At 32.4% G+C, this 481,366-nt stretch overlaps 11 protein-coding genes, 1 long non-coding RNA gene and 1 other non-coding gene across 28 annotated transcripts; 6 read left to right on the top strand and 7 right to left on the bottom strand.

Moving 5' to 3' along the window:
• Positions 1-10,917: 10,917 nt before the first annotated feature.
• On the top strand, positions 10,918-29,857 carry LOC143198524 (uncharacterized). Of its 2 annotated transcripts, none has more exons than XM_076407802.1 (3): positions 10,918-11,039; positions 27,024-27,146; positions 29,479-29,766. In XM_076407802.1, the coding sequence occupies exons 1-3, from the start codon at positions 11,020-11,022 to the stop codon at positions 29,624-29,626; spliced, it is 291 nt and encodes a 96-aa protein (XP_076263917.1). In that variant the 5' UTR covers positions 10,918-11,019; the 3' UTR covers positions 29,627-29,766. The 2 variants fall into 2 exon arrangements, with proteins under 2 accessions (XP_076263917.1, XP_076263916.1); XM_076407801.1 differs by lacking the exon at positions 10,918-11,039 and adding an exon at positions 18,446-18,604 and having other exon boundaries at positions 29,479-29,857.
• On the bottom strand, positions 23,431-27,035 carry LOC143198523 (uncharacterized). The gene is made up of 2 exons (XM_076407800.1): positions 26,598-27,035; positions 23,431-23,712 (listed from the first exon to the last, which is right to left on the bottom strand). The coding sequence occupies exons 1-2, from the start codon at positions 26,996-26,998 to the stop codon at positions 23,451-23,453; spliced, it is 663 nt and encodes a 220-aa protein (XP_076263915.1). The 5' UTR covers positions 26,999-27,035; the 3' UTR covers positions 23,431-23,450.
• A 2,058-nt stretch (positions 29,858-31,915) lies between the features above and the next one.
• On the top strand, positions 31,916-36,092 carry LOC143198525 (uncharacterized). Its single transcript, XR_013006236.1, has 2 exons — positions 31,916-32,048; positions 35,826-36,092. It is a non-coding gene; the product is annotated as an uncharacterized LOC143198525 (long non-coding RNA).
• Positions 36,093-41,718: 5,626 nt separating this feature from the next.
• Positions 41,719-41,792, top strand: TRNAI-AAU (transfer RNA isoleucine (anticodon AAU)). Its single transcript has one exon. It is a non-coding gene; the product is annotated as a tRNA-Ile (tRNA).
• A 689-nt stretch (positions 41,793-42,481) lies between these two features.
• Positions 42,482-85,277, top strand: MESK2 (Misexpression suppressor of KSR 2). 9 transcript variants are annotated; one of them, XR_013006232.1, is made up of 13 exons: positions 42,482-42,524; positions 42,580-42,681; positions 42,777-42,966; positions 49,982-50,301; positions 73,838-73,912; positions 74,056-74,255; positions 77,689-77,809; positions 77,872-78,013; positions 78,072-78,218; positions 78,277-78,543; positions 78,599-78,683; positions 81,712-81,845; positions 83,755-85,277. XR_013006232.1 is itself a non-coding variant. In XM_076407795.1 (12 exons), the coding sequence occupies exons 4-12, from the start codon at positions 50,084-50,086 to the stop codon at positions 83,898-83,900; spliced, it is 1,401 nt and encodes a 466-aa protein (XP_076263910.1). In that variant the 5' UTR covers positions 42,482-42,524; positions 42,580-42,681; positions 42,777-42,966; positions 49,982-50,083; the 3' UTR covers positions 83,901-85,277. The 9 variants fall into 9 exon arrangements, 5 of the variants coding, with proteins under 5 accessions (XP_076263910.1, XP_076263912.1, XP_076263914.1 ...); XM_076407795.1 differs by lacking the exon at positions 81,712-81,845; XM_076407797.1 differs by lacking the exons at positions 81,712-81,845; positions 83,755-85,277 and adding an exon at positions 79,790-80,018.
• Positions 85,278-101,892: 16,615 nt separating this feature from the next.
• Positions 101,893-280,054, top strand: Egfr (Epidermal growth factor receptor). 3 transcript variants are annotated; one of them, XM_076407792.1, is made up of 11 exons: positions 101,896-102,173; positions 179,129-181,240; positions 271,038-272,568; positions 272,630-272,824; positions 274,252-274,710; positions 274,769-275,047; positions 275,110-275,513; positions 277,416-277,718; positions 277,777-277,979; positions 278,043-278,251; positions 278,650-280,054. In XM_076407792.1, the coding sequence occupies exons 2-11, from the start codon at positions 181,192-181,194 to the stop codon at positions 279,200-279,202; spliced, it is 4,185 nt and encodes a 1,394-aa protein (XP_076263907.1). In that variant the 5' UTR covers positions 101,896-102,173; positions 179,129-181,191; the 3' UTR covers positions 279,203-280,054. The 3 variants fall into 3 exon arrangements, with proteins under 3 accessions (XP_076263905.1, XP_076263907.1, XP_076263904.1); XM_076407790.1 differs by lacking the exon at positions 179,129-181,240 and having other exon boundaries at positions 101,893-102,173; XM_076407789.1 differs by lacking the exons at positions 101,896-102,173; positions 179,129-181,240 and adding an exon at positions 235,798-236,150.
• Positions 280,055-287,230: 7,176 nt separating this feature from the next.
• aspr (asperous) lies at positions 287,231-297,573 on the top strand. Of its 2 annotated transcripts, XM_076407793.1 has the most exons (10): positions 287,231-287,335; positions 288,298-288,467; positions 288,544-288,698; positions 293,957-294,083; positions 294,724-294,911; positions 295,156-295,239; positions 295,296-295,468; positions 295,522-295,744; positions 295,804-295,999; positions 297,178-297,573. In XM_076407793.1, the coding sequence occupies exons 2-10, from the start codon at positions 288,298-288,300 to the stop codon at positions 297,380-297,382; spliced, it is 1,521 nt and encodes a 506-aa protein (XP_076263908.1). In that variant the 5' UTR covers positions 287,231-287,335; the 3' UTR covers positions 297,383-297,573. The 2 variants fall into 2 exon arrangements, with proteins under 2 accessions (XP_076263908.1, XP_076263909.1); XM_076407794.1 differs by lacking the exon at positions 288,544-288,698 and having other exon boundaries at positions 287,234-287,335; positions 288,298-288,361.
• Positions 297,574-298,939: 1,366 nt separating this feature from the next.
• On the bottom strand, positions 298,940-299,927 carry LOC143199001 (transient receptor potential cation channel subfamily A member 1). The gene is made up of 3 exons (XM_076408711.1): positions 299,770-299,927; positions 299,626-299,708; positions 298,940-299,227 (listed from the first exon to the last, which is right to left on the bottom strand). Exons 1-3 carry the CDS (start codon positions 299,795-299,797, stop codon positions 299,081-299,083), a joined length of 258 nt encoding a protein of 85 aa, XP_076264826.1. The 5' UTR covers positions 299,798-299,927; the 3' UTR covers positions 298,940-299,080.
• Positions 299,928-299,947: 20 nt separating this feature from the next.
• Positions 299,948-348,825, bottom strand: TrpA1 (Transient receptor potential cation channel A1). 4 transcript variants are annotated; one of them, XM_076408707.1, is made up of 24 exons: positions 348,739-348,825; positions 346,204-346,609; positions 345,791-345,958; positions 329,856-330,012; positions 326,422-326,512; positions 320,473-320,668; positions 319,574-319,803; positions 318,846-318,913; positions 316,120-316,346; positions 311,196-311,318; positions 308,542-308,720; positions 308,372-308,483; positions 307,302-307,469; positions 307,066-307,235; positions 306,865-307,009; positions 305,208-305,303; positions 304,932-305,153; positions 304,674-304,871; positions 303,625-303,852; positions 303,297-303,575; positions 303,087-303,246; positions 302,957-302,998; positions 300,407-300,531; positions 299,948-300,314 (listed from the first exon to the last, which is right to left on the bottom strand). In XM_076408707.1, the coding sequence occupies exons 2-24, from the start codon at positions 346,582-346,584 to the stop codon at positions 300,162-300,164; spliced, it is 3,918 nt and encodes a 1,305-aa protein (XP_076264822.1). In that variant the 5' UTR covers positions 346,585-346,609; positions 348,739-348,825; the 3' UTR covers positions 299,948-300,161. The 4 variants fall into 4 exon arrangements, with proteins under 4 accessions (XP_076264822.1, XP_076264823.1, XP_076264824.1 ...); XM_076408708.1 differs by having other exon boundaries at positions 311,205-311,318; XM_076408709.1 differs by lacking the exon at positions 302,957-302,998.
• A 4,384-nt stretch (positions 348,826-353,209) lies between these two features.
• On the bottom strand, positions 353,210-361,459 carry LOC143198259 (otoferlin-like). The gene is made up of 10 exons (XM_076407389.1): positions 361,385-361,459; positions 361,214-361,335; positions 360,843-361,157; positions 359,258-359,403; positions 359,058-359,200; positions 358,813-359,000; positions 358,311-358,549; positions 357,797-357,972; positions 357,636-357,736; positions 353,210-353,442 (listed from the first exon to the last, which is right to left on the bottom strand). The coding sequence occupies exons 1-10, from the start codon at positions 361,457-361,459 to the stop codon at positions 353,229-353,231; spliced, it is 1,719 nt and encodes a 572-aa protein (XP_076263504.1). The 3' UTR covers positions 353,210-353,228.
• A 36-nt stretch (positions 361,460-361,495) lies between these two features.
• LOC143198380 (otoferlin-like) lies at positions 361,496-366,300 on the bottom strand. Its single transcript, XM_076407555.1, has 7 exons — positions 365,961-366,300; positions 365,103-365,219; positions 364,919-365,050; positions 362,941-363,129; positions 362,304-362,555; positions 362,057-362,252; positions 361,496-362,004 (listed from the first exon to the last, which is right to left on the bottom strand). Exons 1-7 carry the CDS (start codon positions 366,015-366,017, stop codon positions 361,559-361,561), a joined length of 1,389 nt encoding a protein of 462 aa, XP_076263670.1. The 5' UTR covers positions 366,018-366,300; the 3' UTR covers positions 361,496-361,558.
• Positions 366,301-368,640: 2,340 nt separating this feature from the next.
• On the bottom strand, positions 368,641-375,064 carry LOC143198258 (otoferlin-like). Its single transcript, XM_076407388.1, has 10 exons — positions 374,978-375,064; positions 372,937-373,116; positions 372,780-372,891; positions 372,534-372,687; positions 372,203-372,392; positions 371,962-372,145; positions 371,554-371,904; positions 368,967-369,112; positions 368,708-368,911; positions 368,641-368,649 (listed from the first exon to the last, which is right to left on the bottom strand). Exons 1-10 carry the CDS (start codon positions 375,062-375,064, stop codon positions 368,641-368,643), a joined length of 1,617 nt encoding a protein of 538 aa, XP_076263503.1.
• Positions 374,999-405,488, bottom strand: Ap (apterous). Its single transcript, XM_076408552.1, has 7 exons — positions 405,366-405,488; positions 393,425-393,703; positions 382,667-382,840; positions 382,400-382,605; positions 376,127-376,235; positions 375,417-375,546; positions 374,999-375,352 (listed from the first exon to the last, which is right to left on the bottom strand). The coding sequence occupies exons 2-7, from the start codon at positions 393,676-393,678 to the stop codon at positions 375,134-375,136; spliced, it is 1,092 nt and encodes a 363-aa protein (XP_076264667.1). The 5' UTR covers positions 393,679-393,703; positions 405,366-405,488; the 3' UTR covers positions 374,999-375,133.
• Between the last annotated feature and the right edge of the window lie 75,878 nt (positions 405,489-481,366).

Raw genomic sequence — 481,366 nt, 5'->3', positions numbered from 1 at the left:
CGAAACACTTGACCCAGCGATGCTCCAACTGGTTTAGTCCCTTTGAGAAATACGTTTTCTCGAAGTCTGCAAAGTAGGCGTTCGTGGCGATGATGACCTCCTCATTCGAATCAAATTTCTGCTCGGACAGAAGAAGAAGTCCTACCACCTAAGAAGTGCAGCAGTTCGTAGCCCAGTTGGAACAGTTCGTCAATTTTGACCGATTGAAGAGCATTTTTGTCTTAGCCGACTGAAGGTGTTTTTTCTGCAGTTCAGCGTCGAATTGGCCCAGGAAGTCGATGTAGATCACACATTGCGAATCCCAGAAAACGGTGGCCATCACCTTTCTGGCCAGTCTTCGCCTTCTTTGGAGCACAGTGGATCAATGTTTGGTCGACGGTCGCGAAACGACCCGGAAACTCCGTCAAACACTCCTCTGAAGTGGTCTAACGGTTTCGCTTGTTGTACGGAGTGAGCGAACCCAGCACGCGATATTCTGAGATGCCTACTGTCTGTAATTCTATAGTAAACAATTCTCTACATGATATTTTATGCAAAATTGAGTCTACTAAAGTGAAAGTTTGTATAAATATGTATCGATGTCCTTTATGTGAGCATACCTCATCCAAATCACATCATATAGTGTCGTCCCACAATATTAAAATTGAGCGAGAATCATTAAAGTTTGATTCGCTCGAAGGTTTTGTCGTGTGGAAAGATAATATTGAAAAACTAGTCCTTGTTTATTAAAATTGCCACCACCTATTTTAGTAAATAAAGTATTATAAGAAATTTTAAAATAAAGTGACAGGAGAAAAATCGGAACATAGAAGGTGCCTTTAGAGTCCACTGCACAGAAAAAATAGAAATTTCACGGTATAGGCGACCTTGGGGAAAGGTTTTGTTTAGTTCAATCACCTGTAGCGCTGCGATCGCAAATTGTGATTGGCTAGTTTAAATTCCTGTTGCCGCCACTAACATGAAATGTGATTGGTCGATCAAATTGTGTGAAATCAGCATTTTCTATTTCTATGCCGTTCATTTTTATGTTTGTTGTTTGTAGGTTATGGTTTTTGTTTAGATCACGAAATTTTCGTTTTACGTTGTGCATATTTTCTGTTTTACATTAGTTATTATGGAGTAATAATATAAAAATTTATGACAATGCGTCAGTGTAGTAAAAGATGTAATGTACCGGGGTAAAATCCTACTACGGAAATTAGACATCGTTTCCCAAAGAATGATCTCGCTCCTTTTCAAAAATGGGTTGATCAAGTAAATAGTAGTAAGTTACCTGGATAAACCACAATGCAAATATATCAACGTCATGGTGTTTGTTATGGAAATTTTAGTGAAAAATTTAGAATTATCCTTCCTTCACAAACAGGTATTACGGTAAATGCATATCCATCATTGGTTTTATCAGGTACATATAAAATTATCTATCTACTAAATGTGTTTATATATTGTTTGTTTACAGAAAATCAAAACCTTATGAAGATGTAAGTAGTAGTAAAATTCAATTAATCTACCAAGTTGTTCGTATGCTGTCAGTGTGATGTCTCTACATAAAGAAGTCTTACAAGAAGGTAATAATTAATATAACTGGATAATTAGTAGTAATAAATACTACTTTTAATTGTAAAATATTCCTAAAATATTTGCAATACTTTAACTTTTTAGAACAATCAGTGTTCAATCATTTTATCTCTAGGAATTATATATTTAAATTTGATTGCCTTGTTAAGAAAATATTTGTTATTGTGCCATCAATTAAAAATTTAATTGGTACTTTTAGGGGATTTATTACCTTAAAGAAATCTATTTTGTCTAAATTTACAAATAACTACATTTTTTTAACAAATCTTAACAAAGATTGCTTCAAAAATTTTGTTGGATCTATTAGAGGTCATGGAGGTGGAAACAGCATCCTTCCTCTAGTATGTTCGAGAAATTTTAAAAGGGCTCATCACTTCAATTTTTTCACACCATTCTCCCGGAGAAAACTGTGAAGAAGATGAACATGTTAGATAACTAATATTTTTTTTTAGCGGGAGATCTAGTACCACTTGAGGTTGTTAAATCACCAGTTGAGTCTATATTTTCAGTTCCAGAAAATTTTTGTCTGAGGAAAACAAGAGTCTAATATTGTATTTTAGTCTTATTTCAGGCTATTTAACAAAACTTCTAAAAAAGAGACAACATGCAATATTTGTCTATATTCTATATTAAGTAGGTCCACAGATTAAATACTCTAAAATCTAAATATCTTTAAAAAACACATAAATTTTTAGTGTTTCAACTGTCCAATCCGTAATGATTTTCAAGACCAAATTCTAAGTTATTATGAGGTATGATTGTATTTTTGGTTTAATGACGTTAATGCAATATCAACAGGGAAGGATTTAAAGTTTACCTTCAATATATCAAGAGAAGTTATAACTCTAATAGATCCCATAAAATTGATGGCACTAAACATATATGGGAAGGCGTTATGGAAGAATTATAGATATTTTAATATTGCCTAGAATAGAGTTCATAATTGTTTTTTTTGCTTTTTGTTTATATATATTTATATTATTTACACTTATGTATATTTGTATAGGATTTTATTTTAATAAATTAATTTTAAAATTTAAATTTGATTTTTATTTAAATACTATTGGCCGATAAATGTGACGTCACAAAATAATCAGGGGAAATGGCAGACCAATCAAAGCAAAGTATTTTCCTTACAGGTTTCTACATAACTATTTTAAACTAACCAATCAAATTCGCTTTGTCAGCGCCGCCAATGATTGGACTAAGCGAAACTTTGCCCCACTACTTACCATTGCAGTTGCACACCCCTGGTCCACTGATTATGTGTTACAACTTTGATGTTGAAATATGTCATTTTTGATACCAACTAATATCATTTCTTTTGCTTTTAGAATATTTTCAATAACCCAGTTAAATAAAGTAAAATTTAGTGAAGAAAAAAGGTATATTAGAAAACTTGAACAACATAATAACAAGTCAATTCAAAATTAGCAGGTCAAATGTCCCCGGCATGGCACATAGACAACGCTACTAGAATTAAATCCATATGTTTTTGAATTGGCCCTAACCCTCAAAAGATGCGTGGATAAATTTGACAGCTGGTGGATCATTAGTATGTGAATTATAGCATTTGGAGTGAAACAACTTTTGTTACTGTGAAAAAAAATTGATAAAAAATATTGATTGTTGGAGGGTAAATATACAGATGAAGCAAATACTTGGCTTGATGCTGAGGTTCCGGACACTACCGCAGGAAAATCAACCATCAAGGATTGGTATGCTAAATTTAGACGTGGTGAAATGAGCACCGAAGATGGTGAATGCAGTGGACGCCCAAACAAGGTTATTATCGACGAAAACATTTAAAAAATCAACAAAATGATTTTAAATCACTGTAAATTGAAATTGAATGAAATAGCAGACACTCTAAAGATATCAACTGAACGTGTACATAATATCATTCACGAATATTTGGGTATGAGAATACCCAAATATCAATCGTCCCATGCTTATTGCGAAACCCAAATTGATGTTCCGTAATGTCTTTTCTTTTTTTTATTTTATAGTTTAGCTCCTTGATGTATAATTTCTCCAAAACTTTCGAGATTATCGGTGATAAACTTATAGGCCAGTGGGAGCTCACATCTTATGGTATTCTTCCTGGTTTAAGAATCATTAGTGTTTTAGCTACTTTCCAGATGCTAGGGAAGTAATTAATTCGTAGCATAGCATTAAATATAAATGTTAATAGTTTTATAGCCTTTTCTGATAGTTCTTTTAATTTAATTTTTAGCAGTAATTAAGTCATAACAATCAACCAAAATATTAACGACGGAGGTCGTCAATAATTATACAGAAACGCAGAAAATATTAATCACTTTGTCATAGTCCAATTTTTTAATAAAAATTGCCATTTTATCAAAGCATTTACATTTAGAAGATTTTATAGATTTTTTAAATAACTTTTTAAAATTGTTTGTTTTAATAATTCCAGTTTCTTTTGAGACACCTAGTAATACAACTTTTACACCTATAAGATAAAAAATAAGAGATAAATAAGGATTTAAGTCCAATAAACAACTTCAAGTGGTTTCTTCCACCGATGTAATATTTTATATACATATTTAATTAAAACTGACAGCATACTAAAAGAAAATTAATTATTTAATTGAAATAATAATAATGACAATAAAATAAGAGATTCTAATAACACAGCCCTAACGGAAATAATATTTAAACACCTAGAATTCAAAGTCACATTTTTATTAGCCAGTCCAACAGTCAGAATTAACATATACTTGACAATCAAGAACAAATTTGAACTAGAAAGTCGATGAACTCACTGTTACAACAAAATAAATGCATTTCCGCTCTTGTAGCTTCTTCGTTTGTTTAATTTCCCCAAATAAATCGTCCTAATAGAAAATATTTTATTTATATATTTGTGCTAAATACAATTTCATTACCTTGTTAATGACATTTAAAATACTCTAGTATTTCTGGTTGCGGTACTAACGATCGTTCAAAATCGATACAGTCCCGACCATAGTGTATAAAGTGTTGCCTGAGCGATGCGACCACAAAGTCACACAGTATATTTTGAAAAATACGGCGCATTTTCCTGATTTTACGCCGCCTGAATAAATAATAACGACACAACAATTTTATTTATGCCGTTCCGTTGCAGGAAACTATAAAATTCTTATAGCTACTTGGTCGGAAATTGAGGGAATGAGCGTCTGAATAACGGAATAAAAAAAGCGGAATAAAAGCGCGAATATTACGCGACGGAAATGAGGGGAACACCGGCGGAGGGGGCGGAGAACGAACGGCGTTCCTGGCCGAGAGGGGGGGTTAGCCGGGTGATAAATTTTTATGATTTGCTATTGACGACATCAAATTATGTGTTTTTTTACAATGGGTGAACTTTATGTAAAGTTTCGTGTTTTTTGTTGGGAGGTAGAGAGATAGATGGTGTTACGAGTACTGATTTGATTTGGAGAGCGACAAAACCGAAACGTAATGACTTTTTTAGCTTTACGACGTTTAAATTTGAGAGGGGGGTTTTATGTATTACCGTCAATTTTGAATTGAGTGTCAGATGTTTCGACGCATTTGAATGGAGCACTTTTGGTTTATGATTATCATATATATGTTTACTAAAAATCATTTAAATTTATGGGGAAATTAGTTTTTTAGCACGTTATAGATTATTTGAATAAAATCCTTCATATGTGTATAATATTCTACAAATTAGATCATGCTTCTATTTGTGTGGTAAGTCTTGTATCTTGATCATCGATATCTTTTAGCGGAAATGTAAATTATTAAAGTAAACAACTGTTAAAATAGTTTGTTTTGACATTTTTTTATATAAACTGACAGTTTTATTTTGAAGCATTGCATTTTTTATTAGAAAAAATCTACTGTCGAGCCCTACCACAAAATTTTAGAGACCTTTGTGATGTTACTTCGTCGTACCTCAATTGTCGATTTTGGAATCAAAGGAGAGGAAGAAGGAGATAAAAAGTTAGTGAATCAATTGATTACAAACGTTTAAATGCGATGGGAAAGATCCAAAGGAAGACAATCCAATTTCCACACGGATTGACAGAAAATGTGTGTACAGCAACACAAGCCCAATACAATTTTTAACAAAAAATTTTACCTTGTTGAAAATTGAAGGCTTGTGCTACATTTAAGGATATAGCTGAACATACCTCTTTTAACATAATTTGCTTTTTCTATTGCACATGTCGTTCTATGAATCTGGTCAATTGTTGAATGCTTCTTAATAAACTCGAACTGGTGTCTAGATATTAGATATTTTTCTCTCTATAATAGGTTTTATTATTTTCAACAAAAGTTTTTCAAATACCTTACATGTTACTGGTAGCCTGTTGGTCAATTGAAAAGTCCCTGGTCTCACACATAGATGACGTTATTACAATTAAATCCAAATGTTTTTTAGTTAGCCCTAACCCTCAAACGATGCGTGTATACAATTGACAGCTGTGGGATAATTAGTTTGTTAATCATAGCATTTTGAGTGAAGCAACATTTGTTAAAGTGAAAGATATCGATAAAAAGGAACTTCGCGTGTTGATAAAATATTGCTTTTTAAAGGGAAAAAATACAGTAAAAGCAAAAACTTGGCTTGATACTGAATTTCCGGACACTGTCCCACGAAAATTACCCATCAAGGGTTGGTACGCTAAGTTTAGACGTGGTGAAATGAGCACCGAAGACAGTGAACGTAGTGGACGCCGAAAAGAGGTTGTTACTGATGAGAATATTAAAAAATCCACAAAATGATTTTGAATGACCATAAACTGAAATTGAATGAAATAGCAGACACTCTAAGGATATCAACTGAACATGTGCATCATATCATTCACGAATATTTGGGTATGAGAAAGCTCTGTGCAAAATGGGTTTTGACCAAAAACAACGACGAGTTGGTGATTTGGAGCAGTGTTTGAAGATGATCGTAATTAACCCAAGTTTTTGCGTCGATATGTGATAATGCATGAAACATAGCTCCATCATTTCACTCCTAAGTCCAATCGACAGTCATTCGAGTGGACTGCACGCGATGAACCCGCTCCAAAGCGTTGGAAAACGCAACAGTCGGCTGGCAAAGTTATGGCGTCTGTAATTTGGGATGCGCATGGAATAATTTTCATTGACTACCATGAAAAAAGAGGGACCGTCAACAGCGACAATTACATAGCGCTATTGTACTGTTTGGAGGACGAAATCGCCGAAACACTTCCGCATTTGAAGAAAAAGAAAGTATTGCTTGACCAAGACAATGCATCGTGTCAAAAATATATGAATACTGCTTCGAATTGCTTACACATCCACCATATTCTCCAGATCTGGCCGCCAGCGACTATTTCCCGTTCTCAGATCTCAAAAGAATGCTCGCTGGGAAAAAGTCTCGTCGAAGAGGTGATCGCCGAAACTCAGGCCTATGTTGAAGCAAAGGACAAATCGTACTACAAAAATGGTATCGAAAAGTTGAAGGGTCGCTATAGTCAGTGTATGACCCTTGAAGGGAATTATGTTGAATAGAAATCTAATTTTGTCAAAAAAATTTGTTTTGCTATATTAGGCCGGGGACTTTTCAATTGACCTGTCAGGTATACAGACTTTTATTTCATTTGATGACTTTTCAGGTTTTGGAATCATAACAACTTCGGTCATCTTCCAAGCTTCTGGGACTTGCTTTAGTTGAAATACTGTATTGATCAAGTTTGTCAGAAAATCGTTTGGAAATATGTAAATCTCCATAACTTAGAACATATGTTGATACTGTTAGGATAAACAAAAACACGAGTAACTATTATATATAAATATATATATAAATATATATATATATATATATATATATATATATATATATATATATATATAGATATAGATAGATAGTTAGATACATATACATATATATTATAATTACATAAGATACTTTAAATACAACATATTATAATGTGCTATATTAACGCAATTTTAAATCTGCTATTCGCTGCTATTTACTTGCTTCGAAATAATTTTATGAACTTACATTTTTTTGATTTTTAAACTTTTTATAATTGTCGATTTAAAACAATAATGTATTGTACACTACCTGAAAATAATTATCTCATAAAATACATTTCCATATCACGCAGATTAGATAAGAACAAGTACATCAAACAGTTTTTTTGTCAATTAACTTGATAATAGCAACAATTAGTTCGCTAAAACTAACCTGTAAACCAATATCTGGAATTATATCATATGCATTGGTATATCACGTTAGACAAAAAGCAGATCAGACTCAAGCTCAAGGAATTGTACCAAGACTAGACAAAACGTGTCACAAGTTAGACCTGGTCGAGGACTCCTCATGGCGCATATAACCATAAACATCAAGAAGGCTGAAAATCGTGGTTTTTTCGAGAATTCCTGAAGAGTAAGAAAACGCAAAATTTCTAGCGGCGTGAGAAGTTTCTAGCTGGAAGAGTATTTCCCACCCCGATATTCCGAATCGGAGTACAGAAAAGGGTTTCTTGAAACAGCATTCTCCACCACCACCAAGAACCCGAGGGAGGACCTTCAGCGATAAAACACAGTGCATCGACAACGAGAAACAGGATTGTTAATAGCATTCAACAAAGAATTGTTAAGACATTTTTGATAAAAAGATGTTTTGAGTGAAGAATTGACGAAAGGTTTGCAACTAAGAATATCAGAATTGGAGAGAATTAAGAAGAAAGAATAGATAAGAAAATGTATCAAAGTAAGAGTTAGCAAATGTCAGTATTATCCAAAAACCAGGCATACGATTTAGTAAATCCATCGTTTCCATCTAATTCATAATTATTTTCACCATAACGTACTGATTAATATCTTTAAATGCAGTAAATGTATATATATATATATATATATATATATATATATAATTATTTTATATAATTATTTAATAATTATTTTCATAATTATTCATAATTATTTTCATAATTATTCTATATATATATATATATATATATATATATATATATATATATATATATATATATATATATACATTTACTACATTTAAAGATATTAATCAGTACGTTATGGTGAAAATAAGTACGAATGTCATATAACATTAAAACCGAGCATATTTCGTTAATTACTAGAATAATCTCAACCAAAAACTGCTACCTTTACGAGCACCAACATTGGACAACGTCCTGAATGAAATAGGAAACGTATGACGGTCACATATAATCCCAAGATGGGCGTACATGGTCACCACTACCCACAACAAGATGTATATCATTAAGAATCCCACGAGTTGTCAACGGAGTCATAGAAAAAAAAAACACAATCGCCCAGAAATTAACTCACGCTACAACATATCGATATTGCCCACTGAAGAACACGCGTACTGCTCAATAGCTCCTGCGCCAATTACTTTAAAACCCGATTTTAATAGTGTTGGAAATAATCGAATGAAATCGATTATCGACTGTTCAGTAATTGACTACTTTTTACTATCGACTATTTCAGTCGCTATTTTTGGTAGGACTGTTTTTACTAGTAACTGTTTTCAGTCGCTATTTTCGGCCCGACTGATTTTGTAACTATTTACTATCGACTGTTTCAGTCGTTTACTTTTAGTTACTATTTTCGGTTCTACTAGTTCATTCGACTGATTTTTAACATTCTGGCCTTCCGTCCTAGCCGCGACCTTGAAAGTAATGCGCCAAATTTATACTTATATAGACATGTAATATATGTGGTTTTATGTTTTTTTGTAGTTTGCTTGTGAATAATTACATATTGTAAATTAATATAGTAAAAATTAAATAATTAAAAATTAAAAAAAAATTGTTGTAAATTGTAAAAATTGTAAATTATATACATTTTGGAAGGCTAGTTTTTGAGGGCAAAAAATTAAATTGTAAATGATAAATAGTAAGATACTTTTGACTGGCATAATAGGTAATACTTTAGACTGGTATAATAGATAATACTTTTTTGATAAACTTTCAGAATTTTTGCCTTTTGTTTGTCGAAACTTTTTTCCTAAAATCCTGAAAACTAAAATTAGGTTCCAAAGATTTCAGAAATTGCATAGATCTAAAAGATTTGAAGAATTTTTTACAGTAGCAGTTGTTAAATTTATAAAGTATATTAAATATTTGTAATAAATACATTTTCCGATAGGAAAACTCTACTTTAATGTTCAACAATTTATTTTGTTGGCTATTAAGAAGAGCACCACAGTTTTTATTTGTTAACAAATGGACTATCTTAACAGAATGTGTTCAACTTTTAAAGCCCATTGAAATAATGAACACCGAGTTATCCGATATGAAAGATATCCCAGCGATGTCTTTAATTATACGGTTAATAAGAGAACTGCAACATTCCATCAAATCCAGGATTTTAACAAGTGAATGGGGAAAAATTACAAAATTGTCTATTAGATGTCATCAATAAAAGACTGACAATTTTAGAAACGAATACGATATGCGGAAAATCCACATTTTTAGATCCTAGATTTAAAAAAGCAGGATTTGGTATTGCGGATAATACTGAGGCGATACAAAAAGTTATCACAAAAGAGGTATCTTCCATTCTAACTTCAAAAAATACAAATATAGTTCCACAACTCGAAATTCACGACAACATTACTGACCAAGGATGTATTGACATCTGGAGATATTTTGATAAAAAATGGCTAGAATGAAAGAACTAATTACTCCAAGTACTGCAGCAACTTTACAGATTTAGCAGTATTTGGAAATTCCATTTATTGGGCGTTTAGAAAACCCATTGGATTTTTGGCAAACCCATAAAATGAAACTACTTGAATTATATCAGTTACACGTAAAATATTCCTCTATACCCACAACATCTGTCCCCTGGGAACGACTTTTTTAAAAATCTGGGCAAAAAATTAACGATCAAAGAAATCGCCTCACCGGAGAAAAGTTGAACATGATAATATTTGCGGTAATTTAAAAATATTTCCGTTCAAAAATAAATAAAACTTTTATTTAAAAGGGTCTGGTAGTTATTGTACGATCATTTTTAGGTTCATCATGGATTAGATTTTTCAATGATTAGGTATACGTTTATATTTTACTTAGTAGTTATGGTTATTGAAAATCTTTAGTTCTTAGGTTTTATTTAAGTCGTATTGTACTATTTATATTTATTATGCTATGTTATTTAAAAATAGCAATTAATATATTAAAACAGGGCAAAACATTTGTGGTGTTATTATTCCATTCCTTTTTACGACTGTTTTCAGTCGATAGTTCCCAACGCTAGATTTTAGTGTTATTTAATTATCTGCGTGCTTATATTGGTAGTCTTAAGATGATGAATCTTAAGGTCGCCGAATCACAATGAAAACGAAAGTTTTTTTGTTTAATTCTTTCGTGCAAGTTGACTTGTTCAAGTTTGACGTTTCGGTACTGCTCAGATGGTGGAGGGTGGTGAAAGGGCTTAATGGAGGTGGAAAAATGGAGGTGAGTGTGTACTGAATAATAATCATGTTTTAACATCAATATTCTTACTAACCATCTTTGGCGATGTACAAAGGAAATAAATAAAATATTTGCTTAGAATTGTCACGGTAATGTGTTGGAAAATATGAGGTGTATTGTCATATGACAGTAACTCAAGACCAAAAAAGCAATTTTTCCTTTTAGCTAAACCATTCACAGAGCCATATTTTTACTTTTTCGAAATTTGCAAAGTGTTGCTCCGTGAGCGCTTGTCCTATCGATGCGAAACAGCAGTAGCAATCCAGGTGATTTCAATATTTCCTTGATTGTGATTCCACATTGCTGCGATTGAGCAACCTTATTTCATGTTTTAAGGGAAAATCTTGGATCGCTTCGTTGGTAACGTAGCGATCAGCATTGGTAATTAATCATACAACTTTGTCTTGGCTGCGTTCGATTACTAGCTGGTTTGATGTTGTAGTGTAATCAAATATTTGCACCCCATAGGCCCAAATTGGCTTTATGACTCTTTGATTTTAGGTCAAGTTGAGAGTCTCTTCGTCCAGAGACCGTCCAGATGGATGGCATTTTCAAATAAGCCCAATTTACACAATTCGTTACTATTAGATGCAGAAATTACTTCCTCTTATATATTCTACCAGCATTTCACTGACGATTTTTCGATTTTCTATTAAGTTTTCTATTGATAATAGATGAAGAGAACATTACGAATTACACGGATGAAAAAAGTGGGTAAGATGGGAAGGTGAACGATACGAGTAAAATACACTGGATGTAGAGAAAGGCAACTGGAGGAAGAAGCACCTGGCATCACATACACTCGCAAAACCACACTCGTAATGTTTATTTGTTGTGGAGTTGTAAAAAACAAGAAAGCATCCGCAGGAGTAGTCTGCATAAATATAGAATACTGGAAAAAGAATTACAATAAGTAACTAGTTTAAACCACTGAAGAACCGACATGTTAATATTCTGAAACACTCCTCAATGACCAACTTTTTAGCTATATTTAATATTGCTTCAAACTTAACAATTGAAAACTGACCCAAAGTTAAATTCAAAATTGTATCGATACATAGAAAAACATCCCTAGTCCGAAAATTCTCAGTACAAGCATCACAGTTCAGGATGTTAGGCGACCAAAGGTGGACTGTAGTTGCTGTGAAATAAGATAGTAGATCGGAATTTAGAGAGAATCTTGCCGCTTTCAGTGAGTGACCACCAAAAGCAGATTGTAGTAGATTGTTTGGGTAGAAACAGTGAAACTTCGACGATCTTTCGAAGACCATCCCTGTGGTTGTTTCTTTAGGAGAGAAGTGTTACACCTTGCGACTGCAAATAAACCATTTAACACCAGCAAGACGAAGATGATTACGACGTTATGACGTTGCCAGTTCTTGTAAATTATACATATATTTGAAGAAAAATAATTATATATATATATATATATATATATATATATGTCCAACTCACAAATTGTCGTGAAATTCAAGTTAAAAAAGTCTCAGGCTTATTGGAAAATGTTCATCTTCAATAGCATTATAAAAGCAATGAAAAACCTTTTATAAAAATATTTAATTTTAAAATAGTTCCTATAGGAAATAAGGAAATATAAGAAATATCTAATAATATATTCTTATAAATTCCTAATTGATTCCATTCAAATGTTGATACACTAACATTGTTCCCAACGCAAATAGGCTTAGAAAACGATGATTTTGTAGTTCTTTCGATTTTTTCTTGTCACACTCTTCAATGACCAACTTTTTAGCTATATTTAATATTGCTTCAAACTTAACAATTGAAAACTGACTCAAAGTTAAATCCAAAAATTGTATCGATACATAGAAAAAGATTACTAGTCCGAAAATTCTTAGTACAAGCATCACAGTTTAGGATGTTAGGCCACCAAAGGTGGACTGTAGTTGCTGTGAAATAAGACAGTAGGTCGGAATTTAGAGAGAATCTTGCCGCTTTCGGTGAGTGATCACGAAAAACAGATTGTTTTAGATTGTTTGGGTAGAAACAGTGCCACTTCGAGGATCTTTCGAAGTCCATCTCTGTGGTTGTTTCTTTAGGAGGGAAGTGTTACGTCTTGCGAGTGCAAATAAACCATTTAACACCAGTAACTAAGTAAACCACTAACAACGATTATTCGAAGGCGAGGCTACGTGATTATGTAACTGAATGAGAGCGACATCCAGATATAGGCAATATGGTTTATAATTTTATATCGTCAGCATATATATATATATATATATATATATATATATATATATATATGTATTTCATAAGTATAAGAAATAAATAAAAACCAGACAGTAAATAATATATTGAGAGCAGAACGTTGTAAAAATCACGTTTTAGAGTAAAAGATGAACGGATCGAAAGTCGTTCGGTATTAACGTGTATATATATATATATATATATATATGTATTTCATAAGTATAAGAAATAAATAAAAACCAGACAGTAAATAATATATTGATAGCAGAACGTTGTAAAAACCACGTTTTAGAGTAAAAGATGAACGGATCGAAAGTCGTTCGGTATTAACGTGGGTCTGGACCTGCCACCATCACATCCCCCCCTCACCCAATCTCTCCCCGTCGCTCCCCATCCCGACACCTCAGTCGTGGCTAGCCGCGCGCCCCTTTTAAAAATTTTCGTCTCGTTCGCCTGTAATTCCCTATTTTGTGCTGATTTACGGGTGGGCTCGGGCCACTTCATGTAAAATTTAATATCCAGCTTGGCACGTCTCCCCGGCTGCAAAATATCCAGACCACTGGATATCGGATAAAATAGTGGAACGGTCGCGTGTAATGCATACATTGAAACGGATTACCGGCAAAAATTGTATTTCCTCGGCGGCCATTCCTCTTCTTTAGTTGTCGAGGTGAGGAAGTTAAGTAAGTGAGGAAATTCCGCATTGTTACCTTAGGTGGGTTTCCGTGAACCTTGTCCGATAACTTTCCAATGGTTTCCTTGATTTTTCTTTTTTCGGAATTTAAAGAAAAACAGATAGACAAAAGAAACTGGTAGACAATTACCACACGCACACACAAAGCACAGAGCTATGATGGGGTCAGCGGTGATTAGGCGTACAAGCATTCATTACAAAAAGTATCCTTTAGCTTACTATGTACAATGTTGTGCGCACCAATTAAGTTTGATTATGTCTAAGGCTGCTTTCACAAATAGAAATAAAGTACGTGTATTTTTTGGCAATCTACAAGACATCCTGGCTTTTATTTAATTTTATTTAATAATTCAGTCCAACTAGTAGACGTGTTGAACAAAATTGTGAACAGAAAGATCCCCCACGGGGCCCAACCTGTTGGAACTTTAAGGGCTATTAGTGTTGTATGTTTCTCTTCTTTAGTTGTCGAGGCGAGGTAGTTAAGTTAGTATGGATATTCCGCATTTGACCTAGGTGTATGTTCGCGAATCTTATCCGATAGCTTTCCACTAGGTTTCCCCATTTTCCTCCAGTTTAGTACTTAGTAGAGATATATATTAGGCCTATAAATTAATTACAAGTTAAAGCATTTACAACAAATATTTTTCTGTATATTAAATCACATATGGTATATTTGTAACCAACTTCATGTTGAAGGCTCATTGACACCACGGTTCACTTCAGTACATGTCATTTCATCAAATTGTGAACACTTAAGGTATAAACTTGGAACCAAGTTCTCAGTGAACTGTGATGCTTGTTAGTCCAAGCCACCTGAGTTGAGCAGAGCGGGTTTATTTATTACAGTGGAAATTTTAAAAAATAGTATAACAAATATTATTTACATTTTAGGGGAAAATTAAAAATAAGTTTCTTTATAAAATATTTATTTACATACTAGTTATTATTTGTATAAAATATTTTAAAAGTACATCAAACAAAAGTAATTAGCCTTTTGGTATTCTACTATCTAGTTCATGTTTTTGAGAAGTTGAAAGAACATATGCATCTGTTTCAAAACAGTTGGCAGAGAAGCTCATAAAAATAGAGAGAGCATACAAATTAAGATTTAGCGTTATTGTCATTGGCGAGAGGTACTTTAAGACAACAGACAAGTTTTTATTTATCATTTATGTTAAATTGATGTATATGAATAATTTGGTACCAACAACTTGAAGCTACTAAGTATTGTTATTCTGTATAGTAACTTCTGTGCCTAGTAAAAACTCTTTATAAATTATATAAATGATTTAATAGGTTAACAATAATACTGAGATTTTATCAAAGTTATTTTATTTGCCATTAGGTTACAATGCTAAATTTTGGTCTCTAATTGATCTAATATCTGCAGGATAATAACAACGAATGAGATAACAACAACGAAAATTAAATTCCGAAGGGTTTTTTTTTTAGGGAAGATGAAATGAAGATGATTACGGCGTTATGACGTTGCCAGTTCTTGTAAATTATACATATATTTGATGAAAAATAATTATATATATATATATATATATATATATATATATATATATATATATATATATATATTGTTCAACTCACAAATTGTCGTGAAATTCAAGTTAAAAAAGCCTCAGACTTATTGGTAAAATGTTCATCTTCTATAGCATTATAAAAGCATTATGAAAAACCTTTTATAAAAATATTTAATTTTAAAATAGTTCCTATAAAAAATAAGGAAATATAGGAAATATCTAATGATATACTCTTATAAATTCCTAATTGATTCCATTCAAATGTTGATACACTAACATTGTTCCCCACGCAGTTAGGCTTAGAAAACGATGATTTTGTAGTTCTTTCGATTTTTTCTTCTCACAGTTCAAATCTTCAAACTAGTCAAACTTTGATCTTTCTTATTCAAATTAGCATTGTGAAATTACCACATTGAGCAATATTTCTCTAAGCTTTTACTTTCACTGTCTCAAATATGCCTAAAATTTAATGAATTCAATATAAAATTGAATTTAATGTGCAAATTTAAAATTAAAATTCAATAGACACGCGCCTGTTTGAAAGTCCATAAGTGCAGATATAATTTTAAAAAATACTATGGGATGATTAAACGTTATTTATTAACGAAAACATAAAATACCTAAAAATATTTAGGGTAAAATGATGTGGCTCGGTGAATGGAGGTAAAACGAAATAAAACAGTGGTGTTTACATGATGTGACCGGTATTTATTGACAGTATAAAAAATGAGAAAAATACAAAGATAAAGAGGATGGCAGCGGAGTTACCTGTTGACGAGGCTTGGGCAGTCGATGGTGGCACGTCTTAACCAAACGAGGGTTGAGCACTGAATGACCGAAATACCCTTCAGTAATATCCCAGATAAACGTCTCGGGGTTGCCGCCAGCTATTCGGTGTCGGGTTCCAATTGGCACCCCGCCCGTGTTCAACATCTGGGATTATATTTCTGGGTATTTTGTAGACCGTTATTCCACGATGTAAAATTCGACATGCCTCAATTCGCTACAATACTCCCCTGCCAGAATTTTACATAAAATTACTTCAACCAAAAATACAAAAATGTTTGCAAAAAATATCAAATACAAAAATAAAACAAATACCAAACAAAATGTGCTGTGTAAAATGGGCTTTGAAAAAATATGATAGTTCGAAACGGTTGTGGTTGGTACGGTTGCGATCTGGTACGGCTGTTGATATCTTCCGGTCCTACAGATACCGTTGCATAATCGTCGCTTTGGCACTTGAATGTGGTCTATCGACGACGTTGAAAACAAGCTATTCTTCAGACAGGGCTCCCGTAATCGACGCTGTGGGAGGATCGACTGTTCGACGACGTGGTAGCTTATTTTCTTCGACGACGAGACGTTAGCAATTCTGGTACTTCGGCGAAGACATAACGAGTCTACGGTGACTGCAATCGGTACCTAGCTTCTGGAGCTGCTCTGTGACTAATCCGTAGTCACATACGTTAGGTTAATTCATAAAAAACAAATAACGACGGTATCCGACCGAAGCTGCCCAAAGCCTTTCAAATCAAAATATCTGCCAGTATGACGGAGACGGCGAGCGAAGGAAGACATTATGATTTAAACATAGCGCCGAAAGAAATGTTTAGCCGAGACGCTGATGATTAAGCAGTGATGCAAAAATATTCCAAAAGATCGTGAAATAAAAATTTTGACAAAAAAAAATTTAAAAAATTAATTGGAAATAATGAAATTAATCGGAATAAAATGAAAATGAATCTTGAAGGTAAAATTGAAAAGAAATCGAATTAAAAATATTTAAAATTTTGAAACAAAAAAAATATAACGGTCACGTAAAATACACCATTTTCTACGTACCCTCCATTCACGAGACCAAACCCAATTTTGCGAAAGATCACGTCGGGGTCACCACTTTAGGGTAAAATGATGTGGCTCGGTGAATGGAGGTAAAACGAAATAAAACAGTGGTGTTTACATGATGTGACCGGTATTTATTGACAGTATAAAAAATGAGAAAAATACAAAGATAAAGAGGATGGCAGCGGAGTTACCTGTTGACGAGGCTTGGGCAGTCGATGGTGGCACGTCTTAACCAAACGAGGGTTGAGCACTGAATGACCGAAATACCCTTCAGTAATATCCCAGATAAACGTCTCGGGGTTGCCGCCAGCTATTCGGTGTCGGGTTCCAATTGGCACCCCGCCCGTGTTCAACATCTGGGATTATATTTCTGGGTATTTTGTAGACCGTTATTCCACGATGTAAAATTCGACATGCCTCAATTCGCTACAAATAATTATAAATACGAGAAAACGCAGCAGAACTGTTTGTGTTTGGAAGGTTCTTGAAACAGTTAAAAAACTGATCAACGGTCAGTGATTTATCCAACAAAACTCAACTGAAAAACTTCGAGACTAAGAAATTGAACGGACTAACATCAATGGATTCATCATGAAAGATCAGTAAATGTGCAAAGTTAACACTTAAAATAAGAAATTTAGTAAAGCAGACATTAATACGAAAAATTGACTTATACGAAAAAGGCCTGATAATTTAAATAGATCAAATAAAGCCAAATATTGTTTATTTACTCGTAAATATATTGTTTAACAAGTTGATTTACTTTAAAAACTTTTCATGATACTTGCATTTTCTGATAAATGATACCACCAATCACAGAACTTTCATTTAACTATAAACCGAAACTAATCTAGTTATCTGTATTTTTTAATTGAACTTGATTTTGAACGTCTATATCGATAAGAATCCATTAAATGATCAGTACGAGACTGATAACTACTATGACTATAAATGCAAGAAAAACAAACACCTTTATATAATATCGTTTATTGGTTACATAGTCCGAAATTACTTGAAATTATCAAAAAGGTCATTTGCGATAACATTAAGTACCCAAATAAAGAACAGCGAAAAACGGCGATAATAATATAACGTAGTGTTGATAAGATGCAAATCAAAGATAAAACAATATACCTATCAGTTTTGAGACTGTACCTTTCATTGAAATGATAATTCGGAGACGTTCGGAGTTTTAGTTCTGTTCTGTGATTTCATGTGTGGTTAAATAAGATGGAAGTCGAACAGAAACCTAATATTCCTGCCAGGTAATACATTTTTATAGTTATTTTTTATTAAGTAGTGTCGATATTAAAGTTAATATTTTAAATTTTTTTAAAGTCAATATTCTGTAATGTTCTGAACAGTTCTATATCTTATTGGTGCTTAAAGCAATAGTCTGTACAAGAATTTTTCAATAAGGACTAGTTACCACAGACGGGCAATGCTATTTTACCGGCCTTATCATACTATATAGCTACAACAACTTGCACGATTGAGCCTTAGAACTGATAAAAGTAATCAAAATAAGTGTTAATTCAGACTGATATTTCGTTCTAAAAATTAAATTTAAAGACGAAATGGATATTTGGGTGAATGTTTACGTCAACAAGCATTAATAGCATATACGGAACGTCACCAGATAGAAGTGCATCCACTAAAAGTAGCTCTTTGGCGCAGATTATGGAGTAATGGCGTAGAGAATATAAGAATTGTTGATTTTGATTTCTCAGGCCTGGGTCATTAATTGGACTTAATAATTTCCACTTGCCTGTTGTAATATTCGTGTGGCTTCATCGCTACTGTCTCCAACAGCAAGAATCACAGTATGATCAGCATATCGAATAATGATTAAAATTCATACACCGCAAGGAAATTAATTAACGGATTTAAGAGTGATTTTATCAATAAGTGATATTAGATACTCTGGTTGTCACACAGACATCATTGTTCAGACAAATAGTAGTATAAATAATAGACATTAGTAAAGTGGTCAGGAAAACATTTCTAGAAAATATTTATAATAATATAATAAAATATTTTCTGACAAAATAGAAATAAACTTCTACATAAATCATATATACGTCACCAGATAGAAGTGCATCCACTAAATGTAGCTCTTTGGCGCAGATTATGGAGTAACGGCGTAGAGAATATAAGAATTGTTGATTTTGATTTCTCAGGCCTGGGTCATTAATTGGACTTAATAATTTCCACTTGCCTGTTGTAATATTCGTGTGGCTTCATCGCTATTGTCTCCGACAGCAAGAATCACAGTATGATCAGCATATCGAATAATGATTAAAATTCATACACCGCAAGGAAATTAATTAACGGATTTAAGAGTGATTTTATCAATAAGTGATATTAGATACTCTGGTTGTCACACAGACATCATTGTTCAGACAAATAGTAGTATAAATAATAGACATTAGTAAAGTGGTCAGGAAAACATTTCTAGAAAATATTTATAATAATATAATAATATATTTTCTGACAAAATAGAAATAAACTTCTACATAAATCATATATACGGAACGTCACCAGATAGAAGTGTATCCACTAAAAGTAGCTGTTTGGCGCAGATTATAGCATAATGGCGTAGAGAATATAAGAATTGTTGAAGTAACCACTATATTTGACAGATTCAGTACTCTCAAGTATATGTTACCTCCTACAACCTTAAACTGTATGGGTAGAAAACAACTTGGAACAATCGAAGACTTTAATATATAACATCAGATATTGAGCTGATGTAGTGATGAATTAAATTCCATTTACGTTGTATTCGATAATGATGTATACTAGTAAATCCATCATATAATAAAAGCAGTCATTTTTAGACTGTATACAGCCATTTGAGGAACATCTTAAAGGAGTTTTGTGTTTTGGTTTGTTTTGTTCCATTTCCAACGCTTAATAGGGATGTTAACCACTATTTGGTGAATTTATATATAACCTTTTCTGTTTCTTGTTGTCCAGTGATGAGAGAGAATTTTGACAGAATTTCAGTGTATAAAAATTTGTTTATTACATATATATATATATATATATATATATATATATATATATATATATATATATATATATATATATAATATATCAAGTATTATATCTTGTAGTATCTATCTGGGTGTACCTACAATACTTCTCATGACTTTCTTCAGGAACACTTATATCTATATTACTTTCCGCAGAATTCCTTATCTCTCTATAGGTTTCAATACTTGCTTGTATAATAGCAATTTATTAACAGAATCTATTTTGTTCTATTTATCCAATACATTTTCCTATATTGAACGCCAGTTTTTTCCTTTTCAGTCAAGTTTTGTATCAAGATACATTCCAAAACGCTTAATATTGTTGCTATATGGTAATTGTGCAATCCAATTATACATGAACTGCACATACACAGATTTACTTTCGTTAATTTTGATTTTTCAGGTCTGGGTAATAATAGGACCCAATAATTGGTCAATATTTTGCCACTTGCCTGTTGTAACATTCGTATGGTTTCTTCGCTATTGCCCCTGACTGTAGTTGTCCCTCAGACGTCACTGAAACAGTTCATGATTGAACACAATCAAATATCATATAATATAATATAATTAAGCTAAATACAGTACAGGATTTTATGACAAAATAGAGATAAACATCTTTTTAAATTAAAGTTTTTTAAATTTTGAAACAATTATGTAAACTCTGTGTACTCAGTCAAACTTGGATACATTAAATTAAAGGAATTTATATTTAAAAACACCAAATAAACAAATACATAATGTTATTGCAAACTTAATTAATTCACGTATTAAAGGTAATAAAGTTAGAATCTAATAAAAAAGTATTATAAATTATTATTAAAACATACCCAATAAACGAATGCATTATATTTTTTCAAAGTTTTATTAAATTAAAATACTGTCACGATAAATCAAAATATTGAGTTTAAACTGTATCGATTTATAAATGTTTAGCAAACATATCAAAGTATAACTTGATAATCGGTTAGAAGTTAACCAAGTCAACGGTGGAAAACATTTTTCCTGCAAATAGTTAAGATCCAATTATAAAATTATCGTTTCCATATTTCTGTTGTTTTCAATTGTTTATGTTTTGTAATTAAAATGTACCGAGATTTAATGATGTAAATGCAGATTAATTTTGAAGGATTAAAATTCTATTACTATACTGATATTGTTTTTTTTTAATTTATGTCAATTTAATGGTATATAAGTAATGTATTTTTTCTCCATTTTGAGGTTGTCCAATCTGGAACCAAGACATCATTTGTATGAATCAATATTTTTCTTGTTATATTCAAGCAAGTAGTTCTTAATTATTCATAGTTGTTTGTAGCTGTAATAGATAAAACAAAAATATTACTAGGTAAAGATTATTTTCTTCCTCAACATAGTCTCTTTTTATCATAAAATTTTGTCTCGATTTCACCATTTTTTGTTCACCTTAAAAACCCCACTAACATTGTGACCAATAGCATCAAAATAGCCAATTATTCTGTAGTGGAAGCACAACCCATCTTTCTAAGTGAGTTTCAAAGTGCTAGGAAAGTAATAAGCTCTTTTAAGACTCTTACCATTGCATTCTTTAACTATTGCTTGTGTTACTTCCTCAATAGTAAATTTCTCATGTGGGGTGTTAAGAAAGTTAACTATGTTATTTTCTTCTGTTGCGGATATTTCAGACGGGTATGGATTAAATATTGTTTTTAAGTGTTTAAAGAAAATCCAGATCAATTTTAATGGGTGGATTATGTTGTTGAGGTTTTTTAATCTTTTTTATTACTTTCCAGAGAGAAAATTCAGTTGGCGTTAAGTTTCCTAAATAATTTTGATTCCTGGATTTTATCGTTATTTATTAGCTCTTTCAGCTGTTTTGTTACCTTGTTGAATTTTCTTTTGCTTTCGTCTGTGCCAATTTGTTGCCAGATTTTTCGTATTTTTCACTTTTCAGAATTTTTTTTGTTTAATTGTAGATAACATTTTTTTATAACATCTTTATTAGATACGCTTAGTACAATCTTAAATTACAACTAATTTATAACTACTTTTCCTATGTACTTGGATTAATTAACAAGCAAGACGAGTGCGAGAAAATACATCAGTATGTATTCATCAATTATAAAATTATAACTATTTATTAATTATTAACGTATAGCTATAGTTTACACTAAATATATATAAGTTCGTATGGTTTTGTTCGCTTCAATCTCCTGACATCCGGCGGGCTGTCCGGCAGTTGTATTGCTTCCACGTTAGTATGATTTAGTAATCTTCTTTCGTGTTTCAAGGCGAAATCGTGGATAACTTCGCAAATCCATTTGATTTCCAGATCATTGTGCAGTTCTTCATTGGTTACATAGCGATAGGCATTGGTAATCAATCGAAGAATTTTCTTTTGCCAGCGTTGTATGACTAGTTGATTTGAATTTTTAGTGCAACCCCATATTTGCACCCCATAGGTCCAAATTGGCTTTATAATTGTATTATAGATTAACCTCTTTGATTTTAGATCAAGCTGGGAGTATTTTCCGACTAACCAGTATAGTTGTTTTATTTTGGTTCTAATGTGTTTTGCTTTTTGTCTAACGTGATGCTTCCAATTTAATCTACCGTCAAGATGGATTCCAAGGTAGTAGATGACATATAATTAAGCTTTTGATATGTTGCGCTATTAGGTGTTGCATGTCAAGGCTCTGAAAATAAGTTTAGTTACCAATGGAAACTAATTTATTTAAATTTTCCTGATCGAACGAATGCTGCTGGTTTCAATAGTAATTGTGATGAAGCCAAGATATAAATGAGGCTTAAAATCAGTTTTACAAAATTAAGCTCAAATATCCATCAACCAATTCCCAATTCATACATAATAAAACTAAATGAATTTTATTTGATTATATTGCAATTATTTGAAAATAATTAAAATAATTTTCTTCTATCTCTGACTATATATTAATTAGTTGAGCAAAAAACTAAAATTAAAATAACTTGACTGATAAGATTAGAACGATATGGCAGTACGTGTATAACGCAACCAAAAAAAAAACACGTTATCAGTAATATTGAATGAACAGACACCATTTTGCACACATAATTTTTATATTTGGTCTTTATTAAAACATGGACATTTTTTCCGGTAATCGCCAACTGTGTCGGTGAAAATCTTCTGTTCTTCACGGAAATAATCCACGGCCTTTTTAACGGCTACCAACAGTAGAATGAACAGCAGCGTCGATATGGTAACCACGAGAATCGAATAATACGAGCACGTGGGAGCAATTGTGGTTTCTCTTGCGTACATTCCCAACATTTCCATAATCCATTCGAGATATGATAAAGGTCTGGTGACAAATTTCTCTCTAGAATAAATAAAAACATTTTTACACTCTACAACTTTATATCTAAAACGTTACACTCGTTCTAGAGGATTATTTTATTAAAATCATTAAAAGTAATCTTAGTATAGTTTTTATTATTGAATGCAATGATATTATTCCTGCCAATATTTCTGACATTATTAATTCTTATTAAGAATAAAAATTTCTTTTTTAATTTCAAGAATTTCTCTTCTAAAGTTCAACAATATCTTATGTACGATACCATAGCAGCTGTACCAGAAAGTTATTACTGTTTTTTTTTTCGGGAAAAAATACGTAATTTTCAAGAAATGTATGAATTTTCATTTTAGCGATTTGATTCTATAGCTCTTGTCCATTTTTCAGAAAATTTATTGGTGCCATCCCAAAGGAACTGTTTGTGCTTTGAACAAAATCGTTCATCGATCTATTTTCTAACTTCTTCGAAATTGGCGATGCGCTGCTTTGCAAGCGCGTGTCCCATTGATGCGAAAAGTCGATGACGATGCAAGGTTGGGAGAGTACGGTGGGTGCGATAATATGTCCCATCCAAGTGCTTCTTCAATGCTTCCTTGATCCGTTTTGTTGTATGAGACGGTGCGTTATCGTGCTGAAAAATCACTTTACAGTATCATTCTGGATGTTTTTCGATCGATGCATAGTTCAAATTGATCATTTTTTGTCGGTAGCAATCACTATTAACTGTTTCATCAGTTTTTAATAGTTCATAATACACCATGCCACACTAGTTCCACCAGAGCATTGTCATCCAGTTTTACTATCACCTGTTACTATTCGATGTAGAAATGACTTCCGATAACACATTTCTAGCAACATTTCACTGATGAATTTTCGATGCGCCCTTTGTCCGTCATTCAATTGATGTGGTATCCATCTTCCCATCTTTTGGATTGTCCCCATAACTCGTAATCGGTGGCTAATCGTTTTTTGGGCCACATTTGAATTTGGGTTGGGTCTCCATCCAATGACTCTTACAGTTTTGCATATTCGAACTTTTTCGTTCTACCAGAACGTCCTTGGGTTTGCACATCGAAATCGCTACTTTTGATTGTTTGAAACCTCGCGCCACATATTTTCAAGAACAGAACATACTCACCGTACGTTTCTACCAGTAAACGATGACGTTCAGCGCATATTTTATTCTGATTGAATAAGAAAAGCAATGCAAGTTTATGATTTGATGGCAATGACAATGAACCACAATCAAAAAAAGTGGAAGACATAATAAAAAATCAAAACCAAAAGCGTTAAGAACTTGCACAAAGACTAGAAGTTGATTGAAGTAAATCCAAGTGAACAAACATGGAAAGAAACTAATCATAATTGCAAATTCACTGATAAAAATTTTAGCTGCTACAACAGTTGGAGTACTGGACAATCATTAAAATCACAACCAAACTGGCATATCCATAGCCTGTTAATAAAATAGCATAATCGCCTACTAGACTGGAACTGGAAGGCAAATAAACCAATTCGTTTCTCACAACTATGCCTGCAGTGATTTCAATTTTAACATTTAAGTTCGTATAAGATGTAACAATTTACCCGGGCGTCCGCTATGGATTGACGATGATGATTAAATTAAATTATATGAATGTAAACAACTACCTGTTTCTAATTAATATTAACATATTTACATCATAACACAGCTTAATAAATATAAAATGGATCATGGTTATCTTATCTGATAAATGAGTTACATATATCTAAAGTTACATGCAAAATGTATCAAGAGGTTTTGAGACGTGTCGTTTTTTAAATTGTGTAGTTTCTAAGAATAATGGATAATTTATTTCCAACTTAAATAACGGTGAGCACCCTCCGTTCATTTTTTCGTGTTATTACCTCATTAGTTTAACCTGTAAACATAACTATACAGTTCAGATAATGCTCTGTGTAACTTATTGCGAAGTTTGCCAAAACATTGGTTAAAATTAATTTTGAGGAATTTCGTGTTGACTTGTCACACAGCTAGTGTTATTACTTTCAATTCATTTATTAAAACCTTTGTGCGAACCATGATGACCTCGTATTTGGTGAAGCATCAAGGTGACGTGTTTGATGTTACTTGTTATGAATTTTAATACTACGAATTTCCATAGCTAAAATATTAAATGTTAATTTATTTGATTATACCGAATAATAAATTACGAGATAAGATAATTATATTTGCAGAATATTTTAAGCATAAACTATAAAATGAAAAATCATAAAAACAACACTATGAATGAACAAAATATGAGATCATCAAATAAGAGTATACATCATAGTTAGTGTTGAGAACTGTCGACTGAAATTGACTATCGACTGTTTCAGTCGCTATTTTCGGTCCGACTGATTTTGTTACTACTTACTATCGACTGTTTCAGACGTACTTTTAATTACTACTTTTGTTCTACATGTTTCGTTTCTACTATAATGTTTCTACGACTTCTCATATGATATAGTTAGTGCTTAAAACGCAAACTGATTGGCTTTTTCACTGAACTACTTCCGATTTTTGGTCAAATCAGTTCAGCAATTTTATTATACACATATATCTGATTATTGTAGATAAAAATATATGAAAACATTCTACAGTTTACATATATATTCGGTTTGCAAACCCCCCCGCCCCCCCCCTTTGCGTCGGAGCCTTGGAAAAACACAAAAAACCGAGAACAAATTTGAATTTAATATTAAACCCAAAGAAATACACCAAAAACAATAAATCATACGGTTAATGAATTATATGAAGTATGTGTATCAGCAAATGAAAAAGTTGTATAAATAATTTCATTTGATCAATAATGCGTTATTGTATTTAGCTAGACTTTAAAAAGATAAACATAACTGAGGAGAAAGAATACTGGTAAATAAAAACTTACTCCAAATAATCATTTTGTATAATACAGTCGTAAACTTCCCGAAAACTGATACAGACGTGACATAACCCTTCCTTCAGGGGCAGCAGGACATTTTCCATCAGACATTCCGTGACCCAACCACACCCCTCCGTCCCTTGCTGGTATTTGTCGGCTCCACCCCATAAGCGGCTGATGTAACCATTCGTTCCTCTATTAGACAACAACGATACAAGCGACACAAAAACAAACAAAAAGAAAAACATCGCTTTTAAGAGGTTTTCCACGTCAACATGACGGAAAACTGATGACAGACGTCGCGGCGCGCTACGGAAAAAAATTTGCGGCTGATAAACAGGCGGGAAAAAGGGAAAATACGGACGATTTGTTTCGAGGAAAAACGGGCGTTCTTTTGGGCTTTTCATAATCGTTCTCCTTGTTCTTTTGCAGATTCTCAGATGACGTTCAATCGATCACGGAGACGCAGCAGCCGAAACAAAAGTACGGTTTACCTGAGAATTTTAATTCTGCCGAGCATCCACATGTCATAATGCGCAGCAGGAGTAAGGAAACGTAAGATTATTATTTTATTTGTTTGGTTTCATTGCAGTTTTTGCACTAATTAGGTATCGTAATTCATTAAATTACGATTTGCCAGTGTTACGTTTCCTATTTGTTTGGCTTTCTTGCATAAAGAAAATATTTTTTATTTTTTTTATAACATCTTTATTGGATACGCTTAGTACAATCTTAATTATAAATTAATTTATTACTACTTTTCCTATGTACTTGGATTAATTTACAAGCAAGTCGAGTGCGAGAAAATACATCAGTATGTATTCCTCAATTATAAAATTATAATTATTTATTAATAATTAACTTATAGCTATAGTTTACACTAAATGTATACACTTTATATAAGTTCGTATGGTTTTGTTCATTTCAATCTCCTGACATCCTGCGCGATGTCCAGCAGTTGTATTGCTTCCACGTTAGTATGATTTAGTAATCTTCTTTCGTGTTTCAAGGGGAAATCTTGGATAACTTCGCAAATCTATTTGATTTCCAAGTCATCGTGCAATTCTTCATTAGTTACATAGCGATAGGCATTGGTGATCAATCCTTTGGTGATCAGAACCTTTTTTTGACAGCGTTGTATGGCTAGTTGATTAAAATTTTTAGTGCAACCCCATATTTGCACCCCATAGGTCCAAATTGACTTTATAATTGTATTATACATCAACCTCTTTGATTTTAAATCAAGTTGAGAGTATCTTCCGACTAACCAGTATAGTTGTTTTATTTTGGTCCTAATGTGTTTTGCTTCTTGTCTAACGTGATTCTTCCAATTTAATCTACCATCAAGATGGATTCCAAGGTATTTAGCTGATTCTGCTTGAGGAATCGGGCATCCATTAAGTGATATAATTAAGATTTTATTATTTCACCTTAATGCAAAATTAACGTGGACAGATTTGGAGCTGTTAAGTTGAATTTTTCAATTTTTCGTCCATTTGTAGATTTTGTTGACTGCCACTTGCACTTTTTCTATTGCCCTAGGCAGAGATATACCTTTTACCATAATAATTGTGTCGTCAGCAAAGGTTCCAAGAAGTGTTTCTTTTGTTGTTGGAATGTCAGCAGTGTAGAGCAGATACAGGAGAGGTCCTAAGACGCTACCCTGTGGAACTCCAGCCGAGATATTTTTGAATATCGAGAACGCCATTTCGTGCGATACTCTAAATTTTCTTCCTAATAAATATGACTCCAGCAATTGACAATAGTTACGCGGTAACAATTTGCTCATCTTACACGTCTTGACTCTATGAAGGTCGGGACCGAACTATATAAAGGAAATATGAAGCATCCAAATGGATGTTAGAAAATGGTGTATCTAATAAAACAACCAATGCACGTCAGCAAGTCGTAATGTTGCCGCATCAAATTTGACTTTTGATTTATATTGAAAAAATACTAATGTAATTAGAATAATTTATTTTAACGTTATTGTACATCTAATGCATATATTATCGAAGAACTTAAACTACAGTTAATAGAGCCGCAATAGTTTGTAGGTTAATTATTTTATTACATTTATATTGAACTCTTTTCCGCATCACCCATGAGGTAGAGATCTAGACGCATTTTTTATGTAGAAGTATCCCCTGGACGGCTCATTCGCCTAATTAAACATTGTATACCCAAGTAACTTATTCTACTTTCATTGAAGAGTATATATACCTTTATTACGTTTAAATATTGTATCCTCCGTTGCTGGGCTTCCTTGTCAAGTCATTTTAATATCAGGATGTTCTTAGTTTCTTCTATTACTATCTGTGTACACTTTTCTTGATAAAATTAGGTCTAATTATTGCATTTTCCTAATGCATTAGCGATGTCTGCCGTTATCCTATATTAATTATATACCCATATTTAGTTGCTTCTACTTTCATCACGCTATGTGGGTAATTGCAACAAATTAAATCAATAACTAAAGTGTTAATTTACAACGTGTGACGATTCCACTATTTGTCAGCCTCTTCTTCTGTGTGTCTGAAATAACCAGACTAAAGGGGTTATTATAGACGATGTTTCCTTCCACATAACCAAATAGATATTGCTTGTATATCCTCCTCGACATGTATGTCCATTGTATCATTTTTCGATTATTCATTATCGTATTTCGCTTCTCTATAGTCTAACAAATCAGCAACTAACCGTTTAAAACGCCTAGAACTATTTATTTTATCGAGCGTATATTGTTTACATTACCGAGCGGTCCACTTGATACCATGGTACGAATTTTGTATTTATATTAACACAATGGTTTCATTATTGAGTGATTACGTTATCGGACGTGTGCCGTAATGATTACAACAAATCTGCAATAATTATTTTGTTTCAGCGATCATAGCGAAGCACAGAGGAAGCGGCGGTCTAAGAACAGACTGTCGAACAGAAGAAGCACGGGTTTTGTATCAGCCGAACAGATAGACGAGGCCCTAGCGATGGGACCAGCGATTCCTAATTCAGAAACCGGACAGAATTTGTAGTTAGTTTGGTATAAGACGTTTTAAACAATAGGTGCCATACGCATTCTAAGTCACTACCATAATTATGTGGCTTGGTGTACCACTTAATACTTCGTTGTAGTTGTATATAATCATTCGATAAATCATCATCCATCACATCATTACGGTTTATTTAGTAATTAATTAAATATATTAGTGAGATAAAAGGTTTACTGACCCGAGTAATAATAATACATATACAGACCTAAAAAATGTGTTTCTATTTTTCCTATCACTATCATCATCATTGTTGATTATCCGGCGCCAATATCGTCGAAGCTATAAAAAATAACTAAATGTAAATTTAAAAAAGCTGTAAACTATTTGAAAACACAAGATATCTCCTGAGAAATATAAACAAAATATGTCTTTGTATCAGGCGACAGACTGAAACATACCACAGAAACAAGCAATAGAGTTATAGCAATGAGCCACTTAAAGGCCTTCGTAGGGCAATTCAAATGAAACAATTAACCACTCAAAAAAGTAATCTCAATGCATGCATTGGTGGGACCACGAAAATATTTCTTCGGTTTCATCTATTTAAGTTAAAGCTCTTTATAATAGTTTATGGTTTTCTTATAACTAACAATATTGTTGTTACATTTTCAATTGTACAGCTTTCAACGTTACTGTTATCGTTTTGTCAGTTGCAGGGGAGTGAATCATCTATAGAAGGCTCTGGGGAATGTTTCAGCAGGTCCAATAATTGGGGGCGCTGAGGTCGCTTTTATACGGCATTTAATTGGTTACTTTAATATGGTCATGCAGAAACACGCAGAAAAAATATTTCGTTTTGATCGGTCCTTCAAGTATATAATTAAATATAAAACATATAAACAAAAATAAAGGTATGTAAAGTATGTAAATAAATATAAATAAAAAAAGGGTTAAGAGTTCAGTACTCCAGACAATGTAATCAAATTATTCAGAAGAATAAGTATAGAAATAACACCTTCTCTCATTCTCATATTTCTTTAGTGCCATCAATTTTATGGCATTCATTACAGCGCCATCTTCTAGCACTGTTATACTAAAAGTTAAGTCTTTCCTAGGTAATATTACATTTACTTGTTTGTATCTTAAAGATAATGAACACCTAATAATAAATTTTATCTAGTAAATCATTAATCAACTGGGCAACTAAAACGTTGAAAATGTTTGTGTTTTTTAAGATATCCCTTAAAGTAACTGATATGTTATTATTATCGCAAAATATCGAAATTAAAACTAACGAAAAGCTACTTGATGACCTCGGAATCAAACGGATACTCATGGATGAATACTCCTTTCATGAAGTATCATTGCATCCACTAAAAACAGCTGTATGGCGTGGTATTCTTGCTGGAAACATCATTGGTCCCTATTTTTTTGAAAATGACCAAGGTAGTGCAGTTACTATTTGTAATTTTCTTGTGCCTGAAATGGAAGAATAAGGACTAGAGGACATGTGGTTTCAGCAAGATGGGGCCACAGACCTTATTGAATGACGTTTTTTCACGAAGACTAATTTCTCGAGTGGCCATTTAGCATGGCCAGTCAGATCTCCGAATTTAACAGCACCATACTTTTTCTTATGGGTTTTTTTAATATCAAAAGTTTTTGTGAATAAACCCCAAAGGATTCAACATCTTAAAGACAATATTCGTCACGACATTGAAAAAATTCAACCTCAGATCTTGCAGGATGTCACGAAAAATACCTTGTAAAAGAAATATAAAGACTAAAAAAACTTTTTATCAAAACCAAACTTACTTATCCTTTATTTGAGCAAAGTTATAGGCAATCAAAATGGTAGCGGGACTTTTGCCCCATGTTGTATAATAAAATGTTCAGTAATGTCATGTTTCCAATAAGAGCCTTAAATAGCACCTGATAATACTAGATGCTGCAAAGGCTTGAAATATAAATTACAACTCTTCTATTACTTGTTTTGATAGATGATGGTTTGACTTAGCAACATTAGAATTATTAGGAAAATATCCAAAAATCAATAAACAATTCAACACCGACCAAATAATTTTTCAGTAAATTAAGTTATGAATAATATACGTACTACGAATTTTAAATATTACAACATAAAATCAAGCGGATTATGTTGTCTTTAGTATATTCCTAACAATTTCGCAACACTACCTTTTTATATAACAAAGCTGAACAATGAACAAAATTAGATAATTTAAAAGGATGGGTCTGGGATGGCTATTATTTCAGGTTTCAAACCAAAGTCAACAGACGGAATTGATTTTAATGCTCGCCGTTAACATTCCGTGGTCGGCTCTCCATGTAAATAAACTAAATCATTCCACCAATCTCATATTCCCGATTTCGGCGTTGATTTTTTAGAATTCCTCCAATTCTGGACAAAGAACTAAAATTAAAATATGAACACATCCAATGACAGGTAAGTACTGGCTAATTATTTAGTTAATTCATAGATTATCAACAAGAAAAATTATGTAACTGTTACAAGGTTAAATACTATGAAATGTTTGATAAAATAGTGTAATGTCTATCAATCATTAAATATGTTTTTCTTAAATCTTTATTAAGCATATTCAACTATATTTGACATCAGGACAAGCACTTACAATTCTCAATTATATATCTAAAAAATATGGAAAATAAGTTGAATCCATTTTATGGCCTGACGAAACTCTATTCACCACCCACATCACCTATTATTAACTTTTCAAACTATTATACACTATTAAAACTCATCAGACCTAGAATTGAGGAATTATTTGTTATATTAGGTACGATTAGTTACGAGAGGTTTAAGAGGTTTCCCCACTTTATGATTTATACAACCTAACCTCCTACCTCCTACCTCCCAACCTCCTACAACTTTACGTATAGTAATGGTATATGAATCTTTTCGGAGTCTATTACAGTATTACAAAAATGTTGTTCTCTCTTTTGGTATCATTTTTTAATAAACCATTGTTTTTGGACCACTGTTTATATTTTACTGTCCTGCTCATTTATATGATAACTTTTTAAATCCTTCTTGAAGACCGAAAAGCATGGAAATAACTTTTAAATTTCCACCATCCAATCATGAGCTGTGTAGTTATTTTTCTATAAAATATTATTATGATTTTTGTACGTTTCATTCAAATACATTGAATAAACAATAGGCAGTGAAGCATACATATTTCCATTAAGTATTAACAAGCATTTCAAACTTATTTTTAGCGCTGACTAAAAATATTTTCGAAATCAGCATACCAAGCAAGACAGTTATCATTACATTAAATTATATTTCTAAGCGTTATCATATGTAAGCACGGTGAATTTCTTAAGAAATTCGTATCAAAATACAGTAGTTCCAGGATTTAGAATAACACATTTTTTACGATAATTATGTATACCCTGTAAATACCATTATGGTATGCTATAATCCAAACGTATTTTCGGTGATGGTCTTTTTTATTGTCCTTATATATTGATGTTTACCTTTTCATCTTTTCCATAATAATAATCATCTTGTCAAATACATCTACAGCCAATTGTCACCATATCACCCGCGAGTTTAAAACCTAGTGTAATTTTATGCGTTTTACACTACAACTACAAATAATTTTTATCAATATCAATTATATGAATACCATGTAATATAGTCACAGAGAAATAGAGATTTAACTTTATAGGAAATTTTGGGGAAATGTTTCGCGACATCCAACATCTAGACGCCGCTACTTTTAACTTATTTGCTTTAATCGCTATGCTAAGAGCCGCGACGGGATCTGATTGGTTCACTTCGTTTCTATGGTACCTTTATTGTTTATTCAGTATACCTGACGTAAGGAATAGTGCGTTTAAATTTTTTTATAAAGCTTAGAGATGAAGTTATTAGTTTATTAGTATACATAAATGGGTAGTAAAATAAGTAAAGTGAATTCTCGATCTAGAAAGTGTTGTTTACGATACACATATAGAAAAAAAATTCAGAATCGTTTTACCTCGAAGAAGTATTTGGCTTTTTGTTGTTTTTGCTTTTGTGAAAGTTTATTCATATTAATAATCATTTAAAATATGAAATTAATCCCCTTCCGAAAGAAGCTATATAAACGGCGATATACTTTTCTTTTAGGATCAATTATTTGATTGTTGAAACTCCACGAAATAATAGGTCCTGAATGCAAACATTTTAAGAGAGGATTAATCGAAGTTCAATACACTAGGAATTTTGGTGCAAAGCAATTCAGGACTTAAATAGTGCTTATTGACTAAGTAAGAACACATTTGTGCCATCAATTGAAAATTTAATAACTATCTTGAACACCGTTGTTGCATTAGAGAACAAAACTTTTTTAATTATCCGAATAAATATATTGGCTAAGACTACTTAAGCAAGCTAGTTTAAAATTTTTTGCATCTATTAGAGCTCCTGGATTCAGGAATATACATCCTTCGACTAGTGTGTTTGAGAAGTAATTTAAAGTGCTCATATCAGTACATTCAATACTAACGATGGATGTATTACCAGGAGTTGAGAAAATGGAAGTTGACACTATACTTTCAGTTCCAGGTGTCCTTATACAAACAAACTGGCAGTAGGTCTTAATCGTCTTCCAGATAGAATATTAAAAATGATAAGGTTTTCTATATACTTTTGGTTAAAACAAGTAAACAGAATTTTAATAAAGAAAGACTCATAGTTTGCTTTCAGTATAAAAAAATAAAAATACGTAAGTGTAATAGATATGAAAAAGGGAAAAGACAAGAGATAATTTTTATTTGTTCCAAAGTTCACCAAAGTACCTTGTTTAGGTTCCTTGTTTATCAAATGTCTTCACAGCAAAATGTTTCTCTAACAGGTGCCTATAACGAAGATTTAAATTGACCAATCAAATTACTTGAATGGCCGATATAATCTCATCTGGATGTTGGGCAAAGCAAAACTTTTCTCCAGAGACCCCTATTGAGTTTTTTCTCTATTGCTCTATGAATCAATCGATAAAATGCATGATATAAACGGTTCCTATATTATAATATGACATATTTTTATATAAACAATACAGGGGATAGACAAAATAATATGAATAGCATGTAATATAGTATATCTTGTTGCATATTGGCAACACTGTTTCCATGTAAATATAGTAATCCGCTGTATATATATACTGCGAATACTAAAAAGCATTTTGGCTAGACGATCTAAAACTACCGCGTTAAAAGTGACAACAGTAATCAGCACTCACTGAACACTTGATGATTGAAATAATGATATGGTCAATTGAATCATCGTTTACATAATTTCCTACAAACTGCCGAGTTTATATATAGAGAACCCCAAAAAAGACGTATGATCCAGACTGGTACCTTCTTACAGTCGAACATTGAGAATTTTTCGTTATGAATTGGATGGAAATATCATGGTATTCAGATGGTCCTTTCACTGATATCACTGGCCGGATTACCGAGAATAAATATCTCAACACCCTCAATGATGTTGATATGAAACTTTTACTATAACCAGCATACTGTCGCCAAACTCTACCGTATTCCAAAATTATAATATAAAAGGTGCAATTTTGGTTTGAGAAGCATGTTCCCTGGTCAGTACAATCGCCAGACCTCAACATAATTGCACCGTTATGGAGAGTTTTAGAGCAGATAGTGAGGAGTAGGTTTCCATCTACACCATCATTGAATCAATTGGCGGATGTTTTGTTACAAGAATGGGACAACTGCCAACTTCCAGTTCCAGTGGAAACTATTCAGATAATCTATGTATCCATTCCGCGAAGAATTGCAGCTATTTTAAGAGCCAATTTAAATGGTCAACAGCTTATTAACAAATACATATTGTAAATATGTCAGGTGTTCATGTTAATGTGTCCATCCCTTGTACATTTTTCCTTTGGTTATTTTTATATCCATCGACGAAAATGTCCACTTATATTAGCTGTGATAATCACACACTGTCAACACATATCATTTATCAAATTGTGTTTATATATAATTGAACGCTACTAGTATATATAGTAAAAAGATATTGTGGGACCAATTCTTCACATCATAATATATATTTATTGATTAAATAAAACAAAAAAATGTATCGATAAACGAACGTAACTAACATAACATTATGTTTTCAATTTTTTAATGATAATCAAGTTACTATTAATTGACAAACACCTTATATTTGTATACATTATAATTTAATTTATAGGATCATTTTTTGGAATAATTGTAAACACCTTGACCCACCGGATACTTCTTGTGACCCGATCAGTGAACTTTTAAAGAAAATCAAATCTGATAATGCAGACTTACCTATACTAAAACCAAATAGGCTGCCGCTTTTTCGTTACCATGAGGGATATCTGAACATGGGTTTCGAAGATATTGACGGGTAAGTTTATTGCTGTTGGTAAGTTTGGAAAATACGTGTGACCTCAAAAACGAATGTTGCAAAATAAATATACATTACCATTAAGGAACCTAAAGCATAATTGTTTGAATGAGTGGCTTTATTTGGAACCGTGATATATGATAATATTGATTAAAAACAAACAATTTTTATATTGTAAACTATTGTGTACAGGTCAGAGTTTGTTGTAAATTGTTGTAACTACAATGTACAAAAACATGTTAAAATAGAGAGGGAGTAAAAAAATTATGTAGACAATAAGAAAATTATTAAAAATTGTTATAACAACTTTCACTTCTTTGACCTGAAACCAACAGGAATAAGCTAGTTGGACTGCTTATGTGGGGAATGACTCTGAGCTGATACTTCTTAGTGTTGGTAAAGAGGGTACCCGTGACCAGTAACACCGTTAAGAGGCATGAAGGCCAGTCAAGGACATGGCGTCATTATCACACCATGCAGCAACATCACTGCAAGCAGCATGCTCGTCCGATTCGTAAATAGCGGGTCTTATATACTAGAGGGTACCTATTTATTCTATATTTAGTTTTGCGGATTGTATATTTTGGTCTAGAAAGTATTCCTAATACCTTACCCGTTAGTCGTTCCACGGGAAAGGTCGATACTATTGCATTGACACTATATATATATATATATATATATATATATATATATATATATATATATATATATATATATATATATATATATATATATATATATATATATATATATTATGCGAAAAACGAAGAGTTGAGGAATAACTCGTATATAAAATCGTGAACTTGGGAGATATCTGTTTCCCTATGAATATGCTTATTTCTGACGAACCAGACATTGGTTATTCTCCTGAGAATGTTATTCTGAAAAACTTGAAGACATTCCACCTGGTTAGGTGACGCGTATTTGAGAGAGACACTGGAGCCCTATAGAACAAATGATAGAACCAGCATCTTGTACAGTAGAGATTTTATTGAAAGAGCAAGCTCTGATTTATGAGCGGGAACAACAGATTGACAATATCCTGACCTTTCTGGAGGGTCCTTTGAATCTGGAAGTTCCACCTAAGTTTCCGGTCAAAAAAATACCGATATAGGCTTCTTCTGAACATGGAATTTGGACGTTCTCGAATTTAAGACGCGATATGCTTGGTGCAAAATGCTTCTTGTGGAAGAAGATGGCATGGGTTTTCTGTGAGTTGACTTGCAACCTCCAGAAACCTCTTCAAGAAGCAGGTTAATTTATTTTGAGTATCGTCCGCGTAAAAAGCCTCAACTTGTGGTATCTGAAAGTAAAATATCAAATGAAACGGGTGCCAGCGGGGAACCTTGTGGAATTCCTGCGACGATGGTTTTCCCGGCTGCAGAAAGTGCCTTTGATCTTGACCTGGAATGATCGTCCTGACAGAAATGATTTGATAAGAGCAGGTTCGTCCATCGATCGATGGACGAACCTAGAGCGGTCAGGTACCTTTTCAAAGGCTTTGGTTAGGTCCAAGAGGACCGTTCCAAATCTTTTACGTCGGTTAAAAGCACTGTTAATTTTTACCGCCAGCCGATTTGCCTGACAAACGGCTTAATATCTGGCGAGGAACCTGAATTGCTCATCTGGAATGATATTGTTTGACTTCGTAAAGTCATTGAGGGCATAGAGAATTGCTTTTTCAGCAAGCTTGGAGATGGAACTTAATAACAGCTTACTTAGTAAAGTGCTGCTTCACCAAGGCAATGCACCGTGTCAAAAATCCATGAATTGGGCTTCGAATTGCTTCCTCATCCACCGTATTCTCCAGATCTGGCCCCCAGTGGCTATTTCCTGTTCTCAGATCTCAAAAGAATGCTCGTTGGGAAGAAATTTTCGTCGAATGAAGAGGTGGTCGACGAAACTGAGGCTTATTTTCAAGCAAAGGAGAAATTGTACTACAAAAATAGTATCGAAAGGTTGGAGGGTCGCTATAATCAGTCATCACCCTTGAAGGGTGATACACCGATTATAGCATAAACTTTTCAATTGACCTGTTAGACTGATAGGTCTGTACTCAGAAGATAATGACTTAACTCTTTTTGGGGATGACTGCGATGATAAGTGCATGTTTCCAGGTGGATGGGGGGCTACTCTCAACACTAGTTTAGCAGTTCTTTCAGCGCTATCCATTGGAAAAAAATACTTCCGTCATTAATCATTTTAATAACAAACCGATTACATAATTTGAAGAGAATGGCACAGTCCTCAAAGCATTTGAAATTGAATTAACTTTTAATGTATAAGGATTCAGTTTAGCCAACTTCATAAATTATTTTTCAAGCTTTCTTTCATATTCCTTCACTACAATCAGTGCGTTCGTCATACCGGTATTGTGAGACTGAGGGCTGGGGAGGGGGGTAAGAGGATGACGGACCGTTAATATTTAAAACAAAAAGTTGTGTTTGTTGCTGTTTATGATGGTCGAAAAAAGCCGGCGGCTAAAAAGCAGTGCCCCCGGAATCGGAACACTCGTAAAAGTCGAAATAAACGCGCCCGAAACCCGTTTTTATCCCGGCGAATTCCTGCCGTATTTATGGGGGACGCAGGTTAAGCGGCAGATTGGAAGTTGACTGAAGGGAGCGCGGAAGGGCTCCTGCGGGAACACTTTCCGATTTTATTACGGGCAAGATACATGAAGCGGCCGCGGGATAGCGCCGGCAAGCAGGTGGCAGCATGATCTACGGACTCCTGCCGGTACGCGTCCGATTGCCGATGTGAAATTGTTGCTGTTCGCATGACGAGCGGCCGGGGTGCTCCGGCTGGAACGTTCGAAGAGGCTCGCGACCGACCCTAGCGTAATTACTTGTTGTCTGATTCGGTATATTGATGGAAACACCTTGGAGAAAAGAAGCAGAGGGCGGAGAACCGAATTAACATTATGGTGTACAGCAGGGCTTCAAGCCAAGAAAGCAACGATTTAAATAACAACTAAAACTTTTATTAGGAATATTTTAAATGTGAAAAATTCTTATTTTTAACCGGCGGAAAAGGAGGAGGTTCGGAGGTTCTATGTTCGGTTGTATATATAACACGTCAATTGAAAGGTCCCCGGCCTATATAGTAAAACAAATTTTTTTAGGCAAAATTAGTTTTTTTTATTCAACATAATTCCCTTCAAGGGTGATGCACTGATAATAAAGACCCTATACCATTTTTGCAGTACGGTTTGTCCTTTGCTTCAAAATAGGCCTCAGTTTCGGCGATCACCTCTTCATTCGACGAAAATTTCTTCCCAGCGAGCATTCTTTTGAGGTCTCAGAACAGGAAATAGTTGCTGGAGGCCAGATCTGGAGAACACGGTGGATAGATGGATTTTTGCCATCGTTTTCACTGACTTGTGACACGGTGCATTGTCTTGGTGAAGTAATAGCACTATCTTTTTCTTCAAATGCGGTCGTTTTTCGGCGATTTCGTCCTCGAAAGGGTCCAATAACGCTATGTAATAGTCGCTGTTGATGATCCTTCCCTTTTCACGGTAGTCAATGAAAATTATTCCATGCGCATCTCAAAATACAGACGCCATAAACTTGCCAGCCGAGTGTTGCGTTTTCCCACGCTTTGAAGCGGATTCATTTAGAGTGTTTCAATTTCAATTTACGGTCATTCAAAATCATTTTGTGTAATTTTTTAAGGTTTTCGTCAGTAACAACCTCTTTTGGTCGTTCACTGCTTTCACCTACTTCGGCGCTCATTTGACCACGTCTAAACTTACCATAGTAACCTTGATGGTTGAATTTCCTGGGGCAGTGCCCGGAAATTCGGCATCAAACCAAGTTTTTGCTTCAACTGTATTTTTTCCCTTCAAAAAGCAATATTTTATCAACACGCGAAATTTTTTTTATCAATTTTTTTCACAATAACAAAAGTTGCTTCACTCAAAATGCTATAATTGACAAACTAATGATCCGACCGCTGCCCAATTTATACACGCACCTTTTGAGGGTTAAGGCTAACTAAAAAAACATCTTCAGAAAAAATTTTTTAGACTAGGTAGCGGACCCTGAGCTCTGTAGCGTTTCTTATTTTTAGTCATCGTTTCTTTAATGCTATTTTGTTCATACAGGCTGCACTATTAATTGAGCTATCCATTGTAATACTTAACAAAATAACTCCGTAATTTATTGAGTAAATATTTAACACTAAAATGGGAAAACTAAAATATTTTTAACAAAAAATTGAACCGACTTCATAAACTAAATCAGGAACTCACTAAAAATTAAATCATGATCAAACTTAGATTATTTATATTTTAATTCGTTGTAATAACTAAAAATACTTTCTACTACACGTATTTTATATTCCTAAGTGCTGTACTGTGAGCCTCCCATTGATTCTAAAAGTTGATATTCGAACGGCGCAAGATCTGGAAAGTACAACGGGTGCGATAATATGTCCCATCCAACTGCTGTTAACGTTTTCTTGACCGGTTTTGCTTTATGAGACGGCGCGTTATCATGCTGTACAATCATCGTTCGATGACACCCAATTTCCCATCATTTTTGAATTTCTTCGTTACTCGTATTCGGTCGTTAATCGATTATTGGGCCACATTTACGCTTGTAGCTCAGTCAAGGGATGCCGCAAAATATCGATATATCTTATATTTCTTAAACAACATAAAATTTGCACTTAATTTTAAAGGTTTATTGATTATATAGCAATTATTGCAATATAATTCGCTATATCGTTACTTTTTTAAATGTCAAAAACAATATATCGATATTTTTTTTAAATATAGATATTTTTCTCGCCGGCCGACAACCCTAACTCAATCTAATTACTCGCTATGGCACAGTGATTGTCTGCATTGCCCCAAAGCATTCACAGCTCAAAATTTGTTCCTAATTTTAACGTTCAGATGGTATCCAACTTTTGTCATCTTAACGTTTATGTGATTGTTATGATATGTGTTTATAATAACATCAATGTTGATGAAAAACATCGCTTTTCTATCAAAAATTCCTCAATTATTTCTGGTTATCATTTCAAAGTTTCCAAGCCACGTATTAGCTTATATTTTCTCGTATACACGGAAAGTCAGAGAATAATTTAGAATTAGTAATTTAGATAACTATTCCAATGTTCTAGTAGTTTTTAGCATTGATCAAAAAGTTCTTAGAATCATGTTAGAAACTGTTAAATAAGAGAAATATTTCCAAACATATTTTTTTAATTAATTATTAACATGAACTATTACTTCATGTTTAATCATTTAATCGGATTTTAATTTTGATAGAGAACTCTAATATATGACACAATTCATAATGCACGTGATGTAACAATCACATAATTGAAATATCATTCTGTTGATTCACACTTGTCTTATGGCCTAATTGCGATACAACGATAATTGAAAGAAAAAAATAATTAATATATACAAAAATCTAAATAACATTTACGTGTGCTTTGGAAACTTTGTATGTGTTTCTACATGAGGGGTAACAAAAATTACAAAACACTAGAAAAACAAATGACTTTCTGCGAAAGTAGGTTTAGTTTGCGAATGGAATGGCTCGACGAAAAGGATAAAACGAGTCGTTAACTTTTATCTTGTGTCCCGTTAACTTTTACTGTTTTTCTGTTCCCTATAAAGAATAAGAATCATCTTAAATTGGATTTTAGAATAAATATCAAGTGAATTATGAGAGATAGAGATTTTCATTCATCAGGCCCATTAGCTCAGTTGGTTAGAGCGTCGTGCTAATAACGCGAAGGTCGCGGGTTCGATCCCCCCATGGGCCAATAATTATTTTTAATTTCAAATATTACTCCATTATAATTTTTATTATGTATTCACATTAAAAATGATAACATTTAATTTATTTTCATTTTATATTTATATTTATAACCTAATTTTTTTAATTTCCTAAAAAGATTTAGCTATAATGTAGAAAAACGTAAACATACATAGCTTTGGTTTCTTTGAATGTTTACTGAATGAATGAATAAGGATCCTGCTTGTAATAGACTAAGATTAGGCAAGCAGTATCGTTTGTACTATCAATTACACACTTTCTTTCAAAATATATTAGAAATGTGAATCCCTGTCAATTTCATAACTGAAAATACGTTGTAGACCATGGAGACATCTATGAGTGCAGGTGCTTAATGCTTAGAGGAATCTATATAATAGAAAAAATGTATGATTTGTTTGAAACACAGACATTATCCATATTTCTTGAACTAAAATGATTAGAGTAATTTTATATTCATTATTGTTGCGAGAGGGAGTTGATTAATAAAAATAGTGATAGCTAATTGGCACTTAATGACAACAGATAACTGTATCAGGTGTCGCTCATGCTCGACAGATGTCGAACAGTATACGAAACATTTTTTTATAATTAGTTACGTGTTTGCTTCATAGATGTGGCTGAGATCACTAGCGTGGATCAATAAACAGATGATTTAATTAGCCATGTTGTCAGTGTTTCTTGTATTTCTACCGTAAAATATCACTTTTGTTAGTTTACAGTAAGTTTGTCGTGCTGAGATCAAAACTTAATAAGTTCTAATTAATATTTTGTAGATTAATTTTTGTAGATTTTATATCAAGTCCAATTCTAAACAAATTCGAACGTCTAGAACCTTGAGATTAGATTTCGAAAAAAATAATTAGTTTATGAAACAAGTGGGTAATAGTATCATATCGTTATTTTTTCAACTAATTCGGAAAAATTAATTCAAATTGGGGAAACTGCTACATTCAAACCGGTATATTTGAAGGAGGGTCACGTGAGTCGACGCGCACCAATCCCGGTGGGTATCTCTCCCGACCATTTGACAGGACCGAGCAGTGGGAAAACGTCAGCGAAGAGATTGTGTTCAGTCGTCAGTTGGTGCATCAATTTCCGTGTTTTTTGCCGATTTAACAAAGGCGAAAAACTCACCGATCACCTCTTTTCGAACATCCAAGGTAAGTGCAATGTAATCGCACAAATACTCGTTAAACATTTTGGGATTCCGGCCAGCTTTAGGGTGTTGTCGTCAAGAGGTAATAGGAAAAATCAATATCATGGGTTAATATAGAAATGGCAAGCTATTTTTTCCATTTCAACATAATTGGGTTCTCGTCCGATCGAAGACGGACGATTTTCATTTAGTTTATTGCATTTTGCCGTAGCAGCCCAGTCACAATCAATGTTTTTTGGCACAGTTTTATTTGTTCGAGCATTTAGCGCCTGTATATATATGACAAATATAATTTTGCAGCATGTTGGAGACAATGATATAATTTTTACGCAGGAAGATGTTGAAGTTTCGCCAATTAATGATATTTCATCGGCCAAATTCACTTGCGAATATTTAAATCTCATTGTCTATTAATAAAGATATTGTTAAATAACACGACAATTATTTTTATCCCCTTCGGAGGTTATTAAATCGATTATCTAGGTAGAAACCGACCCTATCGAGAAAAACCACAATAAATTCATTCATTCAAGTTCCTTTTTTTTGTAGTACGGAAGAGACTCCATCAGTAGTCGCAAAAAACTCGTTCTATTTTATTTTTTTATATCAAGACAATTCATACTGCCCTGATAGTACACTTTAATTCAAATCATTTGTACTGTCATATTAATTGTCTTTTGGTGGTGATATTTCGAAGTATTTGAAGTTCCAAGGAATTGTCATTAGAGCAGACAGGGGATAAATCGATATCGAGTTAATAAATTTTTTTTGATGAAGCGATTTAATTCACTCCCACGTAAATAATTGCGTAGCTAATTTCGCTTATATTTTGATATAAATGTAGGATATTCATGTTTTATTAAAAGTACGTATTAATGTTGCGCAATTAATGCTTTTTACTACTATTTTTAATATACAGAGAAAATCAAGGAAATGGCGAAGGTGATGGTAAAAATAGATAATAGCTAAAAAGGGATTAATTCTAACTGTTGCATTTGATTTTTTGATATTGATGTACGACTTCTTTTGTTCCAAAGCAATGAACGTATGGTAGGAGCGTCATATTGTTTTCGCTGTTTCTAATGTACCGCATAATCAAGGTTAAAAATGGAAATGCATGACAAAAATCACAAATATCAATATGCGTATGCTGGGAGTCAAGTCGCCTTGTAGTTATTACGCCGAATTAATACCGTTTATTCTGAGTTATACTTAACGATAAACAGTTTCATTAAAACGTCTTATATCAAGCCGCTTTGTACCAATAAAAAGAATATTTCAATTTTCATTAGCACTAAGAAATGATTATCTTTATTGTTTTATTTTTTGCGCGGCTATTCGAAGTGTTTTCGCTATCACAATTATCTCATTGTCTAAAAGAGATAATTTGTTAAAGGATTGTTATTTTAAGACGGTTTTAAAGCTTATAGAAAGAGCAATAGATATATGAGCGCAATATTGTTAGAAATGGTCTTGGTTGCAACAATATATAACAAATCTATGAGGTGATTATTATTCATAATATATTGGGGAGGTTAGAAGCTAAATGTTTCTATATAATAATTTTTATGAATATTATCCTCAATAATATCAAAGAATGGGCGCTGCAACTCCAATAATAAAGCCCTGCGAGTGTCACCCTATGGGTTTGGTAATATTAAAACGCAACTGGTTATTTTTAGCATTAGTTTATTGGAACCCAATAACTCTTAACGTTAATAAAATATATTTTTGTCTTTTTCTAGAATTTTCATTAACAGGGTACTATAAGGCTAATTCAATATGTTTTTATTATTTTTATTTAAAACTCGAGAGACTTACTATAGGTTCAATATGTAGGTGCTTGTTGTTGTCGGAAAGTTTTTGCGATTCGTAATCTGATTTTTTTTATATTAAGTAAGCTTCTGAGTGGCCTGAAAAAATGTGGACCAAGGAAGATTTTCATGATATAGTTGAAGGTTGTGTAGCGGTAAATTAATATTCTGACTGAAATTGCATGTCTTTCATTCTCATTTCAACAAAATATTCTTATGTTATATGGAATAGAAATAAGTTTTAAGTATTTTGTTGTATATTTGAAGTTTTATCAAAGAATTTCATAGTATATATTTTATTCAAAGTACTATCAATTTTCAACTACGACTTTTTTTCCACCTTTCAAAAATCAACTCAATTTTTGGCTTCTTCATATGAAGAAAAGTGCTATTAGGTCATGTCGTGAGTCATTGACCGAAATAAGTGTCAGTTGAAAGGGACAATGTCTGATCAATTCTATTTAACTATTTCAAAATAGATTTTCACTTATTTTTGAATAATTGGCCAAGCATGCATCAAAAAAAGATTTTGTTGTATTTTACTTTTCAATTTCGACCTTCCTTAATCTTTATAAGGTGGGTTTACTGCAAAATATCTTCTTCAAATTAAAGAAGTAATTAAAAAAATTCCCAATAGGTGACGGAAAATATATAATACTCATACAAAATCACTCATACTTGAAGAATTAGGCTCTCCAAGCGTGTGATATGAGTTTCAGAGTAGATAACTTTGTATTATTTAATTGTGGAGTATTTTTTGTTGAAGAAATTTATTTGCAATGTATTTACGTGCACAGTAACTTTGAACTTATTATATTTTTTGTACTTTTTTCTAACTTGAGAAGGCAAGAACTCGATATAGTAATGGACGTTGTTTTCTTTTTTTGCAATATAGTTCGTATTAAGATCTCTGTAAAACCAGTAATTTCTGAACTGTGTCGTTACGGTGGTATTTGTATAAGGGGGCATTTTTTCTTCGATCTGATATACTTTTTCTCTAACCAAATATTCCTAAAAATGTTGAGCGTCACGAAGGTTTTTAGTAGGTTGGTGTGGGAAGTATCGGATATGCCTGGATTTTTATTAAGTTATTTTATTGCAAGTTTTTTTATATGAATTGTTTTTTAGACCTAAATGATGACTTTGTCTGATTAGAGTCTTCATTAATATGCAATTATCCGTCTACTGGATTCATCATTAGACTGTTGGCAATACATATATCTATTTATATAAAAATAGCAGATATAAATCACAAAAATCCGTTTTTTCTCCGTATATATCTTTCGAACTAAAGAACAAATAATCGAAAAGAGAAAAACAAGGTAAATTTAATTATTAGAGGCCCTAGTCCCATGAATTATATATCCGGGTAGATTCGAACTGGGTCTAAGGATAAATCTGCGATATTTTCGTCCTTTATGGACGGGGGGACACCAGAAGATATCCTCCAACAGGCTCCGGCTAGTCGGCGGGGTTCAATAAACTACGATTTCAGATAGAGCTTGGGGTTTCGTAACTTTCCGGAGTTGTCCTCTCAGGAAGCAAAGGAACAAATCAATATATTCGTCTGATAGGACGGAAAAAACATACTTTTGCGTCTCTGATATTAATTTAGTTTATGTTGATCGATACATGCCGTCTCACATAGCTTACTTTTTATATATCGGAAACGTAGCATTGATACATTGTCTTTGTCTTATCTTGGTGGATGTTTTTATTTGAAAAGTATCGATATAACGTGCCCTAGTCTACACCATTTGTTCCTAGTTTAATGAATATAAATTTGATCTGAATAGCGCCAAGAAAATATATATTACTTATACTTTTTTATTTTAATTTCATATGTTCTCTCAAACTATTTTAAAAATATAAGACAAAATGTTATCTATTTATAAAGGCATTTATTAAATGGAAAATATATTAATTATTATTGATTTACGTGATACCTTTCACCATTCATCATTTGAAGTTATGTTGGACTTTCTTATATTAAATATTGGTGATTCTTGAAATAATTTCTATAATTCTAATAATAAATACGATTTTTTCGAAGCGATTTAACTTAATATGAAAAGTGTAATTCCTCAAAAAGATTTAAAAAATACTTTACTTTTTTCCAGGTTTTTAAAATGGATGTATTTATTTGAAAGAGATTGATGTTATGTGCCTAGTCTACAGCATATGTTCCTTGTTTAATTCATATAAATTTGATTTGGAATATCGCCAAGAAAATAAATATTAGTTTGACTTTTTTTTAATTTTAATTTCAAGCGTTCTTTCGAACGATTTTTAAAATGTAAGATAAAATATAATCGACATTTATAAAATGTCAAATAGGTTAATTATTATTGATTTACATGATAGCTTTCACGTTCCATCATTCACCATTTCAAGTTTTGTTGGACTTTATTATATTAAATTGGTTATTCTTGAAATAATTTATACAAAGGACATAATATAATAAGATTTGCAAGTAATTTCATTTAATATGGAAAGTATTATATGGATCATCGCTCAATTAATCCTCAAAATATATTTTAAAACATATTTTTTTTCCAATTTTCTAAAACTATCTAAAACTATCCTTAAAAGTGAAATATATTTTCAAAAGCCGCCTAATGCTGTTGCAAAATATTTGTATTTTTGATTTAGACTTTCATTTACTAAGTTATTTGAGAAAATACTATTAAACTATGTTAAACCACTTAGAATACAATACTTAGTTTGCAAGAATCAACTAAGTGCATAGTAACAGCGGTTATTGAAGAAAATTAATACTGCCCTGCAAAATTCCTGAACTACAACGATATTCCTATAAGCTTTTGACCAAAACACCGAATTACATGTCATGTCAAACATCTCAAAAAAACAGCTAAAACGACTTAAAATCGAAAATGAAATGATGAAAAAAAAACCCTTTTCAGGGCATATTCTTATATGGCTAAGCTTTGAAAATATGACCAAAAATAGATTTTTCAAATTTCTGGACTGGAATAGCCCCTTAAGTATTCATTATACAATATTCCTATTTAGCGATGTAACATACAACGAGCCAAGAGGAGTCATTACATTACGGACGTTTGTGGAATATGATACTAATAAATAGGACTTCCGTTGATAATTTAGTTGAGGATTTTTTCATTGGAAGCACTGAATAATTCAAAGAGCTATCTATCGATTGATTTCTATAAGTGGTCTTAATACCAAATCAATTTGTGCGTTTTCTGTTACAACTACATCGATCTGGAGTACGGTTAAATTAAATCTAGTTAAAACTGATACTTTTACGTCACATTCTAGTCCGTTCTTGAAACCCGACACTTGCTAATTGGCGCTCTTAATAACATACTAATGTTTACTATCAACTCAGAGATCGTTATTCATTTGTTTTTCTTCAAAAACACTTGATTTACGATATAAAATTTAATAAAATATATTGTTATTTCGTATAAAACTTAAATTTAAACTTAAGGTACAAGAAATGTACTGGTTATTGGGTAGATATTCAGCCCTGTCAGTACATAATAAGCTTCTACTTTACCAAAGTCGTAAAACTACTGTGAATTGAGTTGATATTGTTGAAGATTATACAAAGGTTCCAAAATAAAGTACTGCTAAATAATCACAAACATATTGATAATAATCAACAAAGTATTAATAACTTTAAATTACTACATCACTGAACATTATAACAAAAGTATCATGAGCAAGATTATTTTCACAACTCTCACAACTTCAGACAATCAAATATAAGTACATATGATCTTTTATGTTATTGCTTTACTTTTGTGTTATAAACATAAGTATCGAATAATAATTGAAGTAATACATGTTTATTTATTAAAACAGAGTATATATGAACAAAAGCAATTTTGAAATTGATAGTTGACGTTGGCATGCATAAAGAATAACAAACACAATTAATTAGGTAATTTATTTTTTACAAGTTGGAAATGTATAGTAAACTAAAATAAATAAATAGTAAAATGTATGCAAAGTATTTACAATCATTAGATTACTATTAATTTTCCATATTTGTTCTATGTGTTCCATCTATGCAAATTATGTAGTAGTTTTATTTTAAATACTGCATATTTTCATTACTTCATTTATGTATTCATATAGTCCTTATCTTTTTTACATACTTCTCACCTAATATATATATATATATATATATGCATATATTATGGCTGATGGAAAGAATAATTTCTTTACCTAATTTTTAGAGCATCTTTATTTTATCTTTCAATTATCTTTTGCTTTCTACTTTGTCTTATGTCTCACGTCAGATAACTCACTAACAAATAAGGAATTAAAGCTCAATGAGACTATTTTATAAGTGCTAATATTCTATCCAATATTTGGTTAGTACTTTGTCAAGAAATGCAAAGCAATGCAACTGAAATTAATCAGAAAATCTTGAAAACCTTTAAAATTACCTTTAGTACAATGATATACTATACCTCGAAAGCCATATGATTTAATAAGATTCCTTGGCAAGAACAAAGTTTTTTTTCGCTATATACCTTCCGATAAAGCGGGCACATTAATTTGTTTTCTCTGCAAAAATGTTAAAATATCACTTTACGTAACCGTACTATTCTTAACCTTTTTTTTATCCAAACTTGCCTTAACTCTAATAATTCCAACAATACGGGAATAACCGAGAGTAAGCCAAAATAATAATAATAACACTGCTTAAATTTAAATAACTTCGTTTAATAATGTTTGAACCACTCACATCCCCGTTTAATATCGCTTTAAATATAAAAAACAAACACTCACTTATTTTTTAACGAAGACTATTCTTTATTTTATTTTATAAATTAAAAAAAAATTAGCTCGAGCGAGATTCGATCCTAGTACGTTATTGTCTGCGAGCTAAAATAAGTCTAAACTCTTAACCCGCGCGACTACCCGCTGAATTTTTTCTACAAATTTAGTGTTACCTAACTAACAGCTATTCTTGGCTGCTTGATTTATCTGTAACGTATATTACATAAAAATAATAGACCTAAATATTCTTCCTCCATATATGCTTTAACCGTGCCAAATTTCACTACTCCAGCTGCCCCTTTTCTCTTCAAAAAGAAAGCAAATTATCCAATTAGAAGTCGATTAATATATAGAAACATTAAATAGCTGTAAGAAATCTTAATAAAATATTGATTAAATGGCTGAAACTTCAACAACTTTTCATTCTAGCACGTGTGTATCCCCAAGTCCGATTTTCGCATCTTTGCCCCAAAACAATCCCACTGTATATATACGCGGCCGTTCTCGCAGGCCTATTATAGGGACGGCCAGATGTCCCAGGCCAGTCAAGGCGGTGCGTACACCTCGCTGGCGGCGAGGGGGGCGGCGGACTACGTCTACCGCCCCACCACGGTGACGGGGGTGCCGGTCCCCTCCCCCGGCCTCCTGGACGGAGTTAAAAAAGCCCTGGGCATCTTCGGGGGCGAGAAGAACGAGCGACTATTGGAACAGGTGGGTGGATCAGGACGACACGTCGTCATAGCCAGCAGGTAAGTCGAAGATGTTTAGTTGATTCAAGCGCTGGATGGTTTTAGTAGATATCAATGAAGATCCTGTTCCCAAACTATTATATTGTATGCCAATTACACTATATCAGATGTGGAAAGCGTTACTAATCAAAAAAAGATAGCGGCCCACACTTTAGACAACTTTTCTCATATGTCTTTATGTTTTTAAGGTTAGAACATGGTCCCCGTAAGTTCCTACTAGCAAACAAAGACTTTCAGTGGCTTTTTTCTTTTGATTAAAAAGAAAAGTAATGCGTGCTGCAAATACACGTTTTCAGGTACGAAACTTAACATTTTCAAAGAGTTATAAATCTATGACAGTGTTAATTTCGCAAAATATCACATGTATAACTTTGAAGCTTGCTGTCAGTAGATTAAAATGACATATGTGTCAAATCATAAGATTGCATACTTAAGCTTAGAGACATCTGTTTGGAAAACCGGTAATGACTTTCCGGTATACCTGTTGAGCCGAATCGGCCAAGTTGTATGAGCTATAGCTTCTCTTAAATGATGTTTGTTTGGAATAGAGGAAATATCATATCAACTAATCAAAACGTGTATTTTTTTTCTTTAAAAAGACCAAATCCTTTAAAAACTTTTCTATTTATGTAAGCATGACAACCAATTTAAGAAGAATGAAGATTACCGCAAAACTAACTTGTTCCCATCTAAAAAGACAAACTAAAAAACTGGCTCTATACATAGAAAGTTTGTGGATAATCCTGCTAAACCTTCTGAACAAGAAATATGAAATATTTCAGACGGTATTCTCATGTTACAAACAGCAAAATTATGTATTAAAATTGATTAATTGAAAACATTTTCTTCACATCAAATCCTGGATGTGAAAAGTTCCGTACTAAGAACTTCATAAAAGTTCCAGAACAAGAATAGGGTAATCTCATATTTCATCCATATAACACGAAAAATCAATACGTTTGCACTTGATAGCAAAGCCCTGGATCGGATCCACGGCGAGATATCCAGACTACGTACAGATGAAAGTGTTAAAAATAATACTCCGTATTCTTGTGGTATAAGAAAAGCGTAGCAAAATGTAGGCCATCGCGAATAATGTACAAAACGCACAATAAGATATAAGACATTGTACGAAAAATTAAGGAAGCATAATAATAACAAAGACGAATATATCGGGGCCTGAAAAGCAAACAAAATTAATGAGATTCCACAGCAATATAATAGAACAAAATAAAAAAATAATAGGATAGTCTTTTTTATTTTATAACAAGGCAAAGACGTCTTCATTCACTATTACATTCTCGACCCATTTAAACTAAAATGGTCGGGATCTCCATTGATATGAAACAATTATGCAATAATATTATTAGAACCATCCAGTGTTTCCTATATAAAGGAATCATTTAAGGGGTTATATAGGTTTCAAAAATTTTATGCAATATAAACAAGCTACGTTAAAAAAATAAGAAAATGTACATTAAATTAAAGATCGTCTGTTCGGGTCTGATCAGCTAGCCATCGGGAATGATCGAGTATAGCGTACGCTTTATTATACCATTACATATATTTCTCATCTGGAGTACAGTGAGGGCTATAGGGATTTATTAGATGTTAGTGTGTATTCCGACCAGTTTTTAAATTTAAAAATACATTTATTGAGAAATATTGATGCAATATATATTAATCCAAATATTTTGCCCAATTTTCTACAGCATTTTGCTACCTTTCTGGCAATTTAGCTATACCGTGTTGAAAAAAATGATAGTAGTTTGGCAGCGATCCAACAGATAGTAGCAGTGGGTCAGCCAATCCATGTTGTTTCGGTCTGAACAATATCATTCTCAACTCTTGCAACTTATGGCTGAACTCAGAACCCAATAGAAAACTGTTTATTTCTTGTTTTGGTGAAATGTGATGATGTTGAAAGTTACAAACTGGAGCAGTAGTTATCTTCCCTCTTTTTAAATCTTTTCCATCGCATATAAACTTAATTCAAATGTTTGTGTTGAGTTTTCATCCAGTAAGTCTTGCAATTCATTCTCTTCTATCTTTTTAATCTTCCAGACCGTTCTTCGTCTGAATATCTACACATTGAATTACTCAATAATACTAAATGGAAAACTGTGAAGAAGAAATGTCAAAGTTGTCGAATTTAGCAGTTATCTTAGGTTGTTTAACAGAAAGTTGTTGAACTGATCGAAATACATGAAAGCAATTAATATAACTATAACGTATTGTGGGCAGCTTTCAATGCTCTATAATTTTCATGGAAACTACAAAATGAAAATGCAGGCCACCCATTATTCCTGTACTTTAATACATACAAACTTTATTTCAGTTAATACTTTCTTAAGTGATAGCATTGTTCCCTATTTAGTTGTAGTCATTAAAATACTTTCAGATTCTGACATTACATGACATTTGATTGATTGATTAACAACTCCGTTAAGACCTCTCTTGAAACATAATTCTATTTTTGTTTTACCAAATTATTGTTCGATATAAATATGCAGTAAAACTAGAACTTTCCATCTTATTCATACATATTTAAAAATAAAAACGATACAATGATAAGTACTAATAATAAGAGCTTGCCAAATGCATCTGACGGGTGTTAGATCACGCGCAAGGCGATTGTTGCCGAAGAATAAGTCGATCAGTCCCGAACACAGATGATTTCTGGGCATTGAAATGTCATTTCTTTAAGTTAGTATAAACAATAATAGCTCGACAAAGCATTTTATAAATGTATTCGAATTTTTGGCTAGTTATTATACTAAAGATACTTTAACTATTCACATTCAGTAAAATTAGTTGTAATCAAAATAAAACCTTCGCTTTTTTCTTGTCGGTTTTAGTTTGAAGTTTATATTTATATCTAAAAACGACTACATTTTTACAGGAAAATTTTTGATATTGTCAAATCGATATAACCCCTTGATACTTTCAGTAATCGCTTGAGCATGTTGTCCATATTATTATAATTATTAAATCGCATCCGCTTTTGTTTGTTTAAAATCCACTAGCTTGATAAAATGTATTGTAATCCATTTGATCGTAACATTTTAGCGACTATGGTAGAAACTGTGACCACCTTATTGAATGGTGTCCCAGTTTTGTGTAACAATAACTTAGACGCATACATATATTTCGGTATTGATTTTAGTTTTCTAGGTAAGTCTAAAAAGGAAAATGGAACACTAGCAGTTTTACTGCCGTTTTTATTTCCTTTCGTAACGCCCTCAGACTAATCATGGCTAATTTATTTAATATTCTGTATGGTATAAGGTAATATAATCTATGCGCAATTATTTTATGGACATATATGATCAGTAAAAAAAAATCTAGATCATTTTTCTAATTGAAAATCAATAAATTTAATATCAGGATCATCCTCTGCTGGTTTATTTTAACTTCTGATAGTCAACAGAACTATAAAATGGAATTTTTATTTCGTCGTTTTATGTTTTTTTTGGTTAGATTTTTGTTATTTCAGATTAATTTTTGATTAATAGTTGGCCACTAAACTTGTTTTGCTAGCATTTATTTATTTTATATTTGGAGTACTGGGAATCTGGAAAACAATATATTGCGGTTAATAAAGCTGCAAAAGAATAATATAGTGTAATAACGATAAGGAAATTAATTAAAGCAACATTCACAGAAGGTGTTAGTATAATGTATATAATTATATAAAGTTTATATATTTTTACTGATTAGAGCTTTGGATGAGCTTTCGCTTTATTTGAAAAAACAAATATTTAAAAAGGCTTCAAAATATGTCATCATTTTCTATCGTTAGTTCTTGTTTTTTTTGCCATCTAGTTAGCGATATTAAAATATCATCCAGAAGACAAGAATCGGCCGATTTTTACTAGTTTCTGTGAATGAAAGTGTCAATATCTGGTAAATATGGTCTTGTTCTATGATGATTTCCCTCGATTATCTGTATTTAGTAATAACATCACCAAACTCCGAAAGGTCGATTTCGCCACAGAAGATCTGTCTGATCTCTCATACCATACCGTAACTACCCTATTCACCGTATTTAGGACCATGGTACTTCCAAATCGAAGGAGGATTTAATTCTAAAAACGTTGTATCGAAGGTAAATGACTTTAAATGGCTCCAAATAAGTTTAGGGACTTTGGGTCCCAGTCGATTAGGTAGAAACTTTATTTTATTTTTAAATTAGCCGTGCTTGTATATAATTTGCAGTAATCTAATTTAAGAAATGCCCGTTAGAGGGGAGCCTTATGCCTTAAGGTCGATAAACATTTATAATAAATCGTCATAATTTAGTCGGGCTGACGTAACAACCAGTGAACTACGGGTTTAAAACTAGGTTAGCTTCGATTCCAAACAGAAATAAGGTATTTTACATGTTTCGCGTATATATTACGCGGATTCTGCAGCTGTTTCGACGTTTTGATTTATCGCAATAGATGTTTCATGTTGATTAATGATAATTTCTCGATAAATGGCCAGAAACTTTTTCCAGTCTGGATAAATTGGCCCGATATCATTCATCTCGCAAATTTTAAGTGCAATAATTCAGATTGTTTTATTAAACGCTCTATCTATATTTTTATCTCTTTCATCGAAGTTTTCTTTGTCCATTTTGAATAACTGTGGCTGAATTTTGTTGATCCAGCTCGATTCTCTTCTATCAATACATGAGAAGTTGTGGCCTTCTTGGCATATATCTTTGACTTCAAATATTATCATGAATAGATGTTATTCAAATGAATATGATCTAATTTACTTATAATCACTGTGCAGCCTTATATTCGAATAAATATGGTCCAACCATGTATGCAACTCAAACTATACATCAAATATTAAAATGTGTGTTTTTTCCACACTCTATATATGGATAAATCTAAATCTTGAGTTATATTTTTTTACTCGGAAATGCATACACTGAATAATATTACACCATGACACCAAGGTATTATTTAATTGATACTAATATGTCTTATCAGAAATGTTATCAGTATATAAAATACTGTAAATTATTTACAAATAACGTAAACATAACATTTCTCAGTACTATACAGGACTGTTTATCTCGGTATTCGAGATAATATCAATGTCGAGTGTTGATGAGTACTACTGTACCTTTAAGAATATATTGTAAATTATTAAATAATTATACCTATAAGAATATTTTTAGTAAACCTTAAAATGCCATAAAATAATTTTCACCATATATTAGTTTTACTTTGCTGACGTTGACCTGTTATATATAAAAAATTAAACTTAAGCGATATTAGGTAAAACATTATTTTGCGCAATTTTATGCATTATTTATATTAATAGACGTTATATGTTTTTTTAATAAACGGTAACTGGTTTTTCTTTGTTATCAGAATATGAACAATATTTTTGTAGTACGATTTGTGCTTTGCTTCAAAATAAGCCTCAGTTTCGGCGATCACCTCTTCATTCGACGAAAAATTCTGCCCAGCGAGCATTCTTTTGAGATCTAAGAACAGGAAATAGTCGCTAGGGGCCAGATCTGGAGAATACGGTGGATGAGGAAGCAATTCGAAGTCCAATTCATGGATTTTTGCCATCGTTTTCACTGACTTGTGACACGGTGCATTGTCTTGGTGAAGCAGCACTTTCTTTTTCTTCATAGACGGCCGTTTTTTTGGCGATTTCGTCCCTCAAACGGTCAAATAACGTTATGTAATAGTCGCTGTTGATGGTCCTTCCTTTTTCACGGTAGTCAATGAAAATTATTCCATGCGCATCCCAACATACAGACGCCATAACCTTGCCAGCCGACTGTTACGCTTTCCCACGCTTTGGAACGGTTTCATCGCGTGCAATCCACTCGGATGACTGTCGATTTGACTTCGGAGTGAAATAATGGAGCCATGTTTCATCCATTGTCACATATCGACGCAAAAACTCGTGTTTATTACGCTTGATTATTTCCAAACACTGCTGCGAATCATCAACTCGTCGTTGTTTTTGGTCAAAAGTGAGCTCGCGCGGCACCCACTTTGCACAGAGCTTTCTCATTCCCAAATATTCGTGAATGATATGATGTACACGTTCATTTGATATCTTTAGAGTGTCTGCTGTTTCATTCAATTTCAATTTACGGTCATTTAAAATCATATTGTGGATTTTTTAAATGTTTTCGTCGGCAATCTCGTTTGGGCGTCCACTGCGTTCACCGTCTTCGGTGCTCATTTCACCACGTGTAAACTTAGCATACCAATCCTTGATGGTTGATTTTCCTGAGGCAGTGTCCGGAAACTCGGCATCAAGCCAGGTTTTTACTTCAACTGTATTTTTTCCCTTCAAAAAGCAATATTTTATCAACACGTGAAATTCCTTTTTATCCATTTTTTCACAATAACGAAGGCTTCACTCAAAATGCTACAATTTATACAAGCTGTCAAATTTATACACGTATCTTTTGAGGGTTAGGGCTAAAAATCATATGGATTTAATTCTAACAGCGCCATCTATGTGTTAGGCCGGGGACTTTTCCATTGACGTATTAGTGTATCATATGACTTTAACAGTTATATTACATTGCATATCATGAAGATAATTATGTACATAACATTTTATTAAATAATGTAAGATATATTAAAGAATTATGGAGGTTTCTACGCCAATCGCTGCGAAAATTGAACAATTACTCATTATTATATATTAAAAAATAACATTCCTTTCTTTGGCCTTTGTCTATATTTAGAAAACAATTTTCCAATTTAGATTTCGAGAAAAACAAACCAATCTACTTTATTATTTTCGACAAGCGAATCGCGTAGAGTTCGGCTTGTCCCCGACAGCAACGAAATCAATACTGGCCGATGATTAAAGTACCGGTCGACACGCTGGCGACCTGTAAAAGGATTGTTTAATTCCAAAACGCCAGTTTTAAATTTTCCTCGGGACGAAACGTAATTTGGTAAAAGTTTCTCTGCATATATATAGTCACCTCGTTTTCCATTCCGGGTTTCCGCGAAATCCGTAATGCTGTTTGCCCGGCAGATGCAATTTAAATTTCTATCCGACTAAGTAGAATTTCTGTTTGTTCTTTCATTTTTAGTTCGAAATTTTGAAGATTTCAAATCTATTCCAGTATATCAAATCAGTTTCGATTGGTTTAAAGCATATGTCACATGCTGGTAATGTCGAAATATCAGTTAGTATTGTCAGTAAAGCTTTGGTTTATTATCAAAAATGCCTGTCTCGGATTGTTTATAGTAGAAGCTGATTCCGATAGACTCAGGGAAGTAAATGGTGCAGAAAATGGTTTACTAATTACTAATTCTATACTGTCTAACCTTGAAAGTGATGTGCCGAATGTATGCTCATGTAAATATTATATTGATTGATAAATTGATCTTGATAATAATTAAATAATTAAAAAAAAAATTTTGACTGTATTTATCTCATCTTGGTAAATATTATATCGATGTTCTTTAAAGGATTTCGAATGTTTAAACTTAATTTAATAATTAAAACAATAATTCTTAACAAAATTACTATTTTATTTAAAAAGGGTGCAACAATTAAATAGTTGCTAAACATTGATTGAGAAAATAGGATAAAAATATTTCTGGTGGTTATTCCATTCCTCTTTACAATCTAATCAAATATATTGAATATAAATATAATTTTACAAACAAAATGAAACTGTTCTTTGCATCATAACAGAATCCAGCAATTATCTATTTCCTTTTCTTTCCCAGAATTAGTACGAGTAGGAATACGTACTCCATCTTATGGTACGATTTTTAAAAAATCATTCGAGCAAAATTAAAGTAAATCAATTATGTTATATCATTGTTATTTTCCAAATACTAAAATACGATGAAACATATTGGAGATCACTTAAAATAAACTGATCCAAGCAATAATCTCCGTCCGTTTCCCTCCCAAACAATTGGAAAAAAACAGTCGAAGTGTGAATTTCACTGAAAAGTAGTAATTACAATTTTCGTTCGACTATTTTGGGTTTTCAGTCGATAGTTCCTATTTATACTATTAACATTATTAACAATTAATTCTGTTTTCATTCGCGCTTTTCATCGCTAGTAACAATACACAACAGAAAATTTTCTCTGGCAAGCAATGAAACTATGATATTTAAACGGCTCGAAACTGCATTTTCAGTAAATTCGTGTGGTAACCATTTTCACCTGTTTATCTTCACTATTACATGCAAAATATCGTCAAATAGTTGAATCATTAGCCACTAAGTTGTCTGAAAGTTCCTTAAGAGTTGAAGCTGGGTATTCGTCCAATAAATCTTACAAATTTATGGTTTTCGAACTTCCACTCGAACATCCAAAACCGACATTTGTTATTTATCATAATATCAAAACCTATTTTTAACCGACTTCAAAAAAAAGTTCTATGTTCGGCTGTATAATTTTTTAATGTATGTTCGTCGATTTCTTCCTCAGTTATGGACCGATTTCAAAATTCTTCTTTTATTCGACAGAGTGCCCTTCCGAGGTGGTCTCATTGGAACCAAGTTTGGATCAGATGGGGGGAAATCGAGGGAAAACCTCAAATTTTAAAGGCTAATATGTTGTGACGAAAAATCAGAAGTAGTTAAAAGCTATTCAGTTTGCTTTTTAAGCACTAACCATATCATATGAGAAGTCGAAGTATTTTCAATCATTGTTTCTTTATTCCTATTTTTCCTTATACTATTTATAATTTTCACTTGGAACATCCATTGTAATTTGGTTATATGTGCACCGGTGTATTTAAAGTAAAATAAACTGGTGTAAACCCCAAAATACGAATACTATTAAATCAAATCAAAAGCAGAAATACAAATTGTGGGATGATGACGGATTTGTGTTAAGAGGATTCAGATATAAGAAACTTTACAAATGTATATAAAAGATACTGATATAAATCAAACGTAATCCTCAAGGGAACCAACACAAAATATTTTTTTTAGATTTAGCGCTCAGCGATCTCTGTTATGAAATAATACTTTCTTAAAGTATTTCAGATTTTTTATAATATATAAAAACTGTCGTCGTGGCTTGAGGCTTAAATTATCTTCGCTTTTGTTTAGTTAAAAAAAAATACGTATTTTAATAAGCTAAATATGTCTTCTGGTAGATTTCCCGTAATGTTCCTGATGTGCTGAAGTTGATGGCTCTGGCACATCGCGTCATTAATTTAATGAAATTAATGGTCGACGTCCATCAGCTGACGAGGGTCATGAAGTGTACTCAACGAAGGCAAAATACTAATTTGCCGGCGAACATATTGCGGTGGAGACGGCCTTTAAAAAAATCCGAACTGGATTTCGGAAGTTAAGTGCGAAACTTTTCAGTAACTTTGATAAAATTGTTTCGGCGAAATAACCGAGTGCTTTGCTCGAAGTAGCCTCAGTAGAAATAAAACGTAATTTTAGAAGAAAATTAAAGTTGATGTAATTAGAAAGTTGTATTCGCTTGTGTTCGGTATGATTTTGAAATAAACTCTGAAGATTAATATCAGACCTTGGATGTTGTTGGTGTTTAATCATAGCTTTTCTTTTATATGATTTTCAGAGGTATTGTTATATTTTCTTTTTGTAACAAATTAATAATTTTTAATTTATAAAGTCGATTTAAATCTTTGGAAAACTCAAAAATAAAATACAGTGTCTCCAACGAAAAAAGTAAAATATTTTTGGTAAAAATACCTTTTAAATGTTTCCTAAACATTCTTATACACTTGTAACCTAAGACATTAAAAACAAAAAGGCAGACTGCATAACAATCTTTGACATCTCCCTTTTTGGGGTAGTTGCCCCTCAGTATCGACAATAGGAATAGCTGTAATAAATAATCACAAAAATGTCCCTTTAGAATCGATCGAATATAGTGCCAAATGCAGTTTGTAAAAATGTAAAATCCGCTAAGTCAGAACGAATTTTTCCTTCTCCTTTTACCCTAGTTAAAAAGAGACAGAATTTTGTTTAATACGTAGGGACATGTAATCTAATCAGTCCATAAAATTCAATTTGTATTTGATGCTGATTGACACAGTTGTCAAATGTCTACAAAATTTTACTTTAAAATATTGGTGGTAATAATTAGAGGTTACAAACCGGCAAGCGTTGTAAACCAGAATTTTAAGTTAATGCGGCAACATTGCGACGTGCTGTCCTCATAAGTTCTGACGACGAAATAAAAGCTGAAATTAAGAAGCGTTACGAAACAGTGACGTCACCTAACCTTTCCTAATCATTATTTCCGCATTCCACCGTCTGAACTTCTGGTTTTGCGCTTTGATTTTATTTGGATTAAGAATTTATTAGAACGCTTGAATGTCATGAAAGCCATGAAGTGTGGTAGAATAATGAATAAAATATATTAAAGAATACCATCAGTACAACATTTGGCAAGAAAATTAATAAGTGCAGGTAATAAATCTATAGTCTATTCTAAGTTTATTTGTAATATTTTGAGAATATATGGTCGTTCAGTAGTGTGAGAAGCCCATTTTCTGTCTGGTTGGAACTCGAATTTTATAGAAACATTTGCTGACATAAACATAATGATGGAATTTTAGTAATGTTCTTGTCAAATATTATATTGAACAACGTGGTATACATACCAATTTTACAGAAATCAGACTATAGATTATACTATGCTTTTTGATAATAAGCGAGCAAAGTCAAAGGAAGTCGTATATCCGGGTAAATTGTTCAACAGCCTGTAACTCTGTCAGATCTGTATTGGATAACGTAAATCATCTAGAGCGCCTAATGATAACGTAGTACGGATAAAACTATTTTGGGTCTCACAAAGTTTGATGTTTATAGTTCGAATTTATCTTCTAAGAGATAGTTACTGACAAGAACTAAATCATATTAAAAGCGGTTAATTTCCTTACAAGATTTAAAATATAATATATCAAGATGCCAGTAAGGTAATTGCAGTAAATACTATCACGTATCCTTCCATACATTATCTTATCGTCTCTATGAAATTTTCTGGCACGTATGGAAGCACGAATGAACAGCTTTCGCATAACGTAGCGTACGATTTAAATATACTACTGAAATATTGGCAACAAAACGTAGTTGTAGTTGTAAACACAGCGTTTTTCTAAAATCGTTTTATTTTGACGGAAACATTTGTTTACCAGCTTAAGAAATATTTGAGTAATAATAGTATGCGAATTAAATTGTTTTTTAGGGATAATTTTTCAATAATAAATAGTTTAAAATAAAATTAAAAAATTCAATAGATAGAACTTTTTCCGGTTTGTCGCATAGTATCGACCCACTTTTTGTGGTCTTGTATACCATAGGGAATATCCGAATATGTCATATGCCATTGATCCGATAGTAAATAGGGTAAGGCTTCCCATTTGAGTGTTTTCTAATATTTTTTGGTCGTTCTTGATATGTGAATGAGCAATGGTGCAAATTTTTCAATGTTGATACGCCGTCTAGCTTAAACCCTGCAACTTTTGCACCACCTTAGTGTTAAATCAATATGGTAGCGGGACTTTGGCCCCATCCTATATAAGCTTTTAAAAGCACTTCACAGTCGTATTTATAATGATACCGATTAGTAACGTATTAAAGTGATTAAATGAACATAATGTATATTTTGATAAGAACAAAATGCTTTAAAAAATTACATAGTTACTTGGAACTTATTACAACCCCCATTATTCCGATTCGGGTAATAAATCTTTGAGGACTGGGTGTGGGATGGGTCGTAACAATTAATAGCAGGTCTTTTAATTCCCGTTTTCTTTCCCTTGTGCCATAAATAATAACCGCCTTTATCTCTTGCGGGGTCGTCCGCGGGACGTGTTTTTATTCCGGTTAATTTGAGCCGTTCGCAAGCCGCAGATGCCTACATTTAAAATTGAAAAATTTCGGCCATAGCTCCGGTCTAGATAAAACGCGGACTTGGTTCATTATTATAATGCGAAGAATGCGATTACTAAGGAGAACACGAGAGATAAAATTGTTTTAAAGTGTCAATTAATTTTCTCACTTTTTTCTCTTTTTTTAACATGTTTTTTTTCGGTAAAAGATACATAATTTTTAAGAAAATTTATTTATACAAAATATTGGCCATTTTTGCGTTTTTCAATCAATGCATGGTTCCAATTAATCTATTATTGTTGGTAGCGATGACTCTTTCACCAGGTTTCAATAGTTCTGTCTGTCGGCCGGCTTCGTCAGGTAATAACCATGGCTTTTTGTCATTAAATGTATCAAAATAAGCCCACTTTTCATCACCCCTTACTAGTCGATGCAGAAGTGACAGTCATTCAATTAATGTGGCACCCATCTTTTGTATATTCCCCATTGCTCGTAATCGGTATCTAATCATTTCTTGGACCTGATTTAATGCCTCTGCCAATTGGTTTTTCGGTTGGATCTTCATCCAATAACTCTACAGTTTCGCATCTTCAAACTATTTTGGTCTACCAGAACGTTCTTTGTATTACACATCGAAATAACCACTTTTTAATTTGTTTAAATACGCCTCACATTTTTTTAAGGTTAGAGCAAGTTTCTTTATTGGAAAACTTCGAAATGACACTGTCTTAACCAAAATTTCCATAGTATTCCACTTTGTAATGATCTTTTCTTTATTAATCCACAAGCCATATGAATCTACAATGCGAACTAAATCATGAAGAATGCCTGATAATCTCTATGAGTGAAACGTTTTTAAACGTTTAATAATTACGTCTACTACACCATTTATCATCCACTTTAGAATACTTTAACACGTTTGTGCCTTCAAAAGTATTCCTTGTTATACGTAACCGATTTTTCATGTCAGATTTTGATCAATATTATAGTTGATATTAATATTCGTGTTGAAAACATTGGGTGAAAGGTATCCCATCTTTATCTAAAACAGGAATTCCATTTGAGTAGTCGGTTCTGACGGTCGATATTCTATTGATGGCTTATCGGCGATTATAAGCTATTAATATGAATATGAAGGCAATCTTAACTAAAACGCCTAAAACTAAAAATAATGCCTTGTTGTTTCTGGCGTCGCGAACACCGATTGGTTCCCTATCGACACATATCCCGCAGCTTTGTTCTCAGTCGTCGAATGCTTTTATAGAGTTCAGTAGATAAAGAGTCTATGAATTGAAGAGATGCTATAACTTTCATTTCCTCTAGACATCCACTCGCTTTATCACAAATAAAATATAGAGATACAATAGAGCATTCGTCATATATGTTTAATTGCGGTTTACATTTCTATATTTTGTAAGTTTTTTATCTAACAAGTTTTTCCGTTAATTGTTTCTTACTTATATATTTAAGCTACCAAATATGAAGGGTTTAAAACCGAAATAGAGACTATTTTGTTTTAAGGAAAGAAGTGGCGGCTTGTTGAATGATGATACAAACAAACCCCTCTTTCTAGACGTCTCAATCGCCATCCTATTCAATTCTAACACAAACACGTTTTTTTAAACACACAGATCCATGTAAGTCCCCAATATTATATTCCCCCTAAATGTACGACCAAAGGGATATACATGACCATTGTACCATCTGCACAGCTTATAGTTGTACTAAAATTATTTGTGAATATCGCCTAAATGTTTGTTCACCACTTAGTCTTTGATGACCTTCTGAATAGCGCTGTTTTTACTGAAATTTCCCTAGCATATCCTGTATAGAATGGCTTCTCAAGTTCCAGTAGTCTACGGCTGATAAACTGGGCTACTGCAATTTGCCATTGGGAGATGTAAACCCTGAAGGCAAGCTTCTGCTCAATTTTCAGCTGACTATGTTAGTTCACAGCAAATTCCGTCCGCATTTGGTGGCTGCACTTTGCACTTTGTTGGATGTTTTCCAATTAAATAGTTTATGGCTAAGGGTCTTTGAAAACCATCCGTGATCTTACAGCTTCAGCTGCGATACTTTTACCAGAAATCCTCTTAAATTCACAAAAAAAGTGCTCTTCTTTTCTTGATAAGTGATTTGGTTCCAGTATCAATTGATTTTTGTATCAATTTTATGGAAGTGTTTTACTGTGACGTTTTTCAGATTCTTTAATCAAAGTATTAAGAAAGCTATTCTAGTCAATAATTTGATCAACAAAATAATACTGCCAATATGTGTGCTATTATTATTAGAACGAAAAGAATGGGAATTTTAAATAACTTTAACAATATCAAGCAATATCATAAAGTTATTTATTTGGAAAGATTGGAATTATGGCCTAATAATACTTAGATTTCTTCATTGCAATAATATGCTTTCCTATACAGCAATGGTCCTTCGCGACTTTTTTTTTAATGAAAAGTATAACTATGTACTTTTTAAATCGCCTTATTCACCTGATTTAGCTTCGTTTTACTTCTGGGAATTTCCTAAAATCAGAAAGCCATTTCTACAAAATATATATATATATATATATATATATATATATATATATATATATATATATATATATATATATATATAAACAGGATATACAGGATCCACCAACATAAATAATCACGAGAAATCACGTGCTATCAGAAAAGTTATATTTAGCGTAAGGTACAGCATATCCAGCTGGAAAACGCAAACTGGCTCTCTCCGCACTATATCCCGGTATCCCGGTTTTGATACTGTGCGTCCGTACGAGCGATGCCGAGACCATTAATTAAGAGAAATTAACGTCGTTTGGTCCAGTTACGTGACAGTGGTCATGGCAGTCGTTTAAATAAGACAACGGATAGTAAAACGGAATTAGAACATTTTCGGAGACTTGAACGTTTAAAGTGCTATCCAGTAAAATAACCGTTGTTTATTGTCCAAGGCGTTTCTTAATAGTTACGAGATATGTAAGTAGTACATTATATAATTGGTCTTTTATAATTATTTTATTCTTAAGTTCTGAACTACTTATTCTTTATATTTTCTACGAGTCTCGTTTTTATCTGTAAAAGTATTAAACTATTAATGCTGTGTAGAATTAACAATGACGCATTCAGTAATTTATAACGTAATTATTCTCAATATATTTGGGAAATAAAAACTAGGTACTAAGAAAGCAAATAAATGCTTCTTAGCGATATGGTAAGGCAATTTGTACAACTTAAACTGGCATGTTATAACGTCTAGTTTTTAGCCATTGAGTTTTTCTGGTATATTAAGCATATAAAATAACCTAGAAGAGGCAATAAGCAATCAATCAATCATTTCTGAAATTTTTTTCTCGAAATTAGAGGTACTGTTAAATACATTTTATTGTGCATATGATTTAAACCAGAAACAACTGGCATGTAATGATATTAACTAGTATTTATGATAAGGCTTTTCATAGGTTTATTCTAGGCTTCTCGTAATTTTTTGAGTTAGATTTGAAAGTTTTAATTGAATTTTTTTTAATTATTACATTTACTAATTAATGTATAATAAAACTCTTATAAGAATACAATACATCAGATTACAATATTATTGCAAATTAAGAAATCAACTCCTTAAATAATATTGTTCTTTTGCTAAAGTACTAATGAAATTATAAAAGTAGACGAAAAATTAATTATCGATCTTTTATGAGGAAATCCCGCTTGAATAACATTTCAGAGCATTAATGTCTGATAACACATAAACCATAATTTTCGGCATTAATGAAAATACAGTTTATATCTTCATAAACATTTCTAATTTCGTAAAATTGCGGTTTTATGTCAACAACATGCGTTCCCAAATCGCCTCATTTTATCTATTTATATCTTTCCATCTTATTTAAATTTCAAGACTAAATTCAATAAAACACATTCGTGTTCAATTTTAAAAAGCCTTAAAATGATTTCAGTCTTCGTTTCATTATTGATAGGATATTAATAAAAATAAGATGTTAGTTAATAAGTGGCTCTTTACCATAGAAACGAATTCTGGTTCATGCAAAACAAATTTTAATCGTCGATTTCGTCCAAATCCTTAATATAATAATTTTAAGCCATAATTCTTATCTAGTTTTAGTTCCCTATGATTTCTAACTGGTTTCACTGGTTTCAAACGGGAATAAGTCTTTCGTGAAATCATCAAGAGGCAAATGATGGTGTATAAGGATATTTTACAAGTCATTTTTTTGCAATAAATTTGGGGATTGTTCTGTGTAAACTCTGTATGCACCGATTAGTTTTGGGTTACTGTTATTTTCAATCTATGGGTCCAATTATATATTTTTTCATTCGACTGTTGTAATTTTCGGCTTGTGTCTTCTCTGGTTGGCTTCACCGACAGCAAGTGGTACCATCTATGGTATATCGCCTGTGTATTGTAGGTAAAGAATTAATTCCAACACACTTGTTTGATTCTAAACGTTTTGGCTGAGATATAAGAATTAGGAATTCAGTGAGTTGTTTTGGGAACATTTTGTAAAGCTTTGTAGTAACTGATTGACACCTCATTCAAAGTTTCGGCAACATGACAAAATGTATTTGAACGAACTTTTTTTATCTTCATAACCTTTTTGAATTATATCTGTGATTCCGGTGCATCTGGTTAATTGTTGAATATTTGTTTATAAAACCAAACTAATAGATAGATATTAGATTGTTTCTTTCTATAATTGGTATAAGTGTATTGAAATTCCGTTTCATTTCTACGAACTTACTGAACACCCTAACATAAACGTATTTAAAACTACATTCTATTTGTAATATATTCATTATCAAATGTATATGCGTTAATTGTTAACCAACGATAATACTTAATGACAGAAGATAAAGGGTACATATAATTAAGTGTGAACTACTATATTAGGCGTAATGTTGATATGGGATATATAAACGAGAAGACGAGCTCGTATAATAATATAGATAAACTAGGAATACGTAGATAACTAACCTATTGTCTACAGTTGTTAAAACAAAACCCTAAATATAATTATAACACTATAGATTAGGCTTATAAACTTATACAGTATTTTGCATAAATATTTTTATGTGTGTACAGTATACTAAATAACTTACTGGTATAAATTTAGATATGTGTGATATTTGGACTTAATTATTGTTAAATAAAACATATTTCACTAATAAAAAGTGTAATTATATAATAATATCTACAACATATGTTGAAAATATCGAATCAGTTATTTTTATAGATTATTATTTTGGAAAACTTAACAATTATAAAAATGTCCTATAAAATATTCGATAATAATTTTAAACATATCAAAGGCACCTATTAATTAACGATTTAAGATGATAACAAACACGAATTATCAGTGTTTACCATCATAAACATAGGGGAGACAAAAAAAATGAACCTCGCCCAAAACGCTTTAAAAATAATCGAAATTATTTTTATAACAGACAGGTCAACAGTTTGTTGTGAAACCAAAACATATTTTGGTATTATTTTGATTTCCCTCGAGTTTATTTATGTTTTAGCTTACACGAGAATGTAAACATGCTTATATATGAATATAAACGGATAAAATGTGTTTATAACATATATTTAAAGGCGTCTTTTTGTGATCATTGTTATTAAAAGGTGTACATATAAGTTTTGAGTGTCTTATTTTGTAATTTATAACTTTATCCAGAGATATTAGTACAAAAAACTGGTTTTTATTGAGAGTATTGTCTATAGTTCACTGTAGTCTGTAACAACAGAAACTGAGAATGATTTTTTTTAATATACAAACTTTCATGAGGCATATAACAAATTAGACATAGAAGTACCATTAAAAAATGTTAGAAAATTGGGGGAAAAGACTTGTTTATTAGAGTAGAATTAGAAATAACAATGATAAAGAATTAATCATGAAATATAAAAATAAACTAGCCAAATTAAGAGACAGAATATATATTAATGAGGACCTCTTATTGACGAGCAAAATCAAATACAGGAGAAAATAAGAAATAAAGCAAGGAAAGAAAGGAAGAAGGGCAATATAATAAAGACACAACAGAGAAATTAAAAAATAACTGACGGTGAGAAATAATGATGATAATGGCAAAAGACAAGGACACACGAAGAAACTGGAATAAAAATACTATTATGAAAGTAAAGAAAGGAAAAGAGCAAAAGCACTATAAATTGCTGTTGTACTATTAATTAAACTGTTTTTATTAATTAAACTAAAATTACTAATATTTTAAGACTACGTTGTTGACAGATGTTCAAATTTACAATATGGTGATTTACATCGGGCAAGTTTAACATAATTTATTGGTATTTTCTTCTTTTTTATATTTCAAAATCTCCTTTTTACCATCGAGAGTTTATCTGGACTGGACCTGCAGTTTAACGTAGGTACCGAACCCACGGTTCTCGCCATTAAGTCTGGCGAGTGACCAACTTAGAAGTTATTCCAGAGGACATCCGGTCTTACCCAGCCTGGTTACTGGCGTGACCGGGATCATTTTCCTTGTCGGATTTTACACTCAATGATGGACTAAACAGTCACAAACATAAATCTTCGACCATGGCCCCGAACCCGCGACTATCTCAACAGTAGGTGAACCGTCCTGTCGCCTTTACCACTGCGCCAACCAAGCCAGCGTTTTCTTCTTTGTCCATTGTTTTATAGAATATGTAAATACTGGGTGTTATAGTAGCCAGAATTATTCTACAGTGTGGATTCTTCTATAGTATGGATTAATATTGCCAATTAGATGTTTTTGTGGGTGTTTTTTTCTTGGTATTTTTATTTTTGTAATTGATGTCATATTATAATATAAATCAGCCATAACTGGCAAAAAATATAAGAATATTAACTGGACAATATCTGACTGATATATTTGCAATATATTTCGTTTTCCGTTACGTCAAAGTATATTAGACTAGCAAAAAGTCAAAAACGGAAGATATGGGACCGGCTTTTTATGTCGAGCCCATCCGAAACCTTGATTTTCCAGTACGGTGAACTGACTGACGTACGTAACGGTAACGTTTTTTATCGCGGCTTTCCACATATTCCTGCTTCGTTTTCTAGATGTGTTTTTTTAAAGCCAATAAGGCAGTGATTTTCTTTAATATTCGGTTGGGTTTTCGGGATAGTACATAAAAGGGATTTACTGTTCCGTGTAGGGGAATATTTTTTTAAAGAAATATGTTCTGTGCCCTATATTTTTATAAAATTTTATGTTTATTTTAGATTTATTAGAGTTTTATTGTAACTGGGGAGCTTTATCAATCAAATTTTATATTTAATGTTTTTATTATTTACGGTAGGTGGGCAAATTATTAGGGGAAATATTGAGATTACTAATTTTGTAGTTTAATCGTATTTCTATAACAAATAATTAGTTGAGGGTCTCTATATTTTTTATTTGTATTTGTAATCTATTGGGATCATAAAAACTACAAAAAAATATACAAAAATATACATTGTTTTAGTATTTTAATATTATTAGGAATAATAGAATTAATTTTAATACTTAATGATGCCATCCTTTGCTGCAACAAGAACTTCTATGCGCCGGGACATGTTTTCGCATCTTTCTGGAGTTTGGAGTTGTGATACCATTCTCTGATGAGAGTTTCAATTAACTGCTGCTTGGTGGTAATCACTTCTTTTACAATCGCGTGTTTGGTGAGTTCCCACATCTTTTCTCTGGGATCCATGTCTGGTGAATTCCTTGGCCAAGACAAAACAGTAAATTTTTCCGGCAAATAGGCAGTAACGGCTCTGCCACGATGTCAAATCATGCATAAAATGTAGTTGTCATCATCATGAAACCATTTGTTGATCTGCGGCAGTAACCGGGTTTCTAGAACTCGCTTGTATTGGTCTTGTTTCATTGTCTCTTCTACAATGTATAGACATCACATGCCTTTGGCTGAGTTAACACACCATGGACACTATCCGGATGTTTAACCTCTCTACAAGGCAATCGGCGTGGAATTGTTCACCATGGCGTCATCTTACAAAATAACTTTCAATTTATTTCAATTTCATTGAACTTCAAAAGGACTTACGAAAGATCTGAAAGAATGTGTGGAGTGTAGTAAAAACTTGATGTCTTGGAGACGTGTCCTAAGCCTTACCTATCCATACGTCGAACCCTTAATAAAATGTAAATTCGTAGACAAATCCTAGGAAAATTTATATTATACGGAGCATTACTTAACTTTTCATTGTTTTAGACACAAAATTCAGTTAAAACTGATGAAATTATATTATCTAGACAATAACAATAATGCGCGCATTTTATCGGACAATGACTGAATGAGAAGAATTGACAAATTACGCGCGTATAGTGTGTTTCCACTTCACAAAAACAACATGATATATTCAAAAATATATAAACCATAAATTGCATAAATACGAGCGCTGTCCCTAATAATTTGGCCACCTACTATATATTATATTAAATATTTTTAGTACAATCTCAATTTATATATTAATTTATTACTGTTGTTCTGTTATACTTACATCAATTCATACAAACAACAAGAGTACGGAATAAATACGTCAGGTATTTCCCAAATTAAAATTAAATTAGACTACTTCAGCTAAAGTTAAGAATAACATTTATACACTATAAATCGTATAAATACAATATAAAATCGTTCAAGTGATAGATTTTGTTAATATTATAAATTTATTATATTATTTATTAAATTTATGTATTAATACAACAGTTCTTCATTGGTTACGTAAAATTGGATTATTAGTTGATTTGATGTCTTGGTGCCTACCCTATAAATAGGCTTTATAACTTACTGATAATTAAATCTTTTTGATGTTAAGCTAAGCTGTAAGAAACTTCAAACTATCAGTTCAATTCTGATCTGCTCTGGATTTTGTCTAGCGTGAATTAAACGCACATATCACAAATAAAGTCTCAACGATATTTTTTTAATATTGCAAGTCTTTGACATGTTTTTTTAAAATGAGAATCATTAGTATAATAAATAATTGATAATTTGAGGCGTTATATGTTTACTAGTTAGATGCTATTTACGTCTCCAAGGCTGAATTTAAAGCACGTATACTATTTGTGTACTGTGTTGAAAGTAGTTGTTGCAATGAAATTGTCTCAGTATAATAAATCGGCTATTAATCAGTGGATAATTCCGAAATTTTGATAGAACTTCAATCCAATATGTATGTTTGTGAGTAAGCAGGCATTTTCAAAATAATAAATGGTGTAATTAATATAATTGGTGATTTATTTAGGAATATACCATAATATGGATACGAATTCATACTGTATGCTTTTGTTTTGCTACTTACCGATATTATTAAATAAACTTTTTAATGAAAATCTGTTAAACTTGAAATTATTTTTTCCATTATTTTAGTTAATATTTTAATAATCAATTTATATATAGCAAGACATAAACAATCTTGAAATTATATTTATGCTAAAACTTCGTCATTTCCTTCTAATATAATTTCGCAAAAGCGTAAACAAAATTCTTTATTTGTGCTCTAATCATATCAATAATTGTACCGATCAAACACAATTTGCGTGACACTGCATTTTGGTTTAATTTAAAGAAGAAACAAAAAACATTTGAAGAACATACTGCATCAACAACAACATGTGAGCACTAACTTTAGCGTTGGGATTATAGGCTTGTTTTGGGATTCTCCATACATAAACTTGGGCCTTTGTAGGAACAAAACTATATCACAAGGGGTGGTCAACAAGAAACCCCCTACAATACTTCTCAGGACTTTATTCTGGAAAACTTGTGTTGTATTTATAACAACATCCTCATAATTGAATTCTGGATGTCCATATAGGTTTCAATACTTGTTTGTATAATAGCAATTTGTTATGAACTGATAACTGTTATTTTCTTCCAATTAACCAATACATTTTTGTATATTTTAACACCTGTTCTTTCCTGTTCTTTTGTACATGTTCGTTTCCGTGAAGTTTTGCATTAAAATTCTGCACATGCACAGGAATTACTTTCATTAATGTTTATTTCCCAGATTTGGTTCCAAATATTTATATTGTCACTGTCATAATTTTCGTGTGGCTTCTTCGCTATTGTCTTCGACATCAAGAATCGCAGTGTCATCAGCAAATATAGCCATCGTGATATTTTCCCTTTGTGGTAAATCACATGTATAGAGTAGACAAAGAATTGACCTCATTACACTTCCTTGTGGTATACCTGCTTACGTTTATTTTATTGTAGAGTATGCTTCCTCTTGTTTTGACTGTAAACATTCTGGCTGTAATGTAAGATTTCAATAGCTCAGTGTGTTGTTTCGGTAACATTTTCTTGTACTACATCTAGGAATATAGCTGAACGTACATATTTACTGAGTTTTTCAAATACCTTAGATATTACTGATATTCGTGATATAAATCTATAGGCTTTTATTTCGTTTGGTGATTTTCCATGATCTTCCAAACGTTTGCGACATATTTTAGTTCAAATGGTGCATTGATCAAGTTGGTGAGTTTTATAATTACCTTCCTTAGTAATTTTTGCAGCAATTGACCTGTTATTATGTCATAACCTGACGATCTCTTTAAATTAATGTCAACTTTAATAACTTTGATTGCTTCTTTCAGAGTAACTAACTGAATTGCCGAATGTTTACATTCAATATGCGGCAAATTATACTCAATATCAGGTGAAACGCTAAATAATTCAACTGTTTTAACACATTTCACCCATCGATTATTTTAGCCGACATAAAACAAAGCGTATAATACACGGAAATATAATATAACATACAATCTATTCATAGTTCTTTTGTACATATGTCATTAAGATTTATAATGTATTGCCTGCCGCAACTTGTAAATTCGTTTCAAAATCCGACAGTATTTTCCTTCTTATTTTATTAGAGTTAAAGAGAGACACAATGCTGCCTGATCGGTTCCAACGCGTATATGAGCCTGGCAAAGTCGCCCGGTTGTCAGACGTATGCAAAATTCTTGAAATCAATAGTTATTGTGGCTGTAAAATTAACTGTACTTTTTAGATGTACTGTAATGTTAAAATGAATTATATTTGATAAAATTTTTGTTCAATTATTTTATTTAGATTAGAATTTTATTGTATGTCAAAGCCAAACTGAACTAAAACTCAGAGTTGATGCGGCAACATTGCGACGTTTTGACGTCACAAAATTAGATGACGTATATACAAATTAACTTTGAATAGACTATATAAGATTTAGCTTGTAAACTGAGCAATATATAGACAATGATTGTAAGCAGTAAGCAGTATAAGCGAACATTGCCACAAGATGTATTATATATAACTAATAATTTTAGGTGCTACAAACTTTAGAAAATAACATTACCATATGCTGGTTTCGTGTAAAAGTATTTTCGGTTATTTCGAATACATCGCTAAAATGGCAGCTAAAAATATCACAATATGCCGAAAATACTTTGAGGATAACCTGTGTAACATCCAATTCAATATAACCCTTCATTTTAAGTACCTACAAAGTACTAACAACATTTTTCAGCATTTTTAAAACCGTAACAAAGCCTTATACATACGACTTTACTGCTGTTCGGGGCGAAGGGTTTTTTTTTTAATTTCCCCTTGGGAAATAAGGACCTACTCGACGGGGAGCCTCTATTAACCGTGGGTTGTTTGTTTTAGGTCTGAAGTGCAAACCCTCGGACCCAACTGCAAAATGCCAACCTCCGGTATCGCCGAGGAGGCGGCCCTCTTGGGGTAAGCTAAGCCGAGACGATCGATAAGTCTTTTGTTTTTTCTCTCTTGTTCTTTTTCTTTATTGTTACGCGCGCGAGAGGTCACACGTATGCGGATAATGTCGGGCCTGATAATAGCGGTTAATGAGCCTTCCGTTTTCGCAGCACCATGCCATCAGACTCCATGGACGACATCGAGCTGAAGAACATCAAATTGCAATTCCCCAACGCGAGGTCCATGTCCAGGGAGGACTCTAACGCGCAAGAGGAGGTGGTGGAGACCGATCGTGGTAATATCGTTGTCGCCGTGCAGGGCAACAGGAACAAACCTGCCATTTTGACGTATCATGACTTGGGACTTAATTGTAAGTTTTTTTTAATTAATTGCATCTTACATTAGGTGTTCTTAGTACACTCTTAATTTACAAATTAATTTATTACTACTGTTTTGTTGTACTTGCATTAAAACACAAGCAAGGCGAGTACGGGATTATTCAGTATGTTAATTAAAATAAAACGAAACTACTTAAGCTAAAGTTAAGAACACACTTAAGCACTATACAAGTTCGTGTGGTTTGGTTCGCTACAATCTTCTGATTTCCTGGGAGTTGTCCAGTAGCTGTATTGCTTCCACATTGCTGTGATTTAGCAACCTTGTTTCGTGTATTTTAGGCGAAATCTTGAATCACTTCGCATATCCATTTGATTTCGAGGTCATCGTGCAGCTCTTCGTTGGTTACGTAGCGATAAGCATCGGTGATTAATCCTTGAACTTTGTTTTGGCTGCGTTGGTTTACTAGTTGGTTTCATGTTTTAGTGCAATCCCATATTTGCACCCTATAGGTCCAAATTAACTTTATGACTTACTGATAAACCAACCTTTTTGGTTCTAGGTCAAGTTGAGAGTATCTTGGGATAGCCGGTACAGGTGCATGAGTTTGAGTCTAATCTGATCTCCTTTTTGTCTAACATGATATTTAACTGTAAGTGACGTGGTGAAATTAACATTTCTAAGACATCGCTCTTCTTTCTACGATTTTTTTTAATACAGCAGTCGTTCGGTAATGTAAACATAGTTAACAAAAAAATGGAGTATTGAAGGCAACTCTCTGTAAAATTAAGCGCTTGAAAATACACATTTTACAAAGATCTTATAAATCTTTATAGATGGTTCTTATAACAACAGAAGAAGCATGTCCCAATTAGCCGGAAAGGAATACTTAATAAAAAAAGTTTAACCTGTTAATTGAAAAAGTGAAAAACACTGAACAGTTCCCTAATGATTTAAAACAAGATATGGCATTCGACTGCCATTTTTATTTGATGAAAAATTATCCGCAGAGGCAGAATTAATACAACTCTTCAATGACAAATGGTTGAAAACAATTAACGATGTAAGTGGTTTCACAAGTGCTTGCACCCTCAGGTGTGACAATGATTTTGCTACTGCAAGTGTTCTATTCATAATCTAAAAACATATATATGCTTAATTTGCAGGTAAAAATTTTTCTAATAGAATCTAACATTCCGATAAAAGCGTTGTTAGCGCAAAATAATGCATCAGAACACCATCCAGAACAGTTATTTCAGAGCGAGAATGGGTCCATTTTTGCCATTTATCTGCCACTGAACGTCACTTTATTAGTCCGACCAATGGGTCAGAACAAAATAGGTGTCTACTTTCATAAATCCAGTCAAATAATCCTAAAAACATATGTGAGGCTTTGAAACAGGTGGCACTACTATTCTGGACTGTTCTTAATCACGAAACTATTAAAACATGTTGGAACAACTTCTTATAACAGGTCAATTGAAAAGTCCCTGGCCTACCATAGTAAAACACATTTTTTGGCAAAATTAGTTTTTTTTATTCAACATAATTCCCTTCAAGTGTGATACACTGATTATAGCGACCATCCAACTTTTCGATACCATTTCTGTAGTACGATTTGTCCTTTGCTTCAAAATAGGCCACAGTTTCGGCGATCACCTCTCCATTCGACGAAAATTTCTTCCCAGCTAGCATTCTTTTTAAGATTTGAGAACAGGAAATAGTTGCTGGGGGCCAGAACACGGTGGATGAGGAAGCAATTCGAAACCCAATACATGGATTTTTGACACGGTGCATTGTCTTAGTGAAGCATCACATTCTTTTTTCTCAAATGCGGCCGTTTTTTCGGCGATTTCGTCCTTCAAACGATGCAATAACGCTATGTAATAGTCGCTGTTGATGATCCTTCCTTTTTCAAGGTTGTAAATGAAAATTATTCCATGCGCATCCCAAAATACAGACGCCATAACCTTGCCAGCCGACTGTTGCGTTTTCCCACGCTTTGGAGCGGGTTCATCGTGTGCAGTCAACTTGGATGACGGTCGATTAGACTTCGGAGTGAAATGATGGAGCCATGTTTCATCCGTTGTCACATATCGACGCAAAAACTCGGGTTTATTACGCTTGATCATCTTCAAACACTGCTCCGAATCATCAACAACATCAACTATCAAAAGTGAGCTCGCGCAGTACTCACTTTTCACGGAGCTTTCTCATACCCAAATATTCGTGACACAATTTTTATGTTACTGTTTTTAACACAATAATATTCAAATACGTTTCTAAGGTAGTTTATTTGATACAAAACTGACATAATCACATCCAAAATAAATTCATGAAGTTACCAGAATATCGTAACCTTAAAAACCACAAATATCAATGAAAAAACCACATCCTTGTAATATGGCGAAAAGCATTACAGTTTTTAAAGTTGTATCTAACTGACTAAATTATACCTTCCTTAACTAACACATATATAATCATTACACTTAAACTTTAGAAAAATATTTTAATTTAAAGGTACCCTGAATATAAATCTTCACATTCCTTATTCTGTAGTATATATGGTATCATAAGAAAAATATTACAGCTTACAGCATTGAAAGATAAGTTGTACAATAAATTCCCTGTAACTAAATAAAAATATTCCTGCATTTATATACATTTATTGTAACAATGACAAATAGATGGCGCTCTACGAATTTACTGAATAACCCCGTATTTATTTTGAAATCTTAAAGCATTCTAATTAAGGTTTTTAATTGTTTTTTGTTTTCGTTTTTTTTGTATTGTACGTTTAACCCTATTACCATACGCATTCATTTGAAATTCATTGAGCAAGTCACGACGTCTAAGCTCCAAACCAATTCAAGAATATTTATTCATGAGAATTTTTTCCTTGTTTTGTGCCTTGTTTTTATTTAGCCCAAAAATGTATGGTCGTTTCGGTGTCAGGGATGATGTCTCAACTACGGCGTTCTTTTTGGCATGAATAATCTTTATAGATGCTCGAGTATGCTATTGGAGTAAAAATTAGCATTTTCGGTGACATTATTTTACTTAGGGCGCTTACTGCGATAGCTTTTCAATTAATTTTGACAGTTTAAGTTCACAAAATGTAAATTTATTATATAACGCGATGAAATGCATAGAACTTCGAAATAAAAGGCACATAAAAACAATATTCTGTATATAAAGGTAATCTATTATTCTTAGGCAACCTCCCATACTATAAAATTGTATTTAATTGTCAGGAATTGTCATTCGTAACAGTAGTTTTAAGTTCAAGATTAGTTGCAGAAATAATTGGTATTACAAATAAATTTAACAATTTTACATTATGTTTTTCAATATTTTTATTTTATTTTTCACTTGAATTTGAACAACAGTCATCTTAAAACCATATAATATCAAATGTCTTCTGAAAAAATGTTTCATTTAATAATCGATATTTTTTTAATTTTCAGATATATCTAATTTCCAAGCATTCTTCAACTACATAGATATGAGAGCTTTAGTGGAGAACTTCTGTGTATATCACGTAACTGCCCCAGGACAAGAAGAGGGAGCTCCTACACTTCCCGAAGAGTAAGAAAATATTATGCTCAATACACATGGCGTCGTTATCACTTTTATTTTTGCTTTTTTAGTTATATTTACCCTACTATGGACGAACTAGCCGAGCAGATTAATCAGGTGGTTAGGCATTTTAATTTGAAACAGTTTATCGGTTTTGGTGTAGGCGCCGGAGCGAACATTCTTTGCAGATACACTCTGAACCATCCTGAAATGGTATATCATCAAAATCCAAGCGTAGATTATCTTTTGCAGTGATAATGTGGCTTTGCAGGTTTCTGCTCTGTGTTTGATTAACTGTGTGAGCACTCAGCCAGGATGGATTGAATGGGGCTATCAGAAACTCAATACCAGGCATCTCAGATCCAAAGGCATGACCCAAGGAGTACTTGATTACCTTATGTGGCACCATTTTGGAAGAGTAATATATATAACTAATGTTTAGGTCCTAAAATATACTCATGTATGTTTTTTCTCAGAACACAGAAGAAAGAAATCATGATTTAGTTCAAGTTTACAAATCCTACTTCGAGAGAAACGTGAACCCAACCAATTTGGCGTTGTTCATCGATAGCTACGTGAAAAGAACCGACTTGAACATCCACCGAGATTCGGATCCCAACAAACGAAGCAATTGGACTCTTAAGGTACCCGTTATCAACATCACTGCTGCTTACAGTCCCCACGCTGATGATACAGTCACTTTTAACGGCCGACTCGATCCCACCAACTCATCATGGATGAAGGTGATTAGCACCATCCTATCTCATCGCCTCCTCTAATTTTTTTGATTTAATTCAGATCTCCGACTGTGGAATGGTTCTAGAAGAACAACCAGGAAAGGTCAGCGAGGCCTTTAGGTTATTTTTGCAGGGCGAAGGTTATGGTAAGTAAAGCAGGAACGGATCGAAAGCGTTTTTTATCAGAACTGTTGGCATTAAAATTACCCCAGCATATTTCCTTTGTTTCCATTTTTGTTCATTGTTTGGGTAGTTTTGAGTCCAACAGGATTTTTTTAAAGCAAAACCTAATTCGTAAGGTATTATTTGTAATTATGTGGTAGCTCAAAAAAATTGGAAATCGATTCTTTGATGCTTGATATCTCGAGTGGAGACATAAACATTCCATATGAAGAAACATCCGCTTAATTTTAACAGTTCTTCATTCTACGTGTCTTGCTCCTTTTCTTATTGATCTAATAGTTAACATTCTGTTTCAAACTACATTTTGGGTTTATAATTTTCTTGAGTTATGTTATGGAGTAATATCTAATAATACTATAATAATAAAAATTATTATTAGCTAAAGACTGAAAATAATAATCTTAATGTAAATTACTTTTAATGCTAATTATATTCCAACGCATAATTGACTGACTACAAATAGAAATAATTCTAAATAACAACGAAAAATTTCCGAGAAAGCAATCAAAGAATCGACTCACTATTATGTATAAGGAAAAAATATATATCCCTGTTAAGTAAAAACAAAAAATAAATATGTTGCCACTAATAATTTTAAGATAATTTAAGGCTTTAAGATATAAAAGAAACCCACGCTCAAGAAACACTGCTTCTAGTGTGTCTTAGAGGATTTAGTTGAATGAATAGGCCTTTTTAAAACAAACATCTCGTTTATTGTCAACATGTCTAGTAAAAACAAAATTTGTACAAGAGCAAGAAAATTGCAAAAACCCAGCCTGTTGTCGATGAGTTCTTTTGCTTGGTTGGTTCTTTTTAAAAAGGTCGACAAGTCGTTTGATATGTCAGCGACTTATTTTTTTAGTTTAAGTAGATAATGGATATACACGAACACTGAGTTTTATTTTTTGTTTTTTTCAAATGTTTGCGTTGTGGCTGGACAATGTGCGCGAACGGTATGTATATTGTTCACATCGTAATTTTGTTCTTTATTTCCTATGTTTATTTGGTTCTTGTTCGTCTACTTGTTTATATGTTTTTTATCCGTTATCCTATTTCTCCTTGAATATAGTCGCTTCGATAAAATTATCTCCCAAAATCGAACCTGTCTTGGAAAGATACTAAATTTTCCGTCCTACCAACATGCAGATTCAGTGCCAAATGTTTCCATGATATTATTGTGTAGCTTTTTGTCTCTACGTTATATATATATATATATATATGAAAATTATCCATATTAATTAAATGTAAAAGCATTACTATAAAAGTATTAAAAAATATATATATTTTAACACGCAAAAGCATATTTTTATACATACTTTATATATAAATGGATATAGACATGTAGCTCTTGGTGTATTAGACTAATGCAATACCACAAAAAATAGATATCGTGTAAATAAATATTTAGGACAATACAGAAATAAAATGTGTGCCCATATAAACCTTTGCTATTACAGAAAATTATTTCAGTAATAAATATTGAATAAAATAAAAAAGGGAAAATACTTTAATTTTAAGTAAAATTTTTAAAAACAACTGTTGAGATTTTTTATCCTTTGTATATATGTGATCTAACATTTCTAAATTTTCAGTATGTTGGTCACTAATTGATGACTAATTGGCTATACTAATATATAAGAACAAGCAAAAATAACTTATTAGAGTTCTACACATAAAGTTATTTTGATAATCCTGAACAATTTATCAAAATATATTCAGGAATCAGAATATGGATCGGACGTGTCGACAGTTCCTTCTATGGTTTTTGAATATTATAACAAAATACATAGAGTAAAGATGATTAACTTTTTTTGCTAGACAAACATTAACTTCCCGACTCTGATCTGGACAGAGAATAGCCTATCCAAAATAGCAGTGAACTTACGTCATCTCAATTTATGACATCAAAACGTCACAATGTTGCCGCGCTTAACGTTGACATTTAAATTATTTTAACTTTAATATATAACAATATTCTAACATAAACAAGATAATAAAATATATAATGTATATCAACATTATAGTACGATTTGAAATTTATCAAAACAAGCAAAGTACCAAAACAACGTTTGCCTGTTTATAATCTCTTACTATCACTAATGTTTTAAAGAATTTTTCAGACATTTCAAAACCGATTTTTGCAGGCTAAATTGTTTACATGTTCGAACGTTTCAGGCAGCATTGTATCTTTTTTAACTGGAATAAAGTGAGAAGGAAACTATTGTCTGGTATTGCAATAGGCAATACATTATACATCTTGATGACGTGGGTTCACTGCCACTTTGGATAAACTATATGTACCAAATCGTTGCTACGATTCTTGAAACTAATAGTTAACAAAATATTGAGCAGTTTTCTTAGTTATTGCACCTAGTTAACGTACTTGAATTGAATGAACGTGAATATATATTTTTTTGGGCCTAACAAATGGCGAAGGTGATTTGGTCACCATTTCATAAAAGTAAAGAAAATATTTTTATAAAATGACAATAAAAATTAGGAAATAAGTTGCTTTTCTTACAAAATCAGGTGATTATATAACAAATATATAGGATAATAATGTAGCAAAAATATTAATACACTCTTCTGTAAGTACAATTCAAGTACAACATTTTACTTTTCAATATACTTTTATTTTACCTAATAACAATGATTAATTGAGTTTGTGATTAAGTAATAAAGGGATTAAATTAGAAGTACATTTGCTACATGTCAACGTCCACATTTACACGTAACCCTGAAAATAAACCTTTAATATGATTTTTTTGATGTTATTTATTTTTATTTCGATTACGTTCCAGTTTATTTCGTTATGCATGTTACGGCAACATTCCCGAAAGGTGTCGACTTATTCAGATGTCATTACATTATTGTCACAAGCCTACTAGACCAACCGTTCGGGAATATTATCGTAAATTAAAATCGTATATTTATTTACTTTTATATGATTTACTTGCATCTGTAACAACAAGCCTGTCATTGTTTTTTTAGCTGTACACGTGAGGCGAAGATCTAGCTGTATGAGTGTTGGTTCGTTAAGCACACCAAAATAAAAACCTTTAGGCGTTAAGGTTACGTTAGATTAAGGTCCTACTCGTCCCGACCGTATTAATTTCCGTTTACATGTAAGTTGAATACGATTTGAAAGAGCGAGAGAGAGAAATTGATACTAACCAGAAATGGAATTTGTTTTAATTAAACTCGTCATCGAGCAAGACTCTCAGCGTCAGAAGGGTTTAAATTAAATATTTTTTGTTGTTGTTATTGTGTGAGCATATGTGTTTTGAGTTAATTAGTTTCCTTTCATGTATGGTTATATAGATTTTTTTTACATTCATTGGTACAGTTTTAGAAAACTGTACCAATGAAGAAGACATTCTTCTAACTAATGACAAGGAGAGATGTATGCGATTCCTATTTATAGTCGTTCCGATAAAACAGCCAATGTACGTCATTAAAATGTATAATGCAACGTTGCCGCACCAAATTTAAATTTTCGTTTATTTTGGCTGTGACACATATATATATATATATATATATATATATATATATATATATATATATATATATATATATATATATATATATATATATACTAATGTAAATAAAATAATGAAACAAAAATAATGTGATAAAATTATTTATTTTAACGTTATGCCCATTCGTAAAATGAGAAAGAAAGTACATCTAATGCCTATTTATTAAAGGAATTTAGCAATACGTACGACGGTGTTGATGACGTACATTGGCTGTTTTATTTGAATGACTATATATAATAAAGTTAATTCATCACATTATATTAATTTCTTTCCTCAGTCCAGTAAGTTCAATATATATTTAAAATGTATATGTTCACACAATGGCAGGTATAACTAAATAAAATGATAATAATTTAAGGAAAACTTTAACAATAATGTAACGTATATAAATAAATCTGATAGTTTCTTAGGTATGGTAAAAAGTAAATGACCGCTGAGTACCAGTACGTTATGAAATATTCTCATTATTTTGCCATTTTAGCTTTTTTTTTCATTTTATTTAGTTAACAGAAAGTACTTTCCGTTTCAATTTTAAATGGTTTTACTTGCCGCCTGTAGAATTGTATTTTTTAGTTAAATAGCACAGACACAACTAACACTGATAGAATAGTCACACGTAACGTTTGGTGTTCTTTTCAAGTTTCTTGCACACAGGAAACTTTAAAACAAAACCGAATCAATATTTTGGTCTGATTTTTACTGATGTATAATATGTAGAAGTTTATTTTGTACAGTTAACCTGGTGTCTAGTTATATTTCTGATTATTAAAAGTGGTGGCTTCTATAATTTTTATTCTATTCGCTGATAATTAAATGATATTAAATAAAACAGTATTATTAATAACAAGTCAATCTAATTAAAAGTTTAGCAAATGTTTAGTTGCAGCTAATTTGATGTTAATATTTTTCTGAATATGGCTGACAGATATGTAACCATTTTAACAGATTAATAGTTCATCATATATTTTTATGATTATCTATTTTTCTGTAACAGTAATTATAATACTTATGGGACATTTATTTGAACGATATTTTACTCAATCTAATGTTTTCTATGTATTATAATTGAAATAGTATAACTTGATGTTTAAATAACCGAAATATCATGAAATCTTGCCAGATGTCTGAACTATAGAGCTAAATAATTCTTGTTAGTATTATTGATGTATTTTTTTGTCTTTGAACAGATTTATTGACTAAATTTATAAATTAATTCGAATAAATAGGATGACAGATATTTTTAATGTAGTATTTCATGTTTCTCTGCAATCATTCTTATTTTAGAAAGAGCATAAAATATAAATGTTGTTTTAATTGAACCTTGATCTCATGGTTTCTATTATTGGATGGAATAAAAAGAAGTCAAATTTTGTTGCTTTTAAATCGATTGAGCATCATGCTAAATAGATATATTAGACATCAGCATTAAACGACCAACAATTTAATTTCATTGAGCCAACGGTACTAATTAGTATGTGTTAATCTTGCTTTACAGTCGCGCCATTGTCTCCAGTTAAGATGGCGCTGTATCGGAAACAATCTCTGGAGGAACTATTCCGATCCAGACTCCAGAGTACCGGTCAGTGTCTGCAGGGCGTGATAAATATCACCGAAAACCCCATATCGGCCGTGGTCTGTTAAAACGTTCATGTTCGATACCGCAAGGGGCTCCAGCAAAATGGACTGTATTGAAATTTATGTGATCGACAAACGAGAAGGGTATTATGTCATTGATAGTATTTTAGTTGCGTTACGTTTACTTTGTAAACACGAGTACGAACAGGACTGTTGATAAATTTCAATACAGGAATGTTTCGTTTCGTTCGATATAACTGCCTGAACAATAGCCCAGCACATATCTCTGCTGTCGGAAGAAGCCGTCGCGATCGAATCGGGTGTTATCGTCGCCACGTTCGTCGTAGAAGCTCAAATTTTCGGTTACCCATTTTCGTTTTTAAGGACGTTATGGCGAAGGTGCCACGACCAGTTCCTACGGCTTTTTCTCTCAGCTAAGAACAACAGATTTCGCGAGGTACGTGTCCGCCGAAGTTTTATCCGCTCTTTCTTTCTTGTGTCCAAACTGTCTGCTTTATATTAGCGTTGGAAATAAACGAAATAATTATTTTGATGTATGGAGGGTTGGAGCGTACTAATATTATGTATTATGTTCTGCATATGTGACCATCCATGTTTCGAAATAAGATATTTAGATTATATCCAACACTATATTATATTCAGTAACATCTAATCTAAGGAACTATAAGAGAAAAAATCAATATTTTTATATAAATATTTTTCCAAAAAAATGTTCATATTTATTAACGACTTCATTTCCATTCTGATTAACGTTCTATTCGTATCCCCACCATCTTGTCAGGAATTGAAACGGTAACGAGAAACGGCGGATACGTACATCCAATTAGGATCGCTTCTAGACGATGATGTACTCGGTTTTCGATTATTTGGCGGGGTAATTCTTCCAAATACGCCCTGTATAAGTTACTATACAGTGTGTCCCACATCAGTCGGTTGTCTGAACTGCACCTATTTTATAATTTTCACGTCGACAACGAGATCATCATTCATCCAATCGAACGAAATACGATTTTCATTAGGGGACACGCTGGGCTTTACGAACACTCTGTATAACGTTGTAGCCTTTAGGCTTTACTGCTTCTAAAAAAAAACCTGTTAGTGGTGCTTCACCTGTCGATTGGTCCGCTGATATGTTCCCGTTGATTGTGGAGCGAATCGCGGTGCATGGCACCAGGTTATTACACTTGTAAGGAAGAAAACTTATAAATTTTGTTTCATACTTTAGCGGTAGGAAGATGGCTTAATTTTTGTACCTCGGTTTAAGTATTTAAGTGCAAAACTGTTTTAAATGTGATTAAGACGAATATAAGAATATACTTTATGGAAAAAAGAAGTATAAAATAATGCGCATTGTGCCTCACTTTGATTATTTAAGTTAAGCACTTATTGATTTTAATAAAATTGTTTGAAAAACGTTATAAATCTTGTTTTATTTTGCTTATCATATAATCTATACTTGATCCCATATTCCATCGTTTCATTTCATATTGTGTTCCCTACACCCAGCTTGCTAATATTGCTTGTACATAGGTATTAAATTACTATCATTGATGTTAAATATATTATTCTAAAACTTTTAGAACATGTGTTTTTAAAAGTTATTAAAATAACACTCTAATGACTACTTTAACGCACATATTAGTCAAAATATATTAAATTGTGTAATTTATTATGCAAATATAATTTTAGTTAACAAAGGACCCAAGGGGAAATACAATCTCCTGAGAAGCAAAGGCAAATAGAGCAATCTTCTTTTTCTAAATAAAATGGATGTATAATTGTGGAAACCTGATGGCAATATTTTAAAAAATAAGTAGAATCATATAGGTATAGAGAGCAACAGACTCTGCCTAGTATTCAATAAACTCTGATCTTCTGCAGGGACCATTAGATTAAGTAGATACATCATTTTAGCATGGCCTTTTTTTGCTATGAAAAACATGGTTGATTAAAAATTAAATAAAATTGTTTTAATGATCCAAAACTAAAAATGCTGAATTTATGATGTTATACTTTCTTAGTAATGGACTTTGACATACAATTATAGACTGCACAACATAATAGTTGGCAATTCACATTATACACACACATAAATTCAGCATATAAAATTAGTGTATTGTTAATTCATAATCATAATAATGAGATCAAAAAAATTTAGAAATAGTTATAAAAAATTTTATTATTTCCATTATTTTAAAATTTTGGTTTCAGTTAGTATTGATAATTTTGTTTGTTGTGCATAATTATATATTGCATATATATTATTATATTTTATGATTAATAATGAGATTCCGAATATGAAATACCATGTTGTAAAATATTTTTATACAATCTTATACTTTGGCGAATGCGCCGGGGAATAACTTATTAAAACCAATAAAACAGGTTGCATTATATTATTAAGAGCTACAGTAATCAATGATCAGATCTATTCTGCAAAGTCATTGAAAATTGGAGGGATGAATAATATTATTTCACAAAAAAAACCGTTAAAACAAGAATATCGATAAAATTCCATACTTAGCTATACTATGCCAAGTATGAGTATGACTATATTACCACATTAACCTGATAATTAACAACAAACATATTGTGGCTGGATATTAAAAGTGGCGGTGAAATTTGTTTATATTATTGCGGTTTAAGGTTTTAGTTTGCTCAAAACCTTACCGCATTGCCACACTATCGGTGCAATATATCTCCATGTCACAGAAAACTGGGATTATGGATATTTTTCCTAAGTGCGTCAATTGTTTGAGGTTTGAGGTTCGTGAGAGTGGCTCAATTCTTTGTGAAATAATTTGTAAATAGTTTGTAACGTTGTACCATAGCCAGCCAATATATTTCTTATGTGTTAATGTCCTTTAAGCATTCATCTTCATATCAGCTTCATTAATTCTCAAGCCATATGGCTCTGCAGTGCGAGCTATATAAGGAGGAATATCAGAGTATTATACATTAACTAATGCATCTCTGAAAGATTATTTTAGTATTCATTGTGTCGCTATAAGAATCTGGTCTAATCAAAAGAAAAAAGCCGCTGGTATCGATCGATTGCTGGTAGAAACTTACGGTGAGCATACCCTAACCTTAACAACATGTGAGGCGTGATTTCGAAAACTCAAAAGTGGTGATTTCGATATGAAAGACAAAGACCGTTCTGGTAGATCGAAACAGTATGAAGATGCAAAGCTTCAAAATTGGATGAAGCCCTAACCCAAACTCAAAAACAATTGGCGGATGAATTAAATGTGGTCCAAGAAATGACTAGCGACCGATTACGAGTAAATGAGGCAATCCAAAAGATGGAAAGGTGGGTGCCACAGTAATTAAATGACTGGCAAAGAGAAAATCGAAAAATCGTCTGTGAGGTATTGTTTCAAAGGTGATTTGAAATCATTTCTGCATCAAATAGTGACGGGTGATGAAAAGTGGATTTATTTTGAAAACCCTAAGCGCAAAAAAACATGGTTATCACCTGGCGAAGCCGGTTGATCGACTCCAAAGCTAAGGCATTTTGGTAGCAAGACAATGCCCTGTGTTTGGAGAGACTAAAGTGATGTGGGGTATTACGAACTACTGAAACCTGGTGAAACAGTTAATAGTAATCGCTACCGACAACAACTTATCAAAAACATCTAGAATGGGTCCGAAGAAACGGTAAAATGATTTTAGAGTACGATAACACGCCGTATCATAAGCAAAACCAGTCAAGGAAGCATTGAAAGCCTGACACATAGATCGCGCTACAAGAATTAAGTTCATATGTTTTTAGTTAGCCCTAACCCTCAAGAGATGTGTGTATAAATTTGACAGCTGTCGGATCATTAGTTTTTTGAATTATAACATTTTGAGTGAAGCAACTTTGGTTATTGTGAAAAAAATGGATAAAAAGGAATTTCGCGTGTTGAGAAAATATTGCTTTTTGAAGGGAAAAAATACAGTTGAAGCAAAAACTTCATCAAGGATTGGTATGCTCAGTTTAGACATGGTGAAATGAGCACCTAAGACGGTGAACGCAGTGGACGCCCAAAAGAGGTTGTTACTGACGAAATGATTTTGAATGACCGTAAATTGAAATTGAATGAAATAGCAGACATACTAAAGATATCAACTGAACGTGCACATCATATCATTCACAAATATTTGGGTATGAGAAAGCTCTGTGCAAAGTGGGTGCCACGCGAACTCACTTTTGATCAAAAACACCGACGAGTTGAAGATTCGGAGCAGTATTTGAAGATGATCAAGCGTCATAAACCCGAGTTCTTGCGTCAATATATGACAATGGATGAAACATGGCTCCATCATTTCACTCCGAAGTCCAATCATCAGTCATCCGAGTGGACTGCATACGATGAACCCACTCCAAAGCATGGGAAAACGCAATAGTCGGCTGGCGAGGTTATGGCGTCTGTATTTTAAGATGCGCATGGAATAATTTTCATTGACTACCTTGAAGAAGGTAGGACCATCAACACCGACTATTACATAGCGTTATTGGACCGTTTGAAGGACGGTCGCTGAAATCGCTGAAAAACGGCCGCATTTAAACAAAAAGAAAGTGCTGTTTCACCAAGACAATGCACCGTGTCACAAGTCCATGAAAACGTTGGCAAAAATCCATGAATTGGGCTTCTAATTGCTGCCTCATCCACCGTATTCTCCAGATCTGGCCCCCAGTGGCTATTTCCTGTTCTCAGATCTCAAAAGAATGCTTGCAGGGAAGAAATCATTCTTTCGTGAAATGAAGAGGTGATCGCCGGAACGGAGGCTTATTTTGAAGCGAAGGCCAAATCGTACTACAAAAATGATATCGAAAAGTTGGAGGGTCACTATAATCAGTTGAATAAAAAAAATTTTTGCCAAAAAATGAGTTTTACTATGGTAGGCCGAGAACTTTTTCATTGATCTGTTATTATCACACCCACCAGTATGGACAGACCTTGCGCCCTTCGACTATTAACTTTTCGTATCATCGTATCAATGGGACGCGCGCTTGCAGAGCAGCATTTCGCCGAGGAAATGGTATTTTTGGGAGAATTTGTTTGGGATGGCAACTATAAATTGCCAGAAAGATGGGATGTATAGAATTAAAAGATCATCACTTAAATACATTTTTCCATTTTCTTGAAAAGTGTGTAGTTCTTCTTCAGAAAAAAAAATGGTTATGACTTACGGTACACCTGCTTTTAATACGTTCCTTATGCATTAGGATCAATAGGCAAGTTAACAGCATGATAAATTTATTCATATGTATTTCTCAAAGTAATTTAATTCGCTTGAATATTCTGATCTCCAGGCGTTGTCGAGTAGTTGTATTGCTTTTATGGCGAAATTCTTGATAACGTTATACAGTTCCTCGTTGATTACGTAAAGACAATCATTAGTAATTAATCAAAGAACTTCGTTTTAGCAGCGTTGGCTTACTATTCAGTTTGATTTCTTGAATATTTGAATAAATATCTTTGATCTTTTAACTATCCAGTACAGTTTTTTAACAGTCCTCTGCTCAGCTTTTTGTCTCACATGATGTAAAATAAATTGATACTTGAATTATTCCACATATCCATAACCAACTCATTCATTATTAATGAAAATCAAATTCGTCTAAAACAATTCAAGTCAATGTTCCGTCCATTCCTACTATTGTCATAATCAATTATTCCGTTACAAATGTACTTCTCATAGTTTCCTAACTGATTATGTATACTAATATCGAATAAGGTCTATTGTTTGTAACCCTGTACAAACACCTTATAAATACTAATCAACACGCGATTTAGAAAATCAGCATGATCAAAACGCAAAATGTGTAATTCGCAATGTTTCACTAGTATCTTCGTAAATAATCGAACTCATTGATATTCTCGGTGGCTCTGTATGTTTACATTAAAAAACAAACCGTGAATATCATTCCAATCGTTCAAATCTACCATATTATCGTGCTGAATTTGATGAACAAGATAGAATAATTTATTTTACTCAATATATTCGTTGAGAAAATGATACTAAGATTTCATTGATTTTTTAAAAATATTTTAAAGTCTCCTTTTACCAACGGGGGTTTATCTGGATTGGACCTACAATTTAACGGAGGCTCCGAACCACGGTCCTCGGCATTAAACCTACCGACTGGCGAGTGACAAACTTAGAAATCATCCCAGGTGGTTACTGTCGTGACTGGGATCATTTTCCTTGTCGGATTTTGCACTCTTACGTAGGACAATCACAACGGACAGCAAGATTCGAACACGCGACTATCGAAACAGTAGGTGGACTGTAGCTTATTCAATTGATATATATATTTTTTTGGGCCTGATTTACCAGCTGAAAAGTTTTCCTTGCTGATGTTAACTCAATTTATAAGAGAGGATTGCCTGTGAAGGCGCTTTATTTTAGGGTATGAGAAGCTTTGGCGGCATGAAGAACCGCTTTTGGGGGGATAGTCTTCGGGGTTACCTGATTGGGAAGCCTCTGACAGGGATCTGATGTGGGAATTGATGAGAGAGCTGAGGTTGCATGGTATTTCTTGTATAAGTAGAAAACGAAACGTCTTATTTCTGGTGTGTCAGTTTCCCGATGAATTTGGGTATTTCTGACAAACCATGGCGCTTTGAGAGTTTGCCTGAGAAGTTTATTTTGCGTTACCTGAAGCTTTTCCACTAGTTCCGGCCTGATAAACCGATACCAAGTGTTAGATCCATATAACATGACGGGTCTGATAAGCAGCTTCTAAAGCAAAACTTTAATCATCAGAGACAATTTACTTTTTCTACAGATGAGAGGGTTAAGCACTGTGGCGACATCGTAGCCTTTGGAGATTGCTTTATTTATCTGTGATGACCATAGGAATCTACGGTCAAAGATGAGGCCGAGATATTGCTTTTCGTCGCCACGGGATTGAGACTTTTTCCACTCTCAGCTGGTAGGCGCGGATGTCTCTCTGATTGTGAAAGATTATGGCCTGGGTTTTTTGGGGGTTAATTTGCAACATCCAGAAATTTAACCATTGGACTGTGGAATTTAATTGAATTTTAACAGAACTGGAACTGGTGAAGAAAGCTGTGTCATCCGCTGTGATATAGGTATCGTAAATGTTTATATTAGATGCTTGCATATATTCTGATTGTTTTTCACTTTAAAAGAATATTTGTTGAGAACATTTGATTGATTTTTTCCTGCACCATGCCAATCTATGCCAAAACAATAAGCTACTTTATTTTTCATCTAGATTGTTATTGTATTTTTAATAAGAGAGTTTCAATCTGTTGGCAAGTCTTCTGTGATATTTTTTGGTATAATTTAATATTGCCTGCACATCTGTACGAAGGAATGACTTATATCCCTCAAAAGCTGCATGTCTGTAACTATTTTATGTATACTTTCCAGATTAGCAATTTTCTCTGAAATGATTTTATTAAATTATCTTTATATTGATAAAATATAGTTGGTGTACTCACTTTTCTTATACGTTTCGTATATTTGATCTGGACTAGAGCCAATACTAAAATGGTCAAAATTCATCACCCACTTCGTATGTAGACGGGTTTTCTTGGTTGAATTTAACATATTGTACTTCATTTTGTAAGCGATGTTAGTCAGTATCCACATTTATATTCAGCGCAGCAGCAACACGCTAAAATTCATTTTCAATAAAACTTCAGCAACTATATTTACAATATCATCAATATTTACCTCTCTAACGGAAATTACTGGCAAAGAGGCCTTCATGATCTTGTTCCTTTTCGAAATAACTTATTAAAGACGCAATCTGTTTATGATCCTGACTATCTGTTGTTTTCGTTATTTTCAAACAAAATAATATAATATTTTAAGCAGCCATTTAAAATGTATCAAAATAATCAAAGAGCTAAATCAAAACGAATTTATAAATTGCGACAGGCAATACATTAAACATCTTGATGTACAAACAAACTTTGGATATACTATACTTGCTACTAATGCTTTGAGGACCTATGACCAATTTCAATGACTTGACTTCAATGAATTTCACTGACGAACAAACCGGAATTTTTGCGTCCGTATGTGACAATGGATGAAATATGGATCCATCACTTCACTCCGGAATCCAAACGATCGTCATCTGACTGGACAGCAACTGGTGACAGGCCTATTTTAAGGCAAAAGATAAATGTTAGAACGGCGCTGGAATGGTTGTCTGATTCTTGATGTTGATTACGTTGATGAATAAAACCAATTTTGCCAATCGCGTTTTCTTTGTTACGCCCGATACTGTTCAGTCCATGTATTGGATAGATCATCACAATCATATTTTCGTTATTTAACCGTTGCTGTAAATCGTTAAGTCTATTATAAAAAATGAAAAATCAGCAAATATTTTCTAACAATTAATTCTATATATATAATACAGCGAAAACAATAAATCAACAGGTCTATAATAGATTGTAATCGAGTCGTGACAACAGAAATTGATTATAATTCTTGAATCGTTGAATTCGAATTGAACAAAAAAAAATCTTTAAGAACCATATCAAAACAAATAAATTCCCAGAGATATCAAACGCAAAATACACGAATCCAAGACCGAATTCTTCCATACACCCACGCAGGCAGGCCCGACAGGCAGCCGACTATCCTTCACCCCAGATCCGATATCCCTAGACCGAACATACATCACACAAAAGCGCATTTTTCTTCGCATTGTAAAAAAAGAACACATTAAGTCACCTGTCAGGTCCATTCACAGAAGCCCAGCTTGTCGGGCGGCGTTGCCATGTCGGCGTATAATTAAGGATCAGATTTCATGTAGTGACTCGACGCGGCAGAATCCTCGATGGGTAGGGGACTCGATGCTATGGCAGGTATTTAATGAAAATGTGCTAACTAAATTCTACATCAGAATATACTATTTGTTTTTACAGTTAATTTTTTTTATTAATTACATCTTACATTAGATACGATTAGGACAATCTTAATTTACAAAGTAATTTATTACTACTCTATTTACTATCACTTTATTACTATTCTGTTGTACTTGTATTAATAAACAAAACAGAGCGAGAGATAAAACTAAACTACTTAAGCTAAGGATTAGAGTATCACTTATACACTAAACAAGCTCGTGTTGTTTGGTTCGCTTAAATCATTTATTTCCTGTGTGTTGTCCAGTAGCTGTATTGCTTCCACATTGCTGTGATTTATCAACTTTATATCATGTTTTAAGGCGAAATCTTGGATCACTTCGTATGATTTTGCATTATGCATCTCTTCGTTGGTTACGTATCGATAAGCATTAGTTATTAATCGTTGAACTGGGTGCGTTGGATTACTAGTTATAGATAGATAACCAATCTCGTTGATTTTAGGGCAAGTTGAGAGTATCTTCCGACTAACCAGTACGGTTGCCTGACTTTGAGTCTAATCTGCTTTGTAGCTTTATTTTTGGCCTGGAACCGGGAAGGGGAATCCTGTTACGGATACCTGGTCTGGAAGATCAGCAGGAATAAGCGACTTGGACTGGTTATGTGGAGACTACCTCTGGGCACCCACTAAACCCCACCCTATCAGCTGATCCAATGACCCTAACTGATACTTCTTACTGTTAGTAAGGAAGGTGCCAGTAACCCGTAACACCGTTAAGAGGCACAAGAGCCAGGCAAGGATGTGGCGTAGTTATCAGACCACGAAGCTTGCGGTACATGAGTTAATCGCTCGCCGGTGAAGGTGAGACAATTTGGAGTTGGAGCACCAAGGAGAAGTGTCGGCTGTGATAGAATAAGGCCACGAAGAGCCGAATGAGTTATTGGCCTAAAATATTGGCCAGAAAGACGAAGAGTGGAGAAATATCTCGAGTAGACCTCGGATATAAAATCGTGAACTTTGGGGGACGTCTGTTTCTCTATGAGTTTTATTGTTCCTGACGAACCAGAGGTCATTTATTATTCTCCTGAGAATTTTGTTTTGAAAGACTTGAAGACGTTCCACTGGCTAGGTGAGACGTATTTTAGATAGACACTGGAGCCGTATAGAACGACTGATCGAACCAGCATCTTGTCCAGGAGAGATTTGATAGAGAGGGGAAGCCTGCTGGCCCACTTGATAAGCGAGAACAACAAATTAACAAAACCTTGACCTTTATCGAGGGACCTTTGAATGTGGGAATTACATCTAAACTTGCGATCGAAGACAAGACCGAGATAGATGGCTTCTTCTAACCATGGGATTTCGGCGTTCTCGATTTTAAGACGCGAAATGCTCGGTGCAAAACACTTCTTGTGGAAGAAGATGGCCTGGGTTTTCTGTGGGTTGACCTGCAACCTCCAGAAATGGAGAACCACTGGACCGTTTCATCGAGTTGTTTTTGGAGTCTGCTTCGGATGTGCGGTGCTACTCTTGAAGAAGCAAAGTCAGGAGTGTCGTCGGCGTAAAAAGCTGCCTCAACTTGTGGTCTCCTAGGGATATCTGAAAGAAAAATATTAAATAAACCGGGTGCCAGGGGGGAGCCTTTTGTATTTAGCTGATTCAGCTTGAGGAATCGGGCATCCGTGAAGTGATATAATTAGGTTTTTGTCATTTTTCCTCAACGCTCCATGTCTGGTATCACTTATTTATATTATTACTTGCGTATTCAAATTTTATGGTTGTTTCTGCAAGTGTATCCATTGTTTTTTATATTTATATCTAGTATATCACTATATACCCACTATTCATATAGAGTTTTAGTCATGATTAGGACCCAAATCATTTTAGTTTCATTCATAGTTGAGTAAGTTTCTTCTTGCTTAACTCTAAACATTGAAATTCAAGAATCTTCATTGCTTTGGTGATGGAATTTCTAGAAAGCAAGAGCGTTAACTCGACGAAACTATTTGTTTATATTTTTATGGACTTCAAAAAGAATTTTGTTCGTGAATCATATCCAAACTGGTAAAACAATGAACTCAGGTAATTATGGAGACTTTTTGGACCGGTTGAATGCCCAGAAAAACAGAAAATGCTCGAATTTTCAGACACAAGAATCTTTATGAACCTTTTAAATTAACCCAATTTCATCAATATCAACAGTTTATAAACATAATTAAAATAATTGCACATTCTGAGTCATTCAGATTATTTTTTACAGCAATTCATGTTGGTTTTCATTTATTTAAAAAAAAAGAACTATATTTAAATAATTATGAATAACATCTGATAATTTTGGTTTTGCAGCTGCCTATTTTAGATATATGACATACATAAATAAAGATAAGTTTGTTTGATAAACGGGGAATTACCATTAATGAAACTATGTATTGTATTTTGTATTGATTTATTTTGTTTTAACCAAGTAATTTTCAATTAAAGTGGATCGATCTAAGGAAACGAACCTCTTGACCTCACATAATATATATTGCGACTGCAATCTGCTTTCATTGAAGAATTTTCAACGATATACTCAAAAACTTTGTTAACAACATTTTTCAATAGAAACTTCTATAAAAGAGGAAAACTTTCAATATTTATTGTTTATGAAAATTGTTTGTATATATTGTTTGAAAGCTTCGTTAACATTTTCAGAAACTTCGATAAGATTGAGATTCTATAACCTCACCATGAAATTCATTGAGAATGCAGACTTGCTTTGTAGCTTGTGGAAAACTCTTTCAGCTGTCACTAAGCCCATATAACTATTGCTGATTACTTATACAATCAAGCAGTTTCATCGTAATCAAATATTTAGTGCTATTTCAAAATAAAATCAATCAAACCTTTTGTTATACGTTTTTATATAATTATTATACTTTCAAAAAAACTTTATGTCTAAATTCTTGTAAGTTCTAAAAAAGAGACCTTAAGAACAAGTTTATATTTTCCACAAATATATTCCATGCAAAATAGGTGTTATTATGAATCCATTTCAATACAATTATTTATAATATAATAATAAGTTTTTTTTCAATTTAATTTTGTACCAAATAACTTTTGTTAAATAAACTCTACGAGTTAGTTTCAACACCAACTAATCAATAATTTCTATATCTGTATGCATAAATATCCACCTGACATAGTCATAGTGGACAGTTGATTTACATATTCCCAGAATATACGTGATTTTAGGGTGGTTTTAGTCGAACTAAAAATTAATCATCAGTTTCATTCATAACAGGAAAGCCCAAAGGGTAACTTGAGGGGGGAATTTTTTGGGGGAGGGGGAAATGAATCACAAATACACTTACATTAAAGGTAATCGTAGTATATATATATATATATATATATATATATATATATATATATATCATATCCACATTCTTAAGTGTATGTACATTAGATTTTAGTCATTTGACTACGATTACCTTTAATGTAGATGTATTTTTTTATAACATCTTTATTATATACGCTTAGTACAATCTTAATTATTATTATTATTACAATTAATTTATTACTACTTTTCCTATGTGCTTGGATTAATTAGCAAGCAAGACGAGTGCGAGAAAATATATCAGTATGTATTCCTCAATTATAAAATTACAATTATTTATTAATTATTGACTTATAGCTATAGTTTACACTAATAATACACACTAAATGTTCACACAAGTTCGTATGGTTTTGTTCGTTTCAATCTCCTGACATCCTGTGCGCTGTCCAGCAGTTGTATTGCTTCCACGTTAGAATGATTTAGTAATCTTCTTTCGTGTTTCAAGGCGAAATCCTGCACAACTTCGCAAATCCATTTGATTTCCAGGTCATCGTGCAGTTCTTCATTGGTTACATAGCGATAGGCATTGGTAATCAATCGAAGAATCTTGTTTTGACAGCGCTGTATGACTAACTGATTTGAATTTTTAGTGCAACCCCATATTTGCACCCCATAGGTCCATGTGTTTTGCTATTTGTCTAACGTGATGCTTCCAATTTAATCTACCGTCAAGATGGATTCCAAGGTATTTTGCTGATTCTGCTTGAGGAATCGGGCATCCATTGAGTGATATAATTACGTTTTTTTTCCAATCTTTTGTCCATTTGTAGTTTTGTTGACTACCACTTGCACTTTTTCTATTGCCCTAGGCAGAGATATATCTTTTGCCATAATAACTGTGTCATCAGCAAAGGTTTCAAGAAGTGTTTCTTTTGTTGTTGGAATGTCAGCAGTGTAGAGCAGATAAAGGAGAGGTTCTAAGACGCTACCTTGTGGAACTCCAGCCGAGATATTTTTAAATGTCGAGAACGCCAATTCGTACGATACTCTAAATTTTCTTCCGAATAAATATGACTCCAGCAATTGACAATTGTTACGCGGTAACAATTTGCTCATCTTACAGATTAATCCCAAATGCCAAACCCGATCAAAAGCTTGTAAGACATCCAGGAATATTGCAGGGCGGTATTTATTTTCCTCAAACGCTCTTTCAATAGCCGCAGTTACTCTGTGCACTTGATCGATAGTTAAATGGTGATTTCGAAAACAAAACTGCAAATCTGGTATTGTTACCAAATGTTTAACACGTTTATATATCAGCTTCTCAAATAACTTTGATATTGCAGGTAGTAGCGAAATAGGCCTGTAAGATTCGACTTGTTCTGCGGGTTTGTCAGGTATAAGTGTATTTGTGTATTCATTTTGTATATACTAGATACCAATATACAAAACATAGGATGGTGTGTAACATAATTAATTTTTAAAATTTGCCAACATAAAAATTGTTAAATATTTTTTAAAGAAACGCGTACATTAATCCTAACATAAGTCAGCATATTAAAAGTCACACTGCAAGGAAGCAAAGGAGATGCAATATATGATAGATTAATTGAGCACTTAAAAAATGAGTAACATTTCAATTCAGTTTGATTATGCATGCCTTTTTTATTGTTTAAAGGTCCATATAATGCTGAGAAGATAATTTAGTGAACGTTTTTGCTTACGTTATAAAGTCAAAATAAAATGGACCTTGTGTTTATGAATAGTTTTTTATTATTTAAATGTATTAATACACGTTTTCTCTTCACTAAATAACTTAAAATAATATAAATAAAATATTTTAACTGAGATAGTGAAAACATTAATGAAAATTTCCTTTGCATTTGGTTTCACACCACCTACAAGTATCACATGCACCTTACATGTCTGAATTCTTCTTTTGCAACTTTTCGTCTAGTAGCATCTGTGTACATTTATATATGTACAAATATGTACAATATTGTCTACAAAAATGTCAGTAGCCATCCCATACATACGATACGTATTATTATCAATACATACACATAATCAGGTTTTTAACAACTTAGTTACAAAAAACATGAAATAATACCTAGGAATAACAGAAGTAGCTTTACTATTAAGAAGTACATAAAAAATGGAGTTAGAGTTAGTCAGTTTCCTAAACGATAAAAACAAAATGTTTACCATCTTGCTCAAAGAAAAGATAAGTAAGTTTGGTTTTGATAAAAAGTTTACTTAATCTTTACATTTTTTTTGTTATGATTGAAAACATATATCGGGCAAATGGTGATCGCAATTCTCTATGAAACTTTCGGTTATTTTTAAGGAATTTTTCATAATATCCTGCAACATCTGCGGCTGAATTTCTTTAAATTCGTGACGAATATTGTCTTTAATATATTGAATCGTTTGGGGCTTATTCACGTACATTTTTGATTTTAAAAAATCCCGTAAGAAAAGGTCTGGTGCTGTTAAATCCGGAGATCTGGCTGGCCGTGCTAAATCGCCACTTCGCGAAATTAGTCTTCGTGGGAAAACGTCATTCAATAATTGGGTTGTTGAACGAGCTGTGTGTGCTGTGGCTCCATCTTACTGAAACCACATGCCGTCTAGTACTTGCTCTCCCATTTCAGACACAAGACAATTTTGAATCATGTCTTGGTACCGTTCAGCAGTAAACTTGGTCATTCTCGAAAAAATCGGGACCAATGATGTTTCCAGTATGAATACCACATCATACAGTTGTTTTTAGTGGATACAATGATGTTTCATAAAATAATTGAGGATTCTGTGTTCCCCAAAACCGATTTTTCTGTTTATTGACGAGGCGACTTGGAAGAAAATGGGATCATCAGCCTTAGGATTACATTACTGTACTCAGCTCGTTGATCAGGATCCCTCGGTAGCAATTTTTGGACTAACTGAATTTTGTACGGGAACATTTTCGAATTAGTTTTCGAAATTCGCCTTGAACTGCGTGTAGAAATGTGAAACTGGGAACCACGCCTCCGAATTGATCTTTCTGGACACCGGAGCCACATTTTCAGCGTTACGAGACATTCCTTGTCTTTCAGAACGCGGCCTGTCTGCTGTCGTACCGTACTGTCAAAATAAAATAATAAAATTTGGACGTCTGCATAAGACAATGGTTAAAGCGAAACTGAGCTAAACGTCACATAACCAAGATGACGCGCAATCAAAATGGTAGCGAGACTTTTGCCCCACCTGGTACTTATCAGGACCTGTAGAAAGATGTTGTATTTAGCAGGTTTTATTCATTTTCTAACAAGAAACCATTTGTCTAATAGTGTTTAATAGGTTGGACTATATCATGACTCTTTACATTTTATATTTTCTGCCATTATACAAACTTTATAAACTATCCGATCTTGGTTATTTCGTGGATACTGTCAATATCAATCACGATATTTTAACAGATAGTTATAGAGATTTATATGTATTATATAAATTGAATTTATCTTATTAACTATAATTCTTTTCATTTCCTTATCACTACATAGTATAAAACAAAGTCGCCTTTTCTGTCCCTATATCCCTATGTGCGCTTAAATCTTTAAAACTACGCAACGGATTTTGATGCGGTTTTTTTCAATAGATAGAGTGATTCAAGAGGAAGGTTTGTATGTATAATACATGCATAATATACTAAGGCAACATTGCTAATTTTAGAGGTTTCTAACGTGATGTCGTAAATTAACCTATTTTTTAGGCTTATTTAGCAATTAGCAAAAACGCTGCCTAACCCTACGAGTTAGATCAAATTAATGTACTACAGTATTGTACACCATAAAAAGGTCTACAAAAAAGTCCGCGATGGTATATGTTAACATTAACACATTAACCATTTTTATTGTTTACTTTTTACATGAGAAAATGGCTTATTTACGAAGCTATTTTAAGCAATACGGCATTAATCCTTATCGAATTAAGTACCTTAAATACAGTGTGCAATTAATATAGATCAATATGGTTCCTTACAGCATGTAAATTAAACAAATATTTTCGGAAATATTACAAATTTAAAATTTGCGTTTAAAAATGTGTAATGTAATAAAAATTGTATGAATTTAGATATTCCAAAGATAGCAGGAAATCTTCATAGTAAGTATAGGGGAAGAGGAATTGTTTTACTCCAAATTTAATGCGTGCAGGCCAAGGGCAGTAATGAATGAACCAAAAATACTGGATCGATTTTAATCATGTTTTCATTGAGTGACATAGGCATATATATTTTATGCCCGTGCAAAGTCGGAGCGGGCCGCTATGTTTTTATATACAACGTTCATATTTTTTCTGTAGTGTATTTAATTTAGTATCAGCATTGCACCCGTGCGAAGTCGGGGCGGGTCGCTAGTTAAGAATAAAAAGCTGATCATCTGGATTTTTGTGGGCTGGAATGTCATCACATTTTTATAACTATATAACAAAACCAATAACTAACAAGTAAAAATATAATCATATAATTATCAAATAATAAACTAACCATATACTATGTCACGTTTGTTTCCCTGTATCTATAAAAGTCGTCCCACATATTTCGTAAATTTTTCCATTTCAAGCATGGCACTCTTCGTCGTTATTCAGAAAGAGGTGACATTTAACATTGTTAACAAGCAATGTTTAGATGTGATCTTTTAAATCAATTTTGCGTTTAATGTCTCATTGTAGATATATTGTTATGTATGCTAGAAATGTGTTTCCATGTGATTACGTATTAATAAAATTAGCTCTTAAAGATCTTGGAGGAAACATTAGTTATTATTATGGATAATGCAGCATACAATAGGACACTGGTGAAAAGGATCCCAATAAACGCATCAACAAAAGCTGCAATTAAGGAATGGCTTGCAATAGATAAATTAAGTTTTGTAGCAATCTTCTCGATATAAAGTTACTCGGTAAATATAAGTAGAATGTTTAATTACATTTGCTGTAATTTACTTGTTTAGAAGAAAGTATGGAAAAGGTACATGGATCAGATGGCTGAACAGATATAAGGCCACAGAGTATCACGTCTTCCTCCCTATCACTGCATTTTCAATATTATCGAATTGATATGGAGTGTAGCAAAGAAATGTTACAATAGACATGCAGGTCGAGAGGGATATACAAGGAAGAACTGTCTGGATATGTGAAAAGAAGTATTCTCTACAATTAAACCTTCATATATATGTGTGTAATTGTCTAGAATATACATGAGCATTTGGTTAGAATGTATGAGGAGAAAAAATACTAACAGTTTTGCAGATATGGCGGATGTCTTGGAGACAATGTATGTACACAGATAATAATAAAAGAAATTAATGAGAAATATCAAAATGACTCGACAAGAAATCCCTGCAACAAAGAAAACAAGAACTAACCGTAAAAAGGTTCAAAAAACAATACTTGGTTATACAATTGTTAATTAGGTGGATTAGGTCTAACATGTGGTGTTGAAGAGCGTTAAATGTAAATATAATAAAACACAACTCTAACCTACAAACCATTATGACTCTATAATTAATTGTTTAAGTCCTTCGATAATATATGCATTAAATGTACTATAATGTTAAAATTAATTATATTATATAACATAATTTTTATTTAGATTAGATTTTTGTTATTATATGTCAAAGGCAAAATAAACCAAAGCTCTACCACGGCCCTAGACGAATTATTTCAGTCAATATCTTACGCCTTAGAATCCGATAAATCGAAGACGAGCCGGCAACGTCACAACGGTTACCTGTTGCTCCGCTAAGTTACCTGTGCCGGTGTTCGTGTTTCTTCGGCTCTCTTCGTTGGCCGCGTCGAGCACTCGTGTCGTGTATCTGAGAAATAATTTTCCGAGTTTGTTTGTTTGTGGCGCGCATTGGGTATTCGTTGGGCTGTTTACGTTCGGGAGATTTCAACGCTTGGAACGCCGTCATTAGTGAAAAGCGCGTCTCCGTGTGTGAAAAGAAAAAAAAAACTTTGCTCATAGTAAAACGGTACGATACGATGAACTTGATGGTTTTGTGATCGGTTATTTGTTTATTTTGTGTGCGAGACAATGGGCTCTTGCCAGATTTTTTGGATAATTTTGGTGTGTGGCAGTTTCTACTTGACGACTCAGGCAATAGAGGAAAGAGGTAATAACGAGTTTATTTAAATATTCTTAAGTTATATGCACTTGAACAACATTTCAATGTATAATATATACAATGGTCTAAAGGTACTATGTTCTTTAAGAAATCATGATGTAAAACATACTCGGAAGTACACGATAACAAGCGCATATTATTTTATTATATATAACATTATTCTTATATTATTTTTTTAATTTATTACATCTTATATTAAATATGCTTAGTAAATTTATTGTAAATTAAAATAAAACTACTTATGCTAAAGTTAAGAATACATTTATACAATAAACAAGTTCGTGTAGTTTGGTTCGCTTCAATCTTCTGATTTCCCGCGTATTGTCCATTAAGCTGCATTGCTTCCACGTTGCTGTAATTTAGCGAACTTAGTTCATGTTTTAAGGCGAAATCTTGGATTACTTTGGGTAGCCATTTGATTTCGAGGTCATTGTGGAGCTCTTCGTTGGTTACGTAGAGACGTACGTTAACCATAGAACTTTGTTTTGCGTGTGTTGGATTACTAGTTGATTTGATGTTTTAGTGCAATCCCATATTTGTACCTTTAGTCGAGAGTTTGGCTTCTTCTACTTTTGTTTTATCTTTTTCAACAAGTTTGCTTTGGCAAGCTTATTATACAAGCTTCCTATAACGTTTTAATTGCCAATTATAAATAATTCTATATAGATAATGATACGAACTCAATTTATCTTCTACATAAACCACAATATTCACTGTATCTCCTTATTTTGTTTTGTATTTTACTGTCCACGTATTTCCCATGTCCACTCTTTTTACATATTTCTACTTCTAGATATTTAAATTAAGTAATAAAACTTTTTATACTATTGTGTTGTCTACATCTTGTGTTTATTTCAATCTTCTCTTTTATCATTACTTATTTACTATTTTTAATAATTGCTATTTTATGCTATCATTTTCTCTAATTATATTTTATTCTTAAGGTTATTTTTCATTGCTTTTTAGCTAAAAGATTTAACAAATCTAAGAATCCTGGATTGTAATTTGACAAACAACTTCTATCTCTGTCTCGTTATTTTTCTCTCCATAACAATTAATATTATAGTATAGTAGCCTGTAATTCTTTAGCCTGAAATCATTTAAAAATTCTTATAATTTCTGAATATCTATCTAATTATTCTCTATTAATAATTAGTATTATTCCAGTGTTATTGTAAAACCGGTGTCCTGTAATTATAGATTTGGTTAATATCTTGTGAAATACACTTAAAACATAATTTAAACATTCTTTTGTCGTATATTGTAACATTATCATTATTATCCTATATAAAAAGCGACAAAAGAATATTTTTATACAGCGATTTTGTTATTTGACTATATAACAATGGTATGTATAGCTATTAATATAAATGATACGATATGAAAATATCTAATTTACAAATACTTTTTTTAGATATCACTTGGTAATTTATACAGTATTAATCATTATTTTTGAACTATTTAAAGCTAATTTACAATTTCCTTGAAATCAATAAAAATATATTTAACAAAAAAAACCATTAACTTTAGATGAATTAATTAATTTTACAGATCGTATTTAATATTATTTTCATTCATTTCTTGGTACTGATAAAAAATAAAATTCTAGAATTGACGAAAGAGTAAAAATATAATAACTTATATTCTAACGATTATTGAGTTGATTATTTTAACAAAATGTTAATAAATCATGTTAGCTGTTAGTGCTCTTTTAAGTTTTGGTTGAAATTGACCCTGTAACTGACATACTTAATTAATTTTTTATTTAATCTCTTAGAACTTCAACTATCTACCCGTGGGTAATAAGTATTATAATATGATTTCCGTTATACAATAATTACAACAACACAGTCAACAAGTACAAGTCTAATTACTATTCTAACTTATTCTAAACTCTAACCTAACTTATTATAAAAACTATTCTAACTTATTTTAGAGATTATTATATCTCACTCTATGTGTCTGGTAATCAGTTCGTTTACGTTTGAGCCTACGCACTTCACTGTCATCACGCACATTTAACTTTTTGGCGAGTGCATTGGGATGCACTAACTGTCTTTCAGAGTACTTCGCACTAACACTACGAATCATAGTCGTTATGGTTCTAAGGGGATATCATGGGATCGCGCTGAATCAGTTTGTTGGACACGTCATATGGGGCATCGACGATGACTCGCAACACTTTATTCTGGAACCTCTGGAGGATATCTATGTTAGATTTGCTAGTAGTACCCTACAGTTCAATACCATAGGTCCAAATGGGCCTAAGTATTGACTTATACAATAAAACCTTGTTATCTAAGGATAATTTAGATTTACGCCCTATCAGTCACATTTGACTTAGTTTAAGCTCAAGCTGCTTGCGTTTTGTCACTATATATTTCTTCCATGTTAAACGTCGATCAAAATGCATTCCCAGATGTTTAACGTTGTCTGCTTGCTGGAGTTTATAAGTATTTGTTTTTACTGAGGGACAAGCATATACTGAATATAAGAAGTACTATTTAGTCATTAATTTCCTTTCAAATTGCAAACTTATTTCTTGGTCTTTCATTTTTCACTGATACTTTCACTTCTTGTATGTAAAATGATAATATGCCTTTATCTGAGGAAGCTTTTAGATGTTTTGGTTTCATATTTCTTTGTGGTTCTGGAATTTTCTTTGGGTCGATATCAAATCATAGAAAATAATTATATCTGGTACATTTTGTACCAAAAATACTGAATTTTGTTGCACTAAATTCGAATGTTACGCCTTTAAGATGACTAGTCGGTTTCCGTAATAAATCGAAAGCTTTTTTCGTTGCACTTCAGACACGTCTTGTGACTGAATCCGTTTCAGTTTTTACCTTGCGTTCGTAAAAGATAATGGTTTATTAAAAGCGTATTTCTTATCTTTACTAGTGACTTTTTCGTGAACATTCTAAAAAGTACCGTTAAAACACATTCTGTAATTACGTCTCTTGAATTTGTTATTAAATATTTTCAAAAAATGTATTACTTCTAATTACGGTTTATAATTTCACTCTATTATTATATTTTATCAGCATTTTTCTTGATTTTTTTTCATTTTTTAATAGAATATTATCTCCCCACCAAAATTATTGTACTGCGGATGTAAGCGGATAAAAAAAAATTTATATTTGCTGATATATAACTGATGGGAATTTGATTACACATCTTTGATTGACAATATATAAATAACTTTTTTATTTCATAACAACTTTATTAGATATGCTTAGTACAATATTAATTATAAATTTATTTATTACTACATTTCATTTGTACTTGGATTAATTCACAAGCAAGACGAGTGTGAGATAGATACATCAATATATATTCCTCAATTATAAAATTATAATAACTTAAGCTATAGTTTACATTAAATGTATACACTTTATATAAGTTCGTAAGGTTTGGTTTGCTTCAATCTTCTGATTTCCTGCGAGTTGTCCAATAGTTGTATTGCTTCCACGTTCGTGTGATTTATTAATCTTCTTTCGTGTTCAAGGTGAAATCTTGAATGACTTCTCCAAATCCATTAGATTTCCAGGTCATCGTGTAGTCCTTCGTTGGTTACGTAGCGATAGGAATTGATAATTAATCGAAGAATTTTGTTCTGACACCGTTGGATGACTACTTGATTTAAATTTTTTATGCAACCCCATTGATCCAAATTGGCTTTATGATTGTCTGATAAATCAATCTCTTTGATTTAATCCAATTTGAGAGTATCTTCCGACTAACCAGTGTAACATGATGTTAAATAACTTTGATAAAATATTTTTATAGATACACTTTCAGAGAAGTTTCAATTTTTATTTATTAATTTTCTATGAACAAGTATTTATCACTGTTAATAGGTTTATAGTATTAATTATAGTTGATATTAGTTAGTTATTATTAGTAAATTATAATGCACTGGAGAAAAAGTAATTTCGGATTTTTAAATATTTTTGGAAACTAATTTAATTATAATGATATCAAACATGCAGGGGGTATATAGAATGTTGAAGTTTAATCGATGACCTGTTGTCACTTTTTTTGGTTCAACAATTATTCATAGATGATTTTTAGTGAGCTTCGTAAAAACCAGAAATGGTAGTCAGACAGGGTTATTCGGTGGAAGTATCAAAAACTTCCTGCGTATCTAAATTTTGCTTTGTAAAATGTATTTGGAATGCACTAATTGCTTCTTCATCATTAAATCGATACTTTGAATACTGGAAATTAAAATTTTATGAGAATACGTCATGAAAAAGAATCTCTGGTCTTCAGCCAAATGGCTCAATGTTCATACAATATTTAATGATTGCTCAAGAAGACTTAAAAGTATAATTCTGCTGGGAATCTCAAAACTGAGGATACTTCGCGAATATGGTTATTACTAAATATTCATACAATATTAATGAAATTATCTAGGAATGTCTCAAACACATGGTAAGTTAAATGACGATTTTGCATTAAGATCAGTTTACATACAGTATTGTTGACTTATATTCAACGGATGCTGCTACAGGACTTTCCTGCATAATCGTTTGTAATATAATCTCTAACAATTCTTAGAATTTGCGACGATATATTTCAGATATGATATATACTATATTGTATTTTCTACCTTTTATCTATTATATTTTCTATATTTTTATAACATCAATAAATAGCGGTCACATAATCTAACAACTAATATTTTATATTTCGTCTTACTTCCATTTACCGAGCGATATATATTCCCAGAATATTTAAGGAGTAGCTGTAGAATTCTGGTGCATCTGCTTTAATTTCTTGCATTGTTATATTGATTCTTCTTGGTAGCTTTAAACGCTCTAACAGATATGTAGGAGATTCATAGGTCACTCTATGGTTTCGTGGAAGGTTTTCGATCAATTCAAAACTTATTCTCAACCTTGTCGAACACTTAGGATGTGTTCAATAATATGCTTCGCAAAATTTGCACTCAACAGCGAAGGGATTGGTTTTATCAGTCAGTTACAAAGCCAATCGAGACTTATAGGGTTGCACTAAAACGTCAATTCGACTGGTCAACGTTGCTAAAATAAAGTTTTTGACTTGTTTTTTACTTTGTTTACTTTTAAATAATTTTGATATTGCAGATAGCAGCGAAATAGGCCTGTAAGCTTCAACTTGTTCTGCTGGTTTGTCAGGTTTTTAAGCATAATTATTCAAGCAACCTCAAGACATTCCGGAACATGCTTCAAACTTAAACAGGCATTGAGTATATATATGTCAACAGAATTATTGTTTTTCGTGGCACCTCCTTCAATAAACCTGGTGAAACATCATAAATTCCAGGAGGCTTTTTAGGATTGAGGTTGCTGTCAATTTCTATGGAAACTTCCATTGGAGATATGCGATTTACAGCTACATCTGGCTAATAAACAGGATTTAATCTATTGTAGATTCTATATCATTTGGTTGAAAGATGTTAGCTAAATTTTCTTCGAATAATTCAGCTTTTTCATCGTTGCGTCGAACCGATTCTTTTCAATCATTTTTAATAGACTGTACTCTAATAATTGGTCTTTTAAATCTCCGAGTTGCTTTCCATAACTAGTATTCTTTGTCTGCTTCTGGGTATAATTCATTAGTATAAACCTTTGATATGTCCGATTATTAATTATATTAAATATTGTTTTGTCTACAGCATTTCTGGTTTTGTGCCATACTCTTCTAGCGTTTCATCTGTCTTTTACCAATTCCCTAATTTCATTATCATCAGTCTCCCATATGAGAGCTATATCTATATTATTTCTTCTTAGAAATGGTTCTGGTTCCCGGACTCGGTAATTTAGTCCATTTGTGTTTCATGTTATAATTCTTAAGAACAAATTACTCATTTTTGTTTTTCTATATCTTGTCTTGGGATTCTTCTAATTTTTCTACCCTGTTTGCTAACTGACCGCAATTGTGTCGCGTTTTAGTCTAAAATTCACTGAGCAATTTCATAATGTCGACGATGGTTGGCTCGTTGGTTACTTGTTTTTTTTTATTTTCATTTTTTGTCGCATATATTTTTTGCTGTTCCTTCGAGTTTTTAGCTGTGGTGAATTGTCTTTTTTTCGCTTTATGAATGTACAATATAAATTATTATTAGCGTGTGGAAAACAGTCGAAACAGTCGATAGTCAAAAAACTCACAGGTCATATGCACTGTTCAACTGTTTTTTTCAATTCGTGATGTCAGACGAAGATGTACGAACCCTTTCCTGTATAAATTGTGAGAAATGAAAGGGCGGAGATAATTACTTAGAGCAGTTAGTTTTATATGTGCTTATATTTTCCAACGGTAGTATAAGCGAGACGGAGATGTACATATTCCTTTACGTATTAATTTAAAAAAAGAAAAGGAAAAAAATAATTACTGAATACTATTAACATGCAATTAATAATTTCATTTTAAACGAAGTAAAATAACTTTTATATTTGAACGTTCTGTGGATCTGTAAAAAAGAATGCAATTTTTCTATGGAATGGAATAATACCCCACAAATGTTTTATCGTATTTTAATATGTTAATTGCTATTTTTAAACAATATGCTATAATAAATATAGACATTGCAATAGAACTTAAACTAAAGATGTACAGTAACCATAAATACTAAATAAAAATTAAACATATACCTAATCATTGAAAAAAAATCCATGACATAATTAAAAATGATGAACTACCAGAGCTTTTTTAAATAAAGTAAATGCTCTATTTATTGATTTTATATGATCGAAATATTACCTATTATTGCTATAAAAAGAGTCAAAAGTGTTTTACTATTTATCATTCACAATTTTAATCTTTTTACCCTAATAATAGTAACATATACCGATAATAGTAAATAGTAACAAAATCAGTCGGACCGAAAATAGCGACTGAGAAGTCGACTGAAATAGTCACTGGTAAATAGTAGTAAAAGCAGTTGAACCAATAATAACGACTGAAACAATCGATAGTAAGAAGTAGTCGATTACTAAACAGTCGATAGTTCCCAACACTAATTAATATCAATATTTAACTGCTGCATGTGTCATTTCTATTCGAAACGATGTATAGTTAATAGTGAACAGTAGATTCATCTTTAAAACGTTTATCAATCATTCATTGAAACGATTACGGAGTTCCTAGGGATATTTATAACCGACTAGTGATCCAGAACAAACCAGTACGAATGGAAAAAATAGTCAGAAATAAACCGAAGAAAATTATTACTCATCGAACGGCCGAGGGTCCATTTTAATGTACGCTCTTATTAAGTATAGTTATAAGCTACGCGAGCAACGAATATTTTCGTTACACTGGCCAGATTAATTGGTTAATTTAAGATGCAAGCAGATGCCTGGACGATCCCGGCGTTAATTAATATTATTGTTTCTCTGGAGAGAACAAGGCCGAATCAATTGGTTCGTTTTTCAGAGGCCGGCTAAATTGAAAATCGAAATCTAGTACTGGTCTCGTTGTGCCACCGACTGGAATATTCTGGGTACGTCTGTCGAGCCCGGAGAAAAATATCGATACTTATGAGACGATAGTAGAAAACCTATCTATCCATGGTTATACGAGTTTTTATTGGCTAAGACTGCACATGCGCAATTGTTCTGATCTAGCCTGACAGTTTTCACAATCTCAGTTGTGGTTAGATGTCATTTTTAGGTTAATTTTATTCTTACACGTTGTTGACGTAACACAATTATTTCATAGGCAAATTAGGGGCAGATAATTCGAAAATAAGGTAGGAATTATTAGTAAAATATTATCATTTTGTAACACTCATTTTGTAGATTGTTATGGATATATTTTTATGTTAAGTAATATGGAAACAGAAATTATTTGAAGATTATAGTAAAGGTAACAATGAAATATGGTCATGTTTGTATATCTTTTCTAACTATTTATTATTATACTTATATCTTTCTGATTTTACAGATATGTCAATAGAAGAAAAAGCTAAATGTTTAAACGAAGTGTCAGAAATTTTCAGCATGGTGTAAATATAAGCTGTACTTAATAGGAAGGGGTTGGAATAAATTGATAACATAGAATTTGAAGCTTTGTGATTTGTTATTTCTTTCGGTTTATAACTCATCGGAGCAGATAAATAATATTACATCATTTAACAAATTTTATCGCAATGAATGGAATAAAATAAATAAAGCAAGTGTAATCTAAGCAATACAAATTTAGAGACACACCCAAACTATAAAAATAAAATTTTAAAACAAATATTTCTATCAAAATAACTTATCTTACATTTTCCTTTCGTATTGCTTTACGAATACAAAGTTTTAAAATTATTCTCGTAGATTTGATTAATATTTACATTGTATATTTTGTTGTAATATTTGGCTTAAAATTTGCCTGAATTTTATTGAACTGTATGTATTAATAATTATACGATCCTGATCTTTCTATTCTTAGTGTATTTGTTTTTAATACAGTGTTCGTAGATTCTATTGTCATATTTGTATTGATACGAAATATGTTTTAAAATATCTGTAAAATCAGAAAGATATAAGTAACATATAATAACAAATAGACAATATACGTATACAAACATGATGACATTTCATTCTTACCTTTACTATAATCTTCAAATAAGTTCGATTTCTATAGTATTTAACTTAAAAATATATCCTTTGTTCCATAACAATCTACAAAATTGGTGTTATAAAATGATAATATTTTACTAATAATTCATATCTTATATTGCCGCTAATTTTGCCTATGAAATAATTATATTACCTCAACAAAATGTAAATACAAAATTAGCGGGAAGAACGTGTAGTTGTGAAACCCCTCAGGTTAGATCAGATCAAGTGCGCATGTGCAGTTCTAGCCAATCGAAACTTGTATAAGCATGGATGTATAGGTTTTTTATTGTCGTCTATACTTATGGGTTCGACGCAACGATGAAAAAGCTGAATTCTTCGCAGATTTAGCAAACGTATTCGAACTGAATGATATAGACTCTACAATTGATATAAATCCTGTTTATGTTAAGCCCGATGCAGCTGTAAATCTGCACTATTCTCGGACGTGTCGCAAACTTTTGACCGGGTATGGCCTTTGGAATTAATATACGTCATGAGCAAATTGCTACCGCTGAAGAATTAGTCTCGCTTGAAGAGGCTTTCTCAACACTTAAACCTATTTCGGCTGGAGTACCACAGGGTAGTGCCTCGATACTGCTGATATCTCAACAACAAAAGAACTTTTGTGCAGTTATCATGGAAAAAAATGTATCTCTGTCTAAGGCCGTAGAAAAAGTACAAGTAGCGGTCAACAAGATCTAAAAATGGACTAGGGACTGGAAAATAGCTCCAAATATGTCCATGTTGATTTTGTGTTGCGACGAAATGACTAAAACCTAATTATATCGCTTCACGGATGCCTGATTCCTCAAGTGCCATTAGCCAAATACCTCGGAATATATTGTAGCGACCTCGAGGCATGTGGAATTTTACATCGTGGAATAACGGTCTACAAAATACCCAGAAAAATAACCCCAGATGTTGAACACGGGCGGGGTGCCAGTAGCGCCAACTAGAACCCGATAACGAATAGCTGGCAAGCCCGAGACGTTTATCTGGGATGTTATTGAAGGACATTTCCATTGATTTAGTGCTCAACCATCGTTTGGTTTAGACGTGCCACCATCGACTGCCCAAGCCTCCGTCTCCAGTCACATAATGTAAACACCACTGCTTCATTTCGTTTTACATCCATTCACTGAGCCACATCATTTACCCTAAAATATATTAGGATGGTAGGTTAAACTGGAAGTATCATTTTAGACAAAGAGTAGAGCAGATTAGACTCAACTGTACTGATTAGTCGGAAAATACTCTCAACTTAAATTGAGCCTAAATTTGACCTAAATTGAAAGAGATCAGTTTATCAGTCAATAATAAAGCCAATTTGGATCTATGAGGTACAAATATAGGATTGCACTAAGACATCAAACGAACTAGCAATCCAACGTACCCAAAACAAACTTCTACGATTAATTACCAATGCTTATTGCTACGTAACCAACGAAGAGCTGCTTGATGACCTCGATATCGTATATATCCTCGATAATGGATATACGAAGTGATCCAAGATTCCCCTTAAAACATGATATAAGGTTGCTAAATTACAGCAACGTGGAAACAACACAGCTTCTGGACAACACGCAGGAAATCAGAAGATTGAAGGAAACCGAATCACACGTACTAAGCATGTCGAATGTAATATGTAATTAATAAAAAAATAATTAAAAATATAACTGAGAACCTTCAAGGAGTCCAAGGAAAAGAAAACTAATCAATTTGGGATAAAAACGCACAAAATTCATCACTGTGAACGAAACTCTACCTATTATAGGTCCGACCAGCTTGTTTTTCCTTCTAAAACTCAAATTATCACTTTTTTTATTTTCAGTAAAGAGAAGGCATGAAAGCGAAATGATCGATCAGAAATGAAGGTAACCGCAGAACATTTGTTTTAAGTGTATCGGAAAAATATAAATAATAAAAATAGTAATAAATAAATTTGTAAATTAAGATTGCACTAAGCATGTCTAATATTCAAATAGGCTTTAGAATAGACTGATACACCAATTTCTATTATTTTGTTTTCACTGAAAAGCCCAATATATTATGGATTATTTAATAAGCGTTTTTGACATCATCACAATCACTAAAATGTCGATGGTCTTCAGAAACGTTTAAAAGTTATTTCAACAACTCACAACAGTCTAATATATAACTCCTTAAAATTCATACCTACTCATTTAAAAAAGGACGTCGACAAAGTCAAAATCTAATTGAAAAAATAATTAATGTGACGTTTCTAAATTTATTCGACTTCACATAGTAAAACGTGTTCATACTACACTCGGTCAGTGTTTATGATATTAAATGGATTCCCATAATACAGTCTCGGTTCTATATACAATATTTGAATAATAATAACAAGCGCCTAACGATGACAGCTTTATTAACAAGTCCACAATTTTCTTTCGACGTATTTATTGGACCTAATAAATTTCAAGTGGTCGAAAAATCGAAACGATTTTATGTACTACGGGCCGTAAAAAAGCCCATTATTATTGACTGTCGGGCCTGGTTGAGGTCCAGATCTGACGTCACCTGCTTCCGAAATATAACCTTACACTAAATATTAAGTTACACTTTCCGAAAAATATTGGTACGGCTGAAAAACTTTATTTCCCAGGATTTCGGGGGTAGGTACGGAAAAAAACGAACATCAGCTGTTCACGGGTACCTCGTAGAAGACCATCAATCAACTAGATCGAGCAAAGGTATCTATCGATGCTTTTAAGGGCGCTTTCTATAGAACCATTGTGTTCAGATATGCAATGAATAAAGTGGAATCTGATAGTATATAAAGGATTATGTACAATTATATATAGTTATATGTATAAATTATAACTTTAGCCATAATTTTATTGTAAAGATATTTAAGTATTTCATATCTAGTTTAAAATATTAATAAACAAATGTTCCAATCCAAGTAAATCTGGCGAACAGAGCAATGTTGTTGGAACTGTTTGTACTTTAACAAGAATGTCTCGTTTAGATGAAAACGTATTTTTTTCTGCCTTACAGTTTTTCTTCTGACAATTTTTACATCCAGCTGGTTTAAAAGGTTATAATGTTTTAATTTTTTTGGTATTTGGTATTTTTTAAAATTTGGTATCAAGGTTTTACTTGATAAAATGTGTGCCTTATGGCAGATGGAAATTTTCGACAATTCTATAATTATAACATAAATAATCCAAATTAAATTGGAGCGTGCTTAAGAGTTGTATTCGAATGATGTTTTGCTGAAATTATGGTTGAGAAATGCTGTACGTGACGTTAATGTTTCGTAGCACTTTTGATTGATGTTTAGCTTAATATGACGATTTTTAGAACTTTTATCTTTCTTCTATTAAATAATTTGAAAATACCTGTTTACAATCTCTATCCTATACTATTACTATTAATTAAGAAAAGCCAAAATAAGTTAACTTTTCATCACACGTTATTATTGGATGTAGAAATTATTTCGATTTTCCATCTGCCCATCATTTGGATTTTCCCCATTGCTCGTAATCGGTTTCTTGTGTCACATTTAATGCTTTTTTTTGTTGTTGTTTGACATTTCCAAAGAGTTATAAATTGGTGACGGTGTTACTTTCGCAATATATAACCATAGAGTAATATATAGAGTGTGAATTTAATACAAATAATTTAGAATTGTTTTGCATGGTCTCAGCAGGAAGATGCTGAGAATGTCATTTCGCTGAATTTCATTGGTTGGTTTAAATTACCATTACAGGCAACTATTACAGGAAAGCATTTCATTGGTCAACTTTGTACGTATATTTCTTTAGTGCTGTCAATTTAAATAATATGTATTAAATATTCTATCTTTTGTTTCACACTGTCACAATGTCAGACACTAAACAGAGACTAAACAAACCATAGAAACAAACGATCGGGCTATAGAAATTGGCCAATTAAATGTTTTTGTTAGGAAATTCAAATAAACCGACAACCAATATTTCCATGTTTTAAAACATATTGATATTTTTTCGACATTCCTACCCATTATTCCCGTGAAGAACTATATTTACGTCATTGCGCATCTATTTGTTTTCATAGTCCGACGCCGAGGGTTACTAACGTATACTTTCCCATGGTTCCAAAAAAAGTTTTACGATTCCGAACCCACAATTTTTTTCCCCGCACAATTTAATATCGTCTTACAGATGTCGTTCGAAATTTCCTCTCTCCTCGCCGGGCATCGGCACCGGCCGGCTCTCGTTTTATCCGTTTCTGCGTTTCGTTCGAATTAAATCACGGCGAGCCGGTGGAATGCGCGCCCGAAACCGACATCGTATAAAGTACTAGGTGACACGAGCAATCAACCTTTTGATTGTCTAACAATGCCCGTAAGATCGCCAGACCTAGACCCTCTTGATGGCCGGTTCGTATTCCCATAATCGACGCAATTGATGAATTAAATCCATTTCAATCGTTTTAAATATTTATTGGCTGCTTGATTTCGTTTAAGCAATTATTATACAGCGTGTTGTCGGTCCTTACGACGATAACAAAAAGACGAATGGGATAGAATTGAGCAATTAACTGTTGTTAAAGTGGTTTAGGAATAGGACACATGTGGAATAATCATTTCTTCCCATTAATAAGAATAAATAAATCCTTCTAATTATTTTGGTATTTACCAGACTACAGATCTATCGGCCTATAAGTTTATTACCGATAATCTCGAAAGTTTTCGAGAAACTATACATCGAATAGAAATTCGCAATAAGCATGGGACTATAGAACAAGTGCACAGACTGGTAAACAAAATAAACACTGACCTAAATTCCAAAAGATATTGTTCGGCTGCTTTTCTACATATATATCAGGTTTTTGACAAAGTGTGGCATAAGGGCTTGCAGGTTAAACTAAAGAAACTTCTCCCCCATCCGAACTATCAGTTACTAAAATCGTATCTCTCTGACTGACATTTTATTGTAAATCAAGGCGATGAACAGACCGAATTAAATTCCATATATTTAGTTGTTCCGCAAGGTAGTGTACTGGGTCCAGTACTGTATCTTCTGTATACGGTCGATCTGCCAACCACAAAAATAACTACTGTGACAACATACGCAGACGATACAGCAATCTTGGCATCCCATGAAGATCCAGTGACAGCATCAATGAACCTACAAACCCACCTGGATTAAATACAATTGTGGTTGAAGACATGGCGCATTAAAGTCAATGAAACAAAATCCACCCATGTAACGTTTACCCTGCGTAGAAGAACATGTCCACCAGTGAATATCAATCATCGTCAACTCCCCCAAGCAGAGCAAGTTAAATATTTTGGTATGCACTTAGATCGACGCCTAACCTGGAAGAAGCACATACTCTCTAAACGAAAAGAACTTCGAACTGAAATTATATCAAATGTATTGGCTCATCGGGCGCAAATCCAAGTTATCATTAGATAAAAAGGTGTTGCTGTATGAGTCTATACTCAAACCTATTTGATCATATGGAATCCAACTATAGGGTACCGCTAGCAAATCTAATATATCCATCATTCAACGGTTAAAAAATAAAATATTGCGTGCCATTGTTGATGCTCCGTACTATATTTCAAATAAAGTGATACAAGACGATATTCCTCTAGAACCTATAACGAGTGTAATTCAACGTTTTTGTGTGAAGTACTTCGAAAGAGTGTCAGTGTATCCCAATGTACTTGCTAATCAGCTAAATATTTGACGTGATTGTGAAGTGCGTAGACTAAAACGTTTAACACCACCTGATCTGATTACTGGACATATGTAGACTTTAGAATAAGACTAATTAATTAAGATAATATTTTATATAGAAGATCGCTTAATGAAGCGATTTTCTGCATACAAATCTGAACTCATATAAAGATAGTATAGAATACATAGAATTTTTGTGTCGGTCTTATAAGAAATGTTAAATAATTAACAGGTATTAACATTTTCTCTTTCTAGGCAGATAAATTGTGTTCAAAAGAAAATAATTGGATATCATGGGTGCCTTGGTTTCTCTCTATATTTTGTTATATACATAAACCATATACCACTATATTAAGAATCGTTCTTAATATTTTGTTTTGAAAAACTTCCGGCGCTTTTATCTAATTTGAGTAACGAATTCTCGCTGTAAGTTCCTATAGCTGTAGGTTCGAATGGGACCATCTCGGAAGAGCACTCTTTCAGAATTTTGAAAATCGGCCAATAATTGAGGGAGAAATCGGCGAACGTACATTAAAATAATATATATATATATATATATATATATATATATATATATATATATATATATATATATATATATATATATATATATATATATATATATATATATATATATATATATATATATATATAATTATAAATATAAAGCAAATATAAACAATTATTGTATACCAGTAAATATACATAAACACATTTATTGTCTTAAAAAAACCTTCAGTTAATATCACAAGAATGATGCTGAAACGACTAGCTACCTGGTGAAAGAAGTTAACGACGCTTGATGCTTGAGAAGAATTTTAAGTAGATTGTTTATAGTAACGGCGACACGAATCGAACTCACAAAACATCAACAGTTCCAAAAATAAGACGTTTTTAAGATTCGACTATTCGTATGAGAAATAAAACTCACGTGTTTCGATCTTATTATAGCATATTTTTAACACGATTTTCTTAATTTTCCTAATTTACGAATTATATATGTCTGGCGAGCTCGCTCCGACCATCTGAAAAAAGCCGTATTAGAATAAGTGATAGCAATTGACTCGTGTGAACTCTTACATAAATTTCTAAAAGTTTTTACACGTTGAGTCACATCACGAAAGGTTAATGACGATCGTTCCGTTCGTTTTCATCGGAAAGTGACCAGAAGTGTCCTTCGTGGATCAGAATCGTGACGAATTTGATTAAAACCAATTAAATGTAAATGTGCGTTACGTCCACCATTGTGCCTACGGAGGGTCTGTGCAAGATAAATAACGAATATACGGGTAGGAGGGTTACACGGTCAGTTATAGTATCAATTAAATGAGAACTCATATAAATTGAAAGGTAATTTTATTAATAGATAATATGGTTTCGAAATTATATCTTATTGTAGCAAATAGTTCAACAATATGGTTACAGTCAGTCCAATAAAACAGCCAATGCACATTATCAAAATGTATAATGCAATACGAGGGTCACTATTTATATTTCGGGAATAGGAAAAAAAAGTTAAGCCTTCGAATATATTTTCATTGTTTTTCAAAGTACTCGCCACGATGATCGATACACTTTTGCATACGCTTACACCAATTTTCAAAGCATTTATTCCATTCAGAATGAGGTATCTTCAAAACATGATTCTGGCAAATAAATGGTTGTGTCCCAATCAGAATTTACTGTTCTACGATCCTCTAGAGGTACCGTTGCAATATGACCGGTTTTCCTGAAGAAACAGGCCACCATTTTCTTTGAAGTGCTTCGTGTGCGTTCAACTTTTGTTGGATTTGGTTCATCTTGGAACACATACAGTCGAATGCTGTTTACTTTCGGGCTCATACGACTACATCCATGATTCGTCACCTGTCACGATTTTATGTCTTTCGAAGCACCGCAATTGAATTTCTTAAACATTTCTTTGCACCAATCGCCACGAGCCTTTTTTTGAGCGATTGTCAAATTATGTGGGATCCAACTTTCGTACAGCTAAGTTTTCATGTAAAATCACATAAATGCTGGTGGAACTAATGCTTAGGGATGCCTCAGTCTCACAATAGGTGACATGACGATCTTACTTAACCATTTCGCACACTGCATCGATGTTTTCTGGCACAACAGCCGATTTTGGACGACCTTCACGAAACTCGTCGGACAGCGAACTACGACCACGAATTCACTAAACCAGCGATACACGATACGATAATAGTGACAACATTTGTCAAATCATCTACGCTATGGTAGCAGATCCCAGGGCCTCAAGCGTTCCTTATTTTCAAAATTGTTTCTTTATTCCTATTTCTTAGCAGCCTCACACGGGCCGCATCTTAACATGGCGTACCCATTGTGATATGAAATAAAATAAGTGCATAAAATGTAAATAAAATGAAGGAAACTGAAATAAAAAGAAAACAAAAATAAAAAAAATAAATAAATAAAAAGAAATTGAACCGACTTCAAATAATAAATAAGGAACTCATTATAATAAAAGTTTTTGTTGGTAATTTAATTTTTTGTATGTGTCACAAAATAATGTTATTATTTTTGTATTATTTGAGCTATTATATATTTATATTTTGTAAATAGCAGTTGAGCAACATTTACTTAAAGTACTTACATGATTTTAGTCACTATCAGCAAGGATAAAGTGTCACTTATTTACATACAATGGTAATAATACATTATTTATTTACCTATTTTTATTTGTGTAGTGCCTAATATTCGCTTTCTAATAATATTCAGAACAATTGCTAGTTGCAAAGTTTTATATCACATAATAAGTAACATTCAATCCTTGGCCAATGTTAAGTTTATTTTATTTTATAAAGTACTACTTTAGTAGTATAATAACAAAAGAAAATAAGTGGAGTTTATTAAGACAACGTGATAGTATGCTACACATGGGAGTGTAATATAACTGCCTGTTGATTATTAACAGATTATCAATTTTTGTCTCTTTTTCTATTGGCTATTTAAAAAGATAGTATTTACCAAAAAAAAAAAAACGGATTTCCTTTATCTGGATAACATTAGATTATATATGCCTTTGAAAAGCTTTTGTGTAATCTAACCATAGACCCTTATAAAAATAATAGATGTATAATATAAAAAATTGAACACTCATATGTTTATAGATTGTGTCAGGCCTACAAATTTTGCCTACAAGGATTTGCAACAAATGGAGGACCAAACCAAACCAACTTCGTGTTAAAACCGCACTTTGTCTTTGCTTTCAATATGTGTCATTTTGTCGAACAACCATTTTTTCAGTGCGTTTAAAATCCCTGGATTTTTACATAGTAAATAGAATTTGCGGCAATTTTGGAAAAAAGGCGGCTGAGGGTCAAGAGAATGATGTGTGAAGCTCCTGGCAATTATACTCCATCGATTTCAACATGTGAATACTAGTGCCGACGTTTTAAATGTGATTATTTTGACACCGAAGACAAACAGCGTTCTGGACAGTCAAAAAAATTGAATTCGAGGATTTGAAAGTGTTACTGGGAAAACCCTCAATGGGAAACCCTATCGATTACAATTGATGCATTTGAGTCGAGTACTGCGTCAAAAACGGCCGGAATACGGGCAAAAACACAACAGTGTTATTCTTCAACATGACAAGATTCGTCCACATGCCAAACCGGTGAAAACATACTTGGAAACATTAAAATGGGACCTGATATCCCACACACCGTATTCTCCAGACCTTGCTCCTTCTGAATATGGCGTTATGAAAATGATATGACGCTATCAAAAAAGTGGTCAATTCGTAGAAAGCCTCAAAATACATCCCTTTATCGAAATGGAATCCGTAAATTGCCTGAAAAATGGGAAAAAGTAACAGCTATCGATGGATGATACTTGATTTTTCGCAATAAAGCTTCAATTTATTAAGAAAAATCCATTTAAAATTAATTTAATAATGTAAATGTTGTTAATGTTTAATACGAACAATTTTACTATAATTTAAGTCAGGTTATTTACAAAATCTTAGAATATAATCCGCTTATTATTATCGTTTAAAAACCAATTAATAAAATAAAACGTTAATATATACAAATGTATGCATACATTTATAAAAATATTGAACAATAAACTCTAAATTGTTGAAAAGTGGATTTGGATTTGCTTTTTAAATATATTTATCGTAATCAGCTACCCGTTAATTTATTATGTAATACAAGGCTATAATAATACGAGGGTCACTATTTATATTTCTGGAATTGGCAACACTGTTGTCATATGACTCCTTCTGACGGTTATATTGTAAAGTTTCGCATCGCATTGCAAAACATTTGGTCGCAGGGACGCTATTTGTTTATTTTATATTCAGTTGAAAGTTTTGTCTCAGCAAAAAATGGATCTAAATAGTGAACATTTTCCTGCGATGATTTTTTACGATTTTCGACGTGTATTATCACAACAAGAGTGCATCAATCAACTTAATTTGACTTTTGGTTTAGTAAATTCAATCGTGGTCGTAATTCGCTGTCCGACGAGTTTCGTGAAGATCTATGTGCGAAATAATTAAGCAAGATCGTCATGTCATTGTGAGATTGAAGCATCCCTAAGCATTAGTTTCATCAGCATATATGCGATTTTACGTCAGCACTTAGCTGTGCGAAAGTTATGTTCGCGTTGGATCCCACACAATTTGACAATCGCTCAAAAAAAGGCTCATGTTGATTGGTGCTAAGAAATGCTTAAGAAATTCAATTACGGTGCTTCGAAAGACGTTTATAAAATCGCGATAGGTGACGAATCATGGATATATTTGTATGAGCCCGAAAGTAAGCAGCAGTCGACTGTATGGGTGTTCCAAGATGAAGCAAATCCAACAAAAGTTGTTCGCGCACGAAGCACTTCAAAGAAAATGGCGACCTGTTTCTTCGGGAAAACTGGTCGTATTGCAATAGTGCCTCTAGAGGATCGTAGAACAGTAAATTCTGATTGGTACACAACTATTTGTTTGCCAAAAGCCTTCGGTGAAATAAGAAAAATAAACAAGAGACGCCGGATTGTTCTTCATCATGACAATGCGAGCTCTCACACATCGGTTCAAACAAGAGACTATTTGAACACTCAAAATATAGAATTGATGGGTCATCCGCCGTACAGCCCTGATTTGGCACCCAATGACTTCTTTTTGTTCCCATCCGTGAAGAATAAACTGCGTGGTCAACGATTTTTATCGCCCGAAGAAGCTATTGAAGCGTTCAAAAATCATATTTTGAAAATACCTCATTCGGAATTGAATAAATGCTTTGAAAATTAGTTTAAGCGTATGCAAAAGTGTATCGATCATCGTGGCTTTAAGTACTTTAAAAAACAATAAAAATATATTCGCAGCTTAACTATTTGTTTTCTTTTCCAAATTCCCGAAATATAAATAGTGATCCTCGTATAACTCATAAAATAACCGCAGCTTCCTAAATTGTTTGGTTTATTGTGGTGACACCGAATGAGAACGGCACAGACCCTCTGCGTCAGGTAAATTCGGCTGCTTGAGATAACATATTTGATGAAAAACATCGTTCCGTCAAGATGGTAGAAATACATAGACTGCATTTCCCACGGTTTTGTTTTCGAAAAACATCTGTTGCCTACAAGTGGTTCTGTTCTGGCGCTCGCCTAATTCGCCCCTGTTCCTGATTCCGTTCTAGTAGCTTGTAGAATAGATTGTTTTCCGTTGTGTTTAAATTTGGTTTCGAAACTATTTTTTAATTCTTAAAACACTAGATGTTATGGTTTAGGTTAATTCTTTTAACAGGAACAGTTTATGAGTTTTCTAAACATTTAGCATTTTAATACAGATTTTTTTTGTATTTGTATATCGTTGTAAACAACTGCTGTATTTATAATAATTGAAAAAAATCTCTTATGAAAATAAAAACATCCATTATTGCAATATATTTTTACAGAAATGATTTTACTTTTCTTCTATATTTTTATTATTATAATAATATTCATATTAAAAACAGATTTATTGTGAAATTATAGATTTTTAAATATGTTTTTGAAACTATTTTTTTAATTTTTAAAATACTAGAGGTTGTGATTTAGATCACTAGTTTTAAAAGTGGAGTATTCAAGAGATTGCAAAGCCTTCAACTTTTTAATATGGATTTTTGAATTTATATGTCGTTGTGTACAACTGCTGTAGGTGATGAAATTTTGCTGTTCTTTAATATTTCAACAACTGAATCCTGCTTTCAGATATATTATTCCTTTTGAATCTCAAATTAAATATAAAGATAATGAGCCATGTTTGCTATTAATAGATGACTATATTAACTTTTTTAAATAAAAAATTAAAACACCTTAAATATGAAGATCACACTAGTATAATATAATATAGTATTACATAAATAATTTTAATTCGCCTGTTATTTTATAATGCTTGTAATAACATTTTGTGGCCCTTAGTATAATTTGTATTCTTTTTGATATACATTCTTAGCTAATTATCATCTCCATTTCAAGAATAATTTAAACACTGTCTCAATTTAAAATATTTTTATTGTTATAAAAACATCATAATCTGTTATCCATTTCTATGATATATAGAAAACCAAATTTGATGTAATTGTGTGGTTATTATTTTATTATATTGAAAAATAGAATGGTTTTATTGCTTATATTATAAAGTCTAATTACATATATTTATATGTTCATTATTTTATTGTTTTTTTATATCAGATTCTTTTAAAACTATATTACATTTTACTATTTATATTTGGCATTGTAGGCCACTCTGTAAGACAGTAATATTTATGTTGTTATGCTATGTGACATTTGTATATAGACTAGTTGAAATCTTTGAAAAGTAAAAGCTTCTCTAATAGTGAGATAAAATAAATTATTAAAGAATCAACTTGTTGCTGATAATCTTACACAATACACAAAAAATATGGTATACTAGATGGATATGTTCATAAAAAGAATTAACGTTTTTTTACGTTCTTTTATTTCTTAAGAATGGTATAGCAATTACGAAATATAACTTTAAGAACGGCCATTATTCACAGATGATTATTTTAAAGGTTAACCACTAACTGTCTTCCGTTCTGTTGTTCATAAATTAGTGTCGAAAAAAAAACGAGCCGATGCTAAGCGATCCAGCACATCTTCGAAATGTATACTTGCGATCTGGGCCGGTTTTTTCATTAACAACGGATGTTGAAGCGTTCTTACATCACTCCACGGCGAGAAGGCGATAGATCAGGACTTTCGAGCGGCCGCCTCGGGTACGAATCGTTTAAATTTACCGATGAAAAGAACGAAATCCACATGCCGACCTGGGGTTTCCGCTTGCTTCATCGGAAGTAAGCGATGTAAAGGTATTCAGCATCTGGGTCCTATTTTCGGCTTCTTGGCACAGGGTTGGCTTTTTATTTACTACTTCTACCACCTACTGGATATGTTCTTCGGATTGGCAACAACATCATTCTCGATTTTTTTAATATTTTATCTTAAATTAGATATGCTTAAGTATAATCTTAATAATTTCGTGTGACTTAATTCGTTTCAATCTTCTGATTTCTTGCGTGTTGTCCAGTAGCTGTATTGCTTCCTCGTGACTTAGAACCTTATTTCATGCTTTCAAGTGAAATCTTAGATAACTTCTTAAATCTGTTTTATGTCGAAGTCATCGTGTAGTTGGTTAAGTTCGATAAACATTGACAATTAATCCAGAAATTGTGTTTTGGTAGCGTTGAATTGCTAGCCGATTTAGTCAAAATAGGTTCTATTATTGACTGATTAATCCCTTTGATATTTAGTCAAGTTGGAACACCTTCCGACTAACTAATACTGTTCTTTGATATAACATCTGACCTGCTTTGTTTTTTGGGCAGCGTGATCTGTATGGGTCTTTCTAAACGAACTAAATTCTGGATGTCTGAATGATGAATTATGAACGTGTCATTATCAAGAAAATGCAAGAATTGATGGATTATCCCGCATATCAAAGGTAATGCATTCAAAAACCATATATTTTATTATTTCAGAAATTAAATTGTTTTTTAATTAAATTTTATTAGTCAATTAAATGTGACGCCAGGGCAAACTTTATTAAAGTACCAATCAAACGTCTTCACAGCGAAATGTTTTTTATAGGTGCCTATAATGTAAATTTGAATTGGTTAATTAAATTACTTGAATAGCCGATATTACCCCATCTGGTGTTGGGCAGAGCAAAATTTTTCGCCAAGATCCATATTGAGTTGACTTTCTGTTACTTTATGGCTTTAATCGTGCCAAAAACCAGGCCTTCAGGTGTCTCGTTTTCCTTAAAAAGGGAAGCACAATTTTCGCTAAGTCAACTAATAGCTAGATAGTAGAGATTAAGATATTGCTGTCTAGGTCAGTTCTCTTCAATAGATTACCAGCTAATACACCCCTGTTTTCATCCCCCTCGAGTACCGGATATCTGTATCCTTTTAAATCTCATCAGCTGGTGAATCCGGGTGTGTTGAGATCGATGTTTTTCTGGTTATGTTTTTGGATTCGAGCGATGCCTGTTAACTTAGGCGGTAGTCGCACGAAAGGCAAACGCGAATGAAATGTGGCTTCCTGTGCACAAGATTCGCAGGAATCCGACGCAGTAGCCGTAGTGCTGGCTTTCGTGAATCGGCCGTGTTGGTAATCTTACCTGACATTTGTTCAGGTTGCGGTTTATTGACCTCTTTACCGTAAAATTGAATTTTGCCATGTCTCGAAATTATTATTGGGCTACGATGTATTTTGGTTCGGATTTTTTGCCGTTTATCTTTTTTCTCGTCTGTTTATTTCCAGAAAGCTATACTTTAATAACGATAAAGATAACGGTACCGGACGACAAAACAACCTTTGAATATTTTTCGTCAACTAAAAACGAAATCGTTGAGGTGTTTTTGTTAATTTTCAAAAATAATTTAATAATTAATTTACTGTATTATATTCTGAGTGCGGCATATTGATTTTTTTGCGAGTTTAAACATATTTTAAATATGTTCCTTTTGATCTTTGGCTTTTTTTGATGTAACGCTATGTTGTAAATGTTTAAATCATTAGAACCGTGGTTGTTTTTTAATATAAAGAGTGAAGATAAGCGATTCAGCATGTTTCTTTTAATTACCGACTTTATACTAGTTTGAGAGTAAAATTATTGTTATGAAGAATTAAAAAAATTTAGACATTTTGATTCAACAGAACATTGAGAGAGACATAGGACAGTGAAGAAATCTGGATATCTCATATGAATAAATGAACAAAAATCGTTCAGCAATTAATATTTTTATGGATTGGTGAATTTAAATATACTTATTTTTCGACAGTTTCATTATCTTCAGAATTCACAAGTCGTTTCTATATTATATACGAATTTTTATTGATATTTACTGGAAGCCTAGAAGAATGAAACTACAAGAAAGCAGTAGTCCTCTTTGTGGAAATATTTCTTCTGTCTTCATTTACACTGCCTATTTTTTTTTTCAATCAAAGATACAGATTTAAGATTGATATGAATAATTTATCGTGACTAGCTCCACTTCACAAGACTTTCTTCACTGATTCCTTATTGGATCCCCTTCTCCTCAACACTTTGTCTCATCGTCACAATGTCTCACAACATATGTGACTATGATTCACCTCTCCTTACGAAAAAATCTACATTAAAATAATATTAAGAAGCCATTCTAGCTTGATAAAATTGATTAGTTGATAAAATCGACGATATTCGTATTTTCAAAGCTTTGACCCTAAGAGGATTTTTAAATTTTAATTATTTTCAGAGATATACTTGTTTTAGCGACGCGACATCTATTAAGGAGACTTCAGACTATTTTTTTAGAGATGTTTGACATGATACATCTGGTTCTACTGAACCGATTTAATTACAATTTGGTATGAGGCTTCTCTATACATTCTTCTATCAATAATGAACCTAAATGTTTTTGCTACTATATCAGAGTACATATTGATGATCAGAAATTTTGTCTTACATAAATGTAGCCCAATAAATATTTAACTTAAGATGATATGGACATCAAATTAATAGCTTTGAAAGAACAGAAATGAGCGCATTTAGATTATATAAAAATCAAATACATATCAGTATTCAATCGTTAAAAACATTGTGGTTTTTATATGATTGGATCTACTATTTAATAGATTTGGTGCAATGGCTAACTGTAAAAGGAAAAAATATAAAATTCTGTAATTTGGCAGTTGGTACAATATTTCTGCTGCATTGTTAAGACAATTGCGCAACAAAAAATCAGTTTTAAAAAGAAATAGTGAAATCAGCTAGTTTCCCAATAACTCAGTGTCAGTGAAAATGTGGTTCTTGCTATTAAAACAGTTGTTACAATATTATTTAGGTGCATTGTGCATTTATTGTGTCAATATTCTTACATATTACATAATAAATCATAATTCATTTATCAATTTTCCCATTTACATCATATTATAACAAACAATCTAAACGGTAGTATGATAGTACTTTGAGTTACTAAGTTTTTTACTATGCCTTTAAGCTCTAGTTAATATTAGATATGGTAAATACGAAGCTAATGATGCTGAATGGCAGATATTTTCCCAAAGCTAAAAGCGGAAAATTGATTTAATCGTTCATAATTTGATATTTGACATAGTACCGTCAGTGCAGAAGCCTCTCCTGAACATTTTTAGCAATTTTAAATATTGTTTCTAATTATTTAAGAAGTTTTGAAATAGTAAATAATTTATAAACTCTGGTTAAAACTCTTTATATATTATTTCTATCGTTTTATTTGTTTGTTCTATATTTAGCTTTTGTGTTCTTATTTCTAGAATTATTTCATGTATAGGGTATCCCAAGATTTTTACATCATTTGAATAAAATAGAAAACTATTACTTTTTGTTGAATCTTAATAGCATGTACTATAAATAATTTTATTTTTACATAACAATTTGCTCTTTGACCATTTATATAACTATGGTATTGTTTCTACAGATCTCTACATATAGATATCAAATCAAATAAAACGATATCAAGTGATGCTAAATCATACGATTTATAGAGCCAACTCTGAGATAGGGAAATGTTATATGGCCAAGAAGTGTCCCATTATTCTAATTCCAGAAATTCAATTTAACGGGCTGTTTGACGGGATTCTTGAAGCATTTATATCATCCGATATGGATAGAAAGTATATATTATTTATACGGTATTCATTCATCATTTCCTTTGAATAGTGTCTGAATCATTTCCAACGGGATATTGTCCCATTCTTGTAGCAAAAGATCCTTCAATTGCTTCAGTGATGTTGAAAATGGAAATCTATTTCCCACTCTCTGCTCTCACGGTCGTTCAATTATGATGAAGTCTGGCTATTGCGCTAGCCAGTTGAGATGTTTAATAATGAATCTTGTTGCTGCAATATATTAGTCATGGTAAGAAGTTTATCACTGAGAATGTCTATATATTCAATCTCACCAGTGAAAAACCATTCAAAATCAGCTGAATACCACGACATCGCCACCCAAATCATAACATGGTTGACTGTAGAAAGCAGGCAGTTCGGATCGTAGGCTTCTTTTAGGGTTCTTCATACATAAACCCGACAGCTTGTAGGAAGAAATGTTCAGGTTTCATGGTCGTTGCACCACTTCTTTCGTAGGTTCATATTATTTTGTCTATCCCCTGTATATGTTTCGGTAATTTTTCTATAATGAACGGGTAAATTTATTTAATTTTCATGCCTGTAGTAAATAAATACTTATCGACCAGCCACTGTACATCAACATCTTTTACATAAATACTTTTCATTATACAAATGAAATAATCATGTCACAGTTGTAGAAATTTAAATAACAGTCATCGATCCAAACACCCTGTACAATTAACGCGTATAATCCACTCGTTTCGAGCGCTATCACGGACATCGGTTTGAGTCCTGAATATGGCCGTTATATAGTTGACGTTCAGATGTCGCCTTTTTTCGTCTCATTTATTGTTTGTTCTGCAGCTTCCTCTGACAGCATTGTATCAGTATAATCGGAAGCACGTGGTGAAAGAGAACGGAAGCTGAGGAAATGGGCTGTTGTAAAAAGAAGTCCTCTTGTTTTAACCCGAGTGAGCCAGAATGGGTTACGGGAATATTCGAAATAATTGTGCTATTGAACTCACGTTATCTCAATTTATGACTAATGTAGTGGGGTTGACTTTTTACCCATTTTAATTTATTTTATATGGCAACATTCTAATATAACAGGATGCCCAAAAGAGGTTGTTACCGATGAAATCATTTTAAAAACCCACAAAATGATTTTGATCGACCGTAAATTGAAATTGAATGAAATAGCAGACACTGTAAAGATATCAACTGAACGTGTACATCATATCATTCACGAATATTTGGGTATGAGAAAGCTCTGTGCAAAGTGGGTGTCGCGCGAGTTCACTTGACCAAAAAGAACGACGAGTTGATGATTCGGAGCAGTGTTTGAAGATGATTTTCATTGACTACCTTGAAAACGGAAGAACCATCAACAGTGACTATTACATAGCGTTATTGGACCGTTTGAAGGACGAAATCCCCGAAAACGGCCGCATTTGAAGAATAATTGTAAAGTACTGCTTCACCAAGACAATACACTGTGTCATAAGTCACTGAAAACAATGGCAAAAATCCATGAATAGGGTTTCGAACTGCTTCCTCATCCACCGTATTCTCCAGATCTGACCCCCAGCGACTATTTCCTGTTCTCAGATCTCAAAGGAATGCTCGCTGGGAAGAAATTTTCGTCGAATGAAGAGGTGATCGCTGAAACTGAGTCCTATTTTGAAGCAAATTACAAATCGTACTACATAAATGGCATCGAAAATTTGGAGGGTAGCTATAATCAGTGTATCACCCTTGAAGGGAATTATGTTGAATAAAAAAACAATTTTGCCAAAAAAAGTGTTTTACTATGGTAGGTATGGTATTTATATATATCATATAGAATTATAGATAGAATTGTCCGTCCTTCGACAGTACCATTAAAATAATGATCACATAGTCAAGGTTAGTTGCGTTCAGTTCACAGAAACCAGTCACGTATTGTTTGGTTATATAAAAAGGCTCTTTAGCATACGAAATAAAGGCGGGACTATCAAGACGAAGATAAGTTTGAAACAGAAACTGCTTCGTCTATGATAGTTGTACGTTTTTTTCCTTCTTCGTTCGGTTTCATTCTTCATTCCGTTGAATTTTTAGATTGGATAAGGTTAAAAAATGAGATTGTTGTTCGCGTAGTTTTAATTTAATACGTGACATAGTTTTTGTTGCAAAATATCATTAAAAGGCATATTAGATAATCATATATTTAAAATAAAATAATTTATATAATTCAACGACTTTCTCTTCGAAATTTGAAACATGTCTCTGTAGTACCAGAACTTTCGCAAATATATTCCACTCTACGTTTGGTTCAGGTTCTATTTCATTGATCAAAATTAAACCAGACTGAAAATAGAGCATAATTTGTGCAGAAAATGTCGATATATAAATCAGAGATACCAATATATAAAATAATAACAAAAATATCTGCTCATTTCTAAAAAGTTTTGAGTTATTAATTTTGATTTTTCCATATAACTATGGAACAAAACTTGATAGTTCTCTAAAGTTACCTCTATAGATATAAAATTAAAATCTTAATAAGATAGCTTAATTATCTTTGTTGTATATTTAATAGTTTTAAAAAATTGTTGATAAAATATCTATTTTGCTAGTTTATTAATTACTACTATACTACTATAATATGGTAATACTTATTAAACACGTTTTTGCTTATATCTAAAATATATTAGTCTTATATGGAAAATAATACTATTTTCGTTTTTCCCATCATAACATTCATAAAATATGAAAGTTTCATCTCATTCGGAAGCCAAACAATTTCAAAAACTTTTTTTCCGTATATATACTCAGGATAAAGTGCAATTTTTTGACATTTTGAAACTTTTTCTTATATCTCTGGTTTAATCAAGATTGCACGGTTAAAAATATCACTACTTATGTAAAATTGATTGTCAAATAAGATGATAATATCATATTTGTGTGAATCTGAACATTTTAAGAAATATGTCTTGAAAGTTGTTTTTGCCGAAAATTCTTTAGATTCGAATTTTACGCGTATTTGATAAAATATTTGATAGACACCAAAAATAATAATTTCTATGTTTTTTTCGTCATCTTGTTTACCAGATATAAAAATTTTAGTCCATTTGGAGTCATTTTTTTTTCATAAATAAGTTGAATCTGAAGAAAGATATCTTAGAGAAAATGCATGTACGCAAGTGAAACTAGCTGTTTTATAGGGCACTATATATTTTTTTTGTCAAGTTTGAAAGTTTTAGAAAATAATGACACAGATCAGTTCAGTAATGAATAGTTTTGATTAAATTTTTCTTCTAATTTTTCCTAAACCCCTACAGTAGCAAATTCCTAATAAATGAAACTATGAATACATATATATAATGCTCAACAATAGGAAGATCTATAAAATATAATGTCAATTCTAAATGTTCTCGAAAATAATGATAAAGATATCTGTTTTCTTCTATTTTTGTCCATATAAATATTTTCGAATTTTCAAGAGAAGACTAAATATTGAAACCTAACCAACCAAACGTTGGAAGATCATTTGATCGTTTTTTAACTTTCATGTTGTTTTTATTTTGGTTTGGTATTAATTTAGCACTACCATTACATTTACTGAAATACCATTATCATATCTATATAAAAATAACATATATCTTATCTGCAAACATTTTCAGATTAATGAAGTATAATAAATCTCATATCAATCTTTAAATTTGAACACTTTAATAGTCAGAGCAATGTTTGATGAGATGTAAGCCAAGTTACCATATAATTATAAAACTTTAATTAATTCATAGTACTATATAGAAATACTGCGTTTACTTTAGTCTCGAATAATAGAACAAGTTCATAGACATTCATTAAACGCCAAAAGATATTGTTGAGCTGCATTCCTAGACATATTTCATCCTTCGATAAAGTATGTCATACGGGATTGCAGTTTAAATTAAAGAAACTTCTCCCTCATCCGGATTATGAGCCTGCAAATCGTTATGTTGCTGAGAAATAAAGCGAAGAACATTCTGAATTAAATGTAATATATTCAGGAGTTCCGCAAGATAGTTTACTATATCTTCTCTATACAGCCGATCTACCAGCAATAAAAATAACCGCTGTGGCAACATACGAAGACGACATGGCAGTCTTAACCTCTCATGAAGATCCAGCCATAGCATCAATTTACCTACAAACACACCTAAAACAAATACATATCTGGCCGAAAAGATGGTGTATAAAAGCCTACGAAATAAAATCCAGTCCTATAACATTTACGCTTCGTAGAAGGACACGCCCACCTGTCTATATCAATAATTGTCAACTCCCGCAAGCAGAGGATGCTAAATATGGTATGGTATGCACCTAGATCGACGCCTAACTTGGAAGAAGCACATGCTCGCCAATCGGAAATAACAAATGGACTTAAACTCTACCAAAAGTACTGGCGTATCGGGCACAAATCCAAGGTGTCATTAGATAACAAGTTATTATATATATCTATACTCAAGCCTATTTGGTCATATGGCATCCAACTATGGGGTACCGTTAGCAAGTCTAATATATCCATCATACAACGGTTCCAAAATAAAGTGTTGCGTGCCATTATAGATGCTCCGTACTTTGTTTCAAATAAAGTGGTACAAAGCGATATTCCTCTAGAACTAATAACGAGTGTAATTCAACGTGTTTATGTGAAGTACTTCGAAAGAGTGTCAGTGCATCTCAATGTACTCGCTAATCAGCTAAATTTGCGAAGTGACGGTGAAGTGCGTAGACTAAAACGTCTAACGCAATCCGACAGACTTTAGAATAAGAGTAATCAATTACAAATATACAGTAATTAATGAAGGAATGTTCTATATGTCATGTATATATAATATAAACATAATAAATACTTATAGCTCTCTGGGCAGGCTGTGGAACTACTAAGAGTAAAAAAAATAGTCTATACGCTCGGGGTGTATGGAACACAACAGTCCAGTTTTTAATTATAATACCCATGGGCAAGAAGAGAGAGGTCTTGTCGGAAGACAGGATACTCACTCGATCATTTAATGAATAGCGCTGAAGAATTTTTCTAACGTCGAAGCAACAACCGTACTTAATCCTAGACAGTCTAGTTTTCTGTATTACAAATTGAATGCATAAAATACAACTATAAATAGGATAATATTTTCTGCTCTTAATAGTTCCATTAAGCGCGATGGAGGATCTCTTTTAGGTAACGGTAAAATATAGTTGAGATTAGCGGATGTTGAATTTGCCGATGACATAGTTCTTTTATAATTGCAGTTGCATTCTAGTTTTAAACGCACCTGAAAAACTTCTTTAATAAGATTCACCATCGACTAATTTCCATGAATATTATGAAAAAGTTTATAGAAAGATACAGTTACCCTCTTTACGTAATATAACATATTTCTGAAAGTTAATTATGGTGTGTCGAAGTACAGATTGATTACAAGCGTTTAAATTAATATTCTGACATATTACTAATAAAAATATTAATAGTAATCTGTTCTGGAAAGGGAATAAGGGATCTTCCTCATGATAAAAATATCTCTTCAGCTAAGGTTTTTAATTATAGTTTTTATAATAATTTTTCTTTTAATCTTCTTATAACTCTGGAAAAGCCGATGATATATTAATGAAAATATCAGTATTTATGGAGAATTTAATATTTAATAAGATGTTATAATTATATTGTGTATTTAAAAGCTGTATAAAATAATAACAAAAATATATGCTGATCTTTAAGTAGTTTTGGGCAATTAATATTGATTGTTTCCAAATAACTATCGTAAAAATTCAATAATTCTCTAAAATTGCCTGTATTATATATAAATTAAAAGCTTAATAAGATAACAGGGTTATCTTTGCTCTATTTTATAGTTTTTAAAAAATTGCTGATATTATATGTTTTTCGCTAGTTGCTTTTTAAATACGATTTTGCTTATATCTTAAAACTATTCGTCTTGCATGAAAAATAATGTTATTTTTGTTCTTTTTTTTATCTTACTATTCATATAATAGGACAAATTGACCTCATTTGGAAGCCAAACATTTTCAAACTGCTTTTTTCCACATTATACTCAGGAAAAAATGCAATTTTTTAGTAATTTTCAAACTTTTCCTTATATCTCGTGTTTATACAAAACAAATATAATACAAAAAAAATATCACTACTTATGTAAAGTTGTATGCTAATTAAGATAGTATGGTTATATTTTCTGTATATCTAAACGTTTTAGAAAACGATGACAAAAATATCGGTTCAACTTTAAATAATTTTGGCCAATTTTTCTTCTATAACTTTGGAAGGAATATGATGCTTAACAAGAGGGTATATTTATCAAGGAGGTTCTAAAAGATAACGATAAAAATTATATACACTTTTCGCCAATTTTTTCAAATCTCTGAAAAAGGTTATATATTAATAAAAAATAATAGTATCTATGTAAAATTTTGATGCTTAATAAAAGGGTATAATTATATTAAGAAGTTACACAAGATTTAAGCATCGGTAATGTTGAGACAATTTTTATAATTGATGTAAATTATATTTGAACTCCAAATGCTGCTCAGTTTGCCTTGTATAATAACAGTGGCGGTTACCTCCCACCGACATCTCCTTGCAAGTGACAAAACACCATATGTGACGACCAATGTGCGAATTATCTGCGAACAAACACAATTAGTCGAAAAAAAACAATCCACATGTGACCAAAAACACTAGAAAAACTCTGTGTTTTTTTTTTGCCTTCAATGTTTATACAAAGGTGAATGATTAAATTATATATTAAATTATTTAAATTTAAGATATATTATTACACATAATTATCAATATATTTAGGCAGCAGTTCTTCAACAATATTTCTATATTATGTTATTTTTATATCAGTTAATTGTTATATATATCTAGACTTACATAAACTTTTGTTATTATTAAATTGGACTTTGTTTATTTTCTTCCAAGGTAATGCTTCGTTGATTCATTCCTACAACACTTCTCTGACTTTGGAATCGTTTTTTTGTTGAAATACTTTTATTGGACTCTTGCTTTCATTCCGATGGAATTTTTGGTTCAATTGTTTGTTGTGTTGCAGTGTACTAACGTAAAAGATATCTTTTGTTTCTCTTGAATTGTTTCCAATATTTTTGAAATGCATCCAGTTCGAAAGCAACTCATACTTCCTGACATTTTCGTATAATATTGTAATGTGTTAACTTCAAGTCTTTAACAGCACCACTTGTGCTCAAGAGATAAATCGTTCTGAAGAAGATATACTTATAACGGTCAAACTTTCAATTGATAGCCTCAGACGGACAATTCAACAGTATTTTACCACAAAAAACTAAGTATCTTACGAAAATTTGTAACATGTTGGAGCCTTATCGTATTCATACCATGCGTCAGTCTGGAGACTTATTAAGTAAATCAATCATATCACTAAAATAAATTAAAAGAAAATTAGTACCAGGAAATATCAACCATTCATTATCTAGTATCCCGTATTACCTATTCGTAGTAATCCTGCTAGCTGTACATCCCTAATGTTCAGACTTCCATAAAATTTTTTGTTCTAGCGTTTACTGGCATAGTCGTTTGCGGTTTACTACTGTCCTGCTGTTAAATATAAAATAACTGCTTTCACTTGAATCGTTCTGTGGAAGAATGCAGCGTATATAATTTTTCCATTGTTCTTTGTTCTTTGTCAGCATCATTGAAGGAAATCCACCATGTAAGAATGGAATTATGCTTGATGTATGACTACTATATATTTTAAAGGAATTGATTCGCCAAGAGCAACATTACGTAAACATATAGTTGCTTATTCTTCATGATGTTAATATTCCGTTGTTTTCCTTGAAAGAATCTCTGTAATTGAGGATTGAAATTACGTTAATTCTATTCAATTTTTTCAATCAGATCTGCTTATGATCGATATGCTTGAACCACTGTGGGCATCTTCAGGTTGCGATATCTTGCTTGTTTTTTAACGATCTAGATGTGTATTACTGATCATTTATTATGTTCAATCTGATGATATTTTCTTTTCATTTTATTTAATTTATCATTCAAAGTTATGCCTAGTTATATCGTTTGTTTGATGTGTTGTATTCATTGTACTTCTGTGACTTACAACGATGCATAATAAAAGACCAAGTTCAGTCTTGATTGAAGTTATCACAACATTGACATATATCGTAAATTGAGGGGTTCTACAACCAGAGTAAGATATCAATTGTTAATATGTTAGTTGATGGCAATTACATATGGTTCGATTTCTTGTCGAAGTAGATATATTTTTTATAACATCTTTATTAGATACGCTTAGTACAATCTTTAATTAATTTATTACTACTTTTTATTTGTATTTGAATTAATTAACAAGCAAGATGAGTGCGAGAAAATACATCAATATGTATTCCTCAGTTATAAAATTATAATAACTTATGTAGCTATAGTTTACACTAAAGGTATACATTTTATATCAGTTCGTACGGTTTGGTTCGCTTCAATCTCCTAACATCCTGCGCACACATTTAGTACATTCGAAAGTGTCAGTGCATCCCAATGAACTCGCCAATCAGCTAAATATGCGAAGGGACTATGAAGTGCGTAGTCTAACAGCAACCGATTTGATTACTGAATATATATAGACTTTAGAATAAGTTTTAAAATAAGACTAATCAGTAAATGAAGTTATTTTCTACATGCTATGTATATATATATATATATATATATATATATATATATATATACATATATATATATATATATATATATATATATATATATATATATATATATTAAGTTGGTGTTTTTAAAATGACTTTCAACAATTATATTGCCAAGTAATTGTATTGTTTCCAAATTGGTAAATAGATATTAATTTTTACATATTTTCTTTTAATAATCTGGAACTATTTGGTTTTGGAAGTGTTGTATTTTAAGTAAAACTAAGGAGTTGGTCTATGTAGGCTTTATTATACATTAATTAATAAATTAGCTTAAAAAACTGTTTAATTTACTATTTTTCTAATACTAACAACTCGTTTTCCCTAACACAAATATGTTCTTGTCGTTTTGGAATCTCTTTTACTACCAACAATGGTAAATATGCATTATTAATGATTATGTTTTCATCGAATAAGGTATGGGACAGGTTACAACTCAAACTACGCGAGCCACGTCGAGATTTTACAAGTTGATTTTATGGCCCCATGATAATTCGCGTATTTTCAACAGCAATAAGTCCAACCGGGTTCCAACGACTTATTAATTTAGTCGTATCGGATATTTTCAACCATGTCGGCCGGCTAATTACGAAATTTGAGAAATGGCCGTCATTAAAAGGTTTAATGAGTTCGCCATAATTTATTATCAAACTTTTTGCTACCAGGCCAAATTGGTTGAATTTCATCGAATATAATAAAATTTGATTTCGGTTTAAAATCGATTTCTATACATGTATATCTCTCTATAAGGATGCCGAAAAATTATCGATATTTTTGACCGTTTTTTTTTGCCCGATATATCGAAATTTGTATTAGCCGATAATATAATTAATCTTTAAAATTGGTACTTAATTATTAAACGCGTTTCCCATTGATAGTCGGACGGGGGAAGGTCTGGAGAATACAGCAGGTACGATAATAAGTCCTATCTAAGTGCTTTCAAAGCTTCCTTGACTGGTTTTATGAGACATTTCGTTAACGTGCTGTAAAATGACGTTACCGTGTCTTCGGGGCCATTCTGGACGTTTTTCCATCAAGTCATGAGTCAAATTGATCACTGGTTATCGGTAGCGATCACTATTAACTATTTCACCAGGTTTCAACGGTTCGTAATACACCACGCCACTCTGGTCCCACCAAACATAGAGCATCGCTACGACAAAAACATTTTGGCCTTAGAGTCGATCGGCTGGCTTTGCCAGGTGATAACCATGATTTTTCGCGTTTATAGTTTTCATAGTAAATCCACTTTTCATCACTCGTCACTATTCGATTCAACTGATGTGGCATCCGTCCGTCTTTTGGATTTTCCCCATTGCTCGTAATCGGTCGCTAATTTAAGGTTAGAGCATACACACCGTAAGTTTCTACCAGACGAAAAGTGGTCGTTTTCAGGCACGAAACTTGATTGTTTTAGAGAGTTATAAATTTATGACGGTATTACTGTCGCAAAATATAACATATATAGCCGTTAAGCTTGTTGTCAGTAGAATAAAATCACATATGTGCCAAATCGTAACATTGCCTAGCGACATCTGTTAGAAAAACCGGTAATGACTTTCCGGAAAACTTGTTATGTTTAGATGTGAAGTTTTACACCCGGAATTTAAAAACAATATTTAGAAAATATTAGTAGATAGTTTGTAGTGCTTCATTTTCTTCCTGTAGACGCCGTTCTTCCGAATAGGGCCGACTCTTGGACAGGGGTACTTTTTTTATACATTGATATATATATATATATATATATATATATATATATATATATATATATATAGTATAAACCATGTTTGTAAATATAATTTCTTAACATTTTACATGTAAATCGTAAAAATAATTGTATGATGTTAATCGAACATCAAGGTTGGAATTCTCCTCGTAAGCAGAACGCAATATCGCAATCATTAATATACCGATCAAATAAAATATCAATCTTGTCAAGGTACATGTGTTTCTAGGTGGCATATTCATTCTGCATAAAGCGATTTAATCGAAACTGCTACCATAAGCAACGACAATCGTTAATAATAACAATAATCGCCAAGTCAACAACACGTACGCTATGCAAATCGACATTTTTGTTCGAAAACTGGGTGTGCAATACTAGGTATTACCATTACCGACTCCTATCACGTAAAATCAAACAAATCGTAACCACGATGCCAAGCCGAAATTACAGTTGTCCGTTCGGTGAACGTGCCCTGAAATCTTAGGAACTTCAATCCGAAAGAGTACCCTCCGAACCGAAGACATTCTTGTGGCGGCGACCAATCGCACAGTCGTACCCTCGGCATTGTTCGGTCTCGTCGCCCCCCAACAACTGAAGAGTGGTCGACTGTTTTCGGTCTCTTTTGTAAATCGATACCTGGGTCCTTTGTGGTCGAAGGTCAAGTACGACCAAATCTTTGCCTGGTAGTACTATATATGTTCGGTATGAAATAACTTTCTTTTCATTAATTTCGGATGGTTTCAGACTAGAAAAATTAACACCATTTACGCCCAGTATATCGTAAATCTTCCTTCCTTCTTTTTAACCTTTCTCGAACCGTGCAAAAAAATTACGTTTACTGGCTTGGTCGCGGGTTCGAATCTTGCTGGGGCATGGTCGTAAATTTATGTTTGTAATTGTTTAATATATGTGATTGTCCTAGGCAAGAGTGCAAAATCCGACAAGGAAAATGATCCCAGTAACGCCAGTAACCAGGCTGGGGAAGACCGTATGTCTTCTGGGATGATTTCTAAAGTTGGTGGCATGTCAGTCAGTAGGCTTAATGTCGCGGTCCATGGTTCGGAGCCCACGTTAAGCTGTAAGTCTAGTCGCTAAAAAATCCAAGAGGTTGACGTGACTAAAAACAGATAACATTTAACATTTTTTTAATTAGATTATATTATTTATTTTATTAGAATATTAATATTTTATTATATAGTATTAGAAATCGATAATTAAAACAATTATATATATTAATAGGGACTTTCTTTTTGTGTTCTAGGTATGCCCGGGGTACGACCTACATTCGTCTGACTGATTGCAGCAGGAAGCAGCGAGAAAGAGTAACATGCAGGAAACAGCAAAAACGAATTACTTATATTTCGATTAATGCGCAGTTATTTCCAATCGGTCAATGGAAAGTCGTTACTTAGCTATTTGTTCGATTATTTGACCGGAAAATACTATTTTCTAATGCTAATATTGAACGAAGCACATACTCTGAGTCAATATGAGTGTATGCTATTATTTTTAGAGCGTTATTAAGTTTTGTTTGATTCCTACAGTGGAAACTGGCTAACAAATTTCATTTATTTCATATTAACATTTGGTTTATTGGTTGGCAGGGATGCTTTAAAAAATAATTTACAGTAATATATAATTCACTTATTCCTCGGGACAATAGACCCTCCCTTAATTTCGAAATATTCTTCATAACCTTTCTGGAATCGTGCTACAAAAAATTACGTTTCAGACCGTATGGCATTACTATGATACCCCACTGTAACACTTCGATAAATTATGTAAATTATATATGACTTTTTGCAAAGTTATAAAATAAAACTCAAAATTTCAACAGTTTGTTTATTTAAAAAAATATTTTTGTTTTAACATTAAATTATTATTTGCCCTTAAATTAAATTTTTATAGCGAAGACAAAATGCTTTAGTTTCGTCTCAGTGGATATCGCAAATGAGCTTTTTACATGTACTGCACGATATTTTAGTTTTTCTATTCCATAATTTGGCACAAAAGCTGCATCTTCGATTTGCATGATGTTGAATGTCTCTAGCAGGATTTTCTTGAATAGTGACATTGCTTTTCGCAAGAAATAAATCTATTACAGTTCTTAAAGTTAAAGTTCATGTTTAGAACGTCTAGGAGCGCAAGTTCTAGTTTCCATAAAAATCCTAAATGGCCATCTTGTAGTTGAAGGAACACATGAATATTCTCTATTTCTCACGATGATACATGAATTGTGCGCTTAATTAAATTGCCACGTCATTAAATTCGGTTTTTCATCGCAAATTCCAACTAAATTCAATAATTTGTTTATAAACGGGGTTAGTATTGTATTTTCTAGGATAAAAAAACATTTGGAAGGTTATTAAAGAGAAACTACGAGAATATTCCGCTCGGGCACTGAAATCTAAAAATGTTCCACATATTGTTGTAAAAATACACCACATCCAAGATTTTTGAATGAACTATTCATAAACTAAAAAATATATATAAAAAAAATTGAATTGCTGTGAGTTGCGGTTAACACAGATGTTTTTTTTTAGTCGCGGATGTTACAAAAAATATATAATAGTATAAATATATAGTAATTTTTTAGTCGCCATATAAAAAATAAATATTTAATAGACATTTGGTTACAAATTCCAAAAGGTCATCGAAAGCAGTCAGGTTATGATAAAATATTGCCACTTTTTAATGTTGAAGAACCATCAAAACGTTTGAAAGATAAAATAATGAAATGTAAGGTTTTTGGGTTAAGAATGGCCACAAAATATGAGAAAGTATATCGATTTCGCACAGAACTTTTAATAATTTACAAGAAACGCGATCTTTGGACACCGGGTTTTTTTTTTTTGGAAGAGGCAATTAAAATTAAAAGAAGACGTGCAGCTGAGTTAGCGGACAGAACTTTAGAAGACAGTTTGCTACAATCTACAATATCTTATTCAATATTACATTATCAATATTCAATCAATACCTTGACATCAAACCTTACTTATTATATACTTAAGACAATTTTTTTAAACTTGTAATTGGAAAAATGTTTATTTTTTTCATGCAGACTCGTTGTAAATACAGATACTTTTGAACTTCTTAAAAAAAAAACAAAACGCCAAGAAAATCTTTTGTGATGGGTCGCGTCCTTCCGGCTGCTGCGCATCTAGACAAACTGCAAATAATTTCCAGGTTTATCTTCTGTTAAAATTGGTGCTTTTATTTTTAAAATATCGAATTTTGTCCTTATACCTTGTCCCATGTCGCACTGTGCGCCGGGTATTACAAATTACATTTTAAAGAAGTAATTAAAACACAAATACAAAATACGTGGTCTGTATGTTAATTACAAGTACTGCTCCCAACCCCTATTGAGCATGTATATTATCATTGATAATGATACATGATCACTATCCTACCAGCGTATTTTGAGTATAATTCCACTTTTGATTTGTAAGAAAGAATTTTCTTTATCAGGAAATAAAAGTATTTATTTCAAAAATACATTTATTTTAAAATTAACAGTGGGATACCAAAATTTTATCCGATATAAAAACACAAAATTTCTAACACCTAACAGAAGAGCTACGAAACATTGACGTTATTACCATTTCTTTCTTAACCATTATATCCGCAATCTAAGATTTGGACTTTTTAGCGCGCTCTGATTTATTTGGATTATTAACCGACTTCAAACTATTTTCGCCGATTTCTCCCTTAACTGAGGGTTGAATTTCAAAATTCTCTTATTATTTGAAAGACCGCACTTCCGAGATGGTCCCATTGAGACCAAATCAGGATCTGTTGGGGGGAAGGGGGAAAATCGAGGGAAACGTTCAAATTTCAAAGGCACGTACAAAGTTTTCAAAGTCTGTATGTTAATTACAAGTACTGCTCCCAACCCCTATTGAGCATGGTATCAAACGCTCTTCATCACAGTGTTTTTCAAATATTTTTCACCCGGTATATATCTTATGTTCACCGAAAGCGGTTGAAATTCTAGAACGGTCGTCTTATTCAATGGAACAACGGTCAATGGGATAGTTTCAGGACCGCCTAGGGCGTTCAGATCTCTGAATGGACCAGACCAAGAATACGCGTCATAAAATATGGTTGGGCGTCATTTCCTCGTCGGCCGCTCTGAAACGTCCTGTATAAATGGGCCGAACTCGAACACGAATCGATGATATTGGCTTTCTAATAAGTCAGAGAGAATTCACTAGAAGAAAATGACGGTCATTAAGAGAAACAATGAGGAACGTTTTTCGTTCTTTCACGGTCTGTGGACTAACCATGCAGTAAAAAAATAATAACGACGATCCGCTTGTATTGCCGTTCAAATAGCGTAGTAATGGAGCCGCAGTGACATCATCGGCTTTAAGGACGTGTTCGTGTTTTCTTTTCGGAGCTCTCGAGATCAGATTTGAATAATATTATTGCTAGCGTTGGGAACTATCGACTGAAAACAGTCGAAACAGTCGTTAGTTAAAAAACTAGCACTGTTCGACGGTTTTTTTCAATTCGAATGTCAGACCAAGATGTCCAAACCCTTTCCTGTATAAATTGTGAGGGAGGAAAGGACGGAGATAATTGGAGCAGTTAATTTTATATGTGCTTATTTTAACCGACGGTTAATAGATATTTTTAAGTAATATATTTTTAAATAGTATACTATAATAAATATAGACAATATAATAGAACTTAAACAAAACCTAAAAACTAAAGACGTACAATGACCATAAATACTAAATAAAAATTATTAATAACATATACCTAATCATAGAAAAAAAACTAATACATGACATAATTAAAAATGACCGCACAATAAGTATTAGAGCATTTTTAAATAAAATAAAAGCTTTATTTATTATTGAACGGAAATATTTTTTAACAAAAATCAAGAGAGTAATCAAAATATTACCTATTATTGCCATAAAAACAGTCAACAATATTTTACTATTTATCATTCAGAATTTTGAGCTTTTTGCCCTATTACAGTAACAATCTTGAAAAATATCGTTCAAAATATATCAATATATTATTATTTACAAGCAAACTACCAAAAAATCATAAAACTATATATATATATATATATATATATATATATATATATATATATACACATATAAATCTATATATATATATATATATATATTACATATTATTATTATTACATATTACATATAAATCTATGTAAGTAGAAATTGGGTACATTTTTGCCAAGATCCCTAGGACGACAGAGCCAGAACGTTATAAATCAGTCAAATGAAACTAGTAGAACCAAAAATACTAACTAAAAGTACATGACTGAAACAGTCGATAATAAGTAATAACAAAATCGGTGGGACCAAAAATAGCGACTGAAACAGTCACTGGTAAAAAGTAGTCAATTACTAAACAATCGATAGTCGTTTTTAGTCGATAGTTCCCAACATTAATTATTGCTAATGGGAATAAGAGATTAATGCTGGATTTTTTTTTCAGTACGGAGAAGTATTAATTCATGGAAATGTTGTAACGCGCGGCTTTAATAGTGATCGTTCGAGTTCGAGTTGTTTATCATGCAGTTTCACCATGAGTAGATACAGGATGCGATGAAAGATTAAATCATAATACATTATCGTAAAAATAATCACAAAAATATTGATTTATAATCATAATATACTATAGACAGATATACAAACATTCATAGAACATTATAATGATCACTAATCTTGATAATATACAAGATAATCCAATTTTCATCGCTATTCATTGCAATTATCATTCGTTCACATCAACTATAGCGTCTTTCGTCTTTTCTTTTCGTTATTTTCATTCGCTTTTCTGAATTGTCCTTCAGACTTCTGCATCAATTTTCACTTGTCTTTGTAGCTTCTATAATAGTTATCTGGATACACAACAAATTTCATTTTCCTGGCCTCATCGTAACGTTACTTGTGTTTAATTAATTTTTAAGACATTCTCATATACATTGTTTCTATCAAATCCTCTATGGTCTCACAATGCTTGTACAACATATTCACTATTTTCTTATTGTGTCATCCATTTTGTTCATTAGATCGTCGAATATAAACGTCGTTCAATAACTTTCGTTTTACTGCCTGTCAAATTCACGGTATTCGCGATATATTTGTAAAATCTTTGCGGTAAATACCTTTCGATATTTGTCAATTATTAACTAACACTATCAGTGTAATGTTCCTTGAACAGCTTCTTCTTTCTTAATTCAATGTATACTATCATTAATAATGATACATGATCACTAAACTATCAGCGTATTTTGCTAGAGCGTATTTTGAGTATAATTCCACTTTTGATTTGTAAGAAAGAATTTTCATTATCAGGAAATAAAAGTATTTATTTCAAAAATACATTTATTTTAAAATTAACAGTGCGATATCAAAATTTTATCCGATATAAAAACACAAAATTTCCAACACCTAACAGAAGAGCTACGAAACATTGACGTTATTACTATTTCTTTCTTAACCATTATATCCGCAATCTAAGATTTTAAGACTTTTTAGCGCGCTCTGATTTATTTGGATTATTAACCGACTTCAAAAAACGAGGAGGTTCTATGTGTGGCCGTATATTTTTTTAATGTATTTTCGCCGATTTCTCCCTTAATTGAGGGCCGAATTTCAAAATTCTCTTATTATTTGAAAGACCGCACTTCCGAGATGGTCCCATTGAGACCAAATCGGGATCTGTTGGGGGGAAGGGGGAAAATCGAGGGAAACGTTCAAATTTCAAAGGCACGTACAAAATTTTCACACATTTTTTATCTAAAATAATCAGATATTTGTGTATAATGTTAATGTTTAGTTAGAACGTTGTCAAATCCCCTAGGCTAGGTTGCGGGCCCTGTGGTCTGAAGCGCTTCTTATTTTCAATTATTGTTTCTTTATTCCTATTTTTTCTTCATACGTGCTGCACCTTTACACAACAAGAAACAGTCTCTGTCGGTAAGTTTAATTAAGAAATAAATAAGGTAATAAATATCAATTAATTATTAAGACTACTTGATAGACACTTGAACTTCACTACATAGTATAAAACAAAGTCGCCTTTTCTGTCCCTATATCCCTATGTGCGCTTAAATCTTTAAAACTACTCAACGGATTTTGATGCGGTTTTTTTCAATAGATAGAGTGATTCAAGAGGAAGGTTTATATGTATAATACATGCATAATATACTAAGGCAACATTGCTAATTTTAGAGGTTTCTAACGTGATGTCGTAAATTAACCTATTTTTTTAGGCTTATTTAGCAATTAGCAAAAACGCTGCCTAACATTACCAGTTAGATCAAATTAATGTACTACAGTATTGTACACCATAAAAAGGTCTACAAAAAAGTCCGCGATGGTATATGTTTATCTTTTAGGGATAACCCACATTAACCATTTTTATTGTTTACTTTTTACGTGAGAAAATGGCTTATTTACGAAGCTATTTTAAGCAATACGGCATTAATCCTTATCGAATTAAGTACCTTAAATACAGTGTGCAATTAATATCAATATGGTTCCTTACAGCATGTAAATTAAACAAATATTTTCGGAGATATTACAAATTTAAAATTTGCGTTTAAAAATGTGTAATGTAATAAAAATTTATGAATTTAGATATTCCAAAGATAGCAGGAAATCTTCATAGTAAGTATAGGGGAAGAGGAATTGTTTTACTCCAAATTTAATGCGTGCAGGCCAAGGGCAGTAATGAATGAACCAAAAATACTGGATCGATTTTAATCATGTTTTCATTGAGTGACATAGGCATATATATTTTATGCCCGTGCAAAGTCGGAGCGGGCCGCTATGTTTTTATATACAACGTTCATATTTTTTCTGTAGTGTATTTAATTTAGTATCAGCATTGCACCCGTACGAAGCCGGGGCGGGTCGCTAGTAATAAATAAACAACGAATGATTAATCCGTAGATGGTGAATGTTACTTAAAGTAATGTTATAATTATTTACAGATTCCCTATTAAAGAATAATGTTCATGCGCTTTAGTACGTGACGTGTAGTAAAGTGTCACACAAATATTGATTAACGATGAGGAAATTCGCTAAAGAATACCCGGAATTAGATTTACTATATCGTAACTAATGAAAATAAGCAACAAAATAACTCCATTGGCTCTAGGTTACATGTAAATAATAGCCGTAGGGCAATATAATAAATACTTGTTTCTTGATTCCTAGTTCATTTGCATAATTTTCCCATAGTCGGCCAATGTCCCAAGGCGATTCTCACGTTTTCACCGAAAACTAATCAGAAAATGTCTTAATGCGCTGTTAGATGCATTTATTTGGGGATATTAAAACCAGAATTTTTTATCAAAGATAACGAGGTATCCGTATACAACTCGATAAAAATGCGTTTTTCTAAATCCTATAATTAAATATCAAAAATCCCTGTGTATGCTTTTGAATAAAATGAGATTTAGAGACTGATGTCAATCGATTAGTTTAAAAATATTTTTGTACTGTTATTTTATGCCAAGATTGTTAATTAAATTTGCATTTGTATTTTTTCTAAATTCAGTAAGTAGTATATGTTACACCGATAGTCACTGTTCTTTACAATTTTTCTGGTTATATATAACGGGTCAATTAAAAAGTCCCCGGCCTACCATAGTAAAACACATTTTTTTGGCAAAATTAGTTTTTTTATTCAACACAATTCCCTTCAAGGGTAATACACTGATTAGAGCAACCCTCTAATTTTTCAATACCATTTACCATACCATACCATGTAGTACGATTTGTCATTTGCTTCAAAATAGGCCTCGGTTTCGGCGATCACCTTTTCATTCGACGAAAATGTCTTCCCAGCGAGCATTCTTTTGAGATCTGAGAACAGGAAATAGTCGCTGGGGGCCAGATCTGGAGAATACGGTGGATGAGGAAGCAATTCGAAGCCCAATTCATGGATTTTTGCCATCGTTTTCACTGATTTGTGACACGGTGCATTGTCTTGGCGAAGCAGCACTTTCTTTTTCTTCAAATGCGGCTGTTTTTCGGCGATTTCGTCCTTCAAGCTGTCTAATAACGCTATGTAATAGTCGCTTTTTCAAGGTAGTCAATGAAAATTATTCCATCGCATTCCAAAATACAAACGCCATAATCTTGCCAGCCGACTGTTGCGTTTTCCCACGCTTTGGAGCGGGTTCATCGTGTGCAGTCCACTCGGATGACTGTCGATTGGACTTCGGAGTGAAATGATGGAGCCATGTTTCATCCATTGTCATATATCGACTCAAAAACTCGGATTTATTACGCTTGATCATCTTCAAACACTGCTCCGAATCATCAACTCGTCGTTGTTTTTGGTCAAAAGTGAGCTCGCGCGGCACCCACTTTGCACAGAGCTTTCTCATACCCAAATATTCGTGAATGATATGATGTACACGTTTACTTGATATCTTTAGAGTATCTGCTATTTCATTCAGTTTTAATTTACTAATTTTTTTAATGTTTTCGTCAGTAAACTCGAAAACCGATTCTAATTTTGCAAACAAGAAAAATAGAAAATAAATCATCGATCGAGTGACACATAACGGATCGAATCCTATACTTCAGTCATTCGTTTTCCCAATTAAAACGTCTTTTCAGCGTTGAAATTGACTTCTTTTTCTCGACAAGCCTGGTATCATTGACAAACGGGTCACGTCCGGTGAAGCCAGTTTTTGTTGCTCATTTGGAAGCTGTCGACCAAACTAAGACATATTTGTTAGTTGTCGATCAAACAGGTTCATATCGGCGTATAATAAGGAAGGGGTATTATTTATGTGTTATATTTTGGACCGATCAAGTGGATATTTGCTAACATTTCTCAGTTATTTGTAGTTGTTATTAGTTATACGTTTTTTTTCGGCTTATTAAATATATTAGTAACTGATAGAATGCTGATCCTAACCAATGTAGAATATATTTTTTGGCCAACTAGTTCATAACTAACAGGTCAATTGAAAAGTGCCCGACCTACCATAGTAAAACATTTTTTCGACAAAATTAGTTTTTTTTATTCAACATAATTCCCTTCAAGGGAGATACACTGATTATAGCGACCCTCCAACTTCTCGATACCATTTTTGTAGTACGATTTGTCCTTTAATTCAAAATACGCCTCAGTTTCGCCGATCACCTCCTCATTCGACGAAATGTTTTTCCCAGTGACCGATATTTTGAGATCTGAGAACAGGAACTAGTCGCTGGGGGTCAGATCTGGCAATTCGAAGCCCAATTCATGGATTTTTGCTATCGTTTTCACTGACTTGTGACATGGTTCATTGTCTTAGTGAAGCAGCACTTTCACTTTCTTTAAATATGGCTGTTTTCGGCGATTTCGTCCTTCAAACGTCCAATAACGCTATGTAATAGTCGCTGTTGATGGTCGTTCCTTTTTCAAAGTAGTCAATGAAAATTATTCCATGCGCATCCCAATATACAGACATCATAACGTTGCCAGCCGACTGTTGTGTTTTCCCACGCTTTGGAGCGGGTTCATCGTGTGCAGTCCACTCGGATGACTGTCAGTTGGACTTCGGAGTGAAATGATGGAGCCATGTTTCATCTATTGTCACATATCGACACAAAAACTCAGGTTTATTACGCTTGATCATCTTGAAACTTTGCTCCGAATCAACAACTCGTCGTTGTTTTTGGTCAAAAGTGAGAGTTCTCATACCCAAATATTCGTGAATGATAAGATGTACTGATAAGATACTGATAAGATGTATCAATTTTTATTTACGGTCGTTCAAAATCATTTTGTGGATTTTTTTAATGTTTTCGTCGGTAACAACCCCTTTTGGGCGTCCACTGCGTTCACCGTCTTCGGTGCTCATTTCACTACGTCTAAACTTACCATAGCAATCGTTGATGGTTGATTTTCCTGGGGCAGTTTCCGGGAACTCGACATCGAGCCAAATTTTTGCTTCAACTGTATTTTTTCTCTTTAAAAAGCAATATTTTATCAACACGCGAAATTCCTTTTTATCGATTTTTTCACAATAATAAAAGTTGCTTCAATCAAAATGCTATAATTCACTAATGATGCGACAGCTATCAAATTTATACACGCATCTTTTGAGGGTTAGGACTAACTAACAAACGTATGGATTTAATTCTAGTAGCGCCACCTATGTGTCAGGCCTGGGACTTTTCAATTGACCTGTTAAGGTCTCAAACCCAAACTTAATTAGCGTCTGATGGGTGTACCCCCATACAAGCTTAAAACACAGTTTTCGTGCATAGCTTAACTATCTCACAATAGTTTATAAGGTTTTTATGTCTTCAGCTTCCATATATCAAATGGGCTGAAAAGTCCCGGGAGTAACAAAGAAAACGTGTTTTTTTTTGTTCAAAATTAACTTTATTCATCAATGTAATCTCCATCAAGAGCCATACAATCACTCCAGCACCACATAACATTTCAATACTACTTTTGTAGAACGAAGAACAATATTTTGGTCTTGCCACCTTATTTGGACATCAACTGCGTTCTGCATGATCGATGTCTCTACAACCACGTTTGAAGTCAGCCATCCAACATTTTATAGTTGTTTCTGATGGAGCGGAGTCCTTATAATACTTTTCAAGCCATTGCTTCGCTTGAACGGTATTTTTTCCCATCAATAAGGGGTGTAAAATGAAAACACTACATGTTATTGATTAATTGTTTTGAAAATAACAAAAGTAGTATCACTCTTAACACAATAAGTCATAACCTTATGAGTAGAATATCATGAAATTTTAACAGCTTTCTTTTGAAGGTTAGTACTAACTGAGAAAGCGGTAAATGCAAAAAAGCAGCGCCATCTATATTTTAGGACCGGGAGTTTCAGCCCATGTGTTAAATCTACTGTTATCGAGTAGTTGTAATGTTTCAAGGTTTTCTTGTTTACTTCCAATTTCTTGTTTAATTTCTTCGCTAATCGTTGTTAGCCCTGGGTCTTTGTCAGTGTTTTTATTCCTAATATACAAACGGACGTTAACAATGCTCCACGAATTTTGTTTTGTTATATTTCAGTCTAAATTTATTAATATATTGTTACTAGTCGTTGCCGAATAACCTACAGATTGTTTTACAGTGGCTTAAAATTAGATACTTATCTAGGAGGACCCATTGGTCCCTTGATTAATCTCTAATAAAATAAGTTAGTAGCACTTTTCAGTTTTTTTGCCATTTAATGCAGTTCACTATAAAACTACATGGTTTGGTTGCCTTGAGTCTGCGTCCTAGTTCAGTGTTGTGTAGCAATACTTCGGTGTTTACATGGAAGTAACGCGGAACATCCTCCGAAATGTTGAAAGGTCTGATTGATAATTGATTTCATTGAAAACCGCACACTGTGTGGTCCACACTGTATTCAAATTTATTGATACGACAACAATTAGTTTTAAATTATAATTTGAATTGTTGTCCAAGCAACTGCCATATTTTTTGAGCTTAATTCAATGTTCTGCTTGTTTCTTATTGACTACTCTTTCCACTTGAGCTTGACATCCAGTGTCGAGCCCAAGTAATACTAGAAATAATTAGTTCGAGATTTTATTGTTTAGTTTATATTTGAGAATTGACGTATTTCACATCCAAATTCGATTGTAGGCCACTTAATATTACAACAATGATAATTAGATATCATATTGCAATCAGTATTATTGAGTTTTTTTATGGTTTTTGTGGAACAATGCCTGTTAGAGTTTTCAGGAATTTTTATATTTTCATTTATGATATAAAGCTTGTGTTTTCTTACTGATTAGTTCAGACAAATATATTTACAAGGCTCTTTTGATACAATATGTGTTAATTAAAAATAAATTATAATAAATTTCAGTGAAATCAATCTATATTGAGCTCATATTTCAGTTCACATTGATTAACTTACAAATATTTTTAAGTTATACTATATAATGGAGTTATGATAAGTTTTAAAACATCTTAAATTATACATGGATTACACCATTGCCATAGTCTGACAAAAAAAAAGATTTTATCACTTAAACTTGCGCGTTGGAACGCCTAATTGTTTTTTATTTGTTATTTATTAGACCAATATTATTACATATTATTCATTGCAGATAATATCCGAAAGTTAGTTACTACATTAACATTATATAAGCATGAATCTCAGTAAATGTGATCGTCGTCTAAAACATTTAAAACCATGTAACATATGCTTTCGAATTTTAATTATTATTTTGTCATTAAACTTCAATGCATGTGTGCGAATGCGTGTATGCCAATGAAAACAAATATTGCAGTATTTTAGATGTAAGAATTGTAACTAATTTTAGTATAATGGACGAAACTATAAATATACTTAAATTGTGTTAGTTTTGTTTAATGTTGAATTGGCAACAAAATTAATTTCAATTCTGTGATATGTCTGTGACTGTGTGTCTGAAAACTGGTTCGACTGTTTTTTTCAAATTCGTAATGTCAGACGAAGATGTTCGAACCCTTTCCTGTACAAATTGTGAGATAGAAAAGGACGGAGATAATTGCTTGATGCAGTTAATTTTATATGTACATATATTTTCCAACGGTAGAATAAGTGAGACGGAGTTGTACATATCCCTTCACGTACTAACTTTAAAAAAGAAATGGAGAAAAAAATAAATACTGAATACTATTAATGTGCAATTAATAATTTAATTTTAAAGGAAGTAGAATTACTTTTAAATTTGAATGTTCTGTGGAGAAATGAATGGAATTTTTCTATGGAATGGAATAATACCCCAAAAATGTTTTATCGTACTATAATAAATATAGACAATATAATAGAACTTAAACAAAACCCAAAAACTAAAAATATACAATAACTATAAATACTAAATAAAAATTAGACATATACCTAATCATAGAAAAAAAACTAATCCATGACATAATTAAAAATTGATCGCACAATAACTACTAGAGTTTTTCTTATAAAGTAAATGCTTTGTATATCATTTAACGGAAATAGTTTTAACAAACATCGAGAGAGTAATCGAAATATTACATAATAGATCATAAAACCACACACAATCTTGAAATATATATATATATATATATATATATATATATATATATATATATATATCAGTGGAATGAAACTAGTAGAACCTAAAATAGTAACTAAAAATAGCGACTGAAACAGTCGATAGTAAAAAGTAGTCAATTACTAAAAAAGTCGATAGTCGATTTCAGTCGATAGTTCCCAACACTAAAATTCGCCAATACATTTTCCTATATTTTAACACCAGCCCTTTTCTTTTTTACTTATTCATTCCAGCCAAGTTTTGCAACTATATTCATTCCGAGATAATTAGAAGATAATTTAGAAATATATCATTGTAATTCAGGTTATATTTAATTGCTATAACGATTTTATTAAGGATGTGAGATATATATAAGCACACGTTTAACTTCCTATTAAATGACGGTAAAAAAAGTCGTTATTGATTGAGATAATTTAGGGTGCCAGGAAAAATAATTTACAATATTTTTAGAAATTCCGAGTTGGCTTCCGTTCGTTGTAATATAAATGCATTGGCGATCATAAATTGTTTGATAGCACCAAAGCTAATCTACGTCAGTGACTAATACGATTTTCTATGCGCACGACTAAAGATGACGCAACTGGTCGCTCTATATTGTACCCGTTTTATCGATTGTAGCTTATCCAGAGCACTGACTCATTAATTAATATAAACTTTAACACGAAAGCCAATTATTTACATGGCCGGATCGGTTCGACAGTAGTACGGATCCCGTATACTCTCCATTCGACTGGGCGAAAAAAGAGAGATAAAAAAGCTGGAGTTGTTGAAGAGGACAAAAACTTTCCCTATACACATGCCTTCATCTCGCATCTAAGACGCCTGTGAAAACGAAAACCGTCGGATTCTCTCGAGACTGAAGATAGGGCAGTACTATATATTATCTTATTCTTTCTTTCGGTATATACATCCATCAATTATGTTTTAAGCCAATTTATATCAATCCATTTTATAAATAATACACGTCTCTATATCTCAGTTGATTCTAACATTGAATAATTAACAATAATTTACTCAATTATTGTATAGATTTTCTACAATAATTATTTAATGATATGACTGACTGATATGACATCCCAACTACACTACTGTATGAAAGGCTTTTCATTACATATAGTCTATTCAAAATAACAGTAAACTCACATCATCACGATGTCGAATATATTGCCTATCGCATTTGTTTTAAAATCATAAAAATTAAAATTTTAAAATAAAATCAATTCTCATTTTGTACTAGTTAAAAAGAGATGCAATGCTGTTTGGCATGTTCTAATATGTAACCGAATACAGCGTACAAAATTCGCCTGGTTGCCAAACCTCTGAAAAATTCTTCAAGAAATTATTGATTATACTTATAGGTTATAAATCGGTTTCTTTGAATTTTTTTGAACTTCTTGCAGCTGTTAGATAGTCTCTAGTCACTTTCTTCGAACAGGAACGAGATAATATATGCATTAGATTAGAAGCGGGTTAAACCAAAAGCTTTATTCTATTTCAAATAAGTTGTGACGTGACGTGACATATGTGAAACTCTTAATTCTACACAGTTTACTTATTACATCTCGTATAGCTAAACCCACCGTAATTCTTTTCGAAAAACCTTGACAAAATAATATTAAACAATAAAATATTTGAGAAAATATACCCATTGTTATAGAGAATGCAAAATACCAGCCAACGATACGTAGATGCAGTTAATTTAACTAAATACATATGCGATAAGTATTGTTAAATAATGTTAGTTTTCTCACCTTACTATTATTTAATGATTTTTATTATGTTTACAATTACTGTGCATTAATAATTGTATGATAATTAAAACAGAAAAGTGTTTATATCCTTTCGTGATGTCATTATAAAGCTTTAGTATCAAAATAGGATGTTTTTGATTAATCTACTACGGTTAATAAAATATAACAAGTAGGCATCCCCCACGAAACAAATAAGGAACTAACCCCTTTATTATAGACGATGAGGGCTGTATCAGCACGAAGGGTAAAACGACTAGATATGCTGGTAAAATGAGCTCGAGGAATGAAGCTGTATCTCAGACAGATGAAGTGCGATATGACGATAAAGTCTTGATCACGTCTGCAAGGAAACACGATCTGGCCATGGAGGAGCTTTGTTTTATCACGTACCATCAGATAAAAGGATTTTTTCCATTTATTAAAATAAATAACACGAAAGTATTTACGAAGCTTTCGGTTAGATGCTGGGCTATCATACTTCTTTGTTTTTGACTCTCGATACGGTTTAGTTTTTTTCTGCCTTCTCATGTTGGTTCTCACGACAAAACGTTCTGATTGTTGATATGAACTTGTTGTCAAGTATATTTTACGAGCGTATAATAAGCGATTTAATTCGAGTCGCCATTGTTTAATATTGTGGATTAAAAAACAACAATAAATATCGAAAACAATTAATTCTTGTCTGGTATCGATTTGATTGGTATTTCGTTGTTAATTAAAATTACTGCTATGCATTACAGATATTATAATGAAGAAGGTTTCCGAGTATAGGTGTAAAATATTTTTTAATTTACAGATTAATTTTTTACTATTCTTCCATTGACACATCAGAATGTATTTCAATATTAAAATTAAATTACTTAAATTAATGTTAAGAATAACATTTAATACACAATACGCTTTAGTGTTCCGATTTCAATTGATTAACTTTGGAATTATTTCAAGATGTATGTTGGTGGTAGCGAAATTGTGATGCTACGAAAAGAATACGTGATCAAAAGAAAATAGCATTGTGGCCCAAATAATTAAAAATGGATATAGAACAAAGGACGAAATCCTGGATAAACTATATGAACGAAAAAACAACTGAAAACCCCTACCTGTCATTCAACTGATGTGACCACCCATCTTTCCATCGTTTGGATTTTCTCCATTTCTCGTAATAGGCCACTAATCGTTTCTTAAGCCACATTTAACGCTTCTGTCAATTGTTTTTGAGTTTGGGTTGGGTCTTCATTCAATAACTATTGAAGTTTCGTATCTTCAAAGATTTTCGGTCTACCAGAACGCTCTCTGTCTTGCCCATCGAAATTACCACTTTTGATATGTGTCAAATCATAACATTGCATACTAATATTAGTACTTCTTACAAAAAGGTATTGCAGTTTTCCATGTTAAATAACATAGCGGATTTAGATTTAGATTTAGAAGAAAGGGGTGAACTAAAATCAAGAAATCCATCTTGGGAACCTGTCAAAGAATCAATAAAATTCTGGTTTGCAATTGAAATGATTTGATATGAAGATTATTTTAAATATTGCATAATAAACGGTGACGATTCCAATTAATGTGTTATGGAACTTAAACCAGATAGAGATAATCCGGTATATGATTCTGAAAATGAAAGATAAACCATAAGAGCATATCGTAAAATGGAACAAAATGGATCAAGGAGTTTGACACTCCTTTGTAATAGAGTGATTTTCTTAATTTTCTTATTCTTTTGGAGGTAATGCACTTTTTGTTTGTTAAACACTAAATAATTTTATTATGAATGTTGTTTATTGTTTATCACTTTACATTTCCTTTACTTATTGCTTATAGAATAAATTCACTAGATCTTAATACCAATGAGTACTTCAGCCATTCATGCTAGTGAAATGAATAAATGCAAAAACAGTATCAAACAGTATAAACAAAAACATCTAGTATAATAAATAAGTGAAAAGACGAAAATCAAAGCTCTTATATATTGATTTAATAACTGTTCATAACATAAACTAATTATTCGACTTTATTACTTATTTCTCATCAAGTCTTATACCATCTGTCTAATAAATATGGAAGAATTAACGGTATTAGGACGATATTTCTTGCACTATTTAATCGGAAGGTATATTTTGTTTTTATTTGGAACCATAAAATTGAACGAAATTGCCCGGTAACCTTGTTAGGAACAGTTAACAGCGCGTATCGATGATTATACACCACACCTTCATCTGGGGCCTATACTATATTTCGATATTAACATTCTCGACGAGATTGTATAGTTGGACTTCATATTACTCAATTATCTGTAGAGCATTTATGTTTCTCCTCTAGGCCACTTCATGTTGGTATGCGAAAAATACCTGGTATCTGTAGATCAGGAATTTTGGCAACTATTGATAATGTTTACGCAGCACATATATAATTTAACACGACTTGTGTGGGTGGATTTTAATTCATTGTTGCTAGTATTACAGGTTTTTGATCGGTAAGAAATTCCAGCGACATTGGTCTGTTGGTTATTCGTTAAGAAACTCAAACAATAAATAACTCTTTCGGTTATTAACTATACAAGGTTATTCAATAAGTTTGTTAAAATCTTTTGAAAATTTGATTGAATGATTAGTATTATTGGTTCAAAGTCTCTCTAACGCTTTAGTATTTTTAGGAACCTATCAACATAGACCAACCAAAACTCTTCCCGCAATTGTGCGTTCTTAACTGACCCAAAACAATCATATAGATTCAATAAGAATAAAATAACTTAAAAATACTTGCATAAATAGACAGACAAGGTGAGTACGGGATTAATACATCTATATATATATATATATATATATATATATATATATATATATATATATATATATACGTATTTTCCAAACGTATATAACTAAACTGCTTAAGCTAAAGTTAAGAATACACTTATACACTATACAAGTTCGTGTGCTTTTGTTCTCTTCAATCTTCTGATTTCCTACGTGTTGTCCAGTAACTGTATTGCTTCCATGTTTCTGTGATTTAGCAACCTTATTTCATGTTTTACTGGTAATAGAACTTTGTAATAGAACTATAGGTCCAAATTGGATTTATGACGGACTGATAAACATCTCTTTGAAGTTGGACCAAGTTGAGAGTATCTTCCGACTAACCAATACAGTTGCTTGACTCTGAGTCTAATGTGCTCTGTGTTTTGTCTAAAATGATGTTTCTAATTTAACCTACCATCGAGATGGATGCCGAGGTATTTAGCTGATTCTGCTTGAGAAATCGGGCATCCGTCAAGTTATATAAAAACAAGTAAATAACAAATAGATTTTAAAATAAAGATCGATTTTCTTAGGGAAATCGAATAATTTGTACAGGTGTTGAGGCAAGAACACACCGCTCAATGATTCAGACAAGCCATGATTTCTTGTAACAGTTAACAAGTTTCTATAAAACATTGGAGACTGGTATTATGAGACTAGTATCTTTAGTGTAATGTCCTTGAACTTATTCTATTCATTTCTTTACCCTTAACTGATATTGCTAAAATAGACCACGTACTCGGTATCTTATAAAGAAAGATGTAAGGAAAGCTTCTTAGGAACTTTTTCTTAATTAGCTAACAACCACTTGGGTTTTAAAAAAAGTTAGCTCAAGACAAATTTAGGAGCTCTTGATTCTATAAAAACTTCACAATAGCATAAAACATACTCTTTGTATCGCTTTCTTATTTAGTTTAGTTTAAATAAAAAACAAATGAACTTCGTTTGAGATCTCAGAAAATAAAAAAATGACAACCTGCATCAAATCAATCACATAACCAACATTTGGTACATGTAACTGATTTGATACTGTAGTTTTTACATATGAAAAGTAAGCATTTGCTCCACTTTCTTTTATATACCAAGCCCTTTAGAAAATGTTCTGTTTGCTATTTGATTAAATGTTTTTAACGTAATAAAACCCTATTAATCGGTAAATATATAGCATAGCGACTTGTTGGAAATCCTTTCAGATTAAATATCATACTTATTATTTACGTTTTTATTCGTTATCAATTTATGTCGTAATGTATTTACTTTATCTATCCATATATTTCATTGTCATATTTTCATTTTCTCTTTGTATTTCTTTTATAACATCTTAGATTAGACAATTTTAGTACAATCTTAATTTACAAAGTAAATTAGGATACTTCACCTAAAACTAAACGAAATTAAAGCCTATAGACCTATATCACTGCTGCCAGTAATATCTAACGTTTTTGAAAAACTCCTGTTAAAAAGAACGAAACTAATCATAGAAAGAAAAAACCTAATACTAAAACACCAGTTTGGGTTTATTAAAAAGCGTTCAACAATTGACCAGGTCCACAGAATAACAGATGTTATTTAAAAAGTCTACTTAGATGTAGCCTTCGATAAGGTTTGGCATGAAGGCCTTGTTCATAAAATATAGAAAATGCTAGCAAAACCAGAATGTTTAAAGTCAAACAAGAAGAAGCTTACACTACAATAAAAGAAGCTAAAGCAGGTGTACCACAAGGAAGTGAACTGGGACCAATGCTTTATCTACTCTACACTTGTGATATACCACAATTGGAGAATATTACAACTTGCTGATGATACTGCGATTATAGCTGTCGGAGACAATAGTGAAGAAGCCTCACGAAAATTATAACAGGCAAGTGACAATATAAATAATTGGACACAAGCTTGAAAATAAGAATTAATGAAAGTAAATCTGTTCATGTGCAGTTCACCTATAAACAGACCGCACAAGCACCAATAACATTAAATTATGGGGATGTTCTGCAAAGAGTAACGTACACAAGTCCTGAGAGGTACTGTGGGCACAACCAAATACTATATGACTGATTACCTAGGTCGAGACCTTCAGATATCCACAGTCAGTCAAGAAATCAAGAAAATTGCAAGGGGGCATGAGGAAAGACTCCATTCTCATAAGAATATTGAAATATTGCAGCTTTTTGATACCACCAGAACAGGACAGTATTTGTCCAAAGGTTGTATTGTATTGTAAGTCCAAAGGGTTCACTGATCAACCAATCTTAGTAGTAGAGTATCTTCCTACTACCCTCTTCTCTTATTTTTGTTTAACGTTAGTTTTATATTAGTATGTTAGTATAATAAGTCTGGAAAAGTATAGGGTTAAAAACTTATTTTGTGTTAACACTACCGAAAGAATCATATTCTAATATAAACAAAATTCTTATTTCCATACGCTTACATAACTATCATTGAGTAGTGTTTCCAAATATTTTCTCTGAAGACATTCATTCTAAGCACGATTGTGTAATATACGTTTATATAAAAAATAGAAATGGGGGTTTTCAAAAATTTCAAACTCATGTAACCTATCAAAAGACTTTGTTTAAATGGGGACATATCACCATATCTGCCATATTTGACTATCAGTAAGATAACAACGAAGGTGAACCAAGGTTTATCTTATGCTAATTCTATTCTTCATATATTATTTTGTCATTGTTTCTTTCCAATTTTTTAGGATGTCACGTAAAAAATGTTTAAATGAAGTTATGTAAATTTTTTACAATTTTTAATTGGTTTGTTTAATTTCTTTGGACATTATTTAAATATATTTTCGTATAAATTTAAATCAATATAAGCAGATACATTAAAATCCTTAATATCGTTTTTAATAGATTAGTTAATTAATTAATTTTAATAGAGAAATAATGACAAATCTAATAATAATATATAATAAATTAAAATAAGAAGTTAAACCTACAACATAAGGATAAACATTTGCTTATATAAAATAACGATTTCCGGTTTGTGTCAACATTTGTCCAAGTTTCTAGAAAATTCTATCAAACAAATGGCAGGTTATAACAATGTTTAATTAAGATGGGATGTACCCCAGATAGTAAATTATTAGTAAAATTGAAAATTAGACTCAGCATAATATAACTATATATAAGATACATAAAATATTTTTCACAAATCACTTCTACAACTGGTATAAAAACAAATATAAGAAATGTTCAAAATCTCCTACATGATGCTAGGCATTTAAGAAGAAAGACAGTTTTACAAAAATTACCTTTAAGTGGAAACATCAGTAGGAAGCCGAAGAATATATCTCATGGAAACAAGGTGACGTCATGTAATATTTTTGGACTAAGAGATATTCAATTTGGAAGGCTGTTACAGATATAGATGTTACTATAATGATTTAAGAAAAAGTTAGATGATTTTAAGTCATAGGCAGTTGGGTGGAGGAAGTTTTATGTATTGATTTTGAAGGAAAGACTGGAAAAATTAATAATATATTAAATTAATCGACGAAAAGTTATGGAATGTTGCACAATGTTGATGTTCATGCTACCAAACTTGTTGAAGACTAGGGATGCAGAAGAAATATCGATATTTGTGGCCGATATTTTTCCAAAATAAACTAAATATAATTTTTAATAAACCTTTAAAAGTACTTAATTTTAAACTTGTGGTGATTTTTGGTATTTAATTTTAAAGGTCCATAGCAATATCACTACTTTAAGATAGTAAAAAGATATGTCTTATGTTATTTTTATTTTTTCTTAGAAATATCGATATATTTTTTGTAGAATATCGATATTTTTTATACTTGTTGCAAAGAATATATCGATTTTTTTTTTCCAAATATATATCGATATATTTTTAAAAATATCGATTTATCGAAATATTGATATTTTTTTCGATGGCCAGAAGACTATTTTTCACAACGCAATATTCAAATTTTAAAGTGGCCAGTACGCTACCCTTATTTGAATATTCTTGAAAATTGTTGGGGTAAAAAAAGGCTGAAGAACTTAAAAATACTATCGAAGATGACTGAAAAAAGTACGATGAGGGATAACGGATGAACACTAAGTAAAGTTAAAGTATTCATTACCGAAATAAAAATGAAAAATACTGATCAGTTCTTTTTTACCTAACTGTGCTATAGTTTTGCGTCTTTCGATATACGTTCTGCGTGGTACCTATAGGTAGAGAATTAATGCCTCTTTGCAATGTTTGCATCATTACCATAATTAGCCATCTTCATTCGTAGAATATAAAGCTACTAGTTTATTTTTATTAAGAGTTCTTGTGAAAAATGTGTAGTGTGCTAAAGTTTTGTCGCCGAATCATTGTTTAATGTAAATCTTCTAATATGTAGAAAAATATGGAATTTCTAGATAGCCGATATCAGTGCCGCTATCACTCTTATTTGGTGCCTTCGTTCGACATACGTATGGAAAAATTAAAAACGAAAGTTTACGTTATGCAAATTGCAATCTTCGACTGTTTATTTAGCGGTTATTTTTTATTGTTAGATACTAATTGCGCGATAAGACACGTCGCATGTCGTCAGGTTTTCTGCAAACCTCGGCGAATATTTCCTTTTTTTTTTCTCTCGCTCTGACTCGTCACGATAAAATGTTGATTGCAAATAGTAGAACGCTTTGTTTGGATCCTACAACGTACTTAGACTATGTCGTGAACTTTAATCCTGCTCTTGTTTTATTCAGTTTGTTTACCTTTTATCAAAATCGTCATCGTTTGCTGGAATTGAATCTACTGGCGCATAAAGACGCAACAGAGTGTCTTGATTGCAACGGCAGCCTTATATTTATAATTATAAACATAAATATTTATAATTTTCAGGAATATAAATGCGGCTATATGTTCTGATTTGGGTGGTACAGTCACAAAACATAGAGGAAAACATATTGAAGAAATGTTACGCTTTCCTTTTGCATTAAAGGGCGCAAGGGTCGCCAATATGAACACCGGCAAAATTAAAATGTAATAACAATAGAGGAAAAATAAAAATACAATAAATAAAATCTTTAAATAAAGCTGTGTTATGTATCACTACTGTATAAAAGAAAGTCGCCTTTTCTGTCCCTATATCCCTATGTGCGCTTAAATCTTTAAAACTACGCAACGGATTTTGATGCGGTTTTTTTCAATAGATAGAGTGATTCAAGAGGAAGGTTTATATGTATAATACATGCATAATATACTAAGGCAACATTGCTAATTTTAGAGGTTTCTAAAGTGATGTCGTAAATTAACCTATTTTTTTAGGCTTATTTAGCAATTAGCAAAAACGCTGCCTAACACTACGAGTTAGATCAAATTAATGTACTACATATTGGATACAGTATTGTACACCATAAAAAGGTCTACAAAAAAGTCAGCGATGGTATATGTTTATCTTTTTATGGGGATAACCCACATTAACCATTTTTATTGTTTACTTTTTACGTGAGAAAATGGCTTATTTACGAAGCTATTTTAAGCAATACGGCATTAATCCTTATCGAATTAAGTACCTTAAATATAGTGTGCAATTAATATAGATCAATATGGTTCCTTACAGCATGTAAATTAAACAAATATTTTCGGAGATATTACAAATGTAAAGTTTGCGTTTAAAAATGTGTAATGTAATAAAAATTGTATGAATTTAGATATTCCAAAGATAGCAGGAAATCTTCATAGTAAGTATAGGGGAAGAGGAATTGTTTTACTCCAAATTTAATGCGTGCAGGCCAAGGGCAGTAATGAATGAACCAAAAATACTGGATCGATTTTAATCATGTTTTCATTGAGTGACATAGGCATATATATTTTATGCCCGTGCAAAGTCGGAGCGGGCCGCTATGTTTTTATATACAACGTTCATATTTTTTCTGTAGTGTATTTAATTTAGTATCAGCATTGCACCCGTGCGAAGCCGGGGCGGGTTGCTAGTTTTAAAAATAAATTATACAGTTGTTATAATGAAGGACTTACTGTTGAAAAAAGGAACTTCTTCTGATATATAGCAGAATATAAAACAAAATAACAAAAACAAATTACCACGATTATATATATCTTACTATATATAAAGGTTTTTTGACTGTAATACTGACAACATTAATGAAATCGAAAGAAACAAAATAAAGTTGTCAAAAAATGTCGACACAGTGACAATGTACAATATTATTTGCGCAAGTGTCGGTACCCTTCCGTACATATTCTTATCAAACGTACATATATTTACACATTATATTTTTTATAACCACTAGGAACAATGACACAACATTGTTTAATACAAATTTAACATACCCCACCAAACGGTGTTAGATAACTATTTACATTTTACATTATGTGACCTTTGAGAATTATAATATCTTCGTAATTTTGTTCATGTCACATGTAATCAGCTTTATTCTAGTCAGCTACTTGAAAAATAGTCCCGATATTTTGATATTATAATTTTTAATTTATTTTTGAATTTTAAGTATATTTTTGAAATAATTTTGAACCAGTAATATACTCACTGAAATTAATATAGTTTCTTCAACTCAAAAGCTTTACCATACATTTTTAGTGTCCTCTATTAACGATTATAATATAAAATTAGAGGTTTGTTATTTCTTTCAGAATTTCGTGAGATTTTTATCACCGTATGTAGTAAAGCTGTAAAAACCAACTACTTAAAAGTCAGCTACTTGAAAAATAGTCCCGATATTTTAATATTCATCTGTACCGTCGACATAAAAACATTTCTTAATGCTAGATGTTATTAGATAGAGAAAATTAAGTGTTCACTTAATCCGTGTAGTTAATTAGGTCTCTTTATCTTATTATAGTGACAATATTATTTATTATCCAGTGTATTACTGTAGGTTTATAAACACTAAACATATTCCGTGGATACAGTAGTGCTATGGGCCAAGTTAAGGTTAGTAAAAGTTAGTTAAGGGTAAGATAATGTGATCTGTCGAATATCTTACTTATATATTGTACTTTCAGAGTGTAGATAAACTGCCATATGTGTATAACTAACACTAAGTTTTTCTAAAAATAATTATTGTCATCATTAAAATTTTAATAAAATATTTTTATATCATTTAAATACATTAAAATATATTGAAACATTTTTCATTAACACCGACCTTATTATTTATATATATACGTTATCTGCCTTTTTTAAATACAAAGTTTATTGTTATTCATATTTATTGTTTCTACTTAATTCTTGTTCTTCATAGATTTCTTCATACGGCATGTCACAACTGTCAAAAGATTATAAAAAATAAGAAATAACTTAAAATAATATTACATAATAAATCGCCTTCGCCATATCGTCAAAATTAAGCCTTTAATTAAATTCGCCAGAAATAAATACGATGATATATCGACAACGAAGTCGTCTTGTCGCTCCTCGAAACCGTCGCGATTCTTCGAAACTGCCGACGGCAACACTGTGAGAAAGTGCTTTCAGCTTCACGCTCGAAGGACCAAATTGAAGGCTCGGTACCGCCGATACTACCGCTGCTTTTCGGACGTCACACTGAACTTTGAGCTAATTTTTTTAAATCGAATTTTTATAACAATCCCGGTGATCCATGGGCGTGCGTTTATATCCTTCCAGGGGACTGTTATGCAATTGCGGTATCGTAGACAGTCGAGCGTCTAGGTTCGGAATTTGCGGCGGTTTGAATTTATAATTGTTTATTTGCATACACCCAGGTGTCATTACGGAAACCCATTCCCGGTTTTTTTTCGGAAAATAACTACATAATTTTCAAGAAAATTGAAGCATTTATTTATTCAAAGTATTGACCATTTGATCCTATTCATCTTGCCCATCTTTTAGTCCATTATGGATGCCATCCTAAAGAAAACTATTTGTCCTTTGAGCAAAACCTTTCATCGGGCGATTTTCTAAATTCTCCATAATTGCCAAAGTACTACCCTCCAAGTGCGTGTCCAGTTGTTGCGGAAAGTTGATAGTCGGACGGGGCTAGGTCCAACTATCAACTGGCAATTATTTTTGAGTTTGGGTTGGGTCTTCATCCAATAACTCTTGCAGTTTCGTATCTTCAAACTATTTTAATCTACCAGAACGGCCTTGCGATTTCAAATCACCACCGTTGAATATTCGAAACCACGCCCCACATGCTTTATGGTTAGAGCATGCTTTTTTTGAGTTGTTACCACCAAACGATGACTTTCGGCGACTTTTTTCTTTTGATTAAATAAGAAGGATGATTGATATCAGCAGAATAAAATGACATGTACCAAATTATATCGGTAATGACTTTCCGGTGCACCTGGTATAGCATAATACAATAAATCACTTTACAGATGTATGAGAAATTGAGTGTTTAGTCTTGGCTCGATCATAAAATCACACAAAATAAATTAAAGAATGTATGGTTATTGTTTTGACAGTTGGTAAATAATTTTGCTAAGAGTACACAAGCGTCGGAGGTATATTATCAGGCGTATAAATAAATTTCCGTCACTTAACAAAGGAAACGCTGTCCTGTTCGAATTCTAACCGAATAACCATCATTTGCTTTGGAAAGCCGGCGAATATCGTGAAAAGGCAAAGTACATGGGAGAAATACAAGTGTTCCTGATAGTTTTTTTAATTTTAAACAGCATCTATTGAGAAAAACCAATTTTTGCCTGACTATTAATGATGTCACTTTGCTGTAACAGCTCGCAATTGTATTTTCAGCCAACTCGTATGGTAACCTCTTCCTTATCTTAGATATTTTCCATCACGTGTAAACGGTAGGAAATGATTAACGAATTAACTGTTAAGTTTTCTGAAAGTTCTTTGAATTTTAGATGTTTTTCTCCAATAAGCCTTTTTTTATTAATCTCCTAGAACGTCAACAATCTGACCGTGGGCAATAAATATTATTATATAATTTTAGTTGTATAATATGACCATCCTGACATGTAGAAGATCACTTCAGTAAGTGATCTGCTGTACAACTTATAATCTAAATCTTATTCTAGATACTAATTCTAACTTATTTTAAAGTCTATACTAATTTTTACCAGAGATTATTAAATCTCACTCTATGTGTCTATTAATTAGTTCCTATGGTAGTTTGCGTTTGAGTGTATGCACTACACTGTCAGTGCGCACATTTAACTGTTTGGCGAGTGCATTGGGATGCACTAATAATCTTTCAGACTACTTCGCACTAATGCTCCGAATCACATTCACATTATGGGTTCTACGGGGATATCGCGCTGTTGGACACGTAATATGGGGCATCGACGATGACTGACAACACTTTATTCTGGAACCTGAGGAGGATATATGTGTTAGATTTGCTAGTCGTACCCCACAGTTCAATACCATAGGTCCATATGGGTCTAAGTATTGACTTATACCAATAAGCTTTTAAATTCATTATCTTTAAACTTTTTTGTCTTTCAGGCCATTTTTTGCCATTGACATCAAAATCACCACATTGTCATAGAAACGGGATATGATTGACTTCCGATGTAGATTTCTCATAAATCAGATAACAAAAGATGATGATTGCCAAAAATATAACTTTGGCGTCTCATGGTTTGAACCTGTACAGACTGTATAATTGAATAAAACTATATAATTGTAAAGCAGTTATTTTATGTAGAGAAATATGTAATCATATCAAATTTAACAATCAATGGGTATCACGGATCAAAATAACAATATTATTTCGTTGACATTTTTTTTATATAATACTACTACTGCATATATAACTATACTGTATCCCTAAAAGTCTCCGAGATATCTCTTAATGCTTTCCATGTAGTATGGCTACTTATTATAGAGAATTATAGAGAAAACACTATGCAGAAATACCATATACAGAACAGCGAGAATTTACTCAAGTTTGCACTATTTGATATTACTATATGATTCTAATCAATTATACCTTTACATTTGTTCTTATTTCTAGTAATTTGTAGTATAAAATAAAGTATTCAAGATTCAGTGAGATTCGAACAATGTACTATATATAAAAAAGCGACACGTGTATTTATCAGATCACAGTACTTTCAGTTTTAGCTAAAAAAGGCAAAACAATACGCATAAGTTGTTTTTATATTATTAAAAATAAAAATATCAGAGAATTAGTAACCGACGAATATCGTATTTCACTAATTCTTTAACGAAGCTAATGATTCTAACTTATATTCCAAGTCCTAGTTCTCAATAAAAGTTGTAGCAAATTGTATAATATACATCACTTCTATATATCTAAAAATTGTTGCTGGTGGACATTGTTACTTCCTGTACTGACCAATTAAATTTGTGGTTTCTTGAATCAAAATATTCCACTCTACAAATTGAAAACAACCAGTCGAAGTAATTTTCTGTGTTTTGTTGTTGTTCACGTGCCCCAACTACGGTTATGATTCGACGGCGCAATCAAGGCCACTAAATTTTATGCAATTTTGCAAATTCTCATAATCATTCCGCAATTTGCTTTAAATCGAACGATCGATGGCGTTTCAATAAATACCATATCTATGCCCGATTCACTGTTATTACCGATCTCGTTTCCTCAAATCGACCTTTCCCCAACCAACATCACAGTCGCCCGCTTCCTTCATAGAACGTATGATTAAAAACCTTTTTCTCAAAATTAACAAGAGAGGAATCGTTCGGTATTATATAACCCGCCGTTACAAAATATCTGGTTTCAAGGTAAAAACCTTAGACTTTCTTAAACTCGACCGACATCGAATAGTGGTCATTTTAACTAGATATAATCGTATTCGTCATGGTACGACGATCCCTCTAAAACGCACTTGACTTTGTTTTATGCCACCGTATTTATTTCCTAAGTTTTTTGATTAAAATCGCTCGAATTTTATCCAATAACACCAACGCCAGCCGATAAGATAACATCTATAATTAACTTGAGTTTAGATATATCTATTAACCGCAAGATTATTTACTATTATAATACTAATTATTAAAATTAAGTTGAATTATATCACATCATTATTTTGACATTAGATAGTCTATTCTAATTCGCTATTATTTTAGGAATGGAATTTATGCAATCTATATCCATTATTGCGGTTATTAAAATAATGCTTTAAGAGAAACATCAGTAGTTATTACTTGTTTCATCACGATCAAATACATAAAACCTAAAGAACTAACCGTAAATAACCTGTTAGAAATGGAACGAAACCTGTCGATTCGCAATACAGGAAAAAGAGAGAAACGGTCGATTCAGGAAAAAAACGTACAGCCTGAAACAAATATGTATGATAATCGCACATAAATCTTTCCGTGCCAGTTACAGGTGTGTAAGATGGTGTCGAGAAAACATAATTATAGTTGCAAAATATTATGGTAATTGTAGTACCATGTTCGTACCAGTACGTATTTACCCTAAATGCTGTTGTATGTAATATGAACAACTTACATTTTTGACAAAGATACCTTACATTTTGTATCCAGTTTGTCTTCTACCACCACTAATTTTCCAATGCACAAACATTAAACAGAACACAGTATAAAAACACAAAATATATTGTATATAATAATAAATTATATAATGCCCTTATAATAAACGTTGATTGTTTTAAAAACATATTTGTTTGTTAATGTTTGTCAAGAATAAATGGCGTCACGCGCCCTCTGTTGGCGACAGCACGCAACGTAGCTACCGTACTATAGATAACGTCTATGCTCATTCCTCTCGTTCGTGCGGTTGTCAACAGACGGCGCCACAATGTAATAAGTAAATTAAATTGAAATGTATATATAAAATTTAATAATAAAACATTTTAGTTGCTTTATTACAGTATGTCTAACATTACAGTTCAGGGAGAAGTTGTTTTTAAAATATATTAAAGGAAAACTATTTAATGCTAACAAAATAAATAATATTAATAGTTCTAGGTGCTATTACTCTGGCACGCGTTTGACTGCATGCCATTAGTTGACTCTCTTGACCGCTGAGATAGTGGTATAAATTCCTAGAAGTACTCTTTGTTGCATTGTTGCCAGCTCTAATATTTGTTTTCTTTATATAATTTTAGTTTATTAGTTTTAAAAATATCACATAAAACATGCAACGCAATATACACGTTGGATTTCCGAAAATCTATTTTATTCCATATCGTTTTCAAAAGAGTTATCAGCATATTAATATATGTTTGATACTTGCATTTAAATGTATTAAACTATAATTATTGTCTTATTATCAGGTATTACATGGCTTGTATTTGTTTACATGTGCACTTATAAGAAATACTGTATAATTTATTAGGCGTATGTTTATGGACCAAACAGTTTATATACTGTTAGTTACGAACTCCCATCATTATATATTTCTATGCAATTTATGGAGTATTCGATAAAATCCCACAGAATCGTGCCGTTCGATTCGCTCTTCTTCCAAGCTCGCTGAAGCAGAAAACGTTAATCCTGTAACAGCACGAGCTTAACGCACACTTTCTTTCCTGTTGCCGCCGCTCTATTAAGAAGATGATCTGCGGTGGTCGAGACGAACGTCCGTGACCTTCCTGTGGTCATTGGTTCTCTCACTCTTTCGGGCCACGCACTGTTCTTCGATTACATCGCACTCCTGTGTCCATGGATTGGCCGAACGTACTGTTTAACTGGTTGCGGATATATCAGGAGCCGAGATAGATTATTTAACGATAAAATTGGATTGTGTTGTTGCAGAAAATTATAGAATTTTTATTAGGATTAACTATCATTTAATAGATAGTGGAAACCCTCCTCTTATGTTATATTATTTAGTATGCATTGACAGAGAAAAACTAATAGTGGCGGATATATGCTGAATTTATTATATACAAAATATAAATGTCAATAATTTAAAAAATAATACAGTTTAAATTAATAGTTTTAATTATAAAAATAACCTTTTTTACGTTTTAATACTAAATTTTACTGTTTTGATGTACATATAGTTTAAAGAGACAATATTATTGTTCATTACATATAGATTACTCAGTCTATATGTTTTGAACTCGCTGCATCTGCTTACATACCATCACAAGGCTTAAAGGTTACAAAATGTATAAAACTATATAGACATTCCACGAAGATGTACGAAGCAAGGCTGGAGATAAGTGCTAAAATGTTTTCCATCGGATTTTATTTTTCATAAGGAATCATCTTATGGGTGTTATTCAACAACCATAAAAGTTCTTGGAAAATTAGTTTCCAAATTAATTGATACTTATTTCTACGTTAAATTTATCCACATACTTTTTGTTTATTAATACATTATTTCTGGTTGTTGTCAGAGTAACTTATAAGGTGTTTAAGGTTAACAATTTAAAAATATTTTTGTATTCTAAGTTAAGTCTACAATATTCTAAGTTATTTTTTTTTTAAAGTATATAATTAGACAACTTTATAAAAAAAAGGCTCAATTTTCTCTATATTTCGAAGCTTATGAGTGAAATTTATATATGTATGTATATTTTTTTTAACAATTATAGATAATTACACAATATAATAGCAAAACAAAGATAAAACATAATATTTATGCATATAAATATAACATTTTTATACGAAAATTTACTATACCCATGCAAATATAAATCAAGTGGTATAAACAAGGAAATATGAATTTAAAAATGAGAAAATATCGAAAAATAACTTGAAATTAACGGCACATGTTTAGATTTTTTACTAGAATATATTAAAATTTAGGTAAAATGGTGTAACAAGCAACTATAAGTTCCAAGAGAGAGACCATGCGAAAAAACGTTATTTTTTGATAAGAAAAAAATATAATAGTCGTTTGAATAAAGGCATCTGTTTTATCAAATAATAGTGGCTCTCAATGTCGAGACATTCGGACTTAAAAGATTTCTGATAACACCAAATACTTCTAAAACTTAATCAAACATTATTCCCTCTTCAGAACACATGGGAAATTGTTTCCCGTATACCAGATGTACACAATATCACTTGGTATTTAGCTGATTACAAATACGCAGAATTTGATAAATATTTACCTGTCTGAGGTGTAATGCTTTTTGTATATTAAGATATACGTCTATGTACAGATATATTGCCTATTCGAACTAAATTTACCAATTTATCTAAGGAATTAAATAATTATACGAATTACATTTTTTTCATAAGTTAATTTGAAATGTACAAAGACAGCTGCCGGTCATGATTAAAAATATCTTAAATGTAGGTCAAAAAAGGGCTGAGGTTGGTTTTTGAACTATACACCTGAAACTGGTAAATCAATAAACTCAGATTACTATTCTAATGTATTTTTGACCAGTTAGATACAATAATGTGTGGCACGGTAAAATATTGCAAAACATTGAATGTTAGTAAACACCTTACTAGTTCCAGTACTACATTTAAATGTTGGACAAACATAGTTTTGGTTCCAATCTAACAAGAATATTCATGAGAAAAATGATTGAATTACAGTGAAATCTTTGGAATGACGAGCGAACCAATGCTGGTACGTTCAGTTCATTTAAGCACTGTTCATTATAAACACCACACAATGTTCGATGAGCTTCAGCTGCATTTTTCTTTTTCATAAGTGGAAAAGTAAAGTATGACGTATTAATGATGAAGTATTATTAATATATTGACTGAACTGTAAATGAAGTTGTCTTATCTATATCTAGAATGTTTCCTTTCAATCGCTTTAGAGAGTTTGTTGAATTAAAATACCCAGTGTTGAAGGCTCCAACACCATAATAACTTACTGTCATTCAGTTATTAGACTAATACCAGTGTAATAAACGGTTTACTTAGTCGATATTTTATTTATATAACTAACTCAATAAAATATAATATTCATTATAAGCGGCAAAATATATGTGAACGAATCCGCACGATATCAAGTTATTTCGCGATATTTTTTCCTCAGAAGTGTGGCGTATTGATTGATTGATTTGCTTGACAGTAAAAGGTTAAGGCCCTATGTGTCTGAACCTTTTTCTGAAACATAATAGTATCGCTGAAGAAACTGAGAATATAGTATTATAGGACGAAAATGTTTAAAATTTATATATTTCAGGAAATATGTATAAAATTACTGTGATATTATTGAGATGGCAAAATCTAGAAATAAAATAGACAAAAATAAAAAGTAGATTAACTAATCTTGCCTTGCCTCTATAATCTTTATCTCAATTTGGTCTACAAAATAACAAAGTTTATAAACAATAATTTCACTTAAGTTCTTTTTATTGCATAATTGTTGAAACATTTTCAACTTCATGATTTTCAACTGGTTCAACAGCAGTCCAAACCAAGTGTCTTGGTTAAGTAGCATTATGTCGCGCAGCATTTTGTTCACTCTTTTGTTTTGTTTCTTCACTTTAGATCGTTATATGGGTGGATAGCAACTGGCGAGCCTCTTCTATAGCACCCGAAAGTATAACAATCGTCTAGAAAGATTATGGCCTCGGTATTTTGGGATGTGCATGCAGTGAACATTATATAGCATTATTGGAGCATTTGAAGGCCGAAATTGCATAGAAACTATCGCATATGATAAAGAAAAAAGATTATTTCATTAAGACAACGCACCTTGTTACAAGTCAATCAAAACTATGGCAAAACTACATGAATTGAACATCGAATTGCTCCCACATCCACTGTATTCGCCAGATTTACCTTCCAGCGGCTATTGGCTGTTCGCAGACCTTAAAAAAATACTTACCGCTCAAGGAAATTATGCTCAAATGAAGAGGTTATCGATGAAATTGGGGTCTATTTTATCTAGATAAATCATTTTACAAAAGTGGTATTGAAATGTTAAAGTGGCGTTGGAGTGATTGTGTGGCTCTTGATGGAGATTGCGTTTTCTTCGTTACGCCCGGAACTTTTCAGCCATTATATTATGTTTAAAGTAGAGACATCTAGATATTTGAGAAATATTGTCTCAAAAGCTAAATCTATTTTCTCTTCGGCCATGTTTAAAAATCAGTTTCTGAATTATTGTCCCCCTAAAACTTATCATAATGGTCTCGATTATGTCCGTTATATATATGACAATAATATCACACTTCAACATCCGCGATGTCGTAGTGTACGCTTCCTGTGTATTGTTTGATTAATTGTTTCTGTTAGTACCGCACCACGCGTACCACTGTTTAAACAATTTTTTATTTGATTCACCCAATATATCCGTGTTCCTGTTTGCACAGAATCCTTATTGTTCCGATCTAACGTCCGCAAATAGATAAATCAAACACAGAGATTGATAATTAGGAAAGAACACCATCGAGCGTGGAAACGAGTGGGATCGACGAGCAGCCTTTCACCGCCTATCACCTCGACGATGATGACGTGATTCATTTCCACGGATTCCTGATGAAAATTACAGGCTCCGGTAGCGATTGCTTCACGACGGTTTCAGGAAATCTAAAGATCGTTACAAATTATGTACCGTGCAGTTGGATATTTTTTTTGTCAGGGCACTGTGCAGTATATACAATATTTTTAACAAAAAAATTGAACCGACAAATAAATAAGGAACTCACTAAAAGGTAAAATATAATCAAACTTAGATTGTTAAGACAATTAAAACGTTTTAAAATACAATATGTATATTATAGTCGCTCTAATAATTAAATAAAAATAAATAATAATCTTATATAAACTATCTACTACACGTATTTTATATTCTACCATATACATACAGTTTAGCTTAACACCTACCTAAGCCTATTTATCTATTTACAATATTATTTTAACTACTACCAACGGATTACTTTGAAGTGGGTTTCCAACCAAAGAAGAATTTTGAAAATCGGTACATAAGTGGCAAAGAAATCAAGACAAATACTCTGACACGTTTATTTACTATTGAAAAAATTTACAAAAATGCACAGTTTTTCCAGGTATTTCCCTTCACTAGTTAGGCATTTTGTCCATCTTTTCGGAAGTGTTTTGATGCCGGTACCGAAGAATTCCTTGGGCAACTCGGAGTAGAGGACTCCTCGTCGTCGGCGTTGAATCTTTGACCTCCAAAGGCTTCTTTTAGTGTTCCAAATATGTAGTAGTCGCAGGGTGATAAATCCGGATTATAGGGAAAATGTTCCAGTACCTCCCACCCTTATTCCGATTCTGAGAAGAATATAAGCGGGTTTCACGTGTGTTTTCAGAAGGTTAGAGTAGTATGAAGCATTAATGGTAAGTTGGATGTGCAGGAAATCGACGTACAGCACGCCCCGACGGTCCCAGAACACCATACACGGAACCTTACCCGCAGACCTAATTGTTTTCGCTTGGGCGCCCCTTCGTCCTTCTTCATCCACTCTTTAGACGACATCTTGCTTTCGGGATTGTAATAGTGTAGCCTTGTCTCGTCTGTAGTAAAAATTCGTGTTACAAAACCGCCCGTCTCAGACCATCAATTCTTTTGATTTAGTCAAAATACTGAATACCATCTGACAGCTATAATATTGTCATCGGATCTGACAATACAGTGGCTGTGGTTATTGAAATAATGTGAAAATATTTGCAAAATAGTTGTTGATGACACTTTTTACCGGGTCATCTAACGTAAGATGTCTTTTTTAATAAATGGCTCTTTGACACGCAATGCTGACGAGTAAAATCTTAGTTAAATAATTTTTTAATTACTGTTAGTAGTACCACAATCTGCTGAAAGGGCAATAGGCATTTGTTATGTTTATATATTATATACATGACATGTAGAAAATCACTCCATTAAGTGATCTCCTATACAAAATACTCTTTTAATTAATTAGTCTTATTTTAAAGCTTATTCTAAAGTCTATAGATGACCAATAATCAGATCGAATGGTGTTAGACGTTTTAGTCTACTCACTTCACTGTGACTTGGCAGATTTAGCTGATTAGCGACTACTTTGTGATGCACTGACCCTCATTCGAAGTACTTCACACAAACACGTTGAATTACACTCGTCATTGGTTTTAGAGGAGTATCGCGTTGTTTCGCTTCATTTGAAATATAGTTCGGAGCATCGACAATGGCACGCAACACTTTATTTTGAAACCGTCGTATGATGGATATATTATGCTTGCTAGTGGTTCCCCATAGTTGATTTCCATATGACCAAATAGGCTTGATTATAGATTTATACAATAATATCTTGTTATCTAATGATTACTTCGATTTGGGCCCGATAAGTCAATACATTTGGTAGAGTATAAGTCCAAGTTGTTTCTGTTTGGCGAGTAGGTGTTTTCCAAGTTAGACGTCGATCTAATTGCATACCAAGATATTTAGCATCCTCTGCTTCCGACAGTTTAGAACAATTATTGATATAGCCTGGTGAACATGTTCTTCTACGCAGCGTAAAAGTTATATGATACGCCATTTTTTCAGTCACATTTGTTGTTGATTTAGGTGTCTTTGTTGGTTAATTGGTGCTATGGCTAAATCTTCATGTGAGACTAAGATTGCCGTGTCATCTGCGTATGTTGCCATAGTGGTTATTTTTATTGTAGTTGGATCAGCTGGATATAGAAGTATTGGACCTATAGTACACTACCTTGCGGAAGCCCTGAATATATTGCAAGTAATTTGGTATGCTCATCGCCTTGTCTTAGTGTAGAATAACGGTCTGTGCGGTAAGATTTTAGTAGCTCATAATCCGGATGAGGGAGAAGTTTCTTTAATTTAACCTGCAACCTCGTATGCCCTACATTATCAAAGGCCTGAGATATATTTAGGAACTCAGTTGAACAATATCTTTTGGCGTTTAGGTTCATGTCCAATTGTTCCATGCTTATTGCGAAACCCAATTTGCTGTTCTGACTGAATGATCTTTCTTTTTTCTGTTATATAGTTGAATCTCTTTATGTATAGTTCTATCTTCTCAAAAGCTTTTGAGATTATCGGTAATAAACGTAAAGGCCGGCAGTTAAATAAAATGGTTTGAAAACTATAACAAATGCCTCCAAGTTCCTGCGTTTAAAGATCAGAACATAATTAAAAAACTATTATATATAAAACGAACAATAACAGTTGACTGTTACAAAACTAATTTATTGCAAGTTTAACTAAATTAGAACCAGTCTGACTGGTATAAAATAACTTGTTTTGATGCGAATTAACAAAAAACAGTAAACACACTGCTTGGTACTTATAGAAAACGTTAGATTTCGACTAATTATGGTATTACGACAGTGTATTTAAATCGATTGGTTGTAGCATTGGGGCAACGTTGGGACGAATTTTCGATTCTAGTTTTAAACAAAATGGCGCGTTGTCGTAAATATGGTAAATGTTCGTCCGCCATATGTTACGTAAAATATGTATTGTTAATTACATAAATGTTGTTCTAAAATATGGAGAATAATTTTGAATACTTTAGCAGATAAATTCCTAATGTAGTTATAATGAGTTATAAATAGCAGGGCTATTTAGTTAACGACATTGAAGCAACATTGAAGATTTAGCAAGTTATTATAAACTTTCTTAAAGGTACTGATTGAAACACTTTTTAATTGATTATTTTAAAAATGCTTGTTTTAAAATCTTAATTTTACAAAAAAGAATTACCTGATAATATTTTTTGTAATTCGTGTCAACTTTTTGGTCCGAATAGATGATAAAGATTCTTAATACTATTTAACTCCTTGAATTCAGCTCTTCAATCCGTGTGATTCTAGTTTTCGGGTTCACTCTTATAACGACTGTCAGTTGATGACACTGCATTAAACATATAGAGTAATAGAGAGAAATCTCAATAGGGGTCTTTATAGAAAAGTATTACTTTGCCCAACATCCAGATTAGTGGTTCCGCAATCTGTCCAGGGGCTAATAAGTATTTGTTATGTTTATATGTTTATATTATATATACATGACACGTAAAAAATCACTTCATTAAGTGATCTCCTGTATAAAATAGTTTTAGTCTACGCACTTAACTGTCACTTCGCATATTTCGCTGATTAGCGAGTACATTGGGATTCACTGACACTTGTTATTGGTTCTAGAGGAATATCGCGTTGTATTATTTCATTTGAAGCATAGTACGGGGCACCGATAATGGCACGCAACACTATATTTTGGAACCGTTGTATGATTAATATATTAGACTTGCTAGCGGTTCCCCATAATTGGATTCCATATGACCAAATAGGCTTGAGTATAGACTCATACAGCAATACCTTGTTATCTAATGATAACTTGGAGTTGCGCCCGATAAGCCAATACACTTGGTAGAGTTTAAGTGCAAGTTGTTTCCGTCTGGCGAGTACATTTAAATTAGACAATTTAATTTCTGAAATAAATTTATTAAATAAAATTGTATGAATGAAATAAATATAATCTGTAAAAATGTTGTTTCATTTTTGTTTCAGAAACCTTAAGGCCAATATATTTATTCGGATTTAGGGTAAATTAGATGTGGCTCGGTGAATGGAGGTAAAACGAAATGAAACAGTGGCGTTTACAATTTATGACCATTATTTATTGAAGTAATATAAAAATATAAAAATAGAAATGATAAAACGGATGGCAGCGGTGTTATCTGGAGACGAGGCTTGGGCAGTCGATGGTGGCACGTCTAAACCAAACGATAGTCGAGTACTGAATGATTGGAAATACCCTTCAATAACATCCCAAATATACGTCTCGGGGTTGCCAGCTATTCATTATCGGGTTCTAGTTGGCGCTGCTGGCATCCCGCCCGTGTTCAACATCTGGGATTAGATTTCTGGGTATTTTGTTGACCGTTATTCCACGATGTAAAATTCGATATGCTTCAAGGTCGCTACACTGATAATCACACAATTTTTTTCTTTAATGAAATGAACCCCTCAAGTATTTATTAAATTTTTAATTGATGACATTTTAACGAATTTGTTCTTACTTGGACAATAAAATTGTTATAATTATATAAAATGTAAGCATTATTATGACTACTATTTATTATTTATTTTTTGATATGAAATATATTTGCTGTAAATTGTAAAAATGATGTCATGTTTTCATGAACTCACATGTACAATGTGACCATTGTGACATAGAGTGTGACCAAGATAATAGTACGTGTTAAATACGAATACGAAATATGATTATAAAATTTTTAGTTAATATCTATATGTCATCTGTACAAATATCGATAAAGAATCGTGTTAGGTCATTAAATTAGTAACGGTTTTAGTTTCTCGTTAATTAATTCAGAATGTGTTCAATACTGCGTTCTTAGAAAAAAAAAACGACTGAACAGTATTGACCAAAAACCTGCCGAGTGTTTAAATAGTATTACGAGCTAAAACGAATGTCTTGTTAGTTTATTTGGTATAGTTTCAAGAAAAAGAACTTGGCATTCAACATCAGAACATCAAATTCACATTGTATGTGTTCTGTTTTTTTAGCGGTATCACTTATCGTTGTCACATCAGTGTTAATTCAAATAAAAGGAATGCAGAATTATCATTTATATTATATATAGCCTAAGAATAAACCTTTATTCTGGTTAATATTATGTTATTTTTGGTTTATTTATTACAGCTTGGTACAAAACATTAAAATAAGGTTTAAAATAAGCTGAAGCCGACCGGATTCCTACATTAATGGCTCTGCTGGGCAAATCAGAGTGGCTTTTAACATTATCTTGGTTTTTTAATGGCGGGTTTAAATATTTCTTTTATCGTTTTTTGTTTTAGTTGAGTTGAGCTTTTTTTAACTGTAACCATTTACAGAGCTTATGATTCTATCTCGAAAATATCGTTAATGCTATTTGTGTCCAGGGACACAAAATATTTATCGTTTTAAAACAATAATTTTGAAGTGTCTATGAAGAAAAAAATGCTCTATTTCTCTATTATTATTGAAATATATATATTATTAATTTTGTCGAAAACAAAATATGGAGTGGATAGCTGTCGTTAGTCATGTTAAAAAAAGTAAAAGTTAAAAGAGATAAAAATCGTCACTGGGACGATTTTTATATTATTAGCTCACGTTATTTCAATTTAGACTAAAAAATGAGGAAACAATGCTTTTGAATGCAATAATACATCGTACCAATTTTTCTAAAATTAACTAAATGAACCTGAACTAACCATAATTATCTCCAAATAATAGAAATGTTTTATAATTACTAACAACTCGTCATAAATTTTATTATATAAATTGTAGTATGATATTTTTAGGTATTAATCTCAGTCTAATATGGACATAAGATTGATTTAAAAAATTGACTGCAATATTGCCCCACTATATTTAATAATTTCTTCATTACACCATCCAATATCAATTAATTTTACAGTTTATGTAAAAACAATGAGTACAATATGTTTTTATAATTTATATTTCAACCGTCCGGTTATTCTGAAGACATAATCGCTTGCAGTACCCCTTTCCATTAAGAACATCTTTGACCACGCGAGTCCCATATGATAAATCCCGAGCCCCATCACAAATAAATATCAACCCATTCGTTTTTTATGTTTTCAGCTTGTTAACATACTGTTTTTTTTCGTTACAGGTAACCATGCCGACTGTTATCGGCACCATCGAGGGTACCATTCGGGTTCCAGCGAACCAGCGTGCGGGCCATTGTGGCCTTTGCTGGTATCTATGATGTCGGGCCAGCAGCGTAGACGGAAAATGAAAGCCCTGTTGATAAGAATGGCTTGGAGATAAATATTCGTTCGAGGTGTTCAGAAAAAGAACGGAAAATGGTTCTGTATTCGATAATGATGATGATATATCACGAATAGTACAACGTAATAATAATTGAGATTTAGTCTGGCGAGCAAGTAATTTCGATTTTTTGGTATAAAATTATTTATTTATAAAAAACGTACAATTAAAATCCATTTAATTTTATTTTTAAATGTCTTTTACTACAATGTTATTGATGGTTATATAATTTTTCATGCTTTTAGGGAAAGTAAATTGAAATGATCAAACGAATTAAGATAACAGAGCTATTGTTTCAATAGTATTGTTGAAAGTTTAGAAACAAGTTTGTGTAATTTTTATGAAAACAAATAACATTGACTGAAGATTCCCGGGCCTAACACATAGATGGCACTAGTTTTATTGCATTCACCAGTTTTTTATTTAATACTAACCTTCAAAAGAAAGCTGTTAAAATTTCATGATATTCTACTAATAAGTTTGTGAGTTATTGTGATTTTGTGACACTACTACTTTGGATATTTTCAAAACAAATGATCAAACACAATCTCGTATCTTAATTTTACACTGCATCTGCAAATGCCGTTCAAGCGAAGCAATGGTTTGAATAGCGTTATGTTATAAGGACTCCGCTCCATCAGCAGCAACAATAAAACGTTGGTTTGCGGATTTCAAACCTGGTTGTAGAGACGTCGATGATGCAGAATGCAGTGGGCGTCCAAATGAGGTGATAACATCAGAAAAGAAAAAAAATGCCTCAAAATCGTTTTGAATGATCGCAAAGTGAAGTTACGTGAGTTAGCTAACATCGTAGGGATATCAAAAGGACGTGTTGGTTTTATATTGAATAAGAATTTCACTATGATGAAGTTCTGTTCAAGGTGGGTACCGCGTTTGCTCACTGTTGAGCAAAACCAAGAACGTGTTGATGGTTCTGAGCAGTGCTTGGCCATGTTTAAACGTAACAAACAGGAATTTTTCATCGATATGTGACAATGAATGAAACGTGGATCCCTCACTTCACTCCGGAATCAAAACGATCGTCATCTGAGTGAGCAGCAACTGGTGACAGGCCTATTTTGAGGCAAAAGATAAACCGTTCTACAAAAGTGGTATTGAAATGTTATAGCGGCGCTGGAATGATTGTAACGCTCTTCATGGAGATTACATTGATGAGTAAAGCCAATTTTGAACAAAAAACCGAGTTTCCTTTGTTACGCCCTGGAGTTTTCAGTGAATGTGTTAAAACGTCTGCCCAATATCATAAGACAAAGGGGAATCTAAAAGACCAATCGTTAAAAACTCCTTTTGTTCGATATTATTACATGTTCTTTCATTATCTCATCTTGAATCATCGATTGTTCAGAGTTCATTGTTAATTGTCCTTTTAGTTTCTTATAATTATGAAATTTTATGTACCTTATATAGACATAGAGACAATAAACGGCAAATAATAAACGTACTTTAAGAACCGAAATTATTTTCTTGCCAATGTAATTAATATTATTGATTACGTATCAATAATTTAATAACAAGAAATAATATATTAAGAGTACAATAGTCCGATATAACTTGCGGTACAGATCATTTAATACAAATTAAATATAATATTCAAGATTTTTTATGGACGCCGCTGTTAAAATCCCAACTGACCACAAAGCTTATGTCTTCTAATTCCTCTCGGAATATTTCGGTTCTAATTTATAATCACAGATGCTCCTAAATTACCATTATGTATCATTTTATCGAGGATTGGTATGGTTTTCATTTTTCGAGAGAGGACGTCATCCAAGTTTTGTGATTAGTTGCTTTTAATTATTCGAGATGTGAGAGTTTTCAGATGGTTCTCGTCTCAAAATCCTTATCAACGCTCATCATCGGTCAACAAGAAGTTTGACTGGGCGCATGCGTGCCATCTGTAACCCCGGAGGACATGGTTTCGGATCAAAGAATCGTAAGTATTGTGTTTTTATGTTTGTATCAGTTTCATGGTATCATTTGGGTTTTTTTTTCGGTTAAAATATAAATAACTTTAACATAAAATGTGTTAAAATGTTTTCTTAAACATATATTTTTTTGTATATTAGTATTTTTGTTTAAACTTAAAAATAGATACAAGGGCCAATATATTAAAATATTTTCTCTAGTCATTAAAAATCAGTGTTTTTTCGAGTTATAAAAAATATGTGGAAAATTAACCTAATGTAAGGATTTTTCAAAATTTAAACTATTTTTGGAAATATAGCACTTTTAGTGATGAATTTTTGAATTTATATAAAATTGTAAAAATCCATACTTTGTTATAGATCAATTGACAAGTCCCCGGCATACCATAACACTTTTTTTGGCAAAATTAGTTTTTTTATTCAACATAATTCCCTTCGAGAGTGATATACTGATTATAGCGACCCTCTAACTTTTCGATACTATTTTTGTAGTATGATTTATCCTTTGCTTCAAAATAGGCCTCAATTTCGTCTATCATCTCTTCATTAGACGAAAATTTCTTCCCAGCGAGCATTCTTTTGAGATCTGAGAATAGCAAATAGTCGCTGGGGACCAGATCTGAAGAATACGGTGGATGAGGAAGCAATTCGAAGCTCAATTCATGGATTTTTGCTATCGTTTTCACTGACTTGTGACACGGTGCATTGTCTAGGTGAAGCAGCACTTTCTTTTTCTTCAAAAGCGGCCGTTTTCCGGCGATTTCGTCCTTCAAATGGTCAAGTAACGCTATGTAATAGTCGCTGTTGATAGTCCTCCCTTTTTCAAGATAGTCAATGAAAATGATTCCATACGCATCCTAAAATACAAACGCCATAACCTTGACTGTTATGTTTTTCCACGCTTTGGAGCGGGTTCATCGTGTGCAGTCCACTCGGATAACTGTCAGTTAGACGGAGTGAAATGATAGAGCCATGTTTCATCCATTGTCACATATCGACGCAAAAACTCGGGTTTATTACACTTGATCAAACACTGCTCAGAATCATCAACTCGGCCTTGTTTTCTCATACCCAAATATTCGTGAATGATATAATATACAGGTTCACTTGATATCTTTAGAGTGTCTGCTATTTTATTAAATTTCAATTTACTGTCATACAAAATCATTTTGTGGATTTTTTAAATGTTTTCTTCGGTAGACAACATCTTTGCGAGCTTAGCATACCAATGATTGATTTTCCTGGGGCAGTGTCCAGAAACTCGGCATCAAGCCAAATTTTTTGCTTCAACTTTGTTTTTTTCCTTCGAAAAGCAATATTTTATCAATACGCGAAATTCTTTTTTATCCATTTTTTCATAATAACAAAAGTTGCTTCACTCAAAATGCTAGAATTCACAAACTAATGATCCGACAGCTGTCAAATTTATACACGCATCTTTTGAGGGTTAGAGCTAACTAAAAAGCATATGGATATAATTCTAGTAACGCCATCTATGTGTCAGGCCGGTGACTTTTCAATTGAACTGTTAGGTTACTGAACTGAACGGTTAGGTTACTTTGATACGATAGATGAATGTATAGGGAAGGAAATAACGAAGAATAGAATAGAACACCAAATTTCAATCGTGTGACAAATCGTTTCATATGAATCTAAGTAAGTAGTAATTTTGAAAAAAACACACGATACTAAGACAGTCATATTATTAAAACATAAAAAATAGGAAATAATCGTTTTTTTAAATCTCTAGACTGGACTAGCTCCTTCAAGCTATTACGAATATTTTAATTAAAAAAATGTTAGCCAGTATATTATAATGTTACTATTTATAATATTTAATAGACAAAAATACCAATGCTTCAAAATTTATAAACTAAATATTGAGGTGGTTTTGTTTAAATATGTTTTTAGTTTGACTTTAACTCGCTACATTCTTTCACACCTTTATATTAACGTTTTTTAAATGTTTATTATTATAATATCACCATTCATAATATCTAGGAACAACTAATTATATATAGAATTAAGTGATAATTATTGATGAATTAATAATGCCGTAGTTTTCAATAAATTATTCCCATAATATGAATATTCAAGTCAGATACTTCGTTGATTTGATCATAGCTATTTGTAGAGACTTATTGACTGCCGGGTTCGTTAATATATTAATGACTTTTAACTCTGTAATTATCAGTTACGATGGTGCCAAAAATAGGATAAAATTCATTTTTCGTGTTTTAACATATCTTTCAACTGAATAAAATACATAAATCAGTTTCTTGCTATGTAACTCGATAAAAATTTTATTTATGTTACATTTCGAGATTATACAGGTATTTTTCTCAGGACTGCAGATGTTAGATATATAAAAACTACAGGAAGCTATAAAGGTATCATGTTATCTGGTTATTTTGCAGAACAACAGTAAAATATTTTTAGAGTTGTTGTACAAATTATATTGTACATATATATTTTACAAATTATTGAAATTTATATAAATACTTAATTAATTCTTACAGGATGGGAGTTGAATACTCCTTACAAGGAAATAAGGAATTATAGGAGGGTAATTGTCATTGTTATTTTGCTGACCAACAGTAGAGGAAAGTAACTAAATATGGGGTACCATTTTGTTTTTAGGTCAAGAGTAAAAAAAAACTTTTTAAAAATCAACATTTTATCAATGTAATATTAATTAGTAATATATTTTTAGATAACACAGTAACATTTTTATATTTTTCTTCAATAACAGTGACTAAAATATGGACTGTAAATGTGAACTTGAGTATCTTATCTAAAAAATACTTTTGGTAATTGTATATCATTACTGGATATGTAATCACATATCCAAGTGTCAGATTCTGGCCCGGCATAATCGACATGTGTATAACTAGGAGGACCCATCGGCCCTATCTCAGTCTCTACTGAAATAATGTTTATACATGTTACTGCTGTATTTTTTTTATATGCACCTCACTACACAAAATCAGATGGTTTGATTCTTTTGAGTCTGTGTCCTTTTCTGGTGGTATCCAAAAGCTGCAGTACTTCAATATTCTCATGAGAATGGAGTCTTTCCTCATGCCCCCGTGTAATTCTCTTTATTTCTTGACTGACTGTGGGTATCTGAAGGTCTCGATGTACGTAATCATTCCTATAGTACTTAGTTGCACCCACAATACCTCTCAGGACTTTGTTCTGAAAAATTTGTATTTTATTTATGTTACTCTTTGCAGAACATCCTCATAATTGAACTCCGTATGTCTATATAGGTTTCAGTATTTGCTTATATAATAGCAATTTATTATGTACTGATAAATGTGATTTTCTTCCAATTAACCAGAACATTTTCCTATATTTCAATTCCAGTTCTTCTCTTTTCTTCTTTATATGTTCCTTCCAGCGAAGTTTTGCATCAAGATTCATTCCAAGATATTTAACGTTGTTGCTATATGGAAGGATGGTTTTAGTGTTATTGGTGCTTGTACGGTCTGTTTATAGGTAAACTGGACATGTACAGATTTACTTTCATTAATTCTTATTTTCCAAGCTTGTGCCCAATTATTTATATTGTCACTGCCTGTAATTTTCGTGAGGCTTCTTCGTTACTTCACTCACTTCATTTCTTCATTATGCTTTAGCTTCTTTTATTGTAGAGTAAGCTCCTTCTCGTTTGACTCTAAACATTCTGGTTGTAATGTACGATTTTAACAGTTCGGTGTGTTGTTTTGATAACATTTTCTGTAGTTTATGAACCAGTCCTTCACGCCAAATCTTATCGAAGGCTTGTGCTACGTCTAAGAATAGAGCTGAGCATACATTTTTACTTTCGTAGGCTTTTTCAATAATAACCAAACTGGTGTGTTGGTATTAGGTTTTTTCTCTCTATGATCTCTTCTTTTCAACAGGAGTTTTTCAAAAACCTTAGATATTACTGGCAGCAGTGATATAAGTCTATAGGCTTTTATTTCGTTTGGTGACTTCCCAGGTTTTGGGATCATTTTAATTTCCTCCATCTTCTAAATGCCTGGGACATGACTGTGTACCTAACACTGTTTTCCTGCCTAATGTCGTGATAGTCGCTTTTTCTGGATTAAGCTTAATTTTCGTCTTAAGCATTTTAAAGTCGTTCTTGGTACTATGATAGTTTTTGCTGTTTTTAGGGTACCCGTTTCCTTTTCGCGAACTATTTGTTCTACATCACAATTTTTCCTTGATTCTTTTGATTTTGTCGGTGCCATTATGAAAAAGTAAAATAAACCAACAGTAATTTAAATATCGGCTAGCCCGTTCTCGTTTATTGCGTCTTTTCATTGTTATTGAGATTATTTCTAGCCTATACTAAATCAGTAGCCCACATTTTGTCACTTTCCCCTATAGTATCTTTACAGTTTCATCACAAATTATTGAAATTAATTCAAATACTTATTAATTCTTTAAATACTCTTACCAACAAAACAAGACATTGTAAGAGCGAGGAAAGGACAAAATGAGACAGTTTCATGGTAATTTTTACCTTTTTATCTCCTTTAAATCACAAACATCGTAATTCGATTCCAAGATAACCTCGCGTAAAACAATGAACCTAATAAATCTAGTCGGATCGCCGTGGAACCTGCGAATTCCTGCGACAATGCGCCCATAAAATCGCCCCGTAGTAAAAAAAAACCTGAACCATTTACCAGATTCGGAGAGGCACAGATAGATCGTAAAAAATTATCGCTATAACAATCTGGCAAAAGTCTCTCTGACGGTCAAACGTAACGGTTTCGAAAACGATCTTCGAAAAAGTGAAGAAGATCGAGTTTTGCTCAGCGTGAAGCGCTGCCCGGGACCACGATTAGGCATGCGGCTGAATAGCGATGCTAATTAAAAATTAATAATAAATTTGTAGCCGGGCGGTGATGGTGAAAGAAATGGCTTTTTTGCCGGCGATCTAAACCAGTCGGAGTCGTTGACGTATTCAAATGTTCTCTACCGACGGATCAGACAATCGAAAGGGCTTACAACATCGGTCCATTGTTTATATCGGCGCTTGCCTGTGTGCGTGTGTAGTCAGTTTGTCTGGCCTTTCTTCTAAGCGGAGGTCAATTGTTTGGAACTTCCTTACACCTAACAGAAGTGTCTACAACATGAATCTCATTAACCACGTTAACGTTTAAAAATGTGTAACAACCTATATATATATATATATATATATATATATATATATATATATATATATATATATATATATATGTATATATATATATATATATATATATATATACACTAGTGACCCGCCCCGGCTTCGCACGGGTGCAATGCTGATACTAAATTAAATACACTACAGAAAAAATATGAACGTTGTATATAAAAACATAGCGGCCCGCTCCGACTTTGCACGGGCATAAAATATATATGCCTATGTCACTCAATGAAAACATGATTAAAATCGATCCAGTATTTTTGGTTCATTCATTACTGCCCTTGGCCTGCACGCATTAAATTTGGAGTAAAACAATTCCTCTTCCCCTATACTTACTATGAAGATTTCCTGCTATCTTTGGAATATCTAAATTCATACAATTTTTATTACATTACACATTTTTAAACGCAAATTTTAAATTTGTAATATCTCCGAAAATATTTGTTTAATTTACATGCTGTAAGGAACCATATTGATCTATATTAATTGCACACTGTATTTAAGGTACTTAATTCGATAAGGATTAATGCCGTATTGCTTAAAATAGCTTCGTAAATAAGCCATTTTCTCACGTAAAAAGTAAACAATAAAAATGGTTAATGTGGGTTATCCCTAAAAGATAAACATATACCATCGCTGACTTTTTTGTAGACCTTTTTATGGTGTACAATACTGTAGTACATTAATTTGATCTAACTCGTAGTGTTAGGCAGCGTTTTTGCTAATTGCTAAATAAGCCTAAAAAAATTGGTTAATTTACGACATCACGTTAGAAACCTCTAAAATTAGCAATGTTGCCTTAGTATATTATGCATGTATTATACATATAAACCTTCCTCATGAATCACTCTATCTATTGAAAAAAACCGCATCAAAATCCGTTGCGTAGTTTTAAAGATTTAAGCGCACATAGGGATATAGGGACAGAAAAGGCGACTTTGTTTTATACTATGTAGTGATTTTTCATTGTTATTTTGTTGACCAACAGTAGAGGAAAGTAACTAAATATGGGCTTCCAGTTTGCTTTTGGGTCAAGAGTAAAAAAAAACTTTTTAAAAATCAACATTTTATCAATGTAATATTAATTAGTAATATATTTTTAGATAACACAGTCACATTTTTATATTTTTCTTCAATAACAGTTACTAAAATATGGACTGTAAATGTGAACTTAAGCATCTTATCTAAAAAATAACATTCATATAATGCTTATCTAGTAAGAAATCAAATAACTTTGGTAATTGTAGGAAATTAATTATTTTACTTGCAAAAATCACATATCTAGAGTTCTCCTCTTGTCTTTTATGATAATAGTACCTGGCAGAACATACATTTTGAATCTACAGAGTCAGGGGCTTGTTTCCCTATTTATGGCATCTAGCTCAGTGTCAATGTCAGTCAAATTCCTCTTCATCTTCATTGTCTATCACTTCATTGTCGTTTTTGAAACTTCCTTACACCTAAAAGAAGTGCCTACAACATGAATCTCATTAACCACGTTAATGTTTAAAAATGTGTAACAAGCTATATATATGTAGGGGAAGGGTTTACAACATAAACGCTTTTATTTCATTTAAAAACTATTTAATTTCTTATACCAAATATATATATATATATAAATATATATACTAATCAATAATAATAAATTATGTTGGATATTAATGTTAAATTATATAATATTAACCAGCAGATAAAAATTACCTGCAGGCAGCTTGGTATATTTTATTGTAAACATAATATATGGAACCAACTTAATTTATCGAAATATATACGAGCTTCAAGGGTGGGTGAATCAGTAAATATATGTCGAACGAAGCGTTTTCTACGATACAATATCTTCATCACTATTTAAGGAAAAAACTACGCTGTAAACATTAATAAAAATGTCACTTTTTGTGTGGTTGTGTCTCAAAATTGTTGTAGGCGTCATCGAATCTAGCAATTCTTCAATGGTATACGAAGAAAATTTTATGTCTCAATGTAAGGCTTTCCTATATGATTTTACTTAAGTTATTTAAACGTTTTTTTATTGATTTGATTTTAGTTTATTTGGAGTTATTCTGGTTACTTATATTTCGTTTTATTTTTATTTAATAGCAGCTGTACATGTCTCTGTGGTATATTCTATTAGTAAGGAATATCAAATTGTGTAATTTAAAGCCTCTTATCGTAATAACACTGTATATTAGAACAGGTATTGGTACTGTTGTATAAATCATCATAGTAATTATAATTCTGAGAAAAGCGCGGAATTTTTGCTTCTTTAATTTAAAAATATCGATTGCTTTTGATGTGAAAACAGTTCTTATATAACAGGTTAATTGGAAAGTCCCCGGCCTGACACATGGATGGCGCTACTAGGATTATGTTTGGTATTCATATGTTTTTTAGTTAGCCCTAACCATCAAAAGATGCATGTATATATTTGACAGCTGTCGGATCATTAGTTTATGAATTATAGCATTTTGAGTGAAGCATCATTTATTATTGTGAAAAAAATTGATATAAAGGAATTTGGCGTGTTCATAAAATATTGCTTTTTGAAAGGAAAAAATACAGTGGAACCAAAAACTTGGCTTGGTGCCGAGTTTCCGGACACTGTCCCAGGAAAAATGATATCGAGAAGTTGGAGGGTCGCTATAGTCAGTGCATCACCCTTGAAGGGAATTATGTTGAATAAAAAAACTATTTTTGCCTAAGAATGTGTTTTACTAAGGTAGGCCGGGGATTTTTCAATTGATATGTTAATTATGATAACTAGCACTAGATAATATATTGAATAACACAGAAAGTTGTTTTTTTTTCTACAATAAATTCGTCATTTTTAATAAACCTACAACTCAACTAATCATTATTCACTAAAAAAATTTTACTTGATACAGGGTCATATATGTTAAAGATAATTTTACGAATTTAGATCATTCTTGTTAGTGAAAGTTTTACACTTTTTGAATTAGATGCTAATAAGTTGGCGCCATGACAAAACGGTACGGGGATTTCCAACCGAACTGTGCTGCTGTTTTTTACTTTCTTTACATAATGTTGCTTATTATAGATTTTAAGAAGACATATGGTTTAAGAGGGCATTTCAGTCTAGAACTATGAACTTTAGGTATTTTTTCAAGTGGAATAAATAGAGCATAACATTTTTACTATTTATTAATTTTTGACCAGATGTTTATTAATGTCACTGTCCAAAAACGCTTCATTGACACCTTCACTTCAGAAAGGTTACAATTTTAGTTATTGAAACCAATGAAATTTCAGCAGAAGCTTGTAGTTCTCGTTGTATTCTGTCGTGGGTTATTGGATTTTGAGTATCCCAAACTTAGCCGGACGAAGGTATGCTCAATTCTCACCAGGAAGTTTGTAGCAGCTATAAAATACCCAAGGAGAACTACGATCATGGACAATATTGGGTATTTACTTTAGGAGGGATGTGTTATATCGTGCAATTTTTTTTATAACATCATTATTAGATACGCTTAGTACAATCCTAATTTACAATTAATTTATTACTACTTTTCCTATGTACTTGGACTAATTAACAAGTAAGACGAGTGCGAGAAAATACATCAATATGTATTCCTCAATTATAAAATTATAATTATTTATTAATTATTAACTTATAGCTATAATTTACACGAAATGTATACACTTCATATAAGTTCGTATGGTTTTGTTCGCTTCAATCTCCTGACATCCTGCGCGCTGTCCAGCAGTTGTATTGCCTCCACGTTAATATGATTTAGTAATCTTCTTTCGTGTTTCAAGGCGAAATCTTGGATAACTTCGCACATTCATTTGATTTCCAGGTCATCGTGCGGTTCTTCGTTGGTTACATAGCGATAGGCATTGGTAATCAAGCGAATAACCTTGTTTTGACAGCGTTGTATGATTAGTTGATTTGAATTTTTAGTGTAACCCCGTATTTGTACCCCATAGGTCCAAATTGGCTTTATAATTGTTTTATAAAGCAACCTCTTTGATTTTAGATCAAGTTGAGAGTATCTTCCAGTATAGTTGTTTTATTTTGGTTCTAATGTGTTTTGCTTTTTGTCTAACGTGATGCTTCCAATTTAATATACCGTCAAGATGGATTCCAAGGTATTTAGCTGATTCTGCTTGAGGAATCGGGCATCCATTGAGTAATTAAGTTTTTATTATTTCGCCTTAATGCAAAACTAACGTGAATAGATTTGGAGCTATTAAGTTGAATTTTCCAATCTTTCGTCCATTTGTAAATTTTGTTGACTGCCACTTGCACTTTTTCTATTGCCTTAGGCAGAGATATATCTTTTGCCATAATAATTGTGTCGTCAGCAAAGGTTCCAAGTAGTGTTCCTTTTATTGTTGGAATGTCAACAGTGTAGAGCAGATACAGGAGAGGTCCTAAGACGCTACCTTGTGGAACTCCAGCCGAAATAGTTTTAAATGTCGAGAACGCCATTTCGTGCGATACTCTAAATTTTCTTCCGAATAAATATGACTCCAGCAATTGACAATAGTTACGCGGTAACAATTTGCTCAATTTACAGATTAATCCCAAATGCCAAACCTGATCAAAAGCTTGTGAGACATCCAGGAATATTGCAGGGCAGTATTTCTTTTCCTCAAACGCTCTTTCAATAGCCGCAGTTACTCTGTGCACTTGATCGATTGTTGAATGGTGATTTCGAAAACCAAACTGGAAATCTGGTATTGTTACCAAATGTTTAATACGTTTAAATGTTAGTTTCTCAAATAGCTTTGATATTGCAGGTAATAGCGAAATAGGCCTATAAGATTCGACTTGTTCTGCAGCTTTGTCAGGTTTTTTGAGCATAATTATTTGTGCCACCTTAAAGCATTCCGGGACATGCATCAGCCTTAAGCAGGTATTAAATATATATGTCAACATGATGATTGCTTTTCGTGGCAGTTCTTTCAATAATCCAGGTGAAATGTTATCTATACCAGGTGCCTTTTTAGGATTGAGGTTACCAATTTCAGTGGCAGTGGAGAAATTAGATTTAGATCTACATCGGGTTGATAAACAGGAGAAGTATCTATGGAAAAAACCTATAATTAAAATGTGTATGTCCACATAAGTTTCAATACTTTTTCAATCCGTTTATGTAATATCAATTTGTTATGTACTGATAATTGTGATTTTGTTCCTATATTTGGTCTTTGCTATAATGAATGATTGTATTATTTTGTTATTGGTTCTTGTGCGGTCCGATTATATGTGAACTGCACATGTACAGAATTACTTGAGTTAATTTTTATATGTCAGGTTTGGGCCTATTTATTTATATCGTCACTTATCTGTTGTCACCTGGAGCAAATACAATTATGACTGAAAACATGGCGCATTAAAGCCAATAAAACAAAATCCACGCATATAACGTTTACCCTGCGTAGAAGAACATGTCCACCAGTGAATATCAATCATCGTCAACTCCCCCAAGCAGAGCATGTTAAATATGTTGGTATGCACTTAGATCGACGAAAAACCTGGAAGAAGCACATACTCTCTAAACGGAAACAACTTGGACTAAATTTATAGCAAATGTATTGGCTCATCGGGCGCAAATCCAAGTTATCATTAGATAACAAGGTATTGCTGTATGAGTCTATACTCAAGCCCATTTGGGAATATGGAATCCAACTATGGGGTACTGCTAGCAAATCTAATATATCCATCATTCAACGGTTCCAAAATAAGGTGTTGCTTGCCATTGTTGATGCTCCGTACTATATATCAAATAAAGTGATACAACGCGATATTCCTCTAGAACCTATAACTAGTGTAATTCAACGTGTTTGTTTGAAGTACTTCGAAAGAGTGTCAGTGCATCCCAATGTACTCGCTAATCAGATAAATATGCGACGTGATAGTGAAGTGCGTAGACTAAAACGTTTAACACCACCTGATCTGATTACTGGACATATGTAGACTTAGAATAAGACTAATTAATTAAGATAATATTTTATACAGAAGATTGCTTAATGAAGTAATTTTCTGCATGTCATGTATATATAATATAGACATAAGACATACTTATTGCCAATAGGGCAGATTGTGGACTCACGAAGAGTAATAAAAAAAACTTATCTCTTGTAATTATCGTTTAAAAATAACAATGATCACGATTGAAGTTCCACCTGTTTGATTCTTCTCGTACGCTTCAGCAATTTCTAACTTTTATTGAGAAATAGCGAGGGCGTTTTTCCGTTTTACATTTTTTCCTAGCTTCCTACACCGACTGAAACCGCGACGTTATGAAACGGTGTCAACGAAAACTTTTCACGAATAGTAATATAATAATTACGTGTTAATTGTTGGTCTCTTGGCGGTGTCGGTATTTTTACGATCGCCCTGTAGGGGGCGCGTGGGTGCAACCGATAAGGCCATAAGGAGACGTAGAAGAAGAGGGAAAACCGAACCGATATCGGGCGTTCGTTGTTTCGTTCCGCGTTCCGCATTTGTTTAATAACGTCGATCAAACATTGCGTTATTCGACGACCGAAAGGCGCCTGACACCAAAAAAATTCGGTTTTAGAAAAATATTTGTTCAGATATAAAAATTCTTCGTGCGTATACCTATCGATATGTGTTTACCTACCGACAAAATTGATTTTTCACTATTTCTGAACTGTCAAGTCCTTAATATAATTTTTGATGTTCGTAGATATTATGGCCGAGGGTCATTTTGTCGATGTGTGAACAAAATTTTTTTCAGTGCACTTAAAATGTCTGAATTTGTACTGAGTGGATCGCATTTGCGGAAAGTTTTATTTTTTATTTCATTTTAAAGAAAAAGGCGATTAAAAGTCATTGAATGACGTTTAATCTTCTAAGTTGATCTTCTATAACATCATAAATGTAATATGAACCTTTTATAAACATATTTAATTTTAAGATAATTTTTAAAGGGGCAATACATATACAACAAATATAATTTATTTATTAATATATTAACATTACAATAGCAAATGTTATTTGTATTGTAAATTACTATAAAAATAAAGGGTATCCCCTTTACACCTAGTCCATAACCATCAATTTACCTTTACAATCACATAATATATCTAGTCAATTATACACACACATATTATACATCTTATCACCACATCACTTACATCACACACACATATCATCATTCTTATCACCACATCACTTACATCACACACACATATCATCATCATCATCTTCGATTACATTGTTCAACACACAAAATTCAATCCTATCCCCCTCAAAATTTTCTTCATGACTTTATTTACCCATGCTTCAACACTTAGCATAGCGTTTTATGCCTTTTATCTATAGAATTCAATCAATTTGCTTGAATCAATAAGTCTAATCTTTCCAAATTTCATCTAATAGATCATTCTTTTCATAAAAATTTAAAAACAAAGATACGCAGTTGACTGTTACAAGGGAAAGGATTAGGAAATTGGAGCGGTAGTGTTCAATTTAACCCATCAAGCAAAATGGTTGCTACAAAATCATGGAAAAAATTTAACGTTATAATACATAATATTACCAGTTATTCCATATTATGAACATATTTAAAACAAATATCATTTAAACGGTTGAAGCTTGTTTCATTGTTTAATATAACGCTGAGGGGAATTTGTGAGGAATCGGCAAAATTTTCTCCCATATTTGGGCAATTTGGCTTGGACTATTGGAGAAATTGATTGGCATTGGCAACCCTGGTTCTTAGATATATCAGTAACAAAGAAAAAGTTAATTCTTGGAGAAAATCTTCGTGATGTTGAGGTCTTCATTTGGCAGAATATTTTATAATACGTTGCACAGTTTTTGTTCTCTATCTATGTATCATGCGGGGACAACATTTACATCGGTGATGTCGGAAGGACACTTCTAGCTCCCCGTTTCATCGAGTGTATTGACGGCTGAACTGTTTAACATGTGTAGTGTCCTGAGTTCTCACTCTGGGATCACTGAAAATGAAAGAGCGGATTACTTAGCCAAGAAGAGGGAAGGATCACTTACGGAAAATTTCCTCTTCTGGGGTAGGTATATGAAGCACCGCTCTACTAGAATCTTTAGACATCTAGACCAATTCAGGTGGGATCTGACAGAAAACAGCAAGCTTTAGAAGGTGGAAAGAGAGTATTCAGGGCCTTAACACCACTAACATTAGGCGCAACTTAAGCTTACTCTCACGTCTCAGAATTGGTCACTGCAAACTGACCCATGAGTTTCTCACTAAGGGAAAAAGTCCACCACTGTGCGTCGAATGTGGTTCCTCACTATCTCTCAAACACACACTAACCGAATGCTGAAGATACAACGCGCAAAGACGCTTGGTCAACCTGGGAGAGACGATGGATTAGTGTCTTAGGCTGGAGAACCTGGACAAGCTGATTAATTTTCTAACCCTAACAGGACTACTATTAGAAATATAATAGGGTGCATCTATGTAATATCATGTATATTCGTTTACGTTTTTGTATCTTGTATCCTTATCACTGTCATGGGTTATGCGACCATTGTACTTGCAATGTGTACTCTTTACCCTACACATTTAACTATAGACTTTATATTCCGACCATTATATTGTTCTTGGCATTTTATACTTGTAATAATATTGCATACTTTAACTGATGTAAATATCTTGACTTGACGTGTTGTATATTGTATATCTGTAAACAGACCCTAAATAGTCCAGGAGGCTGATGGGGTTATCACTACATAGTATAAAACAAAGTCGCCTTTTCTGTTCCCATATCCCTATGTGCGCTTAAATCTTTAAAACTACGCAACGGATTTTGATGCGGTTTTTTTCAATAGATAGAGTGATTCAAGAGGAAGGTTTACATGTATAATACATGCATAATATACTAAGGCAACATTGCTAATTTTAGAGGTTTCTAACGTGATGTCGTAAATTAACCTATTTTTTAGGCTTATTTAGCAGTTAGCAAAAACGCTGCCTAACCCTACGAGTTAGATCAAATTAATGTACTACAGTATTGTACACCATAAAAAGGTCTACAAAAAAGTCCGCGATGGTATATGTTTATCTTTTAGGGATAACCCACATTAACCATTTTTATTGTTTACTTTTTACGTGAGAAAATGGCTTATTTACGAAGTTATTTTAAGCAATACGGCATTAATCCTTATCGAATTAAGTACCTTAAATACAGTGTGCAATTAATATAGATCAATATGGTTCCTTACAGCATGTAAATTAAACAAATATTTTCGGAGACATTACAAATTTAAAATTTGCGTTTAAAAATGTGTAATGTAATAAAAATTGTATGAATTTAGATATTCCAAAGATAGCAGGAAATCTTCATAGTAAGTATAGGGGAAGAGGAATTGTTTTACTCCAAATTTAATGCGTGCAGGCCAAGGGCAGTAATGAATGAACCAAAAATACTGGATCGATTTTAATCATGTTTTCATTGAGTGACATAGGCATATATATTTTATGCCCGTGCAAAGTCGGAGCGGGCCGCTATGTTTTTATATACAACGTTCATTTTTTTTCTGTAGTGTATTTAATTTAGTATCAGCATTGCACCCGTGCGAAGCCGGGGCCGGTCGCTAGTAATATATAAGTGAATAAATTAATAATTCTATCTATGTATCAATTACTAATATTTTCTTCCTTTTCATTCGACCATTAACAATATTTATAGTTTAACAATTAATTTAGTTGTGAGAGACAATGTGAAACTTAAAATTACTGAAGTACTCAATTATTCTGTATTTACATTTGCAATTTCTCCTTAAAATCTTTTTTTCTTTAAAAAATCATCAGATTTCCAAATATATCACTTCCATTTCATCAAGGATTCGTTTCAAATTAATTTGAAGTTATTGCTCAGGAAAAAAACAAGTCGCGCAGCGCCGACTTCACTATCCCAACTATCATTAAAAGCCGTCGAATACAAAAAGGTAAAAATCACTTTGATTTGTGATTATTGGATCGTTATCATCGAGCCGACATCGTTAGCGCCTACGAAAAGTGGCACATGCGCGTTTCGATCCGATACCCGCCTCAACCCGGTTCTGAAAGATCGCGTGTGGCCGCGAAGAACGGGAATAACAATAAAGAAAACGGCGATAAAAATGAGAAATAACAAAGGAACGATAGCGCGGCTATATCTACGGGGAAATCGTCGAGACGTTGAATTTTCTGAAATTATAGTTCCGTGTTGGTAAACCCCGAGGGCGTTGCGAACGAATCTTGACTTAGATATCGCTAATTGCTTTTCGTTTATCGAGATTCCTTTAAGGATGGTGTTAAACGAAATATTCAGTTATGTACTAAGGTATATATACTAATAACGTAAAAATTGAAACTTCACTTAAAAAGAAGTGTTAAATTTAAACAAATATTCTAGTAGGAATTGGAGTTGGGCAGTATTACTTGTAATTAATTGTAATTAAAAGACGTAATTGAAATACAAATACCAGCTGTACCGGAAGATCATTACTGTTTTCTTTCGAAAAATACTACACAATTTTCAAGAAAATGAACGAACTTATTTATTCACAATATTGGCCATTTGATTCTATACACCTTGTCCATCTTTCAGGCAATTTATGGATGGCATCCCAAACAAACTGTTTTTCCTTTGAGTAAAACCATTCATCCAGGCATTTTGTAACTTCTTCGAAATTGTTGTTGTCGAAAAACTCTGCAAGCGTGTGTTCAGTTGATGCGAAAAGTTGATAGTCGGACGGGGTAATGTCTGGAGAGTACGGCTGGTTCGATAATATGTCTCATCCAACTGTTTTCAACGCCTCTTTGACCGGTTTAGCCTATGAGACGACGCGTGATCGTGCTGTAAAAACGCTTAGCCGTGTCTTCGGGTCCATTTCGGACGTTTTTCGATGAATTCATGGTTCCAATTGATCAATTATTGTCGGTAGCGATCACTATTAACTGTTTTACCAGGTTTCAACAGTTCGTAATACACCAGGCCACTTTGATCCTACCAAACACAGAGTAATGTCTTGCGACCAAAACGATTTGCCAAATTAATTGTAGTCTCTAGTCAATATGTAGTATTTTTACAAAACAATAACTTATATACCTATTCTCTTGTATAAAAATATATTCATTTTTGCTAGTTTGTTTCACTCTTCCGCCCTAAGAGAAGTAGTCACAGTCAGTTTTGTTTATTCGAATTGGTTAACTCTAATATAACTATTTTATAATATAATATTTGTCAGTTACTGCAATTATTGTTACTATTTTTGATGAATAATTATTACCTTTCAAATTAATTCTGTCCACGAACAGTGTTGACGTTTCTTCGCCGAAATTCATTCTCGCCGATCCATTTGCACGGCGTAACTATCGACCACGCAAATTTATCTCCACCAAGTGACCCTAAATGCCCCCGCCAGTACATAAATCGGTGCAAACTGGACATTAATAGACCATTCTCGACGAATGTCGGCCGAAATCGCCCGAGCAAAAAAACATACCACCCTGGACATTATCAAAAGGTTCCGGCACTTATCTCGGTGCCATCGCCATCGAATATGGACGAACCGAACCTCGCGGACAGATGTACGATCGTTCCAATACAGAGTGTTTTCGTGTTTACGGGCCTTGTCGCGGACGTTTTTCGTATAATTCGACGATTTCGAATCGATCGATGAGGATTCGCGATAGTATTGTTACGGATCCGATCCAGTCGAAATTCTGTCGGTCGGTTTCGCGGTCTTTCTGCGATGAATTTTATAAGCAAATCATTACTGAATGGTGGAAGATATCGGAGGCGATATCATATAATTTTTTGTTTCATTTCGGTTTGTTCAGCTGGCCTCCGACAAGAGTCAAACAGATTCCTACAAAATCTACGAACGTATGTTTTTTGAGTTGAACATTACTGAATTGAGAGTTACATCATATAAGTCTTCTTAGGGTGATTTTTACGTCAACTATTGATCTATGAAAAAACATGGTAAAATACAAATAAATTATTACCAATTCCAACAAAAATGTACTTACACCATGTAATTTTTCATGGATCCGATAAAGAAATAAATGAATCTCTATTGGCATCATGCTGCTAGCCTAGTAACAGAATGTGTTGGTCAGAAAGCATCACAACAGATCTGGCCATCGACAATACAAAATCTTGCAATTCATGGCTTAGAGGCAAATTACAAAAAACATGAAATAATGTCTGGAAGCAACAGGAATAGCAGCGTTTTTGGGAACAGAGGCGGTATGGACATAAACATGCAAAATCCGATAAGGAAATTGATTCCAGTCACGCCAGTAACCAGGTTGGGTAAGACCGGATATCTTCTGGAATTAGCAGTCATACGAGTCGGTCAATCGCCAGTCGGTAACAGCTTCTGTGTGATGAACATGAATTAATATTAATAAATTTGTTAATAAACTCGTTAGAAAAATTGTAGTAGGTCTTGTTATTTCTACTGAGAAGATCTTGAAAATTAACTCGCTTAATATTCAAAAAAATCAACACAAAACTTAAGAGACTAGTGCATATTCTCATGGAAACATGTCCATAGTCCCTATAGTTTACACCATATTTGGGTTTGATCGAAGATGGAGGAATTGTCAGTCAATATTTATAAGTTTATATAATAATGAATTATTTTTTGTTCTTTAATTTTACTAAATTCAGTTTCTTGAAATGCGTCTGCTGATTAAAACCGAAATATTGGAGTACTTCATTGTATTTTATTATGCATTTTAAATAATAAGTTCAGATTAGATACACCTTTTCAAACAAGATGCTTTGTAAATACTTTTCGGAGTGAATATGAATTTGCTTATCAATGAATGAGGGTTTTCACAAGGTCCTTAGGCTTGTTTGGATAAGAAGTTCCTCAGAGAAAGCCTATACTCAAATTGCTTAAATTTCAATTTTGAGAATGAAATGTCCTGCATCGTCAATATATTTTTTCTTTATTTAGCGAATGCAGTTATAATTTCAATGTGTAATGGTGGATTCATTTTCAATCATCTTCCTATTATCATATACTTGTAATCTTGTAAAAAATCAAATATATCTTGGAGCATTAATTAAATATGATGATATGATACTTCATGATACTTCTTAAACTATTACTTATTATTTACGATATTCCATTATTTTCTTGACAGAAACCAAAGTATCGTAAAATAGAGTCGAGGAACTCTACAGCCGACATCTTGCGAATAATTATTTTAGATATTTGTAACGAGAAAATACAATAATAAATTTCATGAATAATTGCACTGATGTGAGGTTTTTATGTCGAGACAATCCTCGGATCAGTTTTTGCTCTGGCAGAGATTGCGATAAAATGGTTTCTGATTAGCACTTACGAGATTCTTGTGCCGTTTCTTTTTTGCTGGACAGGACGATTAATACTATAAGTCAATCATTCTAGGGAGATGATACGGTTTCAGAGAATAGTCTTAGGTCAGACTGGTACCATGTAATATTTCTTGCGGTCGGGTTGGTTGGCGCAGTGGTCAAGGCGACAGGGACGGTACTCCTACTGTTGCGATAATCACGGATTCGAATCCTACAGGGGCATGGCTGTTTGTTTTTGTTTGTGAGTGTTTATAATTGTGCCCATAAGGTAAAATTGCAAAATCTGACAAGGAAAACCATCTCAGTTACGCCAGTAATCAGATGGGTGAAGGCGGTTGTCTTCTAGGATGATCTCTAAGCTGGTCACTCGCAAGTCCGTAATGTCGAAGACCATGGTTCTGGTCCACGCTAAGCGGACAACCCTAGTTGTTAAAAATGAGACGGAAAAAATTTATGTACTATAATCCTATCCTGTACTACACCAGCGAGCACTCTTTTGAGATTTGAGAACAGGAAATAGTCGCGCCATCTATGTGTCAGGCCGGAGACTTTTCAATTGATCAATTATAGTGTTAGTTCTAGTTACGAATAAATACCAAATTCAATGCATCAAGAATTTAAAATTTACAAATTAATTTGTTACTGTCCAAATTAAAATTATATTGGTCTACTTGAGCTAAAGATAGGTAGCTCTTCTATATTACACAAGTTCATGTGGTTTGTTTCGCTTCAATCATCTGACTCCCTGCACTTTATCCCATAGCTGTATTGCTTCCACATTGGTGTGTTATTCACACATTGGAAGCTTTATTCCATGTTTTCAAGCGAAATATTAGAGAATTTCGTAGATTCTTTCAAATTCGAGGTCATGATGCAGTTCTTCGTTGGTTACTTAGCGATTAGCATTGGAAATTAATTGAAAAATTTTGTTTTGGATGCTTTGGTTTACTATTTGGCTAAATGTTCAGTGTAACTCTATATTTGCACCCTACAAGTTCAAATAGACTTTATAATTAACTGATAAACTAATCTCCTGATCTTAGGTCTTTGGTCAATGGGGCGTATCTTCCGACTAACCAGTAAAGTTGTTTAATTTTGAGTCTGATCACTTTCTCTTTTTGTCTAACTTGATGTTTGTGATTTGACTATGTCTGTGTGTATCTGATGAGTCTTTTATTAATAGTAGTATTTAATATTCAACTATTATTTGAGATATCATAATTTTTTAAAAAGTTTTCGTATGATACACATGATAATATGTTTCAAAATGTATGTTATAAATTGTGTAACCTAGCAAATAATTCATTTGATAAAATGTTTTCATAAAACATAAATTTATATTATTATCGTCTATTTTTAGACTTAGATAAATTTACTTTTAACAAAACATTTTTTCATTATTATTATAGTTAAACAACTCGGCCATTAAAAGGACCCGAAATATTTACACGAAATATTTAAAAGTTAAATAAAATAAGGCGTTACGTGGTGCTGTTCTTCTTAAAAGTGATTGTAAACATTGGACAAGTTGCACCGTTGGTATGCGGGCTAAAAGAGGTTGTCTAACGGATTTCTCTTTCGTTCGATAATTGGAAAGGAATATTTACGGAGACCTTTCGAAGATGCTCGATAATTACATTCAACCGAGGGGTTAGGTTATTCCACAATCATAACAAACCCGAAAATTAATTATTGCGGTTTCGAATCGTGATGCTAACAGATGTATCAGATCATATATCGATATTTTCTGAAAAAAATATCGATATATAGATATGTCGGCCGAAAATATCGAAAACGAAGGAAATGCTCAAATTTCACGCACGCACAGGCACGTACAGAGTTCACATATTTTTTATTTAAAATAATCAGATATTTGTGTATAAAGTTATTGCTGAGTTGATGTGACGGAAAATCAGTACAAAAGCCATTCAGTTTCCTTTTTAAGCACTAATTATAGCATATAAGACCTCGTAGAAATACTGTAGACAGCTGCTTCTATAGTGTAATGGTTAAAGCGTTTAGCTCCAAGACGGAAGTTGCGTGTTCGATTCCCGGCGGAAACAATAACTTTTTATTTTTGTTTAGTTGAAAGATTTGTCAAATCACCTAGACTAGGTAGTGGACACCGTGGCCTGAGGCATTTCTTATTTTCAATCATTTATTCTTTATTCCTGTTGTTGGCGAACGATAATTCATTTTTAAATAAATAGAAGATTATTAACAAAATTTCACGACATATTCCTTTAGGTACTACATTATCATCTCCTATATATCTCGAAAATAACTGAAATAAATAACCAGGCACCAGTATGAAAAATGTACGGATCGTTCAGATAGTGGCAACGTTATTTCAGCGAAATTAAAGTGAAGGGATGGGGCAATTTCGTTCCAGATTACATTGTTCTCGTGTTCGTCTTTTTCTCCTGCCGAGGCTTCGTGTTCGAAATCGGCACCGGAGTCGACGCGGCCGTGGACCGTAAATCAGGAGGCGGCGGCAGCGCGATCGTGCGCTTCTTACTGTGAGATTCTTGCGGAGGAAAAAGCCTCGCAATTCCCTTGTAATGGCTCGGTCAGCGGTACTGTTAAAAAGTCGGAATTCAACGAGAAAACGGCCATCATTGTAGCTGGACCGCGTTGCATAGCGGGGTAATTGCAGTAAATGTATAATTGCTGCGGAGATATGCGGCCAAACCAAAACTACAACCGAATATTTCGCTGTTTTTTTGCAGTTACTTTTCCGAGCTTAATAAGGTCGATTCTTCCTTTGCCACGACGACATTTCTCAGGTGCAATCGTTCAAATAATTTTCTGATAATTACTGGTCATGGGCATTGTAACATCAGCTCAATATCCGCACAAAAATGTGTATGACTTTATTTCATGTTTTTTTTTTAAATTCATACTTAATTAACAGATAGGGATTCATCTGATATTACATATAATTAATTACATCTTTAATTAGTTATGTTTAGCACAATCTTAACTTATAAATTAATTTATTACTACTGTTCTGTTGTACTTGCATTAATACACTAATCTACTTAAGCTAAAGTTAAGAATACACTTATACCACTTAACAAGTTCGTGTGGTTTGGTTCTCTCCAATCTTCTGATTTCCTGCGTGTTGTCCAGTAGCTGTATTGCTTCCACATTCTAAGAGTCTAATCTGCTCTGCTTTTTGTCGAACATGATGTTTCCAGTTTAACCTTCCATCGAGATGCATTCCGACGTATTTAGCTGATTCTGCTTGAAGAATCGGGCATCCATCAAGGGATTTAATTATGTTTTTGTCATTTTGCCTCAACGCAAAATTAACATGGGCAGATTTGGACCTATTAAGCCGGACCCTTGGACGGAGATACATCTTTTGCAATGAAAACTGTGTGTTCGGCCCACAATTATAACTACCAAGTATTGACTTATACAGCAAAACCTTGTTATCTAATGATAATTTAGATTTACGACAATACATTTGGTTTAGTTTAACCCCAAGCTGTTAGCGCCCCTGTTTTGTCACTATATGTTTTTTTCTATGTCAAACATCGATCAAAATACATTCTCAACTATTCAACATTGTCCGCTTGCGGAAGTTTATGATTATCGATAATCGATATCGATTTATGATAAAATTGACATCAAAAATATCAATTTTACCGAGGGACATGTTCTTCTACAAAGGGTGAATGTCGCATGGGTAGATTTTGTCTCATTTGCTTTGATACGCCACGTTTTCAACCACAACTTAATCGAATAAAAACAACTTAACAAAGTAATATACCTTTGTTAAGACGAAACTTTGTCGAATTTGTTAAGGTGAAGTTGGAGTTTTCTTGTGGCTGATACTGGATCCTCGGTGATGATAAAACCGGCCCACAAAATGAATTAACAATTTTTTCGTACAAATTGTATTAAACTTTATGTTATTTGCTTGCTTGTTATTTGCTTATGAATTATCTATAATTTGTTGAGTGCCAATTGATCTTTACTAAGCCTCTACAGTAATAATATTGTAACATATTACTAATTTACTATGTTTTTTATCACATATTCTTTATTACGATATATTGTATCAGACTTCATTTCAGTGACATTCGAGAGTTACGATACTCCAGTTCGCTTTACATATGTCTGATTGAAATATCCATAATTGCAGGATTTTAGCATCCTTAGGACATTACTCTGAAAATTTGAACAGCAGGATATCCTCACAATTGAATTCTCATTCATATATATTAAGAAATTATAATAGTTATCCTATTATTCGTTTATTTTTACTAACCATATCGTGTTTCGTTTTTCTTCTGAATATAACCGCTTGTAATGTACATACATATATTAAGAAATATCTACTAGCAACATGAAACACTTTTGAAGTCGCGGCGTAACATGTTTTTTTTTGTTCTTCCAATAAAACGTTAACATAAATAAACATGAATATCGATGAAAAACATGGCAACGCCAATGTCTTTCACTAAAATTATTCCATCAAAAAGTTAGTTCTCCTACCAAGTGAGGCAACGTCACTGACATACATACATGCACCTCGTTGCAGTAGGCGTAGAATTTTGCGCCCTGTTGCCGCTTCTAGACGGCTTACCTGTACACGACCACTATCTAAAGATGTTAGTGGAACGGCCACAAGAGCCGGCAACGCCATCTTACCTACTAGAAACGTTGTTAGCAGCCCACGTCGCATGGGCCAGGCCTGGAGATCATATTTTTCTCTTAAATGTCCAACTCGCACGTGGCCAACAAAGAAGCTGTGCTGGGCCGATGTCTATGTGGCGTAGGTTGGTCAAAAATCTGTTTTTAATACCAATTTCGACTGTTTTAGCGGCCCAAACACTTTTCGTACGGTGCTTCTATTAATGATAATCCGTCAGCTTTCGTTTGTTTATGGGTTTTCTTTTTTTGACATCATTGTCATTAATTGTTTCGATTTGTACAGATGGTGACTTGATTTACATCTTTGGAAACGCGGTTTTCATTGCCTGGTATAGGCTGCAAAGTCTGAATTAAGTTGAGCGCTTAAATTCATAATTATCTTGTGTATTTATGATTTAAATGTTAAATGTTTAGCCAGCTGGCGAGAATTTTTTTATAGATACAGTGGTCATAAATAATCTGTCAAACTAATCTTTACGTTGATTATTACGTGCCAAGTTCAGCCGTAACGTTTCTGATAAAATATATATGTATATTTAATAAATATTGTCAATCAAATGCCGTCAAGTTATGGTTTAATTTAGTTTAGCAGTTGGGAGTACCTCTAATTCTTCTAATTCAACCAAATACATGGCATGATCTTGAATCTGCGAGTATTTCGGTTTGGATTTAATGTTTATGCTTAGATGTTTGTATGTTTTCATTTTTTAGCATCATCAAAATTGTTCCCCTTTTTGTTGTTCAAGTAGCATGTCATAAGTCACAAACTGAAACAAGAAATGCTTCTATATTACAAGAGTCAATAACATATTCATCAATAAAACTTTGTATTTGGTGATATCCTTTATAAATCACCTTTTAATCTCAAACAAGAGGAAGCCTACTCTACAATAAGAGAGTAAGTGTTGAAACCTATATGGACACACGGACTTCAATTATGGAGATGTTACGCGAAAAGTAATATAAATAAAAGTTTTCCAGAAGTCCACAGAAATATTACATATGTACCCAGAATCTACAGGACTGATTACTTACATCGAGACCTTCAAATCACTTCATGTCACTCAGAAATATAAGAGAATTGCAAGGAGACATGGGGACAAGCTCCACTGCCATGTCAATATCCAAGTAATACAACTCTTGGTAACAACAGAACAGGACACGGATTCAAAAGTATCAAACCATTTGATCTTGTGTTGTGTAGTGTGATGAGATCCATTTAATAGAGAAACTGAAGTGTTAATACATAAACATTATTAAACCAGAGACTAAGATAGGGCCGATGGGTCATCCTAGATATATACCTAGATTAAGTTATTGTAAAGACGACTACTAGTAATGTTATAAATAAATTAAAGAAATGCTTTTAAATTGAATAAAATATAGTTATGGAGATATAACAATTGTTGTTTTATGGGGAATAAATTGTTGTGAGGCTCAACCAAATACTATATTGCCTTAACACCCAATAATTAAACTTTTTTAGTTGAATATCAATAACATCTAAAATATATGAGAATCTAAAATATATAAAAACATCAAATGATAAAATATAAAATATATAATATATAAATAAATTGTTATGAGGCACAACCAAATACTATATTGCCTTAACACCCAATAATTAAACATTTTTAGCTGAATATCAATAACATCTAAAATATATGAGAATCTAAAATATATAAAAACATCAAATGAATAAAATATATGAGAAACACATCAAAATAAGCCTCACAAAAATACAGATAGGCTCTGAAAGTCGGTATTTAAATGTCACACGTATTTTTTTAATCAGATCTATCAACAATGACGAATCTTAAATTTAACGCGTACAAAATCAGACAATCTCGCAGATGTACGATACTAATTGACACATTCAGATTACCCAACAACCCGAAAATGTTCTACTTCTAGCGATCCCTCCGGTACTTTCACAACATCCGGTGTTTACATCGATTAGATTTAAATGGAACTACCCACGTCTTGTTCGCTAATTAAAAGAAACTATCGGAAAACATTTTTATACCTTATATTAACTTGACACTGATAGAATCCAAATTATATTTAAATAATTGTTTCTTTATTTTAGTAGTGGTTTTTATATTGTTTCTGTCATTTCTCAGATCGATTCTTAAAGTTACTAAAGGTGAATACGACATAAAATATAACAATTTTAGATTTTTTTTTCAAACATGGATTCATTTATTTTATTAAAAATATTTTAATGTCTCCTTTTTACTAACGAGGGTTTATCTGGACCGGACCTACTGTTTAACGTTGGCACCGAACCATGGTTCTCGGCCTTAAGCCTACTGACTGGCGAGTGACCAACTTAGAAATCATTCCAGAAGACATCCGGTCTTGCCCAGCCTGGTTACTAGCGTGACTAGGATCATTATTCTAAAGAAACAATCACAAATATTAAACAATCACAAACATAAATTTAGAACCATGCCCCAGCAGGATTCGAACCTGTGATTATCGCAATAGTAGGTGGACCGTCCTGTCGTCTTTACCACTGCGGCAACGAAGCCGGCATTCATTTAATTTGAACTAAATTTAAATGTAAAATAGACAGTACCAGACTGTGTCTTATTTGTTGTTACATAAATATAATTGCACATATATTCCACAACGTAAATATTTGGGCGATTTTATCTGGTACTGTCATAAATAAGAACATTCGTAGTTCAATTTTTTGTTGATTTTGGAATCATATTGTCGCCCCACAAATATACATATATTTAGTATATCTGATATGTTATTTTCATGTATTTTTCTCATGGTTTTTTTAAATGCTTATTTACTCCTTTCTCTTAAATCAGCAACTTGCTTTGCTTTTTTCCATTACAGTTGTATTTGGCGATGAAAAGTGGATTTACTACGACAATACCTATCGCAAAGAGACCATGGGTTAACCCAAGATAGTCATCCATATCGACACGGTAGCCGAATATTCTTGTCAATAAGATATTGTTATGAACATGTTGTGATCAAGAAGGCGTAGTGTATTACGAGCTATTAAAACCGAATGAAACTGTTACAGTTACTGCAGATACTTATCACTGTCTCTTTCAGAAATTGAATAGATAGCAAGTAATAGATGCAAAATCATCCTCTTGCATGACACCATTCGGCCACATGTTGCAAAACTTGTCTACAAAACAGATAGACAGACTTAGCGTACTCACCAGGCATAGTGGCCTTTGATTACCGTTCGTTTAGGTAGAAGCAGCATGGTTTGACTGGCACGCGCCTTCGAGATGTTGAGGAAGAGACGTGAAACTAACATTATTTTCAACACGGTATCATCATATTTCTAGAAAGATGGCAAAAAGTTGTAGGAAATGATGAAAAATATTTTCATGGTTATATATTGTATCTTTTTTTTTTTTTAAATAATCAGAAACATTAAGTACCTAATATTTCAGTCGAATTTTAATTATATATTATCAAATAATTTACAGAAGAATGCGTATTACATGTTGCATACTGTTCAATAATTGAATTAAGCCTAACCCTAAAAGATGTATTAGTATAAATATTAAAAAGAAAGATTATTCTTTCATAGTAAAATTAACATATTAATAATTTATCGTTTATTTAAAGAAATTTGTTCTAAAATACACTAGACTATCTCGTGTTCTTAACCATCAACCGGTGGTTGTTCTTTGTTCTGTGTTAAGTGAAAAAAATATGGCCGGGTTAAGATTTTAGCTCGCGATGAAATTCTCGTTAAAGTAAATGTTATTTTTTTTAAGAACCGACTATTAAGTAAACACGGCTCGGTGTTAAGACAAAACCGGCAAGGTCATTCTGCCATCGCAGTCCGTAGCTGCTCTTACCTTGGTATCTAAAGAATACATCTCGTGGTCTCGGGTTACACGAGTTCTGGTACCGCTCTTCTGCTCGTATAGCTGGGGAATCAAGAACACTACCTGTTATAAAAGCTTTTTCGTCGGCTATATTAAAAATCTCTGAAAAATATTCCCCGTTGGCTTTTGGTCTTTCGTAAGTCGACTGGCATATTTTGGATTCTTTAAGAAACATTTGTTTTATATGAATATTTGTTTAATAAATTTCTCTCTAAGTGACGGTGTACATTTGTTTTCAATTTTATAGTTCGAAATAGTTAAAAAGTATTTAATAAATGACAGTTTTTATGCGTCCTAAGTTGGGTTTATATCTTCATTACTCCGCTAGACCGATCATTGATTGAAACAACATAGATTACTTCACTCGTTTTGTTTTTCCTGGCTTAAGAAAATGCTCCACCTTTTTCTGTGTCTATCTAGCACAGTCGTTTATATCTTCAACTCTAACAAGTGGTAGTCGTCATCACAATAAATGTGTGTGATTTTTCTTGATTTTCTGTTAAATTGAGAAACGTTAATGTTATTGAGAATACCATAAATATACTGGGGGTTAAAATTTAGTGTATGATTTATTGATATTGACAAAAGTTCTTAGTAATGTTGGACATTGTATAGATATATTTCAGTAACACTGCCACTGTTTGCTTCATTTGATGACTCTGTATTTCACTTTGCCAACATTGGGTTAAAAAAATGAACATGACAAAGAAACAGTTCTATTGGCCCTAATTTTGGTGATATAATGCAGATAAAGAGTTAATAGTTCTAAAGAAAATGATAAGTTTTAATAATATTCAAATAACATTTACAGTGAGATTCTTTTTTGTTTAAAAACACTCTTACCAGTTAGTTGAACATACAAATAATTAATTGCTAGTTCATAATCGTTGTCAATGATATTTGTATTTTAAATTATAGTTGAAAAGCTCCCACTAGATGGCTGAATATATCAAAAAACATTTGGATTTTTTCTTTTAGGGTCTCTTACATCTCATCATCTTTCTACGGATGATTCCATATCTGGAACTTTGGCTTTAGATGTTTACCTTTCTCCCTACAAGACAAATCAGGATTTGAAATAAGACCGTTTAACTTCGATTGACTAATTAAAATTACTGTTACTTGTTGAGTACTTCTTCGACATGGATTGTAGTAAGAACTGATATTAGAATTGGGAGTAGGAATATTTATTGGAATATTTCACTGTTCATTTTTTAATTAGAATCCTGTTTTTCTGGACCTAATAAGATATAATTTGGTAGTCTTATATTATTATTAAATATGAATTCCTAGATATATACGAGGTCCATGATATATTCATAATGATACGAATAAACTATATTTATATATATAACAAAAGTTAATCACAAAATTTAACCTTAAAACATGAAATAATGTTAATAATCACAGCAATGTGGAAACAATAGAGCAACTGCACAACACACAGGAGATTAGAAGATTGAAGTGAAATAAACCACATAAACTTTAATTTTAAATAGTCTAAGTTAATTTTGATTTAGGAAATACGTAATAATTTATTTATTCCGCACTCATCTTGCTTCTGTTTTGATGCAAGTACAACATAACAGTAGTAATAAATTAAAGATTGTTAAGAAAATTAAGATTTTTCTAAGCATACCTAACGTGAGATATAATAAAAAATTATAAAGTCGATTAAAACTTGTCGATTATTTTGATAATTTGATCTGAGTTCACGAAAGTTGCAATATTTTATTATTTAAAAAAACATATTTTTAAGTCGTGTTTTATGTATTTGGTTTTCTGGTATAACGTATATTTATATTATTGTTATATCGACCACCCAGAACATTATATTACGAAATAGTGATCGACTTGACGGTAACATTCAGACATAAACATCTATATTTTTCGGACAAGCTTTTACCGAAAGTACATTAATGATATAAAGATCTAAAGAAATGACTGTAACCTATGATACTACATGCACAGTCCCATGCCGAATGATATATACTTATGGAGATAGATATTACGATGAAAAAATCCCCCGAAATTATACGTTTCATTACGGAGCTCCCATAAATTGACAGTCGACGCTATACCTCGGGTGATCCGAGACAGAAACTCAACGTAATAAGCCAACAAACAACAACGGCAAATGTGAAATACGTCCAAAGGCGTTCAAAACCAATAATTTGGACGGTCTCCCGTCAGTTTCTCACCGTTCTCGCGGTTTGCGTCTCATTTTTAACCTTTGCCTGTGTTTTAATGCCATTGTTTTTATGCACACCAAGCGACCTCATTAATAGTGGGTCGCTCTGTTTCGAATACCATCGATTAAAATCGGACTACGGCCTTTGGTACGCACACATTCTATTCAAAACGTCTTGTTACATCAAGGTAGCCTTCGTTGGCCAGCTTTGATCAGTAGTTATTTAATAATAAACGTTGCTGTCGTAAATATTATTAAGTTCGAATATCTGGTTACAGAATTAGATCTCTCGGTTAACAATTTAATATGACGTTCAGATGTTGGCATTCAGTTTGCTTTTTAAGGACTAACCATATCATATGAGAACTCGTAGAAATATAGTAGGCAATTGTTTCTATGATGTAATAGTTCGAACGTAGAACTTAGACATTCAACACAAAGAAAATGTTTTAAAATAAAATATGTACGAAATAATCGTTCTAAAAATTAAATTAAAATCAGTTTTGAGTTATGTCTAAGTTTGAATATTTTTTACATTTTAGTAAGCTCCTTATTTATTTTTTGAAGTATCGCTTTCATTTTTTTTTTGTAAAAATATTTTATTTTATTAATTAACTCAATATTTGATGTAGAACAGTAGCAGCATTAGTTAATTATGTTATATAATAATAATTAATATTTTAGTTTTGCAATATTCACGTTAGTTTTCTGTTAAAGATAAAGCTGCCTGGTTGATGTTCCTTTTCAACAGTAAATTAGACTACAGCAATACTTTTGGTGAAAATAATTCACAAGATAAATAATTAATAGTGAGAATATTCCCTTGGGTATACGTTTCACAAGATATTATCGAGTATAATTCGACACTCGTTATATAATTATTGTATTTTTTCACTTGATTTTGCATTCTTAGAATTTATTTAAAAACATTTTTATTATGAAATTATTCATGAAAGATGTATAAAACCCATCATATTTGTCAATTTGTGAATTTACTCGCCAATTTGTCAATCAGACATATAGGCGGAAACTGATAGAGAGAAGATTTCAGAGAAAATCTAATATATCTACCTCCTAAACCGGAAATATTTAAATTTCAGATTAGGAAATATCCTAAATCTGAAATTCAAATTAGCCACATTTTTATTATTTTCAATTTTTTATTCTCCATCAACGTTATTTATTACTCTTGCTTATGTTATAATTATTCCTATTTGTTTCTGTTTTGAAATGACGCTATTTTTATCTTTATCATTACTAAAGTTAAAGGAAAACATTTTTTTTATTTACAGATAATGGACAAAATAATATGAATACCCGGAATATACGCAACATTTATTTATTAATAGGTATTGAACCACGACTTTTGTTTAAAACTGCAGTCATTCCTCGCGCACTATTACTCCATTCTTGAACCAAATCATCCACCAATTGCTTCAGTGATGTTGAGGTCTGGCTATTGTGCTGATATTCTGATACTTCTCAGAAGAAGACGTTTTTGGTTGTTTGTAGACATATATCTTAGAATATGGCAGTGTTTGACACCAATATGTACTAACTCGACTCCAAGGCCAAATCTTTTTGGTCGCAGAGTGGCGTGGTGTTTTACGAACTGGTGAAATAATTAATAATGATCGCTACCGATAAAAAATGATCAATTTGAATCATGTATTCATCGAAAAACGTTCAGAATATACCCGAAGACACGGTAAAGTAATTTAACAGCACAATAACGCGCCTCCTCATAGATCAAAAGCGGTCAAGGAAGCGTTGGAAGCACTTGGATGAGACATATTATCTCACACGCAGTACCATCCAGATTTTGTTCCGTTCAATTATCAACTATTCGAATCAATGGTTCATGCGCTTGCAGAGCAGCACTTCGGCAATTTCGAAATAGTTTAAAAAATGGCTCAATGAATGGTTTTGCTCAAAGGGCAAACAGTATTTTTGGGATAGAATCTATAAATTGCCTGAAAGATGTGCAAGATGTATAGAATCAACTGGCCAATACTTCGAATAAATAAATGTGTACACTTAATAGTTAGGAACGTAAAATAATAGAACAATGAAGAAAAATGTTTTTACAATGTAAACCTGGGTGTCATAACAATGTCTTTAAAATATATTGGCTCGGAGGATTATTTCGAATTTTGCGACCGCAACACATTATCGCGTGAAATCGTCAAAGACTCAGCATTTTTAACGGCCAGTTAGCGCTGCGGTTTCCGAATTTGGTGCATGCTCGAGAGTCGAACGTACCGAAATAAAAAAAAGTATTCAGCACCCCGTCGATCATAAGATGATTGACTCATAAAAAATCGATGCTGGAGCACGAAAGAAGAAGGTATTTCCAACGGGTTGATGTATATGACCAGTCGAGCCGATATCGATTTATCTTGTTCGGTTGATACTTTATTATTTTGTGACGGGATAAATGGTCTGGATGGGTTGGTTTTGGACCAAAATGGTTAAGTAGGCTCCGGTGATATTAAAAGCTTTGAAAAACATATGCAAACAAACAAATCTTGTATTTTAACGGATTTCTAAGAATTAAATTATATTTGTTATGCAAAAAGTATTTTAGCATACCTTAGAATATAGTGCAAAGCGGAACCATAGAGAATGAATGAAGAAAAGAAAGAAGAAGAAAGCGACATCCACCGCTTATTTAATAAGAAGTTCGTGTAGAAGAGAGTAGATATTCCAATTAAGATACAAGATTAAGATTCGCCTTTTGATTATGATCTTGTCAATCCTTCTCTATGGCTCCAAGACTTGTCTCTTGATCTTGATCTTGATCTATTGTAAAATCGATATTTTTCTTGAAGTTTCGACATTTTTCTTGAAATATCGATATTTTTAAAAAAAATTCGATATATCGATATTTAAAAAAAATGTGGTATTATACTTATACTGCTAACAAAGGGTAGCAGTAAATGTTTTAACTGGCGCTTTAACGTTAATATTCTCTATTGTCACACTAACTATGTCATATTTATTCAGAAATAATACGTAAATATTGTTTTAGATAGTTCACAAATGATAGAATTATATATATTTCAACAACCGCATCGCTATTAACTATTGGATTAAGATTTATATAAGATTTTAGTTGAACTCGTGAAATACAAAGTGCGTACAGGTGAATTATTTGAACATTTTGAAAACCTTGATTTTGAATTATTATGAAGCATTCAAAACTGGGTATATTGGTTGCCCTATCAGTTTAAGATGATGAATACGAATTTACATTACATTATTCCTAGTGATGAAGAATGAAAAATATTCGGCAAAGACATTTCAGTGAATGCATGGGTTGAAATAATAACATTGACATTGGATTGGAGTGGATAACGCTGAAGTAGGACACAAATTCAAACAATTTGATCATATGTAGTGTAGTAAGTAAGGTGCATTTAATAGAAAAATAGCCGTGTCAATCTTTTGAGATCCGAGAACAGGAAATAGCCACTGGGGGCCAGATCTAGAGAATACGGTGGATGAGGAAGCAATTCCAAGCCCAATTCATGGATTTTTGCCATCGTTTTCACTGACTTGTGACACGGTGGATTGTTTTTCGGCGATTTCGTCCGATCATTGATCATCTTCAAACGGTCCAATAACGCTATGTAATAGTCGCTGTTAATGGTCCTTCCTTTTTCATGGTAGTCAATGAAAATTAACTCCATAACCTTGCCAGCCGACTGTTGCGTTTTCCCACACTTTGGAGCGGGTTCATAATATGTAGTCCACTCGGATGCCTGTCGATTGGACTTCGGAGTGAAATGATAGAGCCATGTTTCATCTATTGTCACATATCGACTCAAAAATTCGGGTTTATTACGCTTGATCATCTTCAACCACTGCTCCGAATCATCAACTCGTCGTTTTTTTGATCAAAAGTGAGCTCGTGCGGCACCCACTTTGCACAGAGCTTTCTTATACCCAAATATTCGTGAATGATATGATATACACGTCCAATTGATATCTTTAGAGTGTCTGCTATTTCATTCAATTTCAATTTACGGTCATTCAAAATCAAGTCTTCGGTGCTCATTTCATCACGTTTAAACTTAGCATACCAATCCTTGATGGTTGATTTTCCTGGGGCAGTGTCCGGAGTTGTTGCTTATATATTATTATTTATATATTATTATATTTTTTCCCTTCAAAAAGCAATATTTTATCAACACGCGAAATTCCTTTTTATCCATTTTTTCACAATAACAAAAGTTGCTCCACTCAAAATGCTATAATTTACAAATTAATGATCCGATAACTGTCAAATTTATACACGCATCTTTTGAGGATTAGGGCTAACTAAAAACATGGATTTAATTCTAGTAGCGCTATCTATGTGTCAGGCCGGGGACTTTTCAATTTATCTGTTATACCTCCTAATGATAAATTGTTAATTAATCGGCTAGAAACAACTAATAACAATGTAATAGATAAGAAAAATAATGAACAAGAAAACAAAGGTTACAAATATTACCGAATATAAGAGAAAAAGAGGCTTTCTTGGAAAGGCTTTCTGGAAATTAAAAGTGAAATAAAACATTTGGTTTTAAAATTATTTTATGACTCAGATGACCTTTAATATTTTCAAGTCAATTTACATAAAGCATAAACCATATCTTATAATCTGTTTTTCACGAATGAACGAAGAAACATTCCGGGACTGATGGCCGGGTCCGAAGCCCCATCACCGAAGAAACTTCACTCATATTTCGTGGCGCTCGAAGATTTATCTTCGGACGGTGAACGCCCATCATCTCCTTGACAGGCGAAAAGCAGTGTTCTTAAGCGCTGCTAAAAGCCGACAATTAACTTTTTTCCGCCTATCCTCCGACGGTTTACGTTAGATTCCGACCTTGAAAGGTTTTTCGAAGGAGACCCTGGGGTGGTAAAATGTTTCGTCTCGATCCGAGCGAGTTATGCTTTTGTTTAACGATTTCGATTAAAAGCCGATGATGATTATGATGATGATCGTGGACGTCGTTCTTTATGAAAATCATCGACCAATTATAAGAACATTTCCGTGTTGATTTGTATTAAAATGTTTGTATTGTAACGTTTAAGAATTATAAATAAATACCTTTATGAGCAAAGTTACCACGTAATTCATCTTTTTGTTTTCTATTTATTTTATACTTCGAACTTTTTTATAATATCATTATTATTTTTGGATTAGAAGTTTAAATTGTTTACCTTACAATCTTATTGGTCTGATTATGTCTCCCAGATATAATTATTGGTTCTTGGCCATTATTTATTATATTGTATCTAGTCGTTGGCGGCTAAACTACAATTTGTCTACAATTTAAATCTAGCTATATTTATTTAGGAGGACCCATCGACACTATCTTAGGCTCTGGTGTAATAATGTCTATGTATTAATACTGATGTTTTACTTTTAAATTGAGATCATAGTCCTAAAGTACTCAAGGTTAAATAGTTTGATTCTTTTTAATGCGTCCCTTTCTGGTGTTATCCTAGAATTGTCGATATTGATGTGATAATGGAGTCGGTCCTTATATCTCTTTGCAATTATCTTAACTTCCTGATTGATAGTCGGTATATGAAAGTCATTTTCCTATATTTTAAACTTCAGTTTTTTTCTCATTAAGTTTTACATCAAGATTCATCATAACATACTTAATTTTGTTGCTATATTGGATGACAGTATAGTTATAGGTAAATTCAATTTGTATCAATTGGTCAACTATCTAGCCTGGATCCGTTTATTTATACAGTTGCCCCTCTGTTTTTTTGTGACTGATTATTCGCTGTTGTCTCCAACATACTTCCCATATGTGGTATATCACATGTGCAAAGATGCTTTAGCTTCTTTTATTGCAGTATAGAATGTTTCTTGTTTAATTCTGACATTCTGGCCGAGGGGTATGAGTTTATGACTTCCGTGTGTTGCTTTGGTCGCATTTTCTAAGGTCTGTGGATGAATTCTGCTCTAGATTTCCAAATGTGGACATTGCATTTTGTTCTTTTTTGATATGTTAGAATTTCTTTACTACTATTTAAAAAAAAGTAATTAAACATTGTTTTTTGATACGAAATAATACTCTTTATAACAAAAAGTATAATGGTTATGGAGATTGGGTACTATGTTAGGTAAATCAGCCATTGTTCACTAGTATTCTGGAAAAAAAAATCGGCTGTTTTTTTTCTAAAACATGTATTCAAAACATGGTGGATGCTATTATTTCTGTTTATTGACGGACTGTTATAGTATTTAGGAAAGTTTAATATAAACTTTAATCACAACTAATCATTATGTAAATTACTTGATACATTAAAATTGATGTACATAATATTTGTTATATTTAGTAAGTTTATCGATAAATAACATTATTTTTAACTAGTTCAAAGTCCATTTTTAATAAGCATCACTTTCATTCATTTATTGTGTATAAACTAATAATTTCTTAATTCGAAACTAGTCAAGAAAGGTAATCCCAAAACACTTACAGCAATTACCAATAAACTAATAAACAAGTAAAGGTATAAAAGCTAACATGATTCATGCGTTTAAGCTTGTTAAAGCTTTTGGGAATTCAAATCAAAAGTTCAAGAGTTAAAATCGTGAGAAAAATTATTAATTCCTACACGCAATTTTTGAAATCTTATCTAGTAAACATTATAGTTAAATAAAGCTGGCAAATATGTTAAATTTGCATTTACTATAATTGAGAATTTCTCAGATAGTTACTGGTTAATATAATACTTTAATTTAAATACTAACATATGCTTGTTTATATTTGTCATTGGCTGAAAAGTAATATTTTAAAGTGATAATTTGAGCTTGAAATACTCAAAACCGTTGCTTCTAAGAAGTGAAGAAGACAATAGAGTAGATTGCAGTAACAATAAATATGTTTTATATATTAACTATTTTCAAGGAAATGTAAATAATATTATGTTAGATAAGAGCAAGAAAAGCAATACCATATGAGACTCTAAATCAAAGAACTCTACTGATCAGTTAGAAGGCACTCTCAACTTCGTTTTATCTTATAATAAAGCCTATTTGGACTCTTCTTGGATTAATTATCAGTGTTTAACTCCACATTAAAATGAAGAACTACACGATAACCTCGAAATAAAATTAATTTCTGAGTTTGTAGCGACCTTGAGACATGTCGAATTTTATATTGTGGAGTAACGGTCAACAAAGTACCCAGAAATATTACCCCGGATGTTGAACATCGGCGGTGTACCAGCAGCGACAACTAGAACACGATAACGAATAGCTGGCAACCCCGAGACGTTTATCTGGGATGGTATTGAATGGTATTTTGATTTTCATTATCTGACTAGTGCAGATGTGCCACCATCGACTGTCCAAGCCTCGTAACCAGGTAACACTGCTGCCATCCGTTTTATCTATTTTGTATTTTCCACATTTTTATATTACTTCAATAAATAACGGTCACATAATGTAAACACCACTGTTTCATTTCATTCACCGAAATCCTAAAAGTTTATCGAAGATTTCGCCTTAATACATAAGATAATGTTACACAATGGCAACTTGGAAGCAACACTATTGCTCAGCACATAGGAAATCACAAAATTCGCCAACGAAACTCTATAAACTTGTATAGTCTATAAGTTTCTTATGTCTTGTCCTAGGCAAGAGTGCAGAATCCGACAAGGAAAATGATCCCAGTCATGCCAGTGACCAGACTGGGTAAGACCGGATGTCTTCTGGGATGATTTCTAAGTTGATCACTCACCAGTCGGCAGGCTTAATGCCGAGGACCGTGGTTCGGAGCCCACGTTAAACTGTAGGTCCAGTCCAGATAAACCCATAGTTGTTAAAAGGAGACTTTAAAACATATAAAATATACCTTTTAATTTTAGACTTTTAATTAAAGTACGACCTATTCATTCCCATTGCTGAATGTTAAGATCTTAAATGTATCTACCATAATCATCTTAATAATTAAACACACACTTTTGAGTGGTAATGGTTTTTTCATGGCTGTTGATCTTTTAAAACTAATTATTTTAACAATAATGTTTTCACTATCGGTTGGTTATTTATTCTCGACGTAAAAACCCCAAATAAAATATTTATTGGTCGTGACAAAATTAAAAGCGAAAAAATACAATTACGCCGAACACGCTAATGAAATTGCAACGGTCTGTCGTTTTTTTTGGCCTGTGTGTGACTTTTTAATTTTAATCTTAGTCGAAAAAACGACCGATCGAGGTCATCGCTGTTTTGCATTTAGCTTTTTTTCGAACTTTAATTGTGACTGGTCCCAGATCTCAAATTGAAAACACTTGACTATATTCGGCTAGTTCAATAAATTACTTTTATAACAGTCTGTTGGCATAGCGTTCGTACAAAAATCGGTTTTACGTTGATAATTAAAATTATTTTAAAAGTATCGTGTTTGTAGGGTAGTGAATGCTTCGAAAAATTGAGTTTATTAACTTTTATTAATAGATAATCGATAATTAAGCTGTAATTATCAAGTATCATTAACAGGTCAATTGAAAAGTCCCCGGCCTGATATATTAAAACAAATTTTTTTGGCAAAATTAATTTTTGTTTATTCAAGATAATTCCCCTCAAGGGTGATACTCTGATTATAGCGATCCTCCAACATATCGATACCATTTTTGTAGTACGATTTGCCCTTTGCTTCAAAATAGAGGCCTATTTCGCGATGATTTATTAGTTTCGTCGATCACCTCTTCATTCCACGACAATTTCTTCCCAGCGAGCATTCTTTTGAGATCTGAGAACAGGAAATAGTCGCTGGTGGCCAGATCTGGAGAATGCCGTGGATGAGGAAGTAGTTCGAAGCACAATTCATGGATTTTTGACACGGTGCATTGTCTTGGTGAAGCAGCACTTTCTTTTTCTCCAAATGCGGCCGTTTTCGGCGATTTCGCCCTTCAAATGGTCCAATAACGCTATGTAATAGATGTTGTTGATGGTCCTTCCTTTTTTAAGAATTTTTTCAAGGTAGTCAATGAAAATTATTCCATGAGCATCCCAAAACACAGACGCTATAACCTTGCCAGTCGATTGTTGCGTTTTCCCACGCTTTGGAACGAGTTCATCGTGTGCAGTCCAATCGGATGACTGTCGATTGACTTCGAAGTGAAATGATGGAGTCATGTTTCATCCATTGTCACATATCGACGCAAAAACTCGGGTTTATTATGTTTGATCCTCTTCAAACACTGCTCTGAATCATCAACTCGTCGTTGTTATTCATTCATCATAGCTAAATATTCGTGAATGATATGATGTACACGTTCAGTTGATATCTTTAGAGTGTCTGCTATTTCATTCAGTTTCAATTTACGGCCATTCAAAATTATTTTGTCGATTTTTTAAAATGTTTTCGTCGGTAACAACCTCTTTTGGGCGTCCACTGGGTTCACCGTCTTCGGTGCTCATTTCACCACGTCTATACTTAGCATATCAATCCTTAATGGTTGATTTTCCTGGGGCAGTGTCCGGAAACTCGGCATCAAGCCAAGTTTTTGCTTCAACTGTATTTTTTCCCTTCAAAAAGCAATATTTTACCATCACGCGAAATTCCTTTTTATCCATATTTTTCACAATAACAAAAGTTGCTTCACTCAAAATGCTATAATTCACGAACTAATGATCCGACATTTGTCAAATTTATACACGCATCTTTTGAGGGTTAGGGCTAACTAAAAAATATATGGATTTAATTCTAGTGGCGCCATGTGTGGGCCAGGCCGGTTACTTTTCAATTGACCTGTTAAATATTAGTTATTAAGTCAACAGTTTATGTATATAGTTATTTTAAATTCAGATGGCTTCTGTGTTTTTTTATTATACGAAGGTTTTAAGAGGCTTGCTGTTTATATATTGAGCCTTGGTAATATTAAGAGTTTGTTTGTAATTGGAAGTTTGACCTTTATAAACATAAGCTTCTTCAGGGTAACTACTTATGTTACTTACAGTGACTAGACAATCTCAATGAAAAGATGGAGTTAACTCGTGAACGTTTTAGTATGATAATTTTTTTGATGCGGAGTATCAATGCAGGAGTGCATTGAATAACTTATTCCAACTTTTGGCGATTAAGTACCAAAATATTCCAATATTTTGAAATTAAGTACCTCTTTTAAAGGTTTATTATAAATCATTGAAAGGTTTTTTTTAAGTTTTAAGAAATATCTTATCTTATCTTATCTTCCATATGAAGCAGTATGGTATATCGTTCGCTAGATTATTCTTTGTCACTGCCAATCACAATTACAGTATAAAGAACATCCATGCCAGTAGTATTCAAAGCCCATGGTATCCTAAGAGTCCGGTTATCTCAGTCAGTTCCAATATTCCTTTTTGTATTGAATTTTTAATATTTTTTTTGGAGTAAGTTATTCTATTTTACAACAAACTATTCAAGTATATATCAAGATGCTTATTATACTAACGATACTTTTAACGTAAACGTTAAAGTATAAAACGTTAAATACTTTAACGTTTTATACTGATTTTTGCAATTATTTTCATATATTTTGTAACTGTATTCATTATACAACCTACATTTCGCCCGCCCAAGATAAAGGATTCATAAAATATGTTCGATCCACAAGGTTCACCACCTTTCTCTGTCTATTAGACCTTATAGATTTTACAATCCTACTAACCTTGCTTTTAGTTTTAGTTCTGTTTTGTAGAAAGTGGAATAGTTAACAACTGATGAACTGATGATATAGATGATGATATGAAACACATTGTTTACCATTTAGCATCAATAAACGTCGTACGTATCATTTCAATATATATGTTATTACGATTCTTAGTATTTTTCTGAGTGGTCCAGTTTAACGATATTTAATGCATTATTTCGACAGTTTTTATTATAACAATAATACCTGTAATTATTAAAATCTTAGCATGTGACCTTTGCGGTTAATCTGTACACCGATCAGATTGAAAGCAGGATTTGAACCAACCTGCCCACGAGAGTGGCTGGGCGAGCTGACGCGTGGGCAGCTCTACTATTATGAAATGTTTAATGTGGATAGTTTTACTTGCGTATTTATAAGAACCACATATAAACAAAATACTATGGCCGAGTAGTAGTTTTTTTTTTCGGTTCGCATTATTTTCGTTCTTTCGGAACAGTACCATTGGCGGTTCTTTGTTTTGCATACCCTCGCGTTGCTGACGCCGTCAACATTTTCTGCTTATCATCACGTTTTACGTGGCTTGGGGTCATGTCTTTAAATAAATCCGGTGTTCTGTTACCATTTAAATAGTTTTCTTTCTCTTCAGAACGGTCGTCTGGAATCTAAGGTTTCGAGAACGATTTATGTAACAGGGGAAGGACCCTCTGTGGCTCTAAATGCTCGTATATGGTTGGGATTTGTGATCTAGTGACTTTACATTGTGTTTTTTGTATCTTGGTATATTAATTTGTTAGATTCCTTATGCTTATCTTATCTTTCCAGCCTATAGATAGGTTCAGCCAGTAGATATTTTTTAAATTATTTATTTTAGCAATATAGTAAATTAGCACTAATAAACTATTTGTTTTTATTTTAATTTGTTATAGTTTTGAAATCACAATGTACTTATTCTATCATAGACACTGTTTTTTTCTATATTTTAAAGTCTCCTTTTACCAACGAGGGTTTATCCGGAATGGACTTAACGTAGGGTCCAAATCAAGGCCCTCGTCACTACGCCTACCAACTGACGAGTGGCCAACTTAGAAATCATCCCAGAAGACATCCGGTCTTACCCAGCCTGGTTATTGGTGTGACTAGGATCATTTTCCTTGTTGGATTGTACACTCTTGCCTAGGGCAATCACAAACATAAATTTACGACCATGTTCCAGCAGGATTCGAACCCGCGGTTATCGCAACAGTAGGTGGACCGTCCTGTCGTCTTTACCACTGCGCCAACCAAGCCGGCAGGCACTGTTTTTAATGTGTTTTTACTTTATTTGATCTTCAAATAATTGGGACATCGTATGAAACTGTTTCAGGAAGTGGCTTTCCTGGTTTAGGAATCATAATTAGTTCATTTTTGGCTTTACTACTAAATAATTGTGGTACATATTTTAGAAAAATTTAATTATGTTTCTAATAGGATATATATATATATATATATATATATATATATATATATATATATATATATATATATATATATATATATATATAATCTGTTATTAACACTAACTTAATTACTACAGCTTTTAGCTTAGCTGCAGACTTGTAGTGAAAGACTTGAACTTGTCCGTGCATATATCCTATCGAAATAAATGTGTTAGCATTGGTTTCAGGGTGGTTGAAATAGTAATTTCAATACAACCGAACGAAAGACGATTTTTATAATGATTATTAATAGTTAATTTAAAGAACAGAAAACGCAAAATCAGATTGATCGTGTATTATTTGAATTTCAGCGGAAGAAGTTATAAATTGTTAAAATTGTCGCTTTCTAAAATTCAATACATTTTCAACACGACAGTTTTGAACCAGTGTATTGCATCTACGAAATCTGTGATTTATATGCATCCAGGTTGTTAGTTCCTTCTTTAATTATGCACCTCATGTACCTTGCTAATTAGCCATTTCATATCTGTGAGATATGAGTATCAACAAGGTTTTATAGTGTATAACCTGCATTGTATTAATTGACTTCCTATTAATTACACAGTAAGATTTAATTACAATATTCTTTTGATGTTTACGAATACTTAAGAAAAGAAACATCATCTCAAATGCTTGTTTTCAGTATTATTCCTATAAGTAGTTAATAGTCGTATATATAAATATATATAGAATAGTACGTGGTAAATATACACTAATTGTAATATTTACTACTGGTTGAATATTTCGACCTCGACAATCAATCAATGTTGCCTCACCATGTATGGTAAACGACATCATGTCAAATTAATATCCAATCAAACAAAATATGACAAGGAGATATTTTTCAGACGACCGATAAGTATTTTTAACGTACGTCATGTAGTACGTCTGTTTTAATTGGTTGGAAAAGTGGTACTTTTTTCAGCCAACGTTAAATGATGGTCCTCATTGTTCGGACAGAAGACAGAAGAAAAGTAAAAAAAGTAATACGGTACCGAACTAACAATTTTGGTTATTTGAAGGGCAGATGAAACCAAACTCAAGGTGGTAACGTCGAAGTTTGGCACAATAGTTCTCCGAAGAGCTCAGCGGGCGACGTTCGTTTCAGGTAGAAAAAGAAAATGTAATTTGTTCTTTTGATTATGAAGTGGTAAACAATAGAGTCCAGGTTGGGTTCCTTTTGCTCGGACGTAACAAACCACCGACAAGATCTAGAGATATTCTAGTTTTTAATTTATGTTGTGAACGACGCTGATGGTTTTATCGTTTTGTTTCATCGATATCAGGTGTTTCTTTCTCATTTACCTTGGAACCCGATTTTGTTCAGTGTGATTCTATATTAGATAATGAAGATAACAAACAATCAAACAACAAAGTAAATTTATTTAATATCATTCAAGTGCAGCATTATTATTTGACATTTATTATTATTGTTATTATTTATTATTATTATTTGACACTAATTTTCTGATTTAATTAAACTTTTTTTGTTGGCCTTTTAAAGTTCCTGCATTTTAGAAATTTGAAAAAATCGATTTTTCAAATATTTTCAAACTTTAGCCCTTCAAGAGCATGTTTAAATTTAGAAAAATATTCTTAAGAGCTTGAAAATATGAAATAAATAGATTTTTTCAAATTTATAGACTAGAATACACTTTTAATAACAACACAGCGTAGCCTTTCATTTTGTTCTGTACTAAATTTGTATCAATACTTAACAGTGAATAATTTTTTCTATTCTGATTTTAATAGATTGTTCTTTTTGCAGCATTCAATTTCAATTTACGGTCATTCAAAATCATTTTGTGGAGTATTAAAACACTTTCGTTCGTCGTTTTCGTCGGTAACAACTGCTTTTGAACGTCTACTACGTTCACCGTCTTCGGTGATCATTTCACCACGTCTAAATTAACATGCCAATTTTTGATGGTTGATTTTGCTGGGACAGTGTCCGGAAACTCCGCATCAAGCGAAGTTTTTGCTTCAACTGTATTTTTTCCCTTTAAAAAGAAATATTTTATTAACACGCGAAATTCCTTTTAATCTATGTGTCAGGCCGGGGACTTTTTAATTGACCTGTGTTATTGTATGAACCTGATCAATTGTTGAATGCATATTAACAAATTCAAAGTGATTGTCGTATTGAGGTATTAGGTATTTTCTCTCTATAATTTTATTTTTGCAATTGATAAATGACATAAATGTGGTTATTTGAACTATAGCTGCATAAATGCATTCATCAAACTATAAATAAATTAAGTTATTTAACAAAACAGCAGTGTAATCCAAGAATTGTTATTATAACATTATAAGCAGATATTTAAAAATGTTAAAAGTGTTACTGCATAGTTATATCAGGTTTTTTTTTATTGCTCTATTATGATTAATACTTCTCGGACACGAACCATAAAAGGATGGAAAACCGCAAAGCTGAATATTTGAATTTCAAATTAAATCAAGACATTGCATTAGAACGCTGTTAGTTTTTCTCTTGTTTCTCGATAACCGAGGGTTTTGTTATTGATTTTCGCGTTCGCGGAATGGCGCATGGGATCGGACAAGAACCGATTTTAGTCGGGTTTTGTTGTGACCGGTGGGTTATCGGCGTCGGAACCAAAACGAATTAGAAACGCGGTAGGTGGCGATATCGGTTGAATATTCACGATTTCAACCTGCCACGAATTTATGGCGCCACTCCGATATTTTCGCTCGTGTATTCAATTAATACCAATTAAAACCGGAGTTTTATGTTGCACCGTTTCATAATGTGACCTTATACGAATTTTGAAAGGAACACTGACGAAACCATTGGCGCGGCCGGTTATAAACAAAACAAATTATCGCTTTTTTATGTTGCGTTCGGTAAAAAGTCACAACATATTGTTTTTTAAACTGCTTTGCGGTCAAATTCCCGCAATTAGCAATAATGTTCAGAAAATGATTTAGAAAAAATATTCGCGGAAGGCTCCGGCGATATTTGAACTCACGATCTCTTGTTTACTAGACAGGCGTTTTAACCATCTAAACCACGGCGCCTCACACACACTGTATATATCTAAAAGTTATAATTTTAAAAGCTTTGTTAACTTTTATAGTATCAAAATTCCAAAGCTAGATCCAAATATACAACTATAGCTAGAGTAGTGACAAAATAATATCAAGATAAGTACACTTATAATAGACATATAGACATGGACTGAAAAGTATCGGGCGTAACAAAGAAAATGCGTTTTTTTGTTCAAAATTCGTGCCCACATAGGCAGAAAAGTCTCTGGCCTAACACATAGATGGCGCTAATTTTATTGCATTTGTAGGCATGTTCGTCGGGTCGGTCAGTCGATCGAAATATCTGGCTGCCGCTGCGATTATTTGTCAGAACACTCATTACTATTTTTGGAAGGAATTTGCACGAGAACTGAAAACACTGGTTAAAGTAATACTGTTTATTTCAATGTTAAATGATACATGTGGTCGATGGGAGAATTGAAAGGATATTAGGTTAGGTAGAGGAAGTACGGTAGCGCTGTGGAAGTGGTACTATTACAAGGGGATGAATAAAAGGAATGAGAACGACATGTCGTCATGGTCTTTTATCGCCTGGAACTGCATAGTATCAATCCACCGGCGTTGCCAACCTTTATACTTGCTGGTGGTGAATTCGGGGTGGCCTAAAGGGTCGTGACGGTCGCCACACATTCGCCGCTTTTTCAGTTAGTACTAACCCTTAAAAGAAAGTTGGTAAAATTTTATGATATTCTAACCATCAGTTTGTGAGTTATTGTGCTAAGAGTCACACTACTTTTGTTATTTTCAAAATAATTGATCAAAAACAATTTCGTGTTTTAATTTTACACTGCTTCTTGATGGGAAATAATATCGTTCAAGCATAGCAATGGCAAGGACAACAATAATAAGACGTTGGTTTTCTGACTTCAAACGTGGTGGTGGAGACACCGTTGATGCAGAACGCAGTGCACGTCCAAAATCCACAAAATCGTCTTGAATGATCGAAAAGTGTAGTTGCGTGAGTTAGATGACATCGTAAATATATCAAAAGAATGTGGTGGTTTTATATTGCATGAGCATTTGACTATGAGAAAGTTCTGTTCAAAGTGGATAGGTGCTCACTGTTGACCAAAATCAAGAACGTATTGATGATTCTAAGCAGTGTTTGGCCATATTTAAATGTAACAAACCCGAATTTTTGCGTCGATATGGATGGAACATGGATGGACACCAATTGGTGAACGTCGTCCAAAGCGCCCGAAAGCACAACAATCGGCTGGACGGCAACAAAGGTTGTGATCTCGGTATTTTAGGATGTGCGTGGTGTAATATTTGTTAACTATCTTGACAGTGATTGATACCATAAACAGTGAATATTAGTGTTATTGGATAAACCACCGCATATGGCAAAGAAAAAAAAAGTTTCGTCGAAACAACGCACCATGTCACAACTCAATTAAAACGATGATAAAACTACATGAATTGCTCCCACATCCACCGTATTCGACAGATTTGGCTTCCAGCGATTACTGGCCGTTGCCAAAATGCTCACCGGTAAGAAATTTCACTTCAATGAAGAGGTTATCGCTGAAACTGAGGCCTATTTTGAGGCAAACGATAAATCATTTTACAAAAGTGGTATTAAAATGTTAGACAGGCGCTGAAATGATGGTGTGGTTCTTGATGGAGATTACGTTTGTAATTTGTTTTCTATACTTTGCGAGCAATTTATATTAGACTCATTTTAATTACAAAACTCACAATAGTTATGGACATTTAATTAATTTTTTTGACAATGACCTGTTCAAAAAATGTGCTTGTAATTTATATTATATAGGAACTTCATATTTCAACGTAGATAGTAATTAGAGAACAATTAATAACGAGAAATCTAAGTAATGACGATGCTGTGGGAGTAATAAATATTCTCGCTATACGAAGGTACATAAATGGAAAGTTCTCTACGATGAATGCAATTATCTTTTTTACCTACGCACAACATAAAAATCCTATGTTAGTGTTGCACGTTTTACACGTAATTCATTGTTGACGCCCTCAAAAGGAAATTTTCAAAATTTTCACCTATACGCGTTAAGCGACATATCGATTTCGAAACGTCGTCGGAAAAATGGCGCTGCGTGTGCGTTAAGAATAAAGACATAAACATTGAAAGACTGATATAATGTTACTTTTATCCTATTTTGTTAAGTCTTGGTTTCCGGGACCATTTGTTTTGACTTGATTTAAAAGTTTTATAACGAATATGTGCTTGAGTATATTATTTAGTTATTTATTTCCATATTGTATCGATATGAGGGTGTTGATTAGTGAAAATAAAAAATGCGAATTAATTTTAAAGAATATATTGCTTTTACATATTATAGTGCTATTCATGTTAAAATGTAACACAAGCCAGTTAAATACCATTTAATTTTTTTTTAAATAAAAAAAATTATTGAAATACATCTTTCATGTTTATTCTGGAAATTTATTATGATTATAATTCATAAAAACTATGAATGTTTTTGGAAATCCTCATGGCATTCTTAAGATATCAGACAGAAGGACGTAACTATTTTTTTTTATCAGAGTGAGAAGAAATTGTGTGGAAAAATATTAATTTGTATTTTACTACATTTTATTATAACAGGTCAATTGAGAAGCCCTCGCCTACCATAATAAAACACTTTTTTTTTGGCAAAATTATTTTTTTTATTCATTACATAATAACATAACACAATTCATATTTCCATTCATTAACATAATTCCCTTCAAGGGTGATATACCGATTATAGTAACCCTTCAACTTTTCGATACCATTTTTGTAATACGATTTGCCCTTTGCTTCAAAATAGGCCTCAGTTTCGGCGATCACCTCTTCATTAGACGAAAATTTCTTCCCAGCGAGCATCCTCTTGAGATCTGAGAACAGGAAATAGTCGCTGGATTCCAGATCTGGAGAATACGGTGGATGACGAAGCAATTAGAATGGATTTTTGCCAACATTTTCACTGACTTGTGACACGGTGTTTTGTCTTGATGAAGCAGCACTCTCTTTTTCTTCAAAATGGATGACTGTCGATTGGACTTCGGAGTTAAATGATGCAGCCATGTTTCATCCACTGTCACATATCGATGCAAAAACTCGGGTTTATTACCCTTGATCATCTTCAAACACTGCTGCCGAATAATCAACTCGTCGTTGTTTTTGGTCTAAAGGGAGCTCGCGCAGCACCCACTTTGCACAGACCTTTCTCATATCCAAATATTAGTGAATGATATGATATACACGTTCAGTTGATATCTTTAGAGTGTCTGCTATTTCATTCAATTTCAATTCGCAGTCATTTAAAATCGTTTTGTGGATTTTTTGAATGTTTTCGTCGGTAACAACCTCTTTTGGGCGTCCACTGCGTTCACCGACTTCGGTGCTCATTTCACCACGTCTAAATTTAGCATACCAATCCTTGATCCTGGGGCAGTGTCCAAAAACTCGGCATCAAGCCAAGTTTTTGCTTCAAATTTTGTTTTCTTTCAAAAAGCAATATTTTATCAATACGCGAAATTCCTTTTTATCCATTTTTTCACAACAACAAAAGTTGCTTCACTCTAAGTACTATAGTTCACAAACTAATGATTCAACAGCTGTCAAATTTATACACGCATCTTTTGAGGGTTGGGGGTGCTAACTAAAAAACATATGGATTTAATTCTATAATGGTTTGTCTAGGTTATTCAACATTTGAAGGACTCTTATTCAACAGTACCATCTTCAAGCTTCCAGTCAGTGTTTTGTCATGTTTGTTACTGAATAATCTGAAGGTAGAAAGGAATTTCTCTTTCTTCTTTTTTTTACTAATTAGTCTTCACAATAAGCAAACAGGATATCAGACTTTGATTTTATTCATTCGTTGATTTTTGAGTTTAGTATTAATTGACCCCTAAAATATCTGAACTATTAATTTATTTTAAAAAATTCTCGATAATAGTCTACACATTCATATGGTGATTGTTTTATAACAATCCTTTCATTATTAAAGTAAATTTCATTCATTTTTCCAACTATTTCTACGACACAATTACCATAATTTCTTCTACAATGAACTATTCTTTGTAAATTAAATCTGAATGATTTTTAACTTTCCTATGGAATTATGTATTGTAAATGTGGGAAATCATTGATGGTTATTCAAATATTGACTTGCAAATGGTCGAAATTACCGAAATAGAACCGGAATAATATCAAATGTGTATCGCCAGTTTGAATATATATATATATATATATTCAATGAAATCGCCCTGATAAACAATCATTTATTCCTATTGTGTTTATGAATGAGTCTTTATTTTGTTATTTACGGTTTATTGTTGATATAATATATACGTTTAGTTAAAAAAATCGACGAGAATTTTTAAATAAGACCCTTAAGTTTCGTTTATTAACCGACTTCAAAATAAGGAGGAGGTTCAATGTTAGGCGGTATATATTTTTTAAGGCATATTCGTCGATTTTTCCGTCAATTATAGACCTATTTTCAAAATTATTTTTTTATTATTCGAAAGAGTGCACTTTCGAGGTGGTCCTATTGGAAACAAGTCTGGATCTGATGATGTAATCCGGGGAAATCGAGGGAACACCTCAAAATTTTCACATATTTTTAATCTAAAATAACCAGATATTTGTATATAATGTTATTGCTGAACTGATATGACGGAAAATCGGCAGTAGTTCAGTGTAAAATACATTCAGTTTGCTTTTTTAGCACTAATCATATAATATGGAAAGTCGTAGAAATACCACAGGCAGCTGTTTCTATGGTGTGCTGATTAGAGCGTTCAGCTCTCGTGCGGAATTCACGGGTTCGATTCCCAATGGGGCAACAACTTTTTGTTGCTCTAGTTTGATTGCAATATTTTTCAAATTACCTAGACTAGGTAGCAGACCCTCTGGGCTGACCCCGTTCCTTGTTTTCAATCTTTGTTTCTTTATTCTTATTTTTCCTCATACGGGTTGCACTTTTACTTGGTTTACCCATTGTGATACCTAATAAAATAACTTCGTAATTTATTGAGTAAATATTCTAATACTAAAAAGAGAAAAATATATTTTTTTTATTACTCTTCATGAGTCCACAATCTGACCTATTGGCAATAAGTATTTCTTATGTCTATATTATATATACATGGCATGTAGAAAATCACTTCATTAAGCAATTTTCTGTATAAAATATTATCTTAATTAATTAGTCTTATTCTAAAGCTTATTCTAAAGTCTACATCTGTCCAGTAATCAGATCAGGTGGTGTTAAACGTTTTAGTCTACGCACTTTACTATCACGTCGCATATTTAGCTGATTAGCGAGTACATTGGGATGCACTGACACTCTTTCGAAGTACTTCACACAAACACGTTGAATTACACTCGTTATAGGTTCTAGAGGAATATCGTCTTGTATCACTTTATTTGAAATATAGTACGGAGCATCAACAATGGCACGCAACACCTTATTTTGGAACCGTTGAATGATGGATAGATTAGTTAGCGGTACCCCATATTTAATTCCATTTGTCCAAATGGGCTTGAGTATAGAATCATATAGCTTGTTATCTAATGATACCTAATGATATCTAATGATACATATAACAATACCTTGTTATCTAATGATAACTTGGATTTGCGCCTGATGAGTCAATACATTTGATATAATTTTAGTCGAAGTTGTTTTCGTTTAGAGAGTATGTTCTTCTTCCAGATTAGGTGTCGATCTAAGTGCATACCAATATATTTAACTTGCTCTGCTTGGAGGAGTTGACGATGATTGATATTCACTGGTGGACATGTATTTTTAAAATTATCAATCGGTTCAATATTTTTGAAAAAATTTTATTTTTCTCTTTTTAGTATTAGATATTTACTCAATAAATTACGCAGTTATTTTATTAGGTAATATAGTGTCCTTCATTTGATGCAACATGTGTTATAATTTTCAGTTCCCATCGCAGAATATGCTTTATCAATTCAATCCATTCAACGAGTACTTACGGTTTTTGTTTTCTATTTTAGCGTGACTGAAGAGTTTTCTTCTTTAGTGATTGATTGTTCCTGTTTAAACTAGGAACCAAATGCTTCCACCCTTTTTCAAATTTAAATATATTGTTGGTATGCACATTTTGACGCATTTTTCTAGAATTTTACATTTCAAACTGAATATTATGGTTTCGATGCAAGAACCAAAATTTACGGTTGGGAAATTGTTATTAATTGTTATATATGTTTTATCCCTATGGGTATAAATCTAAATATTGACCTATTTGCTATATAGGAAAAGCTGTTTTTGTAACATTATAGTCGTTGATAAAAAAAGTAGACTGATTGAAATTAAATAGTCGACCATACACTACTTACAGTTAATTGATCTAGGATCAATAGAGATATTTTGTCAATCAATCGAAGAAAGGCCTGCATTAAATGATAAGCAACGCAGTATTTCCATCATCGTCAGAAGACCTTCGCTGATTGGAATAATGTCGATAACAATGGAGCGTATTTGATTTAAATTAATTTCTTTTTAAACTATAAGGAGTTCCTGTTTAATTTTATGAAGAGAACGCCACCAATTTTTTTGTAATAAAACATATTATGAATGATTAGTTTAAACAGAACAATGAAACTATTGCCCTATTGTATATTTTTCATTCAACAATAGATTAATTCACCGAAAAAATTAACATAATCGAATACGCAATGCATATTCGGCGATATATGGATATTTTCGAATATTTTAACATATTTTGTCCGCAAAATAATCTACATAGTAATTTTTATGATTGAAGTTCACGCTGGCTATGAAACGTAAATACATTAAAACAATTTTTTTATTACTACATTTCATTTGTACTTGGATCAGTTCCCAAGCAAGACGAGTGCGAGATAAATACATCAATATGTATTCCTCAATTATAAAATTATAATATCTTATAGCTATCTATAGTTTACACAAAAGGTATACACTTTATATAAGTTCGTATGGTTTGGTTCGCTTCCATCTTCTGATATCCTGCGCGTTATCCAATAGTCGTATTGCTTTCACGTTAGTATGATTTAGTAATCTTCTTTCGTGTTTTAAGCTAAATCTTGGATAACTTCGCAAATCCATTTGATTTCCAAGTCATCGTGCAGTTCTTCGTTGGTTACGTAGCGATAGGCACTGATAATTAATCGAAGAATTTTATTTTGACAGTTTAATTAATACTATTGATTGTCCTGTGGTCGAAATTAAACATTTGACGTTACGTACACATTTGAAATTATACGTTAATATTACTAAAACTTGTTTTGACAATATTTTCATTATAAGATAAGGAATATGTTATATATCAAATATATTAATTAAAGTAACAAATGTCTGTATATTAAAATATTTAATTTCCATTACATTTTAATAATCACCAAAATTTAATAATTTTAAATTACTTCATCATTGAACATTATAACAAAAGAATCATGAGTAAGATTATTTTCAGAACAGCAAAAACTTCTGAGCCTCAAATATAAGTCTACATGATTTTTATTTAGTTTTATTAGTTATTATAATCATAAACATGGAATTTTAAATGAAGTAATACATATTTGTATATTAATTAAGACAATAAAGAAAATAATTAGGCTAAACTCGTTCTAGAATCAGATAATATTTTCATTTTCATTTCATTCTAGTAAAAAGGAGACACAATGCTGTCTGATCATTTCGCACACGTAAACGAGCAAGCCTGTCAAATTCGCCCGGTTGTCAGACGTATGCGAAATTCTTAAAAACAAGATAAGAGGTTATAAATCTAAACGATAAACTATCGTGGCTGTATAATTAACTGTAGATTTTAGATGCACCCTAGTGTTAAAATAAATTATATTTGATAATATTTTTGTTCAATTATTTTATTTAGATTAGAATTTTGTTGTATGTCAAAGCCAAACTGAACTAAAACTCAGAGTCGATGCGGCAACATTGCGACGTTTTGATAGCTAATATCGAGGTTTGAAATCGAAATGACGTGTGTACAAAATAACTTTTAGCAGACTGTAGTTAGTTTGCTTTATCTAGAATTTTCATTATTTAAGTCGATTAATATAAAAAGCAAGATATCGTATCTAATAGAAAAATTATGAGGAAACTATATGAATAAATTATCTTTGCCTTTTCTTCTCTCAACAGTCAGCTGATAGAGATCATCAGAAAAGAATTAAAATTAAAAATAATAGAGGAACATTGAACGGGCCATTAATTTTCAGGTACCAGGTCAGGTGGGGTGAAATAAATCACGAACGTTGAAAAAGAGTCAGGTACGAAAACTGACAGGGATATTTCATATTCGAACCCTCACAACATGCGGTTAATACCGATTTCTTCCAAGGAAAATCGGATATTTAGCCTAGAATCGAAAGTATATCGTAATTTTTCCCTCGATAATTGTTTGTTTATATTACCTAAAACATTTCAGGTTGCTTTCTTAACGTATTGTTGTAGTCTCCGCGAGGCACTCCGCGTTCTTCAATCTCTCCCTCTTCGGTTTTATCTTCGTGCGTTATTCTTTCAAGCATGCGGCTTCGTACCACAACAACAACGAAGCGGCAAAACGCGCAGTCGTTCTGACTTAACGAAAAATCGTAATAATTATCGAAAACCCTTCTATTTTTTTTTGAACAAACTTCATAACTCTTTTATGTGTCCAGTAAATAATTGATAATTTACCACTCGGATTATCAGAGACACGAACATTATTCCCGGCATGTTTGTTTTGGTTTTAATGTCGGTTAAAATGATCAGAAGATGTTTCTGTCACGTGAAAAAAAAAAACAAATTTAATCGCCAAACTTACCGTCTTAGATTGCCCAATTTTTTTTTCTCGTCTTGAATCAATATTTGGTCGATCGAACAACTAATATTGATCCTCTAACAATAATACCATTATTGGAATGCGTGAAATTTTTTTCAAGGTTTCTTATCTTAACTCGTTCTAGTTTAAATTTGATGTAACGAAATTGTAACGTCTTTCGCCCATTTGTAATGAGTAACTATTCATAACCGTGGAATATCTTGAAGGAATATATACACCATTAATTTAATAATCTTAGTAATTATAGTAAACCTTTCGGTTAACCGAGATCATAACTTTGTTTATAGAAAATAAAAAACTGATGATTTTCTTCATGATTGTTCATTGCTTGTAATTTTTTATTGATTGCTTTCTGATGTTCATTGATTTTAGTTGAAATTAATTTAAAAATATTGTTTTAATGAGTACATATATATTGGTTTTGTTAATTTTTCTTTCGTCATTTTATAATTTTAGGAATCATTTATATGATACTGTTTGTTGTTGTATTTATGTTGGTACTTTATTTTTAAATAAAATCAACTGTTACGGTTTATAGAAAATAAAATAATAAACACTGATGATTTATTTCATATGGCACTATTTCAATCACGTCTCATGATTGCTTATTATTTACTTGTTATCTCGTATTGATTGTTTTCTATTCTTCATTGACTTTAATTGATATTAGTTCAAAAAATATTGTTTGAATGAGTACATATATATTGGTTTTTATTAATTTTTCATTTGTCTTTTTTATAATTTTAGGAATCATTTATATGATACAGTTTGTTGTTGTATTTATGTTGGTACTTTATTTTTAAATAAAATCAACTGTTATGGTTTATAGAAAATAAAATAATAAACAGTGATGATTTATTTTATATGGCACCATTTCAGTCACGATTGCTTATTGTTTATCTCTTTTCTCTTACTGATTGTTTTCTAATCTCCATTGTTTCTAATTGAAATTAATTTAAAAAATATTCTTTTGTTGAGTACAGATATATTGGCTCTGGTTTTAATAATTTTAGGAATTATTTATTTGAAACTGTTTGTTACTGAATGGTACTTTATTTTTAAATAAAACCAAGTATTGTGATATAAATATTTCTTTGTATTTCTTAAGTTTTCGATACATATCATCAATTTCGAATTAACCCAAATGATAGCTAGGAACGCGCGTATTGTACCATGTTGCCGCTACGTTCGGATTTAGAGCCGACTATACCTGTACCAGGTATAGACGGCGTACCAGATAGAAGGTAACTGTGTTGTTTTGTTTTCAGCTCTGGCCTCCTCAGTCAGTCCTGAGTCGTCGGGCAGTCGTGACCAAGCTAACGATGTAAACCCATTCAACCAGGGCGTCGAATATGTCGCCTCCAAGTACCCAGTGCTGGTCGATGGTACCGAGGGATGATGATGATGATGTTACGTTTCGACGTCGGTACGTTTCAAGGACGCGATTCGCGATTTTGGTGTTGTTTGTTGTGGTGACGTTGATGATGATGGTGGGCAAGTGCGAGGGTGGCAAGAAGAGGCACAATCACAACCAGGGGCTGAACGCAACCGTGCCACTGGGTGCGAACAGAATTAGTCAGATCAGGCCGAAGCCGGTGTTGATAGGAAAGGAGGATGATTTCGTAGCCAAAGGGAAGAGTAAGTGCACGGTGGTTTTGATCGTCCATCATTAATAATCCGTTCGCAAGTTATATCGGACTTTGTATATAAAAAAACAGTTACATCACAAATGATCTCAAATTATTTCGTTGAAAACAACAATAATTAATGTACAACATCGAACAATGGCTGTTTCTATTTTATTAACGCTGTTAAAATAAACGTATACCTATAAAATAAATAATAAAACAACACACTATATGTATTGATAGTTTATTTTTACTACTAGTTGTTAGATCAATATCGAATTAAACTTTAATTGTTGTACGAAGTCTAAAAAGATTAAATTGGAACAGCATTTCTATTTTAACACATTTCTATTTTAGCCTATTTTTAAAATTATACTATAACATTAAGCGGAGCTTTTACCTTATAGGTACACACTAAAAGCTCACTCATTTTGGTGGGTTTTTATGGCATTACCTGTTGCATTAAACCGTTTATTATTTGACGGGTTGGAGGGTTTTCTACTTAAATTTTCGTCTCACACGATAACATCTCTAAAGTATCCGTTATTTTTACCTTTTCTATATTCTTGGAAAACTATTTTGCTTCATACGTACATATACAACACTTTGATGTAGATCATAGATTAATAAACTTTAATAATATAAATTAGAAGAAATAATAACAAATGAATAGAACTCTGTTGTTAAGACTGTTAAAATAAGGTTCATTCGTATATATTGAACATTTTGATGTAGTTCACTATTTATATTTATCAAATTCACTATATTTAACAATATTTTCACGATTTTATTTTTAATGACATTTAACAATATAAATTAGAAGGAATAATACCTAATGAAAAATGCTCTATTGTTAAAACTGTTAAAATAAGATCACTATATTTATCAATATTATTGTCACTATATTTAACAATACTTTCATGATAGTTTCACGATTAGTTTTAATAACCTTTAGCAATATAAATTAGAAGGAATAATACCTAGTGAAAAATGTTCTATTCTTAAAACTGTTAAAATAAGGTTCTTACGTACATATACAGCATTTTGATGTAGATCAGTATTTATATTTATCAGTATTATTTTCGCTATATTTAATACAAATATAAATAAAAAATGCTCTATTGATAAAACTGTTAAAATAAGATTAGAGATATGGTCATTTCAGATTATTATTTTTGCGTATTAATATCATTGAACTTTCTGTCAGTCTGTAATTATCAGTCTGATATTTTAAATATTTCGTACCTTCTTGCAATCAAATCGAAATGGGATGCTGTATATTAATAAGTAACGAATAAGGTTGTACTTGTATTATTACTTATGACTTATCATATGTTTCAATAAATAAAAGCATGTTAACGAAATTTATATAGATTAATATTTATAATGCTGTTGCCATACGTGTTAAAATATGCTTTTATGAGATACTTCATTTTATTTCAAATTGTTAATATGTAGTTTAACGAAAAGTAAACATTGGAATTATAACATTTTGATGTAGGTCTATATTTATCGATTTCACTATATTTAACAATATTTTCACAATTTTACTTTTAATAAACATTAGTAATACAAATTAGAAGAAATAATACTGTACGAAGAATATGCTCTATTGTTAAAATTGTTAAAATAAGGTTATTGATACGGTCGCATTCTCTTAGATTCTTCTTTTTGTCTTTTAATATCATTGAATATTCGTATTCGTTCTTGCAATCAAATCAAAATAGAGATAATGTATCTTAATAAATAAGGAATATATTGTTCTCGTGTTATTATTTGTGACGTTTAGTATGTGTCAACAAATAAAAGCATGTTAACCAATTTTATTATTATTTTAAATAATTTAGCAATTTTATTAAAATTGTGTTGCCACATGTGTCAAAATGTGTTTTTATGATATATTTCTTTTTATTTCAAACTGTTAATACCTAGTTTCTGTTAATACAGAAAAGTAAACTGTGGAATTTGTTACGTACATTTTCCTCAATATATCCATTATCAGAATTATCGAGAAATCATATCAATAAGCACACGGTGCAACTGATGGATGCAGTGTCGAAGATATAGTAATCACACTGGTATCAGTAAAGTACATTTTCGGTTTATTTACCTGTATTTATCGATGAAACGTTGAACAGTTTACTTTGAAAAATTTTCTGTTTATTTGTCTGAACCGGTGTGAGATTTTCAAGTCACGTATTTTTTTCCTCTGGTGGTGATTAAGTAACGTGAAGGTATCGATGACCGATATGTAACTGGTCAACATAACGTCATCATATTGTGGATCAAATGCTGAAAATAATATTCACAACTAACCGCTAATGATCATGAAATATGGGCGGTGTTAAGTAACAAATTTGGATTGTGTTACTCATAGAGGATCATTTGCTGGTCCATTAGTAAAAGTGCGAAACAACGTTGGACTTAATATCAGTAGCTGGACGTGAGATTATCAATGGATCTCAACGATAAACCTCAATGATAGCGAAAATTAGAAAAACATACAAAAAACTACTATGTTATTATTGCAAATATTGATAAATTATCATTCTGTTTTTGGGAACGATTTCGTGCCTTCAGTCGAAGACTTATAAATACATTGATGATATTTATAGAATAATCAAACAAGTCTTCCTCAAGATCATTGAAGATACAAGTCCTGAACACTTCCTAAGTATTGTTTGCTATTATTTAGAAGAAATTAGTGTAACAATGGTGATCTAGAAATACAGTTAGGTCAGAAATCATTGGAACAATGGATTTCAATAGAATCATATTAATATGGTCACATTTTTGTAGTTTCCATATAAAAACTTAACATTTATAGATACCTTTATGACGTTTATAGAACATTAAAATCATACCTAGAACTGAATACCACTTAGGAAACACACGAATATCATACAATAATGTTCTTCGGCATGTTTTGGATATATCAAAACCTAATTAAAACAAAAACCAATTAGACAGTAACGTTGTAACAATTATTGTGCTGCCGTCGATAGTCGATGTATAACAGAATTGAAATTGTCCGATACAAAAAAAACTAATTTAAAAATATTAATGACTTATATTGATCGCCGATGATGTTTATATGAAACAGGATGACTGGGCGAAATTTTTTTAATGGTGATCGAAACATGATATTTTTGTCGGGCCTACAGGGCCTGTGCGTGGAAAAACAGGTAAGCTCTGTAGAGCATAAGCTAAGCTCGGCATTTGAATACTTTTTTTAATTTTCATGATAATAAACGGTTCGGCTTTATGAAGGGTCATTTCAGTGTTATGTCTCTTAATGCCCTATTGTGATATTAACTTTTTAAATTAATTTTCAAAATAATTATCAAAATATTTGTTTACTTTTCGTTTAGAAATTGGGTATTTAAATGTATTGGCGGTTTTTCTTTTGAACTTTAGGTAATATCTATAAAACATAAACATTTTTGAGGAATTAAGATTGTGGGATTACAAAAGACAACTAGACTGGAGTATAGGATGGTTGGAAATATAATAGAGACAGGGTATATTTACATTAATTACAAAACATAATTCTCACAATTCTGAATAATATTACAGAAATCTTCTAGATAATCAGAAAAGATTAAACTCTTGTATTGAAAAAAAATAATGTAACGAGACTTTAGACATTTTCGCTTAAAAGAAGTACGGAAAAGCATTTAATATCAGACCATAATGATAATGATGCGTGTTTCTCATTTTCCTATCTTTTATGGAGTATTTCAAATCCATACCTGAAAAACGGAACATATTTTAGTGGTTATACAAATTATGTAAATGCAACATTGCTTCGATTGCAAGATTTCAGTTCTTCATCTTATATTAGACCATTTTCGAAGCACATGTTTGATATGTAAGAATATCGAAAGTAGATCGAAATAACTTAATGGTGTACTAGTTAATGTCACTGAATATGTGTAATAAGAATCTTTAGAGCTTCTAAATCTAGTTTACAGGTTTTATGCAAAACAGAAATCGTCTTTCCAAATTTAAAAATTTGTTTTTAATTTTGCCACGGCCTACTATACGTTTTTTGTTTGATGGTTATTTATTGATATGGTCTAATACCAGTAATTTTACTGCGATTAAATAGTTTGTACATGGAAACACCTACATTTTGACTTTTATGGGAGGTTGTGACCGACAAATAAAGCAAAACAGGACAGGTCCTCCCCGCCTGAAAGAATTTTAATAGTTGCTTAAGGCATCCTTTAAAAGCATTTACTGGTTGCTTCCTCGTGAGCCCTCTTCTTGTACAGTCAGTGAAAACATTGTTGTGAATTGCAAGAATTATATAGCCATGCTTTTACACCAAAGTATCTTTTAAATACTGTGTTCTTCGTATAACAGATGTGAATAGAAACCAAGTAGAATTATAGTATGCGCACTGACCATCATTAAGCTTTAATTCGCAACATAAGCACCAAGAATCCGAACATATTTTTGATGTGCCACGTTATCTCGACATCGGCCGGCGATTTAGCCTTAAAACTATTCGATTATCTTTATCAAAAGCGGATAGATTATTATTTCATGCGGGAATGTCAATTAAGACGTCAATTATATTTTTTTCGAGTTGAATTAAACCGAAGCTTCATCTCTAAATTACACATGGCGATTTGTTCGGTTCCTCATCAGCTTAGAGCGAGAAAAAAATTATATGATTCACGAACTAATGGACTATCCTTGATGTAAAATAATTATACGAGGTAAAAAAAGTACTGGCCAAAGAAGAACCACGGAGAAAAAACGAGAAATAACCGACGAGGATAGCTGCGAAGGTCACACTCGGTCCATCTCGTTCTCCGGTCGCGAGTTCTATCTCGAACCAAAAAGTTTGTTAGCATCTCTACAAGAGTTACGTCATCAGAATTCTTAATCATGTATTAGCGGTAGTATAGGTTGTTTTTATTGGTGTCCGCCATCAAGCTGGCCACGCCGGTAATCTAGCGGGCTTTGCTTTTTGTTAGATTAAAATGGATGCGTAGGATGATTGCATCCAAATGTTTTATAAAAATTGTTATATATAAACGATTTACTGCACTGTTTAAACCATCGTTGATACAACATTTAGATATATACAACACTTATATATTATATACAAAGAAATTCGATACACACATAACACTCGATTGGATGGCAGTTTTGACCTGAAATCAATATCTGTCTTGGCGTTATTATCTTACTTAAAGCCTATTCAAAGTTTGTTTGTATATGCGTCATCAAGATGTTTAATGTATTTCCAGTTGAAATTTGTAAATTCGTTTTACAGTCAAAAAATATTTTCCTTCTCATTTTATTCTAGTTTAAAAGACGCAAAATGCCGTCTGATTAGTTGGAACACGTAAACGAATGAACATGTCAAAGTCGTCCAGTTGTCAGACGTGTGGAACATTCTTGAAGGCAATAGTGATAAGAGGTTATAACTCTAACCTATGAACTATTGTGGCTGTATAATTAATTGTAGTTTTTAGATATACTATAATGTTAAAATAAATTATATTTGATAACATTTTTGTTCAATTATTTTATTTCGATTAGAATTTTGCTTATGCCAAAGCTAAACGGATCAAAAACTCAGAGTTGATGTGGCAACATTGCGACGTTTTGACGATGATTTTTGAAATTTCGATGACGCATATAAAACATACTTTGAATAGACTATATAATCACATTCTGATAACATAGTATTGCTTTCTTAATGAGGATTTCACAAATTAGTATATTTTTGTAAGTAATATATATATTTCCTTTATTAATATATTATTAAGTTCTTATTGTTCATCATAAAGAAAGAACACTTAACATTAAACAAAAGCAGCAGAAGACCAGGCTAATGGGTATACGTCCCATTCCAAAATCAGATTCATCTGAGTTGTTGAACCTTGGAGCTGAAAATAGAACTAACTCTTTTGTTTAGCAGAAATTATTATACAATATTATAATGCTATATATAGTTATTCGTAAAACTGAATAATTGAAGGAAATCAACTCATTTCGGCTCACAACTTTGAATTTAGAAACATACAAGCCATTATTGATCTACGCTGCGCAACTATAGGGTTGTACAACGAAATTCAAACTCACCAAAACAATTTCACAGCATTGTTAATGCTCTAAGGTATACGAAAATATCTACAAATATTTAATATCACCAATGGTGACGGAGGAAGAACTTTTTTGCGTAAAATAACCAAGAGATGAGCAGAGAGGTCTGGAGTAATTAGAATAACTTTTATTTCTATCACCTCTATAGTGAATTTAGGTTGTTAATTAAAATTAAAATATAAAATTTCATTAGCTTTAACTAAGATATATAATTGTTAATATTTTTTTTCATCTAGCGTAAAAAATTAATGATAAATAAAAGTATTTGTGTATACTAATTCTGCGAAAAGCCGATTTTGTATATTCAGGTAATATTTAATGACATACACAAATTAGAAAACTAGGAATACGTAATGTTTACGTACAGCAAACTAAAATACTGCATAACAGTATTACGTTTCATAGCATTTGTAATATACCATACTAAGATAGTATAGAATTTTACCACGTTGGAGGAATATTAACATCAGAAATTAGTGCTCTACAGAAAGTACCAGTCCTTTCTAAAATAGTTACCTACTTTCTAAACTTGATGACTGAGTTCCGGTAAGACAGGACAAAATATCTGGACATCTAAACAGATACCAGGTGTACGGGAACGTCATTACCGTTTTTATCCGAAAAAAAAACTACATCATTTTCAAGAAAAAGGAAAAATGTATTTATTGAAAGTATTTGGTTTTTCATTCTATACATCTTGCTCAATTTTCAGGTAATTTCATCCCAAAAAAAACTATTTGTCCTTTGAGTAAAACCTTTCAACAAGCTATTTCGTTTTGTTTGCAAGCGCGTGTGATGCGAAAAGTTGATAGTCGGACGCAGCAAGGTCTGGCAAGTACGATGGGTGCGATAATATGTCCTATATGAGTGATTTCAACGATTTTTTGGTCGGTCCTGTTTTATGAGACAGCGCGTTAATGTGCTTTACGATGCCTTCGGGCTTATACTATTTCACCAAGTTTAGAGATTGGATAGAACATTGTCTTACGACCAAATCGATTTGACCTTGGAATCTATCGGTTGCGTCAGGTGATACCGATAATTTTTTGCGCTTGGTGTTTTCAAAATAAATCCACTTTTCATCAGCCGCCACCATTCGATTCAGAAATATCTTCCGATCATACCTTTGAAGCAGCATTTCACAGATGATTTTTCGATTTTCATTTTGCCTGTCATTCATTTGATACGGCACCCCCTTTCCATCTTTGAGATTTTCCCCATAGTTCGTAATCGGTCGCTAATCGTTTGTTGGGACACATTTAACGCTTCTGCCAATTGTTTTTCAGTATGGGTTGGGTCTTTATCCGATAACTCTTGCAGTTTCACATCTTGCTATTTGTCTTGCACATCGAAATAACCACTTTTGAATTTTCGAAACCGCGCCTTACATGTTTTTAAGGTTAGAGCATGTTCATCGTAAATTTCTACCAGCAAACGATGGCGGCTTTTTTTTATTAAATAAGACAGGTAATTCTTGCGGCAAATTCACGTTTTCAGGCACGAAATTTGACATTTTCAAAGAAACTATCGCCAAATATAACATGTACGCAGTACGCTTGACAGGCTTGAAGCTTGATGTCAGTGGAATAACATTATATATGTTTGAAATCTGACATTGCATACTTAAACCTAGCGACATCTGGTAGAAAAACCGATAATGACTTTCCGGTACAGCTGGCATGTAATATGATCTTTGAGTATTGAAACTAAATTAAATCCAGTTATCAGTGCCAAATTTTAATTCACGAAAAGAGTTATTCAACCGAAAATATTCAGTTATTCTGTAAGTTGTATTAAACACCATCATAAAACGACTAGGACAATTGAACAATAATTTACAGCCACTTTAAAAGGAAAGACCGAAAAAAAGTCGACAGCGACGGAAACTTTTCGAAGCACCGGTGCGACTTTTCAAAAGATACACATCTCTATTCGACGCGATGAATAAGAGCAAAACTGGGCCCTCTGTCCCCATGCCGAAAATAATAATAAAAAAGCAACAGTCTTTTGTTTCTCGCTGGAAAATATTTTCTCGTGACCTTGTCGACACCGCGCGATATATCGCTACAGTCGGAGCCGTTTATTACAGTCCTGTAGTCCTGATTTATCGCTCCATACGAGATTTTTTCATGGAGCTTGGAGCCTTTCTTGAGCCGACAAACCGGCATTTTCCGTTATACGGCAATTATGATGTTTTTAAGGCAATTTTTGATATGACTAATTTTTAAGATTACTATCCCCATTTGAACAAACAATAAAACAACACGAAAAAGTGGTTGTCATTCTCCTTTTATAGATTTTTCTCGATTAAAAACCACAAATCTTTTTTTTGTCTTGTCAGTTGGGTAAATTATTTTTTTATTACTTAAAAATCTCATGACATACATATTACGTCTATAGCCTATCGAATAAAGCAATGAACCCATTTCCTCTAAATATATGACGGTCAAATCGTCACAGTGTTGCCGCATATAACTTTGACCATAGAGTAGTATATGAAGTGTTTACTTAATACATATAATTTAAGAGTTGTTTTGGCTGGTCTAAGAAGAGAAGGCGCTGAGTACGCCATATTTATAATTAAATGCAAACAAAAATAGGATTAAGTTTCTTTTTCTTAAACATACTTAACACCTCTCTAACGCGGTCTCTTTTTAAAAGTTACAAATCTAATATTTACGCATGGGAAAATTAATAAGTAGAAACCGAATGTCTTACATAATACAGTTATTTCATGAGAGTCGAACTTAAGACAATAAATGTTTGAATTACATAAACGCCAACAATATTAGCCGTGAAGCAACCATCCGCCTTGTAATTAAAACTCCATTTTGTTAGGTAGTTTTAGAAAATAGTTTTTAAACTAATATTTTTTAGTACAGTATGCTTTTAACTATTTAGTATAATTGCTGGAGTAACTGATATCTTTCTTTCTTTGTTCCAATTTTACCTACAGATATTCAAAAATAGAAATTTAAAATATCTAAGATAATTGATTTATTTAAGAGACTAAACTAAAGAAATCTTTAATACTTTTAAATTCCACTGAAGCTCAGGGCTTTTATGTCTATTTCATATATTTCTTTTATTAACCTTTAAACAAATATTACTTTTTTTCATTACTATAACTTTTTATATTATATTTATATTACTAACATATTTCATTGTGAGCATTGGCTGTACTTTTGCCCTAAAATATTATGTGATGAACAGTAGTGTTTCTACGCCCATTTTTATAGTATACGGTCTATGGAAAGTCTTCTAAGCTTCAATTATTTGTGGGCTAAGGGAGCTGAGCTACTTCGGTGGAAGCTTAAATTGTAATAGTTGTACAAATGGTTCAAAAAATTCTAAATTCTAGTAGTGCTGTGTCAGAAGGCCTTTGAGTAACTTCTATCCACTTTTGGTTCCATTAGATACCTTCAAGAAATCATCCTACCAACTGCACCAACAGTCTGGACGTGAGAGTTTGTGAATACCTAGTATTTTACATAATAAGTATATGAGATTTAAAAATGGAGTTAGGAACAAATATTTAAATAACATACATTGCAAATACATATATTGCGATATATGAATGTTTTAGTGAAATATTCTTATCAGTTCAGTTGTGTAAAGATGTTTGTGTTCTTAAGATTTTCTACCATCTACCACCAGTGGCAATCAGTGTACTTTAGTGGCTTTAATTAAAGCGTAAAATCAAAAGCACAAAGGCCTGTTCAAACACTGATACTGCCTAGGCTAGCTTAATTAACAATGCGCTACTACTTCAAAGTTCCGCAATCATTACAAGACTTAATTAACTTTTAATTCTCCTCATACATCGTTATCTCTGGAACTTTATAAAATGCGCAGTAAACCAACTTCTTCAAGTCGTTATCAGTCGCATGTTTATTGATTCTACTGAAAATATAACATACTTTTAAATAAACTAAATCCCATGTTTGTACAACGGAGGACATTTATCAGTACGAGCTTTGTTTTTTTAAGTTTATGTGAACTTTTCCTCAGACACGCGTTTTTATCTTTGTAGATATCTTGGTTTTGTAGGGAGTTTATTAAGATGCAAATAATATATAACCTCGTTTAGTTCGCAACTAATATTAATACAGATATAAGGTTAATATAAGGTTAATATAAGGTTATTATTAGCGTTGGGAACTATCGACTGAAAACAGTCGAAGCAGTCGATAATCAAAAAACTAGCGACTGAAAATAATAATTCCTATTTTCGCTCAAATTCAAGAAAGGACGGAGATAATTGCTAGGGTAGTTAATTTTATATGTGGTTATATTTTCCATCGGCAGTATAAGAGAGGTGGAGATGCATAAATTCCTTCACCAACTAACTTTAAGAAAGACAAGGAAAAAATAATGACTGAATACTATTATAATAATTATACATAATGCAATTTATAATTTAATTTTAAACGAAGTAGAATTAGTTTGACATTTGAAACGTTCTGGATCAACACTGTGGATCTGTAAAAAGGAATGGAATTTTTCTATGGAACGGAATAATACCACACAAATATTTTATTGTATTTTAATGTGTTAATTGCTGTTTTTAAATATATATCATATCAATCAACATAGACAATACAATAGAACTTAAATAAAACTAAAGATGTATAAAAACCATAAATATTATATAAAAATTAATCATATACCTAATCATAGAAAAAAAAACTAAACCATGACATAGTTAAAAATTATCTGAATGACATGATATATTGTTATTTACAAGCGAACTACCAAAAAAAATCATAAAACTACATATATTAGATATAAATCTATGTAAGCATAAATTATGTACATTTTTGTCAAGATGACGGCTAGGACGACAGAGCCAGAACGTTAAGAATCAATCGAATGAAACAAGTAGAACGAAAAATTTAGTAACTAAAAATACGACTGAAACAGTCGATAGTAAATAGTAACAAAATTAGTCGGACCGAAAATAGCGATTGAAACAGCCACTGACAAAAAGTAGTAAAATCGGTCGAACCAAAAATAGCGACTCAAACAGTCGGCAGTAAGAAGTAGTCAATTACTAAACAGTCGATAGTCGATTTCAGTCGATAGTCCCCAACACTACTTATTATTTTGTATTACCTTTAATATCAATTATATCGACTAAATGGGATAGAGAAACATTTCGTTGTTTCATTAAAATAAGTGATTTTTGTTGTAACGGATGAGATAACAAGATTAATATAATAATGATAATTCTAAATGCCTATCAAATAAAATCCGAATATTGGTTCATTGTATCGATGATTTTGTATCGTATAAGTCACGTGTTTCTGGTGTTTCATAACCACCTATAGTTACAACAAATTCTTCTCTCAAAAATTAAACAAAAGGACAATTATTTGGAATTCCTAATGCAGACCTATTCTGTATTAGTCATATATACAAATTGGAGGAGATTTTGTGAGTTATAGGATAAAATAATAGACTGAACCAAACAGGTATTGTGAATATCAAATTCAAATGCGCATGTTAATCGGAAATTAGTCTAGATGAAAATAAAATATAGACAATTATATTTCGTGGGAGAAAATTCGAAATGTCAATACATAATAAGATTTTGATTTAATACTAATGTTGTATATGCTATACTACTGTGCGATTGGCTACTTTTGACAGTAATGTGAGGAATATTCAAGTATTTCTGAACAAGGTGATCTAGTGAAACCATTTTACTACATACGCAATGAAGATATGAAATGAATTGATATCTAGGAAACAGTAAGCCGAGTTCTACCTCTATGCGAACCAAGAAGGACTTCAGCTATTAACTGGGCGACTTATCATTTACACACTGCATAAAAGAAGAGAGGGATTTTTTTTCTCTGTTAGCTGGAATATTACTATTGTAGAATATTTCAGCTCAACTCATTACCATTGATATTATTGGAAAAGACTTACATTTTGTTCTTGTTGAAACTTTAAATTGCATCTTCTTCCATATCATACGCTATTTTTGTATTTAGTCTTGACAAGAGTTATTAGGCTCCATCTGACTTCTCCAATTGGAAATTTGACCTTTTTAATTCATTCGGTTTGATCATTTCTTTATTAAGCTCAACATTTAAATAACAACATAAATAATAATCTTAAGTATACACTTATTCTTGCATATCAGTATATCAGAGTACTATCACTTCTTGGACACTAATTTATGTTAGTATAGTATTTATATTGAACTAGTTAAACTATCAGTAAGTGATCAGATTAAATCAATAAGTACAAGTAAGTGAAATAATGTTAAACAAAATTTCTTGTACCAAATTACGTGTATTCAAAATAAATTTTTTTTACAACTTTTTTACATTTGCTAATTTTGATACTATAGAAGATTGTACAGGCTGTTCAAATTTATTTTGTGCATACGTTATTTAAATTTGTAACATCAAGACGTCGCAATGTTGCCACATCTACTCTAAATGTTAATTCAGTTTGACTTTGACATATAACAAAATTATACTCTAAATAAAATAATTGAACAAGCATGTTATGAAATATAATTTATTTTGACATTATAGTACATCTAAAAACTACAGTTAATTATACAGCCACAATAGTTTGTAGGTTAGAGTTATGACCTCTTATCGCTATTGCTTTCAAGAATTTTGCATACATCTGACAACAGGACGACTTTGACGGGCCCATTCGTTTACGTGTTCGAACTAATCAGACAGCATTGTATCTGTTTTTAACTAGAACAAAATGATAAGGAAAATATTGTCTGATTCTAAAACGAATTTACAAAGTGCGACAGGCAACACATTAAACATCTTGACGACATATGTACAAAAAAACTTTTAATAGACTGTATACAGAGGTTTTACACTAAATTTCAAGTAAATCGGTACAGTAAAATCATATCTTCGAAAATAATATAAATTTTGAAAAATCCTTTTATGGGCTTATTTTTAAATATCTTATGGATCTTTGAAAATATCAAAAAAAAATCACATTTCGTAACTAGAATACCCACTTAACCAAATATTGAAATAGACTTTGGTCATCACATCTGGAGGAGAAAACAAAGCGTGGCCGATGTTCTGTAGATGCAAATGAAATGTAACATCATTTTTATCGTGGTCGAAAGTCGAGGTGAACGCTGCGTTCGTCTATTGGTCGGTACGCCGGCTCAGGTGCGCAAACAAGGGGGAAAAGAGCGTTTCGGTGTAAATTCGAACCGAGATAACTTCTGAGAAGCGTGGCAACAACTTTCGGTTCTTCGGAATTCCACGTACCTTGTCGCTGGCGTTTCGAGAGCGTCGTGTCTCTCTTAATTGCTATCCGTGTTCCGTTTGCTTTGGCGGATTCGTACATCGTTCCTCTATTTCGGGAGACGAGGCCGACCGTTCGGTTCGCGAAGAGATAGAGGAGCTAATTGCTCAGCTTCGAGCCGGGTAACTTGTTGAATTTGCCCCCCTAAAACAACACTTACTTTGCTTATTTCAACACTTGAGGATTTAGCGTAAGAATGTGTTAACCTATTATTGAATATTCTTTACTACCGGTTTCTTCGGAAAAAACTATATAGTTTTCAAGAATGCAGAAAAAAAATTTTATTCAAAATTTTGGCCATTTGATTCTATAAATCTTGCCCATACTTCAGGAAATTTATGGATGCCGTCCCAAAAAAAACTGTTTGTCCTTTTTATGAAGTAATTTTCCAACTTCATCGAAATTGACGAAGTGTTGCTCTGTATACGCGTGTCCCATTGATGCGAAAAGTTGATGGTCGGACAGGGCAAGGCCTGGAAAGTACAGCGAGTGCGATGATATGTCCCATCCAAGTGCCTTCAACGCTTCCTGGACTGGTTTTGCTTTATGAGACGAGGCGTTATAATGCTGTGAGAATACACGAATAAAAACGGTGCGACTTTTACTGTGTCTTCGGCCACATTCTGGACGTTTTTAGGTCAATGCATGGTTCAAATTGATCATTTGTCATCAGTAGTGATCACTATTAACTGTTAACTGGATTTCAACAGTTCAAAATACTTTAGTATCGCCAATCACAGAACATTATCTTGCCACCAAAAGGATTTGGTTTTAGAGTCGATCGGCTTCGCTAGGTGATAACCATGATTTTTTTTGCGCTTTAGGTTTTCAAAATAAATCCACTTTCCATCACCCATCACTATTCGATGCAGAAATTATTTCCGATCAAACATTTGAAGCTGCATTTCACAGTGGACTTTTCGATTTTCCATTTATCTGTCATTCAATTGATGTGGCACTCATCTTCCCATCTTCTGGATTTTCCTTATTGCTAATATCAGGCCTATAAATTAATTTTAAGGCATTTCAAGATGGTGTTACTGTGTATTAAATAGCGACGAATACATATGTTACCAATTTCATGTTGATATCTCACTGACAGACAGGCAAAATTTTTTCAGTGTATTGGAAATATCTCAATTTGTACCGAGTAAATAGCATTTGCAGGATGTTTTATTTTTTTAACTTAAATTTAAAGAAAGAACTTGCTGAATGTCTTCAAATGTTATGCGAAGGTTATGACAAGCATGCTCTTGTGAATTTCAACATGTGAATAGTGATTTCGACGTTTTAAAAGTTGTAATTTTACCTTATTAAAGGATATCACATCAAATCTTTTCACATAATCATTTCATTTGCATCAATAAACAATTGCTTAATAATTAATAATATTCCTACTTTCATTTGAAACAATCGATTCAACTTTTAAACTCCTAATATACGTATTGTGAGTTAACCAGCTTCTATTATTTTTTATGAAGCCGTCACGAGGGTTGTATAATCCAAATGGTGCTCACTGACTTTTAGCCTCATCATTTTATTTTTTTGTTTCTGTTATTTGCTTTTGTTTGAAATGAATCTTCCCAAATCTTTCTCAATCTCTCTGGATATAGATAAGTATTATAGGGATGAATATAAAATGTATACTTTCCAGTATTCCTTGATGTACTATATTTGCATGTCACTCAAATCAACAAACATCGAGTCATCTGTGAATCTGTCATATTTTCTTAGGTAATGGTCTGCAAAAAAGTTTTATGGGGCCATGATTGATAAACTAAACATAAACAAAGACCCGAAGACGACATAGAAATGATTCTGGTGGCGTAAAAATGTCAGATGTCGCAGATACCGATCTTAGTACCAAAATATGACGATAAAAAATTGTTGGGAGTAACCATCTCGGGTATTTCTGTTATTTTTATAGTTGAAAAAATATTTTTAAGAAAAAAATTGAAGTGACATCAAAAAATAAATAAGGTACTTCCTCAAAAGTAAAAAATAATCAAACTTAGATTTTTAACACAAAAAAAACTTTTTAAAATAAAATATGTGCATAATAATCGTGGTAATAACTAAATAAAATTATACAAAAACCTTATTTAATGTATCTACTACACGTATTTTATATTCTAATATGTACACAAAATTTAGCTTAATACCTACCTAAACCTATTCATCTATTTACAATTTTACTTTAACTACTACCAACTCTGATCACTTTGAAGTCGATACCGAGCAACAAATTAGATTTGTTTTACTCGTAATTTAATTGTGTATATGTCACAAAATTATATATATGATTCATATGAAGACAAAAATATTCAAAGATGTCCATTGTTCAATACTAATCTTACGTAAAAAAATGAATATGTCGAGGGTCATTGTTTGTTTATTAAAACTAAATGTCATGTATTATTTTTTATGTGTTGATAATGAAGATTCCTACGTAGTCAAATATCAACGAATGCACGAAGATGTCCTTTACCAACACAGCTATTCAACCGAAATAAAATAGAAAGCTGGTTCGTATAGTTAATTTCTTCTTGTCTCTCAAATACCACATCACTGTATTGGCATATATATGAATATAGCAACACTTTCACTCAAATTTATTTTGGTACATTTGTATCTCATGTTCCGGTTTCTTGTATAGTATTATTTAATCAGTCAAGAAATACGTACTGTTATTGTGCTTTCTTTTTATTTATATTAACAGTTTTCAAGGGTTTAACTAATTTTTAGCCAGTGATGTCGACTGATTATTGGCCACTACCTTTTATACGTAATTATTAAATTTTACAAAATCGAAAAGTGCTTACAAATATAGGATTTGACAATTTTTGATTAATTTTTCTGCCAAATGAATAATCGGATGATTGTATGCATCTAAAGCATACTCCAAATACGTACAATAGTGTCACTAACCATACATATCTTATATACTCTATATGCAATGCAATAATACCTATACATATAAAAGTTTGTAAAATTAACTTATCGCACCTGTTGTTTGTTGATATTGTCAACTTTTTTTCATATTTTAATGTTAGGAAATTTGTACTAGTATATATAATGCTAACATAACTTACTGGGTTTACTAATAACTGCTACTTTAATTAATTAATTACTGTTACTAATAAGAAACTAGTGTTTTTCCCTAAAGATCATCAGATTTTCACATCCATATATACCAAATTACTATAAAACAATAACTTCACGTCAAAACGTTGCAATGGTTCCACATGAACTCTTAGTTCATTTTGACTTTCAAATACAACAACTTTCTAATCTAAATAAAATAATAGTACAAAAATAATGTTATTAAATATAACTTATTTTAACACTATAGTACATCTAATGCATTCTAACATTTACCTTTTTCCATCAGCTTTTGTTGTCTTGACGCTCTTTTTATTTTGTTTAATTTTGAAATATTGATGTCTCGTCTAAATACATAAATTGAAATAATAAGTCTTATTATTATAACTTTTAGTATTTTAATATTATTATAAATTAAGTTCCATTAGATCTTATAGTGGGTCGTATTTACACCATTTAAATCCTAAGTTTTCAACAGTATATGAAGAGATGTTCTACATCCCTTGAAGAGCTGCAAAATTGTAAGCTTTTTATGAATTTTCTCTAAATTAATTGTATTAAATTAAGTTTATATTGAAAAAACTACTCACTGTTTTTATACATTTCATACATTTTACTGTCTACTAAATTTATTATATAAGTATTTAGCTGTCTTAAAAAATGGTTGATAATGTTAAAAATCCCAAACCGACTGGATTAACCATCAAATATATTTATAATCATTACAGCCTGTTTTATTGTAAATGGAGTTTGATATAAATATCACATATTTATTTTTTAATTTTAGAAATTAATCCCTTTCCGAAAGAAGCTACACAAACGGCCATATACTTTTATTCTTGGATCAATTATTTGATAGTTGAAACTTCTCTAAATTAATAGCTCATAAGTTAATTTTTTTCATCTTATTTGCTTTTAGGAATTTGTGAAAAGGATTAATTCCATAATAACGGGGCATGTATTACCAGGAGTTGAAAAATTGTAACTTCACTTTATAATTTTAATTGCAGATGTTCCTATTTGAATAAAGGGGCAAGGCAATATAACATGCCCCAGAAAATTGTTTTATTATACTGTGTTTATTATACTTTGAGCTAACTTTTTTATTTTATCTCACAATATTTCCACATCGATAATATAACATATTTTGTCAAACATCTTTATAAAAATGTAAATTTAAAACCTTTTTATTGTACACTTTTTAATAATCTTTCCGATAGATTGTTAAAAATGCTATGCATGATATCAACAGCATAATTTTAACAGAGAAAGACTAACAGAAAAGACGTTTGCTTTCAGTATAATAAAACAAAAAGCCAGAATTTGAATTGATTCTATTAAATTGATGGCCCTAAATAATTATGAATAATTTTGATTTCTTGCAAAGTTCTTTGTATATGATAATATATATGTTTTATATATAATTTGCAGTTTTACAGATTATATTTATTTCATTCATTAAATTTTAAAAAATAAGTTTATTTCAGAAAATAAATTGTGTTTTAAGTAAAATTTATTGTTCAATTAAACGTGACGCAATCACATGCCAAACTTTATCCAAAGAGCCAATCAAATATCTTCAAAGCTAAATGTTTTTCTTACGGGTGCCTATAATGGAGATTTAAATTGACCAGTCAATTTACTTGAATAGCCCATTTAATCCCATCCGGACGTTGGGCAAAGCAAAACTTTTCTCCAGAGACCCCTATTGAGTTTTCTCTCTATTACTCTATGACAAATAATAAATATGATCAGATGTAGATATTGAAATCCACATATAGTCACATAAATCTTTTCTGGTTTCCTGTAATATCTAATCTGAGCGCCATCTATGCGCGGAAATTGACAATCGTACAATATCAAGGGGAACGAAATGTTTCGGCCTACGTTAGAAACAAAACAGATGTTTTTCTTGGCGAGGTAAAAAAGTTCCTTATGTCAGAGTTCCAGGAACCGATCGTATTTTGCAATATCGATAGAACGTACAATTTTTTAATTTCAGTCACACTCCGCGCGGTAGTTGTGTAAAACAAACGCAAACCGTTATGAATATTTATTTTATGTTTTAGCGATTTCTGAAATTACTTAGAAACATTCTCGCTGGCGTTGACTTTTAAAGTATGTGTGTGTGGAGCTCCATCGGGCTAGATGATTTGAACGCAGAATGAATGTTGCAGAGTATTATAATTATGTTTGCCTTAGATTCGTTCTGAGGCAGATCACGCGTTCAATAGCGCACCTCTATCGTGTTTCGATACGTGTTTGGTATAGTTTTCGATTAGAATTTCATGTATCGCTAATTTTTTCTTATGTTAATACCGTTTTTTTCGTATTTCTCTCTTTTTACTGGAACCAAGACCGATCAATTTTATGGGAATTCATTTGAATTTGATGGGAACCTCTTCGGCTGATGCTGAATACACGATGAGATGTTATTGTTGATGTAAATTCGGTTCTATAGCAGAGTTTTTTTTAATTGTTCTGGAATAATTTTAGATTAATTTGCTTGTTTTAAATTCCTATCGTGTGTTAACATTTTACTTATTGTTGGTAACATGAAACATTGAATATAAATTATTTGCTGTCATTATTATCGTATTCGTAAATATTCTGGTCTCAAAAACTCAATTAAATATAGATTGCTTTGATTTCAAATTTACGTTAAGCTTTAAGTCTTACCTTTTAATTTAAATAGAATACACGGAAAAATATATTCTAGTACCACTTAGTTTATAGAAAAAAATCATTTTTAGGGTGATAATTCACTTACTATACGAATATATATAATAGTATCGCGGAAATTGGTGATTTCAAGCAGATATTGTATCCAAAATTCAGTTTATTCGTCAGATTTAGCTCGCTTCGATTCTTGGTTTTTTTATGATCGCGAAAATACATTCGTATAGCCCTTCCAATAAAATAGCGAATACACGTTATCAACGCTATTAAACGTATTGCCACATTCAGTTTATAACGTAACGTAAAATCCCTTTTAAATTCGGAATATTTTTCTTTCTCATTTTGCTAATTAGCCAGAATGAAGACAGAATGAAGTCTGATGCGTGCGAACATGTAACCAACCAAATCGGCCTATAAAATTCATATTTGTGTTGGTATTGATCGACACCGTTGTCATATGTCAACGTAAATATAATAAAACAACTCGAACCTACAAACTATTGTGGCTGTTTCACTAACTTTAGTTTAAGTCCATCAATAAATATGCATTAGATGTTAATGTTTAAATAAATTATATTTTATAACGTTATTTTTGTTTCAATATCTTATTTATATTAATATTTTTAAATTAGAATTTGTTGTCAGCCAAAATAAACGAAAACTTAAACTTGGTGCGGCAACGTTGCATTCTTGATAACCTTTTTCTTCAAACGAAGAGGTAATAGCTGTCTAAAATCACTTATAATAAGTTTATTGAAGCTGATTGATATATACATTTCCTGCGACCTCATTAAATAATTGTAAAAGTTGTTCACAGTTTCGGTCATTATAAGACCATCAAAGAAACTATACTGTGTGTGTTTTTTAACAATACAATTTTAAATAAAACTATATATTTATGGTTAAACTATAAAAAAAGTACATTCTTAAAACATAATATATTTTAATTATATAAAATCACGAAACTGTTATCTAAGATGTACGTATAACATAATTATTCGATTATATGAAAAAATTAATACGTAATTACAGTACCTTTTTTTCAAAATAAATTTTTATAACGAATCTAGCCGCCTAACGTCGTCCTCCATCAAGGCCACGGTATCCACCATCAATAACGTTGTTTTGAAATTAAACTATGACTTTGCTTTTTAAAAATAATTTGCCTTTCAGGGTTCTTAATTATCCGTCGAAGGTGAATATAAACAGATTGCATTTTACATGGAATTTAGTTCGACAATAGATCGGGGTATCTCGTCTCATTATGGACGTGGTTCGGTCTCCATTGACTTCACAAAGGTCCCAGTCGATCAGTTAACACACGATCAAAAGACACCAATCAATATTTTAATAGAACTCGGATGATTCTGAGGTATGCAGATGGGTTTCTCGAAGGGGTTTATTGCTTGAATTATATATTCATAAATTGTTTTTCAAATGTTGGTATTATTAAATATAACATGTTGTTATTCATGATGTTATCTTTTAATAATTTATGGCCATCATTGGGAACCGCAGAAAAGATTTGCAAATTCATTACGCAGTTCGATTTTTTTGCATTAAATTGTTATCGTCGAGTTTTAACTGTGTTTATATTTCTATTATGGACTGATTTTCAAAATTTTGGATCAAATGGACTGTTTTCATTCGAAAGAGTTGCATTTCCTAGGTGGTCCCATTGAAACCAAGTCGGGATCTGTTGGGGTGAAGGGGGGAAAATTGAGAAAACCCTCAAATTTCAAAGGCACGTAAAAAATTTCACATATTTTTATCTAAAATAATCAGGTATTTGTGTATAATGTTACTGCTGAGCTGATGTGACGGAAAATCGGAAGTCGTTCAGTGCAAAAGCTGTTTAGTTCTCAAACGGGGATCGCGAGTTCGATTACCGGCGGGGGCACCGACTTCAAAGTAGTTAAAAGTAGTCAGTTTGTAGTAGTTAAAATGATATTGTAACTAGATAAATACATTTATGTAGGTATTAAGCTAAATTGTGTGTATATAGTAGAATATAAAATATGTGTAGTAGATAGGTTAAATAAGGTTTTTGTTTATTTTTATTTAGTTATTACAACGATGATATAACGATGAATATGTATATAATATTTTATTTAAAAAAAAATTGTGTTCAAAACATAAGTATGATTATTTTTTAATTTTTAGAGATTTATTTTTTGAAGTCGGTTAACTTTTTCCGGTTACACGTTTTATTATTTAAAATATTTATTTAAACAGGACTTATTTCTGTTAATATTCAAAATTACTTGTAACCCTGATTTATAATTTATTATATTAGTGATTTTATTAGGCCTTGGTTATTAAGTACCACACCTAATAATCATTGATATTGCATTTTGCTAATTGTTATTGTACAATGTTGAAGCTCTCAACTTACCTGTTCGTTGATATAATCACTTTCTAGTTGGTTGAAATTCGATATCTACGTAAGAAAAAACGTTTCCCAAAATCGAAGAACTGTTCGGTCGATATTATTTCTGAACTGATGCCCGCAGCTATATAATCTACAGGTGCCTTTCGGCTTTCTATAGTTTCACGTTGTGAAAAATAAAAGGTATAACTTACCAAATTTCAAGAAGAATACGGTAACAATAGGGCGAGAGTCGTGAACCTGAGCACTTGATAATAGAGTGACCTTTTCTGGGGGTTGTCAGGTACAAGTATGGGGCTTTGACGTCGGATTTTTTGCCTGAAAACGGCGTGGTAAAATCTCTAGTATATCTTACGCTCTTATCTCTGTCCTTTTTTTGTCAGAAAAGATCTTAAAATTAAAAATATTAACTCTACGCCAAAAATAAAGCCATTCTTGTGTTCAGTATGAAGAACAATACATCTGCAACGAACTATTGATATATGTCTATAGCTCTAAATGTCTGAGAGCTCCATTAGACCTCTTCATTGGTTATCTTTACACCATTTAAATCTTATGTTTGAAACAATATCTGAAGGGATACTCTATATCTCCCAAAAAGCTGCATATCTCAATGTTATCTATAGATACTTTCCAGACTGACAGGTTCCTCTGACACAATTGTATTAAATTATGTTTATATTGAAAGAAATACTCACTGCTTTTATATATTTCATATATTTTATCGTATGAAGACGGACAATGCAAGCACAGCGCCAAAACTAGAATTATTATTACTAACGTTTTGAAGAAGTTAGCACATATTTGACAACCGGACGACATTTCTTGGTTGATTCTGGTTTTCTTTTTAACTCCAGTAAGTTGAGAATGAAAATATTGTCGGATTTTAAAACGAATTCACAAATTACGATAGGCAATACATTAAACTTGTCTATGGCAATACATTGACGTGAGTTCACTGTTATTTTGAGCAGATTGGTATGAAGAATGATGTCATGAATCAAAATATATTATAAAATTTATGAACTCTGCTGTCAGGAAATATGTTATATCATAATTTTTATTACAATTATGTGCTGATCTATCTGCATTCATGTAGCAAATGTGAAGCCTCAACATCTGTTGTTAGCCAGAACATCAAAAAATAGTTTAAAATACGTTTTGGTTAGACGAATATATGGGTCACCGAATAAGCGGACATAACTCGCTGTGGCATCGTAATTAATGTGAATTTTATTATATATTTTTTTAAAGTCGAACAATAGTAAGCTACAGGAAACGTAGAGGTAGTCGTGTCAACGGCATGCGCAGAACCATTCCGAACCATTGACTGGTTTCGCATAGGAATTTGTTGAAACATTAGTTTCCATAATTAAGGAGAGAAGGTTAATGAGTTTTTTTGTTATTTCGTCTGTTTTTTTTGTGTTGTTCGACTCTTACGGATGTGTCGTCGAATTTAAATTATTTTGCCACCGGCTTGGATAATTGTGGTTTTGTTTACAACTGTTCGTTAATTATTTGCTTTTGTTTTACCTGTATGTACCGGTTGCAAACGACTAGTTTCTGTTAAAAAAATTAATCAAATATTTGCTTTTAAAGCTCGATTACTGAATTATTTAATAATAGATAGCATTCAGAGTTAGCAAAACTGAGCAAAATACATGTTTTGCTTAATACAAAATAAAATAAATAATGTAGTATTGAATAAAAAATACATAAAATATATTATAGTCTATTCAAAGTTATTTTGTATATACGTCATCTAAATTTGTGATGTCAAAACGTCGCAATGTTGTCGCATCAACTCTGAGTTTTAGTTCAGTTTAGCTTTGACATACAACAACATTCTAATCTAAATAAAATAATGGAAGAGAAATGTTATCAAATATAATTTATATTAACATTATAGTACATCTAAAAACTACAATTAATTATACAGCCACAATAGTTTATAGGTTAGAGTTATAACCATTTATCACTATTTATTTCAAGAATTTTGCATACGTCTGATAACCGGACGACTTTGACAGGCTCATTCGTTTACGCGTTCGAACTAATTAGACAGCATTGTGTCTCTTTTTAACTAGAATAAAATGGGAACGAAAATATAGTCCGATTCTGAAGCGAATTTATGAATTGCGGCAGGCAATACATTAAACATCTTGATGGCGTATGCAGGAAAGCTTTGAATAGACTATATATACAAAATATGATATTTTAACTATTTTTATTTAACATATAAAAAGATAAGTTATACATTATAGTCAGATGTTAGGGTTATGTAAATAGAACTAATCCAAACCAGCCTATTAATCAGTAAAATAAGAATTTTCTTTCATGATTACTAGATTTTTAAATGTACTATCATATAGCTTGATGAAACGTATAAAATCCTCTTTCTATGCATTCTTTTAGTTGTGATGCAATAACTATAAAATCCATTCATATTGCAATCCTGCAGCCAATCTAATCTGGTTCTTACAGACATTAAATCAAGCAGAAGTCTGTCCTAGTTACAATTGAGGCCCTGAATGTAATCCACAGCTGTATAAATTGGACTCAGTACTTTAACACATTCTTCCAAGTATTCCAATTTTATGACCGAGAAAGTATTCTTACCCAACTTATCAAATATTAGAATTTTATCTGGTGGGATAGGGATATATTAATTTATGTTCAAGATAGTCCTTTTTGGAATTTAGCCGGGTTGAATGTATTTTAACGGGTGTTCAAATATATTTTACTTAATACAAAATACCTCGTGTCAGCCTCATTAGGTATCCTGATTCTAAGCAATTCAAAATAACCTCAATTCAATTAAACCCTCAATACATATTCACTGTGGGTTTTCCCTGTAGGCTTGTAACATTTTAATTTAACTAAGAAAAAAGAAACATTTTCTGGAGTTATACAAAGTCGATCTATTTTTATTTCACTACTAATGAAATGTTGGTCACCCCAATCGTCATATATCGGAATCAATAGCAAGACTTGATAGAGGGAAGATTTAATGAGCGGAATATAATGTTTTATGTTAATTATAATAAGTTCTAATTATTATACTAATTACTGCTACTGAGCCAATAGATATTATTTGAGTCTTTCTGGGAAACTATTAATCTTAAGAGTATCTATACTTATCAATATATAAATATATTTATTTGCAATTATTCGTATTTGCTGCATCAGCCACAATCTTCTTGACATTCTCTCTGTTGTAATGCCAACATTTCGTAAAGATATTTCTCAATTTGGGTCGGTAACCAAGCCCGCCGTCTAGATTTTCAATCGACAACATTTCCGAGCAGTTTTGTAGGAATGGGCGATATCGAATTTTCAAATTCGAATTTCTGAAACAATTACGGATCGAAAATATCTAACGTGTTTTCGATTTTTTATTGCTTTACAAAGTTTTCTACAGTTCTTTGTTAATGGATGTGAGTGAGTGAATGGGGTGAATTGATTTTTAGGAAGGAAATTAATAAAGATTGTAGCTGATGATATTATATATTGTAACTGATGTTATTATTTTAAGAGTTATGTTTTTACTTCTAGTTTCACTTTTAAAATAAGAGGTCAAATATTTTAGTAGTTAGTAGTTTGGATGATATATTCTAGGTTAAGTTTTCCGGTATTTTGATACTGATAACAAAACATCAATGTAAATAAAATAATTTAAAAAAAAACGTTGTAAAATATAATTAATTTTAACATTAAAGTATATCTAATGCATATTTATTGAAGGGCTTAAACTAGAGTTAGTTAAACAACTACAATGGTTTGTAGTTTAGGGTTGTTATATAAATTGAACTTTATAGACCGATTTTGATACATGTTCGGATGCATCAGACACCATTCTGTCTCTTTTAACTACAGTAACACAGTGTAAAATGAGAAAGAAAAATGGTCGGAGTTTAAAAGGGAATTTTACTTTTTTATAAAATGCATTTGGCAATACGTTAGACAGTGTTATTGACGTGCATTGGCTGTTTTATTGGAAAGACTATTAAACTTTTATATAAGATATTTTGATATAAAAAAATATTTATCTCTGGTTTTTATTTAACTTCATTCCTTTTCCTGTTCCTATTTCTCCCTATATTAATATATTATCATTTCCTTCATGTTTGCCATCATTATTCATCATTATCATCCTTTTCAGATTACTTTGTTCTGTTTTAGGTGTTTTTTATTTTACGGCATCGGCTTTTGCAGCGTCAATGTACCCGTTTAATTATTCGCTTTTAATACTCTTTCAATTCCTTTTAGTTTTTCTTGTTTTTAACTATTATCTTGTTACTTTCTTCAATTTCTTTCTTTTTCTCTACTTCTTCTTTTATCCTCTTTGTTCTTTATTATTATCTCTATCACTTTTTGAATTGCACTCCTTTGAGGTTCTTCCAGTTTCCATTTTTCTCCATTTATGACCAATATCTTGTCTACAAGGATTGTTAAGTGATAATTATGATGTTTACTAAATCAGAATGCATGTTGAATAAAAAAGAACTAAACATATTCTAATGGTATACATATTTTCCGAACATGTAGCACTTGCTAATCTATAACAATTAAATTAAATCCACGCTTATCTTCAGAATTTTTATTTGAGCGTTTTTCGACCAATCAGCGGCCTTGACGATCTGCAAAAAAGTACTTTACGTGAGAATTACATGTTACGCGTCGGTTTCTGATTCCACACCAGATCGAGCCATCGAAATTCATCGCAACGAGCAGCACACACAAGCGTCGAAAATGTCAATTAGCATTCTAACGGCCTGTCTATGTCGATCGCCCGATTCGCCGTATCGGACGGAGTTCGAGCGACACCTAGCGGCTCGAGGAGGGCGAGACTCGCGGGTACCGTTACCAGTCAGTACCGTGGCGGTATGGCGCCGGCTTATATCCCCGTCTTGCCATACATGGAGTCGCAATCTCACTATCTAAGAGAGTTGTTTTTATTTGCGACGACGCTGATGCATTCCGGAACGATGGAAGATGGCGGCGCGAGCGTCCGAACCCGAGAGGTTTTTCTTGCGGCATCCGGACACAGATAAATCGCCGACTCGATGTTATTTGTCTCGTTTTTTTCTTCGATATTGATATTTTAACTGCCTCAGAAAGAAGATGTTGGTCATACGAGAGAAAATCTGTTCAATGACAAGCGTATTACCTTGCTCAGTAACTAATTACACTGAATACCAGCATTTCCTCGTTCTTTCCTTCTTATATAACGTCGACATCCTACGCTTTGTCGGAAAAATATCACCATTATAGTTTTTTTTCCCATTTTATTTATGTTGTATAGCAAGATAAATACTTCTTCGATATTCTCTGAAATGATAATTTGCTTTGAATGCATGTTCTTATATTAGCCCTATAAATTAGTTTTAAACGTTTTTTTTTATAATTTGAAATGTTAATGTTAATAATGTATTAAATTAAGACATTGTGTTAAAGACAGGCCTCGTTCTGGAAGACGACGGTCGTCTCGTAACTCTGAAAATTTGGCTCTGGTGCGTGATAGTGTTGCAGAGTTATAGAGTCCCTAGGGACATCAATTTGGGGACGTAGTTCCCAGTTGCACATTTTTGCACGCAGTTTAAGGGAAATTTTGAAAACTAATTTGAAAATGTTTCCGTACAAAATTCAATTAGTCCAAAAATTCCTACCGAGAGATCCTGATCAACCAGTTGAGTACTGTAACGCACTCCTGATGAAATTGAAGATTGTTCGTGTAAATTGATAATGAGCGATGAAGCCCATTTTCTTCTCAGTGGCCACATTTATAAACAGTCGGTTTTGGGGAACAGATTCAAGACTAATTTCACGAAGTGGCGATTTAGCATGGCCAGCCAGATCTCCGGATTTAACAGCACCAGACTTTTTCTTATGGGGTTTTTTAAAATCAAAAGTTTATGTGAATAAGCCCCAAACGATTCAACATCTTAAAGACAATTTTCGTTACGAAATTGAAGAAATTTAGCCTCAGGTATTGCAGGATGACACGAAAAATGCCTTAAAAAGAGCCCAAAATTTGCATAGCGACTTGCGGTCACCATTTAGTCGACATAATTTTTCAATCATAACGAAAAAAAAATGTAAAGACTAAATAAAATTTTTATGAAAACTAAACTTACTTATCTTTTCTTTGAGCAAAATTATAGGCAATCAAAATGGTATCGGGACTTTTGCCTCATGTGTAGTAATAAAAAGAAGCAAGGTCTGGAGAATATGGCGAATGGCCTAGTACTTTTCACTTTCCAAGTTTGTTTTCACCGGTTTTTGCAACATGTGGTTGAGCATTGTCATGCTGAAGAATAACATTGTTGTGTATTTGCTCGTATTCCAGTCGTTTTTCGCACACTTCTCGGTCCAAGCCTTTCAATTATAGTCAATAGCGATCCCGTTAATAGTTTCATCAAGTAATGCCTTCAAATTTTCTTGTCTGTCTTGAACGCTCTTTATCTTCGGTGTCAAAATGAACACTTTTAAAGCGTCCAAAACAGTATTCACATGTTGAAATCGATGGAGCACGAGTACCATAAGTTTCACACAGTATTCGGTTACTTTCACGCAGTATTCGATTATCTTTACCTGTTTTTTCCTCAAAATGAAGTAAAGTAGTAAAATATCCCACAAATGTGATTTACTAAGTAGAAATTCAGACATTTTCAACGTACTGAAAACATTTTTTGTTTCATGCTTCGACAATGATTTGGATTGGTTACAAATCCAAAAAAATGCGATTTAAAAAAAAATTACCTTTAAAATTAATTTATTGCCCTGATATTATTTATTTTTGTATTTTATTTCACCAGAATCTCTCAGATCCTCTCGTCTTGATTATATTTGTATTTATTTTCGTTTATATAGGTTTTCAGCTATTGGGAATTAATTTTGTTCGAGAAAACGTTGAATATTTAACGTATTAAAGACTTGTTTGGTACGAAAAGTACCTGCACGTATTATTAAACAGTTCGAAGAAGTGTAAGCATGTATTTTTCAACATTCTTATACTTGCAAATAGCGTTCCTTGTTTTGCATAATTGTAATGACCATATCTGTAACTATATAATTTGTTTAAAGAAAAACGCAAAATAAAAATATTGTTATACAGTTGTTCGTCTTTAATACGTGTTTTAATAAACTTAATTAGTAAATTGTATAGGAACTATGAGTAATAGGTTTCTTTACTTCATTTTCGTATGTTGTTTCTCTATATTTGAATTGAGTACATATAGTTGGGTCGCGTAGTATAGATATATAAAGCGTCGCATAGTCCCTTGAGAAAGACTTAGAAACATAAGAAAAAGATATTAAAAGAAAGATGGAACGATATTAAGTGAAGAACATTTTAAAGAATTGGAGTGTAGAATTTTCAGGCGAAGTCAGATTTAGACCACTAAGACATATTTTTATTTATAAATAAAAAAAAATATTATGGAATTGTAACAATATATCCCGATAAAATATATTCTGATACTTTTCAATGAACATTTAACTGAAGACAGAAGACATAAATATACCTTTTCGAACAATAATAGAAGGCATTTTACTTTTTTCTTTGAACCTTAGAATTTTAAATTACTAGACCGTCCTTCCTATTGTTATGAGAAAGACCCTAGAGTTCGGTCTCGTTGGTAACTTATTTTAATTTCAGGTATAGGTTACAGACCGTTAATGTAGATTAATTTTAAAATCGTTTTTTATTAACCGGCATACGACAGGAACCCATTTGTTATACAGGAGGATTCACTAATTATCCATGAAAGTTGCATTTACATGTATTTAGATTTAATCGAAAGTCTGGTTATTCTAATGAGGACTGGCTAATGTCTACTGTCGGTATACTGCCTAACATCACTAATTTAAAATGTTTCTTGTGCAACTATAGCTTGCATTTGATTATTGTGATACATTTGTTTCTATTCTAAATTGATTTATGAATCAGCTTTTATTTATTTTCGGTTAAGAAATACAAATACGATAAAATATTTTAGCAAAATAAATTACCATCGCTATATTTTTGTATGTGTAATAATATTAGTTTCGGTTTTCTAATAGCTACAGTATTTGTATTTTGGCGGTTTTTAATCTTTTATAACGTCAACAATGTGCCCGTGGGCAATAAGTATTATTATATGATTTCAGTTATATAATATAACCATCCTGGCATGTAAAATATCACTTCAGTAAGTGATCTGCTATACAACTTATAATCTAAATCTTATTCTAGATACTCTAATGACTTATTTTGAATTCTATCCTAACTTATTCTAAAAACTATTCTAGCTTATTCTAGAGATTATTAAATCTCACTATACGTGTCAATTAATTAGTCCATGCGCTACACTGTCATCGAGCACATTTAACTGTTTGGCGAGTGCATTGGGATGCACTAATAGTCTTTCAGAGTACTTCGCACTAACACTCCGAATCACACTCGTTATGGGTTTTATAGGGATATAGCGCTGCATCAGTTTGTTGGACACGTAATATGGGGTATCGACATTACAAATAAATACATTTTAAAATTATTTTTTTGTAAAAACCGTTTAAATTTATGAAAATTGAGAGTTATTACTAAAAACAATATTTTTTAAACAATGTTTTAATGCATTTTAGCTAGATATGTTCACGATGTATGATCTGGTCGAAGTATACAAAGCATAATCCGTTTTTCATAGCAATTATTGATCTTCTTCTTGTTAAAAGACTAGTTTATTTTTCGCCGTCGAGTTCCAGTTCGTCTTTTTACCCAATAACAATGCCTCATTAATAAAATAATTATTTTATGAACCCGGTGTCTGTCACAGACCAAGATGCATGTGAGATATACCACACCAAGAGCGGTCGTTTTTTTCTCTCCAGCATCGAGACCATTGTATGGCAATAAGAATTAAATACCGACTGCTTGTTCTCATTGAATCCGATTATTTTTCGAGATCGCGAGAGGGACAGACGGCAAATGTGATCGGAACCCAAATGTCATGATAATAACTCGACTGTGGCATTTGGAAACAAAATAGTTTAATGTTTGGTGCTTTCGGTCGACGGCTAAAATGGTGGGCGAACCGGTTGGTTACTACTCGGGTACTATGTAACACTTGTAGCTTTAAAAACGCTTTGGCCTCTTTCTATTGCATATGGCCGTCATTCTTTTACGTTACAAATTAATTTGAACGGGCGACAGTTCGGACACTGCCCGTTCAATTAAAATACGAAAAAAAAGTTTAATATGAAATACTATTGTCTGAGGAATTATTATTATCAAAATATTCTATTATATTAACATATTTGGGGAAGAAGTTTGAAAGAAAAATGTTTAGGCCTAATATGTTTATTAAATGAAAAACGCCCAAATCAAACAACTAGGAGTAGCCCTCAGATCGATGATACAAAATATATAAACAATCCCAGCGGGTTAAGAGTTTGGCTCGCTGACAATAACGTCTTAGGATCGAATCTCACTGAGGCTAAAGTGTTTTTAAAAATATTATAAAATAAAATAAAGGATAGCGTTTGTTGTGTGAAGTGCCTAATAACACTCCTATAAATAAATAATAAATATTACAAATGTTTTAGTTGTTTTAAATAATATTTGAGGTTCAGGCCAATGTGTTGCCAGGTCCAACTCTTATACGGTGGATTATTCAACAATGCAATTTTATTTGAAAAGCTAGGTAAAGAAATTATTTTTTCAATCAGCCTGGTGTATTTATTGGTTCTGTAATATATATTTTAGGTGAGATATACGGATAAATGATGGGGACTATATGAATACATATATGTAGTATATGTATATATGAAGTAATAAAAATATGCAGGATTTAAAATGAAACTAACTACATAATTTTCATTTGTAAACATTTTAAAGCAATGATAAATATTAAGGTGTTTAATGAAATAAGATATGTGACTATATAACATTTTATTCTTTGAAAAAGTTTTGGTAACATATCATTTTTAAGTTATTTTACTCTATTATCAGAAAAAACATGATTAATTTAATATATTTTAGTCGAATTTCAACTACAGCACAATTACTAGTTATTATAAAGATTGTATTTGGTATTATTGCCCAGAGACATCAACAGTCGCATAGAACACGAACCTTTGTCGTGTATTTAATCGAACGACTGGTAATCTGAAACCAGAAAGCGCACGAGCACGTTCGAAATACATTTGGAACAATATATTCACTTGTTGATGAGGGTGTTGCGCTATATAAAAATCGACCCGATCTTGATAAACCGACAGACAAACGAGCTACGGACGCTGGGGTGTGACAAAAACCTCTTCTGTAAGCTGTTAGAGTGTGGACCAATTTTTTTTCGCGGCTCTTCGCCAATCGGCGTCAATTCCTCGCGAAACGTCGAATCTATTTATCAAATATTAAAAGCGTTATATACATTTTATCTACACCGAAAGACATATCTGTGTTATATATATTTTATTTATTCCTATATCAGGATCATTTATGTCTTATTTTTTTACTATGATATATCTTTAACATGGGAAAATCTCAGATACTTAGCATATTCATCTTAAGAGTATTACAAACTAATGTGTTGCAATCTGAGATTGAGAAGGTTATGAATTATAGAAAATGAAGACTTTGCAATCAAGATGAAACGGTGGAATATGTAATTATTGGATATTCGCCAGATACTGGGCTAGAGTTTGGGTTTATAAAGAAAAAAGAATAAGTCTATATATTGGTAAAAAATATGTTCAACTATAAATCGTATCACAAATCTTCGATAAGGTAATGACACGACGGTCTTGTTCATAAGCGACAGAAAATATTACCGAAATAACACTCTGAACCATAAAAATCTTACATTACGGCTAGAATACTTCAGTCAAAAAAGAGGAAGTCTGCTCTACAATAAAAGAAGTTAAAGAAGGTGTATTGTGACCAATTCGTTAGCTATATATGTGATATACTACAAATTGAAAATATCACCATGGCTATATTTGCTGATGATATTAATTCCTGCTTGTGCATATAGTAACAAAGTAAGTATCTTGGAATAAATCTTTATGCAAAGTTCTGCTGGGAGGTACATATAAAAAAGGAAATGAAAGAAATAGAGTTCAAATATATGAAAAAAAAAGATACAATTATCAGTACATAATAAATTTGCTAATATACAGGAAAGCATTGAAACCTAGATTGACATACGGAATTCAGTTATGGGGATATTTCGTGAAAAATAATATAAATCCAAGTTTTCGGAACGGACACAAGTCCTGAGAAGTATTGTAGGTGCACCCAGATGCTTCTATCGAAATTTTCAGATACCGATTGTCATTCAGGAAACCAAGAGAATCTCAAGGAGATATGAAGAGAACCTCCGTTCTCATGTCAATATCGAAGTATTATAATTCTTGGATTACACCAGACCAGTCTATGTATGTGATGTTAAACTTTAATGAAGGGCGCATACCAAAAGGAAGACTTCAAATAATTAATTCCCAAAAATTCACTGATTTCACTGTATTTACTGCATTATCCAAATACAATTTTGTAATGCATGAAGCATGACATGAATCGTCATAGCTATTATTATAAGGAAACCAATCTTCTTACCGTGTCAATGTAGAAATGTCCAAGTTTTTAAACTTGAAGCATCTAACCAGGTGAACAAAGGACATCAAAGCGTTCTCGAACTAGTTCTACATTCCCAACTAAGGAATCCACAAAGAGGAACCTATTGTAACTTCAATATTTTAAATTGGTCACTGGCCAGTCGGTAGGTTTAATGCCGAGGACCGAGGTTCGGAGCCCACGTTAAACTGTAGGTCCAGTCCGGATAAACTTATAGTTGGCAAAAAGGAGACTTTAAAACATTTAAAAAAATTTAGTTCAAAACAAAACTTATTTTCATCTTGTACACATTTTTATAGTATTTTATATATGCTTGTAGCTTTATTTATTTACTGTTATACTTATTTACTAGCTGACCCGGCAAACGTCGTTTTGCCATGTAAATAATTTCTAGAGAATTTCTAGTGTAGAAAAAAAACTAACTTATTGGAAGCGTGTAAGGATGTGGTATATGATTGAAAAAGGCACGGAGCCCTGTGAACGATGAAGGAATATAAAAATAACAAAACACCAAATATTATTTTTTAAAATTTATTCTAATTTAATTTAAGTAATAATTATTTATATCATTAACTCATTAATCTCTTAATGCTACAGCGTGAACAATATTTTTATTAGCCTGTCTTTAGCTAATACAAATAAACTTGTTGGTTTACCCACTCGAGAGCATGCAACGTATAATTGTCCGTGTGAAAAACATGATGTGCTCAAATCTAATCCACAGACATTGTTTGGCCTTAGGATTTATTAATAGTCAGTGCAAATGCCAATCTAATCGGAAATTGAATACGCTTAAATTGAATTGGCACATCTGTGGATGTAATAGGTATTCGTGGTATTAATATATCTTCACCTCGAAACGTGCCATTTAAAATGGCGGTTTGGATAAGGTTTTTCATTAATTTTTTAATGACTAAGCGCGTACCTTTGCACAGCCGTGGCGGATTCAAATTACGAAGCAAAACATTTGGGGATCCAACCTTCAATTGTAAGCTATGCGGTGGCATGCTAGGCAAATCCAGTGAGCTCAAAAACTCAAAATATCTTAAAAAGCAGGGGTTGGCGATAGAAAAGTGAAAAATTAGGGCTATATGTATTTTCTAATACCACATAATAAAAAAAATATTTAAAAAAATTGGGGTTAACACCCTTTATCACTTAAGAGTTTGAAAAATATGTAGTAACCATTTCTCAGACCTACTGAATATGCATAAAAAATTTCATAAAAATCTATCAAGCCCTTTCGGAGGAGTATAGGAACGAACATTGTGACGTGAGAATTTTATATATAAGAAGATAGAGGAAATACCATATATTACTGAAAATCACCAATTTATTGTTGTACGTCCTTTTTATCGGTTTATCGAGTTCAATTCACAATTTCTCTCGGTGTAGACCTTTTAAAGGATCTCACCTAACTACCAGAAACAAGCCATTCATCAACGGGCCCGTTTTTGTGCCTCTTATAAATGATAATGTTCGGAGTCGCTGTTTACATTATCACATTGATTCAAGGAACCCGAAACAAACCCCGAGCAAACGAAACCGAAAACACATCTTCGTTTCTTTTTCATTCCCCGGCCTCGGATTATTTACTGTTTCTGTCTCTATCTTCGTCGCCGTTGGCAACGGATCTCCTCTCGTATTGGTTCGAGGAATTAATCGATTTATTTTCGTTTCAGTATGTATTGGCACCAACGGAAGGATGTCGGTACCCTCCAATCGGGATCACCACTACCGGAACCTGAAGGATCGATTCACGAACTGCACGTACGTGGACGGGAACCTGGAACTGACCTGGTTGCACGACGCGAATCTGGATCTCAGTTTCTTGCAGTATATCCGAGAGGTGACGGGTTACGTTCTGATCTCCCACGTGGATATTAAGAGGATTGTGTTGCCGAGGCTCCAGATCATCCGTGGTCGGACGCTGTTCAAGATGAGCATGGAGGACGGTGAATACGCCTTGGCGGTGACGCTGAATCAAATGTACTCGGTGGAGATGCCGGCTCTGAGGGATATTTTACGCGGCAGCGTCGGTATAATTAACAATTACAATTTGTGCCACATAAAGACGATCGACTGGAAGGAGATCATGTCGGATCCGAAAGGGAAGTACAACTACGTCTATAATTTTACTTCGGGCGAACGATCTTGCACGCCTTGTCACAATGACTGTAGGGCAGGTTGTTGGGGCGATGGTAAGGATAACTGCCAGCAATTCTCGAAAACCACCTGTAGTCCTCAATGCGCGGAAGGACGATGCTTCGGGCCCAAACCCCGGGAATGTTGTCACTTGTTCTGTGCTGGTGGATGTACGGGTCCTACCGTAAGCGACTGCATCGCCTGCCGGAATTTTTACGACGATGGCGTTTGTACCAACGACTGTCCTCCTATGCAGATTTACAATCCCGTCACCTATTCCTGGGATGTAAATCCTCACGGAAAGTACGCTTACGGAGCCACGTGCGTCAAGAAATGTCCCGAGCACCTCCTCAAAGATAACGGGGCTTGTGTGAGAGCCTGTCCGGCGAACAAGAAAGCCCAGAGCGGAGAATGCGTCCTCTGCGACGGACCCTGTCCGAAAACCTGCCTCGGGGACACCATAGTTCACTCGGGCAACATCGAATCCTTCCGGGGCTGTACCGTCATCGAAGGCTACCTCAACATACTCGAAAATAGCTTCAAGAGCTTCCAACACGTCTTTCCCAATTACACATTCGGCGAGAGATACGAGGAAATGCACCCAGATAGCCTGGAGGTGTTTCACACTCTCAAGGAAATCACTGGGTTTCTGAACGTCCAGGCGTACCATAAAGATTTCAAGAATCTCTCGTATTTTCGCAATCTGGAGGTTATCAGTGGTCGGGTACTGCACGAATACTCCTCGTCTTTGTACATCGTCAAGACGTCCCTGCAGTCTCTGGAACTGAAATCGCTAAAGACCATCACCATGGGAACCGTGGCCATTCTGGAGAACAAACATCTCTGTTTGGCAGAAGGTATCAACTGGAACAAGATCAGGAAAAGCCGGGAGAACTCGCTGATGTTATCCAATAACGGAGATCCGACGGTTTGTCTGTCTAAGGGGCTTGTTTGCGATGAACAGTGCAGTCGGGATGGTTGCTGGGGACCTGGACCAGACCAGTGCCTCTCTTGTGGAAATTTCAGGCTTGGAAGTAAATGTTTACAGAACTGCAGTGTCGAACCGGGGTACGTTATTGTCGTGTCTTTATTTCGAGAATTTATTGAAGTAATATTTGTTTTGTTATAGTATATATGAAGCTGGTAATAAAGACTGTAAGCCATGTCACGAACAATGCGGCTCCTCGTGCAGTGGCCCTGGTCCAGATAATTGTACCACCTGCAAGAACTTTAAAGATGGTCCATTTTGCGTAGAAAAATGTCCTACCAACAAATATGTCGAAAATGGTATTTGCAAACCTTGTCATAGTACATGTATTGAGGGGTAAGTTAATATAATACTATTTGTATGATAATTCCTATTCATGGGTATATATATATATATATATATATATATATATATATATATATATATATATATATATATATATATATATATATCGATATAGATATAGATATAATCATAGGCCATTGTAATATAGAATTACAAAAATACTCATTTATAGCAATCTACTATCACTACGTATATTATGAATACATTTATTTTAAAATTAAAATCGGGAAAATAAAATTTTTACCAGAAATAAAAATACAAAATTTCAAGTTAATCATCAATCAGAATCCCTATGAAACATGACGTAACTTACTGTTTCCTAACCATCATTTCCGCATTGCAACGATTGCATTTTTAACGGGCTTCGATTTTATTTGGATTATTTATTTTATTTCACAGTTTAAAAATTGATTTTATACTACCAAGGGAAAGATAAAAAGATCAAAACCGATTCGTGGATAATGATTGTACTGTGTGACTGTATTTGAAATAATAATTTTAAAAATTGTACTTCTATAGAACTTCTATAGAATTGAAGTAAGTGAGTATTCTGAATAGAATAACCATGGAATGTGGTAGAATATTGAACGAAAGAAAATTAAGAAAAGAAAATTAAGTATAAATACTAATAACAGTAACAATTCTATAACAGTGGGCAAGAAAATTGATAAGTGCGGATAATAACTCTAGTTATCCAGTAATGGCAAAATCGTCAGTTGGAATGATAGTTTGAAAATACTGATGCAAATGTCTGTAACAGGGCGACCAATATTTTCATTTTACATAGTGGATAGTAACAACACAAAAAAGGTTTAAACCATATACATGCCTAAAACATGTTTTACTATATTTAAGTATTAAGTTCTCTTATACATTCTTAAATTTGATCATTGCTTAGTTTTTTTTTACTTCTCCTCTTAGCAGCATGAGTTAGCTAGCATCGTAAAGAACGTGTTGGTTTTATATCGTATGATCATTTGACTATGAGAAAGCTCTGTTCAAAGTGGGTGGCGCATTCGCAACTGTTGACCAAAAACAAGGACCTATTGATGATTTTGAGTAGGTCTTGGCCATATTTAAACGTAACAAACCGGAATTTTTGCGTCGATATGTGAAAATGGACGAATCATGGATCCATCACTTTACCCCAGAATTAAAACGATCGCCATCTGAGTGGACAGCAACTGGTGATAAGCCTATTTTGATGCAAAAGATGAGAAATCGTTCTACAAAAGTGGTATTGAAAGGTTAGAGCGACGCTGGAATGACTGTGTGGCTCCTAATAGAGATTACGTTCATGAATAAAGTCAATTTTGAACAAAAAAAAACGCGATTTCTTTGTCACATCTGGTACTTATCAGTCTATGTGTTTACCTAAAGTAATATAAAGGAGTTTTTCTAATTATTAAATATTTCAGATGTACTGGCCCATTAAATATTCTCGGTGCAAATGGTTGTAATTCCTGTGAACGAGCTATCATGAACGAAAACGCTACCGTGGATGTATGCCTGCACATCAATGACCCTTGCCCAGACGGATATTTCGTGGAATGGGTCGGTCCTCAAGTTCAAGAAGAGTCCCAGCTGAGGAGCATGGCCGGGAAGGCAATCTGCAGGAAGTGCCATCCCCGATGCAAGAAATGTAACGGCTACGGTTTCCACGTCAACGTCTGCCAAGAGTGCACTCACTTTAAGAACGGCGAATTGTGCGAGGACGAATGTACGACGGATTTCTATCCGGATATCGCCACTCATGTATGTATCGCCTGCCACCCGGAATGTAAAGGATGTCGCGGACCGGGACCAGAAAACTGCAACGCCTGCCAGAACTACAAACTGTACAGCGACGGATACATCGACCCAAATAATACGTTCAGGTATGATGTTTAGGTAGTAACAAAGAAAATTGATATTTAACCACTGTTCTTGTTTTAGGTGCGTGTCTACTTGTCCACCGGAATATCCGCATCGATCTTTCTTTGAAAAATCTGACACCTACTGCTCCGATAAACCGGAAAATATACCCTTCATGTCTCAAAAGGTCCAAACGAATGTCATCATCAGTATTAGTGTAGTCATTATTTCTGTATTCATCGTGCTGTTTGCCATCTGTATCTGGATACGTCAGAGAAAAGAGAAATTCAAGGAAAACGCCCTTAAAAAAGTGACTATGGCACTGTCCGATGTCGATGATAACGAGTTATTGAGACCGAGGTAAGGAAATAATCGTTAAAATTCAGTCACCCGTCATAAATAGCATTTTTTTCTGTTTGCAGCAACATTTCGCCGAACGTAGCACATCTGAGAATCATCAAGGAAACTGAAATCCGTAAAGGAAACACACTAGGTTATGGTGCCTTTGGCGTCGTCTACAAAGGGATCTGGTTATTCAACGGAGAGAGTCCCGTCAAGATACCGGTCGCCATTAAAGTACTTAGGAACGATACGTCAGCAAATAATAGCAAGGAGTTTCTTTCCGAAGCTTACATCATGGCCAGCGTCGATCACCCGAATCTGCTCAAGCTTCTCGCCGTTTGTATGACATCGCAAATGATGCTCATCACTCAGCTGATGCCTTTGGGTTGTTTGCTCGACTTCGTCAGGAAGAACCATGATAAAATTGGTTCCAAAATCATGCTGAATTGGTGTACGCAAATTGCCAGAGGAATGGCCTATCTTGGTATGTCCATAAATATCCATATCTATCCAATAAAACAGTACACTCACGTCATCTAATAACATTTTAATAATAATCCAAATACAATTTATTTTAACATTATAATACAACTAATACGTATATTATCAAATGACTTAAACTAGAGTTAATTGTACAGCCACAATATTTTGTAGTGTTGGTGCCACAATAATATTTTTACATTGAACTATTCCAGACCTCCTATGAGATAAAGTTTTAGGCGCATTTTTATTCAGTGGTATCACCTACTTCATCTAATTAACAATTGTATGTCCAAGAAATGTATTCTACTTTCATTAGAGAACATATTTACCTTTTTACGTTTAGTTCTTGTTTCCTCATTGCTGCGTTTCCTTATAAAGTCATTTTGATTTTAGTGTATTTCTCTTGTTACTACCTGTGGAGATTTATCTTCATAAAATTATATTTAATCACTATATTCTTCCTAATGCATTTGCCATATCTGCAAAACAGTTAGTATTCATCCTTTCATACATTCTAACCCAATGCTCATGTATAATTCTGAACATTTACACGCATATCTAAGCAGATAAATCTACCACACTCTGCAATATAATTTTCTACAGCCGGCTTCGTTGGCGTTGTGGTTAAGGCGATAGGACGGCCCTCCTACTGTTGCTATAGTCGCGGGTTCGAATCCTTCTGGAGCATGGATGTACTTTGTGTTTGTGATTGTAATTGTAAATGTTTTTAGGCTTAATGCTGAAAACTCAAATTCGGAGCCAACACCACTGTATGTCTAGTCCAGATAAACCGTTGCTGGTAAAAAGGAAACTGAAATATTTAAAAGAAAATTCTACAGTTATACTGTATTGGTTATGTATACATCTTTAGTTGTTTCCACTCTCATCACCTTATTTTAGTAATTGTCAGCATTGGATCATAATCACATGTCTCAAAAGTTTCATTCACTCACTGTCACTTTGTAATTCATTTCTTACCTACATGTCCATTGTAATCTTTGCCACACACCATATCAATTTTGTTGAACGGTGTATGTAGTGATAGGGAGGCAGACATAATACTTTGTGACCATATTATTCAGTCTATTTTGTACTTTTTTAAAACTCTTTTTATACTCTTTTTATTAGCATTAGCCATTTGGCAAGGCCCAATATTTCTATTTGAAGTATTTAAGAATCGTGTAGATACTCATATTGAAATAACAAATATTACATGATTTTATTTTATGCTTTTAAGAGCAATGTTTAGAAGTTCTATTAGATCACTTCGTAGGTTATCTTTACATTATTTAAATCGAATGTTTCCTAAAAGTGTATGAAGGGATGACTTACATCCTCAGATATCTACATATTTCTAAGTTTTATGTACATATTCCAGAGGAAGAGTTATCTCTGAAATAACTGTTTTAAATTATGTTTGTATTGAAGAAACTACTCACTGTTTTTATAAATTTCTTAAATTTAATTTCGAATAGAACCCCAGCAACTTAGATTGGACTTAACTAGAGACGTAATCTATTCTTGACTGAGCTTTTATTAGCTTCAGAATTTTCAGTCAGAGTAATCATATACATTAAGTGGGGATTTGAAATGTATAAAAAAAACAAAGCATAAAAAACAATGTTTGCCTGTTTATAACCCCTGAAAGTACTAATGTTTAGAATAATTTTGTAGATATCTGGCGAGCAAATATGTTTGGAAGTATCAGTCAGCATTCTATGTATTTTTAACTAGAATAAAGGGGTAATAAAAACACTGTCTAGTTTAAAACAAATTTATAAATTGTTATAGGCAATACATTCGACATCATGATGTCCATGATGAGTTCACTGTTATTTTGAATATCTTATAATGTGCAGTATTTTGATTTTTGTTATATTTTGTTTTTATATATTATTTTCAGAGGAGAAGCGTCTAGTGCATCGTGATTTGGCTGCAAGAAATGTGTTGGTTCAAAAACCCACCTGTGTCAAGATTACAGATTTTGGTTTGGCGAAACTACTTGATATCAATGAAGAAGAGTATAAAGCTGCCGGTGGAAAGATGCCCATAAAGTGGCTGGCTCTAGAATGTATTCAGCATAGGATATTCACTCATAAGTCAGATGTTTGGGCCTTTGGCGTCACCGTTTGGGAAATATTAACTTTCGGAGAACGGCCATACGATAATGTACCTGCGCGGGATGTTCCTGAATTATTGGAGAAAGGTACTTAAAATGGATATACTATTGAATAAAAACAGGATATTATTTTTTTTTTGAATAGGCGAAAGACTCTCACAACCCCTAGTTGCTACTATCGACGTGTATATGATCATGATAAAATGTTGGATGCTAGATGCAGAAAATAGGCCGTGCTTCAAGGAGCTAGAGGACGAGTTTTCGAAGATGGCCCTGGATCCTGGCCGATATCTCACCATACCCGGCGATAAGTTTATGCGATTACACGGAGGATTAAACACACCTATGGTAAGCAGGATTATATTTTAACCGCCGTTGTCATATGTTATTTATTTGTTTATTTTTTTGCAGAGTGATCGAGATGTCGTGTTGTCTCTTGCATCCGAAAACACACAATCGACAGAGACGGATGACTACATGCACCAGCCGAAGTCTAGGATGCCATTACCTTCTTTGTCTCTGTCTCCAATTCCTAATAGATATCGGACTACGCCATCATCGATGCACGAAAGTTCAACGTATCCATCATGTCAGAATCAATTCAACCATAAAATATTAAGGTAAGATGTTTTTGAGTATATAATTAAAATATAAAGTTTGCAAGTTTGCAAGTTTGGTTGCAAAAATTGAGATGACGTATGTTCATACCGACTTTGGATCGATTGTAACCTGTAAATTATGACGTTACGATATTATTTTGAGTAGGTTGAAGAAATGATACAAGAGGTTATTTTGTTTTATGATAACATCAGTTAAATACTAATCCTTTGGTTGTGACTTTCTGCCTTATTTGCTTTCAGTATTAGCATTATTTTATCGTTCAGTCAGTAGAATAAAATCAAAATGCTTATAATCTGGAATTCAAGCATAGGGATCATTTAAAATTATTAAAAATAAAGTTTATAAGATAAATAAATTTGTTTGTCTATGAGATGCTAATAATTTTCTTTTATTATAGACACAGTCAAGGTATTCCAAGACATTTTGATCAGTCGCTTCAAGGAACGCAGTCTGATCTCTCCTCGGTCAACTACTGTGGAGAACCGATGAAACTGCGTGAATCCGACCTGGGTTCGGACGAGTATGACTCCAGCGGCAAGTCCCAACAGACCCAGATCAGTAATCTCAAACTGGTACTGCCCGTCGACGAAGACGACTATCTGATGCCGTCGCCGCAACACGCACAAGCTGTCTCTACTTACCTAGACCTGAAGAATACGTCGGACCACGCCAGCAATCCGAATTTGTACTCGGACCTGTTCAGGACCAACATCGACAATCCAGAATATCTCATGAGCAACGAGCCGTCATCGCCGATCGAGCAGACCATCGGTCTACCTGACGTTTCGGATTTCGTCGTGCCTCCATCACCAGGGGTAAGCGAAGCGGTCAAGGTGGGATATATGCCGCGGAGTGAAGAAGAGAGCGACCACGAGTGTTACAACGACCTCGACAGACTCAGAAGGGAGATGCAGCCGTTACAAAAGTGCAAGGACGGTGCGATCGTGTGAAAGAATGAGAACTCTGTCCCTGAGAATTTAACTGATATAATTCGGACTGATCTTTTTCTATGTACAAATTTTAGGCCTTCTGTACTTCGAGTAGTAGAAAGGCTGTGCGTTGGAATGTCACAAGGAATTTGTGAAACCGAACAGAAAACGTATTTAAAAATGTAAACGTGCCTGCATATTTCTAACAATTCCATATGAAAAACTAGATACTTAATTAGGTTTTAAGATATTGATTGATTGATTGAACCCAATGATTTTTTACAGACGTTTTTTAATTGTGTATATATATACTTTTTTTTCAATTACAAATTTTATTGTATATATTTTCTTACTTTTAAAGGTATTTTATCTAATCATTTTTTTTTGGACTAACTTGCTGGGAAATTTGGAAACTTTCTCGACGAATTTTCAATTCTGATTATTACTAAGCGTGTTTAGTTTTTCTATTTTATTTTCTTTGTTGGGCCAATTTTGTGAACGGATTCTTCACGGGACCAATCCTACATATGTCTTGCCCACATGCTGATCTGTGATATATATGTAAATAATAATTTACGGTTTAAACTATAACTGTTCAAAAGGGGTATTTGAATCGAGCGCGCACAAACGTGTCTGGATACAATAAAATTTGTTTAATTAATTTTAAGTGGTTTCCAGGTTGCCTAAACTCCTTACATTGATTTCTCAAATACCTGTTGAATTAGATATTCAAGGCAAAAATTGTTTTTTTTTTTTTATATTATTTTTGTTGATAGTTACGCACTGGAAACGTGCCATTGTAGACGAAAGTGCCTTCGATATAAGATAAAAGTGTATTATTATACAATTTTTAATAAAAGCTATTTTCAATAAGATGGTTTTTTTCTTCCTAGTTGATCCTTTGTGAACTAACCTGACTTAATTGACTAAATTTATTTAGGTTGTTAAAGCGTATTATTGACTATTAGTAATCATAATTGCTGGCTTGGTTAGCGCAGCGGTAATGGCGATAGAATGGTCCTCCTGCTGTTGCGATTGTTGCGGGTTCGAATCCTGCTGGGACATGGTCGTAAATTCATGTTTGCGATTGTTTAATATTTGTAATTGTCCTTAGGTAAGAATACAAACTCCGACAAGGAAAATGATCCCAGTCATACTAGTAAGTAGTAAATTCAGGCTGGGTAAGACCAAAGGTCTTCTGGGATGATTTCTAAGTGGTTAAACTATAGGAGGTCCAGTTCAGATAAACCCTTGTTGGTAAAAAGGAGACTATAATATATAACAAAAAGAGCTATAATTATGTCAAGGTCTAATTCAATATCTTAGTATATCTTAATGTTGTATGTATATTAACCACGATTTTATTTTAAAGACGAATTTATTGAGAAAAATTAGGACAATAAACATTAATCCACTATTTTCCATTATTTTTTACCAATTTCTATCTATCTTCATTTGAAAAAATGGCAATCATAATGCGTTATGTCTGGTGACTACACTGGGTGTGCAGAACTTTTAATTCGAGCTGTGGTCATGAACGAGGTTGACTTTATGCCTGTTATTCTCTATTGCTGGCCTTTTTTTGCAATAATATGTCATTCAATTGACATCGGTAAACATCTGCGTTAACAGTTACGTTCTGCATGACTTTTTGTGCTTGTACTTATCACAGTTTGCATCACCAATCACAATACACTACTGGGAACTCTTATTTCAATGATTAACAAGTAATTAAATAGCGATATTAAAATGGTTTGAAATTAAATTTTCAGGCAATTCTTGTGGCAGCCCTTTCTTTTGGACATTATAGCATGTAATCTCCTGGAAACAGTTGAATCATCAATGACTCAACCAATATGTGTGAAAGTCTTACATGTGATTTCATCCAATAAGTTTTATTATTCATTTTCTTCCAATTATTTTGGTTCCAGGCTCGTAATATCAAAACCAACAGTTTTAAATGGTTGAAATCAAAACCACCATTGGGCTATGACAGAGTAGCAGTTTCTAAAGGTCTCTGATAGGCTGTGCCATAAGATATCCACAAAAGAAACAATAAAGTAACCCATTAGCGTTTGCATACTCTAATAATTCAATAATACCGTACAGAAAACTGCTGTTTAACAATCAGGTTAGGTTGTTTAACAATTGTTTACGTTGACACTTCACGTTTTCAAATCAAAATACATATTAAAGAAGCCATAAAACGTCAATATTGTAATGTAAATGTTTGTTTAGCAGATACAATTTTATAAATATTCAATCAATAAAACCTCTTAATCTTCTTGAAAATAGTACCTCTAATCCTTAAACGACACTTTAGCTGACAAAAAGGTGAAGTTAGTATAACCTTTCAGATGTTTTGATGGCATGTCTAGTATGTGAATAACTAATTACTGATTCCTAAACTATAAACGACAAGTAATCAGTTCTGTAAAATACTCGTTAGTATATAACGCCATTTATTTAGTAATAATCGTTATTCATATATAAAAACTCTAACATAGAAAATATTTTAATTAATAATACTCACTCGTAAAGGTTTACTTGATATTTTGATTAATGAGTACTAGATTGTTGTAAATGAATATTGCCTAAGACTTATTCAAACACATTGAGGATTATCTAGTAGATATATTATTTTATGTCAATGGATTTTTTATACAAATATTGTGGCATTTATTTTGGACTGTAAATTAAATTATAATATTAAAATGTGAATATTTTGCTAAAATTTTTAATTAACTTCCTTTCATATTAGCTTATTCCGATTACTTATTACTTGATCTTTTTGGTATTTATTACGATTTATGTACGAAATGTACTGTACAAAGTTAAATTTTACTAGACATGGATAGCACTACTCAAATAAATAAAATAAAACTGAAAAATGGTTTAATTTTATATTTCTTCACAGCATTGTAAGTGCAGATTAACACTAGGATTTCAGTACATTTTGCGTCAGTTATAATAGAGGAAACGATTGTTTGTGGAGCTTGTTATGGTTTTTCGTAATTTCCTTTATCCAGAATTGAGAAGTACTTGTATTTCTAAAGTATGTAATTGAAATACAAATACATATTTGTAATTCAAATGCTTCTTAAAAATTAATTTGTAGTTATTATTTTAAGCGTCCAAGAAGGCAGTTTATGAGTCGGGTGCTTGATAAGTTAGGTAATACATTTTTGGCTATAGAACTAAAACATTATTGAAAACATTGCGCAATTATTGGAATCAACTGCTGAAGCCTTAGATTACATTGTTATTGTGGAAAACTTCTGTCTATTTCAAAGGCTAAATTGGATGCAGTGTTGTAATTTGAGTTATTGCGTCACAATTAAAAGAGAGCTTAGAAAGAACATTTCTTAAGTTTTTTAAATTGTCATCTGAAATAAAATGCGTTGCTAGAAAGCATTAGAACATATAGAGGATGAATGAAATAATGCCTTGATATAGCAGTAGTAGCAGTATTAGTAATGAAAGTGATTTATTTTGTAATTTGCATTTTAACTAAGGCAAAACATGTATTTTGCCCAGTTTTGGTTTAATTTTTCTTTTAGTTGTTCTTTTCTGTAGTTAAATAAGGCATGTAAAAGGTTATGGAATGTTATAAGTTAAATTTTTGATGAAAAAGTGGTGAAGAATAAATTCTGCACACATACGTTTTATTGATGAAAAGCGAATTCTCTCGCTAAGAAAATCTCCGTATAACTTAATCTTTTACATAATTTACAGCTACCTATTAACCTTAGATTTCAACGTTATTTCTGTTTAGTGATAAACATCTTTATAATTCATAATATCAAATTAACACACTAATACATATTTTGGGAATATTTACATGGATGGAATTCAACAGATTATATAACCGCTAATATAAATCAGCAGCTAAACCGTAAACTATTTTGAATAACAAATGTCCGGACAGCTAACAATTTGCGTTCGGATTTAGTATTTCATATCTTCGATATCGTTCTTGCATATTAGTAAAAATTAATTATATATAATGAGTCATTAACGTGTGGGAGAACAGAATATATCTTTGGAGCGAAAATGAAAATTCTGCCAAGGTTGTTCGAATGCGCTTCAACCAGGACATCATTTCATTTTTATTAACTAACTATCTAAAACAATGATTGCTGCATAGTTGTAACATTTATTTTTTAAATTAATTAAGGGGTTGATTATATCTTTGTTGACTATTAGGACTTTTAAAATGTTTTCACTGTTTGTTAAATAAATTATTTTAAATAAAAAAATTGAACCGACTTCAAAAAATAAATAAGGAACTCACTAAAAATTTAAAAATAGGCTTAGATTTATAACACAAAAGAACATTCTAAAATAACATATGTACATAGTTGTCGTTGTAATAACGTCACAAAACTATATTATTATTTTTGTATATTTGACAAATCTTGTCACTAAAAAACAATAAAATGTTATTAACCCCACTGATAATCGAACTCACGCCCTCTGTTAGGGAGCTAAACGCTTTAACTATTATACCACAGATACACTTGTTCCGTTTTTATTCGCGTATTTTCCATCACATCAGCTCAGCAGTAACATTATACTCAAATACCTGATTATTTTAGAGAAAAATATGTGAAAACTTGAAAAAATCATTGAAATTTGAGTGTTTCCTTCGATTTCCCCCCTTCGCCCACATATCCTCATTTGGTTCCAATGGGACCATCTCGGATGTGCTCTCTTTCGAATTAAAAAATAATTTTGAAAATCGGCCCACAATTGATGGAGAAATGAGCGAACATACATAGAAAAAATATATACAGCCGAACATAGAACCTCTCCCTTTTTCGAAATCGTTTCCAATAAACTCACATATAGTTTATTCAAAATAACACTGAACTCACATCATCAAGATATTTAATGTATTGCCTGCCGCAGTTTGTAAATTCGTTTTAGAATTAGACAATATTTTCCTTCTCATTTTATTCCACTTAAAAAGAGACACAATACCGTCTGATAAGTTCGAACATGTAACCTAACCAGCCTGGTTTAGATTTAAATTGGTTTCAGTACTTCAATGAATTCCTACAGAGAAAGTGTTAGTCGTACCGAACTTATCAAACAAGTAATTTAATATTGACTTCTTCTCACAAATGGCATTAGAATCGTAAAGAGGATTTCATCCTTTCAGTTGTTAAATTATTAATTTTTTACTGTATCTATCTAATCCAATGATAAAATTATTAATGTGTGTATACCCTCCCACTAGTTTAGTTTCCTGTTATATTTACTGGTAATGATACTTCTTCATGAAAAATACCATAGGTGGCCATTCTACTACAGCTTCTGCAATTTGACATATGTAATATGTATTTATGTTCAAATGTATTTTGAAACTATAAATATAGGATATACTAGTTGAATAATATGAATTACAAATTATATTTTTACGAAGTGATTTAACTATAAATACCGAATTTCCGATATTATCGTTTTTATGTTCGAAAAAAATCTATATAATTTTGAAGGAAATTGAAGTATTTATTTATTCAAAGTATTGAACATTTGATTCTATACATCTTGCCCATCTTTCGGGTATTTTATGGATAGCATCTCAAAAAAATAATGTTTGTCTTTTGAGCAAAACCATTCATCGAAACATTTTTTAACTACTTCGAAATTGGCGAAGTGTTGTTCTGCAAGCGCGTGTCCCATTGATGCGAAAATTTGACAGTCTGGCGGTGCAAGGTTTGGGGACTACCGTGGTTCAACTTTCAACACTTCTTTAACTGGTCTTGCTTTATGAGACGGTGCGTTATCGTGCTGTAAAATCACTTTAGAGTCTTCGGGCCCATTCTTGACATTTTGCAATCAACAATTCAAATTGATTATTTCTTGTCGATGCATTTGATGCAGCATTTGGCAGACGATTTTTCGATTTTCCATTTACTTGTTATTCAATTGATATGACGCCCATTTTTCCATCTTTCGGATCTTCTCCTTTGGTTGTAATCGGTGGCTAATCGTTTCTTGAGCCACATTTAACGCTTCTGTTAGTGGTTTTTGAATTTGTGTTTGGTCTTCATCCAATAACGTTTGCAGTTTCAAAGAGATATAAATGTATGACGGTGTTACTTTCGCAAAACGTTTTTTTCGTTATAACAAGTAACAGGTCAATTGAAAAGTCCCCGGCCTACCATAGTAAAACACATTTTTTTGGCAAAATTATTTTGTTTTTATTCAACATAATTTCCTTCAAGGGCGATACACAGATTATAGCAAAACGCAACTTTGTGATATCATTTTTGTAGTACGATTATTCCTTTGCTTTAAAATAGGCCTCAGTTTCGCCGATCACCTCTTCATTCAACGAAAATATCTTCCTAGTAAGCATTCTTTTGAGATCTGAGAACAGGAAACAGTCCCTGGTTGCCAGATCTGGAGAATAAGGTGGAAACAGTCCCTGGTTGCCAGATCTGGAGAATAAGGTGGATGATGAAGCAATTCGAAGCCCAATTCATGGATTTTTGACATCGTTTCCACTGACTTGTGACACGGTGCATAGTCTTGGTGAAACAGTACTTTTTCCACGCAAAAACTCGAGTTTATTACGCTTGATCATCTTCAAACATTGCTCCGAATCAGTAATTCGTCGTTGTTTTTGATCAAAAGTGAGCTCGCACGGCACCTACTTTGCACAGAGCTTTCTCATACACAAATATTTGTGAATGATATAATGTACACATTCAATTGATATCTTTAGAGTGTCTGCTATTTCATTCAGTTTCAAATTATTGTCGTTCAAAACAATTTTGTGGATTTTTTAAATGTTTTCGTCAGCAATAACTTCATTTAGGCGTCCACTGCGTTCACCGTATTTGGTGCTCATTTCACCACGTTAAACTTAGCATATCAATCCTTGATGGTTAATTTTCATGGGACAGTGTTCGGAAACGGCTTCGAGCCAAGTTTTTGCTTCAACTGTTTTTTTTTTCTTCAAAAAGTAATATTTTAACAACACGCGAAATTCCTTTTAATCTATTTTTTTCACAATAACAAAAGTTGCTTCACTCAAAATGCTATAATTCACAAACTAATGATCCGACAGCTGCCAAATTTATACACTTTTGAGGGTTAGGACTAACTAAAAAACATATGGATATGGAATTCTAATAGCGCTATCTATATGTCAGGACGGGGACTTTTCAATTGACCTATTATAGTTTAGAGGCTTGGGGTTAGTAGAATAAAATTAAATATGTGTTAAATCAAAACATTACATATTTAATCCTAGCGACATCTGTTAGAAAAAAATGGTAATGACTTTCCGGCACACCTGGTATGTAATTTATATTTCAATTACAAGTAGTTTCAATTACAAGCATTGCCCAAACCTGTATCCATCATTGGCTCTTGATCCCCCTTTCTTGTTATGTTAAAAGGTCTGACCCGGAAGGCCTAAATATAGATAACGGATTTATATAATTTGTATATCAACACTTTTGATAATCATTTTTTTACTATTATTTAGACCGGATATTTTTCGGCCGATATATCTAATATATGTTATTACTTTAAAAAATATCCCAATTTCAATATTTGGCATCGATATCAAAATCGAATAACTGTTGGGTAAGTACAGTGCGATTTCGTGACAAACTAAATGGTCGATATTCGCCTACACTTTCTGGCCCACCCTATAGACCGTACCCTGTAGTTTTCATTAAGCATTCTAAAAATCGCCGAAAAAAATCATTCCGGATTTCGTACATTCGAATGAAAATATATATCGTTACGGCATCCATATACGGTCAAACACACAACAATATATTTCTCGAAATCATTTGCATAAATACATAATAAATGTTGCCATTTTATGACATCATATTCGACACCTTCATTCTATTAGACAGTTATCGGCGTGGATTCGCACGTAAACGTATACGTTAAACTAAAGGAAACCTGTTGGAATCGGCGAACGATTATCGCCTGATGCTGTCGTGCGATAGGTATCTATAAGGAATATTCCGTATGAGTTTGAAAAGTTCTTGAGGATCCAAATTTGGTGGGGTGTAGAGATGAAGTTAATTGTAAAGGTAAAGTAAACAATATATATTAGTTGAGTCGCGGACAGTAGAGGTTTAACAGTGATTTTTTAAATAACATTAACATATTACTAAGGTAAGACTTTTGAAATTAAAGTGTAAGATTTCTGAAATTAAAGTTAAATTATATTTTGATTTTTTATTTCTAGTTTTCGTTAACTAAACTAAATATTTGTTATGTCATAAATAGTTTTTTTTATTAGTTATAGTGTGTTATTATTTATATATAGTTACTAGTCGTTGCCGACTAACCTAGATCTTATTTTGGAGGCCCTAGTGTTTATTTCATCTGCAAAAGAGTCAAACTTTCGTTCCTTATTTTTTAACATAGTATTTCTTTTAATTAAATATATTTTACTGCACAGCTACATATCATCAGACAGTTTGGATTCTTTGAATTTGTGTTCTATTTAAGAATACTCAATTTTCAAATACTTGTACAAACATAACGTCATTCAAAATTATACCAAGATTATCATATGGAACGAAACTTTCATTCCTCGTATGAGAAACCAGATATTTATATTTGATTATGATAGTAGCTTCAGTATCTTATAATGATTTAACCTGCTTCAGTTATTGTAATTTTTGAGTAAATTTCTTTTGATTTGGGTTTAAACCAGAAAACTTTATACAAACTGATGTATAATTTTTATCGATGGATAATTAATGATATCAATGTATTTATTTATTAATTAAATTCGTAAGCGACATTTGTTTGATAAAGTTATCTTTTGAAAATGAAAATGTACACATCACGTTTAAAAAATCCATTTGCTATATTAATTTAATGACTGACATATTTTTTAATTCCTTTACGAGATTTAATGGGTGATAGTAATCAGATGATGTTAATGTATATGCCATAAAAGATGAATCAATCAAGAATCAATTTTAATTCAGTTTGTTGGTTCAGTTTGTTTAATTCTAATTTCTTGATTTTGATGTAAACCTTTCTCTTGTCATGAAGTATACATATTACCATAATAATCAACATTTGTTATTGTTAACTAATATAGCGTTTCCTTTCATTCATAGATGGGGCAGAAAGCCGCAGTTCTTCTTGCTCTATGCACCATAGGACTGGTGTCGATATCTTCAGGTGAGGCTTCGATTTATAGAACATACCGTATATTATCCGGATCACAATATCCGTATAACGATTATTCCACCTACAACAGAGATACTTACGTAGCTCAACCATACAGGTACTTGTTTTTTTTTACAATAAAAAGACAGAAGACAAGATCGTTCTTTATATTAAAAGGTTACCTGCCCTTGCAGATATACTTACTCAAGACCGCTGTATGACGACAAGGTCTATATTACAGACCGATATGGTAATACAGTCGCACAAACATCCAGCGATTATTATCGATATGAAACAAGTGCTAAATCAAGCAACGCACCATATTGTTCACAATGTTACACCAGAGAAGGTTTTTACAGTTTTATTGATTTTTTAATAGCATGCACCACCTGCCATAACTGCACAAATTTACAAATTCATCTTTTCTTTAGTCTGGTCTTTAAATCCTGTTTTATAACAGCATTTCTAGGTGGCTATGGAAATTATACTTTAGCCAATTTCATTTAACCTTCCTGTTATAAGAATAATCAACTTTGTTTAATTCTGTGTAGGTATTAAGTGGGTTTTGGTCTTAATTATTTCCTTCTTTCTTCTATTATAAAGCATTATTATGCACTTCTTATCATTATCCCAACAGTTATTTATCTGTTTAAAAAATTCATTGACATTATTTTTTTTATTAATCTCCTAGAACGTCAAAAATCTGCCCATGGGCAATAAGTTTTATTATATGATTTCAGTTATATAATATAACCATCCTGACATGCAGAATATCACTTCAGTAAGTGGTCTACTGTATAACTTATAATCTAAATCTTATTTTAGATACTATTCTAACTTATTTTAAACTCTATCCAAACTTATTCTAAACACTATTCTAGCTTATTCTAGAGATTATAAAATTTCACTCTAGGTGTCTATTAATCAATTCGTATGTCAGTTTGCGTTTTGAGTCTACACACTTCACCGTCATCGCGCACATTTAACTGTTTGTCGAGTGCACTGAGAGTACTTTGCATTGAGAGCGCTTTCAGAGTACTTCGCACTAACAATTCGAATCACACTCGTTATGGGTTTTTTCGGGGATATCGCGCTGAATCAGTTTGTTGAACACCTAATATGGGGCATCGACGATGACTCGCAACACTTTATTCTGGAACCTTTGGAGGATATCTATGTTACATTTGCTAGTAGTACCTCACCGTTCAATATCGTAGGTTAAATGGGCTTAAGTATTGGCTTATACAGCAAAAACTTATCTAATGATAATTTAGTTTTACGCTCTATCAGCCAATACATTTGGTTTAGTCTAAACCCAAGCTGTTTGCGTTTTGTAACTATGTTTTTTCATGTTAAACGTCGATCGAAATGCATTCCCAGATATTTAACGTTGTCTGCTTGCGCAAGTTCATGATTATTCAATTGTACTGAGGGACATGTTCTTCTACAAAGGGTGCATGTCACATGGGTAAAATATGTCTCATTTGCTTTGAGACGCCACGTTTTTAATCATAATTCGACTTTGTTAAAATGAAGTTTGAGGTTTCTTGTGGCTGATATTGGATTTTCGTGTGACGATAAAACTGCAGTATCGTCAGCATATGTTGCAACAGTAGTGTTTTTTGAGGTCGGTAGGTCAGCTGTATGTAATAGGTATAACAATGGGCCAATTGATATTATTGATAATTAGTTTATTTGATATTGGTCCTTATATGTTAAATATCGGGATTGTAAAAAATGGAATTATATTATTATTTATTGTTATTGGTGGTTGAGCCGTCTGATTGTACGTGAATTGTGCTTGCACAGATTTACTTTCAATATTACATGTGTAGAGTATGTAAATAATTGGCCTTAATACACTTCCTTGTAGTTCACCTGCTTTAGCTTCTTTATTGTGGAGTAACATTTTCTCTGGTTTATGAACAAGTCCGTCATACCATACCATATTGAGGGCTTGTGCCACATCTAAGAATATAGCTGAATACACCCTTTTACACTTATAACAAACCAAAATTAATATGTACGTATTAAGTTTTTTTTTTCTCTATTATAGGTTTTATCCTTTTCAACAAGAGTTTTAAAGGAAAATGTGTTAAAATACCAATAGTTAGATATATAGGTGCTATTAACTTTAATTACATATGAGAATGTCAAACTTTTATGATTCTCACAAAACAAAATTTTCGCTCATAGAAATGCGTCGCACTTTGCAATGCACAGAGGAAATACATGTACATACTGTTCTCACGTTAATGGCCCATTAATACATTTTTAAAGTCAGTGGTTGTTTAAAGCTATAACTAGACAGATACTCATACATTTTCGTTTCTAGCTTCTGGAAACAACTTTTACAACTAGTTATCTTTAGTTTTGAGGTTGTTATGTAAAAGAATAAACGCTGTTGCTCTCCTTTACTGACTGTTGACTATTTTTAAACTACTATCGTTAATTTAGTTATAATCTTACTGGATACTGGACATTGGTTTCCTTAGTTAAAACTATTTTGTTTAAATTGTTGCAGGAGGTTATGAGTAATTATGATTAAGACGCAATCTTATAGTTAAGCATATTGAGCTTTTTCTTGACGATGTTCTTAATGCAGTTCTAAATATCGTTTTCTTTGTGGCTATTGCTATAAATGCGCTAAAAATCTCGATAACAAACCTTATTTATTAATAATTTTTAGCCGTATTTCAAACGTTTTAGAAACTTATAGAACATTTGATTACTGATTTTCGTTCTTTGAACAATATTTGCCATGTTGGCCTCATCATAGCTATGTAAACATTTTCGCTACAAAAAAGATAATATTATGACAGCATTTTGTCGAAGACAAAAATAACTTTTCGAAGAAGTTCTAGTTAAATACGTATTATGACTTTTCAGTGACTTTTACTGAACTCGGTTAATCACTCTTCATATAGGAATAATTTACTATAACCCTAAAATATTGACATATATATTCTTTCGTATACATCATCTGTCTTATGTCTTAAATACTCAACTTGTAAAGCTGTAGCTTCTTAATTATTTTCTTGAATAATTGATTTAAAACTTCTTTTTAATTGAGTTAATTTAGATGACGTTATTGTAGTAGAATATTTTTAACAGCTATTTTAAAACTTTTAATTCTCCTAAACCTAGACTGTAGAGAGGAATATACGGAATTGTTATATAAAGAAATGGTATGTAATTCCTATATAATTTCATTAAAAAAGTTAGAAATATCATCCATTCAATTTAGATATAAAAGATAATCAGTGAGTGTTAAATATAAAAACTTGTTACTGAATGTTTAATTGTAAATTTGCTATCTTTAAAGGTGAATGAATATCTATCAATGACTAATTAGTTGGTAACTGTTAAACTATCCTTGAACTATAATTAAAAATTGTTATTATGGAAAGCCGACTGACAGTTTTAGATTAATGATTCATATTACTGAATCTGCACACAAGAAATATAATTTTCCTAACCGGGGTGACTGACTGGTGGTGACATCATATTAGTTACATAATTTGATCTGATACATAAAATAATATTTTATGACTTTCTCAACTCCATATTCGGAAAATGGACTTTCTAGCCGTGTTATAGCCGATGCAAAATCGCGCCAGACGAAAATAATACTAAAGAATCCGGTTGTCATAAAAAGGTAGTGAGTTCCTTTACACCCACCAAAACCTTGATTGAAACTCGGTCCTGATTATATTAATTTTGTTTACGACAAATTGATTATTTATTTATTCATAATTTGCTATTTTATATAATGTGCGACTGATGCAAAAAATTTATGGGAAGTCAGTTTATGTTTAAAAAAAAAATCAGCCTAAGAGGAAATAAAAATAGGTGGGTTTTTTTGGGTATTTCTGTTGTTGTTGATTAAATCTAATACCCAAGTTTCATTTTATGTTTTATTATAATATTCAAACAAACAAATCTAGTATTAATGAATGGCTCAGGATTGGCTGCAAATTTTATTGGAGGATTCTTTCGAAGTCTTCTTTGGAATGCAGCTTTTATATAAAATAAATTATGGAATGCTTTTTTAATATTCATGAAGGCGTCCATTTCCCATTTCTCTGTTTGGCTGAGCTTTTTATAGTTTAAGACTTTATTCCCATTTATGTGGATGTTAATAAGTCCCTTGACTCATACAAAATGGATCGAAAGAAGTGTTAAAGTTATATCTCTAAATTATATCCGAAGGGCTTAATAGAGAAAGTGGTTGAGTTAGGCGGAGCTTATAGCCCACATTATCCTACATTTACAATTAATTTATAATTGGGTGAATGGCTTTTAACGTAGACAAAAGTAGAGCCTAGTTCAGATTATTCATTAAAGAGATTTTGAATTGAAATGAAGCTTTTTCTCGTTATTATTTATACTGCGATTACTAGGCAATGGTTGTGTCAGTTCCTAGATTCGTTTTAGTACCGTAGTAGTTTTAATTAAGTGAAGATTACACAAGAACTAGTTTTGGGCATATTTCTGAGCAGCGAAAAGCTTAATCATGTACCACTTATAAGGTGGTGTCAGGTTTGCACAGTTGCACAGTTTATATGAAATAATGGACATATATTAAAGGTTATTAAGTACCTTTTATAGCACTTACAGATTATAAACAATACGAATCATATCCCTGTTAAATTATCTGTGAATGAATGAATTTAATTTAGTTATGAAACGGTTACATTACTATTTTGTGATGTTTTAAATCCATACTTGAAGAAAATTCATCAAGTACATCGTCGTGTGAAATTTTATTCCTTAGTTCTCAAAGTTAAAGTCAAGACAGGATACTTAATGATCCAGAATCTGGTTTTATCAAAACTCCTTTGCAAAAAGGTGATTTTAATCAAGGTCGACGTTAAAAACTCATAAAAAAATGAATGAATTAGATAGTATTAAGTGTTTTTATTACACGTTATTGGTTCAAAAAGAAAAATATCTACATACCCTATACTTAATGTACACTTACGCATTTTTAACAATTAATATTAAACGTTATTTTAATATATATTCGAAAAAATAGTAAAATCTGCTAGATATGTTTTTTCAGCTTCTATATCGTTGTCTATGTTGTCTATTTATATGAAATTGGAGGAAATATTAACATATATGAAATATCTTTATTTTAACACAATTTTGTTAATTACTCTGTATTTCTGTATCGATATTTACATTTATCCAACAAAACTCATCAGCATTTTGCAGATATTAGTTAAGGTAGTAGTTTTCATTGGTTGATATATGAACTATATGCGACATATGAGTTACATCTTCTAGCAATTAAGCTCTTCCCAATTTGGTTTACATTTTATGCTTATATATTCATGTCATTGAATGAAGTAGTACTTTTTTATTCATTAAGCGTTAAATATTTAAGGCCACCTTTGTTTAATACCATGTAGGCATCATGTGGGCTTTTGGTTTTAATTATTCTCATTCTTCTTTTTTTCCTTCCTATTACTTAGCATGAATCAGCTACTTCTTAGTCGAACTTATTCATTTGTTTAAACGATTCTCAAATATGCTATTAATTAATAATTTATCTCATACTAATATTGGTTTTTTTGAAATAATGTAGCATCATAATTTTAGCTTTACAAATAACAACATGCACTGGCAGCACATGTGGACAAAATGCTCGATGTTCGATCATTGGTGGACGTCCAGTTTGTTCCTGTTTCCGTGGATATTCCGGAGATCCTTTATCAGTTTGTACAAGGTAATTATAAAATATAACGATATACAGTAACATGCATTTAGATTGAGCAATCAATATAGATATATATTGAATTTTTTCATTTTCTTTAAAATTAACTACCAATTTTATAATATTTTTTGTAATATTTATATAGAAAAATATCGGCTGAAAAAATTTCGATATAACGATATATCGTCCAAAAATATCGATATGACGATATATCGATATTTTTTCATCCCTACTGTTACTATATGTTACTATATACTGTTGGTTCTTGTTTACAATTTAACAATTTATTTTTTGTTGTTGTTGTGGGTTTAAATGGGTAACATATTATTTTAAACTGTTTAAAATTGAGTGAAATCATCGTGTATATAGGAAGATCGTCTATATCATGTACATTGCTACTGTTATTCAGTTACAAAATGACCTCAAAATAGCTTAAAAAGACGTCTCATTCTATTATATTTTATTTCATGTCAAAATCAAAAAGTTTTTTAGTATATTAATTTTATTTATATTTTTGTAATAATTATTTATATATTCTATTTAAATATTTTTGCATAATTAGTAACATTTTAATGCAATAAACTGTAGGCAAGTTCTGCCTACAATTTAATTAATAACTTAATTATTCAAACTAGTTGTTACTTTCTATCAGATCAGAATGTTTGTCTGATGGTGAATGTCGAGGACACTTAACATGCAAAAATGGAAGATGCATTGATCCATGCGCTGGAACGTGCGGTGGTGGGGCTGACTGTCAAACGAGGAACCATGTTCCTGTTTGCAGTTGTCCTCCAGGATACACTGGAAACCCTTTCAGTAACTGCAGAAGATTTGATCCATGTAAGTAAAAATGACCATTATATCAGTTAATGTTTGAGGAGCGTTAATTAATGTGAGGAGACAGAACAGAAGAATTTGTTTTTCATTCTAGTCTTTTATTACCAAAACTATGCAACAGTTTAACATTTCGTATATTATTGAGTATCTGCTGAATGGGCATTTATTTCTATATTTCTATATTCTATTTCATTCAATAGTCAGTTTCAATTAATCCGTTTAATATTCTTATGTGACTTTTTTTCAGCTGAACTTTGTCATCCTAGTCCTTGTGGCCCCAATACTAACTGTGAAGTCATCAACGGAGTTCCTACTTGCAAATGTTTACCTGGTAAGGAACATACAGGTTAATATAGGCGAATTGTAGACTGTTTTTGTTGAAATTAGGATTTTTGGGATCGCCATTGGCCGGATGTCGTCACGAATGTGAAAGCGATGGCGAATGTGGATCCAACATGGCTTGTATCGAGTTCAGATGCCAGAATCCTTGCTCGAAACAATGCGGTGAGAACGCTGATTGCCAAATTAGAAACCATCAAGCCATCTGTTCTTGTCCAAAGGTTTGTTAAGGCATTTTACTGTTTTCCTAAATGTTATTTCGATGAATTTTCAGAACTATTTCGGAAATCCCTACTCCTCCTGCAAACCAGAATGTTACGGCGACGTTGATTGTCCAGCAGGACGTCCCGCTTGCTTCTATGGTATCTGTAAGAGTCCCTGCGAAGGGGTGTGCGGTATAGGTGCCGACTGTCAATTAAGAGGTCTCACCCCAGTCTGTTCTTGCCCTAAGGACATGACCGGAGATCCTTTTGTCAGATGTAGACCTTTTGAAGCTCGTAAGTTTTCGGATAATCTCGCCAAGATCAGAAATGACTTTATTGTGCCAATATCCTAGGCGATCTCTGCGAACCAAATCCTTGCGGGGCCAACGCTTATTGCGAACCTGGTTTTGAAACCAGGAACCCATCCAAAGAACGACCGGTTTGCTTCTGTCACACGGGTTATATCGGAAATCCAGTTGTGGGATGTCAAAGAGGAGAATGTATTTCTGATGCAGAGTGTCCCAGCAATAAAGCTTGTATAGAGTATTCGTAAGTATACATAAATATCATCAATGAATTACTAGGTATTGGCCAATGAATACGAACAATATAATAATATAATAAGTCAGTTTTAACTTCAAAAACTGGTAATTAGTGTTTTTCTCAAAGAATTTGACTTAATTTTGTTAGCAATAATGGCCTTTTGAGGAGTTGCTGGAGCGTTATAATGCAAACATTTTTTTTGTCATGTTTGGTCTTTGTCATTGATATTATCATATATCGCACCTCATATCTATGAAAGTGTTAATACTGACCATAACGACATCTAGACTGCATTGGTTAATTCATGTGCAGCTTCTTCTACATCATATTTAATAACCAGGCAAAGGAAATTTTATTTGTAATTGATGACAAAATCAGACACTGTAAAAAGCTTCCTCAAATAATCAATTCTCGATACTTTTTAATATAATTTTCAGCAATTTTTTTATTCTGGAATTCTTGTTTTTTCATTTTACTATTAGTTCTTTAAAAAAAATCAGAAAAATTAGAAATTTTCCTTTAGTTTATTTTTTAGCCTAGGTTAAGGTAATTTTTAAATGTTTTAAGTGTTTTTAAGGAGTAAAAATACTTTTGCTCTTTATTTTTCACAAGATGTTTATTGATGTTTCAAGAATACAAGAAAAAAACTCAAACAGCTTGTTCAATGAATTGGGAGTTCGATTTTTATGATTTAAAATGAAAGCAAAACTTGAGCTATGTTGACGATGTGAAAAAAGCTCTTGTTTTTGAATCAAAATATGTTTGAAATTCTATGATGATCATCTTAAATACGGTGTAATATATCGTATAAAAATATTTCCATCTCATTCTATATAGGTAACTGTAACCCATACCCATTGTTTTCTTTCTTCTTCTGAAAGCTAATATTTTAGTTAATATTTTCTAACATTATTTCAAATAAGTGGACGGTTCCAGCTTATTTATAGTCAATAGATACTCGCAGTTCATAGCTTCGTCTGGTTAGTTTGGGTTTAGTCCGCTTTTTTCTGGTTTAGTTGCTATGTCATAAAAGTCATTATCAACCTAGACCTAGACCTATCAATGCCTAGACCAGAAAACACCCTTAAATACATTTATTGACTATTTGCTCAAATGTTTAACAAAATACTGATTTTATTAGTTTGAGTTAACTGTAATCAGAATTAACTATGATTTTGTCGTAGGTGTCAAAATCCTTGCGTTGGTCAATGTGGTATCAACGGCGAGTGTACACCCAGAAATCATATAGCTGTTTGTACTTGTCCAACTGGTTACCAAGGTGATGCCCTCACTCACTGCCATCCTAACGCTGGTACGTCAGCCGCAAGATATATCAGATACAAAAGAGGCATCCTGGGGTTACTTTCTAATGCAACGTTAGCCCTATAGATATCGACTAAAATAATAATGAAGTAACAATTATTAAGTGACGAATTTATTTATAACTCAATACGATTTTATTGATGATAATAGTTTGTTTAAACATTGTTCCCCAGCCTTTTGAATTTTATTAGAACTGTTCACATTATCTCCATTAAAATATGTTATAATTGTTAGTGTAATAAACATTTTTTAAGGTATACTTTTATTTTTTTATCACATTAAAAACCACTGTGTGGTTATAACAAGGTATTCGTATTTTCCTTCTGTTTTTTTTTTGATATAACATTCTTCATTAAATACAATTACTATAATCTTAATTATAAATTAATTTACAAGTCAACATGTTTTTCCTAAATTTTATAGTTCTGTTAATCAATTAATATTAATTTTTATATTTATTATGTCTTATATGTTAAAAATCGTTATTTATTTTTGATTATGTTAAGTTTAGACGTGAATGAAAACATTAAAAAAATCCACAAGATGATTTTGAATGACCGTAAAGTGAAACTGAATGAAATAGCACACACGTATACATCGTATCATTCACGAATATTTGGGTATGAGAAAGCTCTGTGTAAAGTAGGTGCCGCGCGAGCTCACTTTCGACCAAAAACAACGATGAGTTGATGATTCGGACCAGTGTTTGAAGATCAAGCGAAATAAACCCGAGTTTTTTGTCGATATGTGACAATGGATGAAATATGGCTCCATCATTTTACTCCGAAGTCCAATTGACAGTCATCCGAGTGGACTGCACACGATGAACCCGCTCCAAAGCATGGGAAAACGCAACAGTCGGCTGGCAAGATTATGGCGCCTGTATTTTGGGATGCCCATGGCATAATTTTCATTGAAAAAGGAAATATCATCAACAGTGAGTATTACATAGCGTTATTGGACCATCTGAAGGACGAAAATGCCAAAAAATGGCCACATTTGAAGAAAAAGAAAGTGCTGTTTCACCAAGACAATGTACCGTGTCAAAAATCCATGAATTGGGCTTCGAATTGCTTCCTTTCATTCATCCATCGTATTCTCTAGATCTGGCCCCTAGCGACTATTTCCGGTTCTCAGCTGGGAAGAAATTTTCGTTGAATGAAGAGGTGATCGACGAATCTGGGGCCTATTTTGAAACAAAGGATAAATCGTACTACAAAAATTGTATCGAAAAGTTGGAGGGTCGCTATAATCAGTGTATCACCCTTGAAGGGAATTATGTTGAATAAAATTACCACTATCTATCTCCTTCCATATCATGAAGACGTTTTCAGCTTTTAGCAGATTCTTTATAAGAGGACAGTTAGGAACATGGGTTTTTAATAATAATATATTACATAAAATGAATATATTGTTTTAGCAATTTAATAACACTTTATAATTTATTTCTAATTTTTACCATCTAAGTTTACAACATGTAATTTCATTTATTTCAATTGTGTTGGTATATTATATTTGCAATGGTCTTCTAAATTAAAATAAATATCGACAGGTGAGCGAAATGATAATTACTTATTGTTACCTTTTTCGATATATCATCAAACTATTAGAGAAATAGTATTAAATCATTCAAATTTAATTGACAATTTTTATCTTGCAAGAATATATATACCAAACAAAGAAATCAAAATGTTATATTTTAATTGTGCATAACATTATGACACATACATATATATTTTTGATTTAACAGCCATTTTTAATTCATTAAGTACTATTAGCACGTTTAGAACAAAATACGGATTTTATATTCTTCCTGATTCTTGGAGACACCCACTTATAATTCTCAGTGTTGAAACGTTTCAGAGATACACCCTCATCAACATCGTCAGCTTCAGTTCTTATATCCATTTTCTAAAACAAAGATTTTATAAAAATCTAACCAAGTGTTAAAATTCATAACATGATTTTATCCATACAGAGTTTTTGAAATATATAATATAATACATATACACATACCTACATGTTTACCATAAATGTTAATCATTTTCAATATTCTCAAAATATTTTGATAAGAATTTACAAATCACTAGGTTGGAATAAAAGGACCGAAACACATAAAAATATTTGAAATGTTATAAAGAAAACGATTTTTTAAATTTGTAATTATAGATTTAAAATTAAATTGTTTCAATTGTTTTGATATATGGCGTCAGATAGTATACAGAGACGTACTGGTGGAAAAACAAGTTTACAATATTACTAAGAATAATAATAATCGTCATTAATAAAGTTCTTTGCTTTGCACATACCTGCAAAATCAATCTTATGAACTGGGTTTGAATATTAGCAGCTTTAGAAGTAGCAGCTAGTTTCTGTTTGATTTTCTTCAGCTCTGTTGAAACGTAATCTTCATAATGATTCAATGCATCATCTAAAAATCACCAGTTATTTACCTCTGAATCTAGTTAAGATGGATGTCATTTAACAACTGCATTTCAACAAGTAACAAAAACTACCAATCATAAACATGCGGAGTTAGATATGAACCTTTTATCAAGATATCCTGCGATTGTTTTTGAATATCTTTAGCTCTCCTTGGTCTTTAGATGTAGTTGTAAAAAAACAATCGTGTCTGCTACTAAATGAATAAACACTCTGTATTGTATTTTTCAATCTAATAACTACATTTAGTAAATTATATCTAAGGACTTTGAACATTATTAATTAAACAACTATGATTCAAACACAAACAGAACACAAAATAAGCTGTCTCAGACATAATAAAAGACTATAGGTTCCAGTATTATTAGATAGACAACTAAACAAACATCAATTTTTTTTAATTTTAAGTACTATTTGCTCGATTTGTAAAATTAAGAACGGATTTGATCTTTTTGCGTATTTTAGGCGAGGTCCACTTGCTCGAGTGCTCACTGGTAACGTTCTTGAGCGGTACTCCCTCGTCAACATCGTCAGCTTCCGTTTTAATCTCCATTTTCTGAAATATTTACCATCAATATGTTGATTATTAACGTAAGGTGTTGCCAGGGTACCGCGGGGGTATTCGTAGGGTAATGGCTTGATAAGTACCTGTACGATCAATCGGAGAAATTGATTTTGCGTCTCCAAGATATGCGAGATATCTCTCAATTTCCGCTTTGTCTTCTCCAGTTCTGTGATTACGTAATCCTCCGAATTCTCCATAACTATATCACCTAGAATATCATGCGTTGTATTTATTCTGTGGAATGTTTCTAAACAGCTTCTGAACTAGATTTTAAAGCGATTTTATTATCATTTATTTATTTTTTAACTTTTAGAGCATACAACAAAATTAAAATGTTGGTCAGGTATTCTTCTACTTGGAATTATTAATAATAAAATAAATGAACATAATAACAAATGTAACAATAATACATTAAGGAAGTACGCGTTACCGTAAAGAGTCAGCACATATTTCAACCATAGAGTATATATAGAGGTTTGATTTAAATAGGCGAAACCGAGGAAATATTTTACGTGGTCCAACCAATTCTTGCTCTGAAACCACTTTTTTTATTGGTTCATTTGAATTTCCTTACAAAAGCATTTGATTGGCTAATTTCTATAACCCGATTGTTTCTTTCTATGGTTTGTTTAGGACGCCACTTTTGCGTGTCTGACATTGAGTACGATCAGTATTTTTGTGCCTAAATTATAATCACTGTTATTTAATTATAACGTATCTTCTTTCTCAAAAGTGTTGTGTCAAGTAGATGAGTGAAAATAAAAAAGCCCTTTAATAAATTTAATAAAAAAGACGTCGTTTTCCTAGGAAGAAACAACCCAAGTTGTCTAGATTAAGAATTTGTGTGTGATTTAGCATTACCTTTACCTGGTACATATACAATTATTTATATAGAGCGTTTGTATTCATGTACATTGTTATTTACAGGAATACAACAGAAGAAATCATGAAAATATTACCCACCCTTTAAAACCAAAATGTGTCCATATTGAGTGGTGGCAAAATTACATTGAAGGTAAATGTGATAAGACTACATGAAAAGTTTTAGTTGCCCTTTAAAACGTTGCTTGTAAAGTGCTATCAATTAAAAACTTAATATAATTAATATTTTGGCTAAGGCTCCTTAATCGAGATAAACTTTTCAACAAAGATGTTAAAAAATACATAAATACAGACTAAAATAATACAATTTGTAGATCAACAAGATGAACTTGATTTTATAGACAAGAGGTTATCGTGCTTGTTTTATTATATTGTTAATAAATCCTTAAGATCCTTAGTCTCTTTAACTACTCGATTTTACCATAATAAGAGCACACTATTAATACTTTTGATATATATCATTCATTTTAATTTTTGTTGTTGTTCTTTAAAGTATTACTTTTTGGTATGTTTTCTCTATTCTGACATGATCCGTTCCACAATTTTCACAATAACATTGTAAAAGTAATTATAACTTGTCTCAATACATTTTTGTGTTGAACATATAAGTAAAATATAAACAGATACAGACTTTCAGCTGTGTTGCTGTGCTTTCAGAGTGAGGGAAGAAAAAGATAGAAAATTTAATACATATTATTTAAATTGATAGCACTAAAGATATATTAGAAAGGGAAAAAGCGCTATAGACAATTTTAATTATATTTGCCAGGAGATATCTTATGTATCCAATTAGATTGCAGCCTTTCTTATATTCACATTTAATTTTTTTTTATTTACATATTTATATTTCATTATTTTTTATTTATGTTCATTATATATTTTCATTATATACTTATAATTTAGCTTAATGATATTTTATAATATTTATATTTATATAGAATTTTATTTGAATAAATTATATAGAAAAATTACATTTGGGTTTTATTTCAAATTTAATTGGTCAGTAGAATGCGGCGTCCGTCGTCACGTGATGAATATGAAATCCCCGACCATTGAAACTCTTTGCTATTAAAATATCTTCTTTACAGGTACCTGTAATGGTAATTTCAACTAACCAATGAAATTCAACGAAATGACGTTCTCAGCGCCTTCCTGCTGACACCACGCAAAACAATTCTGAAATTATTTGTCTTGAGTTAACACTTTGTATATTATTTTATGATTTCAACTTCATTTTTAGTAAATGTTTACTTAATCGAAATTAGAATACGATTAGAAATTATCGTTAACACATAGGCATCATTTTTGATACATGTCATTATTTTTCACTGGATTTTCACGTTATTACGTATAAAGTATGAATAGTGGTAAAATATGAAACGAGAAATCATTTTCAATATTAAGCACATTATATATTCTGATTGATTTATTTAACTCTTATAAGTCACAAAATATATTTACGAGTTCATAAATATTTGATAACCAATAAAGTTGCCAACCCTTTGTGACACTCAAACTGTGACTAACAATCAATGTGACTCAAACATGACACATATTTTCTCACCATATAAACCTTCCCCGGGCTTATAAAAGTAATAAAATTATGAAATTATGATCATTATCATTATATTTAAAAGTAAACTATAATGCGACATATAAAACCAGTTCAGAAACTTTCAGAATAAAAAATTAAAACAAAAACGTATTATCAATAACAGCGAATAAATGAAATAAATATAAAAAAAGCCTACCAAAGTGATTCCAGTTTCGCATGCAAAACTTTTCGACCATACCTACAAGGAACACTAGTCTAAATCTACTGTCATGCTGAGGGAATGTCACAAACTCGAAATCGATCGTATCTACGTCGGTCCTACTTACTTTCATCTGAGAAAGGACTCCCAAACCATTTTTTAAAGATGAAGTCAACGAAACCTTTCTTGTGCTTTGTCTCATTGGGGTATTCAATGAGCTCTAATTTATCTACTTTCTCCATCCAGCTTTTCGGTAGTTTTCTTTCTAGTTCCGTGTGCAGGACAACCTAAGAAAGAACCAGTATAGCAGCGGACAAGCGGAAACAAAAACACGTACTTGCATGGCGAGTCTCTTTAGTTGAGCGTTTCTTCTAACGCTTTCTATATCACCAACAGCCAGACCGATCAGGAGATTCATCAATAAGATCGGCATCAAAACCATAAACAGTGACAAAATCAGAAACGCTGGAATAGGGAATGGCAGAAAGGTGTTATCTTCTTTGTTGCTCAAATAGTAAGGTTTAACGTAAGTTCCTAGAAAATCAATTTCGCCAAGCATCATTGAGAAGGTTCGTATTAACGACATGGGTATTGATTTGAATGATAGATGGTCCCCCTAAAAATATGTCTTATAGAAATTAACAAGCAACTTTTTACTGTTTTACCCTTGAAAGTAAGATATAAAATGCTAATCCAAACGCGATGATTAAAATTGAGAACACCATCAGGACTTTTATGAGTGTTTGTAAGATTTCCAGAAACATCACTACATATATTCCTACTTGGTCAAATCTTTGCAGCAGCAGTAACAAATTAAACCAACTGAGAAATACAACCAGCGAAGCGAAAGAGAATTGGATTTCATAAATTGATCCACCAAATATGGGTAATACCTAAAACAGAAACATAATTATTTGCATCATAATAATAAATATAGTATATGGTATAAAATTCATAAAATAATATTGAAATTTCAGATTTTAAGAAAACTTTTGATCCTTTTTTAAACTGATATTAAGCTGAAAAAAAGTGGTAGTAAGTTTTATGGTATATAAGGAATGTTAATAGTAATTAATATAATTTTTTATTTTACTTTTTTATTAAATTAATTCATTTTGAGCATTTGCGTTTTAATTTAAAAAGTAACAGGTCAATTAAAAAGTCCTCGGATCGGCTGATTCATAGATGGCGCTACTAGAATTAAATCCATATGTTTTTTAGTTAGCCCTAACCCTGAAAAGATGCATGAATAAATTTAACAGCTCTCGGATCATTAGTTTGTGAATTATAGCATTTTGAATGAAGGAACTTTTGTTATTGTGAATGAAATGGATAAAAGGGAATTTTGCTTGTTGATAAAATATTGCTTTTTGAAGGGAAAAAAATGCAGTTGAAGCAAAAACTTGGCTTGATGCCGAGTTTCCGGATACTGTCTCAGGAAAATGAATCATCAAGGATTGGTATGTTAAGTTTAGATGTGGTGGACGCCCAAAAGAGGTTGTTATCGACGAAAATATTTATAAAATCCACAAAATGCCTGAATGTGAAATGCCTTCCTAATAAAATATTTTCTACATGTGTCTGTAATGGTAATTTAAACAATGCCGTATTTCTATCAAGGAAATGGTACTCTCAGCGCCTTCATGCTAAGACCAAGCAAAACAATTCTGTTCATGCATTTATATATTTACCATGGAGATTTTATGCTACATACCATTACTATTGTTGCTCCATACAGCAGCCATGTTACTAAATTGATCGGGTTAAAGAAATACATAAACTTTTGCTGTATGACTTGGGCAAATTCTCTTACTGCATTGACTACGATATACACCAGAATAGCCATAGCACAAATGTACATCGAAGAGCTTATCTGAACATTGAGAATTTCTGATTTTCTTTCGGCGAATTGCTAGAAAAATATGGAATGTTGATTAGGATGAAGCCAATCAGGGTTTCTGTTAATTATTACCGCGTATTTGGTAGCATTCGCATAATTTATGTAGCTGAAGTTCAAAGCAACCTCATGTTCCATGAGCTGAGAAGAGAAACAAGTAATTGAACCTAGGAAGGTGCAGTAAAAGAGCAGATTGGCCAGGTGGACGTATTTTCCGTACGAGTTCCATTTCATTTGCAGGTATTTTTGGCTTAATGGATGAGCTAATAATTCTACACGGCCGTGGGTCACCATTGCCTGAAAATGGGTAATTATAATTTTATAGATTATTAAAAATAATGCTTGACATACATTTAAAGCGGGTAATGGTGTTGGTTTACCACCAGCTTTTTCTTCGACGTCTTCCGCATGCCTTCTGCACTGCAGGCAATTGAAATTGTATTTTATCTGGAAAAGAAATATGCAGTTGTAGAATATATATTTGTATAAAAAATAATCTATATGTTATTCTGCACATCAAAAATTTTAACTCCCTTTTCGATGAAAATGGAGGCACAAATCAAGCAACCTGCAATAGCATTAGCATAGCATTTAGCATTAGTTCATGAATTTATTGGAATATTGCAGGTAATAAATACGTTAATTTGTGCATCAAGGGTTAAAATGAATAGTGCGTAGAATATTAATAGTTATAAAATGGTTTCATAGCATTTTAATTGGGACACGTGGAATACATAAATGAAAGCCATAGAAGAGAAACTAAAAATGAGCTATGTGCAAGGACGAGACCGAATAGTCAAATAAATAAGCAAAGAGCAATTCAAATTTATTTAAAAAATTAGGTAAAGAAATTATTCTGTTAATCAGCCTAGTGTATTTATTTTTCTTGTTATATATATTTTAGGTAAGAAATTAATGAATACATAAATGAAGTAACGAAAATATGTAGGATTTAAAATGAAACTAACTGCATAATTTGCATAGACGGAACACATAGAACAAATAGAAAAAAATATGAATTATTAACAGCACATTCGTAATCATTTTAAAGTATTGTCAAATATTATGGTGTTTAATGACTAATGCAATAAGATATGTGACTATATGAGATCTTATTTTTTGAACCTTGAATGAGTTCGATTATTTACTTTATAGACCTAAGTTTTGGAAAATCAATAGCTAAGTAAACTCATCGTAAATACATTGACTCATCGTACATACTTTAATACACATTTCCAAATTATAAAAAACAAATTACCTAATTGTATTCGTTATTGCTTCAATACATGTGTTAAAATCAAATATCAATCAACAAAATTGTTTTATTCATATATTCTCTGTTTAAATATACAAACATGCATTGCTTCATTTATTATTCCATATATGAATAAAGCTTATGAAAATAATCTTCCTTATGATATTTTATGTTAGTAAGTAATTAACACTTTAATTTTTAATACTTGATTATTGAAAGTTAATGGAAATTAGATTTAATTAAATACAAACTAGAAAATTTTAGTGAGTGTTAGTTCTTGAGATAGTCTGCATATAGTTTAATATGTTTAAATAAACAAACATTTATTATTTTAATTAATGTTATATATCAAATACATTTCTGATCTTGTATTGAAAATATTCAAACTTCATACTCATACATTTCATACATTTAACTAATATTTTGAATAATTTAGCGTACATCTGACAACCAGATGGTGACTGGCTGTCAGATGTATGAAACATTCTTGAAATCAATAGTGGTAAGAGATTTTAACTCTTACCTCTAAATTATTATGGCTGTATAATTAACTGTAGCTTTTAGATTTACTATAATGTTGAAATAAATTATATTTCATAATATTTTTGTTTAATTATTTTAATTAGATTAGATTTTTTTTGTATGATTAATTTAAAATATCTACTATCTACTATCTATTTCCTATAAAATCTACTAAAAAGGTCTGAAATTATTTGAAATTAGAAGAGCGTAATAGTAACGACAATTCCTTACCGAGAACAATTTTGAATCTTTTTTGCAATTAGCTTTTATAATAGATTTATCCTGCACAGCTTCAAATACTCTTGGCATGGAGGCTATCAGAGCTAATGAAACACAGGGATATTTGCAAGATTTCATCACCATCACCTCCTCGGCTCTGAAATTGAAATAATTCCATATCAAACATATTTTTAATTGTTTCTCGATACTTACCTATCTTCGTGGGTTACCATTGCCAGCGTTGCCTCCAGATACTTATAATAGATCGCATAATCGATGGCACTCATTTCCATTTGGTTGTACAACAGTTTACACTTCATAGAAAGCAGCAGAACGATAGCGTTCGGTTTATTTTCCATCGTAGCCAAATGGAGAGCCGTGTTCTACGAGAGTACATGCATAAGGCAATAAAAATAAGTGTCTGCAGCTCGGTTAGTTCAGTAATTTACCCCGTCTTTATCCGTTTGATCTAATAAATGGGAATGTACGGATAGCAACAGTTCGATTGTTTGCGTATAACCGTTCATTGCGGCTAAATGCAATGGATTCCTACCGTTGTGGTCTCGGTGAAGTAGGGCCCCTCTATTTAAAAGCAACTGTACGACTCTGGTATGACCCTAAAATTACAGCAGGATATTGTTATTATCATTATTTATCTGTCGCTTTAGATGATATTATTATATAGATAGTACAGATAAACATGTATAGGCGTAAATAAAATATATAGTCTATTCAAAACAACAGTAAATTCACGTCATCACGACCTCGAATTTAGTAGCAATTTGCAAATTCGTTTTAAAATCAAACAATATTTTCCTTCTTACTTTATTCTATCAGCCACAACAGACCTCCAACTTCATCTAAACAAGATTGAATTGTGCTGTTAATTATAGAAATACCATATTTCCAGTTTGGATTTCGAAATTACCACTCGAAAATCGACCAAGTGCACAGAGTAACAGCAATTGCTGAAAAGATATTCAAATTAAAGAAATATTGCCCTGTAATATTCCTGAACATCTCACAAGCTCTTGACCGGATTTGGCATTTGGTATTAATATACAAAATGAGCAAATTGCTACGGCCGAATTACTGTCGACCGCTAAAGCTGAAGAAAATTTAGAATCTCGCATGAAGGAATATTCTTAACACTCAAACCTATTTCGGCTGGAGTTCCACAGGGTGGTGTCTTGGGAACACCCCTGTATCCGCCATATACTGCTGATATCCCAACAATAAAAGAAACAGTACTTAGAACAGTTGCTGACGACACAGTTATCATGGCAAAATATATAACTCTGTCTAGAACTGCAGGAAAAGTAAAAGTAGTAATCAACAAGATCTACAATGGAAACAATTGGAATAAATATAACAAATAATTTACCATGATCACTATTAATGAAAGGTTATGATTTTCCTCATAAACAACAATACTTATTAAGCAACCGGTAAATGTGATCAATATCATGTCAATATTCATTATGAAGTTTAGTATGTAATAATTTAGCTTGAGTCTTACCTGTTGGGACGCGATATGCAGCGGAGTCATTCCTTCTCCATCACTCTCGTTGATGATAAAGTTCCCCTTTTCCGAATCCAGGAGCTGCTTAACGGTATTGTAGCGTCCATACCTAATAACACACGTTCAATAACCCGTTCATATTATCTCAATATAACAAATGTGCTTACCGAGCAGCAAAATGTAAGGGACTCTCGTTATTATTGTTTTTCAAGTTTATACAAGCTCCCAGTTTTATTAGGTTTTCTAAACTTCGGATGTGCCCTTCCCTACTGGCGTAGTGTAGAGGTGAACAGCCGGTCATGTCCTTTTCGTTCAGGAGCTGTAGGAGACTATCTTCTGATTTCGCCTGGAATTTAATCGATGAAAATTTAAAAACTATTCTTGACTTTGTTCATTTTATTTGGAATGCATTCACTGCCGACTATAAATGAGGACAATTTCCGGCATAAAATTATTATATGTTCACCATTTTATCGTAGAATCATTTTAATAATAATAATAAAGTTTTTATCATGCCCAAAATGTTTTAACATTTTTTCAAAGCTTTTGGTAGGTGGAATATTAGTTCCCTGATGAAAAACAACAAGACAAAGTTGAAAGCAATAAGCTATTTATTTTAGGTATTATTGTTTTATCAAATAAGCCTGGTATATTTATTGTCTTTCAATGTGTATTTTAGGTAAGAAACATGGACTAAAAGATTAATATTATATTACATGAATGAACAAAAAGAGATACTCTTTGTGGGTTATTTGAGTAAAAACCTTTATTTGAAATTCTTTTTAAAATCATATTCGTCTGTGTTGTTTTCGTTGGATACCATAAACTCATTAAACTGTTTCCATGAAAACATTTTGAACAAATCGAATTCAACAGGCCTTAAAATTATTTAAATGATTTGGAAAAGTATTGTATCCAAAGCATGAAATAAAAGTCGTAAAAGCTTTTGAAATATAATAAACGAGAACTAGTTTAAATCTGGAAACCTTCTAGAAACATATAATAAATTAAGGTAAAGTATATTAAGGTAAAGTACAAACGAATTTTTATTTATAGATAAAATTTGTGATTAAGGAGAAACAAACAATAATTATTAGGAGTTAAGGTTACTTTGTATAAATATTTACAAATTTTATAAAACTACTTATATATCAAAGTATATATTGTTTTGGGTGACATTTTTTGTATAATATACTGCCAATAAAATGAACAAAATTTACTTTTATTTTAGTCTTATTTTACTCTCATTTTTACTATAATTGTTATTACTAATATTATTATACTTTAAATTACTTGGTACTCATATTGGCACTACCTGACAAACCCGCAGGACAAGATCGATTTTACAGGCCTATTTCTCTGCTACCTGCGATATCAAAGTTACTTGAAAAACTGCTGTTAATTATTGAAATACCATATTTCCAGTTTGGATTTCGAAATTACCACTCGAAAATCGACCAAGTGCACAGAGTAACAGCAATTGCTGAAAAGCTATTCAAAGTATCGTCCGTGTTGGTTTCGTTGGATACCATAAACTCATTAAACTGTTTCCATGAAAACATTTTGGACAAATCGAATTCAACAGGCCTCAAAATTATTTAAATGATTTGGAAAAGTATTGTACCAAAGTATGAAATAAAAGTCGTAAATCTTTTGAAATATAATAAACGAGAACTAGTTTAAATCTGGAAACCTTCTAGAAACATAATTAACGGACTACATATAATAAATTAAGGTAAAGTATATTAAGGTAAAGTACAAACAAATTTTTATTTATAGATAAAATTTGTGATTAAGGAGAAACAAACAATAATTATTAGGAGTTAAGGTTACTTTGTATAAATATTTACAAATTTTATAAAACTACTTATATATCAAAGTATATATTGTTTTGGGTGACATTTTTTGTATTATGCGTTAATTATTAATATACTGCCAATAAAATGAACAAAATTTACTTTTATTTTAGTCTTATTTTACTCTCATTTTTACTATAATTGTTATTACTAATATTATTATACTTTAAATTACTTGGTACTTATTGGCACTACCTGACAAACCCGCAGGACAAGATCGATTTTACAGGCCTATTTCTCTGCTACCTGCGATATCAAAGTTACTTGAAAAACTGCTTTTAATTATAGAAATACCATATTTCCAGTTTGGATTTCGAAATTACCACTCGAAAATCGACCAAGTGCACAGAGTAACAGCAATTGCTGAAAAGCTATTCAAAGTATCGTCCGTGTTGGTTTCGTTGGATACCATAAACTCATTAAACTGTTTCCATGAAAACATTTTGAACAAATCGAATTTAACAGGCCTTAAAATTATTTAAAGGATTTGGAAAAGTATTGTATCCAAAGTATGAAATAAAAGTCGTAAAAGCTTTTGAAATGTAATAAACGAGAACTAGTTTAAATCTGGAAACCTTCTAGAAACATAAGTGCAAGGTATAATTAATATTAACGTTAATTAATTTTTTTCAGTTATATAACTTATTTCGATTAGTCGGCGACAATACGACACCATATATCGAGTCAAATTAAGCGTTACATAACCTTTATCCTATATCAGAAACAACAGGGTCGTGCGAAATTCCATCTTTGCGTAACGCCTAATCAATTATTTCTTGATAATTATTACGTTTTATCGACGAGTCGTTAAGTTAATTATATCTGTTACTTCGTGATCGAAATTACATGCTGCGTGTTGCAGCGCGCAACTAAAATATCGTATTCCTTTGTCGCCTATTTCTGTCCGCGAATCAGCAATGTATTTCATAAATATATGAAGCGACTAATTAGGTGTGGAGTTTTACCTTACATACTTCAGCAGCAAATTGTTCTAATCGTCCACCATTCATTACGACTAGATGCAAGACGTTCCTCTTGTTGATGTCTTTTATGTTTATGTCCGCCCCAAGTCGTATCAAGGTATGAACCTGTCAAAAAAATATTATTAATCTTCTACATATTAATCGGCTTAGCGAGAATGTTGCCTTTTTGAGGAGGATCTGAAATTTTGTACGGTTAAAGCTTAAGTCGAGGAAGAATTTCTAGGCTTGAAATTTTTGGGTACAAATATATAAATTCAAATCAAAAAGCATACATAGAATATATATATATATATATATATATATATATATATATATATATATATATATATATATATATATATATATATATATATATATATATATATATATATATATATTGTGTGTGTGTGTGTGTGTTATATATATACATATATATATATATATATATATATATATATATATATATATATATATATATATATATATATATTGTTATTCATAAAATTACAACAGAAGAAATCATGAAAATATTGCCCACTCTTGAAAACTAAAATGTGTCCAAATTGGGTGTTGGCAAAATTACATTGAAGGTAAATGTGATTATACTACATGAAAAGTTTTTGTTACCTTTTAAGAAGTTGCTTATAAAGTGCCATCAATTAAAAACATAATTATTTTGAAGGGGTTTATTTACTTGAAGTTTACCATAATACGAGCATAGTAGTACTTTTAATATATATCATACATTTTAATATTTTGTCGCTGTTCTTTAAAGTATTACTTTTTGGTATGTTCTCTCCATTCTGAGTTATACCATGCAATTTAACGGTTCTAATGATCCGTTCCACACTTTTCACAATAACATTGAAAAAATAATTATAACTTGTCTCAATACATTTTTGCGTTGAACAAGAAGGTAAAATATAAACAGACACAGACTTTTAGCTGTGCTGCTGGAAGGAACAAAGGCTGAGGAAACAAAAAGATAGAAAATTTAATACATATTATTTAAATTGATAGCACAAAAGAAATATGAAATAGGGAAAAAGCGCTATAGACAATTTTGATAGTATTTACCAGATATCTTATGTACTCAATTAGATTGCAGCCTTTCTTGTATTTACCTTTAATTATTTTTTATTTATATATTTATATTTCATTATTTTATATTTATACTCATTATTTACTTATATTTTAGCTTTATGATATTTTATAATATTTATATTCATTTAGAATTGTATTTGAATAAATTATTTTTAAAAATTACATTTGGGTTTAATTTCAAATTTAATTGATCAGTAGAATGTGAAGTCAAGGTTGGTCACGCGATGTGTGTGAAGTACTCGACCAATGAAATGCTTTCCTGTTAAAATATCTTATTTACAGGTGCCTGTAATGGTAATTTACTTATTACTCTATGATGTTACCGTAGAATTGACAATTACTGTCTACAGTTGTCATGAAAATCTCATAAATATACACAAGCCGAAGTCAAAAAAATATTTCAAAAAAATTCCTAGAACCTTATCACTGCAACCTATCGGGTTCAACTGTCGATTCACAGAATCCACAAAAATACGTACAAAAGTTAATTAACCGTTTTAAAACTAGCTTAAATAACTTGCTTTAAAAGTCTTTAATCTGTTATTGTTTAATTTTTCTCCACTGTGGCCTGGACCTACGTGGTTTCAAAAGAACGGTCTTTGGCATTAAGCCAGACGAGTGGCTAATCCACTTAGAGACTGTCCCAGAAGACATCTATCCTTACCCAGACTGTTTAGTGACGTGCTAAACTTACGTGGGCTACTTTTGGTTATGGATTATAACCATTACAAGAACAAATTTCTTCTATTCCTCTTAGGAGATTTGAATTTCCTTTATACAGTTATTATTAGTTATTAATAGAATAGTTAGTTAAATACTTTTTATTAGTTTTAGTTTGCAAATCGTCAACAAGATTTTTCTAATCAGTCACGAATCCGAAGAACTTCTTTGAGAGTTTCTTTTGAAATGTATTCGAGCACAATCAGGTTCAATTCTTGCAATGTCGTGAATTTATATAACGTGGAGGATTTAAAACAAAACTTTTAATTTTGTTGAAAGCTAAATTTAATTTAACATAGTGGAAAGGGTTGGCGACTTGTTGGAATTATTGTACGGACAATACTGCCTTTAAAATCCTGTTCTAATATGAATGAAACTCCTATAACGTCACGTTTAAATGAATCGTTGATTTCGTTAGCAAATAATTAATACAAAAACAATCAATAATTTATACCGTAAAGATATCCTTGTTAAAACCAATTTACCAAAAAAAACCAATTTACTGGTTGAAAATGTTTCCATTTTGTAGCTGCTCAAAGTTATATTTCTACCATCAGATTGAATCAGATTAGACCCAGCAAGCTACTGGGAAAGGTTACGGCGTATTCAGAGCTTCTCTTGTGTAGAGCAAGCAAACTAAAGTCAGATAAAAGAACTGCAGTTCACAGGTAAATTAGCAACTAGCTGATAAAAGAAACAGAGTTAACATTACATTACACTAGTTACCATTCGATGTTGAAGTTTCCATTCGATCCCACAACTGACCATGATAATATTTTAACAATTGTATATTACATAAACACTTATCTACTCTACTATACCTTATAAGAACTATGAGTATGAACCATCAAATAAAAATTATCATAACTATACCCATATAATTCTACTACAGTTTACTTCCATAAAATGTTAAGTAACAATTAAAAAAAAACAAAACAAATCACAGACGTAACATATTCTATTTTTACTCATATTCCTAAAGTTTTTTTTGACGATATTGCGTATATATTTCTAAATAAGAATACTAGATATTAGTAATTATTTTTGGTTGATTTTCTAATTACTATTAATAAAGTAATAGTATGAATACCACAAATTTTAGATAATTAAATGATATTTCCCACGGCGAATTTACATTGTTCCGACATTTCCTAAATTAGATATTTTATTATTCTGGTCATGACAAGATTGATTAACAGGATTGCTGTTTCAAATTTACGATTATACCTATTTCCCTACTATTAGGACATCAATAGTTCTTTTATAAAATTCGCATTGTTCGCATTTTACGTTCCGTAAAATTAAATGTAATAACTAGAGATACACTTCGTTTAATTAAATCGTTTTGTCCGTTGCGCAACAGGTTCCCCTTTCAGACATCTTTAGGAATTCATTTACTATTAATTTTAGAGAAATAGGGGGCCTTTGGTGCTCGAACCAAAATCAGTTTTGGTATCCGTATTCATTTATGTTAGAATACGAGCGAGTTTCTATTCAGTATGGATTTTAATCACGACATTTAAGAAAATTATGACAAATGACTCTAAACAATATTATAGTGGATTTTCTTCAAAAAAGTTATTAAGTCAATGTCTGAAAAAGATTTTTCCAGAAAGTAAGTAAAGCCGAATTTATTTGTTTCGAACGTTATAAAAAAATTCGTAAGGTTTATGTTTCACCAGATTGCGCAATCTTGATTTATTCATAAAATTATTATTTAGGAGTTAGTTTTTCGTATAGATTACTAAGCTGATACAATCTTTAAATAGCTGGGTTGGTGGTGCAGTGGTAAAGGTAACAGGACGGTCCTCCTCCTGTTTGTGATTGTTTAATATTTGTGATTGTCCTAAGCAGGTGTGTAAAATCCGACAAGGAAAATGATCCCAGTCACGCCAATGACCAAGCTGGGTAAGACCGGATGTCTTCTGGAATAATTTCTATGTTGGTCACTCGCCAGTCGGTAGGTGTAATGCCGAGGACCGTGGTTCGGAGTCCACATTAAATAGTAGGTTCAGTCCAGATAAACTCATAGGTAAAAGTTTAAAATGTGTAAAAAAAACTTACTTAAAAATATTACAACACACCAATCTATCCAAAAAACTGTTTATTAAATAATTCGAAAGCAAGAGGTCTTCCAAAAGGTCTCTTTTGAACACCAATAAATATAAAAGTACCAAGTACAGTTTAATTATATATTTATTATATTTATTAGTATAAAATACCAGTATTACCAATTAGGGTTTATCTAGTTTACACTTACTGCTTAACGTGTACTTCGAACCACGGCCCAGGAAGTAATCTCAATAGACATCCGGTCTTACCCAGCCTGTTTATTGGCATTGCTGGAATGATTTTCCTTGTATGATTTTGCATTTCTGTACGAATATACATTTACAATCATGACTCAGACGGATTCTAACCCGCGACTAAACCAACAGTAAGATGATCGTTCTATTGCCTTATTGATCTTCACTGTGTCAACCAAGACGGTTTTTTCGAAAATTGACATTTATGACTGTGATGCTTAGTTATATTTTATACGCTCGCTGTTCATCGAGTTGTCTTAACTATAAAAACTATGAAATCTTATCTATTAATTTACTATTATCTATTAAATTAAACATATTTGCAGTACAGTCTGCGAGGAAATTTGATCGTTTCAATTTAAAGATATTCTTTTCCTGGTGATAAAATTACAAGAATCAAAAAACTGTTGTTTTATGAATGGACGCTGCTAGTTACCTGATGAATGTAGTGCAGCAAGTTACGTTATCAATTTTTTTCTTACTTATCCATTTAACTAATATAGCATGACTGTCTAGATAATAATCAGATCATTAAGTAGATATTTGACATTAATTCATTTGACCGATCATCGTTTGGTTTAAACGTGCCACCATCGACTGTCCAAGCCTCCTCTCCAGGTAACACCACTGCCATTCGTTTTATCTATTTTGTAATTTCACCTTTTTCATACAACGTGAATAAATAACGGTCACATAATGTAAACAACACTGTTTCATTTCGTTTTTACCTCCGTCACCGAGCCATATAACAAAACCCTAACTACTGTTTCTAATAAAGTGTCTAAAGATATACGTACCGTCTTCCAACCACCTCGCGAAGCGGCTAACAAAAGGGGCGACCTTTTCTCTTTGTCCATGGGGTTGCAATCAGCACCTTCACTAATTAAATACTCCACAATTTCCGGATGATCGAACATGGCGGCGCAATGTAGAGGTGTCATCTTTTGTACGTCGCAGGAAGCCAAACAAGCCATCTTTTCTTCTGGCTGCATTTGAAACATGATTTTCACGATGTCTATGGCTCCTGCAATATAATTATGTCGTTTGATTCGAGACTAAGAGTTATGAAATAGTTTTACGAAAGGTGAAAAGTCCCAAGTCTATCTAACCATAAATATTTGTTATGAAATATAATAATAATTAAGTAACCAAAGTAATCGAAACCTGAATTACATCATTGTAAAATGTCATACAATATGTAATTGACTTGATATACAAATGAGAAAAACTTTCATCAAATTATTTCATTCTGTTTTCAGTAAAATGAATAAAAGATAATTTCGCGTATTTTTCAATTTTTAATTATTTAATGTAGCATGAAGATTCATCTGTAACATTGGTTAATTTAGAAGTGATTGGCGAGATTTAAGAAATTTATAAAGAGTTAAGTGTTGTTGAAGAAAAACTACGACTTTCTCAGTATTAATCTGCAAAAAATAAGGTACCTAGCATTCAATGATTTATAGGAAGAGGAACACTATATTAATAATATATTAATTTGTAAAGTATTTTTTAAACGTTTTTAAGTCTTCTTTTTACCAACGAGGGTTTATCTGGACTGGACCTACTGTTTAACGTGGGCTCCGAACTACGGTCCTCGGCGTTAAGCCTACCGACTGGCCAGTGACCAACATAGAAATTATCCCAGAAGCTATCCGGTCTCACCCAGCCTGATTACTAGCGTGACTAGGATCATTTTCTTCTTTTCTAGGACAATCACAAATATTAAATAATCACAAATATAAATTCACGACCATGTCCCAGCAGGCTTCGAAACCGCGACTATCGCAACAGTAAGTGAACCGTCCTGTCCCGTGAAATATATTTCCTCATATTTAAAATAATTTAAGTAAATTGTAATTGAAGAAATACGTAAGATTAATACTGATGCCGTCATTCTAGACAACATGTAGTCAAAAGCTTCAAAAACTCCAAACAGGATTAAGACAAAGCGGAAGTTTCAATCTAACTCTATCTGTAATATTAATAGATGAAATAATAAAGTAATATCAAACACATAAAATCGAACTACATCATAGATCAATTCAAAAGTCTCTGGCCTGACACATAGATGACGCTACTAGAATTTAATCCACATGTTTTGTAGTTAGCCCTAACCCTCAAAAGATGGTGAAATAAGCACCGAAGACGGTGAACGTACTGGACGCCCAAAAGAGGTTGTTAGCGACGAAAACATAAAAAAAATCCACAAAATGATTTTGAATGACCATAAAATTGAAATTGAATGAAATAGGAGATACTCTAAAGATATTAACTGAATGTGTACATCATATCATTCACGAATATTTGGGTATGAGAAAGCTCTGTGCAAAGAAGTTGATACGCGAACTCACTTTTGACCAAAAGCAACCACGAGTTGATAATTCGGAGCAGTGTTTGAAGAAGATCAAACGTAATAAATCCGAGTTTTTGCGTCTATATATGGCAATGGATGAAACATGATCCCATCATTTCACTCCGAAGTCCAATCGAGTGGACTGCACACGATGAATCCGCTCCAAAGCGTGGGAAACGTAACAGTCGGCTGGCAAAGTTACGGCATCTGTATTTTAGGATGTGCATGGAATAATTTTCATTGACTACCTTGAAATAGGAAGGACCATTAACAGCGATTATCACATAGCGTTATTGGACCGTTTGGAAGACAAAAAGGTTGAAAAAAGCTGCTTCACCAAGACAATGCACCGTTTCACAAGTCAGTGAAAACAATAGCAAGAATCTATGAATTAGGCTTGGAATTACTTGCTCATCCACCGTATACTCCAGCGACTATTTCCTGTTCTCAGATCTCAAAAGAATGCCCGCTGGGAAGAAATTTTCGTCGAATGAAGAGGTGATCGCCGAAACTGAGACCTACTGTGAAGCAAATGACAAATCGTACTACAAAAATGGTATCGAAGAGTTGGAATCACCCTAAGGGAATTATGTGGAATAAAAAAAACTAATGTTGCCAAAAAATGTGTGTTACTGTGGTAGGCCGGGGACTTTTCACTGCTAGAACACCTACAGTTAATCTTAATCAGATGAAATATGACACTAAGAGGATTATGGATTCATGATGAATAAAAGCAAAATGAAAATCATTTTAATTGAGGAGCTAGAAGTAATAAATATCTAAATTGAGTATTAAGACTGATCTCAGTAAAGAGTGAAAGTAACGGATATCAGGAAAGCTCTTCAGCATGGAAATGAAAGTCGGTATTGGAAAACAATGAATTTGTAGATCGATATAAATTACAAATTCATCAATAAAAATAAAATTTCGAGCAAAATTTAACAGGAAGTGAACACATTAATTCCCCAACATTCGGTAGGCACTGACAGAATATCAGGAGTTAATTTTTAATAACCGTCAATAAGTGCCATAAGTTTTAATTAGGCATCCTTTCAAGTTCTTGTCAAGAAATGGACGTTTCCGAAGTAATCTTATGGATTTTTAATCACAGATGTCATCTGTAGGTCAGGAAGGGGACTTTCCAACCGATATGTTAAATTAATGTACCTTGAGCGCAGGCTAGATGCACTGGTGTCGATAAATCGTATTGTTGAGTGGATATCTTTGCTCCCGATCTGAAAAATAAAGGAAAAAGATGCGTGTTTTAAAAACTACACTTTAAGTAACTTTATCGGTTATTAATCTTCTTTAAGCGTTGTCGCACGTGTTATTGGAAAAGAGAAAAATCAATTGAAAGGTCATTCATCAAGTGTCATCATACATTATTTCTGCAAACGACTTCGTGTGTTCTTAAACTGATAGCTGACATGTTCCGAAAGCTTTATCAAGTATATAAAATAGTTACTTACTTAATAGGTAGAAATGTAAACTAAGAAGGTAAATTATTAAATATCTTATGTATTCAGATATATAATTTTTTTTCAGGCATTTATTAGAAGGAAAAAATTAGTACGGTGTATATTAATCAAACTATTTTCCATCATTTTTTAAACTGATTTCGTTAGGTTAGGTTATTTTACAGTTATTACTTTAATAGTTCATATTTTATACACATCCTTAAACAAAATACTACACAGCAGCAGTTTTTTAAATATCAGTTATTTGTTGTGTTTTGCTGAAACATTATAATTTTATTCTTCTTTCAGCCCAAAGTTCTTATTAAAACCTAATCACGTTTCTTTAAAAGTTGCACTGATATTTTAATAAATATTCCAATAATATCTGTACTCACCATATCAAAGTTATATCTTCAATAATTAATGAAACTTTTTTACCTGATACAGAGTTGTACTGCTTTCATATCTCCGCCATGAACAGCTGAATGTAACGGTACATTGCCTTCAGCGTCGTAGAAAGAGATCATCTCGGTTCTGGAGCAACCTAAAGACTCACCCCATTGAAGGAAAACCTCCATGGTTTTGGATGAGGCGTTCTTAGCTGCTTCGTGGATCGGATAGTATCCGTTATTACAAGGTTTTCGTGGACTGGCACCAAAATCAGAGATCTACAATACAACATTTTATATTAAATTATTTATTAAGTTCGTTACGTAGGTAGTGAATTTTGAAAAATAAAATAGCAGTAACTTTTAGGGATATATAGTCTTTTAAAACTTTATTTCATTTACATCATTCCAAATTACTTCACTAGAAGGCGATATCTTAAATATTGACTTTTGTGGCAGTATAGTTGTTAGAGGATTCATAAAAGATAATGTCCCAGACGGTGACCCACACAATGTACCATACACAAAGGCAGCAATATTATTCCGTATACCATTTTGGATTTTCTCACAGACAACTTGAAATAATTAAAGTTTAAAAGAAGTAAAGTTTTAAGTTAAGAAGTTTACAAGCCAACCCTAACATTCGAGAGCGAATTGTGGGAATGACCAAGAAGGGAGTGAGATACAAGAAGTAAAAATGAAATATCCTTATTGAGTTAGGGTGTAACAAAGACATACAGGATGATAAGTTAAGATATAAGAAAATATATCAATATTAAATCAGTGAAACATAGTGACATTAGTTCATGTAGGGCAGAAGACAGGTAAGGATAATCTTGAAAGCTGGAACAGAGATGAGAAAAGCTAATAAAGATGCATGTATCAGGAAATATTGTACAGAGGAAACACTAGAGAGAAAAAAATGGGCGGAAATTGTTGAATACTTACCAAAATTCGTGCGCAAGCCTCGTTATCATATATGGCGGCTATGTGAAGTGCTGTACGGCCATGTTCACCACCTTGTTGAATATCGATTTTGTCTTTGTGCTTGGCCATGGCCTCTAAGACACTGACCTTGCTGAGTTCAGTAGCCAAATGGACAGGTGCCTGATGTTTCTCATTGAGTATGTCTGTCTTTACACCGCTGCAAGAAAAATCATAAATTTAACTCAATAAGAGATAAGAATGGTATTTTATCTCAACTATTGCATTATTTTGGCTAACAAAAAATTGATAGCATTGTTATCTCAATAATGTAGTTCACTAATGGAATAATATGGTTAGATATAAGTTTATTAAATAATAAGAGTTTGATTAAAACAAACTTAGGTATTAACATACTCGGTTGTTCCAAAATATTTGTTATTTGATAAGAAAAACACGATTTTATGATTGGAGCCCATTTTTAAGTATATTGCAAATGCAAATTTTTGTTTAATGTTACTTCACGACCTCCAACAGACTCCCAAGTATAAAGGATTATGCTTAAAATTATTTTACTGTTTCTTCATAACATTTTTCAGGAAGTGGCTCACTATCTCGAACATATCTAAAAATAACTATCAGTTGAAGTTTTTGTTGTTTCGTCCGCCATGATCGCCAAAAATGAATTATTAATGTCCTAAATTATTTGTTAATGACAAACTTTAAGCATATACTCTAACAGATTGTTCTAGATTTCTTTGGAGGAGGCTTTTAAATACTGAAGCATTCTTTTAAGTTTTAAAGCACTTGGAGATATTATATGTTTCGTTAATTTTTCCCTATATATACTCAATAAAATAGTGGAATTTTAGGGATTTTCAGGTTTTGTCTTATAACTCCGGTTTTAATAAATATTCTTTGATGAAAATATCGACACCAATGTAGAATTTCATACTTATTAATGTCGTAATAGTATTCTGCTGTTATATTTTGTATGTCGATTGTATTGATATAAATCGATTTTTGCTATTTAAAAACCAATAACTCTTTGGTGTCAAAGTGTTGAAACAAATGATTTTATCATGTTTTTTGTTATAATAGGACAATTTTAAAGTACTTGGAGATATAATGTTTCGTCAATTTTTCCCTATATATACTCAAGACAATAGTTGAATTTAGGCATTTTCAGCTTTTATCTTATAAGTCCGGTTTTAATAAAGATACCTTGATGAAAATATGGACACTAATGTAGAATTTCATACTTATTAATGTCGTAATAGTATTCTGGTGTTATATTTTGTATATTGATTGTATTGATATACATTTTTGCTATTTTCTTCAAATAACTTATTTTAGCCAATATTTAAAAACCAATAACTTTTTGATGCCAAAGTGTTGAAACAAATAATTCTATCATATTTTTCGTTATAATAGGACAATTTTAAAGTATTTGGAGGTATTAAATGTTTCGTCCATTTTGCCATATATATCTACAAACGGGCCATACGGCGCTGAAATCAAATGCAGCGAATTCTCCATTTAAATATCGGCCTAGTTTATGACCGTTTGATCGGTAGCGCTACGCGGGTGTTTGTACGTGTCGCCCACATAAATAATAGAGATTGCGTTAGCGTTAATCGGTAGCCTACCGATGCTAGATTATTCCACTGGTCCACGTTACTTCTGTGGCTCGCATTTCATTTCAGTTTATTATCATTTATTACAACAAGAATTCGCCAATGCTGTTGTTTCTTAGTAAGTAATAGAAACATTTTAGTATTTTTGTGAGATTACATAATTATTTTTGGGAGGTTCTTTAGTTTTCTTTTGGAAGCTCTGCAGCACTTCAGCGGTTATGCACCAGTCGTCGCTTGTGAAATTTGTTTTGTCGACTGTTGGCAATCTGTCCTAGAACAATAAGTCACTGTGTTGTCCAATACCTTATCTGTTTTATTTATGATTATGAATGAGTTTCCGAGTTTCCAGCTCTTGGCGTACCTTCCATCTCTCTAATTAATCTGTTCCTGAGACATATTTCTTGCTTTACTGCTCGTCTATTGAGGTCTAGTTACGAGTACATATATTTGTTGCTTATGCTTTGGAGAATATTAAAATTCCTTAGTTCTTTCTTCTGAAACCTTTCTAAAATAATTCGATGTTGCTGTTTCTTACTATACCATCATTTTGATCGCATTACTTAAGTTAAATAGTTTACGTTTGGTTCAGATCTGATTCTATCAAGTTAATCTCCAACCCTAGTCAAGAGTTTTTTTTATGAATGTGTAAGTTACATGAATGGACTTGGTTTAGTTCGCTTTTATTCTCCATTTTTTAAACCACTTCTCTATTAATTGATGGTACTTAAGTTGGACTGATGCAGTTTTTGGTTTAGAATGTTGTGGCAGCACAGCACTGTGGTGTGGTCAGTATAGGTCGCAGTTGTTGTTTCTTCATTAGTTGGAAAGTCTACAGTGCAAATCATGTACAAAGCCGGCCACAGTATAGTGCCCTGAGAGATTTGATTATAATATGATCTTCTGGGATCCAGTTTAGTAACTGGGAATATGCAGCACAGCGTAAGTTTCTAATAGAAAATGATGATTTTCAGTGGCTTTTTCGTTTTAATAAAATAATAAAACTAATACGTGACGCAAAAGTACTATTTCAGCCACAAAACTTGACATTCTGAAAAAAAAACCTTTAACGCTGTCATTCTGGCCGAAAAAAACTTACTGACAATTACAAATACAATAAGAAAATAATTATCCAAACGGTTATAGCTGTTGTGAACTAATGGGATTATGAAGATAGAAGATAAAATTGTATAGACACAGTTATAACTTCGTTGCGGTTTATTCTATGAAATAAAATCTGTTTTATTTCTGATTATATTTATCATTTTACATTGAAAGCTTTCAATATAATGAACTGCAAGCATAATAACCAGCTCTATTTACGATTTGAATTCATATTTATATAAATATGAAACCGAAAGGAATAAAAACAAGATACGGTTATTCTTCTACGGTCTCTTTTCTCTTTTCTTTTGCTGGTTTTGCTATTTCCAGGTATATTTTGGCAATAATTTCTGTATATCTCCAAATTATTAAAAGATCTTCTATTAATAGACTTACTTCTATTAATAAACTATAAAACTCCATTAGCTCTTAAGCTGGAACAAGAAACGTGTGCAAAGCTTTCTCGGCTTTAGTTTAAAATACGATCTTTTCAACAATTTTATTTTAATTTATATTCTACTCATGTAACTTTTATCTTCTTTGAAACTACGTATTGTTATGTGTGATATTTTGTATAATTTTTTGAATATATATTGTTTTAATTAAAGAAGTCCTAACCTATCTTTTAATTTAATTAAATTATTTTGAAAGATACATTGTGTTTCAAGATTTCACGAAAGGATGAGAAAACAGATTTCAAATGAGGGAGGCATTTTGCACTAAACTATTAATAAATTGGTTTGACTTAGTAGGAGCCCGAGAGAGAGATTTCCAAGACTTGATCAAATTGTCACGTACTTCACATGTAGTCTTCATGTTCCTAAACCTAACTCGTAGTTATAATATTCAAGAGTTATTTAACAGAATACGCTAATTGTACCAATTCTTAGTCGTCAGTTCTAGCTTCTGATCGTAATATGATTCAAAAATGTTATTTATCACTTTTAAATAGACATAATTTGAGTGCCAGACTTATCAGGAAGTAGAAAATTAGTTGTAGATTTCCAAGGACTAATTTTCACAAAAATTGAAAATTTATGAAAGAATGAGACAACGGATTTCAAATGAGGAAGGTTATATTTCAGACTAAACTCTTAATAAATTGGTTTGTGTTATTAGAAGCACGAGAGGGAAATTTCTAAGACTAGATCAAATTGTCACGGACTTATTTGACAAAATACAATAATTGTACCAATACTTAGTCGCCAGTCCCAGCTTCTGATCAAAATACGATTCAAAAATAGTATTTCTTTAATAAAATTTTTATTAGATACGCTTAGTACAATCTTAATTATAAATTAATTTATTACTACATTTCATTTGTAGTTGGATTAGTGCACAAGCAAGACGAGTGCGAGAAAATACATCAATATGTATTCCCCAATAAAAATAACATTTATCACCTTAAAATAGACATAAATTGATTGTCAGTCTTATCAGGAAGTAGAAGATATTAGTTTAGATTTCGAAGCACTAATTCTCACAAAAATTGAGTGTATTAAAAAGCACTAGAATTATATTTTCAATCAGAAGTAATCGCTTGTATAAAGCATAATGTCGTCTACATTTTTATGAAATTTTTGAGGAGAGATAATGTCACAACTATAGAAAAAAGTCACAAGTATAATTTAATAACAAACCCGTACCGGACACATTTGCTTTGAACTAATGTTGGGAACTATCGACTGAAATCGCCTACCGACCGTTTATTAATTGACTATATTTTGCTATCGACTATTTCAGTCCCTATTTTTGGTTCGACTGATTTTACTACTTTTTACCAGTGACAGTTTCAGTCTACTATTTTCAGCCGCTATTTTCGGTCCGACTGATTTTGTTGCTATTTACTATCGACTGTTTCAGTCGTGTACATTTAGTTACTATTTTTGGTTCTACTAGTTTCATTCGACTGATTTTTAACGTTCTGGCTATATCGTCCTAGCCGCGATCTCGACAAAAATATACCCAACTTATGCTTACATAAATATGTAATATATATAGTTTTATGATTTTTTTGTAGTTTGCTTGTAAATAACAATATATTGTATATAAATATAGCAGTAGTTTGGAACGATATTTTTCAAGATTGTTAATGTAATAGGGTAAAAAGATTAAAATAAAAATTAAAAAATGATAAATAGTAAAATAATTTTGACTTTTTTTATGACAATAATAGGTAATATTTCGAGTACTCTAATTTTTGTTAAAACATATTTCTATTCAATAATAAATAAAGCATTTACTTTATTTAAAAAAGTTCTAGTAGTTATTGTGCGATCATTTTTAATTATTTCATAAATTAATTTTTTTTCTTTTTAGTTATTAATAAGAAATTATAACATTAATTAGACATTTGCTTAATTTTTATTTAGTATTTATGGTTATTTTTTAGTTCTTTTAGTTCTTTAGTTTTTAGATTTTGTTTAAGTTCTATTGTATTGTCTATATTTATTATAGTATATTATTTGAAAATAGCAATTAGCATATTATATGATAAAGTATTTGTGGGGTATTATTCCATTCCATAGAAAAATTCCTTTCCTTTTTATAGATCCACAGAACATTTAAATATAAAAGTAATCCTGCTTCGTTAAAATGAAATTATTAATTGCAAGTTAATAATATCCAATAATAATTTTTTTCCTTTTCTTTTTTAAAGCTAGTGCGTGAAGAAATTTGTACATCTCCGTCTCGTTTATACTATCGTTGGAAAATAGAAACGCATATAAAATTAACTGCTCCAACCAATTATCCCCGTCCTTTCCTCCCTCACAATGTATAGAGGAAAGAGATCGTTCAACTTCGTCTGACATCACGAATTGACTAAAGCAGGCGAACTGTGCATTAAGCAGTAATTGCATAGTTATTGCCATTTTCAGTTCCTAGATTGACTATCAACGGCTTCGACTGTTTTTCGACTATCGACTGGTTGAACTGTTTCCAGATGATAATTCCCAACGCTACTTTAAACTTTAATTCGAATTTAAAGTTGAATTTCATAGGTACTAGATCCAACATCAGTCTTTACTAAAAGGGAGTATTACCTCCATTATATATAACCACAAATTATATTATTTATATGTGAAAATAGTCGTAATTTTATTCTGATTTGGTATTAAGTGAATTATTTTAATATACTTTACATATGAATTTGAATTTACGCGATTTCATTTTTCATTTCATTACAATAAAAAATATTTATAATATTGGAACATTTTAATTTCTTGCTATTTACCTTGTTAGTAAAAAATCTATTGCATCTAATGCTTCATATTCAACAGCTACATGTAGTGGCGTATTCCCTGCGTTATCTTGGGCATTTAAGTCTGGAAAAAGGAGAAAATACTGGTTTAATAGCGTGTAATAAAACCGTTTGTATTTATGAGAACAAGTTTTATATTTCACCTTACCCTACCATATTCTTTATGTTAAAGTAGTTTATACCTTCCAAAGTAACATATTTTCTAATATAATATTCACCATTTTAGTATTATATTAAATATAAAAAGATATGATTTTTATATTAGGATAATACTGTTTCAAAACTAATATAAATCAACCTTGATATTAAGTTAAAAAAAAACCAAAACCACTGGGTTAATTGTGATTAAATATTGAGAAATTATTATGAAAGAACGAAACCTTATGTTTGAATCAAAATATTTTCAATTTTCCTTCTTTATATAAGCAAGAATGTTTTATATTTTGAGATTATATATGACCCAACAAAATATCTTCGTAAGATGGTGATCATGGCTGAAGGAGTAATGATGAATCTGCGTCACATTTAAATGATGGTATCTATATTTTCATACCTAATTATGAAGATTATGGAAGATTATGTATGCATGTTTGTTGGATAATAAATTATCTGAAAGTTTAGTAATTTTGCCCATTTATGTCGAAACGTATACCAAAACTTTGCAATTATAATTGTAAACTTTTAATGATTCCACCATTAGATGAGACCTTGTTTAATGAGTATTCAATTTAAACAAATAATTAAAGAAAACTTTGCTAATTGTCAGGTAGACTTATGTTTTTTTTGAGTAGTGTTATTTCTATTATAATTAAAATGTTTTTTTTACTTTCAGGTAGCTATTTTATTAACGAACGAACGAACGTATTTTCTGATATAGCCCATATATTTCTTAGAAAGTTTCAGGAAAAAATGTTAAACAAATCAAGTTCAAGAATAGCTTTTAAAATTTACAATAATGCTCCGAGTAATTGATACTAGTTAAACAAATAGCCGGCCCTATCTCAGTCTCTGGTGAAATAATGTTTATACATGTCACTGCTGTATTTTTTAATATATGAACCTCACTACACAACACTACACAAGATCAAGTGGTTTGATACTTTTGAGTCTGTGTCCTGTTCTGGTGGTATCTAAAAGTTGCAATATTTCAATATTTGTATGAGAATGGAGTCTTTTCTCATGCCCCATTGCAATTCTCTTGATTTCTAGACTAACTGTGGGTATCTGAAGGTCTCGATGTAGGTAATCAGTCCTATAGTATTTGGGTGCACCCACAATACCTCTCAGGACTTTATTCTGAAAAATTTGTATTTAATTTATGTTACTCTTTGCAGAACATCCCCATAATTGAACTCCGTATGTCCATATAGGTTTCAGTATTTGCTTATATAATAACAGTTTATTTTCCTATATTTCAATTCCAGTTCTTTTCTTTTCTTCTTTATATGTTCCTTCCAGCGAAATTTTATATCTATATTCATTCCGAGATATTTAGCGTTGTTGCTAATTATTTAACGTTATTGGTGTTGTACGATCTAGATACATATTTACTTTCATTAATTCTTATTTTCTAAGCTTGCGTCCAATTATTTATATTGTCACTTGACTGCTGTAATTTTCGTGAGGCTTCTTCACTATTGTCTCCGACAGCTATAATTGCAGTATCATCAGCAAATGTAGCCATCGTAATATTCTCCAATTGTGGCATATCACAAGTGTAGAGTAGATAGAGCCTTCATCCCAGTACACTTCCTTGTAGTACACCTGCTTTAACTTATTTTATTGTAGAGTAAGCTTCCCCTTATTGTGTGTTGTTTTGGTAGCATTTTCTGTAGTTTTTGAACAAGGCCTTCATGCCAAACCTTATTGAAGGCTTATGCTACATCTAAGAATATAGCTGAGCATACTTTTTTTTACTTTCGTAAGATTTGTCAATAAGATCTATTATTCTGTGGACCTGGTCAATTGTTGAGTGCTTGTTATAAACCCAAACTGTATGTTGGTATTAGGTTTTTTCTCTATCTGCATGTACTCTCATTACGTTTTTTATTTAAAATGACATATATTGAGAATATTTGATAGGAAAAACAAAATATTTTCCATCATTTTTTATCTCTTTCCTGGCAAAATATATTGTCGAAATAACGATATTGGCGATTTGACAGCGATTCAGTCATCGATCTATTGTTACATTTCTTCAAAATTCGAAACCATATACTGGCTAAGCCATGCTAACTATGCTGCGTTCGACAGAACTTCCCATTCAGACTATAATGATGTATCTTTACACAATTTTGAAACATGTGGCTAAACGTTGCTATGCAACAAGATAACTTCTGCTCCTTTTGTATCAAAATACATGCTAGAATTGTATTAATTGTATTAAATTAAAACACCACCTTGAGATCTTAATAAGAAATAATCGTAGTGCCTTCTATAATTCCAGAATAGTGTTGCGAGTCATCGTCAATGCCCCACATTTTGTCTCCAACAAATTATTTCAGCATGATACATAGAATATATATATATATATATATATATATATATATATATATATACATAGAATACTTTAGAACACATGACGAGTGTGATTTGAAGTGTAAGCACAAAGTACTCTGAAAGACAGTTAGTGCATTCCAATGCACCCGCCAAACAGTTAAAGGTGCAAGGTTACAGTGAAGTATGTAAGCTCAAACGCAAACTACCATACGAACTAATTAATAGACACATAAACTGAGATATAATAATCTGTAAAATAAGTTAGAATAGTCTTTAAAATAAGATAAAATGGACTTTAGAATAAGTTAGAAGTGTATCTAGAACAAGATTTAGATTATAAGTTTGTACAGCTGATTACTTACTGAAGCGATCTTCTACATGTCAGTATACTTAAATTATATCTACATGTCAGTATACTTAAATTATATAACGTAAACCATATAATAATACTTATTGCCCACGAGCAGATTATTGAAGTTCCAACAGATTAATAAAAAATATTCTATAATGAATTCATTCCGCAAGACAGAAATATTAGAATAAGGAATGTATATTGGATATTGGTTATTGTGCATTGGTATTTGTTTTTTATTATGTCTTAAGTATTAATCTAAGAATCAATGACTTAAAGGACAATATCAAAAAATTGTTCCAGGGATACTTTATTCGAAAAGATAAGAACTACACCGAATACATTTTTAAACTCGATGAAAGAATTAAATACTTTTAAACTTAAATAACCAATGAGAAATTTGGATTTTTATATGGAGAATAAAATAGTAATAGTGAATAAAGTGAATCGTGTATAAAACTGTTTTAATTTCATCTCAAGAATGTGTGCCACAGATTTTTTAAGAGGAAATAATGATTGATATTAATGTAATAATGTATTGATCATCAATTCTTACCTCCTCCTTGTTGTTTAATGAACTTCAAAATATTAACTCTGTTCCTGGAGGCTGCTTGATGAGCGGTCGTCCTTCCCCGAGGATCTTTGATTGATAAACGACTGGTGTCCTGGATATAAAGCTTCTGGAACATCTCCAAATTCCCACTTTCGGCCGCCTGAAAGTTCGACAAAAAGGAACGTGAAAACCGGTAGTGGACTGTAACGTTTTTCATAGAAATATGGCTGTTTGTTTTCACAGTCTCGGTTACTGGCAAAGTTAAATATTTGACGAAGTTAAATTTGGCGAGGATTCTTCTAATTATAAAACGGATATATATTTAGTTTATTCATTTAGGTAAATATGTCTTGCTGAATCGAACGACAATGCGATTTTTTACGTTTTTCTCTGTAGAGTTATTCTACATTTAATTTAGTTTGCATAACTATTTTCAAAACACGATATAAGTAACTAACGTTATTAGGCTTTTTAATTAATTCGTAGCTTTATACAAAATATGTGATAGGTAACATAGCATAGGTCCTTCTAACAGTCCGCTGTACTTGTACCGAGAAATCCAGGAATCAATTGTAGCAACAATTTACCGCCAGTAATGTGATTTTACGTTATTTTATCTCATTAAAGAGTAAATAATACTCGAATTTTATATAGAAGTACGCATTTTGATCGACATTTGACATGGAAAAAATATATAGTGATAAAACTCAAACAGTTTGGGCTTGAACTAAACCAAATACATTGGCTGATGGGCGTACATCTAAATTATCATTAGATAACAAGGTTTTGCTGTATAAGTCAATACTTAGGCCCATTTGAACCTATGGTATTGAACCGTGGGGTACTAGTAGCAAATCTAACAAAGCTATCCTCCGGTTCAAGTTCAAGTTCCAGAATAAAGTGCTGCGAGTCATCGTCGATGCCCTCCCTATATTACGTCTCCAACAAACTGATGCAGCGAGATATCCCCTTAGAACCAATAACGAGGGTGATTTGAAGTACTAGTGCGAAGTACTCTGAAGGACTATTAGTGCATCCCATTGCACTCGCTAAACAGTTAAATGTGTGCGATGACAGTGTAGTGCATAGGCTCAAACGCAAACTGTCATACGAACTGATTAATAGACACGTAGAGTGAGATTTAATAATCTCTAGAATAAGTTAGAATAGTCTTTAGAATAAGTTAGAATAGACTTAATATTTAGATTTTAAATTGTACAACAAATCTCATACTGAAGCGATCTTCTACATGTCAGGATAGTTATATTATATAACGGAAATCATATAATAATACTTATTGCCCACGGGTAGATTATTAAAGTTCTAAGAGATTAATAAATAAAAAAATATATAAAAGTAGATAGGGTGAAGTGGGTGCTAGAGGGTGAATTTCTTATGTACATTTATCTTGTGTAAATATTATGTAAAATTTTCACGACAATAATAATAGCCACTTCAGTCAGATGAGATCAAATTCAATGCTATTGGACCAATTCGTGTACCGAATGTGAGCACAAAGCTTATTAATTAGCGCAATGCAAGGATTGAGTTGAATCAGTATCTGATATTAATAACAACCCCCCTCTTAAGTAAGATTTTGTTAACATATTTTTGATACAAATTCGATTGTTACCAAAAAACTTTTATAGTATAATATTTTGAAATTGAAACTTTAAACGAATATTTAGTGATTGGAATCACGTCCCAAGACAAAAACTAATGATGGTTTCACTATTGTATTTTAACGCCGTACAATACTGACAAACTGTTTTCATTTCCACAATTGTAACTGATTTGCTGGCGACGTTGAACTGAGTCAGTCCAGTTCCAGTCCAGCTGCGAGATTATCTTCAATGTTTAATACATTATATATTCTAATCGCAGTTTGATATTAGTGATGGTAGTTCTCATAATTATTCGACAGCCAACAACAATATCGGTTTTTTCTGATAGTGAGACTATTGCGGACAGCGACAGTGGCCCTCTGTATGGATAAACATTTTTTTAGTAATTTTCTTTCAATTATTCCATATTTTGTAACTATATGTACCTTCCCTGAACTTATTTCAACATCAAAAATAGGTACTATCCAGTCGTTTTAAAGTTTATCCAGACTAACGAACACCAATTCATTTTTATAGATAAAAGAAAATGTAATTTTACGTTTAAGGCATAGTTTATGGTGAGTTTTGCCAGGGTTACTATTTATACTTCGAGCATTGGCAATACCGAATGTTATCGGATATTGGAGATGTCACTCATCTCGAAAACATCTATTTTTTAAAATATAATCTATGCTAAATACTTTATTTAAAAAAAAATCGCTATGAATTAAATACTAAGAATTCAGCTCCCAACAGCTGAAAATCGGAAAGTTGGTCTTTGTAATATTATAATAGAAAATACATAATAATGCTATTCATGTTTCGTAGATTGCTGGAGTTTTTATATCATTTTTAATTTCAAATGTTAAGAAGCATTTCTCTAAAAATGTAAAAGAACGCGTTTTAATTATGCCGGACTTTAATGGCCGTTAACAGGATACCGAACTTAATTTTTTGCATATAATATTAAAAGAACTCGTGAATATTCAAGTTGCTGTTGCATTTGCAATTTACAATCCTATTTTTTGTTCACTTAATGAATATGCTCAAAAAACCTGACAAACCTGCAGAACAAGTCGAATCTTACAGGCCTATATCGATATTACCTGAAATATCATAGCTATTTGAAAAATTTATATTTTAGCGTGTTAAACATTTGGTAATAATACCAGGTTTGCAGTTTAGTTTTTGAAATCACCATTCAACAATCAATCAAGTGCACAGAGTAACTGCGGCTATTGAAAGAGCGTTTGAGGAAAAGAAATACTGCCCTGCAATCTTCCTGGATGTCTCACAAGCTTTTGATCGGGTTTTGCATTTGGGATTAATCTGTAAGATGAGCAAATTGTTACCGCGTAACTATTGTCAATTGAGTCATACTTATTCCGAAGAAAATTTAGAGTGTCGCACGAAATGGCGTTCTCGACATTTAAAACTATCTCGGCTTGAGATTCATAAGGTAGCATCTTAGGACCTCTCCTGTATCTGCTCTACACTGCTGACATTCCAACAACAAAAGAAACACTACTTGAAACCTTTGTTGACGACACAATTATTATGGCCAAAGATATATCTTTGCCTAGGTCAATAGAAAAAGTACAAGTGGTAGTCAGCAAAACCTACAAAGGGACGAAATATTGGAAAATTCAACTTAACAGCTTCAAATTTCTCCATGTTATTTTTACATTGCGGCAAAATAATAAAGAATTTATTATATCACTCAATGGATGCGTGATTCCTCAAGCAGAATCAGCTAAATACCTTGGAATCCATCTTGACGATCGATTAGATTGGGAATATTAACATTAAAAAACGTTAGACAAAAAGCAAGACATATTAAGGCCAAAATAAAACAACTATGCAGGTTAATTGGAAGACACCCTCAACTAAATCTAAAATCAAAGAGGTTGATCTATAATACGATTATAAAGCCAATTTGGACCTATGGGGTGCAAATATGGGGTTGCACTATAAATTCAAATAAAGTAGTCATACAACGCTGTCAAAACAAGGTTCTTCGATTGATTACCAATGCCTATAGCTATGTAACTAACGAAGAACTCACGATAACCTGGAAATCAATCGGATTTGGGAAGTTATCCAAGATTTCGCCTTGAAACACTAAAGAAGGTATATTTTTATTGATTGCTAATTTAAAATATTGGTTGTACATGAGTTTTTCACTGAAAATGTGACTATATTTGTATAACAATATAAATTATTGTCAATCAGGAGCCAGAAAATATTTTTATTATTTAAAGCTAAAATCATATATTAAAAAATTGTTTTTTTAACATATTTTATAATCTCCTTTTACCAATTATGGATTTATCTGGACTGGACCTACAATTTAACGTGGGTTCCGAACCACGGTCCTCGGCATTAAGCCTACTGACTGGCGAGTGTCCAATTTAGAAATCATCCCAGAAGACATCTGGTCTTACCCAGCCTGGTTATTGGTGTGACTGGGATCATTTTCCTTGTCAGATTTTACACTCTTGCCTAGGACAATCACAAACATAAATTTACGACCATGTCCCAGCAGGATTCGAACCCGCGGCTATCGCAACAATAGGAAGACCGTCCTGTTGCCTTTACCACTGCGCTACCAAGCCGGCATTAAAATGTTATACAAAAAGTGATATGTAAAATAAATTATGGGGGGTACATTTAATTTATTTATTCAAGCGCTATTATGGTAAAAAAATAACATCTCATGTATAATCGACCAATTTGGACATATAAGGCAGTAAGTTTTAGCATCTTAAAATAAAACATCCCATTCTGTTTCAAGAAAATAGATATAAATGTTATATGGATCATTTTAAACCACCATCAATGCTATATAAAAAAAAATTTATCCGATGTTGAAGATGGATTCCAGCTTACAAAATGGCGCTCAATTTAAATCACTGTCAAATATGTGGAAATAATTGATCGATCAAGATTTTGTGAAGTTTCTCATGTAGTTGGCAGCACGGGTTTATATTTAACGATGACTACACTAGGATCTTCAACACCTTCAACAAAATTAGGATGTCAATTATATGTTATTTTCTTAAATAAACAATGATGCCGGTTTCTGAAGAATTATAATTTTTTTGGAAGAATAAATTTTAATATTTTGTTTATTTAGTACACTCAAACCTAGCAAGCTATGAATGAAGGAATAATATACATAAAAATTAAAAGAAAAACATTGTAAACTTTATGTATTATACAACATATTGGAAAATATTTTTCAAAAAACTACATATGAATACAATGTTGTTGAAAAATATTTCGTATAATAATTATTCTCTAGAATGCTGACCTAACTGAGTAGGATTTAATATTATGTTATTTTGAAATGCCATAAAAATAATTTATATCGTTATCGTTTAATATCTATTAGGATCACTAAAAATGTTTACGTAGCATTTTATAAAAGAATTATTGAATTATTATTGGTGATTTATAGCATGATATTATATTGATATATAACATTTTATTTGCTTTCTTAAATTGACAATTCTCTGTTAATTTATAACGATTATTTGTGTTTTCATTGTAATGCTGCGCAGTGATTTATCCATTGTTAAGGTAATAATGCACTGAACAAATATTCTCTCCATGTACAAACCCATAAATGATGTTGACAAAGATATAAACAATACACAGATGAATGCTATTTATATCAGTTGTTATGAAATTGAAATCGAACAACATCTAAAAGGTGAACTGCTGGTACAAAGCTAGATTGTTTTAAAAAAGAAAAGTTATTTTTAAAAGTAGAGAAATTATTATAAATTAAAAAAATGGAGAGATACATGACATATATTTAGAAAATGTATATTCACTTAAATTGAAATATCGGGTTATGTTTGTCATACGAGAAAACAAACGTGCAACAATTTTAATTAAAAGCTACCGCTACTTTTTATATCACCACGTGTCCATCATAAACAAGTGAAGTTTCAACTAGTCTGCGTGAATTTTTAATAAATAAAAATACGTCCAATGTTATTTTTAGATTTACTTTTTTAAATACTTGACATCAGTTAAAATATCAATAGGATTGTAAATTTGTATTAGTATTTTTCAAAATTAAAGTGTTTGCATGTATTCTGATCATTTTTCATTTAAAAAGACCTTTATAGAGAAAAATTGGCGATGCAAAAGTCTACTGTTTTTGAAAAACTACTTTATGACAATGCTACGTATTTATTTTACCAAGAAATCAAATTTATTTATGGAAAAAAGAAGTTTTTGAAAAAAAATTGTCGTTTAAAATAACGTAATTGTAAATGGATGCTAAATCGCTCCATATCTATGTGTGACGTAATTGTTTTGGTCGCATTGGTCTGTTTGAGTGAATACAGGTTTTATTTATACATTATTTTCATGATTTTGTATTTTAATTAGATATATTAATGGGTACCGATGGTGTGACGGTACCTAATATAATATTATATCCGTAAAAGTTCCTTAAATCTTGAAAGGCGGGAGCTCCCGATATATTTTGGACATTGGTAATTTATTCACAGCAATAAATCCACTCTAATGTGAGTATTTACTATATAAGGTACCATTAATTAAATCTAAAGTGTAATTAGCATAATATCGAGGTAAATAACATTTGAGGTTAGGCCTGCTTAGTTTTGTTTATTGTGTAAATGAGTGATATATTCCCTCTATTTCTATTATTTCTATTTACTTTTGGTTTATATTACGGTATCTTTGCAAGATTCGAATGCCAACACTACAGAAGAAAATGAACTTTGAAACGTCTGATCTTGCTCTGATAAAATCTTAGTATCCCCGCTTTTAGTTTGATAATTATATAATAGAAAATTGTGATCCATGATTAACATCTGCATAATATATACTCAGTAATAGTGAAGGTTAATATTCACTTTGTATGGTAAATGTCAAAACCATAGAATTTTATAGGTTGTTTAGGTTACTTAACAATTAGACTGTGTATTATTTATAGATGTTGCTGCTCAAATTACATGTAAATAATGTTCATTTATGTTTGAAATTTTATAAAAGCTGATGTAATTATTGACATACCATAAATAAATATTTCTTTCTTAATTTTAATACCATAATATTATTCTCTCAATAAGCTTCCAGTCCCTTATCTCGGTGTTTCTCTAAAATCGTAATTTATAAGTGCAGATATATTCAGTTGCTATAGATGTATGTAGGTCAAATGAAAATTGAGTAATTTAAAACACCACTGCTAAAACCTTTTTAGCGGAAAATTGCATTTCTCTTGGCAATCACATTTTCTTGTCTAATCATATCTCAAAGTTGAAAACCACTCAGTTGAAAACTGCTCATTTTATATCGTGTTAAACTTTTAATACAATTGAACAAATCATTACAAACTACATATATATATATATATAATGTCGAAATTTTTGTGTTTGGATAATAACTGAAAAACCAACAGAGCAAAATCAGGTAAATGTGGTGGCAATGAATTGACATGAGAATATATATAATAAGCTATATAATAAGATTGTTTAATAAATATATATTTAGTATATATTTAGTATAAATATATACTTAGTTACTTAAAAGTTAGTTACTACAAATATTTTGTTCCTGTCATATAAATGCTATTTTTTTAAACATAAAATTTATATTAGGAGGTATTGAAATGAGCTTTGAAAATGAACAAATAGTTCTATCAAGCATCAATTTCTATTCAAACTTATATTTAGTTAATATTTTGTGAAATTTTAGATAACAACAACTTTTGTTTCACCTTTCCCTTTTAAATATAATAAAATGGTATTACTTACCCGTTATGAAAGCGCATAAATAAGAAATTGGTGCATAAATCAATCACTTCAAATAATGCTACCTCTTATGTTTTCTATAATGTTAATGAATATATGCCAAGTCCGCTAAACATGATTTAGCTTTTAAATTATTAAATTTTAATATACCTCTTTGTCGGTTTATTCCAATATTTATAAAATAATAATATTATGTTTTATTATTTAAACGTTTTAAAGTACATAAACTGGGAGTATATTATATCAGTAATCTTTAATAAATTTTTTGATTTTATTTAAAGTTTTGAATTCGAAATAAACTTATTCATGAAATTCTGGTTCCAATTTTTTTCTCTTCTATCGTGATATACTCGGGGTCTCAATATTTACTTGAAAATAAAATGAATGGGACTCCAAAAGGCTCGCAAAGTCACGAGGCGTAAAGAGCAAGGTGGATTTATACCGAATAACGGTTGTATAGCTAGAATTTTCACACTCTGTTAGTTTATGGAGGGATGGATCAGATGCAAAATATGTCTGATTGTCATCTTTATCGAATGTCGTATGAATTCGAAATGCTCGATTCATTTGCGAGCTTTGCCGAAGTTCTCTAATGGAATTTCATTTTCAGTGTAATAATTATATTTAACAGCAGATTTGATGATGAATAAATACACATTATTGACAACAGAGAGACCATCGCATTGTGAAACCGGTCGATTTTATTCTGCTGAGTTGCAATTTGCAATAAAATAGCCACTATCTTTAGTTTAAACATATAAGTAACTGTATTAGTTCGTTCAGTTCTGATATGAACTATGGCACGCCTGTTAACTGTCAAAATTTAAATAATTTAGCTGTTTAAAGACTAAAATGTAGTATATCGAAACAGTACAGAAATATATAAGTTTGGTCTACATTATATTTTGGTTGGCGATCTGGATCAGGACGTATATATTGCATATCATGTTCAGCTATATTATGAAAATGTTCGTAAATACAATTATAAGACCGAAATGGTTTGGTTTGGTTGTAATAAATGTAACCGAATCTCTCATAGACTTCTGCCGCGATATCGACCTTTCAAATGTGAGAACCAATGATATTAGTTAAAATCATGTTTGAGAATTTCATAAAATAATTGGCACATAAATACATAAATAGTTTTATAAAATTATTTACTGTTATATTAATTAATTAATGAATGCAGGGACCATCATTTAATTAAAATTCTTGTTTAAGTTTTTTATACTATTTATTATACACAAGAACTTTTAAAATGTTATCAGTCCGAAATATTATTACTTTTATTTCATTTTGTTTACCCATTTCTAGATGAAATCATTCTAGCCGAGAAAACTCTTTGACAGCGTCCTTTGTTAAACGCAAATTAAACAGTTGAAATATCATGTTGGACCTTGTAATTTTACGCTTCTTGCAATTAAAAGTTCGAAAATGATGTATAATTAAGGGGAGTTATCGCTGGGGTTCAACATTATTTTTTAATTACTTTTGCTTTGAATTTCTTACACAACATAAATAGTATGTGAAAAATAAACTGTATGTTTTGACTTATAGCGTTAATAAAATTTTATATGTTGCAAAGATTATAAGCTGAAAATGTGGTAGAAAATTGTTCGTTTTGGGTATATTGAAACAGAAAAATTGGCAAATGGAAAGAAGAAATTTAGCTGTTACATTTGCTTAGCATCGGAATAAATCATCAGTGTTTTTCATTCAAGCGTTGCTTCTTGATAGCATGACTTGTTGACTAATATTCCAGTGTCCGAGTTCATTTTTATGAAGATTTTATTGAGCTGCTTTTTGGATTATTTTTAAAATGAGCAATTCGTGTTTTGTACGACGGAGGAGAGATGATATAGGTAGCTCTTTGAAAAGAATGGTACAGATTAATTCAAGCACTCAATAAATATTTTGGAAAAACTGGGTCTCTATTGAAGAACTATATTAATAAGTAAATATATATTTATTTACGTTAGTTAAGGCATAGCAGCTAATATAATACAATTATTAATATATAATCAATGTTTTGTTCACAAATAAGCCTTTAAAAGAATATAACATTTACATTTTTGCTAAAATACTCCATTGTAACTAAAAAATAGCGTAAAAAATTATCATTAGCCTTTTACATATTAAAACCACAAGACAAAACAGCATTTACCTCAATCCCTTTTCCTACTTGTTTTCTTTTTGCTCAAATATTTGTGGAATTTTAGTATGAACATATTATACATCCTTATAACTTAAGAAAAATTATAATTATGCTGATATTAAATTAAATATATCAAAGATTTATTTATTACCGTTTTTTGCCGAAAATATCTGCCTTTTTCTTCTTATAAAGCGTCAGTTTTTATTTTGGTAACGACATTTATCTGATTATCTTCCATTATCAGTTCACAAATAGTTTCCAATTTTTTCTTAAGTAACATGAAATTCATTGTGACTTGGTGAGTTCGATTTCAACGAAGTTAATTCTAATCTATAAGGATTTGAAAAAGGTCACCGACTCACGTGTGGTGAAAATACGTATAATTTTATTGGAAACAAGTTTTATATTAACCGAAAATATCTCTGTGTTATACAATTCTAAAGTTTTATAATTTTATCTGGTAACCTCGGTTTTATAAATGACTTGAGTAATATTAGCTCTGACAGGTTCATTATATTTTACTGATGTCCATACATATACAAATATGTTCATATAAATTTCCGTAATTACAAAATAGGACACGAATATGTGCGATATAGAGCAGAAATGTTAATTAGGTATAAAAAAATTCGTTATAAATAATTGGAAATATGAAAAAAGTTGTAAACAGTGGGGTTGTTTTGTTTATATTAATACTACATGAAACCATTCAAATAATTCTAGGTATGATAAATTTAATTAGCTGAAAGAACTATCAAATGTACAATGAACATTAATCCATTATTTATGAAATTGCTGGATCTGATTTTAAGGATTTGCTGATAAATACTTGGAAGTATAATAATGGCAAATAATCCACTATCAGCTGTATTCATCAAAACTTGTGCCTTAAGATTTATTATCACGAATTCAATGAAATACCTGTCGAAATTAACAAAATATGTGTTACTGAAAAAATGTGTAGTACTTTTTAATCTATTATTTAATAATTACTGAAATGATCTCATAAAAGAAATTCATTTTGGCGTATGGACAATAATCAACTACCAGCCGTATTCACCAAAAATTGTGCTTTCAGTTTTATTAATTTATTTTGATTAATATTTTTGGTGAATTTTTGAACCTTATTGTTTTATTTATATTTTAACATAATAATGTTATAGAATTATATTTTATACTGATATATGTATTGCAATGAATTTTTGAAAGGTTTTATCAATTAGACATCAATACTTACATTAAAGGCCTCCATGATTTCTTCCTGGGACACTTGCTTAGAATTAAGAAAGACCTTGGCCCATTGTTTATATACTTTGATTGAGCCATGCATAGCGATGGCTCTGTTCTGCTTATAAACCAGATTGATAGATGTAGAAAAAACTTGTCGAAGTAAAGAGAGACAGAAACGCAAGTAGAAAGCACACAATTTCTATTCAAATTGAACGGCTCAACTATAGAAATTAAATTAATTGTATTGAGCGAAGATATATCAGCGGTGAATAAGGCCAAAAAATTATATTATGCCCTGATTAGTTTCAGTGTCTTTGTTACAACCTTCTCGCATGTCTCTAATTACACAATGTGGTAATGATGGTAAGATAATTATTGAAAAATTAAAGATGTTATCGAAGAAATATATTGTCTGACAATGCAATATTTTCAATATTTACTTGTTTAATTAATTTGATGTCTTTTTACCACACAATTTTTCGTTTATAGCTGTTTATTTTCTAGCACCGATAATTTCCTTTTCTATATAGATATAATAAAGGATGAGATAAATAAACGGCTCGATGCCGATGAGGTGACGCGCTTGTCAAAACTGTGGCTAGCGTTGTGCTTTCCACTTGAGCCGGTCTTCAACTGAAGCTCAAATCGGCGGCAAAAGCCTTTTTGAACTCGCTGCGCAGAATCTTTAAAATTGCACCAGCCAACTGAACATCAATTAGTTGATATAATTGTTTTAATAAAGCCAAATCTAAACGTGGAAGATTTATGACAGTTAAGTAATTTATATATTGCTTAGAATATTTTTGAACTATAATTTCAGTTACTAGCTTTTTCACTATGTTTTACTACTTTTATTTATTTTATTGGTTCGAACCATGGCGGTCTAATGTATTAGTGCACTAACATAATATTGAAAAACAACTTACAAGGTGCAAAAATTATATGAGAAAGGAAAACTTATCAGTGCTTTCGTCCTTATCAAGCAGGATAAGGATTTTTAATTTCAACATGATGCAAGCGAATTCTAACCAAACAAACATGGATAATTGCGCGGACTGCAGAAAATTCGACTTTCTAATATTATTAATTAGTTCTTCGTTTTATGGCAGGAAATATTTGGAAATTCTGAGACGTTTATTCTTCCATTAGACTTAGATCATGGAAAACAATTAATGATGCAACACATTATGAGACGTCAATTCAATCAGATTCAGCGTTAATTTTTATAGCATTAGTAGAAAATAGAATTAACCTAACAAATACGTATTGAATATCAATTAAGTTAAATGAAAGATCTGTTAAACAGAACAAAATATTTATTATTGATGACTCGTGTAATACTTTTTAAATAAACTATCAAATGTATAATAAACTTTAATTTATTATTTAGTAATTCCTGGAATTATCTGATTAAAGGAATTAATTTTGGTGCATGCAATTGCTGAATCTAACTTTACTCAAATTGCTGAGAAATATTGGAATATATGTTTGGATAAATGTAGAATAAAAGAACATTATTGTCTTGTCTTTCATTATTGTCGTGTTCTTCATCAAGTAGGCATTTTAAATTTCAAGGTTATGTAAGCTCATCTTAACAGGCAAACATGTAGAAATAAGTGGACTTGGAATATCTGAAAATTTACAGGTATACTTTGTTTATCCAGACAGGCAGAAGCGTTTAAGAAGGTAATCTAAAACTTGAAGCCTTCAAGAATATTTTCTTAAGAGCTATAGTCAAAAAAGTCAAACAAAATTTCTTTCGCCAAATTGCAGCTGTTAGTAAAGAATTAGAGTTTTTTTCTAAATAAATATATCATAATAATTGAAATTTTGAAAAATCCTCTTAAGGATATATTGCTAAGGATATATATATATATATATATATATATATATATATATATATATATATATATATATATCGTCGGCTTATCAAATGCTTAGAAATAAAAAACTTACTTCAGTTTATTAGCACTGATATAGGTTCCTGTTAAGCCGCAAATAGCTTTTTACGAATAAATATTTCAAGTGAGTGACAAGGATGAATTGAATTTCGTGAACTCGTAAAATAATTGGCTATTATTAATTTACATTTATAATTTATATTTTGCATGGGGAAATAAAAATAAAATTTAAGTACGGTGGAATATTTAGGGTTAAAATTCTCTATCGGCAAAAACTTGGGGATATTTTGGTATAGTCTGCAAGGAGTTCTGATTAATTGAAAACACTCAAATACACTCTGAAGCTGAGTTATTATAAGTAACTAAAATATAGGGGATTTAAAGAAAAACATTATATAATGCTAAGTGACATGGTACACAAAATACTATTACTCGCAATACTCGTCAGGCATTGCATCTTCTGAATAAAACTTGTTCCAAGCGATTTTATATAGTCTAACAGAGGGACACTTCCTTATGAGGATGTTTAAAAGTTAGTCTCCCATTAAGTAACCACAAAATACTAAAAATTTTTAAATTTACTCTAGAAATACCTTCCATTAATACATAAGACCTGTTTTTTAATATTAATTAAAGATAATCTAAATGGATTTTGTGACACAACATTATTACCTTTCTAATAAATATTGACTTTTTCAAATTACATATATTAATATTTAGGGATGAATTAAAACCTATTTTATTCCTATTAAATTTGGTTATAAAACATGTCTTTAGTATGTAGCCTGTTAACTTGTTATAATTTACATACTTTTGAACGAAATTGCTTTATGATGAAACAACAGTATCATAAAGGAAACAAATTTTAATATTGGAATTGATGCCAAACATGGATCAAATATTCATATAAACAATATGGGAAAATTGTTTTTATTAATTAGTAGTAACAAAAAATATATTGCTAATATTTCAGCTACTTTTTTTCTTGTTTTTTAATTTTAATCCTTTTATATTTTTAAGCACTATTTATATTTATATATTGAAATATTAATAAATATAGGGTTCCTTTTTTAAAATTTAGTTTAATAGTTCTTTAAAATATTTGGACTTACACTACTGTTATTGTTATTCAATAAAATACAGTCAAACATAATTAAATTTCTCCATTAACATTAATAAATAGATAAAAAACGAACTATTAAAAGTGGAACTGAAAAGAAAATCAATTAGAGTCAAAGCAAAATTGTAATAAGATTCCAGTAACTTTAGCTTTAATAATTACCATTGTCATTTCTCGTTTATTGTCATTTGACCAAACAACATATTATCATAAATTTGTAGTCCAATCACATTGTTAAAAAGGGCAGCAAATGTCAGTTGTCGAATTTCATACGTTTTCAAAAGCCGAAGCTTACATAACAGTATACTCTTAGATTTAGATCTTGGAACGAGAAGCAATTTTGTTCAGATTTATAGGGAAGATGTGATTTGGAGACATAACATGTATATTGTTCTGCCAAAATGGGTATACAGTTTTCGTTATTGTTAAAATTAAAATTCGACAGATATAGATTAAGGTGTTTTGAAACAACCCAAATCATATATTATTGATGTTAATTCGACTTATACCTTTATATCTATTTTTAAGTTTTTTAAATAATTCTCATATCTTGGCATACTCGGCATAGCATTACCATCTTACACGACCTGAATATTTATAAAGTAAAATAAGAAAATCGTAAAACAAACAAGAAAACTTTTTCAAGGCAGCTCTGGTGTACATTTTAACGATATTTGTCTTGTGCCATGCGTTCTTAGTTGCATGTATAAATAAAGATGTGCTAGTGAGCTTGAAGTTCTAGTACACGAAGAGAAAATTTGAGTTTTTTAAAGTAAATATGTAAATATTTGCTGTGAAGTGGCTGAACTATATGTTACGAATTTTTGTATTGTGTTGCCTATCTAAATGAAATACACAGGTGTAAATAATTTGATGTCTCTATGCCAGAAATATTAATTCGTTTTAATTTATTGGTTGGATTGCATGTTCCATTGAACACTTTGATATTAAAGAAGAATGATAATTAATGCAGAGGTTCTGCAGTATCGTCAACAAATAGTAGACAGGTAATACAGCAGGTAATATAATATAGATACATGCGCATAAATTAAATTTAGTTAATGGTATATAAATTTTTTAAAAATTGTTTCATATCTAATCTAGGCTGCTGCCAAGTATGTGTTGTAAGTATTGTGTGATAATGCTAAGACTTGTCTGTTATAGGAAGTGTGTTTAAAACCTATGAAAAATATTGCACGATATTTAAAACAATATTGAGACACTATTAGGAAATGATATTTCACCATAATTAATATTACATATCATTTAAATGCCTTACAAACTTTTTGGCTGTCATAATTTAAGAGGATACGATACTCCATTTTTATTAAAATATGTTACGATACATATAATCTTTCCAAAAAAGTTTAATTCGTGTTAATACTAGGCAAAATTTTCCTTCTCATTTTATTCGATTTAAAAGTAGATGCAATACTCTCTGATACGTTTGAGTAGTGGTAATGAGAGGTTGTAAAATGTACCATTCTGACGTCATAAATTGAGATCACGCAAATTCACTGCTAGTTTGGATAGTCTATATAAGTAGTTTGATTCACATTTAATCTCTCCTGATTCCGAGTACGGATGTATTGAATAATCATATTCAAATTCTTCTGCTACTAGAGGTGTATATAAAACATACGGGACAATATAGAGAAACTTATTAAAAAATTATATTTAAATATTAATATCACGAAATTTAATTTTAATAAGAAATTTCTTGGCTTCATAATTCAAGGGGATACGATTTACAGTTCTTTTAAAAATTATTTTATGGCACATATATATTAAACATTCACTCTAAATATTTTGTATGTTAATTTTGTAAATTGCTTCTTTGATAATTAGTTAATATTGGTCCTTAATTAAAGTGCTCTAATAAAATTAAAGTAATTTTCGAGGTCATATTACATGAGACTTTAATTAAAGTTCAGATTCCATTTTACACAGAGGAAAAAACGTCGCCGAGGGACCTGTTTCTTCTTGTCTTTCCAACACGAACATGTTTTAAAAAGTTGCAATTAGTTCTTCTTTGTTTTGATTTAGATCGATTTTGCTATCTTTTTGATAATATCAAATTATAGAGTTTTCCAGACAGATTACAGTAAACTGTAAGTATTGATCTTTGCTGCTTACCCTTAGAATTCTGTAGGGGCTAGAAGCGATCGAACACACTGCCTCGCTAGCGCCCCCTTCCGATTGTTTTTCATTTCCTTTTTCAACGTCGGACTTCAGCATATTTTCTAGCTCGCCACTCGATCCTGCTGCACTGGTGAAAGTGGTAAACGTTGACGTTAACCAAGTCTATAAAAAATTGTTATTTTAAAAAACATATACTTTGAATTAAACATTTTATTTATTTATAAATTAACATAATGCAACATAAATTTGCGAAAAAATACTTATTTAAAAATAAATAATCAATAATCAAGGAATTTATTATATCATTCAGTTGAATCATGGAGTTCATAATTTTACAGCAAATATTTTTGTTACAGTAGTATTTTTATTTATTTTAATATGAATTTACAGCTTTATTGTTTCCTTACCATCAAAGATCTCTTTCTCGGTGGCTTTTCTATATGTCCAGTTTCTATTTCTGATTTGTCTACATTGGTATCGTTTAATACATTTTTAGCATCTATCACCGTGTTTCTATTGGACTTGTTGATGTTCTTTAATATTTCGTTTTTAATCTCCAATACGTCGTGATATCTAGCATTTGTATGGTTCGTTTTTTTCTTTGTGTTATTTATGTTTTTGTCCTTGGAGTTTGGTGGAGGTTTCTTGTCGGGAGGTCCAGTGATTTCAGCAGGAAGTACAGCGATGACCGGTGTAGTGGGATGTCCTGCTGTAGTTATACTTATGGGTATATCATCATCGATTCTCCAGTGTCTCAGTAAATTGAAAATGTATTGTAGATTCGGCATTTTGACGCGAATAGGTTGGTTATTCCTGAAAATAAAATTATAACTCTTTCATTTGAATTTGTTTGTTACATATTAATATTTTTACTTTAAAGAGTTAGAACTATTAAGGAGTTATGGCAAGTTTGGATGAAAAATGTTTAAGAATAGTATGGTCTTTGTTATATTTTACATTATTTGTAAGGTTAGTTATCTGCAAGCGTGAGATCAGAGAGTGGAATAGTATCTATATTATATATATAAAAGCAAAGAACAATGCAATTTTACTTAAAATTTAAGTAAATATATTATTCTTTTATTTTTTATCATCTTCGTGTATTTGTTGTTATTATATAGTGTATTATATGGTGTATATATTTGTTATTATATGGTGTATTTTAGGAGATAAAATAAAACAAATAATAACAGACAAAATAAAATATTAAAATAGATATAATTTGCATAGATGGAACACCTACGACAAATAGAAGGAATTCTGAATTATTAACAGTAAATTTGTAAATATTTTAAAACGCTGATAATTATTACAGTTTTAGTGATTATTGCAATAAGACATGTAACTCTACGACATTTAATTCTTTGAAATTTTTTAATTATTTTTATTATTTACTTTATAGACATGCGTTTTAAAAACTCATTGGTTTAATGATTGTAAATGCGTTTCTTTAATTTGCATTTCCAAATTGTGAAAAAGAAAATACTAATACTAAAGTGAAATATTGTTTTATTCATATATTCCCTGTTTAAATAAACAAAAATATTTTACGTTATTTATTATTCCATATTAATATTTATAAAATAAATATGAAGAAAAATCATGTATACTTATAATTAATACTCTTTTTTTCTCTCGATTTGATACTTTGTTTTTGGTGTGCTTAGTGCTTAATAGTGTAGTAACTTACACTTATTAATACTTTTTGTTAATTATTAATACTTATCGGAAATTAAATTTAATTAAATGCCATTTAAAAAAGTTAACCAATTAGTTTTTGTGTGAGTTTGCATATATTTTAATAATTAAATATAATTATTTAAATTAATTTTATATATCAAATTCATTTCTGATCTTATATTAAAAATACCGTGAAAACAAGTTTTACTATCAATATATCATTTTATATTAGTACTTTTACCATATTATGACGGAAGCATGATTAACATGATAAAATAGAGTCGAATTTCGCCCCACAGTGCGATCACTAGTTCATATTATTAACTATTATAAATGTTAGCTTTTCGCGTTATTTTGAGAGGGAAAAGCCATAGCGTATGTCATATTTATGTAATTACGAAACTAAGGTATTTAGAATACACAATATGTTAAGACAAAATAAATGACTATGTACCTGACATGTTTACGTGTAGTATGTCCTTTAAGAAACATGCTGATAAATAGTTATCACAATTTGAAATACAACCAACCCTTTGAAACAAGGAATATCAAACTGGATTGAGTTTATTATTTAATTTTTAATAATAAATTCCTATAATGTCGTTTGACATTTTGTAAAATTTTTATTTTGGTACCAATTATGATAGATTAGGCTCGATAATGTTGAGAATTTCACGACAAGTTGCATGCAGCAGCACTTTACTTAATTTAACATGGGAATTGATTATTTCTACTTATACAAAAAAATCAATTTTCTTATAATTACTTTTTTGTATACATATCCTCCGTCATTGTGCCATGATAATTACTTACGAATTGCAACAACAATTATATTAATAAGTAAATAAATGATGAAATAATCTTTGTATATAATGACACTCATCACATTTGGTTGAAGACCCCCTTTGGTATTTTTGGTATTTGGTACATGAGATGAGTAATTTTTCTACACACACTATATCCACCAGAGATAGTTTTATATGACTAAGTAAAAAACAATCACTTGTTAGGGGCAATATAGCTTGCATAACGGCGAAATGGTTTAGTTAAAAATAAAATAAAAATAAAATTACATTTCATGTATATTCTGTTTGTAACAACATAGCAATTGTACTATTGCTTTAGGATTAATTTGTTATTACTGCTGCATAATATGATGAATCTTACTAATTATGTACAATTTGCAATACATAATTACTTCCTAATAAGCAACTTAAAATTTTAATATTGGTATGTAACTAAATGTAATTTCGCATACTTACCCAATATTTCAACGCTAGTTATATACTCAAGTGTAACTGCAGATTGATCACTCTCCTGGCACTGCAACTTCTCCCATTCCATCATATCTACGGACTAAGTGGTGATGTTTGTGATACTCTATTAGTTTACCGAAATCGACGAGTTTTTACAGTTAGAGTATTTATTTCTTGCTGTGTTGATATTAAGTTTCAGTTCAATTGTAAAGGATTTCTGGATAAATAGGTGTTCTTAGAGCTTAGGAATATATTATTTAATTCAGTTAAAATAAAAGTTTAGTTTTAAAATAAATTAACTTTGAACACTGAATGCGAATGGACCATGTCGATTTCAACATGTTAATACTGATTTAAGGAATATAATATTATATGGAAATCATGTAGAACTTAACAGTACAACATTTTGGAAGAATACGAAGACTAATGGAAAAATTTTCTACGACCTGTAGGATGTGGTAGATGAAGGCTTAGAAAATTACCGTCAATCTAATAAATTAAAAATTTATGTATATGGGAATCCAATATTAAAATTACTAGAATACTATTTTGTTTAATAAGTTTTTTTGTTGAACAAAAAATCAAACAAATCGAAAAGATAATATGTTCAGATCGTTTATACAAGTTACTTAATAATTAGTTATCATGAGTTTTTAGAATGCACTGTAACTACCCTACTTACCAGATTTGGCTGCATCTGATTTTCGGTTCTCCCGCAAAAAATATTAAAAAATAGAGCAGAATTGCTATAGAGGGTTTTCAGTGGCGGCTCCTAATAAGAATTTGAAGGTGTTGTGCAGTTTTTATAAAAAAATACTTAACTAGTATCCCGAAAGTACTATCCAAAGTATCCCGAAAAGAAAAGTGTTGCAACTCTTAGAGGTTGTTTTGAAATGAAATTGATCTTTTTTCATTATAACAACATACACCTCTAAGGCAGAAATTCGGTTATCAAATTTACCGTTGCCTGAACGGTTGCGTTTGTTTTCTGGTGGCTCATGACTTGTTATATCTGATGCTTTAGTAATGATGTTAAGCAATATTATTTCGAACTTGAATAATACTGCTTTCAAAATTATCGATAGTGTCTCTTATTGCAGTAGGTTCAGTAGGTTTAGTAGTAATGCAAATTACATAGAATTATGAAGATGCATAAGTACCTATGTATAATTATGAACTTAAGTGCTCTGGATTGGTGACCTCTATTTCTAACCTAACTTTATCACCACCAAAACGTAAGCATGCAAAACAGTACAGCGCTTTTTTGTTACATTCACAAGTTCATTAATTTTTTAAATAAATTTGTCAATAAATTGATGGGTGTAACTTTTCCCTCTACTTGCACCAGACTTTTCGATAATAATATCTTGTAACGATCGATCTGTTCTTTTAAGTTCCAACTTTTCTTTGTAAGAATATTTAAAAACTTTCTTCACATTAATTAAATTAAAATCCACTTCCATAGTCAGTTATTAAAATTGTTCTTAACTGGCCGAAAGTCACTTAAAATTTCGATACAAATAAGCGATATCACATACGGGTTCTACGGCGTTGCGTTAAATGCAGCGAAATCTCCATTTAAATATTAGCCTTGTTTACCATTATAACGGGACGAACGCGGGGGAAGTGGAGTGATGTGGGGGTGTTTCAAAGAGCTCGCAGAGCACGACTGTGGGGCCCAGATAAATAATAGCGATAGCGTGATAGCATTGCGGTCTTTTTATCATTTATTACAACAAGAATTATTTACTTTTTGGTGAATAATATAGAATATTTTAGTATTTTAGAGAGATTATTATTTTTTGGGAGCTCTGCAGCACCGCAGCGCTTATTCACCTGCCGCCACTGAGAGTTTTCCATATTAGTGGGATTCATGGATGTGAGAATAATTATAAATAATTTGCCTTTACACAAATTTCTTTTTAATTTCAAATTTGTTAATAAATTGATGGGTTGTAACTTTTTCCTCTACTTGCACCACACTTTTCAATAATAATATCTTGTAAGGATCGATCTGTTCTTTTAAGTTCCAGCTTTTCTTTGTAAGAATATTTAACAACTTTCTTCACATTAATTAAATTAAAATCCACTTCCATAGTCAGTTATCAATATTGTTATTATTAACTGGCCGAAAGACACGTAAAATTCCGATACAGATAACTGATATCACATACGGGCCCTACTGCGTTGTGTTAAATGCAGCGAAATTAAATATTGGCCTTGTTATAACGTGACGAACACGGTTGAAGTGGAGTGATGTGGGGGTGTTTCAAAGAGCTCGCAGAGCACGACTGTGTGGCCCAGATAAATAATAGCGATAGCGTGATAGCATTGCAGTCTTTTTATCGTTTATTACAACAAGAATTATTTACTTTTTGGTAAATAATATAGAATATTTTAGTATTTTAGAGAGATTATTATTTTTTGGGAGCTCTGCAGCACCACAGCGCTTATTCACCTGCCGCCACTGAGAGTTTTCCATATTAGTGGGATTCATGGATTTGAGAATAATTATAAATTATTTGCCTTTACACAAATTTCTTTTTAATTTCAAATTTGTTAATAAATTGATGGGTTGTAACTTTTTCCTCTACTTGCACCACACTTTTCAATAATAATATCTTGTAAGGATCGATCTGTTCTTTTAAGTTCCAGCTTTTCTTTGTAAGAATATTTAACAACTTTCTTCACATTAATTAAATTAAAATCCACTTCCATAGTCAGTTATTAAAATTGTTCTTAACTGGCCGAAAGTCACTTAAAATTTCGATACAAATAAGCGATATCACATACGGGTTCTACGGCGTTGCGTTAAATGCAGCGAAATCTCCATTTAAATATTAGCCTTGTTTACCATTATAACGGGACGAACACGGGAGTACTGTTGGGGTGTTTGAAGGAGCTCGCAGAGCACGACGGTGGGGCCCAGATAAATAATAGCGATAGCGTGATAGCATTGCAGTCTTTTTATCGTTTATTACAACAAGAATTATTTACTTTTTGGTAAATAATATAGAATATTTTAGTATTTTAGAGAGATTATTATTTTTTGGGAGCTCTGCAGCACCACAGCGCTTATTCACCTGCCGCCACTGAGAGTTTTCCATATTAGTGGGATTCATGGATTTGAGAATAATTATAAATTATTTGCCTTTACACAAATTTCTTTTTAATTTCAAATTTGTTAATAAATTGATGGGTTGTAACTTTTTCCTCTACTTGCACCACACTTTTCAATAATAATATCTTGTAAGGATCGATCTGTTCTTTTAAGTTCCAGCTTTTCTTTGTAAGAATATTTAACAACTTTCTTCACATTAATTAAATTAAAATCCACTTCCATAGTCAGTTATCAATATTGTTATTATTAACTGGCCGAAAGACACGTAAAATTCCGATACAGATAACTGATATCACATACGGGCCCTACTGCGTTGTGTTAAATGCAGCGAAATTAAATATTGGCCTTGTTATAACGTGACGAACACGGTTGAAGTGGAGTGATGTGGGGGTGTTTCAAAGAGCTCGCAGAGCACGACTGTGTGGCCCAGATAAATAATAGCGATAGCGTGATAGCATTGCAGTCTTTTTATCGTTTATTACAACAAGAATTATTTACTTTTTGGTAAATAATATAGAATATTTTAGTATTTTAGAGATTATTATTTTTTGGGAGCTCTGCAGCACCGCAGCGCTTATTCACCTGCCGCCACTGAGAGTTTTCCATATTAGTGGGATTCATGGATTTGAGAATAATTATAAATAATTTGCCTTTATGCAAATTTCCTTTTAATTTCAAGAAACTTCTGCTTTAATGATAAATTGAAAAATAAGCAAATATAAAATTATAGAAAAATAATTCTATATACTCTAATTTCTGGAACTTCTAAGCATCAACATATATTTGATGGTAAGTATCGATAATTTTAGATAAACACTGCACTGTATAATGGATCCGTATAATTGCTTACAAAACTACTATACTTAGGCGATAATTTTCTGTTGGGAATATCTGCCGCATTACGCAATATTACACAAAACCTGAAAAACTACACTACCTGATATCAGTGGGAGGGCGCCCGGGAAACATATTTCGCAATACCGAAACGTGCACTCCAATTTCGAATCTCATCGACTTTGATCGATTTATAGCGAATCAAATGTGTCGCATTTACGATAAACAATCCGAATGGAGATGAAAATTTTGTGAAACAGTTGAACGGGAAGCCTTGAAACGACGCAACGAAAACGATCAGGCTAAATTGGAAAGAAAAAAGTGTACAAGTATTTTCTCGGCATTATTTATTCAATTTGCGCCTGCTATTTGTTCAGCAAACAGGCTAATTTCATTTTAATCGAATTAGAACCCAACGTGCAATAAACAGAAGTGTTTTGTTTACTTAATTATATTTATAAAAAATGATATATGACTAATAAATGTAAATATTTTTTTTCTTATTCTTGGTTGGGGGTTGAGGGTAGTTATATTGGCAGTGCTACTTGAAACAGTCGTCGGAGGTTGTAAAATATCCTCCAAAATATAGTCCCAGTACTACTGAAAGCACTACGAGGGTTAAGCCCAAAAATAACAATGCTATCCAACATTTTCGTCGTTTGCAATATATACACTGTGACTTTTGGTAGGATGACATAGATCTTCGAAAGCTTCCAAAATTAAATTTGCAAATTTTTTTGGTTTTATTTTTGTTCCTGAAAAAAAAAGAATGCCGTTTAAAAATAGTAAGTAGGCATAACGTAAAAATATAATGATAGATAATTGATTTAAATGTATTAATTATTTAGAATTATTTAGGCGTACGAATTAAGATCCTCCATGTGTAACAACAAGATGCCAATATATTAGATATATATACACTACCATTCAAAAGTTTGGAAACGATGGCATAATTAAAAAGATGCAATAAAACACATAAGTTATGATTTTTATATAAATATCTCAGTCTGACTTTAAACTAACATTAAGATTAAATTAGTTAAACATATTTAGAACAAATAAACAAAAAATTAAATAGTAATAGTATTGAAAATTGGCCATCCTTTTTTTAATTAATTGTTTTACTTTCATATTGTAAACATTCCTATAAACATACTGTGCTCGCTAGGCATCGATTTCATATTTCATTCTATACTAAGTCAATAGGAGAAATATTTGGGGGTAATGATAACTCAACCAATATTTTTTGAAATTGTAAACGAGACTAAAATTGCCTATTCTAAGAAATAAACAATTGATGCTGTGGTAATCTCTGTGGTCATAAAACACTTGAGAATTGATGACAAAATAGTAATTTTGTTGAATTTTATTACTATTATAAGTAGTGTGTTTCCAACCTTCTGAACTCTAATATATGTATTATTTTTGGAGACGTGCTACAATACTCTACATTACTATGCTGATTGAATTGTTATAAGTTACGTCGTTTCAACTTTTTTAAAGACGAATTTGATGTCGCAGAAGATAAAAATATAATAGAAGATTGAATATGTATAAAAACATGGGGATGGCAGTGTAAATTGAACTAAAATATCGTCATAAATTGAACTGTTTGCTTATTTCCAAGGTATTGTAGTGAATCTCTAAATAATCCCCAAATACGTGTTTGCAACGTTCAGGATGTGGTAATCAATGGAAATTAACAATTTTTATAATTGTTGAGCATCATGAGCTGAATATCTCCAATAACTAACTAAATTTTTTTTTAGATTAATGAAGTATTTATATGTTAAATTAGTTAAATTAAAAGAAAACTATTTTCCATACTTTGTAATTAGGGAATATCAATATCTATAGTATGTCCAACAAAACAGTTAATGCACGTAATTTCGAAATTATTACGTCAGCACACAATATTGGCGTATCAAATTGGATTTTTGATTTACAACGTTTACTGGTTTATAATCTCTAATTATTATCACTAACGTCTTAAAGAAATTTGTGGACATTAGGCAACAGGGTCGAACAACACAACTAGAATCTTATAGATTGTTTTGGCTGCATGTTCCGCTGCATCTGTCATTTTTTAACTAGGCTAAAATTAGAATTGAAAATTTAGTTTAAAATTAAATTCAATAATATTCAAAAGCAATATATTCGACGTCGTCTGTAACGTGCATTGACTGTTCTATTAGAAATGTTATAGTAAGTTATTTTCACTTTAAGGACGATCTAATTTCATGTATAAAGGGTTTAAACTTTTTTGTAACACTTTTAAGCAAATTTGGAGAGTGCATATTTGTAATTATTACAATTTACGAAATAATATTCAGTTATACTTAAAAACGGATTTTATTCCTTAAAAAATCAAAACAAACGAACATTAAACATTTTCTGGACCATAGTACTTGGTAGAGCGTAAATGCCCAACAATATGAATATCACAACGAAAATCAGACAACCGCATTTCAGTAATTTCCACTTCCAAGCCTTGCACACTACGTATTTGCAGGATTTTAACGGATTCGTGAACCAAGCAAAGGACGTGTCGGGTCTCCTGAAATAAATTATTTAATTGAATGGAGTATGTGTTTAAGTAAACTTTATGCTGATTGGCAAATGTGTAGGGGTAAATATTTCGAATCAATTAACTGAATCCTTAGATCGACGCCGCTTCAATTAGACTATTTTGCTGGGAATCTAGAAGTCAATAACCGTTTATAAAAACACTCCATATACGAGGGCTGAATCCTGAGATAGCGGCGTTCGACAAAATTCATATTTCGTTATGTATCAGGTGTAACGGGAAGTGGCATTTAATTGAAAAAAAAAGGACAATTGTATTTATTCAAAATATTGGCTATTTGGTTCTATATATTTTGCCAATTTTTCAGGCCATCTTATGAATGTCATCCTACAAAAAACTGGTTATTCCTTGAGCAAAACTATCAATTCTAACTTCGTTAAAATTGACGAAGTACTGCTTTGCAAACGCGCATCCAAATGTTCCCCAAAGTTGATAGGCGGACGCGGCAACGTCTAGAGAGTACGGCGGGTGCGATGATATGCTCCGTCCACGTGCTTTCAATACTTCCTTGACTGGTTTTGGTTCATAGGTCGGCGCGTTATCGTGCTAAAATATCACTTTATCGTGTCCTCGGGCTCATTCAGGACGTTTTTCGATCAATACATGGTTCGGTAGCAAATACACCACGCCACTCTGGTCCCAAACGCAGAGCATTGTCTTTCGACCAAAACAATTTGGTCAGCCGGTTTCGCTAGGTGATGACCATAATTCTTGCTCTTCAGGTTTTCAAAATAAATCCACTTTTTCATCATCCGTCACCGTTCGATCCAGAAATGACTTCCGATTATACCTTCGAAGCAGCATTTCACAGACGATTTTTCGATTTTCCATTTGCCATTGTCATTCAATTGTTGTGGCACCCACTCTCGTCTTTGGGATTTTCCTTATCTCTCGTAATCAGTGACTAATCGTTTCTTTACATACATTTAACGCTTCTGTCACTTATTTTTGGGTTTGGGTTGGGCCTTCGTCCAACAGCAAAATGCGAAAATGCCATTTTCAAACCTATTCAGTCTACCAGGACGTTCTTTGTCTTGCACATCTTGCACACCACTTTTCAATAGGCGAAACTATGCCTCTTTTTTTTAATAGTTAGAGTATACTCACCGTAAGCTTCTACGAGCGAACGAGGATTTTCAACGGCTTTTATCATTTAATTAAGTAAAAAACGTAGTGCGTGCCGCAAATGCACGTTCTTGCTGTGTTCACTGTTTTGTACTTGTTTTGTGCTTGAAAAATATAATATATATAGCTTCAAAGCTGTACATATATTTATAGAGAGGTCATTGGAATAAGATAACATATAATTCAAATCACAATATTGTATACTAATACCTAGCAACATCTGTTAGTAAATCAGGTAATGACTTTCCGGTACACTTAGTATAATTGGTGTTATTTTAGTGCAAAATATATTTTTAATTTTAATACTGCTACCAAGCCGGCTCGGTGGCGCAGTGGTAAAGGCGATGGGACGGTCCTCCTACTGTTGCGAATTTATGTTTGTGATTGTTTAAAATTTGTGAATGTTCTAGGCAAGAGTGTAAAATCCGACAAGGAAAATGATCCCAGTCACGCCAGTAACCAGGCTGAGTAAGACAGGATGTCTTCTGGGATGATTTTTAAAGTTGGTCACTCCCCAGTCGGTAGGCTTAATGCTGAGGACCGTGGTTCGAAGCCCACGTTAAACTTTAGGCCCAGTCCAGATAAACCCACAGTTGGTAAAAGGAGACTAATATATACATATATATATATATATATATATATATATATATATATATATATATATATATAAATATATATATATATAAATAATTTATTGATTTGATTGGTATTAATGGGTTAGAATCTCCCCAACGTTTTTTTAGAGGCTATCCTCACAGACCATAAAATAATAAGCCAATGGACAGTTTAAATGCTTATAATTAAAAAAAATAAGCAAATCAACAAGCCAACCTACACAACAAACATCGAGGCAAAAGGAATGACGGAACACAAAAATATTTAATAAAATAAATTAAGGTAAAATTAGACATTAAAATGGACAGATTTTTTTGAAGAAATCAAACAAGTCGGGCTATTTTTGTCTCAAAAACACATCCTTCAGCAAAATTAATTATTCTGATAGTTAACAAATTTATGCATTCCACCAAAACATGAGAGACATTGGTTCTTCGACAATGAGACACGGACACATATATATATATTCTTTATACAGCTGATGATGGCATGTGGCATGGAAAACATTGTATATTAAGGGTTTTTAAAATATTTTTATACACTGAGTCTTGCTGTTTATATATATATGCGTGAAATTTAACAATGGAATAAGATTAGGATTTAATTTAAAACTAAACTTACTTTGGTGGCGGTAAAGCTTGAGGACCTTGTCTCCCCAAACCTGCAGGTGCTTTTTGGGCTTCTTCTTTCGTTAAGATTTCAAATTCCGCCTCTAGTTTACCCTTTGTAATAAAAACAGACGTAAGCCACTAACATTTTTATTTATATTTGCGATGCTTTACCCCAAGTATTTCTTTCTTCGTCCGTTTGTCTACAGATCGGAAAGGCCACCAGCCTTTAGTTCTTCTCGTTTTAAATAGATTTAACCGTTTTGTCGATGGCTTCATGATGGACAAATCGCATTTTTGGGAAGATCGAGCGCCACGTGGCAATTTTGATAATTCCAAATTAAGCGAACCTAGAATAATTCTTCTTTAATAAAGCAATAACGTTTTTTTTTTGATAATTTTTTTGTTTTAAGTTTCTGTTCCTCATATTTTCAATTTACTAAATGCATTTTTACTTGATATACTAATGTGTCAGTTTATTTCTGAAAGTTTTACTGGAAATCATTGGCGGATATTGGAAGGCTGAATACTTTATCGACATAATTGTATTTTATATGTTTTACTAGCGCATAACTGTGTGTTCATAAATGTATGAAGGAAAGACATTTTTGAAAGTCTTATTTCTTCAAATATTTGAGTTGTATTAAATAGAGAAAACAGTCTGGTTTATTTGTTCCTATCGTCTTACCTAAAAAGTCATCTTGTGAAAAAGTATCGTTATCCCAGATTGTCAGATGTACAACACAGGGCAGTTTTACCTCTGACTCCTCTCGAGAGAACATTGAATGCATTTTCTTGACAACGATTTTATTTTCCGTGGATAAATAATCAAATGTATAAATAAAGCGCCAGTTGAAGTTTCCCTCACCCGTCAGTGATCTATAGTGTATGTCAGTGTACTGACACTGTTTTGGATCATCCAACCATCTGAAACATACCAATTAATATCATTTTATCGCGCTGTTAGAATATTACACCAATTTCCAACTTAACTAAGAAACACTTTAATATAAAATAAAAATATTAATATAAATTTTTCAATATAGAACAATAATTTTTTATCAATTAATATAATAAAAAAAATAATTAAATGATAATAAAAAAATATGATATATAAAAAAATGGAAAGAATGATACAGACAATAGTGGTGTCATCTATGTATCCATGTGGAGAGTTATGTATTACCCACCCCTTAATATAAATATCAGATTTCTTCTCGCCCGTAAAAATGTCATCTTCCTCCAATATAACATCAGATGTGTTCCAGATAATAACTCTAAGTTCGTAGGAAATAGGTTTTCGTGGAGTTATATTTACCCTATCTGGAATTGGATATTCTATCCTGGAGAAAATGTCGATCCATAACTGCAGTTTCCCCTATATAAATAATGATTATAATTTTAAAATATTATGCTGCTTATACATATATAACACTTGTTCTATTCCTGGTTTATCTGGAGAAAATAGCGATCTAGTTTCCACGTGCTCAGGAACAAGTTGGAATCCAACCAGGGGAATAGTGTTCCACTGCGACAACACATTCAAAGCTAAAACTTCCTTGTCTAATTCACTGCTGTCTGAGGAACGATGAATATATAGATGTATATATTAAAAAACTAATTGGCTTGATATACCGCTAGATTTGTTAAGAAAGAACTCTTTAACGCCTATTAGAACAGATGTTGGTGAGTAAACGGGTTCATCCAACCCCCACCTCTTGCACAGATTGCTTAAAATTACGCTGGGTTTTTTGTTGTCTCTCCATTTATATGGACCAGTGCTGTAATAAGATTTACAGTATTATTACATAACGTATTTTATATTCAATTAAATAGTTTTGTATATGGAAATGGTTATGTTACTTATATATAATTTTGTTGACTGTGAATCGTTTTTCCGATTATCAAATAAGGTCTAAATTTGATGGATCTTGTATATAAAGACAATACAAATATCAGGCAAACACTGACCGGCACAAAATCCAAACTGTTAATAAGTTTAAGGGAATAGTATCGCAACGTTTTAAACTTAAAACAGGAGTGAGACAAGGTGATGGACCCTCATTATTAATTTAATTGCGTCTTAGACAAAGTAATCCAAGAATGGTGCAAAATAAAATTGGATCTTAAAACTGACATTGATACTGAGACAACCAATCAAATTAAGAAGAACTAAAATTACGAAAAACTGACTTCTAACTCAGAACACTCAAACAGCATAAAAAAATAGAGATTGTAAAAGAAACAGCAGAAAAAGTAGGTCCTCAAATTTTATTTGAGAACACAGCGTTTAGAGCGAAAATGTTCAAGAAACTGGACTGGAAGGGATTTTTAATATGATTCGGTGTCTAAAAATATATACAGCTTTTATACTTCAAAACAGACATTTACAACAAGAAATATATCTCTAAATATACAAAACTGAGACACTATATTACTTTGATCAAGTCAGAGTGCCTTTATGTAGATGAAACTGATTTTGAAAAGAAAGAGGGAAATTGGAGAAATCCAGAAGAAAGATAGAAAAATTATTAGAAAAATTTTAGACCCAAAACACACTGAAGAAGGAACATAGTGGTTAAGAGTAAATAACAAAATGAAAAAGTTCAGCAATATATATTCGGATTAAAAAAAAAACCAAGAACCAAGCAGATTGACCAGACATGTGGTGGAATTCTAAGAGCAAGTTTGAAACAATAAAATAGATCGCTATAATTAGAGAAGATCTGAAGGGAGCCAAGATAAGATGACCAGGAATATAGGAGAGAAAGGTTTTTAGACGAAAGGTTTGCGACTGCAATGTATACTAGACAGAATAATCCAGATATCTTGAAACAAAGTGATAGCCCAAAACACATTGAAGAAGGAACATAATGGTTAAGAGTAAATAAGGAAGTGAAAAAGTTCAGCAATATAGATTCGGATTTCAAAAAAAACCAAGAACCAAGCAGATTGACCAGACATGTGGTGGAATTCTAAGAGCAAGTTTGAAACAATAAAATAGATCGCTATAATTAGAGAAGATCTGAAGGGAGCCAAGATAAGATGACCAGGAATATAGTATAGAAAGAGAATAATCCAGATAATGAACGAAAAGGAGTCCATTCCAAGAGAATGATTGCAATATGGGCCGAAAGAAGATGAAAAGATACTGAAATAATAATAACTATGTATAAACCAAACAAATAAATTCAGTGCTGGATTAACAATGAAAAATTACCTGTAATAGGATTCAGATAAACCACATGAAGCCCGGTGTTTGGTGTAAAATCTATTCTCGACATCAATTTTAGTTTCACCAATTAAGTCATCCGCTGTTACAGTATCCCGATCTAATACTTTAATGGTAAGACTGTGGTCTTCTGGGAAATTTCCGTGTAACTCGTAGCATTTCCCGAAAACCGGATTAGATTGGCAAGCTATGTACCCTTCTCGATCATTTACCGTTTGTTTTCCGAGCTGAAGCATGATGTACGGATCAGACTTGTTGTTGGAGTCCTTTGGTGTCAGTCCTAGTCCTCGTATAACATAAACCCTACATAAATATGGTTGATTATAGAACACCCGCAAACTTAGAAATAAAGAGAATACCTTAAAATATATTGCAAAGGCTGATTTTCTGGATAATTAGAATATACACCATTCCTCAGATTGGTTCCAGCTTCTGTAATGTAGTCATTTTCATCATCTTTCTCAGGGGGCCAACGATATATCTTGAAGGATCTATATTTATACAGTTTAATTATTTATTTAATTTTTGACATATTTACTAGGAATACTAGGAAAGAACCAGAAGAAAACCAGTTGTTGAAGCAAAATATTTGTTAATAATTCCATGTTTATTCTATTAATAACAAAAGTGTACAGAAAAAAATGATTTTCATTATATAAAAAATATTTTTACTCAAAATTATATGTTAGATAAGTACTGAAATATTATTTAAAATTTAGAGAGTCTAACCCCTTGAAAACCGCTGTCACATGAGCTTCATCTAAAGCTTCATCTCCAGTTCGTTTTCCTTTATACATTTCAAAGCAAGTCAGCATATCAGAGAATCTATTAAATTCTGGTTGATTCTCCAGTTCGCTTTTGTATATCTTCAGGTGGTTGTGTTTGAATGCCGTGTTACTTTCACCATCGAATGAAGCGTAAAATTTAGTCCACCAATCTATATTTTCATCGTCTTCAGTTTCTTGATGATCCTCATCAGTGAGTAAGGAGTACTGGCTGTCTCGTCGCTTGGGTAGGTTGAGTTTAGTTTTGCAGATTTTTTTCAACAGTTTCGAACACAGAGTGAAACACGTCCTTTTCTTGGGAACTGAAGGTTCTGAGGATGGAAGTAATTGCCAAGTATCTTCGTTGTTGAAGTTTATCTCAGAATCTAGAATACTTTCAATATTATAACCAAAATTAATTTTCTATGAATTTTATACCAGATAATCGAAGGAAACTCAAATTATGATGAAATTCCTCAGCTATTATCGTGGCTCTTTGTTGTACCGTCATGGGTTTGTACAAGAATGGTTCAACGTCTCCGACAGTGACTCCTGAGTATACGTAGATACCAAATTTTCTGCTATCAAACATTTTAATTTGATAAGATTCATGAAACAGATCATTGGGCATTTCCTTAAAAACATATTTACAGTATACGAAAAAATAGTTGAAGTACTGACTTACAACAAACATTTCTGAAATATAATTAGGGAAGTTTTGATTCTTCGCAAAGTTTGCTATGGTTTCTGATTGAATCGACTTATTTCCGCAATAAAAGGTTATTCTGGGCCTGTTGATTCGGACCATGTTGATTTTTCTCATGTTTCTGATGCCCCAGAACAATATCTCAATTTTATAGGATACCAAGGTGGGCTTGATTTCAGGAGGAATAGTTAAAATTTGCTTTGGATCTTCGATTTGCTTCATTTGGGGTATCTGCAAGAAGATAATTGGAAATATTAACATTTAACAGTTAACATTTATGATTGTTTCTTTAGGCAAGTGTGCAAAATTTGATAAGAAAAATGATCCCAGTCACGATAGTAACCAGGCTGGGTAAGACCGGATTTCAAAAATACTCTAAAATATATTTAAGAAAATTGAATCTACTTTATTTAGCGATATATAAGATATATTATAAAATTGTTAATGTATTATAATTTGCTGAAAATATGAAATTTCTCCACTTTATATTTTCTATTAATAATTGCAAAATATTTTTCTGTTCGCATTTCTAGTTAACAATGTTGGGCCAAAAATAACATAGTTATATAAGATCAGATCAATACAATATCTTTGTAGAATTTCTAATGTTTTATACCTCAACAATTTCAAAAGCAGCTAAAAGTTTCGCCATAACTTCGTTTTCTTTGTACAGTGAATGAAACCTTAAGGAATGCTTTCCTCGCTCTATAAAGGTACGGTTATACTCCATTTTTGTTTGATCGGTGTCATCTAGGAATTTGGCTTCAGGTCGTATAATATCTCGTCCCACAATTTCGCTTTTGAACTGAAATATTTATTTAAGAATTTAGATTTTGAAATTCTTATAGAGTAATTTAGAATATCTATTAGGTATTAATTGTTTGTGATACTTTATGGTACGGAATTTATATAAAAATTAAGTCTAGTCAAACAAGAGAAATCTAAAGATCTACAAGAAATGTGCGCTGGTTTTATATAATTAGAAAATAGCATAAAAGTAACCGTTCGAAACAAAGATGTTAGAAGGCAAACACAAAAGTGTTTGTTATAGTAAATACAGTTTTAAATAATTTGAAAGTAGAGTAAGCATCAAATTAATCAAGAATTCCCATACAATTTTTTTGAAGAAAACAAACCTAAAACAAAGGTATTGTTATTGAACAAAAAAGATAAATTATAAATTGAAGAACAAAATGAGTAAATAATAAATAAAATCCACAGTTTTTAAAAATTATTTTCCGGCCTAAAACTTGAAACATTGTCACAATATCAATCTTTATTGCAATTTAGTACAATGGTAACAACAAACCTATGTAAACGGAAGCATATCTGAAAAGTATGTGAGATACTCTTCATTTTGGATGTTATATCAGAGAGAGAAAAAATCTAATACTAACGCACGTAGCATGGGTTTATTATATATAAGCATAAAACAATTAACCAGGTGCACAGAATAACAAATGTTAATATAAAAGCTTACGAAATTAACAAAGTATGTTCATCTATATTCTTAGATGTAGCACAAGCCTTCGATAATGTTTGGCATGAAGACTATGTTCATAAACTACAGAAAATGTTACCAAAACAACACACCGAACTACCAAAAATCGTTTTAGAGTTAAACAAGAAGAAGCTTACTCTACAATAAAAGACGCTAAAGCAGATATACCACAAGGAAGTGTAATGGGGCCAAAGCATTATCTTCTCTATACTTATATATTGTAACTGTCAGAGACAGTAGTGAAGAAGCCACACGAAAATTACAACAGGCAAGTGACAATATAAATAATTGTATACAAGCTTGGAAAATTAAAATTAACGAAAATAAATCTGTGCATGTACAGTTCATCTACAATCAGACCGTACAAGCACCAATAACATTAAATAATACTATCATTCCATATAGCAACAACGTTAAATATCTTGGAATGAAACTTGATGAATAACTTTGCTGGAAGGAAAATATAAAGTAGAAAAGAAAAGAACTGGAATTGAAATACAGAAAAATGTATTGGCTAATTGGAAGAAAATCACAATTAGTAGTACATAAATTGCTATTATATAAGTAAATACTGGAACCTATATGGACATACGGAGTTCAATAACGAGGATGTTGTGCAAAGACAACCTTTTGTTTGAGTTTGTAACATAAACAAATTTTCAAAACAAAGTCCTGAGAAGTATTGTGGGTGCACCCAAATACCACAGGACTGACTATCTACATCAAGACCTTTAGATGCCCACAGTTATTCAAGAAATCAATAGAATTGCAAGAAGACATGAGCAAAGACTCCATTCTCATTAGAATATTGAAGTATTGCAACTTCTGTATCAGGACACAGACTCAAAAGTATCAATTATCTGATTTTGCGTAGTAAGGTGCAGTTAATAAAAAATACTGCAGTGACATGTATAAATATTATTTCATTTGAGACTGAGATAGAGTCGATGGGTCCTCCCGAGTTATAAAATAAATTAGCTTATCATCAAGATAAATTACAGGTTATGCGGAAACGACTAGTAGCAATGTAATAATTAAATTATAATAAAAAAATGTATATTATAGTCAATAAACAAATATTTTTATACCCTACCTTATCCTGATCTAACATATTAACCAGAATACTAGGTGGATACTTCCTGATGTGCTCGCGAGATCCATACAGTGTGATGTTATAGAACATTAGGGTCTGATCCCAAACAGGAACAATTTCTTGTTTCCTTATCTAAATAATACGTTCGGTTTTATCAAGTCGGGTTATATTTTTAGGAACCTACGACAGTTTCTTTGACTTCTTTCAATAAAGCTACTTGGACGAAAGGATCACTCAGTCCGCTATGATCAGAACCTGGCTGAAGCTCAGCTTTAAATATGTGCATTCGTCCTTCGAATAACTGAAAATAATTGATATGACTTTATATTATACAAAATAGTTTGCTGGCGACACAATTATTATGGCAAACGACATATATCTTCCTAGGGTAGTAGAAAAAGTACAAGTGGCAGTCAACAAAATCTACAAATGAACGAAAGATTATAAAATTGAACTTAATAGCTCCAAATCTGTCCACGTTAATTGTGCATTGCGGCGAAATAATAAAAACTTAATTATATCACTCAATGGATGCCCGATTCCTCAAGCAGAATCAGCTAAATAGCTCGGAATCCATCTTGACGGTAGATTAAATTGGAAACATCATGTTAAACAAGAAGCAAAACACATTAGAACCAAAATAAAACAACTATACTGATTAGTCGGAAGATACTCTCAGCTTGATCTAAAATCAAAGAGGTTGATTTATAAGACATTTATTTAGCCAATTGGACCTATGGGGTGCAAATATGAGTTTGAACTAAAAATTAAAATCAACTAGCCATCCAACGCTGTCAAAACAAGGTTTTTCGATTGACTACCAATGTCTATCTCTATGTAACCAACGAAGAACTGCACGATAACCTGGGAATCAAATGGATTTGCGAAGTTATCCAAGATTTCGCCTTAAAACACAAAAGAAGATTACTATATCATACTAATGTAATGTAGTCATAAATTAATTTATAATTAAGATTGTACTAAGCCTATCTAATAAAGATGTTATAAAAAAATATTAAAAAAACCAAAGTCCAATACGTACATATTCCTCTTCTGCCTGGAGAAAACGATCATCATATTTAAACCCCTTGGGAAGCATCGAAAAACACTGATCCTCTTGGTTCTCCAAGCCCAGCCAGAGTAAAATCTCGATTTTGCACAAAACATGTTGTCTGTCCTGAAACTGAACTGTTTCCCATTAATTTGTTGATCATCAACAGTGCATCGGTGTTTACTAAGTATAACATTGGTGTGATGATGGAGCAATGCTCTCCTATTTCTTCCGGGATATTTGAGAACACGATTTTTCTAGCCGGTACTCTTACATAGGCAATTTTTTTATTACCTGTTGTCATCCATATAAAAACATCTGGCCAACAATCTTGAGCCTACAATAGATTTTCACTCAAAATGACATTATTAATGGAAATGTGGAGGATTACATCTGGAACTAGGGATGATATTTTTCTGTGGATGTTTTCTAGTTTTCGGTAAACGAATTTCCTTGACTTATTGGTCGATATTTCTCTAACTTTATCCAACATCAAATTCTAAAAAATAGCAAAAATAGCAACATTTCGGTAGAGAATAGACAAAAACATATATTCTAGTATCAGTGGATACAGAAGCGTCCACTGATGGATGACTGAGCTTTATTAACTTATAATATTTTTATATTTTTGCTTTATAACTAAAATTCGATTTCAGCTGTCCATTGTCTTCATATTCATATGAAATTCATATTCATTACTCATTATTCTCTAATAAAATAGATTCACAGGACGTGATTTTTAATTAATTATATCTAGTTATTTACTTTAATTCGATTGAGATCGATTGAGAATATTCTCAAATGGTGGTGTCCTTCTATAATTCAAAATATGGGGAGTAGAGAAGAAGAGAAGGTATTGTTCATGACAAATGACATTTGAAATGATTATATGAAAACAACATCAAAAGGTGACAATAATAAATCAAAAACAGCCCCCATATGAATACTTGTTATTTAATCCCCGACCTGTGATATCAAAATTATTTAAGAAACTGTTGTTAAGACGTAATAGATAAGTTATAGAAATATCAGATTTCCAGTTTGGATTTCGAAATCACCATTCGGCAATCGACCAAGGGCACAGAGTAACTCACAAGCTTTTGATCGGGTAAAAATTGCTACCTCGGGATTACTGTCGATTGCTGGAATCATATCTATTTGAAAGAAAATTTAGAGTTTCTCGTAAAGTCACTCCTGTATTTGCTCTGTACTGATATATTATATAAAAAAAACAGTCCTTGCAGCATTTTCCAATTATAGAGTTATAGCATATTAGACCCAAATTTAAGCAACTGTACTAGTTAGTCGGAAAATATTCTCAACTTGGCCTAATATCAAAGAGATTGGTTTATCAATCAATCATAAAGCCAATTTGGATATTTGGGGTGTAAATATAGGGTTGTAGTAAAACATCAAACCAACACGATTAATTGCCAATGGTTAGGGCTATGTAACAAACGAAGAGCTGTTCGATGACCTGGAAATCAAATGGATCAAATACTAAGTGCTCCAAAAATTTGCCTTAAGACATGAACTAAATCACACCAATCCGGAAGCAATGCAGCTAATGGACAGCAAGCAGGAAATCCGAAGATTAAAGCGAACCAAAGCACACAAACTTGACATATTTTTAGGCAAATTTTTTTTTTTATTCAACTTAATTCCCTTCCACGGTAATACACAGATTATAGCGACCTTCTAACTTTTCGATGCCATTTTTGTAGTACCATTTGTCTTTTGCTTCAAAATAGGCCTCGGTATTGTCGATCACCTCTACATTCGAAGAAAATGTCTTCCCAGCAAGCATTCTTTTGAGATCTGAGAACAGGAAATAGTCGCTGGGGGCCAGATCTGGACAATATAGTGGATGAGGAAGCAATTCGAAGCCCAATTTTTGGCATGGTGCATTATCTTGGTGAAGCAGCGCTTTCCTTTTCTTCAAATGCGACCATTTTTCGGCGGTTTCGTCCTTCAAATGGTCCAAAAACGCTATGTAATAGTCGCCGTTAATGGTCCTTCCTTTTTTAAGGTAGCCAATGAAAATTGTTCCATGCGCATCCCAAAATACAGACGCCATAACCATGTCAGCGGGTTCATCTAGTGCAGTCCACTCGGATGACTGTCGATTGGACTTCGGAGTAAAATGATGGAGCCATGTCTCATCCATTGTCACATATCGACACAAAAACTCGGGTTTATTATGCTGGATCATCTTCAAACACTGCTCCGAATCATCAACTCGTCGTTGTTTTTGGTCAAAAGTAAGCTATGATTTTGTGGATTTTTTTATATTCTCGTCGGTAATAGCCTTCTTTGGGCGTCCACTGCGTTCACCGTCTTCGGTGCTCATTTCACCACGTCTAAACTTAGCATACCAATCCTTGATGGTTGATTTTCCTGGAGCAGTGTCCGGAAACTCACTATCAAGCCGAGTTCTTGCTTCAATTTTATTTTTTCCTTTCAAAAGGCATTTTTTATAAACACGCGAAATTCCTTTTTATCCATTTTTTTCACAATAACAAAAGTTGCTTCACGAAAAATGTTAAAATTCACAAACTAATGATCTGACAGCTATCAAATTTATACAGGCATCTTTTGAGGGTTAGAGCTAACTAAAAAACATATGGATTTAATATCATTAGCGCCATCTGTGTGCCAGGCCAGGGACTACTCAATTGACCTGTTAGTTTATAAGTATATTCTTAACCGAGCACAGTCCTAACATATTTTCTACTCACCATAACTCTGATGCACATTCGAATCCGTTCGTTATCCAATTTAGTGCCATAGTCAAAATTGTAATTATTCGTTACTATCTCAATATATTTCCTAACGGAGACCATTAGAAAATCCATGGTTTCCACTAAAAGTTCGTCGATTTTCTGGAACAAAGCCGGACTGTTTTTCAGAAACATCTTCTCGATTTGCTCTAACCGCGTACCCTGAAACCAAAGAGGCAAGAACGTCCTAAAGAACCACCAGATTGCGATTATATACCAACTCATTCGAGATTTTTTCCAGCATGTTGGAATGGTACATTCTCTTTCGGAAGTCGGGCCATGCCGATCGTATTTTCAAACACGGTTTCTTCTCGTTATATTTCAAATAGGCAAAATTCTTGCTTGTTTTGGTGGGTTTCTGACCTGGAAAATATTTGATGAGTTACTATTGAGATTATAAAGCATTAAAATTAATAAATATTTTACAAACTAAATTAGGATTCTGTTTGCTTATCGACCTTCTTTGGTACTACAATTTATGAAGAATTCTTCTGATGTAGATGTAAATAACAGCAGAACTGATTTACGTATTACCAGTTTATCGTCACTCAGTGTAAGGAGTGTGTTAGATGCTGCATGTATAAACAAAGACGTTTATTGAGAAAAATTGGTACATTGTATATTGATCGAAATACTCTCTATCAATTTTATAAATTTTACCCATCTTTCCTATTGCATCATGCTGTTAAGCCCTCGAACGAATGATATTAGTTTAGCACTATCCAATCGTCAATACATTTTCGCATTTCCTCAGTATTTTTAAACAGTTAGTCATTGAAGGATGTCCGAACTTATTCAATTGACGTCAATACACTACACCTTTCTGGCCTATTTTCTGGACAGCAGTACTTTATATCTATGAATATTCCGCTTCGATGGCGATGTGGATGGCTCTACTGGATTAACCCATACTTATACTTTTTATCGTCTGATACAATATGCTATAGAGAACTGTTTTTTGCCTAACAAGCAACGGAACCATAATATTAAAACGGTCTGAAATGCCAATTCATTTTCCTTCGTTTTGGATCTTCCCACTCCCATATAAATGCCGGGGGGCAGTTGATTCATCAGACGTTAAGCTCTCTGAGAGTTTGAGTTTGATTTTCGTTTAATAAGTTTTGCCTGCTTCTAGTGTGACATCATTTTTCTAATATAAATAAGACTATGTCTTTTGAACTCCTCGTTGCATTGTTAAACACATTGTCTATTGATGTAGTTATTTAACACGTCACGTTTTTTAATAATAGTGTCAATTCTATAGTCGATATTCCTACATAGCTATATTGCATATTCACTGATTTTAAAAGAAACGTATCAAAATATGAAACTAATTTTAGACTTAATGAAATAAAAAGAATACAGCTGGAAAATTTGTGCTGATTTAAATGTTGTTGCTATATTTCTTGAACTACCGGGAGGTTTCAAGAAATATTGTTGTTTTCTCTGTTTGTGGGACAATACAGACACCAAAAGCTACTACGAAATGGAAACATTGTCCAAAAAGAACTGTCTTTGTTTAAGGTACGTTAAAAATGAATCTCTTATTCCACAAGGAAATGTGATTCTTCCACCCTTACATATAAAACTTGGTTTAATGAAATTTTTTTCAATTCCGTGGATATTTGTATCTGAAAAGTACTTTCGCTAAATTAAGTGATGTTAAATTAAATGAACGCATTTCTGTCGGGTCACAAATAAGATAACCTATAGAAAACAATGAATTCAATGAAAATCTTAACGCGAAAGGGTTAGTGGCTTGGTTATCTCTAAAGAAATTAATTCATGGATTTAGGTTAACGATTTCACCAAGATATAAAACAGATAGAAGAGCGTTATCAATGAAGATGGAATGCTAAAATGTTAGGAGATTACTGCTGGTTTTTAATGGAAGATGATTATTCTGTTCATAAGAGGAAAAGTTAATATTACACATTTTCTTTCAGACTATCATAACTTTAAGATGGTATGGCTGTTTGGTTTAAAGTTATAGAAGAACAAAATTTCTTTTATAATTGCTTTTTGTTCATGCTATATAAAGGTTTTAGATTCTGAAAATCTAATTCAAATATGCTTGTAGAACGTGGCAAAAGTCCCGCTACCATTTTGATTGCCTATAACTTTGCTCAAAGAAAAAGTAAGTAAGTTTATTATTCATAAAAAGTTTAGATGGTTTTTAAATATTTTTTTTGTTATGATTGAAAAATTATACCGACTAAATGCAACTTTCGTGTCATTTTAAGTAATTTTTCATGACATCCTGCAACATCTGAGGCTGAATTTCTTCAATATCGTGACGAATATTGTCTTTAAGATGTTGAATCGTTTAGATCCTCTAGTCCTTACTCTTCCATTTCAGGCACAAGAAAATTACTAATCATGTCTTGGTACCATTCAGTATTAACAGTAATTGCAACATCTTAGTTATTTTCAAAAAATTGGGACCAATAATGTTTTCAGCATGAATACCAAATCATACAGTTGTTTCTAGCACATGCAATGATGCAATCATTGTTTTAATTGTATCGTTGTTGTAATTGTATCAATCATAAATTGTGATTTTGTGAGGCACTGGACGATTAGAATATTTTTGATGCACTTGCTGAGTGGCAATAATGGAAAGATTATTTTCAATAAATATTGTCACTATTTCTGCTCGTTTTTGTGGCGTATATGTGACCATAATACAATTTGGATGTCTACACAACACAATGGTTAAAGCGAAACTGAGTTACACATCTCATAACCCAGATGGGTTAATCAAAATGGTAGCGGGACTTTTGCCCCACATGTTAGAAACTCACCTGGTGTAATATTAAGCGGGCAGTTCATTTCATACGTGCCCTTTTTTTCGTTCTCACTAGTGATATGGCCGAAAGTTAAACGAAAAGAAATTGTTTTGTCATGGTACTTCTTGGCAATTGAATTTGCCTCAAAAATTACACCAAATAATAAAGTTTCCTGTACTGGAAACAAGTGATCTTCTATTAAGGGAGCAAGACCATAATTTATATTCATCTTTTGTCCAATATGCGTTGATGCGTCTGTTTCCATTAGCTCCGTCTTCATTGCCATTAAAATGGTACCCGCATAACCTTCTAGGGGATGTTTTGAGTACATATAAATATAAGTTGGTCCAAAAGTAGGGAGAAATCCTATAAGACAGATTCACGATAAATAAATAAATATATTTAAAGGCTACTTCGTCAAACCTTCACTTGTATCATTCGAGATATGCTTCAAATTGATAAAATGAGTCGAATTCACAGTCTTTCGAAATCCTTCTATACAAATCTCTATTTTTACCCGTTGACATAATGGTGGAAATGAGTCCGTTATGGTAAGGGTTTCGTTGAATGTCGGGTTTTGAGTATATTTTCTTGGTGATGTGTTAATCTGGAATGAAACATTAACTGTAAATCATGTTCTATATGAAGATAATATAATAATCACTCTTGACCCAGCGAACGTGATCGCGACATAAGATGTCGGTTTTATATCCATCGCTGCGTTATTCACTTTACTGATACCAAAGTCGAGGAACTGATCTGTTCGGGTTTGTATATGATCCACTCTGTATACATCGAATACAAATTTAGCCCGCTGTTTCTCGGAAACGAAATTACTCGGCATCAACAAATTTCTAAAAATACATAATCACAAAATCATGTCATAATGGCGAAGGAACCTTTTTTCTAAAATATTAATTCATTTTCATGATATAATGGTGGATGTGATTTTTTAAAAGTATTCCCAAACAATCGTTAATAAATAACGAACTTGCCCTTCAATATCATCATTTACAATGTTATGGGGAAGCTTCAATGTTTGGTGCTTCGAAATGACACACATATCTAATTTTAAATATCCTGTAGGGCCACTAGAAAAATCTGCTTTAGGTGATGTTAGTACCGCCCATTTATGAAAAAATTGCGAATCTGTTGGGAAGAAAATTAATATACTTGCGAAGAAAATAAATATTTGAATACTTTTTTGATTCAAAATGGTCGCTACATCCAGTCGCACGCACCCAAGGATTCTTCTTCTTCGGCAAAAGCTTTTTGGTCGGATAACGGTGATTGTAATCTCTTTTTCCATGAGTTTTTCGTATGTGGTAAGGAATTCGAAAACAAAATACTATACTAATCATTAATATATCTCAGAAGGAAATGTTGAAATCTTGATACCTCGTTATAAAATGGGCACTCGTTACTTTTCTTGACTGCAGTGCATTTCTTCTTGTCACCTACTTGAACAATAACGGCCGAATTCATATTCTCGCATATATAATGGCGACCTTCTAAAACAGTTATGGTTACAAAATAATAGCTCTCCATTATATCGTCATGAAGAAGAGCTTTTATTATCTGAATTCGTTTTACTTATCAATTCAAAAAGAACATATGTCAAAGTCACATTGCTATCAAAAAACATATACATAGTTGTTTTGAATGATACGTGAGTTACTATTTTTATTATTTTTTACTTAAACCTCTTTATATAGAAATATTTTCGGTAATATTTGATTACAAAAAATGTCTCCTGGAGAAAAAGATACTCTACTTACTAGTATTTTATTGATTCTCAATATAATGTTACAATTTCCCTTAGTAACTTTTAGTGTATAAAGAAAAGTTGTTTTGAATTGTTGGACTTCTTATATAACAAACAGTTATCAAGAAATAATTATTATAAATGTTTATATCAAGCCCATTAACTTAAATAACACAATTGAACAAAACCGCTGATATAATAGTATCACACAATGAAAGAAATAATAAATATTTGCAACCTTAAAAGGAAATCTTTCAAAAACACTTACTAAAATGTTATCGGAAATATGGCGAATGCGCCAGTATGTAATAAATGTCAATATTGGCATAAATAATATTAATTGGTAAAGGATACCGAAAATTATATTAAATACTATTGAAGAATTACCACCATCTTCACCATTAACAACTTATAAGATAGCGTTTTTAAACATTGACTAAGTTCGGGTAGATGAGAAACATCTAATCTTTAAAAGCTGTTAAAATAAATATGGTGGTGATTATGTTGCTTTATTGAGTCATTTCGTGAAGAGATTAACATGAAAAAGTGACTCTGAATTTTATTCATATTAAATTAAAAGTAAAATTGGTGAAGGAAAATTAAATAGATTTTTATATTGTCACTAATTGTTGCCCACTAACTTAAAATTGTCTCTTTCAGCTAGGTATTTAACTAGTAAGACACATTGGCCTTTGCTTTTTCTAGAAAACTAAAATTTAGTAGCACTTTTCAGTTTTTTTTTACAATTTACTGTATTTCAGTACACAATCACGCAAGATCGCATAGTTTGGTTGTCTTGAGTTTGCGTCCTAGTTCACTATTGTCCAAAAGCGTACTTCGGTGTTTACATGGAGTCTTTCTTCATGTCTTACACGTAAAATATAATGTGAATATTCGATACTTTAGAAACTGCTATAAGAAATATGGTGGATGCACTCTCAATTATGTAATAAAAGAGGGTATTGACATATATTAGATAGTGAATAAAGAAATAATTCTTGTGGGTATTAATGGCGACTTAATGCCCATCACCATCACCATGATTTATGTGAGTACGGATACTGTATAACATACTGTATTTGGTAAAAAAATAAAACTTCATATATCTGCTTTATAATACTTGTATTTACACATTAATAATTTAAATTGCTTTTTACAAAATAATAATATTAATAATAATGATAATGACAAATCCACAGTCTGTATAATAAAAATAATTGCACAATTTTCCGAAACAAAATATATAAGGTATCGTTAGAGAGGTTTATAAGCCACTAAAACACACAGTAACGAATGTCATTAATAATTTATATTATTTGTATATCCACATAGTACGTGTACGCTCAGGATGCTTTTATATCGGCCTAAAATTCCCTAAAAAACCCTAATCTACCTATATACCAACCGCTAAATATCTACATTACACTGTTTTATTTTTATCGTAATTTGTTATAAACAATAATACGTTATCGGTGTATCACTATGAATAAAGGAACATTTTGTGTTATTAGCGGGACTATGTCGTTGAAGACAAAGAACTACATTCTTTGATTTTATAATGATTTTAATCCCTTTAATTTATTGAATTCAGCTGATAATATCAACCATTTTCCATGTTAATTAATTTTTTTAAAACAAAAGTTTTCACTGTTTTTTATGTAAAATTTTAGTTACTATTATTTTAGTTACTATTTTCATCAGTTCCACTGGAATACAACATCGAAAAGGTCCGATTTTCAGTAGAATTTGCAACCATTTCATCGTTACCAATGAATGGTTTGGTGAGTTTAGTTTCAACAACATAGTCTACTCAATTAATTCGACGACATACTAATAGATATCGTTGAAGTTTAGGGTTTGGGAGTTGCCGCTGTGTAGGTGATGGTGCAGGTCATCTAGACTCTGATGTGAAAGTCCGTTCTCCATTATGGTCGAGCCAGTGGGCGAACTATTCGGTCCTTGACTTTGTATGTTGTTGTTGTTACTCTGAGCTCCTTCTTGTCTCATCAGGTTCCGACGCCATTTCGCTCTAGCGTTTTGAAACCAAACCTGCAATATCAAGAAGCAATGTTTTAGTATTGGAATCACTCGCAGACTGAATGATATAATCTACCTGAAGCACCCTCTTTGATAGGCCGGTCTTCTGAGCCAGCTGCTTCAAATCTTTGGCGTCTGGGTTTTGGTTGATGGCGAAGTAGGTTTTCATTGTTCGGAGTTGATGGTGTTTAAATGATGTTCTCATTCTGTAAAAAAGTGTTTCATAACAAACTGGCAAGTTGCGATATGGTTTATTTTATAAATGGTAGCAAAAACAATAGAAAAAATGAGTGTAAAATGAAACTCAGTTGTTAAATATTGTATGTCTAGGTTTAGAGAACTATTATTGCAAATAAAGATGTAACAAAGAGGTTATTGCTGAAATGAATTATTTAAAAAATTAAGAAATCATAAATAAATGCAAAAATTTGGGAAAAGTTTAGAAGAAAAGTACTATTTTTTTTTCTTTGTTTCTAAAATAAACAACTCATTCTATTAAATCGAAATATTTGCTAATATATCTTGAGATATCAAAAATTATTTATTAAATTGTAACAAAATATTCATAGTGGCAACTATTGTTTTATTTGATATACTAAACTTATAGATGTATATAGTCCAAAGCTCTTTTTTATTTCACAACACAATTATTGTATGCTATTCTTAATATATTAAATATAATAAATATATTCAGGAATTCCACTTTTTTTAATTTTTCGAAAATATCATTCCATATATACATTTTCTACATATAGATAAATAATAGCGTTAACACTTCAAACTTACCGTTTCGTTCTTTGTGTTTGATGACCATTATTTGATGCCGGCGACGTAACTGATGACTCGTACGACAGCGATTCCATCGAGGAGGAAAGATCGCCTTGATGGAGCATTTCTGAAAACAGAACAGAACCCGACGTTAACAATGGCCGAATCGTTACGATTATACAACTGAAAGGAGCTACGGGGGGATACGAAGGGGATAAACAAAGCAACAAACATTCGCGCATTCAATTCAAAAGGCTACCCAAACAAAACCCTGAATGTTTCTGTGTTTGCTTATTAGGAAGGAAAAAAATACACGGAGAAACGCCAAGACTGAGGCCATTGTTTACAAATGCTTCAAGTTTCCAATGGTCGTGTCACATGTTCGTTTTATTGAAGACATTGGTGTACTATAATATATATATATATATATATATATATATATATATATATACTTGTAGTGTTGTAAATGCTCCAGCAACATAAACTACCTATGAAAAACAATTGCGCTAGAGACCATAAAAATAGACTGACATACTATCTAATCATCTGAAAATATATTTAAGCCCTTACCGTCTGGGCCGTTGAATGTTGGGGAAAATAAAATTATCATCTTCCTGTTCCCCATCTCAAATTGACGTACCTCATGAGAAAATCACTATCAGAAAATTTAAATAAATAATAATGAGAGATATTAACTGTAAAAAGAGTCCTGGATATGAACTAATTGCCGAGGAATTTTTACAGGAGCTATCAGGGAAGGTTTAATATAATTAACAAACAGCATTCATATTTACCTCATTGTTGCAAATAAATTTTCCTAGCATTCGGAATATAGCTAAAATAATTATGATTCTCATTCCGGGGAAATATCAGAAGATCTCACATTTTACCGGCCTATAAATTTATTATCGATAATATCCATCTTTTTGAACAATTGTATATAAAAAGGCTTAACAATAAAAAAGATTGCAATATTATTCCAACATCAATTTGGGTTTCGTAAGAAGTACGAAACTACAGAACAATACTAACACTATACATAGAGCAGTAAACAAAATAAATCTAGGCTTAAATGTTAAAAGCTATATTTCAGAGTCCTTTTCATCAATTAGGGTTTATCAACTGGCCAGGGACCTACTTGGAGATCATTCCAAAAGACATTCCGGCCCTATCCAGCTTGGTTACTGGCGTGACTGAGATCGTTTTCCTTATCGGATTTTGCATTCTTGCCTATATACAATCACAAACATATATTTACGACCATGTCCCAACAGGATTCGAAGCTACGACTATCGCAACACTAGGAGGACTGTCCTGTTGCCAAAATGTTTTTGTTAAAGTCTGGTGTACAGGATTGCAGGTTAAACCAAGGAAACGTTTCTTTCATACTCATTTTTAGTTGCTAAAATCTCACAGTTCTTAAAACAAAACAATACGTTCACTGTTTTTCATCCAATATATTGTGGATTTCCAGAAGTCAATTTACTGGGTCTTATATTGTATCCCCTATATACAGCTGATACCTGCTACCGACCACAGAAACTGCTACTGTACCAACATATGCAGACGACATGGTATTAAATAACCTACAAACAAACCTAAATAAAAAACCACAGGCACCACAGGTTGAAAACATGGTGAATCAAAGCAAATTGAAGAAAATCTATCCATGTAACTAAAATCCTGCATAGAAAAACAGGCACACCAGTGCACTCCCAGGCAGAAGATGTTAAATATTTTGGTATGCATCTGTCTTCAATTTGTAAAGAGCTCATTTTTGCAGACCGAAAGTAATACTTAAACCTATTTGGTCATATGGAATCCAACTATAGAATATATTGCTTGTAAGCCTAATGTAGCTACCATTCAAAGGATCTAAAATAATGTGTGGACATTGTTGAGGCTCTGTATTACTTCTCTAATGAAGTGATATCCGCGATATCCTTTTAAACTCATAAGGACTCTTTTTAACAACTGAAAATGTAACATGTCATTCAAACTGATCAAGATATTATTCATAGAAAAATGTTTAATGAAGTGTTTTTGTACATGTGATGTATGTAATAGTTATCATAAGAAATACTTATTGCTCATTGAACAGATTTGAAGAAGTATTATTTGTTCTAAAATTAAGATCAGTAGGAAATGACAAAATGGTTATATTAATATAAAAAAACATTTCTCAATTTCCTAAAATAATCTTAATTTTTATAGATTTTCAGTGGATCATAATTATGTACCCTGGTGATATTGTTTAATAATATTTGCTTTGTTTTCTTAAAAATGTTGCGATTTTGTTAATTTGATTTAGACAACCATTAATATACTTATATGTTATTATAACGATAATATATTGAATTTAACTGATTTCTTGATTGAAATTTGTCACAAAGAGTTTGAATATTGTCCTGTTTTTTACAATTTATGATAGAGATTCGAATATGAAACCGGAAACCTTCGGAATTGTTAAAAACAACAGAACGATAAAACAACAATAAAGTGGAGGTGCCGAATTAATATTATTTACGTTGAACCACGTCCGGGAATTGGAGGGTCCTCAACGACAACTCGATGAGGGCGTTTGGTCGAGTAGTCGACGTGATTAAGGGCCTCCAACATGGCGGCGGACGACGCCCCAGCGCCGCTCCCTCCGCGCCACCGCCAAGCCTCATTGGAAATGCATCGATTTGTTTGAAATTTACCTTCGACAGACTCTCAGCGCTCTCTCCCTCTCTCGGAACGCGAAAGGACAAGAACGACGTCTGCGTTGCTTTATTTTTAATTCCTGACGAAGCAGCGATGTTGCGACATTTTTGATCTTCCACCAAATATCGTTGGGTGATACAACGTCAGTAACAGCAGTTAAGAGAACGAAATTCAATATAGTGTCAGAAAAGTTAATTCAATTAAGTCAATTTGAGATAGTTGAGGTTAGGTTGGTCATGATAATTGAATTTTTATTCTATAAAATATTTTTTACTACCCACTAAACTCAACCTTTAATAGCAAATATTAAGTTGTTCTCTATCTAAGCAATGTGACTTCCACATTATAATTCGTTATTTTACAGAATATGAACTATCTTTATATTTTACTTAATAGTTATGATAGAACTTTGTTTAAGACCCTCAATTTAACTTCAAAAATCTTATATTTTCTTGTGCATCACCTACTATGGGGATTGAAATTACTATTTACTCGGACAATCCGAGCACTATCAGGTTGAATGGAGTTTCGTATATTTATTAAAACACTTATAAGTTTCACATTTTGGATTTTCCACCAAATATCGTTTGGTGATAAAATAACATCAGTTAGAAGAACGAAATTCAACATAGTATCAGAAAAGTTAAAAATTTACGATAGTTGAGGTTATTATTCTGTAAAATATTTTTTACAGACTAAACCCAACCTTTAATACCATATGCTAAGTTATTCTATATCTAAGCAATGCGACTTCAATATTATAGTTCGTTATTTTACAGAATTTCAACTGTCTTTATATTTTATTTGATAGTTATGATAGAACGTTGTTTAAGACCCTCAATTTAACATAAAAAATCGGATATTATCTTATGCATCACCTACTATGGGGATTGAAATTATTGTTTCCTCGGACAATCTGAACACTATCCGGTTGAATAGTATTTGGTACATTTATTAAAATACTTATAAGTTTCAGCTGAATTTAAATACTAATTATTTTATGGATCAAATAAGATACTTTAGTAATATTTTATGCCAGCAAATACTTATATTGATAGTATAATATTACAGTACGATTTCTGGATCATCCTAGTTCTAATAAGGAGATACTAGTTATTTTATAGATCAAATAAGACCAAATAGGTTTGTAATTTGCTTTACAGACAGGATGACTCTAAAGTTTAAGATGCATTTCTTACTTCTAGTTTAAGAACTCAGTTCCTAGGAAATAGTAGATAAGAAGGAAGCAATACCTTGATGACTTGATTTGACATCAAAATTATGTACATGACTTAATATAAAAACATACTTTAGTAATATTTTATACCAGCAAATATTTATATCGCTAGTATAATATTATAGTCAATTTTAATACAGTAAGATGTCTGGATCATCCTCAATAATATATTGTAATTAGGAAGATCATAGTTGAAATGTTATTTGTTTCTGTAGATTATGGAGGCTAATAAAATTGTAAAAGCACGTAAAGATGGGACATTTTTCATTACTACATCTAAATATAAAATGAAATTAAGTAGACAAAATGCCAATTAGTAAGTGCGGCAACAGCGCAGTAGCATCGCGACCAAGTATCGATCCGATATCGAGCGGTAATTTATTGGGTCTGTTGGACGGTGGGTGGCCGAGCCGAAACCTCTGACAGTTGAAAAGTGTCCTTAGATCCTTATTGGATAACACCCATTCGGTAGCTTATTGGTCGAAGTCCCGGGCCAATTATTTATGGCCTTTCAACACCTGACTACCAACCGAAAGAAAAAAAACTGGGTTCTCGTTTAGAAAATGGGCAGCCATTGTTGTCATTGAGTCATAATTTAACAAATGAATACAACAACACCATTTCGATCTTTTGTGTCTATCGCATCACCCGTGAAATGAATGGGGAGAATAATAAACATATATAAACAGTAACAATAACAATGTTTTAATTAGTTTAATACGAGTAAAATAAAGCTTCTTCAAATTCGTCAAGTTGACAGGACTGGAAAAAATTTTGTTTTAGTTTACAAAATTTTACTTTTCACTTGAAGAGAAATCCTATGACACACTTTAAATGATTTCATATTATTAAAGATTATTAATGAACTAAAAACTCTGGATTTAGGCTGCATTACATATGCCCTGACCCTTTTTACCGGAAAAAGGCATTTATTGAGAAAAATTGGTACAATATATACAGTAAGTGGCGAAATTATTAGTGACAGGTAACGTATTGTAATGTAATTCATAGTATATTATTTTTGTTTGAACAAAAAAATGTTGTTTTTAACGGGTAATTTGATCTTAAATTAGGTAGTGGTATCATTAGTATACTTTTATCAAAAACAGGCAACACAGTATATGTGTGTCATTTGGCAATTGCTTCTCGTCAATATCTTTTCATCATTTGTCGTTTCTTCTCAATCAATCATTGACCATTAAAACGCGTGCTTAACAGTATTGTTGTGTTGTCTAGATGTTATAATTTCATTACTTTTAACCTACTTTTGTACCTAGACAACATATAAATATGACTGTTGCAGACGAGTCGAGTAAGTATACCTTTTTTCAACAATAAAATTGACTAATAATGATTTAATAGTATTAATTTAATAGACAAAAGTTGAGTGGTGAACAATTCCACGCAGATTGCCTTTTAGATAGGGTTAAATACCCGGTTAGTGTCATGGCGTGGTCTGTTATCTCAGCCAAAGGCATGACACGACTACATATTGTAGAAGAGACAAGACCAATATAATCGACTACTAGAAACGATATCGATCGAGTTACTACCTCAGATGCATGATTCGGCACCGTGTCACAAAGCCAGAAGTGTTAAAAAAATTACTGTCTTGACTTGACCGGATAATTCACCAGAAAATATGTGGGAACCCACTAAACGGGCGATTGCAAAGGAAGTGATTACCACCACGTACTAGTTAATTGAAACTCTCATCAGAGAATGTCATCATAATAGAAGATGCGAGAACATGTATTGAGAGCATTATTGCAGCAAAGGGTGGCATTACTAAAATGAAGCTTGAAAAACCTTTTTCCTTTTTTTTGTGATTTTTATGACCCCAATAGATCACAGCTACAAATTAAAATATATAAGAGACCACCAACTAACCATTTGTTAGAGAAATCATATTAAACTTGAAAATTAAATAATCTCAATATTATCCCCAATAATTTGACCACCAATTAGAATTATTTGATGGTCAGTATCACCATACATTTTCAAAAATTATTTGATGAGTTCGGCAACCAATATCATCAATTCAAACGTAATTAATATCAGTTCCTTGATTAGAGATACTTTACACTGAATATGATGACCCAATAATAGTAAATGGAAACTTATCATTTTATGTATAATAAGTTGAAAATCAGCAAATTTAATGATTAGGTTGGGTTATTTATCTGTTGTTTACATTTATACATTGTATTTGCACCAATCCATCTAATCAAATTATTTGCTTTTATAATTTAGTAAATTAAATATCATAATTTTTGATTGCAAATCAGTGATTAGTTCTTTTTTCATAAGATTATTTAATTAGTACTAAGTACTATAGAGATCCTTACCTAGTGTCGCCATTCTCATTGTAACAGGCATTTCTCCACAAGGTGAATCATCCCCGGCGGTTTTCCGTTTTCTCGGTCTTCCTTTGTGACTTTGCGGTGGTGTGGTCGATGGATAATATCCCGGTGAATCACCTCCAGCGAAGATCGCATTCTCGTGTGGATCAAACGTGTCCATCATTTCATAGTGGGGTCGATTGAAGCAAAAACTGAAATGGTAAACGTCGAGTTAGATGCGGTGTCCGTCGATCGGGCGAATCTGAGGCCGACCTGCAATAGATTAGACCTTCTCGCATTCCGAAATGGTCGCCTTTCGATAGAGGTATGCCGCAGAGGTTACAGGAGAAGCAGTGTAGATGGTAAACTGAATCTCGCGCTCTCATCACCAGCTCGTTGGCGGATATGCCGGCGTGACACCTTCCACATCTGGTAACAGCAAACATTCTGTAAATTAGACATATTTAAGACTATTTCATTTATATTGGATTTGTCATAACATATTAATATTTGTATAAGAAATATTTCTTCAAAACTAACTGAATTCAGATTTAGGTGACATAATATATCAAACGAATTAAACGACCAAGGGAATCTAGAGTTCTGTGATAAAACAATTTTGTATTAATCAATTTAAAAATATCTTATGATGCCTCTAAAAGAAATTGTTTTAGAAACACTGTAAATATATTTCTAAATAAATATCTTTCGTTTTTCAAATTTATTATAACATCATGTTAGACAAAAAGCAAAACAAATTCAAACCAAAATTAAACAACTATACTGGTTATCCGGAAGATACTCTCAACTTGATCTAAAATCAAAGAGGTTAATCTATAATACAGTTATAAAGCCAATTTGGACCCATGAGGTGCAAATATGGGGTTGCAATAAAAATTGAAATCATCTAGTCATCCAACGCTGTCAAAACAAAGGTTTTCGATTGATTACGAATGCCTATCTGTATGTAACCAAATGAGGAACTGCACGATGGCCTGGAAATCAAATGGATTTGCGAAGTTATCCAAGATTTCGCCTTGAAACACGAAAGAAGTTTACTAAATCATACTAACGTTGAAGCAATACAACTGCTGGACAGCGCGCAGGATGTCAGGATATTGAATCAAACCAAACCATACGAACTTATATAAAGTGTATACCTTTTAGTGTAAACTATAGCTATAAGTTATTGTAATTTTATAATTGAGGAATACATATTGATGAATTTTCTCCCAGTCGTCTTTCTTGTGAATTAATCCAAGTACAAATGAAATGTAGTAATAAATTAACTTATAATTAAAATTGTACTAAGCGTATTAAATAAAGATATTATAAAAAATTACACCAATACAATAGCATGTTTAATGAAATCTTTTAATTCAATTAAATAAAAGTTCTAGTATTAAAAGAAAAGACAGCGTAATCATTCAAACAAAACCAAATCTACAGTTATGAAAATGGGGCAGAGTTCTTTGGCATCAAAGTAGAAGAAAATTAGCTTTTTAGTTTCTTTACTTAAGACTTATCCGGTTACTAAAATCCGAAATATTTTTCCCGGATTGCAAGTCCCAATTCTCCATGAAGATGATATTTTCAGTCTGAGAGTAGCTCAAACATCTTCACTTGTATGTTTAAAAAGCTCTGTAAATAGGCATGCATTTTAGATAATAATGACCAATATTAATCATTGAGGCAATTCACGACGAACATCAGTCATCTAACTTGTAAGAAGTACATACTTAACCAACAAAAACAACTAGGACTTGAGCTATATCAAATGTATTGGACTTATTGGACACAAATCCCAGTTATGTTTAGATAACAAGGCATTGTTCTATGAGTTCCATTAGTAGGATTCGAATCTGCGACTATCCCAATAGAATGAAGACCATTCATGCTTTGATCACTATGCCAGACAAGTTAGTAGCAATGGGGTACTGCTAACAAGTTTAATGTGCCAGTGTGCTTGATAATCAGCTAATATGTAGCATGATAGTGAAGCGAGTTGACTAAAATATTTAAGGCCAGTCGATCTGACTAATGGAGATACAAAGATTTAGAGTGGTATATTTTAGACACGAAATCACCCAATGAAATTAGGTGTTACATATCATGCATATGAGTGTTATCATAAGAAGTAATAATAAAACTTAATAATTAGTAATAAACTTCAAACCAAAGGAAATTCAACTATTGACCAACAAGCAAAACAATATAGCTTTGCTAGAAGGAATATGTCAAAAACAAAAGGAAAGAACTTAATTTGAAACATAAGAAAATGTATTGGTTAATTGAAAGAAAATGTAATATAAATAATTATCAGTACATAAGATATTGCTATTATACAAGCAAGTATCGAAACCTATATGGACATACGCAGTTCAATTATGCGGATGTTTTCCGAAAACTAATATAAAGACAACACAATTTCTTTCAGAACAAGGTCCTAAGAAGTATTGTAGGTACATCCATAAATTATAGGACTGATTGCTGATCAATATTGAAATATTACAACTCTTGGATAACACCAAAATACAAACTCAAAGTCAAGCTGTTTCGGGTAGTGTAATGAGGTGCATTTAATAAATAAATTATTGTTTATACATAAAGATTAAAACACCAGAGACTAATATGGGATCGATAAATATAAGAAGGACTTCTTGATATAAATTATTATCAAGACAAACTCTAGGTTAGTCATTAACAATGTTATAAATAAATAATGAAAAAAGAAGTATTTATTTCATACTGAGTAGATTGTTGAGCCACTAAGGGTAGTAATTTAGAGAAAGTTAACACTTATTAAGTAATGTTAACATAAATCTAAGAATCTAGTTTGATAAGAAGAAAACCAGAAACTACACTATACTATTAATATATAACAAGTGTTTGAATGAAACTGTTCTCTCGGGAGTTAATTATTGAGTAATTCAACACGTGGAAGACCTTCCAACGGCAGTTAACGTTCTAGGTATGCCCCATAGACACATTTTTACGATTGCAATAAACAAACTTAATATTGTCGAGCCGATGCGGAATAATTCTTATTTTTAGTACCGGTTTTAGGTGGTATCGCCGCGACACTATCGAGAATAAACATCAACATCGTAATAAAATTAACATCTCCTTTGAAATTCTGAAGAATGTTGTAAAAGTGGCGCGGAGGTCTTCGCGACGGCCATCGATTCGTCCGAAAATAGCCCCATAACTCTCGTCCAGATAAAAACCAGATCGCCATAAATCCGCGCCTTCCTAATTAATCGAGAAATCTCCGAATACGACGAAAAATCTTTGTCCTAGACGGGACGGGAGGAGGAAAGAGACGAAAAAAAAAGCCGGCTGAACATTCCGGCGGGTGCAGAAATCTCAACACAACGCCAATTAGTGGAGAATTGATATTCATTGTTAAGGCATTCCGTTGGTGGTTCCAGTTTTGGTGAAGGGCGACGATTGTGGAGGCAAATTGAGTTCAGTAGTTCAATATTTTCGTCCTATAAACACAGAAAGTATAGATCTCATTTTATAGGCAATTTTGGGAGAAATGTTTCGCGATGTTCATTATATAAATGTCACTGCTTTGAACTGACTACTTGTTTATTAATTATGCTAGGATTATATTTTTTATTATTTAATTATTACATTGTTACTAATCGTTTCTGACTAACCTACAATTTGTCTTTATGATAACTTAAATCTAGGTATATAACTAAGAGGACCCATCGGCCTTATTTCAGTATCTGGTGAAATAATGTTTATACATGTCACTGCTGTATTTTTTATTTTATGCACCTCACTACACAAGATCAGATGATTTGATTCTTTTGAGTCTATGTCCTGTTCTGGTGGTATCCAAAAGCTGTATTACTTCAATATTCTCATAAGACTGTGGACTGTAGGTATCTGAAGGTTTCGATGTAGGTAATCAATCCTATAGTATTTGAGTATGTCCACGATACCTCTCAGGACTTTGTCCTGAAAATTTTGTATTTTATTTATGTTACAGTTTGCTGAACATCACCATAATTAAACTTTGTATGTCCATATAAGTTTATATAATAGCAATTTATTATATACTGATAATTGTGACTTCCAATTAGCTTCCAATTCTCCAATTAGCTTCCAATTCTTCTTCCAATTAGCCAATACATTTTCCTATATTTCAATTCCAGTTCCGTTGTTTTCTTCTTTATATATTCCTTCCAGCGAAGTCTTGCATCAAAATTCATTCCGAGATATTTAGCGTTGTTGCTATATGGAATGATAGTATTATTTAATGTTATTGGTGCTTGCACGGTCTGTTTGTAGGTGAAACACGCATGCACAGATTTACTTTCATTAATTTTTATTTTCCAACCTTGTGTCCAATTGCTTAAATTGTCTCTGGTCTGTTGTAATTTTCGAGAGGCTTCTTCACTATTATCTCCGACAGCTATAATCGGAGTATCATGAGCTAATCTAGCCATAATAAGGATTATATTTGATTGGTTTATTTCGTTTTTGGACGCCATTTTCAGTCTGTTTTACGTAGGGAAGTGAATTATTATTCATTAGTTCATTAGTGTAGTATAGTGTAGTTTACAACAGGTGTAGTGGTAGTAGTAACGAAGGTGATTCTTTTATTATTTTTGTGAACAGGGCAATGGTTAATCGAAAACGGTGTTAGAGTTAAACAGCTTCCAATACAATAAATGTACCTAAACGCTATCCGAATATAAAAAAAAAATTCATACAGTATAACAAGTTTGTGCTCATTAGGATCTGTAGAAATAAACTAAATTACATAAATAATTTTCGTCATCTTTCCTCAGATATTACTAAGGTATTATTTCGGCCAAATTTCAATATTAAAGGAAAACTACATACAATATTTTATTTGACACAAAATCCAGTATATTTGGTGAAGTACCAATTATTACTATTTGATCTTTAATCAAATTAAATTTGCTGAAAGTTAATAATAGATGTTTCGAGCATTAACAATGGAATACATCATGCATTCAGTGCGCTACGATGTAATTCCTGTGCCTGTTATTAGTTTCAGAGTTTGGTTATAGAATATTATCTTAACTGTAAAGTTAAAACCGCACGCTCTATAGGAAATTGATCGATTGTCATTTATTATTGCAATGGCGGTGTTGAAATTACCTGAAATGTATTGGGAAAAGTAGTTAAATTGACGATATTTCGAAATTCGCTATGCGAACCGAGGAAAATAACGACGTTTCTGTATTATTATTTGCACTCGATTTCGTGAATAAAAAAGACACGAAAAACAATGGCTTGCCTATCGGCAGCTGACATCTGAAAAATCGTCCAATTAATTTGACAAAAATCGGCGTTTCGTTTTTTGTTGGCTATGCGACTGGAATTTTAATAGAAAAGAATGCACCCGCTCATTATTTTGGTTTTCGTTACGTAAGTGTAGTCACGGAAGGACCGTATAATTTCTGAATCGGAGTTTTTGGAAGATTTTTCTCCGTCCTGAGATCAAGATACTTGCCGTGATATGTTGACATAAGCACATAAGGCCCAAATGAATGGGTTTAGTTCGCCGAAAGTATCTCTGATTGACGATTTTCGATATTTTTGCAGATATCATCTCTGAATAATAATAGACAATTAGGTTTTCAGTTGGTCATTTCTTGGAATAAATTACGTTTCTAATAATAATATTATAATTAGCTTATTTCCATAATATTGAAACATATTAGTTAAACGACAACAACAAAAAACAAGAAAAAGAAGAATAGTTTACGCCTGTGAACAAAAATTCGATCATTTAGTTCATAAATAAGTAGAGTTAAACAATTCTGAACTATGCTATTCCATATTGTTATTGTTACTATATATAACTAACTATAACTGTGTTGGAACTATATATAAATTCATCATTACTACATAATCATCATGTAAAGATTTAGAAAGAGTTGATATTTCAACTGTTTAGCTGTCTGAAAATTTTTTGAGAGTTTGAACTGGGTTTTCTTTCACTAAGTTTTGCAAATAATTGTTTTCGAACCTTTCTGATCTTCCAAAGCATTCTTTGTTATTGATCTAGTAATCACCATTTTTAAGTTATTGAAAGCAAAATCGACAATTAGGATATATCGAAGCAGCATCACTATAAGTTTCTAAAAGTGTTTAATGAACTCCGACAGCAGATGTATTCAAATCAATTTTACAATTTTGTGTGTTCTATCATTAGAGCCTATATATAATGAATAATACTACAGGGAAAAGTATTATTCTATACAGATAAATGTCAAAACCAGTTATTTACATTGATAGTTTACATTTTCGCTAATACATATAGTGGATCAAAGTTCATGCCAGCGCGTTATACTTCTTAAATAATCAGATAGGAATTGGTTAATTTCGGTCATATAAAAAAAAAAATATTTAGTTCTAAGCTAGAAAATAGAAAAAGAAGAACAACAATAATTGATTATAAGAAGACAAAAAGGATATTACTCAAAACCAAACAACACCAAATTAGATACAAGAAGTTATTAACTTTATACAAGTGAATAGTTAACTCATCAGTTAATAGAGTTAAAGAGACTTTGTTTTCTATTGTTACTAAAAAACCAACATGTCTGAATTTCGTCTTTATCTTAGTATAAAGTGTAATTTTGAAAATTCGTGCAAGTAATTATCATTACGATATGCTTTTTTGCATCTTAAAAATTGATTTTCGAATACTAGAAAAATTAGTGTCAGTATTATCAGTCAAAAAAATCTAGAAATCGCATTTCCTTCTGAGTAACCACTAAGAATTGCTTAAATAATTCGGAGGCCAGAATGGACTCAAATTCCTCAAAAATTAGAATAAAATATTTTTCGAACGATTCGGCCAGGAGCTCGGCTTTTTCGCTGTATGAGACTGCGAAGTTACCTGACCCTTCAAATTTCAGGGGGGGAATTTCTTTTTTGACTTTTCCAGCTAGACTTTTCGATTCTCTATACGTCTGCGGGCGCGTCAAGCCTTTGATTGAAGCTTCTTTCCTCTGTAGCGATCTTGAGGTATGTCGAATTTGACATCGTGAAATATCTGTTTACAAAATACCCAGTAATATAATCCCAGATGCTGAACACAGGTGGGGTGCTATCAGCGCCAACTATGACGATGAAATGATGTTATTGAAGAGTATTTCCAACCATTCAGTAACCGACCATTGTTTGGTTTAGACGTGCCACCATCGACTGGTTAATAGGTAAACCCAGCGTCGATACTTCTTATCACCAGTATTTTCCACATTTTATTTTATATCGTCAATAAATAACGGTCACATAAAGTAAACACCAGTGTTTCATTTGGTTTTACCTCCATTCACCGAAACCCTAAACTTCTAAGATTGTCTTTGAACTAAAATACAGACAATACAATTTTTTCATCACTCGCAGAATGTTAATGGAGCATTGATGTTACTTTCTTCGTTCTATTCTAAGTTTTGGGGATCCACTTATAGTAAGTTTTTTACTTCTTAGGATGGCACGTTTATACTGAAGTTTCGTAAAATAATTTTTTTTATTGACAAAAGTATACATTATTTTGATGATTACGATGAAGACGGCAAAATCTTGTTGAAGAGAATTCATTAAAATTAGTTTTACTTTCGATCATAAAACCGAAAACCCACCGATGATAATAATGAAAGCGTTCTCATTAAAATACACACATATTCTAACGTGTAGATGGTAGATAAATCGCTCACGGAATGACAACGAGTATCGCCGTTGTCAATCTGACACGACAATTACAAAACGATTTACATTTAACGAACCCACCAGGTGTAAAAATGTCGTTCCTCTTTTTTACCCGCAAATATGACAACGGCGTTGCACCGAAGGTTTGATTTATCGGCCGACGTTGGCGTAAAACCCATTACGAGCGTGGATTTTTTTGCCGTTCCCATTAAAATCGAATCAATCGCTTAAATTTCACTGCTCTTTATCGCTAGGTCAGATATAAATCGATAATTTACAGCGAACCATCGGATCGGATCGTAAAATTTTAATTATCAATCATAATTCGACTTTGATACAATATAGTTCGATTGTAATTATTTCTTGCCTATTTTTTGTCTTATTTGATTAAGTAAGTTGTCTCTCTTAATCTATCTTTCTCAATATCACGATATGTGACATCATTCTCTTGAATGACTGCTTTAAAATTGTACAACTTAATGTTACAAAAAGTAACCACCAGGAAAACGAATGACTGTCTGGAATTTCATTGCTTGTCACCTAGAGGAGATGAAGTCAGTTCTCAATAAGTCAAATTCCTCAAATAGGGGAAGAAAATTGCCAATTCCCCACAAATTCTCGTAAAAATTATTTTAAAAAATGAAACAAGTCCTCGTTTAAATCATTTTTTATCTTTTCACAATATATAATAGTAGTATTCATGAACTTCAAGCACATGTTGAACACAATCTAGCATAGCTGATCAGTTTTGTGCTGTCACATCGGAAATCGCTTCAGTGATTTCATTTATAGCTGTTGCGTTTCTGATGGATTTTCAGTGGATATAAAAGAAAACAAAGAATTGCTGAAACTGAATCGCTTGTTAATGGCTGACGTCAATGTAATAAAGAATTCTTGGCATAGAAATCTTTAATAGCAGGGTGAAGTACATTTTTTAGCATTTAATCCTATTTAAATTTGGTCTAAACCTAGGAAATGTATTAATATCTATATAATATTTAAGATAAGATATCAAAATCCCCAATATGAGATTCCCCGCAGATTGAGAGAATATCCACAAATTGGCAACTAGGTTCTTGAAGAATCATCTTTGAGAAAAAGAATGGTTGCAAAGGGCGCCTTTAAATATATCGTAAAAACAAGTTACATAACTTACCTAAAATACTTTCAGAAACCATGAACATTCAAAATAAATAAAAAATAAGTCACGAAAGAGAAATACTAAATGAGTTTACCCTGTGAAGTAAGCAAGATGTATCATATGGTTGGGTAGTTGGGTGTTGGGGAACTTAATAGAATTAATATGTTAGAATAATTAATTATAGAATAATTTTTTATGTTAGACTTTTTTTGTTATGTTTTTTCGTTTTTATTGTATTTATTACCTATATTTCGATAAAAAGTAAATTGTGCTGAAGATATTGCTTTTCAATAATTGCGCAATGTGATTACAATTACCAATATTATTGGGAAAATAAGTTGAAAACTTTAATTCAAAATAAAATCAAACTTGTATCAATGGATACTTTTTATGTTGTTCAAATTTACTCATATTTCAGATGAAGTATTGAAAATATTAATGACAATGAAAGAAGCAAAACAAAATTGATGCCAAATGTGACATATTTCAATATCGACGTATAACTAGTACCTTGTATGTTTTATGTTTAACATTATGTTTTTCATCTAGTAGCATCTATGTCCATTACTTATTCCAAATATGTACAATATTGTCTACAACAGTATTAGTACCCATTTCATACAAATTCTTATGAGACATATATGCTTAGACATCATATTTTTAATAATCACCAGTAAAAAAGGCAATAATATTGATAAATACAATATATATTTTAATTTTTATTCATATTTTAAATTTAGTTGTTTACGAATGAATTTTGTACCTGTAATATATATAACAGATACTTACTGCAATTAATATGTAAAAGTACTTTCATAGAAATGACATATAAAGCATATAACCAGATTGTTATTATAGAAATGCGCATGCACATAACAAACCAATCATAAGATATATCTTGTTAATTTCCTATAGTCTTGCAATATTTTAGAACTGAAAGCATATATATAAGAAGAAAGGCCTTTTAGTTAGCTACAATTTAGAAGAAAAATAAAAAAAATTACAATAAATAACATATAACACAAAAGATTAAATATTATTACATTATATCAAGAATTCAAGATCTAATTTCTTTTGTTCCTTCGATATATTGATACAATTGATTTTGCAACTAAAATAAAATTGGGAAATTAAAATTAACACTAAAAATTGAACAAGTAACCAAAGGAAAAAATACATGTTTGTGCTTTTATATTATTATTTTTTATAACTTGTTACAAGATGGAGCTTCGAATGCCACCAGACATAATGTTAACTTTACTAGTGTAAAAATATTTGAATTAAGATAAATCTTGTTAATTTCCTGTATTCTTGAAATATTTTAGCAGAGGAAGCATATATAAAAGAGGAAATGCCTTTTAGTTAGATACAACTTAGAAGAAAAAGAGAAAAAATTTCAATAAATAACATATAACACATCCTGTGTTCTTTGGCGCATTCATCAATTGATTATGCAACCAAAATAAAATTGGGAAGTTAAAATTGAAACTAAATATTGAATAAGCAACCAAAGAAAAAGGACACATATATGCTTATATATTACTTTTTTTTATAATTTGTTACAAGATGGAGCTTGATATACCATCAGACATAATGTTAACTTTACTACTGTAAAAATATTTGAATTAATTAAGCGAAATCGAAAGCACACGAGACGTGATAGAAGGGGATATAACAATGTCAACTCCTAATGACAGCAGGATAACAAGCAGGCAGCGCAAGTAGGTTTTGTTGCGGTTATATCGGGCAATAAAAACAAATTATGGGAACGGAACATCTGCAACTGACTGTTGGCTGACTTTGCGTAGGCTGATACGCCCATCAAAACGTTCCAGTCTTATCCTAGCATCACATCTAACGTTTTTCCAACTCATCGAAACAGAAACATTGTCGGGCATGAATATTTAGTAGTTTACTTGGTGACTAAACTCGGAGAAATACGAAAGTAGTACACCAAGTCTTTGTTATGCGTTCTTTTCATATTTTTCATCGTGACTGGTATTACTACGGGGTATTAAACGAAAGTATTAATGATAACAAAGACAATTTTCTGGCTAAGTTGCCGTACAATTCAATTTTAAGACCACACTGAAAGATCTTCACTTTACAATGAAGCGACAACATTTGGGGTTGTACGCTTTTAAATAATATTGTGTTATAATCCGAAGATAAATGAATAGTACCTGTAATAATCCTCTTTACAGTAGATATTGCCATCGCGGGCGAAACAGGTCAGTTCCGTATCTAAAGGTAGTTTGCACTCGCAACATTTCAAACAGCTGACGTGCCATTGACGGTCCACCGCCAACAGGTAGTACCGGTCGTGAATGCGACCTCCACAACCCGCACAGGAGGAGGCCTCGGCCATTGAGGAACCGCCGACACTAGAACAGGGTGATGATGGCCCCCTTTCCACTGAATCGCGATCCTTTAGCATGGTTATCTATTTTTTGAATTAGTACCTGAAAATAAAAGTAAATGTCTTAGAAAAAAATTGAAATTACATACCTTAATACTTTACATATTATTTATATTGTGTTATTTGCTTGTATCAATATTTTGTGTTTGAAAAACATGATACTTATGTTATTAAGCAATGACGCTGGGGAAATATTATGAGATGATTTCCATATTCATCAGTTTACTAACATTAATAACTCATGAAATTAGACCGTATCGTTCATGTTGAAAATCAGTTAAGACCCTCTAATCATTAAAATATTATAATTGTTAGAAATACTTTTAGGAATGTTATAATAACTAATTATGAAACAGGAAAATCAGACAAGTTTGAGACCTATGCGGCGAAATGACAAAAATCTAAATACATCGCTTGACGAATGTCCGATTCCTCAAGCAGAATTAGCTAAATACCATCTCATCTGGTAGATTAAACCGGAAACATCATCATTATATTCAAAGTCAAGCAACTGTACTGGGTAATCAGAAGACACTCTCAACTTAACCTAAAATCAGAGAGATTGGTTTATCAGTCAAACATAAGGCCATTTCAGATTTATGGGGGTGTACCTAAAAATATGGTTTGTACTAAAATATAAAACATCACGCCTCATTCTACGATTAATTACCAATGCTTATCGCTACGTAACCAACGAATAGCTGCACGATGACCTCGACATCAAAGGGATGTACGAAGTGAACATAACAATAAATCTGAAATTAAAGGAAAAAGAATCTACTGAGTCCAGAGAATAACTCACTCAGAATTTCATCACTGAAATATAGTGGGTGGTTTACTTGGGCCTTATGTAGAGTCTCCCTACATATTCTTCAGCTTCATATAAATACGAACATTCTGAATTAATTACATCACCAGAAATGTCTCAAGGTAAGTAGGAAGTTATAATCAGAAGAAGAAGCGTCGTCCATGAAGAAACTTCAGCAGCTGGCTATATAATAATAGATTGTGTTAAATAATAAAGAACAAAATAAATAATTAAAATAGTATGCCATACCATGATAGAGCTAAATTGCTAGGTTTGACATTGCATGTTAAAGAGAAATAGAATGCAAATGTCAAAATGTAAGTAAACAATCTAAAATAACAGATAAATAATTTGATTTTCTTTCACAATTAACTGTTAAAACTAATATAGCAGGCGCACATATTCAAGGCAACAGTTCAAATCAAAAGGTTTGCTCAAAAAGAAACACGAAACTCTTATTCTAATAGATCGATAATATATATTTCCGGCTTGATAGCGTGGTGGTAAGGACAACAGGACGGTTCTCCTACTGTTGCGATGGCCGCGGGTTCGAATCCTGCTAGGGCACGGTTATAAATTTATGTTTGTGATTGTTTAATATTTGTGATTGTTCTAGGCAAGAGTGTAAAATACGACAAGGAAAATGATCCCAATCACGCCAGTAAACAGGCGGGGTAAGACTGGATATCTTCTGGGATGATTTATAAGTTGGTTACTCGCCATAGTGGGTAAATGGAGACTTTAAAATATTTAAAAAAAAAATAAATGTTCGTAGACTGAAGAAGACTGAACAGTATGAAATAAGTTTGAAATTTTAAAATTAAATTAAAAAAACGAAAATCATAGTAACACAGTTGGCAAAAAATATGGGATATTTAGGGCAACAATCTGTAAAACACACAAAACATTTAAAAATACACATTTTACAAAGAACCTACAAAACAAACGGGAAACAGAAAAACTTTAAAAATGTCAAGCCGCCTAAAATGAAGAATTAACTTAATAATTTGTTTTTAAAATAACGGAAAGGGTCCCAATAAGCAGCGAAATATTTAAAGAAAGAAAACGTCATAACTAGTGATGATTAAGTAGCTATAGGGAGTTAAACAAGACGAGAAATTATCAGTACCATTAGAACTAACACAATTTCATTATCCTTGTAGATTACAATTGTTCAAAAATCACTTGTTTGACAAGCAGTATATTCCTGAAGTGATTTTTACAAGCTGTTTGTCTTCCAAGTGTTTCTGTAATCGTATTATCGCAAATATTCTATTCATAATTTAAAGATTATGCATATATATATATATATATATATATATATGCATAATTGCTTAATAATTTGTTTTTCAAATAACGGAAAGTATCCCAATAAGCAGCGAAATACTTAAAGAAAGATAACGTCATAACTAGTGATGATTAAGTAGCTATAGGGAGTTAAATAAGGCGAGAAATTATCAGTACCATTAGAAATAACACAACTTTATTATCCTTGTTGATTACAACTGTTCAAAAATCACTTTTGTGATAGGTAGTATATTCCTGAAGTGATTTTTACCAGCTGTTTGTCTTCCAAGTATTTTTGTAATCGTATTATCTCAAATGTTCTATTCATAATTTAAACATTATGCATATATATATATATATACATTTTTATTATTTTAACGTTCGTTGATGTAAACATTTCGATATTGCGAACGACACCTTATCTGAATTAGATCACATCACTGTGAAACATCACAGAATACAGTTTGTAGGAATTAGTCAAGAAGATTAAAAACTTAATTATTGATATGGTCGTGAAAAAACGAAGAAAACGATATATAATCATTGCTTAAATCATAGGTTAATTGTTGACTCAAAATGTATATTTACCTTATGCAGTAGCATTTCTTAACATTTATTTTCAGGGTTTATAACAGAACAGCACATAATTAACTCATAACGATACTAGAGCTCGACTGAAACTGAATATACTCTTAATAATCTTCACTTATATGCATAGGCGGTAGACGCAAATTTCCTCAAAAAAAATCTAGTTCCAATTAAGCGTTTTCTATTGATAACGGCTAAATGTTAGTCAGGAGTCCGTTAGTTGGGACGCCCGTCTTCTAGGTGGGTACTAGAGGCGTCGGTTTCGACTAGACACTCGATGACAAATCGAGGTTTACGACGTAGAGCGCAAGAAAACACGCCGCATATTACGCCTAATAAATTTAAGTACCCACGAAACTAGATTAAATGCGCGAACTTTAAGTAAAATTGATTTCTAATTATCATTACAAGAACATATAATCGTTGGGAATTAAATATTCTAAGCAGTAATTTAAATAATAATCTGGGTGTAAAAATCGTTATAATTAATAGATAAATATATATATTAGCATAATATTTGGTATTTAATAATAAATGAGTTTTTATAGATAAAAGATAGTTAAAGTAAATCAACTAAATTGTTCTAAAAACAAACATGGCTTTGTTAATATCGATATAATAATAGTTTTGTGTACTTTTAAGTAACAATTCATGAAATTATGAACGGTTTTATATATTCATTTAACTAAGCTTTCCTATTATATTTTTTAGAACAATCTCTTTTCAGAAACCATAACTAAATCTGTTGATGTGACAGTCCCATCGACATTGATACCTTTTCAGCACTTTTAGAACATGATTGAAAAGCTCTATATATACATTCTAAGCTTGTCACTATAATATCCCAGATTCTCAAGAAATCCGTCCAGGCGATTGTAGAGCTTTCATACTTGCCATAGACAACAATTTCAACATGTTTTACTTATTTCTTATAAAATAAAGTCGTTTTTACATTTACAAAACCATTTGTTCAATATTCTACTAAATAATTGTTTAAGAATCAGAAATTAGAAATCAGGAATTAGAAATGTGAAATGCTGCTGGGGCATGGTCGTAAATGTATGTTTGTGATTGTTTTATATGTGTGACTGTCCTAGACAATGGTGCAAAATCCGACAAGGAATATAATCACAGCCACGCTCGTAACCAGGCTGGGTAAGACCGGATGTCGTCTAAGTTCGTCATTCGCCAGTTGGTAGGCTTAATGCCGAGGACCGTGGTTCGGAGCCCACGTTAAACTATATTTCTAGTCCAGATAAACCCTAGTTGATAATAGGATACTTAAAATATATTAAAAAATAAACTGTAATTATTGTACTAAGTTTTAATGGGTCCGATATTTTTATGAACTACTAAATCTTGTTTGATTCAACGAAATAAAATTAATTTTTTTGACTAAAAACAATAATTGTCATTACTTATTTAATATTAATTTAGATTGGATAATAAGAACTGTTTAATTATGCAGTGTGTGGCCAAATTATTAGGGACATTGCTCGTATTCATGTAATTTATAGTTTATTATATTTGTTTGCATAAATTTTATTGTTTCTAAAGGGTTATTTTATCTTAAATATGCACTGGTACCATTTTTATCGTTTCTGTGAAGTGACAACCAGTATATATGTGTAATTAGTTAATTGTGTGACGTTTCATCTCATTTAGTTATTGTTCGTTAAAACGCGTACTTTGCAATATTGTTGTTGTATTATCGAGATATTAAATTCATTACTTCTAACCGACTTCTGTATCTAAAGTACAATCAAAATCACAATATTTTGTATACCATTTAACATTTTATTAATGATTCAATACGATTACCTCACGTATCAAAATGTAGAGAGATACAAGCGTTGTTAGTGCAGTGCACAGATTCCCAAAGAGAGATAGAAGTCTATCGTCAATCAAATTAACGCTAAAATTGACAACAGAAAGTCTCTTGAGGCAAATCGTATTGGAAAAAGTGACAGAAAAATAATCACCAGTCGTAAAAAGAGCGTTACTCATTGGACTATAATAATAATCGACAAAGGTGTAAAGATTTTAGAGAAAAGAAGGAGGACAATGCGGAGGCGGTTGGTTGAAGAGTCTAATAGGATGGCGGCTTTCCAAAAAACCATGCTTAACCGACAGCATGAAAAAGAAACATCTCCAATGGGTTAGACAACATCGAAATATGACTGTTACAGACTGAAGTCGAGTAAGTATTACTTTTTCGAACAATTCAATTGTTTTATAACGATTTTTTAGTAATAATTCAATGAATTTACAGCTGCGCTTTTCCGAAAAATCAGTTTTCCAAGGTTTGAGTGAAGATTTGATTGTAAGAAGACGCTCTGGTCAACAGTTCTACGTCGATTACCCTGCAGTGCTGGTTAAACACCCGGTTCGTGTTTTGTTGTGGTCTGTTGTCTTAGTCAAAAGCATAGGACACCAATACAATCGAGTCTTAGAAACACGGTTGCTACCACAGATCAATGAATGGTTCCCTGACGATGATAACTACATTATTGGGAATTATTCGATACCGTGTCACAAATTTTTGTGTTACTTTATATTTGGCGGAAAAAATCACAGCCTTGGCTGCGGAATTTCATAGAAAACATGTCGGAACTGACCAAATCGACGACTGCAAAAGAAGTGATTACCAAGCAGCAGTTAATTGAAACTTTCATCAGCTCTCCAACGTGTGAAAATATGTATTGAGGACATGCCCCTACGCATAGAAGCTTTTATTGCAACAAAGGGTGGCATCACTAAATATTAAAATTACTAAAACGAAGATTTTAAAACTGTTTTTTATATTTTGTTGAAGTTTTTATGATCCCAATAGATTACGGATACAAATAAAAAATATATAGGAGACGCCCAACTAATCATTTGTTACAGAAATCAAATTAAACTAGAAAACTTAATATACTCAATATTGTTCCCAATAATTTGGCCACTCACTGTATATGCCAATATTTATAGTGAAATATATATTACATATTTTTAAAAAATGTTGATTAATACAGCTAGTGCTTAGTTTTTTTCTGACTGAAACTTCACATTAAACGATTAAAAAAAAAGAATGAGAAACAATGGTAACGTATCAGCGACGTTCAAAGTGGAAAACCAACTCTGCCGGCAAAGAATAGTCCAATAAATTCTGAACACACCACCGGATTAATTGGTACATGAGATGGTTGCATTATCCGCCATCAATAAACCTCCATTAAAGCAGTAATTGTAATTAACAATTTACAAATTAAGCCACGAATCGATTGGCGTTGCTCTAATGAATAGTTTTGCATTAAAGTGGTAGTGTAAATATATTGACTAGTTCAGTATATAAGCGCCAGAAAAATTAACTTAACATTTTTTTTGTCAAAATCCATATAAAATTGTATACTCTACGTTTTTTTCATATATTATAATATATAATATTAATTAATATGATAATTATTTAGTTTTCTATTACTATTCTCTCTACTTGTCTCGGTAAAAATTAATAAAAATATTATTCCTTTCTAGCAACTGTCATTTTTTGATCGTTCTCACAATTAAAGGATATTTTATGACTTTTAGTATAGTCATGCACCATTGAGCACAAGGAACAATATGTAATGGGTACGATGGTATATCATGCTTTTTAAGTTTCTGAAGGTATGTTTGTATGTATATTATTTTTGAATCATGGAAACTAATACTAAGTTGTTTTATATGTGCAGTAGTTTCCTTAAGTTTTTACTGATTTTACGAATAACTGTTAATGTTAATGAATAGTATAATATTAAAAAAAATTCAGTTGTAATAGCTTCAACGCTTTGAACAAAATTTAGGTACCCATCGCTCTTCCAATCTGAGCTTGGATACAACACATTGAGTGGTCATCACGAAGACAAAACCAGTTCTACCCAATTTCTTTTTATAGCGATATCTCAAAAGCAGACCCCTCATCAGTAAAACAAAAGCTACTGGTAAAGAAATGTATAGTCTATTCAAACTTTTTTTTGTATATACGTCATCAAGTTGTTTAATGTATTGCCTGTCGCAATTTGTAAATTCGTCTTATAATCAGACCATATTTCCCTTCTCACTTTATTCTAGCTAAAAAGAGATACAATGCTGTCTGATTAGTTCAAACGCGTAAAAGAATGAGCCTATTAAAGTCGTCTGGTTGTCAGACGTATACAAAATTCTTGAAAGCAATACTGACAAGATGTTATAACTCTAACCTATAAACTATTGTGGCTGTATAATTAAGTGTAGTTTTTAGATGAACTATAATGTTAAAATAAATTATATTTGATAACATATTTGCTCAATTATATTATTTAGATTAGAATTTTGATATATGTCAAAACCAAACTGAACTAAAACTCAGAGTTGATTCGGCAACATTGCGACATTTTGACGTCACAAATTTAGATGACGTATGTACAAAATAGCTTTGAATAGACTATATGCTATTTCTGTAAAACCTTTTTGTTGTTGTTTACGGTTGACGTAATCGAGATGATACTTCCATATAGAATATAATATAATATAATCTAATATAGAATATATTTTAAATATAATTGTGATAATAAACTGTGATGTTCTTACCGACTTCACTAAGAATGTCAATTCTTATGCCATGTTATCGGTGCCTATAACCCCAGCAAAGGTGCTCATTCAATATAAAACTACAGTTTTTGAGGAGTTATTTCGGAGTATAGTTTTGCCATAAAATATTATGGTCGTAAGAGTTAACAAAAAAGTGTGATTTTTTCAGATAACACTAAATATCGAGCTATAAACTACAATCTTGCTCGATCTGTTGCAAAATAGCGAGAAATTATTTCCTTATTAAATCCTAATATTTCAGATTGAAACTAACAATTACAGATAATATAAAAAAATAATGAAAATATCATAGTAATTGCGGGTAGCAATATGTCAGAATTAATGTATGTGTAGGTGGATAGTATACATATTTTATAATAAAAATAAAAAGTTGACTTTCAGTATTTCGAGACAGTAACACCATAAAAGACCAAATGTGATTAAAACCAAATTTGCATTACAACTAAGCGTGTTGAACAATTAATTTGAGACAAGCTAATCATCATTTTTTTTTCTCATTTTTTAAACACTACTTTTATTTTTTAAATTGAATTTTAAACAAATCTTGGAAAAAGATAATATAAATCCAAATAATTAATTTAAAACGTAGATATTACCCTCACGATATAAACGTCGTAGATAGTAAATTATTTCAATTTCCTTACTTCGGCCCCATCCACAATCGACTTAATTTCGAACAGATTCTGCTCTCAGATATATGAACGTTCAACGGCTGATGACTTCAAGATGGGGAGATGGGAACGGTATAAAAACGGAGTTTTCTCGTAGAAAATCGTATTAGAAATTCTGGTTCAGTTCCTAGTTGGTTAAAAACATGTTTTGGTTGCACTGGCAGATGTCTATCGCTTTTTATTATGAATAAAACATTTTCGTTTCATTAGAGTCAGTCAACATATGTCATGTTTCTTATCATACGGCTTTAGTTTTACTTGACCGTATATTTCAAATATAATTATCTTGCAATAAGGGTTTTTTGTAGTTGAAATAGTTATTTTTTGATCTTAATTTTTTCTGACAATAAATTAATGTATGCGTTGCATTAGCTATTGCGAATAATTTGTAACTTTAAAAAATTATTTTTTAATATAGAAGCCTTCGATAAGGTTTGGCATGAAGGCCTGGTTCATAAATTACAGAAAACGCTACCAAAACAACACACCGAACTATTAAAATCATACATTACAACCAGAATGTTTAGAGTCAAACAAGAAGAAGCTTACTCTACATTAAAAGAAGCTAAAGCAGGTGTACCACAAGGAAGTGTACTGGGACCAATGCTTTATTTACTTTACACTTGTGATATACCACAAATGGAAAATATCACGATGGCTACATTTGCTGATGATACTGCGATTATAGCTGTCGGGGACAATAGTGAAGAAGCCTCACGAAAATTACAACAGGCAAGTGACAATATAAATAATTGGACACAAGCTTGGAAAATAAGAATTAATGAAAGTAAATCTGTATATGTGCAGTTCACCTCTAAATAGACCGTACAAGCACCAATAACATTAAATAACACTATCATTCCTTATAGCAAAAACGCTAAATATCTCGGAATGAATCTCGATGCAAAACTTCGCTGGAAGGAACATATAAAGAAGAAAAGAAAAGAACTGGAATTGAAATATAGGAAAATGTACTGGCTAATTGGAAGAAAATCACAATTATCAGTACATAATAAATTGCTATTATATAAGCAAATATTGAAACCTATATGGACATACGGAGTTCAATTATGGATGTTCTGCAAAGAGTAACATTAATAAAATACAAATTTTTCAGAACAAAGTCCTGAGAGGTATTGTGGGTGCACCCAAATACTACAGGACTGATTACCAACATCGAGACCTTCAGATACCCACAGTCAGTTAAGAAATCAAGAGAATTGCAAGGGGGCATGAGGAAAGACTCCATTCTCCTACTAATATTGAAAAATTACAACATTTGGATACCACCAGAACAGGACACAGACTCAAAAGAACCAAACCATCTGATCTTGTGTAGTGTTGTGTAGTGAGGTGCATATATTAAAAAAATCAGCAGTGGCATGTATAAACATTATTTCACCAAAGACTGAGAGAGGGCCGATGGGTCCTCCTAGTTATATACCTAGATTTAAGTTAGCATAAAGACAAATTGTAAGTTAGACGGAAACGACCAGTAACAATATATTAATTAAGTAATTAAAAAATAATAATTTTTTTAATATCTATATAGGAAGTAAATTATTTTTGTCCTAACAAATTATATGCGATATATCGCAACAATTGTGTTTGACGTTTTATTTCGGTTCTACCGAATTCAATTGTACATTGAGCCGGATTGGTTGGCGTAGTGGTGAGGGTGACAGAGCGATCCTCCTGCTGTTGCGATAGTCGCAAAATCAAATGCTGCTTGGGGCATGGCAGAAAATGTAGGTTTTGTGATTGTCTTTAGGCGAGAGGGCAAGATCCGATAAGCGAAATGACCCCAGTCACGCCAGTAACCAGGCTGGGTAGGACCGGATGTCTTTTGGGATGATCTACAATTTGGTCACTCGTCAGTCGGTAGGCTTAATGCTGAGGAACGTGGTTCGCAGGCCACGTTAAACACTATGTTCAGACCAAATAAACCCTATTTCTTGTAACTAATCCTCTTTCAATTAAACATACATAGTAAATACATTTTCATGACCAGACCATTTATATTCCCATACAAAGAACTCTTATTTGTTAAAGTAGCAGCTCACTCTACGAATATAATGAATGAAAACGAAATAATGTTGATAAGTTAACGCTGAATGATTCAGATACTATTTTTAATTCATAAAAATCAGGATAAACCTGATGTAAACATTCTCATGTTAAAGATCTTAAACAAAATATTTTATTGGGGCTAAAATCTTGATGAAGTAGAATTTGTTGTTAGTTACTTTAATCAAATAGAATTCATTAAATCTCATGCATACTAACTTAACAGCGGCAGTCTTGTAAGACTGTAAATTGTTGAAATTGTATTGTTTAGTATAACAAAAAATTTTTTATAATAATTTAAGAAATGTCCTATATTAATTATAGTTTACAAAAATAGGGTGTTTTTTATCTAGAAAACAGATACTCAGGACATTTTAACTCTCTAATATTTGTCATTATTTCTTCTGATCCAAAAATTAATTTTAAACGTCAAGCATATTTTTAAAAACCTTTTTGAGACAAATAATAAATAAAAAGTAAGGGGGACCTGGGGTAATACTGGGACCTCTTTTAATTGAAAACGCCTGTTTTGGTGGATGCGCCGGATACATCCGGATATCTTTAATTCCTTATACTCAATATACTATGTGCATACATTATCATGGAAAACTGTTAGTTGTGTTATATCGCCTGTACAACATGCTAACAAATTCGTTTAATCTAATAAGTTAACAAATAAATGAATTAAATATACCATTTGAAGGAAATTTAAATATTAATATAAGAGCAGATTCATTTCAAGTCACCAGAATATGTCTTTAAAACAATTTTTTTAAATCTAAATACGCTATATGTATTCAATAAATTACTGCTGTTACAGTAATCAATTAAAGATAACTTTAAAAGAAAATAAAATTAATAAATAAATGATAATGTAGGTTTTAAAAACACCACATATGTTAAAAAATTAAAGAGTATTGATATAATTTTGTTATATCACAACAACGCTTAGATATGTAAGTAACATTAATCTCTGCGTGTAAATATTGACATAAACATTCGATTGGCTATATATTTATTGGTAGATTGTAGATAAGTAACAGTCAGACATTAATATTTTAACAATAAACAATATATTAAAGGGTGTTGTTCTTATTTAGCGTTTAATTATTCAGTAATCAGTAGTAAAGATTATAGATCGAGACAGAGTGTTATTTTACCATTAAATCATGTTTATTCTATGAGAATTTCTGTTCATTAGTATACCTTTTATTAAAATCTGTTTATTTTATTATATCGGTGAATATATCGATGATATTTCAATAAATTCACGTCTACATACTTAGAACTTAATGTATCTCTAATGATCCATTCATCGTAGTCCCTTAATGAAGACACCGACAAAAAAGAGATATGTAAGTAGGTAAATATTGATATATAAATTCGATTTGCATATATATTTACTGGTAGATTGAGAGTAAGAAGCAGTAAAACATCAATATTTAAACAAAAAATAATAAATTAAAGGCTATTGCTTTTGTTTAGCATTTAATTAGTTGATACCCAGCAGTTTAAAGATAATTTATCGAACCAATTTGTATTTTATTATTAAATGATCTTTATTCTATGAGAATTTCTGTTCATTAGTATACATTTTATGAAAATCTTTATTGTTTTATTATTTTGGTATATATATCGATGATATTTCAACAAATTCACATCAACGTACTTACAATTTAATTGATCTCTAATGATCCATTCACCGTAGTCCCTTAATGAAGACACCGACAACAAAAAAAGTGATATATAACTCAGACGGTTAGTCCTCGAACCAAACGGGAAAAGAAACGAAAAAGAAAAAACGATACGACACTAGCACGTCAGTCACAAGTCTGGTACACACTGAACCGTTTCAACTCAACGCCAGGGGCACGTCTGAGCCTGTCCCTATCTCACACAGGGATGCTGCGTAAGCCCCGCCTCTCGGAACGGTCGTGTCGTCGTGGCTCCGCCTCCGAGCGGCCGGGCCGGCGATGACTCGAGCCAATCGGGCGCGACCTAGTCGTCGCGCTCTCTAACGGCCTAGCGCCGAGAATGAAATTTTGGGATCCAGTTTAGATGGTCGTGTGTCGACGGTGATTCGTCGGCGGGGCGGGAGGGGAACGATTCGACTAGGGGGGATTTTTCGGTAATGAGCTGAGGTTGGCGGCTCTCCCATTCATAAGCATAAAGGAGTCGCCTTTCTTTTTGGTGGTATCGTTATTTTTTTCTGAGTGTGTAACGTATCGGGTGAGGGATACAACAAGGTTATATGAATTAGTTCTTCATATTATAAGCATATTTTATTGCATTCGTGAATCCTCTGGTCATAAACATATATAGACTATTCAAAACAGTAGTGACACACGTCATCAACATGTACCTGACGACCGTTGTAAATTATTTTTACAGTCACCAAAAAGAAACCGTCTTTATGTAGGAAGCAGGTGACGAATCAAGATCAGCTTCATGTTAGCGGTATCTGAGGTCAAATATACGAAATGTTTAAAAACAGTAAGTAGTTTTTTCAATGGAAACATAATTTAATACAATTATTTCAGAGAAAATTCTTAATCTGGAAAGAAGCCATAAAAAGCTGAAAGATAGGCAGCCATTTGAAAGCTGTAGAACATCCCTTCATGCACTGTTGTAACTTCCAGACTTTGATTTTAAAAGAATACAATCTTTTAAAACATACAACAAAATCAAGGAAGAATTATTATATCAATTTGTACATTTAGAGGAGACATCGATATTTCAGAATGGTTCATCGGGTCACTCATGGCAAGATGATAATAAATATAGTGTAAAGACAACAAAAGTTGGTGAAACAAGGAAACCGTTGGAATAATTATCGATTGAGATTTGTTAGTCATAACATTAATTAAGAATTCATCGCAGACCCTACATGTCTGCGATGAATTCAACACATACAAGAATCAAGAATGCAGGATACAAGAATGGTTTAATTCATAATGTGGAATTAATGTTGCCCTCCAAGTCCATGGGTGAATACCATGGAGACATAAACCATAAATTGTTTTTGCAGTGGTTTAAAAATTAGCTTTGAAGGAACCGAGGAACCATTCACTTATTGTGTCAACAAATGCATCATCCAAGGCTGTAATTAAAGAATGGCTTAAAGTAGTAATGAATTTTGAAGAAACCATGTTAAAGAATGAACTATTTCAAATTGTTACTCGGTAAATATAAATCAAATATTTAATTGCATTTTATATAATTTACTTTTTTAGAACTAAGCTTGACAAAAGATACATGGTAGATCAGATTGCTGAACGTTATGGCTACAGAGTATTACGTCTTCTTCCCTATCACTGCATATTTAACTGCTTATATCACTGCTTATTTATTCACTTGATTAGTGTTTCTGAAAGTGAGAGTGATTGAATAAAACTTTATGAACTTACTTCTGTTGTTGTTTCCTTTACATGTTGTCTTATTTTCTTTATTTATTACGTTTTTTATATTATAGAAGATGAAAAATGTGCCAAAATTTTCACTAGAATCTCAACAGAAATATTAGGTTAACTTGTGAATTCAAGATAATTTATTCTGTTTATAGTATATTCTTCAAATGTACGTACAAGTTGCAAGAACTGACAACGTTGCAAATTTAAATCCTTCAGCGCATGCAGGGATTCTCCAGAGCTAGACTTTCGTATACGTAAATTTTCTTATAATTCAATTGGGTGCCATAAAAGTTAATTAATTATTAAGCAACTTCGTTTTACTTTTAACTCAGTCATTGACCACAGGTAAGGATTTACGGTTCCATTTGGCTATTTCTAAACTAAGACAATAATGTTGTTCGGAATGATAAAGTGTTAGGTGCTAAAGATGGCTACAGATACATTGCTTTATTATTACAATTAATGTCAAAATATCTATTCAATAAGCCTGATTTTTTTAAATATATTTTAAAATGTCAATTATACCAACGAGGGTTTATCTGGACTGGACCTATTGTTTCACGTGAACACATCCCAGAAGACATCCGGTATTACCCAGCCTGGTTACTGGCGTCACTGGGATCATTTTCCTTTTCCGATTTTATACTCTTGCCTAGGATAATCGCAAATATTAAACAATCATAAGCATACATTTACGACCATGTCTCAGCAGGATTCACACCCACGAATATCGCAACAGTAGGTAAACCGTCCTGTCGCCTTTACAGTCCCAAAAATTCCACTAAACATTAAACAAATTATTTGAATTTAATATTATGAATCTCCATATTTGGAGGATAAATATAATATATCGTATGTACCGATTACCTCGCGTAAATCAACAAGAGTTAAAAAAGCTTCATTAACCAAATGGCTAATTTAATTGGCGATCAAAGCCGTTCGAATAGCGGCTAATATCAATATCCATTTTTTCATCCGGTACGTTGCGTAGTTCTCCGCGGGACCATCAATCCCCCCATCTATCTGCCGCTTCACCTAGTCCGCCAATATGTCATCAACCAATGACTATTGATAACTAATTAACCGCAACCCGCCGTGCATGTCTCACAGTGTATCTCTTGTCAATTAGGTCCAATTAGTTTGCTTGTGCGTGTCTTGTCTGAGACCAAGAGGAGAGCAGTAGCGGCGAAGACGGCGACAGACGTCCTTTGGTTTCGCTTTTTTGCGGCTTTCTGGGGAACGACACAAAAAAACGGCCTGTTGAGTGGTGGCTGTTGATGCTTCCTGTTCGGAATCAATTAATTTTATGGTTTATGTAGTAAACAGAGTAGTAAATATAGGATCCGTAATGAAAACCGATTTAAGTTATATTAGAAAAATGCTTTAATAGTTTAGAATATTTCTTTTTAAGTAATTAAGGCGACAGGGCGGCTCCTACTATTGCGATAGTCACGGTTTCGAATCCTGTAAGTCTAGTCTAGATAAACCCTCGTTGGTAAAAACATATTTTAAAAAAACTGCCGGTGAAAGTGCGAAGCATTTAAATCTATATATTAAATGGCTTAGCGAAAGTTTTTCCTACCTTTTTGAGGAAGACGGGAGTACCGAGAGGCTTGGTTAAATTTGGTAAATTTGGCGCGGTTTGAGAACTAACATGTTTGTGTAATAAATTGCAGCGGAAGATATATGCAGCTTTAACTGAAAAACACTATATATGCCAAAATTTCATTCTAATGTAGATAAACAAAATTCCAAAATAACAAGCATCATCTGTATTCTGTTTATAATGTATTTAGATTTTTGCAAGCAGCTTTTTCAAGTTCATAATAAAAACCTCAATCAATTTTTAATTTCAAGAACTTATATTCAGACTTTATTAGTAAATGCAGTTCGTAAGAAAGACGAAACCAAATATTGTAAGTAATAAATACATTAATGTGTGCATCAAAATCATAATATGTGTTAAAATGAGTGTTGTAATATCTCATTTGTTGGTGAGCTTTTAGTTCTCATGTGGGATACAAGGCAAAAAAGATGAGCTATCTGTAATGGTGAGATTCATGAATATTACATAAAAAGATAGGAAAAAATCATATTTATATCATAACTACTCTTAACAAATGAATAGTGAAATAGGTAACGATAGGAACGATTCTATTTTATTCAAAAATGTAGGAAAAGAAAATATTCTTTTATCAAATAAGCCTGATTTTTATTAATTTTTTTTTCAATTTATATTTTAGGTGAAAAATATGTATAAAAGATAAAAATTATATTGATATTTATAAAAGAAGCAATGAAAATGTGTATATAAAGTGAAGTGAGGTGAAATTTACTCAATACATTCTTTGAAAGTAATGTGAAAAGTGAAAAAATTAATCTTATTATATGAAAGGTTAAAATAATGAGTGTTAAGAATGAGCAACTAAGACAAAATTCAACATTAGACAAACATTACACAATATAATTGATCAGAGGAGGCCTTGAAAATTATTAATTCATATTTTAATATGCTCTCAATATAAAATAAATGTTAGCAAACAATAGCATGATGAACCATTATAATATAATTAAAAAAAACATCTAAATCTTCTCTACGGATCATTCTTTTTATGACCATTTTTTCTTGAATGTTAAAAGATGGCGCCACTAAGATTATATTTGCAACAGATGTTGCATTTATTTCAAAATACTTCAATTTTTGTGTTGATTATAGACATTTGGTCATAGATTTATTCGTTAAATGAAACACATTTTGTATTGTATTTATATATCCAATATACCCTAATAAGAGAAAACGTAAACTTTCCTGCTAATGTTGTTTTATTAAGTGAGTCTTACGAGCTGTAAGATATTAAGATAATAAGATGTATTCTATAATGTAGAATTATCATAATTGAATGAAAATAATTTACTCAGCAACAGCTTGTAGAAAACTGAGTTTTTATGACTTTTAAATATTGATTTACAATTATATTCCATATTGGAGATACAATTTTGTCATTTTTTATAATTTCTGGTCAGTAGAATTTGAATCATTTTACAGCTAGTTTATACACAGAAAAGAATAATTTTTACATTTTAACTTTTATTTCCATCGAAAATGTTGTTCCACTGAAGTAAATTATCGAACATATCCTATGAAATACTTCTGTCATGGAAAGGTTTAAGCTGTAGATTGAACATCGCTAGTTGAAAAATATTGTCAACTTACGATATGCTAAAACTACTACGAACCTTTAAATATGCTAAATGCTGTATGTTATAAGAATTTTAATAAAATAACGATGGATGGATACAATGATGTTGATGATGAAACATACATCATGTTTTATATATATATCTACTTACAAATAATATGGATACAAGTATAGTACGAAACAATATCGATGGCAGAAGATAACTATGAAGAAGTTAAACGAACGAATCTGGCGTACGCAGTTGAATTTGAAGAATAGAAGACAATGTGAAGAACGATAATCATGTATTTATACATACACACATCACATATTTATTTTTTGAGATAAAATTAGCTTGCAAAGGACATTTCCATCAAATCTTTTACACAGATGACTAGACGGTTTTAAAATTGGGAAACATTTTTTTTAGTCTAATCAGGTCAATAAATCATAATATAATAAATGGATAAAGCTGCAGTTATATTATAAATATTTCGTTAAAATTATTATTTTAAAAGTTAGAGCGTATATATTCTTCTCACGAACGAAACGTATTCGTAATAGTTTCCTTGGAAATCAGTGTTTTGCATCGGATGACGTGAGTGCTGCCAATTTGGCCTCAGGTAGCAGGTGACAATTCACCAAACCAGACACTTCCGTCGGTCCCCAAGCAAAATTGGTAAAAACCGCAAAAGGCAGTATTGTTAGACCCGACAAAATAATATAACTAAAATTGTTGCATAGAATATATCTCTAACCCACAATAAGCTTATATTTTATTTTAGTTATATATGTTTCAAAAATAAATAATAAATTATAGACATGAATATAACAGATCTACATTGTAAAACGAAATGTATGAAGTATTGTTATTTGTAGTATCATGATTATTCCCCTACTTTGGAGTAAGGGTGTCGGTCACCAAGAAAATTATTGATATATTGATAATTTAAAAAAAAATCGATATTATTTTATAACATGTATAGATATTTTTAATAAACCTCTAAAATAACTACCAATTTAAAAGGTTTCTTAAAAATAATTAAATGGTTTCGGCTTGCAAAATCTCGGCTTGCAAAAATATCGATATATCGATCAAAAAAATATCGCCCAAAAATATCGATTTTTAAAAAAAGTTATCTATATATCGATATATTTTTAATCTATATATTTTAAAATCTCCTTTTACCAACTATGGGTTATCTGGACTGGGCCTAAAGTTTAACGAGGGCTTCGAACCACGGTCCTCAGCATTATGCCTACCGACTGGCGAGTAACCAACTTTAGAAATCATCCCAGAAGATATCCGGTCTTACCCAGCCTGGTTACTGGCGTGACTGGGATCATTTTCCATGTCGAATTTTACACTCTTGCCTAGAACATTCCCCTTTACCACTGCGCCACCAAGCCGGCATATCGATATTTTGTTGGCATTCCTACTATAGAGTTTTAGGATTAACCAACTTTCTCATATAATAGAAACATTATAAATGTTAGATGGGCTTAACTTAAGGTTTAGGAATATTTAAAGTTGATTTCATTGTGTAACTTTTAGAACTGCCTCAATTACCATGATATATTATGTCTCCACTACCATATCAATTATAACATCCAGTTCTATAATATAACAGCAGTCACTAAACAAGAGGAATATTTATTGTTCTTTTTTTTTCACTAGACAGCAAATTAAATCAAAAGCTGATTTTGAAAATCTAAATATCTTGTAAGCAAAGAAAACAGACGATTCTTGTTATTCTCGAATTTTATTAATCCATGTTGGGATGAAAATTTCACATATGTTGGGATTTGTTTCACTCTCCGATAAAGCGGGCACATTAATTTGTTTTCTCTACAAGGAAATATAAAATATAACATTCCGTGACCATATTATTCTTAATAGTTTTTTATCGAAGCTTGCCGTAACCCTTTAATAATGTTGAAATTATATGGAAATAACCGAAAGTAACAGAAAATTTTAAATAACACTGCGTAAAGTTAAAGAATTCGTGTAATGGTGACTTCGTCACTTACTTTTCGTTTTAATTAACCAAATTCAAAAAAGGAGGAGGTTCTATGATAAGCTGTATATATATGTTTAAATGTATGTTCGCTGATTTCTCCGTCAATTTCCGGATCTATTTTCAAAATTCTTTTTTTATTCGAAATAGTACACTTTCGAGGTGGTCACATTGAAACAAAGTTTGGATCATTTAGGGGGAAGGAAGGAAAATTAAATAAAATAATCAGTTATTTGCGTATAATGTTTTTGTTGAATTGATGTGACGAAAAATCAGAAGTAGTTCAGTGTAAAAACCAGTTTGCTTTTTAAGCACTGAACATATTATATGAGAAGTCGTAGAAACATGGTAAACATCTGTTTATATGGCGTAATATTAAGAATCCCAATAGAGCAGTAACTATTTTTTTTCTAGTTTGGTTGGAACATTTGTCAAATCACCTAGACTAGGTAGCGGGCCTCAGTGCCTAAAACTTTCCTTATTTTCAATCATTGTTTCTTTATTTCTATTTCTCCTCATGCTGTACTTGTATGCTATCCATTGTAATACTTAATAAAATAACTGCGTAACTTATTAAGTAAATATCTAACACTAAAAAGGGAAAAATATAATATATTTACAAAAAAAATTGAACCGACTTCAAAAAATATATAAGGAACATACTAAAAATTAGAAAAAAATCATATTCACATTTATAATACAAAAAAAAATTTTTTTTACCCTTTGTGATTCCACAATTTGCCGTATAGGCAATAAGTATTTCTAATGTCTATATTATATTTACATGGCATGCAGAAAATCACTTCATTAAGTGATTTTCTGTATTAAATATTATCTTAATTAAATAGTCTTATTCTAAAGCTTATTCTAAAGTCTACATATGTCCAGTAATCAGATCAGGTGGTGTTAAACGTTTTAGTCTACGCACTTCACTATCACTCGCATATTTAGTTGATTAGCGAGTATATTGGATGCACTGACACTCTTTCGAAGTACTTCACACAAACACGTTGAATTGCAGTCGTTATAGGTTCTAGAGGAATACCGCGTTGTATCACTTTATTTAAAATATAGTACGGAGCATCAACAATGGCACGCAACACTTTATTTTGAAACCGTTGAATGATAGATATATTAGATTTGTTAGCGGTACCCCATAGTTGGATTCCATATGACCAAATAGGCTTGAGTATAGACTCATACAACAATACCTTGTTATCTAATGTTAACTTCGATTTGCGCCCGATGAGCCAATACATTTGATATAATTTCAGTCGAAGTTGTTTTCGTTTAGAGAGTATGTGCTTTTTCCAGATTAGGCGTCGATCCAAGTGCATACCAAGATATTTAACTTGCTCTGCTTGGGGGAGTTGACGATGATTGATATTCACTGGTGGACATGTTATTCTACGCAGGGTAAATGTTACATGGATGGATTTTGTTTCATTGATTTTAATGCGCCATGACTTCAACCATAATTGTATTTGATCCAGGTTTATTGATGCTGTGACTGGACCTTCATGGGATGCCAAAAAAATATATAAAATAAAATATGTACCTAATAATCGTTGTAATAACTAAATAAAAATAATCAAAACCATTTTAAGCCTATCTACTACACACACTTTATATTCTACTATATAGAGACAATTTCGCTAATACCTTCCTAAACCTATTTATCTATTTACAATATAATTTTTTCTACTGCCACTGGTGCCGAGCCAATGTGATTCAATTTTTTTGTTAAATATATTTTATAGACATTAAATAAAACCTTTAGCCCCAGCGAAATTCGGTCCTAGTACTTACTGTTAGTAAGTTAGTTCCTAACGGTAAGTAAGTAAGTTAGTAGTTTAGTGAACTAAACTCTTGATTTCACCCTTCCAGATTTCCAATTTTATTCAAAAAGAGAGGCAAAATTTTCACTAAGCCAATTAATATATGAATAAATCTCAACGCAAAATACGAACAAAATTATTATAGTTCAGTAAAATATTCATTAATACCCTTAGAAATTGAAAGAAAACACAAATTAATATGGTCGCTATCGACATACGAAACCGCCCCTAAATGTTTTTCCTCGGTCTACTTCATAGCCATCGTGTCGACATCAACGTGACACGGTCTGATTTATTAAGTCAACTAAGTCCCAACTCGTGCTCGTACCGAATTCCCCGCGGAGAAAAACAAAGAACAAACGCCACCAGACCCGTAACCGTAGTTCGCCCTCGACGTCTATCGGCTTTGTCCTCCTGCCCTTGCGCAACTCCGAGACCTGACACTTTTTGAACAAATCCGGATGAACTGGAGCGGATTTGTGCCCGCGCTATTGTCGGGGTCCTTTTTCTTTCTCTGATATTAAGATTTTTTTTATTTTTCCAGAAATAACCTTTATCTTTTAATAGAATTTAATTTAACACGTTTACTGCCGATCTGGGATCTGGATTCTGAAACAAAACAGTCGAAACAATCGATAGTCAAAAAACTAGCGACTGAAAATGGTAATTACTATTGTCAAATGCACGGTTCGACGGTTTTGTTCAGTTCGTAATGTCAGACGAAGATGTACGAATCCTTTCCTGTATAAATTGTGAGGGAGGAAAGAATGGAGATAATTACATAGGACAATGAATGAAATATTTCAAATTGTTACTCGGTAAATATATATGAAATATTTAATTGCATTTTACGTAATTTACTTCTTTAGAAAAAAGGCTGAGAAAAAATACATAGTAGATCAGATGAACGTTATGGCCACAGAGTATTATATCTTCCTCCCTATCACTTCATATTTAATCCAATTGAATTGATATGGGGTATTGCAATAGGCATTCAAGTCGAAAAGAATATTCAAACCAGAACTGTCTGGATTTATGGAAAGAGATATTGTCGAAAATACCACCTTCGGTTTGTTTGAAGAAAAAATTGACAAATGGTGGAATATTGAGCAAGATTTTAATAAATTGGATTTAAACAGCTTAGTTATTAACTTGATTAGTTTTGCTGAAAGTGATAGTGATTAAGTTTGGTTTATGATTCAATGCTGACAATTTGCAATACAGGGTGATGAAGAAGGAAACAACTAAAGGTCAGTATAGAGTGAATATACTTTAATTGTAAGAAATTGTATTATATAGTGTGAAAGCTTTATGAGCACGTGTGTTATTGTTCAGAATATACATGAACGTTTGGTTAACATGTATGAGTAGAGAAATAACACTAACTGTTTTGCTGATACGGCAAATGCATTAAGGAGAATGCAGTCATTAAATGTAGTTTTATCAAGAAAGATGTATACAGATAGTAACAGGACAAACTAAAGAGAAATACAGTAATACCATAATGACTTTACAAGGATACATTGCATCGAAAGACGCAAACGTAATGTTGCATTGCGTAAATCAGCACTATAATGTGTAAATAAATTATAATACATAAAAGTTTTGTTTCATTATTTTATTTATATTAAAACTTTGTTATATGTCAGAGCCAAAATGTACTAAAACTCAAGAGTTGGTGCGGCAACATTGCGACGTTTTGATAGGTCTCCCGTGTCACTACTATTTTGAATAGAGTATATTATAAATAACAAGGAATATGAGAATGATTCTTGATAAACTTTTTAACGAAATGTTCCATCGACTATGGTTGATATGTTAAATCTCTATGTACCGGCTATAAAACTAACCAATAATAAAACAATCAAAAACCATTTAATCCGATGATAATTTATCATCTATATAAAGACATATAAAAGTTTTGTTTCATTATTTTATTTATATTAAAACTTTGTTATATGTCAGAGCCAAAATGTACTAAAACTCAGAGTTGGTGCGGCAACATTGCGACGTTTTGACAGGTCTCCCGTGTCACTACTATTTTGAATAGAGTATATTATAAATAACAAGGAATATGAGAATGATTCTTGATAAACTTTTTAACGAAATGTTCCATCGACTATGGTTGATACGTTAAATCTCTATGTACCGGCTATAAAACTAACCAATAATAAAACAATCAAAAACCATTTAATCCGATGATAATTTATCATCTATATAAAGACATAAATATTTCCATTAGCACCGAGCGGCATGTAATTCCTTCCATTTTAATCATACGGTAGCGTAGAAGGAAGAAAGAAAGCAACAGGGCCGAGAGAAAAAACGAACGAATCTTATCAATTCCGGTCGACGATCGCCGTTTTTAATATGCATTGAACACTAATTCTTTAATTTATATTTAAATTAATAGGTTGGGGTTAAGGTATCGGCGGAAAATTTATTGGAAATTGTCGAGGAGGCAAGCTGGACTTGTTCTCTTCGTATCGGGTCTCCATACGTTTAGATATTTGGTGCTGATACCGATAAATAAATTACGGTTATTTCTTTAATAATTTTAATAAATTTTCGAGCGCTATCTGTTTATGGTGGACTGATGCAAGTTAATTAATTTAGAGAAGTATTAGTTTTTTTTTACAAACTTTAAAGTCTCCCTCCAATTGTGGGTTTATCTGGACTGGACCTACTATTTAACGTGGGTTTCGAACCACGGTCCTCGGCATTAAGCCTAGCGAGTGACCAACTTAGAAATCATCCCAGAGGACATCCGGTCTTACCCAGCCTGGTTACTGGAGTGGCTGGGATCCTTCTTGCATTTTCCTTGTTAGATTTTACACTCTTAAAATCACAAATATTAAACAATAACAAACATAAATTTATTTCCGTGCCCCAGCAGGATTCGATCCCACGACTATCGCAAGAGATGGGTCGTCATATCGGTAAAGACTGTCTTTACCGATATATGATACCGAATAATGAATTCCTTTCACTATATATATATATATATATATATATATATATATATATATATATATATATATATATATATATATATATATATAGTGAAACGCATACACAATATATTCAAACAATTATAATTATTCCATATTTAGGGAATTTTAGAGTTTCCAACGGACCATTGTCCCATTCTTGTATCAAAACATCCGCTAATTGTTTCAATGATATTGATATGATATGACCAGAGCAGATGAATGATATTCTGATGTCCCTCAAAGCAAGACTGAACTTTTTGGATATGTGTATGAGCTCATTATTATCTTGGATTATTCAGAGTCACAGTCACAGGTACAATAATTCACAGTAAGTGGAGCTTTTAGATAGGGACGAGTTTTGCTAGGAGAAGCCTTAATTATTGAAACATCAGATAATTCATTTCATGGGAAGTCTGCTAGTAGGGCAGATCAGAGAAGATAGCAGGTTTGATATCCCCGAACCTTTCTGACCGAACCAAACCCTGCGTCCTAATTCAGTCCAAGAGTTGCTGCACTTCTGTATTTTCATGGGAGTGGTGTTTTTCCTCATGTCTTGTAGCACAATAGTTCTCAACACTTTATTCTGAAATACTAGTATCATGTTGGTCCATATATGTTTTATCTGGTTGTATAGCAGTAACTTATTATGTATAGATAATTTAGATTTTTTCCAAATAACCAATACATTATTTTGTATTCTAATTCGAGTTTTTTTCTTTTATTTTTGATGTGATCCATTCTTCTAAATAATTAATAAGAATAGCTGTTTAATGAGTCACTGTGTTTAATGAAAATACCATTTAGAATGATCTCTTGCCTTTTAAGAATTTATTGAACAATTTTCGTATAATTTGTAGTTCTGTTTCCATTTTTCTATACTGAACACTCTGTTTTGACAAAAACAAATGGCTTTAAAGTTACATCTTACAATTAATCATACATCTCACACAAAATTCTTTCTTCCCCGATGTCTTACCTCCTCCCCCTCCTCGTGTGCACCCAATTACGTCTCGATCGCGACCTTACCTAAGAAATTACTCCTTACGTCTTAATTGCATAATTTATGCCGGGGCTTGATACACGTGGCCGCATCACAACCTCGTCGTTAACATTCCAGTTGTTCCCGGTTACTTCCCCAAGCCGTCCATCACCGAAACGGTGGAAGTGGGTGGTGCCCCAGGTTATAAATCCCCCGAGACGATGTTTCGGCATCGTTTTCCTTGCCGCTCAGAAATTGTCGTTTCTGACGTTGGCCACGGATGATTAATAACCCATCTTTGACCGACAATCATTTCCCATATTTTATTTTCGTGAGCGTGTGGTTTCCTCCCGATCGACTAAAGATATATAGTTTTACCGAAAAAATCTAAAATTAAATACGATAAAGAGTCTCATTAATATTTTGAAATAGGTTTGTGTAAACAACAGATAAACATATTTAGTGGTTTAATAAATCTTATTAAATTATTTTACTCCCGATTTGATAAATGATTTTTTAAATGTGTTTTTTTAATATATATTTTAAAGTCTCCTTTTACCAACTATGGGTTTATCTGGACTGGGCCTAAAGTTTAACGTAAGTCCCGAACCACGGTCCTCAGCCTTCAGCCTACCGACTGGTGATTGACCAACTTTAGAAATCATCCCGGAAGACATCCGGTCTTACCCAGACTGGTTACTGGAGTGACTGGGATCATTTTCCTTGTCGGATTTCACACTCTTGCATAGAACATTCACAGATATTAAACAAACACAAACATAAATTTACGACCATGGCCCAGCAGGATTCGAACCCGCGGCTATCGCAACACTAGGAGGATCGTCCCATTGCCTTTACCACTGCGCCATCAACCCGGCTAAATGTGTTTTTGTTAATACTCTTCGGCAACTAACCTATAATTTTTGTTTTTAGAATGATTTACAAATAGGTATTTATAGAAGAATCCATTGGTTATTACTTAGTCTCTACATAATCATTAGTTAGTCTAACAGGTCAATTTAAATGTCCCCGGCCTACCCTAGTAAAACACATTTTTTTGGTAAAATTAGTTTTTCTTATTCAACATAATTCCCTTCATGGGTGATACACTGATTATAGCGACCCTCCAACTTTTCGGAATCATTTCTGTAGAACGATTTGTCATTTGCTTCAAAATAGGCCTCAGTTTCGGCGATCATCTGTTTATTCGACGAAAATTTCTTCCCAGCGGGTATTCCTTTGAGATCTGATAACAGAAAATAGTCGCTGGCGGCCAGATTTGGAGAATATGGTGGATGAGGAAACCCAATTCATGAATTTTTGGCATCGATCTCACTGACTTCAAAGGTGCATTGTCTTGATGAAGCGGCACTTTCTTTTTCTTCGAATGCGGCCGCTTTTCAGCGATTTCGTCCTTCAAAGTCCTTTATTTTTAGTATGTGTGTATAATATGAATCAAATCAAAATCCAAAATGTAATTTTAATTGAGTATTAATTTGTTTTGAAAAAATTTTATGATAGAAGAGATATGCATATAAGCTTGATATCTTCTATTTGTTATTTAGTCGTTTTGTCCAATTTTATCTACGAATGTAAATTTATTTTTAGTGAAAATTTGTATGGTAAAAGATATATTTTTGCTAGATAAATATAGCAAAGATCACAAATTGGAAACATCACGTTGGATAAAAAGTACAGTAGATCAGATTCGAAATCACAGAACTGTACTAGTGAGAAAATTGTTCAATGAATTACCAATACTATCCATTAATAAATTGATCCTTGGAGAATTTGGTAAGGTACGAAGTGGAATAAGAAAGTTTTATACATTATACAAAGTTCATCAAAAGTAGGTTAACTAAAATTTACACAAAAACAGAAAATAAAACAGTTTTTACAGAAAACAGCAATTTCAACTCACCTAAGCACATTAACTCGATAATAATACCACCGCATCCCATCCTAAACGTCCACTAGTTACAATTAACCTCTCCGAAGACGTGCACCAGCTTCAGTACTGTTATCTTTACATCTCAGTTTAATATTTGTCATTGGAATGCTCACACGCTCTGGCAGCATCATGTAACATAAACCTTTTGCCTAATTCCCTGAAAAAAAAGAAGAAGAAGAAAATCCCAGTCCATAAAAAGCGACCCGCTGTGATTGTTTGTGTGCGTATGTGTGTATCTCGTCGTTTTATTCCACGGAATTCCTATGTTCTTTTTATTATTGTTATTATTTGTGAGATGGGAATACAAATTTACCGGATGATATGACCGATTGATATGTTGGAGAATTTCGTGGAAAATCTTAATGTTTTATTAGCTACGATGTCCGTTGTGAAATGAGCAGGTGTATCGAAAGGTGTACCCACCGTATTAAATTGTTTTTACCAGATTAAAAGTATAGATTGTCGTTTACGCCAGTCTAGGTTTATTACATTGTCGAATAATACTTTTTTTTTTTTTTTTTTTTTTTTTTTGTTCTGGCCTAAAAACCAGGCGGTGGAATGCATGACGCATACCTGGTCGCGGAGACTTGCCCTGGAGTGACAAGTTGGACCGGGTTATGTGGGACTGCCTCTGGGCTTACCAATACACTAAACCGAAACCGCCTCACAGTTGACCCCTGTGGATCACTACTGCTACTGCATTAAATTTGGGGATATGGCACCCGCTGATCGGGCAGCCGTTAATGGGCACGAGAGCCCGGCGATTCTATTGATTCGCGAACCTGAGTTAACACACAACTGGGTACTGTTGTATGGGGGCAAAAGTTATGACTGTAGCGACGGATGAGGTCGTTTCAGCCTGGAAAAGGGGGAGAGCTTAGCGGTGACGCGGTGCTAAGCTCCCAGCATGTCGACCAGCTCGCGAACAAGCGCGTTTTCAGAAGAACTTGAGCTGAGTTGTTGTTTATGGAATGATTGAGATATGAAGTGCTTGATTTCTGGAGTGTCAGTTTCCCTATGGATTTGATTATTTCTGACAAACCATGGAGCGTTTAATATTCTCCTGAGGAGCTTATTTTGGAAAACTTGAAGCCGTTTGACCTGGTTGGGTGTAACAAACTTGAAGTAGACATTAGATCCGTAGAGGAGTACGGACCGAATTAACATCTTGTAAAATAAGCATTTGATGGAGATGGGAAGCCTGCTAGAAGGGCAGATCAGAGGAGATAGCAGGTTTGCTATCCCCGAACCTTTTTGGATTGCTTTCTGGATTTGGGAATGCCAACCGAACCGCCGGTCGAAGTGAAGACCTAGGTACGTGACGTTATCCAGCCATGGAATTATTGCGGTGCCGATCTTAAGTTGCGAGACGCGCAGTGCGTAACGCTTCTTGTGGAAAATGATGGCCTGGGTTTTCAGGGGGTTGATTTGCAACCTCCAGAATTTGAACCACTTGACCGCATGATCGAGCTGCTTCTGTAAACGCTCATGAATTGTAACTTCGAACCTGGCGGCCGTGAAGAAAGCAGTGTCGTCAGCGTAAAAGGCGACGTCAATATGCTCTTTTCTCGGCATATCTGAAATAAAGAGATTAAATAAGGCTGGGGCCAGCGGGGAACCTTGAGGTACGCCAGCATCGATTTGTTTACGACTGGAAAGTGACGCCCTGATCTTGACCTGGAAAGATCTGTCCGAGAGATAGGACTTGATGAGAGCGGTTAGGTCTTCTGGGAGGCCTAACCGCACGCACTTTGCGAACAATCCGTCGTGCCAGACCTTGTCGAAGGCTTTGGTTAGATCCAGAAGAACTGCTCCAAGCTTTTTGCGTTGGTCAAAAGAATGATGGATGTGTGCAGCCAGACGGGAAGCTTGATGGACGGATGAGTGGTGAGCGCGAAAGCCGAATTGTTCATCTGGAATGATGTTGTTTTCCTTTGTGAAAGTGTTGAGAGCGTAGAGTATTGCCCTCTCGGCAAGCTTCGAAATGGCGCTGAGAAGGCTGATAGGCCTGTAATCAGATGGAGATGATTTTGCTCCTTTCTTGGGTATAACCGCTATATGTGCGTGTTTCCAAGACGCCGGGAAGTGTTGCAGTCTCATGATGGAGTTAATAATGTTTGCCAGTTCTGCGAGTTGCTTATGCGGGAGCTTTTTTAACTGGGTAATCGATATTCCATCGAAACCTGGAGATTTTTTGGTTTGAAGTTTGCCGATCATAGTCTGTAGAGACTTTGGAGATACAAAATGGTTGAGAAGAAAGGCGGGGGTTACTGGTCTTTTGACGGAGTTGGATTCGTTGATGACAGTGTCAATGTCTTTAGTTTTAGTGTTCTGTGCGGGTGGGAGGCATTTCATTTGAGCTTCGTAGGTCTCTGCAAGGAGCTCGACTTTTTCTTGGTCAGTGACTGCAAAATTTCCTGTAACCGCTGACTTCAGGGGAGGGATGACATTGTGCGTCTTCCCCACGAGGCATTTGGAGACACGCCAGAAGGAAGGGGGGCCATCCAGCCTTTGGTCCGCGAGAAATGAGTTCCATTTCATTGCTCGCCAAGTCGAGACGGCCGCCCTTACCCTCTTGCATGCTCTGTTCGCCTCCCTTTTGTCTGCAGCATCAAGGGTGAATCGAGCTAATCTGCATAAACCGTTTTTGATGCGAATTTCACGTTTAAGAGAAGCGGGAAGATTGTTTTTCCACGGCTGGGGTTGTGATGAAATTTTGACTGTGGAAGATTCGTGAGCAGACTGAATATCGCGAGTTAGCTTGAGTACGGCTTCCTCGAGGTGTTCTGGTGTGTTAATTTTCGGAATTGGATCGGATTTCAGGAGAAGAGATTGGTAGTTTTTCCAGTCGGTTTTTTTCCTGAATCTTGTTAGTGGGACTTGAGTGGTGGCGCAGTTTCCGAGTTTGAGAAGGATCGGACGATGATCAGAGTCTAGTTCGTCAAGGACTCGAACTTCGGAATCGCGATTTACGTCTTGAAGAATAAAGAAATCAAGGATTCTTGCTGCGCCTTGAGAGACTGTACTAGGGTGATGGGTGGGTTCATCTGGCAAGGCAAGACCGTAGCCCAGATCTGCACTTAGAGCTACGATGGCGTTACCTGCGGGATTCGCTCTGGAGCACCCCCAGGTGGGGTGGTGGGCGTTGAAGTCGCCACCTATTATTTTCGGAAATTTTCCTTCGACGAGTGATCGGTATTCGGCATAGTTGAATGCAGAAGATTTCCTGTACAGGGATGTAATCACGAAGGGACGTTCTTGGATATCGATTTTAATGGAGGTTGTTTCGAAGTTGTTTACTGATAACGATGGAAGGAGCTCGTGTTTGACTCCTTTTCTGACGAGAATGGCGGTTCCACCGCCTCGACCCGGAGTTCTATCGTTTCTGTAGACAAAAAAGTGTTCGAAAGAGAGACGATGCGAAGGTTTCAGGAAAGTTTCCTGGATGAGCACGATGTCGACGTCATAGAATGTTATGACGTCCTCCAATTCCGCTTGCTTTCCGCGTAAGCTATTTGCATTCCATGTCATCAGTATAAGAGATTTCGGAACAGCCATTTCGAAGAGTTAAAGGCTGCTGAAAGTTATAGAGACAGGTAAGTGTTGCCGCTTAGGCGGCGACATTTGGAAAAAGACGAGCAAGTTGGTGAGCCAGGGCGATCACTTGTAGGAAAGCCTGCGGGTCAGTAAACGCCTGCATTGTGGAGTTAAGGTCCGGTGTATTGGTTGGAGCAGGAGTTTGAGTTGGAGCAGGCTGGGTAGCGCTGGCTAATTTTTGGGCTAGCTTTCTGCCACCTTGGTTACTCCATGCAGAACCTTGTGGAGGTCTGGTTTCGGTCGGAATTTTTGGTTTTCTTGGAGCAGGACGGCAGGTGCAACCGCTGAAGTTTGCGGTATGAGTTTCACCGCAGTTGCTGCACTTTGGAGGTGCTTCTGGGATTTTGGTACAGGATCTAGTGTCGTGATGCCCGGCACATTTGACGCACCGTGGTGGGGCTCGGCAATATGAGCTGGAGTGCCCGAAAAGCTGGCAGTTGAAGCACTGCACTGGCTGGCCGTTTCCTCTCTGGACCTCGACCTTCACTGTGATGACGCCGAGTTTGGTCATATATATGATCTGTCGCTCTTCGCGAGGGACAACTACCTGAACAATTGGTAGTTCTATCCCGGATTTTAATTTCCATCTTTGCACAAATTTGGGATGGAAGCCTTGATCAAAGAGAAGTTCACGTACTTCGTCAATGCAGAGTGATTCTGGGATGTTTTTTATTATTACCCGGAATGCTCTCTCCTCCGGATGACAGAAGGAATGGTAAGGGTAATTCCTTTCCTCGAGCAGGGTAGTAAGTTTACGGTAATTGTCGCTTGTGGCGACGAATAAGAAAATGCCGTCCTTTTTATTTCGGGTTATAATGTCTATTGATTGTGCCTTAGTAATTCTAATGAGCTCCATGAACCTCTTCTTATCACGGAGCACTATAGGCGGAATTTTTTCCTTTGGGGGACTTTGAGAAACAGTCGCCGAAACGGTTGGCACTGTTTTTGCTGTGGAGGTTAAGACTTGTTTAGTGACCTGGCTACTTACCTGCGCAGGCTGGTCTTGGGTTGGTCTTGTGGTAACTTGTTTCGGTACTGGCTGTGGGGCCGTCTTGGTGGTCGGCTTGTTTTGCACTGGTCTGGTGGCAAATTTTGTAATCGAAGGCTGTACGTTAGCCTTGGCTTTCGATTGGGTAGATTTAGTGGCTGGCTTGGCTACCGGATTGGGTTGTGATTTGGGAGCCTGTTTTCCCTTGTTGCCGGCCTTCGGCAGCTGGCTTTCCTGAGGTGGAGTGACGGGCCCTCTTTTCCTTTTTCCCACCAAGGTGAAACCGTCTTCTGAGTCTTCAGTTTGGTCTAAGTGTTGTGTCGGTTTAGCTGGTGTCTGGGACTGAATTTCTATGGCAGCGGGAATCTTTACTTCCATGGCATCTCTTTGATGCTTCATGAATTGTGTTATCGTAGCTGTGAGAGTTTTTATTTCTTCCTTGAGCTCTTCGGAAGCCTTTTCGCTCTTTTCCAGCTTTTCCGTCTGTTTGTTCAGGGCGTCTGTTTGGGCTTTTGCGAACGTTTTAAGGTCAGCTATCTGCTTTCGCAGGTCTTCGTTCTGTTTTCTCAATTCCGTTATAAGCACTTCTCGGCTGTCTTCTGAAGATGGTCCATTTGAATTTGAAACACTGGGATTATGTTCAGGAGGCGACGTCGGCTCTGACGTACATGACGCCATTGCCTTGTCTGTAAAAACGCCTTTTCGGCGCTTACAGACACTTTTTTTTTTTTTTTTTTTTTTTACGTAGGCACTGGTGAAACGTGATAACGGGTCGACCGTCTTAGGGAAAGTTTCGGGTAATTCTCGGAAGCGCAGGTAGGTTCGGCGGACCGGACACGACCGTTCTCTTCGAGAGCTAGCACGGAACTGACGAATAATACTAACTTAATAAGAATTACTTATGAAATTTTATTTTTATATAGATGCTCCAATAATGCTGAGTTTTTATAACATCTTTGTTAGATACGCTTAGTAAAATCTTAATTATAGATTAATTTATTACTACTTTGCATTTGTACTTGGATTATTTCACAAACAAGACGAGTGCGAGAAAATACATCAATGTGTATTCCTCAATAATAAAATTATAATAACTTATAGCTATAGTTTACACTAAAGGTATACACTTTATATAAGTTCGTATGGTTTTGTTCGCTTCAATCTCCTGACATCCTGCGCGCTGTCGAGCAGTCGTATTGCTTCCACGTTACTATGATTTAGTAATCTTATTTCGTGTTTCAAGCCGAAATCTTGGATAACTTTGCAAATCCATTTGATTTCCAAGTCATCGTGCAGTTTCGTGCAGATCAAGTTGAGAGTATCTTCCGACTAACCAGTATTGTTGCTTTATTTTGATTCTAATGTGTTTTACTTTTTGTCTAACGTGATGTTTCCAATTTAATCTACCGTCAAGATGGATTCCAAGGTATTTAGCTCATTCTGCTTGGGGGAATCCGGTATCCATTGAGTGATATAATTAAAGTTTTATTATTTCGCGACAATGCAAGTATCACGTGGACAGATTTGGAGCTATTAAGATAAATTTTCCAATATTTCGTCCATTTGTGGATTTTGTTGACTGCCACTTGTATTTTCGCTATTGCCATAGGCAGAGATATGTATAAACATATCTAACCTATCTAAACATACATACATATCTAAACATGTATAAACTCAGTATCATATAAACTCTGATATATACTGCTATTCTAAGACTATAAATATTTTCTTGAGTTTTTTCATTAGTTCATTTCTTTACTGCCTTGGGTTATGATTTTCAACTATGAGTTTCCAGTTTTTAAACTCAAAGTAGTTTTTGGTTTCATGGATCATACGACTGCATTTAAAAACTAATAATTCTTATCAGCCTCTTGTGCTTCAATAATATCTGATAATTAACGTCGGAGAAGATATCTTGGTTCAATAGGACACATATATTTGCAATTAGTTTCTTCACAGCAGCATTGTATCCTTTTTTAGAAGCATTTACAATTTGTTACATTTGCGATTTAGAAGTTTTTATATAAAAGAATAGAAAGACTAGATAGCGACTTATAGAAAGTTACTCAGGCTTATCAAGACCAGGCATTTTCCAGATATATCAGGCCGGTTCCGAGTTACACCAATAATCTATTCTAATTTAATCTCTTAATGAACTAGGATAAAATAAATATGATTCCTTAATAATTTTGGAATACAACTTAGTCACTTAAATTGGATCTCTTTTTTCTTGTGGCGTAAAATAACTCATTTTCTTTTATTCTACCCCAACTTCCCTGGCTGATACGACAGCAGTTTGATAAGAAGTCAGTGACTTTTTGAATACAAAAAGCGTTTTATATCACAATGAAATCTCCTTTTAACACTTATTCCTTTCTGTCCTTTTTCCTCATATCTTCCGGCCTTAGACATAGGCAATAGTTGCAGGGGGCTACATCTGGAGAATGCACTAGATGGGGTAGCAGCTTATAGCCCATTTTTATAGATTTTTCAATGATGACTACATACCTGCGCACCAGTACATTGCTTTGATGAAACAATACATTTTTACTAGCCAAGTGCGGCCATTTTTTGTTTCAAATCAATCTGATATCTCTCCAAAAGTTTTGGATTTTACCATTGGATTTAATTGGAATATCCAGTATCAATCCATGAATTTATTTACTACTTGTGCTCAATAAACTACTTCTAAACCATTGAAACTTTTTTTGGTTTCAGTGACGGTTTTTGTATGAAAAAAATTATCAGCAAACAAAACACACTTTTTTACATCTTCATTATTTTTCCTATCGAGAGGTTGTCTGCTGGCAAGTATAGACTAAATGACGCAGCTGGGTCTTAATCTCACAGTAGTTTATTAATAGATAACAACAATAACACATTTAAAGTTATTACGCAGGAAAATTCAAAAAGTTCGTCAGTTTAACGCCCTTGTATTTTGGCATCTTTCACTTACGATCTCTGGTCTAGTGAGATTCATTGTTCATCCATCGAAAACTTATGTTACTGAGTAAGAGGTCACTTGGCCGATTATTTATTTACTTGATATAAAATTTATATACATTACATCTAAAGTTTTTACATATACAAAATAAGATACGTTACACGTTAACCATTGTATATTATAAACATAAATTACCTTTACCTAGAGACGAAATATCCTTGAGTATCACATGATAACAGTACCGATGTTTGTTTATATCTTTTTCTAGAAACGAAGAAAAAAAAGACACTTTCCTACTCACGAAACAAGCCTCGAAACATCAAAAGATACAAAACCACAAAAAATATTATCGTATCGAATAACACAAAGAATGGACCGTCTAGTCTACCCTCCACTCGAAGAGAAACATCTAAAACAACACGGTATTCGATGTAAAATAATATGAATTTCGGGATAAATTGAGACGTTTTAAGTATAGGCTAGCTGTAAACGATCTGATACGTGTCTTGGATCGATATCGACAGATCAACGGGTTGTAACAATAGAAAAATTGTTTTTTCTTCGGTCGTTTAGTAATGAATTTATGATACAATCATTAATTGGTAACTTTAGACTTATGTTTATTGATCTGATTGTTTTTAAACATTATTTTAATTATACTTTGACTGTTTTTATATGTATTTTTGTAATCAAATTTTATAATTATAACACTGTATTTCTTAATAAATACATAGAGTGATTTTTTGTAAAAAAGGCTAAGACTGTAATCGCATTAGGTGCTACAACTGTAAACTGTTAGAATAATGAATATTGTAATTATTTGGTAAATATTTTTACTATAATAAAAATATAATAAAAATATAAAAAATACTATAAAGGCTATATTTGTTGAAGAAGAATATAATTTTATATAAAAATAATATAAATCGTTGCTAAAATCAACGAATTATTTCAACAACCCCCTTATTCGCCAAAAACAGCTCTCTCTGACTTTTAGTATTTTTAATATCGCATAAAACTATTTATTGAATGAGTAATTTCATCAAAATAAAAGTAATAGTTCAGATAATCTGTAATTGTGTGTTTATTGGTCTGATTTTTTTTGATTTTATTTTATTTATATTTTGACTGGTTTTACATATATTTGTGTAATGAAATTTTACAATTAAAGCACTGGTTTGTTCAATAAATATATAGAGTGATTTATCGTAAAAAAGGCAAAATCTAATCGTATTAGGTACTACATCTCTAAACTGTTTAAATAATAAATTTGGTTTTATATTAGTTTAAAGATTAGGTAAATAAAATAGTAAATGAAGGCTAGATTTGTTGAAGAAGAACACAATTTTACATCAAAATAACATAAACACTTGCTAAAATGGATGAATTATTTCAATATCCACTTTATTCGCCAAACATAACCCTCTCTGACTTTTACTATGTCTAATATCTAATAAAATTATTTAATAGATAATTATTTTCATCAAAATAAAAGGTAATAGTTTCTGCTTATTGAATGCTGTGATTAGAAATGAAGAAGGTAGATAAAACAGATTCCATTTCTAATCAGTTACTTCGAACAGGAACGAAATAATGAAGGCCCCCTGATGACAGTAAAATTCTCTAGAGACGTATGCATTTTTACTGTTAAATATTATGTTGCTGCGGTTTTTATTGATAAAATTTTTTAGTCTGTTACAGCTGCACTGAATATCAGTATGTACACGGCCACTGAAATATTTCAAAAAACGAAAAATATAATCTAGAATTCACTAAAAAACCGTTCTCATATGAAGCGGGCGAGGAATTAACATCATAGTGATCGCATATCAAATATAACAAATGTATAAAACAGTGAGTTGGTTTTCCCATATAAACATAATTTAATACAACTATTTCAGAAGAAATTGTTAGTTTGTAAAGTATCGATGAAAATCGTAGAGATATGCAGCACTTTGAGGGATGTAGGATATCCTTCCATAAACGGTTGGGTGGGTTATCTAGGATTTGAATGGTGAAAGGATAACCCACGAAGAGGTCTAATGAAAGTTCTAGATATTGTTTTTGCTTTTTAAAATAATGTAGTTTTAAAAGTATATAATAAAATCAAGGAAGACTTATTAGTTTAATTTGTGAATTTAGATGGCACATGAGTATTTTAGAACGGGGCCAATATACCCAATGGTTACTCAGGGCAAAATTATAATAAAAATATAATATATAATTCTATATATATATAAATATATATAATATAAAATAACGATATAATTAATATACGACAAATGTAGAAAATCTTATTGTAAAATCTGAAAGAATTATGTGCACAGATATTTGTGTAAATATTCTGAATATATATGAGTATTTGGTTAAAATGTCTGAGGAGAAAAATAATACTAACTGTCTCGCAGATATGGCAAATGCGTTAGGGAGAATGCAGTGATTAAATTTAGTTTTATCAAGAAAGATGTATACAGGTAGTAATAGAACCAAACTAGAAATACAGTGATATTAAAATTATTTAACAAGGAAACACTGCACCGAATGGAACAAAAACTACACGTAAAATGTAAATATGCTATATGAATGTTTAAAATATATTGCTTGGACATTTAAGTGTTAATTAGGTGAATTAGGCTTTCAGGGGACACCAGTAATTCAGAGGTGGCATGGAAAATGGTTCAATGTAAATATAATAAAATATGCTTCGATAATATATGCATTTGATGTACCATAATATTAAACTCAGAGTTGGTGCAGCAACATTGAAGCATTTTCTGTTCGTGTTTTCTGTTCACTATTTTTTTCTGCCGACTATACTTGTTTTTATAACAACCAATTCCGTCGGTATATATAATAAACCCCGAGACAGTATACATTGCAATCCTGGAACACATTCCAAACACATTCGGCGATAATGAAACGCGACGAATCAAATCGGTCATTATCGGTTGACCGTAGCGCCGGCAGTGGGCGTTGCCGATTAGACTAGTGGCGCCGACGGTCCTGTCAAACGTCAACCGTATCGGGTTACGTCGTGGCGGGTCATTTGCGACATTGCCAATTTGAATGCGACACCGATAGGCGATGGCGGGGGGCGGGCCATCCTGGTTCTTTTTCGCGCCAAACCTTTCCGACACGAAACGTTAAACGACCACATTTCCATCCATCTCTCGGTCGTTTATCATAATTTGGGTCGTCGCGGCTTTTTTTTTATTGTCCGGCCGATATCCTCGTTTCGGCCTCCGTTGTCGTGCTTGTTGCCGTTCGGAAATCTTCACGCTCTTTTTCATGCGGCGCTTGAGTCCTCATTTTTGGCGGATTTGGGACATTGATATCTCGGTTCGTACTGAAATCGTATATCACATTACTTCTAATAATAACCCATCAAGAAAAATCCCTCAGACTGATTTACTAAACTATCTAAATCTGTTATTTTGGGAATTTCTACAAAATTAGTAAATTGTTACTGGAATTGCTATTGACTGCTGGTATCATATCATTTCGAAAGAAAATTTAGGGTCTCGCATGAAGGGGCATCCTCAATATTTAAACCTATTTCGGTTGGAGTTCCACAGGGTAGTGTCTTGGGACCACTCCTTTATCTTATCTGTAGTGCTGATATATCAACAACAAAAGAAACAGTACTTCGCGGTCACTTGACTAGCGATTGGAAAATACAGCTTAATAGCTGCAAATTCATTCATGTCAGTTTTGTTGATAATTATATCACCTGACGGATGCTCGATTCCTCAAGCAGAATCATCTAAATATCTCGGAATCTCGATCTCGATGGTAGGTTAAATTGTAAACATCATGTTAGACAAAAATCAGAGCAGGTAGGACTCAAAGTCACACAACTGTATTGGTTAATCGGAAAATACCCTCAGTTTTATTTAAAATCAAAGAGATAGTTCTACTGTTAATTACCAATGTTTATCGCAATCAACGAAGAGCTGTACGATAACCTCAAAATCAAATGGATATTCCAAGCTATTTAAGATTTCGCTTTGAAAGATGAAATAAGGTTCCTACATCACAGCAACGTGGAAGCAATACAGCTATAATACGCAGGAAATCAGAAGATTGAAGCGAACCAAGCCGCACGAACATATGCAATGTAAGATGTAACTATTTTTAAAAAATCCGAAATAACATATGTACGACATACTTTTCTGTAGCTAAAAAACTGTATCCTGTTTAAATTAAAGAACGGCATTGAAAGTTAATCATAGTCCGTCTAATAAAATAGCCATTGCACGTCATAGATGACGTCGAATATACCGCCAACTGCAATTTTTAAAAAATGTTAAATTCGTTTTAAACCCGGAGTGAATATTTACTTCTTATTTTAGACTCATTAAAAAAAGACAGACAGAAATATCTATTGAGTAAGGAAATAATTCTCGATTTAAACCTGGAACAAAAGGAAATATTCCAATATAAGGGTTTTGTTGTTGAGAGTTCACATGTAGTATGGCATTTGAATGTTCTTCTAATGTTTATGGGATTACTTATTCAACGTCTTCTTTGTTATTTTTGTTTCTAGACCCAAAGTTTTTTGACCATTTTCAATTAATTTTTATTCTATTATTATACAATTTATTAGTAATTTTAGAGTGATTCTAACACTAGCCTTTATTTTTACTTATAATTTTAATTAAACAGTCTCAAATTTTAACATAAGTTTGTTAAACTAATTCAGCATATAACAAGTCAATTAAAAAATCCCCGGCCTGACACATAGATGGCGCTACTAGAATTAAATCCATATATTTTTTTAGTTAGCCCTAGATGAGGGTATATATTTGACAGCTGTCGGATCGTTAGTTTGTGAATTATAGCATTTTGAATGGAGCAACTTTTGTTATTGTGAAAAAAATGAATAAAAAGGAATTTGGCGTGTTGATAAAATACAGTTGAAGGAAAAACTTGGCTTGATGCGAAGTTTCCGGATACTGCCCTAGGAAAAGTAACCATCGGGGATTGGTATGTTATGTTTAGACGTGGTGAAATGAGCACCGAAGACGGTGAACACAGTGGACGCCCAACATAGGTTGTTACCGACGAAAACATTTAAAAAATCCACAAAATGATTTTGAATGATAGTAAATTGAAACTGAATGAAATAGCAGACACTCTAAAGAGATTAATTGAAAGTGTACATCGTACCATTCACGAATATTTGGGTATGAAAAAGTTTTGTGCTTGAAATAAATATATTGACTAATGAACAAAATATGTACAATTACCGTTGCATACTGGAATAAATAAGTAACGATCCAATTTAAAAATGTAGGTAGAGAAATAATTCTTTTATCAAATATGTCTGGTGTATTTATTATTTTTCAACATATATTTTAAACGAAAAATATGTATAAAATATAAAATTTATATGAATACATAAATGAAGTAATGAAAATATATAGATAAAATCATAACTATAACCCATTCATACTTATTTTGTATATGCATCATCAAGATGTTTAATGTATTGCCTGCTGCAATTTGTAAATTCGTTTGAGAATCAGACAATATTTTCCTTCTCATTTTATTCTAGTTAAAAAGAGACACAATACTGTCTGATTAGTTCGAACGAAATTCTTGAAATCAGTTGTGATAAGAGGTTGTAACTCTAACATACACACTATTGTGACTGTATAATGTACTGTACTTTTTAAATGTACTATAATATATTTTTTTAAATGGCCTCTTTCGGAATATGATTTCAATTTTTCTGAACACGAATTTGCAATATTACACCAAAATAATCTATACTAAAAATGGCCAGTCAAACGAGTTCACTTTAATTTTCTGCGACTATTAAAATATTGCTCATTGTAAAATTTGATGTTTTAACTTGCATTAGCACAAAAGTGTCATCAATACCTGTTGAAATTAACAAGAACTAAAACTTTTGCGACATGATTTTCCATCTTCTGATGGATTAACCTCCGAAGCTTCAATTGTTCTATAAACTCTTCTAAGTTTAATTTATAAAGTTTCCTGTAATGTTATTTAGTATTATAACAATACACATAGAACATAATTCACTTTTAAGGATATGAACACTTTTTAAATGTCAAGTATACAAAATAGATCAAAACGCCCATGTTTTGATTGGTATCAACTTTCCGTACTGTTGTTGGACAAATAACACAGCTGCTCTGTATACTTTTGAATGAGCACCTTTAGTTATTGTTACCATTGTGTTACATCCTTGTCAATATACTATGTAAGTAATATTTCATTTTTCACCTTTATGTTAAACTTTGTATAACCCCTTATATTTACTGACAAGCAAGATATGCTACAACTAAGTTCTATTAAGCTCAACATCAATTACAAGTCGTTTGTATTAATCTGTATCATATTTTATACACGGTCTTCGTTAGATAGGATTAAGAGTTGCAGAAAATACCCATTTTAAGCCATATTTAAAAAGAATCAATTACCTGTACTCGTCCTGTTGGTCGAGTGGATCTTTTGAACGGAGCACAGGTGGGCTTATTCGTAATCCTTCTGAGGGTGAATTAAATGAAGCACCACCATGCATATCAATTCGCTTTCAAGCTCGATCTATTTTATCATAAAATCTAAGATGAATCAATACATATATATTGATTTATGTACATATATACATGTATTTTTTAGCGTTTTACTGTGTTTTTATCTGCATATGGACTTGTAGGCGCATAGGAAAATAATTTACCCGTAAAACACATAAGAAGTCGATATAACAGGTCAATTGAAAAGTCCCAGGCCTACCACAGTAAAACACATTTTTTTGGCAAAATTAGTTTTTTTTATTCAACATAATTCCCTTCATGGGTGATACACTGATTATAGCGACCCTCCAACTTTTCGATACCATTCTTGTAGTACGATTTGTCTTTTGCTTCAAAATAGGCCCCAGTTTCGGCGATCATCTCTTCAGTCGACGAACATTTCTTCCCGGCGAGAATTCTTTTGAGATCTGAGAACAGGAAATAGTCGCTGGGGAGCAGATCTGGAGAATACGGCGTGGTGGACGAGGAAGCAATTCGAAGCCCAATTCATGGATTTTTGCCATCGTTTTCACTGCCTTGTGACTGACGGTGCATTGCCTTGGTGAAGCAGGAGTTTCTTTTTCTTCAAATGCGGGCGTTTTTTTGGCGATTTCGTCCTTCAAACGGTCCAATAACGCTATGTAATAGTCGCTGTTGATGGTCCTTTTTTTTCAAGGTAGTCAATGAAAATTATTCTATGTGCATCCCCAAATACAGACGCCATAACCTTGCCAGCCGACTGTTGCGTTTTCTCACGCTTTGGAGTAGGTTCATCAGGTAGGTAGGTGGTGTGCAGTCCACTCGGATGACTGTCGATTGGACTTCGGAGTGAAATGATGGAGTCATGTTTCATCTATTGCCACATATCGATGCAAAAACTCACGGGCTTTTAGTACGCTTGATCATCTTCAAACACTGCTCCGAATCATTAACTTGTCGTTGTTTTTGATCAAAAGTGAGCTTTCTGTGTTTACCGTCTTCGGTGCTCATTTCACCACGTCTAAACTTAGCATACCAATCTTTGATGGCTGATTTTCCTGGGACATTGTCCGAAAACTCAGCATCAAGCCAAGTTCTTGGTTCAACTGTATTTTAATTTTTATCAATTTTTTCAAAATAAAAGTTGCTTTACTCATTGTTTTTTTGAACTGCCGGTAATTATGTGATGAGGTTTAGTTCACCGACAATTAATGAACTGCTTATTGTTTTTGAAGAAAATATGCAAGAGAAGCTGACATAAAGTTTGCTGAGTTATTTTGTACCATATTTTTTTTCAATAATGATGTCATCTATGGGTCAACCCGGGGGTTTCCAGTTACTGTGTTATATATACCCACGTGTGTCTGATTAGAGCGGTTCTTGGTGGGTGTAAGAAACGATTGTGACGGTCTCCGCCGGAAGACCGACATTTACGCCCCGAAATACGTATAAATTCGAGAAATAGGCGCCGCTATCCCCATTTTTACGACGGCCTCATATACAAAATCGGAAGGATTTAATTAGGCTAATTGGTTTACAATTTACCGATAACCGTCCGCGTTCGCCCCCTCTCGCTCTCTCTCACGATTTACGATTCGGGATTTTTATTCGGGCACCATTCGCTCAATTAAGACATCCTCCTACCGGATGATGATTTCGGTAGTTTCGGCTAATTAAACATCGAGCGGTACGGCCGGGATCTATAAAAACGGCAAGAATATTGGACGGTAGTCGTGTATTAATGGTCTGGGTCCCGTGTATTCTCACCGGAACCTCGCTTTTTTCGGTCTCTCGGTTCGGTTTGGTTCGACGTCGTAAAATGACCGAACGGAACGATCTCGACTTTACGTTATTGGACGATGTTCATCTCTAATTGTTAATTATAAAGGTACCGTCTAGTATAATTGTCCCGTTTTTGTCATTTCGTTTTTGGAGAAACATCTAAATGATTCCTTATTATATTATTGATAATTAGTGTCATTGTGTGGGTATTGACTATAAACTCGGTGTAACTTATAAGTTAATTATACTATTTATTAGAAAACAATACCAAATATGTACTAATGATTTATTTTAATATTTAAATTATAGCTATTTGTTATCTCACATACATATGATTAGATGTTGAATATTATCTAAATATTGGGACCCACTTTCTATATTATCTTAGCTACGAACTTCTTTATTCACGAGAATATTGTTATACATAAGCATCAATTTTAAGTATATTTTTAAGTATATATAAAAGCATTAATATTTTATAAAAAAAGTTAACACTTAAATAATAATCACAACACTAGCTCTATATACATTATTTGTATATCCACAGGCAACATTACAATCGGTGCAGGGGTTCAAGAGGATACCTTACTCCACAGTCATCTCTGGATTTGGCGCATGCGCATATTGAGCTTCATTTAATTTCCTTCATTTAATTAACAGAGCATAATCCGAGTTTAGTGCATGTGTACATGGAGCTTTATTTACTTATCATTAATATACACAAATTTGATAAATAATTGATTTAATGTTCAAACTATAAAAGAGGGAAATATTGAACATTTTTTGAAATAACACATTTTTTTTGTTATTCAATCTTATTGAATTAAATGAAATAATAAAAATAATTTCTATATGCCATTCTATTTTCATAAAAACACCATAGTTAAATTAACTTACATATTTCAACAATTAATAAGATCTCCAAGAATCATATGAATAAACATTACCATAAAAAAGATCAAAATCGTGTGTATCAAACCCAGCCAATATAGTTAAAACCAAATGAAAAAGCCACCGCTATATACGAAATCAGTAAAATTCTCCTAAAAATCTACAAATATGATCAACTTGATCACTACTATTCTTGATCCACAAATCCCATTAATGAATTGACTACCTCGAGCTTTCGATTAACGTATTGTACATCTACTAGCCTGTCGAAAGCTGAAAGAAATCTCAGTCAATACATCATTATTTTTACAAAACAATAATTTATTTGCAATCTATTTGTAATAATGTATTGTATTTTCCTTATCATTACATCATTAAGGTATCGTTGATTATTTTATATTTTGTTTATTTGATCCTGTCTGTGTACTTTTTTAAGCAAATTTAATTATTTCGTAGTATCACTGTACCCTGTTCTTACATTACAGCAAAATACTGTCTAATTTCTTATTCTTTGAATTTCTTCTTCCTTCTGAATTTCACATTCTTCGACTTTCACTCTCAACAAATCCTATCTTACCTATAAAATAAAATGTAAATCATTACTAAAATATATTATGTTTAAAATAAATGTCTAATTATTAAAAGATACTACAATTTGTGTTACTGTACTAATTATACTGGATGGACAAACCTCATTAATGTCTTGACTACTTCCTACTTCCAACACAACAAGAATCATTTTCTTCTCTGTTCTTGTTATCATTATATTTTGACATATGTTGATACCTATTTGATGTCGTCGAAAATGATGTGTTATAAATTTGGCAGATAGCATTCCCACTATAAATAAAATTGATGCTGTTTGGATTTCATAACTTTTACAAATATAACCTTACATTCTGCACTTACCCTCATATTTTAAAACCAATGTATGTTAAACCACCAAGAACAACACAACAATTTAATTATTATTACTACAGAATTATTAATGTAATCTAAATATTCTCGATTTTTTTGTTCTTTTGACTTGATCGGCTGTACAGATCGAGTTGAAAAGAATGTACCGCCATTAGAAAAGGACGACAATATGGTTTGTTCTTTCCTATGGTTTATTCTATGTAGGATAGTGAGCATGCGCCAAACCCGGGGACGACTGTGGAATAACTACTACTGAAGTTATAATATACTTACTACTGAAGTTATAATCCGTATCGACCAAGTTGCTGGAGCAGTTTCTTCTCTAAGATGGTGCGTCTAGATGATACGATATATTACAATTAAGACTAACATCTGCCACTTTCGAATGCTTATTTTAACACTCCTTCTGTTCTTTGAAATGCAATGCTTAAGGTAAATTCTGCAAGTTTCTCTAGGACATCGTATTAGAAATGGAGTAATTTTAGTTTAAAATATAAATGCCATTCGAAAAACATTTCGGTTTATTGCTTTTACAATTCGATTTATAAAAATTGTATTACTCTGAACGTATATAATATATACTGAAAATATAATTATTTCTTCCTGCAAACAAACTATACGACTGCAATTTTCTGTTATGAATTATAACGGGACTTGTATCGAGAAAATTATTCGACAGCTCATATATATTGATCAAGAATAATAATGAGATATTATTAATATCTGGATTATTTTAAAATTATTTAATTAGATACCGATGTCAGAGGAATACTTAAGAGATATAAAGAACTCTGAAGCAGAACGTCATTATTATATTTGCCCATAGTATGAAAATGTCCGCTTGCGTTATATACTTTTAATCATTAATTTTGCAATAATATCATGTTATAGTAACTGTAAATTATTTCTTGCTGGTTTAGTTGAAATATAATATCCTATAACTGAATAATTGTTGTAGTTTTTATGAAGAATTTATTAAATAACTCATGATAATAACTGATGATGTTATATTAATTGACTAATATTGTTCTTTGCTTGTCTTTTCGATCCTTCAATCTCATCTCGCACTCCATGGTCCATTTTTAGGTTATAAATCATTGGTTGGGATTCTATGAAATCTTTTGGTATGTTCTAATTATCTATATATACATATATAATGTTTGTAGGATATCATGATATTATATTGTTTTATAATTCTACAAAAAAAAACAAAAAATAAAATTCATGTATAATGTCAGATTAAAGAACATGTGGCGAACTGAAAAACGCACATACGAGAAAATTAGTTATAAATTCTTGGTTTTTAATTAGCATGTTCATTCACGTATGAGTCACAAGGCATAGTAGTACCGTATAATAATTTAGAACTCGGGAATTCCAGAAGAGCTAAGCCTAGTTGTTATGGTTTCATTTAAGTATGAATGAGTTTTCGCGATGATATTTCCTCAGTCGTTATAGAAAATTTATTTGATCCGAAGTAGAATTTACTATTAGTCTTTTAATAAAACCTTGCTTTGAATTTGACAGTGGTTTTCATGTTATCATTTTGTATGGGCTTTTTCGTTCTAATATCCTTGTAGTAGGCTTTACAACAGAAAAACACGTTTTTATTATATATTATGCTTAAAAATTATTTGAAACTGCTGGTTTTCTAGGTATGATCTTGAAAAAAGTTAAGGCTTGGTTTGAAATAAATATTAATAGCATTTTAATATAAAATCTTAAAATTTATTTCAAGTATATTTGTTTATGTATATTTGTATCAGGGACTTTACGAAACTAATTGTAAATTGGACAAAAAGTGTTCTTGAAACGTTTCGAATAGTTTAAAATTGAAAAAAATATATCTGTCAGATTTCCCTCGCCTTGTTTAGAACCACATTGTGGATTGTTGTGTTGTTTGAGGTTCATACGCATTTATTCTTCACCTATTCAAACGATATACACATCTTTTGATGCATAGTGATTTTCTTCTTGAACATTTTTTTCGTAACAATTGATACAAGCATGTTTTTGAATTTATTCAAGTTACGCGAAATCTAAGGTATAAAAGACTCTTGGAATTGATGATATTTCACCTGGGTTATTGAAATAGTTCATACGAAAAGAAATAATCATATTGAAATATACGTTTAATGCCTGTTTGAGAGACTGAACCATGTCCCGGATTGTCTTAAGGTTGCTTGAATAATTATGCTTAAAAAACTGCCACAACGGCAGAACAAGTTGGACCTTACATGCTTATTTTGCTACTACCTGCAATATCAAAAGTATTTGAGAAACTGCTGTTTAAATGTATTTAAACCGTCTATAGAAATACTGGATTTCCAGTTTGGATTTGGAAATAACCATTCGACAATCGATCAAGTGTATAGAGTAACAGCGGTTGTAGAAACGGCTTTTGAAGAAAAGAAATAACCTGCAATATTCCTAGTTTCACAAGCTTTTAGTCGGGTATGATATTTGGGATTAACATACAAAGTAAACAAATTGTTACCTGGAAATTACTGTCTACTGTTGGCATCATATCAAAAGAAAAGTCTCGAATGAAGGGACATTCTCAACACATAAACTTATTTCGGCTGGAGTTCCACAGGGTTGTGTCTTGTGACCACTCCTATATCTGCTCTATACTGCTGATATTCAAACAACAGAAGAAACAGTATTTGGAACATTTGCCGACGACACTGTTATCATGGTAGAAGATGTATCTCTATCTGAAGCTCTAAAAAAAGTACAAGTAACGGTCAACTAGATCCACAAACGGACTAGAGACTAATGTTCCAAATGTTCTATGGGGTGTGAATATGTATTTGCACTAATACATCACACAAACTAGTAATCCAATACACCCAAAAAAAAGTTCTTATCGCTACGTAACCAACGAAGCCGCACGACGACCTCGACATCAAATGAATACACCACGTGATTCAAGTTTCGACTTAAAGCATGAAATAAGGTCGCTTAATCACAGCAACGTGGAATTAATATAGCAACTGGACAACACAAAGGTAATCGTAAGATTGAAGCGAACCAAACGACAGGAACTTATTTAGTGTATAAGTTTATTCTTAATTTTAGCTTAAGTAGATTAGTTTTGTTTAAAGTTGGAAAATACATACTAACTTTTCAAATTCAAGAAACTGCAAGTATAATTAAATTCGTTATATCATCGTTTCACAAAGGACAAATATGTCCATTTCTTCAGTGAGATAAATTTTCAAGTTACTCTAAACAACACAAGTTGTCCACAAATGACCAAACGTTCTGAAGAAGGTTATGATAAGAGTCAATCTTCTAACTAAAAGCGTCAGATGAATCGTAACTACACATAATATTGCCGAGGCTTCAAATTTAAATAAAAATCCTCGTGTTATTGTTTATTATAAAACGCTATGAAAAAATTCCAACACCTAAGTAATACTTTTCTAAACTGCATTTAGGACCGCAAAAGCTTATTTTCCATCCTAACTGTAAACAATCCGCGTCGAATACATAAATAAGTTTTTGTGTATGGTGATTTCTACACAATACAGCATAACAAGACAGTTATTCTTTATGGGGATCTACAGAAATCTCGTTGTAAATCAATAAACTGTCAATTCAAATTAGTTAAAACTCGTTGAAATGATATATTGATAGAATGATAAAATAATAAATACATGACAAGCTTGTATTCAAACTTATTAACCAGATGTTCGCCTGATTTAAAACGATATAAAAGGTATTGTGGATACAACATTTCTCTCCCGATAGGACAATGAAACTAATATATTCAAGAATGTTATTACGGTACTAATTGTTACTACATCATCTGGTAAAAACTGTTAATGTTGGAATTAAAATAAATAACAAAATGTGTAACGACAATGTAAGCGAATATATTTTATAGAAGTGGTATATATCAAGTCTTATTATTGCTGTATTAAACTACCGATTATATACTATAATTATTTTTAATTACAATTTTGCTTGAAGGCAAGTTATTTTCTTATTTTTTTGATATATTTTTTAGATTAATTTCGTTTCCATCCGTTGTTTTCTTCCTTTTTTAGTTTTTGTATTAATTTTTGATAGTGGCAAAAAGGTTTCCTTCAAAAATTGAAGTGAAATAGATAAACACAATAGATGCAGTTTTTTAAATTATTTATTAAATATCATAGAGAGAAAAAACCTAACACCAACACACCAGTTTGGGTTTATTAACAAGCACTCAAAAATTGATCACGTCCACAGAATAACAGATGTTATTGAAAAAGCCTACGAAAGTAACAAAGTATGCTCAGCTATATTCTTAGATGTAGAACAAGATTTGGATAAGGTTTAGCATGAAGGCCTTATTCATAAACTACAGAAAATGCTACCAAAACAACAAACCGAACTATTAAAATCATACATTACAACCAGAATGTAACATATACAGCAAAAAATTGTATTACATCGTTATTAATATAAAATTCGATACCAAACTAATAGAAACGTCACAAAACTTATACAACTCCCAACTCCTCCTGATACAAGTCAATTAAAGGACTTCTTAACTCAACTACACAGTCACTTGTTACCCAACCCCCTGGCCCCTTATTAATAGAATATTTCCCCCGGAATCGAGGACCGACCCCACCCGGAACACGACACTAAACATCTCAAATCCGACTAGACACATGCCACCATTGTCGACGGTGCACTACACCCTGCTAATTGGAGGGTGGCGCGGCCCCTGCAGGAGCCGCACGCTCAGCAGGATTCGAAACGATCCCCCGAGATGCAATTATGCCGAATCAGGAAGCATATTGAGGCCGTCGGAGGGTGAAAGCGGATTCTTTTTTCGGTTGCGATCGGTTTTTTCCACCCTTGTCGGAGAAAGAGAGAGATGGTAGCCTAACATTTTTTACTCGATTTATTTTAATACGGACTATTAAAAGACGTTTAAACGCGTAGAAAAAATATTAAATAATTTATTAATAAATAAAAACCTGTCATAGGAGAAAAAAAAACTAATCCCTTGACACTAGTTTAGAATTTAAAAAAAAAATAGATCCACAACCAAACCTACACAAGAAACATCGAGACAAAACAAATATCTGGACGAACAAATATATAATAACATTTTGTATAGATACAAGTTATCTTGAAATAAGGCTGTGTAGAGCTGAAAATTAAGCTTTAAAATACAGACCGGTTTATTTGAGGAAATCAAACAATTTGGACAGTTTTTGAGGCAAAATTACATCCTTTAGTGAATCAAGTAAGTCATAAAATTTTCTGACAGTTTTTTTTTATTATTTAATTTTTATATTGTTACTAGTCATTTCCGACTAACCTACAATTTGTCTTTATAACTTAAATCTAGATATATAACTAGGAGAACACATCGGCCCTACCTCAGTCTCCGGTGTTATTTCACTGTTACTGTTTATAGATGTCACTGCTGTATTTTTCATTGTATACACCTCACTATACAACACTACCCAAGATCAAAAGGTTTGATTCTTTCAATCTGTGTCCTGCTCTGGTGGTATCCGAAAGTAGCAATACTTCAATATTCTCATGAGAATGGACTCTATGCTGATGCCTCCTTGCAATTCTCTTGATTTCTTGACCGACTGTGGGTACCTGAAGGTTTCTTTGTAGGTAGTCACTCCTGTAGTATTTGGGTGCGGCCACAATACTTCTCAGAACTTGGTTCTGAAAATTTTGTATTTTGTATGTTGTATTATGTTACTCTTGCATTACAGTTCTTGCATTTCTTCTGCATATCTTCTTTATATGTTCCGAAGTTGTGCACCAAGTTTCATTCCGACATATTTAGTGTTGTTGCTATATGGAATGATAGTATTATTTAATGTTATTGGTGCTTGTATGGTCTGATTGTAGGTGAACTGCACATGAACAGATTTACCTTCGTTAATTTTTATTTTCCAAGCTTGTGTCCAATTATTTATATTGACACTTGCCCGTTGTAATTTTCGTGTGGCTTCTTCAGTATTGCCCCTGACATCTATAATCGCAATATTATCAGCAAATATAGCCATTGTAATATTCTCCATTTGTCGTATATCATTTTTTTTAAATTACTCTTCGTGAGTCCACAATCTGCCCTATTGGCAATAAGTTTCTCTGTTTATATTATATATACATGGCATGTAGAAAATCACTTCATTAAGCAATCTTCTGTATAAAATATTATCTTAATTAATTAGTCTTATTCTAATGCTTATTCTAAACTATACATATGTCCAGTAATCAGATTAGGTGGTGTTATACGTTTTAGTCTACGCACTTCACTATCACGTCGCATATTTAGCTGATTAGCGAGTACATTGGGATGCACTGACACTCTTTCGAAGTACTTCACACAAACACGTTGGATTACACTCGTTATAGGTTCTAGAGGAATATCGCGTTGTATCACTTTATTTGAAATATAGTACGGAGCATCAACAATGGCACGCAACACCTTATTTTGGAACCGTTGAATGATGGATATATTAGATTTGCTAGCGGTACCCCATAGTTGAATTCCATATGTCCAAATGGGCTTGAGTATAGACTCATACAGCAATACCTTGTTATCTAATGATAACTTGGATTTGCGCCCAATAAGCCAATACATTTGATATAATTTTAGTCCTAGTTGTTTCCGTTTAGAGAGTATGTGCTTCTTCCAGATTAGGCGTCGATTTAAATGCATACCAAGATATTTAACATCCTCTGCTTGGGGGAGTTGACGATGATTGATATTTACTGGTGGACATGTTCTTCTACGCAGGGTAAACGTTATATGCGTGGATTTTGATTCATTGGCTTTAATGCGCCATGTCTTCAACCATAATTTGTCGTATATCATATGTCTAGAGTAGATAATACATTGGCCTCACTGCACTTTCTTGTGGTACACCTGCTTTAGCATCTTTTATTGTAGAGTAAGCTTCTTCTTGTTTAACTCATACATATAAACATTCTGGCTGTAATGTATAATTTTAGTAGTTCGGTGTGTTGTTTTGGTAACATCTCCTCTGGTTTATGAACAAGGCCTTCATGCCAAACCTTATCGAAGGCTTGTGCTACATCTAGGAATATGGCTGAGCATACTTTTTACTTTCATAGGCTTTTTCAATAACATCTTTTGTTCTGTGGACCTGGTGGATTGTCCAATGCTTGTTAGTATACCCAAACTGGTATGTTGTGTTTTTGTTTGTTTTGTTGTTTTCTGACAGTTAATAAATATCTGCATTTCACCAAAGCATGGAGACACTTATATTAGTTTCTCACAATTGGGACATAAAGGTCTCTCTTCGATTTATTTTAATACTGACTATTAAAAGAAGATTAAATGCATAGAAAAAATATTACATAATTAATTAATAAAAATAAAGGCTTATCATTGAAGTAAGGAAAACTAATTCCTTGTCACCAGTTTGTATTTAGATAACACCACACAATCATCGATCAGGTTCTAGGCTCACAAACGTCATTCAAAATTTACTACGGGAAAAAGTTTACTACACTGTTTACCTTGATGTTATTCAGGTGTTCGACAAGATATGACGACCTTCAAGGGCGTTACACTGATTATAGCGACCCTCCAACTTTTCGACAGCATTTTTGTAGTACGATATGTCAATTGCTTCAAAATATTTCTTCGCAGCGAGCATTCTTTTGTGATATGAGAACAGGAAATAGTCGCTGGGGGTCAGATCTGGAGAATATGGTGGATGAGGAATCAATTCGAAGCCCAATTTCATCAACTTGTGACACGGTACAGTGTCTTGGTGAAGCAGTACTTCCTTTTTCTTCAAATACGGTCGTTTTTCGGCGATTTCGTCGTTCAAACGGTTCAATAACGCTATGTAATGGTCGTTCTTATTGGTTCGTTGTTGATAGTCCTTCCTTTTTCAAGGTAGTCAATGAAAATTATTCTATGCGCATCCCAAAATACAGACGCTATAACCTTGCCAGCCTTTGGAGCGGGTTCATGGTGTGCAGTTCACTCGCATGTCTGTCGATTAGACTTCGGAGTGAAATGATGGAGCCATGTTTCAAACACTGCTCCCAATCATCAAGTCGTTGTTATTTTTGGTCAAAAGTGAGCTCGGGCGGCGCTCACTTTGCGCAGAGCTCTCTCATACCCAAATATTCGTGAATGATATGATGTGCACATTCAGTTGATATCTTCAGAGTGTCTGCTATTTCGCTCAGTTTCAATTTACGGCCATTTAAAATAATTTTGTGGTTTTTTTTAATGTTTTCGTCGGTAACAACCTCTTTTGGGCGTCCACTGCGTTCACAGTCTTCGGTGCTTATTTCACCACGTCTAAACTTAGCATAACAATCCTTGAAGGTGGATTTGCCTACCGAAAACTCGGCATCAAGCCAAATTATTAATGCTTTGTTTAAATGTAATTAAATGGTATTTAAGAAATGTTAGTGGGTTCTTGAGATATTTTGCATGTATTTTAATATACAGACTAAGACATACTTTAATATACAGACTGTAATTAATGTTATATATCAAATATTGCCAAAACAAGTTTTAGTAATATTAACATACCATTTTTAAGTTAATCTCTTTAGTCTATTATGAGAGAAATGTAATTAAATTTATAAATTGTTGTCGAATTTAGATTACAGGGTGATAACCAATAAATCATAATAGTTTTTCACCTTTCTGATAACTCTTGCAATTTTCTACCGGTTTTAAAATCATATCAAAGTGAAGAATATGATTTTAATAAATAACTAGCCTGTTTGTGGTTCGGTAACATCAATCAAGACTTAAAAAGCTTCAAAACCATGAGCTGACCAGGACCGCAGCAGGTTACCGTTAACATTATCGACAGTGTTCGGCAATCGGCAATAAACCGACCTCCTCGAGTATTATCTGCCGTGCGGCAACTCGATATAATAACACCCGGTATATGTATAATTTACTCACAGCATAATAATAATTTTTATCAAGATTCTTTAACGCATCGCCAGCTTGAATTAACTTAACGGGATGTTGCGCGTGAGACTAAGCTGGTTCGTATGAGATAGTGAAGGTGCCTGTTAGTTTTTGCGTCGGTACCTGACATGAAAAAAAATATATAAACGTAATTTTTTCGAGACAATTTGTTCGTGTTATTATTGCACATTGATTTCTAGGAATCACTTATATTAATATCACTTATAATTAATCCTTACGTAGCGATAAATATTCTATTGAATTCTTGCTGTTTTTGTTGAAAATATTAGCTCGTATTGTATTTTGTTAAAGTATTAGTGTAAGCTAATAAATAAGAACTTCAAAAGTTCAATTTTTAAATAGTTAAGCTCAATTTAACTTATAAAAGACAGAGATATAATATTCCCGAGGGCAACAGGAAAAGAGTCATCAATAATTACGTTCCTGCGTCTTTTATTAACAGCTCTGGAACTGGACACACCTACAACTTTAGAGCAAAGCATCCTGTCGGTAATTGGTGGGGGTAATACGAATCCAACGGAGCCAAGCACTTCATCATACGAGATGACACGTTAGTGCTTGCTTTGATTGTTATAACGTATCGTTATTTTGGGGCTAGTATATTTTGAATCATCTTTATCGTACACTATTCCAGATTATATTTCTATATATATATATATGGCTGGCATAATAGGTAATACTTTTTTGCCTTTCAACTTTTACGATTTTTGTTTTTCCTTGTGTTTTTCAAAACCTTTTTCCTAAAATCTTGAAAACTAAAATTAGGTTCCAAACAATTCAACAATTTATTTTGACGGCTCTTAAGAAGAACACCACAGATTTTATTTGTTGACGAATGGACTATCTTAATAGAATGTGTTCAACTTTTAAAACCCATTGAAATAATGACCACCGAGTTATCTGGGAAAATATATCCCACGATTTCTTCAATTATACCATTAATAAGAGGACTGCAACATTTCATCAAATCCATGATTTTAACAAGCGAATGGGGAAAAAAATTATGAAATTGTCTATTAGATGTCATCTGGCAATTTTAGAAAACGATATGCGGGAAATCCACATTTTTAGATGCTAGACTTAAAAAAGCAGGATTTGGCATTGCAAATAATGCTGAGGTTATAACAGTTATCACAAAAGAGGTATCTTCCACCCTAACTTCAAAAAATTCAAATATAGTTCCACAATTCGAAATTCAAGACACAACTACTGATCAAGAATGTATTGACATCTGGAGATATTTTGATAAAAAAAATGGCTAGAATGAAAGAAGTAACTACTCCAAGTACTACAGCAATTTTACAGATTAAGCAGTATTTGGATATTCCATTTATTGGAATTTTAGAAAAACCATTGGATTTTTGGCAATCCCATAAAATGACACTACCTGAATTATACCAGTTACATGTAAAATATTCCTTTATACCCGCAACATCTGTCCCCTTGGAACGAGTTTTTTTTTTCAAAATCTGGGCAAATAATTAACGATGGAAGAAATCGCCTCACTGGAGAAAAGTCGAATATAATAATATTCCTGAACAGTAATTTGAAAATATTTCCGTTCAAAAATAAATGAAACTTTTATTTAAAAAGGGTCTGCTGGTTATTGTACATTGTTAGGTTCGTCATGAATATCTTTAGAACTAGAAGTATTGAACATCTTTAGTATTTAGGTTTTGTTTAAGTTGTATTGTACTATTTATATTTATTAACTATCTTATTTCAAAATAGCAAGTAGTATATTAAAACACGATAAAACATTTGTAGTGTTATTATTCCATTCCCTTTTACAAATCCACAGAACATTCAGTATAAAAATAATCCTACTTCCTTTCTTTTTTACAGTTACCACTTGAATGAATATATATGCATCTCTACCTCGCTTATACTACCCTTGAAAAATATAAACACCTTTAAAATTAATTTTAATTGTAATAATAATTAATTTCTCCGAGCAATTATCTCCGTCCTTTCCTATCTCACAATTTATACCGACAGGAATTCCTACATCTTCGTCTGACATCACGAAACAAAAATTATTTTTTTGACTATCGACTGTTTCGACTGTTTTAGTCGATAGTTGCCATAGCTATATATATATTTTAATATATATCTAGGCACATAACGACGCGAGACAAAACTGAATTAATAACGCTACTTATTGCTTTGGAATAAGAGAGTCTCTAAAGACAAACGAAAATGTCTTCTACCTGTTTCTCTTTTCTATATTCTAGGAATTGGCGCTTGTACGACATGAATCATATATTTAACACTGGTAAAAGTAATAGTAAAAAACATATAGCATAAAAATTCCCATACAAACCATTAACCCAACTGACTTAAAGGATTAACACGGATTTCGGAACGCTGATGATCAATATGGTTCCTAATTGAGATTTATCCAAGTTCGGCAGAGCAATACATCACGTCTGTACGCCCTTTTTAGCGCCTCTAACGTGATAAACAATTTCATTGTGTCCGTTCGACTGGCATTACAATAGCCACGTAACGAGACTGTCAGTTGCCGACGGCCCGGCTAATTTACCGGAGGGTTTAGATCGGGCTCGTATCGAGGCAACGGTTAAAAAAAAGTAGAAGCGGTTTAAAATGCAACAAAACCTTAAGAAAGCCGATTATGACAACATAATTAATGGTGACTTATTGCTATACATGCAAGTATTCACTTAATTTTAGATATATTATTGTATTTTAAAGAAGATCTTATCCTGAATAGTATAACCATCACTAATTTTAATTTTAAAATGATGTATTACGTCTTATTCCTTCCAGCGAAGTATCCGTGTACGAGTTGTGCATCAAAATTCAGACATCATCCAAACGCCTGGGACATGTTTTAGTCGAAATACTTCCTTGATAAAGTTAATGAGTTTATAATTCTCCTTCTTGTTACTTTTTGCAGCAGCAATTGTTTCTTTATTAAGTCATAAAGGCATAACCTAGTAATTTTATTGGATTGTTGTCATCTTTATTAACTCTGGTTACTTCTTCTGATGTTACTAATTAAATTGTCGAAATATTCAAATTCTGTATCCGGCAGATTATATTCAATATCTGGATTAAGGATTTCTGTAGAATGATTCCGTTTTTTGTTGATTGCTACGTGACTTTGACTATTCACTTTGAGCCCTAGTTGCTTATAGCTGACGATTTCATTTAGATATTCGTGCTAATTAATGAAGCGCTTCGACCTATTTAAGGTAGCATGTACATCACCTACCCGATATGAAAGCATACTGTATTTACCAATCACCTTCTCTTCTAACCAATAGCTAAGTATAAATTAATGCATTTGCTTTTTATTTTCAGCATTTCCATTTTCTCTCAATTATAAAGCCAATTTGGACCTATGGTGTGAAAATATGGAGTTGTACTAAAGCATCAAACCAAACAGAAATCCAATGCATCAAACATAAATTTCTACGATTAATTAGGAATGGTTATCGCTACGTAACCAACGAAAAGCTGCACGGTGAGCTTGGAATAAAATAAGCCTTAAAACGTTAACTAAGACTGCTAAACCACAGCAACGTGGAAGCAATACAGCTACTGGACAACACTCAGGAAGTCAAAAGATTGAAGCGAACCAAACCACACTAATTTATTATATAAGTGTATACTTAACATTAGCTTAGGTAGATATTAGGTAGATTGCTTGTGTATTAATTCAAATACAACAGAACAGTAGTCATAAATTAATTATAAATGGTAAATTAAAATTTTAATAATTGTAATTAATGAAAACATTTGGGTTATATTGTTAAAAATACCCCAGTAGAATCCCATTTTTGGCAATTTCTTTGTAGATTTCATATTTGATTTACCATTTTTTGATTTCCTTCAGATAATTAATTACTTTAATTGTACTCTTAATTTCTGAAGTATTATTCCTGTTTGTTCGGCTGTCTTAACGGGTACATTTAAAGGGTGAACTGAAAAGTCCCCAGCCTGACACATAGATGGCGCTACTAGAGTTAAATCCATATGTTTTTTAGTTAGCCCTAACCCTCAAAAGATGCGTGTATACATATGACAGCTGTCGGATCATTAGTTTGTGAATTATAGCATTTTCAGTGAAGTAACTTTTGTCATTGTGAAAAAAAAAGATAAAAATTATTTCGCGCAGTGTTTGAAGATGATCAAGCGTAATAAACCGTGTTTTTGCGTCGATATATGACAATGGCTCCGTCATTTCAGTCCAAAGTCCAATCGATAGTCATTCGAATGGACTGCACACGATGAAACCGCTCCAAAACGTGGGAAAACGCAACAGTCGGCTGGCAAGATTATGGCATCTGTATTTTGGGATGCGCATGGAATAATTTTCATTGACTACCTTGAAAAAGGAAGGACCATCAATAGCGATTATTACATAGCATTATTGGACCGTTTGAAGGACGAAATCGCTGAAATACGGCCGCATTTGAAGAAAAAGAAAGTGCTGCTTCACCAAGACAATGCAGCGTGTCACAAGTCAGTGAAAACAGTGGCAAAAATCCATGAAGTGGGCTTCGAATTGCTTCGTCATCCACCGTATTCTCCATATATGGCCCCCAGCGATTATTTCCTGTTCTTAGATCTCAAAAGAATGCTCGCTGTGAAAAACATTTTGTCGAATGAAGAGGTGATCGCCGAAACTGAGGCCTATTTCGAAGCAAAGGACAAATTGTACTACAAAAACCGTATCAAAAAGTTGGAGGGTCGTTATAATCAGTGTATTGCCCTTGGAGGAAATTAGGCTGAATAAAAAAAACTAATTTTGCCAAAAACCGTGTTTTACTAGGCCGGGGACTTTTCATTTGACATGTTAGTTGAATTCAATTCTTCAATTTTTCAGCAAATCCTACAGTAAAACTTGAAAAAAGATTACTAAATCACAGCAACGTAGAAATATAATAAACGTATGACTATTAACCAATGGGGAATAAATATTGATGCATTTACCCGCACTCTTTCTGCTAAATTGATCTAAGTACCAAGGAAAAATAGTTTAAATAGATCTATATAATAAAATAACATACTTTAGTTTTATAAAACTATTATATTATATAACTAATAATATCCATTTTGATTGGAACATATTTGTTTTAAAATTAAAGACCGAGAAATTACGTCAAATTTGCTAATAATCACTGGTGCATGTATATAAAAAACCCGCAGATTCCTCACCAGGTGGGAACCCAATCGAAAATCGGTTCTTAAAAGCTGCTCGATTAAATCGTCGTGAGATATGACCGGCCGAAAAAATTGAAACGAAAGATCCTCGACGTAATATCGGTTACCCTTTGGCTGTTGTAGATGAGAGAAAAAAATTGATACTCGACATGGGAAGAGCAAATTCAGATGGCATCCATATGTGGACCTAACATGTGTTATTCATGGAACGGCACTGATTGATGAATGACAATCTTGGAGCGGTTTTGGCCAGCGATAGGACACGGGTTCTATTTCTCTTTTTTTTCTCTCGTTCTTTTTGATCGGCGGAACTGAGAAATTTTAATTGGGACGTTTTGGGTTAAGTTGGCAAGACCGGCAGACGGAACGAGCCGTCTAGGTATCAGATTAAATGCGTTTTCTTCTAAATCGTTAAGTATCATTCGGGGACATTCGCCGAATACGCCATTAGTTCCGACGTGACGTACTTGTTCCCGTTTATGATTTATTTTAATTCCAGATAATATCTGTACGGTGTTAAATGCCCTTGATTTATTTTCGATCGTCATTCGTGAATGCTGAGTGGGCGGTTCAATGGTTTCTTTAAAATCAGAGTTTTTTGAGATTTTAATTAGTTGTTTATTAAATATACTTTTCCTAAATTATATTTTTTAATAGAATTCCGTTTTTATTTGCAAATTAATCTAGTCTACGTCTTAGCATCACATAAAGATCTAATGACAGCATAAATATACTTCAAATTGCTGCTTATTGTTACTCTGGTTCGAAATATCGAATACGTTAGATAGCCAGAGTCAGAAACAGATTTCGTTTCTAAACACTTGTATAGAAATAAGAGAATGGGGTAAAATGCCTCCTGCCAGTAAAATGCCTAAAAGAGATAAGTATTGATACTGTTAAATACTAAATTACTGCGGTTTTTATTGAAAATATTTTTAGCGTGTTTCAAACCGTCCTCATACGAAGCAGGTGATGGATCTAGATCACCTTGATGTTAGCTGTATCAGAGATCAAATTTATTAAGTGTATAGTAACAGGGAGTAGTTTATTAAACATTAACACTTAATATCCTTTAAGGGGATGCATTTTCTACAGTTACACTTTCGGTTTGGATGAATTCAAACACACTGAAGAATAAATTGACAAATAATGGAAGTTAATATTTCTATCGTTAGATAAATTAGAATTTAACGGATTAGTTATTCATTATGATTGAATATTAGGATCCAATTAATATAGGATAACTATAATATATAGATAGATAACTAGAGCTAACTATTGCTTAGAGATGTATGAGGAGAAAATGAATACTAACTGTTTTCAGATATGGCAAATGCTTTACCCAGAATGCAGTTATTGTATTTAGTTTTACCAACAAAGATGCATAGAGGTAGTAATAGAACAAACTCAGGGGAATTACAATTATATTCAAATAACATTACAATGAAACACTGCATCGAAAGAAACTAGAATTAAACATAAAATGTAAATATGCTCTCTAATGAAAGTATAACAAAATGCATTGCCTAGATATAAAACTATTAATGAGGTAGACTAGGACTCCAGGGGATGCCACTACACAAAAAATGCGCCTAGAACACTGTCTCATAGGTGGCGTGGAAAAGAGTTCACTCTAAATATATTAAAACACAACTCTAACTTACAAACTATTATGACAGTATAATTAATTATAGTCCTTATATGCATTATATGGACTATAAATTTAAAATAAATTAAATTTTATAACGTTTTCGTTTTTATATTCAGTGTAGCTGCAACACAATAAAATATATCCGATAAGAGCACCAATAGCTATTTAATATTGTCAATACTTACCTCTCTAACGCATTTTGCTGGAAAGCACCGTTCCAATTACCTCATTCCTGTTCGAAGTTATTGATAAGAAACCTAATCTGTTTCTTACCAACTATTTATTTGGCCTCGGCAATTTCAACCAGAGTAATCACAAATATTAGGCCGCACTTTGAAATTAATCAAAACAGTAAAGCCCCATAACTTTTAAACTCTTATCCCTATTGTTTTAAAGAACGACTTGTGCTTGTTGTGCCTGTTTTTAACTAGAATACAATGTTTTTATAACATCTTTATTAGATGTATTATTAGATGTAACATCTTTATTAGATATTTATTAGATGCTTAGTACAGTCTTAATTATAAATTAATTTATTACTACTTTTCATTTCTACTTGGATTAATTCACAAGCAAGACGAGTTTGAGAAAATACATCAGTATGTATTCCCCAATTATAAAATTATAATAACTTATAGGTATAATTTACACTAAGGGTATATACTTTATATGAGTTCGAATGGTTTGGTCCAGCAGTTGTATTGGTTTCACGTTAGTATGATTTAGTAATCTTCTTTCATGTTTCAATTGGCAATCAATCGAAGAACCCTGTTTTTACAGCGTACTAGAATAAAATAGGAAGGAAAATAGTCTAAAACGAATTTACAAACTGAGGAAGCCAATACATTAATCATCTTGATGACTTGAGTGCACTGTTGTTTGAACATACTCTATATTACTAGTAAACTTTAACTAGTAAAATAAGAAGGAAAAATTAGTTTTGAGTTTAAAACGAATTTTATATTTTTATAAACGACAATGGCGATGGATTCGACGTTATCTATGATGTGTATTAACTGTTTTATTGGAATAACTATATATGTATAAGAGCCCAATTAACTAAACACGAGCCATGCAAGCAATATGCTCAGTAACATATATATAAGAACTAAACTAACCTAACACGTGGTAATAAAAAATATATCTTAAAAAAAAACTAATAAAAACGTCGGATCCAATAGTTTGTGCATAAAAAGCGAAAGAGATCGGACCATCGTGTCACAGAAATGAACACGATCGATCTGTTATGATAGGGAATCGAACTCGGCTCAGTATCAATTTCACGATTCAAAGAAGGCTCTTCGCGTGGGTTCTATCTCGGACATCGAAAGGGACACGAACAAGGAACCGAACAAACGTGACAAGTTCCCGAAAATATTGATTTATCTACCATCGCCCTTCTAATGGTTATTGGAACGAAAGGGTTATCGATCATTTTTCGGGCGATGGCTGATTTGGTGAAATGGGAAGATAATAAATCTGACTTTAAGCCTTATCTGCATACCGCGTAATAATTTATTTTGGTTCATGGGTTCATTCAGAAGGAGTATTGTAATTGTAAGAGATTGGCGGGGAATTTTTTTGTAAACAAGGGTTGAGATGGACATAGCAAGGAAACAGTTACTTTTTTGTTTCTATTGACATTTGTGTTATCGGTTTAAACATATCAAACATTCGGTTGAAATATTTTTTCAACCAATACACTATTTTGAATTTAACATTATAATAAGGATCATTTTTATTTGCAATAACGTATTAATAGACTAGGACTAGAAGTATTTTCATAATAATCATCATGTAATATCATCATCATGTAAGTTGGACTTGTAGAGATTTCAAAACTTACAGGAATCTTACAGTCTGAAACAACATAAATTTATTATCAGAGTATTTTCAAATATCTAACTCCCATTTTTACTTTCACTCAGAACTATTAACACATGTAAAATAGAAACGACAATGAACATCTTGGAAATATATTGTCTCTAAATTTTCATAAAGAAACATCCCATTTCTTCTTATCTGTGTATCGTATCTTCATCGAAAAAATATCTTCTAAATATTTAGAAAATATCATATTTTTGACGTTGCTGCAAGGGTTACATCCTAACTGGTATGAAACATAACCATAGAGATCTAAATTAATATACATATAACCTCATAACATAGTGTGACTTGGAATGTCAAATTCATATGATTTTCTGTAACCAGTATAGTGGCGACAGCGTTTCTGGGGTCTGAGAAATTCCCACAGTCCGATCCCAAGCCTCCGAAAGGTACCAGCGAGATAAATACAGTGGGTTTAATAAATTACAGGGACCGAATAGCCGAAAAATGACGATGATTCGGCCGAAACGCGCTGTCAACAGGCGTCATTGAGACAGGTACGGCTCGGTCATCGTCGACGAATTTTTTTTTGGTCGTGATGAATGATCGCGCAGCTACTGCACCATCCCTGATTAAGTGATTAGAGGTTTTTTTCGAAGTCGAATAAATATGATTTACGTATGGGTATTTGTAAGACTTCCCCAGAAGGAATTATTGAATGGTGTTTGATGATGGATAATTTGAATAAGGCTAAATCTTAGGAAAGTCCACGAAACTCTAAGAAGGATGAAAAATATTGATATAGAGTTTGAACCACTTATTAAATATTAAGTATTAAAATTAATTTTAAATGATTTATATCAGATAGTGTTATTGGGGAGACTTCATGTTAAAGTCGCACTGATAGGCTTCATGTTTCATTACGTGTCATTTCGATGAAATGTGAACAAAAGAAAAAGTAGACTGAATATTATCGTATCACTGTGTGAGAATTATGGTAACCATGCTCGTTCTATTTCAACGGATGAGTACTGGTTTCGGCTTTTAAAAAGTGGTGATTTTGAGGCCGAAGGCAAATAGGGTGCTGGAAAACCAAAAAAAAATGAAAACCCGGATTTAAAGGCATTACTCGATGATCATTCGTATAGAATATGCAAGAAGAATATGTAGAATTTTTGGGAGTAACAAAAGAAATAATTTATAATCGCTCAAAGATCATCAATTGAAGCCAAAAGACATTGAAATTTGAAAAAGGCGTGCCATCATGTCTGAACTACTGCTTCAACGGCAAAATCGTAAAGGTTCCTTGCAGTGTGTTCTTATTGCTGATAAAAAGTGGATCAATTATGATAATCTAATGGGAAAAAATCATTGGGGACCATTTGGTTACGCACCAACATTAACGGCATAGTCAAATATCCATTTCTCTAAGCTAATGTTTTGTATTTGGTAGAATAAGCTTGTAGTGCGTAGCATACTATAAGCTGTTAAAGTCTAATGAAACCATAAATGGACATCGCTGATAACTACAATTGATAGGTTTAAGCGGAACATTGCGCAAAAAACGGTCAGAATATGAATAAAGACACAATAATATTATTCTTCAGAATGTTTACTTGCTGCAAAGCATTTAATTTCTAGTTTTTAAAATTGTCTCCCTACTAAAAATTGCTCTGCCAGCATTTTGCGGTACAGCGCTGCCAAATTTACGTCAAAACGTAAAATTGCACATCTGTAGTCGATGTATGTACCACAGTAAGTAAGCCAGGCCAAGTCCAATGAAAATAGAGCCTAAATATTTGTTTATATATTATGTATCACCGATCTGACGGCTAGTACGGGTTGCTTGATTTGGGCGTATTTCATTTTATAGGAATTTACTTATTTGTAACACATATTACACAAACGTTTTAGGCCTAAAGACACTTCCATATAAGCTTTAACTGAGCCAAATTGCACACCGCCCGGTGCACCAATTTTCATCAAAAATTGGAGGCAATATTTTTGCTAAGCCGATTTATATATAGAGATTTAGGAAATGTATACTGATGTATTTATTGGGCACTCGTCTTGCTTGTGTAGTGATACGGACACAATAGAACAGTAGTAATATATTAATATATAAATTAAGATTGTTCTAATCATATAACAGGTGGAGCAAAAGTCCCGCTACCATTTTGATTGCGCGCCACATACGCCACAAGAACAAGCAGAAATAGTGACAACATTTTTTGAAAATAATCGTTCAATTATTGCCACTCAGCGGAAATTGATTCAAAAATATACTAAACGTCCATTGCCCCACAAAACCACAATTTATCGTTTACATGCGAATTTTCGACAGTACCATACGGTAGCAGAGAGGCCTCATTCTAGAAATCAACGGTCGTCTCGTAATGCAGAAAATGTGGCTCTGATGCGCGATAGTATTACATAGTCTCCAGAAACAGTCTCCAGTTTTGAAAACTGAAAACAAAATTCAATTAGTCCAAAAATTGCTACCGAGTTCCTGATCAGCGAGATAAGTACAGTAATGCAATCCACTGGCTGTCTGGTGAAATTGACCAAGATGTTGCAATTACTGTTACTGCTGAACAGTACTAAGACATAATTCGAAATGTTTTGCCTGATATGGAAGAGCAATGACTAGAGGACATGTGGTTTCAGCAAGATGGGGCCACAGCACATAGCTCGTTCAACAATAAAATTATTGAAAGACTTTTTTCACGAAGAGTAATTTCGCGAAGTGGCCATTTAGCATAGCCAGCCAGATCTCAATCAAGAAATTCAGCCAGAAAATTGCATAGCGAATTGCAGTTACGATTTAGCCGATATTTTTCCATCATAACGAAAAAAAATACGAAATAAACATTTTATGGAAAACAAACTTACTTATCTTTTCTATGAGCAAAGTTATAGTCAATCAAAATAGTTGCGAGAATTTTTTTCCCCACGTTGTATAATGTAAGATATAATAAAAAATGCACATTATTGGAAAAGCAAAAACAAAATCGCCTTCCCAGTCCGAACATAGGTCATAGTAACTAGGCAGTAACAGAAGCGGACATTTGAACGTAACACGTACCAATGTTTCTGTTCCTAACAATTTACCCAGTAATGTGTTCGACCTTTTGAATTAACGAAACTTGTAGAATAAGAGAAAAAAAATTATGAGAGAAGAGAAAATCACCGAGTCACGCGGCATTCTTTCACACGTTCCGACCTAGACATAATATGACGTACGGTGAGGAAAACGTCCAACAGTCCGGACGGACCTATTCATCGACAACTCGGAGTCTGATTGATATAATTTCGATGACTTGCAGATCCTTTCTCGCGGCTTGACGAGGGATCGTCCGTAGGTGGCTACGTCGCTGAAATGTTTGACTTCCACGGTGTTCTTCTAGGTCTTGGGTTTTTACAGGGAAAATCACTTAATTGACTCGTCCTTGGCTGAGATTCATTCGTCCTTTCTTCGTATAAAGTTATATAGTTAGTATAAGTTTCTAGCAGAAAACAAGAGGATGTATTCAGTCTATCTGCACTAAACAAAACTTATATAAACTAGCTATTTCCATATACCACTGAAAACAAAAAATAGCAAGTTATAAAATGAATTCCTGTCACCATTTTCGTTTAAATATATATTTTAAAAGGTGGTAATTATAAACCGATAGCTTTTGGTTTCTTCTTTAGGGCAATATGTTTTCTTTCATATAAAAAAATTCTAATTCAAATAAAATAATGAAACAAGAATATTATGTATTATAATTTATTTTGACATTATAATACATGTAATGCATATATTATCGATGAACTTAAAACTGCAATTAATTATACAGACACAACAATTCATAGGTTAGAGTTGTTTAATTATATATACATTAAACTTTTTTCGACACTAGTATAGGTAGCGTTTTAGGCGCCTTTTTTATGTAGAATCCACCGAAGACCTAATTCACATAATTAACAAATGTATATCTGAGTAATGTATTTTACTTTCATTAGAGAACATATTTTTACGCTAATATATATTTACGCTAAGTTCTTCTTTCTTTTGTGGGCTTTAGTGGGCCCTCTTAATACCTGTATACATCGTTCTTGATAAAACTACATTTAGTAACTGCATTCTCCTAAATGCATTTGCCATAGCTGCAAAACAGTTAGTATTATTTCGCTCCTCATACATGTTAACCAAATGTTATATTCTGAACAATAACACACATGCTCATAAAGCTTTCACACTCTATAATACAATTTCCTACAATTAAAATATATTAATTATATACTTATTAATTATTATTAATTATATATTATATATACTATGCTGTAGTTGTTCCCCCTTTCATCGCCCTGTCTTGGTAATTGAATCATAAACCAACATTCATTAAGTTTTATTCAATCACTGTTACTTTCATTTAATAACTAATCTGTTTATTCCCAATCTATCAAAAAATTGCTCAAGATTCTACCATTTGTGAATTTTTTCTTGAATGTGTCTGATCGAGCTCACCAAACTGAAGGTGGTATTTTCGACAATATATCTTTCCATAAGTCCAGACAGCTCTGGTTTGAATATCCTTCCTGACCTGAAATTCTATAGCAATAATTCTTTGCATTACCCCATAACAACTCAATTGGGTTAAATATGCAATGATAGGGAGGAAGGCGTAATAATCTGAGGCCATAACGTTAAGTAATCTGATCTAACATATATCTTTTCGCAGGTTTATTTCTAAAAAAGGAAATTACATAAAATTAAATTAAATATTTCCTATATATTTACCGAATAACAATTTGAAATAGTTCTTTCTTTAACAGTCTTTGTTGAGACATGTTGGGATTTTCTCCACAAGTGTAGTATGATATGGTGCATTGTACATAACAATAGCTGATGGTTCCTCCAAGTTCTTTAAAAGCTGGTTTTCAAACTACTGCAAAAACAAGTTTACGCGTTTATTTCTTCATGGTTGTCATCCTTGGACTTAGAGGAAAACACTAATTCTGCACCAAGAATAAATCTATGCCTGTTTCCAGCATGAAGAACTATATGTCAGCAATGAATCATTAATTAATGTTATGACTAGTAAAACCTAATACATAGTTATTCCAACGTTTACTTTTTTCCATCAACTTTTGTTGCTTTTACGCTATAATTATTATCATCTTGCCATTAAAATGACTCAGTATAGCTTCTGAAATATCCTTGTCTCATCTAAATGTACAAATTGATATAATAATGCTTGATTTTTTGATTTTGCTTTATTTTGGTGTAACAAGTTTAATCGGAAGATTTTAGCACCCGCTTACCCAATTTGTAACCAATCCCTTATTATTATTAAACCAATATTGGGTTTCATGTACGTTCCCAACATTTATTTCCCCCAAATCACCATCACATTAACAAATCCATTCAGGAAAAAAACGAGAAATAAAAAAAATTAATTGTATTTTTTGCCGGAACCTCATTATTCGTATCGTCGATTTCCATTTTTCCGTAATAAAACGAGAGCCGGCGGATCGAACTGGCCGCCGGTCCTGGGAATCGGGCGGTGAGGAGCGCTCGGTTACGACGACGACGTCGTCGCCGCGGCGTACTCCTGTCGAGGGCATTATTCCTGATGTCGGTGGCGAAGGGCCACGTGTACGACACGTGCGCTCCGTAAACCGTTCATTAACGCAACCGTTCCGAAAAATCCCGAACGTCGGGGCACGGTCCGATACGCGGGGGCCATTGTCTGGACGTGCCCCTCGCGTCCCACTCGAGAACGACAAATTGGATTCGTTAGCGAGGGCGGCCGACGGAAAACCCCATAAAAAACAGGGGGTCGGGGAGCTCTGGTGGAAGGGCTGGTGTTTATTGGTGATTCGACGAGCAAGGGTTTTATTTCCCAAGGGTTGGAGGAGACTTTTGCGGTCAAGATTTGTTTTAAAAAAATTCAAGTGCCATCGTACATATATATATATATATATATATATATATATATATATATAATTTCTTGAGAATTTCTAATGTAAAACAAAAGAATAACTGACTTTTTGGAAGTGTGTAAGGATGTGGTATATGAGTGATAAAGGCATGGAGCTCTGTGAACGATGAGGGCAAATAAAAATAACAAAACACCAAACATTAATTTTTTTTCATTCATTATAATTCATTTTAAATAATAATTATTTATTTCATGAATTCATTACGTAATATTAATCTCTTAATGCTATAGTTCTGAATTCTGAGAAAAAGAAATAGTCACTGGGAGCCAGATCTGGAGAATATAGTGGATGAGGAAGCAATTCGAAGCCCATTTCATGGATTTTTGATACGGTGCATTGTTTTGGTGAAGTAGCACTTTCTTTTTCTTCAAATGCGGCCGTTTTTCGGCGATTTTGTCCTTCAAACGATCCTATAACGTTATGTAATAGTCGCTGTTGATGCTGCTTCTTTTTTCAAGGTAGTCAATGAAAATTATTCCATGCGCATCCCAAAATACAGGCATCATAACTTTGCCAGCAGACTCTGTTGCCTTTTCCCAAGCTTTGGAGCGGGTTCATGGTATGCAGTCCACTGGGATGACTGTCGATTGGACTTTTTGAGTGAAATGATGCAGCCATGTTTCATCCATGGTCACATATCGACGCAAAAACTTGGGTTTATTACGCTTAATCACATTCAAACACTGCTCCGAATTATCAACTCGTCGTTGTTTTTAGTCTAAAGTGAGCTCGCTCGGCACTCTCTTTGCACAGAGCTTTCTCATACCCAATATGGGGTAATACAAGTTTTTCAGAAATATGTCCTGATAAGTATTGTAACTGCACTCAAATATTATAGGACTGATTGCTTATACTGGGACATACACATACCGACTCAGAAAATCAAGATAATTGCAAGAAGACATGAGGAGAGTCTCTTTTCTCATGGCAATATAAAAGTAATACAAATCTTAGATAACACCAAAACAGGATACATTCTCAAAAGGATTAAATAAATTGATCTTGTTTAGTGCACTGTAGTGAGGTCCATTTAATTCAACAGGCATTATATACATATTCAAATTAACATATAAACATTATTACACCACAAACCAAGACAGGACCGAATTAAACCCCCTTAAGAAATTTTTACTGGGTGTTTTTTATTACAAATTCTTGTTCTTATTTTTTCATATTTTTATTATCTACCAAAAACTTAAATTGTGAACCCATATATTAAAAGAAAATATTTATCGAAGAGCTCTTCCTCGTACTAAATGCTAGTTACCGTTGAGACAATAAGAATGCAGAACAGGTGTTTTTTTTTGGCTAGTCGTACGTCCGAACCGCGGCTCCGCTAATCCTCTATTGATTTCAAATCGTGCCGGGGGCACGAGTCATCTCCGAGGCGGATCTGGACACCCGCCGAGGCCAGCGACGGGGCCCCAAAGGGACCCGACGATGACGCTTCGAAAATATCCATCACGGGCCCGTGCCCCACGTACCGCGGCCCCCCGTCTTTGCCGATGCCCTGCCCGAGATAAGGCACATTAGAAATAGATCAATTCTCTATAAATGCCGCTATTGTTTCGGTAAAAACCAATTAACCGACGGTTAACCACCGGTTATTCTATTATGCAGAGTCGAATTTTTCACGGAGTTCTTTATATTTGTTGGAGAACAAAATTTAAAACAACTTATATTTAAATATTCTTCTTCCAAAGTAATATACAATTATTTGTTGAATTTTTTATTTATATTCATGTTCTAAATATCTAAAAACTATCAAATCATATGTTCCAAAGAATTCATATTATTTTCATTAGACGAGTTCCACCAGTAGAGGAAGAGAATGGAAAATAAATTCCTACTGGAAGGAACCTTTTTAATAGTTTAAATAGTGAATTTCCTGTTAAAAGCAGAATTGGCCCTAAACAAAAAATAAAACAATAAAACTGCCTCTAATGCAAAAAATATCTTAAGACAACCGTTTTATAAAGTAATATATGAAGACACAAAAATATATTTTTTTAATTTTATATTTCCATTCATATGTTAAATATATAAATATTAACATAATGTTCCAAAGATATTTTATTATTGTTATTATAATAAGAGTTTCAACAGTACAAAATTCCGGCTTGGTTGCTGCAATGATAAAGGTGACAGGACGGTCCTCCTACTGTTGCGATAGTCGCAGGTTCGAATCTTGGCTGGGGTATGGCCGTAAATGTATGTTCATGATTGTCGTTAGACAAGAGTGCAAATTCCAACAAGAAAAATGACCCCATTCGTGCCAGTAACCAGGCTGGGTAAGACCGGATGTCTTCTGGGAGGATTTTCTAAGTTGGTCACTCGGTAGATTTAATGCTGAGGACCGTGATTCGTAGCCCACGTTAAACTGTAGGTCCAGTCCAGACAAACCCTCGTCAACAAAAAATAGGAGATAACGAATAAGAACATCTGAAACCATTTCTGTCAGAAACTTCTTTACAATATAAATAGTAAATTTCCACTTAAAACATTACTAGACACAAATGTTCATATATTACTTTATTAATAAAAATCTGCACCAAATGCAAACAATTATCTTTTAAGTTATTTATCTCTGTTCATATGTTACATGTGCAAACATTAACAGAAAGTTCCAAAGACTTCATATTATTGTTATTGTACGAGTGCCAACAGTACAAAATGAGTAAGAAAATAAGAAATAATTTCCTACAGGAACCTCTTTAACAGTTAAAGACAGTATTGGTTCTAAATGTTTATATTTTATTTTATTCATGATTAGTAAAAAAATTGTACCAAATGCAAAAAAAATCTTCAAATACTTTTTTTCTAAAGTAAATCATCTATACACAATAATTATTTTGTCAATTATTTAAATCGATTCATATATTTATTCAAATATTTAAAATATTTAAAAATTAACACAATATTCCAAATACTAATTATTGTCATTGTACGAGTTCCAATAATATAAAAGAATAAGAAAATTTGAAACTATATCCTTCAGGAACTTTTTTACAATTTACTTTTATGACTTTTTATTAAAAAAACAATTTTAGTCCTAAATGTTTCTCTTTTCCTATGTTAAAATACTGAACCAAATATAAAGAGGATCTAATTAAAATGATCATTATTCCGTGTTACAAGCAATACACATTTTTTACTTTAAATTATTCGGGTCAGAGGCTCCAGTGAACAAAACAAATGAAATGATTTAGAGTCATGAAAATTTGTTAGAATCCTAAAAAAACTTGCTTTACGTCATATAATAAGTATGTAAGAAACATGGCAACATTACTTAAATTATAGTTCTTTTACGAAATAAAGCATCAATTAATGTTATTCGTATATATGTAGTTGTTTATTTTATATGTTATACTTAAGTATTGTTCTTTCTTATACTTTTTTATTTTTACAGAAAATCAGTATAAAAGGCAGAATTGACAAAACATTCTCAGTTATATATTATCTAATGGCAAAATCCGAAATATTAACATGGATATTTGAGGAATTTTTTTAATATTTGGAACAATAATCATACAACGAAATATTAAAATAAGCAATAATTGGAGCGAAACATATTAAGGCAAAACAAAGGAACCTTTTTTCTAAATAATTGCAGTAGATACAGCCCAGTTTATTGTCTCTTTATAAGGCATAAAGACATTTATTCTTTTTTGTTTTGTTTCATGTACTAGCTAACTTGCTTATTCTAAGGTAACGAAGATTCTTGCAAATTCATGTACAAAATTATGTTGGAATTTGGTTTTGAATCATGAATAGGAAAAAATTATGAGCAATGAAGGTTCTATCGAAAACATAGGAGACGAGATAAGTACACGTTAGCAACCGGAGAGAGTACCGGCACCTTGGAAAGAGAGAATATTATTTCCAATATTGATAAAAAAGAGATAGTAAAATCTGTAACTTTTTGCTTTTTTCGACTGTGTTCACTAACCCTTTCTCTAGGCAGCATTGAGATAAATTATACATATTTATCGACGTGGTTGTGTTAGAAAAGTTAAAGGCGACTGAATTCCGCACTTATTTCAATGAAATCGGATTTTTGGATAAAAGACGTAGCGATAACCCCTTAAGTCTTTTGGTGGCAACACTTTCCCTCAGACTGACGATGATGGCAACTTAGAAATACTAAAATAATAGCTAACCTAGTGATACAGACTTAGAGTAACTTTTAAGAGTAATCATTAATTTTAGATATCCACATAGTACAATCTGATGTATCAAACTTTTTTGCTATATTCGTACAAAATAATCTTCATTATTTAAAATAGTCGCATGTATTATGTAATTAAGAGTCAACGACAAGTAATACAAAGTTACTTGGGAGAAAATAATGTACTATACTTTCCACATTTTATACTTTCCAAAACATTTCAAAGTTGGGCTTCGTTAGTTCAGTGTGGTCAAACGACAGGAAGGTCCTCCTTCTCTTGTATGTTTGTGATTGTTCGTTGCAAGACAAGAGTCTAAAATTCAGAGACTGGGTAAAACCGAATGTCTTCTGGGATGGGAATGCCCACTTATTTATATTTGTAATTTTATAAAAAAAAATAGTTAGAAAAAGACAACGGATCAAAATAGTTCAGGTTTAATAGGTCTACAGAAAAAATGAGCCCTATATTCTGAAAGAAAACGACCATATATATCAAATTTTCCTCCTATGAACAGTAGGATCCTACTTTATTACAAACTAGCAGTAATCTCAACATTTTAGCATTCCATCTTCCTTGATAACGCTCTTCTGTCTGTTTTATATCCTGGTGAAAACTTTCACCTTATTCGTCACTCACCATTCCAAACTTAGGGCGAAAAAATCGAAATGGAAATGCAAGAAATGTAATTTTAAAGACATTCTGCACCCCATGCCCCAATTATTTTCTTTAGAGATAACCAACCCGCTAACCCTTTCGCAGCAAGATTTTAATCGAATTCATTGTTTTTTTAAAAGTTTGTTTTTGTGTTCCAACAAAAATGTCCTCGTTTAATTTAGCATAATTTAATTTAGAGAAAACAGTTTTCAAATACAAAAATCCTTTACCATTTTTACCCATGGCATTAACAAAAATTTTTATTAAACCAAGTTTTCTCCTGGAATAAGAGGTTCATATTTAACGTTTTCCACAAACAAAGTCAGTTCATTTAGGCCAATCTTTAACTTCTTTCTTTTTTAACTTTCCAACTGTATTAGTTGTATTAGAATAAGACTAGAATTAGATTTATATGGTCATTCGTCTCTTTTAAAATCACTATTTATGGAACAGGTATGGCAGGATATATATCGGCTGCCGTTGCGGAGTAATACAGCTTTTTAGCGTAAAAAGCAGTCACACTATTACTAAGGAACTTAGCGTGTTAGACGACACTACACATACTAATAGACAGTGTTTTTAACAATGGTATAAGGAATTTAAAACAAGTAATCTTACTTGTGTTAGTAAAATTCTGTCACATAGTGTAATCTAAATATAGCAATAATAATAAATACAAAAATGGGCTTAATTAAGCAATATATCAACTTTTACACCAACCGTTTAAACGAGGAAACATTTACGCTAATATTCAACATATACTTAATTATAATAATTATTTATCGCCGATGCTTCTGTCTAATAAAATAAACAAATAAAATGTATATAATAATAAACAATAAATCATTATTTCAACTGACGATGATACGAACTTAAATAATAGAGACTGTTTATTTTACGTGCGGCTTTTGAGCGAAAAACCAATTAACCGTCGGTTAAGCGACGGTTAATTTATTCTGGAGGCGTGAGTGGCAGTCGTAAAGTTTGATTTTCGGTGGCCCTACGGGCTCTTCGCGTCTGTGGTTTATGGTCGTTGGATTGGGTTTTAAGGGGTTATTTGAAGAATGGTCCATATGTATATCGTGTCCGAACCTTTGATATATTTACCGAACTGTATTTAATTTTATGAAGCGTTTGATGATAGTTTTATATGAAACAATTGTGTCAATAAAAGATTTTAGGCTATTGTTCGTTTTTTATTTCCTACTTATCTGGTTGTATTTTTAAAGATTCGCTATAAATTTTATTTATTTTTTAAACCAAAACTGTATAAAATGTATATAAAAAGGAAATATCAAATTTTGTGTATATATTGGAACTTGTTTACTTTACATTATTCAGTACTCTTGCTGTTTTTGCAATAAAAGTTTCGTACATAAAAAATAGGAAGCTGAACTAAATACCTCAACATACATCTTGATTTAGGTTAAATTTGAGTCATCATGTTAGATAAAAAGCAGTAGATTTGAGTAGATTAGACTCAAAGACAAGCAACTATATATGGAAGATACTCCCATATTTATTTAAAATCAAAGAGATTGGTTAATCAGCCAATCATAAAGCCAATTTGGGGCTATGGGTTTGTATCACATTTTTTGATGTTGTTTTATTACAATAAATGGAAAGAAGCAAACAAAAAAGTCATTTAAGTAAGATACACACACAGACAATTTAAATAAATATTTATTTTGACATAGTATACTTTAACAACATTTTTATTATTTTATCTTGAAATTTTACTTTAAATTTGTGTGAATGATATAAAACTTTATGGGTTATATTCCTATCTTTTGTAAGTTTTCTTATGGGCTCTGATGATTACTCTGTTTGGATTGTTATTATCATTTCTAATCAAATTATGTAGTGAATCTGTTAATTTTGTAATGTACACATCCACCAGTTGCATAAATTAGATTTTTTCCTGTCATATCTTCTTTCATTGGCGCTCTAAGTTCCAGATTCTTTATTTTCCTTTTGACTTGAATGCTCTTTATAACATGTCAGGAATATAAGAGCCTTTGTGGTTTTGTTCTCATAACTTTTATCTAGCTTGGACGACTATTTATTGTTTTAGAAAAATAATGATGTATTGACCGGAGACTTATTTCAGGTGAACAGTATGATGGTTTACTTGATGAAGATTTTACATTGAGACAGATGAATCTCATATACATTTATGGTTTCTAGACTTTTTTAAATCATATTAGATAATATCAAGTTTAGGTAAATATGGTTTATGGCCTTTCTATATAGATGTTTCAATATGATGTCTTTTCTGCATGGACTTTATAAAAAAAATATATTTCAATATGATCTCTATATAAATATGGTGATTTCCACTACAATTTTTTTCAGGCTTTCAGGTTTACAATAAAATTTTCTAATAGAATATAACTTATTATATCCAAACGTTTTCCCATTCATGATTCACTTCCATCCATGATTTACTTGATAAAAAAAGACTACACCACTTTCAGTTATTAAGGTGTGTATTTTAACCAGAATTTCATTAAAAATATTTCATTTAATGATAATTTTTCATATTACTATCTTTGCTAGTTTTTAAATGAGTTCCCAGAACTTCCTTAAGTATTATAACATATGCTTAATTATTAATTTTTAATTTCATGTGGCTAAATTTCTCGGTCGCGAGGATACACAAAGGATGAGACTAACATTTTCAACATAGAGTTACAAAGTAAATTCGCTTGTTCCCCGAGACGACTAATTTAAATGAAAGAAAATGCGCAAAATAAAGAAACTCTGGAAATGGTGAAGAATAGTATGTATTCCAAAGGGAGAAATATAGCTTTATATAGGCAAACAAACCGTTTGATTTACAATTTTTTTATCACAATAGTATTGTAGCTAATTTCTCTGTTAGTTATTATGATGTAGAATTATTTCTCACCCAATAGACTCGATGGACACTCATCTAATTCGAGTAATAATCGCATTTCGGTAAGAGATAAAACAACAACGAAGTCGAACGCAGCCAATTCGGTTTTTTTCTCCACCCCGGTCGGATTTATGACGTCACGAGCGCCAGTTAAACGGTTCGCGGCTCGTACCGAAAAGGCGCCCATAAATCTCGTGCCGTTTAAAATCGAACTCGCCTGATTGGTTTTTAAAGCAATCTGCGCCCCGACAATAAATAACCCTTTAAACAAATATTGTGAAGGAATTAAAATTTTAATGCATACGAAATCACTCTCGCGCTCCGTTTTACTATAAATATTCGTTATTTGTTTTCGGAATGGTCGTCCGTGGACGGGTACGCTAGGAAATGACTCGTTTTTTTTGTAGAGAAGGAGAACCGTGAGCAAAATCTTAACTTGCTTCTTGGCTAAATTTTAAAAGATTTACAACAATACTACTAACAAATCAATTGAAAAGTCCCCGGTCTGACACATGGATAAAAAGGAATTCCACGTGTTGATAAAATGTTGCTTCTTGAAGCGAAAATATACAGTTGAAGCAAAAAATTGGCTTGATGCCGAATTTCCAGACACTGCCCCAGGAAAATCAACCATCAAGGATAGGTATGCTCAGTTTAGACGTGGTGAAATGAGCATAGAAGACGGTGAACCCAGTGGACGCCCAAAAGAGGTTGTTACCGACGAAATCACTAAAAAATCCACAAAATGATTTTGAATGACAGTAAATTGAAATTGAATGCAATAGCAGACACTCTAAAGATATCAATTGAACGTGTACATAATAGTATTCACGAATATTTGGGTATTAGAAAGTTTTGTGCAAACGAGCTCACTTTTGACCAAAAACAACGACGAGTTAATGATTCGGAGCAGTGTTTGAATTGTTCAAGCGTAATAAACTCGAGTTTTTGCGTCGATCTGTGACAATGGATGAAACATAGCTCCATCGTTACACTCCGAAGTTTAATCAACAGTCATCCGATTGGACTGCAAACGATGAACCCGCTCCAAAGCGTGGGAAAACACAACAGTCGGCTGGCAAGATTATGGCGTCTGTATTTTGGGATGCGCATGGAATAATTTTCATTGACTACCTTGAAAAGGAAGGACCATCAACAGCGACTATTACATAGCGTTATTGACTGACTAATCTCTTTGATTTTAGATCAAGTTGAGAGTCAAGTTGAGTCTTCCTATGTATTTCTATTATTACCAGTACAGTTGGTTGACTTTGATTTTGGCGTTGACGACAATTTAACCTACAATCAAGATGTATACCAAGATATTTGTCTGATTCTGTTTGAGGAATCGAACATCCGTATACATAACCGCAAAATTTGCACACATTTGGAGCTATTAAGTTATATTTTCCAGAATCTAGTCCATTCGTATATCTTGTTCACTCTTATTTGTACTTTTTTCTGAAGCCTGAAATATGCATCTTTTGTCATGATAACTATGTCCTCAGCTAATATTCCAAAGCTTGTTTTTTTGTTGCTGGTATATCAGCAGTGTAGAGCACATACAACACTGGGGAACTACGACAGAAATAGTTTTAGGTGTTGAAAATGATCGTTCATGCTACACTCTTCTAGTAGTTCGTCTTTGTTTTGTAAATTCGCTAATATCAAAGGGGTAATTTATCTTATATTCTGATGTCCCCTTGATATTGGGGTAGCTAGCTTCTTTTTCAGCAGACCGAATTTGCAGTAGTTTAGGTTTGCGCCCTGAATGATAATTATAATTTGTAATATTAGCTGACTGAATTGCTACTAATTTTATATATTTCAGATCTTGCCGACTGATATATGGTTATACTTTAGTAAATGTTAGCAAATAATAATTTTGGAAAAAAATTGAAAATTTCTAATGAAATGTGGTGCAATATATAAATTTTTTATATAAATATTTATTCTGATAACTAAGGAATTTTTTTATACTGGTAATGACATGACAGTTTATTCAGTGTTAAGAGAAAGAACATTTCAGAGCAATAACAGTACCATCTCAAAAATCGCAGAAAATTATAATTGTCCACTTCCATGTAATTATTTCTTTAATTTTTGTACTAGTTTCTACTCTTTCGCCTATTTACTTCATGTAAGATGTCTACAAGATATTTTACGTGTTATGTTTTCTTAAACTTTAACAAACATCACGTTATAAATCATAAAATGGGCTAAATGTTAAACGCAAATGTCACTCGAACGTAAAACTATTTCCTGTGAAGCAGTTACCGAGATAAAGCGACGAGATGGGACGTTGACGTGTTACTGAAACTCATAAAAAGACTCTTTAAAATAACACGTACAGCCATCTCGACAATTATTTTACACATTTAATGATAATGCTCGCAGGACTTATGGTTATGGCCCCGAATAACAGTACTAAATCCTTTAATATAAATGTTCCTTCTGACCTTTTATTTCAGCAACAATACTATGAAACATTTTAATAATTTAGGGTGTTTCGTGAATATAAGTTATCTCAAATTAGCTTTTCTACAACTATTCTGTAGAGTACACTATGTAGTCTTTCTGTAAAATGCTTGAAGTTGTCTATGGTCTTGCAGAACCCATTATATTTTGCGCTTGAAATTGATAGTAGATTAATTTTTCATCACCAGTCACAATATATCGTAGAGAACAATTATTTTTTAACAATATGGAATTCAGAATTCAATCAATTAGTATTGTAGCCATTTTCTTTTCTATCGCATCTTCTCAATCGCATATTCATTTACTGCTAAACTGTTTGAAAATCCTTTGAGAGATTGATCTAGATTTTCACCCGATAAGCTTTGTAATTTATTATCTCTGAACTTTCTTTCTGTTCCAAACCTTTCTTTATCATTTATTTTAAAATTATATTGATATTGAAATTCATACAAGCACCTAATATATTGCCTTAGTGTTTTTTTTTTCATTATTTTATTTTGGTACCAATGTCGAAAAGGTATATCACCAGTCACAATATGTCGTAGAGAATAATTATTTTTTAACAAAATGGAATTCAGAATTCAATCAATTAATATTGTAGCCATTTTCTTTCTATCTCATCTTCTCAATCGCATATTCATTTACTGCTAAACTGTTTGAAAATTCTTTGAGAGATTGATCTAGATTTTCACCCAGTAAGCTTGGCAATTTATTATCTCTGAACTTTCTTTCTGTTCCAAATCTTTCTTTATCATTTATTTTAAAATTACATTGATATTGAAATTCATACAAGCACCTAATATATTGCCTTAATGTTTTTTTCTCATCAAGTTCTTCCTAAAATATTTTTGATTTAGTAAAATAATGAATCCAAACTATTGTTATAACCATTTGAACTTAAAATTAATTGAATACCTCCGTGTTATTGTTTTTGTTTAGATTCAATCAAATAGTTTATACTTTGTAAGCTAAAACAGTGAAATAAAAACTATTATTCTTTCTTATATCGCTACCTTCAGATTCGAGAGGAAAATAAAACCACCGACCAATAGAAAGCGTGGGACGTGACAAAAAGGCCAATAAGGTGCATTTTGAGACATTCTCTTGCTGCATTGAATCTGCACAGAATCTATTGTTTAGGTCTGCTCGTAAATTTCGCCTGTACGATCGAAACTGACCCTTTTTCGAAGACTACGTTCGAGTATCAGTCGTTATACGCTGAAGATGTCGTTTTTAAGAGTTCGATTTTATTTATATGTACGTAAAAATGTATAACTATATCTAATTTTAAGAAATTAATTTATTTTTAATAATACAACGTTTTCCTGTGTCTAAATTACATTAATTTCAGATATACAGAGTCTGTTATTAGGGTTTCCCAGTGTAAAAACAGAATTCGTGCTTTTCTCGAACAACCAATAGACCTATCCTCTATAAATTTGAAGGTTTTTTGATATAATAGTCCTCATCCTTTTTTGTGACATTATAACTTGTTTTTCTCAATGCAGATGTTAGATCCAACGATTTCCTACTAAAAAAAATTCGACTTTAATTTATATTATTGTTATTAGGATCTAATTTTCATCAACTCTTTCCAAAATTATTGAGAATTCAATGACCGATTCTTTGAGACTAGAAAAGAACAGCCTATTCTTGCCATCTTGGTCCATATAGTTGGTTCATGAATTCAAATTAATTGATATTAAAGGATTTGGGTTAGGGATATGATTTCTTCTGCAGGAAGAGGTGTGATATTTATAGCAATTAAATAAATATAATAAAAACCTCATTGGAATTATTTTAATTCTGACTTATACAATTTATCTTATAAGATATTATATAAGATATTGGTATTGTTTTTAATAATAATTGCTTGTATTTCTACGTGGTATATATCAACAAAGAATTTCACCTGTTGCTATTAGAGTGATTCTCTCAAAGCCTACTACACTTATAAAACTGGTAGCAAGTTAATTTTTTGTTGCAATTGTTATTATTTCCAACATTTTTATGAATTAATCTCTAAGGATTATTAATTTTAAATTACCAGCAGCAACAAGTAGATTAATAGATCTATTTTTAATTACTATAATTTATTTTCAATATATAATATTAGATATAACATTTTGATGTTGTATTCTTCCATTATAAGGTAAATATTAAAAATGTTTCCACATATTTATACAGATTTTTTATTAGAACTGAAAATTTAAATTGATATTTTAAGGAATAATTTAATTATGATGTAAACAATGACTTAAAGCTTTCAAATAATCACAGAGAAACAAACGTCATTCCAGAGCATCAAATTGACCTTCAAATTAAGTGAGGAATAATGGGACAAAGACAGAGATTGGCACAACATTAAAGTCATACTTTGAGCTACTGACATTTTGTTTAAAATCTCGGTAAAGGAGGTGTTAAAGAACTTACTCATGTGACCAAATCATGTAGATACTTATTATATACTGTATATATTACTGAAAAACTGAAAGAGAATAACATTACAACATAATTATCAGAGGGCTGACTTATTTAAACAACATAAATTAATAAATTTTATGTTGTTATAACTGTTAAAGGCTCTCTAACATTATATTTCATGTAGTAACCGTTTTCTTTCTTACTGTGCATGTCACGCCAACACTTTCACAAAGCGAATATAGTGAACGTAACCTTTTCTCCATTGTTTTTTCGACAAACAAGACATCGGTATAAGGCGAAATTTATGTCTGTCGAAGGAAAATGGCTACCGCGAACTTCGCGTCCACCGATACTGTTTTAAGATAAAGACATTTTTGCCAACAAGGCAGCGGCTGAAGAACGAAATCGAGAAAAAATAAAATAAAGCAAAAAAAAGGCGGAATATGTCGCTCCTCTTCGTTATTTTTATCTCTTTCGGCTCTATAAAAGTTTCTGTGTTGCATTTGGGGTATTATTTTGGTTTGTTTATCTTATATTGACATGGTCAGAATATAATTTAGGCCTTGCAGAAGTCATTTCGTAGGAACTTTCTAAAAAATTTACTTTTGTTTTTTCAATGAGTTCGTAGTACTATCTAAAAAAACCTAAACGAAAAAAATATTAGGTCATCACAACTAATGATTGTTATTACGTTATTTCTTCGATCGCAAATTAAATTGGACATAATATGTTAGGCCAAATGAGAGTGGAGTCTTTCCTCATGCCCCCTTGCCATGCTCTTGATTTCTTGGCTTACTATTAGAGTCAAACAAGAAGAAGCTTACTCTACAATAAAAGAAGCTAAAGCAGGTGTACCACAAGGAAGTGTATTAGGGCCAATGCTTTATCTACTCTATATTTGTGACATACCAAAAATGGAGAATATTACGATGACTACCTTTGCTGATAATACTGTGATTATAGCTGTCGTAGACAAAAGCGAAGAAGCCTCACGAAAATTACAACAGGCAAGTGACAATATAAATAATTGGACACAAGGTTGGAAAATAAAAATTAACGAAAGTAAATCTGTGCATGTGCAGTTCATCTACAATCAGACCGTACAAGCACCTATAACATTAAATAATATCATTCCATATAGCAACAACGCTAAATATATCGGAATGAATATTGATGCAAAACTCCGCTGGAAGGAACATATAAAGAAGAAAAGAAAAGAACTGGAATTGGAATATAGGAAAATGTACCGGCTAATTGGAAGAAAATCACAATTATTAGTACACAATAAATTCCTGTTTTATAAGCATATACTGAAACCCATATGGAGATACGGAGTTCAATTATGGGGATGTTCTGCAAAGAGTAACATATACAATATACAAATGTTTCAGACAAAGTCCTGAGAGGTATTGTGGGCGCACCCAAATACTCTAGGACTGATTGCCTACAACGAGGCCTTCAGATACCCATAGTAAGTCAAGAAATATAATCGCAGTATCATCAGCAAAGATAGCCATCGTAATAATTTCCATTTGTGGTATATCACAAATATAGTGTAGATAAAGCATTGGCACCAGTGCACTTCCTTGTGGTACACCTGCTTTAGCTTCTTTTATTGTAGAATAAGCTTCTTCTTGTTTGATTCTAAGTATTCTGGTTGTAATCTACGATTTTAGTAGTTCGGTGTGTTGCTTTGCCCACATTTTCTGTAGTTTATGAACAAGGCCCTCATGCCAGACCTGGGTTTAATGTCAGTTTTAATAACTTTGGTTAACTCTTTCGGCGTGAACTAATTCAATCATCGAATTTTCAGCTTCTATGTCAGGCAAATTATATTCAATATTAGATTCGTTTGGTTTGAAAGTTTTTTCTAGATATTCAGCAAATGCTTCTCCTTTTTGGTGATTGTCATGTGCACAATTCCCACATAGGTCTCTTATAGGTGGACTGTGTAGACATGAGCCCCTTAGATATTTCGTGGCTTTAAAGAGTGAATAATCAGTTTCTTTATCATCTGTTGAATTTCTCAGATAGTCATTTATTTATTTGTTTTTGAATTCCAGTATTTTCCTTTTCAGTCTTTGGTTTATATTGTATAAACTATTTTCAGGTGTTCTGTTTTGTTGTCATTTTTTTTCGTAATTTTCGTTTTTCAGGATTTTCGGATAATTAATTCCTTTAATTGTACTACTTAATTTCTGGAGTATTTTTCCAATTCCAAGCAAGATCAAATGGTGTGATGCTTTCGAGTCTGTGTCCTGTTCTGGTATTGTCCAATGTCCATATAGGTTTCAATACTTACTTGTATAGAAGCTATTAATTATGTGCTTATGTACTGATAATTGTGATTTTCTTCCAATTAGCTAATACGATTTCTTACATTGTAACTCCAGTTCTTTCATTTTCTTGTTACATGCTCCATCTAGCAAAGCTTGTGATCTTTCAATGTGATGTTTTCAATTTGTATTATATCAGATGTGCAGAGTAGGTAAAGAATTGGCCCCAATACACATCCTTGTAATATACATGCTTTGCCTTCTTTTATTGTAAAGTAGGCTTTCTATTTTTTAACTTTAAATATTCTGGCTCTAATGTTAGTTTAAAATAACAGTTCAGTATGTTGTTTCAGTATCATTTTTAGATGTCTAGATGTTTAGATTATGACCAAGACCGTCATGGCTTATGCTACATCTAAGAATATAACTGAACATACCGTTTTACCTGCATAAACTTTTTCAATTACATCTGTTATTCAATGCACTTAATCAATTGTTGAATGTCTGTTAATAAATCCAAACTGTTGTTAGTCGAAAAATACCATAACTTGACCTAATATAATAAATTATATTTAAACTTCTAAGGAGAAATGATGATGTTGCACTTTGACTAGTAATCCAATGCTTTCAATAGAAAACAACGATGAGATCTAAATCAAATGAATTCATGAGGTATTCCAAGATTTCAGCGCAAAAAATTAGGAAATATAAGAAAAGCACACCAATTTTGGAAGCTATACAATTATATTTTAAAAAAATATAAACCCCTAAAAATATAATATGTTTCTATTTATACTGAAAATGAATGCATTTTAGCTCACCCTGAATAAAACATAGGACATATCTGGGTGTAAAATTATTATATCTGAAACAACGATATCTATGAAGATAATTAAATTTAGTACTGAGTGTTTTAAACTGAATTTAATGTTGAGAAGTCATATTTACGTGCTTATACTTATGTTTACAGGATACTATGATATTGTCAACATCCATATCAGGCCCTGTCCTAATTGAAATTCCCAGCTGTTATATATCCGATGAAGCAGTTATTTGTTTATCTACCACTATATACCACCATAAGTGTGGTGTCATCGATAAATGTAGCACAGGGAACTTCTTTCATTTTGGTATGTCAGATAAATACAGGAGCTTCCTTAACTCGCACCTGCATTAATATTAGTAATTTTGGTTTTTAGAAAATAGTTCTAAGTCACTTTTTATATTATGTCGTAATAGGAGATGTGGACAAAATAGCCTGCTTAACCTAATCGGCCTTAAACATTATTTATTACTTAAATTTTGTTCTTTAAATGCTCAACTAGTCGTATATATATATATATATATATATATATATATATATATATATATATATATATATATATATTATCGTATATAAATATGGTTTTTCATGTTCTTTATAATAAAAAATAGAAGTTGACGAATTGATGAATCATTGACGCAAATGGAGTAGCTTAATTGTTCGTCTCTGTTCAAGTTACTCATTACTACCAACCATGTTACATTTGAGAGTAGTTTGCATATTTTTGGTATTAGTTAATGCTGGTAAGAAATCGTTGAAATTGGGATTTAAAGACGTGATACAGCAAAAGGAAGAAGCTATCGGTATGGCCTTTAAAAGGTGTTACTGAGAATGGAATTTTTGGTCAATAATGAGTGCAAAACTATACCGTATATTCAAATGTTTCTAAAACAATCATTCTTAAATTTAGAGGCGGTTTTATAATATATATTACTTGAGCCAGCCTTAGAATTCACTTATTTTTCGAAATATTCATGATTCCTCTCATTTTCGGTCTATTCTGAATCATTGTAATCGATTTTACTCCCAAAAAACTTAGGGCGTACCCTATTTCACCAAATATTTAAGTGGAGAAATCATTGAACTCTCAAAAATATAGTATCAAAAATAGAAAAATATATAGAAGCATTGAGGGCGATAGATCGTGTTTAAATATATCAATTTAGAGAAAAAATCATATCGATTGCTCTTAGTCACATATTTAAGTAATAAATCTACATTGTTAAAATAAGTGTTTGTTAAAAAAGTTGTATTTTGCCGATTCTGCTTGTGGTATCCCTCAAGTGACACATTTGGCATACATTACACATTATACTTTTAAATTTCTAGTCCCTTTGGGGATCTTGTTGAATCTGTCGTTTATATTTTTTCTGTTCCACTATATCTAAATTCGGCTTTTAATGAACAAATGACGTTCCATCAACATATTAATCAATCTAGTATATATAATCAATTCAAAATAGCAGTGACACGGGAAATGTCGCAATGTTGCCGCAGCTATTCTGAATTTTAGTTCATTTAGGCTCTGACATATAACAAAATTTTAATATAAATAAAATAATTGAACAAATATTCTATAAAATATAATTTATTTTAACATTATAGTACATCAAATACATTTATTATCGAAGAACTTAAAATTACAATAAATTTTACAGCCACAATAATTTATAGGTTAGAGTTGTTTTATTATACATACATTAAGCTTTTTTCCACACTAGTGTCGATAGGCTTCTAGACGCGTTTTTGTATGTAGTGGTATCCCTCGAAGGCCTTATGCACTTAATTAACAATTGTATATCTGAGTAATGTACTTTACTTCCATTAGAGAGCATAATTATATTTTACGCTTAGTTCTTGTTTCTTTCGATGCAATGTATCCTTGTCATAAAGTCATTATGATATTACTATATATCTCTTTAGTTTGTCCTGTTACTATCTGTATACATCTTTCTCGACAAAACTACATTTAATTACTGCATTCTCATTAAGGCATTTGCCATATCTGCAAAACAGTTAGTGTTATTTCTCTACTTATATATTTTAACCAAACGTTCATGTATATTTTGAAGAATAACACATATACTCATAAAGATTTCACACTATAATACAATTTTCTACAATTAAAGTATATTAAAAGTAAAATGAAATAATTGTATTAAATTATGTTTTGATTGAAAAAAACTACTTACTGTTTTATACATTTCGTATATTTGATGTCTGAAACACCAAGATTGAGCTTGATTCGTCACCCGTTTCGCATAAACACTGTTTCTTTTTGGCGAATGTAAGGTTATATTGTTTTTTATTTTTTGAGATATTTTAGTGACCGTGTCCGTACTAATATACAGTGCAGCTGTAAGGCGCAAAAGTTTTTTCAATAAAAACCGCGGCGATTTCAAATTTATTAAAACAAAGCGTTAAAACAACGTTTGTCGATTTTTAACCCATAATTATAATATTTTGAAGAATTTTCAGACGTTTGGCAAGCGGACAACTTCTGCAGGCTCATTCCGTTACATGTTCGAACTTCTCTAATAGCATTCTATCTCTTTTTAAATAAAATAAAGTGACAAGGATAAAATTGCCTGACTGTAAAACGAATTTACAACTTTAGACAGACATGACACTCGTGTCACTGCTATTTTGAGTTGACTATTTAAAAACTCGTGAAACAAAATTGTTTAAGTTTCTTCGTCGGCCAGTATAATTAATAAGAATAATGACGTTCATATTGTTTAAAAGGTGTATCCAGAAGAAGCGATATATTACGGACGTACGTAATAAATAATACTATTGCGCTCTACTTGCCCCCTTTGCAGTTGTGGCGTGCATATTTGCATAACTTTCATATTAAAAGACCGACGGCGCACTGCGATAACTATCTGTGTAATTGCCGGTAATTTTTCGATAAAATTGCCCGATTTTTACTAATTAAAGTAAAGTGCTATCGAATATTGGCACCATCGGTCTCCGGTAGTACCGTCAGTCGAGAAGGAATTGATTTACATTTGTCAAATTCCTGCGGTCGCCCGTGCCTTTTTATCAGAATCGAAAATACGATAATGTTAATTGGCAGGTCCATTACGGGTCGCGTAACAATGTCCTGTGCGTGTAGCTATTAATTGCGTGAAGGTGATACATTGTCTTTGGTTTCCTTTAATGCTATTTCATCCGTCATTTATTTGAATCTAGAACTTGCAGGATCTTTTCACTTCTCTTAACAATGTTCTATACGTGTATCTACTAAGTTCCTTTAATATGCTAGATGACTATTTTTGAAATACCACTGTATGACAATTTAACCGGAATAAAATTTATTTCAGCAAAAAATTCATTCGAAAGAAAAATTTTCATGACGTAGTTGTTTTGGTCACACTGTACTGTTTGGTACACATTATTTTAATATCTTTGCCTTATAATTAGACATTCTCTCGTGTATCAATGGTGTGAGAGTCCATAATGAAATAAAACATCGGTAATTTTCAGCTATTACAGCAATAATATCATTCTAATATAAGTATTTACTATTTTAGGTACTTTTAATTAAGGCTTAAGGGTAACTAACGTAATACCGAGGTAAGTAACACTATTAATAACATTTGAGGTTTGGTCTGATTTGTTTTGTTTACTGTATCCTAATGAACCAAATTTCAACTATGTAAAATGAATATTTCGATAGCGCTGTCAAATAAATATGCATCTGTATCTTTCTATTCGTATAAATTATAATCATAAAAAATTCCAGTAAGTTTGCCATCGAAACAATTGGCGATTGTGCTGTTATTGTATACTCTTTAGAGTTTTTAGCCCATTAATTCATTTTGTGTTATACTGAAAGCAATTTTACTTAACGTTCTTCAATATTCTACCACATTTCATGGTTAGTATGTCTGGAATACACTTTCACTTCAATTCTATAAAAGTTCTAGTTTTCTTTTTAAAATTATTATTTCAGTTTCAGTAGACTAGTTGCAAATGGCACCGATATGTCGTCGTTGGAAGTCTTATCCCAGACACTTTAGAAAAGGTATCCGAAATTCATAGATTCGAAGTTCGAATCAACAGAAAATATTTCGAAATATATAATTTAGAAAATTTCAGTCGCACTGAAGTTCACCAAGTTAGTGCATGTGCATTTCCTACCAATCGTTTGGCAATGCAAGCTGTTAATGTGACCTTATATAATACGACGAATAACTTAATTTTATCTTTTTGGGTATCTTCGATTATTAAAAGGTTCTAACTTTAACAGTATTATTATTGTTTTACAAAACGCTGTTTTATAATAATAAATATAGTGTGTTCT

This window comes from Rhynchophorus ferrugineus, unplaced genomic scaffold (genome assembly GCF_030347505.1).
Source record: "Rhynchophorus ferrugineus isolate W39M unplaced genomic scaffold, kcgeb_rfMv2 rfM6, whole genome shotgun sequence".
NCBI classification, from domain to species: Eukaryota; Metazoa; Arthropoda; class Insecta; order Coleoptera; family Curculionidae; genus Rhynchophorus; species Rhynchophorus ferrugineus.
Note: the sequence above shows the minus strand (reverse complement) of the source record. Positions and strands in the feature narration are given on the sequence as shown.

Bases quoted from the DNA above. Each gene is read 5' to 3' on its own strand.
- aspr (XM_076407793.1), top strand. From the start codon at position 288,298: ATGGGGCAGAAAGCCGCAGTTCTTCTTGCTCTATGCACCATAGGACTG. The intron at 295,469-295,521 runs GTTTGTTAAGGC...ATGAATTTTCAG, and splicing joins CCATCTGTTCTTGTCCAAAG to AACTATTTCGGAAATCCCTA. The intron at 296,000-297,177 runs GTAAGTATACAT...ATTTTGTCGTAG, and splicing joins AAAGCTTGTATAGAGTATTC to GTGTCAAAATCCTTGCGTTG.
- LOC143198380 (XM_076407555.1), bottom strand. From the start codon at position 366,017: ATGCTTCCCAAGGGGTTTAAATATGATGATCGTTTTCTCCAGGCAGAA. The intron at 365,051-365,102 runs GTAGGTTCCTAA...CGTATTATTTAG, and splicing joins AAGAAGTCAAAGAAACTGTC to ATAAGGAAACAAGAAATTGT. The intron at 362,005-362,056 runs GTATAAAATTCA...AAAGTATTCTAG, and splicing joins GAGTTTCCTTCGATTATCTG to ATTCTGAGATAAACTTCAAC.
- LOC143198524 (XM_076407801.1), top strand. From the start codon at position 18,570: ATGGAAGTCGAACAGAAACCTAATATTCCTGCCAG. The intron at 18,605-27,023 runs GTAATACATTTT...GTTCTTTTGCAG, and splicing joins AAACCTAATATTCCTGCCAG to ATTCTCAGATGACGTTCAAT. The intron at 27,147-29,478 runs GTAAGATTATTA...ATTTTGTTTCAG, and splicing joins CGCAGCAGGAGTAAGGAAAC to CGATCATAGCGAAGCACAGA.
- LOC143198523 (XM_076407800.1), bottom strand. From the start codon at position 26,998: ATGAAAAGCCCAAAAGAACGCCCGTTTTTCCTCGAAACAAATCGTCCG. The intron at 23,713-26,597 runs GTAAGTTTTTAT...TATTTATTCTAG, and splicing joins ATACAAAATGATTATTTGGA to AGAGAAATTTGTCACCAGAC.
- Ap (XM_076408552.1), bottom strand. From the start codon at position 393,678: ATGCTAAAGGATCGCGATTCAGTGGAAAGGGGGCCATCATCACCCTGT. The intron at 382,606-382,666 runs GTCGGCCTCAGA...TTACCATTTCAG, and splicing joins GAAGGTCTAATCTATTGCAG to TTTTTGCTTCAATCGACCCC. The intron at 375,547-376,126 runs GTAAGTTTGAAG...ACTTTTTTACAG, and splicing joins CAAACACAAAGAACGAAACG to AATGAGAACATCATTTAAAC.
- TrpA1 (XM_076408707.1), bottom strand. From the start codon at position 346,584: ATGCCGAATCTACAATACATTTTCAATTTACTGAGACACTGGAGAATC. The intron at 304,872-304,931 runs GTAATAATTAAC...ATATTTTTCTAG, and splicing joins CGAATGCTACCAAATACGCG to CAATTCGCCGAAAGAAAATC. The intron at 300,315-300,406 runs GTACTTATCAAG...TAAATATTTCAG, and splicing joins TTCTCCGATTGATCGTACAG to AAAATGGAGATTAAAACGGA.
- MESK2 (XM_076407795.1), top strand. From the start codon at position 50,084: ATGTCCCAGGCCAGTCAAGGCGGTGCGTACACCTCGCTGGCGGCGAGG. The intron at 50,302-73,837 runs GTAAGTCGAAGA...TGTTTGTTTTAG, and splicing joins CACGTCGTCATAGCCAGCAG to GTCTGAAGTGCAAACCCTCG. The intron at 78,219-78,276 runs GTAATATATATA...GTTTTTTCTCAG, and splicing joins TGTGGCACCATTTTGGAAGA to AACACAGAAGAAAGAAATCA.
- LOC143198258 (XM_076407388.1), bottom strand. From the start codon at position 375,064: ATGAAATGGTTGCAAATTCTACTGAAAATCGGACCTTTTCGATGTTGT. The intron at 373,117-374,977 runs GTAACTAAAATT...AAACGAATTCAG, and splicing joins AAATAGTAACTAAAATAATA to ATAATAAAAGCTCTTCTTCA. The intron at 371,905-371,961 runs GTTTGACGAAGT...TCTGTCTTATAG, and splicing joins CTCGAATGATACAAGTGAAG to GATTTCTCCCTACTTTTGGA.
- Egfr (XM_076407789.1), top strand. From the start codon at position 235,865: ATGTCGCCTCCAAGTACCCAGTGCTGGTCGATGGTACCGAGGGATGAT. The intron at 275,048-275,109 runs GTAAGGAAATAA...TTCTGTTTGCAG, and splicing joins AACGAGTTATTGAGACCGAG to CAACATTTCGCCGAACGTAG. The intron at 277,719-277,776 runs GTACTTAAAATG...TTTTTTGAATAG, and splicing joins TCCTGAATTATTGGAGAAAG to GCGAAAGACTCTCACAACCC.
- LOC143199001 (XM_076408711.1), bottom strand. From the start codon at position 299,797: ATGACATCCATCTTAACTAGATTCAGAG. The intron at 299,709-299,769 runs GTAAATAACTGG...ACGTTTCAACAG, and splicing joins CATCTTAACTAGATTCAGAG to AGCTGAAGAAAATCAAACAG. The intron at 299,228-299,625 runs GTATGTGCAAAG...TCTTTGTTTTAG, and splicing joins TCATAAGATTGATTTTGCAG to AAAATGGATATAAGAACTGA.
- LOC143198259 (XM_076407389.1), bottom strand. From the start codon at position 361,459: ATGGAATTATTAACAAATATTTTGCTTCAACAACTGGTTTTCTTCTGG. The intron at 359,201-359,257 runs GTATATCAAGCC...ATCGTTCCTCAG, and splicing joins CTTTCTTAACAAATCTAGCG to ACAGCAGTGAATTAGACAAG. The intron at 358,550-358,812 runs GTGGGTAATACA...GGTATGTTTCAG, and splicing joins TCTGATATTTATATTAAGGG to ATGGTTGGATGATCCAAAAC.